At 47.0% G+C, this 576,716-nt stretch overlaps 2 protein-coding genes across 8 annotated transcripts; one reads left to right on the forward strand and one right to left on the reverse strand.

Annotated features, from left to right (window-relative positions):
• Positions 1-38,886: 38,886 nt before the first annotated feature.
• Positions 38,887-281,455, reverse strand: IQCB1 (IQ motif containing B1). Of its 7 annotated transcripts, none has more exons than XM_085647522.1 (15): positions 281,324-281,455; positions 256,234-256,270; positions 252,568-252,682; positions 252,293-252,455; positions 228,406-228,535; positions 215,000-215,093; positions 194,763-194,862; positions 155,954-156,126; positions 152,575-152,684; positions 144,932-145,041; positions 120,835-120,977; positions 78,749-78,897; positions 71,695-71,826; positions 71,243-71,399; positions 38,887-39,413 (listed from the first exon to the last, which is right to left on the reverse strand). In XM_085647522.1, exons 3-15 carry the CDS (start codon positions 252,674-252,676, stop codon positions 39,118-39,120), a joined length of 1,866 nt encoding a protein of 621 aa, XP_085503648.1. In that variant the 5' UTR covers positions 252,677-252,682; positions 256,234-256,270; positions 281,324-281,455; the 3' UTR covers positions 38,887-39,117. The 7 variants fall into 7 exon arrangements, with proteins under 7 accessions (XP_085503648.1, XP_085503649.1, XP_085503651.1 ...); XM_085647523.1 differs by lacking the exon at positions 281,324-281,455 and adding an exon at positions 280,296-280,489; XM_085647525.1 differs by lacking the exon at positions 281,324-281,455 and adding an exon at positions 280,296-280,489 and having other exon boundaries at positions 256,208-256,270.
• Positions 281,352-453,814, forward strand: EAF2 (ELL associated factor 2). The gene is made up of 6 exons (XM_085647527.1): positions 281,352-281,491; positions 331,840-331,934; positions 362,585-362,721; positions 376,435-376,580; positions 416,637-416,858; positions 452,848-453,814. Exons 1-6 carry the CDS (start codon positions 281,389-281,391, stop codon positions 452,892-452,894), a joined length of 750 nt encoding a protein of 249 aa, XP_085503653.1. The 5' UTR covers positions 281,352-281,388; the 3' UTR covers positions 452,895-453,814.
• The last annotated feature ends 122,902 nt before the right edge of the window (positions 453,815-576,716 follow it).

A 576,716-nucleotide genomic window follows, 5' to 3' on the forward strand; every position in this document is an offset into this window, starting at 1 on the left:
TCGCGACACATACTTTGGAAAGCTCTGGGCTAAGGGATGAGCCTTGGGGTACGCCGCAGATGGTCCCGGTGGCTTTGGAGCGGAAGGGGGGGGGAGGCAGACGCTCTGTGTTCTGCCGGAGAGGAATGAGGAGGTCCAGTCCAGGGCCTTCTCTAGGATTCCGGCATCGAACAGGCGTGTTCGTAGTGTGCGGTGGCAGCCCGTGTCGAAGGCGGCTGACAGGTCCAGGAGGATGAGGGCCGCGGTTTCTCTGTTGTCCAGCAGGGTCCTGATGTCATCGGTGGCGGCGATGAGGGCAGTTTCGGTGCTGTGGTTGCTGCAGGACCCGGACTGGGACGGGTCCAGGATGCTGTTCTTCTCGAGGAAGCTGGTCAGTTGTTTGTTGACGGCCTTTTCGATGACCTTCGCCCGGAACGGGATCAGGGAGATGGGTTGGAAGTTATTGAGATCCTTGGGGTCCGCCTTGGGTTTCTTGAGTAAGGCGTTGATCTCTGCATGCTTCCAGCTCTCTGGGAATGTCGCTGTCTCGAAGGAGATGTTGATGGTTTTCCAGAGATGGGGTGCGATGGTGCTGCTGGCTTTGTTGAAGATGTGGTGTGGGCAGGGGTCTTCCGGGGATCCGGAGTCGATGGTGTTCATGATCTTGATGGTGTCGTCGTCGTTGATGTTGGTCCAGGCGAGCAGGCAGTTGGTGCGGGTGGTGGTCTTGGGAGCGGGGTTCTCTGTGGTTGCCGGGGTGGCGTTGAAGCTGTCATGGATGTCTGCGATCTTGCGATGGAAGAAGGTGACCAGCGAGTCGCACAGGTCTTGTGAGGGTGGGATGTCGTTGGTGTTGGAGCTGGGATTGGAGAGTTCCTTCACGATGTTGAAGAGCTCTTTGCTGTTGTGTGCGTTGTTGTCTAGGCAGTCTTTGAAGGAGGTCCTTTTGGTGGATCTGATGAGGTGGTGGTGTTTGCGGGTGGCGTTCTGGGAAGCTGTGTAGCTTTCCGGAGTTCGTTCACGGATCCAGTTTTTTACGAGTTTTCGGCAGGTTCGCTTAGAGATCTGGAGGTCTTCGGTGAACCAGCTGGCTTTCTTGCTGGTATGGGTGTTGGAGGGATTCTTGAGCGGGGCGAGGGTGTTGGCGCAGTCGTTGATCCACTGTCTGAGGTTGCGAGCGGCGGTGTAGGGGTCATTCGAGTCTACGGGCGGGCTGCGGGCAAGGGTGGTGGAAAGCTGGTCTTCGGTGACTTTGCTCCAGCAGCGGCACGGCATCTGTTGGGTGCGGTGGTGGGTTTCCGGAAGGTGAAGTGGATACAGCGGTGATCGGTCCAGTGGAGCTCTGTGGTATGGTTGAAGGAGACGTGGGAGCTTGCAGAGAAGATGGGGTCAAGCGTGTGGCCGGCGGAGTGGGTGGGTGTGGTGACGAGTTGTCTAAGTCCAAGGTTGGCGAGGTTGGCGATCAGGGTGGTGGAGTTGGTGTCGTTGTTGTTCTCGAGGTGGAAGTTCAGGTTCCCGAGGAGGATGTAGTCCGTGGAGGCGAGGGCGTGTGAGCTGACGAGGTCGGTGATGGAGTCGCTGAACTGTGCTCGGAGTCCGGGGGGTCTGTAGACAAGGGTTCCTCTGAGGGTGGTGTTAGGGTCGGTGTGGATCTGGAAGAGCAGGTGTTCGGCGGTGCTGAGGGTGTCATCGGTGTTGGTTGAGACTTTGAGATGTTCCTGTGGATGATGGCGATTCCTCCTCCTACTCCATTGGTGCGGTCCCTGCAGGTGATCTTAGAGCCTTCCGGGATGGCTCTGGCGATGTCAGGTGCTGAGGAGGGGTTCAGCCAGGTCTCCATCAGGAAGGCGACGTCTGGGGTGTTGGAGTCCAGAAGGTCCCAGAGTTCTACGGCGTGTTTGCGTGCGGAGTGGGTGTTGAGGAGGATGCATCCGAGGTGGTTGGGTTCTTTGGTAAGTGGGTTGGCGGGCCGGATGCTGGTGAAGCTGCAGTTCCGGCAGGTGAAGGGTCCTTGGGTATGCTTCAGGGCGGCCAGGCAGCAGGTGCGTGATCGTTCGGTGTTGAGTGCGTGGAGGGTGCTGGGGTCGTAGCAGAGACGGGCGTCGTGGCGTTCGCGGGGGCCAGGGGTTCTGGTGCTGGGCGCGGTCCAGGCATGGATGGGCACAGACGGGCTTGCCTTAGGCACTCCTTTGCCGCGCTAGCGGTGCGGCCACTGCGCGCGGCCTCCATATAAGGGTAGGTGTGAGGGAGGAGCAGCTGGGAGTCAGGGCAGCAAATGGGCAGCAGGGGGGCAGGGCCGCAGTGGCGGGAAAAAGGCGAGTGAGGGCGGCGGGGGAAGCAGGACATGGCGAAAACAACAAGGGGGAGGCAAGCACCAAAGAAGATAACAATCGGGGAGGAAGCAAGTCAGAAGAGAAAAAACACAGCGGACAGGCACAGTTTAGTACACGCAGGTAAATGACACAACAAGAGGGAAGAAACAACCAATGGGAGATAAGAGGGGAAGAAGCAAGTTAGTGGAGAAACACAGCAGACAAGCACAATTGCCTACAACAAAATGCAGCAGCAGAGCAGATGGGCAATTCTGGCAGGGGCTGTGTAGCAGCGTGGGGAGCGACCTGCCTGAGAGCTGGATCAGAGGTCGCTCCTTTCACTGCTGCGTGGCCTCCTTATAAGGGTAGGTGGGAGGGAGGAGCAGCTTGGAGGCGGGAGCTGGGCGGCAAATGGGCAGCAGGGGGGCGGGGCCGCAGGGGCTGTAAAAAGGCATGTGAGGGCAGTGGGGGAAGCAGGGCACGGCAAAAACAGGAAAACAACAAGGGGGAGGCAAGCACCAAAGAAGATAACAATCGGGGAGGAAGCAAATCAGAAGAGAAAAAACACAGCGGACAGGCACAGTTCAGTACACGCAGGTAAATGACACAACAAGAGGAAAGAAACAACCAATGGGAGATAAGAGGGGAAGGAGTAAGTTAGTGGAGAAACACAGTGGACAAGCACAATTGCCTATAACAAAATGCAGCAGCAGAGCAGATGGGCAATACCGGCAGGGGCTGCATAGCAGCGTGGGGAGCGACCTGCCTGGGAGCAGGATCAGAGGCCGCTCCTTTCACCGCTGCGCGGCCTCCATATAAGGGTAGGTGGGAGGGAGGAGCAGCTGGGAGGCGGGGTGGCGAATGGGCAGCAGGGGTCCGGGGCCGCAATCAATCAATCAGAGTACTTGTAAAGCGTGCTACTTACCCATGAGGGTCTCAAGGCGCTGAGGGGGGTGGGGGGGGGGGCGGAGGGGGTGTGCCGCTACTGCTCGAATAGCCAGGTCTTGAGGAGTCTTCTGAAGGTGAGTAGGTCTTGGGTCTGCCGTAGGTAGGTAGGGAGGGTGTTCCAGGTCTTGGCGGCGAGGTAGGAGAAGGATCTGCTGCCGGAGGTCGTTCGTTGGATGTGGGGGACAGCGGCGAGGGCGAGGTTGTTGGAGCGGAGCTGGCGGGTGGGGGTGTAGAAGCTGAGTCTGCTGTTCAGGTAGGCTGGTCCGGCATTGTGGAGTGCTTTGTGTGCGTGGGTGAGGAGCTTGAAGGTGATCCTCTTGTCGATGGGGAGCCAGTGTAGGTCTCTCAGGTGGGGGGTGATGTGGCTGTGGCGGGGGACATTGACGATCAGTCGGGCGGAGGCGTTTTGGATGCGTTGTAGTCATCGTAGGTGTTTGGCTGGGATTCCTGCATAGAGTGTGTTGCCGTAGTCCAGTCTGCTGCTGACGAGGGCCTGTGTCACCATTCTTCTTCTTACGGTCGGGATCCACTTATAGATCCTGCGGAGCATGCGGAGGGTGTTGTAGCAGGAGGAGGAGACGGCATTGACCTGTTTGGACATGAAGAGGGAGGAGTTGAGGATGAATCCTAGGTTGCGTGCATGGTCGGTGGGTGTCGGTGCTGTTCCCAGTGTGGTCGGCCACCAGGAGTCGTCCCAGGCTGAGGGGGTGGGTCCGAGGATGAGGACCTCTGTCTTGTCCGAGTTCAGCTTCAGACGGCTGCTCCTCATCCAGTCGGCGACGGCCTTCATTCCCTCGTGGAGGTTGGTTTTGGTGGTGTGTGGTTCCTTGGTGAGGGAGAGGATGAGCTGGGTGTCGTCGGCGTAGGAGATGATGTTGAGGTCATGGTGGCGTGCCACTCGTGCGAGGGGGGCCATGTAGACGTTGAACAGCGTCGGGCTGAGCCCTGGGGGACGCCGCAGATGATGTCGGTGGCTTCGGATTAGAAGGGTGGGAGGCGGACGCTCTGGGTTCTGCCGGAGAGCAAGGACGTGGTCCAGTCAAGGGCCTTCTCTTGGATTCCGGCTTCATGGAGGCGTGTCTTTAGAGCGAGATGGCAGACCGTGTCGAAGGCGGCTGACAGGTCCAGGAGGATGAGGGCTGATGTTTCACCGTTGTCTAGTTGGCACCTGATGTCGTCTGTGGCGGCGATGAGGGCTGTCTTGGTGCTGTGGTTTCGTCTGAATCCGGACTGGGGTGGGTCCAAGATGTTGCTGTCTTCGAGGTGGCGGGCCAGTTGCATGTTGACGATTTTCTCGATGACCTTTGCTGGGAATGGGTGCAGGGAGATGGGCCGGAAGTTCTTGAGGTCCTTGGGGTCCGCCTTAGGCTTCTTGAGGAGGGCGTTGATTTGGGTGTGCTTCCAGTCTTCCGGGAATGTCGCTGTATCGAAGGAGATGTTGATGACCTTCCGTAGTTGGGGTGCGATGGCTGCATCTGCTTTGTTGAATACGTGGTGTGGGCACGGGTCTGACGGAGATCCTGAGTGGATGGAGTTCATGACCTTGCATGTCTCGTCGTCGTTGATGTTGGACCAGGAGGTCAGGCGGTTGGTGCTGGTGGTGTTCGCAGGGGAGGTGGAGTCTGGCGTAGTCGGGGCGGTTGTGGTGTTGAAGCTGTCGTGGATGTCAGTGATCTTGCGGTGGAAGTAGATGGATAGTGAGTTGCACAGTTCTTGTGAGGGTGGGATGTCGTTGGCGCTGGCGCTGGGGTTGGAGAGTTCCTTTACGATGCTGAAGAGCTCTTTGCTGTCGTGTGCGTTGTTATCCAGGCGGTCTTTGAAGGAGGATCTCTTGGCTAGTCTGATGAGGTGGTGATGTCTGCGGGTGGCGTCCTTGTGGGCTGCGTGGTTGTCCGGTGTGCACTCGTGGAGCCATATCTTCTCCACTTTCCGGCATGCGCGTTTGGAGGTCTGGAGTTCATCGGTGAACCAGGTGGCTCTCTTGCTGGCGTGGCTGTTGGAGGGTTTCTTGAGCGGGGCGAGGGTGTTGGCGCAGTAGTCGATCCACTGTCTGAGGTTGCGGACTGCGGCGTCTGGGCTGGTGGGGTTGGTGGGTGGGTTCTGGGCGAGGGTGGTGATCAGCTGGTCTTCGGTGACTTTGCTCCAGCCGTGGCGAGGAAGCTGTTGGGTGCGGTGGTGCATGGTTGGTTTCTTGAAGGTGAAATGGATGCAGCGGTGGTCGGTCCAGTGGAGTTCGGTGGTGTGGTCGAAGGCGACGTGGGTGCCCGTGAAGAAGACGGGGTCCAGCGTGTGGCTGGCGGCGTGGGTGGGTGCGATGACGAGTTGTCTGAGGCCGAGGTTGGGGAGGTTGTTGATCAGGGTGGCGGAGTTGGCGTCGTTGTTGTTCTCGAGGTGGGGGTTCAGGTCCCCGAGGAGGATGTAGTCCATGGATGCGAGTGCGTGGGTGCTGGTGAGGTAGGCGATGGAGTCGCCGAACTGAGCCCGGGGCCTGGGGGGGTCTGTAGATGAGTGTTCCTCTGAGGGTGGTGTTGGGGTCGGTGTAGATCCGGAAGTGCAGGTGTTCGGCGGTGTTGAGGGTGTCGTCTGCGTGGGTGGCGACCTTGAGGGTGGACTTGTGGATGATGGCTATTCCTCCTCGGATTCCGTTGGCGCGATCCCTGCGGGTGATCTTGTAGCCGTCCGGGATGGCTATGGCGAAGTCGGGCGCCGAGGAGTCGTTCCACCAGGTCTCGGTCAGGAAGGCTACGTCTGGGGTGGAGGTGTCGAGCAGATCCCAGAGCTCGATGGCGTGTTTGCGTGCGGAGCGGGTGTTGAGGAGTATGCAGCGGAAGTGGTTGGGTCCAGTCCTTGGAGGTATGGTGGCTCTGTCACAGGTGAAGCTGCAGGTGCGGCAAGAGAAGGGTCAGTTTCGGGGCAGCCTGGACGCAGGTGTGGTTTCGGCCGACGTTGAGTGCGTGGAGGGTGCTGGTGTCGTAGCGGAGTCTGGTGTCGTGGCATTCGTGGGGGCCAGGGGTCCTGGCACTGGGCGCGGTTCAGGCGCGGACGGGCGCAGACGGGCTTGCCTCTGGCGCGCCAGTGGCGCAGTCGCGCAGCGGACGCCATTTAAGGCGGGGAGGGAGGGAGTGAGGAGCAGCTGGGAGGTGGGAGCGGGGCGGCGAATGGGCTTCGAGGGGGCGGGGCCGCAGGTGAGCAGTGGCGGGGAACGGGCTGAGGGGAAAACAGAAGAGAAGAGGGGGGAGGAAGGGAATGGGCTGAAGCGAGGGCAACGGTACAGTACAGAGGCACAACAAATAAATACAGGCACAAAAGTTAAATACAAATGCAGGGTGACAAGTACAGAATACTAGACCAGCGGGGCACGGCAGACAGCGGGACGAACTCAAGGCGGAGTGGCAGCGGCAGCGAGGGAGGCGCTGACACACAGGTGGAGTTGTGCGGCAGCAGTGGAGCGACCTGGCCTGCAAGCAGGGTCAGGGGTCACTCCTGCTGTCGCGCAGCGGCTGCCATTTAAGGCGGGGAGGGAGGAGCAGCTGGGAGGCGGGAACGGGGCGACGAATGGGCTTCGAGGGGGCGGGGCCGCAGGGGAGCAGCAGCGGGGAACGGGCTGAGGGGAAAACAGAAGAGAAGAGGAGGGAACGGGCCGAAGCGAGGGCAACGGTACAGTACAGAGGCACAAAAAATAAATGCAGGCACAATTACAGGCACAAAAGTTAAATACAAATGCAAGGAGACAAGTACAGAATACTAGTCCAGCGGGGCACGGCAGACAGCGGGAACGAACTCACGGCAGAGTGGCAGCGGCAGCGAGGGAGGCGCTGACACACAGGTGGAGCTGTGCGGCAGCAGGGGAGCGACCTGGCCTGCAAGAAGGGATGCAGCGGCGGGAAAGAGCGATGGGAAAAAGGCGAGGGAGGGTGGCGGGGGAAACAAGGCACGGCGAAAACAGGAAAACAAGGGGGAGGCAAGCACCAAAGAAGATAACAATTGGGGAGAAAGCAAGTCAGAAGAGAAGAAACACAGCAAACAGGCACAGTTCAGTACACGCAGGTAAATGACACAACAAGAGGGAAGAAACAACCAATGGGAGATAAGAGGGGAAGAAGCAAGTTAGTGGAGAAACACAGCGGACAAGCACAATTGCCTACAACAAAATGCAGCAGCAGAGCAGATGGGCAATACCGGCAGGGGCAGCGTAGCAGCGTGGGGAGCGACCTGCCTGGGAGCAGGGTCAGAGGTCGCTGATGTCTTCATGTGGACAGCACTCACAACATATATGATGCAATCAAGCTGGGAGTGGCATATTATCACGCTTTCCTTTTAGTGTGTCCATAATGTGATCAGACTGGATGGGCCACAGTATCAGACTTCAAACATACTTTGTCCTTGATTTGTTCATGTTAGCTGTGGCATATTATCACACTTTGATATGTCGGTGAGGTGATCAGGGTCTCAGTATCATGTCATCACATGTGTTGGTATGCATGGAATGTAATCAGTAGCACACCTCTGACCTCAGACAGCAGCTGCCATTTTCTGCTGTTTGCAGTGCCCCGCAGACAGCAGCGGAGTCTTGATGACGTCTTCCCTTCCGGTCTGGAACTCCCCTTACCTAGGCATATCCATCACGCTTGACGGAGAGACTATCTGATGTTCACCATCTCCTCCCACCCTCACACCCTTCACCTGATAACCTCTACACTCTGTCTTCGATACAGCACGAGGCCTGGTCCAAAGAAGGTACATTAGGATGTAGTCCCTAGGCCTCTTGACTTAATTCTTACTTCCCTGGGAGAAAATTGATGCCGCTTCAACAGAGTGTGTCAGGCTTAAATAATACCAGAATGGGTTTGTAGAACACAGGGAATCCCTTTTATTTTAATTAGTTGAGCTTGTGTCACCCTTGCTGAGGACATGCCCCTCCCTTCCTTTATACATGCTAGATGGCAGTAGTGAGCCCCCTATGCATACATAATGTTGTGCTGTGATAAGGCCTTAAATAAATATTGGAATTCCCATTCTGGGAAGATTTCTCAAGGTAATCCTAGACCTGCTTCAAGTGACCTCACTCCAGACGGAGCAGAGCAGTATGTTTTCAAAAGAGACAGATCAATTTTGGACCTGCCCATTCAAAATCCCATGCAAACATCTATCTTTCTCCTGGGGCCCTCTGGCTCAACAACTGAAGATGCTTTTGTACCTCCTATCAGTACCAGATGCCCAAGCCCTTCCAGCCTTGACCAGTGATGTCTCTTCTGTAGGCAGAGGAGTTCCTACAAAGCCAATGAGAGCACCTTAGACAGCCTAAAGAAGGTAAATCTTGACTCTTCACCCAAGGACATACAAGATACTGAGGAGGAATTCCTGTTCTTTAAAATCAGTGTGTCATGATTTTGAAGAAGGCAACCGATTCCTGAAAATGGGACTTAAGTAGCCATGGTATCCTTTGTACAAACTAAGGAGATTAGGGGAGGATGCTGGGGAAGGTCCTTCTAATACAGCTCTATCTGAGTTTCTGAATAACACATTTGACCGCGATGAGATCATGCACCTACATTCATCAGACCTGGTTTCCTCTGCTAGAACTGTGGCCTATGTCCAATCTTATCTCAGGAAACCCTTTCCAGAAGAGGTGCTCAAACGCCTCAAAGCAGATTGTCCTCGCCCTCCTTTAAGAGGTCAAGTTGTTAACACTTCTCAGATCGACCCAAAATTGTCATCCTGTTTGGGGAAGTAGATTATGGATCCAAAAAGGGTGTTGACAGGACATAGCAAGCATGTCATAGTAAACGTGTAGATGTTCTTTTCTAAAGTTTTGGATCGGACATTCACAGCCTAGGAGCACAGTAGCCCTATTGACCCCGGGGTGTTTGTGTGTTGGGCCCAACAGGCTGTATGTCTTTTAGAGGAAAGCACACTGCTACCTCTACACAGAGACACACAGATCCATTCTGTTAAGGATTGGCCCTGAGCTTTGCAACTTAGCCACTAATGCGACTGGTCAATTGGCGGGGGGGGGGTTCTTATTTGGCAAGCTCTTTGTAAAGGAAGTGACTAAATTTGTCAGCATTTTCTCTTCCTTCGATAAGGCCCAAACTGCTTTGAAAAACAGTTTTCAATCAGAACCTTTGTCCTCCACCGAGTAGAATCTCCATCAATCGTTCTTGAATCTGATGAATAGATGGGGGCCTTGTTGGATAGACTTCTTTGCCTCCAGGTTGACTTGTCAAACCGACTGTGGTAGCCTATCTGAAGATGACAAAAGATAGTCCAGTCACAAGATATCTGGTTTTAGAAAAACGGGCCGCTGAGGGTGCAGTTTATTGTTCCAAGAGAGGGCCGCAATAATCACACACCTACAGTGCTTCCCTCTGGGCTTAAAAAAAAAAAGAAATCTTGATCTAAAACCGTGCCCCTGAGATGGGAGATTAGGGCAAACCACACTATTTCCTATTTTATGTGGTGTTTATTCAATGTACACTAAGCAGTTCTTACTTCCCCTTATAAAGAGACGTTATATTCATGATTTTAAGGTAGCTTTTAACCCCTTCGGCGCTCATGACGGAACGGTTCCGTCATGAGCGTCGGTTGAGCTGTGCTCATGACGGAACCGTTCCGTCATGACCACGCCCGCGCAAGCAGCGCTCAGCACAGCGGGGGAATCCGCCCCGCATGGAAGGGGTTAATATGTTATATCAACTTTCTAATGAAGAGGTAACTGTTCACGTAGGCACTTGTTTGAGAACGGCAGTGCGAGTCCGTGGCTCTATAAATACCAATTAATTTGGATAAATTAATTATGCTGCTAAGAGTTGTGATTGCATTGAAGACAAAGATCCTTTTTAAAACATTGTTTTTATACATTGCTTATTACTATGTATTTATTTGTGTTTATTGTATAGGTCTGTGCATTTATGGATACTTTGTGTACCAGAATAAAGATTTTGAACTTGAACTTGACTTTTCAAATCCTGTTATCTTAGAGCTAGAGACTAGACTATTTTTCCTTAGCAGCTGATGCCTTTCTCCAGAAGTAGTCGGAGAGGAGCTCTGCCTTTCCTTACTTTGCAACAGACTAACTTGTCAAATCAGGAAACAAGCAGCGGAGGTCATCCTGATAACTACATTTGGAGGATGCTGATTTCCCATACTAATGAAACCGTTGTGCAGCCGTTCTCTTTGTCATCCTTTAATTCCAAATGTGTTCTTAGACCCTTCAGGCCAACTTCACCCCCTAGTGACATAGAATCAGCCCCAACAAGTGGCATGGAATTTTTCAGGGCTCGTTCACAGGTGTCAGAACTTTCGAGTCCTCTTCTTCATGGACAAAGCCTGGTCCTGCTCCAATCACAGACATTATAAATCAACTTGGGATAGAAGACTATTACAACCCAAGGAGAAGAAGACGGGGATTGACAACATTGTCTGTGTCACCACGTTCAATTCAAAGAGCAATGCCATAAAGAAGATCGTCAAGAAGTACTGGAACCTGGTGACGGATGACCTAAAAACCACTGAACATCCCCTCTTCACATTCAAAAGGGGTAGAAATATCAGAGACAATGTAGTCAAGGCATACCTTGAACCACCCAAGCCACATGATTGGAGGAATCAATTGGGCCTTCCTCCAATAATCGGACACCACAAGTGTGGCTTTTGCAAAGCCTGTCCACTCACTGTTGAAGGGGCTAGTTTTATACACAATAACTCAGTGCACAAGTTGCCGGTGTTCACCAACTGCAATAGCATCAATGTAGTGGACATCATTATCTGGCCTTGCAATACACCCTATGTAGGACAAACCACACAAAAGGTGAAAGTACGCATTCTCCAACATATGAGTAGGATCAGATGCAGAGTGCAGGGAGCCCCTCTGGTGGAACACACACAACCATTCCCCAGAGAGCATCAGATGGAGGGTACCTGAGAAAATCTGCCCACATCCAGGTGCGGGTCAATAACAGCTGCTCTTAACCTGAAAGAGTGCAGGTGGATCCATTCCCTCAACTCGGTGCTTGCAGGCTTAAATAAACATGAGGAAACTGCAAGACAAATGGGGCATTTGTAGTGTGACATTCCCCAGGCAGGCACACTTTACTACAGCCTTCCAGAATCATTCATAGCAGGTATCACACTCTGATAGATATGTGTGTGCAGTATACAACATCATCCCGCCCATCCTGGTGTAATCTCTCTACCCACCACCTGGCAGTCAGCCTGTCTCCTGGAATTCCCCAGCCCTGCTCCTTTACTGTTACTAGGCAGAACACACACACACAGCAGAGGCGGACTGAAATGGCCAGGTCAGTAAATACTAACTTTCTAAAAGTAGTATTTACAAACACAGGATATTAAAATAAACTTTACTAAAAGAAGTATTTTATTATTCTGAGTTCAGGCATAATAAACTCGACTTTCTACCATGCTCTCTGAGTCCACTGGGATTACAGCGTGTAGTAATTCCAGCAGCCCATTCTGGCCTATGGAGAGCAGGTAGCCTTCAATAGTGAAAAACGAAAATGGCTGTAATTCACTATTAGGACATGCCACACACATCAGGGCATGTCCTACCTTATACCTACAATGCACCCTGCCCTTGGGTCTACCAGAAGGGTGACTAATATGTAGTTAAGTGAAGGTTTGGGGACTGGCAAGTAGGTGCACTTGCGCAATCAGCGCGACAGTACCAGACCGCGCGCAGGTTCTGCAGTGGCAGACCCTAGACACATTTTACAAGGCCGCTTCTGTGGGTGGCATAACCCGGGCTGCAAGCCCACCAGCAGCATTTGTATTTACAAGCCCTGGCACTCCTGGTGCACTTTACTAGGGGCTGATAGTAAACCAAATAAGCCAAACATGGACACCAATCAATGTATACACTTTTCCAAAGGGAGCACTTGCACTGTGGCACTGATTAGCAGTGGCACGGTGCCCTGAGCAGCTAACACCAACAAAACACAATGAGGCACATCAGCAAAAGTGGAAGGGAAACTCACGCCAAGGTGCCAGGTCTAACACGCACTTTTTGTTTTGATATGAAAAATCTCACCTTTTATTGTGACTAAATGTAATCTTTTAAATCTGTGTGTACTTGAATACAGTAAAAGGCGCATGTAAATATGCAATTGCCAATGGCGCACGTGTAAATATCGAATCTTCAATCTGTACTTACTCTGCATTTCTATGTCCGTGTAAGGCGCATGTAAAATACACAATTGCCAATGGTGCCTGTGTAAACATTAAATTTCAAAACTGTAATTACTTTGATGCCTTTCGCTGACTATGTATGGCGCATGTAAAAGTACAATTGCTATTGGCGTTCTTGAAGTATTACCAAATGTGTCATAACAGTACGTCGTAGGCATAGGGAATCATGGCACACCGAACGCTTCTCCAATCGATTCCCCTGGTTGCTTAGCAACCGAGTTTAACCGGACGTAATGGCAACGTACACGCTGCCTACCACGCCGTTATAAGGTTGACTTGTCGCTCCTAGACGGCAGGATTCACTTCCATCGCTGTAGCAGGACTGATGCCTGCTTTTCCTGTATTGACCCATCCTACACGACAACCTAGATTCCAGGTGAGACACTGCAGCGCACACTGTAGCTTGTAGTCAGCAGAGCTTACTTTTAAGATTGCAGGGTTCTGAGCGCGTACGCGGCTCAGTTCTGTAAATGCCTGACCAGGATCACGGGCACTTGTTCCACCGGGTACTTGCTCAACTCTGCACTTAGCCCCTGTCTTCAATTTTAAATGGGCAATTTCTCTCCGGTTTTCATAACCTAACCGGTCAGTTGTGTATATGCCTGACCGGGATCGCGGGCTTTTCCCACCGGGTAACTGCCCAAATCTTACACTTAGCCTCCGTCTTTAACTTTAAATGGGCATTTTCTCGCCGGTTTAAGCCTCATGCGGCCCAGTCTCGCTCGACCGGGAACGCTCGCACACCACTGTGTTGGGAATAACTTGACACTCAGCCCCATTGTTAACACTGGCTAAATTCACATGGTCCCTTTTCACCTAATACGGGACACACAGCATTTTTTCACTTTCCCCCGGCGCTTCATTTCACAGAATCAAATTTTCTCTCCGGTTTGCATAAGCTAGCCAGTCCAAGCCACACGCGGCCCAGTCTCGCTCGACCGGGACCACTCGCACACCATCCTGTTGGGAATAACTTGGTACTCAGCCCCATTGTTAAACACTGGCTATAGTCACATTTAAAATACAACTACGCGACACAAGGCATGTGAATCGTCCTCTTTCAAAGCAACTTGCTACTCGTGTAGCGATTACCTCTGACGCTCTGCACATCATTATTCTTACAGCTATTAAAAGCCAAGGACCTCACAGAATCTTCCACCAGGCGCCACTAAAGGGCATACACAGCCAGAACCTGATTCTGGTCCAGACTAGGTGAGTGCTCCACCTTAGTCTATCGTTTTACACACCGCTGAACATGTGTTCCACCCGCCTGACATTCATGCGTCCTTTGTCCGTAGGCTGTTACCAAACAATCCCTCCCCCCCTCCCCGCACCATGTCCTGATGAAGACCCGAAGGGAGCACACCGTGGGTTGAAACGTCGACGATATAACAAGGCTCAGACCAACCAAGGCCCTACATACCAAAAGGAGCATTAATAACCACTAGGGCTCATGGTTATGAGTCTGGCCCAAAAAACGTTGTATATAAATCCTGAACCACCTTGTATATACTGCACCAAGTTTATCACCAAGCACATATGTCACATGAGCACTATATGTATATATTTGACCTATTGCTGAACAGCCTCTTTGTATTCTTGAAAAGATTAATATATTTGAATGAAATAATTCAGATAAAATGCAAAGTGGATATGCATACACTGTGTTATTGTGATTATTCCAGATAACTACTCTTATATGTCTTGGCGTGTGTGATATTCATGCCCTATGAATATTTGGGTTATGCGACTCTTAATGCGCAGAGGAAATTACTTTTGAGAACCCGACAGAACCAATTTTTGTTCATAAACTGCTCCAATCACAGACATTATAAATCAACTTGGGATAGATGGGCACACTGTTGTCTTGAACCAGATCATGATCGTGGGGGCAGATGTGACTTCTATAGTCAATTTTGTAGCAATTTTCCCAGCCAAAGGTCTCTTACACAACTGTCAATTCATACCAATCAGCCATTTCAGCCGTGCATACTCTGGTGACATATCATCTTATGGGTTAACATCTCTTGGTTTCCAAACATCTCAGACAGAGGTATTTATTTTGTTTTTCTGCCTGGCCTAAATATTCCGTTCCATAGGACGTTACTTTTGTTCTAAAATTTCTCCAGAAATGGTCCCTGAATGAATCCTTGTCTAGAAAGCAACTGTCTGCCAAATTTGCTATACCTTGTATAATACCACAAAATTTCAGACATGAAAGCATTGCATTTAGTAGGTTGTACTTTACACCAGAAGGCATTACTTTTATTTGTCCCAAAGAAAAAAAACGATTTAAGAAATTTCCTATCCCACTTTTCTCAGATCTTTAATCGAGTCATCAAGCCACATTAGTTAGATGGGTGTGTTGAATGCTTTCAGAGGCCGGTGTTGATACGTCCATTTTTGGATTACACTCTGTTAGAGTAGCCAAGGCTTCAACATCATTCTCGCTGGGTTTAAGTTTACAAAATATTATGTGTATGGGGGATTGGTCATTAGGATCCAGGTTCACGCAGTTCTACTAAGTAACGCATTTTTTATAGTTATTGAACAGCTTTAAACTTGCATAATCTGAAGCCTCCAGTTCTGTCATGGTATCAAACATTTTCTAGCATTCAAGAACACGAATTTTAAATTCTGTGACGAACATAGAGGTGAGGATTATTCCACCCTTGTATTGGTTATATTTTTTTGACAGCTTTTCCCACCAGTTGATTATAGTGATATTTTAAGGCAGGAGAAATACTTTGTCTTGCTTATTTACAGACAAAATACAGGGCTCGATGGGTTACATAACTTGTGAATAAGTCCTTGCAGCAAGAAGAGGTGGTTCTACAGTGGCCTTCAAAGTTTATGTGCTTTACCGGATTGTTATCGGTTCATGGGCACCCATATTGGGAGTTGTAGTGTTTCTTCTAACAACTATGAGCAGTGTAGTTCTTTCTATAGGTTATCATGGTTTACTGGCATTTACGTTAGGCTGCTGTTAAATAAATAGCAAGATGGAGAATACATAATCTTCTCCTGCATGCCCTGAATAATTTTTGATTATCACACTACCATCTCAGTTTGCCATTGAGACTTGGAAGAGAAATTCACGCAAAAAGAGTTGTGGCGGGTGTTGAATCAAAGAGCACAGCTCACAAACGAGAATGTTTATTTTCTAATAACTAAGTTTTGTAACATGCAACATAGAAGACATTTGAGATCTTGTCTTATCCGCCTGTTTTCCAGGCTGCCTGTCTTATAGTCTAAGAAAAAGCTGTAATACTATTGCACAATTGTAAATTAAAGTGACGCTCCAGGCAAGAGTCTGCATAGGCGAGTCCCAGCAAAGACTGCCAACCAGGATCACATGTAACAAAACCAGCTTGCTTGCTTCAGGAGATGTTCCTTGCATCACCCTAGTTCATGCTGAAGATTTGCCTATGGCAAGCAAAGTAATTTAGCAAAATGTTGGGAGTTTTTTTTCAGTCGCATAGCATGAGTGGCATTGGTCTTAAATCAAAAAAGGAAAATTGCCTCTTCTGCCGCCAGTTGGTTAGTAAAAGAGAGCATAGCAGCAGTTGGCATTCCATGCGCCAGAACCCTGCTGCCACTGTTCTTACTGAATTAACGATACCTATCCCCCTTATTTTTACAGTTAAGCTTAAGTGTTATATCATGTTCCTTATTGGTATAGCACTTTAAGTTTCAATAGGGTTACCTCAAAGAACAGAGTGAGCGACAGAAGAGATTAAAGAGGGGAGGAAGAGAGAAAAGAGGAGAACAATATAAAAGGAATGGAAAGAAAACTCTGTGAACCGACTGACTCAAAAGCCTTTGCTTCACAACAGACTGAACAATACTACATTGAGAGTTGCCAGTCCTAGGTTTCTTGTTATTCCAGTAGACTGGTACAGAGAAAGCAGGAGAAGTATTGGGCAAAAGAGAGCGGAAGAGGGCAAATGGGAACATTAGAGGGAAGCGAGTATGAGAGGAATTATGGCTTTTCATAGCTTAAGAAATCCTGCTAGATTGTTTGAGAGATGCTATGATAACTAGAAGGAGCATTTTGGCAGTCATAAGAGTGCCTTCTACAAACCATCCCGCCCACTTCCATTGCTTTACATTGGACCTCTCCTGTAGTGTCTTCCTAAAAGATACATTTCCCCTTCGGCCCAAAGCTGAAAAAGGGACAGAGGTAGGGTAATTAAGGGGACACTCAGGTGCTTGTGTTTTAGGGATGGCAAAGGCATCAGGGTGAAAGAAACCTTCAGAAAGTCGCTGAAAGTTTGTTGCAAGTTCTTGCCTGGCCATAGCCTGGTTTTACAGCACTCAAGAAAAGACCATAGGGTGCCTTTCTGATTACCTCAGCCAGGATTCTGCGCTTTAAGCCAAACTAGGGTTTCATTTAACATTTGTTGAGTCTTCAGGATCACAGAATTTCTGGGGTAAGATCAGATTTGGTAGACTGTGCTTTATGGATAACGGGCTGCTGGCAAACTGGACATAAAGCTTACATTTAGAGGAAAACCCAACAGGCAAGCCTCAAAAACTAAATTATTATTTTTGTACATTGCGTTCCCTGGTTGCCCCTATTGTGTGGTACTGTAAAGGCATTTATATAGTGCCTACTACTACTGACGAGGTGTTGAAGCACTACAGTGAGCCGCGTGCTACTCGCAAACTCAAGGTGGGTGGTTATTAGTTACTGGGATTAACGAACAAGTTACTTACCTTCGGTACCAATATATCTGTAAGAAACATTAGTTAGTTAGATTCCTCACCTTAGAATATCCCCAGGCGTCAGGCTGGATCCGGAAAGATTTTTCGTCAGCAATACCCTTGCCCGTCGCTAGGCGTCGTCTGCGGCTCCGCGTCCGTCGTCGGCGTCGTGATGACGTCGGAGTACTTAGACGCCGCCCTCGCGCACTGACGTCAGTTCTTGTACATAGCTTTCTGCGCCAGGAACACAGAGCCATGCAAAAGACTGACACTGGTGCCCAAAAATTCTAGGACCCTGAAAGGGATAACCTCAACCCTAGAAATCGGTTCGCAGAACGGGGAGGATGGGTGGGTCGGTGAGGAATCTAACTAACTAATGTTTCTTACAGATATATCGTTACCGAAGGTAAGTAACTTGTTCATGTGAAAGAAACACGTTAGTTAGATTCCTCACCTTAGAATAGATACCCCAGCAATACCAACCCCGGTGATGGGTCTGCGAACCAAGATCACACCAGAAAGTCCTGGAGAACAGAACGGCCAAAGAAGACGTCTCTCCGGACTTGGCTGTCAAGGCAATAATATTTAGCAAACTTGTGCAGCGAGGCCCCCGTTGCTTTGCTGCCTGACAGATGTCCTGCAAGGGGACTCCCTGGCCCAGGGCAATTGTCGCCGCAGTAGCCCGAGTGGAATGGGCCCTCAGCCCTACAGGAGGTTCCTTTTTAGCCAAGGAGTAACAAGCTTTGATATACAAAACGACCCACCGAGAGATGGTTCGCTTGTGCACCGCCCGCCCACGTAGCCAACAAAGAGTTGGTCGTCCACCCGGAACTGCTTGGTGCGGTCCAAATAAAAGGACAGCGCCCGTTTTGGGTCCAGACGGTGGAGCCTCTCTTCCTCATTTGAAGGATAAGGAAGAAGGTGGGCAATGTAACAGACTGCCCAATGTGAAAGGCAGTTACCACCTTAGGGAGAAAGGAAGGACGAGTCCTGAGAACAACTTTGCCCGGATGGACAGAAAGAAAAGGAGGCTTAGAAGAGAGAGCCTGGAGCTCACTCACCCTTCTAGCAGAGGGGATGGCTACCAGGAAAGCAGTCTTAAGCGTCAAGAGACGAAGGGGACAATTATGAAGTGGATCAAAGGGAGTGCACATCAGAAACGTCAATACCATATTCAAATCCCACTGAGGCATTACGAAAGGGACAGGAGGAAACATGTGAGTAATGCCCTTAAAGAAGCGAGAAACAACAGGGGATTTGAAAAGAGAAGGCTGATCAGGAAGCCGTAAGAAAGCAGAAATAGCAGAAAGATAACCTTTTAGGGTGCCCAGAGAAGAGCCCTGCTGGGCCATGGAAAGAAGAAAGAGGAGAACCTCAGAAAGAGGGGCGGAAAGGGGATCCACAGCCTTTGCTGTGCACCATGCCACAAATTTGTTCCACCTGCAGGCGTATACCGATTTTGTGGAGGGACGCCTGGCTGCCAGAATAACATTACAGACTTCAGGAGGCAAGTCAAATGGCATCAACTGCCGCCGCTCAATCTCCATGCATAGAGGTGGAGGCTGGACAGGTTCGGGTGGAGGACCGTCCCCTGCTGCTGCGACAGAAGTTTCTCCTGAAGAGGCAGTCGTATCGGGGGATCGATCAACAGACTGAGTAGCTCGGGATACCAGAATCTTCATGCCCAATCCAGAGCCACCAAGATGACTTGGGCCCGGTCGCGCTTGATTTTCTTCAGCACTCTGGGTAGAAGTGGTATAGGCGGAAAGGCGTACAACAGACCGCAACTCCACTCGCGACGAAAGGCGTCCCCGAGCGAGTGCCGCCTTGGAAACTCCAACGCGCAGAACTGCTGACATTGCGCGTTCCCTTCGGTGGCGAATAGATCTAACCAAGGCTCTCCCCACTGCCGAAAGAGGCCTTGCGCCACGTCCGAGTTTAGATGCCATTCGTGATCCAGTTCGGGCTGGACTGTTCCCATGAGGCACAGGGTCAGACTGATTTGCATATGGCCATGTCTGAACTGGGGTGGCAGAGTGGGCTTAAAAATGGTGATGGATCAAACCCAGATCTGTTGACTGGGTGTGAGTGTTTGATTGGTTCTGATGCTCTGTCCATCACCACCCCCTTTTGTACTGCTTTGTTTGCCATAAGTTGGCAGGGTATGCTCAGACGTGAGTCCCTTGCTCACTTTGCCACTGGATTCAAGCAAGCCTGGCTGAAGACGGCTGACATGCCAGAAACCGGTCCTAGGAAGCTTGTTTCTGGTCCAGGGAAGGCATGGCTTGGCAGTTCGGGCTGGACTGTTCCCATGAGGCACAGGGTCAGACTGATTTGCATATGGCCATGTCTGAACTGGGATGGCAGAGTGGGCTTAAAAATGGTGATGGATCAAACCCAGATCTGTTGACTGGGTGTGAGTGTTTGATTGGTTCTGATGCTCTGTCCATCACCACCCCCTTTTGTACTGCTTTGTTTGCCATAAGTTGGCAGGGTATGCTCAGACGTGAGTCCCTTGCTCACTTTGCCACTGGATTCAAGCAAGCCTGGCTGAAGACGGCTGACATGCCAGAAACCGGTCCTAGGAAGCTTGTTTCTGGTCCAGGGAAGGCATGGCTTGGCAGTTCGGGCTGGACTGTTCCCATGAGGCACAGGGTCAGACTGATTTGCATATGGCCATGTCTGAACTGGGGTGGCAGAGTGGGCTTAAAAATGGTGATGGATCAAACCCAGATCTGTTGACTGGGTGTGAGTGTTTGATTGGTTCTGATGCTCTGTCCATCACCACCCCCTTTTGTACTGCTTTGTTTGCCATAAGTTGGCAGGGTATGCTCAGACGTGAGTCCCTTGCTCACTTTGCCACTGGATTCAAGCAAGCCTGGCTGAAGACGGCTGACATGCCAGAAACCGGTCCTAGGAAGCTTGTTTCTGGTCCAGGGAAGGCATGGCTTGGCAGTTCGGGCTGGACTGTTCCCATGAGGCACAGGGTCAGACTGATTTGCATATGGCCATGTCTGAACTGGGGTGGCAGAGTGGGATTAAAAATGGTGATGGATCAAACCCAGATCTGTTGACTGGGTGTGAGTGTTTGATTGGTTCTGATGCTCTGTCCATCACCACCCCCTTTTGTACTGCTTTGTTTGCCATAAGTTGGCAGGGTATGCTCAGACGTGAGTCCCTTGCTCACTTTGCCACTGGATTCAAGCAAGCCTGGCTGAAGACGGCTGACATGCCAGAAACCAGTCCTAGGAAGCTTGTTTCTGGTCCAGGGAAGGCATGGCTTGGCAGTTCGGGCTGGACTGTTCCCATGAGGCACAGGGTCAGACTGATTTGCATATGGCCATGTCTGAACTGGGGTGGCAGAGTGGGCTTAAAAATGGTGATGGATCAAACCCAGATCTGTTGACTGGGTGTGAGTGTTTGATTGGTTCTGATGCTCTGTCCATCACCACCCCCTTTTGTACTGCTTTGTTTGCCATAAGTTGGCAGGGTATGCTCAGACGTGAGTCCCTTGCTCACTTTGCCACTGGATTCAAGCAAGCCTGGCTGAAGACGGCTGACATGCCAGAAACCGGTCCTAGGAAGCTTGTTTCTGGTCCAGGGAAGGCATGGCTTGGCAGTTCGGGCTGGACTGTTCCCATGAGGCACAGGGTCAGACTGATTTGCATATGGCCATGTCTGAACTGGGGTGGCAGAGTGGGCTTAAAAATGGTGATGGATCAAACCCAGATCTGTTGACTGGGTGTGAGTGTTTGATTGGTTCTGATGCTCTGTCCATCACCACCCCCTTTTGTACTGCTTTGTTTGCCATAAGTTGGCAGGGTATGCTCAGACGTGAGTCCCTTGCTCACTTTGCCACTGGATTCAAGCAAGCCTGGCTGAAGACGGCTGACATGCCAGAAACCGGTCCTAGGAAGCTTGTTTCTGGTCCAGGGAAGGCATGGCTTGGCAGTTCGGGCTGGACTGTTCCCATGAGGCACAGGGTCAGACTGATTTGCATATGGCCATGTCTGAACTGGGGTGGCAGAGTGGGCTTAAAAATGGTGATGGATCAAACCCAGATCTGTTGACTGGGTGTGAGTGTTTGATTGGTTCTGATGCTCTGTCCATCACCACCCCCTTTTGTACTGCTTTGTTTGCCATAAGTAGGCAGGGTATGCTCAGACGTGAGTCCCTTGCTCACTTTGCCACTGGATTCAAGCAAGCCTGGCTGAAGACGGCTGACATGCCAGAAACCGGTCCTAGGAAGCTTGTTTCTGGTCCAGGGAAGGCATGGCTTGGCAGTTCGGGCTGGACTGTTCCCATGAGGCACAGGGTCAGACTGATTTGCATATGGCCATGTCTGAACTGGGGTGGCAGAGTGGGCTTAAAAATGGTGATGGATCAAACCCAGATCTGTTGACTGGGTGTGAGTGTTTGATTGGTTCTGATGCTCTGTCCATCACCACCCCCTTTTGTACTGCTTTGTTTGCCATAAGTTGGCAGGGTATGCTCAGAAGTGAGTCCCTTGCTCACTTTGCCACTGGATTCAAGCAAGCCTGGCTGAAGACGGCTGACATGCCAGAAACCGGTCCTAGGAAGCTTGTTTCTGGTCCAGGGAAGGCATGGCTTGGCAGTTCGGGCTGGACTGTTCCCATGAGGCACAGGGTCAGACTGATTTGCATATGGCCATGTCTGAACTGGGGTGGCAGAGTGGGATTAAAAATGGTGATGGATCAAACCCAGATCTGTTGACTGGGTGTGAGTGTTTGATTGGTTCTGATGCTCTGTCCATCACCACCCCCTTTTGTACTGCTTTGTTTGCCATAAGTTGGCAGGGTATGCTCAGACGTGAGTCCCTTGCTCACTTTGCCACTGGATTCAAGCAAGCCTGGCTGAAGACGGCTGACATGCCAGAAACCGGTCCTAGGAAGCTTGTTTCTGGTCCAGGGAAGGCATGGCTTGGCAGTTCGGGCTGGACTGTTCCCATGAGGCACAGGGTCAGACTGATTTGCATATGGCCATGTCTGAACTGGGGTGGCAGAGTGGGCTTAAAAATGGTGATGGATCAAACCCAGATCTGTTGACTGGGTGTGAGTGTTTGATTGGTTCTGATGCTCTGTCCATCACCACCCCCTTTTGTACTGCTTTGTTTGCCATAAGTTGGCAGGGTATGCTCAGACGTGAGTCCCTTGCTCACTTTGCCACTGGATTCAAGCAAGCCTGGCTGAAGACGGCTGACATGCCAGAAACCGGTCCTAGGAAGCTTGTTTCTGGTCCAGGGAAGGCATGGCTTGGCAGTTCGGGCTGGACTGTTCCCATGAGGCACAGGGTCAGACTGATTTGCATATGGCCATGTCTGAACTGGGGTGGCAGAGTGGGCTTAAAAATGGTGATGGATCAAACCCAGATCTGTTGACTGGGTGTGAGTGTTTGATTGGTTCTGATGCTCTGTCCATCACCACCCCCTTTTGTACTGCTTTGTTTGCCATAAGTTGGCAGGGTATGCTCAGACGTGAGTCCCTTGCTCACTTTGCCACTGGATTCAAGCAAGCCTGGCTGAAGACGGCTGACATGCCAGAAACCGGTCCTAGGAAGCTTGTTTCTGGTCCAGGGAAGGCATGGCTTGGCAGTTCGGGCTGGACTGTTCCCATGAGGCACAGGGTCAGACTGATTTGCATATGGCCATGTCTGAACTGGGGTGGCAGAGTGGGCTTAAAAATGGTGATGGATCAAACCCAGATCTGTTGACTGGGTGTGAGTGTTTGATTGGTTCTGATGCTCTGTCCATCACCACCCCCTTTTGTACTGCTTTGTTTGCCATAAGTTGGCAGGGTATGCTCAGACGTGAGTCCCTTGCTCACTTTGCCACTGGATTCAAGCAAGCCTGGCTGAAGACGGCTGACATGCCAGAAACCGGTCCTAGGAAGCTTGTTTCTGGTCCAGGGAAGGCATGGCTTGGCAGTTCGGGCTGGACTGTTCCCATGAGGCACAGGGTCAGACTGATTTGCATATGGCCATGTCTGAACTGGGGTGGCAGAGTGGGCTTAAAAATGGTGATGGATCAAACCCAGATCTGTTGACTGGGTGTGAGTGTTTGATTGGTTCTGATGCTCTGTCCATCACCACCCCCTTTTGTACTGCTTTGTTTGCCATAAGTTGGCAGGGTATGCTCAGACGTGAGTCCCTTGCTCACTTTGCCACTGGATTCAAGCAAGCCTGGCTGAAGACGGCTGACATGCCAGAAACCGGTCCTAGGAAGCTTGTTTCTGGTCCAGGGAAGGCATGGCTTGGCAGTTCGGGCTGGACTGTTCCCATGAGGCACAGGGTCAGACTGATTTGCATATGGCCATGTCTGAACTGGGGTGGCAGAGTGGGCTTAAAAATGGTGATGGATCAAACCCAGATCTGTTGACTGGGTGTGAGTGTTTGATTGGTTCTGATGCTCTGTCCATCACCACCCCCTTTTGTACTGCTTTGTTTGCCATAAGTTGGCAGGGTATGCTCAGACGTGAGTCCCTTGCTCACTTTGCCACTGGATTCAAGCAAGCCTGGCTGAAGACGGCTGACATGCCAGAAACCGGTCCTAGGAAGCTTGTTTCTGGTCCAGGGAAGGCATGGCTTGGCAGTTCGGGCTGGACTGTTCCCATGAGGCACAGGGTCAGACTGATTTGCATATGGCCATGTCTGAACTGGGGTGGCAGAGTGGGCTTAAAAATGGTGATGGATCAAACCCAGATCTGTTGACTGGGTGTGAGTGTTTGATTGGTTCTGATGCTCTGTCCATCACCACCCCCTTTTGTACTGCTTTGTTTGCCATAAGTTGGCAGGGTATGCTCAGACGTGAGTCCCTTGCTCACTTTGCCACTGGATTCAAGCAAGCCTGGCTGAAGACGGCTGACATGCCAGAAACCGGTCCTAGGAAGCTTGTTTCTGGTCCAGGGAAGGCATGGCTTGGCAGTTCGGGCTGGACTGTTCCCATGAGGCACAGGGTCAGACTGATTTGCATATGGCCATGTCTGAACTGGGGTGGCAGAGTGGGCTTAAAAATGGTGATGGATCAAACCCAGATCTGTTGACTGGGTGTGAGTGTTTGATTGGTTCTGATGCTCTGTCCATCACCACCCCCTTTTGTACTGCTTTGTTTGCCATAAGTTGGCAGGGTATGCTCAGACGTGAGTCCCTTGCTCACTTTGCCACTGGATTCAAGCAAGCCTGGCTGAAGACGGCTGACATGCCAGAAACCGGTCCTAGGAAGCTTGTTTCTGGTCCAGGGAAGGCATGGCTTGGCAGTTCGGGCTGGACTGTTCCCATGAGGCACAGGGTCAGACTGATTTGCATATGGCCATGTCTGAACTGGGGTGGCAGAGTGGGCTTAAAAATGGTGATGGATCAAACCCAGATCTGTTGACTGGGTGTGAGTGTTTGATTGGTTCTGATGCTCTGTCCATCACCACCCCCTTTTGTACTGCTTTGTTTGCCATAAGTTGGCAGGGTATGCTCAGACGTGAGTCCCTTGCTCACTTTGCCACTGGATTCAAGCAAGCCTGGCTGAAGACGGCTGACATGCCAGAAACCGGTCCTAGGAAGCTTGTTTCTGGTCCAGGGAAGGCATGGCTTGGCAGTTCGGGCTGGACTGTTCCCATGAGGCACAGGGTCAGACTGATTTGCATATGGCCATGTCTGAACTGGGGTGGCAGAGTGGGCTTAAAAATGGTGATGGATCAAACCCAGATCTGTTGACTGGGTGTGAGTGTTTGATTGGTTCTGATGCTCTGTCCATCACCACCCCCTTTTGTACTACATTCGTGATCCATCATGCACCGGCGGCTGAGTTCGTCTGCTCTGGCGTTCAGAGAGCCCGCCAGATGTTGAACCACCAGGGTGATGCCCTGATGTTCCAGCCATGTCCAGAGGAGCAGAGCCTCCTGACATAGGGTCCACGACCCCACCCCGCCTTGTTTGTTGCAATACCACATGGTGCCTATGATGAAGCATGCCACATTTCGTGGGTGAGGTTTACTCATCTAGAAAATCTGGATCTATGATTCAATCCTGCGGTTATAAAATACTAAATATACAATTTTTTCTGTATCTTTTTGTGTCCCATAATCTTTGGGTTTAGAGCTGTCAATATATTGCCGGCCAACCATTTTAGCATTTTAGGATTTAGGAAGAAAAATCAGGGGGCTGGGGGGAGGAGGTGTAATTTCTCCTTTATCTTTCAAGGGAATAGAGAATGGTTCACGATGTAGAAAATGAAAATAACCCCTTAGAGCGCCCCACTGCCTTTTTGGCTAGGTTTGCGCTACGAAATACCACATAAACGCCTACAGACAGCATTTTCAGTCTTAAAACCGGGTGTCACCCGCTTGAATAGAGAGTGTTGGGTTGTGTGATTAAATATATACTTTGTCGAAGCGAAACTATAATACCAGAGAGGTCACAGGATGGAAGCTACAACCAAAAATAAAATGAGATTCGGAGCTATTGTGCAAGTACCATTAGATGACAGAAAATATAAGCCTGCTGCGATTTCAAATGGAATTGTTTTACTTTGTATACAAAAGGCCACCATGTTGATCATTTTTCGTAGTTGGATGAAGATAAAGTGACACTTTTAAGGAACGTATTGCGTTTTGGACACATTGAAGCTCATGTTAACCACATTCAGTCACTCGTTCCGCACTTTGTCTGGTTTCCTTGTAAATAACCAGCAAATGATTACTGAGTTATTTTGCCTACATAGTAAACACTACATAAATGGGGTTACAAATACAATCACAAAAAGTACTGTAATGTCCCACACATAATTTGTAATCGATCACTGATGAGCAATTAACTAACTGGTGGAGGTCTACTGTTTATAAGCGTATCCAAGGACACTGTTCTACTGCTTAGTATTGGAATGTTTTGTTAAATACTCTAATCTGAATTCCCCTTCCCTAAAGTGGCCTAGGGATCTAAGTGCTCGAGGCTTTTTTCAGGGCCTTTCAGATAGGCACTGGATATCTTGATCTAAGAAGGCCTGTCATTACTATGCTGTGGTTACAGTTGGCATGACTGCAGTGGACTAACAGGTCTGTTCTAAAAGACCAAGACCAAGTCACTCAGCTTCTGTTCAGAAGCATGTCACTCAACGCCTAGGTAAATTCAGCATTGTGCATATGTTAAGTACAGGGGACGTAGCTAGTGAGGGATGAGAAAAGATGTGGCCTGCCTCCACACTAGCTCGCTGTGATGTGCACCCAAAATCCATTTGTAAAGCTGCAGCTGAAAAGAAACCGAACATGCATTGGTAAACCAATATATCACGACTCTAAAACGCCGAGCTCTTGGCTTTGAGAATGCTTTTTGGATTAATGTTACCATCCGGATGCATGCGTCACGATTCATAGGCACACGTGCACACCTGCATGTACGTCGTGATGTGTGTGCGCATGCTCATGCATTAGGATGGAGGGCATTCATTTTGTTATTTTAATTCACCATTCTAATATGGCGGCCTGTGATGTTATAACAGTAAATCAAAAGTAAGAACAGAACATACAAACAAAGTAAGCAGACTGCTACCAGTTTGCAGTGGACGAGCCCTTGACGCATAAATAAATAAATCAAATAAGAGTGTGATGGGGGGCGAGGCGGGAACATCTGGGAGGGGAGTTAATATTGAGTGCAATTAAAGTAAAAAGCATAAAAGAGAGCAAGAAAACACATGAACTGCCATGTAATGCGGAAAACAAAAGAAAACAAGCATTGGCATAGCCAATGGGTCTCGCCTTTGGGGCCTTATAAGTGTTTAGCCAGAGCTATTGACTTTGCCAATGTCTTCAAGCTGTGCTGTAGAGAAGTGTGGCTGCTGTGCAGCATGCTGAAAAGTTATAATAAAAAAGTGTCAGAAGCATTTTTGTTACCTTATATATGACTAAGAAGGCATTATGTACAAATGAACGACCATATTAAAAAAAGTATTTACAATAAAAAATTTACTCCGTTTTCTTTTGTTCTTGCAATGCTGACAACTTGTTTCTGCCTATTCCAATGGTTGTTTGTTAAAGCTTTTTTTTGAGGGGGCATAAACAATCGGAGGGTGAAGGTTGGGAACTAGTACCTGTATTATAACACTAGCAGCGGCCAGACGCTAGGGGAGAATCAACAGATGCCAGATTCCGAGAGCAGGCTGAGGTGGTGCTGAGTGATGCTGAAGTGGTAGTGGTGGTGGTGACTGGTGCGGAGACGATGCTGAGGTGATGCTGAATGATACTCAGGTCTTGCTGAATGATGATGATGTGGTGGTGTACTAGTGCAAAGGCGATGCTGAGTGATACTGATGTGGTGCTGAGTGATGTTGTGGTGGCGCTGAGTGATGCTGTGGTGGCGCTGAGTGAAGCTGTGGTGGCGCTGAGTGATGCTGTGGTGGCGCTGAGTGATGCTGTGGGGGTGCTGAGTGATGCTGTGGGGGTGCTGAGTGATGCTGTGGGAGTGTTGAGTGATGCTGTGGTGGCCCTGAGTGATGCTGTGGTGGCCCAGTGATGCTGTGGTGGCCCTGAGTGATGCTGTGGTGGCGCTGAGTGATGCTGTGCTGGCGCTGAGTGATGCTGTGCTGGCGCTGAGTGATGCTGTGCTGGCGCTGAGTGATGCTGTGCTGGCGCTGAGTGATGCTGTGCTGGCGCTGAGTGATGCTGTGCTGGCGCTGAGTGATGCTGTGCTGGCGCTGACTGATGCTGTGGTGACCCTGATTGATGCTGTGGGGACCCTGATTGATGCTGTGGGGGTGCTGAGTGATGCTGTGGGGGTGCTGAGTGATGCTGTGGTGGCCCTGAGTGATGCTGTGGTGGCCCTGAGTGATGCTGTGGTGGCCCTGAGTGATGCTGTGGTGGCCCTGAGTGATGCTGTGGTGGCGCTGAGTGATGCTGTGGTGGCGCTGAGTGATGCTGTGCTGGCGCTGAGTGATGCTGTGCTGGCGCTGAGTGATGCTGTGCTGGCGCGGAGTGATGCTGTGGTTGCGCTGAGTGATGCTGTGGTGGCGCTGAGTGATGCTGTGGTGGCGCTGAGTGATGCTGTGGTGGCGCTGAGTGATGCTGTGGTGGCGCTGAGTGATGCTGTGGTGGCGCTGAGTGATGCTGTGGTGGCGCTGAGTGATGCTGTGGTGGCGCTGAGTGATGCTGTGGGGACCCTGAGTGATGCTGTGGGGACCCTGAGTGATGCTGTGGTGGTGCTGAGTGATGCTGTGGTGGTGCTGAGTGATGCTGTGGTGGTGCTGAGTGATGCTGTGGTGGTGCTGAGTGATGCTGTGGTGGCGCTGAGTGATGCTGTGGTGGCGCTGAGTGATGCTGTGGTGGCGCTGAGTGATGCTGTTGTGGCGCTGAATGATGCTGTGGTGACGCTGAGTGATGAGCCATTAACTAACTGGTGGAGGTCTACTGTTTATAAGCGTATCCAAGGATACTGTCCTACTGCTTAGTATTGGAATGTTTTGTTAAATACTCTAATCTGAACTCCCCTTCCCAAAAGTGTCCTAGGGATCTAAGTGCTCAAGGCTTTTTTCAGGGCTTTTCAGATAGGCACTGGATATCTTGATCTAAGAAGGCCGGTCATTACTATGCTGTGGTTACAGTTGGCATGACTGCAGTGGACTAACAGGTCTGTTCTAAAAGACCAAGACCAAGTCACTCAGCTTCTGTTCAGAAGCATGTCACTCAACGCCTAGGTAAATTCAGCATTGTGCATATGTTAAGTACAGGGGACGTAGCTAGTGAGGGATGAGAAAAGATGTGGCCTGCCTCCACACTAGCTCGCTGTGATGTGCACCCAAAATCCATTTGTGAAGCTGCAGCTGAAAAGAAACCGAACATGCATTGGCAAACCAATATATCACGACTCTAAAACGCCGAGCTCTTGGCTTTGAGAATGCTTTTTGGATTAATGTTACCATCCGGATGCATGCGTCACGATTCATAGGCACACGTGCACACCTGCATGTACGTCGTGATGTGTGTGCGCATGCTCATGCATTAGGATGGAGGGCATTCATTTTGTTATTTTGAATTCACCATTCTAATATGGCGGCCTGTGATGTTATAACAGTAAATCAAAAGTAAGAACAGAACATACAAACAAAGTAAGCAGACTGCTACCAGTTTGCAGTGGACGAGCCCTTGACGCATAAATAAATAAATCAAATAAGAGTGTGATGGGGGGCGAGGCGGGAACATCTGGGAGGGGAGTTAATATTGAGTGCAATTAAAGAACAAGTTACTTACCTTCGGTAACGCTTTTTCTGGTGGATACAGTATCTGCCTGTGGATTCCTCACCTTGTTCCTCACCTTGTGAATATCCCCTGCGCCAGCATTCCACGGAACTTTTCTTCCCCAGCATTCCACGTCGACGTGGGCGACGTCACAATACATCGGCTCCGCACGCGACTCCGTACGACGTCATCGGAGCCATAAGAAGCCCACGTCGGCGTGATGACGTCAGTTCCACCCATTTTTTCCGTGCCTTCGAGGCGAACAGGTGAACCAACGACAATCCCAAGTATACACAGTATATAGAAAAACCAATACATATACATAGCATACAAAACAAAGGAATGCTAATCAAACAAGCATTTCCTACAAATGTACAAGAGAAAATATAAGCATTTCAAACAAGACCTATTTCATGGTATACAAAAGGTGGACAACGGGGAGGCGGGTGGGTTGGTGAGGAATCCACAGGCAGATACTGTATCCACCAGAAAAAGCGTTACCGAAGGTAAGTAACTTGTTCTTCTGATGGATACATCTGCCAGTGGATTCCTCACCTTGTGAATAGATTCCCACAGCAGTCCCCACTCCCGGAGGAGGGTGTCCACCTTTCTATACCAGAAAGTCTTGCAAGACAGAGCGCGCGAAGTGGCCCTCCCTCCTCATCTCAGAGTCCAAGCAATAATGCTTTGCGAAAGTATGGAGGGAGGCCCAAGTCGCGGCCTTACAAATATCTGCCACAGGAACACCCCGGGCCAGAGCAGATGTTGAAGACTTAGCTCTAGTAGAGTGAGCACGAATACCCACAGGAGGAGTCTTACCAGCCAAGGCGTAGCAGATCTTGATGGTCAGTATAATCCATCTTGACAGCGTGCGCTTGTGCACCACTTTACCTTTAGAACGACCAACGTAGCCAATAAAAAGCTGGTCATCAATACGAAAGTCCTTGGTCCTGTCCAAATAAAAACTCATAGCCCTCTTCGGGTCAAGGCGATGGAGTCTTTCTTCTTCTTTGGAAGGATGAGGGGGTGGATAAAAAACAGGGAGGGTAATAGACTGCCCCAAATGGAAAGGAGTAACAACTTTTGGCAGGAAAGCAGCCCTGGTCCTGAGAACCATCCTTTCAGCATGTAAGGTAAGAAAAGGAGGTTTGGAACTAAGAGCTTGAAGCTCACTCACCCTCCTTGCCGAGGTTATGGCTACAAGAAAAACCACCTTAAAGGACAACAGCCTCAAAGGACAATTATGAAGAGGCTCAAACGGGGACCCCATTAAAAAGGTTAAGACAAGATTAAGGTCCCACTGAGGCATTACAAATGGAGTAGGAGGAAACATGTTTGTAAGGCCCTTGATGAACCTCAGAACAACCGGAGATTTAAACAACGAAGGTTGATCTGGAAGGCACAGAAATGCCGATAAGGCCGAAAGGTAGCCCTTGACCGTGGCCACAGCACAGCCCTGCTGAGCCAATGAAAGAGCAAACTGAAGCACATCAGAAAGATGAGCCTTTAAAGGGTCAATGGACCTCTCTCCACACCACTTTACAAACTTAGACCACCTGTAGGAGTATATGGACTTGGTGGAGTGTCGCCTGGCCGATAAAATAACGTCCACCACATCAGGTGGGAGAGAGAAGGAACTCAGGTTGCCCCGTTCAATCTCCAGGCATGAAGGTGTAAGCTCTGGAGGTGGGGGTGTAGAACCTGCCCCTCCGACTGCGAGAGGAGGTCTGCCCTCAGAGGGAGACGGAGCGGAGGGCACGAGGAGAGGTGGAGAAGATCTGTGTACCACACCCTTCTTGGCCAGTCCGGGGCGACCAAAATGACTTGGGCCCGGTCTTGGCGAATCTTCCTCAGAACCCGAGGAATCAAGGGTATGGGAGGAAACACGTAAAGGAGTCGTGAGCCCCAACTCAACTGAAACGCGTCCCCCAACGCCCCCTGCATCGGATACTGGAGACTGCAGAATGACGGGCAGTGCGCGTTCTCTCGGGTGGCAAACAGGTCCACCCGAGGAGTCCCCCACGTCCGAAAGACGCGACGAACCACCTCCGGATGGAGCCTCCACTCGTGGTCGGCGGAGAACTGCCGACTGAGACTGTCCGCACGCACGTTCAGCACCCCGGCCAGATGATTTGCCATCAGACAAATCTGATGGTCCTGAGCCCAGGACCACAGACGCAGGGCCTCTCTGCAGAGACAAAGAGACCCTACTCCTCCCTGTTTGTTTATATACCACATCGCGGTCGTGTTGTCTGTCAGGACTTGAACTGACTGACCGCGAAGGGAAGGAAGAAAGGCCTTGAGTGCCAAACGAATCGTCCGCAACTCCAGAAGGTTGATATGAAACAACCTCTCCTCTGGAGACCAAAGACCCTTGATCTCCAGATCCCCCAGATGAGCTCCACACCCTAGGGTGGAGGTATCCGTTATCACTGTGGGCACCGATGGAGGTAGATGGAAAGGCTTTCCTTGGGACAGATTGCCCTCCCCGCTCCACCAAGACAGATCCGCTGCAGCTTCTCCGGAGATCTTGATCGACTCCCCGAGATCCCCGTTGTGCTGATACCACTGCTTGCGGAGGCACCACTGGAGCGCCCTCATGTGCCAGCGTGCATGGTTGACCAACAGAATGCAGGAAGCGAACAGACCGAGCAGGCGAAGGACCTTCAGAACTGGAACAACCGCTCCACTGTGGAATAAAGGGACCATCTCCTGAATGTCGAGAATCCTTTGAGGAGGAGGGAATGCTCGACACACAGTAGTGTCCAGTACTGCCCCTATAAACAGGTTGCGTTGAGAGGGCACCAGGTGAGATTTGGGCACATTGATCGAAAAACCCAAGTCGAATAACAGCTGAGTTGTCACCTGCAGATGACGCTGCACCATCTCTGGGGACTCTGCCTTCAGAAGCCAGTCGTCCAGGTAGGGGAAAACCGGAATCCCCGACCTCCTGAGATGAGCAGCCACCACTGCCATCACCTTTGTGAAGACTCGAGGTGCAGTAGTAAGACCAAACGGGAGGACCGCAAACTGATAATGTTGCGACCCAACCGTAAAACGGAGATACTTCCTGTGCGACTTCAGGATTGGGACATGGAAGTACGCGTCCTGCAAGTCGAGCGACACCATCCAGTCTCCTTGCTGCAACGCTTGAAGAACCTGCGCAAGGGTCAGCATCTTGAACTTCTCCTGTTTCAGGTAAAAATTCAAGAATCTGAGGTCCAGAATCGGACGCAATCTGCCGTCCTTCTTGGGGATCAGGAAATACCGGGAGTAGCATCCCTGACCCCTTTCCTGCTCCGGAACCACCTCTATTGCGCCCTTCTGAAACAAAGCTTGAACTTCTTTCTGCAGGAGAAGCAGGTGGTCCTCCGAGCAATAACCTTGGCAAGGAGGGTAAGGGGGAGGAAACTCCCGAAAGGGAAGGGCGTACCCAGTCTCTACGAGGTTCAAAACCCAAAGGTCGGTTGTAACAGATTTCCAACCCCGTAGAAAGTAGGACACCCGACCCCCCACAGGTCTTACATGATCCGGGATGGGGGATCTAGGGCTGCTTCCCTGAAGCCTCATTTGGAGCAGAGGAGGAGGAGGAAGAAGAGGGGTTGCGACCAGAACCTCTCCGACCCCTTTGCTTCCCTCTATAGGAGCGATAGAGGGGATTCTGCTGCTGTTGTTGCTGCTGTTGTTGTGGCTGTCGGAAGGAGCGAAAGGATGACCTTCCGAATCCCCTAGCCTTATGGAAAGTTGAACCTCTAGCAGGAACCTGCAGACCCAAGGACTTCGCCGTCAACCTACTGTCCTTAAAACGTTGAAGAGCAGAATCTGCCTTCTCCCCAAACAAATTTTGTCCATCAAAGGGCAGATCCACCAGCGTGGCCTGGACATCTGCAGAAAACCCTGAGGAACGGAGCCAAGCTTGTCTCCTTGCGGCAATGGACGACCCCATAATCCTCACCACAGAGTCCGCCGTATCCAGCCCAGACTGGATCACCTGCCTGGCAGCTGCCTGAGTGTCCGCCACAACCTCCATGAAGGACGACTTATCCCCCTCAGGTAACTTAGGGGCCAAAGTTTTTATAGAGTCCATCAGGGCATGAACATAACGCCCCAGCAAGCATGTGGCATTTGATGACTTCAACGCCATACTTCCTGAGGAGAATGTCTTTTTGGCCGCCTGATCAACTTTCTTTGACTCCCTATCAGCAGGAGATTGGGGGAAAGCACCCGAAGCATGTTTAGAACATGAAGCCTGCACCACTAGGCTCTCCGGAGAAGGATGCGTGGATAAAAAATCCGGGTCTCCTGGCGCAACCCTGTATCTCCTTGCCACCTGCCTGCAAACTGCTGGAGCTGACAGAGGCTTCTTCCACACCTCCAACACTGGTTCCAAGAGAGCCTCATTGAAAGGTAACAAAGGCTCCGAAGCCGACGTCGGGGAGTGCAACACCTCTGTAAGCAGATTGGACTTGTATTCCACAGAGGGCAGCTGCAGATCTAACAACTCCGCGGCCTTCTTGATCACAACATGGTAGGGCGCCAATTCCTGTGGTGGAGAAGACCTTGTAGAAGCATGCTCCCACTCCGGGGTGGTATCCAAACCACTTGCTACCTCTATACCTCCAAACTCATCCGAAGAAGAGTCGACTTCACCTTCTTCCACCTCAGCCCGATATCTTTCCTCCTCCAAAACCCTTTGGGCCTCCCGCCTCGATCGATTCCGGGGAGCCGGCGTCGTCGACGTCGTACGCGGCGTCGGTGGAGCCAAAGGCACCGGCGTCGGAGGCGCTACAGGTGGAGTCGGCGGCGCCGGATGCGGCGTCGATGGAGTCGGCCTCGGCGTCAAAGAAGGCTCCGAAGATTGACCATCCATCCGAGGTCGAGCCGGATTCCCAACCGGCGCCGGAAACTGCCAAGAAGGCGCCATCGGCATAAAAGGCAGAAAAGGAGCCTGAGCGTATTGCTGCGGCACTCCCAGAGAAAACGCCATCGGACCCACGGGACCTGCTGGTGCTCCGGATGGGAAGGATGCTCTCTGAAAAATGCCATACATGGCATTCAGAAATCCCGAAGGATCCGTACCTGGAGCCGGGAATTGGGGATAAGGAACTGCCCCTGTATCCTCCTGTGGAGCCACCGGCGTCGGCTCCTCTGAATCCTCCACCGGAGCCGCGGAGTCATCAGGCACCGGAACAGACTCTTCCTGCTCCTGCTCCACATCAGATTCCACCCGACCCGGAGTCGAAGCCTTGGACGGCGCCGGCGTCGGGGAACGAGCTGGAGTCCGCTTCGGAGAGGGAGACTTCGAAGACTTATCAGGAGAAGGCGAAGGAGACAAGACCTTGCTCTGACGTCGACGAGGCGAAGCCGACCTCGACCTCTTAGACTTCGAGGACCGACGCCGAGAAGAATGCTTCCTCTTCTTATGGTGCTTCTTCGACTTCGACGACCTCGAAGTCGAAGACTCCCGCCTGGACTTCTCCTTTTTCCTCCCTCTCTTCTCCTCACCGATCTTCTTCATGAAGAGTTTGGTCTTCCTCTCCTTCAGCGCTTTAGGATTCATGCTCCTACAGCACCCGCACTCATCCACGTCATGATCAGAGGAGAGACACCATAAACAATTCTGATGCGGATCCGTCATGGACATCAGGCCTCCGCACTCCCTACAGGGCTTAAAGCCCGACTTCCTCGTCGAAGACATACCGATTTTAACAAAAATACACCACTAGATTACAAAGTATCTAGAGAGCACTGGGAAAAAACCGTTGCGCGTCGACGGCACGGAAAAAAGGGAACTGACGTCATCACGCCGACGTGGGCTTTTTATGGCTCCGATGACGTCGTACGGAGTCGCGTGCGGAGCCGATGTATTGTGACGTCGCCCACGTCGACGTGGAATGCTGGGGAAGAAAAGTTCCGTGGAATGCTGGCGCAGGGGATATTCACAAGGTGAGGAACAAGGTGAGGAATCCACTGGCAGATGTATCCATCAGAAGTAAAAAGCATAAAAGAGAGCAAGAAAACACATGAACTGCCATGTAATGCGGAAAACAAAAGAAAACAAGCATTGGCATAGCCAATGGGTCTCGCCTTTGGGGCCTTATAAGTGTTTAGCCAGAGCTATTGACTTTGTCAATGTCTTCAAGCTGTGCTGTAGAGAAGTGTGGCTGTTGTGCAGCATGCTGAAAAGTTATAATAAAAAAGTGTCAGAAGCATTTTTGTTACCTTATATATGACTAAGAAGGCATTATGTACAACTGAACGACCATATTAAAAAAAGTATTTACAATAAAAAATTTACTCAGTTTTCTTTTGTTCTTGCAATGCTGACAACTTGTTTCTGCCTATTCCAATGGTTGTTTGTTAAATCTTTTTTTTGAGGGGGCATAAACAATCGGAGGGTGAAGGTTGGGAACTAGTACCTGTATTATAACACTAGCAGCGGCCAGACGCTAGGGGAGAATCAACAGATGCCAGATTCCGAGAGCAGGCTGAGGTGGTGCTGAGTGATGCTGAAGTGGTAGTGGTGGTGGTGACTGGTGCGGAGACGATGCTGAGGTGATGCTGAATGATACTCAGGTCTTGCTGAATGATGATGATGTGGTGGTGTACTAGTGCAAAGGCGATGCTGAGTGATACTGATGTGGTGCTGAGTGATGTTGTGGTGGCGCTGAGTGATGCTGTGGTGGCGCTGAGTGATGCTGTGGTGGCGCTGAGTGATGCTGTGGTGGCGCTGAGTGATGCTGTGGTGGCGCTGAGTGATGCTGTGGTGGCGCTGAGTGATGCTGTGGTGGTGCTGAGTGATGCTGTGGGGGTGCTGAGTGATGCTGTGGGGGTGCTGAGTGATGCTGTGGGAGTGCTGAGTGATGCTGTGGTGGCCCTGAGTGATGCTGTGGTGGCCCAGTGATGCTGTGGTGGCCCTGAGTGATGCTGTGGTGGCGCTGAGTGATGCTGTGCTGGCGCTGAGTGATGCTGTGCTGGCGCTGAGTGATGCTGTGCTGGCGCTGAGTGATGCTGTGCTGGCGCTGAGTGATCCTGTGCTGGCGCTGAGTGATGCTGTGGGGACGCTGAGTGATGCTGTGGGGGTGCTGAGTGATGCTGTGGGGGTGCTGAGTGATGCTGTGGTGGCCCTGAGTGATGCTGTGGTGGCCCTGAGTGATGCTGTGGTGGCCCTGAGTGATGCTGTGGTGGCCCTGAGTGATGCTGTGGTGGCGCTGAGTGATGCTGTGGTGGCGCTGAGTGATGCTGTGGTGCTGCTGAGTGATGCTGTGGTGATGCTGAGTGATGCTGTGGTGACACTGAGTGATGCTGTGGTCACACTGAGTGATGCTGCTGTTGTGCTGAGTGATGCTGTGGTAGTGCTGAGTGATGCTGTGGTGGTGCTGAGTGATGCTGCCGTGACACAGTGTCTTTGCTAGTTACAGTGGTAAAGAACTCCCTCCAAATGTGCACAAGTGAATAACTAATGCTGATATTTTGAAGCACGCAGCTAATGTTACCTTGCCCTGTGGGATAATAAAAAATAAAAAAAATTAACAGAGTGCGCAAACCACAGAGTGAATGACACAATTTTCAATGTTTTATTTGTTCTGGGAAACAATAGACCAGAAAAAGAAGCCGTAAATCAACTGTATGTTTAGTGTGCGAAGAAGTTTGGCAAGCACAGTAGTTTGTTGTTGGGTAGCTTTGGTGCGTTTTTAAAATGTCCATGAAGCATTCAAAACAAGGATTAGCTTTGTGTGCATGTTTAAAATGTCCAGGAAGCATTCAAAACAAGGAGGCACGTGTGGCGAGTGGTGTGTGATGTGCGCGCGCTGTAAGGTTGCCCGCGAGCAATGCGCTTAATGAGCCATGACGAGAGAGGAAAGCCAAATGGCGCCTGTGCGTGTAACCGTGCGCGTAACCGCACGCTTTAGGCCACACAAGCAAAAGCGCGTGGTCAGCTTTCTGAAGCCCCCTTACTAAAAGTCAGAGCAGCGCATGTGCGCTGCCTCAGGCGTGACCTAAAAATGTGTGCTCTTAAGTTAGCAGTGGAAGAATACAACTCAAACAATCAGAATACTGTCAGACCAAAACGCTCCTGGGTGGAACAAACACAAGAATAGGGATGAAAGAGCAGACAAGAGACTGTAAACAAAGCCCATTCAATCTTAAGCATGGGCTGACCCAAAGCCCGCTCTTAGTATATGTTGCATATTGAAAGCAAAGAGTTTGCCAATAGACAGCTAAAGTTGGCCGTAGCAGAGATCTACTGAAATGTTTGAATTCATATTTACTTGGCCATTGTTCTGGGCAACTCTCCATTTCATTTTTTGCTCACCCTGCCTTCACAGCGAGGGACCAACCATACCTAGAAAGGACAGTCCAATGTAAGCTGTGGCTAGACCTACACAGCACTGGGAAAGGTTGATACCCATAGCCTCTTAGTAACCTAGGGCCCCATTCACAGAACTAACTTAAGACAAAATCCTAAACTTACTACTTTTGGTATTCACAGAAGTTAGGATTTTGTCTTAAGTTTGTCTTAAGACAAACTTAAGACAGACTTAAGACAGACTTAAGACAGTCTTAAGACAGATTTAAGTCTGTCTTAAGTCTGTCTTAAGACTGTCTTAAGTCTGTCTCAAGACTAACTTAAGACAAAATCCTAACTTCTGTGAATACCAAAAGTAGTAAGTTTAGGATTTTGTCTTAAGTTAGTTCTGTGAATCGGCCCCGTAGTGTGTACGTCCTACAAAAGTTCGACAAATATCATTTAATTACTGGCATAATGTGCTTACAAATATATGACTGCCACTATATTTGCCTCAAAGGTCTTCACACACACACACACACCCATCCACCCATTCCTCCACCATATGGACAGATTTGCAGCAAATTTGGCAATCACTTTGAATATTCAGCTAAAGGTTGGCATGTCAATTTTCATGCACACATGTGAATATTATTTAATTACTGGCATAATGTGCTTACAAATAGATGATTTGCCACTATATTTGTCCCAAAGGTCATATCACACACACACACATACACCCCCCCCCCCCGTAAGACACATCTGCTCACCAGCCCTTGCACAGAAGGCAACTACTTCGACGGTGGATATGCACATAGAATACAAGTAAAATGCCATCACTCACAGTGAGGGGAGCCAGTGGCTGAAGTGGACTGACTCACTGCCCCATTCTATATGCTGCCACTAGCATAAGCAATATATGAATGACAATTTAACTGACCAGTGACTGAAGACCCCTCACCAAAGCCCCGCTTGGTTTGTATATTATATATTATTTTAAAAACAACTACATCCTGACCAAACTTCAAATGACAGACCTAAATACAAGGTATTATTAGTATTATTTATATTAATATCACCACACGGCTTGCTAAACAGAAATATGCCTTTTCATTTTTTGAAAAAATATATCTTTGCTAAAAAAAGATGCACGGTTGCAAATACAAACTGGTGTATAGCTATGCAAATGTTACCTTCCAAATAAATGTACCAAAGATCGAATATAAAATATATTTTTATTTTTTGAGTAAAATGCCTATAAAATAAATACAAACAGTATAACCACCCATTTGAGACAATTCTAGGAATATTTGAGAAATTGAAAATGCTACAGGGTGATCTGAGTACCATTCCGAGTAAAGTTTTCTTTGCGCAGCGGCCATCTTTGTAAGTGGAAGTGTCCATAAAAAGTTCCTGTTCAGTATGCAAATAAACGATCTTGGAAAAGTCAAGGCACTGGTGCATCCTGGGTTAAATCTCCTGTTTCTGCGTTTGAAACAGATAAGTTGGTGGAATGAGATGGTTTAAATCCAGCTATATATAAACTGTTATTTTCTAAGCGGACATCATCTACGAGAACATCTTCGTCGTCCATGAATTCATCTCCTAGCTTCTTCCACCATGGCCAGCGAGTATATTTTAGCATCAGGTTATGGCACTGTTTGGCTTTAGTTGCCACAGGTATTGACCTGCTTGTATACATTTCAACATCCTTTTCTGTGGACTCCTTGAGGCCTGGGGCATCTATAAAATAAATAAGTAAAATAAAACATTAGAAGTGGTGCTACAATTGCATATAGGTGAAGTGAAGAGGAAAAAACACGCATCATGTAACTGTAATATCCGTCGGGCATGGTAAACGCAAAGCATTTTCTTGCAATTCTACCGGAGAGGACAGTGAAGGCAAACCACATCTTATAACTATGGCTCCCTAGATTTCCTGTCAAATAGATTTTTACATATGATTGTGAGTGTCTAATTGTTATTTCCTGTATTCTGTGGCCCTGTACTCGCCTGTGCCTGTCCAACAGACCTGTTGTCATGGTTATCTGGAGTGTGTGATGTAACTAGGAATGTGTGTGAGAGGTGGAGTCTCTTTGTGAGGTGCTATTCCTGTACCAATCACAGGCAATTTACTTCAGTACGTCTATCCAAAGCTATATCAATGCCAGGACTTTCTCAAATCAAGGGATTTGTAAGACTTGCCGAAACCTGTGAACCACTATACACCAGGAGGGCATTTCCAAACTGTCTTTTGTCCATTCTCAGCTGGGAAGCTAACTCTAGACACTGGGCATTAGTCCTTGTGGCAAAATGACAATTTCGTTTATAGCCACTTTCTAGGATACTAAGTGCAAGTCACAGACTGCTTCTGAGCAATTATTTCAAAAAAATGTCCATGTTTCAAAAACAGACTGGACAATCTTACACTTGTGTGGAGAACCTTAAAATGCCTTTTTCAAACAGCTTTTCTCATATCCTTCTTCTAAACTCTTTGCCGATGGAAAGTAAAACAATAAATGTTGTTCAGAAGAGCTCAGTCCACAGCGAAAGGCTGTAAGTTCATACACATTCCTTCTTGGCGAATTAGAACTTTCGGCCCATGGACCTGTACAACATGTCGACTGCAAGAGAGGAATGGAGGGTGTGAGGATGGGAATGCCCCTTGCATTGTATGTGGGTGTGTTCTCCTTGCCTACGTGCCCGGCTGTGTGTATATCTCATATCTTGACTTTTATTTTGGTCCGAGAGTCACACAAATGTAATCGTGACCATGGAGACCTAGGTCAGTCCCCGACTATGGAGGGTACTGGACCCGTCATGTGACCTGCAGAATTGCACACAGCATGCTCTCATAAGGGACAAGTGACTAGTTCTCTTGTCCTGGGTATAACACATAAAGCGGTGGAGGCAGAATACCAAGTTTTGAGATGTGAACAGACCTTTTGATCTGTGTCACTAAGAGTGTGGCCCACAGATCCCTCTTGTGTAAGGTTCTGCTGTTATGTGGATGCCCAGAACCTTGTGCTAACATTCTGTGTATATGTTGAGAGCACGTGTAGAGTGAGTGTGAGGCATGAGCAGTAGTATGACTATGTGTGTGAGTTGATCTGAAGTACTGGAGCCAGTAGGATCCATTTTAGAAGCCCCTGATTAGGCATGGCACAAGATGAAGGTACACCAGGCAGTGGGAGTGTGCTGGCTGCATTTCTGTGCCTGGAGGGTGAAAATCCAGACACTCAATTGAGGAGTATGGAGACAAGGCTACCTATAGAAATTCCATGAAGATTTTTGTTGGCAAAGGGGTGCCGATTCGTTCTTCCTAAGCACTGCCTTGTGGTTGATTGTAGGGTGAGGGGTGGACCTGTGGTGTAAACTATTAATGATTCAAATGTTGTGTACTATTCCACTATCTAGTGTTTAGGTCATGAAAAATGTTTGCAAATAAGAGTTAATCAAAAACTGCATTTCTGCTTAAAAACCCACAAAATTCACATACAATAAACATTAAATGTAACAATTTAATAAAAGACTAATCATCAGTCAATATTATAAAATGGATATGTCACGTTGAAAGTTAGAAAAATTACATTTGAGGTGGCTAAAGTTAGCACTATATCCAACGGAATTAGGAGATAAAGAGGGAGGCTTCCTAGCAACACCCCCTTTTAAGAGAGACTGCTAGTTGCTAATGCACCAGGCCTCTGATTGGATTGCCACAGGTGTTCCAGGTTGTCAGCAAATAGCTAGATGTTGCAAACAGCATTAAGAGAATCCTAGTTTATTTACCAGTAATTGCAAATTATGAAATTTATGAAGGCAAGGACTAACAACTTTATCATTTAAAAAGTATATAAGTACGTTGGAGCAAGAGACTCAACATCCAGTGGGTAGCTAGCACACAGGCTCAGTACAGCATTTGCAGAGATCCACTTAAAAATAAATTTAGTTAACAACTGTGTATGTCACATATCTTATGTCACATCATACTGTCTATATTTTTTATGACAATATTTTATTGATTTTATACAAGATAGACACACCAGACACAAGTTAGAAGGCACAGATATCACAACAAAAAAGCCACCACTTGAGACCATAAATTGTACAAGTTACATCACCTGCAAGAAGCACAAAGACCACCCCTCCCCAAGTGCAGCCAGCGCTCCATCTTCCAGACCACGGGTCTCCAGCCAGTAGTTTGTGAGCTACTGTAGCTCTCAAGCTACCTCTGAGTAGATCGCCTGTGTGAAGCTCAGCTTATTAAATTAGAAAGCTTTTACTTGGTTGAAATATTATACATATAAAAAGTTTTAGATTATACAATACAAATAATATTAGTAGCTCTCAATGCGTTTTATTGAACATAAGTAGCTCTCAGTACAGAAAAAGTTGGAGGCCCCTGGTCCAGACCTTGTCTAGGAAACAACATGAATTGTCAACTTTCTGGAGTAGAACGCCCCGGTGTGGACTCCATCCAGCCCATATTTTTAAATGGTTGAGTGGACAACCTCTGGCTTTATTGACAGGAAGCTCTGTGCTCATATATCAATCCAACCCCAGTTTCCACTGTTCGAAGGACAGAGGGTCTTTTCCTCTCCAGGCCCTGATGATATCCCATTTCGCTACCACCAGACCCAGCCACAACAGGGCCCTGCAGTATCTGTCTAACCTCTCTGTAGTATGAAGGAGAACCAACTTGAGATGCAGGGGCAATACCCAACCCAGCACATGTTCTAGGCAGGACAATACCCCGCCAAAAAGGCATCAGCCCCTCACACAACCAAACTGTGTGGGGAAAATTACCCCGGTCCAATTGACAGCACAAGCATGTTGGTGAGACCACCGCTCCCATTTTGAATAGACACTCTCGGGTATAGCCGACTCGATGCAAGTATCCCCACTTTATTAGGCGGAACTGCGAGGCGATCGCCGCCTCATGAGGGGCGGTGCATGCCTTCCTCCAATCATCATCAGTCAGTTGCCCCAAGTCACCCTCCCAGGTGTCTTTCAGCTGTCAAAGGAGTCTGGTTTGTTATTCACTAAGGGCCTATACACCTGAGAGATTTTGTGATCAGGTAGTTCATCCTGGACGATCTTCACCTGAAACGGGCTATAATTCGGGATGTCTGAGAGCCCCTTAATGTAGGGGCTGAGGGCGTGTCCTAATTGCGAATAGCGGAAGAATTGCGAACGGTGTAGGTCAAATTCTTCCTGCAGCTCCAAAAAACAATTTCATTGAGGAACCGGACATCACATCTCCAACTTGGAGATGCCAATAATGTTTCACGGCTTGAAGCCCTCTACGGTGGTAATCTATCGAAACTGGGTCCCATGCCACATCAAGGTTATCTTTGTCAAGCATCCTGCCCACCCGAGGGCCCATTGGGTCTCCTTCCAAAGCTATAGTATTACTTTCGTAGCTGTGGGCAGGTGCTCTGGAGGAACCCCATCATACAGCAGATGCCGGAGGGGGGGTCCCTTCATGCGCTATTACTGCTCGGTGGCAAAGCAGGGGTCTGCTGTAGAGTTAAACCACCATTCATTTATGATACGGAGACGAGATGCCGGATATAGGAGAGATGCAAGGCCTCCATTGTGCGTCACAGAAAGTTCTCTAGCATAAAATGCAGTCTGTTGAAGACTAAGGTCAAGAGCAGAAAGGGGTAATTCGGTAGCTGATATAAAAAACGGGGTAAAACAGCCATTTCATATATGGAAGATTGCTCCAAAATGGACAGAGGCAGTGTAAGCTAAGAACTAAAGTCACAAGTCACCCAGTCTAAATGAGGCTTGAGATTGTCACATACACTCCCAAGTAATGAAAACCCTCTGGGTGAATTCAAATTCCAGCAGCCCCCCGAAGCGCTGCTTTGGGGGGTGAGGGGCGTGTGGCACGCTAGGAGGTATACCAGTTTTATTAATGTGTATTCCAGAAAATGTCTTGAAAATCCCTAGGATCTGAAAGACCCAGGGTCCGGAGCCAGGAGTTGTCCATGAAAATGAGCATGTCTTCGGCATACAGCACAACCCTGTCCAAGTTCTCCGGCGTCCACTGAGGCCCCTCAAATATGTGTCAACCCTTAACCATGCCGCAAAGTGTTAGATGCAAACAGTAATGAGGACAAGGGACATCTCTGCCTTGCTCCGCTATACAGCGGAAATGGGGAGAGCAGTGCACCCCCCACCTTCACTCTCGCCTGGAGGTCAGTATATAAAAGGTGGATCCAAGAGATGAATTTGGGCCCAAAGTAGAGTTTCTGTAGCAGACAGAATAGGTAGGACCATCGGATGGAGTCAAATGCCTTCTGGAAGTCCACTAGGAGAAATGCGTGGGCACCCGGCAACCCATGTGCCAGTGCCAATGCTTTGTGCATGTGGCTGATATTGTGCTGCACGCCCTCTTAGGTGTAAAATCCGATGAGCCAGCCCAAGCCAAGGTAGCAGTAACAGAGGGCAGCCTATTAGCCAAGGCCTTGGCCCATATCTTAATCTCCATGATAAGGAGGGAGATGTGATGGTAAAAAGTCATCGTCAGACGTAGTCCCTGTTTGTGCATAAGTACAATTTCAGAAAAATGGAGGTCAGGGGAGAGCGCACCCGCCTTCTGAGCCTACCTGACAGTGTTTAATTTGAGCCTGACGTTTCCGGTGCTCAGCACTAGCGCTGAATTGTCAACACTGGGACTTATGACAGTCTGCTACATGGTGGCGCTGTATATCTGTTTAGAGAAGAGAGCAACAACAATTGTTTATTCCTTCAATATACAGTAAAAGTGACCAATGACTGCAGCCCAAGCCATTCTTTTAGCATTGGGGGCATGGAATAGTCTAAATTGTCACACTTGTAGGATTGTGCAGGTTAGTAGTTATGTTGGTACTGTCATTGCAGCGCTGGCAGGGGCAATAGGTGTTGCAAGCTGCAGTTGTCTCCTGACCAGGGCCCTGACACTTCAAATTAAACACTGCCACCTGAACATGTTCCAAATAGGGTCCATGAGTTGCCCTTTGTATGACTTAAAGAAATCCAACAGTAGGCCATTAGGACCAGAGGTCTTGCCCAAGCAGAGTTGAGACAGGGCCTCATCCAGCTCTTTGCATTTAATATCTTTGTCTAGGGTGGCTCATTCCAAATCAGTCAAGGGGTGTGTAGGCAAGTCCCTTACAACATTTTGGAGGGCTTCTGGATCCTCCACCAGCAGTCCTGCATATAGGGAGGTGTGGCGAAGCATTGAGCAATGGCTGTGTCCGACAGTATGTCTAACTATCTTCCCATTTGTTATGTAAGAGATAGGTGTGTGGTGATACATATTAATACATAGCCAGTGCAGAGTTTTACTGGCTTTGTCACTCCATTGGTAGACGCGACTCAATGCAGCAAGCCAGGCCGTTAGGGCCTCGTCCACAAGAAATTGAGGGAGTGCCTCTTGTTGGTATAGAGAGTTCATTAGTAGACTACAATGGAAGCCGGATGCAGCGTAAGCCGCCTCCAGTCTAAGGATGCAAGTTTCCGGGTCAGTCACCTCCTTGCAGCGCTTACTGCGCCTTCCCGAGATATGACTGATAATGTCACTTATAACGGGGACCTTGAAGGCCTTCTGAGGGTCAACGGGGACTTGACCATGCTGTTATTTGTGTCCATGTAGCGTGAAATGGCTGTATGAACATGTGTCTTGGTCTCTGCATCCTGAAGCCACCACGTGTTCAAGCACAAACCCAACCGTGAATGCTGAGGGCCAAACTGCAATCAGGTTTTGTGAGGAAGTGCCCTCTTTCTTGCATGGTATGCCCCCACTTTTTGCTGAATTGATGATGTTTTTTGACTGAGTGTGCCCTAGGCGTCTGCTAATCAGGTACCCAGGGCCTATGTTACTTCCCTAAAACTGCATTAAAGATTAAACCCAATTGGCATCTCTGGCCACATGTCAGCCCCTGGTAAATGGTACTCAGGGCACTGTGACCAGAGAAGGCTGCAGCACTTATTGCGCCATCCTCAGAGGCCCTGTACCCTGACACTCACACACTGCCTTTGCAGACTGAGTGCCTTGGTGCAGAACAAAGTGAAGAGTCGACATGGCACCCATCCGTGGGTGCCAAGCCCACAAACCACTGCCTTGGCATACATCAGTCACCCCTCTAGCTGGGTGCCCTATGCCAGTGGTGAGGGTACAGGAGCATGAGCCCTGTACCCCTACAGTGCCCAAGTCAATTCCTGGGCACAGTAAGTGCAGTACTGCCATTAAGAGTATATGGTGCTGAGAGTTTGTCATTACGAACTCCACAACACTATAATGGCTACACTGAAGACTGGGAAGTTTGGTATCAAACTTCTCAGGACATTAAACCCACACTGATGCCAGTGTGGGATTTATTGTAACTTGCACAACAGAGGGCATCTTAGAGATGCCCCTGAAACTGGACCAACTTCTAGAGGCCTGACCACCAGGCATGTTTCTGGACCCCTGGGTCGAGAGCTGCTGCTCTTGGGGGCCTGAAACAATGCACATCCTGGGACGAAGTGCCAAGCCTCCTCCCCCAGGATGGGCAGGGTTCACGAAAGAGAAGCTTCAAAGGCATGCCGCCTTTGTGTGCATCTCCAGACCATTGGCTGCTTTCAGCAACTGATCCCCACAGGTTCTACCCCCCACTTTGGGCGGGAGAACCAGCGGAAAAAACAAGTGAGGAAGAGAGGTGTGCCCACCTCTGCCAACTCCATCCCTCAGGTGGGGGAGGTGAGGTGAAGCACAACCTCGAGTCCCCGCCATCTTGAGGATGGGGGGACCCAGCCAACCAGAGACAGGCTCCTGCCCCCCTCCCACTGGAGAGTGGCGGAATAGGGGGTGTACCCACCCCTGTGATGGGAACCATTGGTCCCTGCCCTTTACCTACCTGTAACACCCCTAAATTTAGTATTTAGGAGGCACCCTGAACCATCCTTCCTCAGATCCAGCCTACCTACAAGAAGAAAAGAAGAAGGACGACGAGCCGTGCAGAGCTAACAAGAGGACGACGCCCACTGACTTGGCCCCAGCCGTACAGCCCTGTCTCCCCTCGAACCTGCTCCTGCGAAATCCTGGCGTGTCCAGCAGCTAGCAACCTCACAAACCCCGTGTGAGCCTGCCTTCACTTCTCCCTTGAAAACTGGACGTGTTTAAACTGCAGCTTCTGGTGCCAGCGAGAGACCACAAATCCAGCCCACTCTGCAACCGCCGAACCTTGCTTGGTTCTAAAAATAAACAGTATATTTTTATACAAAAACAATTGGCCTAGAGTTCAGTTCTTGAGTGTGTGAATTAATTTGCTCACTGAGTGTGCACATCAAATGCTTAACACTGTCCTCTGATACTGCCTTACTGCTCGATCAAGCTACCACTATTAGAGAGTAAGGTTCTATCTAACTTTAACCTCTGCCTACCTCTGGGGCCACTTGGACTCTATACACACTATACCTCATTTTGGTGTAGTATATATAGAGCCAGTTTCTTGCAGGTTTCCAAAGGGGAGTGGTGTAAAAGACCTTTATCATGCATGTAGTCCTCCCACACCTTGTGGGACTCCAAGGCGAGTAGGAGGAAACAGTCAACTCAAGAGAAGACCTTGTGGCCTCGGAGTAAAAGGTGTAACTCCATTTCCCTGGGTGCAGGGCTGCCACACGGCCACCAGTCCCATGGCGACAATAAAACATGTTAGTGGGGACTTGGCATTGGAGTGACGAAGGAGCTTAAGGAACAGCGAGCTGCCATATCGCTCGCCCTGGCCACACCCCATACTGTCTGTATTAATGACAATTTTGTTTGGTGGAGGAAGTTCTTGGCTATTGCTCACTCAGGATGGCAGACCTTTGTTTTACCTGTGCTGATTGAAGTCTTCAGTGTGCTGTGTTTTACTTAATGAGGTGGTGTAGGAACTCTTTCTCTTTGTGTAAGAAGGACTCATCAACCAGCAGCAGACACTGAGGCAGTGGGTAGTCCAGAGCCATGGACTCCCCAACTACCTCATACTGAGTATGTTAGGCCCAGGTAAGGCATATGAAATGTGTTCAAACTCTAGCATAGAATTGTACAATGTTTGTTCAGTCCTACCCTTTGACCAATATAACATAATATCTTGACTGGACCCATGACCATTTAACTACTCTCTCATGACTCAGGCTAAGTCTTTCCTTCAAATCACTTTAAGGAGGCTAAAAATAGCGCAAGAGAATCAATCAGTACCCGTAAATAAATAAAGGACAAGTTACTTACCTTCGCTGATGCCTTATCCAGTAGAGACATGATCTAACTGCAGATTCCTTACCTCTGAATTTCCGAAACTGGAGCCGGAACATTTTAATTCAAGCAATACCCTTGCGCACCGGTAGGTGGTGTCAGTCGACTCCAACTGAAGTTGTCGGCATTGTCTCTGCCGTTGTGATGTAAGCGTCACCTATAAAGGCACCACCTTGGCGCGCTGATGTCAGTTACTTTTCACAACTTTCTATGCCAGTAGCTTGGAGTCATTAAGTGCACCGACATTGGTGTGTTTCTAAACAACTAGGGCCCTGACCCTAAAAACCTGTCCGCAGTGCGGGGAGGATGGGTGGGCCAATAAGAAATCTGCGGCTAGATCACGTCTCTACTAGATAAGGCGTTACCGAAGGTAAATAACTTGTCCATCTGATAGTGACATCTAGCTGCAGATTCCTTACCTTTGAATAGATAACCAAGCAATACCATCCCCAGAGGAGGGACTGAGGATAAGTGTAGACCAGGAAGTCCTTCAGGACAGTGCTGCCAAAAAGGGAGTCCCTTCAGACTTGACTGTCCAGGCAGTAGTGTTTGTTAAACGTGTGCAGGGATGTCCACGTTGCAGCCTGACAAATATCAAGGACTTGAACACCACGCTGCAATGCTGTGGTAGCAGCCTTAGCTCTGGTGGAATGAGCCCATAAACCTTCAGGAGGATAGCAAAAGTTTGATGCAGAAGACAACCCCTCGTGAGATAGTCTCCTTGTGCACCGCACACCTTTTCTTTGATCCAACGTACTTCACAAAGAGTTGGTCGTCCACCCAGAACTATTTAGTGCAGTCAAGATAGAACAACTCTCTTTTTTAGGTCTAGATGGTGGAGTTGCTCCTCTTATTTAGAGGATGTGGAGGAGCGTAGAAAGTGGGCAAGGTGACAGACTGCCCCACATGAAATGGTGTAACCACTTTCGGTAAGAAAGAGCAGCTAGTCCAAAGCACCAAGTATCAGATAAGATGGCCAGGTAAGGAGGCTTGAAAGACAGAGCATGCAATTCGCTCACACTCGTGGCAGAAGTTATTGCCACTAGACAGGCTGTTTTGATGGTAAGCAGCCGAAGGGAGCAGTTGTGAGGAGTTCGAACGGAGCACACATCAGGAAGATGAGAACCAAATTAAGGTCCCACTGAGGCATGATTAAAAGGGCAGGTGGAAACATTCGTACAAGCCTCTTAAAGAAATCTATTTACAATTGGGGATTTAAATAAAGAGGGTTGGTTCTGCAGCATCAAGAAGGCAGACAGGGCCGAAAGGTACCCTTTGAGAGTGCCCAGAGCAGAGCTCTGCTGGGCAAAGATCAAAATAAAGAGAAGGACTTGAGAGAGGGAAGCAGATAGAGGATCAATAGATCTTTCTGTACAATATTTGAAACATTTCTGCCACCAGCAGGCATACACAGTCTTGGCAGAGGGATGCCTGGCTGCCAAAATAATATTACAGACATCAGGAGGAAGGTTGAATGCTGTTAACTACCGCTGCTCAATCTCGATGCAAGAAGGCGTAGAGTTGACAGGTTCGGGTGGAAGACCCTCCCCTGCTGCTGTGACAGAAGATCCTCCCGAAGGGGCAGCCTGATCAGAGGATCGATGCTCAGTTGGAGAAGCTCGGGATACCAAATTCTCTGTGCCCAGTTCGGAGCCACAAAAACGACTTGGGCCCGGTTGCTCCAGATGTTCTTAAGCACTCTGGACAAGAGTGGTATCGGTGGAAAGGCGCACAGGAGGCCTGAGCTCCACTCGAGATGAAAAGCGTAGCTGAGCTAGTGCTGCCTTGGAAACTCCAGCGTGCAAAACTGATGACATTGTGTGTTCTCGGCAGAGGAAAACAGATCTAACCAAAGCTCTCCCCACTGCTGAAAGAGAACATGTGCCTGCTACGGATGGAGACGCCATTCGTTATCCGCTATGCATCGAAAGCCGAGTTCGTCTACCAGGGCGTTCAGAGAACTTGCAAGGTGTTGAACCACCAGGGAAATGCCCTGCTGCTACCGCCATGTCCAGAGATGCAGGACCTCTTGACAAAGGGCTCAGTACCCCACCTGTTTGTTGCAATGCCACATGGCGGTGGTGTTGTCCGTGAACACTTGAACCATCTTTCCTCTTGACAGAAGGAAAAAAGGCTCTCAACACCAATTAAATTGCTCAGAGCTTCAGCAAGTTGATGTGGAGTCCGGATTCCACCAGAGACCAGAGCCCTATGATCGCCCCTTCCACCAAATGGCCGCCCCTTTCCAAGGTTGAAGCATCTGTCACCACTGTGTTATCTGGTTGGAGAAGGAAGAGGGGTCTGCCTCTGACCCAACTGCAGTCTGCTAGCGACCACTGCAGGTCCTGTGCAGTTTTCTCCAAGATCTGGACCATGTTGGAGAGATTACCCCGATGCTGCGCCCACTGAAACTTAAGTCCCACTGCAGAACCCGCATCTGCCATCTGGCGTAAGTTACCATTAGCATGCAGAGGCTATGAGTCTAAACAGCCTCAAGGTCTGTCTAACAGAAAATCCAGGATCGAGGCTGAAACATCAGTATCGTAGCCTGTATATCCTGGGAGGATAAGCCCGAAACTGCACGGTGTCCAGAACAGCTTTGATGAAAGGTAGCATCTGAGCGGGAGTCAGGTGTGACTATGGCATGTTGATAGTGAACCCCAGCGAGTGCAGAAGGTCACCGTAGTCTGGAGGTGGGAGACGATGGGCTGGGGTTAGCCTGCCTTCAATAGCCAGTCAATGTGGTAGGGGGAAGATTGGCACCCTTGATCACCGCAGATGAGCTGTGACCAATGCCATCACCTTGGGTAACACCCAAGGGCCACTGGTAAGGCCAAAAGGGAGCATGATGAACTGAAAATGCTCATGGCCTACCGTGAACTGCAGGTAACGCCGGTGGACAGGCAGGAAGGGAATGTGGGAATATGCGTCCTGCAAGTGCAACGTTACCATCCAGTTTCATGGGTCCAGAGCAGACAGTACTTGAGCCAATATGAGCATTTTGAACTTCTCCTTCTTGAGAAAGTAATTGAGGAGTCATAGGTCTAGGATAGAACAAAGGCCTCCATCCTTTTTGGGCATCAGAAAGTAGAGGGAATAACAACCACAACCCACTGCTGGCACCTGCACTCTTTCTATGGCACCTGCAGAGCTGCAGGTAAAATTTGTAAAAATGTAATTTGCTAAATTAATATGCATTGTATACATACTGTAATGAGGACTGGGCTTTTTCGGAGGGTGCTTGAAGTGGGGGTAAGTTGTTTACTGTTATTCATGTCTTATTAAAAATGCGAATAAAAATTAGTTTACAAAAAAAAAGAACTTCGTGGCCGAGAAGGCACAGATAATCTGCCGTCATTTGATCTTGAGATGGTGGCATGGAGGAAAAGGTTGTTACCAAGGGGAGGGAGTAGCCCGTTCGGACAATTTGCAAAACCTACCTGTCCAATGTTATGGACTGCCAGGCTTCCTGAGTAAAAAAGAATTTTTGTACCTTAACACAAAGTCTCCACGCACACCGGTTATTTACACCCTACCGAAGATTCACAAAAATGTTACTACCCCACCTGGAAGACCTATCGTCTCCGGTTGCGGCTCTATACTTGAACCCCTAGGGAATTACATTGACTTTTTTATCAGGGAATTTGTACCCGAAACCCAATGTTACATTAAGGACACCATGGCCATGGTCAATCTTGTAGAAGAACTCCCCTTTGACCCTCTTAACAATCTACTTTGTACCCTTGATGTGGAATCTCTATACACGAATATCCCTCAAGAGGATGGCATTCACATAATTGGTATTACCCTTAACTCTAGACCTCAACCCCACACTGTCCCTACTTCTTTCATCATAAAGCTCCTCAAAATTTGTCTGACTAAGAATTTCTTTCTATTTGATGGCAACTACTATCAACAAGTGAAGGGTACCAGTATGGGTGCCGTTTTTGCTCCAAATTTTGCCATACTTTATATGGATTGGCTGGAGACATACCGCATACTATCTCCCATGAACCCTTTCAGAAACTCTATTCTGGAATGGAAGCGGTACATTGACGACATTTTCCTGATTTGGAACAACAGTGAGGAGAACCTCACTGAATTCAAAGACTGGCTCAACTCACACTGCAATGGCCTCAAATTCACTGTTAACAATAGTAGAGACGAAATTGCCTTTCTTGACCTAACTATCAAAGCTCACAATGGCGGTCTTTATACTACGCTTTACCGCAAACCCACAGAAAAGAACACTCTACTATCTTACAACAGCCATCACCCCAGAGCCTTGCGAGACTCCCTTCCCTACTCACAATTTCTTAGGATACGCCGCAATTGTTATCTTAAAAAAGATTATTTTGCGGAGGCCTCCATCCTTTCCAAAAAATTGACCAATAGAGGCTACCCACGCAAACTAGTGAAAAAAGCCCTTAAAAGAGCATGGTATTGCCCAAGGGAGACTCTACTTAGCCCCAAAGAGAAAAGAAGGGACGACAAGATAGTTTGCGTGACCACCTTTTCACCCATCTCAAACACAGTTAGGAAATGCATTCTAAAACACTGGCCAACAATTAACGCCGGCACTTTGAATTTTGAACGCCCTCTTTTTGCTTTCAAAAAAAGCAAAAACATAAAAGACCACCTTGTAAGGGCAGCACTTTCCAACAAGACAAAGGACCAATCCCTTAGAGGCGCATGGGGTTTACCACCACTGCTAGGCCATTTCAAGTGCGGAAATTGCAGTGTGTGCAATTTCACTAAAGACACGAAAAAATTTGTGCATGGTAACATTGATGTCACTCTCTCACATTTCTCAAATTGTAACACTATCAATGTGATATATGCTATTACCTGCCCCTGTGATTTGATTTATGTTGGACAAACGACACAAAAGATCAGGATCCGGATTTGCCAACACAGAAGCCGTATACGCTGCAAAACACCTAATGCGCCTCTTGTGGATCATTACACCAACCTGAACCACACTGAGGACGACATCAGATGGCAAGTCATTAACGTGGTCCAACAACCCCCAAGGAACACTAACATTGCTGCTTTTTTGGACAAAGAGGAACTAAAATGGATAATTCGTACTGACAGTTTGCACACCGGGCTTAATCGTCAGGAGGACTGGTCCAATCTTCTGTAATAAGCTATCCTTGTATGAATATGTTGTCCATACACTGTGACTGTCTTGCCCCCCCCCCCCCCTCTTTTTATCTCTTTTATTCCTTTTACCCTTTCTCAATATATCCAATTCTCTATACCTTCACTCTTCAACCTTACACCTCCCCCCGCCTACAGTGCCTGATTTCCAATTGCCCCCCCCACCCCCAAACCCCCCCCCCCCCCCCAACCCCGCCTGGGACCCCCTGTACCTCCTTCCACCCCTCACTTCTTGTAGCACGATCGGCTAACTTTTGCCTTTCTTACTCTTAATGTACTCCTCCCTATTATTACCCTACCTTGTTCTTTCCCGAATCTACTTCAATTCTGTTTTTCATCGCTTCCCTGCTCCGGGCCCCCTCTCCCTCTCTCCACATGTATTCCCCTCCTTGCCTTCCTATCCGTATGTATTTACTTCTTCTTCTTCATTCTAAACCTCACAACGCCGTCCGTCTCTCCCCGTCCCGTGTCTCTTCTCCCTTCCAATCGCACTCACTACTCGGGACACGCCCCCCTCGTCACACACCTTCTCCTACGTAGGAGAATGCATATGACCTGCCCCTTCCGGTCCGACACTCGCTGCAGACCCGGGAACTTCTACTCGAGCCCAGTCTCGCTACGGAGAACCAGCTGACCATTCAGGTACTGTGATCGCCCCTCTAACGTTCATCGGCCCCCCACTAACCCTCGGCCTTCTCCGCACTACCAGCACTTACCCCCCCTTCCCGCCCACAGATTACCCACCATTGACGTGAACAGTCTTGGCTCTCCGATTTCCAGCACGAAGGATTCCTTAATCGCGGCGAATCTTCTGCCGCTTTTCCCGTACCAGGACCTATCCAGTTCCTGGCTTAATTCCCAGGTAATTACTTTCCCACCCCATTAACGGTTACCGCGCTGGCCTGCTACAACTCATTACGCCGCTCACCGGCACACCAAACCCCCCCTAATTAATTTCTCCTGCCTCCAGGAATTCCACTGCTCAACTACCTAAGACTGGATTTCCGCTGTCCGGCCACACGGAATGAGTGCACTTAGACTTAACTCTCCACCATCCTCAATCTTGACGGTTCCTATAGTCCTATTCCGCTAATTCCAGGTAATTATTACCCTCCACTTCCTCCGGTCCCCTTGCGGCTCCTTGACACTTCATCCCCTTCATTCTCCCCCCATTGTTTCGCCAACAGATATTCCCTTGTGGCACAGGAGAACCTTTTAGCTCTTTCACCTGCTGTAACTCTCGCTCTCCAGCGGTATATCGCACAGTAAGTTCCTTTCCCTTTTCCCCTTCCCTCCACCCTTCCCAAGGCACTATCCCACTCCACCTTCACTTCCTCCCTCCGTTATCTCTTATACTCACACCCCAATTCTGGTATCATTCCTCCCCTTGCTGCTCCCTCACATTTTTTTCCTTCCACCCCAATCCTTCTCACCCTTCCTGCGTATATATCCCTAGCATGCACATTGCTCTCCCTCTCCAGTGCATCCTTACCCTGGAATGCTTCATTTTGATATTAGCCTTTCCTTTCTATTTTTAATAACCCTTTCCCTCCTCTCTTTTTTCTTCTACCCCCTTCTTTTTCCCCCCCCTTCCTTCCCTACCTACCCAGGCATACTTTCCCAGGCATTTCATCAATCGGTTAGTCCTGAAGAGATCCCACCATACTTTGGGGATCGAAACGTCGTCGACTCACATCTCTAATCTCCTAATAATACATTGTAAATCTTATTTGAGTACGAGATGATGTTCAATTGTGACTTTCAATAACCTTTATTTTCACAAACACAAAAAGTCACATTTTAAGTCACTTGCCTGCGGCTAGGAAATCGGCTGATTTCCTTTTACAACTCACGGGCTGCTCACTTATTTCACCACATGTATTTTGGTTCGTAGCAACTGTACTATATCTGAATCATTTTTTGAATAAAACATATAATCCAATTTTTGATTGGAAAATTGTGAGATTATACCTATCTTTAAATTGAATGGGACCTTGTTTCTTAAAAATAACTTCCTACCCTTGGTCCCTTCTGATCAATAGGGTTTCCTTGTTTCTATTTTTGATGGACTGCCAGTGGGGCAGGTGATGGTGAATCCTGCCACCAATTGGGTGCCCATGTTGGCAAGAAGGAAGATTAGGAGGGATTGGAAGCTGCAGCTGGTGGTGGTGGAGAGGCGGGGGGGCCGAGGCTGGACTGACCAGACCGCTAGCTGCCAGACCCATGGGATCTTGGGTTCTGTGGGTGGGTACCGTGTCCACAGCCACACAGAGGCTGGGAAGCATGTGCGGTGTAGTGGCTGAGAGGGTATTGGCATGTGCGGTGTAGTGGGTGGGCGGGGATTGCGTGGCTGGAAGCCCCCTCCATAGCCACAAAAGGACTGAAAGGCGGATTGAGGGTGATGTGAGGCACAGAAAGGCCCAAAGACTTGGCGATAGCCTGCTTTGTCCCAGAAAAGACGGGTGTCTCTCACAGGACCGTGGGCAGCACCGGCACAATTGGATCTCACAGAGCGTGGGAGCAATGGCCCAAAATTGGCCTCTTGCAGTGCTCATGGACCGCAATGCCAGGCTGGCAGAAGAAAACATCTTCTTCCCCAAAAAGTCCAGCCTCTCGGATAATCTATCCAGGAGAGCGGAAGGGAATGTGTTTTGGGATGTCGAGGCTTGGACCAACAAGCTCTATCGGGTAGGGTATAGGGTGAGGAAGTTAGTGTCCCCATGGGGAGGAGCGGTGGAGACAGGCAGTCATCCTATTCACAGGAGCCCTGTTTGGGGTTTGGACCAAGTCCCCAATAGGACATCAGAGAGCGTGTCATTGAACGGGAGTAGCAGTTCTGAGGGGAGGACTCCCGGTTGCAGCAACTGTGTCAAGCCGTAAGTCTTGACTGCTACTGAGGGCAACAGAAGGTCGAGGACCTAAGCCATACTCCGCACCACCATTGCATAAGAAGGTCCCTCCTTCGTAGCCATGGTAAGGGGAGAAAGCATGGCAGTACCTAGAGAAGTACCTAGTCCACTGGCTTCACCCAGTTCTTCACACTAGTTCATGTTATTTTTCCCCCCCCCATATGGCTGGTATTCTTCAGGGTCCGACAACCCCTTCCATTCCTAGCCAAGTCCTAACCAAAAGGAATAAGGCTCAGGATCCGATCTAGGAGGCAAGGATCCTGTCAGCGCCAGATACGGCATCGGGTGATGCCCTTTATGCTCCGTATCAGATTCAGGGATCAGAATGGTAATGGCGTCACCGTCAGCATCAGGACTGGCTGAGATGATACGACAGGCACCGGTCTAGATCCGCGAATGTACTCTTGGGCCCGACTGGAGTCAGAGGTGCTGACGTGGAACTAGATGGGGCACCTTCCAACCCTGCATGGCCCACAAGTGCACCAGTGGAGTTGCACCAAACAAATATGAGGCGCATCTCCTCATAAAACTCTTTTACTTGGGCTGGGGTCGCTCCAGTTCTTGGAGAGGTGTGGAGTCGGCGCAGGCTCTACTGCGGAGCCAAGTCTTGAATGACAACACTCCCTCATCTCATCAGCCAACAGACAAGGATAAGTATAAGACCTCTTAGAGGTCTTCCTCTTCTTGTTCGAGACTTACCCCAAATGTCCCGAGGATTTGGAGTGGGGCGATGACCTTGAACTCCACGACCGAGACCTCGAGTGCTGCAGCATCGTCCTCAGAGCGCCATGATTTTAAGGCACTGCTCCTGCAAAGCCTAATGATTCATGGTGCTGCAGTTGGAGCATGACTTCAGGTCACGCTCAAGACACCACTGGCATACATGATGCGGATCTGTCACCGACATCAGTCTGAGACAGGCTCCACAGGGCTTGAAGCCGGCTTTACTGAACGACATCCCTGGCACACCAGGAGGAAAAAACCTCAAAAGAGACAACAAAAAAGTTGAAGAATTCCAGTCAAACAGTGACTGAGGGGCAGCTCTTCTCCAGATCAGCGCTGGCTGGTGCGGAAAGAAAAGAACTGACATCACCCTGCATGGGTGGCACCTATATAGGTGCCGCAGACTTCACTTTTGTTGCGGACGACAATGATGACACCTATAGGCGAGCAGGAATACTGCTCACAAAAAATCTTCCAGATGGTGGCTGATGTCTCTGGGACTTGCACCTAAGCCAAAAAAAGACACTAAAACTCTGGGTGTTCTTATTGATGAGTCCTTGACCATGCAGGAGCAAGCTACTGCCACATGCAGCAAATCCTATGTGCTGCTTAAACTACTTAACACTCTTCTACTTGATCCCAGTAAATTGGCGCAGAACCATAGTCCAAGCTCTTGTAATTAGCAGATTGGACTATGAAACACCCTATATATAGGGATGGCCGACTACCTTTTCACCCAGTTACAGGTGCTTCAAAATATGGCGGCAAAGGTGTTATGCAATAAAGACAAGGAATATGCTACTTACCAGTATGCATCTGTTCTTGCCATTTAGAGCTGCAGATCTACACACTGTGCATCGATCGCCATCTGGTGTTAGGCCCGGATGTTGCAGTTGTTTTTCTCTTGGAAAGTCTTTGGAAGTCACGAAGTATGTGACTCCTCCTTTGGATCATATTGCGCATGGGCTTCGGCTCCATCCTCAGATTGTTTTTCGCCAGCGGGGAAATGATGGAGCTTTGCAAGAAACGGGAAAGATGCCCATGTGTGCTGTATCTAAATAAGATAAAACTGGAACAGATAAAGGTAGCCGGGGAGGCGGGTGGGCGTGTGTAGATCTGCAGCTCTACATGCCAAGAACAGATGCATACTGGTAAGTAGCATATTCCGTTCGAGGCATATGAGCTGCAGATTACACACTGTGCATAGATTGTGTAGCAGTACCCCCTCCTAGCAGCGACCACCAGTATCTGTTGCAGTTGTTTGAAACAGTGTTTTGAGGACAGCCTGGCCCACACTTTGCAGATATCATCTAAGGCGATGTTCCCTAAAAATGCCATGGAAGCCCCTATCTTACGTGTAGAGAGGGCTTTAGGGGGAACAGATAGCGTTTGTTTTGCTTTGTGGTAGCAAATCTGTATGCATTTAACAATCCACCTAGCTATCCCAGATTTGGAGATAGGGAGCCTTTGTGTGGTGGCGAGAAAGACACAAATAGTTGTTTGGTCTTGCGAAAAGGTTGTGTTCTCTCGATGTAGTAGAGTAAAGCTCTTTTGACGTCTAGTGTGTGTAGAGCTCTTTCTGCAATGGTTTGTGGCTGCGAGAAGAATACGGGCAGTTCCACAGATTGATTGAGGTGAAAGGGAGAAATGACTTTAGGAAGGAAATCTGGATTAGTGCGGAGAACAACCTTATTATGATGCATTTGCAGAAAAGGTTCTTGAATGGTGAGTGCTTGTATCTCACTGACCCTTCTGAGGGAAGTAATGGCTACAAAGAAAGCCGTTTTCCATGTTAAAAATTGAAGCTCACATTTATGTAGAGGTTCAAATGGAGGCCCCATTAGTCTTGTGAGAACGATGTTTAGGTTCAACACCGGTGAGGGTGGCACTCTGGGGGGAATTATTTTCTTAAGGCCTTCCATGAAGGCTTTTATGGCAGGTACTCTGAAGAGTGATAGATGCTGTCTATTTTGTAGATACGCTGCTATGGCAGCAAGGTGTAGTCTAATAGACGTGTAGGCTAGGTTGCATCTTTGTAGGTGTAGTAAGTAGCCTATGATGTGTTGGATAGACAAATCTAAGGGATTGACATTATTGTTGTGACAATAAATCACGAAACGTTTCCACTTGGCTGAGTAGCAAGCTCTAGTGGTAGGTCGTCTAGCTTCTTTAATGACGTTCATACAGTCAGGGGGTAGATTAAGGTAACCAAATTCTAGGATTTCAGGAGCCAGATCGCAAGGTTGAGTTGAGCTGGGTCCGGGTGTCTGATCTCTCCATGGTTCTGGGTTAAGAGGCGTGGAGAGAGGTGTAACTTTTGGTGCGGAACTATGGAGAGTACCAGCAATGTGGTGTACCACGGTTGTCTGGCCCAAGTCGGAGCAACTAGGATGAGAGTTAGGGAACGTTGCTGTAGTTTACGCACCACTAATGGAATTAGTGGGAGAGGCTGAAAAGCGTACGCAAATCTGCCTGACCATTTCATCCATATCGCATTGCCTTTGAACAATGGGTGTGGCTATCTGGCGGCGAAGCTTGGGCATTTTCGTGGGTGGTGAAAAGGTCCATCTGTGGTTGCTCCCACGTTTGAAAGAATGGTTGAAGAACTTGTGGATGAAGTTCCCACCCGTGGATTTGCTTTTGGACTCCTGGGACATGTTGGGCTAGGAGAAAAATGTTTTGAGGTATAGCCCACCTCCATATGGTCTGTGCTAGCTGAGAGCTGCAGAGAGTGTGTGCCGCCCTGTTTTTGGATGTATTACATTGCTGTCATGTTGTCTGTGCGGACTAAGACAGCCTTGCCTGAGACGTGTGTTTGAAAGGCTTTTAGGGCTAGAAATATGGCCAGTAACTCCAGATGGTTGATGTGGAGTAACTTTTGTTGAGGTGTCCACCTGCCCTGCATGGTGTGATGTAGTAGATGAGCTCCCCAGCCGGAGAGCGATGCGTCCGCAGTTAGAACTATTTGAGGAACCGGCTCTAGGAACGGTCGCCCTTTGGAAAGGTTTTTGGTGGTCCACCACTGCAGAGAACGATGGGCATGACCGTCTGCCAACACCAGATCTGTTAATTGACCTTGAGCCTGGTTCCATTGGCGTGCTAGGCACTCTTGGAGAGGACGCATCTGGAGTCTTGCATGAGGCACTATGAATATGCAAGATGCCATCATCCCTATAAGTTGCATAAACACTCTGGATGGAAGAGAGTGTTGTGGTTGAAATTTGGTGCGAAGAGCTTGTATGCTTGCTATCCTGGGAGGGCTGGGGTAGGCAAACGCTCTTGAGGTGTCTATGGTGGCACCGAGGTATTGTTGTACGTGGGAGGGATGCAGATGGGACTTGGCATAGTTTACTGTGAAGCCCAGGTCGTGAAGTAGTTGGATAGTGGCGCGAGTGTGTTGTACACACTGGTTGTATGAGCTGGCTTTTATGAGCCAGTCGTCTAGATATGGGAAGACATGGATGTGTTGTCTTCTCAGGTGCGCTGCGACTACTGCTAGGCACTTGATAAACACTCGTGGCGCTGTGGTGACTTTGAATTGGTAGTGGTGGCCGTCCACTACGAATCTGAGAAACTTCCTGTGAGCGGTGTGAACGGGAATGTGGAAATAGGCGTCCTTGAGGTCTATGGTGGTTAGGAAGTCGTTTCTGGAGTGCAGAGGAAGCACCTGCTGGAGTGTGACCATGTGAAAGTGGTCTGAGTGTATGTATTGGTTTAGGGGTCTGAGGTACAGAATGGGCCTTAGAGAGCCATCCTTCTTTGGTATGAGAAAATATAGGGAGTAAACTCCCTTGTTTTGTTGGTGGGTAGGAACTGGTTCTATTGCATTTTATTTGTAGGCGGGAGATTACCTCCTGCTTTAGAAGTGACAAATGTTCCTGTGACATTGGGCACTGTTTGGGTGGAATGGTTGGGGGGGTAGATGTTAGCTCTAGACAGTAGCCTGATTGAATTATTTGTTGCACCCATCTGTCAAAGGTGATGGTAGTCCAGACAGGAAGGAAATTGTGGAGTCTGCCCCCGACTGGAGAGGAATAGTCTGGGGGAAGTGGAGGGAAGTCACTGGGTGGGGGTGGAGGCAGAGCGGGAGGTGTTAGTTTTGCCTCTGCCTTTGTTGTTGTTACCTCTGTAACTGCCTCTTTGGTAACCCCTAGTGAAGGTGGATTGGGTAGGGGTTTTGTAGGAAGTGGAGGCGCTGTCGGAGGAGTAGCCTCTGGTGTTGCTTTTAAAGGAGGAACGGCGAAAGGAGCGCCTGGGAGCTTGCGACTGCAAAGCTCCCATAGATTTTGCCGTGTCTGTGTCCTTTTTTCGAGGGCTATATCGATATTAGGGCCAAAAAGATGTTTCTCATCAAAGGGGTGGTTGAGGATGGAACTTTGAACCTCAGGTTTGAAACCTGAAATGCGTAGCCAGGCATGCCTACGCAGAAGGATGCTGGTATTTATTGCCCTGGACGCGGTGTCAGCTGCATTGAGGGCACAACGGATGGAAGTGTTTGTGATGGTTTTACCCTCTTGAATCAATTTTTTGGCCCTATGTTTATATTTGTCATGGAGGTGTTGCATTATTGACTCCAGCTCATCATAATGTGCCCTGTCATATCTGGCTAGGAGCGCTTAGGTGTTAGCGATACGCCAGATGTTGGCCGCTTGGGACGCCGTCCGTTTGCCAGAGGCGTCTAGGAGTTTAGACTCCTTATCTGGCGGTGGAGCCTCACCTGATGCCTGGGAATTGGCACGTTTTCTCACTTTGGAGACTACCAGGGAGTCTAGTGGTGCGGGGCCTTTAATGTAGGGTGGATCTGTTGGGGCGGCCATATATTTTTTATCAATGCGTGGGTTAATGACCCTGGCCCTTACCGGGTCTTTAAAGACCTCTGGTGCGTGCTTAATGAACAAGTTACTTACCTTCGGTAACGCTTTTTCTGGTGGATACAGTATCTGCCTGTGGATTCCTCACCTTGTGAATATCCCCTGCGCCAGCAACATTCGGAAACTTTTGTAGCAGTCCACGCCGATGGGGTCGAAGATGACGTCACAGAGGCACGGCTCCGCTCGCGACTCCACGGACGTCACCAGCTCCATAAGAAGACCTCGTCGGCGTGATGACGTCAGTTCCGCCCCTTTTTTCCGTGCCTTCGAGGCACACGGACGGACTGACAGCAATATGTACATAAACAGCATACACAGTACACAATATGCATATCAACACACACAGTGCGGAGAAGAAACATCAAAGCACTAGAAAAAACCCAATGTCCCTGACAGTCATAAATACATTTGAAATCATCAATAGAATTACCGTCAGAGTCACTGGTATAGAAGGATGGACAACGGGGAGGCGGGTGGGTCAGTGAGGAATCCACAGGCAGATACTGTATCCACCAGAAAAAGCGTTACCGAAGGTAAGTAACTTGTTCTTCTGATGGATACATCTGCCAGTGGATTCCTCACCTTGTGAATAGATTCCACAGCAGTCCCCACTCCCGGAGGAGGGTGTCCATCCCCCTATACCAGAAAATCCTGAAGGACGGAACGGGCAAAATGTCCGTCCCTCCTCACCTCAGAGTCTAAACAATAATGTTTTGCAAAGGTGTGAAGGGAGGCCCAAGTTGCCGCCCTACAAATGTCCTCCACAGGAACACCCCTAGACAAAGCAGAGGTAGAAGACTTTGCTCTAGTGGAATGAGCCCTTAAACCCTCCGGAGGCTCCTTACCAGCTAGGGAGTAGCAGATCTTGATGCATAGCACAATCCATCTTGAAAGGGTGCGCTTGTGCACCGCACGACCCTTTCTGCAGCCAGCAAAGCCCACAAAGAGCTGGTCATCAATCCTGTAGTCCTTAGTCCTGTCCAGGTAAAAGCTCACCGCCCTCTTAGGGTCCAAGCGGTGAAGTCTCTCCTCCTCCTTGGAAGGGTGAGGGGGAGGATAAAAGGTAGGAAGGGTAATGGACTGCCCCAGATGGAAGGGAGTTACCACCTTAGGCAAAAACGCAGCCCTGGTCCGGAGAACCATTCGTTCAGCATGCACAGTCAAGAATGGGGGTTTTGAACTAAGAGCTTGAAGCTCACTCACTCTCCTTGCCGAGGTGATTGCAACGAGGAAAACCGTCTTAAAAGACAACAGTCTCAAGGGACACTTATGTAAGGGCTCGAAAGGAGAACCCATAAGATAAGTCAGTACAAGGTTTAAGTCCCACTGAGGTACAATAAAGGGAGTAGGAGGAAATTTATTCGTAAGGCCCTTGAGAAACCTAAGCACAATAGGTGATTTAAATAAGGACGGCTGATCCGGCAGGCATAAGAAAGCCGACAAAGCAGATAAATATCCTTTTACAGTAGCCACAGCAAAGCCTTGCTGAGCAAGTGAAAGGGCAAACTGTAAAATATTAGACAAACGAGCCTTCAAGGGATCAATTGACCTCTCTCCGCACCAGAGAACGAATTTAGACCATCTATAGGAGTATATGGATTTGGTGGAGTGTCGCCTGGCCGATAAAATAACATCCACCACATCTGACGGGAGAGAGAAAGAATTCAGGTTGCCCCGTTCAATCTCCAGGCATGAAGGTGTAAGCTCCGGAGGTGGGGGTGTAGAACCTGCCCCTCCGACTGCGAGAGGAGGTCTGCCCTCAGAGGGAGACGGAGCGGAGGGCACGAGGAGAGGTGGAGAAGATCTGTGTACCACACCCTTCTTGGCCAATCCGGGGCGATCAATATAACTTGGGCCCGGTCTTGGCGAACCTTCCTCAGAACCCGAGGAATCAAGGGTATGGGAGGAAACGCGTAAAGGAGTCGAGAGCCCCAACTCAACTGAAACGCGTCTCCCAACGCCCCCTGCATCGGATACTGGAGACTGCAGAATGACAGGCAGTGCGCGTTCTCGAAAGTGGCAAACAGATCCACCCGAGGAGTTCCCCACGTCCGAAAGACGTGACGAACTACCTCCGGATGGAGCCTCCACTCGTGGTCGGCAGAGAACTGCCGACTGAGACTGTCCGCACGAACGTTCAGCACCCCGGCCAGATGATTTGCCATCAGACAAATCCGATGGTCCTGAGCCCAGGACCATAGACGCAGGGCCTCTCTGCACAGACAAAGAGACCCCACTCCTCCCTGCTTGTTTATATACCACATCGCGGTAGTGTTGTCCGTCAGAACCTGAACAGACTGACCGCGAAGGGAAGGGAGGAAGGCCTTGAGCGCCAAGCGTATCGCCCGTAACTCCAAAAGGTTGATGTGAAGCAACCTTTCCTCTGGAGACCAAAGACCCTTGATCTCCAGATCCCCCAGATGAGCACCCCACCCTAAGGTGGATGCATCCGTTATCACCGTGGCCACCGATGGAGGTAGATGGAAGGGCTTCCCTTGGGACAGATTGCCCTCCACGCTCCACCAAGACATCTCCGCTGCAGCTTCTCTGGAGATCCTCACAGACTCCCTGAGATCTCCCTTGTGCTGATACCACTGCTTGCGGAGGCACCACTGGAGCGCCCTCATGTGCCAGCGTGCATGGTTGACCAACAGTATGCAGGAAGCGAACAGACCGAGCAGGCGAAGGACCTTCAGAACTGGAACAACCGCTCCGCTGAAAAACAAAGGAATCATTTCCTGTATGTCGAGAATCCTTTGAGGAGGAGGGAATGCTCGACACACAGTAGTGTCCAGTACCGCACCTATGAACAGGTTGCGCTGAGAGGGCACCAGGTGAGATTTGGGCACATTGATCGAAAAACCCAATCTGTACAACAGCCGAGTTGTATCCTGCAGATGACACAGCACCTTCTCCGACGACTCCGCCTTGATCAGCCAGTCGTCCAAATAAGGGAAAACCGAAATTCCCGATCTTCTGAGATGGGCTGCCACCACTGCCATCACCTTTGTGAAGACCCGAGGTGCCGAAGTAAGACCAAACGGAAGGACCGCAAACTGATAATGTTGCGACCCTACCGTGAAACGGAGATACTTCCTGTGCGACTTCAGGATGGGGATGTGAAAATACGCATCCTGCAAGTCGAGCGACACCATCCAGTCCTCCTGATTCAGCGCCTGAAGAACCTGCGCAAGGGTGAGCATCTTGAACTTCTCCTGTTTCAGGTAAAAGTTCAGGATTCTGAGGTCTAGAATCGGACGCAATCTGCCGTCCTTCTTCGGGATCAGAAAATACCGGGAGTAGCATCCCTGACCCCTCTCCTGCTCCGGAACCACCTCTATCGCCCCTTTCTGAAACAACTTCAGGACTTCTTCCTGCAGGAGAAGACGGTGGTCCTCCGAGCAAGCACCTTGGCAAGGAGGGTAAACTGGAGGGAATTCCCGAAAGGGAAGGGCGTACCCATTTTCTACAAGATCCAGAACCCAAAGGTCTGTAGTAACCGATTCCCAATCTTGTAGAAAATGGGTAAGCCGGCCCCCCACAGGACCAGCATGATCCGGAATGTCGAATCTAGGGCTGTTTTGCGGTGGTGGGAGGGGCTGAAGAAGAGGAAGAGGAGGAGGAGAGTTGACGGCCACGTGAGCGACCCCTAAGCCTTCCTCTATATCCCTTGGAGCTTTGCTGCTGCTGCTGCTGCTGCTGCTGCTGGACTGGTCTATAAGAACGAAAACTCGCCCTTCCAAAACCTCTGTACCTCTTGAAAGTACCTCTCGGCTGGGATTGAAGGCCCAACGACCTCGCCGTAGCCTTACTTTCTTTGAAGCGCTCGAGAGCAGCATCAGCCTTCTTCCCAAACAGACCAGACCCATCAAAAGGTAAGTCCAACAAGGTCGACTGGACATCCGAAGAAAATTCGGAGGACTTAAGCCATGCTCCCCTCCTGGTGGCAACTGAAGACCCTATGACCCTGGCAACTGAGTCTGCTGTATCCAAGCCACTCTGTATAACCTGGCGAGCAGCCGCCTGGGCATCCGACAGTACTTCACTGAAGCCTGCCCTATCCACCTCCGACAGCTTCGGTGCCAACTTTTTAGCTGAATCCATAAGCGCATGGATATAGCGCCCCAATAAACAAGTCGCATTAGAAGACTTTAATGCCATACTGGCTGAAGAAAAGACTTTCTTGGCCGATTGGTCCACCTTCTTGGCCTCTCTGTCCCCTGGGACCTGAGGAAACGCACCTTTTGAACGTCCAGAACAAGCAGCCTGAACGACCAGACTTTCAGGTGAAGGGTGTGATGACAAAAACTCAGGATCCCCCGGAGCCACCCTATATCTCCTTGCAACCACCTTGGACACCGCAGGAGCCGAAAAAGGCTTGCGCCACACATCCAACACAGGCTCCAATATTGCTTCATTAAAAGGCAACAGTGGCTCCGACACCGCAGTTGGAGAGTGCAACACCTCAGTCAAGATATTAGACTTGAACTCAACAGATGGCAATTGAAGGTCCAACAACTCTGCAGCCTTTCTTATCACAGCATGATAAGGAGCCGCGTCTTTAGAAGGTTCATCTGAAGGAGGAGTGATCTCCCACTCCGGAGACAAATCCAACCCACTTGCCTCCTTCAATTCGTCAAACACCTCATCGGATTCGACTAATTCTCCCTCTTCAGCCTCATCCATAAGATAGCTCCTCTCCTCCAGCACTCTCTGCGCCTCTCTCCTGGAACGGATCCGCACCTGCGGCGTCGGCGGCGCCGTGATCGAATCCGACGGCGCCGGCAGAGGCGTCGAACGTGGATCAGCTGGAGCAGCCGGCGTCGAACGAAGTCGAGTCGGCGCCGGTGAAGAGGGAAGCGGCGTCGATGTTTTCGGCGCCGGCATCTGCCAAGACGGCGCCGCTGGGAAGAAAGGCATAAACGGTGCTTGAGGATAAACCTGCGGCACTCCCAGATTAAAAGCCATCGGACCCATCGGACCCATAGGTGCACCAGAGGAATACATGGCCCGTGAGAACACCCCATACATCGCATTGAGATACTGCGAGGGGTCCTGACCTGGATTAGGGAAAGCTGGATACTGGTCAGGTAACACTGGACTCGGGCCTGCCGGCGCCGACGGTGGAACTTGCGGCGTCACAGACTCACCCGGAGCCTGATCATCCTCATCCTGGGCCGGAGTCGGAGACGGAGCCGAAGGACCTGCAGGACCTGGAGAAGCCATCGGCGCCGGAGAGGACGCCGGCACCGGCGAATCAGCCGGAGCCGGAGAAAACACAGGAGAAGATGGAACGGGAGGCGAAGCCGGAACAGGAGAAGGAGACACTGACTCCCTTCGACGCCGAGCAGGTGATTTAGACTTCGACGTCGAGGCCTTGTGATGAGACGAATGCCTCCTTTTCTTCTTATGCTTCTTGCTCTTTGAAGCATGTCCCGACGTCGACTTGGAAGCCGACCTCGACCTCGACCTGGATCTTCTTCTACCTCTTTTCTCCTTTCTCTTCATCCGGGCGATAAAGAGCTTTGCCTCTCTTTCCTTAAGAGCCTTTGAGCTCATCTTCCTGCAACACGAACATCCTTCAACATCGTGGTCCGATGACAAACACCAAACGCAGTCGTCATGCGGATCAGTAATGGACATGTGTTTGCCACATTCATGACAAGGCTTGAAACCAGACTTCCTTGCCGACATTCTCGAAGAAAGACAGAGAAACTTCGGAATAAACACAAAGTAACAGGTAAAGCTACCAGTAACGATTCCCGAAATCCGTTGGCGTCGTCGGCGCGGAAAAAAGGGAACTGACGTCATCACGCCGACGAGGTCTTCTTATGGAGCCGGTGACGTCAGTGGAGTCGCGAGCGGAGCCGTGCCTCTGTGACGTCATCTTCGACCCCATCGGCGTGGACTGCTACAAAAGTTTCCGAATGTTGCTGGCGCAGGGGATATTCACAAGGTGAGGAATCCACTGGCAGATGTATCCATCAGAAAACCCCTTTAAGCATCAGCAGAATTGAGGTGGACCTCTGTGCAGTGTCAAATGTATCTAAGAGGAAGTCCTCCTCTACGGGGTCTGTGTGGAGATCAACCCCGTGGTAGTGGGCAGCCCTATGGAGTAGCTGGTTAAAGCCCATGGTGTCCTCTGGGGGGGGGGAGGGTCTAGAAGGGTAAAGATCGTCCTGCGGGACGTTAGGGACGTCTAGAATGTTGTAGTCGTCCCATGGGTCGGGGGAGCCCGTAGGAGTAGGGTCCCCTATTGGATGGTCATCCGCTCCGTCCCCTGTGTCATAGGGGATGTCATCATCATCCTCATCTGGAGATGGTGTGGGAGAATGATGGGGTGGGGGAGGCGGAGGAGGAGGAGGCGAAGGAGAAGGAGGTGGAGGAGGAGGAGGAGGTGAAGGAATCCTTAAAGGGGAGGTGGCAAAGTCTCTCCTTTTTGGTGGTGGAGCTGGTGCAGGCTTGTCCAGTGATCTTTTTGTTGGTGCTAAACGTCAAATGCCCAGTCTTTGGATCCTTTACGAGGGTTTTTTGGTAAGGCTCGGGTCGAAACAGTTCCTCTGTAAGGGGCAGATCCTTGGGTGCCGATGGAGTCAGAGCCGTGGGTTTCTTAGGCGTCGATTTGGCACTGGTTCTTGGTTTGGAACCGTGGGGTTTAGGAGTGTCTTTTGACTTCCTCGGTTCCGAGGTGGGTTTCAGCTTCGAGGTTTGGGAGTCGAGGCTTTTCGGCTACTTGCTCGGCTCAGAGGATGTTATCGGTGCCGAGGAGCCGATGCCAGTCTTCGGCGCCGAGAGCTTCGGTGTCAAGTTCGGCACAGACGAGGAATGGGGCGTTTTCTTTTTCGGTGCCGGTGAGATTTTTTCGGCACCGAGGGTAGGCAGGCTCGAGCCCGAGCTGCCTGAAGGCTTGATGGGCTTCTTAACCGGGCCTGGAAGCGAGGTATGGGAAGCAGTCTTTTGGTGCATACCCAGGCCCGAAGGCATGACCGAATCCTTTTTCAATGGCGTGGAGGGGGGTTTAGGGCAGGGGTTGACGTCTGTACTCACGCCCCTCTTTGCCGGAGTGATGTCCTCGACGTCGGAGTCGTCAGCTTCGGAGGCACTGACGAGGCCCTCTTCGGTGTGCTTTTGTTCCGGAACATCAACGCCTTCTTCGAAGATGTCGTCGGGGATCGAAGTCGACGAGTGAGCCATTGTTCTCCTTACTCGTCGGTCCCGGATCGTCTTCTTCGATTGGAAGGAGGCGCAAGCTGGACAATCCCATGCCTCATGTTCTGGAGAGAGGCAGAGGTTTCACACCTCATGGAGATCGGTGTGGGGGAACTTCGACCCACATCGAGGACACTTTTTAAATGGCGTCCTTTCCATGGACAGGAGCCAAGGTAGGCCCGAAGGCCTTCGTCGACGACCGGAATCGAAGACTTAGATTGTTGAGAGTCGCGTCGAGTGTGGAGAACGCGATCGAGACAATACCGTCGAAGGGGTGAGGATTGCGCGCCGAACAGGAAAACTGGAACGGTTCCGAACTGGAGCGGCGAAGAACACATCCGAGCCCAATGGCGGAAAAAAAACAATCTGAGGATGGAGCCGAAGCCCATGCGCAATATGATCCAAAGGAGGAGTCACATACCTCGTGACTTCCAAAGACTTTCCAAGAGAAAAACAACTGCAACATCCGAGCCCAACACCAGATGGCGATCTATGCACAGTGTGTAATCTGCAGCTCATATGCCTCGAACATATAGAAACCTTGTATTGGTATGCTTTGAAACCTCTTCCCTCAGCAAAAATGGATTAATGAAGAAGTGTAATCCACCAACCAGTATGTTTAATTTCCCTGGTTGGCATATTTTAGAGAGCTCACAGAAAGTTCTAGCTTGTGTAAGAAGAGCTAGCAATAATGTTTCATGGAAGACATCCTTCGATAGCCACCCGTTCAAGTACGAAAATACATGTATTACCAGAAAATACAGACATGCACTCTCCACCCCAAACTTGTGACCACTAAGGTAGGTCTACTATCAGAATGTTGAGTTTATAATATCAACCAATAAATGTACAATTGTGTTTTGGTAAATTCATACCATCAGCCAACTTTTGTCCTAAACCAGCTGCCTGGCCATTAGGCCAAAGTCGACTGCTCTCTCTACCATCTGCCACAATGAAAACTGGTATCTAGTCACCAAAAGTATTCACAGAATTCAAAGCCAAAGAGCAAGAAGCAAAACCTTTCTGACATATCATCTTCCCTTTTGGATTGTCTCACTAGAGGCAAAGCTGGGAAAGCAAAACTGGGAAAGCAGTAGGAGGTCCGCTACCAAAAGCTGCATGAATTATCGGAGAAGATTCCACAGATGATTCACAATTTACAACTATTTATATCTGCCTAACTCAAACCTACATGTACCAGGCACCGAAGTTGGCATTTCTCATATATCCGCCACAATGAGATTGTTAAAAGCCATGACAAATGTAAAGGAGTCTCTTGGCAAATGGAGTTAAATATCATCTAGAGTGCAGATCACTTGCATCCTGTAATTTCAGCAAGATTCCTGCCAGGCCCTCACTTATCACCTTGCTACTCAACATCAAGGAATGTGCATTGTGCAAAAGGCAGGCCCAGTCACCTATAATAATGTTCCTCAGGGTGGTCACAGCAGGAGCATCATTTACTTACCCAAGAAGGCACACATTTTTTGGGTGGTGAGCAGGGTGATGAGGTCTGGGTCAACATCAGCGAAGGTAGCAGAAGCTGGTGATCCAGGACCATCAAGTCCCCTAGAACAACCCAGCCCTGCTTCACAAGTTAAAGCCTTGTGCAACAACATTATTCCTCACCTAGCACCTCACAACCACTTCCATGAGCTCATATATACATTAAGCGTATGCATTCTTGCAAAACATTCCGGTGCTGCCATCATAGATTTCCACTATGGAACAGGCAAGGTGGAGAATGAAGCAGCCACTGCTCTCTCAATTGGATTATAAAAAACAGGATCTCTCTTTTACAGGACTCCAATTCCACCATTTAGGAATATGCCTGCACAAGAGCCAAGGCTCTCTCCACATTAGATATCGGACTACAAGCCCACTCTCAGAGCTGTTCACCAAATGGCATCAGAATTAGCTATGGTTGGTGAACATAACCCAGAAAGAGACAATCTTTAGAGGAATGCTGTGTCTGGGAGACTGAGAGTTATGTCAAGACTTTGACTTCTATTATTTTTCCTGGCTGAACTTTCAAGCAACACATACAGTGCTAACACATTTTCAGTTATATTATCCTTTGGCACAGAATCGAAGCAAATGCAAAATAAGATTTAAAAAAGAAAAACTAGCAAACAAAATTCAAACTTGTATGATCACTCAAATGGTGGTGGCTACCTGTGAAATCTAGATGGCTTAACCCTGTGAACTGAAGAGTTGTCTGAGGTGGCAACATGTACCTACTAGATTTTGCCATACCCTTGGACACAGGCTGTATCCCATCTGGTGCTGTGACAGTGTGCAAAATATTTCTAGAGTCCCATCCTGTGAATGGGATATTTTAAAGATGAGAAATCTGCTAAGGGCTTTGTGTTCAGTAGAACCAAACGTCCAAACCTTCACAAAAAACAAAAAAAAATACATTCTACATACTGTATAGCATTTGTATATCTGTGCTGACTTGGACCAGCAAAGCCTCTCTGCGGTTTGCAGACTTTTGCTCAAGTTTCCTCTTTAGCAGGTACTGTCCAAGAGTTTTCTGAGCTCGAAGATGAAGCTCTTTACTCCTCTCCTCCGACAGTTCAGTAACCTAAAAACGACAATTAACAAAGTGTTTAATAGCACTTTCTTTGGAAAATAATCAACATCATGCACATACAGAAGAAAAGTAAAGACTTTATAAAAACATGAGACATCAAGAAACTAGATGACTTTATTTAATGGATGTCCATTTTTGGCGGAAAACCTCTACTAACCAACATAACAAATCCTTGTTCTGCAAAATGGGCACACGTGTATCAAACAACTAATTTACCAGATAAATATTGATGACTACAGATGTATATGTTGAGTGTCTTTAAGATTGGAAAACGTGTTATACACACCGGATGTAATTTGAGATAATTGTCAACTTTTTGTTGCAGTTCAGTCCTTTGTGCATCTGAGATTTCTTTTGGTCCTTCCCATGGTAAGTACGCCTCCCTGAACCGCCTTCGTTTTTCCAAAAATCTCAGAACCTGCACACAAAAATAAATGTATGAAATAGTTAAATACACATGAGACGGTCTGTACAATGTTTGCTGTGTCTATGGATATAATATTTATATTTCAATTATTCCATTACAATTGATAGTTAACAATGAAACTTCGATTTCATGCCTACACAGTCAGGACTCAAGCTGAATCATCCTTGTGTGCAACCTACTGTTAATTTATACAATATTCTATGTCAATGCAAAGGTGTGGGCTCAATTTCAGTGACTCTATTCCTTTTCTTCTTTGTGTATGATATCTAATTGTGCACTAACGGGTGATAACTCCCCTATATTTAAGATTATGCTTGTGCCAAATGATTTGCGTGTTTCAGTTATTAAGAGTTTTTCTCCAGGTTTTGCAACAAAAACAGCTACATAAGTATAATTCCCTTCCAACTGACAGTCACATGAACTTCAATGCCACTGCTGATGTGACTCATGGGTCAACATTTAGCGTTGCTTCCAACCTCTTGTTATCATAAACAATATTATGTGCATGTTTGAATGTACATTTTTAAAACCTGTGATTTGACCCGTTCTTGATATGTGATTGTACACTGATAAATGCCATTTATCATCTGTTTAAAAAACACACAAATGATGAATGGAATGCAGAACAAATCAAACATAACCCCTAGACAGAGATCTGGGTTAAATCCATTTCTTTTTTTGCTCACCATGCCACTCCAGTTTGGACACAGCAATATGCAAACCAGTCTTGACCTTGCTCCCAATAAGAACAGTCCAGCCCACACTGCCAGACCAGGTTCTCCCTGGACCAGAAACAAGCATCCTGGGACCGGTTTCGGGGTATCACCCCTCATCAGCCAGGCTAGCTTGAATCAAGTGGTATAGTGAGCACAGTACCCATATCTGGGAATACCATTCCCACTTAGGGCAAAAAAGCAAAAAAAATACACATAATGGCTGGGTCCTAACTGGAATGGCATGGCGAGCAAAAAAACGATGGATTCAGGCCCTGGGGTGAACGTTTGACATTGTTCAGCATTCCGTCCAGCAATTGTTCTTTCCACATCTGATTAACATAACAGTTATACATAGTAATAAACACCAGTCCCTTGAGGAGATTTTGCTCTGACTGGTGTGGCACTGCGAACCACACAGATATGGAAATACACTTTCCTTCCTACTGGCTGTTATAATTATATTATGTGTCATGTGCACAATCTGTTGATAGGTGTGTATGGAATCATATGTCAACAACCAATTATTCACATATTACTTTGTGATTCCACACTATATGTGAAATAGGGATGGCTTCAGTCCATGTTGTTGTCTAGTTCAACACCAGTATGGTAGGAGCCAGTCATTCACTTTCATTTAACTTTGATTTATTTACATTAAATTATGTATTTTCTTTCGAACGAGTCCTGAACATTAGACTATACACGGTAGATTCAGGTTCACTGCCATATATCCCCACTTGTGCCCGTAATAACTATCTCCTTGTGTTTCACTAGCATGACAGGCGAGTTCATACACTATTCATTAACTGGTGATATTTTTTCACTGGTTATTCTATTTGGCCCTCCTAAGGTTGCTTAAAAGTTCCTCCTGTTTCTCTCTTTGTGCTCAGCACCAGGAAAAGAATAGCAGAAACCGTTGGTTGATGGATGTCCATCATGGCATCTGTTTTTCAAAAGTATGGCAAGAAACTATTTCTGTAAAGGGACCTGAACAAGGTTTAAATGCTAAACCAGTTTTGATACAGCCTATACCTTCTAGCTTTGTTCTCAGACCGTTTAAAAAAAAACATCAAAGGCAACCTGTGCTATTGTTTCTATCTGCGAGCTCTGTGACAAGGCCAACATTTCTAACCGATCCAGTAAGTTATCATCAGGGCTTCCATTCCCATCTAAATCCACCAGCACTTCCAGTTGTTCAAAGAGACTGAGGAAATTCCAATGGCACACAGATCATTGATGTTTCACCCATTAGTTTCTGACTACTCACCACAGGGTGCTCTCCTAAAGAAGAGTTGGATCAACACTATGGGTGACCTAAACCAACGCAACAGCTTTCCTAACCTACACCACTGACGCACTCCTAATCTCTCACCACAAACAGGTACCACCACGCTTGGTTTAACATTTAGCTGCTGGAGTCTTAACTATGGGGCTATGACTGTTGATTTATCATCCTGTTAGTGAACTGTGGAAAACGCAACCTGTATATTTCAGAGCAGCACCATGGCAGTTGAACACAAAAGTCCAAATCAAGGTATGATCCCAGGTTTCAATCCGCTCGCAACGCGAGGAAACCATTGCTTCTTTGAGGCTATGAAATATTATTGTCACTGATGCCAAAACTTCCATTTACCATTGCAGAAAAGTAATCTACAATGCTAAGAGGGAAAACTTTATCTTTAAATGACCCAAGTCTAAATTGTTTGTTTAAGATTAGAACATTGGAAGGTTGAGAGCGCTATTGAAGACAATGACATTGATCAGGGCCAATAATAGCTATCATAGGCCTTACGCTCCAAAATTAATTAGAATGTTTCACTTAATTTCTCCAATTTTAATTTAGAACATTCTACCTTCTGTGGGCCGATTGTTCAAACACCCTTATAGCCCTTCTGCATAGCGCTATACTGGTTGTAAAAAGCCATCTCCCTCTTTATAAGCCCCTGCAGCGGGCTATTAGGCTAAAGTGAAAGGCTGAAGTAGCATCTGCACTGACTGACTTCTCCCAAAAAAACATCACTGATTGAGGCTACAAACTGCAATTATATATGTAGATTATGTGTGAGATGAGACAGGAGAAGAATGGTTAGTAAGCAACCTGGGTGAAGGACTAAAGGCATAGGGGTAGGCCAGAGGAAAATGTGACGGCTGCAAAACTTTGACCATGAAAGCTCGGTAGAAGAACATGAGACACAGAGAGAAAGCAACTGGCCAGAGATTTCGCGACAGGAAAACAGCAGGTAGTTTATTCACAATACTAAATTCAGTCAGGAGTTGTTGCGTTTAACAAAGTAGGATGGTCAATCAATCAATCAATGAATTTGTAAAACGCGCTACTCACCCGTAGGGTCTCAAGGCGCTGGGGGGAGGGGGATCCGCTACTGCTCGAAGAGCCAGGTCTTGAGCTGTTTCCTGAAGGAGAGATGGTTCTGGGTCAGTCGTAGGTGGGTGGGGAGGGAGTTCCATGTCTTGGCCGCCAGGTAGCAGAAGGATCTTCCTCCGGCGGTGGTCTTGCGGATGCGCGGGACGGTGGCGAGGGCGAGGCTGGCGGAGCGGAGGTGGCGGGTGGGTGTGTAGAATGTGAGGCGGTTGTTGAGGTATGTGGGTCCCATGTCGTGGAAAGCCTTGTGTGCGTGGGTGAGGAGTCTGAACGTGATCCTCTTGCTGATGGGGAGCCAGTGCAGGTCTCTCAGCTGGGGAGAGATGTGGCTGAAGCGGGGGGTGTCCAGGATAAGACGTGCAGAGGCGTTCTGTATGCGCTGGAGTCTTTTCTGTAGTTAGGCTGTGGTTCCAGCGTAGAGGGTGTTTCCGTAGTCCAGTCGGCTGGTGACGAGGGCCTGGGTGACCGTCTTCCTGGTGTCGGTGGGGATCCACCGGAAGATCTTTCGGAGCATGCGCAGGGTGTTGAAGCAGGATGACGAGACGGCGTTAACTTGCTTGGTCATCGTGAGGGAGGAGTCCAGGATGAAGCCCAGGTTGCGAGCATGGTCCGTTGGCTTTGGAGCGGAGCCCAGGGCAGGGGGCCCCCAGGAGTTGTCCCAGGCGGAGGGGGATGTTTCCAGGATGAGGACTTCCGTCTTATCTGAGTTCAGTTTCAGCCGGCTGAGCTTCATCCATTCCGCGACGTCTTTCATTCCTTCCTGGAGGTTGGCTCTGGCTGTGGCGGGGTCGTTGGTGAGGGAGAGGATCAGCTGGGTGTCGTCGGCGTAGGAGATGATGTTGAGGTTGTGTTGGCGTGCGATGGCTGCGAGGGGGCTCATGTAGACGTTGAAGAGGGTGGGGCTGAGCGAGGATCCTAGCGGGACACCGCAGATGACTTCGGTGGCCACCGACCGGAACGGGGGAAGGCGGACTCTCTGGGTTCTGCCAGCGAGGAACGAGATGATCCATTCCAAGGCCTTTCCTTGGATTCCGATGTTGCTGAGGCGCTGTATCAGGGTGCGGTGGCATACGGTGTCGAAGGCTGCCGAGAGGTCCAGGAGGATGAGGGCAGCTGTTTCCCCGTTGTCGAGCAGGGACCTGATGTCGTCGGTGGCTGCGATGAGGGCGGTCTCGGTGCTGTGGTTTGCTCGGAAGCCGGACTGCGAGGGGTCGAGGGATCCGTTGGTCTCGAGGAAGGCGGAGAGTTGTTGACGATCTTCTCGATGACTTTGGCCGGAAAGGGGAGGAGCGAGATGGGGTGGAAGTTCTTGAGGTCCGTGGGGTCCGCGGTGGGTTTCTTCAGGAGGGCGCTGAGCTCGGCGTGTTTCCAGCTCTCTGGGAAGGTGGCGGATGCGAAGGAGCTGTTGATGATGTTCCTGAGTTGGGGTGCGATGATGGAGTCGGCTTTGTTGAAGATGTGGTGTGGGCAGGGATCGGTAGGGGAGCCGGAGTGGATGGTGTTCATCGTGTGGGTGGTATCTTCGGTGTTGACCGTCGTCCAGGTGCGGAGGGTGGTGGTGGGGGGTGCCGGATCGGTGGTAGGGTGCGCGGTCTGTGCGCCGAAACTGTTGTGTATGTCGGCAATCTTGCGGAGGTCCTGCGAGGGTGTGATGTCGTTGTTGCAGGCGCTGGGCTGGAGAGCTCTTTGATGATGCTGAAGAGTTCCTTGCTGTTGTGGGAGTTGTTGTCCAGTCGTTCTTTGAATGTGGTCCTATTGGTGGTGCGAATCAGTTGGTGGTGTTTGCGGGTGGCGTTCTTGAGGGCTGTCATGTTTTCTGTAGTCTGGTCGGTGCGCCAGGCTTTCTCGAGGGTACGGCAGGTTTTCTTGGAGTCTTTGAGGTCGTTAGTGAACCAGGAGGCTTTCTTGCTGCCGTGTCGGCTGGGGGGGTTCTTCAGTGGTGCAAGGTCCTCGGCGCAGTTGGTGAGCCACTGTGTGAGGTTGCGGGCTGCTTCGTTGGGGTCCGTCGTGTTGGTGGGGGGGTTCTGGCTGAGGGAGGTGGTGAGCTGGTCGGCGGTGATCTTGCTCCAGCTTCTGCAGGGAACCTGTTGAGGGTGGTTGTGGGTCGTGGTTCTCCTGAAGTTGAAGTGGACGCAGCTGTGGTCTGTCCAGTGCAGTCCGGTGGAGTGGCTGAAGGAGATGTGCTTGCTGGAGGAGAAGATGGGGTCAAGCGTGTGGCCGGCGATGTGGGTGGTGGTGTTCACCAGTTGCTTGAGTCCGAGGTTGGCGAGGTTGTCCAACAGGGTGGCGGTGTTGCTGTCATTGTGGTTCTCCAGGTGGAAGTTGAGGTCTCCTAGGAGGATGTAGTCTGAGGAGGTAAGGGCGTGCGGGCTGACGAAGTTTGCGATGGCTTCGCTGAATTGTGTGCGTGGTCCCGGGGGTCTGTAGACGAGGGTGCCTCTGAGGGTGGTCTTGAGGTCGGTGTGTATCTGGAAGTGAAGGTGTTCGGCGGCGGTGAGGGTGTCGTCGGAGTTGGTCGTGATTCGGATAGTGTTTCTGTGGACGATGGCGATGCCTCCTCCGGCTTGGTTGACGCGGTCCTTCCGGGCAACTTGTAGCCATCCGGGATGGCTATGGCGATGTCGGGAGCTGAGGAGGCGTTCATCCATGTTTCTGTGAGGAAGGCGACGTCTGGTGATGTTGTGTCGAGAAGGTTCCAGAGTTCAACGGCGTGCCTGTGGATGGAGCGGGTGTTGAGCAAGATGCACTTGAGGTGGTCGTTGCTGGAGCCTGGCTTGGTGGGTGCGGTGCAGGATCGGGTGTAGGTGAAGTTGCAGGCGTGGCAGGTGAATGCTCCGTGGGTGCGTTTCGGGTTGGCTTGGTAGCAAGCTGGCTGTCGGCCGGTGTTGAGTGCGTGGAGGGTGGCGGTGTCGTATCTCTGTCGGGTTGGCTGGCTCCGGTGGGGTCCAGGGGTTCTGGCGCTGGGCGCGGTCCGGGTGTAGACGGGCTTGCCTTTGGCGCTGTGCGTGGCCGCTGCGCGTACGCGCGGTCCCCGCCATATATGGCGAAGTGGGAGGGAGGAGCAGCTGGGAGCGGGGCGGTGAATGGGGAGCGGGTGCCAAGAGAAGGGGGCGGGGCCGCAGGACAGCAGCGGCGGGGAGCGGAAGGGGGGGTGGAAAGAGCAGGAAGACGGAGCGGGAGAGCGAGGGCAAGCCTGGAGAGCAGGGGCCTTCAGGAGAGGCGGCAGCAAGAGAGGCCAAGAAGGCAGCAGCAGTAGAATCTGGGCACACGGGGCCGTGCGGAGTGGAGTGACCGGGTCAAGGGTAACTGTGTTTCAATATCCATCAAAGTAGAAGGTCTGCCATATAAAACAAAGCCATTCAAAAAAATACATAAAGGTAAGTAACTCACTTTAAACAGGAGGAAATTAAAGTGGACAAAGTAGCGGGAATTGAAATGTGAGGACTGGGCAAGATTAGAGAGAGAAGGGATTAGAACTGACAAGTCATGTTCGGAAAAGGGGAGGGGGAGATAACCCCTGTTAAAAAAAAAAAGATAATCAAATTGACAGTACCAATAAACAGAATATCCACATTACTGGTAAGTTACCAAAAAAACCTGCTTTTCGTTAAAAAAAGAAAAAAGAAATGGCTAGGGACATTTTTGGCCAAAAAAATGTGCCATCAACCTCGATAGAAGCAGAATTCAAAGCAAAGTATTTGTTCAATTCTTGAAAAACATCAGTTTTCAAAATAAACAGATTCAGTAACTTGTAAACAAGAAACCTCAATGTTGCAGAAGTTTATGTATGACAAATGATGCAAAATGTGGGTCTTACGGCTCTCTGGATTGTGACAGCTGCTTTATACTGTTTAAGCACTTGTTTCTGGTTATGAAAATTCCTTCTTTCTCTGTACCCTCTCCAATGTCTCTGCACCAACAATGCCGATTTCTCCTGTATTTCCTGCATGTGTTTATCCATCTGACCTGGAGAGAAGGATTCAGATAAATTGTACGTCACTGTAATTTTCAGAAATTGTACTAACTGGTTAAAGAAAGAAAAGTCTCAACTTTCTACTTTTGAAACATAGGTTACTTTACAGTTCCATTTTGCATACACACTCATCAAATCAATGTAAGTCTTGATCTCCAAGCTTTGAGGTGTGAAAATACATCACTCAAATAATCCACTGCCTTCTTGAGGTAAGATCCGACAATATAGAAGATATGTTTTTCTTCTATCTTTGAATCAACTGCACTAATCCAAGTAATATTAGGATATTTTCCCCATATTTTTCTCCTTTAGGGTTAACCTAGTATGGATGATTTGTTATGTTATGTTATGTTACTGAGGTTTATAAAGCGCGCGATTACCTTGCGGTGTCCTGGCGCTGAGCACATGATAGCCTGCACTAAAGAGAGAAACTAAAACTGGGAGAAAAACCAGGTCTTAAGATCTTTCCTAAAGGAGCCAAGATCTGATGCCAATCTCAGCTTCAGAGGCAGCTCATTCCAGATTTTAGAGGCCCCATAAACAAAGCTCCTACCTCCCCAGTTAACCTTTTTGATAGAAGGAGTGTTCACTAGCTTAGCTCCAGTAGATCTGAGCATTCTGCAAGGAGTGTACCAGGAAAACTTGTCTTTGAGAAACTCCGGACCTGTCCCGTTCAAGGCTCTGAACACTATACACGAAGCCTTGAACCTGGCTCGCAGATGGATCGGGAGCCAATGCAGTGTCTTAAGATCTCTTTTAGCTGACACACATCTGGGGGTCAGGGTCAGAAGTCTAACGGCTGCATTTTGAATAACCTGCAGTCTGTGTAGATGTTGTGACTGCATGTTAACATAAAGACTATTGCAATAGTCAAGACGGGATAAAATGAGTGCGGTCACCACTGTGCGGAGACACCCCTCAGAAAGATATGGCCTGATTTTTTTGATCATTCTGAGTACCATAGCGCAACCAGAGGTGACCCTGCTCACCTGGTCCCCCATACAGAGTTTGTCATCGATTACCACTCCCAGGTTTTTGGCTTTCTTACACGGCACAGGGCAGTGACCTAGTGAGTCAGGCCACCAATCAGGTGTCCACATGCGAGGATTATTGCCAAACCTCACCACCTCTGTCTTAGCTGAGTTAAGCTTAAGGCAATTAGCCGACATCCAGCTGGAGATGGAAAGCATACATTGTGAGAAGCGAGATCCGGTTTCCTTTTCAGCTCCCTCCCTCACAGACAGCACAATTTGCGTGTCGTCTGCGTAGGAGGTAAGTTGGAACCCAAACGATCTGATGATGCCAGCCAGGGGTGCCACGTAGATATTAAAAAGAGTGGGGCTCAAGGAGGAGCCCTGCGGCACCCTGCAAGGCAGAGAGAATGGTTCAGATGTGGCTCCATTTATTTCGACTGTTTGATGTCTGTCCTTTAAAAAGGAATCAAGCAACTTCCAGGCTTGTCCTGATATCCCAATCTCTGACAACCGATTGAGCAGTACTTTATGATGCACGGTGTCAAAGGCCGCGGATAGGTCCAAAAGGACGAGCAACGCGCTACAGCCTTTGTCCAGAGCTTCTCTGATCTCCTCAGTAGATTTAATAAGGGCAAGCTCGGTACTGTGGTGAGATCTAAAGCCATATTGCGAGTGATCCAAAGAATCGTTCAATAGGAGGAAATCGCTGAGTTGTTTATTCATGGCTTTTTCAAGCATTTTGGCTGGTAGGGGCAGTCTGGAGATAGGGCGATAGTTAGCTGGATCATTAGGGTCTAGAGATTGTTTCTTAAGGAGAGGGAGCACAGAGGCCTTTTTCCAGGGGCTAGGAAAAGTAGCGGTACAGAATATGTTGTTAAAAAGGGGGGTTATAACGCTACAGGTTATATCTGCGATCTGTTTAATAATCCCTATAGGACAGGGGTCATTGGGGGAGCCTGATTTTATATTATTCATGAGATTCATTGTTTCTTCTGAATTAAGAGGGGAGAACTGATCCAGGGTACTGACCGGGAGAGAAGGAGCCTTCAAGGTGAAGTCCGAATGCTTTTTATTAACCTGGTCAGACAGAGAAGAAAAAATAGCTTCTACTTTTGTTTTAAAAAAATCGGCAACCGTGTTGCAAAAGTCTGGTGCGACTGGACCGCTGGGCGTCCTAGGGTTAGAAAGTCTGATGACTGTTTTAAAAAGCTCCTTCGAGTCAGATTTGGCTTTAGTGATTAGAAGTGAAAAGTACTCCCTCTTGGCTAACAGAAGGGAAGATTTATAAATCGCAGTCACTGATTTTAGGTCTATTTTATCAGCCGTTAAATAGTTTTTACGCCACTGTCTTTCAGCCTTTTTGCATAGTAGTTTCTTATCTCTGAGCTCATCTGAGTACCAGGGGGCCGTAGGTGTGACCCTTCTCGGTATCCATTTTCTTGGGGGGGCTGCGAGTAGGCACGCCTTGTCCAGCCAATTGTTGAACAAGCGAGTGGCTACTTCGGGATCAGGTGCGTCTATGGGCATATTTTCCATGAGGGCAGTTTTAAGATGTGTAACATTGACTTTCCCCCAGGCTCTGGTAGTGATCTCCTTCTTCTCCGTAAAACCTGAGGGACCCTTCATATCGTGTTTGAGTTGAAACGTGATTGTAGAATGGTCGGACCAGGAAATCGGGTGAACCGAGATATTGACCAGGTCACAACTGTTAGAAAAGATCCCATCCAGGGTATGACCTTTTATGTGGGTAGGGACGGAGACCAATTGTTCCAGGCCACCTACTGCCATAATACTATTAAGTCTGGCAGTATCGGGGTCCTCCAATTTTTCCAAATGGAAATTAAAGTCTCCTAATATAACAAAAGTTTGTTGACACAGAGCTTCTTCTATTAGTATATTAAAAGAATTGAGAAAATCAGTCTTACTTCCTGGAGGGCGGTATATTAGAATCCCTTTAAAGGGTTTATAGTGAGCTGATACAATATTGAAAGACAGGGCTTCGCAGCCTTGATCATGCATAGGTACGAAATGTGGAGTCAGAGAATCGTGGTATATGACTGCGAGCCCTCCGCCCTTTTTATGAGTACGATCGTGAGAGTAGCAGCAAAAACCGGAGGGAGTGGCCTTCACCAAGTCAGGACCTGAAGTGCTATCCAGCCAGGTCTCAGTTATAAAAGCAAGTTTAACATTATTGTTTTCCAAAAAGAGAGCGCATTCCACTGAATGTTTAACGAGCGATCTAGCATTAAATAGGACGCAATTTAAGTTAATGTCCGTAGCGGCAGTCTTGGAAACTTCATGGGCCGGTTCCCTGTCTTGAGTAGGGAGATTAAGAATAGCTGGGAGCTGAACCAGACACGACCTACATATAAGGGAACCACATCTTCCATAGACCGCAACATTTGCATCATAGATGGAACCCGGGAACAACTTGTGACACTGTAGACCTTTGTCTTTAAGATTCCACCGCTGCAATTCCCTACCAGTATAGGAGTACCTTACATCCGGTGGCAAAGAGCCAGGGAGACCGGCCCTAGGCCCGGCCTCGGCACGGACGGGCGCAGACGGGCTTGCCTTGTGCGCGCCTTCGGCGCGCCCGCGGCGCGCGTCCGCTGCGCGGGCGGGACAGCGTCTTCCTTATATCCTCCCCCATAAACCACTAGACCGCTAATCGGCGGAAGTGGTGTTCAAGATATCTGTAGGAAGAAAAGCACTTCAACACACTTCCCTCGTTTTTAATTTCTATAACTGACGTTAGCCTTAACACTTCTTTGTTATTTTACCAAGAAAGACCAACAATAATATTGTACAAATTATTTAATATTGTGTCTCTTCACTATAAACATTTTACAAAAAAATCGAGATAATTTATAATAGTTATTAAAACACTTTCCTTTTGTATCTCATGATAACACACCTACCTTTATGTTTTTTCAAACATTCAGAATTTCACACCCTTTCGATCCCATTGTTACTTAACATTGACTACATTTGTTGTTATTATTGTTTAAGCAAATCTATTTACATTTTAGAAGTATATATCGACCTCGGTATATCTCAATATTCCATAATTCCACTCATAAACTGTCAACACAGGACTCAAAGTTTTGGCTGCCTCATATTCTTAAATCAGCCTTACATAGGAAAATCTTGCTTCCGTAGCACAATTCTATACTGTACTATGGAGCTAGACTCGCTTGATTTCATCCTAGTTGCTAAGGGCGAAAGAGTACCATGCCGAGTATTAAGGGGTGAGACTATACTATGAAGCGAGACTCGATTTAACCTCGAAATTCTTGGACTATTTTTGGGGTTAGGGCGCAAGAGAACACTCTTCTGGCGAGTTCTGATAGTTAGCGGAGTTTTTAGCCTCCATGGCAGTCTTTGTGTTCACGTTGACAGTTGCTCGAATGGTACCTAGGTTTGGGAGTCAGTCCGCTGCAGAGAGCCCTTGGTGTGGGTGATGGTTAGAATGCCTATGATGATAGCCCAGTGGGCCGAGACAGAGATCCGGGTAAAACACATAGGCCGCCCTCCAACAGGGCCCACTCGGCCTTTCATCTTTAGAATTTTGGCACAAGTCTCTTGAAGCAACAACATGCTCTAATCAAGTGGCAATGCAGTCTGGAGTACCGGTATAGTTGTTAGCAGGGATTGACTGGTGCTGCGTTATAGGGCTTATCGGTGCCATGATCCCCAGCTGTTGGGTCGGAGGCAGAAGACGAGGTGCCTATAGTAGAGTGTGAGCTGCTGTGAGTCAGCCTCTGGCACTCTAGCCCGCCGTTGACCTCAAGGGGCGCAGCGAGTGAGTGCAGTGCGGACTTGGAGAGTGCACAGGGTCTCCAAAGAGTGTAAGGGATTGACTGGTGCTGCGTTATAGGGCTTATCAGTGCCATGATCCCCAGCTGTTGGGTCGGAGGCAGAAGACGACGTGCCTATAGTAGAGTGTGAGCTGCTGTGAGTCAGCCTCTGGCACTCTAGCCCGCCGTTGACTTCAAGGGGCGCAGCGAGTGGGTGCAGTGCGGACTTGGAGAGTGCACAGGGCCTCCAAAGAGTGTAAGGGATTGACTGGTGCTGCGTTATAGGGCTTATCAGTGCCATGATCCCCAGCTGTTGGGTCGGAGGCAGAAGACGACGTGCCTATAGTAGAGTGTGAGCTGCTGTGAGTCAGTCTCTGGCACTCTAACCCGCCGTTGACTTCAAGGGGCGCAGCGAGTGAGTGCAGTGCGGACTTGGAGAGTGCACAGGGTCTCCAAAGAGTGTAAGGGATTGACTGGTGCTGCGTTATAGGGCTTATCAGTGCCATGGTCCCCTGCTGTTGGGTCGGAGGCAGAAGACGAGGTGCCTATAGTAGAGTGTGAGCTGCTGTGAGTCAGCCTCTGGCACTCTAGCCCGCCGTTGACCTCAAGGGGCGCAGCGAGTGAGTGCAGTGCGGACTTGGAGAGTGCACAGGGTCTCCAAAGAGTGTAAGGGATTGACTGGTGCTGCGTTATAGGGCTTATCGGTGCCATGATCCCCAGCTGTTGGGTCGGAGGCAGAAGACGACGTGCCTATAGTAGAGTGTGAGCTGCTGTGAGTCAGCCTCTGGCACTCTAGCCCGCCGTTGACTTCAAGGGGCGCAGCGAGTGAGTGCAGTGCGGACTTGGAGAGTGCACAGGGTCTCCAAAGAGTGTAAACAGAGGAGATGGCTCAGATGGTCAAGGCTTCTCTTGGAAGAATACTGTAACTTCAAGGTCCCAGTTTTGACGCCCAGCAAACTGGACCAGGCTTTTATAAAAGAATATCATGCATTAGGTGTTTTTACTATAATAAGTATGTATGTGCTTGTTCAGATCCATGTATTGGATTTCAAAGTGCCCCTTGGCTCACTGCACTCTAGCAGGGCACCCTAACAGCACATGATTGCAGGCCCAGCCTCCCAGAAGGGCGCTTCAGCTAAGCTGTTGTTTTCAGGAAACCAGACACCAGTTTGTTTGTTGATTCGGGGTGGGGAGGAGGAGCAGACCTTGTCTTTTTGCATCAAACAGTGCCCAGCAGTCTGTGGTTTGAACTTAAAAAGGTGCATTTCAGGGGATGTAAAAGTCTCGTTTGAAAGGTTTCTTCGGCTGCATCATTATATTATAGCAGTGCACAAGTAACAGCAAGCTTGCATTTCACTGCTTCAGAATTTTACATTCATATTGTCATAATTGTGTGATGGGTGGTGCACACCTATTTATTCTTTTCCACTGCATCTTGTAGTGTAATCACTGAATGCGTGCAATACAGGTTAAGGGACCTGCCTATATTCCTGATCTGATCAGAAAGAGAGAATTCCGGAGAAGAATTGCCAGAAACACCTGCGTGCACTGCTTGGTGTGTTTAACTTCGTGTGTAATCAACAATTAAACACAACATTATATACTCCTTTACAGAAATGTATTCAACATCAGAATCAATTTTCAAACCAAACATGTGTTTAATGAATTATTCATATATGTGTTTGAACATAATATCACATGAATAGAACAAAATCGAAAAAATAAAACTAGAATATGTTCATTACATGACACATAACTTCTTAAATGACACTATTTGTATCTTCCTCTGTGTAGTCCTCATAATAATGTATTCGGTGCCCTATTCATTTCGGGACCCACGGTCCCTTCTTCAGGGGTCAGAAAAAATGTGGACCAAAATGTCCTCAAGAGTAATGCGACCTCCTCAATCTGGTCAATCTTGCCGCTGAGAGCGCTTTATCTTCTAAAAAACAAAATTCTGATGTTGTCTGTATGCTCGCGCTTAGCTGTGTAGTCCCAACTCCGGTCACATTGCTCCACTGAAAAAATGCATTTTGTCGACATATTTCTTGAGAGTTGAAACATGTGCTGCTTGTAGCTGAGAGGCACTCGACCTTTCAGCCATGCAAGGACAATAAATCGAGAGCAGTCATATTGAATAACATCCACTCTTCTGATTAAGAGCGCTAAAAACGACTGCATGCTAGGGATAATAATAAACAAGCATTGGCATAGCCAATAGGTCTCGCTTTTGGGACCTTATAAGTATTTAGTTATGTAGCACAATATCCTTGGTGCAACAACAGCAACTGTTTCATGGCTTAACACTTATAAGGTCCCAAAGCGAGACCTATTGGCTATGCCAATGCTTGATTTTGTTTTTGATAAGAATACGGTTTGCTTCGGTGAAGTCTCGGCGAAGGGCGCCCCCACCCCACAGATCTGAATTTTGTACCTCTGTGGGGCCGCCCCTTCGCACACACTAAAAGTCCAGCTCAGTAACTCCTTCAAAAAATAACACACATGATATAAAAATTATCATGGCACGATGTCTCTGAGGCGGAGGGGACAAGGCGACATTATGCCTGTTTTTGCCTAATATCCTTATGTGTCTTCGAAGAAACACAACAGCTCAGCTGCAAGTTACTGGATAAAAACACGTGCAGACACACAGCTTTGGGGTTCAAAGATAGGTAGGTAAAAATCGGATCAGCCTCCTGACAGGTGACACTATACAACAACACCCGACAAATGAATCCAGAAACCCAAATTGTCCCTGTGTGCACGTGTAATCAGAACACAGAAAACATCTAAGCCGAAACTTTTTACCCAAAAATATGTACAATTGTGCTGTAAAGCTGCAAAAACGATGGCTGGCTCACACATCCACGCAAACGGACGTACACGTGCTACTGCACACTTACATACATTTACACACGCGAACATATATACATAGGTACATACACGCATACAAATAAATGTGCGTGTATGTGTTTATGAGTGTGTAGTGATTTACGTGTATATGGCCAAATGTGTATAAAGTTATTTATATACGCGTGTATATGTGCAATGGTATATGTATATATTCACTGAAAAAAACATAGGTTTCAGGCCTGATATAGTTAGGAATTAGCATTTAAAAAACATTTGAAATTCACTGAAAAAACCATAGGTTTCAGGCCTGATATAGTTAGGAATTAGCATTTGAAAAACCTTACAAATTCACTAAAAAAACAATAGGTTTTAGGGGTGTTATAGTTAGCTGGACATTTCACTTGAACAAAACCATTGAAATTCCTCCGATATAGTTAGTTGTACTAACTACATCTCGCGCACCCGCAATCCACTGCTGATGATGTCACATATTACATCATTCATGACATGGTCAGTGACATCACTGATGACATCATGCACTAAATGTGGTTTGGTTCGTTATTTAAATATGTATTATATATATATATAGCAATTTGCATTGAAGAATGAGTGGATATATAAATATAAATATCTGGATGGAGGATTTAGTAGCAGTGTGATGAACAAGTTACTTACCTTCGGTAACGCTTTTTCTGGTGGATACAGTATCTGCCTGTGGATTCCTCACCTTGTGAATATCCCCAGCACCAGCAACATTCGGAAACTTTTGTAGCAGTCTACGCCGATGAGGTCGAAGACGGCGTCACAGAGACACGGCTCCGCTCGCGACTCCGCTGACGTCACCGGCTCCATAAGAAGACCTCGTCGGCGTGATAACGTCAGTTCCGCCCTTTTTTCCGTGCCTTCGAGGCACACGGACGGACTGACAGCAATATATACACAGTACATAATATATAAAGCAACACACACACAGTGTGGAGAATAAGTAGAAAGGCAAAAGAAATAACATAATGCCTTTGACAGTAACAAAACACATTTTGAAATACCATTAACAGAATTACAGGGATAGAAGGATGGACAACGGAGAGGCGGGTGGGTGAGTGAGGAATCCACAGGCAGATACTGTATCCACCAGAAAAAGCGTTACCGAAGGTAAGTAACTTGTTCTTCTGATGGATACATCTGCCAGTGGATTCCTCACCTTGTGAATAGATTCCCACAGCAGTCCCACTCCCGGAGGAGGGTGTCCACCCTTCTATACCAGAAAGTCCTGAAGGACGGAACGAGCAAAGTGTCCGTCCCTCCTCACCTCAGTGTCTAAGCAATAATGTTTTGCGAAAGTGTGGAGGGAGGCCCAAGTTGCCGCCCTACAAATGTCCTCCACAGGAACACCCCTAGACAAAGCAGAAGTGGAAGACTTAGCTCTAGTGGAATGAGCCCTTAAACCCTCTGGAGGTTCCTTACCAGCCAGGGAGTAGCATATCTTGATGCACAAGACAATCCACCTGGAAAGGGTGCGCTTGTGCACCGCCCGACCTTTCCTGCAGCCAACAAAGCCCACGAAGAGCTGGTCATAAACTCTGAAGTCTTTTGTCCTGTCCAGGTAGAAGCTCACCGCCCTCTTAGGGTCCAAGAGGTGAAGTCTCTCCTCCTCTTTGGAAGGGTGAGGGGGAGGATAGAAGGTAGGAAGGGTAATGGACTGCCCCAGATGGAAGGGAGTTACCACCTTAAGCAGAAATGTAGCCCTGGTCCGGAGTACCATTCTTTCAGCATGAATGGTCAAGAACGGGGGTTTTGAACTTAGAGCTTGAAGCTCACTTACCCTCCTTGCTGAGGTGATTGCAATGAGAAAAGCCGTCTTGAAAGACAACAGTCTCAAGGGACACTTGTGTAAGGGCTCGAAGGGAGAACCCATAAGATAAGTCAAGACAAGGTTTAAGTCCCATTGAGGCACAATAAAGGGAGTAGGAGGAAACCTGTTTGTGAGGCCCTTAGGAAAACGAAGAACAATAGGTGATTTGACGGCTGATCCGGAAAGCAAAGGAAAGCCGACAAAGCTGATAAGTATCCTTTTACAGTAGCCACAGCAAATCCTTGCGGAGCAAGAGAAAGGGCAAACTGCAGAATGTCAGATAAACGAGCCCTCAAAGGATCAACTGACTTCTCTCCACACGAGATAACAAATTTAGACCACCTATAGGAATAGATAGAATTGGTGGTATGACGTCTGGCAGACAAAATCACATCTACCACATCAGGCGGGAGAGAAAAAGAATTCAGGTTGCCCCGTTCAATCTCCAGGCATGAAGGTGTAAGCTCTGGAGGTGGGGGTGTAGAACCTGCCCCTCCGATTGCGAGAGGAGATCTGCCCTGAGAGGGAGACGGAGCGGAGGGCACGAGGAGACGTGGAGAAGATCTGAATACCACACCCTTCTTGGCCAATCCGGGGCGATCAAAATGACTTGGGCCCGGTCTTGGCGAATCTTTGTCAGAGCCCGAGGAATCAAGGGTATGGGAGGAAATGCGTGAAGGAGTCGTGAGTCCCAATTCAACTGAAACGCGTCCCCCAACGCTCCCCGCATCGGATACTGGAGACTGCAGAATGACGGGCAGTGAGCATTCTCGTGAGTGGCGAACAAGTCCACCCGAGGAGTCCCCCACATCCGAAAGACGTGACGAACCACCTCTGGATGGAGCCTCCACTCATGGTCGGCCGAGAACTGCCGACTGCGACTGTCTGCACGTACGTTCAGCACCCCGGCCAGATGATTTGCCATCAGACAAATCCGATGGTCCTGAGCCCAGGACCAGAGACGCAGGGCCTCTCTGCAGAGACAAAGAGACCCCACTCCTCCCTGCTTGTTGACATACCACATCGCGGTAGTGTTGTCTGTCAGGACTTGAACAAACTGACCGCGAAGGGAAGGGAGGAAAGCCTTGAGAGCTAAATAAATCGCCCGCAATTCCAGAAGGTTGATGTGAAGCAACCTTTCCTCAGGAGACCAAAGACCCTTGATCTCCAGACCCCCCAGATACGCACCCCACCCTAAAGTGGATGCATCCGTTATCACTGTGGCCACCGATGGAGGTAGATGGAAGGACTTTCCTTGGGACAGATTGACCTCCACGCTCCACCAAGACAGATCCGCTGCAGCTTCTTTGGAGATCCTCACAGACTCCCTGAGATCTCCTTTGTGCTGATACCACTGCCTGCGGAGGCACCACTGGAGCGCCCTCATGTGCTAGCGTGCATGGTTGACCAACAGAATGCAGGAAGCAAACAGACCGAGCAGGCGAAGGACCTTCAGGACTGGAACGACCGCTCCATTGCAAAATAAAGGAATAATTTCCTGTATGTCGAGAATCCTTTGAGAAGGAGGGAATGCTCAACACACAGTAGTGTCCAGTACCGCACCTATGAACAGGTTGCGCTGAGAGGGCACCAGGTGAGATTTGGGCACGTTTATCGAAAAACCCAATTTGAACAACAGCAGAGTTGTATCCTGCAGATGATGTAGCACCTTCTCTGGCGACTCCGCTTTGATCAGCCAGTCGTCCAGATAGGGGAATACGGAAATCCCCGACCTTCTGAGATGGGCTGCCACCACTGCCATCACCTTCGTGAAGACTCGGGGTGCAGTAGTAAGACCAAATGGAGGGACCGCAAACTGATAATGTTGCGACCCTACCGTAAACCGGAGATACTTCCTGTGCGACTTCAGGATGGGGATGTGGAAATACGCATCCTGCAAGTCGATCAACACCATCCAGTCCTCCCGATTCAGCGCTTGAAGAACCTGCGCAAGGGTGAGCATCTTGAACTTCTCTTGCTTCAGATAAAGATTCAAGATCCTGAGGTCCAATATCGGACGCAATCTGCCGTCCTTTTTCGGAATCAGGAAATACCGGGAGTAGCATCCCTGACCCCTCTCCTGCTCTGGAACCACCTCTATCGCACCTTTCTGTAGTAACTTCAGGACTTCCTCCTGTAGGAGAAGACGATGGTTCTCCGAGCAAGCCCCTTGACAAGGAGGGTAATTTGGAGGGAATTCCCGAAAGGGAAGGGCGTACCCATTTTCTACAAGATCTAGAACCCAAAGATCTGTAGTTACAGATTCCCAATCTTGTAGAAAATGGGTAAGCCGGCCCCCCACAGGACCAACATGATCCAGAATGGCAGATCTAGGGCTGCTTTGTGGTGGTGGGAGGGGCTGAAGAGGAAGAGGAGGAGAGCTGACGGCCACGTGAGCGACCCTTGATTCTACCTCTGTATCCTTTAGACAAAGAGCCTTGGTGCTGCTGCTGCTGTTGGGTCTGCCTGTAGGAACGAAAGGTTGCCCTTCCGAAACCTCTGTACCTTTTAAACGACCCCCTTGACTGGGATTGAAGGCCCAGAGACTTAGCCGTAGCCTTGCTCTCCTTAAAACGTTCAAGAGCAGCATCTGCCTTTTTGCCAAACAAACCAGATCCATCAAATGGCAAGTACAACAGAGTCGACTGTACATCCGGGGAAAAATCCAAAGATTTCAGCCACGCACCCCTCCTGGTGGCGACAGAAGATCCCATGACCCTTGCCACTGAATCCGCCGTGTCCAGCCCACTTTGGATCACCTGGTGTGCTGCTGCCTGGGCATCCGTCAAGATCTCATTAAAACCAACCCTATCCTCCTCAGATAGTTTTGGTGCCAGTTTCTTAGCAGAATCCATGAGCGCATGAACATAGCGTCCCAAAAGGCAAGTGGCATTTGTTGATTTTAGTGCCATGCTGGCCGATGAAAAGACCTTTTTGGCCGACTGGTCCAGCTTTTTAGCCTCTCTATCCCCCGGAACCTGAGAAAAAGCACCCTTGGATTTCCCTGAACAAGCCGCCTGAATCACCAGGCTCTCATGCGATGGATACAATGTCAAGAACTCAGGGTCCCCTGGAGCCGCTCTATACCTCCTAGCAACCGTCTTAGAGACTGCGGGAGCAGAAAAAGGCTTACGCCACACCTCCAACACAGGGTCAATAATGGCCTCATTAAAAGGCAACAACGGTTCCGAAACTGCAGTAGGAGAATGCAACACTTCAGTCAAAATGTTTGATTTGAACTCCGTAGTTGGCAACTGAAGATCAAGCAGTTCTGCAGCCTTCCTGATGACTGCATGATATGGAGCCACATCCTTCGAGGGTTCATCGGAAGGTGGTGTAATTCCCCACTCAGGAGACAAATCCAGACCACTAGCCTCTTTAAGCTCCTCAAACACCTCGTCAGACTCCACCAGCTCCCCTTCTTCTGCTTCTTCCAGAAGGTACCTTCGCTCATCAACCACTCTCTGAGCCTCCCTTCTGGACCAAATCCGTACAAGCGGCGACGGCGGTGCCGTGTTAGAATCCGACGGCGCCGGCATCGAACGTGGATCCGCAGGAGCAGCCAGCGTGGAATGAGGTCGAGCCAGGGTCGGTGAAGAAGGAAGCGGCGTCGACGTCCTCGGCGCCGGTAGATGCCAAGACGGCGTCGCCGGAAAAAATGGCATAAAAGGGGCCTGCGGATAGACTTGCGGCACCCCCAAATTAAATGCCATTGGACCCATCGGACCCGCAAGTGCACCAGTGGTGTACATGGCTCTTGCAAACACCCCGTACATAGCATTTAAATAATGCGAGGGGTCCTAACCTGGTCCAGGGAATGCAGGGTACTGGTCAGGCATCACCGGACTCGGGCCAACGGGCGCCGACGGTGGAATAAGCGGCGTCGCAGGCTCACCCGGTACTTGAAGTTCCTCAACCGGGGACGGAGACGGAGACGGAGAGATGAATCCGGAGCCGGAGATGGAACCGGTGTCGGAGATGGCACCGGAGCCGGAGAAGTAGCCGGAGAAGTAGCCGGAGCCGGTGAAGCCACTGGAGAAGAAGGACAAGGAGGCGAATCCGGAACGGGTGATGGAGACACAGAGTCCTTTCGGCGTCGAGTTGGTGACTTCGACTTCGGAGCCGAACTCTTGTCCGAGTGATGTCGAAAAGAGTGCCTCCAGAAACCCAGAAAAACACAAAGTAACAGTAAAGCTACCAACAGCGATTCCCGAAATCCGTTGGCGTCGACGGCGTGGAACAAAGGGAACTGACGTCATCACGCCGACGAGGTCTTCTTATGAAGCCGGTGACGTCAGCGGAGTCGCGAGCGGAGCCGTGTCTCTGTGACGTCGTCTTCGACCTCATCGGCGTGGACTGCTACAAAAGTTTCCGAATGTTGCTGGCGCAGGGGATATTCACAAGGTGAGGAATCCACTGGCAGATGTAGCCATCAGAATGACTGTTTACATGACTAATTTATAGTGTCTCACTAAATATATTGGATAGTGACTAAACTGTGTGAATATCTGTATCACTTTGTCAGTTTTTGTGTAAACTGCTGCACCAGTTGGTTACTAGCTACGTGAAAGTCTATATTATTTATTGATTAGTTAACTGAGTATTTGTATGGGAAAGTGAATGTGTGTGTGGTTCGGTGGGGGGTGTGTGACTGCCCAAAGATGTGTAAATAGTTGATTCAGTAGGTATATGAAGTTAAAACTACATGTTATAACAGTTGTTTGGGTGAGTGAATATCTTTATGGGTGTGGTGATGAGCCAATATATGTCTCAATGGTACATGTCCAACAAGCTAGAAAAATAAAAGCCAGTGTATGTGTCAGTTGTTTATAAATAAGTATACATAAGACTCAGTGATTGTATGAGTGACTGTATGAATAACTGCATACTTGTAATAGTGTTTTTATAACACACTAAGTATGAGTTATTATCTATATGAATAGATGAAGTGGTGTTTTTATAAGTGAATAGCTAAGTAAAAGTAAGTATGATCCATTGTTTGCATAAGTGAGTAGGATGACTTCATAAGTGATTAGGATGTGTGCTGGTGTGTAATGGCGATATAGGTGTATAAGTATATTTGATAGTGTTCTATTGATCATTGACAGCATGTATGAGTGAATCTATAGGTAAGTGATCAGATGTGTGTATAGATCTAGGAATCACTGAGTGGGTGTTTAGAAACTTGTATTGGTGTGTCAATGGTTTTAAATCTGGCACTCTGTATTTTACAGTGAGTGATGACAGGTTATACTAGTGTACGATGAGGTGTATCGGATTGTCATGTGGATGATGTCATCAGTGAAGTAATCAGTGATGTCATCAGTAATGTCACTGACCATGTCATGAATGATGTAATATGTGACATCATCAGCAGTGGATTGCGGGCGCGTGAGATGTAGTTAGTACAACTAACTATATCGGAGGAATTTCAATGGTTTTGTTCGAGTGAAATGTCCAGCTAACTATAACACCCCTAAAACCTATTGTTTTTTTAGTGAATGTCTAAGGTTTTTTAAATGCAAATTCCTAACTGCATCAGGCCTGAAACCTTTGGTTTTTTCAGTGAATTTCAAAGGTTTTTTTAATGCTAATTCCTAACTATTTCAGGCCTGAAACCTATGTTTTTTTCAGTGAATTTTAAAGGTTTTTTAAATGCTAATTCCTAACTATATCAGGCCTGAAACCTATGGTTTTTTCAGTGAATTTCAAAGGGTTTGTAAATGACAATGTTTAATGTATTAATTGTTATACTGAATTTCTTGATACTGATGGACTACATTTTTTTTAAACTATTTATTTTTAGATATTTTTTTTTAAATTACATTATAATTACATTATACATTACAATACAAAATATATTTTCTCAGAATGAATTACTTTAGTTTAAATACTTTGCAAATAGGCAATAGACTTAAGTACAGTAGTTACAGTTGCTGTAACGGGCAACACAATTTCAAACACAATGCAACATTGAGGTCAATGTGAATTTCTAGTCAAATGCTATTAGTTACTTTATGGATTACTTTTCTAACCACAGGACTGGATCCTAGATTCAGTCCTTGGACATCTCCTATAAACAGTTGAGTAAAAGCGTTTTGGTTACACCAGTGATTTTTAAGGAATATTATTGTATTTTAAAAGTTGACACAAACTTTTTCACATAGAATCACCAATGTTATCCTATGGCAGAAAATTCACTTAGCAGGTAAGTAGTGATATCGTTACTTTTTCTTACTCAGTGGTGGATCCTTGATCCAGAACTGGTGAATCTCTTGTAAACAGTTGAAAGAATGTGTTTAAGTCATACAGACGATTTTTTAGGAATATTTTTAGTTTGTGAAAATAGACACTTAGAAACTTTTCTGCTGAAAACCACACAATGGATTCCTATGGAAAGAAATACAAGTTACTGGTAAGTACGCTTAGAATTACTATTCAGGGTCAGTGCTGGGCTAAAGGATGCAGCACTGGGTTCTCTCCTGATAACAGGTGAGTAAATCGGAATTCGTAGTTCGACTGATTTTAGATGAATATTTGTACGTTTCAAAAATGGACACAAACTTTTCTGCTGAAAACCACACAATGGATTCCTATGGAAGGAAATACAAGTTACTGGTAAGTACGCTTAGAATTACTTTTCAGGGTCAGTGCTGGGCTAAAAGATGCAGCACTAGGTTCTCTCCTGATAACAGGTGAGTAAATCGGAATTCGTAGTTCGGCTGATTTTAGAGGAATATTTGTACAATGGTGAAGGAAGGGGGCGGGGCCTGAGGTAACTTGTGCAAACACGCCCTGTGGCGCGTTTTAAGTTGGGGAATTAATTCCTCTTCAATCCTGCGGTCCCTTGGGGGCCAACTAGCCCACCAGGTACCTCCAGTATGCACCAGGGAGCTGCGTTGCAGAGAGGTGTTCAGAGGCCACGCCCCTTTTTACAACACTCAACGCAGCTCCGTGGCGCTTAGTGGAGGTACCTGGTGGGCTAGTTGGCCCCTAGGGGACCTCTGGATTGAAGAGGAATTAATTCCCCAACTTAAAACGCGCCACAGGGTGTGTTTGCACACATATCACCTCAGGCCCGCCCCCTACCTTCACCACTGTGCAAACGCGCCCCGTAGCGCGTTTTAAGTTGGGGGATTAAGTCCCCTTGAATCCTGAGGTCCCCTGGCGGCCAACTAGCCCACCAGGTACCTCCAGTAAGCGCCACAGAGCTGCGTTGCAGAGAGGTGTAAAAAGAGGTGTGGCCTCATTACACCTCTCTGCAACGCAGCCCCCTGGCGCATACTGGAGATTCCTGGTGGGCTAGTTGGCCCCCAGGGACCCCCAGTATTCAAGGGGAATTAGTTCCCCCTTTGCAAACGCGCCAGGGGGCGCGTTTGCAGAGTGGTGCAAGGAGGGGGCGTGGCCTCCAGCCCGATCCCGTCTTTTTGTTTTTTTTTTGAAGGGGGGCTGTGTAGCCCCCCTTCTTTTTCTAATTTATTGGCCCTGGGGACCCAATCCCCCAGGGCCTGCCCCCAATTTGTTTAAAAAAAAAAAAAAGAAAAATCGGGAAGGAGGCCGTGTGACCCCCCTCCCAAGGCCATTATTTGCCCCGGGGACCCATCCCCCGGGGCATGGCCCTTTTAAAAAAAAAAAAAAATGTATTTTGCAGGGGGGCTGCCTTGCCCCCCTCCTGTGGCCACTTATGGCCCCGGGGACCCCATACCCCGGGGCCGTTTCTTCTTAAAAACATTTCTTTTAGGAGGGGGACCGCGTGGCCCCCCTCCCGGGTTACTACTAGCCCCGGGGACCCCATCCCCCGGCGCTTGCCCTCTTCGTTGGGGGTCCCCAATCCCCCCACGGTTCCAGCCGACTCTCCGCGTCCTGCGGGAGCCGGCATTGCTTTTCCACATGGGGAGCAGCTAACATGCTGCTCCCTATGTGGAAAAGCAATCTGCTTTGCTTCATTGAAGCGAGAGCAGGTTTTCCTGCTCTCGCTTCAATGAAGCAAAGCAAGTTGCAATGACAGGGCGGGAGCCACGAGGCTCCCGCCCTGTCATTGCAAACTACAGTGTCCCGGGGGTGGGTACCCCGGGACACTGCCGGAGCTGGCCCTCGGGGTTGGCGGTCCCAAGGGCCTATACAAGGCTCCAGGAGGGGGGCCGCGTGTCCCCCCTCCCACATTTTGAAGTTGCCCGGGGGAGGGAGGGTGGCGGTCCCCGGGGCTGGGGGAACCTGAGAGGCCCCCCACCCATTTTAAAGAAGCCCCGAGGGGGACGTTCCCCGGGGCTGCGGGGGGGCCGTGAGCCCCCCGCCTATATTATTTTAGAGCCCCGGGGGCTGGCGGGCGCCGAGGCAGTATGGGGGGGATTGGGACCCTCCCCCACACTTAATTTTTCATTATGCCCCCGGGATTTGCCAAATAAGCATATTTAGCACAGGAGCCCGCGCTGATTTTTTTTTTCTATCGGCAGTCCTTGTGGGACTCCCTGAGCAGGCCTAGGGGGTCAGGGTGTTTCTACCCTGCCCCCTTTTGGCGTTTTGCGCGGATGTTCCGAGGCCATAGATATATATGTACTTTTAACTGTAATTTTCTCAGGAACTACTGAACAGATTTACACCATGTGAGCGGGTAGGAATCACTGTAGACGGTTTTGTGGTTGCACGGGGTTTTATTGCAGTAAGCACACGCCTTTTCACCACTTTATGACGATAATAAGGTTGGGGTGTCTCTGTGTCGGCTTCTCTTGTTTCCGGTCGTCGTCGGTTCGTCCTCGTCCACCAGGTGGGGGCTGTCCCTCCAGAATGAGCGGCCTGCTGCGTCGATCCTCCGGTAGGGCTCCCCCGGAAAGAGAAACAAAAGGTTCCACGGTCAGTGACCAGCGTATGTGCACTATAGTGTATTAGGGCAGGGGGGTGAGGGAACACTCGGTGCGATATTTAAAAGAGGCGTGGTGAAGGGCTGTGCTCGGGGTAGGAGTAACCGGGATGTCCCAAACGTGACACGGCTCTGAGGTGTCCCTCCCCCGTACTATCTACAAGCGGCGTCCTTTAGCACCCACCCAGCCCGTGAAACGATCGCGTACCTGGGAGAGCCACGCTCCTCCAGGAACGTGGCTGGGCGGCTCACGGGGTCGTTGGCCTCCTGGCTTCGCCGTTCCGTCTTCGTCTCCTCCTCTTCGATTCCTGCGATATTCCTCTCTCCTTCGACCTCCGTTCGGCTCCTCTGCACCTTCCTCCGCACTCCTCTCGACGTCTCGTCCTCCGGTGTCAACGCACACCTGTGGGAGAGCAGTTCCGGGTATTTCAGCCCATCCTACGTCGTCGTCATCGGTAGGGGCTGGGTCAAGAGAAACGCCTTCCCACTTAAAGGTACGGTGGGCCAATTCTTCGTCAGGCAGTGGGTACTGAGGTCCGTCGGAAGTCCATTCCGGTTGCTGATGGGGAAAAAGAGGGGAGAAGGGGTCGATCACAGCATTAGTCCTGGGGGTAGCCCCGCTGTCTGTTCCTACACCGTGACACACCATTTAAGCAAAAGGCACTAGTCTGAACTGAGGACTACCTCTTTGCCAAATTTGGTGTAATTCTGTTGGGCAGTTCGGGCTGTAGATGAGGCTAAAGGTCCTATGGGACAATGCATGGGGAAAACGTGTTTTGGTACCCCCCCTTCTTTCTCGACCCCACTTGACGAATCACCGTGAAACTTTCAGGATAGGAGCGGACCGGAGCTGGCCAAAAGTTTTGAAAATTTCGCGAAGATTCGTCAATCGGCGCCAAAGGTATTCAAAATAGAATGTTGCGGATTTCCTATGGAAAATAGGTCCTAACTATATCTACCTACTGGCGACCGCCAGTAGGTATAGGTATAGGTATATATTCCTGGTGTGAGAGGAGTATTCATTCATATCTATATATATATATACATATATATATATATACATATACATATATACACATACATATATACACATATATATATATATATATATACATATATACACACACACATATATATATATAAATATATATATATTCACTTAAAAAACCACAGGTTTCACACATGTTATAGTTAGGTGGATATTTCACTCGTAAAAAAACAATGAAATTCCCCCGTTATAGTTAGTTCAGATAACTATAACTCGCGCGCCCGCAATCCTCTGATCATGACGTCACATATTACATCACTCATGACATGGTCAGTGGCATCACTCTTGACATCACTGATGACATCATCCTTGTGATAGAGTGGCGGTCGCGCGAGTTATAGTTATCTGAACTAACTATAACGGGGGAATTTCATTGTTTTTTTTACGAGTGAAATATCCACCTAACTATAACATGTGTGAAACCTATGGTTTTTTAAGTGAATTTGCAAGGTTTTTTAAATGCTAATTCCTAACTATAACATGTGTGAAACCTATGGTTTTTTCAGTGAATTTGTACAGTTTTTTAAATGCTAAGTTAAGTATGTATTATTATTATTTTTATATATGTATTTTTCAATAAACTACGTATTAAAATTTTTTTTTTTTTTGTAGGGTTTTTCACCGTGCGCGCACCCCCGTGAATTTTTTAAAAAAATTTTAAATGTTTTTTTCTGCCTTCGGGGTCCTTCAGGGACCCCCTGACAAAGGCTAGGGGGTCAGGAACTCTCTACCCTGCCCCCTTTTCACGTTCGCCACCTTCCTTTTCCACTCTCGCACTGAAAACAAACAAAATGGCGGCCGACACTTCCTGATTTCGACCGATTCGAACGTTGACTGACATGTAACAACCAATCAGAATTACGCTCGCGCACGTTAGGGTGCGCGCACGGTGTGCGGCTATAGATATGTATGTGCTTTTAACTGCAATTTTCTCAGGAACTACTGAACAGATTGACTCCATATATGCAAAAGGCACATCCCTGACCTGAGGACTACATCTCTGACAAATTTCAAGTAATTCTGTTCAGCCGTTCGGGCTGTACCTTCGACTAAAAGTCATATGGGAAAATGCATGGGGAAAACGCGTTTTGGGACCCCCCTTTTTTCTCGGCCCCCGCTTGACGAATCCCCCCGAGACTTTCAGGGTAGGAGCTGAGCGGAGCGCCCCATTTGTTTTGAAAATTTCGCGAAGATTCGTCAACAAAGTTATTCAAAATAGAATTTTGAGATTTCCTATGGAAACACGGTCCTAACTATAACTATTTACTGGCGACCGCCAGTAGATAATATATATATATATTCCACAGAGGAAGGGTCATTTCGTGAACAAGCCTGTAGTCAGGTGGTGCGTAAAGCCTGTATGCCCAAAGCCGGCTATATTATTCCAACAACTTTTTTCCAAATGAACGCACTGTCAAAGTCCTTGGTGCTAAACAGGAAACTCTTTATTGCTCGTTACACGTTTCGACAACTTAATGTCTTGAGGAAATAAAACTTTGCAAACAAAGGAAGTTACACAGAGATTGCATAGACTATGAGCCTGGGCGTATTCTGACGTACAGCCACAAGTATGACCACCTGTATAACCAAACAACCACACAGGTAGAACCAATGAGTGCAAATGGCACTACAACAATGCAGAAAGAGGTTAGTGACTAATACGGATGCCTCAGTACATACTGCTAGCTCATCATCTGAAGTGGCAATAATAACTGGTCAAGCGACTTTTTTAGACTAGTTCCGAGTAATGAGGAAGAGTCGACAATCTGGAAAAGTAACCCCCACCCCAACTCCACCAACTCAGGGCCTAGGAAGAGGGAGAGGAAACAAAGACAACTCAAGCGCAAACACAGATCCCAAAAATATAGAGCCTATGGGAACAAGAAGAAGTGGCTCCAGGAAAACACAACAATGATGGATACAAAAATGGTAAATCAAACTATTGTTAACCTTTCTTCATGTACATTGTCCCAATTTGAAAAAACAACCTTATGCTTGGGTCTAACCTTTTGTCCTACAAAACTGTTTAACTATGCCAACACTCGCATAGACATTTTCAAATTCATAAGGAAAATCAAGTTGAAAAAATGGCATATGCTAAGGAATGGCATAACTCAATCTGAGATCCTATCTACTCCCGATAACCCTACACAATTGGGCCTAAAAGTTGGTGATGTAAGTATTTTACATACAGTACTAGACTTGGGTGAATCATCTTGGGGTAATACTGAGGAACCAACAATACAGGAATGGTCGGACATCGTTACCGACAGAGCGGCTTGTACATCATTTAAACCACGCTCTGTTTTCTATCCCAACTTGCCCCATGATTCCATTGATACATTTCATGATGTTGTGTCTAAGGAACTGAAGAAACAGAAATGCAGTTTGAGCAACAATAACTCTATAAACTACAATCTATCATCCAAACAACGCAATGTCATTGTCTCTCTGTCAAAGGACACTAGCATGGTAATACGTCCATCTGATAAAGGTGGCAACATAGTTTTGTGGGACAAACAACTGTATATTGGGGAGGCTAAAAAGCAATTAAATGATGCAAGGTTTTACTGTGTTTGTGATACAACCATCTATAATGCCAGCATAACCACCACATGGGAAAAACTCTCAGAATGGCAGGAATTGGGCAATATCACATGGCACAAATACTGTTTTTTGAAAAGAGACTATCCTAAGTTACCAATATTATATCTTTTGCCTAAGATTCATAAACATCCTACAATCCCCCCCGGGAAGGCCCATAGTATCTTCCGTAGGAAATGTATTGGAGAACATTTCAAAATATGTTGACCAATTTTTGAAAGAACATGTTATTGAATTACCATCCTATGTCAAGGATACTAAAGACTTTCTTAACAAATTTGAAGGCTTTATCTGGGAAGAGAATTACTCTCTTATTACCCTGGACGTGAACTCACTATACATAGACCACGCCCAGTGTATAGAAGCATGCATGTATTACCTGAGTTCAAGGAACATCATGTACTTGGAACACACACACACACGTTAGCAGACATGATATCACTATGCCTCAAAAACAATATATTTTTGTTTGATGGGGTTCTGTACAAGCAGGTGCGGGGCACGGCGATGGGTACGTGCTTCGCGCCGAGCTTTGCGAACCTCTTCCTGGGTAAATGGGAAGAGGAGATCCATTCTGATATAAATATTGCTGATGATTTGAAGTCGGTAGTTATATGGCTTAGATATATCGACAATTTACAGATAGTATGGAAAGGCAGTGAATCCGAAGCCATAACATTTATCGATAAACTTAACAACAACAAATATAAAATTGTTTTAACTCATAATATCAGCAAGAACTGTGTGGATTTCCTAGACACCAGGATCGAAGTTGTGGAAGGCAATCTTGTCACGAGCCTTTACCGGAAAGAAACTGCCGGCAATAGTCTCCTCCATGCCCTCAGTGGCCACCCGGAGGCTCTGAAATGGAGCATTCCATGTGGGGAACTACTGAGGGAAAGGAGAAATTGCAGTACAAATGATAAATACATACAAGAATAGGAAATCACGTTAAAAAGGTTCAGAGAACGGGGCTACCCCGAATGGGTCTTAAAGAAAGCACTGGAGAAAGTAACCAATGTCAACAGAGAAAAATCATTAGATCTGAAAGAGAAAACTGACACAACAAAATCAGCCACTAGAATTATTACTACCTATAACAGTTACTCCAAGAAAATACAAAAAATTCTGTTGGACAACTTGAATATTCTCCAAACAGATAATATTGTAGGACCAGAGGTAGGGGAAGGCCTGCTATCACCTACAGAAAAGACAGAAGCCTTAGAGATATCCTTGTTAAAGGGGATATTACAGAGATGAAGAAAAACACATTTCATGATCTTATAGGCTTCTTCCCATGTGGGCACTTTAGATCATGCAAATTAGACAGTCAGTCAGGGAATTTAATATTCCTGGACGTGTGCAAAAGTGGAAAATAAACCAATTTCTCACCTGCATTAGCATTTTCATAGTGTATGTCCTAGAATGCCCATGTAAACTTAGGTATGTAGGAAGTACAACGTGCATGGTTAAGAAAAGCATTATGGAACACCTTTGAGCAATCACAAATGTAGATACACACTACCCCATTGCCAGACATTTCCAAAAATATCACCAATCCAATAGCTCTTTGCTTAGATTCTATGCGATTGAGCAGATAACTCTAGGCAATAGAGGGGGAAACAATGGAATTGGCTCTTAGAAAAAAGAAGTCTAAATGGATATTGGAATTAGAAACAAAATTCCCTGGGGGCTATAATCTTGATTATGAATTAGCAACACACCTCCATGATGAATAAACAATTATGTATCTGCTATTCTAATTACATCTTATGTACAATACTGTTTCAATGTTTATGATCTTGATTTGGATTTAAATTTTAATTGTATATTTTGTATGAAACTATACTGATTGTATTTTATCTTCTTAATTTTCACAGAAGGAAAGGAAGGGACCCACCGTATTGCATTGTCACTTCATGGGTACCCTACCCTTTTCTTCCCCGGGCTCGGGTGCACATCGAAGTAGGATAAGAGACTTTTAACTTCAAGCTCATGGTCAAAACCTTAATATTTATATAATCATTTTTGCACTTTATTTCACTTTATATTGGACAAGGACTTTAGCAAATAGGCACTTGGCAAATTACCTCCCTGTTCTTTAACTTATCCTTCCTGCGGCTCTAGTTCAACTTACTATGTGTCGTAGTCTACCTATAGTGATACGATTTTAGTATCTGGCATCATATAATATCATTACCTAGGCAGTCTGCATGTCTGTACACAGTATAGCCACTGGTGCGTTTATACATTTGCACATGCACCATAGTTTTAAGCACTAGCCTGCACAATAGAAATATGCTGAGAGATCAGACAACCAGCCCGGTATGACTATATGATGTCTCTTGGTTTTTGAAGCAATATTTATGTCACCAAATGCTGAAATACTTAGCCACAAGCGCGATAGAAAAGTGTTTACAATTGCAAGCATAAAATTGTTGAAGTTGCGCAATGGAAGGCGAATCTAACAGTGAATATGCCTTTACGCATAATCTGCTAATTATATGCCTTTACGCATAATCTGCTAATTACAAGTATATGATCAGTTTGATTACATAATATGAATGTTTTGGCCACTAGTTCGAGATATAACTTTATTTATGTATAAAATAATATATGAATAAGTATGCATTTGATGAACTTTCACAATGAAATGCAATATTCATAGCGGTGCATATATGCTTATAGGTTGAATTTGCACGTTACAAAATGGCCGAATTTTTTTGACCGGCAATGGAGGTAAAAAATGTAGTCATTTGTCCATTTTCTTGTTTATTTATGCACGCTCATGTTGCCATACTGTTCGTGTGATCAAGACATTAAGTTGTCGAAACGCGTAACGAGCAATAAAGAGTTTCCTGTTTAGCACCAAGGACTTTGAGAGTGCGTTCATTTGGAAAGTTGTTGGAATATATATATATATATATATATATATATACATATACATACATATACACACACACATATATACACACACAGACGCACATGCGATAGATATATTCATTCACACAAACAAATGGACAGACAAAAGCACACGCACATATTACGCATAGACACGCACATACTTACAGATATGTTCACTGACACACAGGGATAAAAACACATATGAACAAACAAACGTGCATACTCACAAACACACACTTACATACATATATACACCCATGTATACAGAGACACACACAAAAAAGCATAAATGCATATACATATACACGCGCGTAAATACACATACACAACACGCACATATGAAAGGCCACTGGAGTTATACAGCGGGGAGGGCCAAATTATACAGCAACAAGGAAAGGCAAATTAGGCGGCGTGATATGCCACATTTTGTGATACTAATGCATCATTAGTTTATCAGTTATACACGTCACCACTACCCGGACAGATGTTTCACTTCATTAGTACAAGTTTAACATTCAAAAACTGCAATAAGCAACAGAAAGATAACCGGGTGATGCACTATGGGGAATCGATAATTAGGCGGGAAACGCCGTCTGCAGAACTGCATAATTACAGTCGTCCTGTACCTATGTCTATATCTGAAGGACAAACTAAAATAAAAAATAGCATCCAGCAGATCATGGATGCATAAAGCTCCCCGGCCTCTTTGAGAAAGAACCCAGGTCAACATTTCGATTCTACCCACAGCCCGGCCCACGTTCGGGAAAGGAATCAATCGCAGGCCTCTGAAGAGGACCTTAAAATGCTGTTTACAATGTTTGAGAGCTGAGAAGCAACCAAGATAAAAGGCGCTCACCTTTTATTGTAACGTTTTTGCACAAGTCTATTGAAAACTCAGTTGTAGTGAACAGACAACAGAGCACACACACACACAGCAGAAACGAGTAGGAAATAGCTAAGACGTGGTTCCTGTAATATTTTAGGAGTAGTGCGGCCGGCTTACAATGGAGAACAAGCATTGGCCGTGTGGAGTGTAGGCAGTTAGTTCATGTAAGAGTTCTGGGAGGGAGAGTAAGGGGTTAAACGGGGACCCGCTCTATACAGTGCGGTTGTTTACTTGCTAAAGTGGAGCACGACCCGTTTGGCACACAGTTGAAGGATGAGAGGGGCAGAGCCTTGTTCAGTGATTAGCGTAGTCACGCTTCGGTTCCCTTCCAGCTGAGGTTTGCTGAGAGGCGGGGTGTGCGCACGTGCGGGAAGAGGGGGTGAGGAGGAAAGAAGAAAGATGGTCTGGGGATGAAGGCATCCCAGTCACGTGGTCAGAAGCCGCGACGGCAAAAGTGAAAGCAGGCTGGCGAGTGGTGTGCGATGTGCGCGCACCATGACAAGAGAGGAAAGCCAGATGGTGCCTCTGCTCGTCATTGTGCGCGTAACCGCACGCTCTATGCCAGCCAAAAAGCTGTGGTCGGCTTTTTAAAGCCCACACACTAAATGTCTAGCCAGAGTAGCGCATGCGCTGGCTCAGACGAGACCGAAAAATTTGAAATAATGTAGTAGACGGCTCTTTGTATGAGGAGGAGGCACAGTGCTGTGCTGCAACTTTACAATATATATACAACCATACTTCGCTTATACTTCAAAAACAATGTGCGCATATAGACATGAACTTATTTTCTAACACTTGAATTAGTATTTCGAACAGTATGTGAACTGACAAACATTATTATAAAGATACCTGAACCGGTTGTGGTGGATTCCTTTTCGAGTCAAGCTTAGGCAGCGCACATGCTCTGTCTTCGAGACATGGTTTATTCAGTCTATGGGCTTAAATCCCGCCTCCAACTTTTGAACGGCCTTTAAAAAAAAAGTTGCTTCTAATTAGATAATGGTTCCTGCTTGTCCCACCTTTTCTCAATTGTTAACTCCCATGGAGTATTGCCGGAGGACCTGTCCGCTTCTACTTCTGTCATTGAATTTTATGTCTGTGGCACATTTTTTCTATGTGGAACAAGCACTTCTTCAAAGTGATCGTGTTATGCTTTTGTCTCAGCGTTGTGCCTGTTTCACCTGTGCCACACTGCTACTGTGAAATTGAACCCCGTTCACAGGGTTTGTTTCTTTTTCTAAATTGTGTGCAGCGGTGGCAGCTTTATGTCCATTGTGTTTTATTTTTATACATCAACTTTTGATTTGTGTTTTTTGTTTTTCTACAGTGAAAATAGTCCACTTCTATTATTAAACTTTAGATCTTTGTTTGTTTGTTTTTTACAGAGAAAATGGACCAATATCATTGGGTTTGCACTTTCTTTATATTATGTGCAGCACCTGTTTTACGGCCCTAGCGCTGTATTTGTTTTCTTCCCCCGTCATCGGCATACACCACCCCTGGTGTCTGTATTTATCCATTTTTTTTGCCCATTTTAGCTGTATTTATCCATATTTATTTTGTGTTTTGTGTATAAATGGAGTTATAAAACTCATACTTTGATGTCTGTCGTGATTTTGCTATTTAGGCTGCCAAATATTACATATCAATACATCCACTAAATGTTTTCATTATACCACAAATGTATGTTGACTTATGCCTTTATTTAAAGAAATTTCATACTCGTTTTTAATTTCCCATGCTGTTCAGCTGTTGGGCTAGAATTCATGAAAGACAGCATGGCAAGTCACTCAAGTGTTAAAAATAAACACATTGTTTTCTGTCTGTATTTATCTGTAAAAATCCATAAAAACGGAAAACGGTGAGCCTTACTCATAATATGCTTGGCTTTGCCACAGTGGCACCGCCAAGCATGTTGCGGGCATCTGAATGCTACGCCACCTCCAGGGATCACAGATTCCCAGCAATGGTCCTTTGGCGGTCCGGCCACCTAACTCATAATAGGACGGCCGGACCGCTGGTGCGGCGGTGCCCGCACTAGTCTTAATCAGACCCTAAGTCTATTTTCTTTATAGTTGCTTTTAACTATGGGAGGGAGAAGCCTCACTCAGAGCTTTCAAGAGCACTGGAGGCCTGCACTTTCTCTAACCCAGCTGTCTAAGACAGCTAGGTTAGAGAAGATTAAAACGCGTATGTCAAGCTTGCAGTTGTAAGACAGCCAACCAAAGAGAAATACACATTTTAAAGCATACAGCTCCCTCCTGCCACTCGGTAGCCTGGTCCCGCCCCGCCCTGTCACTCAGTTCGGGACAAGTCGGTTGCTGAAAAATAAAAAGGTAATAAATAAACTTTATTACCATTTTATTTTTCAGCTCTGGCATGGGGCTCTTCTTTGTGGGGTGAAGCACCTCTGCTCAAACAGAGGAGCTGCCCCTGATTAATGCTGTCAGTTCAAATGTTTCACTTTATTAGTAGCACTGAACGCACAAGTACAGCTACTGAGGAGTGATTAATGAACCTTTGCCAAACATCTGCCAAAGCTTGGCACACACCTGTCACACTTTTTGTAGTTACTTTTTGGAAAGTGTGGTTAATCAGTTATTATTATATATAAAACACTGCAGTAGCATACTGTCATAATTTCAGTAGCATTTGGTTATACCCATTATCTGGCAGGAGAGTACCAAATTATGTGGCAGAGTTAAAAAAAATTATACAGCAAGAAAAAGCCAATTATGTAGCATATTTTGTAATAGTATTACTACATTATGTTGTCATTTACAGACACGTTAATACTGTTAAATCAAAGGTTTCATCCTAATAATAACTCTCACATTCAAATACAGCAATAAACTACTGAAAGGTGAACAATCAACCTTTGGGAAGGGTCTTCCATTGTGCAGCAGCCCATGTTGCTGCATTTTTTTCCAGCAAAGTTTGATCTGTCTGCAGGCGTTGAAAAAAATTGCAGTACCTAATTTTTTAGGTATCGCCTACTAAATGTCTTATTGGTTATATATATATGGTAACAAAAATGCTTATAACACTTTTTTATTATAACTTTTTAACATGCTGCACGGCAACCACGGTGCTCTGCAACATAGCTTTAAGACATTGGCAAAGCCAATAGCTCTGACTAAACATTTATAAGGTCCCAAAAGCAAGACCTACTGGCTATGCCAATCCGTGCGCTTTCAAATGCTTCCCCAGGCTGTTCTGCAGACTCGGCCTTTGTGCTTTGTGTGATTAAAAAATAATTTTTATATATTCTATGTGATACACTTGCTGTGCTCCCATGAATCAATGTGAGGATGCTAATGAACAAGTTACTTACCTTCGGTAACGCTTTTTCTGGTGAATACAGTATCTGCCTGTGGATTCCTCACCTTGTGAATATCCCCTGCGCCAGCAACATTTGGAAACTTTTGTAGCAGTCCACGCCGATGTGGTCGAAGACGACGTCACAGAGACACGGCTCCGCTCGCGACTCCGCTGACGTCACCGGCTCCATAAGAAGACCCCATCGGCGTGATGACGTCAGTTCCGCCCCTTTTTTCCGTGCCTTCGAGGCACACGGACGGACTGACAGCAATATGTACATAAACAGTATACACAGAACACAATATGCATATCAACACACACAGTGTGGAGAAGAAACATCAAAGCACCAGAAATAACATAATGCCCTTGACAGTTATAAACACATTCGAAACCATCAATAGAATTACAGTCACAGAATCACTGGTATAGAAGGATGGACAACGGGGAGGCGGGTGGGTCAGTGAGGAATCCACAGGCAGATACTGTACCCACCAGAAAAAGCGTTACCGAAGGTAAGTAACTTGTTCTTCTGATGGATACATCTGCCAGTGGATTCCTCACCTTGTGAATAGATTCCACAGCAGTCCCCACTCCCGGAGGAGGGTGTCCATCCCCCTATACCAGAAAATCCTGAAGGACGGAACGAGCAAAATGTCCGTCCCTCCTCACCTCGGTGTCCAAGCAATAATGTTTTGCGAAGGTGTGGAGGGAGGCCCAAGTTGCCGCCCTACAAATGTCCTCCACAGGAACACCCCTAGATAAAGCAGACGTAGAAGACTTTGCCCTGGTAGAATGAGCCCTCAACCCTCCGGAGGCTCCTTACCAGCTAGGGAGTAGCAGATCTTGATGCATAGCACAATCCATCTGGAAAGGGTGCGCTTGTGCACCGCACGACCCTTTCTGCAACCAGCAAAGCCCACAAAGATCTGGTCATCAATCCTGTAGTCTTTTGTCCTGTCCAGGTCAAAGCTCACCGCCCTCTTAGGGTCCAAACGGTGAAGTCTCTCCTCCTCCTTGGAAGGGTGAGGGGGAGGATAAAAGGAAGGGAGGGTAATGGATTGCCCCAGATGGAAGGGAGTTACCACTTTAGGCAAAAACGCAGCCCTGGTCCGGAGCACCATTCGTTCAGCATGCACAGTCAAGAATGGGGGTTTTGAACTAAGAGCTTGAAGCTCACTTACCCTCCTTGCCGAGGTGATTGCAACGAGGAAAACCGCTTTAAAAGACAACAGTCTCAAGGGACACTTATGTAAGGGCTCGAAGGGAGAACCCATAAGATAAGTCAGTACAAGGTTTAACTCCCATTGAGGTACAATAAAGGGAGTAGGAGGAAATTTATTTGTGAGGCCCTTGAGAAACCGAAGTACAATAGGTGATTTAAACAAGGACGGCTGATCCGGCAGGCATAGGAAAGCCGACAAAGCCGATAAATATCCTTTAACTGTAGCCACAGCAAAGCCTTGCTGAGCAAGAGAAAGGGCAAACTGCAAAATGTTAGACAAACGAGCCTTCAAGGGATCAATTGACCTCTCTCCACACCAAAGAACGAATTTAGACCATCTATAGGAGTATATGGATTTGGTGGAGTGTCGCCTGGCCGATAAAATAACATCCACCACATCCGGCGGGAGAGAGAAGGAATTCAGGTTGCCCCATTCAATCTCCATGCATGAAGGTGTAAGCTCTGGAGGTGGGGGTGTAGAACCTGCCCCTCCGACTGCGAGAGGAGGTCTGCCCTCAGAGGGAGACGGAGCGAAGGGCACGAGGAGAGGTGGAGAAGATCTGTGTACCACACCCTTCTTGGCCAATCCGGGGCGATCAATATAACTTGGGCCCGGTCTTGGCGAACCTTCCTCAGAACCCGAGGAATCAAGGGTATGGGAGGAAACGCGTAAAGGAGTCGTGAGCCCCAACTCAACCGAAACGCGTCCCCCAACGCTCCCTGCAACGGATACTGGAGACTGCAGAATGACGGGCAGTGAGCATTCTCGTGAGTGGCGAACAGGTCCACCCGAGGAGTTCCCCACATCCGAAAGACGTGACGAACTACCTCTGGATGAAGCCTCCACTCGTGGTCGGCGGAGAACTGCCCTGTCCGCACGCACGTTCAGAACTCCGGCCAGATGATTTGCCATCAGACAAATCTGATGGTCCTGAGCCCAGGACCATAGACGCAGGGCCTCTCTGTAGAGACAAAGAGACCCCACTCCTCCCTGTTTGTTTATATACCACATCGCGGTAGTGTTGTCCGTCAGGACTTGAACAGACTGACCGCGAAGGGAAGGGAGGAAGGCCTTGAGCGCCAAACGTATCGCCCGTAATTCCAGAAGGTTGATGTGCAGCAACCTTTCTTCTGGAGACCAAAGGCCCTTGATCTCCAGATCCCCCAGATGAGCACCCCACCCTAGAGTGGATGCATCCGTAATCACTGTGGTCACCGATGGAGGTAGTTGAAAGGGCTTTCCTTGAGACAGATTGCCCTCCACGCTCCACCAAGACAGATCCGCTGCAGCTTCTCTGGAGATCCTCACAGACTGCCTGAGATCTCCCTTGTGCTGATACCACTGCTTGCGGAGGCACCACTGGAGCGCCCTCATGTGCCAGCGTGCATGGTTGACCAACAGAATGCAGGAGGCGAACAGACCGAGCAGGCGAAGGACCTTCAGAACTGGAACGACCGCTCCGTTGAAAAATAAAGGAATCATCTCCTGAATGTCGAGAATCCTTTGAGGAGGAGGGAATGCCCGACACACAGTAGTGTCCAGTACCGCACCTATGAACAGGTTGCGCTGAGAGGGCACCAGGTGAGATTTGGGCACATTGATCGAAAAACCCAATTTGTACAACAGCCGAGTTGTATCCTGCAGATGGCGCAGCACCTTCTCCGACGACTCCGCCTTGATCAGCCAGTCGTCTAAATAAGGGAAAACCGAAATCCCCGACCTTCTGAGATGGGCTGCCACCACCGCCATCACCTTTGTGAAGACTCGAGGTGCCGAAGTAAGACCAAACGGGAGGACCGCAAACTGATAATGTTGCGACCCTACCGTAAACCGGAGATACTTCCTGTGCGACTTCAGAATGGGGATGTGAAAATACGCATCCTGCAAGTCGAGCGACACCATCCAGTCCTCCTGATTCAGCGCCTGAAGAACCTGCGCAAGGGTGAGCATCTTGAACTTTTCCTGTTTCAGGTAAAAGTTCAGGATTCTGAGGTCCAATATCGGACGCAATCTGCCGTCCTTTTTCGGAATCAGAAAATACCGGGAGTAGCATCCCTGACCCCTCTCCTGCTCCGGAACCACCTCTATCGCACCTTTCTGAAACAACTTCAGGACTTCCTCCTGCAGGAGAAGACGGTGGTCCTCCGAGCAAGCTCCTTGGCAAGGAGGGTAATTTGGAGGGAATTCCCGAAAGGGAAGGGCGTACCCATTTTCTACAAGATCCAGAACCCAGAGATCTGTAGTTACAGATTCCCAATCTTGTAGAAAATGGGTAAGCCGCCCCCCCACAGGACCAGCATGATCCGGAATGTCGAATCTAGGGCTGTTTTGCGGTGGTGGGAGGGGCTGAGGAAGAGGAAGAGGAGGAGGAGAGTTGACGGCCACGTGAGCGACCTCTAAGTCTTCCTCTATATCCCTTGGAGCCTTGCTGCTGTTGCTGCTGCTGGGTTGGCCTATAAGAACGAAAACTCGCCCTTCCAAATCCTCTGTACCTCTTGAAAGTACCTCTCGGCTGGGATTGAAGGCCCAACGACCTAGCCGTAGCCTTACTCTCTTTGAAGCGCTCGAGAGCAGCATCAGCCTTCTTCCCGAACAGACCAGACCCATCAAAAGGTAAGTCCAATAAAGTTGACTGGACATCAGAAGAGAATTCGGAGGACTTAAGCCATGCACCCCTCCTGGTGGCAACTGAAGACCCCATGACCCTGGCAACCGAGTCTGCTGTATCCAGGCCACTCTGAATAACCTGGCGAGCAGCCGCCTGGGCATCCGATAGAACTTCATTGAAGCCTCCTCTATCCTCCTCTGACAGTTTTGGCGCCAACTTTTTAGCCGAGTCCATAAGCGCATGGATATAGCGCCCCAACAGACAAGTCGGATTTGAAGATTTTAATGCCATACTGGCTGATGAAAAGACCTTCTTGGCCGATTGCTCCACCTTTTTTGCCTCCCTGTCCCCTGGGACTTGAGGAAATTCCCCTTTCGACCGTCCAGAACAAGCTGCCTGAACTACTAGGCTTTCAGGTGAAGGGTGTGAAGATAAAAATTCAGGATCCCCTGGAGCCACCCTATACCTTCTTGCGACTACCTTGGAGACTGCAGGAGCTGAGAAAGGCTTGCGCCATACATCCAGCACAGGTTCCAAAATTGCTTCGTTGAAAGGCAACAGAGGCTCTGAGACCGCAGTTGGAGAATGCAACACCTCAGTTAAAATATTGGACTTGAATTCGGTGGATGGCAATTGAAGGTCCAACAACTCTGCAGCCTTTCTAATTACTGCATGATAGGGTGCTGCGTCTTTAGAGGGTTCGTCTGATGGTGGAGTGATCTCCCACTCCGGAGACAAATCCAGACCACTTGCCTCCTTCAATACGTCGAACACCTCATCGGATTCGACCAAATCCCCCTCTTCAGCCTCTTCCAACAGAAAGCGTCTCTCCTCTAGCACTCTCTGCGCCTCCCTTCTCGAACGGATCCGCACCTGCGGCGTCGGCGGCGCCATGTTCGAATCCGACGGCGCCGGCAGTGGCGTCGAACGCGGATCAGCTGGAGCAGCCAGCGTCGAACGAAGTCGAGTCGGCGCCGGTGAAGAGGGAAGCGGCATCGATGTTCTCGGCGCCGGCAGCTGCCAAGACGGCGTCGCTGGGAAGAACGGCATAAACGGTGCTTGAGGGTAAACCTGCGGCACTCCCAGATTGAAAGCCATCGGACCCATAGGTGCACCAGAGGTATACATGGCCCGTGAGAACACCCCATACATTGCATTGAGATAATGCGAGGGGTCCTGACCTGGAGTAGGGAAAGCAGGATACTGGTCAGGTAGCACCGGACTCGGGCCTATCGGCGCCGACGGTGGAGCAAGCGGCGTCACAGACTCACCCGGAGCCTGACGATCCTCATCCTGGGCCGGAGTCGGAGACGGAGCCGGAGGACTTGCAGGATCTGGAGATGGAACCGGCGCTGGAGATGACACCGGCACCGGGGATTCAGCCGGAGCCGGCGAAGGCACCGGAGAAGATGGAACCGGAGGCGAAGTCGGGACAGGAGAGGGAGACACTGACTCTCTCCGACGTCGAGCTGGCGATTTCGACTTTGACGTCGAAGCTTTATGATGCGACGAATGCCTCCTCTTTTTCTTATGCTTCTTGCTCTTTGAAGCATGTCCCGAAGTCGACTTGGAAGCCGACCTCGACCTCGACCTGGATCATCTTCTTCCTCTTTTCTCCTTCTTCTTCATCCGGGCGATAAAGAGCTTTGCTTCTCTCTCCTTAAGAGCCTTCGAGCTCATTTTCCTGACACTCGAACAACCTCCCACATCATGGTCCAAGGACAAACATCAAACGCAATCGTCGTGCGGGTCGGTGATGGACATGTGCTTGCCACATACTCGGCAAGGCTTAAACTCAGACTTCCTTGTCGACATTTTTAGAAGATAGACAGAGAAATCCAGAAAACATACAAAGTAACCAGAACAGCTACCAGTAACGATTCCCGAAATCCGTCGTCGGCGCGGAAAAAAGGGAACTGACGTCATCACGCCGATGGGGTCTTCTTATGGAGCCGGTGACGTCAGCGGAGTCGCGAGCGGAGCCGTGTCTCTGTGACGTCGTCTTCGACCACATCGGCGTGGGCTGCTCAAAAGTTTCCGAATGTTGCTGGCGCAGGGGATATTCACAAGGTGAGGAATCCACTGGCAGATGTATCCATCAGAATACATTTTTAGCTACCATTTTCAAATTTCTTTACATTTATAGATCATTTAAAACTTATAATTGTACATTTTGTTTCTTTATATACACCTTATTAATCTATTGATTTTATTTAATTTTCTAAGCAGTCGCAGACCCTCAGAGTAGACTTTGCGGACCACCATGGGTCAGTGGACAACAGGTTAAGAACCTCTAGTGTATTCAATAAACTACCTCAATATCAGTAGTATGTTGTTTCTCAGAATCATGGAATAGGTTAGTCGTATTATGATACTCTGAGGCAGCGAGCAAAATTCCCCATTGGCATTATGAATAATGAACGTGAGCGGTAATAGGGACTTCAACTGAAATCTGGAAAAACAAAAATAGAGGAATCATAAAAAAATAATAAATTATGTTTTAGCACTGGATGAGGCAGGTATCTCTGTGTAGTTATCTATAAGGGAATTGTGGGAGAATTTCTTAACATTGAACATGTTGGATCTCATCATTGAGTAACATTGTATCACACTCCAAATTCAGTGAGTGAGGTCTGGCTCTCCAAGGCCACCCATTCTAATTTGGGACTCATACCATATAAATTGTGCTTGCACCTAGCATGCTCCTGCACTCATGAGAATTACACTTATGGCATGCTGGGTTGCGACCCATCTGTTCTATTTGTGCGTGGTAGTATGAAATAGTCTTTGTGTAGGCTCCTGGTGTGTAGACCCTCTTTTCCTTCAGTCTCCCAGGCCTAGGGTCCTATGCCCTGATTAAAAAGTAACTGTCCTTTCCATTATTACAAGACCCTCTCTCTGATTCTACATGACACTATTTGCTGGCCTATGTCAAAACCTTTGGTGCAGTTGTCCACTACTCCTTTCCTCACCACTATCTAACTCCCTGTGTTTTAGTCGAGGATTTACTACCCGTTTAAGGAATGCTGAGCCCATTGGGTAATCCTATTATCATTTGGCACTTCCCTCCTCCCCTATCACTTGATGTACATGTTTTCTTAATTTAAAGAACATACCTGGCCATCTCAGTCGGAGGGGCTTACTGGAGCTTGCCTACACTGTAATCATTATTCCTTGGTAAATCATCTACTATCACTTCATTCCTCCCTGGAGGCTTAAGAGCACCAGATATTATTTCTCGCTCCTTACACAATAACAGAGATACATTTGATGTATCTAACTTTCCCACAGGCAAATATGATTGCCGTGGCTTTCCTATTTCCAGAGCCTTTATACTTTAATTCTTTTCTGTAGCAAAGATTGATAATTCCTAAAGTCGCGCTGAGTTTTACAAGACGTGTGAGCTGGCATATGTTGTATGTGGTACTTTGTCCCAGGATAAACTCACATTGGTCATACAGTAAATGGGATCCAACTATTAGCATCAGTCATTTAGCTAGCATCTTGCTCTGAATTTTTACAAATATCATATGTCCATGTGACATACTTTCTAATGGGTCTCTGTCCAGTTTAGGAATCATGGTTCTAAGGGGCTCATACGTTTTTCTTACTTCAAGTTCTTTAAGAAAAACATCCAGCAGTTTTTCAGATCAGATATTCTGTTCCATAGGTTTACTGGAAAACTATCACCTCCCCAGAACTTGGTGTTTGTGAAAAGTCAGCTATTGCCTCCAAGATCTCCTCCTCAGTCAATGAGGCTTCTAATTTGGTTATTGGTTCATCTGGCAGGCGTGGGATTGCCAGCCCGTCAATATATGGTTTGATCCCTGTAGTGTCTTCTTGAGGTGCTTGCCTATATACTTTTGCTAAGAGTTCTTTGACGGCCTCATTGATACCCGAATGCATATGTGTTATTGTCGCTCTCGCTTAGTCCCATTATCATTGTTTCCGGGCCTTTTTTTAAGTAATGACTCTTAATTGTTACAAGTTCTCCCCTGTTGTTCTCATCCAATGGTACTACTATTCTAGTTGGTCCTCTTATGTCATCAGCTTCTGTTCTAATTGTAGGTGTGTGCCTTACATGGTAGACATGCACACTCCTCTCAACATGACTTTCAAGGCCTCTCATTCTACTGCCTTCAAAACAGTTGTTCCCCAATGTTCCTCAAGGTGAGGATTGACTGTATCTTTGACTATCTCTGCAAAGGCATTAAAGAGCAGAGCTTCAGCTCCCAGTTTCCAGTTTCCAGCTTGAGACTGTTGTCCTATTTGGGTCCCCGATCCCCACCCAAGTCAGTATCAGTGGGTAATGATCCGATAGGATTCATCCTGATACTGCAAATATGTACACATATAATAGCACTGTCTTGTAAACAAAAAATGGTCAAATATGTGGCATGCGTTGTACAGTAAAATAAATTAATTGGGTATTTTGTACTCGTCATAACCTCTTTTAGCACGGTCACCATGCTCGCTTTCATGGTCGCCACTTCCATAGCCACGAAAGGGGCGAAAAGCAGACTGGAGTGGTCGGAAAGGCACAGCGAGGCCCAAAGATCTGGCCATAGCATGAGAATCTTTAAAGCGCTACAGTGCCGAGTCTGCTTTGTTGCCAAAAAGAAGACGGCCATCGAAGTGCATGTCCAGAAAAGTTGACTGAAAAGCGAGATATCCTCAGGGCTACCGACGTGGCAATCGTTCTACCCAGTGAGTCGGTGGTATCCAGTCCACATATGATCGTAAATTTGGCTGCGTCTCTCCCATCCGCCACTCCCTAGGAGAGAACAGCCCGGGCCTCCTCCGGGCACAGAGGCAGCACCAGCGCAACCGTATCCCAGATGGTGTGGGAGTATCGGACCAAGAGGCACGCTGTATTCACGGATTGCAGTGCCACACTGGAGGAAGAGAACATGCGTTTCCCAAGGTGATCCAGCTTCTTGGATTCCCTATCTGGAGGAGCAGAAGGGAACGTGCCCTTTGAAAAAGAAGCTTGGACCACCAAGCTCTTGGGGAAAGGGTGTTGGGTGAGGAAAACTGAGTCAGCCGGGCGATGGCGGCGGGCAATCGTCCTTTCCACAAGAGTCCCAGTGCTGGGCTTGGACCAGGTGCCCAGGAGGACATCAGTGAGGGGTTCGTTGAAGGGCAGAAGGGGTTCAGAGGAGGATGCCTCAGGCTGAAGCACCTCTGTCAGGAGGTTAGTACTGATTGCCACTGAAGGCAGCTCAAGGCCCAAGACCTTAGCCGCCCTTTGCACCACCACCACAGCGTAGGACGCTCCCTCCTCCGTAGCCACAGTAAGGGGAGAAAGCATGTCAAGGTCTGGAGACGTGACCAGACCACTGGCGTCAACCAGGCCCTCTCTCCAGTCCGGTTCTTCCAGCTGGTCTGTTAAAGAGTCAAGCGACCCCTCCGAGTCCTCATCACCGCCTTCTGGGAGGTAAGGAACACCAGGGATGAACAGGGGATGAACAGGGGATCAAAAGTACCCTCCGGCATCGGATCCGACGTCGGTCCGGCTCCTGGTCCATCTCGAAAGGTGGGGGTGGGGGTGAGGGGTGGGGGGGTGAGGATGGGGACGGCGCTGGCCAGGGGCACGGCCGGAGCCAGGGGCGACATCACCTGGGAAGTTTGAGTGAAATCGACCAGTGTAGATCCGGATCCAGGCCTGGATCCGCTGGGGCCCTCCAGGGCAGCCGGCATCGAAGGCCCAGGGCCCCCAAATCGCTCTGCGGGGCCCGAAGGCTCGCCGGCGGAGTCGAGCTGTGCAAAGACAAGGTGGAGAGCCTCGTAGAACTTGCAGGGTTGGGCAGGTGACGCTACAGCTCCCGGAAATGGGGGGAGGTGTGGAGTCATCCCTGAAGTAGGCACCGGAGACGGATCCTTAGAGCGACGATGCTCCGAGTCCCACGTCGCATCAGCTGATCAATGGTGAGAAGGCGAAGGGCACCAATGCTTCTTAGCCTTCTTCGACTTACCACGAAGACTTGGAGTGCGACGAGGTGTGGGGGCTCCGCGAGTGGCCTAGAGACTTTACTCCCGAATGTGCTTTAACTGTCATCCAGCCTCCAGTCCCTCACCAACATTCGTTGGAAAGTTTGTAGCAATTTTCACTTCATTGGATAAGGCACAATCCAATATGAAATGCATTATTACCCCACGGGTTTTCCAGCTGGCAGGACGAGGCAGGGGCCGTTCGACCGGCTACCCCTCATACCAAACCCCTCCGAGAGGACAAGGCTTCATGCTCGGCCAATATCAAAATAATGCGTGTTTCAACAACTTCTACAAGACAAGAAGGCAATGCTTCTGAGGTGGAGGTGGATACAAAGGTCAAGCAGGTGATGCTTACCCAAACGGCGAGTGTCCTTCCTTCAGAGTGGTGGGGGGGGGGGGGGGGGTGGGGGTGTTTGGCAGGGTTCCTCTCAGCCTGGGCTTTTATCGCCTTAAATGCTAGGGTCTTGCAGGCTGTTCAGAGCTTCCACACAGAATTTTACGACCGCCCTTTCAGGTTTCACACCCATGGCCCATATGTGTCTTTGCGCGTGACGCACCTCTTATCCACGAGGAGGTCTTGGCACTCCTACACAAAGGAGCCATCTGTCACTCGGACCTGCATCCCAATGGTTTCTTAAGAAAACGTATTTCTAGACGACAAGTCTGACGGCGGCCGCAGGCGAGTCATCATCTCCGAGATTTCAACGAGTGGCTGGTGTACTGCCACTTCAAATTGGAAGAAATAATCTCAAGGATGGCCTGCTCTCGTTGGACTGGACGGTGCGCCTGGATTTGAAGGACGCCTACCTGTCCATTGCAGTTTTTCCTCCCCATCGCAGATTTCTGCAATCCCGGTGGCGGGATCAGGTTTTCGAGTTCCCCACACTCCCATTCAGCCCATCGTCAGCGCCATGGTGTTTTACCAAGGTGCTCAAGCCAGCGATGGAGTTCCACAGGACACAGGGCATCCGATTAACTGTTTACCTGAACGACATGTTGCTCATGGTCCAATGCCTCCAGAAGCTGGTTTCTCAGCTTCAGTCGTTGATAGACCTCCTGGAAAGCCTGGGTTTCATAATCAATGAAAAGAAGTCGCTTCTCTCCCTCTCCCAAAGTTCAACCTTCTTGGGCTTTGACGTGGACTCCACGTCGGCATCATTGAGTCTTCCCACTCGGGAGATGGCCAAGATATGGCACGAACTTTGCCAGACACTGGCCTGGTGGGCCTCCTCTCCTCCTCCATTCAGGCGCACTTTCCGGGTTCGCTTCATTACCGGGCCCTACAATGCCTAAAGGTGCACCACATGAGGAAGGGTTTGATGTACGCCTAATCGGTGCCACCTGCACATTGTGTGCCCCCCTGTGTGAATGCACCCCCTTTCCTGCTTTGACGTTCCCATTGCGGTGCCTTTTTGAAAAGTACTGCTGTGGAAACGCCAAAGGATTGCCCGCCAGAGTACACAAATATTTGTAATCTGGCAGGCGGATGGTGGCTCTGGTTGGTTGTCCAGGAGAGATCACCAAACTCTTAAGCCACCCCTTTCTATTTACTCTCCCTCCCTTTACACTTTATGTCCCCGAAAATTCAGGATGAAGTTCAAAATCTCTTAGGATACTTCTTTAGCAAGATCTTTAATTTGCTGGGGTGGTTATTCCTGAAGCAGTCAGCACTGACGTCTGGGAGCAGAAGTCAGTATCTCATGAAGTGCCAGTGACAACCAAAGTTCCAAATCCTTGCAAGCAACACCATAAAGCTTAAATAAACCTACAGGAATCTAAAAGTGATTGGGCCGCTGGATTGATACAGTTAATAGAGCAGCACACAGTCTTTGGTATGCAATTTAGGCATTAGGAAAGGTGAGGATAGGTAGGCTGACGTATTACAATGGGCAACCTGGGAGGGTATTGTTCTACTGCGTGAAACGCGCAAGGGCAGGTGCACTTTGGAACACCCACAGGCTTGGGACACTATTCTTGCAGACTGTCAGAGAGATGAAGCTGAGAGTGCGGCTGAATCCTCCAACTCAATGCCCCTTTGCCTGCGCCCTTCCTGCTAGGCTTCCTGGGTCCTGATGCCTGAACCCCCAGCAGTGCTGACAACTCCCCTCCATTATTATTATACCTCGGTATTGGGCCCCGCTCCTATTGTCAGATGCTATCTCAGAAGTGTTACAGATGGGGAGGGGGTGAGTTAGATCTACACGTTTGAGCGATCCCTTTTTATTCGCCAACCTTCTTTACATGCCTCTTTCATTTATCATGGTATACACAAACAAAATGGAGACACACCTTTTCTTATATGCATGTATGTCCTAGATTGCTATCATGATGTCACATATATTATACATTGCTACCCTTTACTTTCTTTGGCGGTTAAAGTCTCCTTTGTTTGGATTAAACATCACACAAGATATATTTTTCAACTGAAAGTGTTGTTATACGTTAATTCAATTAAAATCTGGTTTTAAAAAAATGGGAAGTGAGGACAAAGTTATGGATCTGTGCAAGTGGGAGGAATGTCATGTTATTTTCTCTGGTCCTGCATCTCTCCATCTAAATCCAACACTGTTTTCTACTCTTAATTACCATACTTTGGCACTCGTGTATCTTCACAGTTAAAATCGATTTATGTAATTCTTGATATACAAAAGACAATGGGCATGATTTAGAGTTTGACAGATGGGTTACTCCATCATAAAAGTGACGGATAAGCAGTCCCTATTATTACAAGGTAGTTGTAATAAGGTGGACCAGATGTCTGTCTCGTTTGTTTATAAGTAACTCACCCGCTACACTCTGAATCAGGCCTAAGAATTTTATTACATTTAAATGTCTAAGGTAATTTTAGCCTTTACCTCCAATTTTTCTTTTTACCCTTACAAATAAGCATTTTATGAAGCAAAAATAAAATGTTTCAAACACATTAGAAAATACATTTTACAGATAACTGTCATATCTATGCAGTGCTATTGCAACTCCTTCCCTGACATATATATCTCAACATACCAGCATGGACAATTTCTAGCATTGTTAGTTGACGTTCATGAAACTGTCGCATAGTTCGCCGTCTGTGGATCTGTAACTGCTGTCTTAAATCCTCTTCCTCCTTCTGTTGTTGTAAAAGAATAATATCTTGTTCTCGTTTGGCCCTAAAATTAAAGTAAATAATTTGAATCAAGTGAAATGCTTATTCAAAAGACATTCATTGAAATGAAGTCTTAGCTAAGAATCTTTTTTGAGATCATCCCTGTGGACAAAGGAGTGCATCACTGCATATAGTGTACCAGGAACAAAGCATACTTTAAGCATCTTCTGAACTTAATTGAATTATGTCTAGCAAACTGAGGCGAGCAGGAGCACAGTCTAGTGAAACATGAATATTTACTCTGAGAAGGATGAAATAATAGGTTTGTGACTATTTACTGCTTGTCTTCGAGATGATTCGTTGGTTTTCCACATATTGCAAACCAGCTGTAGCCTATAAGAGCAGTGTCATTTGGAGCAGCTCTGCTAGCACAAAGTAAGGAACAATGCTAGAGTTAGGCGCACACATGCCACCTTCTTCGAAAAGCTACTGAATGTTCATGCACCAGGTGCTCTGTAATTCCATTCTCTGTGCTGCACCTGTTCAAAATGTTGTGGACCGCCACTACTGGTGAATTAGTAGTTATCCCTAGGACTTGCGATGCAGAACTAGTCACTTTAATGACAAAGCGCTAAGGAAGGACTCCAGAGTCCCTGTGGTCATTGTCAAACAAAGATTAAGCCCTAAAAGTCAGGACTTTGCTTCTGGAATGAAAGTGGCAACTATTAAAAAAGCGCCCAACTACAGGCCATAATGATAGAGAACCAGCGAGGCTTCGTAAGGCAACCAACATAGAAGAAGTACACTGCTCAATAACAAGCATTCTATTGGCCATCAACACACCAAGTTAAGACTAGTTTATCTGCTGCCGCTGCCCCCTTATCTCACACAAATCTACAGGGAACTTGGAAGAACCAAAACAAGCCACTGGTCTTTCATACAATCACTTGGGGCTCTGACTTGATTTATAAAAACAAGCCCCAGTAATCAGCTCATCTAGCTTTGAAAAAACAGTGTACAATTGCTAGTGCTGCTTTCAATGATGGACTGATCTTGTCACTTCATCAAAATTCTTCTTCAATCCTGATCTGGCACCCCATTAGCTACATAGGAGTTAACTCTAGTTAGCTAGTGGCCACAGTGCATTAATACACTATCACCCCTTTCTGCCAATCCTTCAGTAACCTCTAAACAGGAACAAATTATTGCAAGACACCATTAGCAGAATTACTGGAAGACAACAATCAGATACCCAGCTTTTGCCCTAAACACATTGTTGGACCTGGCCCTCTCTCTGCAAGGTAATTCCTAAAACATTTGCCTTCACCACCCTGTCTTCTGAACAATTGCATTGGCTTTTAGGATTCTGTGCACTTTACCACTGCTGACTAGTGCTAAAGTGTTTGTGCTCTCCCCTATAAATACGGTAAAATTAGCTTACAACCAATTGGCACATTAAAATTTACTTGAAGGGCACTAGTAAAGTGGTATGCATGTACCTTGGAATCGCTGCTGCATGGCACAATACTCTGCATCCAGAACATAAGGTACGATTCTCAGAAGGCCTAACCTGGTTCCTGTATCCAGCTAGCACTCCATCGCGGTCAGCCTGAATGTGTGACTTAGTCCTGGTCTGCCGCAACCAGATAACTGCAGTTGACACTTAGGGCCTCATGTAGGTAGCCAAATACCGGTCGGTAACGGCCGATTTTCGGTAATTATACCGTTACCGACCGGTATTTTGGCTTTTGAGATGTAGGGGGCTCATTTCTGTATTCGGTAATTTACCGAATCGGTAATTTTACCGATTCGGTAAATTCCGAATACAGAAATGAGATGTAGGGGGACCAACTAATAGTTGGTGGTAAATAATTAATGGATGTGTTTAAGCATTTGAAAGCGCTTAGAAGTGTGCAATGTGGCAGACATACATGCCCTTAGGGCATGTATGTGTGCCACATGTGCACACATGGCCGAATCAGGGGTGCAACAGGGTGTCAATGTGACACCCTGCCACCCTTGCATGTGTTCCCCCCATTACCGAATCGGTATTTACCGATTCGGTAATGAGGCATACCTTCCCATCAATGGGAAGGTATGCCTCATTACCGAATCGGTAAATACCGATTCGGTAATTACCGAATTTTACCGAATCGGTAATATTTACCGACTCATTACCTACATAGCATTTACCACTTCATAAATACCGAATCGGTATGATTCGGTATTTATGAAGTGGTAAATGCAAGCCCACCTACATGAGGCCCTTAGTGCCTAAAGGCACTATTTTGACCTAAATCTTTATAATTGCATATCTCCGGTTTTACTAACTGGATTTTGTTGTTGTGGTGTCAAATAATGTATTACGTTTTACTCTATTTTTCTAATTGGTGTAGGATTTTCCTTGTGTTGTGTTTTCTCTTTATTACTGTTTAAGTCTGCATAAATAATTTGCACATTGATTCTAAGTTAAGCCTGACTGCTTTGTGCCATACATTTGTATTTCACACTGAAAGAGATTGAGGTTGTTGCTTGAGAAGAGCTCACACTTCCCTTAACCAATAACCAAATTTCTTACACGCATCAGCTACACTGCTTCAAAAGCCATTCATTGAGTTTGATGATCAAGTCTGTAATAGTAATTATCCATTAAGGGCTATCTTCTGTCCAAAGGACTAAACTATTTTCATACCATTACAGCAGCCGCATAAATAAGCACTGCCCTGCTGCCATCGTATTTTAACCGTCTTCTCAAGAGAAATCACTCTTGGATCTTATTTCCCATTCTTTTCAAGACTCGGAGTGCTCCCGGCCCCAGAGAATATTCTCTTCAAGCTGTTCAGTCCCATTCATATACACATGTTCCTTTAGCACCTATAGATCATCTATAGCCCTCACTACCTTCCATTAGACAGGTAGCAGTGACAAGATCCTTGTGATAGGTTGACACCAACCTCTTGTCTATGTGTAAAGCTTCCTTTCTTCAGGAATCTTTTCTAACCCTCTGCCCACCATTTCAACTTCAAAACAGCCTATCCTCTTCTCTAGTAATTTTGCCCTTCATTGGCAGAGGCATCTCGCCACTCCCCTCCTTCTCCATGTGCCTTTCAAAGAATTAATACATCCATGTTGCCATACTAACTATGGAAATCAGGCACTCCCGGCCTTCTCTCTAACCTTAGCAAGGCACTCATAACAAGTACCTAATGCAAATTGCTAGTACTGGAACACAATGCACTATACCCAGACAAGACTCATATCTTAAATGCGGCATAGTTTGTAGACCTTATAACTTTACATAATCTAGACCTACACTTTATAGCAGAAACATGGTTCTTTATTTTGATTAAAAATGTATTTGCCCTACAGCAATGACATTTTACACAAGGGTAGAGTTGCCATAATGGGAAGAGGCTAACCATTATTCATTAACACAAATGGTCCTGTAGGGTAGTGGACTTCCCCTTCTTCGAACTGATGTCACCATTGATCAAGCTTACAGATCACAAAACTATTTGCCGTCACATAATTTATCATCTTTCCCCTGAATATTTTTAACGATCTCTTTTCATCTATGTTAATGAATCAGTATCTTCCTTGGAGACTAACATTCCTTGGAACATTGCTACAACCCACTCAATTCCGGATTATTGGAAATGTGTTTGTTACATTACCTCAAATAATGTATTTCCTTCCCCCCTCACAACAAAGACAAAAGTCTGGGCCATATCATAGCTTCTCAGTATATTATAAACATTTAAAAAAATTAAGTCTAAAGAACAAGTTACTTACCTTCGGTAACGCTTTTTCTGGTGGATACAGTATCTGCCTGTGGATTCCTCACCTTGTGAATATCCGCTGCGCCAGCATTCCACAGAACTTTTCTTTCCCAGCACTCCACGTCGACGTGGGCGACGTCATAATGCATCGGCTCCGCTCGCGACTCCGTACGAAGTCACCGGAGCCATAAGAAGCCCACGTCGACGTGATGACGTCAGTTCCACCCTCTTTTTCCGAGCCTTCGAGGCGAACAGGTGAACCAACGACAACTCAAAGTATATACAGTATACAAAGGAAAAGGATGCTAAATAAACAAGCATTTCCAACAAATGTAAAAGCATTCCAAACAAGACTTATTTCATGGTATACAAAGGTGGACAACGGGGAGGCGGGTGGGCCAGTGAGGAATCCACAGGCAGATACTGTATCCACCAGAAAAAGCGTTACCGAAGGTACGTAACTTGTTCTTCTGATGGATACATCTGCCAGTGGATTCCTCACCTTGTCAATAGATTCCCACAGAAGTCCCCACTCCCGGAGGAGGGTGTCCACCTTCCTATACCAGAAAGTCTTGCAACACAAAGCGCGCGAAGTGGCCCTCCCTCCTCATCTCAGAGTCCAAGCAATAATGCTTCGCGAAAGTATGGAGGGAGGCCCAAGTCGCGGCTTTACAAATATCTGCCACAGGAACACCCCGGGCCAAAGCATATGTAGATGATTTTGCTCTAGTCGAATGAGCTCTAATGCCCTCAGGAGGAGTCTTACCAGCCAGGGCGTAGCAGATCTTGATGGCAAGGATGATCCATCTCGATCGCTTGTGCACCGCTTTACCCTTCGAATGACCAACGTAGCCAATGAAGAGTTGATCATCTAGACGAAAGTCTTTAGTCCTGTCCAGATAAAAACTCACAGCCCTCTTCGGGTCCAGGCGATGGAGTCTTTCCTCCTCTTTGGAAGGATGAGGAGGTGGATAAAAAACAGGGAGAGTATTAGACTGCCCCAAATGGAAAGGAGTAACAACTTTTGGCAGGAAAGCAGCCCTGGTCCTCAGAACCATCCTTTCAGCATGTAATGTAAGAAAAGGGGGTCTAGAACTAAGAACTTGGAGCTCACTCACCCTCCTTGCCGAGGTTATGGCTACAAGAAACACCACCTTAAAGGACAACAGCCTCAACGGACAGCTATGTAGAGGCTCAAAAGGGAACCCCATCAGAAAGGTTAAAACAAGATTAAGGTCCCACTGAGGCATTACAAAAGGAGTGGGAGGAAACATGTTTGTAAGGCCCTTGATAAACCTCAGTACAACCGGAGATTTAAATAGTGACGGTTGATCAGGAAGGCATAGAAAAGCCGATAAGGCCGAAAGATAGCCCTTGACCGTGGCCACAGCACAGCCCTGCTGAGCCAAGGAAAGAGCAAACTGGAGCACATCAGAAAGATGGGCTTTTAAAGGGTCAATGGATCTCTCTCCACACCATTTAACAAACTTGGACCACCTGTAGGAGTAAATGGACTTGGTGGAGTGTCGCCTGGCCGATAAAATAACGTCCACCACATCCGGCGGGAGAGAGAAGGAACTCAGGTTGCCCCGTTCAATCTCCAGGCATGAAGGTGTAAGCTCTGGAGGTGGGGGTGTAGAACCTGCCCCTCCGACTGCGAGAGGAGGTCTGCCCTCAGAGGGAGACGGAGCGGAGGGCACGAGGAGAGGTGGAGAAGATCTGTAAACCACACCCTTCTTGGCCAATCCGGGGCGACCAAAATAATTTGGGCCCGGTCTTGGCGAATCTTCCTCAGAACCCGAGGAATCAAGGGTATGGGAGGAAACGCGTAAAGGAGTTGCGAGCCCCAACTCAACTGAAACGCGTCCCCCAACGCCCCCTGCATCGGATACTGGAGACTGCAAAATGACGGGCAGTGCGCATTCTCGCGGGTGGCGAACAGGTCCACCGAGGGGTTCCCCACGTCCGAAAGACGTAACAAACCACCTCCGGATGGAGCCTCCACTTGTGATCGGCGGAGAACTGTCGACTGAGACTGTCCCCACGTACGTTCAGCACCCCGGCCAGATGATTTGCCATCAGACAAATCTGATGGTCCTGAGCCCAGGACCAGAGACGCAGAGCCTCTCTGCAGAGACAACGCGACCCCACTCCTCCCTGCTTGTTGACATACCACATCGCGGTAGTGTTGTCCGTCAGGACTTGAACCGACTGACCACGAAGGGAAGGGAGGAAGGCCTTGAGCGCCAAACGAATCGCCCGCAATTCCAGAAGGTTGATGTGAAGCAACCTCTCCTCTAGAGACCAAAGACCCTTGATCTCCAGATCCCCCAGATGAGCACCCCAACCTAGGGTGGATGCATCCATTATCACTGTGGCCACCAATGGAGGAAGATGGAAGGGCTTTCCTTGGGACAGATTGCCCTCCACGCTCCACCAAGACAGATTCGCTGCAGCTTCTCCGGAGATCCTGATCGACTCATTGAGATCTCCATTGTGCTGATACCACTGCCTGCGGAGGCACCACTGGAGCGCCCTCATGTGCCAGCGTGCATGGTTGACCATCAGAATGCAGGAGGCGAACAGACCGAGCAGGCGAAGGACCTTCAGAACTGGAACAACCGCTCCATTGTGGAATAAAGGGACCATTTCCTGAATGTCGAGAATCCTTTGAGGAGGAGGGAATGCTCGACACACAGTAGTGTCCAGTACCGCCCCTATGAACAGGCTGCGTTGAGAGGGCACCAGGTGAGATTTGGGCACATTGATTGAAAAACCCAAGTCGAATAACAGCCGAGATGTTACCTGCAGATGATGCTGCACCATCTCTGGGGACTCTGCCTTCAGAAGCCAGTCGTCCATGTAAGGGAATACTGGAATCCCCGACCTCCTGAGATGAGCAGCCACCACTGCCATCACCTTTGTGAAGACTCGAGGTGCGGTAGTAAGACCAAACGGAAGGACCGCAAACTGGTAGTGTTGCGACGCAACCGTAAACCGGAGATACTTCCTGTGCGACTTCAGGATTGGGAATGAAAATATGCATCCTGCAAGTCGATCGACACCATCCAGTCTCCTTGCTGCAACGCTTGAAGAACCTGCGCAAGGGTCAGCATCTTGAATTTCTCCTGTCTCAGGTAGAAGTTCAAGACTCTGAGGTCCAGAATCGGACGCAATCTGCCATCCTTTTTGGGAATCAGAAAATACCGGGAGTAGCATCCCTGACCCCTTTCCTGCTCCGGAACCACCTCTATTGCACCCTTCTGAAGCAAGGCTAGAACCTCGTTCTGCAGGAGAAGCAGATGGTCTTCCGAGCAATAACCTTGGCAAGGAGGGTAAGGGGGAGGAAACTCCCGAAAGGGAAGGGCGTACCCAGTCTCTATGAGGTTCAAAACCCAAAGGTCTGTTGTAACAGATTTCCAACCCCGTAGAAAGTAGGACACCCGACCCCCCACAGGACTTACATGATCCGGGATGGGGGATCTAGCGCTGCTTCCCTGAAGCCTCATTGGGAGCAGAGGAGGAGGACGAAGAAGAGGGGTTGCGTCCAGAACCTCTCCGACCCCTTTGCCTCCCTCTATAGAACCTATAGAGGGGATTCTGTTGTTGCTGCTGCTGCTGCGGAGACTGTCGGAAGGAGCGAATGGATGATTTTCAGAAACCCCTAAACTTTCTAAAAGCTGAACCCCTAGTAGGTGCCTGCAGACCCAAGGACTTTGCCGTCAATCTGCTGTCCTTAAATCGTTGTAGGGCAGAGTCTGCCTTCTCCCCAAACAGTTTCTGTCCGTCGAATGGCAGATCCACCAATGTGGCCTGAATATCTGCAGAGAATCCAGAGAAACGGAGCCACGCCTGTCTTCTCGCGGCTATAGATGAACCCATAATTCTTGCCACCGAATCCGCCGTATCCAGCCCTGACTGGATCACCTGTCTGGCATCCCCCTGAGTGTCCGCAACCACCTCCAAGAAGGACGCCTTATCACCCTCAGGCAATTTAGGGGCTAAAGATTTTATTGAGTCCATCAAGGCATGAACATAACGTCCCAGCAGGCACGTGGCATTAGATGACTTCAGTGCCATACTTCCTGAAGAGAAAGACTTTTTAGCCGCCTGGTCGACTTTCTTGGACTCCCTATCTGCTGCAGACTGAGGGAAAGCACCCGAAGCATGTTTCGAACAAGAAGCCTGCACAACTAGGCTCTCCGGAGATGGATGCTTTGACAAAAAATCAGGATCCCCAGGTGCCACCCTGTACCTTCTTGCCACCTGTCTGGAATCCGCCGGAGAAGAAAGAGGTTTCCTCCACACCTCCAAAACAGGCTCCAAGATGGCCTCATTAAAAGGCAACAAAGGCTCCGAAGTTGATGTCGAAGAGTGCAACACCTCCGTAAGCAAGTTAGACTTGTACTCCACAGAGGGCAGCTGCAAATCTAACAGATCTGCGGCCTTCTTAATTACCACATGGTAGGGTGCCAATTCCTGTGGTGGAGAAGATCTTGCAGAAGTATGTTCCCACTCTGGGGTCGTATCCAAACCACTTGCTTCTTCTATTCCCTCAAATTCATCAGAAGAAGTGTCCACTTCACCTTCCTCCACCTCTGCTCTATACCTTCCTTCTTGCAATACCCTTTGGGCCTCCCTTCTTGATCAAATCCGGGGAGCCGGCGTCGTCGACGTCGTACGCGGCGTCGGTGGAGCCAGAGGTACCGGAGTCGGCGGAGCCACAGAAGGAGTCAGCGGCGCCGGACGCGGCGCCGTCGAGGAAGACTCCGAAACAGGATGATCCATCCGAAGCCTTGACGGATCCCCAGTCAGCGCTGGAAACTGCCACGAAGGCGCCATCGGCATAAAGGGCAGAAAGGGGGCCTGAGCATAATGCTGCGGCACCCCTAGTGTATACGCCATAGGACCCACGGGACCAGTTGGTGCTCCGGATGGGAAGGCCGCCCTATTAAATATACCATACATGGCATTTAGAAATTGCGTCGAATCGGTACCTGGAGCCGGGAATTGTGGATAAGGAACAGAACCTGTATCCCTTTGTGGAGTATCTGGCGTCGGCTCCGCAGTGTCTTCTACTGGAGCCGCAGATTCATCAGGCACCGGAGTAGGCTCTTCTTGTTCATCAATAGAAACCTCCGACTCCACTCGAATCGGAGACGACGCCTTTGACGGAGCCGGTGACTGCGCCGGGGACTGAGTCGATGAACGCGCTGCAGCCCGCTTCGGCGAAGGAGATCCTCTCGGAGACTTCGAAGGAGAAGGTGACAAGTCCTTGCTTCGACGCCGACGGGGCGAAGTCGACCTTGATTTCCTGTTCTTCGAGGACCGACGTCGAGAAGAATGCTTTCTTTTTTTATGATGCTTCTTCGACTTCGACGACCTCGAAGTCGACGACTCCCGCCTCGACTTCTCCTTCCTCCCTCTCTTCTCCTCACCGATCTTTTTCATAAAGAGTTTAGTCTTCCTCTCCTTCAGTGCTTTAGGATTCATCCTCCTACAGCACGCACAATCTTCCACATCGTGGTCCGAAGAAAGGCACCACAAGCAGTCTACATGTGGATCAGTCATGGACATTAGACCTCCACATTCCCTACAGGGCTTAAAGCCCGACTTACTCGTCGAAGACATACCAGATTTTCAACAGCAACACTACAAAGTAGCTAGAAAGAACTGGAAAAAACCGTTGCGTGTCGACGGCGCGGAAAAAAGGGAACTGACGTCATCACGCCGAAGTGGGCTTCTTATGGCTCCGGTGACGTCGTACGGAGTCGTGAGCGGAGCCGATGCATTATGACGTCGCCCACGTCGACGTGGAGTGCTGGGAAAGAAAAGTTCCGTGGAATGCTGGCGCAGGGGATATTCACAAGGTGAGGAATCCACTGGCAGATGTATCCATCAGAAACTGCCTGCAAATGGTCAAACTAAACTGAAGATCTGACAAACACCCATAACAGACATTTTCCATCCTAAAAATTCCTGAAAAAAACAAAACCCTGGAACTGTGAAACTAAATGCCTTTCAAATTATAGAAGACCTACAAAACTGCGACTCTGAACAATTTTAATAAAGTAGTGCCATTAACTCTTGAATCTGTCAGAGAAAGAACCTCTAATGCTTGGTACACCAAGAGCTATACCTTAGTAAAACGTGATCGATATATGTAACAAAGCATTGAGAAAGCCTCAGAGTACAAACCTTCATCTTACATCAATTAAACCAGTACAACCAGCTTAATAAAAACATGCACTCAAGGTGCTGTTTCCCTTATACTCAAAATTGTCAATGCATCATTCAAAGGAGGAACCTTTCCAATATCATCAAAATCAGGACAGTTTACATCTCTTGTGAAGGAACCCAACCTTGACCTCCTCGACTTCCAAAATCTTATACTAGTATCCAAATTGCCCTTCTTGGAAACAATCATTGAAAAAAATGTTTTAATAAAACTCCTGGTACATACGTGGCTCAATAACATTGTAAATACTTACTCATCAGAAGTGAAACCACAACACTAGCGATACTTGATGGCGTACTCAAACCCTGGACGGATGGGACTCATGCTAGACTTACTATCAACATTTGATTATCTAAACCATGAAAGCCTTCCCACCATCCTAGACAACATAATGGGAACTGAAGTCAAATGGTTCTCGTACTACCTGTCATTAAGATCTCAATTAGTTCAGATGGAATCATTCAGCTCTCCTTTAACACTAAAATGTGGGGCGCACCAGAGGTTCTATATTATCTTCCAACTTATTTAATATTTAATAGCACTGGGTTCCACGGTAAAAGAAAAGGGAATAAGCATTCATCAGTATGTAGATGATAGCTATCATTACTTGAAAATCTCCAACCCATGAAACAGAGTCTCTAAAGTCCTTCCGGGTAAAACTAAAAGACGATGTGAACATGTTCTCTCTTAAACAAAACCAAGCTAAAGCAGAGTTTCTTCTCCTATGCTCAATAGAACCCATCCTACCAATACAATCCTGACTTTACACACTACTCTGTTAGTATCTTCCTCACATTGGTCCGTTTAGCAAAATCACTCTGATTTATCATTGAACATAAGATAACTATGCAGCTCCACATAGCTAACCTGGGCAAACCCAACTTGTTCCAACTTTTTCTCAGCAGGGAACTCAAGTCTTCTACCCTATTAGCAGACTTAGCCATTTTAGCTGATTTCTCGGAAGCCTCCATACCACCTCTCAGAGCTATTTAGTAGCTGCTGCAAGCCTGCTCAAGGTAGCAAAAAATCAGATAGCATCTCATTCATTTTAGGAGACCTCCACTGTCTGCTACTTAGGACTAGAATCTACATCAAAAAAGCTTGCCAAACACACAAGATGCTACACCTCAGTCAGCTGTCCTACCCACGAAGCAAAGTCTACATCACAGGAGGACATAGATACACCAGAGGTAAATCGACAAGTCTTCTTGAAATCCTCATGGTGAAAAAAAGTCCAAAACTCTCAACCAAGCATTCTCCAGTCAAGATCCCATAATGTAGAATAACTTCCCTGAAGATTTCAGGCACAATTTCAACCTCCTAGCATTCCTAAAGCTCTGCAACTCACTTATTCAGACTCCATCTAGAGCTAGAAAATGTGCCTACATTCTACTGTTGCAACTGTTACTGGTTAATTTTTTTTGTAATTTTACATTCAGTTTCTTCTACAACTATAGACAGAGCCTCTCTGTGTTAATATCTAGTTCTATGTAATCTGTTAATTTCGTGAAGCATTCTGCAACCCATGTGGTGAGGTCTGCTATATATAAATAGCACAATAAATAAACACAAACAAATAGACTAGATGGGATAAGTGCTGGTATAAGTGTTCCGCCAAAGGCTGACTTTACTCCTTTTTATCATTGGCCCAAGTCTAGACCAAGGGGAAGTGTACTGACACAGAAGAGGTCCTGTTTGGGATGGTACCACCTCCTACTCTCTGGGACTGTATTTTGTAGACCACTTCTCGGTGCCTTTTGTAAACAAGCAAACACAATGTCACCAATGCTCCTGCCCACCAATTCTAAAGGCACATGCAATATGACAGTAGTGGCAAAGTTTCTGTGCCATCAGAATTTGTATAACAAACGCTTAAGTACTGTTGCTTTAGTTAACATGGATATTATAAATGTTGAATCTTTTTTTTGCAGCTTCTCCTCTTGGAGAAGTCTCAAACTAAGGGTAGCATCTGACGTGTAGCATTATTATAGTAATGTGAGTAGCACAGGTTCATTTTGACAGTTACAGAATTTCAGTATGATACATAAACTCCTGTAATACTTTCATAAAAGTTTACTTGTCACATAATAATTCATCATAAGAATAAATTATATCTGAATCCCACTGTATTAATTTATTAATGTTGACTTATGAATTATAATGCCTGCTGCCGGGAACAGTAGCACTAAAAGCACTTTTCTGCTCAGCATGCATGCCTCTTAATTTGGCAGCCCCACTTGCCACATGGCTACCAGAAAAATCACTTCTAATACCAAATTATTTATTCTGCTCAGCAAATCCATTCAAATGGGAGTTGCTGTACTTGATTGTGTAAAACAATCTTATACTGTCACTCTTAACTGAAAGAAAAGTCCTCCAAAGTAAACTATTTTTTAAATTACTACCTCTTCTTCTGCATACGCTGATGTCAGTGCTGGAGGTAACCAGTCCCTCATGGAATACTTCTTTCCTTTTTAGGTCGAGTATGGGCAGGGCATGCGCTGCGAGGCATGCTGTATTCAGGTAGGGACTTTAAGCTCCGCCCACTCTCCGCCCATATTTTTCATTGGCTTGTGTCAGTGCCCACTGTAAATTGTGGCGGTTCATTGGTCAATAGGCTTAGTAGTCCTGCCTAAGTACCGCCATGTCTCATTTTGTAACCTCTCATGGCGACACCCCCTGTTGCGTGTGTTGTTACTCTGTAGGCTTTAATTACCGCCTCCAAGCACTCTCTCCTCATGCTTTTTTTTAATTTTAATAGCACGAACGCATTTGAAATGCAATAGGTCTCCCATTTGCAAGAGTTTAACCTATTGGCATTGTAAATGACAATGCCTTTTATTTATATGTTTTAAAAACAACATATAATTAAAAGGCATTGACATTTACAATGCCAATAGCGCAAACTCTCGTAAATGCGCTTTGAGGGTGCTGGCAATTCGGTGACCCAGTCCTCTCTGACGAATTTCCGAACAAATCTTGTTGCAAACAAGAAAGAACTAAAAATTTGTCCCCATTCTCTTCCAAGCCCCAAAAGCGTAACTTTTGTTCTGTAATGTTGTAATGCATGTGCTTAATTGCACCATCCAGTTATATTCTAAACATCTAAGCAGTGTCCTTCCAAAGACCCCTCTTGTGACTAATGCCTACACTCCTTTCTAATGTAGCCATTATTTATGCGAACTAACAGCTAGCTGAATGAAAAGTAATTTCAACACCCCCGCCACTCCCCTTACTTTAGCGGTGTGCTCTCATTAAGCTACGGTCCTTTCCAATCTTTACTCCCACCCTTTTCAGAAACAGCCCTTTGGTCGTCATGAAAGACCAATGATGTATCGGCTAGCCTTTGATTCCACTCATTGGTCCTTCCTAATTCAACCCATTATCTACTAAGTTTCATAGTATCTTCTGGTGCATCTTTGCTCCTTGAACCGAAGCCTCAGGCCAGTGCCTCAATGCAAAACAGCAGCATAATTTCAGGATCTCATCAGCATGGCAGGGAGCAGGAAGTTGGTCTCTTGGCAATATGCCTCAAATGAGCTCTTACGCAATATGTCTAACAGGGTGAAACCTCTGTTTTCTCCTGTTAAGGTCTATTTACACACTACTTCCTGAGATACTTCGCCTCTCAGGGCATGTAAGGAGGAGACCGGAAGTGGGAACCACATGCAAAATGTGTGTCTGCCATTGAAAACCAATTTACTCTGTCCCACCTCAGTAAAGGGATATCTAACAAATGCAAGGAAATAACCCGGATGAGGCCATTTTTGCATTTTTAGTATGTCTGTGGAGGGAGTAAAGGCCAGGAAAGAGAATCAAGATGGAGACTCCAGCTGCTCTGGAACTGCTTCTCTGAGACTGTCACTTTTAAAGGTTGCAGTAGCACTTTGGTAAACGCAGCGGAGTAAAACCTCATTGTAGGGGACCATGGCTTTTATATTGGTTGCTTGCAATGCTGATTCCTCTCCTCTCCATCATGACCACCAGCCCTTCACTGGTTCGGACGCAAATACATCGCTGATGGGCTAACAACTCGAATACAGAAAGGGAGGCTTGTAAAAAAAATTCTCCTCAGGTGATAGCATGGAGGAAGTTTATGGAGATGCATGAACAATTTTGTTTGTTTTTCTGCATCCCTATGGACATTTAAAAGCTGACTGTACTTATTAAATTTATCGGAATGCAAAAAAGATTATTTGGGAAAAAGAATCAAAGACCTTTGGTTTAATTTGACAACCATTCAAAGAATATACCATAGGGCCCATTGGATTGTGAGCAATCTCAAAGTGCTGGAGGATTTGCCAGGGGAACTAATGTATTTGTGATATTTTGTAGGTTAGTTAGATTCATCAAATATATTAAAATGGACTTTCTTTTTCCAGTCTCAAAATATACTAAAAAAAGGAATGAAAACATCAAAAACCTAAAAACAAAAAAAAAACAATATACAGAGGCGATCTCAAAAAGTAATCACATTCATCAGACCTGATGGAACCTTTCTAAATCAACAACACAGAGTGCCAGAACCCGTTCAGAGGGCCATAGGGCAAGCACGGTTTACTGGGCCTCAACCATGATGGTTGGGGATATTCATAATTGGTATCCTGGGGTCCGTTTGTAGTACGGGTTTACAGCCTCAATGCTCAAGCAATCAAACATAAGGAGCTATAAGCGAATGTCCAGCCCAGTGCTTCTCTTTCAAGAAAAGAAACACACCAAAACGTAATAAAGTTCATAAAGAAGCAGAAGAACTGGGACGCACACTGCAGAGTCTACAGGGTACACTACATACAGAAGCAAAGTCCTAGACTTAAGCGCAGGTGCAGGTTGACCATGGTAAACTGGAGCAACTTTCCTGTAATCTGTGACCCTAGATCAGTCCGTATTCCTGGAGTAGGCAGTTTTTGTATGTGATGTGCAGCTATCTTGTAAAGTTCCACCAAAGTCGGTTTAGACAATTCAGAGTTGATGTCTTCCTGCCATTGTTGCTTTACCTGATTCAAGCGCCCACTTGGAACTTCCAAGCCTCAGTGGGCAGCTATTGTCTGCATGGGGCAATGGGTCACTGAAGCTTGTTTCAGTGGCAACACCTCTTTCTCTGCTTCAGCTACTGAAGGTTGCAGAGGCTCAGATAAGGCACATCAGAAAGTGGTTACAGCTCTCGCAGTGGGGAATCTTTTTCTACTGGTCCTTGGCGCAGGAACAAGATCCTCCGGTACAATGAAGGCATAGTCAGCATATGGCCTCAGTCTTCTGTGGCTGTCACTGTACTGGAGGCTCAGGTGAACTCTTGGTTATGAACTTGGTTTCTTGGTCATACAGTGACGTTGGGGACCCTCTTGTTCAAGCAAGTCAGCTCCAGGCACACTCCCTTGGTTATCTACTTCTTATGGTCTGCTCCTCTCCAGAACTTGAAGACTGGGCTTCTCCTTCTTGGGCAGGCAATTCTGTGGGACAAGGCACTGCCTTCTCACTAAGCAGATCTCAGGCAGACCCACAGCTGTTCCAGCAAGATGTGCATATTTAAGGCGATGTTCCAAATAAACTAATGTTCTTTTCACCTGTGGGAGACTGGCTATTGGCGGTACCAGCCCTAAAATGCACAGGTCCTTGAGTACTCTGAGGATTAGCCCATCTTTGGTCATGAAAGTGGAACAAAGTAGGAAGGTTTATGCCCCACTTCTATAAATAGTTTTCAGACAGTGGATGTGGATCTACAGTTCAGGAACTGGTTTGGGCGGGGGTTCCTTTTCATAAATTCATCTTCTTTCTGCAGTGCAGGCAATTCTTTGTGTAATGTGATAGCTCTCCCAAAAGCAGTGATCATGCTGGATCCAAATAGGAGTGCCCATAACAAAGGCAAAATAAGTGTGATTTCTTGCAACTCTTTCATCAGCCGTCCTCGATAGGCCCCTCAAGAAAAGACAAAAGGTCAAGGCCCTACTTTGAAACTTCCCTTCCTCTTACAACTGAATCTGCTTACTCACACCCATTCTCCTACCATTACCCAAACGCCAGTGCTCCTAGAGGGCTAGCCAACAATTCCATGCCAAATAGGGCACATCCTAAAGGCATCCCTATCTCCTTCCCTTTCACATGTCAGTATCTGAAGCTACACCCTCAAGCCCAGGGATGCAGGCAGTACACTTCCACTCCCTGGGGAGGCTGCATCAACACCTGTCTTGTGCCATGTCAAAACCAAGAGCAATCCTCAATAGATCCCACTGGCTACAGCATACACGCACTGACAAACAACATGGAGTCACTGAACACACAATATGCACTTGACATACACACAGAGTTACCAGCACAGAGTCTAGGCAGGATACACAAGCAGAACTTTGGATGATTGGGACAGAGGCATTGCGTGCTTTCTTGCAACAGGGAAAAAGGACTGTTGAATCACTATGGATTCATAAATACTATGCTGCTACCACCACTCATGTGCATGCCCCACGATAAAGCAGTGGTCTTCTGTCAGTAAATGGGTGTGCTTTTGGCGTTTTCCAATTGAACTCACCCAGAATTCCCCCCTAAGGTAGTTTCAGATTTCCATGCTAATCCAACATTCTTCCAGAATCCATCCACACCAGCCGAGAGAACTCTACATTCTTCATATGTACGGAGAGTGTTAAAATTGTATCTCCATAAAGCACGCGACATCCGCAGATCAGACCAATATTATATATTAATTGTGGTCCGGTCCGCACTGGTCTAGCCACTTCTAAGCAATCCATTTCAAGATGGATTGTTTTTTGCATCCTGTTATGTTATCAGAAAGCTAATAAAACAATTGATGCCGGACCGAAAGCACATTCCAGTAGAGGTAAAGCAGCCACCACTGCCCTAATGCGTAATATTATCATTAGAGAGACTTGGAAGGCAGCTACACGAAGGTCTATTTACACGTTCACCAAACATTACTGCCTTGATTCTTATGCTAGGGCAGATGCCCAAGTAGGGCAGGCCTCCCTCAAAAATCTATTTGCTTAAACAGCTTCAGCAATTCACTCTCTGTTTCTGCCACTGCTATAAGTAGGTAAGGGCTTGCTATTCTATTCAGTGCTTATGACTATACATGGAAATCCCCAATGAGAGAAAAAATAGTTTCTCATCTGTAACTCAAGTTCTCTTTTAGGGGTTTTTCCATGATAAGTCATAAGCAGCTCTCCCTCCTCCCCAGTGAAATAGAGAAAGATACTCATAGATCTTATATATATCATCATTCTTCACCTCAAAAAGAAGTGACGTAACTGCATCTAGCCAAGCATGACTGGATACTGGAGCTCTCTGGGGCCTTAAAGGTACCATGTCTATTTTCAGCTCTTATAATGGCAGCCTATGAGACTACACTCTCTTGTGCTTCTTCATTTCTATACTCTTCTAAAAAAGGGACTGTGAAAGATATTTGAATTGTTTTATAAAAGCATTATGCATTATATGCATGGCAACCTTATATATATGTAAAATGAAGAATTTGGCCATTATAGCCTCCTCCTATAGGCTGCATAATATTTTCTTTCTTAAAAGTGACTCTGCAGGATTTCCCGAAGAAAGGCGAACATCTACACTTAAGAAGATATATTGGATAAAGTGCTCTGGGGTTCCCGCATGTGGGCGGGACTATTCAGTGCTTATGACTATACATGGAAATCCCCTACAAGAGAAGGTAAATGTATTAGCCGAGGATTTACCAACCTTGGAAGGCTGAGTTGAGCAGACTGGGCTTAAAACTCAGGAGCTGCAGTTTACAGCAGATGTCCGTAGCACATATTTTAACTCACTGAGCCACCTTGCCGCCAAAACTTGTTAAACGTTTTAAGACGGGGCGCACCGTGTGACAGTCTCTTCATAAATCCAACCTTGTTATACGTGACTGCTTCATAAAAATACGTTATTTCATCAACATATTCGAACTGATTAAATGATATCTGAGTGCAACGTGCAAGTGAAACTTAAGTAAAGATACTCTCCAGTGGTGCCTCCAAACCTAAGCTCAGTGCTTACACATCTGCATAAGGCACAAAAAAGGTTGCCAAATATATCAACAAAGCGCCAGAAGGGGGAGGAGCCTAGCGCTTGACCAAGATGGCCGCGTGAGCTTAGAGCTCCCGAGACCCTCGCGCCCTCCGTCGACTATCCTGTCTCTAATCCTGATGGTATGCATGGCACCGTGTTGCTGAGTTGTCAGGGAGGCGATTGATGCTACCCGCGGTCGGATCGCCCATCGGGAACCGGACTTATGACTGGCGAAAGATTGCGGCCTAACTCCCGGAGATGCCAGGGGCTAGAGTTGGCAGGATGCCCGACTCCTAGTTGATCAACAACGGCCTGGTGAGGTGTGAACTGTCGGACGGAGGCCCTCGCTCTTTCACTTTCGGTTTCGTTCCCTTTGTCTGCCCGGACACTGTAGTGCTCTGGGTGGCTTTATAACCCCGGGGACGCTCGGTGGGCTACTTTGGCAGAACAAGGCGGACCTGCTCACTCTTTATACCTCTCTCTGAGAGGGGACGGTCTTCACTGCATTGGACTGCCTGGAGTCCATTATGTCGGGCAAGGCAGAAGGAGATCGGCTGAAGACTAAGTCCACCAGGCGGGGAACGTATTCCCAAGTCAACAGTATGGACCGCTACGCCCTCCTGAAGACATCGCCGAGTGGATCGAGCCAGGCGCCAGATGCCCAGAAGGAGGACTCGCCTGGGACACCGGAGCTCTCCCTGCAGGATGTCATGGGCGCGCTTGATGGGATGCAGACCTCGATGGGGAGGCAATTCGAGGCCCTGGCGCATAAGGTGGATGCCATCCTGGTGGATGTCAATTTGATCCGCTCGGACCTGGGCAAGACAAACGAACGCGTTAAGGACCTGGACCACAAGACCACGAGCCTCACTGATGAGGTTGCGGATCTGCAGAACGAGGTCCGGAAGCTGAGGGCCGAGAGTGACCTCGCCGCCCGCCGGCTGGAGGACTTCGAGAGCCGGTCCAGGCGCAACAACGTGCGCGTCATCGGGGTCCCGGAGTCCTCGGATGAGGCTTCGGCGGACCTGCTTGTGGAAGATTTGGTCCTCAATCATCTGAAGCCTAAGGGCCTTGGAAAGTTTTTTGCGGTGGAAAGGGCCCATAGGGTGCCGGGCGGACGGCCCAAGGCGGGTGCCCCGCCGCGGCCGATTGTCGCCCGGCTCTTTCATTTTCGAGATCGGGACGCTATCCTGCAAGCTTCGAGGGTGACGGGCCCAGTCCCCTTCCAGAATGCGTCGGTGAATTTTTATCCGGACTTCACCCAGCAGGTGCAGAGACAGAGCTTCCTGGGGGTGAAGCGAAGACTTCGGGAACGGGACCTAAAATATGCCATGCTTTTCCCCGCCAGACTACGGGTGGTGCATGAAGATCGGACATTCTTTTTTGACTCTCCTGTTATGGCCGACGAATGGCTGGACGCTTTGCCCCGGCGACGGACCGGGGACGACACAGCTGAGCATGGAGACAGTGGCCGGGATGGACAGGGCTGATATCTCAAAGCCGGCCTGACTTGATTTGACCATATTAGAAGATTTGAACAGAGTGCAGTAACTGTGGAGGGTTGCGGGAGGACGAGGGGTGCTCTTTTCCTCCCTTAGGGTACTTTTTGTAGATTTTTGTTTTTGTAGGGCGACAGGCACACTGCAAGTTGGGGGGGCTTTTTAAGCTGCAGCAGGGGTGCAGGGTGGGGGGAGTTATGGGGAGTTTGAGTTTGTTGTTGGGGGGTTTATTTCTGCAAGGCATGATGATTATCCTCAGGGTTGTTCCATGGTGGCGCCTCGGGTGTGGGGTGGGCCTCTTTCCGTTTGAGGATGGGGGGTAGAGGCCTAAGTGTTATAAGCTGGAATGTTAATGGTTTGGGGGATCGCATTAAGAGGGGGATTGTTTTGCAATTTCTGAAACGCTCAATGCCAGACGTTGTACTGCTGCAGGAGACGCATCTCATAGGCAATACGTGCTATGCCCTGAATAGGAAGGGGTATAAATTCATTGCACACTCGGGATTCTCTACTGGGTCCAGGGGTGTGGGCATCCTCGTTAGAGCATCGCTGCCTTTTGAGGTGGACTCCACCATTGTTGACGATAGGGGGAGGTTTGTGGCGGTGGCGGGGCAGTGGGAAGGAAGGACTTTGGTTTTGGTTTCGGTTTATGTCCCGCCGGCCCTGCAGGCCGCCACATTTGCTGAATTGGGCAGGGCTTTGCTGACTCTCCCGGGGGGTATGCTGGTAGTGGGAGGGGATTTCAACGCTGTGGGCTCCGGACTGCTGGATAGATACCCGCCCAGGGACACAGGGGGGGCTCAGAAATGGCTTCCAGACCTCCTGGACACGTTTGGCCTGATAGACTGCTGGAGGCTCCGGCACCCCACACAGAGTCAATACACGTTTCACTCCGGGGCGCATGGTAGCCTCTCCAGGATTGACTACCTGCTCACTCTGGCCGCACATGCCTCGTTGATATCCGAGGCGAGGCACATGGCACGTGGTATCTCTGATCACTCGCCAGTGTGGATCCGGCTGGATCTCGGTCGGGAGGGAGGATGGCCCCCATTAACCCATGGTATTTCCGAGACCCCAAGATGCGCAGCGCCCTGGTAAAGAAGGTAGATAATTACTTTAAGGACAATCTGGGAACCGTGGACTCGGCGATCTCGCTGTGGGAAGCTTTTAAGACCGTGCTTCGGGGGGAGGCCCTCTCCCTGGTGGTGACTGCCAAGAATCGGAGGGATTGCGAAGTGCGGCAAGTGGAGGAGGAGATTGCGGCCCTTGAGGGGGATATGGAGGAGGAGGTCACAGAGTCCTCATTGCATGAGCTTTGCTTGAAGCAGGCGGAGTATAGGGACCTGGTGACAGACGCCGCCAAGACCCTCAGCAGGGAACAACAGGGCCGTCTGTATGATGTTGGAGATAAGGCAGGGAAACTCCTGGCGTGGCTGGACAGGAAGGAACGGGTCAATAGAGTGGTGCCAGAGTTGATTGGAGAGGGGGGAGAGGCGATTGTGGAACCTGAGGGGATTGTGGAGTGTTTCGCGGAGTATTTTCATAGGGTTTATTCCTCTGTGTCGGACAGGCCGCCCGAAGACTCGTCTGATCTCCTCCGTGATATCGAGTTGCCCTGCCTCTCTGACATAGATAGGGACGATTTGGATGGCGACATCACGGTTGACGAGGTGGCGGGGGCGATTCGCGCGTTGAATTCGGGTAAGGCCTCTGGACCGAACGGACTGCCGATCGATCTGTACAAACTGTTCCCGGATAGGGTCGCCCCTCACCTGCGCGCCATGTTTTTGGAGGCGCGGGGAGATGGGATCCTTCCGTTGGATCAGCGGCTGGCGTCGATCGTGGTCATACACAAAGAGGGTAAACCCCGAGATAGATGCGCCTCCTATCGGCCCATTTCACTCCTCAACGCTGAGCCGAAAATTCTGGCCAAACTCCTGGCTACCCGTCTGATTAGGGTACTTGGCGATCTGGTCCACCCGGATCAATCTGGCTTTATCCCGCACCGAAACACAGCATTGAACCTTAGGCGTCTTCATGGCGTCATCGCCAGGGCGGGCACGCTGCGTGAACCGGCTGTTGTGGCATCTCTTGATGCCACGATGGCCTTTGACACGGTGGAGTGGGCATATTTATGGGCCGCGCTGGCCAAGTTTGGTTTCGGTCGCGGGTTTGTGAGTTGGGTCCGGTTGCTGTACGAGGGGCCACTAGCGAATGTTGTGGTGAATGGTCGGGCATCTACTCCGTTTCAGCTTGGTAGGGGTACTCGGCAGGGCTGCCCCCTGTCGCCTCTGTTGTTCGCCCTCGCCCTTGAACCGTTGGCTGTGTGGATACGTTGGCACCCGGATATACGGGGCCTTCGGTGGTCGCCTGATCACGAGGACCGTATTTCGCTTTATGCCGATGATATCCTGCTGTATCTTGCCTCACCAAAGAAGTCACTTATAGTGGTCTGTGACGTACTCGCATCGTTCGGTAGGAACTCGGGGCTTGTGATTAATTGGGGCAAATCGTACTTGTACGTTCTTAGTGGCGAGGTCCCACCGATCCCTAGAACATGTTCGATACAGGTTGCCCAGCAAGGTTTTGTCTATTTGGGGATTTTTATATCCATGGATCCTGTTGTGCGCTATGAGAGGAACCTGCTCCCCCCCTTGGCACGCTTGAGGCGAGATGTTGAAGGTTGGCGGAGGCTGCCGCTCTCCCTTGTTGGGCGTGCGGCCCTGTTCAAAATGATGTCTCTTCCCCGCTTCCTCTACGCCCTCCAGAACACCTTGGACTGGGTACCGGCCAAATACTTTCGGGAGGTCGAAGGCCTCCAAAGGACGTTGCTGTGGGATGGGCGGCCGCGAATAGCTATTTCAAAGTTGACGCTCCCATGGTACGATGGGGGCATTGCGCTCCCAGACATCCGACGGTACTATTGGGCCACGCAGCTGAGCGCGATCAACCATGGGTTTTACGGCCCTGCCCTCAGCCCTGGGTATGCCATGGATAGGTGGCTGCTGCGCGGCGGCAACTACTACAGGGCGTTGTATTAGCGGTCCCTAGACTCGTCCCTCACGGGGCCCACAGGTGTGGCGGTGCGCGTATGGAAGATGGCGACCGACTCGCTGGGCTGGAAGGATAGGCTCACCCTCGCTACCCCATTGTTTGAATCGGAAAGGTTGGGAAGACTCTGGCACACGAAGGGCTTTGATAAGTGGGACCTGATAGGTATATCCAAGGTGGGAGATGTGCTCCAGAAGGGGAGGGTGAAGTCCTTCGAGGAGTTGCAGACTGAGTTTGAGCTAGGGCCTTCAGAGTATTTTAGGTATATCCAGCTGCGTCACGCCCTCCGATCAGTCCTCGTGGAGGGTGAGAAGGTGCCGGAGTCCTCTCCCCTTGAGGACCGAGTCCTTGATGGTCATATGCCCGAGAGCACGATTTCGCTCATATATAAGAAGTTGATAAACGTCCGGGCAGACTTGCTATTGGGGCTGAGAGAACAGTGGACCAGGGATGGCCTCGAGTTGGATAATGAGGACTGGCAGTCAGCGGTTTCTTCGCCTAAGGAGGTTGCGATCCCGTCGCGTCTGAGGCTGGTGCAGCTTAAAATACTGCACCGGGTGTATGTTACGGGGCCAAGGCTGGTCCACATGGGATTCTCGGAGGACGGCCTGTGCAGAAGGGGATGTGGTATGGTGGGTACTTTCCTGCACATCATTTGGGAATGTGGTGTCATTGTGGAGTTCTGGAGGAGAGTCCATGCAGTTATGGGGGAGGTGACGGGCATTGTGGTACAGCCGGAGGCGCGGTGCTGCCTCCTGAACGTCTGGGGGCCCACTGATCTCGATGAGGCGCAGACCCAATGGGTGACTCTGGGTAACATGGTAGCTAAAAGGGATATCGTGCGATTATGGGGCTCCTCGGGACCCCCTACACTGACCGCGTGGAAGGAGAACATGGATTGGAGCATGTTTAGGGAGAAGACGGTCTACTGCTCTAGAGGTCGCCCCCGGAAGTGGCATGCCATCTGGGGGCGGTGGAACCAATACAGGGGGGGAATATGTCTTGCCCCGGACCTGGAACCTCCCGAGGAACAGCTTTCCCCCTGACCTACCTTCCAGCACAGTTTGGTTTTGGTAACCGTTCTGGGCCTCTGCTGTTCCCCTTCTTCCTCCGCACACAGTCTTATACTTAGTAGATGAGTGGGGTCCTGCCTCCCCTGGGGGCTTTCGCCATGGGATTTCAATGTTTCTGCCTTGCTGGGGTTTGTTGTGTGTTTTTTCTGTGTTTATTTAAAATTGGACCTTTGCATTACTCATCGTACTGTATCGGGGACACATTACTGTATCTAACTTGCAATGCTGCCGAACCTTCGGGCTGTCGGCTGAATAGCTGTGTCCTGAATTTCGAAATAAAGGTTTTAAAAAAAAAAAAAAAAAAAAAAAAAAAACAAAGCGCCAGAAGGTTCCAGCTATTTGAGAACCGGTTACTTCACCTGAAACTTCTCTGCAGGGAAGTCACAGCTTTTGGTAAGTTCCTAAGCCTTTTCCGCATCCGGAACCCTTTCCAAGCTGCTTGTATTAAACATGCGGCATGATGAAATTTCTGCAACAAAACAGCAACAGTATGAGGTTAAAGAACAGCAACTAAATTGTCTATTTATCAACTAACTGCTTTTCAGCCAATTCAAAATATTCAATTGTCTACCTTGTACTTTGAGGTATCTTTTGTTTACAAAGGTAAAAGACATTCGTAATGATTGCTGTGCAGTAGTTAAAAGAAAAAGAAACTGGTCTTCTTTATTTGGCAAATTATACTTGAATGGGCAATTAAAATGTGTATAAAAGACTGTGTGACAGGTGAATGTGCAAGTGAAGTCAAACATCTCACTCAATTACAGCCTTGTTTCCAAGTACCATGGTTCACTGGCAGAGTAGAGTTCCTAGAGCTTGCCATTTTTAATCCTTTTATGTACATGATGTGCCTGGAGACCTGATGAAAGCAGAAAGGTCAGCTTCTTAATTGATTGTTGTTGACAATCAATATCACCAAAATGATTGCATACTCAGTATAGTCATGTAAATCCTTAGTATTCCATTGTTTGATCCTGTATTTCTTTTCTTTATTTTTTTGCTACAAGACATTAGAAGTTTTAAAGACTTCTTGACTGTGCCAGGTTTCTTGAACCAGCTAATTGGTCCCAAATATCAAAACATACATTTCTGAAAACTAAACACCTAAGGGAGTACACAATTCCCTGCCCTAGGATTTATCGTGTTCTGCAGGGGGTCCCTTTTTGTCTCAATCACGTTGGTGTAACTTACATGGTTTCCACTATGTTTTCTTACTAAGAATACCCTGAAAAAAATCAAACTTTGGCTAAAATCTGATATTTTTCTCACACTTCTGTGAGGGAAAGTTCAAGCAGCTGCTGGGATCCACAAAATATCATGCATGGAAATGGTGTATCTTAAAATAGTACAAGACCTATGAATAGTCGCATACCACATAGAGCCACTAACTTCATTGGTAGCACATGCCCTGGGATGTATCCTAATGTAAGTCTTGGGTGTGTGCTGGCTTCAGTCATGGTATCAGTCATGCAGCTTGCAGGTTTATGTTCCTGGTTTAGGTGTTACTGCAGCAGAATTAAGAATTGCTCCAAGGAGCATATGTGAGGGTCTCCCCCTTCACTTAGACCAATAGACCCTATACTGTTTCTTTACCACATTGCACTCACCTTCCTTTGAACCAGGAGGCATCACAGTCTAGGGAAACCTGCAGCACACTGGAATCGGTTGAGTCGGCCTCCTATGTGAGGAACAACCTAGGGAATCTATGTGTGCCCTGATCCAGTCCCAGTTTATTTGTAGAGGACATGTCCTTTGACCTCACAAGAGTGATGTCTGCACGTCTGAAAACCCAAATAAATAAATTAGATACCTTAAGTCTGAACACCAGGAGCATGTACCAAACGCTTGTTATGATTATTGCAGGACACTGCTCTTGGGGAATGTCAGAAAGTGGGTTATTAGTTGGAGATGATGCAAGTTCTTCACAAGTAATAAAAACCAATCACCATCCTGGGATAAAAGCTTTATGGGACTGGCCTCCAAGGCAATCAGGCAGTGTCTGAAGAGCTGGACTGACAGGTTAGTGTGTGGACCGTTTTTTTGGGCTGTTTGTGGGCCGGTTTTATAGTCTGCTGGAATAATTTTACTGTTGATTTCTCTGGAATTAAAACATTGATTGCCGGCACCCAGCTCAAATCCATGCAGTATCCCATATCTTGCATGACAATGATACAGCGATCTTTATAATTTCAAAATTGCCCATATTTGCAAACACAGGACACTTTTTTAGCTACTTAGTACTCTAATGGGGGCCACTTTATTTTGTCACAGTTTGACCGTGGATCAAAACACCCCTGGGGAGTACTTGACTCTCTGGGTAGAGAGGCAGAGCAGTCCAAGGCCTGCTAAAGGGAGGTGATGTGGGCTAGTGACACAGTTGTCCAAACAAAACATATAACACTTAATAAATCACCAACCAGTCAGTGTTATTTCTTATGAAAAGGAAAATACTTTATAGCATACACACTAATCAATACTACGAAGTACCCTATATAACAGCAGATGGAAATGCCTATGGTGACACCCTCTAACAGGTAGCATCAGTGTAAAACCTGAACCACAATACTCTAGACTTCCGATGAACACAATATTATTGGGTGCAGTCATTAAAGTCAGACCTAATGACTTTATCAGGTGCACAGGTATGCGCCACTACATCTTTTGTTGTAAACCCCTCATTTTCCTTGGGTACCTTGGCCCCATTTTCTGAGGACATTTTGGGGGCCTCTAGTTCCGCTGATGGAAGCATCAGCTTGGGCGGGACTAGGCCCACTTCGCCACTGAATTCCAAGAAGAAAAGACATACTAAGGGGCCCTCATTCAAGTCAGTGAATTAGCCTTCTTTTTGCGACCATTCGTCCTGTCCAATACCAATTGATTTCTCCAACACTATAGTAGACCGACGTATGGATTTGTTGTCCAAGAAGCTACTTTTTCTTCCTGTGAGCTTAGACTTGCTAAACTTGAAGGAGCAATGAATAACTTGGAGGATCAACTTGAGGCGTTGTCACATAAAGGAGCTGAGAGGTGGGGTCATCTGGTCTTACGCCTCAACGACTGTAATATTTTAAATATCCGAGTGAAGGGGGGGCCTGTGTTTCCTCAATTCAATCTGGGATTCCGCTCGTTCAAGACACATCTGATTCCAGTATAGCACTGGTTCTGCAGTCTGCTTGCCCTACTACCCACAGTCCTATTCCGGCAAGAGGCATGTCCCTTGCTGCGAGGATAGAAGGTCTACTTCCTCAGAATCCAGCTACAGGATCCCTTACTGCCGTTGACCACACACACTTTAATACTTTACCCCTCATTAGTACATGTTGGACCTTACAACTTAGAACTTCTACCATCAGCCACACCCTACATTATTTTGGCAAATGTCTCAGTGCTTGTGTTAGATGCAGTTGAAAATTAAGGTCCGCACAAAAACAAAGTGGCTGCATAACAGAGTGGGCTGTAGTGTTCCTCTGTTTAAGGAAATCATTATGGCCAGAAGAGTTTCTTGGATTGGATCACAACCAAAGACATTGGTGAACATTGATAACCCACAATTAGCAGCATATTTGTTATCTCAGCTATCATCTAGCACTGCGCCTAAAGCAGGTATTTCTGTGTTTCCTTTGGGTTATTTTTTTTTTTTTTTTTTTGAAAACCTTTATTTCGAAATTCAGGACACAGCTATTCAGCCGACAGCCCGAAGGTTCGGCAGCATTGAGAGTTAGATACAGTGATGTGTCCCCAATACAGTTCAAAGAGTAATGCAAAGGTCCAATTTTAAATAAACACAGAAAAAACTCACAACAAACCCCAGCAAGGCAAGGACATTGAAAGCCCATGGCGAAAGCCCCCAGGGGAGGCCGGACCCCACTCATCTACTAGTTACAAAACTGTGTACGGAGGAAGAAGGGGGACAGCAGAGGCCCAAAACGGTTCCTAAAACCAAACTGTGCTGGAAAGTAGGTCAGGGGGAAAGCTGTTCCTCGGGAGGTTCCAGATCCGGGGCAAGACATATTCCCCCCCTGTATTGGTTCCACCGCCCCCAGATGGCATGCCACTTCCGGGGGCGACCTCTAGAGCAGTAGACCGTCTTCTCCCTAAACATGCTCCAGTCCATGTTCTCCTTCCACGCGGTCAGTGTAGGGGGTCCCGAGGAGCCCCACAATCGCGCGATATCCCTTTTAGCTACCATGTTACCCAGAGTCACCCATTGGGTCTGCGCCTCATCGAGGTCAGTGGGCCCCCAGACGTTCAGGAGGCAACACCGCGCCTCCGGCTGTACCGCAGTGCCCGTCACCTCCCCCATAACTGCATGGACTCTCCTCCAGAACTCCACAATGACACCACATTCCCAAATGATGTGCAGGAAAGTACCCACCATACCACATCCCCTTCTGCACAGGCCGTCCTCCGAGAATCCCATGTGGACCAGCCTTGGCCCCGTCACATACACCCGGTGCAGTATTTTAAGCTGCACCAGCCTCAGACGCGGCGGGATCGCAACCTGGGTTATTTTTTTAAACCTCTCCTTCCTGTTTTAAGGGGGTCTATAGTTTCTACAACTATTTCCACTGGCCTTTAGTATCTATCACAACACCTTTGCTAGAGGTTAATGTCTCCCCCTTTAACCGTTTCACTCCATTAAGCTCTCTAGGTGTTAAAGATTGACTGCCCAATCCCGCTGACAGACGACTGTCTCCACCTTTGGCTGACTCTAATGGCAACAAGTTGTTTTTTTAAACCAATTCAATCCTTAGATGGAACATAGCTGGTATCACCAGCAAGAAGGATAATTTAGCCCTTCACTACTTTTTAGCCAATTTTAACATTGCATGTCTGCAAGAGACATGGGACATAGCTGACTTTTTTTTAATGGTTTTCTTTCTCTTCCTGTTACTACCGTTCCTTCCACTCATGGGAGGGTTAGGGGAGGACTTCTTACTTTGGTTTTATTAACCCTTGTATGTACAGTGTGTACGATTCATACCGGTTCTCCTAATTTAGCAGCTGTTCAGTTGAAATTACCCATTCTCCTAGCCTGTAGGTAGTTAACTTTTATAATGCCCCTCCCAGCCTGAAAATCCCAGTTAAACAGACTCTTAAAGGCTTTTTTTAAAACCTTGCATAAATCAAGCTCGAGATTACCTAAAGTATATATTAAGTGACCACAATCCCTTATTTGAGATGGAGCACCGTACTCCCAGAAGTATTTCATAGAGATTTATTAAAGTTACGTCGCACTGAGATTGATTTATCTTTAAATATAACTTTTGCTGCTAACAGTATTGTAAATTCATTTAATGTTATTACTCATAATATACCTCCCATGTTAATAAGTACTAGTAATGTTAAAGTATCAGACCTTTCAAATGGTTTGATGCTAAATGCTCCAGGGCGTACCAAGTCCTTTTGGAGGCAGTAAAGACCGTTCTGAGAGATAACAAATGGGTTTCTAAATGATGTGCCTCATACAAGAGCATTCTAGGGGAGCGCAAGAGGCAATTGAAAGAGGAAGCCTGGAAACAATTTATGGCCGCTAGTTGTCTGAGAGATAGCTCAAAGTTTTGGGAAATTGGCAACCGTCCTATTTACGAGCCAGCAGTGGAACCTGCCTTATTGTCCACTATTTCGCCTGTGGATTGAGTCAATCATTTTAAATCATTTTATGATGTGCCTACTTTCCCATCCTTCGATGGTTTGACTGACTACTCTAATTTTCCAAGTACTACGGTCCTGATGGTGTCCAGCTTGACATCTTTAATAGACTCGGGAGGCACGGCGGAGGCGGTCCAGCCACCCCCTCACCGGCGCTCCGACTGCCCCATTACGCGTAGGGCGGTCGGACAGCCACTGCAGCATGGACGCTGCCAGGGAACTGCCAATCCTTGGTGGTGGAGTGACCGAGTAGAGGCAGCAATATACTTGGCAGGACTGCCATGGACCCGCCAAGCATATTACGAGTTTCCTCTCCGCCACGGTTTTCATAACGATTTCTCTTCTATGTGCCCCACTGTGTGCATGCACCACAGTCCCTGCATGGCATAGACTTTACAGTCCATGCCGTGCAGGAACTGTTTTTGGCGTTCCCATTGCGATGCCCATTTTCACAGGCACCACCATGGGAACACCAAAAACAGCCTGCCAGACACAGGGAAACTCATAATCTGGCAGGCGGCCCAACCAAGGATTTGGCGGTGCGGGAGCAGGCGGTCCGCTCCCGCACTACCAAACTCATAATTGGGTCCCAAAAGTCTCCTGTCTCACTGTCCTCAAGGCATGCGTCAGATAGTGGAGTCATTCTCCTGGCCATTCCGTCCAACTCAAATGGCCATGAGCGTGATAGTGGTTCCATAGACACTCTCACAGTACATACTGACCAATGAGGTAGGCAGATAGGCAGACTTTAGTCTGACCAAAATGGATAATACAAAAAATTAAGTCTCCTTGTCTTAGTTCTCAAGAAATCTAAATCAAAATAAATTGAACAGTAACTCTAAGCTTCCGTTTTAGCTATAACCTGGAGATCATCTTCTGGAATTTGGCCAACCTGGAAACATATAAGCTGAATAGCCTGATGCGCTACTGTCCAGCAATCATCTGTCTCCAAGAAACCTGGTCTGTAGTTACATTTGACTGGGTCAATTACTACGTTATTAATGTTCCTGCTACAAGAGTCATGCTACAAGAGTTAGGAAGGGCCATGCCAAAGGTAGCCTTTTTGTTCTGCTCACAGTTGAGATGCAGTGGGACTCTGAAATATTACATCTTCCTAGCAACAATGTGCAATGCATCCAAATTAAACTACTAAAAGTGAGTGCTTATTCTGCAGACTCTTTATTTCTATTAAACAATTCTCAAACGCTCAATAAACGCCAATAAAAACAAAAATTCAGAAGAAGCCTAGTCCATTCCCGGCCCCATCTTTCCACCTAAAGCTAAGGCAGACAAATGCGGAAAAATGCTACTGAAATCCCTGCATGGAATAAATGGTGTGATCCTAAATGGAAGAACTGAAGGGGACTTCCAGGCCGCTCATACCAGAAACAGGGTCACTGGCTCCTTCATTATAGACTACATTATAAACAGTTATGATTTATTAAAGAAATTCTCTTCCTTTAGATCTGAGTTTGTCCAAGGCAATGATCATGCAATATTAAACTCAAAACTCGAATTGCAATCACATCAAAAGCCGTCTTGGTCGTTTACAGAAGGAAACAGGGAAGCTTCTATAGCATGGAGCCACGGCTGAATTATTTGGAACTCAAATAATATAACTAAGATGAATTCAGTAGTCAGGTCATCTCTTCATCAACATTCACCAGTAGAAAGAAATCCCATACACATATTTGAAGAGATAATCTCAAATGCCGTTTAGGAGATCCACAGGAGGTGTCACTTCCCATTAAAAATTCAAAAGAAGTCGAACTTTCTCAGAAGTTGCATGCATGCTGGCATGTGTAATCGATTGAGACGCTCTTACCCCAGATGTGCAGCAATAGATCTTATTTTAAAAATGCAGCACTGAGAGCTGGCACTCAAAATCCATTTTGACAGAGCTTACAGACTCACTGAGACTCACTCACAGCAGAGTTCCAAAAAAACAGGGTTGTCGAGCAAGTAAACAAAACTAGGGGCTGCATGTGGTGCAATCCATCTTCTCGAAGGGATCTTTAACTGCATGTTCGCCACTCTAGGATGCAGGGAACAATTTCCTGCCCCATGTCCTCCATTTCAGATAAAGGGTTACATGTTTATATATATTTGGATCCTTCAATGCAAAACATGGTCGTAGTGGTAGTTTGGAAAGTTTAAGAACGTAAGGACATAATCTGGTCTTTAAACAATGATTTCAATGCCTCTAAATAACTATAATATTTAAATAAAAATATTTAAACAAAGATGTCAGATACCATGCCGGTTTTCAATAATTTTATGTTTTAAAAACATACAAAAGGCATTATCAAAAAGAACTAAAAGTTCAGCTATTTGCTCCCTTTGTACTTGGTACCTGCATTTCAGCTTGCTGGTAGGATCCATAGCGTAATATATCCAAAAGTCTCCCAAGTTCTCGACCAAAGCCTTTTCCAGTCCACTGTCTACTGAGAAGTGTTCGCAGTCCTGGAAATAGAAAGTAAAATATGACTGCGGCTCTCTTCGCACACCCGTTTCACATGGAAGGAAGTACATGTTGAAGCGGGGTTTGGTATTATTCAGTCAGAGGGGGTGGACAATTTTGTTTTAAGGTAAATAGCTTTAAATATAATAGTAAATCTAATATTTGATTGGTGTACAAATCTATCACCTGTCACATACCCTTTTCATCTATCTAGTCTAGTTCAGAAGAGTTTTCTCTGTTGTTTTAAATGGGAACAATTATCAATAAACAAAGCACAATGTTCCTTACACCCAGACACTCACCTTGAGACTTCGGAATGGAGTGAATGCATAATTTTTCCCCTCCTCAGCTTAGACCTGCATACTTGAGCCCGAATCAAACAGTGTCATCTAACTAGGCTGGTGTCAGAGAAGGTAAAGGAGGATATGAAGGAGGTGAATATGTCTGTAGGCATACAGTGTTCACCTATTAACATTAGATTTCTTCTCCCTCAGTGCTACTAAAAGATAACAAAAACTCTGCGGAAATGAAGATAAGGGCAAACAATGGACAGGCTATTTGCATCCTCAAGGTTCCTCATTAAGTTCCAAAATGCTGCAACCAAAGGAATGTTTAAATAATAAGAAATTTACATTTCTTGATCTTTCATTTTTTTTATATTTAATCACATCAATAAACCCCCTTCTGTATTTTAATACTATTTACATTAAACTACGTGCATCTATAGACCCCAGTTATGCTGATGCACAGTTCATACAGAACACTTTTCATCACAAAGCATTGCTCTTTGGCATCTCTGACCACACATACCTTTTTACACAAATGCAAATCAATAGTTCACACCAGACTTATTTGTGATTACTCTATGGCATGAATATTAACTGTCAGCTCGTAACCACTAACCTGAGTAATCCAGTCAGCAGGGGAAAAAGACAGTCTGACCACTCCCCTTCTCCCCTCCCCTGAGGGACAAATAAGAACTACCCACCCAAGAGGAAGGAAGAGTGGATAAAACAACCAAGATAACAGGGCAGCCTGTCCAGCTGAGTTGTCAACGGGGAAATGGTTAACCAGCATGTATAAAAGGCCACTTGGTGTGTGTAACCTGCAGGTAAAGGAAGGGAACACAAGGCAATTATAATACACTCTTCATACCATGAGCTTCCCTTATACCATATTCCTCCCACCTCTAACACTCACACATGCAACCACACATCAGCACAAGGGCTGCTACTCCAGACAACAGGAGTTGGATACTTTATTCCTGCATCAAACATCAGAAAAGAAAGGGCTCCGTATTTACAAAGGGTGGGTCTGGGCAAGAACACCCACGTATTGGTAAAGGTCACAAAGCAGTCAGCCTGGAAATACGAGGGTCAAGATAAGCAGTTCAGAGATAACCTCTCTCCAGACGAGTAGAAAATCAAGAGGATTAATGGATGTGTCACATAGTAATGACAAGCCTTTGCAATGCCATAGGTCTTGCATTTACACAAGACCTATAGCATTGCAAATAGTAGGCATCACGGACAACGGGAGGGAGGGCGGGGGGGAGAAGGCACGCACAACGGGAGGGCGGGGAAGAATGCACGAACAATGTGAGGTAGGGCGGGAGATGTTTCGAAGGCACGGACAACAGGAGGGAGGGTAATAAAGAAAGCACCAAAGCATGTCGTGCCTGCAGTAGGAGAACCTCATTAATGAAAATAGTGCTCACAGTCTAGATTACATGTACAGTGTAACAACCAAAGAAAAGGGGCCAGTCGCCATGGGAGGTGACAAATGAGGAGGAGGCGGTACTAAGGATGGACTAACAAGCCTATTTACAAATCAGAATCCAGCATTTAGGACGGACAATGAAACAAGCCAATGGCAAATATGGGCGAAGAGTAGGCGGGGCTTCAATTCGCTACTTAACCACAACAGGTCTCGCAAAGCAGCGCATGCGCGCGGCCTCTAGGCTCAACCTAAAAAAAGCATGCACGCGTAAATAAGAAGGCTGTTAGCCCAAGGCACAGCTCTGTCTGTGAGCGTGCTCTTGTAAGTCTTGTCAGGGAAACAAAGATACACAGCCAAGAAAAAACAAGCAATCAGGCAAAGTCACGGGTAAAACAGAGGTACAAGACTAGGCAGGAAGTGCAGTGCACCCAAACCAACGTGCGCGGCTCTAACCGTGCGTCGCATAGGTCTGCGACGGGACTCGGCTGTATTTCCAAGAAGCTGGTCGTATGATCAATACCCAGCATTTCCCACAATGAGCACCAACCAGGAGGGTGCCTGTGGGAAGCCAGCGGGAAAGACGACTTCTTACACCTCAAACGGCCCCTGGAATGAAGACACTCCCACTCCAGCACGTGATGATAGTGCATCAGGAAAAACGCCAACTAAGGGCTGCCTGTAAGAACAGGAATTATGAAGAGTCCGACTGTCATCCAAGCATGACGAATGTTGTCAAGTAATGAACTGTCAGGAACAAAGGCATTTATGGCCCCTGTAGAAAAGAACTGGCGTCTGCGCGCTTGAGTGGCGCGTATATAGGTGACTGCTATTTCATAACCGACACTAAAGACACTGACAGCGTCATGCGAAGCTGAACAGAAGCTCCCGACGGTACGCAGGGGTATGGCGCATGTAAATGTTTGCAGATCGAGCCTGAAGTCTGGGTAATTCAAAGGTAAGGAATCTGCAGCTAGAAGTCTCTATCAGATCAGGGTCATAGGGAAAGCAGCTAAAAGGCGCTTCACGTATGCCGCACGGATCACTGAGATATGTGGTCCAACAAGCAGGTTATTGAGCAGGACAAACACCATGCATTCTCCTATTATATTTGAATGCAATTTCAATAAACAGTGGTTATTAGCAAAAAATAATAAGCATAGAGACAAAAAAATATAGTACTTGTCTTATCCAGCTTTACCCTGTGGACCATAATTGTTTGTTATATTGTATATACACCTTTGAAGCTGTACTTTACATTTTTCTTTGAGTGATAACTGGGGACATTAAGCACTTCTTTGACTCTTTATGTTTTTGTCTTAGTGCTCATTTTGTGTGGCTACTGTTTATTACATTTGCATTTGAAAAGACTAAGGCCAGGCAATTGTTCTAACAAAGAATATGACTACATTGAATTAGTAATTGAGTTACTGTCTATCCTGTAGTTTAATCACAAATGAGTCTGGCGTGAACTATTGTTTTGCATATGCATATGTTACCAAAGTTACTGGCGGCATATTAGGTTGTCTGCTGTGTTCTGTGAAGACAAACATACCTTTATAGCGCACGTCCAGTACTAGCACAATTGGCTGATGAGACTCTGCTATGAGCAGCAAGGCTTTTGTTGCAGCACTTCCTGTCACAGGGTTGGTGCTGGAAGATAACTTATAAATAAGCTCATCCAATATTGCTTGAATGATTTGCTCGTCCATGTGATGCAACACAGAACTAATAGAAAAGAAGTAAAAGACAAAGGGTATTCATTATTACCAAAGTAATGAAAGAACACTAGAATTTTCTGGAGACTTTGTGATGTGTGCTGCTATTCAAAATGTACAACAAACTGTGACCATGAATGTAATCACAAATGAAATGTGGCAAAATAAACTAATATTTGTGCCTCACCCATTATTGCACACTGAATTTGCAACAATAAAGAGATATTTCAAGATAAATGATCCCTGAACTTGTCAGAACATGGTCAATCATCTACCCGATCAAAAGGAAAACAAAACACCACGGCTGAATTGTCGCCAACTGTAATGCTCAGGAGGCAGAAACATTTCGGAATTGAATACATAATATGAATTTGGATTGTGCAGGTACCCGAGAATGATTTTTGTTTCTAGATCTCCATCTCTAAATTGTTAAAATAAATAGTTTGATTACTTGTAGGCAGTACATGGTAAATCAGCTCACATGTTTTTAGGGGCTTTTATGTATTTATTTATTTTTACTTTTGAATAGTTTGGTAGTATTTTTGCTAATGTAATCAGGATACCTGCTCAGAAATAGCTGCAAGGTGCACTTTGACACTCAAGATAATGTCACAGAAAACATGTAGTGAATCATGCATCTGTTCTGTACCCAGGGGTCCCGAAAACAGATGTGTAAAGAGTTAAGGAGCCACATGGATCAGAGACACTTGTGCAATGTTTAAATGATTTCTGACCCTGGATGTCAGATTCATGCTGTATAGCTGTACAGCATGTGGATGATACGCAACTTTACCTGAAAATCAACTCTTCTGAAGACCTCATCTCATTCAACTCCTCCCTGAGGATTACCCAAAACTGGCTAACTGGGAACCATCTCCTGCTCAACACTGCCAAAACTGAATTCCTTCTCATTTCCCCTCCTAAACACACCCCCAAGATTGACCTCTGGATGAAGCACTTCACTATCTCAACTGCTCCCCTATTATCATCGATTCAGCTAAATCTCTCAGAATAACCCTAGAATCACACCTGAACATGAAGAAAAACATTAGTATGATGTGCAAGGGCGCCAACTACCAAATGAGGCTTCTTAGAAATCTAAAACCACTCCTCCCTCAAGAGGACCTCAAGATGGTAGTTCAAGCGCTTGTCCTGCCAAGACTAGACTATGGTAGCGCAACGTTATGTGGCCTCCCCAAACATACCTTGGCCCCGCTCAGGGCTTCATTGAATGCAGCTGCCAGACTGATCGCTGACACAAAAAGAACTGATCACATCTCCCCAGCTCTAAGATCTCTAAAGTGGTTACCCTACGAAGCAAGATTTCAACTAAAGATTGCCTGTCTAACACACAAAGCCTTCTAATTCAAAACCCCTGGCTACCTGGCTCGAAAACTAGAACTATCGGGGGGATGAGGGAGCAGACCATCAAGAAGTGCAAATGCTCTATTACTGAAATCCCAGTCTTTTGGCAAAAAGAGAACAAGACTTCTAGCCTTTTCAGGTTCGGCACCGAAGATCTGGAACTCACTTCCTCTTGAAACCCCGCAGAATTCCTTACACAGCTGCTTTCAAACATGAAGTGAAAACACTAATGGACAGGTTCCTGCCGTAAATAACCATTGGTCGTCTGTTTTCTTCAAGCACTGTATTATCCAGGATTGTCTACCTTATTGTACGAAGTAATTATTGTGCACATCCTTGTACATTTTTATTACCTTATTATGTTATCCTCTACTACCGCCTTACAATGTTCCCTTTTATCGTGTTCTCCTCTCCTATTACTGTGAAGCGCTCTGATACCTCTCGGGGTCTTGTTCGCGCTATACAATACTTTAAACAAAAAAAAAAGAAAATGTGTACATGTATCTTCAATATATGCTTCCACACCTCACAAATAGTGTTTTCCACTTTATAATACATCTGCCACATTATCTGAAGTAATTTGGGAAGAATGCTTAAAGTCGTGTAGTATCTCAAACACCACACTGATCCAACTTCAATTAGGTTTATGAGGCAGATATCAGCAGATGTCCCTCCTGTATTTCACAGATATACAGGCTTTGGGGCTGAAGAAGTCTTTGCTTTAAAATGCCCCATTTCATTCTGTTGGGGCAGCAAGGTGACACTTCCATAGCTCACTGACAGTGACCCCACATCACTTATTCTATTTAGATTAGGCACGAAGGGCTCAATTCACAAAGGTAAATTTACATGTAGAGGTCTACTGACATGTAGATCTACTCCTACACCAAGATATAACTCTCCACCTTTTGCTTTTCACATTTTCGAAGTGCTGACTTACACCTTGGGGAACTTAAATGTCTCTACCCCATCTAAGGAGGGGAGGGGGGTTTAGTTTCTACTACGACAGAATTTCTGATTAAAATGTTAATGACGTTTATTTGAAAAAATAATTAAAAAAATGTAATGGTAATATATATATGTAAAATAATGTAAAGCAATGAATATGAACCTCAAACTAATAAAATAAAATATTTACAAGATTACTTCCACAAATTAGATCTGCATTAAATTGTAAAGTCATTTAAATATATTCACTTTAATTACAAATATTTTTTTTAAATTAATTTAAAAATATTATCTACTTCGCTAACATATTTTGGTTTAATTTGCAGAAAACTTGTTTAACAGTTAACAATGAATGATTTTTTTTTAACACTTCATAAAAAAAGTTATGTTTAATATTTTAAAACTAAGGTTATTCATTTTTAAAAAAACAATAACTACACAATTTAACACTAAAAATTTAAATTTATAGAACTTTAAATTTAGACTAATATAACATTCATACATTTTCGATTAATTCTTTGCCTCCATTGTTTTTTCTCTGAATGTACTGCTGTACTAGAGGTTACCCTTGTGTAGTGCTTTACTTACTCCAACGCTAAAATGGAGCATATTTAAGCCTATTTTGACACTATTAGGACTGTAGTAATGTGTATTTTGTGAATTGAAATGGTCTTATGCTTTTGTAGGTGTGTGTTTTGAATTAGTTCGCCCTTCCCTAAACCCCTTTCGGAAAGTGATTCATTAGTATTGATAAGTAGTAACTTACCACTAATAATAAGGCCACAAACACAATAAAATGGTCAGTCAAGGTCTCAATAAAGTATTCTCGCTCAACTCCTGGTAGCTGGCAATGAGCAGGCAGGCATAACTTAGGAGACAGGTGTTTAAAGCATTTAAAAAACCAATACATGAAATAAGTACGACACAACACAGAATAAAAGTAAAACTCCAATTGATAAAATTATATTTTTATGAACAAATAAGACACCAAAATTACAAACATCCAATGTACAGAACCGAAGAAATGAATTATTATTATTTTTTTTTTTTTTATTATTTTTATTGACATTTTCAATAACAAACTTAAAACATTGCTTCACACTGCTATGTGCGCATCGCAGACAGTGACGACAAGCTCCCCTCCCAACACGGCACAGGGTACGGAATGTAAAGGACATCAAGTCAGTATTACATGGCAATCTACTCTTCAACCAACCGGCAATCCGCCACATCTGCCCATCCGGGTATCCCGCCTCAACAGCCACCAACCCGCCCCACGAGTAGCAGCAAATATTAACGTTCCCCTCCCATCCGAGGGGAGAGCAACGTGTTACAGCATTTGTAGCGGGGTTTGCTACAGCCAGTGTACGAAGGGCTCCCAGATGTCCCTGGGCCTGGACCGCATCGGCATAAGCTCCCAGTACAGGGCTAACTGGGTTTGGCAGTAAACAACGCTTTGAACCCATACCTTAATGCTAGGTGACGTGCCCTCCCCCCAATGCATAGCAACCTGTCTCTTAGCCAATAATAATAGCATTGCTGGCAGTTTACGGTGTTTGGGCTCAATCATGTGCAAAATCCCCAGCAATGCAACCTGGGGTGTGCAGGGGATCAGTAGGCCCGTGATAGTACATATTATCTCCAGCACCCTTGTCCACACTTGGTGTGCGGTAAAGCATGTGTATGTACTTGAAGTGGATCAGGCGCAGCCTGTAGTTAGGGGATAGAAGCTCAAGCTGCCTACAGCACAGATCCCAGTGTATATCAGAAATTTCCGCTCCCAATTCCGCCGTCCACATGCCCCGCGCCGCCGGAAGCATCACGGGGTGGTTAGCCTGCATTCGCACATACAATCTGGAGACCAGCTTGCGGCCAGAATCCACAGACAACACATTCTCCAAAGCAAGCAGATCCGGCGGTGGCGCCGGGAAAGTGGGGAACAGCCTCCGGCTTGAATGGCGGAGCTGGTAATATAGAAGCGTGTCTAGTATCGTCGGTGCCTCCGATCCACTCATCTGCTCCAGCGTTAGGAAGGTGTCACCCGGAAATAGATCGCCTCCAGTGTGGAGGCCCAGCTCCGCGGCCCGCCTCCCGGTTCGCATAGCCCGCAGCGACGGCCACATCAGGTTCCCGCGCAGGGGCACCGAGCGGGTATAAAGCATATCTAATCCGGCCCTGCATCTCAAACCATTCCAGGCCCACCTGAGCGCGTGTACCGGGTCGATTTCTGTGCACCTTCGGACGTGCGGCGCATATAGGGCAACAGTCAGCGGCAGCGGTGCCGCCCTGTCGGTCTCGATCGCCACGTGCGGTTGAAACGGTGTGGGGTGTGCCCAGTAGTGCAAGAACTGTGCCTGTGCACAGTATGCATATAAGGAGAAGTCCGGCGCAGCCAGGCCACCCTGTCTCTGTGGGAGAGTGAGGTTCTCCCAGGACACCCTCGGCTGCTTACCCCCCCAGGCCAGCTCCACCATCAATGAGCGCAGTCGTCGCAGGAAGTGTGCGGTCAGGGGCAGCGGGATATTCACAAATAAGTAGAGGAGTTTAGGCAGGATCACCATTTTAGCCACAGCAATCCTGCCAGCCAGCGAAAGGGGCAGATGCTTCCAGCGACCAACCCTCTCCTCCACCCAGCCGGTCACCCGCCCATAGTTTTCTGTCCAGATCTGCTGCATATCTGTGCTCACCCAGATCCCCAGGTATCGCACCGGCCCAGTCGCCCATTTCAGCGGGCAGTCCGGGGTAAAGCGGGGAGTCCCGGTGGTCAAGGGCAGAATGACTGATTTCTCCCAATTGATATTGACACCTACCTATTACAATGTACCAACCTCAAATAGGTTTGATGTTTTTTACGAGCAAAATGGTCTAGAGGGGGTTGATTGACTGTATGCTGTAGCAGCAATGCCTACGCTTGCTGATTCCCCATTAAGTGATTTTAACCGCGATGCTACCATTTTTCATCCAAATAAAGAACCAGACAGCAATAATCTTGTAGAACCAGATATAGATTGTTTGTTACCCAGGCCTGTATCCTTTGATTGTGAGTATCGTACCATATTACATCACCAGCCTGACGCACTTAATGTTGACCTATCTAATGTAGAACCAAAATCTTCTGCAGTAGAAACTTCGGGATTTACTGTCAATGAACAACAAAACCAGTTATCAGAATTTACTAGTACCGAGGCTCCCATGAACACAGAGAATGATGATGCTTGTAAAATGAGTTTAGTTTCCTGGAACATTGCAGGCTTGGCAGACAAGATATGCGACCCTGCCTGGCTGGCATTTGTTAAAAAATATGCGATTATATGTCTCCAAGAAACATGGCTAGAAGAAAACACTGCCTTCATCGAAGGGTATCAAAGCTTCCTTAGGCCAGCATCCCCCTCTACTAGTGGCAGAGCAAAAGGGGGCCTGGCCATTTTTATAAACTTGGCCCTGTCTTGTGATATAACTAATCACCAATATGTAAATAGTAACCTTCAAGTGCTTATACTGAAGAGAGGCAAAAATGCTTTGACTTTAGTCAATTTTTATAACGCTACATTTAGTCAAGGGGAATGTAACATATTGTTGTTGAATGAAATGTTGAAAGAGGGAACAGACATATTACCTTGTAAAGTATTGATTGTAGGTGACTTTAATGTACATCCATGCGGTAACCCTCGAGATACCCCAATGGGATCCCTCGGGTGTAACAGCATGGATGGTTTTCACTTTGATCATACTAAACGTGGCTCTCTTCTTAATGATCTACTCAATGAAAATAACATGTTTGTAGCCATGTCTTTGGTTCCAGAATCCAAAGTTTTTGATGTTCCGACGTTCAAAGGGTCACGTTACGGGTCTTTTATTGACCATATATTATTATCTGTTGACCTTGTTAACCAGATCTCCTGCTTTACCATCCACATGAATATTTACAGTGATCACAACCCCATTTCTATTAATTTGAATGGTGGTATATTTGAATTACGTAAACAATGTAAAGATAGGGGAATTTTACAATGTACAAATGGTAAACGTCGCTTGAAATGGCATAGGGTAGATCAAGAAAACTTCTACAATGATATTAATAAGTTATGTGGTGAGGAATTAGTGACCTGTGCCTCAACTTCTATGTCCCCAAAGCAAATTTTAGCCACTTTTGAAGGTGTAGCGTCAATAGTAAGCTCTATGTTATTAGTTCCAGTGAATGGGCAAGTTGATAGTCACCCTAAATGGTTTGATCACGCATGCTCTGTGGCAAGCAGAGATTTAAGGATGGCGCTAAAAAACAAACCTAGAGATCTAGGCGAAATCAGGATCCTCCGCTACATTTATAAAAAAACATTAGATAAGCGGAAAAAGGAAATTAAGGCCAGTATTTGGGAGTCCCTGCTTGACCCAGCTGTCCTGGGAAATAGCAGCAAATTTTGGGAGATTGTCAACAAACCTTTGTTTGACAACCCAAGTGATACTGCAATAGGCACAAACATCCCAGAGGCAGATTGGGTGTCCCATTTTAGTGCAATTTTTAAAAGCCATGATCAACTTTCAGACCATGACTTTTTAATCTCAGTGGAGAAGCCTCCCTGTTTCTCAGTCAACGAAGTAGAAAAGGCAATTTAAGGCTTAACTAGTAATAAGGCACCTGGTCCGGATGGCCTCCCTCCGGATCTTTTTAAATCCTGTATTCGGCTATGGGCTCCTATCCTTACGAATGTAATAAATGCAGCTGTAATTTCTGGGTGCCCAAAATCCTGGGGACAATCAATTATCGTCCCCGTGTTCAAAAAGGGTGATCGCGGTAGCCCGATATGCTACAGGCCAATATCTTTAATTAACTCCGTAGCAAAAGTGGTAGGGGGTGTGATTTTGAACAGACTTACAACATGGGCAAACGAGAAAAATATTCTATCTTCAATACAATACGGCTTCAGACCTGGCCACTCAACAGTAACCCAGTGTCTGAACCTGTATTTAATTGTAAGCAAATACACTCTAGCCCGCCAGGGAACCATACATATGGCCTTCATGGACCTATCGTCCGCATTTGATTGTGTGGACAGAGGTAAATTATGGGACATTATGTTAAAAATGGGCATTGATCAGAACTTAGTTTATGTCCTGATCGATCTGCACTCAGATACAAGAGCCAACGTCCGTTACTCACAAGACCTGAAGGTGACAGGGGACATCAGAATTAATAGGGGCGTCCGCCAAGGATGTATTTTAGCACCATTTCTCTTCAATTTGTACATAAATGAGCTGGAGGACTGTTTGTTGAGAACAGGTGCAGACTACCCCTATGTAGGCAGAAAAGGTATCCCAGTCTTACTCTATGCGGACGATGCTGTCCTTATTTCAAGGACCGCAATTGGTCTTCAGAAACTTCTAAATTCATTCTATGAATTTATGGAGTCCAGAGGCTTAAGTATCAATAACTCTTAATAGCACTAAAAGGCTCTTTTGTTCTCAGTCCTGTTGGGTGTTGGTAGGAGAAGGAATATTCCAGCTCATGCCCCCTTTAAAAGGAGACCCCCTCTTCTCATTTTTTTTATTTTAGAAAGATTGTTTTTCTATTTTTCCTATTATTTTTTGAGATTCATTATGTGCAAATATTTCTTTTACATAGGCATTTATTTTGCATCATTTGGACAGATTTTCTCTCCATGAAATGTTCTGCGATCCCGCAGAAGTGTGCGACTCATCTGTGTTTTGTGAATACTAATGAAGATCTCTTAATAAAGATCCTCAGGTGTAAATGCAAGACCTTTGAAGAAAAATCAAAAATGGAACTTGGAGAACAACATTTCTGTAGGGCCAAAAAACAACCTTGTACATTTAGCTTCCAAGGTATAACAGTAACACACTCAGTCTGAAGGAGCAGGGGAAAGAAATATGAAGCTACTTCTGAGGAGGGCTCTTGACTGCAATACTACTTGCAGAGAGACCAATGGGGACTTCATGCAGATTTTGTGCACACAATTTTCTTTAAGCTGACGTCAGTTCTTTTTTCTTTAGAACTTTGGAGCATTCGGCACATACACAAATAGGTTTCATGTTAGTTATAGAAGTCTGTAGTGTGCTATTTTTCTGACTATGTTTTGGCTTCGCAGCACTTACCTCCACCAGGGTAAAACGGGTTATTCGTGTTAGAGTCAGACCTGGGAATGTGGGTACTCTAGGTTTCACATTTTGTTTCTACATTCAAAGAGTGCCTAATGCTACATCACCTTTGCGAGGCAACATGATATACTGACACTCTTCAATGCGGACTGAATGTTGCTTTCCTGAGACTGACTGGTTTGTCTCCTCAAATTGCAAAACCTCCTTGAAATGGTGCATTTCCTTAAAAAAAGCAAATGAAAGAGCTTGACTTTTCTAAGAACGCTTCGCTTAGTATTTGTAAAAACTCTAAAAGATGTGTATACTGATCCCAATGTTGACTGCCATAATTTTTTGTTCACATTTTTTAATAAATATATATACAAATGCAGCATTAGTGACGCTCTTTGTTGCAACAAGTTGAGTCGTGATTAAATCAGAAAATATTATCAGGGCTTACATTTGTTTTAAAGAATTTTTTTTTTTTCAAACAGTGCTCATCTGAACAAATTTGCCATCTCGATGTAAAAAAGTCTGCCAAAATATAATTGTCAATATCTGTGTAAACCCTTGTAATTGTTATGATGATATTTATCTTTTAAAAAACTTTTTGACAAAGTTGCTTCATTTAACAGGACGCTGGTAAAACTATTTAATATGAGTTACACGTTAGTTTGGTGGGGGGGACAGTAGGGCTTCCGTTTAACTAGAAGAAAATAATATTTTCCTATTAATTGCTCTACAGTGTACTCCTCAGTTATGTAAACATCTTGTCACGGTATAGAAGGCAAAACTGTTGCCATTGCTAAAGCTTATTTCTTTTTCTCCAGTTAATTGCTTGCACAATGTGATTCCGATGGGGTCATTTTCGTGCATTCCAGGCAAATACTGTGAATGGCTCCTGACTGCATGTGCAGGAACCAGGGGGGCTGTAATGCAGGTGCACCACATGAATTCATATGGTATTGAGGAAGTGGTTATCCTTTAAAGATGCACTGATGTTTACAAGCTGGAGGAGAAAAAAAAGGTTATGAAGTTTTACTCTCCAAACTGAACAGATATGAGTTAGAGAAAGTGGATGTGGCAGGAGCACCAAAAGTAGGTGGGCAGTGCACTGAACTCCATGTTTTGGTATTTCAGCAGAATTTTGTCGTGACAAACCTGACGATGAACTGGGACTAATCGCAACATACAAGGAAAAGGATGGGAGGGTCAAAGTGTGCAGTGGCCCGAGGGTACAGTTGTTGGGTAAGGGAGATAGAGCAGGGGATGAAAGTTGAGGAGGGCCTGCAAGGTGTGCCCAGAAAAGGATGCGATTCACATTACAGCAGGGAGTGCCAAGGGAAGGGGGCTGTATTGCAAGTTGGTGGAGCCCATAGTAAAATTTGAGGTGGGTTGCAGAGAGAAGAGAGCTCTTCTGCAGGCGCAGTTAACCAATTGTTTACATGGAAGCAGGATACAGTTGAAAACTAGGGTCTCTTTAGTGAGTAACTGCTGGGAAGTGGAAGTGAGTGGTCTGATCACTATAGGCATTTTGGGACCTTTAGATCTTGTTAAAAGATTAAGAGTCCAACTTGCATGATGGCTACGTGTGCCTATGCCATTAATCGACTTGTGGACTTGTTAGAGTTATACTACACAACACCCTCTTTACCAATATTCTTGCTTTGCTTTTCGTCCTCTCTGTGTTCATCATAAGTGCATACGTATGGAGGCTAATGAGCATGACAATGCATAAAAATATTTGTTTCTTCATTCCTGCTTTGCTTTTTCTATTTTTCTGTTTATCATAGTGAAGAACAAGTTACTTACCTTCAGTAACACTCTTTCTGGTGGATACTCTATATAACTGCAAATTTCCCAAGCTGTTAATCTCTTCATTCGCCAGGTTGTAGCAAACATTTCCGCAATCAATTGTGCCAGCAAGTGGCACCATCGGCCTCCCTCATGACCTCACCCTTTGTACATGACAACACAAAGACACACATAGGCATCATCCTTGCGCACTGGCTTTACTGTATACCATAACATTTTCTGTGCCCCTACACATGGAGTATTTCTGGCAAAGTGAGAATGTGACAGAGCGCTTCATCTAACTTGGAGTCTTTTTTTCCTCAAGAAAGTTCATTCCACAGAATGTGGAAGAGGACAGGTGGTGAAAAACCTACAGTTAGATACAGCATTAACGCTGGTATGTAACTAATTCACTGAGGGATAACAGATTCCGCTCCTGGTGAATCTATACTAAAGCAATGCCCCCGCCAGGATGTGGGTTCAAGGAGTAGATGTTGCATAAGGACATTCTCCAGAACCAAGCAGGCAAAATGACCATCTTTGGAAAACTGAGAGTAGATCCAATAGTGCCTAGAAAAGTATAAACGGATGCTTATGTGGCAGCTTAGGAGATGTTCAAAACAGCAACATTCTGAGCCACGGCTGTAGTAGTGGCCTTCTCCCAGGCCCTTGGCGGATTATTTTTTTTGTGAAGGGATAACGAAGTTTGATGCAAAGGACAATCCATTGAAATAAGTTTAATTTCTGGACAGCCTTTCCAGTTATTCGCACCAGCGAATTCAACTTAGAGCTGATCGTCCACTGGCCAATTCTTTTGTCATACCAACTGGTGCAGCCGCTGCTCTTCATTAGATGGATGTGATGAAAAGAATAAAGGAGGACGCATAATGACCTATCCCCACATCAAAAGGCAACACCACTTTCGGGAGAAAGAAGGCACACATTCGAAGCACCAGGATGGCAGGAAAAAGTGGATAGGGAGGCTGGAATGGGAGTGCCTGCATCGCACTGGCATGATGCCCAGAAGTATAGTGAAGAGAGAAACAGTTTTAAGAGTCAAAAGGTACATTGTGCAGAGGCTCAAAGCGAGCACATATCGGAAAGGTAAGGACCAAATTCAGATCCCAATGCAACATAACGTAGAACGGTACAGGAGGAGACATGTGTGAAAACCCTTTAAAAAACATACATCACAATAGGTGACTCAGACATCAGGCACACAAATAATGCTGAAAGGTTTGGTAAGCATAATTGACGAGTGCCCACACCAAAGCCATGTCGGTCCTGGCACAAAGCAAAATAAAGGACATGAGACATATATGTCTGCAGAAGGTCAACTTGCATATTCTCGCACCAGCTAACAAATGTAGACTAACGGCCAGAGTAAATGTACTTTGTGGATAGACCGGGAGCTGCCAAAATGACTTCCATCACATACGAAGGAAGATCACAACCACTGAGTTGATGCTGCTCTACATCCAAGCACAGAGGCACAGATTGTGGAGGTTCAAATACAAGAATCAGCCTGGTTGCTGGGAGAGAAGGGCGTCCCACAGAGGCAGTTCATGTGGAGAACATATGCTTAGATTCAGGATCTCCGAGTACTGGACACTTCGATCTGAGTCTGGGGCAATCAGGAAGTACTGAACTTGTTCCATCCTGAACTTTATTAACACCTTTGGGATCTACCAGGAATCCATGAGGAGGAAATTCAATGGTGCAAAAGGCTGGGTATTGAGCATTCTTTGAAGTGCTGAACAGATCTACCACGGGTATGTTTCACTGGGCTAAAATGCCCTGTGCCGCCTCCCAGTGCAGATGCCGTTTGTGATCAGCAAGAATTATGTGTGCTGAGTTCATCCACCCTGATGTTGCAGGAACCTTCAAGGTGACTGACCGTCAGGGAGATCTAATCAGGGCCCAGCAACTGCCATAGTCTCAGGACCTCTAGAGAAGATTGCAGGGGCCATGTTCACCCTCCTGGTTGCACTGCCACATGCCAGTCTTGTTGTCGGTTAGTACATGGATTGGCTTGTCCCTGACAGAAGGCAGAAAAGTCTTGAAGGCCAGTGGGAAGGCATGCAGCTCCAAAAGATTAATGTGATAGTGCTTTCCATTGGAGAACCAGATGCTCCTGAACTCCACGTTATCCAGATGACCTACCCAGCTCAGAGATAACAAGTCTGACACCACTGGAAGGCAGGGATGAGGATAATGGTCAGCTGCAGGTTAGGTGGGCATCTGCCACGACAGATCCATATACACCTAATTCCAGATGTGGATATTGTCTGAAAGGCACCACCAGAGCTGGTTCCAATGAAGGCGAAGGTTCCACTCAAGGACCTGCTTGTGTTAGCAGTATCCATCAGAATAGTCTGTTATAGCTACAAAAATCAGTATTTGTGTTAACAGGCATGAGGATCCAGGAGGATGCACAAAGCCAAGAGCTCAAGAAGTCTCAGAACCAGGTAGTCTGAAACAAGTGCTAGCTCCCAAAACTTCAGGATCTGAGAATGAATGTCCTGGACTGTTGCAGGGGCAGAAATGCCTTAGAAGCCACCATGTCCAGCAGGATGGCCCCTATAAATACACAGGGGAAGGTGGGAATTCAGTTTGTTGAGCCAGAATCCTAGGCTGGACAGGAACAAATCCATTGCCTGCAGGTGGCCCAAAACAAGCTAATGTGAACTTGAAGTCAGGAGCCAGTTGTTGAGGTGAGGGAATACGTGTATCCCCACCCAACGAAGATGGCTGCAACCACCAGCATGATCTTTGTGGACAACTGAGGGTCCGAGGTTCAGCTGAAGGGCATGATGGTGATTTCAAGAAGGTTTGACACCACTACAAAGGACAGGTACTGCCTGGGGGATAGCAGGATCGACCACTGCAAATGTATGACGTTCAAGTCCAAGTACACTATCCAGGGCTTGGGGTCAAAGCAAAATAAGCCCTGGGCCACATTCAACCTCTTTTTCTCCTTTCTGAGGTCATCATTTGAGAATCTGATGTCCAATGACGGCTGCAGACCTCTGTTTTCCAAGATAGTGGAAGAATACCACCCCATGCCCCTCTCTGCCTCTGGATTCACCTTAACCAAGCTTGTGGTGAGTAACATCTCTCTTTGGAGCGAATCTTGCAGTGATCTGCTGACATTATGCAAAAACTAGGGAAATGTTGGGAGAAGTCAAGAGTGGTGGGGTGCACCACCAAAATGAATATTCAAAGGCCTCACTGGTCTAACGTAATCACATGCTATCTGCAGAAGTAATACTGAATTCTGCCTCCTACCGATCTCAAACGAAAGTTGGAGTAGAAACTCAAGTGGCTTGACGGTGGTGGTGGCAGGTGAAAAGGCAGAACAGAACTGTTGGATCTATTGTTGACTTTGCCCTATCACCACCTCTGTCCATGAAGCTACGAAAGGACTAGGCTGGTTGTTGGATAGGCTGTACGGATTGCCTCTGGTAGCAGGCAAGACCCTTGACTATTCAAGGAACAGGCAAGTGGGGAAAGCAGCCCCCAGGGAACGAGCCATAGCTCTCCTAAACTTGAAGTGCTGCAGCACAGTATATGATTTTTCAGAGAATAATCTGGCCCCATTAAAAAGCATATCCAATAAAGAAACTTAGAAGTCCTCAGAAACCCCAGTTTATAGAATCCAAGCCAGAACTAGAAATATATCTTGCTACATTCTGACTGTTCTTAACATTTTGGGCGAAGGAGTTCCAGAAGTCCTCCGGTAGGGGTGGACAAAATCTCATTTATCATATCCGAGAACGCCTGGGTAAAGCGACCCAGGAGAGACACAGCATGTAATGACTTGAGTAGAAGCTAGCAACAAGAATATTTTTGTGAGGTCTGGAGACCATTTTCGTGGTCTCCCTGTCCGGTGGACAGTTGGAAATGAAGCTGGATTGACATAACTGGCAGCGGCTAGACCAAATTGTAATAGAGCTCTCAGGAGTCAGGTGCTGCTTCAAAAAGGTCAGATGCAGGACTATATTGCAGACAAATTAGTGAATTATAGGCAGCGTTGAGCAAGGCAGGCACTAGGTCGCCACAAGAGACTCATTAAGGACATTTTGTAATGAAAGCAAAGGCTCCAAATTTGAATGCACAGGCTGCAAGACCTCTGTCAAAAGACTGACTTTAGTCTCTAAAATAGGCAACTGTAGAGGCGCACTTCTACAGCTCTACTTACCATCTCCTCAAACAAGGCACTCTCCTCCTATGGGGCCCCTAAGAGAGTTTAATTCAGATGCATGTGACTTGTCTATATCACTGACATTTTGGAGGTTAAGGTATAGTCCAGCATTAGCTTAATGAAGGTTGAACAGTTTACCTGTAATCTCATTATCAACTTCGTTATGAGGAACATTTTCCAATCTTTGGTGATCACTGGAGTGAGAAGAGGGCATCCATTTTTTTTTTCAAACATACTTTATTGAATTTCTTTACCATTTGCATCACAGCAATGTGTACGGCTTGCACTGTATTTTACATCCAATCATGGGTACATATGTCCGCTGCAGTTCCCCACTACAACCCAGGTACATATAATATCTTAATGCAGCTAATTAACAGTCTGTGAATGAACTACAAGAGATTGGTCATTTGCGACAATCATATTTCCACCGTATTATTTCTAACTGTCCCCAACTCCCCTCTCCCCACCCTCCCCGGTCTCACGCGTACTTCTCTTTCCTGCCTTGCATGCATACGAACCAGTTTAGGCTTGTTGCCTGGTAGCTTGCATGTATCTTAATACATCCTATGTATGTTTTGTCGGCAGGGCATGGATACCCTTCTGTGCACTAGGTAATGGCACTCATAGCGGGACTTAAACTTCGGTTATGGACTTTGTGGCTACTAGCAGAGCATCCCACTTCAATGCTAATGGTACTTTTCGTAACCCCTTGAGCTCTTCTCTACGTAGTGCTGCACTCTCTGCAGTGCCCCAGCGTATTAGTTCCGTGTGCCATGTCAATACATCCGGGGGTTTCCGTGACTTCCATCCCATTGTAATGTTTCGTATAGCTAGTATAAGTGCTAGATCCATAAAACGGTATTGCACTTTATATTTGGACGTTTGTTTATGTAGCCCTAAAATGCACTCCTCCACCGTGTCCTGCACTTCACGGTTTGCCGCTTCTCCTTTTCTATGCCTCATGGCAGAGGTCTTCAAACTTTTTAGCTCTGATCCCCCCTTAAGCAAAATGCTTTGAGGTCGGGCCCCCCTCCAAAACTTTATGTATAGATTGGGGAGCGGGAGGGCATGGCTATGTTCAGGGGCAGGCACCCCCCCCCCCCGCAAACAATGAATCACAGAGCTAAATAAACCATATTTACAATACTTGTGCCTCAGTAGGTTCTGGTACTCTAACAAAACAATGGCACTCCTAGGTACCATTCAGAAAAAAATTCAAATACTCAAAGACCTAATTAGCCGCTGTCCACAGTAAGTCACAAATATGTCCATCATATGTGTTTATGAGAAAATTTATCAATTTCCTTAGTGCACAATATCAGACACATGAAACACTCGATTCACTGAACATAATAAAAAATGAGCAAAGTGTCCCCACTGAAACAGAACCACAAGGAAACGAAAACAACATCTTTTGACGTCTGCAACTTTAACAAGCAAACTAACAACATGGGGACATTGAAACTAACAACGTGGGGCCATTAAGGCAAGTAGATTACTAAAGATGAATTCTTGTAGTTGTTCCTTATGAGAAACACACATGTACTGGAGTATGCTGCATGGAAATCTATCTGCATTTTCCCCACATTCGCTCATTTATTCCCTCCTCCTTGCTCTCCTAGTGTACATTTGACATACCTACCGACCGTCTACCATTTTAGATTTCCATAACCTCTTGCAATTTTCTATTTGCCTTTTACATCCATAGCATGTTCAATTCATCTTACTATTCTACCTCACACCTCATCTTTTTCCACCTAAACCTCTGTCCACCTTCCTCCTCTTCCTGTCATCATAGACCTCCACCCCCCAACTCCTTAACGCCCCAACTAATTCTAATAATATAGAATCACGTGCACTTTGTTCCTTAAACAATCACTCCACTACAGACCCAAAAAGTAAATAACAAACATTACAATTTATGACGCTGATAGTTTTACCTGTGAAAACACAAAACACTTACTTACATGGGTTCTCGTGTGTATGAAATGCGAACACCTGACAGAAACTCCCATGCAGCAGCGCCCGCTTTGACGTGGCTCCTCTCTGTATACAAATGACGCCAGTGATAATCCCCATTTGAGCTGTTTTGCTGTTTGAGTGGTGCATGAACCCTGTATCGAGGGGCTTCTGTCTATCACATTTCTGTATTCATAGCTTGACTGACATAGCTCAACATTCTGTCCCAACAGCTTGCAAGACCTGTCACTGCTATATGGTCCTCAACTGGAAATTCAATGCATACAATGGTATGCCTCACAGTGTTTCCAGGGCAGAGGCCTTTGACTGAACCACCACACACGCCCGCGATAAAATCTGTGCTCCTCAGAGCCATCGGGGATGACTTGATAAGAGGCGCGCACTGCGTGCACTGTGCCTCACGCTCACCAGATTTCTTTTTAGGCAACCTCCTTGACCCTGCCAGCATATTTACTGACCCCTGCCCTCACTGTACTCTGGAATAAATGAAGACAGCCTGGAAATGCGGCATATAAAGATCGCCACACTTCCAGGCCATCTTCATTTACATGCATCTGCAGAGGTATTCGCGCCCCCCTGGGAACCCATCCACGCCCCCCCAGGGGGGCACGCCCCACAGTTTGAAGACCTCTGCCTTATGGTGTCCCAGTATACCCGTAATCTTGGACAGGCCCATAACATATGAATTAGGTCTGCACTTTCTAACAAACATCTCGGACAGTGATGCTGTATTTGAGGGAACATTCTGTCTAGTCTGTGTGGAGTAAGATAGGTCCTGTGTAGTACCATAGCCTGTATAAATTTGAATTTCGTGTTCCTCGATGTCTTTTTTGGGTGTTCTAATACCCTTATCCATTCCTTATCTGTGAAGTTCCTGCCTATATCCCCCTCCCACACAGCTTTCAGCGTGTCCAAAGGGGCCGCAGTATGTGTGCTGATACCAGTATATAGCCATCTGATAAAGTGCCGACCCCTTCCCATATAATGTACCATTTTAACCAGGTCATTAGTGGGGGGGCTCCTGCCTGTACGGGGCCAATGTGTTTTAACGTATTGTGTCAGTGCAGCGTGCACAAGATACAACTGTGCCGGGGCCCCAGTTTCGTTAACGAATGTGTCATGAGCAAGTAGTATCCCACCCCCGAACAAATCCGACGTCGTGGTAATCCCCGAATTCGACCATGGCATCAATTTGCGTTTCGTAAGTCTGCCACTCACCAGGGGAATACCCACTAAAGGGATGTTACCCGCGTATGCCTTGGGCGGTTGTGTATACTGCAGCGCCGCCTTCCAACATCGAAGCGCCGTGGCTAGTAGCGGGGGGGGGGTCTCTCGGGGGTCTACCACCTGGCAGCAGCAGTGCATGTAGTGTACCATTATCTATGTCTGCCTCTGTGAACCCTATTTCCTGCAAGTTGCGGCCCGCCGTCCAGTAAGATAGCCACTGCAATTGACAGGCGTAATAGTATGCTCGTAAGTCTGGGATTCCCAGTCCACCCATACGTGTACCTACTTGCAGCTTTTTAAGGCTGATACGGTGTCTGCCACTACCCCAGACTAGGTCAATGAGCATCGTGTTCAATAATTTTAATGTGGTGTGAGGTACCATAAACGGTAAATTAGTAAAGTAATATAAAAGTCTCAGCAGGACCACCATTTTTGCAAGGGCCGCCCGTCCCATCACAGACAGTGGCAGTGCCATCCAGAACACAACGCTGGAACGCAGGGCGCGGATTGCTTTGTGTAAGTTACCATCTAGCATATTTGCATGTGTCCTGTAAATTTGTATACCTAGGTATTTAAAGGTGTCCGGGGCCACCTCTATGTGTGTGTCTCCAAAGTCCATGTGTGCAGTCCCTGCATGCTCTGTAAAAAAGAAAGCATGTGATTTCCTTATGTTAATGGCTAATCCTGACACTGTGGCGAATCGACAGAACGTGTCGTGTATTGCAGCTAGAGGCATGTTGAGGTCGTGCAGATATAAAAGAATGTCGTCTGCGTATGCCGAAAAAAAGTGCTGTGTGCGTCCCAGTAATATGCCCCGCGTCGGGAACTCTTTCCGCAGAGTTATGGCCAGTGGTTCCAAAGCCAGAATAAATATAAGAGGTGACAGGGGGCAGCCCTGCCTAGTCCCTTTATGTATTGTGTATTCTTTTGAGATGTGGTTACCCGTGCGGGCTCTGGCTACAGGGGCCTTATATAGTAGACGTAGCCACGTGATATATCCCTCCGGTATCCCAAATTTCCCCAGGGCTTGAAACATGTATTCTCAATTTATGGAGTCAAAAGCTTGTCTTAGGTCAAGCGAGAGACAGCCCGCGTGTGGGTATTGGTTTGGGGCTTCCGACATCAGATGGTGCAATTTCCTGATATTCAAGGACGTGCTGCGTGACGGTAAAAACCCGGTTTCATCAGTATGTATGAGCTTAGACAGGGAGGGCAATAACCTGTTAGCCAGCACTTTACTTAGGATCTTGTATTCAGTGTTTAGTAGGGACAACAGCCGGTAGTTGGCCATATCAGTAGAGTCTCTTCCCGTCTTCGGGAGTGATCTAACTAACGCTTGCGCTGTTGTGGGCGGTAGGGCTCCCTCCTTCCACACAGTTTTGTACAACATTTCCAGGTGAGGGACTAGTAAATCCGCGTATGTACTATAAAATTCTATTGGGAGCCCGTCCATGCCAGGGGTTTTATTTCGTGGGAGGCTCCTTATAGCGGTTCGTATCTCAGATTGTGTAATGGGCCCAGTAAGGCCTTTCTGCGCCTCCGCTGTAAGCCTTGGGTATGTCAAATTAGAAAGGAAGTCTGTTGTTTGGGACTCCAGTTTGTGATCTGTGGCACTGTACAATGTGGCATAATAATGGCAGAAAGCTGCATTAATGTCTGCTTGGGTATGTACCTTATCTCCTTCCAATGTCATAATCTCATGTATAGGTTGAGAGAGAGAAAGCGCACTCTGTAGTTCAAACAAGGTAATCCAGTAAGACGGGGTATGGGTGCAGACGAGTAGATCCCCCTGAGTAGGGATGGAAATCAGACAAAAGCACGTTCCAACCAAGAGCGTGTCACTTGAATTGCACTCCAATGAAGAAATTAATCATGCAAGGGTAAATTCCATAGTTTTTGGTTTATTCATGTGAATAATTTGAGTAAATCCTTTAAAAAGAATAATTTTCACAAAATTCAAGCATCACACACGAGTGTATTATAGTTCATAACTCGATGTAGCCCAATGCATTTCGGGCCAGTGTGGCCCTACATCAGGGGCGGCACTATAATGGGAGGATACAAGGAAGCAGCTTTAATCAATACATTCATATGTCATAAATCGAAAAGATAATGAAAGAAATACATCAAGTCAATGAGTTGAAAAAGTGTCTATGTGAATCTGGGTGACATAAGAATGAATAAAATAGTATAACCATAGTGCTGTTAAATGAAACTGTTAAATGAGAAATAGGTCCTGTTAGATGAGTGTTTAAACAGTAACAGAAAGTGACAAACAATATGAGAGTGGATGCTAAAAAGTAGGTAAGAGACGGTGAAGGGTAAATACATGCAAATAGAAATAGAAAGAAACTGCCGAAAGGCTGTCAAGGTTTGGTTACGTAAATGCGTGTAAGGAAACGTCGAAGGTATACGTGCTCTAAGAATATATCGAAGAATCAGAAAGAACCGTGGAAAGTGATAGCGATTAAACATGTGCGTAAGATGTGAAGAGTGAAGTGTGTGATGAGAGCTAAGTACCGGGTTAAAAAGAGAATCAGGAGAACGTTGGTTTGCAGAGTGTACATGCAAACAGATTTGCAAGTCCGCGAGTACATGAAGGTACCTAATCTTATACAGAACACTTACGTGATGTAGAGAATTCAAATCAGTCAAGGCTGTGAAGCTACAAAGTATCGGCGTTTCAGCGGGTAAGTCGAATGTTTAGCGCGCGTAGTATTTGAAGCGTGTCACGTGAACATCGCGGCGAATCAGAATGGCTCAAAGCCTATCAACCAGTCGTATGAGATTTAAACTAGTAAATGTAACGTCAATACGTGTAAGAAACGGAAAGGATAGGTACGTCATAGAACTGTAAAAACCAATCACGGGGTGAGAATACGAGTCGGATACGATGTGTCGGTGATTGTACGTGTGTATCTCTTGGCGGTCTATAAAGTGAAAAAAAACTCTGTTCGGGGAACTACAGAGAAAGTAAATTCGTAGTTCAAAGAAAAACAAACGGATTGGTGAACAGACGGGTAAAGTGTAGCCTGGGAAAAAAATGTGTCAAAAAGGTGACCGTGAGAGCACAAGAGGAGTATGTATGAAGGTGTCAACGTGCCAGAATGTTGGTAACGTAAAGGCATAGTACAATAGAACTGTAATAAAGATAACCAGAAGCGTCCATGTGCTGAAGCGCTAAAAAGTGTGTAACAAAAGCAACGAAAGTCTGTAAATGCATGTGATGTATAAAGGTAACAGGACACATATATGGTGAAACCAAAGAGAGTGAGTAACAAACATGGTAAATAACAATAATGGTATATCTCAGTATACTATATCAAACTTTACAAAAAGGCACTTCATTTGTACCTACTTACCATTCCAACCAGCTTGAAACAGAAGTCAGTCTTTTTAAATTCATGAGATCTTTGAGATTAAAGCACTTCTTTCATAACATCATCAAAACACCAGATATTCCACGTGAGAATACTTTGCTTGGTTTAAGAAACAAAAGTACATTTATGGCTCCTTCGAGCCACAAAGCACTCGACGCTTTTGAAACAATTGTCAAAAAAGACCTCAAAAACATCACCTATCACATCAAAAGTACTTTTGCTAACCTCACACGTAAAGAATATGACACTCTAAAACAACTGGCGAACAAACCTGAAATTACTTTCAGAGAAGCCGACAAAGGGGGTGCCCTGGTAATAATGGATTCTACTTTCTATCTAGAAAATGTTAATGAGCATGTTCAAAATCCAGAAATTTACATGCCTATAACATCTGAACCAACTAAGGAATTCACGAACATTCTCAAGACCATCATTAATATCGCTCATGAAAATGGCACCATCAAAGATGACGACAGAAAATATCTTATCAAAGAAGACCCGGCTATTCCATACATATACAAAAATTCATAAACATGCTACTAAACCTCCATTCAGACCCATCGTTTCTACAATAAACTCAATTAATGAACCCGTGGGAAGATACCTGGATAGACATTTGCAACCGTTAGTTCAATCCATGTCAACCTACATCAAGGATACTACCAACTTTCTTAACATTATTGAATCCATACAAAATCAAATCACCCCAGACATTACATAAGCCACTATTGATGTGAAGTCACTGTATACAACTCATTCATTTTACACTCTACCACAGCTATTTTGAATGGTCTGGAACATACTACATCCAATGTTTGGGCACATCTATGGGCAATTGTGCCGCGCCCACATATGCCAATTTATACATGTACCGTTTTGAACAAGATCACATCCTCAGCAAACAGGACTGGATCAACAACCTGATGCTATACAAAAGATACATTGATGATATCTTCATCATTTGGAAAGGTTCACCCAGGTTATTGGAATAACTCATTGAAACACTGAACGCAGTTGATCACCGAATCGAATTCACCCATACCATCAGCCATGATTCAGTAACGTTTTTGGACACTCTTGTTACCAACACATTTAACGACACAAGTTTACACCAAATCGACTGACCGGAATAACTTGTTACATTATGACAGCTTTCACCAGTTTTCTTTAAAAAAAACACCTACCTTACTCTCAATTGCTAAGATTAAAAAGGATTGCCAGCTCAGATGACCTTTACGAATCTAGCAAAACTGTTTGCATTGAAAAATTTAAAAAACGCAATTACCCATCTACCGTTCTGGAAAATGCCATCACCAAAGCAGACACCTTTACTCGACAGGATTTGTTTCAACCTAAACCGCCACCTAAGCAGGAAACCAGATCTGTGTTCATCTCAAAATTTTCAACCAGAAGTTATCAAATCAAAAAGATCGTTCTAAGGTATTGGCCGATACTTAGTAACGAACAAGATTTTTAACACATTTTTGATTTACAACCCAGATTTGCTTATCAAAGATCTTGCAACTTGAAACAACTTTTGTCTACCTCCAAAAATCAAATCACTACGGACTTTAAAGGTACCATCCCCTGCTTGAACTGTGGAAATTGCAACTCTATTATCAAAGGCAACAGTATTTCACATTCCCATAAAGGTTTTCCCATCAAACTAATGGTAACAGCCACGTGTAACACTCAAAATGTAATTTACTTGCTCAAATGTCCTTGTGGACTAGTCTACGTCAGGAAGACAGAGAGAAAAATACGCATTGGACTCAATGAGCACAAAAGTAATATACGTACTCACCAGACGAAATCTCCTATTGCAAATCACTTTGATCTTTTACAACATAACACTTGCCAATTACGCTTCCTGATTCTTGAACAAGTTCCTCTCATCAAAGGACGCAACAACACGCAATTTCTATTACAACGTGAAGTTTTCTGGATCAATAAATTAGATTTGATTCACCCCAAAGGACTTAATGAACGCTACGATCTAGGTTGTTTTTTGTAATGTCCTTTGATTCCTACACGATTTTCAGCTTCCCAAGTACATCCATTCACATTTTTTAAGGACATATTCCCAAGAGACCCGGGACCCTACAATTTTATGTTCCCTGATGTTTAACAAATGCATTTTTCACAGATACTGAGATATACCATTATTGTTATTTACCATGTTTGTTACTCACTCTCTTTGGTTTCACCATATATGTGTCCTGTTACCTTTATACATCACATGCATTTACAGACTTTCGTTGCTTTTGTTACACACTTTTTAGCGCTTCAGCACATGGACGCTTCTGGTTATCTTTATTACAGTTCTATTGTACTATGCCTTTACGTTACCAACATTCTGGCACGTTGACACCTTCATACATACTCCTCTTGTGCTCTCACGGTCACCTTTTTGACACATTTTTTTCCCAGGCTACACTTTACCCGTCTGTTCACCAATCCGTTTGTTTTTCTTTGAACTACGAATTTACTTTCTCTGTAGTTCCCCGAACAGAGTTTTTTTTCACTTTATAGACCGCCAAGAGATACACACGTACAATCACCGACACATCGTATCCGACTCGTATTCTCACCCCGTGATTGGTTTTTACAGTTCTATGACGTACCTATCCTTTCCGTTTCTTACACGTATTGACGTTACATTTACTAGTTTAAATCTCATACGACTGGTTGATAGGCTTTGAGCCATTCTGATCCGCCGCGATGTTCACGTGACACGCTTCAAATACTACTCGCGCTAAACATTCGACCTACCCGCTGAAACGCCGATACTTTGTAGCTTCACAGCCTTGACTGATTTGAATTCTCTACATCACGTAAGTGTTCTGTATAAGATTAGGTACCTTCATGTACTCGCGGACTTGCAAATTTGTTTGCATGTACACTCTGCAAACCAATGTTCTCCTGATTCTCTTTTTAACCCGGTACTTAGCTCTCATCACACACTTCACTCTTCACATCTTACGCCCATGTTTACTCGCTATCACTTTCCACGGTTCTTTCTGATTCTTCGATATATTCTTAGAGCACGTATACCTTCGACGTTTCCTTACACGCATTTACGTAACTAAACCTTGACAGCCTTTCGGCAGTTTCTTTCTATTTCTATTTGCATGTATTTACCCTTTACCGTCTCTTACCTACTTTTTAGCATCCACTCTCATATTGTTTGTCACTTTCTGTTACTGTTAAACACTCATCTAACAGGACCTATTTCTCATTTAACAGTTTCATTTAACAGCACTATGGTTATACTATTTTATTCATTCTTATGTCACCCAGATTCACATAGACACTTTTTCAACTCATTGACTTGATGTATTTCTTTCATTATCTTTTCGATTTATGACATATGAATGTATTGATTAAAGCTGCTTCCTTGTATCCTCCCATTATAGTGCCGCCCCTGACGAAGGGCCACACTGGCCCGAAATGCATTGGGCTACATCGAGTTATGAACTCTAATACACTCGTTTGTGATGCTTGAATTTTGTGAAAATTATTCTTTTTAAAGGATTTACTCAAATTATTCACATGAATAAACCAAAAACTATGGAATTTACCCTCGCATGATTAATTTCTTCATTGGAGTGCAATTCAAGTGACACGCTCTTGGTTAGAACGGGCTTTTGTATAATCTCATGTATAACCACTGTAGGAAGAGCTTCCCGGATCAACTTGGCAAGCAAAGCGCCAGACCTGTCCTCTTCCGCGTGGGCTCTCTTCGTTTATGCTTGGTAGTCAATGACCCGCAGCGTCTCTAGTGTTTCTGCATGTTTTATTCTCGCTTCCTGCAATGGGCCCTTACGGTCAGCGCGTGTGACTGCTTCCTGCTCTAGCTTTGCCATTTCATCTTCTATCTCCTTTATTTTCTTATGTATTTCCTGCCTGACACCCACTGTCGTACTGATTGCTTTCCTATCACTGTTTTAAAAGCATCCCATTCTATCAGTCTGCTTGTCGCCGTATTGCTGTTTGTTGCAAAGTAATGGTCAATGGTCCCGGAAAGGTCACTGCGGAACACTGGGTCTTCCAGCATCTGTGGCCATAGCCGCCATGTGGGGACTGGTGTGGGTACCCTCCCCCAGGCCACAATGACCTCTAGTGCAGCGTTTTTCAACCTTTTTTGGGCAAAGGCACACTTGTTTCATGAAAAAAATCACGAGGCACACCACCATTAGAAAATGTTAAAAAATTTAACTCTGTGCCTATATTGACTATATATAAAGTAATTTTTTTTTTTTTTTTTTTTTTTTTTTTTTTTTAAAACCTTTATTTGTGCATAGTAAGAGAACAAATCCGGGCCTACAACCATCCGGCCGGCCACAATACGGTTAAGCACTGAGTCAAACATTACATCCCTTGTGCATCAATGGTCAAACTTAGCAACGATTCAGGAGGTAGACACTGGAGAGATCCTTGACACCAGGGGAAGGAGAAGTGAAGGTTAATTTTAAGGTTTTTAAAATAATTTTTTCGAGAAAAAGTCAGTAGAGGATAGAACCAAGGAGATTCGAGTCCGCAAGATGGCTTCACCACACAGGAGAGCAGCAGCATCATTAAAATGGCCATAGAAAATCGCAGACAGTGAGGCGGTGCAGTTAGATAACAGGATAGTCACACGAGTAAATACGCACCCCTCCAAAGCCGCCCCCACTCAATCCACCCCACACCCGGACCCCGAATCGAAACAAGTATAGCGCAGAGACCTAGAAGAAAAAGGCCCATAGAACTAAAAAGAAACAGTTAATTACCCCCCCACCCTACACCAATGCGGAGGCTACGGCCTGCCCCCCCCCCAGCATAGTGCCTGTCGCCCAATGAACCCGAAATATAGACAAGAGAGAAAGTAGGAATAGAATAAAGAAAACAAGAAAAGAAAGAAGAAAGAAAGCGGGGAGGAGCCCACATAACCGCGGAGCGCCCGGAACCACCGGCCAGCCACGCCTCCACACACTGAAAACCCACTACACCCAAGAGCGGTCGTGTGAAGTTAACGTGTCACAACAATTTAAATGAAAGCAGACAAATCGCGACGAGTGCGCACAACATATGCGAACAGTTCCAGTCCGAGTCCAGTCCATCCGTGATACCATGATGATATAACTCAATCTAGCCCTGGCCCGATCGCGGGCTTAAGATTAGACCAGCCCCCACATGAAGGCCCCGCATCCCGTGCAGACAAAGACAATATGGCCGCTGGGGAGAAGATGGAGAAGTAGAGTCACAAAATGGCCGCCGATCATCTATTGAGGTCCCCTTGTGCACCATATAAAATCCAGACCTGGCCTGTAAAGTACAGGAGTTCCACCTGAAAGAAGCCGTAGGCCACCGTGAACGGTTCCTCGAGGACGTCAGGTGTCGCTCAGGTGGATACTCTTGCGGGCGCGGTGGGGCAGGCAACAACAAAGCAGGCAGCAATGACCGGGGAAACAAAGTATCCGCAATTGAGCAGGAGAGCGATTGATCCTGGGTGCCGGGAAAGCCAGCTGCAGACACCAGTGTAGCACGGTTACACACAGTCGTTGCGTCCCGGCAAGAGGACAGAAGCACCGGCAGACCCATTTCTTGTTGATAACAAACGGGGCGCTCACGACCCGCAGCCGACAGTATGGAGTCGAACCGCTCACTCAGCGTTTGCAAGCCAACACACAGTTGCAGACGAAAGTCCCGCAGGGCAGCCAGAACGGAGCCGCATGTCAGCGGAAGCTGCGCCCCCACATCGGCAGCAATCCGGGACGGCACTGTGGAGCTAGAGTCTGGTAGAGGGAGGGCGAGGCGGGCAGCGGGCGAGACCGGAGCATCACCCCCCAGCAGCGAGCAAGCAATCAACGCCATGTTTTACCGCTGAACGGTACAGTGGCCAGGGGGGGGTCGGAACCAGGAGGCAATTCCCATCAGGTCTACGCCGCAACCGGTGAAAGCCAACAGTCGCTTCCCCTCCCTCGGGCTCTCTTTGCCGCCGACTAGGCGATAGAAGAAGGGGGTCTGCAGCCTTCCACAGCGCGGTCCACAGAGCGGGGCAGGAGACCCGCCACACCGGGGCTTACCCTATAGCTCCAGCCCGTCAGGTGCAGGGTGCAGGAGGTGTCCGGGCGTCTCTCCCCCGGCTCATCTGGCGACAGTCCGTGGCGTGAGGCGGGATCGGGACCGCGGGGCTCTGGTTTGCGCCAGCGGGTCCGGTGACTGCGGAGCTTCCAGGGGGCCGGCCAAGGCCACAACAGAGCAGGGGTCCAGTGCGGAGAACAAAGACACCAAGAACTCCGGCATCCGGGCGGGCTAAGACTCCGGGAAAGCGGCGGCGCGGTCAGCGCGTCGTCGCACACGGTGCACCTCGAAAATCGGCGAGGATAGAAATCAGGATGATAGTCCGAGGCCAAGGGCCGACGGAGCCGGGCGCTCAAGCGTCTGCTCCGGTCGCCATCTTGGCTCCTCCCATCTAAAGTAATTTTCTTGAATAGGAATCAAATAAACACAAAGAAAGTATTTTATAATTACTTTATTATGAAATGGTAAGTAAACAGAAATATGAAAAATTATAAAACACTGGTCTTATTGATCAGTGCGCAACCTGGGCCTGTTTGGCAGAACACAAAGCTGATATTCTGGCTGGAATCGAAGAAAGACACACACGTAGCTCTTCGTCAACAGCTCTCAGTCTCTCTCTGTATTTAGTTTTTATAGCAATCATGCTTGAAAAGCTCATCTCACACAGATATGTAGTGGAAAATGGGAGCAATGTCAAAATAGCTTTGTTTGCCAGAAGGGGGAACTCCTTGGCAGTATCCAACCAAAAACTATCCAAAGGTAGATCAGCAAATCTTAGCTTGAAACCACGATTTTGCCTCAGTTCAGTTAGTTCCTCCTGCTCCTGTAAAGTCATGTCCTTTCCACCAACTGATGCTGAGCTAAAAGGGTCCCTAACCCAGTCAAGGCATTCAGTGGAGACTGAAGAGAAATAAAATGACAACCTCTCCTCGAGAGTTTTTAAATGTTTAACTATTATCTCACACAGTGCAGCAGTGTGAACACCTTGCCATTGCTTGGTGAGTGTGAACATTTCAAGATTGCCACTTTCCACGTGTTGATGCCAGAGTTGCACCTTTGAACGGAATCCATTTATTTTATCTGTACTTGTAAGCAGGTTTTCATTTCGGCCTTGCATTCGTGTGTTCAGTTCATTCAGATGATGAAATATATCTGCCAGGTATGCCAGCCTTGCACACCACTCATCACTTGCAAGCAGCTTTGCGTAATCTGGCCTCTCATTTGTCAGAAACACTTTAAGTTCCTCCCGCAGCTCATACACACGAACCAAGACCTTGCCACGCGACAACCACCGGACCTCCGTATGAAACAGCAAGGTTTTATGCTTCGCTCCCATCTCCTCACACAAAGCTGCAAATATGCGACTTTTTAGGGGTCGTGACTTTACAAAGTTTACCATGCGCACAACATCATCCAACACATGAACTAGGTCTGCTGGTAAAGTCTTGGCTACGAGGGCCTCACGGTGTAAAAAACAATGCGTAACAATCACATCTGGATTTCTTTCCTTCACTCTGCTTACAAAGCCTTTGGTGCGCCCGACCATGGCTGCAGCTCCATCGGTGCAGACACTTGTGCAGTTTTCCCACTTAAGTCCTCCTTGTTCAAGGTATGCTGATGTGACACGAAAAATTTCTTCTCCTGTTGTTTTTTCTGGCAATGCCTTGCAAAAAAAGAAGTTTTCTCTAATTGCATCACCATCAACAAAACGCACATTGGCCAAGAGTTGAGCATGTCCACTGATATCTGTAGACTCGTCAAGTTGCAATGCAAATTTCTCACTGATACGGATCTTTTCCAAAACCACACTTTCGATGTCTGCAGACATGTCATTAATACGTCTGGAAATTGTGTTGTCTGAGAGAGGGACTTTGGCTATTTCCTTAGCTGCTTCAGGTCCGAGCATCTCCTCTACAATAGCTTTGCAGGCGGGAAGTATTAATGTCTCTGCCACAGTGTGCGACTTTTTTGACTTGGCTATAAGTTCAGCAACTTGATAGCTAGCTTTAAGAGCTCTTTCATTTACCTTTGTGGTTTTTCTCATGAAAGTTGCCTGTTTCTCCGTGTTTTCACGCAGGCGAACAAAATAGTCCGCATTCTTGTTTTGAAGCGAAGGGTGTTTCGTTTGGAGATGGCGTTTAAGTTTGCTTGGGACCATAGCACTGTTAGCTAGCTTTTCACCACACACCACGCACAGTGGAGTTGGTTTGTTTGCATCTCCGGTGACAGTAAATCCAAATGAAATATAGCTTTCGCTATATTGCCTTGTGCCAGAGAATTTGCTTGAGCTAACCATCTTTGCTTTCTTTTGATCCCCACTCATACTTGGGCTCTCATCTGGCTCCAAATTTTGTTCAGAGTCCAGTTGTTTCCTTTTCAAAAACGTGTCCATCACTGCAGTATCTCACTGTCACTCAGTACTAGGCATACACAAGGACGCTGCACCTGCAAGTTACCTATAAAAGAAATTTAAGATTTGTATCTATAAGGAGCAAATTGTGACTGGATGGTTTCTCAGAGAGAGCCCTTGATGCCAAGTACAAAGCTAACCCAGAGAGTAAAGTATTCATAAAAGCTGTAATAATGTGTTATCACTGTCTTAAATAAAGCAAAAAGGGAGCTAGGATAATCGGCTTAAGCACAGCTAAAAGGGACAAAAGAACATGAAAGTGAACGAAATTACAAGCCATGGGACCTTTCTCAGTACTTTTATTTCCCCCTCGTTGGAAGGCAACATTTCCAAATCATGTGAATGTGAACAAATGAAGGAGCAGCTGTAGAGTCGAGCCTGCATGTGGATTATTATGTAAAATGTCTTAATGTTTTAATAAACACACTCCGAATTCAATAATTTTCAGCGCTGTAGGAGATCGCCCGGGGCCAAGTGTCGCCTACAATGGAACAGTAGGGCCGATATCCTTCCCTTGATTAAAAGAATGTAAGAAATGGATAGAGCATCAGATAAGAGAACTGGCACCGAGGTGCAGAGTGCGCGCACACAATGCATTCACTTTCACACGTGCTCTTCTGCTGCAGCCTGAGTCAGGAACGAGGAATGTGCAGAGTTGTGTTTTGGGAGACTGCCTCGGGTTTTGTGGCGCAGGTGCAGAGATCTGAATATCCACAGAAGTCAGCCTGGTGTTATTGAGCTGTTCAATGTAGCGTTGCAAGAGAGAAACAAAGAACCCCTGGTATAAAGTCTGTGAGTCTTATGGAATGACTCACAATCAGTTTATATAACTTTATATAACTTCGACACCTCGTCAGGGGTCTAAGCGCTATATAAATGCATTTAAACATTTCTAAACAGTGCAAACAACGGGTGTGTGTGCTAGAGAGGTTGCGTGCCATTATTAAAGTTGTACTTCTGCCTTGGTGTCAATTTGTGATCTGTGGGCCTTCCTCTTATTATATCTTCCTGTGCCATTCACTTCAGTGCTAGGGTTACCACCGCCCTCATTAAAAAGTACAAACCATATGTTTACATTTTGCTATGCTGGAAGGGCCAAGAAGAATATTCAACTGTGGAAAATCCTCAGTATACTTTTGTAATGTGGCAATAATCCCTCGGTTTGCTTGAACAATCAGAGATGATTTATATTCATACAGCTGTCAAATACCGCTAAGTGTTTTTCTCATCAATTGAAATGGAAAAATATACATGACTTCACCGCTTTTCCCAATATTGTTACTGGCACGAACATGAAAGTATTGGCCAAACCAGCAAAATACCAGCGGAGAGCTCAAATACCACCCGTTTAATGTCAGGTGACCACCATGACAAGTCTGAGAGGTTGAGAACTAGATATGTTACGACGTTACGTCACCGTCTTAAGTTTCAAAGGCAGCACAACTAGCTAATTCTGGGCACAAACTCCCTCCACCACAATCCGTGCTGGCATGCCAAGTTTACACGAACTTACGTCAAGAGTAAATGCGGGTTTCTATGCTGCAACTAGACTAGAGACGAAGCGGCACAGTGCTCACACCCAACAACCAGATGCCAGCAGCGGGGGCCAGCTCATATCTCCCTTCATACACGAGGCTGCCTAGGTCTAGAGGTGAAAGGCATGAAACCCAAATACAATGAGGGTGCAAATGAGTGAGACTCACCTCACGCTGCACCTGCGGCCTGGTCTGGATCCGGATGCGGTCTCTCTGAGTCTGCAGTGCCGACTCCCGCCGAGTCCTGGTCTCCGTCCGTCTCCTCCTGCTCCGGTCCTCCTGGGAGTCCTGGTGACTCGAGTCGCGACGTCTTCTTCTCTCCGCCTTCTCTCCGCTGCTGCGCACACTGCGCTCGGGCGGGAAGGAAGTCGGGAGATACTGCTCTGTGATAGGTCCAGGCTGGAGTCTGGACCAATCACAGCCCGGACAGGAGCGCCAATCAAAAACCCCACCCTCCCCCCATACCCAGGATACAGTCCGGCGCCGCCTGGCCTAGTGGGGGAAAATTTGACATTTTTAAAAAAAAAATCTTTCGATTGCTTCCATTTTTCCCACGTTTTCCCACGGCACACCAGGCAACATCTCGCGGCTCACTAGTGTGCCGCGGAACAGTGGTTGAAAAACGCTGCTCTAGTGGGTTATGGTCTGAGAAAGTTTTTGGCAAGTATGTGGCGTGGAGCGTCTGCATTGCTATTCTGGTGGAGCAGTATATCCTGTCTATTCTTGTGTGTAGGTCATGCACTGTGGAGTAATAGGAATATTCTCGGTGTGTGGGGTGTCTCATCATCCATACATCGCACAGTTCCCAGCCCTTTGCCCATCTATCCAGCGCCTCAGCTTGCCTAAACACGCCTGCTCCATGCAGCGGCGGGTGTGACCTATCTAGTGCCACATCCATCACTGCATTGCAGTCCCCTCCCAATATCCATGGCTGTGATTCCCATCCTGCCAGCGCCCCGCTCACCACATCCCAGTACTTATCTTGTTCCAAATTCGGAGCATACACCGTGCCAAGCACTACAGATTGACCGTCTAGTGTGCCTTTCACAAATATGTATCTGCCGAGCTTATCCACCCTTTGTTCCGTAGCTTGAAATGGTACTCCATGCCTCACCCAAATTGTTGTTCCCCTGGTATAGCTGGAGTAGGAGGTGGAGAAGATTTGTCCCCTCAATTTTTTGGGCAGCTTCACCGCTTCGCTATCCATCATATGGGATTCTTGCAGATATACTATTTGTGCTTGGCGGCGTTGTAGCTGCGCATGTATCCTATGCCTCTTCTGCACTGTTCCCATGCCCCGTATATTCCACGTTATTATGGTGTAATTACCCTGCGATGTCATTGCTATACCTTTGTGTCTGTGGGAGGATTAACGCGACTCTCAGGTGCAATAGCCCACCCAACTTTTTCCGTACCGTAAGACCGTCCTTCCCCCCTAGCAACCCAATACTCGGTCTGGTCGCCCAACTATACCGGACCATACAACTTAACTGAAACAAGAAAAAAAACTCAGTGTTCATGCATAGTGCCTTTGCCATATGGGGGACAACACTAGCACTCCACATGCGGCGTACTCCCGTACAGCAATACTGTTAAGCTTACTACGGAACCTGGGCCAACTTAATAAAGGATAATATGAGTAGGTCCGCCAATATCGAGGACATGTCACAGAAAACCATTCTACAGTTACAGAAGATATACTTGCGGGAACAATCAGCCATACAAGTCTTTGATGACTTGCGGGGTCGCAGATGGGAACCGTACAACGCTGCTTTCAGAGTCTGATTCGTGCGTGGCTTCTTCTTCTGAGGAGGGCCGAGCCGACACCTCCAGTGTGTTCGTGAGGGCGGCCGCGGCTACTAGTGCCTTTGCTTTGGTCTGTTCCATCTGCTGTTTCGTGATATACTGCCTCGCAGGAGTCCTGCTCACTTTTCGCTGTCATTTTCCAGGTGAGGTCGCCGTGTTGTTCCCGCTTTTCGCCGAGATCTGTGAGCCGGTCGGTGCAGCGTTCGTTAGTTCCATCACTTCCAACCAGTCGTCCACGTCTCCTGGGCTTTCAAAAAAATAGGATTTTTGTTCATGTAGGATTTTTAACCGTGCCGGGAAAAGCAGGGCATATTTCAGGCCCAGGTCTCTAAGCTTTTTCTTGACTGCCAGGAAGGAGGAACGCTGTCTCTGAACCATCATTGTGTAGTCTGGGAATAGTGAGATTTTCGTGATTTCAAATTTTGTCGGAGATGATTCACGGGCTTTCTGCAGTAAAAGGTCCCTGTCTCGAAAAGTTCAACAATTTCACTATTAACGGTCTAGGTGGAGCTCCCGGTTTTGGGCGACCCATAGGTATCCTGTGCGCGCGCTCTATACAATATTGCGTGGAGAGCCCTTCGTTGGTGACATGATCTCGGAACCACTGTTCCATATATGTTGACACGTCATTCCCTTCACTTTTTTCTGGAAGGCCAATGACTCGTATGTTGTTCCTCCGGGCTCTTCCTTCGGCATCCTCCACTCGATCCAACAGGGTGGCTACTTGTTTTTGCAGCTGCGTAACCTTAGTTTCATTCTGTGCTTATCTCGGGGCGACATCCTCCAGCGTCGCAGTATTTACCTTCACCTTGTCTGTCAGTTTAGTATGGTCTGCCCGGAGCAAGCCAAGGCCAGTAGACTGTGTCCCTATTTGTAGCTCTATCGCCTTTCTGGAGTCTCGTACTTCTTGTAAAATGAGATCCAGTTTATCTACAGGGGCAGACATCGCAGACGACACCGTGCACTCAGGTCCGGCCTTGTTACCGGTAGGATCCGCTGTATCCGGGACATAGTCCTGTCCTCCCTGGTCGTGCTGCCTTACTCCCTTACGCCCCATCCTGCAGACCGATTCAGCAAAAGGTAGCTTAAATGCCCGCGTTCCCGCGTTTTAGCGTGCTTCTCCTGCGTCACTAGCACTCCCCGTAGCGTCCTTCTCAGCGTTTCCACTACAGCATCGCTGCTTCTTTATAGGTCCGCCACCGGTTTACGTCGTTCAGGCCGGCTGCTTACACTTGTCCCCTACGCCCGCATATATCCTGCGTGCAATGCTGTCGCCCCCTCAGCCGGGCGGGGCTCCGTTGTGTTCGTTCTTTCCCATGTGGCAGTAGTAGGCGCCGTAATCCTTGCGTTAGTCCACACAAAGTGCCAATTCAACGGCCTCGCGTTACATCCACCGTGGTTGTTGAGAATTAAGCTGTTGCCCACAACATTCGGTGGGCCTCTCGTCATACGGCCTCCTTCCGATCTGTTACACGTCACCCTCTTGCATTCTCGCCGCGACGACGTAGTTGGGTCCGTGGTGTCGTCTCGTTTCAGTCGGGAATCTTCACCAGGTGATATTAGCTGCCCTCTTAACTGCCACGGCCCATGTACATGCTATTTCACCCTTTGTGGTCTCACAGGCTCTCTCCCTTCTATGCAAGAGCCTCGGGCACGGCCATTTTCAAAGCATTGCCTAGTACTTTCTTGCTGCACCATTTAACTCCCAGCACACCACCTCCGGGCCGGCGTCTCTCGCACTCACCCGGTAGAGCTCAGTGTCCCGTCTGGCCGTGACCTAACAAGTCTTGATGCTTTGTTTCTCGCTGCGCTGCGAGGCAGCAGGCCACCCGCATCCCCGAGCTTGCGTAGCTTCTGGCCCCGCTTGCCTGTCTCCACCTCTTGTGCAGTTCCACAATCGCGGTGTCCACCGCCTCCGCTCTCCTCGGATTCTTCCCACAGCAAAGCCGCTCAGGGCTGCGCGGTCCCGCGCCAGTTGCAGCGAAGCGTGGCAGCTCTTCCAGGCGCAGGCTGGTGACCCGACTCGGCCCTCCGCTCCCCACTGCCCTTTGCTCCGCCCGGCCTTCGGGGATGTATCCACCGCCGATCCCAGTTCTTCCTGTATGCCGGCTGCACCGAGTCCTCCCACTCGCCACCGCAGCCTTTTCCGCTCTTAGGAGGCTGCCCTGTGGCGGTTAGCAGGTACAATTCAGGATGTTATGCGCCCAGGTCCGGTGCTCGTCTAAAAGACGACCACCATGCTTGGCTGCCAGCCACGCCCCGAGAAGAGGGCAGCCATTATCCTGAAATATGGCTACTGAAGCAGGATAACAGGAGAGCCATTGTCTTTCTGGGTTTGAACTCTGATTATTTCATAGTGAGAAATGCAGCATACCCTCACTGATGTCGCTTTTGGATATGTCAACAGAATTGGGCTGAGATTCGGACCCACTGCTGGTACAGAATCAACGAAGGAGCATGCTGCAAAGGGGTCGAAGAATGGCCCGGCGTCAGAGGTGGAACAGGCGGAGGTCAAATGATGTTGGTCAGTGCAAGGAAGGAACTGCCAGCAGAAGACCAACTGACAACTGGAGACCAAAGGAATAATTTTGAAAGTGTTTTGCATGCCCTCCTTGAAGGCCACAATGTGTTGTGGACTTACCAATGCACTGGGGAATTTGGTACACATTGGCTCCAGGACTGGCACTGGCTCAGGATTGCACATCAAAGCCAGGATGGGCCCTTGAGAGCAACAGGTGTGGCACATGTTTCCGGACAACTTCATACTGGACTAACCCAAGAATGGTGAGCGGGAAAGACCTTGCAACTGGACTGGCCCTGATTCTTCCGTTCAGCAACATAGAGTTTGGTTTCCTGCTCTCGGATTGCCGTAAGTTAGGTCAGACATAATTTGCTGCAGACCTTGGAGCTGTGTTTGGTACCATGGCACCAGAGCTAGTCATCACGCAAGTCCATAACCAAAATGTGCTTGTCACAAGAACTGAATGTTTTAAACTCTGTCGTTTAGAAGGAGACATCCATGCACACTTTTGATGTTGAGAGTTGAGAAAAATCTGGTAAAAGAGATAAATAAATAGAAGTGGAGCACAAGATCCTTATTGAATGGTGCAGAAAAAAAAAGGACTGATGTCGGCATGCAGGTTTAGTGCTTATATAAGGCTGTGTGTTGTCATGTGAAATAGCTGGACGGAGTTGCAATGGAGGGCGATGACACCACCTGCCAGCACACAGATGCAAAGGCCAGAAGTGTTCTGGATACAGCCTACGAACATTCACAATGCGAAGAACCTGCAGTTAGCAGTATCCATCAGAATAGTCTGATATAGCTACAAAAATCAGTATTTGTCGCCCAAGTTCCTCTTCTGAATTTGAAGACCCTAATGGCAGAATAATAGCTCTATGAAATTTACTTGAATAAAAATTATGGAGGAAGACGTAGAGTAAATGAGATTGACATGAACTTTTGTAAGAAACCATCTCATCGTGAAATGTAACTGTTTTGAATTGGTGGCCGATGTTAATAAGACAAGATAAAAAAAAATTGCAACATGTATGATCTCTATAAGCTACACAAAGAACATAAGCCTCGTCCTGTAAGGAAATCTCTTAAATGAGGTTTGCAAAAAAACACAATAGCCTGATATATTGCTAATCTAAATTTTTAGATTGACTCTGCTCTGTTGAGAAGGCAGAGTGTAAGATTGCAGAGTTCACAATCCCCCCTCTCAACCTGTTTTCAGTTTTGATGAATGAGTCATTTACGTTTTTGCTATCTATGTATTTTGCTAAAGTGTGTTTATCATGATGAATGGTTGTGCCTTAAGGCCCAAAGCCAGCACTGATGGTAAAAAGCCAATTCTTAAAGGAGAAATGATGGACAAAACTCAAGTGGAAACAAAGAAACTATTAATCTACTGCCTGAAAAGGCAAATTTTCAGAGCTTTCAGAAAGAGTTGTGGTCAGATGTTGAATGGAGTTACATACCTTATTCAAAAGAACAAAGTTACTTTTGTCTCTATAGCCCAAACACTGATGTCGCAGACTTTCATAGTAGAATAATAGCCTCATCTTGCTACAGAAAGCACCATTGAGTCTGCTGGAACTTAAATTCAAAGAAACAGCAGGTCCAAGGGCTAAGCACATCAGAATCTGAGTTCAGAGTCTTTTCTCCAAATTTTGTGCAGTCTCTCTTCCTCATGATACCATCGGCTCTCATGTACCAGTTTTATGTTCCCCACTAAATGAATGAAATAGAGGCCATCCCTATATACTAGCTGAATTAGGGACACAATCCTTAAGTTATAGCTAGACATCAGTGGCTTAACAGTTAGGAGGGCATGAGGAAGAATTGCAAGAAAAGAGGGAATTCTCCTGTGTGAGAAGGATTTTTTCACACTCTGTTCTGCTTGCCCTAGTGATGAAGAGGTGAAAGAAGGAAGTACCAGCTAATAGACAGAATTTGTCTCATCTGAGTTATTAAAAAGGAGAGAAGTTTTATACACTTGATAAAGTGACCCCACAAATATTTGGGTGGAGCGGATCAGAGAGCTGGATACAAAGCTACAGGCTTTGAAAAGCTGGGTGTCGAAGGCAAAAGATAAAAGTAAAAAGAGTAGGAGAAAGCAAAACGTGAGATGAAAGAAAAAAGGGGCTGCGCTGTTAGACCCTGGAGCCTTTCAACAGTGTTGTTGATTGACAGGGCAAGTAAAAAAGGAGGTGGAACATCTGGAGAACCAGGTAACAGCAGGGAATCAGAATCTCTTGAATATACCAGAAATTGAAGGACTCTAGCGAAGATCTTATTACAAGAAAGTAAGTATACGCCTCTGTCCTAGTGGCCTTCTCACAACCAACCACCCTCTTACAAATCTTCTGGCATCTGCTGTGAGGGAGGCCGCTGTCAGTGCCGCCTCTCTCATCAGCCCACTGTGACTTTCCTTCCTCCCCTCCACAGCCTCTGGAACCACTGTCACGTGTTATCTCTTACTCTAAACTAACCACAGATTGAGGACCCCTGTAATGAAGCTGCTCACCTCTCTGTTTCTACACCGCATTGTGGACCCGGATGTCATGCCTTGGCGGCCACCCTATCCATGTCAGAGCTCCTCACTCAATAATAGAAATAAAAGGTGGAAGGGTAATGGTGAGATTCTGTAAAATGGACAACAAAAAGATCTTGAAAGAATGGGTAGCCTTAGGGCACACAGGATTCCATTGTTTCCTGACCTGAGACCAGAAATCATCACCCGCCATAAGAAACTATAAATCAATCTGAAGTTCATAATGGATCTGAATATGCAGCCTCTGTTGCAATCTGCTGGGCCATCGGTTGATCACAAAGAAGAATATCAACTGTTTACAGAAGTGGAGACACTTTCTTGAAAGTTAAGTATGAGACTATAGCTTATTTTATCACAGCAATGCTTGAAACAATTTATTAAAATGAAGTGTGTTTTTAGACAGACGTGCCTGTCTATGTTAGGTAACGTGGGCCTCATCATTGAGTATCTCAAGAATAATCACCTTTAAAATAACTTGAAAATGACTGACAGGACACTGGTATGCCAATGTAGGTCTACCTACAATGACGAATGCTGCTGAATAAAAGGAAAATATACTAGTAAAAGCCAGGAGGTCAACAAGTTCTTCTATTAATTTGTTGTTCTTCAACTAAGCAATAGTTAATTAAGCAAAGTACTGCCTATTTCCCTGTGAGATGCCTGCTAAAGCTATAAAAAACCTACATAAGCCCCAAAAACAATGTCTAATATTTTTTGAAGATAGGATTCAGTAAATAGCTTCATGTTGGGATTACAGTTCACGCTATCCATTTACCTGTTGGCTCGAACTGTGTTCTGCAGGACAGATATCACCATAGTTCCAGTTTCTACATCATCCGTCATCAGCAACTGCAGAAAATGCTCATTTTTCAAAACTAAAATAACAGGAAATACAAGGGGACAGTTACTGCTTTAAGTGTATTGCAGCATTCAAACAAAACACAATTGTTGGTAGACTCAGTTGACAAGCAGGTATAAATAGGTAGCTTTAGTTACAGGACACAAAGTTCAGGTAGCAGCTAAGTAGTTCCTCCTAGACATCGGGCCAGATCATGAAATTGATAATGCTCGCCAATCACAGACTGCTGATTCTCAGTGAACAATAATAGAATACACTGATCATGGAACACTGACTTAACTTACACACTCTCTCTAGATTCAGATACCTTACATACATTCACACATACACAGAGCAAGATACCACATGAACAAATATTGGAAATGCAATCCGAACTACTTTCAGAAACAGTTTTTGGCTCCAGGGACACATGAGGAATCTGGTATCTTGGAGTCCATCTAATGCTAAAAGGAGGTATTGTAAGTGGTGTTGCATAACAGTTGGTCACAAGAAAACATAAATTGCCTATATTTATGTTCTTTAGTATCTTTATCAAATTCATGCAATTTCAATATTCCTCTCCAATAGGCTTGGAGTCATTGACCTTTTTAGATACAGTAGTATTTCTACAGAAGTTCAGGCAGTTCTTGGGTGCATTATTAGATTTTTGAAGCATTTTATGTGATTATATGTTTAATAGCTTAATTGCAGAGGTGTTGTAGGTTTTATCTGAATCTATGAGTAATGCCATTTCTTTCTCCACCTCTTTATTCGCATTTATACTGTCATTAAGGTGAATTAAGCACTTATCAATTGGGACTAACTGCTCTCAAAGAGTCATTGTTTCCTAAACTGTCTGCAATTCTTGACTCCATTCTTGCCTCAAGTTTACAACTTATACTTGAGCAGTTGGGTGCCACAGAAGACTGTTTGTCTAAGATGATTTCTGCAGCCCCGCCCACCCAACTTGATGTCAGACAAGCTAATGTTGCTGAGCCCCAAACTGCGGTTTGGTGCACGCTTGAAGTCACATTCTGGACCTCCTGGAGCCGAGGGCTTGCAAGCAGGGAGGGTAGAGGTTGAGTTCCATATCCATCTTTCTGCCATGTACATATCCACGGGTAGTCCCTACGACACTGTGGATGGGGGTGATAGAAGAGGGGTGAGATGGTGGAGGGGGGGGAGGGAATGTGGTATAGTTGTGGTTGAAGATCAGTGAGCAAGTCTTCCTCTGGTAATACACCTCCACCCCAGCTTTTGACAAATGTCCCCCACTGGCCACTAATGTTACAAAATCATTGGACCAATTGAAAAACAAAAGCATTGCACTAGCTACATCCAAATGCTGGGTTTTCCTTTTCACCTGTACGCAATATCTTGCTGGTTTGTAAGGTTGCTAAGTCAAATAAAATCTTTATTGGCAACTGTATAATCATAAATGTTTGCTTTGCTAGTATCCCCAGATGCTTACCTACCAACCAGGCTTGGAATCCAGCTTATACCGGGACAATCAAGATCCTACCATTGGGGTATTTTTTTCGCCATCATATGCCAGAGTCTCAGAGATCAGCTGCTGTTCTACGTCCTCAGTCTGTCCCCCCTTTTATCCTGACAGGGAATCACTTTTCAGCCCCACCACAGGCCGCTAAAGTTGATTGACTCATTCGCACCAGTCTTCCTTCTCCTACCCCAGGCCCTTCTATGCTAGCACACATTTTAGATTGCAACATGCCTTTTGCCCTAGAAGTGATGGGCAGGAAACAGTTAGGTGTGTATTTATAGTGACGTGTCTGGGCCAGAGTCATTAGTACAACAGCTTCCTGACGGTCTCTATCAATCATACGTTCCGGATGTTAACACTGTGGCATTATTAAGCTGGAACACAGTAGGGATCAAATCCATATCAGAAGGTAGTGAGTGGGGTCTTTTTGTGTGTTAGTATTGAATTTGTTTCTACCAAGAGACTTGGGCTAGGAAGAATGTTTACAGGTGTTGTTTTACAAGCCCTCACATTCCAGTGGCCAACTCCTTAGTAGGAAGAGCATCGGGTGTACTGCTAGTGTGGATTAAGGCTTCCTTCTGATAATCTTATCTTATGCGGATATGTAGAGCGCATGGCTACCCATAAGCTTCCCAGTGCTGTCAGAGTAAGCATTATTCAAATCTATCAATGTGGTAGAGGAATTAGTTGTAGTAGAGCCAGGTTTTGAGGAGTTTTCTAAATTTTAATTTTCAAGCCGATAGGCATTGAATTCCACCGTTTGGGGGCTATGAAGGAAAATAACCTTCCACCCCATCTGATCTTCTGAATGTGAGGGACCTTCAGAAGACCAGTATTAGAGAACTTTAGAGTCCTATTGGGGGTGTAAGAAGTGAGAAGAGCCCTTATCATACTGGGTCCCCTGTAATTAATTGCCCTGTGAGCCATGCAAAGTGTCTAGAATTTCATTCTCTTCTCCACTGGTAGCCAGTGCAAGGAGACCAAGGTACCTTTGGCTGACGAGCATTTGATTAACTTGAAAATTGTTCTGGCCGCAACAGATTTGGGTGAACCGAGGTACAAGGAGTTCCCGTAGTCCATGCATGACAAAATAAGTGCCTGGACCACGATTCTTTTGGATAGAGAAGGTAAAAAGTCCAGAATTTTGCGCAGGGTTCTCAGAAAGGCGAAGCATGTGCTAGTCAGTTTTTTGCCTGCGCTTCCATTGAAAAGGAACTATATCCAGCTATATATTCCTAAACTTTTTATAGGAGAAGAGGGACCTGGCAGGGTGCATAACATTTCCGGCCAGCTTAGTCATGCCAGTGGAGATACATTATTTCCCACTAGCATCAATTCCATTTTGTCTCTGTTACATTTTAATGAGCAGCTTGCCATTCAGTGGGCCACTTTCTCGAGGCAAGGGCCCAGCTGATGCTGAGAGCCCTCTCTGGGGGCTAGGGAGACGACCAGGTCAGCATAGGATACATTGGACACTTCAAATTCTTTGCCAATCGAGGCTAGCGGTCGAACATAAACATTAAAAGAGCGTGGGGCTAAGTACAGACCCCTGCGGTACCCCACATTTTAAGAGAAGCACCTCTTAATAGCACAGAGGCTCCCAAATCTGGAAGAATCTTTCCTCAAGAAAGGACTGGAGTCATTTTAGGGCATCATTCTTTACCCCTATTTCCCTCAACCTGAGTGCTCAGGTCTCAAGGCCGACCATGTCGGCCGTTGACCTCAGATCGAAGAGACTGATAGCTGCCACTCCATCCATATCTTGAATTCATTTTACCTTCTCCGTTACCACCAATAGAGCAGATTATGTGCTGTGTTTTGGAAGAAATCCGTTTTGGGTAGGGTCACAGAGCAAATTTTCCTCTAGATGTAGGGAAAGGTGCTGATTAATATGCTTCTTAGGACTTTTCCCATGGCAGGAAGCAAGGAGATAGGTCTATAGTTCACAGGCAAAGCAGGGTCGAGGTTCGGCTTTTTTTAACAGAGGCTTGACCACAGTAGGTTTCCATTCTCAGGGGACTAAGCCTGTTCAGATGGAGAGGGTAAGTAATGCATGAATGATGGGAAACATTTCTTGGCTTCCCTCCAAAAGAATATGGGGAGGGTCCAGGTCCAAAGGAGAGCCTGATTTCACTTTCCCAAACAAGACCGGAAGCACTTCTTCAGTGATTTGGGGGAAGCTATGGAGATAATTTAAAAGGTCTGTGGTATGTGTCATAGGTATATGGCGCTACAGAGAAAGTACACAAGTGTTATCGGATCTCTAATACGACGGTGCTGAAAGGCGTAGAGACACCACACACTCTACAGATGTAAGCCGTCCACACAAACACACGGAGGACGGGTTGCCATACTCGGCGGACCCGGCTCTTGCGCTTAGAGGATACATGTGAGAACGAGGGCACGATATTTGGGAAGAAAACGTCAGAGAAGTGTTTGCACACGAACGCCTCCTTGTTGATTCTGTGGAATCCCTCGTTTCTACAATTGAACTTAGAACCCCTTGTGGGCCGGAATTACAACCACAATTAAAAGATTTCAAGAATATCTAGAGAGCCTTGAGGAAGTCGCGGGATCACACTCCCGATGCAACGAAACACGTGTTGGCTGTAATCTCGACACTTCACCTGGACTCGTCTTAATAAAGAAGACAAGAAGAAAATTGTACTCTGTGTTTCAAAAAAGAAAAATTCTTTTATGTACTCGTATTTCATGTGTGAATTTAACCAAAGCACGTATATTTATCACGTGTGCTGAGGCTTCAGCAAGAAGCTATGGAGATAGCCTGTTTCTTTGGCCTGAGGCAGTGTCTCTGGTTCGGTGAGAGGGGCTTGACTACCCATTTGGAGTTCCCTGTAAATGGAGGACACTTTGTTTTGGAAATAGACTGCAAGTTCATTTCAGTGTCCCTCTGAGGGACTAGGCAGATAATTTTTCTAATTAAGGGTATTTAGAGATTTTAAAATCTGGAACAGCTCCCTTGGAGCGTCAGCAGCCTTGTTCGGTTGTAAAAGTGGATGTGCCCTTGGCAGATATACAAGGAGTCATATTTTCCCTGGCATCTGGAAAGCAAGTTCTTTTAATAAGTGTCTATAACAGAAGCTCTAGTTTCCAGAAAGAGCCCCCTACATTTCACCAGATAAGATGGTGGCTTCACATATCTGCCCTCACCATGTGATCTTTGCCGATGACTTAAATTTAACGTTTATGCCCTTTGGAATTATACAGGATTTAGCAACAGATGAAGATTTTCATTGGGATATTCCAATTTTAAGCACTCCATTTAAAAACCGATTGTCAAGGGCAGCCTTACAAATGGTTGACATTTAACTCGTGCTTAAGAGCAATCGCACCTCAAATGGTCGCTCGCTCTCCGATAGTAATGTTCGTCAAACTTTAGGCATGAACCAGTAATATAGATTATATTATCATTGCTGTTAGAATATGGAGTACAATGAAGAATATTGAGGTAGTTCATTGAGTCAAGAGTGATCACGAGCCTCTGATTCTCACTGCACAGGGTTTTTTCAGCATCACAATCGACTATCTGTGAGGATGCATTTGTACAGAGTAACAACCTGAGAAGAATCAAGTGGGATGCTATCTGCTCTTCTGTCAACTCACTTCCAAGAATTTGTTGTACGGTTGCGGCACACCTGAGGTTAATGATTAAGAGCTGGGGGCATCCTAATGCAGTTCTTGAGTAAGCCTGGGCAAAGCACTATGCTACGCTCGCGTAGTTTGCGAAGTTTGCGCTACTTCTCACTACGCGAATTGCACGTAGCACACGCGTAGCGTAGTGCAGCGGTCATTTTTTGCTTGCTCGCAGTCCTCAACGTCAAGTTGGCGACCGCGAGCAAGCAAAATGACATCCCGGCGAGACTTTTTCCTCGTTCGCGATCAGCAACATCAAGTTGCCGATCGCGAGCGTGGAAAATAAACCTCCCGGCGAGATTCTCAACGCGGGGAGGTGAAGTTTCTCATTGCGAGTGGTCGCGTATGCACGCGACCGCTCGCCATGTGAAACTACCAGTCCGCGTTGAGAAAGCTGACGCTCGAGTAAAAATCTACTCGTTCGGCAGAAAACGACAGCTCGCACTGTGCAAGATGCCGTTTTCAATGATTGCACAGTGTCGGATGCTTGTCCGCACTGTGCAATCATTGAAAACGGCATTTTGCACAGTGCCAACAGGGTACTACGCAGTTCGCGAAGTGCTACGCGTAGCTCGCGTAGTGCACTTTGCGTAGCTACGCGTAGCGCTACTTCGCGGACTACGCCCAGGGTTATACTTGAGGTACATAACAAGTTACTTTTACAGTTGAAAGATTGCTTCCAAAAAGATTACAAAAAGGTAAATAGACCCCACAAAACCCAGGAGTGGTTTTTCTAAGCCTGTCGGTCTGTGAAGGGTGCTCTTTTCGCCTCTATTAAACTGGGAGATAGGCAAATGATCAGGTAGGCTAGAGGCTTGTATAAAAAAAAAAAGAGTTAAGAAAAGCTAAATTGACTTGGGAATAGAGTATCTGGGAGGACCTATGTAAAACTGCCACAGATAAAGAGTCTAGAACATTCTGGAATATTGTTAGCCAGGGTAGCAAACACCAAATAATAACTCCTGAGGTACACAATCAGCTGAAAAAGTGGACCACTCACGTTGCGCTGCTTTGCTTTTACCCTTGTACAGCTCTATTAAGACTGGTTTGTTTTGCCCCAGGAATTGACCAACTGCCTAGACCTCCTGCTCCCCTGAAGATGTTTTCTCTTGCTGATACTAACGAAGCTGTCCTGTCCCAAAACTTGGGAATAGCTCCTGGGCTGGGCAAGGTCACTGCTAAATTGCTTCACTCTCACCCTGCTATTTGGGTTCCATACATCAACTTAGTTTCTACTGCAACAGCTGAGTAAGGGCCAATACCCTTGACCTGGAAGAGAACTGACAATGTTTGGGTTTTTAAAAAACAGGTTGTTGTAAAAGCCCTAGTAACTATCACTCTATTAGTCTATTGGATAATCTCCAAAAGATTTTTTGCAAGCAGTTTATTGCAATGGTATTCAAGTGGACTGTGTGAAAATTATGCTTTCACCTATTTGTAAGTGGGTGTCAGGACGAAAACTGGAATGGTGGACCAGGTTCTTCCCTTCTGGTTAACCAAGGGGAAGACTGCTGACATTGGCAGGGGCAACCTTTTCTTTGTCTCAGTCGACCTATGTACTGCCTTTTATTTGGTCCAGAGAGTTATGGACATGCTAAGTAACCTACTTAACGTTATAAAGCCCCCAACCCATGAGGGTAAATACGCGCACATCTGGTGGGGAACTAGTAGTCAACTAACGGAGAAGACTAATGTCAAAAATGGAGTTTGCCTAATTTACATTATGTTTTGACAGCTGTACAATATGCGGACTTGTACTGATATATGTTATCTGTATGTACCCGTTGAGTTTTTTTAAATTCGAACTGACAAACTGAAACTGAATTAAGCACTTACTGATGTAATCTGCACGAAATCTGCAGGATTCAGATTTTAATTCTAGCATGATAGACTTAGACTCTCTCACAGCCTCGTAATTAATAGCATGAAAACTAACTTTAAAGCCTATAGCAAAAGTAGAACTTTGAAGTTCAAAAATACTTTATTCGGATAAAGCCTTATCCATAAAAGCACATCAAACTATTTATAATCACAATGAAAATTCAATAACATGGGGCATAAATACACAATATTTTAAGGCACGTGTGGCAAATTTGAGTAAAAGCTCATGCATAAAGAAAGAAGACACGGCTTTTCAAAGGTTGCACATCGTTTTTCGGGCCTGCAAAGCAATTCTCAGAAAAGTGCTGACGCGAAAGACTAAAACTCTTCGTCTACCAGTGCTAGAATACTCCTATATGCATCTGCCAGACTGATGGGCGTGTTTTTCTTAAAAGACGGGATTAAAAGCCATTTGGCGTACTTTGTATAAAATGTTCAAAAAAATGAAAAGTGCTAAATTGTTTGACCACTCTGTCCATCACACGAACAAGGTAGAGAGTCGAGATTTGCATTATACCCAAGAGGGAAACAAAGCATAAATTTTACAGTACCTGCCCCTAAGCGGAAGAGAAGACCTCTCTCCCAGTAACTTATGGGCAGGGTAAGGTAGCTAGCTAAAGGGTGCACATTATGCTCAAAGGTCATATAATTAAAAACAGACAATTTCTTGGATTCCCTCTCCAGCCTTTCCGTGCCATAGAGTGTATAAAGTGACCTCCTAAGGGCATTTTTGTGTACAGTTTCAGCTATACTTGGTTTTAAAAAGAGCCCGCCAAAGTTAATACTGCATAAGCTCTGGTTCACCCCGGCCGGCCACGGGATATCCAGACCTTTCTCACAACTAATGCAATCTCCTATGATCTCTCTTGTAAGGGACGCTGCTGTTTTTTTTCCCATATGGTGAGCCAGAATAAGGCAGGGCGGGACCTTATGAAATCCTCAATATAGTTTAGATTGAGTTCTCTATGGCAAAGATACTGAGTAGAGGAGATTGGTGCGCCAAGTTATTTCCTACAGAATCTTCTTGTTGTATACTGTGACTCCTAGCAATGCCCCAAACTTCTGCGCCATAAGTGGCTGTGGGTCTGCACTGGGATTTAAAAAAAATTTAAATGGCTAAAATAGCACCTATTCTCTTAGGCCGGGTAATGCTAAGAATAGATTTGGAGGCCTTTGAGAACTTGGACAAGGAACCGTTCGCAGCAAAGACCAGCCCAAGGTATGTAAAAGTGCTGGTGAAATTTAATTTTTGGTTACCCAAAGATATAGAATTTAATGGGTGTTTCTTCGGTCCGCAGGACATTATTACATTTTTTTTTTTTTAATTAGTGCCTAGGTCCAAACTGTCCATAAAGTCAACAAATCCCTTCACTAAAGTGTGTAAGGCATTGATTGTGCGGCCCATTAAAACCACATCGTCGTCATATAATAGCACAGGGAGAGTTTTGCCATTTACTTTCGGAACATCATTAGTCAATGTGATCAGTGATTTAAGCAGACTACTGATCTAAATGATAAAAATGAGAGAGGCTAAGACACACCCCTGTCTGACCCCTCTGCTTACTTTAATGCTATTAGAGACATCACCCCCACTGCTGAGCCTAACCCTGGCCTTCAGATCTTTGTGTAGGAACAGTCTGAGGTCTTATTATATAAGACTCTGTCCAGGATTTTTAGTATGTTGTCCATCAACGAGATTGGTCTGTAACGGTTGGGAGCAGTCGCCCTTTTTAAATATCAGGACAATGATACTTGTTGACCATATACTTGGTAGCGGAGCATGCATTAAATTGTTAAAAACATTTAAAAGGAGAGGTGTCCAAAAGTCTGGTTTATATTTAATGAGATCGATGGGTAGCCCATCTGGGCCTGAGGCTTTGTTGCCCACACTCTGGAGGATGGCTTCCTCGACCTCAGGCAGCATTATCAGGATCCTAGTTAAAGCCCAGTGCTTAAAGTGATCTGCTTCTTGTGCAGGAGCAGTGTAAATCGTAGAGAAATGATTTCCCCATGCCTCACTTGTTATGGTCCAGCTTATGGGAGAGTTAATAGCGGTCCACTTGCTCGCAAATCTTTGACAGCTTCCCAAAAAGTAGAACTTCCATATCTATTGGACCATTGTAATACATCTTCTTTGGTGATATGCGGGGGAAAACATTAATGGCCCTATTGAATCTTGGCTGAGGTACTCCGTTATGCCCCGAGACTTAATCTTGCTTTGAAGCCATTTGCAGATCTTGCTAAGCTATGTCCTATTCTATATTAGAATCAAGTCAGGAGTACTGAAGCACAAATTTGGGGCCAGGTGCAGGAAGTCAAATGAACTATATGACAGAGTGGGTAGTTGGACTAAATACTTTCTCCTCTATAAATGTGTATTTAGGATAGAGGGATTTCTTGATTATATCAACCCTGTATGTGTCGAATATATGTCGTTACTACGCATTCCGTTGCAACGCATGCCTTTACCACGCATGCGTTACAACGGAATGTGTTTTCCACGCTTTGCCGTTACCTCGATTTTACCTTTACTCCGCTTTTTCTTTTTTTGGGGGGGGAGACCCCCCAAGCCCCCTTTCTTCTTTTTTTTCCTTTTTCTGCAGGTCTCCGCCGACACTGAAAACTGACTAATTTTTCGGATTAGGATGACGTTGTTCCGTGATGACGTTGCTTGCGTGGTGAAGATGGTCGTTGAAGCATTACCCGTTGTGAAGACGTTTACGAGGTAAGTGTATCGTTGTAAATGTAATGCGTGGAAAATGCTTCGTGGTAAAGGCTGTTTCCCGTATGTGTCAGAGTGTATTATATGAATTTCTGATATGGCATTTTACCAACATCTGTGCTTTTTCCTAAGTTTTGCCCGGTATGTGCTACAGGAAGAAAACAGAAGAACACGTTATTCTTCTGCCCGGCCTATGCTAAACCTAGATCCAGGTGGACTGTACCATTGTGGCGTGTTCTGGGGCTTACCAACCAGACTATTGCATTAAGAACTTGTAAAAAATAATGCTAGTAAACGTGTGGTCATTACTGTATCTGAATTTCTGCATGCTGCATGGTTTCCCAGGTTGTGCATACTGGCTGTTCTCCCCCTACTGTCTGTTAAGAAGTTTTGCAGAGTAAGTGATACATTCGGGCTTTAAAGGAAATGTATTTTATATAATATTTTTGATATGTGATTTTATGTATTTTATTGGTCATGTTTTAATTGTTCTCATTGAAGGTAATGAATGCACTGTTACGCGGACTTGTACTGATGTATGAGTTACTTACCTTCGGTAACGATGTATCTGTAGACGATTCTAGCTGCAGATTCCTTCACGTAGAATTATCCCCAGGCGTGAGACTGGATCCGGAAACTTTTGCCACAGCCTCCCTGCGTGCCGGGGGTGGGGCGACATCACGCCCCTCAGCCCAGGCGTCGTCCGCGTACGTGACGTCAGCGAGGTCACGTAAGACCCGCCCCGGCGCGCCTACGTCAGTTTTCTTCAGAGAACTTTTCCGCACCACAACGCGGAATCACCAGATAAAAAACTGTGGGAGCACGGGAACAGTATGCGAGAGCAGAAAAGTTGGAAAGAAACGGTGACTAACACCACCACCAGGGTAGTGCCAACACCGCAGACCCCAAGGGCAGGGAAAGATGAAAGAAGAACAAGCAGAAACCTGCGCAGCCACCTGCCCACACATAGACAACCATGGAAGGGAAGAACAGGCATAAGTCATGGCACACGGAGAAAGCCCACCCCCCTCATCCTGAGCAAGGAAGGGGACCAGTCCCAAGAAGGACAGGGACAACAAACCACCAAGCCACCCCAACCTAGAGGGCAACCACCCACAAGGACAAGGGCAAGACATGGCCAGAGGACCCTCTAGCCAGAGGACAGCAATGGAAGGGAGGGAGGACAAGGATAGAAGCAACCCCCCCCCCCCCAAACCTGGAGTAGCCAGAGCAGCAGGGCACCAGCGCACTGAAACCCCATCCTCTAAGGAATCAAGGGAGGAAGGAGCCGCCCCCAGCCGGAGCCACCCGACCAGAACAAGGAAGGCACTCACAGGAAACACAGCCCCACCGGGAGGCGAGTACCAAAGACCAACCCAAGGGTCCTCGCAGAGTAGGGGAGGAAGGGTGGAAGGGTGGGCCGTGAAGGAATCTGCGGCTAGAATTGTCTCTACCAGATACATCGTTACCGAAGGTAAGTAACTTGTACATCTGATAGAGACTAATAGCCGCAGATTCCTTCACGTAGAATAGATACCCTAGCAATACCCCCAGGGAAGGAGGGTCTGCGAAAGGACCCCACCAGCCAATGCAGAGCAGAGGGCCCCACAGGGGACCAGATCTGTGGACTAGGTAGAACCTCGCCCCTGCCAGGCTAAGGGAACCCCCACAAGCAGAACCCCACCGACCCCAAGGGGAGGTAGGGGGGAAAGAAGGCTGAAGAGGCTTGTCACCCACAGCAGAGGAACCAAGGGCAAGGGCTGAGAGGTCGAAGAACCGCACTCCCCCACAAGGCAGACCAGCTTCCGTCGAATGCCAAGACAGGAAGACGGAAGAAGAAGGAGAAGAAGAAGAAGCCTAGAGAGCCCAAGGAAACTAGGGAGGAAAAGGCGAGCCCACTCCAGATGGAGAGCAGCCTGTCAGCCAGAACAAAGCCGGCAGTCAAGGCCAGAAGCAAGAAGAACAGCTCGAGGCGCCAGGAAGACCAAGGAGTCAATGCCTAGTAAGGGACATCCCAGACCGCAGAACGGAAGCAGGGAGAGAAGGAGAGGCCCGGGCCACCACCACGAGTGGCCGCGCACCCAACCTCAGGAAGCAAAGCAACCTACGGAAACACCAAGGAGAACAGGTACCCGAAGGCGAACATAATCCCCTAGCAGAGCACAAGCCATATGACAGCTACCATAACCCCACATAGGGCACGTGAAGTCCCAAACTATGGGAACCCTCTTTGGAAGAACTTCCGCAGCAGAGGAAGAAACAAAAGAACCACGGGGGAAAAAACATTCCGCAACAGGCTTGACAGCAGCCCAAGCAAAGCAGAAGGCCCAATCTCAGGGCCAAGTCTGCGCAACAACTCCTGCAGAACTCACACACAACAACAAGGGGCCGTCAAGCACCCAACAATGCCAAAGTCCCACGGAAGGACGTAATCGGACAGAAAAAACATACTCCACAACCATAAACGCCGGCCTAAGAAGACCTAAAGGCAACCCTAACTCAGAAGTCACTGAGGAGGGGACGGAGGAGGACGGAGCCCTGCCAAGAGCCTCTGGATGGCAGAGTCGGCCGGGGCATGAAACAACAGACTGCCATCAAATGGGAGATCAATGAGACTCTCCCGAATGTTTTCGGGGAAGAGGCCGTCCCGAAGCCAAGCATGGCGACGGAGAGCGACTGAGGAACCCATGGCCCGGCCTAGCGCTTCAGAGATGTCTAGAGCGGAGCGGAGAATAAACGCTGCAAGCTCCCAGCCATCCAACGCATGGTGCCGCAAATCCACTTGAGCAGACTCCTGGGACGCTGCGGACCCCAGAGACTCAGCCGAGTCCCACAAACAGGAGGAGGCCCTAGCCAGCACACACAAGGTGTTAAGGGCCCGCAGGGCCGGGCTGGTCGAGGAGAAAATGTTGTGTCCCCAAGTGTCCATCCAGCGGGCCCGAAGGAGGTGTCCCAGAGGAGCCGCACCCCAACAGCACCACATCCTCCAAGCCTGGATCCGACCCAGTCGGCACCGGAGCCACCGGCGGCACCGCGGGGGGCCCTGCGCGAGGCGAGGGATCCGCCGACACCCCAGGAGGGGAAGGAGGAGGAGACGCCAACGAGGCCCGCAAAGCCGCCGCGTAAGTCTCCATCTGGCCTCTCAATGCCCCAACACCGGGAAACGGTGGATAGGACGACACGCAGGGCCGCATCACCCGCGGAGAGTCCACGCCCCCGGTAGGCCAAGAACCAGCCCACGGGGACGAACTGCGACACTTACCCCCCGGGGAGCGACGATCACGTGACATCGGAGAAAGGCGAGGACGACGACCACGGCCGGACCTGAAGCCGTCTGCCGAAGCAGACCGAGGGGAGGACGTCGACCTGGAGAGACGCACCGAGAGAAGTTTCGTTTGGCGCTCCCGCCGCGACTTCTGCTTCAACTTTTGGCATGCCGCACAATCCGAGGTGCCGCGATCCTCCCCCAAACACCACATGCAAATGAGGTGAGGGTCCGTCGCCGACATAAGACGCCCACAAAACGTGTAAGTTTTAAAGCCCGAAGGCATTCGCACACTGCTCCCACCAAAAAAGAATGTAAGAAAGGGGGGCCTTAAACAGGCCCGCAGCAAGGAACGGATCCGCGTTGCACGCGGAAAAGGAAAAAACCCATGTAGGCGCGCCGGGGCGGGTCTTGTGTGACCTCGCTGACGCCATGTACGCGGACGATGCCTGGGCGGAGTCTCGTGATGTTGCCACGTCCCCGGCGCGCAGGGATGCTGTGGCAAAAGTTTCCTGGGTTCAGTTTAAGCCACCAAGTTTGGTCACCTAGGGGCTAAAAGCGTGTACAGATCAGAGAGCAACAACCCCCCCCCCCCCCCCCCCCCCCTCTCCAGCCACCACACCGTGTGGCCGTTTCCGAAGTGCCAGTACCAGTTAAGGGGGTACTGGTCGAGGAACTCAGAACCATACACTTTGGGGTAACGTGTATCAGGGCCCCGCATTTGCGTGGAAAAAGGATATTCGCTAGCAATATTAGTCAGCAATACTTTATTTTTATTTTTAAAGCAAAATTAATCTAATACATCTTTCAATAATAATGTTCATTTGTTGACAGTAAAAGGTTCCCAAACAATCTTAAAACGGTGTCCCTTTGACAAGTGGATCACGTATTCCCACACTGTGCACGCGGTGAATTTCCTCTCACAACAGTCATAGTGCCGGGAAAAAATATGACACTTTATTATCTGTGACGCAGCAGCAGCGTGTGTGGGTTGCTCTATGTGAATAACTCTGTGTGGGTGGCTCTGTGTGTGTGGGTGGCTTTGTGTGTGTGGCTCTGTGTGTGGGTGCAAATGCAATAGGTCTCGCATTTGAGAGAGATTAAGCTATTGCCATTGTAAATAACAATGCCATTTCTTTAAATGTTTTAAAAACATAAACAAAAATAATGTCATGAGCAATGCCAATAGCTCTAACTTTAACAATGCCGAGACCATTGCATTGCAAATGCTTGTTGGTCCAGGGCAGGGGTATTAAGCACAAGGAAGAAGGCTAAAAAGCCCCTTATGCAACATTACTGGTTATGGTCTGGCTTGACAATGCAGCTGTCGCCAGACAATTGTGAAAATCACCGGGAGAGGGGCATTCACTCTGCCCACATGTTGGGAGCCAGGAGTGTAGGATTTAACAGGACAGAAGTCATGTGCTTGGTCCAAAATGAAGTGATTATAGCATTCTTATTGGCTCCCGAGGGGTTTCTCATCACCCAAAATGACCACCGCATCAAACGTCATTATGTAGCAGCATCTTTTGTTGTTGTTGTTCTAAATATTTTATTAACATTTTAGGTAAAACAATAAAAGCATAATAGCACAAAATGTCGATACATGGAGATGTGGGGAGCACAGCAACAATTATGATTGAGGTGATATCAAGGTAACTTGTATGGATAACACAGTCAAATTTGGATAACAGTATGGTCGCCGCGAGTAACGGTTGGGAGTAAAGTCATTCCAGTAACAAACAAAACAACAGTTGGCATGCTCCTTAGTGTAGGGTGCAATCGACAAGAACAAACAGCAACAGATCGCTAAAAAGAAGAAGGTAGGTACATAGAACGAAGTGGGGGGACAGGAAGCCATGTAAGCTTGACAGCCATGACAGTGTAGCAGGGTCGAAGAGATCCTTTACAACTGTGACAAATTGTGAATGAAGACATCTAGACTTCCCATATGAGTTGCAATGTAACAGGATTGCCCTTGTCAAGTGATTAAGATATATGTGTATTTCTAAGATAAATGACCCACACCAACAAGGTGAGGTTAAAGAATTTCCAGTCAATCAGTTTGACTTTAACGGCAATAGTGAGTAGCAGATCTAGTAGAGCAAGATCTGAGGCTGGGAGTTTGATAGGTGACATGACTGAGCATCTTGGAGGAAATGTCATTATTATATATATATTTATATATTTTTTTTTTAAAACCAAAATGACGGATATAGCAGCTCGTTTATTCATCTGTTTAGGGATTTCCTCCACTTGGTGACATGTGCCGGGCACCGATTGCTTTCCCTGCTGCATAGACAGAAGTGCCGCAGCAATATTGCTGTTCAGGAGAGGCTTGTCTAGAGAAGGCGGCGGGAGACAGCTGTGAGGTGCAGGCCACAGGAAGTGGAGGCAGCTCTCCTAGCCCACTCTGTGCGCACAACCCCTCAAGTGGCGGCTGCTTGCTGGTGCTGCATGGCTGCTACTTCCAGGACAAAAGTAGAAGGAGGAGGCAGCAGCGGCAATGCCTGACCAGCCTTGAATAGGATGCCAACTGCTTTGTGGTGGGATCCCAGAACCAAAATAAAGGTGTATTCCAGCATAAAACCCAGACAAGATATGCGCTTGTTTTTCCTCTTTTGCCTCATGGGCGCCCTGACTTTCCGTACAATAGCACTTTTTGCAAAGAGAGAAAGTAAACGTAAATTACTAAGTGCTTGAGATGGTTTAAGAGGAGCTTGATGATGGTGGGCATAATATTGCCATCACCTTAGATCCTTTTGCGGTGGGACTCACCTCCTCGGCTGTGGACTTGGTTGTTGGAAACAGGCTTATGTCGTAGGTGGCGAAGCCATATGTACCAGCGGAGGAGGTTGTGCCTGTGACACCGGACCCCCAAGGTGGCGAGTCTGGAAATCTGACACTCTGAAGTGCGCCAGCTGTTCCTTTGCCCGATCTTACCCTTCTTCCCCTCCTGCCAGGTATGCACTGAGCACATGCCCCCCTTCCCAGCAAGTGGATGACAATTCTGGGACAGCAAATCTCCATGAGCACACACGGCGGGTTAAGGACTGATGGGCCCCCTCGGGTCATTGAATTGTAGCCCCAGGCCAGCCTGAAGACCTGGACAGCACAGGGAATTTCAACATATTCTACAACATGTTAAGCCTCCTGCTTATACAGGCTGTAAGGAAATGTTTTTCCCGGGACAGTGTAAATATTTTTGCATTCAATAATTAAAGGGGCGCGTGCGCTGTAATTTTAAGACTTTAGGGCACATTCCAGGAGCCGTCTTCACATTCTAAACAAACAGCTAAATATACCGGTGTTTGGACACCATATGCCTAGAAACCCCTCAATATTTCCGCAAGAATTAAATACTAAAAACCTCTCAATATTTCCGCAAGAATTAAATACTAAGGCAGACTGCACCAAATCTTTATGGGAATCCCAAAACAAGGTGTGCGCATCATGGATTCATTTCAAAGCGCAGATTGGAGGGGGCACTGTTTTTCCCTGCAGCATAATTTGTTTTGTGTTGTAGTCAGAATTTGAATGCTAGATCTATTGGCTTTGCTAATGCTTGTTGTGAAGCAGGACTGCAAAGCACAACACCAAACAGATGGAATACAGCAGGTGCGATATTTGCTTGTTTGTCACACTTGTGTCTGTCCTCCTAATTCTCAACTAACCACTTATGCTGGCTTGCAACTACAAACTCACCTCAAGTTGCTGCTTCAGCTCCCCCAGACTGCTGCTCTATTACGAAGACACAAAGGAGGTTCACCGGACTAGAAGGAAGGAGCTGGGAGGGCGAACACCCATCGCAACGGAGTTATAACTTCGCAAGGACGTTACAACGCATTTAGAACATCGCAATAACGTTTACATCGTAAAGCACAGCAACGCTGAAACGTTTACATCGTAAGGCATACCAACGTAAGCCAGAACAACGCACCTTTACGATGTAAACGTTAATGCGATGTTCCTCTACAACTGCCCGGCACAGTCACGCAAAACTACAAAAAAAATGTATACAGTCACGCGAGATGTTATAATAGCATGTAGACGCGATGTTATTGCAATCATTGGTGTTTGGTGATAATAGCATTGCTTATTATAATAGTATTGTTTATTATTTGGCATTGGCACGCAAGTTATTATGATGTTAGAATAGCATGCACAGACGGGAAAGTAGACGATGTAAATGTTAATGCGAAACAAAAATACATTAATAAGTAAATTAAAAATGTATGATGTTATAATAGCACTGTTCCTCTAGGGAAAAATGTCCGGCACAAAAAGATGGATGTGTGAAAAGCTGGCAGGATGAATATTGGTTGGATGGATGAATGATGGGTGGATGAATGATGGGTGGATGGATGATGGGTGGATGGATGATGAGCAGATGGATGAATGATGGGTGGATGAATGAATGACGGGTGGATGGATGGATGAAAGGGTGGGTGGATGGATGATGGATGGATGAAAGGGTGGATGGATGAATGATGGGTGGATGGATGAAAGGGTGAATGGATGAATGATGGATGGATGATGAAATGGTGGATGGATGGATGAATGATGGGTGGATGGATGGATGAAAGGGTGGATGGATGAATGATGGGTGGGTGGATGAATGATGGGTGGACGGATGGATGAAAGGATGGATGAATGATGGGTGGATGGGTGAAAGGGTGGATGGATGAATGATGGATGTGTGAAAAGCTGGCAGAATGAATAATGGTTGGATGAATGAATGATGGGTGGATGGATGGATGAAAGGATGGATTAATGATGGGTGGATGGATGAATGATGGATGGATGTGTGAAAAGCTGGCAGGTTGAATAATGGTTGGATGGATGAATGATGGGTGGATGGATGGATGAAAGGGTGGGTGGATGAATGATGGGTGGTTGAATGATGGGTGGATGGATGATGAGCAGATGGATGAATGATGGGTGGATGGATGGATGAAAGGGTGGGTAGATGAATTATGGATGGATGAAAGGGTGGATGGATGAATGATGGGTGGATGGATGAAAGGGTGACTGGATGAATGATGGGTGGATGGATGAAATGGTGGATGGATGGATGAATGATGGATGGATGGATGAAAGGGTGACTGGATGAATGATGGGTGGATGGATGAAATGGTGGATGGATGGATGAATGATGGATGGATGGATGAAAGGGTGGATGGATGGATGATGGGTGGATGGATGGATGATGGGTGGATGGATGGATGAAAGGATGGATGAATGATGGGTGGATGGATGAAAGGATGGATGGATGAATGATGGATGGATGAAGTGGATGGGTGGATGGATGTGTGAAAAGGTGGGTGGATGAATGATGGGTGGATGGATGAATGATGGGTGGGTGGATGGATGAAAGGGTGGGTGGATGAATGATGGGTGGGTGGATGGATGAAAGGGTGGGTGGATGAATGATAGGTGGATGGAGGCAGAGCTTAACATTTAACCTCTGTCTTTGAATGCACATTACATGTGACAAGATAAGAACAACATTTAAAGGCCTGTTTAGAGAAAACGAGCACTGCCTCAACAATGTAAGGAGTGATGGTGAACAGGCTATGGTCCATTGGAGGGCAAAGTCATACTGGATAGCCAAAAACAAATAAAGCCAGTGAAAATATTTTAAAACTGTCAAAACAAATTAATTCACTTAAGCGTCCCTGCCGAGACTCGAACATGGTTCTCCAGCACCAAAGTCGACTACACTGGCAGTTAGGCCATCCGCTGGGAGAGCACTCAGTTACATGCTAGGTTGAGCTGTTCCTCCAATAGCAAAGAGATTCTCATTTAGCACGAGTGTTGTACACCAAAAACAACAAATCTGCACGCATATGTGGAACTTTCTCAGTTTGATTCAGGACCTACATGATTCAGTACAAATCTGTACAGATGCGGTTCTCTTAATAGAAATCTAACAGTTTTGCAGAAATAATCTAGGGTGAGCCTGTAGGACATCTTCATTGAATTTGCTGAGTGGTTTACAACAATAGCACTCACTTCATAACACCACAAATAACCTTTTCCCTGAACTGCTTTAAAATGTTTAATTTTAATTGTTCATTTTTATGAAAAATATGTAGCTGATAAATTTTGAGGGAGGTATTCATGTTGATTGTCTAAAGACTTATGTTTTTTACTGATGACAAACATAAATATTTTTTTTTTTAAATGTGTTATATATTAATGTAATTCTTGATTTGCGGCTTTGAGAAAGCATAATTCCAAGACAAAATAAATCAGCCACATGTTTTTAAACAAAAGATAATAAAAAATATTTTATTGCAAACAAAAGATTAGACATTTATATTAACAAAGTGGGTGAAATTGTAAAACGTTCTGGATTTTGAAAAAAAAGGCTCGAGGTTTGATTTCATGATTGCACCATGAAAACTAAATGATTTAATAGAAATATGGAAGGCAATCCAAGGTCTGAAATAGTGAAGCAAACTCAAGTGGCTAGCAGCACTGATTCAGATACAGTAATATCAAGTTTTGATTATTTTAACTGTATTACATATTTCAAAGGACCAACACATTGCACATGATATTTTTGGACCTGTCACACTAAATGCTGGGACAATGGCTGGAACAGATGCACAAAAAGTAGCTCTGTGTCATAAATGTATAAAGTTAGAAAGACTCTTCAAAAGCCAATCGCCGAAATGGAGGGAAGTTACCACTCTTTATAAATATCTAGAAATGGGGAGGAGCCTAGGAGTTTTAAAATTAAACTCTTGGTCTCTTTCCATAAAAATGAAGTATAACTCATTATAAAACCAGGGGAAAAACGTAACAGATGGATATGTTGAAGAGGTGTAGGAAAACGTATAAGAATTATCAACAATACAAGATTTCAATGTTGTTTTTAGAAAAGCAGATGTTGCATGATGAGAATAAACCATTTATAGTATTTCTAAGAAACAAACGTGGCACTAAAAAGATTGCAACAAGAAGCAAATAGTATATGCTGGACAGACAAACAAATGTAGAAAATGATTATTCACAACTATCTAGACGAGGCCCAAGGGCAATCAATATGGCACAAGGTGTTGTAAAAGATTTGTAATCCGACAAACAGTGAGAATTACATCACCGTCTTCAGATTTTTAACTGCATACTACACTTTCACTTACCATGTTCTGTTAGCTGAACATGTCCACCAAACAGCCAGCAAAGGGAATCTGTGACAGTCCTGAAACACCTCAGAAATTCACTTTTCTCTTCATCCTCAAAGAAATTGCACAATTTAAAGAAGTCAACTCCATGCTTGAACAAGTAAAGCATTTTTTGATTTTGTTTTACAATTATACAAACAAAAGTACATATGTGCATAGCGTCATGATAATGATACCCAGTTCATATTCTTTATGAAAAGACATTTAAATATAATAACATACCAGATATTCATTTTGTAAGAGAACAAATAGTCCCTCACGTCATTCATTAGTTCAGCCACACAGTAAAGACAAAAAATATCGCAAGAAGTAAAGAAAACACCCTTTTGCTTGACTTACCCCCCCCCCCATGTTTATTTAAACCTTTATAAGGCAAACAAGGCCAACAGAAAAGGTTTGACATATGCTGTGAGCAAGAAGACATGTACAAAACAAACAGCATGAGAGGGTTATGGTCTATATAGGTCCATTGAGCCTTGTCACATGGAACTCAAGGAACCCGCCAAACTCGGGTCTCCTTCCCCTCTAGAGTCCCCTGACGACCAAAACACACAGGACCACACAGTGTATTCCAGTCTCCTGGATCATCACCCTACATTTCAGAATTCTTTCAACTGTCCCCAGATCTTTTCCGTTTTACACAGGCAACTCCGGGCTGCATATACAGTCTCTTCAGCTCTTTTGCACCAGTCCATCTTTGCTGCCCATTCCTCCCATTCCGCGGGGATGCAACAGAGTGGAATATAGTCGGATATGTCCAGGATCAAAGCTGCATTACAGAACAGAAGTGTATACTTTGCTAGTGTTTGGTCTCTACAGATGCGCTATACAAGTATCAATTTACATTTACATTTATATCTTTGGGGTGTAACATGGAAGGCAGTCTGTCATCCATTTTTGTATTAATAGCTCTCAACAGTGACTCCCAGTCCAAAATCAGTCTTGGCCTGGACATGTCACCGGTGGAACGGGTATAGGCTTCCACCTCAACTCTAGCAAATCAACATACATCATTTTTACATTTACTCCGGGGACAATCGCCTCTCCAGTTCATGGCAATTTGCAGTTTAGCCAGGAGCAGAGTTAGGTCAATAATTGTTCTTATCTACCAGGTTTAAGTTGTGGCATTTGCCTCAGTAAGCACCTATTGGGCCCTCCCAGGTCGTGCCTAGCTGTCCTATCTGGAATATAGTTTGTAACCTTCAACCATCACTGAGTAAGGACCATACAAATCCATGCCAGGTGACCAAATTCAGCCCCCTCCAATCTCCATTGATGGCACTGATGGCTTTTTAGGCTGCTGTAATGAAGTGTTGACCCATCACCAGAGTGATAAGGTTTTGTTTTAGCAATACATCACTCTTGGCCTTTGTCCCTCCCTTGACCTATTTAACTGTAATCACTTTAGATAACGCAACAAGCACTAAAAATGTCCCTAGAGGTAGATCGTAAGCAGCATTTCTTTTCCCAAGGGCCATGAGGGAACCCAAATCAAAGTGCTCTCAGTAAGATGATCCCTGCCCTTGTCTAGAGGGACTTACCACCATCTGGACAATTGGGGAGAACCTCTGAAGCCCCAAGAGTGACATCTCAGATGCATATAAGGTTTCCCCACCTCTCAGCATTAAATAGCAGTTTCAAATGTACTTTGCCGCCTTCAGCAAGATCAAGGTGGCAGCCATTATTAGCTTTCCTAGGTTACCCTGTGTTACGTTGTGCTGGTCCCTGTATAGTTTGAAACCCAGGCATGTAAATGTTTGCAACGCTACCGGTAACCAAAACACCGTCGGTGAAACCAACAGCCTTGCTCTCTTCTCAGTTAATGGCAAAAGGCATGACTTAGCAATGTTTATAAGAATACCAGACTGTGCACCAAATCGGCTTAAAACAAGTAAAGCATGTTTTTTTGTATTCCCTATTCCACAGCAATCAACTTATTGGTATTTTTTTTGCGTATTATGCAATACACGCATCAGCAAAAAATATTGCCAAGAGGAAGTAGGCTTTAACAGCATCCGCAAAAGGGTGCATGTAACTAATAGTGCAACAAACACTCTGCAACCGCCACCTACCCCGACCCAGAGTACTTCCTTCTCCTCTTTTCACTTACTAAATAAGAATGAGCAGGTTGGTGAAGAAGGTGAGAAGAAGCCATTAGGGCATTGAGTAAGTCTCGGGAAGAGAGAAGGACCAGTGACCAAGTGCAGGGAATGGAGGTAGATAATGAGGCATGTGTGAGCGGAAGAATATGGCGGAACGGTGGTCAGCAAATCGCGTCATGATGGTACGTTCACAGAGTGAGTACAATATAGGTGCAACGGCAGGAAAGTAAGGAGCGTATAAAGAGAGCCAAGTAGGAAATAATGGGTAAGTGAGGCTAAGAAAAGAAAATGTGAGGAGAATTAATGAAATGTTGTTTATTCCTGTGATCTGGTTTGAAGCTGGTGAGCATAAACTGTTACGCCAACTTTGCACTACTTAACGTCACTTGAACAGGCAATATCACAAAGTAAAAGTCATAAAAATATGAAATGAATAACTAACCCTGAGCATTATTTTTTAACTGGGCTTATCATATGGTGGCAAAAACCCAGGATGCAGGTAGGTTACTATCCTTGGGAAGCCCCACAATACTTCAAAGGCATGGTCTCTGAAAGCAACTGTGGCAGAAATACAACTGCAATAGTGTAACTCAATAAAATATTCTAATTATGATGTGTTAACTTCCAACAGAAATCCGTGTTTTCATTTCTAGAAACAGCTTTTCGAAGAAAAACAATGCCTGGCAACACACTGCCAGCATCGTCCTTGAAGCAGCGGAAAACAGTTAATGTCTATCAATGCGCTCTTCACCAAGACAGCTAATAGATGGTGCCGAAACCTAATGTGCATAAATGAGGATTTTGTAATGTATGTGCCCTTTTATTTAAAATGAATTGTACATTTCTTTGCAACAGTGCTCCTCTTCAAATAATATAAAGGTATACAGAGGAACGACAATGCAAAATAAACACAAACTGCAGCTAAAACTGTAGCAGTTTGCTGTAGAAGAAGTAGAAAAGCTATTGAAACTAATGGCTTCCACTGGAGTTCACATTAAAATCCTCAAAAGTGGTGCACAAGGGAGGAGGAGCCTAGCGCTTGACCAAGATGGCCGCGTGAGCTTTGAGCTCCCGAGACCCTCGTGCCCTCCGTCGACTATCCTGTCTCTAATCCTGTTTGCATGCATGGCATCGTGCAGATGACTTGTCAGGGAGGCGATTGATGCTACCCGCGGTCGGATCGCCCACCGGGAACCGGAGTTATGCATGGCGGAAGATTGAGGCCTATCTCCGAGGGATGCCAGGGGCTTGAGTTGGCAGGATGCCCGACCTCTAATTGAACAACAGCGGCCAGGCGAGGTGTGAACTACCGGACGGAGGTCCCCATCCTTTCACTTTCACTTTCTCGCCCTTTGTTGGCCCTGCCCAGGGAGTGCTCTCGGCTGCTTTATTATCATTTGGACGCTCTGCACGCTACTCTGGCGGCCCATCGCAGGACTGCGCACTCCTGCCTTATTTCGCTGGAAGAGGGTCGTCCTGTTTGAAGCCAACTATGTCGGGCAAAGCAGAGGTGGATCGGCTGAAGCCTAAGGCCACCAGGCGGGGAGCCTATACTCAGGCCAATAATATGGACCGCTACGCCCAGCAGAAGGGGTCACCGGGTGGACCGACCCAGCCGCCGGATGCACAGAAGACTGCGTCACCCTTGGCCCCGGAGCTCTCGCTCCAGGATGTCATGGGCGCGCTCGAAGGGCTGCAGACTTCGATTGGGAGACAGTTTGATGCCCTGGCGCACAAAGTGGATGCCATCTTGGTGGACGTCAATCTGATCCGCGCGGATTTGGGCAAAACGAACGAACGAGTTAAAACCCTGGACCTCAAGACCACGGGCCTCGCTGATGATGTCTCGGAACTACAGACCGAGGTCCGTAAGTTGCGGACCGAGAGTGATCTCGCCGCCCGTCGGCTGGAGGACTTTGAGAGCCGGGCCAGGCGCAACAACGTGCGCGTTATCGGGGTCCCGGAGTCCTCGGACGAGACTTCTGTAGACCTGCTAGTGGAGGACTTGGTGCTTAACCATCTGCAGCCTAAGGGTCTTGGAAAGTTTTTCGCAGTTGAGAGGGCCCATAGAGTGCCGGGTGGTAGGCCCAAGGTGGGAGCCCCACCGAGGCCGATTGTCGCCCGGCTCTTTCATTTTCGAGATCGGGACGCTATCCTGCAAGCATCGAGGGTGACGGGCCCGGTCCCCTTCCAGAACGCTTCGGTGAATTTCTATCCTGACTTCACCCAGCAGGTGCAGAGGCAGAGGCAGGGCTTCCTGGGGGTGAAGAGGCGGCTTCGGGAGAGGGAACTGAAATATGCCATGCTCTTCCCTGCCAGACTACGTGTGGTGTACGAAGACCGAACATTCTTTTTTGAGTCGCCTGTCATGGCCGATGAATGGCTGGACGCTCTGCCCCGACGACGGACGGGAGAGGACACTGCCGCAGACGGGGACAGTGGCCGGGATGAACAAGGTTGATGTCTTCGGAACCGGACTGACTCGATTTGACTCTAGTTAATGACTTGAACAGAATGCAGTAAATACGGAGGGTTGTGGGAAGACGAGGGGAGCTCTTTCCTCCCTTAGGGTACTTTTTGTAGATTTTGGGTTTGGTAGGGCGACAGGCACACTGCAAGTTGGGGGGGCTTTGTAAGCTGCAGCAGGGGTGCAGGGTGGGGGGGATAGTTGGGATTTTGGGTTTGTTGTTGGGGGGTTTGTTTCTGCAAGGCGTATTGATTATTTTCAGGACTGTTCCATGGTGGCTCTTCGGGTGTGGGGTGGGCCTCCTTACGTTTGGGGATGGGGGGTAGGGGTTTAAGTGTTATTAGCTGGAATGTTAATGGTTGGGGGGATCGCATTAAGCGCGGGATTGTTTTGCAATTCCTGAAACGGTCATTGCCGGATGTCGCCCTACTGCAGGAGACGCACCTTATAGGTAACACGTGCTATGCTCTTAATAGGAAGAGTTATAAATTCATAGCACATTCGGGATTTTCCTCTGGGTCCAGGGGTGTGGGCATCCTAGTCAGAGCCTCGCTACCATTTGAGGTGGACTCCACCATTGTTGACGATAGGGGGAGGTTTGTGGCGGTGGCGGGGCGGTGGGAAGGAAGAACTTTGGTTTTAGTTTCGGTTTATGTCCCGCCGGCCCTGCAGGCCACCACGTTTACGGATCTGGGTAGGGCCTTGCTGGATCTCCCGGGGGGTATGCTTGTGGTGGGGGGTGACTTCAATGCTGTAGGCTCTGGGCTGCTGGATAGATACCCGCCCAGAGACACAGGGGGGGCTCAGAAGTGGCTTCCAGACTTTCTTGACACTCTTGGCCTGATAGACTGCTGGAGGCTCCGGCACCCCACACAGAGCCAATACACCTTCCACTCCGGAGCGCATGGTAGCCTCTCCAGGATTGATTACCTGCTCACTCTGGCTGCGCATGCCTCAATGGTGTCCGAGGCCAGGCACATGGCGCGTGGTATATCGGACCATTCGCCAGTGTGGGTCAGGCTGGATGTTGGCCGTGAGGGAGGGGGAAGAGTGGCTCCTATTAACCCTTGGTACTTCCGAGACCCCAAGATGCGCAGCGCACTGGTGAAGACAGTGGAAAATTTTTTCAAGGATAATCAGGGATCCGTGGACTCGGCAGTGTCGCTGTGGGAAGCATTTAAGACCGTGCTGCGAGGGGAGGCCCTCTCCCTTGTAGTGGCGGCCAAGCGGCGGAGAGATGGTGAGGTTATGCAGGTTGAGGAGGAGATCGTGGCTTTGGAGGGAGCGCTAGAGGAGGAGGTTACAGAGGCCTCACTGCATGAGCTGAGCTTGAAGCAAGCCGAGTATAAGGACCTGGTGACGAATGCTGCTAAGACCCTCAGTAGGGAACAGCAGGGCCGCTTGTATGATGTTGGTGACAAGGCCGGGAAACTCCTAGCTTGGCTGGACAAAAAAGAACGGGTTAATAGAGTAGTGCCGGAGTTGACGGGAGAGGGGGGAGAGGTGATTGTGGAACCTGAGAGGATTGTACCGTGCTTCACGGACTATTTCCGTATGGTTTATGCCTCAGTGTCGGATAGGCCGCCCGAGGACTCGCGTGACCTCTTGCGTGATATCGCTTTGCCCTGTCTTTCCGACGTAGATAGGGACGATTTGGATGGAGACATAACGGTCGATGAGGTGGCGGGAGCTATCCGCGCGCTGAACTCGGGCAAGGCCTCGGGCCCGAATGGCTTGCCAATTGACCTGTATAAGCTGTTTCCGGATAGGGTTGCCCCTCACCTGCGCGCCATGTTCGTGGAGGCGCGGGGGAGTGGGACCCTCCCGTTGGATCAGCGACCGGCGACAATTGTTGTTATACACAAAGATGGTAAACCCCGAGATAAGTGTGCCTCATATAGACCTATCTCACTTCTTAACGCCGAGCCGAAGATTCTGGCTAAAGTCCTTGCGGCCCGATTGATCAGGGTACTTGGAGACCTGATCCACCCGGATCAATCCGGTTTTATTCCGCATCGTAACACCGCGTTAAACCTTCGGCGCCTTCATGGCGTAATCGCCAGGGCGGGCACGCTGCGTGAACCAGCCGTTGTGGCGTCTCTCGATGCCACGATGGCCTTTGATACGGTGGAATGGGCATATTTGTGGGCTGTGCTGGCCAAGTTCGGCTTTGGCCATGGCTTTGTGAGCTGGGTGAGGTTGCTGTATGAGGGACCTCTTGCGAGTGTGGTGGTAAATGGCCGGGCGTCGACTCCGTTTCAGCTTGGGAGGGGCACTCGGCAAGGTTGCCCCCTGTCGCCATTGTTGTTCGCCCTCGCCCTTGAGCCACTGGCGGCGTGGATACGCTGGAACCCGGATATACGGGGACTTAGATGGTCGCCCGAACACGAGGACCGCATTTCGCTATATGCTGATGACATCCTGTTGTATCTTGCCTCGCCCAAGAAATCACTGATAGTGGTCTGTGACGTTCTTACATCTTTCGGTAGGAATTCGGGTCTCGTCATCAACTGGAGTAAATCGTATTTATATGTTCTGAGTGGCGAGGTTCCACCGATCCCGCGAACTTGTTCCATCCAGATCGCTCAGCAGGGCTTCGTGTATCTGGGGATCTTTATCTCCACGGACTCCGCTTTGCGGTATGAGAGGAACCTGCTCCCCCCCCTGGCGCGCCTGCGGCGGGATGTAGAGGGCTGGCGGAGGCTGCCGCTTTCCCTCGTTGGGCGCGCTGCCTTGTTCAAAATGATGTCTCTTCCCCGGTTCCTCTACGCATTGCAGAATACTCTAGATTGGGTACCGGCCAAATACTTTCGGGAGATCGAAAGCCTCCAACGAACGTTGCTGTGGGACGGGCGGCCGCGAATAGCAATTGCTAAGTTGACGCTTCCATGGTATGATGGGGGTATTGCGCTTCCAGACATCCGACGCTACTATTGGGCCACCCAGCTGAGCGCGATTAATCATGGTCTCTATGGCCCTGCCCTCAGCCCTGGTTATGCCATGGATAGGTGGTTGCTGCGTGGTGGTAACTATCACAGGGCGTTGTACTCGCGGTCCCTGGACTCGTCCCTCACGGGGCCCACTGGGGTGGCGGTGCGTGTGTGGAAGATGGCAACTGACTCGCTGGGCTGGAAGGATAGGCTCACCCTCGCTACCCCGCTGTTTGAATCTGAAAGATTGGGTAGGCTTTGGCATACAAAAGGTTTTGATAAATGGGACCTGATCGGCATCTCCAGGGTCGGAGATGTGCTGATTAAGGGGAGGGTGAAGTCCTTTGAAGAGTTGCAGAAGGAGTATGAGTTGGGGACTTCTGAGTTTTTCCGCTATGTTCAGGTGCGTCATGCCCTCCGGTCAGTCCTCGTGGAGGGTGAGAAGGTGCCTGAGTCTTCTCCTTTGGAGGACCGGATCCTTGATGGCCATATGCCTGAGAGCACGATCTCGCTCATCTACAAGAAATTGATAAACGTCCGGGCGGATGCGCTTCTGGGGCTGCGGGACCAGTGGACTAGGGATGGACTCGAGTTGGATGACGAGGATTGGCAGTCTGCTGTTTCCTCTCCCAAGGAGGTTGCGATCCCGTCGCGTCGGAGGCTGGTGCAGCTCAAAATACTGCATCGAGTGTATGTGACGGGGCCAAGGCTGGTTCATATGGGGTTCTCTGAGGAAGGCCTATGTAGGAGGGGATGTGGTATGGTGGGTACTTTCCTGCATATCATCTGGGAATGTGGTGTCATCGCGGAATTCTGGAGGAGAGTCCATGCAGTGATGGGGGAGGTGACGGGCATTGCTATGCAGCCGGAAGCGCGGTGTTGTCTCCTGAATGTCTGGGGGCCCACTGATCACGATGCGGCACAGACCCAATGGGTGACTCTGGGTAACATGGTCGCTAAGAGAGATATCGCGCGATTGTGGGGCTCCGCGGGGCCCCCCACATTGACTGCGTGGAAAGAAAATATGGATTGGAGTATGCTCAGGGAGAAGACAGTATATTGCGCTAGAGGCCGCCCTCGGAAGTGGCACGCCATCTGGGGGCGGTGGAATCAATACAGGGGGGGAATATGTCTTGCCCCTGATTTGGATCCCCCCGAGGAACAGCTTTCTTCTTGACATTCTTTCCAGCTCAGTATATAAGATGTGATGATTAATTGACTTCTTGGGCCTCTGCTGTCCCCCTTCTTCCTCTTATCACAGTACTGTGACTGTTAGATGATTGGGGTCCGGCCTCCCCTGGGGGGCTTTCACCATGGGCATTCAGTGTTTTTGCCTTGCTGGGGTTGGTTGTTTGTTCGTGTTTACTTAAAAATGGAATCTTTTCACTGCTCCTTTAATGCAATGTGGACGCTTCTTTGTCCTTCTCTAACGAAGCTGCCGAACCTCCGGGTTGTCGGCTGAATAGCTGTGTCCAGACTCTTGAAGAAATAAAGGTTTAAAAAAAAAAAAAAAAAAAAAAAAAAAAGTGGTGCACAAGGAATTATATGATTTATATTCTGTTCTATTATATTATATGGATCGATTCAACTGAAAAGGCAATAGGGTGCTAAACACCATACTGCCTGTTAAACTGAGCCGTTTCATATAATCCAACAACTGTAATCACATTTCGCCAACTAAAATATCTTATTTGCTGTGGTAAACAAATGGATAAATACATGTCTGCAATCAAGCATCATGCAGTTACTGTGTACAACATTTGGTTACAACTTGGTCGCCAGACACCTGTGACCTGATAATGGGGCTGCATTTGTTTTTTGCAATTTCTACAAATTAATTTGATAACAATTTCTGTTTTAGGCTGGGTCTGGATGGAATCTGCCTCTTCAGCGTCTTTGTGGCATGTATACTAAAATAAGAACACAAGTCATACCCTGACCAGTCTAGGGTAACCTCCAACTGGGCATGATCGGAAATCGTTGTGGGGTGAATATTAGTAGCTACAATCGCCTGCTGTAGTGTTTGGCTCACAAAGACATGGTGGAGATGGGAGTAGGTTCTATGTGAATGGAAAAAAAGGTATAATCTTTGGTGGTGGGTGGAATGAATGTCATGCGTTCCAGAGAGTTGTGTGAATTCCTGCATCGCAGGTTAGGAGAAGGTGCCTGTGTGTGACTATGGGGGTGGGTACTATCCAAACCGAGATCCCAAATGAGTACCATTAACACCACTCTGCAAAACCCCCTAGCTATCTGAAAAGGGAGAGGAGGAAATCTGATTCGAGTTTGGGGCATAAACGTGGCTATCGTGCATTTGCGACCATATCGGAGGCATTTGACCATCAGCATTCTCCCTTCCCTGTCGGTTTTGACGTTGGTTGTTTGAAATTTAAGAGAAGAGTGAAACAGTAGGGCTACCCACATTATATTTAGAACTTGCAGATGACCTGTATATCAGCGGGTAGGATTTGTGTTTTAATCTATGTTCCTCAGTGCGTTTTAGGTGGGTTTACTGCAGGGCTACTATCCCAAACCTTCGGTCTAAGATATATTTCCAGAATTTGCATCGTTTGTGTGGGGAATTAAAGCCTTTAAGATTCCAGGTGCCTAGGTTTATTGCCATGGGCTTTACACAGCATGACACAGCTCTATGCGGTCAGGCTAGTCTGTTAAGTGAGAAGCCAATAACAATATCTGCACGTTCCCCCACAGCTGGCTGTCCCCCACCACCCACTCCAGCCCTTCCCGCCCACTCTGTCATCCCCTCTTCTAATATCTCTGGACATGCAGTCAAGAACAAAACATAACTCATTAATACTACAGAGCTTAGGAGCCGGAGCTCCTTATTGCAGTAAGAACTTATCTGGTGATATACATATATAACTGGGGTCTTTGATCCATTTCCGCATTAGCTGGAGATCACAGGCTCTGGCTGAAAAAAACAATGAGCGTCCAGCATCTTCCACAGGGTCCTGCCCTGGGCAGGATCGACCAATCGGTCAATCCTCTGTGCCAGAGTTGCAATTCAACCTGGAACATGTGTCCGGACAGAGCAAGGTCCCCCGGTCCGGATCAAGGCCAGTGAGTCTCGCTACCCCAGACCCCACACAGAGATTTGGCAGCCAAGTTCCAAAGGGGTTTGTCATGGTCTACTCATTTGCTTGAGCACCGTCCTCTGCGCTGCTGTTGCTAATGTCCTCCTGCCTTGGCGCAGGGCCGGTCCTAGGAGGGTTCTCTCCGTGCCCAATTCTCCTCCTGTGGGATAGAGATCTCCAAACCCAGCAGCGCCGCCGCTCCCTCCAACTCGATGAAGTGATACAACCAGTTCTTAAACTGAAAGCCTATGCCAAAAGGATATGTCCATCTGTATCACACATGCTCCTTTCGGAGATGGTCAGTGACCAGTTTAAGTTGCATTCTTCTCACCAGGGTAGCACAAGTCACATCCTGTAACAAGGAACAGGAAGCTCCCTGAAACGATACTGAGAATCTGCTCCTTAGTCTTGAAGGAGTGTAGCTTAGCTAGAATGTCTCTAGTGCATTTAACATCTCCTGTCGTCTGTGGCACAACCCTGTGAACCCTCTCCAGTCGCACCTCAGGGTGGTCATCACCCAGGATATTCGAGAACATGCCCACCACGAAGGCTTCTAGATCAGGGCCTTCCGCTCCCTCAACCAGCCCTCAGATGAGAACGTTATCGTGCCTGGAGCAATTTTTAAAGTCTTTGCACCTGAGGAGTGCCGTCTGTAGTTGGGAGCGTATGAGTTCTGTGTCCTCCTCCAGTGGGGCCACTCGCTGATCAAGACATGTCGCATTGTCGAGGTCCAGGGAAGATAGCCAGGCATTGATGTCCTTCCACAGGGTATCCAGTGATGAGGTCTAGTCTGTTCTTGGTTCCTCACTGAGCTCCTTCTTAAAGTCTCCAAGCGAGGCAAGGAGGTCTTCCATTGTCAGTACCATCTTTCCTTCCGTGTTTTCCCTGATGGGTCCTGTTCCCTGAGTAAAGTAGCTGGTGACTCTATTAGACTGGGCCCTCTTTGGTGGCATAGAGGCTATTGACGTTGAGTTGTCACCAATGTCAAGCCTGGGTCCCCGAGGATTAATGGAGGGGATTGCCTCCCGCAGGTTCTCGTTAAGGAGAAAGGGGCTTCTGGGCTAGCATGATACTCCACATGTGGATGCTACGACTGTCGGCCAGTCGAGCGGGCATAGGCTCCCTGGTCTTCACAGGGACCCCCAGTCTAAGAGACCAGCCCAATTGTAAGCCCCCACCGTTGTCCACTGTAGCACCAACATGCCCCAGGGTGCAGGGGGTCGCAATAGTAGAGGTCACTGCAGGTCCGCTTATGGCAAAAATTCCCAGAGCTGCCCCGAAAGAGGAGGGCAGTAGCACAGCTCCTATGCGAAGTGCTTAGCAACCGAGGGAGCAGTTGAAGCATCCAAAGGGTGAAGACCGCATGGCCAGAAATACTCCAGGACTGCGGTGCCAACTGCGCTCGTCATCTCGGCCCGGCGGGTCAAGTAGGAGCAGTTCTCAGAGGCAAAGGGCCAGATGCAGCTCAAACCAATGGCTCGGGCAGGGCCTACCTTAAACAGTTGACGGGCCCCCGCAGCATTCAGTCACTCCAAGCGGGACATGCGGAGCCCCACGAGAGAAGGAGCACTCAGGCTGCAGATCACCTCACTGCTGGGTGGCGCGTTGGTCCCGCTAACAACCGCTACCTCCGGGAGTCTCTGTATGCACCTTGTGGTCGACGCCATGTTGAGGTCAGGCCTCCGGGCCTGGGCCTGTCCCCGCCACAGTCTCCAGCCTTAGCAGCTTCCAATCTCACCCGTAAACCCCACCGGGGCAGCTGGAGCACATTCCCTTTCACCGACCATCACTGAAACTCCTCATTCTTGCCGGCGGCTCCGGAGAGGCCCCCCTGGCCGCCATGCTGTCACGCCACCTTCAGGGCCGCAGCAGAGGTACACCCTTGCAGCAGGTCTCAGACGATAGGCTGGGCCAGGCCGGGTCGCGCTCGGCCCTCCAATCACTGGATCGACTCAGCCATGAATGGTTGGAGGTCAGAAAAGAGCCTTAGAGTGAGAATTTTCGATGTGTGATTCCGTCCACACGGCCATAAGAGTTGGCCAAGCCCCCAAGGAATACTTTTTCACATGTCTCTTTGTGATATTACCTTCAATTACTACTTGGAGCAGCCATTTTGGACAACAACCATCATCCTGAAAGCAGACAACATGAACGTTTTCCAGTCCCAGGCAGACAAGTTAATATAATCCACAATTTCTCAGACATATCTAGTCTGACAAAACATGAACATCTTGACTAACAACATACCCACTGGTGGCTACACAGTGTATTCTGAAAAGGAAGGATCACTTTAGAAAACACAGTTTGAAATTTAGCAGAACGGTCAAAACTGGCTTCTTGGGATAAATTGATCTACAGAACAAAATTACCAAGAAATAACAAACATTCAATCCTGGAACCTTTAATACAATTGTTAAGAGAAAACTTTACTCAGAAATGCTGCAGAAAATAACAATAGGTATATAAAACATCAATATGAGACATACTAAACATGCCATAACAAAAGATACTCTCTCAGAAATCCAGAACCTTAACTTTCATAACAGTTTTTTCTTAAATTTGACAGTTATAGACCATAGTTACTTTTTTCATATTGATTTATGGATTACACTTGCTTTATTTACCTATCTTGCTACTTTTGTAAAACTTCCTTCAAATACTGAATAAAACCATTTAAAGAGAGTAAGAAATTGATATCCTGTGCAAAACAAACCGATCATGGAATTGGAAAATAAATAGGCCAATAATGCAATAAGTCTTAATTTAATACCTTTATTGCACGTATGAAGCGTGCTTGCAGTCGCCGTCCTAGAAATAGCAGATTATCAACTGCTGAAGGAAGCACACTGCTGTAAAATTCCTCTGGATTTTCTGCAGGGTCCATGCCTACACAGCAGGTACTGGTAACAGAACAAAAGACTTTCTTTTAGCATTGCAAACCATTTCAAGGTGTTCAGTAATAAGAACTTCTTGATCAAAGAAGCACTACAATAAAAATGTAAACACTACTTCATTTCAATAGTTTAACATTAAGCGAGCTGAGGGAAACCATTAGCACAGATATAAACTGTTGAGATTATTTCATGCAGCTCCTCCCTACAGTCCTGTGAGATGGGTGCAAGAACAGAGGGGAAATTTGAATGACTACCACTGACCAGGCGTTCTGACTCTGTGCTACTGGGCCTGTTCGGAGTCTAACAAACGATTAAGTCTGTTTGCACTGCAGACCTCTTTACTTTGAGTGAATTTCAGTGTTGCAGACAAATCTTTTCTACAGCTACAAACCACTCTGCAGAACTTCATCGCTTGCAGTTATTTAATCAACATTCCATTAATGAAAAGTAAACAAAACCTGAACATACTAATTCCTATCAACTATCCGATGTTAGCGACAATTTGCAGTAAACAGCTAAGTAACCCTCCAGTCTGCAGGCAGAATGTATTTTTTTAAAGAAAGAAGGGTCTGTTTCCAAACTTCTATATTCCTTATTAATGGCATGTCAGTCCCAAGACCAGAGCTTTACTATTTTCCACTGTTATAATCGACATTCTCTTTGTGAAAAGTAAGCAAAACCTGAAAATTCTAATCAGTGCTCATTGTTAGCTGCTCTTTGCTTTGCAGAACACAGCTTCAACAACCTCTCCCTTCTTCAGACGGAGTGTATTTCAACAAAGCAAAAGTTTACATTTTTGACAGCATAATTGTCACAGGGTACCTACCCCATATCCTTATCATTCCACACAGTAATAGGAGAGGCCCACACAAGTGGAGTCAACCATGATGGGAGTTTAGCCCACACGAGCTGACTCAACCCAGATTGGAGGACAGAGCATTTAACAGTGGAGGGGAACTGGAAGGGAACAAAGGAACCAAGCAGCGTGAAAGAAGGACTTTTTATAATGAGGAGGAGCAGAAGGGAGAAAGCTGTAGTGGGGATGGAAGGAGCAAAACACTAGAAGCAGCATTGACCTGAGGTGTCAAAGTGAATTGAAGAAGGACACAGCAGGCATGCAATATGGAACTAGCATCAAGTCTGGAGTGGTTCTCTTTTCCAGACTCTGGTCTTTCTCTATGAGCATCCTTTATGCTGTGACATTCTCTGTCTGAGTACACATGTGCTCTTATCCATTTTTCTCATATCATATCGACTGACCACTTCTTACAAGTGACAGTCTCCCTCACTGATTTGTCTTTTGATTAAAAATGTTCTTAATCTCGAGAGAGCAGGTACACTTCTGAAGAAGATTTAACCTAAGAAGAATCAAAGGCCTCAGACTTTCCGTTTGGGGATTCTTTAGCTTCTTTTGGTTAAACTTAAAAAAGATTGATTTATAAAACCCAGACATGCTGTACCAACTACAATAAATATCTTTCTAAGCTTCTAATTCAATGTCTTGCAACTTCTGAACCATTACAATATTTTATACTTTTTAACTATAGACAAAAAGTAAAGTTCAGTATTTCACTTAGTGTTTTCAATATATAGTCCTCCATCTGAAAAGACACCGTTATTTTGGTAACTGCTACAAAATGAATATGCAATATAAGCGATATATAACAGGTTATGTGTGTAATATGGTGCTTGTTTGCAATCTCAGGATTGGTGATATTTACAAACCACACAGCCATCGTGATTTATATCACATCAAGAAAACCCCATGAAGGCTATGGAGGAGCACATCACACAGTTACCTGCTACACATCCCAGATATTACATAATATCTGGGAGACAGACACACAAAAAAAAAAACAAAGTCAAAGCGATGTTATGGTTCGTTTGCAAAACTTTATAAGCCATACATTTTCAATTTTTTTTTTAATAAACAACTATATTCTTTTTCTGAACAACAACCGTTATCCAGACCGCTTCCGGCTGTTGCTGGTCATCAGCAAAAGAAAGCATAGCATCACTATTACAGACAAGGTAAAACGTTTACAATAGACACATTGGGGGACATATTTCCCACATATTCATCACGGCAGGCCCAGCCCAAAGTGGTCCAACCATTTACTCCAGATCTTTGCATGTTTCTTAGGGCAACCTCTTGCTTCATACACTGTTTTTTCCTGCTGGGAAAACCAGTCCACCCCTCGACATCACTGAGACCTCAAGGGCAGACTGGGAGATTTCCATCTATTTGCTATGTCTTTTTTGCCACCATGGTGGCCACCCCCAGCAGTGCCCAATCAGCCCTTGTGCCCCCATTCCCTCAAAGATACCCAGAAGGAGAGACCTCCCTCCCCCCCCCGGCACCTCCGACAGTTCTTCAGCCACTGCAGTTCAGGAACTCATAATACAAGGGCAAGTCCAGGCCATATGGTAGAAATCTGAAGGAGCAAATGGGCATCTGAAGCATGCCGGACTTGAAAGGAGGTGCGCTTTGTAGAGGTGGCTGGGAGTGGGGTAAGCACCGTACAAGTAATATGTCTGGACCAGCAGCAGTCCTGAGGAAATCGTGAAAGCTCGGGGGTCATCATATCATCACGCCAATCATCGCCTTCCAGATGCTCCACCCACTCCTCCCATTGAGCCCGCAGGTGTGTCAGCGTGTCGGGTGAACGATAAATTTGGGGGATACCTCCCTTCGATAACAGTTCCATCAGGATTTTTTGACTCTAGGGTACTAAATGCAGGGAATGTTGTTCCCGGGGCAATATGTGTCCTCAATGCGTGCTGCAACTGTAGGTATTTATAAAATTGTGTAGGTGATAAGGCATAGAAAGACTGAAGTTCTTGAAAAGAACACATCCGGGTTCCAGACCTAACATCGCCCAGCAGGAAAACGCCTATGCCAATAAAGAAATCCCTCCAGGTCAGCAGTTTCGTGTAACCACCTCCCCTTCCACAAAGGGGTTTGTTGAATGAGTTTCGAGTCCCAGCTGAAATGCCAGAGCACGTCACGCCAGCTAAGACAGACCACTCTCGTCATATCTGAAAGGGTCTTAGGGAGCTGGGTGCCGTATAATATTCCTAGCACACCCTAAACCCCAGTGAGGTTAGCTACACTCAATATACCGGGTCTGACCACCCCCCATGAAGCCAATCATTCGTGTCCGACATGCTAAATTGTAGAGGTATAGATTAGCCATGTCCAATCCGCCATCACAAGGTGACAACTGACACCTTGGAAGAGGTAGCAGCAGCCTGGACTTGTGCCAGACAAAAGATGTCGCCTGGGAGTCCATCTCCTTGAACCACTGCCGAGGTATAAACTGTGGTAAGTTTTGGAAAATATATAAAAACTTTACCAGGACCATCATTTTATATTGATAAATCTATCCTAGCATGTTGAATGTAAGGGGTTGCCGTCTTTTCAGGTCACCTTCAATTTTCGTATCAGCAGGGTCAAATTAAGATTCCAAGTCATCTCAGGATAGAGTGCTATATGGATGCCCATAAAGCAGAAGCTCAAACGCTACACTAGTAAGTTGTCTTGCCACTTGACACACTCACGAGGGGGGTGATGAGAAACCAGCGCTGGTGCTGCATGGTCAACTTGTAGACTAGAGGCTTCTGCATAAGGTTGAAGGAGACAAAGGCAACGTGGGCCAGGCTCCTCAGGTTTAGAAAGGAATAGGAAGACATTGTCAGAATACAATGCGATACGTTCATTGTGTCCCATATCCCACTCCTGTACTTGTGCATCACTGCGTAGAAGTCGGGCCAGGACCTCGATGACAAGGGCAACAAGCATTGGCATAGCCAATAGGTCTCGCTTTTGGGACCTTCTAAGTATTTAGTTATGCAGCACAATATCCTTGGTGCAACCACATCAACTGTTGCGTGGCTAAACACTTATAAGATCCCAAAGGCGAGACCTATTGGCTATGCCAATGCTTGGTGTGGTTGTGTGTGTGGTTGTGTGTGTGTGTGTGTGTGTGTGGTTGTGTGTGTGTGGTTGTGTGTGTGTGGTTGTGTGTGTGTGGTTGTGTGGGTGGTTGTATGTGGTTGTATGTGGTTGTGTGGGTAGTTGTGTGTGTTGGTGTGTGGGTGGTTGTGTGGGTGGGTGGTTGGGTGTGTGGTTGTGTGTGTGTGTGTGGTTGTGTGTGTGTGGTTGTGTGTGTGTGGTTGTGTGTGTGGTTGTGTGTGTGGTTGTGTGTGTGTGTGGTTGTGGGTGTGTTGTGTGTGTGGCTGTAGTTGTGTGTGTGGTTGTGTGTGTGGTTGTGTGTGTGGGTGTGTGTGGTTGTGTGTGTGTGGTTGTGTGTGGTTGTGTGTGATTGTGTGTGTGGTTGGGTGTGGTTGTGTATGTGGTTTTGTGTGTGGTTGTGTGTGTGTGGTTGTGGTGTGTGTGGTTGTGTGTGTGTGGTTGTGGTTGTACGTGTGTGTGTGGTTGTGTGTTTGTGGTTGCGTGTGGGTAGTTGTGTGTGTGGTTGTGTGTGTGGTTGTGGGTGTGTGTGGTTGTGTGTATGTGTGGTTGTGTGTGTGTGGTTGTGTGTGTGTGTGTGACAGTAATACTAAAAGCATCTCAAAATAATTGAACACAAACATCGAGTTTGTGGAAAGAGAAAGCACGTTGTAAGTCGAATGGACGCAGCAAAGCATTAACCCAACAACAAAACAAACAAGATCACTTAGCGAAGACTGAGTGCTGATAATGGATACACACAGCCCATCATCTTAAGAGTTCGATTGCAGCCAATGTGCACTCAAACCTGCCCCCTCCTTGTGAGTTGCACCCCATATTTCATGAGTTGTAGCTGCTGCACCCACCATATCGCTTTGATATCTAAAGCGCTACATAGGTCTAATCGATTAACCAGTCGCCAACATGCTGTGCTTTTAAAGAGAATGTGCCAAAAGTTTCCAGCTTCCTCATCATGTCCTCATGAAAGCGCCAACAAACGGACTCCCTGAATGGTGCAACGGACATGAAGCAGCCGCTGCGATCAGAAATAAACACTGTGAACGTTGTCCAGTTTCACAGTAACATTTCCTTAATGTTCTTTAAGTCACAAAACAGTAATACTAAAAAGCATCTCAAAATAAAGGAACACAAACATCGAGCATTTTTTGAGCCCTCACAAAATGTCTCGCTAGACCAGCGCATGCGCTGGGTCAAGCGAGACCTAAAAAGGAGAGGGGACATCCCTTCCTAGTACCCTGACCATAACGAATGGCCCCTCCCACATTTATCTTTGCCTCCCCTTTTTAGGTCTCGACCTTGCTATCGCGTAAGCGATCGCAAAGCGAGACTATAGAAAGTGGGTATGAAAAGTGCTCCCAAAAAGCGGATTGCATCGCTAGCACGCGCACAATCACGCGCATCGTGCCGCCATGCAATCCGCCTTTTGGGAGCACTTCAAAGGGTCCGCTCCCCCGCCCCCAAGCGCGCGCGCGCCACGCTCCCGCCGGGCTTGTCTAGTTTTTCTGTTTTTTTTTTACTTCAAGCGCGAGGCGCGCGTGCGGCCAATGCTTGTCTTTCTCTAGTGCTGTATCTTCCTCTCTAGCCTACGTCCCCTGTTGCATTATTTCACTGTTCTTAAATTGTGTTTTGTTCTTTTTTCCTATATCCTTTTTCTTCCCCTTTCTACGTTATCTCCTCCCTCCCCCCTCTTTCTGTCTCACCCCTCTTCGTTCCCCTTTCTACGTTATCTCCTCCCTCCCCCCTCTTTCTGTCTCTCCCCTCTTCGTTTCTTCGGTATCTACCCATGTCTGGTTGTTTCTTTCTCGCCCTCACTCTCTTAAACGAATCTCTCTCAAACTCCCCACTTCATTATTTTCTTCTTTCCAATAGCTGACCTAATTCATCTCTTACTCTTGCCTTCTTTCTCACCTTGACTCCGTTCTCTCTTTCTTTACAATTTTACTTGTCTGCCGTATCTCTACTATCACTCTTTCTGTCCCCACTTCTTCTCCGATGCTGTTTTACCTTTGCCTATCTTCCTTCAAATAATGTCTGTTACTTATTCACAATTTTTTTTTCTCGGACTTTCCTCTTTTTAGCTCCCTCGCTCATTCTATTTTGTCTGTCTTCTCTCTATTCTACGCCATCTCCGATCTTTACTTTTCTCTTCTCGCTCTCAATACACTTAGCTTTTTTTACTGTTTCGCTCCTCACAAGTCACAACTGTCTTTTCATTTTGAATCGCGTTCTGTTGTCCGTTCCCCCTGAATGTTTCATTTGTCTCAGTGGGTTTTTCTCTCTCCCTCGCCTGTTTCTCCCTTCGCCTCTCCGCGCCTTGCTCCCAACCTGGCTCTCTCCACCTGTTGGCTTCCCAGGCCAGGGGGTGGAGGGGGGAGGGGAGTTGCCTCGGTCTGAGACAGGTGGACTGAGGTAGGCACACAACGCTTATTGGTATGAAAGGGCTTCGGTACCCACACCTACACCACCAACCCCTCCTCCCTCGAGTGCCTCAGCTCGGGCAGTTGTAGCTTCCAGGACACACACAGTTCTGAAGCTGGAGTGAAAAAGCGCTTCGACGCCTCCCCTGAGGTAGTAAGCGGTATAAACGTGTAATTACAATACAAGGTGTGTTGGTCTGCCTGGACATGTGGCCTCAATGGCAGCCTCCTACAAAGTATTTCCTACGTCATCCAGAAGTTGAGATGCATAACAAAAGACCTATGGAACTCTGATCCTGAGAGGAGTGGTGTGACTAAAAAAAGAACACAATATTCTGAAACTAGTTTGTTGACTTTCACCTAGAGGTACAAACATATATAATATAATGCAAACACTTTAAATGAAGAATACATTTTAAAATAATACAATTCTTTTTAATTTAAGGTGAGCGCATTATATTCTATATGTAGAGTAAAACATGCACTCTTTTATGTTCTGAAAGATTAGTTGGTCAGTTTGGTCACTGTAGATGTATGTGAATGCAACTTGCCACAGAACTGAATTCTGCTTGTGTCACCAGTAGAATAGTGGCGTGCACTTATAGTTCCTCGAGGTCCCAGTCTGTGACTGAAAGCACTGTGAATGTGCACGTCATCTTTTAAAATTGTATTACACGCAGTAAAAGAAAGGCTGTCAGAAATGTGCGAGGAGACTTAGGGTCAGATTTACTAACTTTTCACACAAGGCAGCCCAGCATCCAAAATTGCTGTATTCGGTTGAGTGAATAGGAGAGAGCGGAACAACATCACATCTGCCTATACATGGTGCTGTTGTCTCCCTGAGGTGGCACACTTTAGGTTGACATGCCAATTCCCACACCCTTTCGTCAGAGGGCATGGGTGTGTGTGCTGTTCAATCTGATGTTTTGTACTTGAAGGGTATTTTTCCAGTGCAATAAAACTGTGCTTAAATATAGATTCAACACTTTTCTCACCTTGTACATGTGCTGTACAGTGCAGCACAAAACATGGAAAGTTGGAGAAGTTTAAAGAAATAAAAAAAATTCTCCAATGTATAGTCAGCCAGTTCAACAGTTTGCACCGGCTTGCATCACTTTTGTTACCAGGTTCAGATTGTTAGTAATTCTGTCCCTACATACTTTATAAAGCTATATTTTTAGTAATACCCAATCATACTGGACCTAGTGCAAACTTTTTAGGTCTCGCTGAGACAGCGAAAGCTGTCTCTTTGAGACATTTTGTAAGTGGGCTTTCAAAAGTGCTACCCACATGGTTTTGCTGGCCTAGGGCTTGAGTGCACGATGGCGTGCACGTGCACAGCTGCTCCTCTGCTCCTTGCATTCCCCCCTCCCTTCTCACCCAGCCCTTTGATGCTCTGCTCGATTACTTTCACTTTCGCCGCTTTGATGTTTGATCGCAAACGCGATCACTTCCGCTTGGCATAGCCTGTACTTGTTCTCTTTGTCCTCACATATGCTCTTCCCTCGATGATTTTCTCTCTGGTCTCACATGTGCTATTCCCTCTGTATTTTCACTCTGACCTCACATTTGCTTTTCCCTCTCCATTTTTCTCTCTTTCCTCACACATGCTATTATTCCCTCTGTATTTGTCTCTCTTCCCTCACATGTACTCTTCTCTCTATATTTTTCTCTCTGCTCTCACATGCTCTCTTCCCTCTATGTTTTTATCTCCGGTCTAACATGCGCCCTACCCTCTGTATTTTTCGCTTTGCTCTCACATGAGCTCTTCCCTCTCTATTTTTCTCTCCTCCCTCACATGGACTCTTCCCTCTGTATTTTTCTCTCTGCCCTCACGTGCTTTTCCCTCTGTATTTTTCTCTCTGCCCTCACATACTCTTCCCTGTATGTTTCCCCCTTACCCTCAAGTGCACTCTTCCCTCTGATCACATGCATACACAACTATGCACACATACAAACACACACATGCATTTACACACACATATGAACATATACAAACACACACAGACATGCATAAACATATGCATATACATGCACACCAACACACTAACCACACATAAACATATAAACAAGCACGCACACCGACATACTCAAACACATATACATACACACAAACATGCATACACAGACATAGGTATACACACAAACATATGTGTACACATCCATGAAGACAAATGAACACAATGACACACCCATACTTGCACACCAGCACACACATGCATACATAAACATATACACATACAAACACACACACATGCATACACACACAGATATATACATATAGACACACACACTATGTACACACACGCATCTCCCGTACTGTCTCAGGGGAAGAGTCGGTGTCAGCTGTCTCCTAGAGGGAGATCTCGCGTGAGACAGTAAGACTCAGAGTCATGTGGCGGTGGGGAGAGACAGACATGCCTCCCTTTAATTGTGTTGTTGCAAGATGGTGACTATCTTCTGCCACTGGTGCATTCAGATAAGCGGCAGGAAGTTCGTCGGACACATGCACTGGTTTCAATTTCGAGAAAGTGGGGTGAACGTTTCACAGATCGGGAGTGTGTGTCAACACGTGTTTCTCCTTCACGGCAAGGCCAATCAGTACGTTTTGTTTAACCGTGTGGTCATGAATCCTTTAATTGCATAAGTGAGCGGGTATGAATGTAAACAAAAATGTAACACTAATACCACATTTTCTGTCACTCTTGTGAACAGGTTTGCTGTGAATGTATGAATGAGAATGGCGTTTTAGAATACGTTGCATGGAAAAGGGTAAACATGGTGTATACGTGTTTTTGGGTGTTTTTTATTTTTTTTAAATTTATTTTTTATTGCATGGTTAACGTCATGATATACCGGATTCGGATGCTTCATTGCAGATCAGTTGTTTGGCCCGTGGTTATTTACGAGTTTGGAAAATACTTTTGTATTGTTTCGATTCCTTTTGTCTCTGCCCTATCTCTTGGCTGCGTCCTTACTCTCTCCCATCTTCTCTCTCCACCTCTTTGCTACATGTTCTCTCGTAATGTTTTCATTTTCCCCAACTCTCCTCTTTACTCTCTCTAATTCTTTTTTTGCTCCTTTTCTGTCTCTGTCCCTTCTCTCCTCTTTCTCTCCCCACCTGTCCCTTCTCTAACCCCACTCCTCTTCCTCTGCCCGCCCTCCCATCCCTCTCTCTCGCAGTACTGCAGCATAGGCAGCACCAGGTCTCTGATGCCTTCTCAGTGTTGGCCCTGGGGGGTGGAGGAAGTAAGTCAGCCCCCCAAGTGAATCCCATTATCAACAGATAGTGAACCTCTATTTACCAACAAGTACGGAGCGGTCTCGGGTGACGGCTGATGCGAACAGTGATCTGCTCTCGGCCCCGGCAGGGCCTGTGGGGTGGGGGCATTACCTTACACTAGGAGAGGAAGTAAAAGTGATATCCTCCCCTCCCCCCACTGTCCCTCCTCACCCTCCACCTCTCTCTCTCCTCCACTTCTGATTCCCTTCCAACTCGGTCTCTCCTTACCCTCCACCTCGGTCTCTCCTTACCCTCCACCTCGGTCTCTCCTTACCCTCCACCTCGGTCTCTCCTCACCCTCTGTCTCTCTTCACTCTCCACCTCGGTCTCTCCTCACCCTCCACCTCGGACTCTCCTCACCCTCCACCTCGGACTCTCCTCACCCTCCACCTCGGTCTCTCCTCACCCTCCACCTCCGTCTCTCCTCACCCTCCACCTCCGTCTCTCCTCACCCTCCACCTCCGTCTCTCCTCACCCTCCACCTCCGTCTCTCCTCACCCTCTACCTCCGTCTCTCCTCACCCTCCACCTCCGTCTCTCCTCACCCTCCACCTCCGTCTCTCCTCACCCTCCACCTCCGTCTCTCCTCACCCTCCACCTCCGTCTCTCCTCACCCTCCACCTCCGTCTCTCCTCACCCTCCACCTCCGTCTCTCCTCACCCTCCACCTCCGTCTCCCCTCACCCTCCACCTCCGTCTCTCCTCACCCTCCACCTCCGTCTCTCCTCACCCTCCACCTCCGTCCCTCCTCACCCTCCAACTCACCCTCCACCTCCGTCTCTCCTCACCCTCCAACTCACCCTCCACGTGTCTCTTCTCACCCTCCACGTGTCTCTTCTCACCCTCCACACGTGTCTCTCCTCACCCTCCACACGTGTCTCTCCTCACCCTTCACCTCGGACTCTCCTCACCCTCCACCTCGGACTCTCCTCACCCTCCACCTCGGACTCTCCTCACCCTCCACCTCGGACTCTCCTCACCCTCCACCTCGGACTCTCCTCACCCTCCACCTCGGACTCTCCTCACCCTCCACCTCGGACTCTCCTCACCCTCCACCTCGGACTCTCCTCACCCTCCACCTCGGACTCTCCTCACCCTCCACCTCGGACTCTCCTCACCCTCCACCTCGGACTCTCCTCACCCTCCACCTCGGACTCTCCTCACCCTCCACCTCGGTCTCTCCTCACCCTCCACCTCGGTCTCTCCTCACCCTCCACCTCGGTCTCTCCTCACCCTCCACCTCGGTCTCTCCTCACCCTCCACCTCGGTCTCTCCTCACCCTCCACCTCCGTCTCTCCTCACCCTCCACCTCCGTCTCTCCTCACCCTCCACCTCCGTCTCTCCTCACACTCCAACTCTGTTTCTCCTCACCCTCCACCTCACCCTCCACGTGTCTCTCCTCACCCTCCACCTCACCCTCCACGTGTCTCTCCTCACCCTCCACGTCTCTCCTCACCCTCCACAAGTGTCTCTCCTCACCCTCCACACGTGTCTCTCCTCACCCTCCACACGTCTCTCCTCACCCTCCACCTCCGTCTCTCCTTACCCTCCACCTCCGTCTCTCCTCACTCCTCACCCTCCACCTCCGTCTCTCCTCACCCTCCACCTCCGTCTCTCCTCACCCTCCGTCTCTCCTCACCCTCCACACGTGTCTCTCCTCACCCTCCACACGTCTCTCCTCACCCTCCACACGTCTTTCCTCACCCTCCACACGTCTCTCCTCACCCTCCACCCGTCTCTCCTCACCCTCCACACGTGTCTCTGCTCACCCTCCACACGTTGTCTCTGCTCACCCTCCACACGTGTCTCTGCTCACCCTCCACACGTGTCTCTGCTCACCCTCCACACGTGTCTCTGCTCACCCTCCACACGTGTCTCTCCTCACCCTCCACACGTGTGTCTCTCCTCACCCTCCACGTCTCTCCTCACCCTCCACGTCTCTCCTCACCCTCCACACGTGTCTCTCCTCACCCTCCACACGTGTCTCTCCTCACGTCTCTCCTCACCCTCCACACGTCTCTCCTCACCCTCCACACGTGTCTCTCCTCACCCTCCACACGTGTCTCTCCTCACCCTCCACACGTGTCTCTCCTCACCCTCCACACGTGTCTCTGCTCACCCTCCACACATGTCTCTGCTCACCCTCCACACGTCTCTCCTCACCCTCCACACGTCTCTCCTCACCCTCCACACGTCTCTCCTCACCCTCCACACGTCTCTCCTCACCCTCCACACGTCTCTCCTCACCCTCCACACGTCTCTCCTCACCCTCCACACGTCTCTCCTCACCCTCCACACGTCTCTCTCCTCACCCTCCACCTCCACACGTGTCTCTCCTCACCCTCCGTGTCCCTCCTCACCCTCCACGTCTCTCTCCTCACCCTCCACGGGTCTCTCCTCACCCTCCACGGGTCTCTCCTCACCCTCCACGGGTCTCTCCTCACCCTCCACGGGTCTCTCCTCACCCTCCATGTCTCTCCTCACCCTCCACACGTGTCTCTCCTCACCCTCCACACGTGTCTCTCCTCACCCTCCACACGTGTCTCTCCTCACCCTCCACACGTGTCTCTCCTCACCCTCCACACGTGTCTCTCCTAACCCTCCACACGTGTCTCTCCTCACCCTCCACACGTGTCTCTCCTCACCCTCGTCTCTCCTCACCCTCCACATGTGTCTCTCCTCACCCTTCACACGTGTCTCTCCTCACACTCCACACGTCTCCTCACCTTCCGTCTCACCCTCCACATGTGTTTCCTCCTCACCCTCCACATGTGTCTCCTCCTCACCCTCCACATGTGTCTCCTCCTCACACTCCACATGTGTCTCCTCCTCACCCTCCACATGTGTCTCCTCCTCACCCTCCACATGTGTCTCCTCACCCTCCACACGTGTCTCTCCTCACCCTCCACACGTGTCTCTCCTCACCCTCCACGTGTCTCTCCTCACCCTTCACGTGTCTCTGCTGCACGCCTCACACTGCTGCACGCCTCACACTGCTGCACGCCTCACACTGCTGCACGCCTCACACTGCTGCATGCCGCTGCACGCCACACACTGCTGCAAGCCTCACACTGCTGCACGCCACACACTGCCGCACACTGCTGCACGCCACACACTGCCGCACACTGCTGCACGCCGCACACTGCTGCACGCTACACACTGCTACACGAAACATTACTGCATGCTGCACGGCACACACTGATGCAACCGGCACACTGCTGCACGCCACACACTGCTGCATTACTCACTGCTGCATGCTGCACAACACTGGTGCACGCCGCACACTGCTGCACGCAGCACACTGCTGCACGCCGCACACTGCTGCACGCCGCTGCACGTCACAGTGCTGCATGCCTCACACTGCTACACAAAACACTGCTGCACGCCGCACACTGCTGCACGCCGCACACTGCTGCACGCCGCACACTGCTGCACGCCTCACACTGCTGCACGCCGCACACTGCTGCACGCCGCACACTGCTGCACACCGCACACTGCTGCACACCGCACACTGCTGCACACCGCACACTGCTTTTATGCGAGTTTATGCTACTGACATTGTAAATGACAATGCCTTTTACTTGTTTTAAAACCAAAACATAAATAAAAGGCATTGTAATTTTACAATGCCAATAGCTCAAACTCTTATAAATGCGAGATCTATTGCATTGCAAATGCTTGTTGTGGATAAGCTCAAAACTTGACATGGCAATAGAAAGGTAAACCTGATGAGTGTCTGACAACTTTTGTGCGGATTTGTTAAACAGTGCCAATTTTATTACCAAATAAACAATTCTTTGAACCCTCATCAGATCACCTTCAAACTGAGAAAATCAAGACTAGACTAAGCATGGTAAGAGGCTGCTAAACTTAGTGCAGATCCATGAAATAGTACCATTGTTATTAGCAAATAAGAAATGTTTTTATCGCACTCCCCCTCCGACCTACTGGATATGCACAAAAAACCTGGAATACCTGCACTGAATGTAGCTTGCTAACTGCCTGCCACATTCATGCAGAATCATCCAATAGTGCCAATGGGATTTATATTTCAGCGGACACCATATCCGTCACCGTTGTGAAGGAGTGACCCATCCGCCAAGATCTAAATCAGGCCCTTAATAACTAATGAACATTTAATTGCCCCTACCCTTAGATTTATTGGCACAAAACTTGACGTACCAATAGAAATTGAATCCTTCTGAACGTATGCAAACGTTTGTGCAAATTTGTCACACAGTGCCAAAGTTATTAGCATTCAATCTCTTTTGGCACCACCTTTAAAGTGAAGCCCCAACCTATTGAAGATCTGCACAAAGTTGAAAGTACCACAGATAAGCTCAACAAGCCAAATTTCACATATATTCATCAAACGGAGCTTAAAGTTCCAGGCAATTTAAATAATATTGTTTCAACTATTAAGCTACAGAAAAGTGTTAACCATTTCAAGCCTGACACCTTTTGAAAAGCTATCATCTCACAAACTACTGTAAAAGTTTAGACAGAACCAAAGTAAAGTTCTATTTCATGCTATGTTTGGTGCAAATCTGTTTAGCTCTTTTTGCTGCGCCAGTGAGCAAAATTTCCTATTGCAGCTAAAATGGGAAAAACATCTTTTTGACATATCCCTTCACATTTGGCATCTCTACAGAACTGGACACAAATTAGCACGCAGGACCTTTCTGCTTATGCTAAGAGAATGCCAGATATTTTTTTGGGGAATGTATTTATTTTTATTTTCTTGATCACAGCGCAAAACCACATCAGATATACAAAGCATCTTATTTCTGTGTACATTATAAGTACAGCAAGGTCAAAGAATATTAATTCATAAATAATCAACAACAACAAATATTGTCTGTCAACGGGGTTCCTTGTCATCCCTCCCCTCCTCCCTGGAATCACCCCTATCCCCTGATCTACTGTAAATCCGTGAGTTGGGGGCGCTAGAGGGCGCACAGCAAGATGGCCGCTCTGTAGAGCAGCTCTGCTGGCCGAGCTTATAATCCATCAATTATCCTGCATCATCCGCCCTCAACTAAGTTCATCTCATCGAACTAAATATTGGTACAGGCGTAAGAAAACAACACAGCCGGCAGCTGCGAACGTCGAAGCCGTCTTTACAGCGATACAGAGGCGAGAGAGGTCAAGGGCCTACAGCGAACACGAGGTGAGCTGCATCCGGCCTTTGCAGTGAGAGCTGGTGTGGGCCACGAGGGGTGCTGGCTTTGAGGGGCGGTGTGGCGGGGGCGCGGCGCCTCTGGACCTGTGCTCTGGGGACCGCGGGGCGTAGATTAAGGGCCGGTAAGCTCCTGCCGCTGTTGGTAATCGGGCAGGGAGTGTAAGCTGCCATCGGCTCTCGCGGTCTGCAGGCGCGGGGGGTGCGGGTGATTGCGGCGCCCTACCGCTTCTCACGGCTCTTGGCCGGAGCCCTGTGGGGGCTGCCCAGATTGGATACTGCGGGGCTAGTTAGTGTCTCCCTGGTGCGCGCGCGGCAGACCCACCTTTCAGCTGTAAGGAGCGGCGGTGATGGAAGTGGAATGTGAGATTCATGGGAATTTGGGGGAGAGGGGGGCTAACATTAAAAGCGGGCAGCGGATCTCCCCATTAGACGACCGTACTTGTACGTACTGTAACGATGTAACATATGGTTAGGTGGTGCCGCCCGGCCTCCGGGATGTGGGCAGAACGGCTGTGTATACTGCACGGATAAATGGTTGCGGGGGGCGGGAAACCTGCATTAATGACAATTGTCCTGAGTGTAATACGGTATATATTTGGTCTTGCAATAAAAATGGTTTGACAAAAAGGAGCGGCGGTGGCACGGGAGTGAAAGCCCGCCTGCTGAGGTGCCTGCGAGTGCTGCCTGTGGCCCCCCGGAGAGATTCCCCAAGGCCGGCGGCGGTATCATCAGCTGTAGCGGGACTGAGACGCCCTGTGGGCTGGCGATGTGTGTGCCCTTAGTGCTGCTGGAATGACTCCTGAGTGCTGTGCTGCGGTGGAGCTTCAGAGGGGAGCTGGCGCCATTGTAACTGCCCTTACAGAGAAATCCGGTGCAGTGCTCAATCATAGACCTGCTTTCTCTTTGCTAGTGCGGCTGTGGGCTCGTGAAGGCTGCAGGTCCCAGGGTGTTGCCCCATCGATGATAAGAGAGATTGCGGCTCTTCTGGATTACCTGCTGGACATAAGTGACGCACTGACCTCACGCTAGACAGGCAGATTTGGGTTGACGCACTGCTCTCTCCATTGCGCTGCTGGGCCGATATTCTGAACATACGCAGGCCTGTGCCCCTCCTGCAAGCCTGGTTTCTATCTGACATTGTGCATTGTGGGCAGGACTGACGTGTGTTAATGGTTGAGTGCATCCTGCATAACGCGGTGCCGTGGAATACATAGTGGCTCCTTCTCATCGCCTTACTGGACCTTTGGGGGCTTGCCGCCAGACGGAGCGAACCTCACCTAATTTTTTATTTTTCGTTCCGGGCCTTGCTCCTACCACTTTCGGTTGAAGGCATCATCATGGGTAAATCCGACCGGGGCCAGCCAGGACTCATGCTTGAACCACGTAAAACCAGCCAGGCTCCCCAACATGCAGCTTCTGACTCTGAGGCGGATGTTCCCACTGATCCTCTTACAAACATTGAAAAAACTCTTTTAGCAGTCCAGGCAAGTCTTCAGACCATAGACGGTAAGATAGATCAGTTGAATCTACGCATGGAAGCCATGTCCGCGAAATTAGATAAACATGCGCAACGCCTGGGAGAAGCGGAGATCCGCATATCTGACGTGGAGGATGGTCTACAACAAGTTACCGACAAAGCGGCATCTATGGAAAAGGTACTGGCAGTCATACAGGCCCGTAATGAAGACTTGGAAGCTAGATCGCACCGTAACAACATGAGCATTACGGGCCTGGCGGAGTCCACAAACACAGGCTGGTTGGAAACATATGTGGAGGATCTTCTCTGGGAGCTCTTTGGGGCTGAACACTTGTCGCAGGTCCTGATAGTGGAGCGTGCACACCCTTCGCTGGCTGCCCGTCCCCCTCCAGGGGCACCTCCGCGTCCTATCATTGCCTGCCTGCTAAATTACAGGGCTCGAGACACTGTACTCAGGCTGGCGCGTGAAAAGGGCCCCATCACGCATCAAGGGAACAATTTAACCTTTTATCCTGACTTCACAATGTCAGTTCAGGAGGCCCAGAGAGAATATCACCCTGTAAAGAAACTACTCATCGCAGCAAAAATTCCGTACGCCATGCTATACCCTGCAAGACTGCGCATAGAGGACAATGGGAAACACAAGATTTTCATCTGCCAGAAGACGGCGTTGGCATTTGCTAAGTCCCTTACAAGACGTAGTGGCTCCTCATCGACTAATGTGGAGGCTGGTGCTGGAGGCAGTAGTGCATTGACAGATAAATGATGGCGTCCGCTACCCACACGGGCTGTCTTAACCTGTATTATTGTGTTACTGCTGCGCTGCAGTGTCTTCCATTATCTCTGCTGCCGTGTTAGCTTTAAATAACAATGTGTTATTCATTGTCATGTACTGCTTTGATGCTATCACTATTGATTGATAGAAATATTTACTTTGCATTGAGATTTTGTTATTGTGAGATGTTGTAACACTTTAAATGCGGGTGCTATAATGATGGCTTGGCCACCTTCTGTTCTCACTGGGAGAGTTACTGTGCTCAGGCGCCCCCCTCATGGGTGATCCCCACAACTAGTTACTCCCATGGTTTTATATTTGGGAAGGGTTCTGGGAGGTTCGGGAAGGCTTTGACACATTGGGGCCGCTAAAGTGGGTGGGGGTGTTGGTGGGTGGGGGGGGGGGGGTGTGGTAAGGTTTGTTATCATGACTGATTATGTTTTTGAATCCTTTACAGTGGCATGCATGTTCGTTCAAACAACCATGGCAGTACTTGCTCCCTAGTGGGGGTGGGCAGTCTTGTGCGTTGGGCTATGTGTGCATCAGTTATAACTTGCGGCACTTTGTACATGGTACTATGATGTCCATCTCATGCTTAACATGGAATGTGAGGGGGCAAAACTCGCCAAGAAAGATTTGTCAGCTTCTGGCGCATTTAGATCGCCACGGTGTTGGTATTGCCCTTATACAGGAAACACATCTGACACAACTAACGGATAAAGTGGTAGGAAATCGTTGGGCTGGATATCGGATTGCTTCATCATACTCATCTTATAGCTGAGGTGTCCTCACCCTTGTCAAAAATGGTGTCCCATTCACTGCGATCCACACTCACTCTGACACGGCGGGCGCTATGCTATTCTCCATGGGAAACTGATGGGCTCGCTTGTTATTATTGTTAACACTTATGGTCCTAACACTGACGACCCTATGTTGTATGAGAGTATGTTTGCTATTCTCCGTACACTCCCGGATGCTATCATTCTTTGGGGGGGGGGATACCTCAATACCCATTTGGATCAAACTAAAGATAAATCAAGTGGCAGGGAGGGTCGCTCACCTGGGGCAGCGAGAGCGATTAAAGAGGGTATGGAGGAGATGGGCCTGATAGATGTGTGGTGTCATAGACTCCCCGATACGAGGGAGGGCACACACATCTCTACAGCACATGGCAGCTGGTCCCGTCTCGATTACTGGTTGGTGAGCAGGGAGGCTGTGGGCTGGGTGGCGGAAGTGACTGGACTGTCGCGTACACTCTCGGATCACTGTCCTGTCTGCCTTATCCTCTCCATCCCGCAGGCTGTTCCTAGGGCCTTCACGTGGCGCTTTAGGTCTGAGGCGCTGCTGGACCCTCTTTACACCGAGACGATTCGAGAAGCTGTAACACAATATGTCGAACATACCAAGGGGTCAGTAAATAGCGCTGGGGTGTTGTGGGAGGGGTTTAAAGCCACTATTCGAGGCCCTTGTATCAGCACAACCTCTGGAATATTAAAAGAGCTGAGAGGACAACTGTCTAAGCTAGAAACCACGCTCAAAAATCTAGAACAGGAATATGAAGCCGCGCCCTGTGACTTGACCCTAGCTTCCCTTAAAGAACCTATCCTTGAACATTCAGCTATGGCGGAGGAAGAGAGGAAGTATGTCTCGAAACGATCTAGAGCACGTGCTTACGGTGAGGGGGGCAGACCAGGACATTACTTGCCAACAAGATTAAATATCGACTGGAGAGAGAGCTGATTCTTAAAATCACTGATGAGGCGGGCCACGACTATCACAATGTACCGGACATAGCGAATCAATTTCGGCACTTTTATGAAAAACTGTACACCTCCCAAGGGCAGACTGACGTTGCCGATTTTGATGATTACTTCTCGCAGATAGCCATCGCGTGCGGCCAGAGGGACTACCTTAATCAACCGATCATGGTGGAAGATATTCAAATGGCGATAAAAACGTTACCTAATAAAAAAGCGCCGGGCCCCGACGGCTTCATGTGTGAATTTTATAAAGCGTATGTTGAGGAACTCTCCCCCGATTTAATAGGAATGTACGTCGAGGCGTATGATGTGGGTCATCTACCGCCGTCACTACGCGAGGCGCTAATCATCACGCTACTCAAGAAAGATAAGGCCCCCGCTAACTGCGAGTCATATAGACCTCTGTCACTCATTAATCCAGATGTAAAGATCTTGGCGAAGATTTTGGCCACTCAACTTCAGCCGCTCATGCAAAAATTGGTTCTGCCTGATCAATCAGGTTTTATCCCAGAGCGATCTACCTCCCATAATTTGCGAACATTATTTGTCACACTTCATACTCTCAATCCAATATTGGCGGCGGTCATGCTTGACGCCGCCAAGGCATTTGACTCTATAGAATGGAACTACCTTTTTTATGTCCTGCAGAGGATGGGCATCTCACCCCTCTTTATTAACTGGGTGCATCTTTTATATGCTTGTCCGACGGCGCGAGTGCGTGTGGAGGGCTACACATCAGACCCGATACAAATTACTAGGGGCACGCGGCAAGGGTGTCCACTCTCACCGATGTTGTTCGCTCTGACACTGGAGCCCCTAGCATGTTTTATTCGACAAGTTCATAATGCGCGGCTCTTAACTTTTTCCATCGGCCTGTAATTATATCTCTTTACGCAAACGACATGCTGCTCTTTATATGTGAGCCCCGCACTTATTTAGCACCAGTTCTTCGTGAATACATCCGCTTTGCGCGTTTTTCTGGGCTGAATATCAACTGGTCCAAATCCATAGTGATGCCGCTGACAGAGAGCACTACCCCGCACAAACTCAAATTCCCTCTAGTGTGGGCCACGGAGGCGGTAAAATACTTGGGAGTATGGATTCACCGTAATCCGGAGATCGTTATTTGCGAAAATTACGAGACCGCCACTGCGATGCTGGAGCAACACGTAGATAGATGGGTAAAACTCCCTCTCTCGCTTGCAGACCGTATCGCACTAGTCAAAATGGTGGTGTTATCCAAATTTTTAATATTTTTTCAGTAACATACCGCTTCAACTGACACAACACTTTTTAAAAACTTTGCGTGCCTTGTTGCTTCGCCTCATTTGGGGTGGCCGTCAAGCGCGGGTGAGCTGGAAAACTCTCACGCTGGACTACAGACGCGGGGGTTTCAGCGTACCTGATTTCTATCTTTATTATCTGTGCGCACAAGCACAATATGCACACTTCTGGTTCTCCTCACATGCATGGGTCCCTCATGTAGCAGTGGAACACTGGGACGCACACCCCACCCCACTGAGCTCCTTGCTAACTTACAGCACTAGGACCTCCCCCCGCAAAACTTTTAACACCGCCAACACTACGATTGCCGCATGGCAGGCGCTAGGCCGAGAGGCAGGAAAACTACCATTGAACTCCCCGCTATTACCAGTGGCATATCACTCACGCGTATCTGTAACACATGAGCAGGGTGCATTGCGTACACTAGGGCAAGTGGGCATAACCAAGATGCACGATTTGTACCCAGGTGGCACTTTTCTGACACCCAATGACATGGACTACATTCAGAATAAGATGCCGCTATAAGTGTTTTACATGCATAGGCTTAAAAAGGCGTTGCAGATTCACCACCCCACATTCCCCTCGGAGCCTCCCGAAGCACTGGCGCTGCATACACTCCTCATCGCCCCTACCCGACATAAACTAGTCACCAAGTTATATTGTGCGGCTCAGGAAGACAGAATCCTCAGTTGTGACAGGAGTCTGGACACCCGTAATACGTATCTTGATCCACCACTCACACAGAAGGAATGGGAAATCTGCTGCTAACTTACTAGTGCTCTCACTTCGAATGGCAATTTGCGGATAATACATTTTAAATACTTACACCAAGTGTATTATAACCCACACAAGCTTTTTAAATATGGACTTAGGGACACGGATGCGTGTAAGCGATGTGGGGCTTGGGGGGCGGATTTCTGGCACCTAGCCTGGACCGGTGGACGAATATCGGACTTATGGGCTGCAGTGACCACCACACTATCAAAGATTATTGGGATTTCACTGCAATTCTCCCTACAGATATGCTTGCTGGGTTTCGTTCCCTTCATAAAAGGCGCTGCAGGTAGATTGGTTAGGGTAGCGCTGCTTGTTGCCAAACGTCGGGTGTCACTGGTTTGGGATAGTACACTGAGCCCCAAAGTGGACAAGTGGCTTAAAGATCTGTCACTCTGTAGAGAAAATCTGGTCCTGTATGCGGAAGAGTTGCAACCATCCTCACGACCACAAGACATTGGAGCCTTTATTGTCGTACCTACGTACAGTACCACAACCCGATACACATGCAGCTGATGCCCCGTAAACATATATGCCACATGCTGTAAGAAACAATGCCAGCTGGTTTCATACCATGTCCTTGTATAATTCAGACATAGTCACGAGTTGTTTATGTTCTGTCTTATTCTTTTTTCTCCCTCTCTGTTTGTATGCTGAAAATTCTTAAATTCGATCACGACGAATTGTATGCCGATGTTCCACTGTCACGGTGCACTGCTTTGGCTTTTTGTGGCTGTATTATTTATACAAGAAGCTGTGAAAATCAATAAAAGAAAAATAATAATACTGTGAATACGTGAGTGTCAGGCCGTAGTAAGCGAACCATGGCTTCCATATTTTCCAAAACTTTTTGGGGCATCCCCTTGCTTTGTATGTTGTTTTCTACCCCCAACATATACATGTCCATCCCTCTTCGCCATTCCTCCAGCGTTGGATTAGTATCCGCTCCACACGCCATTTTGGCTACTACCAGGCCCAGCTGGAGCAGCATCAGTTTCACTTTAGGGAGATCAATCTCCGTGGGTATACCCAGCAAAATGAGCACAGGGTCTGGGGGTATTGATTCTTGTAGTATAAGCTCCAATTCTTTCAGAAGTGTGCCCCGGTATAGCTGTGCATCCCCAAATAGTGTGAAAGAAGGTCCCTTCCACGTGCTTACATTTCAGGCAATTGGGGGACTCCGCTCTACCCATCTTATGCAGTCGGGCCATCATAATACATTCTGTGAAAATACTTAAACTGAATCAATCGCAGCCGCGATCTGATGGCTACCTCCCTCGGGTGCATCAGGGCCATTAACCAGTCTAGATCTTCTATGTCTCCCAGATCAGCCTCCCAGTGTGATCTCAGTTTCCGCATTGGGTCAGGTGTATTATTCATGATCGTCCTATAAGTCCACGACACTGCTTTCTCTCCAATGTCACCCGTCAAAAGACGCCCTTATAGCGGGGCATATTCTGGGAGGCCCTCCATCAACATGTTGCGCCCGCCAGGCATGCCTCAGTTGCAGATACTTAAAGTGTTGCGTCCTATTCATGTCATATTCTAGCTGGAGGCGTAGGATCGTCACCAGCTCTTTATGATATACTATGTCCTTGAGCTGGGAAATACCAACCATATACCATTTCTGAAAGCATTTCAGTTTGACAAATTTCTTAAGTTGTGTTCCCACCCAAAGCGGGGTTTCCTTTGTCACCCGGTTTTCCCACTTCATGCGCCTCTCTGCCTTTTTCCATACCATTATCGCTGTTTGCGTGGCCGGTTGCAATTTTGCAACACCGTTGCTCCCATAAAGGTAGTAGGAGTATGGCCTATACAAGAACTGAGTGTGCTCAAGTGCATATGCCGACTGGTCCCTCTCGCCGAAGGCCCATTCGTTGATTACTATCAAACGAGCAGCCCAATAGTAAGTGCGTAGGTCCGGCAGGGAAATACCACCATTATATTGGTTACATTGCAGCTTCCCTAGCGCCACCCTAGGAAGCTTCCCTCCCCAGAGGAACTTCCTCAGGATGTTATCAATTTTGATGAACACCTCTTCCGGCACGGACTGGTAGGTATTTTGCAGATCATACAGAAACTTCGGGAGGGTTATCATTTTAAAGAGCGCTGCTCTTCCGAGCAGTGTTAGGGGTAGGGAGGCCCATTGGTCTAGCTCTAAACGGAATTCCCCCAGTACCTTATAGAGGTTCCGCTCCTGTGCCCGTTGCCTATCTAACGTTATGTGGATACCCAAATATTTTATCCCAGTGGTTGCGACCTGTAGTTAGTTGGCTGGGATAAACGATAGAGAATGCCAGATTTGGTGCAGATTCATCCAAGGGATCCAAAATTACAGGAAATAAAAAAAGCCTTTTCAACGTCAAGTGTGTCTAAACCGTAAATAAAAAAGTGGCGACCCCCACTATGTAATATACATACTGCATATAGAAGGAGGAAGAGAGAGCGGGGGGGAGAAAGAGAGCAAGAGAGAGGAAAAGAGGGAGAGGGAGAGGGAGGAGGTGGAGCAAGAGAAAGTGGGGGCTCTATAAATACACACCATACCTGTGAACTGAAACATGCCCAATGTTTGGCCAATTTGCAATGCTTTTTTTCTACATTTGGTATTCTGGAATGGCACTGCACACTTAATATTTGAGGAAGGTCCAGAACAACATGGGTGCAGTTCTGAAACCAAATATCGTACAAAAACACTTGTATAAGAACCAAAAAAAAATGTACTATCTAAAGAAAGCTATAAAAAAACATTAACTTTCCTCTTGCTATGGAGCTCAATTATGTTAAGAGCAAGAATTAGAATGACAGACCTAAAGAAAGTGCAACAAAAAAGGAGAGTTTACCTTAGTATGTTTGACAAATTTGCGGCAGTTGACCATCCACCAGCCACCCGAGAGTAATCTTGCTTCAAAACCATGCTACAGTATTGGATTAGATCGTAGCTGTATATGTCTTCTTTGAGTTTCTTTGATTCTTTGCTCACTGATGGCACACTTTTTAATATTTCTGGGAAAATTAGAAAGCATTAAAATATAGCGGTAAGAGAAAAAAAAATTGTAAATGACTTCACTGTATGCACTGAGTTCAGAGGGGGAACTGGTATACTAAAATAAATTACCTTTCAGCTTGAGAAGTAAAACAGGAACATTGTCATTGGAACTTTCAGCAACTTCAGTAGCCAGAGACAATATTCTTCCATCAACATTCTCTGTCTTCATAGGGGCCATTTTGCCCTATTATAAAGGCGAAAAGCATAAAACTAAGTTAAGTGTCAATTTTTATTAAGCTCATACCAGCACATTGCCTGTACCTAAAAATCTCTGACTAGTCGATTTTGGCAGAAAAAAGACACCAGGAATGAAAACATAGCAATATGAGATTACACATTGTGGCCAACCCAGGAATATAACCTGGGTCACATCATTCCAAATTGAAAAACAACGTCACTAATTCATGTATGTGCAATAATATGAATACATTGTTGATACTGAAATCACATACACAGACAGACACAAACACCAGTCCCTTACTAGTACCGCTATGGAAATGTTATGGTAGACTCACACCAAGGATGAGAAAAGTAAATCACAATTCTGTCAATCACTCAAGAGAGCAACTGGATGAAAATTGTGGTAAAGCACTTGAAGTCCCAGATAAAGTATGCTGCCGGCCCCCTCCAATACTAAAATTCAACAATTTTACCACAGGCAGCAGTTTTACCTGACTGTCCAAATATGGAAAACCTTTTTTTAGAGCGACCAGAACTGTTAGCACCGGATTTATTCTATCCAGAATTCAATTCTTAATAGTGTTTTTATTCTAGCTGTTTTAGAGCAATGTTGAGATTTTCAAGGCGATATCCTATTTTCTTTGTGGAATCATTAACGTTTTGTGGAATTTCGGGACCAAATTAAGCATCATGGATGTGAGGTGGGTATTAGCAATCCTTGAATTTACAGAGAACCATGCTATCTGAGCGCAATAACAACTTGTTTTGGCACATCATCATCATTTTTAAGTCTCACCTAGGCAGAGCGTGAGCTGTCTCTTCGAGATATGCTATATTCAGGAGATTGTCATGAAGCTCTGCCCACTTTCCACTCATCTTTTTGATTGGCTACTGTCACTGTCCTTTGTAAATGATCGCTCTTCATTGGTCAATAGGCTTAGTAGTCCCTCCTTAGTTCTGCCTTTTCTCTTCTTGTAACCTCCCATGAGGGGCTGAAAAAGCTGTAGGATTTTGCTAATATGGGTTCAATGATTGTGTATGCAGAATTATAGAACTGGGCAGTGAACCTGTGTGGGCCTGGTGCTTAGCCAATTTTGGAAACGTGATAGGGTCATCTAAATTATCTTTTCGGTTGGTGTTATACAGATGGTTCCTAGGTTCACCCGTTCCTGGTCTGATGAGTTATCTTCAGCTTCATATATGGTCCTTAAAAAGCTTGCTAAAGACACGACCAGTACTCCTGTTCAGCCTGTGCAGGTGTCCATGTTTAGACCATCTCCCTTTCATTCCCTGGATTGGAGGGCCTTGTCAAATTTGATCTCCTGATGGAACCTGCATGTGACCGCATTTTTTTTTCTAGCTTTTGTGTCACCAGTTTAGCTGACCTGATGCCCATGATTTAAATTTAAGGACACATGCAGAAACACAGTTGGAGAAATCTTTGGCCATCATGAACTAGGCTGCACACTTAGGGGCAGATGTATGACCTGCAAAATAGAGCTTTGCAAATTGCGACTCATTTGCGACTCGCAATTTGCGAGACGCTATTTGGCATGTACAACAGAGTGTTTAACACTGTTTGCGATTCCCAATGGGGGTCGCAAATTGTGAGGCTCATGAATATTAATGAGCCTCTCGCAATTTGCGAGCCCATTGGGAATGACAGGCCCTCCCAGGGATGGTGGCCTGCTGGGCTCAGCAGGCCACCATGTCTGGGACTGTTTTTAGATAAAGCAGTTTTTTTTTTTTTTTTAGAATGCAGCCCGTGTTCCTTAAAGGAAAACGGGATGCATTTAAAAACAAATTTTAATGAAACGTTTTTGTTTAATTTTTTAAGGGCAGGTAGTGGACCCTGGGACCACTGCCTGCCCTTAAAAAATATTTTTAGAGACAGTCACAAAGTGGAAGGGGTCCCCTGGGGTGGTAATTTGCGAGTATTTTGCAACCGCAATTGCGGTCACGAAACATTCATACATTGCTTTGCAGAAGCCATTAGGAAGGGAACGCCGCTTCTTAATAGCGACTCGCAATTCCTAAATAGCGAGTCGCAAATAAACTGCTACTCGCTATTTAGGAATAGTACAAGGCCCTGGGCCATTTTGCATGCACAAACGGGTCGCAAACCCGTTTGCGCATGCAGTTTAGGGTCGCACATCTGGCCCTTAGTGTGTTGCAGAAATCAACACCCACTTTGCCTTGTGACACAGTTTACAAACATTATGCAGGCCTTTTATCCAACCCAGTGACTTGAAAGAGACTAACAGAGAAAGCATCATTGTACTTTTCCCACCACAATTACTCTCTTAGGTGGAACTCTGTATGGGCGACACTTTGATCTTTCATGCGCCCGCAGAACAGTTTGCCTTGTTAGAGAATCGGATGGTAGAATAAAGTTACCTGTCAGAAGCAGTCACTCCTTTGAGCAATTAGTCCCTGCTAGATGTCCACGAGTGCTTGAAGATTCTTCTATTCCTTTGAGGTACAGTGAAAAGTCTTTCTTAGACTCACCCACTTGCAGGCATTAATCTGATAGAGGCTTGCACAATGTTAGGTATCTTGGTGGCTCTGAATGTTGCACCTCTCAAAATACTCTATGCACGTTATTCCATATACTCAACTGCTTTGCATTACAATAGGTTGGTAAGTCTTGGATGGCGAGACACTCTGCTAGTTTGTCTGTCTCAGGCTGACAAATTGATTTTCTAGCAGCTGTAAAATCCATTTGTAGGTTTCACCTAAGGCAGGGCATGTGTTGTCTCTTGCAAGATGTTTTGTTACCTTACAGGGGGCTAAGAGGCTACCCATTGCTTGGCTTCATTGTAACTCTCATTTTCTTGCTTCTTATTCATCTAGGCGTCCTTGCTCTTCATGTGCTTGTCCGTACCCTAGAGCGTGGACTCATTACTGTGCCTTTCACTGCTTGGTTTTTTTCAGATGCTGCTTTTAATCTTTTTGTTTAAGCATGCTACGAATGTGTGTCCTTTTTCAACTGTCAACCTTGAGTACTTCACCTCCCAAAGTTGCTCGCCCCCCCCCTCCCTCCGTATGCTTGCCCCAGCCACCCCAACCACCCTCCATTGTCTGTTTTCTTATCACCAGCCCCTCCCGACCACCCTACCCTGTCAGTCTGGTTGCCCCCAGGCCCTACCTCACTTATCTGTCAGGTAGACGGGAGCACCTGACATCCACACTTCATTGTAAGTGTGGTTGTCCATGCCCACTTTCCATTGTTCAAGTGGCTGCTCCACCCACTGTCTGTTATCTATGTGGTTACCCCTGCCTCTCCTGCCCACCCTCTGTTGCCTGTGTCCTTATCCTCAGCAACCCAACCAACCACCATCCTTTGTCCCATATGCTAGTCCCCAGACCCTCCCAACCAGCCTCTGTTGTACGTGTGGTTGCTGCCAGCCACACCACCCATTCTCTATTGTGCATCTGCTGTACCCTATGTCTCCCACCCACCTTTTGTTGTCCGTGTGCTCCCCCAACCCCTCCCACAGACCATCCATTGTCTGTATGCTTCCCTTACCCCTCTTGCATGTCCTCTTCCCTCACCTGTGTCCTTCTCTCTCTCCCTCCTTCCGTGTTGCCTCTTTAAAATAAAAAAATTAAAAGCATTAGCACCAGTCATGTAATTATGCTTTTTTAAATATTACTTAAACCATGCTGCACAGTGGTTGTGCTGCTGTACAGCATGGCTACAAAACATTGCAAAAGCCAATAGCTCTTATAGGCAAGACCTGTTGGCTTTGCCGGTTCTTTTTTATTTGCATAAGTGTCCAAACCTTATAATAGTGGAATGAGTGGCTTTGGAATCATCAGGAACCACAGATGCATGAATAGATGTGCATGGCTCACTACATGATCTCTATGGATTACATTTTGAATTACAAGGAAAGTTGTCCTAACAAACTAAAGGTCCAGCTCACCACTGACTTAAAGAAACTTGAGGGGTGACCCCTGCAAGCCACGTGGAGGGGCCCCCTCTAGACTCAATTAGGAGCTTTCTGCACAGAATCCTGCGTTGATATGTCCCGCTTGGGGGCGTCCCGCACCACGTGGGCCTGTGCTACACCGCTGCTGCTGACACTACACAGAACTCTGGAGTACTGGCTTTTCTCTTGTAGCAGTTCTACACCGAATGCACCAGTGCTGGTAACCACCAAACGTTTGTAGGCCATAACTGGATCAAAGTAGACCATGGCTGAATCTGTCAGTAATGACTCCTTGGTGGTTTGATAAGTATGTTCATGACACAATGTCCACTCACTGTTCGCTGGGCATCAAATTACTCAGAAGCCAGATATGGGATATCTGCCCACAGCTTAGCTTAACATCCACATAACTGTCTCATGTCTGGATCATTCTGTCTGGTTACTAATGCACAACTAATTAGAGGCTGCACTGTATGCCTGGCCTAGTATGCTGAACGTGTCTGCCTCAGTTTCCCTCGACAGGCATCCACAAACTCAGCTGGCTTTCAAGAAGCAAGGTGGTCGCAGGCACTGCTTGTTTAACAGGGCATGATGTGATCCTACCTACTGAAGTTATAAGTGAATGAGCGAGGGTACTGTTTCCTCATTGTGCCCTCAGCTGCAAACAAAGTATGTATTTTTCCTAATAAGCAGTCTATATCAGAACTGTTTCAATTCCCTTTTCTTCCAAGATACTAATGGCAGCAGAGTATGCATCCCCGGCTAATTTCCATGGCTTAAAGACAGACTTATGCGTTTTAAATGCAGCGTGCCTTCTTTGATACTGACAGTTAGTTTTATATACAGAGATAACTCTGCATCAGGCTTCTCCAATGAGTAGTTTGTGAGCTACTAGTAGCTCTGCGCCTTCCTTTAAGTATCTCTCCTGGGAGCAGCCCAGCCTACTAAATTAGAAGCTTTTGCTTGGTTGAATGAAGAATGTGTGTATAAGTAAATTGAAAAGTGAGTACTTCAGATGGAAATGTGTACAGTTAAAAAAATTATCAGCTGATGTTTGGAGAAAAATTGTTTAATTTCCAAAATATGTTTAAAGCTGATTTTTAAGTGATATATCATGCGGTGTTGAAGACTTATTATTGCATTTTACTTGGTGCACGGGCACTGCTGCTACAGCTTTTATGCAATGGCCATGAAGAGGTTTTTACACATTAACAATTTTTTTTACAGTACTGTCTGCCCCAATGCCCAAAACACTGAGAGGATTACTGCTGGTAATCTTGCATATGATGGCCACTAATGTAACCTCTTCTGTTGTGTGACATTAGCACTAATCCAATTCTAATAATGTCAACAGCTCTGGATGATTTCATTGAACATAAGTAGCTCTTATTAAAGAAAAGGTTGGAGACCCCTTCTCTATACAACCTAAGAGATAGTGTCTATAAATCATGAACCGTTATGTTCAAGATACAAATTGCTATGAACTTTTATTTACCCTTGAACAAAGTTGATGACTTGTGCAACGTTAGAGTGTTGTAAATAGACATCTCCACTGAGACATGAACTGAAGGACAGACATGCGCTTTATTAACACAAGCTAACAGCTGTTTCAGTTTGCACAGGTGCCTAGTGGACCACTTTAGCGTTCAATATCTTTAGCCAGTCCTGGCTTTTATCCAACATCACTTTGCACACTTAGATACTTAATGCATACTTACAGAGAAAAATAACTACAAGTCCCAAAATGTAACTATTGGTTGACTGACTACCGGCGTCACACAAAAATGCAAGGGCACTTGACAACTGAGGTGCTGGCAACAATTGAGAACGTTTTCATAGCTGTGTAAGAATCCTACTGGAGAAGCAGCAAGGAGTAGATTTTACTCAGACTGGTTTCAGACACAATTGAAGCCAGTAAGTCAAAAGCAAAATTGTACACCTGTCATACACTACAGTTTCATTTTCGACAAAGTTGATCAGGGACATCTATGGTTTAACTACCAGTGAAGTATTAAAGATGTGTTATTATATTATTCATCTTCCCCAATATATTTAGGTAAGAATAAAAGTAACAAATGGGGCAAATTCCTTGAATGAGGATTTCAACAACCAACGGGCTTAAACAAGAGTGCATATTGGCATTCCTTTTGTTTTGTTTAGATATGGATGACCTATCTACCATCCAACAAAACACCAACAGCCATATGGTAAACTTAGATGGGATCTATGCGGATGACTTGGTCCTTCTTGCAGCCATGTCAGTGGTTCCTTCAGACTGCTTAACGTGCTTCCCACATATACCCAAGAAAACACATTGACAATTAATAGACATAAACCGAGTGTAGGAGAGTAGGGTCTGCTTTCTATGTTCACCCCCACTTTTTGCTTTTGCTTTACTGGTTTTCGACTTAGATGTGGCTGTGGGCCTGCTAATCAGACCCACCGCCCTGCTGTTCTCTCTCTAAATTAATACTATGTACTTTAGGTGCATAACCCAGTTGGATAGGGTCACCTTATTGGCCCCTGTACAGTGTACCCTAGGTACCCAGGGCATAGGTGTACCCTAGGCCTACCAGGGGCTGCAGCATGTATTATGCCACCCCTGGCCTGGCCTTCCATTCTGACACAGCTGGCTGATCACTCAGCTGGGGCAAGGTCGTGTAATCACCCCTTGCTTAGGTGTAGTATTCCTATACCTAACTTACATATAGACACATGTGTACCTATCAGTCACTCCTATGGCAGGCCTTAACAATCCTGGAGGCAGAGTGCTTGGTAACATGTGAGATGGTGCTCTAGCATGAGCTGAGCCTGTCTGCAGCTTTCGGAACCAAGTCCTTATAGCTGTTCTATGATATAGCCTACCATATACTCTTAAAGTGCCTTATAATCTTAGACGGTTATGGTAACTATGGTTTGGCTTTATCGAAACATGTCGTGTAAGGTGTCTAACACTGTGGAATAATACCCCCATGCCATTTCTGGACATGAGGATATTATTCCCCCCTTCTAGAGGGAAGGACATGTTAAAATCATACTTCACTGTTAGCCTCTGACCAAAGCCTCAGCATCACAAAATGGATGCTGCTGCCACGACACAAGTCTGACCTCCTGCAGCTGGGAGTGATCCCAGCCAGGGAGGCCTGGACAATAGGTTTCCTGCTTGGGGAGGTGCTAGCACCTCCCCAGACAGCCTTTAGTGTATTGGGGCAGGGTGGGCTGAAAGGAATGAGACATGCCTGGGGCACACAAGGTGTTCCTTGCATAGTCCAGTTCAAACCGGCGCTGGGGCACTCCAGCCCCAGCTCTGGCGCGAAACTGGACAAAGGGAAGTGGGTGTAACCACCCCCTCCCAGGTCCCACCCATAAGGCGTGACCTAGCAGGTATCCCAGCCCCCCAGATTAGTATAAGAGTGGGAGTTGGGCCTCAAGACTTTAGATTATCCTGAACCTGCAAACTTGAACAGAAACTCTGGACCTTCGACATTCGACGAAAGAAGAAGACTGAAGAATCTCCCTTGTAGCCAAGGAGTGGCTACCCTGTGCAAACAGGCACCATCAAGAGACTACCCTCTGCTTTGCCCACGTTCTACGAGGAACCGACTGCAGAGCCCGACCAGAGCCTTGACTTCCAGACTTCTCCGACCCTGATCCACATCCACAGCAAAGCTGAGATCCGTGGAGGCGACGAGCGACGTGGGACCGGCTACCTGGGAAAAGTGGCTAGTAACTTAAAGCGCAGCTTCTGAGGCACCCTCGAAGTTGTGCACCGGGGATTGAGAAGCCCCAACCCCAAGCACCATCTGCACCGAAGATCAGCCCCCCACACTCCACGAGTCTTGCGTGGGGCCCTTCTGCATTTTCCTGCTTGCCGCGTCTGTCCGGTTGCTTGCCCGCTGGCTGGTGGCCTTTGCGACGACGCTCCCTGAAATCTTCTGCGCTGGTTTGGCTCCTCCAGACTGGCTCCCGCTTCTCTGCAAAGAAGAAGCACCCCAGACCTTCCTGGTCTGCACCAGAAGCAAGTCCTCCGTTCTTCGTGGGTTCCGCTTGCCAAGGCTTGGTGAGTCCTAGTCCAACTTCGACGCCGCCGACAGCAAGAGCCTTCGTGGGACAGCTCGCCTCCTGGTCCTGGTCATCCTCGACGCTTCCTGGTCCACCTGGCTGCAGCGACAAGCTTCACCTTCACCTGCAATCTTCACGACATCGCCTGGTTCCTTCCTGGTTCCACGTGGTCACTGGCTAGTGACCTTGACTCTGTCCCTTCTGCTTGCAGGTTTCCTCTCTTCTTGATCCCAGCCTTGGGATCCACCGGACACTCTTCACTGACTGCCTGTCAGCATCTTTCTTCAGGCATCCATAGGAGTCGACGACGAAAACCGACGCATCTTCACCCCTATGCACCCGCAGCCTGTGGGCTAGGTAACTTGGGTACTCCGGTGCTCATCAGGATAGTGACTATCCTAGTGTCTAGTTTTCAAGTCTCAACTTCCTAGCTACTCCGGAAGTGTCCTAAATCTATCGTTTTCTAAACTGTACTATTGCTATTGACTTTTACGCATTACGCGTGAGTGTTTCCACTCTGCACACGAATCCCGTGGGCCTCCCACTTCCTAACTAACGCTAGTGTAGTGTAGCCCCAGCGATTCCCTAGGCCTAGGCCTATTCTATTTTCGTGACAGTGGTCCTTATACCACTTACTTAGTATATGGTTTGCGTGGCCCCTAGGGCCTAACTGTATTACTTACCTGTGTGACTTAATGTATGCTTAAATAAGACTGTGTTGTACTTACCTCTAATCTCATAAAGAGTGCTGAGGGTTTGACTAGAATAAATACACTTTATTTTATATATATATCTGTTGTGGTGTCCTTTCATTTGGTATTCAAGGGATTATATATGGTATCACAGCTGGCTTCACATGCCATTCAGAGTTTAGCCTAAGACTGCTCTTGTCCATGCTACCACTAGGATAGCTGGTCTATAAGGTTGACTTTACAACCAATCACCATAAGGGTATTTGGACTGCTAGAAGGTGTACACTAGAACTAGTGACATCATACATCAGGCCAACTTCTCACATTGGTGAGCAGCGGTTGGGATCTGAGCTTGCTGTTGTAATACCATTGTAATCTTGAGATACTAAATTGAAAGATCACACAGATATTGTCTAGGTACATATAACATAAGATTATAATACTTAAGTCCTACTGGACTTAGTAGTTGTAGGTTGAAGGGAGTAACACACCCTGACTACAACTACTAGAGAGGTTTAGTAGAAACAACTAGTGTAGGTAGGTGCACACACCACACCCTCACTAGATCATGTCTCTGAGAGGAGATCAAGTAGATGCTCTCTCAGGAGGGGCAGGTCTGCAAAAGACCCCCTCTAGATATGATACCTTAACATTCCAGGAGATGAGACACTTGTGTACCTCCAGAGGAATAAAACAGGGTGCAAACCCTACCCTCCTTCAGTTAAGACAACTCCTAGAGGAGTATGATACTCTTAGGGCATCTCAGGCAGGTACCCTAGGTACAGAGGAGGGTCTACCCACCACAGAGGAGTCAGATGGGACTTCAGATGAAGAGGTAGACAGCCAGGGCCAAGTAGGAAGACTTAGCCAGGCTAACCTAAGCTTACATGGGAGTTTGCATGGGGTCCCCCCATACAGACCCCCAAGTAGGCTTACACAGAGAAGCAGGAGGGACAGATCCCCTTCAAGGGAATCCATCCACTCCCATGTCTCTAACATCTCTAATGCTTCCTCTCACAGGGGAATGACTTCCCCTGAGAGAAAGGAGCATGAAGCCAGAATGAGGGAAGCTAATCTGAGGATTCAGAGGGAAGAACTTGCCCTTGCCAAGGAGAAGCTTGCTCTGGCTAGAGAACAAAAGTTAAGTGGGTCAGAACCCACTGGTGGCAGCAATATCCCTAAGGATAGAGACAGGCACTATGACAATAGAAACCTGAGCAAGATTGTCCCTCCCTACAAGTGTGGGGATGACATCCACAAATGGATAACTGCTTTGGAGAGAGCTTGCAAGGTACAGCAGGTACCCCAAAGTCAGTGGGCAGCTATCTTGTGGCTCTCCTTCTCTGAGAAAGGTAGAGACAAGCTCCTCACAGTTAGTGATGAGGATGCAGATAATTACACTGTCCTGAAGAGTGCTCTGATTGATGGGTTTGGCCTAACCACTGAACAATACAGGTTGTTGTTCAGGGATACCCAGAAGACACAGACTCAGGACTGGACTGACTTTGTAGATTGTGCCACTAAGGCTCTGGAAGGCTGGCTAATGGGAAGTAAGGTTAAGGACTATACAGGATTGTATAATTTGATCATGAGAGAGCAAATACTTAACAACTGTCAAAACCAGCTATTGCATCAACACCTGATTGATTCTGATCTGACTTCTCCCCAAGAATTGGGAAAGAAGGCAGATAGATGGGTCAGGACTAGAGTTAAGCAGAAAAACCAGAACCAGGGTGGTGATCAGAAAAAGGCAGACCAGAAGGGTAATGATCAGAAACAAAAAGACCAGAAGTCTTCACCAGGCCCCCAAAAGGCTCAGGGGGAGGGTGGTCCCAAAAAGGATAAAAAGAAAGATGGCCAAAAGAAACCATGGTGCAACTATTGTAAGTCCAACTCACATTGGTTTAGTGAGTGCACCAAAAAGGATAAGCCCCCAGCCACCATTGCCCCTAAGGCAACTGTACCCCTAGTTCAGCTGTAAGTGGTGGTTCCCAGCAAAAGGGTGTAGTAGGGTTAACCCTGGGAACTGAGGAGGATTCTGGCCTAGTCAGAGTACCTACTCAGGCTGTTCTGATCTGTGATGGGGACTTAGCTTTGTCCTCTACTGTAGGCCCCAGTAACCTGGGCAAGTACAGACAGACTCCTTTTATCAACCAAGGAATGGCTCAGGCCTACAGGGACACTGGAGCTAGTGTCACAATGGTGACACCTGCTTTTGTGGACCCTGGACAGATCATACTAGGTGAGAATTACCTAGTGACCAACGCTAGCAATGCCACTACCTCCCATAGTGTGGCTATTGTTAACTTCTCCTGGGGAGGGGTAACTGGCCTCAAGAAAGTTGTTGTTAGTTCAGACCTTCCTGTAGAGTGTTTACTGGGTAATGATCTTGAAACTTCAGTTTGGTCTGAAGTGGAGTATAGGACCCATGCAGAAATGCTGGGGATAGATGCACATGTCCTTGCTGTGACCAGGTCACAGGCCAAAAAGTGCACCACTGAACAAGTGCTGGATCCTGAAACTATGGACCAGTCACAACCCAAGAGAAAGAGCAGTAGGGTTAAGGCTGTGCCTTCCCCCCTGCCTCAGGTGGTGGATCAGCCCTCCCCGGAGGATGATTCTGAGAGCCCTGAAGGAACTGTCCTAGAAGAACTTGAACCTGATCAGGTTGAGTTTCTTGGGACAGGGGGACCTTCAAGGGCAGATCTGAGGCAGGCTCAATTAGACTGCCCCTCTCTTGAGCCCCTCAGACAGCTGGCTGCTGCTGAGGCTGCAGGGAATGCTCAAGGTACCCATAGAGTGTATTGGGATGAAGGGCTACTGTATTCAGAGGCTAGAGACCCCAAGCCTGGTGCATCCAGGAGGTTGGTCATACCACTGAAGTTCAGAGGCTTCCTTCTTACCTTGGCCCATGATATTCCCCTTGCAGGACATCTAGGCCAGAACAAGACTTGGAACAGGCTTGTCCCTCACTTTCACTGGCCCCATATGTCAGAAGATACTAAGGAGTTTTGTCGCTCCTGTGTCACCTGCCAAGCCAGTGGCAAATCAGGTGGCACCACAAAGGCCCCCCTCATACCACTACCTGTGGTGGGGGTCCCCTTTGAAAGAGTGGGCATAGATATTGTAGGACCAATGGACCCACAAACAGCATCTGGGCACAGATTCATACTGGTGATAGTGGACCATGCCACCAGGTACCCAGAAGCAATTCCCCTGAGGACCACAACAGCTCCTGTTGTGGCAAGGGCCCTGCTTGGAGTATTCTCCAGAGTGGGCTTTCCAAAGGAGGTCATTTCTGACAGAGGTGCCAACTTCATGTCAGGATACTTGACTGCAATGTGGAAGGAGTGTGGTGTTAACTACAAGTTCACCACACCCTATCACCCACAGTGCAATGGGCTTGTTGAGAGATTCAACAAGACCCTAAAGGGAATGATAAAAGGATTACCAGAGAAGCTTAGGCGAAGATGGGACATCCTTTTACCCTGCCTTCTGTTTGCTTACAGAGAGGTCCCACAAAAGGGGGTTGGCTACAGCCCTTTTGAGCTTTTGTTTGGGCATCCTGTAAGAGGACCCCTGTGTTTGGTGAAGGAAGGATGGGAGAGACCTCTCAGACAACCCAAACTAGACATAGTGGATTATGTACTTGGTCTCCGCTCCAGGATGGCAGAGTATATGAAGAAGGCTTCTAAAAACCTTGAGGCAAGCCAAGAACTCCAAAAAGCTTGGCATGACCAAAAGGCTGTACTGACTGTTTACCAGCCAGGACAGAAAGTGTGGGTGTTGGAGCCAGTGGCCCCAGCAGCACTCCAAGACAAATGGTCTGGACCCCACACTATTGTTGAGAAAAAGGGAGAAGTCACCTACTTGGTGGACCTTGGGACTCCCAGAAGCCCCCACAGGGTGCTTCATGTCAACAGATTAAAGGCATATGTTGACAGGGCAGACATGGGGCTACTCATGGCTACAGATGAGGGGCAGGAGGAAGAGAGTGACCCTCTCCCAGACCTGTTGACTCAGAACCCTGATGATGGCTCAGTTGATGGTGTGGTCTTTTCTGACAGCCTCACTGTCCATCAGCAACAGGACTGCAGACAAGTTCAGCAATCCTACAGACATATGTTCTCTCTGACCCCAAGTCAGACAAACTGGTGCACCCATGAGGTGGACACTGGTGACAGTCTGCCTGTGAAGAGTAAAATCTACAGGCAACCTGACCATGTCAGGGACTGCATAAAAGTTGAGGTACAAAAGATGTTGGAGCTGGGAGTCATTGAACCTTCAGAGAGCCCTTGGGCTAGTCCTGTAGTTCTTGTGCCAAAACCTCACACCCAAGATGGTAAGAGAGAGATGAGGTTTTGCGTGGATTACAGAGGTCTCAATGCTGTCACTAGGACAGATGCCCACCCAATACCTAGGGCAGATGAGCTCATTGACAGACTGGCAGCTGCTAAGTTTTTGAGCACATTTGACCTGACAGCAGGCTACTGGCAAATCAGACTAGCTGAGAGTGCAAAGGCCAAAACTGCTTTCTCGACCCCAGGAGGACATTATCAATTTGTGGTAATGCCCTTTGGTTTGAAGAATGCACCTGCCACTTTCCAAAGGTTGGTGAATCAAGTCCTTACTGGGTTGGATGATTATTGTGCAGCTTATCTTGATGATATTGCTGTCTTTAGATCCACCTGGGAGGATCACCTGGTCCACCTGAGGAATGTTTTAGAGGCCCTGCAAAAGGCAGGCCTCACTATCAAGGCCACTAAGTGCCAGATAGGGCAGAGCAAGGTTGTATACCTGGGCCACCTAGTTGGTGGGGGTCAGGTTCAACCACTGGAGAGCAAGATCCAGACCATAAAGGACTGGGCTCCTCCAACTACCCAGACTCAGGTCAGAGCTTTCTTGGGCCTGACTGGGTACTACAGAAAGTTTGTTAAGAACTATGGGTCCATAGTGACACCACTTAATGACTTGACCTCCAAGAAGATGCCAAAGAAAGTTCAGTGGACAGTAAGCTGTCAAAAAGCATTTGATGACCTGAAGCAGGCCATGTGCAGTGCACCTATTCTGAAAAGTCCAGACTACTCCAAAGAGTTCATTGTCCAGACAGATGCTTCTGAGTTAGGTGTGGGAGCTGTTCTTTCACAACTGAATGTAGATGGTCAAGACCAGCCCATTGCTTTTATAAGTAGAAGGCTGACCCCTAGAGAGAAACGTTGGTCAGCTATTGAGAGGGAGGCCTTTGCTGTGGTTTGGGCCCTGAAGAAGCTGAGGCCATACTTGTTTGGCACTCACTTCAAGATTCAGACAGACCATAAGCCCCTCTTGTGGCTAAATCAGATGAAGGGTGAAAATCCCAAACTTCTTAGGTGGTCCATTTCCCTACAGGGGATGGACTTCACAGTGGAACATAGACCTGGGACAGACCATGCCAATGCAGATGGACTCTCCAGATATTTCCACTTAGAACATGAAGACTCAACTGGTCAAGGTTAGTTTAATGTCCCTAAGTTTGGGGGGGGGGGGGGGGGTTGTGTAGGAGAGTAGGGTCTGCTTTCTATGTTCACCCCCACTTTTTGCTTTTGCTTTACTGGTTTTCGACTTAGATGTGGCTGTGGGCCTGCTAATCAGACCCACAGCCCTGCTGTTCTCTCTCTAAATTAATACTATGTACTTTAGGTGCATAACCCAGTTGGATAGGGTCACCTTATTGGCCCCTGTACAGTGTACCCTGGGTACCCAGGGCATAGGTGTACCCTAGGCCTACCAGGGGCTGCAGCATGTGTTATGCTACCCCTGGCCTGGCCTTCCATTCTGACACAACTGGCTGATCACTCAGCTGGGGCAAGGTCGTGTAATCACCCCTTGCTTAGGTGTAGTATTCCTATACCTAACTTACATATAGACACATGTGTACCTATCAGTCACTCCTATGGCAGGCCTTAACAATCCTGGAGGCAGAGTGCTTGGTAACATGTGAGATGGTGCTCTAGCATGAGCTGAGCCTGTCTGCAGCTTTCGGAACCAAGTCCTTATAGCTGTTCTATGATATAGCCTACCATATACTCTTAAAGTGCCTTATAATCTTAGACGGTTATGGTAACTATGGTTTGGCTTTATCGAAACATGTCGTGTAAGGTGTCTAACACTGTGGAATAATACCCCCATGCCATTTCTGGACATGAGGATATTATTCCCCCCTTCTAGAGGGAAAGACATGTTAAAATCATACTTCACTGTTAGCCTCTGACCAAAGCCTCAGCATCACAAAATGGATGCTGCTGCCACGACACAAGTCTGACCTCCTGCAGCTGGGAGTGATCCCAGCCAGGGAGGCCTGGACAATAGGTTTCCTGCTTGGGGAGGTGCTAGCACCTCCCCAGACAGCCTTTAGTGTATTGGGGCAGGGTGGGCTGAAAGGAATGAGACATGCCTGGGGCACACAAGGTGTTCCTTGCATAGTCCAGTTCAAACCGGCGCTGGGGCACTCCAGCCCTGGCGCGAAACTGGACAAAGGGAAGTGGGTGTAACCACCCCCTCCCAGGTCCCACCCATAAGGCGTGACCTAGCAGGTATCCCAGCCCCCCAGATTAGTATAAGAGTGGGAGTTGGGCCTCAAGACTTTAGATTATCCTGAACCTGCAAACTTGAACAGAAACTCTGGACCTTCGACATTCGACGAAAGAAGAAGACTGAAGAATCTCCCTTGTAGCCAAGGAGTGGCTACCCTGTGCAAACAGGCACCATCAAGAGACTACCCTCTGCTTTGCCCACGTTCTACGAGGAACCGACTGCAGAGCCCGACCAGAGCCTTGACTTCCAGACTTCTCCGACCCTGATCCACATCCACAGCAAAGCTGAGATCCGTGGAGGCGACGAGCGACGTGGGACCGGCTACCTGGGAAAAGTGGCTAGTAACTTAAAGCGCAGCTTCTGAGGCACCCTCGAAGTTGTGCACCGGGGATTGAGAAGCCCCAACCCCAAGCACCATCTGCACCGAAGATCAGCCCCCCACACTCCACGAGTCCTGCGTGGGGCCCTTCTGCATTTTCCTGCTTGCCGCGTCTGTCCGGTTGCTTGCCCGCTGTTTGTGACGACGCTCCCTGAAACCTTCTGCGCTGGTTTGGCTCCTCCAGACTGGCTCCCGCTTCTCTGCAAAGAAGAAGCACCCCAGACCTTCCTGGTCTGCACCAGAAGCAAGTCCTCCGTTCTTCGTGGGTTTCGCTTGCCAAGGCTTGGTGAGTCCTAGTCCAACTTCGACGCCGCCGACAGCAAGAGCCTTCGTGGGACAGCTCGCCTCCTGGTCCTGGTCGTCCTCGACGCTTCCTGGTCCACCTGGCTGCAGCGACAAGCTTCACCTTCACCTGCAATCTTCACGACATCGCCTGGTTCCTTCCTGGTTCCACGTGGTCACTGGCTAGTGACCTTGACTCTGTCCCTTCTGCTTGCAGGTTTCCTCTCTTCTTGATCCCAGCCTTGGGATCCACCGGACACTCTTCACTGACTGCCTGTCAGCATCTTTCTTCAGGCATCCATAGGAGTCGACGACGAAAACCGACGCATCTTCACCCCTATGCACCCGCAGCCTGTGGGCTAGGTAACTTGGGTACTCCGGTGCTCATCAGGATAGTGACTATCCTAGTGTCTAGTTTTCAAGTCTCAACTTCCTAGCTACTCCGGAAGTGTCCTAAATCTATCGTTTTCTAAACTGTACTATTGCTATTGACTTTTACGCATTACGCGTGAGTGTTTCCACTCTGCACACGAATCCCGTGGGCCTCCCACTTCCTAACTAACGCTAGTGTAGTGTAGCCCCAGCGATTCCCTAGGCCTAGGCCTATTCTATTTTCGTGACAGTGGTCCTTATACCACTTACTTAGTATATGGTTTGCGTGGCCCCTAGGGCCTAACTGTATTACTTACCTGTGTGACTTAATGTATGCTTAAATAAGACTGTGTTGTACTTACCTCTAATCTCATAAAGAGTGCTGAGGGTTTGACTAGAATAAATACACTTTATTTTATATATATATCTGTTGTGGTGTCCTTTCATTTGGAATTCAAGGGATTATATATGGTATCACAGCTGGCTTCACATGCCATTCAGAGTTTAGCCTAAGACTGCTCTTGTCCATGCTACCACTAGGATAGCTGGTCTATAAGGTTGACTTTACAACCAATCACCATAAGGGTATTTGGACTGATATAAGGTGTACACTAGAACTAGTGACATCATACATCAGGCCAACTTCTCACACCGAGGATAATGCCTTTTGGGAAATTGGGTCAGAACTTCAGCCAGTCTATGTATGGTAAAATAATTAAAATAGTAAGAGTACCATTATTTGGGGCTTTGTATGGAAACATCATGCAAGCAAAACTTTCCGAATCTTCAACAATGTTGCATGACTGCAGTTTGTGAATTTACAAGATTTGTGACCTACAAAGGAAAATTTATCAGTGAAGCCTAAACAGCACCTAAAGCTAAACTGGTTTTTATGGGACTGTGGCTTTATAGAACAAATGAAACACTACAAAATGGCAACTTGAACACAGCAATATATATATTTAATAACTACTGTATTTGCACATTATTGAATTGAGGTAATACAATACCACAAACACAAAATTGTGTAAAGATGGGGCTGGTCTTGCCAGTAAATATACACTTCAGTATATTAAGCGAAACAAAGAAGCAGACAAAGCCTATTTTAAAACAGTGATTAAGAAAGCTTACACAGGCATTATAATGGTCAGGGAAGGTATTACCTGAATTCTTGATAGGGTTGCCAACTCTCCTGCAGAGAAATACCGCCAATTGTTTAAGATTATGCAAAGGGCCTGACTTGATACTTAAAGAAAACTTTATATGAAATCAGTGTTATTCATTTTAACAGGGCATTTCTGACTTTGTTTACTTTATTTATCAGCGAGTGATCAACAAGGCTATTCTAGAACATATTTTAAAGTGATTTATTTTTATGTTTACTATTTAAAAGTAGATCTCGATTCACTGGCGTAACGAAACTGGAGGGGGCCTCCCTGCAATGTAGGCGGAGGGGCCCCCTCTGGGCTCGAACAGGAGCTCTGCAGCCAGAGTGCTGTCCTGAGGGAGCCCCTTGGAGCTTGGGGGCCCCCCCTCACTGCGGGTGCTGCGGGGGCCTGTGTTACGCCAAGTCTCTATTCCACCTGGTTGCTATGCGTCAAACTCGACGCCTCGCCTCTTAAGAGTTTGCTCATCCTTAATATCTACATTCACCCAGCATACAAACAGAAGAGGTCAAGAATCGAACAATTAATTGCATCACTGGGGTCAATGAAACTCATGTACCCGGATGCTAAAATCATATTGTCAGGGGACTTCAATATGAACCTACTGCAATACAGGAAAAAAGGTACCAAAGGACCCCCACAGGCCTCTAATCGACGCGATATCCTTGGTAAGAGATGCGCGGCCCGTCTGGCTGACCTTTCAATGTGTGCACTTAATGGTCCAAGCCTGACAGACTGCCCCGCGGCATACACAAGGATCTCTCAAACATCAGCCCCAACCATAGATTACACATTCAGGGACCTTGATTTTTTTCAGTATATCACGAATTTTCAAATCATTGATAGGGCAGAGAGTGACCATCAAATGCAATCTTTCACGCGGTTAAGAGATTCCAAGCTCTTCTGGGGAATCATCAACCAGCTAACAAACGGCAGGAACCGACATTACAACTCGGACATTATGGAGGACAATTGGAGAGCACATATCGAACTCCTATATAATGAAATACGAACTCCTGGCACTGCAAACCATGGATGAAGTGAAAGTTCTAAAAATCATAAAAAATGTAAGATCCGAGGGCGCTCCAGGGCCCCAATGGCCTGCCAAATGCCCTGTTTCGGCACGATCCTTCATTCTGGTCCGGTCTCCTCACTCCGCTTTTTAGGTCTCGCCTGACCCAGCGCATGCGCTGGTCTGGCGAGACTTATTGAGAGGGCTCCAAAAAGTGCTACCAGGCCAGCCTAGAGCTACAGTGCATGTGGGCGGGCGCGCGCCGCACCGCGATTACTTTCACTTTTGCGGCCGCATGGCCGCTTTGATGTTTGATCGTGATCGCGATCACTTTCGCGGCCGCTTTGCATCAGCCAATAGGTCTCGCTTTTGGGACCTTATAAGTATTTAGTTATGCAACTGTTGCATGGCTAAACACTTATAAGGTCCCAAAGGCGAGACCTACTGGCTATGCCATTGCTTGTTTTTCCATGCTACAGCCCATAGCACGATCCCAGACTCCTGGCGGGGAAGTATCCTAAACCCAATACATAAGTCGGGAGCTCGTTCTGATCCATCTAACTATAGGTTGATAGCATTAATTGACATGGAGGCAAAAATGTATGCATCGAATCTGTTGGCAGACTTAGAGGACTGGGTCAGCCGAATAAATCTCATTCCTCACACGCAAACAGGACTCCAGGCAGGGATGGGTACCCTCACAGACACCTCCGCGGTCACCCTTTTAGCCAACCAAGCCCATGCAAATTCAAGGCCCCTGTATGCATGCTTCATCAACCTTAAAGCGGCCTTCGATAAAGTTTTGAGAGCTAAGCTTTGGGCAAAAATGCAAAATTGGGAGGGCACCATCCAAGCTCTTGGAGGCCATAATCAACCTGTACTCACGGACTTGGGTTCAAATTAGGAAAGGAGACGGGCGCAGTATTACCTACAAGATACCAACTCTCAACGGGCTAAAACAAGGGTGTGTGTTAGCCCCCTGCCTATTTAACATCTACATCGCAGACCTCGATAAGGATCTTCGGACAATTCAACCCCCAAAATTGGGTAATATATCCACAGCTTGTCTCCAATACGCGGACGACATTGTTTTATTAGCTTAAACACCAGTGGGCCTGCAGCGACTAATTACCAACTTAGGAGCTTATACCACCTCGGCCCTACTAACTATCAACCATCAAAAAACGAAGGTGTTGTGTTTCTCCAAACATTCCAAAATAACGAAAAACCGCAAATTCACCTGGAAACTGGATGAGCAACCCTTGACCCGGGTGCATTCGTATAAATAGATCGTAACCTCAATTTTAAGCCACACCTGGATCAAGGACGTACGAAAGCTAAACAACTGCAGTTCACATTTAAAATATTAAAAAATAAGCTCCTAGGCTGCTCCACTGGGCACTTGTTGAAAGTCATTGCTGTCAAATCTCTACTCTCCATATCATACAACTCAGAACTTTCGATTCTGAACCCTTTCCGCGCTGCGCAAATTTTCGCGCTGTGAGTCCGTTTTATTGAGTGGTTGGAGTTCAGACGGCCCCCGGCCATCCTCCGCACACGCCCACCGGGACGTTGGACGGCCAGAGGCCGTCAGAAGCACACAAGGGGTTAAAGACACCACAGTTCTAAACACAGCACAATCCACTTTAAGAGATTGTTTTCAATCCCTAGACATATTTAACAATCTCAAATCCGATTAGAATATAGACTAAAAAAAATCAAAATCCCGACAGACAAGGTGCACAAGTTAAGTACTACTGGAGGATGAGGGATGCCGAAGATAACACCCTAGCCTATCATTGTTTGGTAGAAATCGAAAACCAAGCCAGGCTAAACAACACAATTATCAAATTTCTGAAGGAATCCCTCTCGGCATTGCAGCTAGAGGAGGCCTAACTCGCCCTCAACACTTACTCCATCTTCAAATCCTTAGTGAACAAAGCAATCAAATTGATTTATTTACTGACAGTTAAAACTGCCTTATCAAAAAAACATCATGCATGGGCAGTGATTCAAGGATACCAGACGCTGAAACCTCAACCATACTTATTTGATCATTTTTCTTACCAGAAAAAGCATTATTTGACGTTGCTGCGGCTAGGGTCGTTCCCAACGAAGGACATGACTCCGAAATGGAAATATTCCTGGGAATCCAAGAAATGCCCCAAGTGCGGACAAGGGGACGAGTCATTACTGCACCTAATTTGTATCTGCCCCTTCCTATTAGAAACCAGAAAAATGGTCCTTCGGGAAGTCCTACAGAAGGAACAAATAAGAACTTGCAGAGCCGCAGTCATCTAATGTCTTGGAGGGTCCTCTATCCAACTGTCTTGCAGAGCCATAAACTTCCTGAAAATTGCGGCAAAAGAACTGGACAATAAAAAGTGAATCAACGAAAGTAGCCATAGCACTTACAGTCTATATATTTCGTCTTTTTTTACTGCATTGACAGCACGTCTTAACTTATTAACTCTGTCAGTGTCAACTGCTTGTAGAACGATCTTCTTGCCTTGTCCCCTTCATCACAAGTTTTTAAAATGTATATTTAATGTATTCTCCTTTTATGATTTTTTACGAAATCCAATAAAAGTATATTTGATTTGATTATTTAAAATATGTACTGATGGGTGATATTCCTACTTTTTGTATGGGAAAAAATATAAAAATTCTGGTCACGCCTGAAAAAAAAAACTGACAAGGTGGCAACCCTGGTTCTTATGCAAATCATGGAAAGGAGTGGTTCTTATGTAAATCACAGAAAAGAGATCGTTCCTCTAGGTACCAGATGCATTCAGGGTTGCTATCCGGTACGGAATTGTGTCGCTGGGGGGATCTGAATTTTCAGATCATAATGCCCTCACCCACCTGTTAGGGTGTCATGCTTCATCATAGGGCGCTCCTCATCAGACCAGCGCTGCAATGTCTGATGGGCCTGGTGGCTTCTTTGGCGGAGTTCTTCAGAACTGAGGGCGTCGTATGTGGTGAGTGCATGTGGGCTAAAAAATGGTGAGTTGTTGTGCATGCAAAGTGACTTAAAATAGGCACCGGCCCACGGAACAATTTTATTCAAGATGGGGCCTGGACTAGGTAAAAACAGTGACACTACCACAAGATCTTAAGGTAACAGGGTAGCTTTATATGTGCTTGGTAAACATGTTTCGTGCCATGGATGCCCCTATTGTAGTGTCGCGGTCTAGTTGACGCGCACTACGTCAGGGGTAGGAATGCGCGTAGCGGCCATATTGGACGCTACTGCGCATGCGCGTTAGTCAGCGCGGCGCGAGAGAAGCGAACGGAGCTTGTAGCCCGGCGCTCTCTCGGTGAAGTGGATTAATAGTTCAATAAAAGCATCTTTCAACGTTACAACAAGTCTCCTGTATATCCTTGCGTAGTACTAGCCCCCTACTGAGAGAGGTAACTTTACAGTGGTGACGAGGCTCGGACAGAGCGGACCCGGTGACCCTCAGTGAAGGAGGTGCCCCCCAACCAGCACATAGGAGATAGTCCTACGCAGGGGGACGACACAACACGTGGAGAGCAGATCCAGGAGGTCGAGGACAGACTCCAACGCACCGAGAGAGCGCGGCAGCGGCGGACGGACGCCAGAGGAAGGCACGAGAGCAGTAAGTGTGCCGTCCACGTGGTAGAAGACAGTCAGGGGTGTACCGGGTGCCGCAGCAGAGACCCTGGCGGAATCTGGTGGAGACGGCGCAGGCAGCTCCAACGAGATCCCAGCGACCCGAAGAAGAGGGGAAAAGGACAGAAGCGCCAGGTAGCCGGAGGAGACAAGCGGACGTCAAGATGAGTGCGCAGGCATCAGCATTAACGACGCCGGTTCCGTTCCTCCCACGGCCAGGAGAACCCCAAATGAAATGGGAAGACTGGAGGGAGTACTTCAAAAATTACCTAGAAGCGCTGGAAGATGAGAACGAGGAGGTGTTCTCCAGCGCCAGAAGGAAGAGGATACTCTTGCACAACCTGGGACCAGAAGGCATACGGGTATTCCAAAACCTAACACCGGTCGCCAGGCAGGCAGCGGACACCGACGTGTTCAAACATGCCCTGGAAGATTTGGACAACCACTATCGTCCTGCAGTATGTACCTCCATCGACCGCTACAACTTCCAGCAGAGGAAGCAAGAAGCGGGGGAAACAATAGACGATTATGTGGCAGCACTGAGGAAACTTGCGATAACATGCAAATACGGAGTCTTACAAGACGAATTCATCAAAGACCAAATCGTGATGCATACGACAAGCAAATCAGTGCAAGATAGATTGTGGGCGAGTGGAGACGCGACGCTGAAAGACGTGATCGCCATAGTGAAGAGGGCAGAGCTGACCAAGCGCTGCGCAGAAGCAGCAAAGAGAGATCAAGCCCCACGACTCACGATAAACAAGGTAGACGACGCGGACCAGTATGGAAGAGGAAAACCGGCGCCTGGAGATTACAGAGGATCATACAAGGCGAAAGGAAAACCGGGACAGCCGTGGAAGCCAGACAAGGGAGAAACGGCGAGATGCTACAGATGCGGGAGCCCGAGCCACGCGGCACATGACAAACGGTGCCCCGCCTTCAGAGCCAAATGTGCATTTTGCGGCCTGGTCGGCCACTACGAGAAGGTGTGCAGAAGGAAAGGGAAACAACGCGCGGTGAAATTCGTGGCGCAGGACATAGGTGAAGAAGAAGACGGCCAGGAGGAAGACGACGAAGTCCTGTGCGTGGAAGACCAGGTACTGGGAATCGAGGGAAAAAGAGCGCGCAAGCCCCAGTGCGACATGCTCATCGGAGGAGTAGAAATCACCATAGTGGCGGATTCGGGGTCCCCTTACACGATTGTCCAAAGATCGGTATGGAACGAGAGGTTCGAACCCACACTGGGCCCACTCCTGGATCCACCCGACATACGACCAGTCACCTACACAGGGGAACCCATCCCGATGGTAGGATTCAGGAGACTGCCGTTCCAGTTCAAAGAACGCAGCGCCCACTGTAAACTATATGTCGCGGAGAAGGGACCATCAGTCCTTGGGTGGATGGACAAAGGAGAGTTGGGCATACAGCTGAACCCAGGAGGGGACATCCGAGTGCTGGTGACTTTGGACGGAGAAGAGTTGACAGCAGCGAAATGGCGGAGCGGACACCCGAAAGTGTTCGGCGGCATGATTGGTAAACTCGAGAAGTTTACCCACAAGATCGTCCTCAAGGAGAACGCCAGCCCGGTGGCGCATAGAGTAAGGAATATACCGATCGCAGTGAGAGAGGCAGTACAACAGGAACTACACCGACTGGAAGACGGGGGAATAATCGAACCGATCGACAGCGCGGAGTGGTTGGCGCCACTGGTGGTGGCCATGAAACCGTCAGGCAAGGTGCGCTTATGTGTGGATCTCCGTGAATTAAACAAATGCATCGTGGTAGAGAAATTCCCCTTACCGCGCATAGAGGAAATGTTGGCCCGCACGAAAGGCGTGAAATGGTTCTTCACCATCGACCTGCAATCGGCATACCACCAGGTGGTGCTGCATCCCGCGAGCAAGAAACTGACATCATTCATAACGCCGTTTGGATGCTATCAATTCTGTCGCATGCCCTTCGGACTAGCGTCCGCAGCAGCAGTGTTCCAAAAGCTGATGGCCCACCAATTCAAGGGTATAGAGGGAGTGCAATACTTCCAGGATGATATCCTAGTAATGGGGAAGGAGCTAGAAGACCACGACGAGAAGTTGGAAGTGGTGTTAAAGATCTTGGAGGAACACGGACTGACGGCGGAGTGGGAGAAGTGTCATTTCGGAATGATATCAGTCACATACCTGGGGCATGAGATAGGAGAACACGGGATAACACCGAAGAAAGGGAACGTGAAGGCCATCTGTGACGCGCCCCCGCCCACATCCAAGGAAGAAGTAAGGTCCTTTCTGGGAATGGCGGAATACTACAGCAAGTTTGTCCACCATTTCGCCACGAAAACACACAACATGAGACAACTCACGAGGGACAAGACGGTGTTTGCATGGACGGAAGAGGAGCAAGAAGAATTTGACACAGTGAAACGCGAAATCAGCCAGGCGATCCCGCTGCATGGGTACGACCCCCGGGGAAGATCCATATTGATGACGGACGCAAGCGAAAAAGGGCTAGGAGCGGTACTCATGCAGGAAAGGCCAGAAGGTGGGACGGAGACGATCAGCTTTGCGTCCAGAACATTGACGTCTCCTGAACAAAAGTTCAGCGTAATCGAAAAAGAGATGCTAGCCGTGGTCTGGGCCATGGGAAAGTACCCCCAGTTCCTGTGGGGCACACGTTTTCAAGTGAAGACAGACCACAAACCCCTAGTGAAGGTTTTGACGTCCTGCGGCCATGCTAGCGCCACACCCCGGATTGCAAAAATGACGCTGAAACTCCTGGAGTACAGGTACGACGTGGAGTACATTCCGGGCTCGAGGAACAAGATAGCGGATTACCTCAGCAGGGCGTCAGCAATGGAAAGGGCCACCAGCGGCACAGAGGAAGGAGACGAGATGGTAGCCCTGATGGACGACCCGGAAAAGACCATCAGTAAACAGGAGTGGGCAGACGCGTATGCAGCAGACGGAGATCTGGGCGACATCAGGGAGTAGATTATACAAGGGTGGCCGGAGAGGAGACGACAGAAGCCCAAGGTCCGGCAGTTCTATGAGGTTCGAGAGGAGCTGTCGGTGGGGAACGACGGAGTGTTCGTGTACAGAGGGAACAGAGTGGTACCACCGGAGAATATGATACCGGACCTGCTATCCATATTACACGAAGGACACCTGGGAATCGTGAAGACGAAGGCCAGGACCAAACAAACGTATTGGTGGCCGGGGATGGACATGCAAGTAGAAAGGCACGTGAGAGACTGCGCGCAGTGCCAAGGAGCGGACAAAATACTAAAGCCAATGAGGCCGGCACTAGGGAAATTCGCGATTCCCAGCAACCCATGGGAAGAGGTGGCAGTGGACATCTTAGGACCCATACTGGACGATCAGGGGATACCGAAATACCCATGCGTATTGGTGGACAAGTACTCAAAGTGGCCAGAGGTACACACCCAAGAGGTCATGGACACAGACACAATATTGCGCTTCCTCAAGGAGGTGTTCCTCAGGGAAGGCATCCCCAGAACGATAATCAGTGACAATGGTCCCCAATTCACCTCGGACAAATGGTCTAAATTTGCAGAAAGGAACGGCATAATACTCAGGCACACGTCGATTTATCATCCGGCCAGTAACGGACAAGTAGAGAGGTTCAATAGGGTACTCATGGGCTCCATACAGGCCGCCATCACGAGGGGCAAAGACTGGGAAAAGGAAGTACAAAGCACCATCTGGGCATACCGCATCACCCCCACCGGTACGGGGTACAGCCCCTTCCAAATCCTACGAGGAAGGCAACCATTCACCAGAGATAATGTTGCTTGGCAAGAGAAGACAAATACCAGCAAGTGGTCTCCAGCGGTTGTACAACACAATCTGGAACAGGCACAACGCATTTAGACGGAACACTACAACCGCAACAGAAAGGTGAAGGAGGCAAGGTTGGAAAAAGGGGAGTGGGTCAGAGTGAAGCTGGCAACCCTAAAGCGAAAGGGAGAAAGCAAGTACTCCCCACCCCTAAGAGTGGAAGAAGTGTACGACCGAGCAGCGTTGCTCAGTGACGGAAACGTGTGGTCCCATAACCGCATGGCGAAGTGCAACAAAATCTTACAATGGCCCCGGGAGGACGCGGAAGGGGCGACACCATCAGAAGGCACGACAAGGGGAGCAGGAGCTCCTAAGGTAGAATGCGGAGAGAACAGGAGAGAAGAACAAAACGGAGAGAGAGACATACAGGATGGATGGGCCCCAGAGGAAAGAGCCCGGGAAGACGGTGAGGATGGAGAGAGAGAGGGCCAGGGCACTCCGGAAGGTAGAAGAGGGAGCCCGGTCGCAGAAGGAGGTCAAGAAGGACATACCATTCCGGTAAGACACACCCGGGTTGGGCGAGCTGTGGTGAGACCAGCCAAGTTCAGAGACTATGAAATGGACTGACCACCTGGGTAGGCATACTGTGTTGTGTGGTATAAAAGGGGGAGATATGTAGTGTCGCGGTCTAGTTAACGCGCACTACGTCAGGGGTAGGAATGCGCGTAGCGGCCATATTGGACGCTACTGCGCATGCGCGTTAGTCAGCGCGGCGCGAGAGAAGCGAACGGAGCTTGTAGCCCGGCGCTCTCTCGGTGAAGTGGATTAATAGTTGAATAAAAGCATCTTTCAACGTTACAAGTCTCCTGCATATCCTTGGGTAGTACTAGCCCCCTACTGAGAGAGGTAACTTTACACCTATCTCGGGCGGCACTTCATCAGAACCTAGAAAAACGGAAGGGAACAAGGGCCCCCTAAAGGGACCGGTGGACTCCCCTTAAGTTGAGGATGTCCAAGTGAAGCATAGCTGGTCCCAAGTCGGGAACCAGAGAAAAGTCTCTACCTCACTGGGGGGAGGGGGGGGGGGACAGTACCTCATAGGGGTTTGGGGGGGGAAGAGAGGAGAGACCCGATCACTGGAGGGACCACCTGCGTGTAGGGACGGGCGATACTGGCTCACCTGCGCTCCCCGGCATCTGCATATTGACAAACTTGGTAAGCAGACACAATTTAGGCATCCGGGCAGTTGTATGCGTATCAGCTCACTTGTAATTTAAACTGATACTGGTGCATCTTTCAGTTAAACAAATACAGTTTATTTAGACAAATGAGTCGGTAAAACTTTTACAGTATAATAAAAAAAAAACACAGCTTTAAAATGACTATCGTCTGAGCCAATGGGTAAAGTCGGCAGAACCATGCCTCATGCTTTGGTCGTTAACAGACCAATGGACGAAGCCCGTTGACAGAAAGCATCTCAATGTATGTATTCGATCCATTTTTTTTAAGAGCAAATAAAACAAACGTTTACCGCAGTCTGATAGGCCAGCCTTAGAGAGCGAATAATATCGGAAGTTGAAAAATATTGACGCTTTCTCTACAAAGGGATGAATTAGTACACGAAGGAAAAATTACGTTCCCAAAATAGATAACAATTGCATTGCAGTGGTCTCTCCAATAGTACCTAACAGACTGCACTGAGGAATTTCAAGTTACCTTATTTTTTTCAATTAAAAAAGGGAAGATGAGTCGCCCACTCGCCCTTCTTCCAACAGCAGTCCTATGATACCAACAGGCCCTAGCAACGGGCGACTCTAGCGGGCTACACGTCTCAAAACACTAGGGCACGCACTAACATTTGGAATAACCGGCCGCCATGTTAGGTTTGAGAAACTAATCTGAGGACGCCTCGCTAAGACAGGCTACTATCGCGGCAGCAGTCGAAAATATCTTTATTTGCGCGGTTCCGGTGCTTTAAGGACAATGAGTTTTCAAATAGAAATAAATAGACTGTCCACGACAGCATCTTAAACGTCACAGATAAAAGTGATCTCATGCCACGCCACGTCTATCCCTGAATGGTCCTTAACGAGTGAAGACATACGTACCAGGGTAGCTTTCACGCCCTGATTTCGGCCGGTCCGTTACGTAAAGTGTCCGATAACATCTATTCTTGTATGAACCAGAAACTCCCAGTTGTTATTCAGAAAAAAAACTACACGTGGCAGCTAACTTAACGCTATTGTAATAGAGTTTTCCAAATAATTCCTTCTACGGATCTTCCATATTGTATTAATATAGAATGACTTCAAACAGTTTCAGCCAATTAACCTTTACTAGCCACATCTTCGTTGTGGTTCTCGACAAAAACTACAAAGTATACCGTTTAAAGATGGCCTTGGGGCGTTCTTGCGGATGAATGTAGACGCTTCATTGTGGTGTAACCCCCTGGCAATTCAAATGAAAGATTCCCAATACTGTATCAACTAAGGCTGGCAAATTAGCGCTCGTTGTTTCGGATTTTGCTGACCTTCCAAATACAAGAGCAATCATGAGACACGATTCACTTTTTTGATTAGCCCACAAAAGATGTCCGCCACGTTGACAAGGAGTTGACTATTAGTTTCACAAACACGTGTATATGCCGTTGGGAGCCCAAAAGCACGAGCCCGGCATTCTCCCAACCACACAGTGCGCGCGCCTGTCTGCTGAGTAGGGAAAGTTTTCTTGGCAGACTTCACTACCTCCACCTTCCTTTCTTTTGCGTTCAACAGATGGTCAGCGTTGACAGCGGGTGCCGGGTTGGAGGATGAATGGCGCAGCCTTCCCCATCTTCGACAGCAAGGAGAGAGCCCTGAAACTTGGCGAGAGCTTCGAGAAGCAGCCACGCTGTGGCTTCCACACCATCCGATGTAAGAACCCGTCAGAAAGCCAGTCTGTCCTATGACGGGTGATTGGAGGAAAGGGTGACATAGCGAGGTAGAGGGTAACCGACGCTCCTTGCTCCCCGCAAAGACCATACCGGTTCCTCAGTTACTTTTAAAACTGTGTATTGTATTGTGTCTTTAGCACAGCACACATGCGTTAATGTCAAACTGTTTTTTCTCATGCTACTACTGAACCGCATACATTTGGTGTAAATATGGTTGAGATACGATATCGATATCGTTTAGAATTAGTTCGGATTAAAAAGTTTAACAACCCTTTATTAGCCACGTTTATCTCTGGATAAGCAAGAGAGATTTGAGAATTACATACATGCCAACATTTTAGACCAGGACAGTGGGAGATTTAAAAAAAAAAGAATCGGTATAATATATTCCTCCCATTGACTGCTATTGAAGCAGAGGCAATTTCAGGCGGCTACTGCCAAAATAAAGCCATTTTTTAGCTTTAAAAAATCGCGAATCTCCTGTCAGTACAGGGTCTATTGGTGTTTATGGTATTAATCTCAAAATGCAAACCAAGGCTAGAAGTAACGCTACGTTGATCATGGGAGGATTTTTTCCAGAGCGTTCTTAGCTGTGGCTATGATCTAGCAATGAATGAACGTGTGTCTCTTTGGCCGAGTCTCGGACCCTGAGAAGTTGGGTCATTAACCGTGCTGAGAGGCTCTTTCAAAAGTTGTTTTCAATATTTTTTCCCCCAAATTTCAGAAATAATAGGCCACGCTCGATGTGCGCCGAAATTACATTAGCAATTATGTATGCTATTCTGGTGTGTAGAGTTTAATTTTCCATTTTTTTTCCTTTCTTTTTCCCCCCCTCCATATCTTGCATTAAAGCCTGGTCGTTGCTTGGATTTTTGCATTTTACCATCATCTTGTGAGTTTGTTTTTAGGTCTCGGCCTGACGTAAGCAGCGCATGCGCTGCTCTCGTCATACGAGGGCTTTTGGGAATCAATACGATTCCCGAAGCCGTGTCCCAGCTCCGCCTTTAGTTTTCATTCGTGCGCTTTGTTTGACGTCACGAATTATGCCAAAGGCAGTGCAATGATTGCACCGAAGGCATGTCAATCCCTCCTTGTTCTCAAACAACAAAGCGGTTCAAAGAAGGAGGGTTCAAGGGACAGATTTATAGACCACTACGAATTATATCCCCTATCAAACATGTTATAAACCAAGAAATCCTAGGGTCTAATCACAAATCAATAGTAAATGTGAAACAAAAATACTCCTTGATTGAGGATGTATCTATAAACAACAATGGAGGTATGCTCATGGGGTCATCTAAGGGCAGATCCCTTTAAGGACGTAATCCCTCACTCACCATAGGTGACATGCTTCATCATAGGGACTCTCCTCCCAAAGGAAACACCTAGTTCCTTTGAGGGCTACAACCCCCTCATTGTGAGGGAGGAGCTCAGGGATGTTTTAATGGAGTATGTTGGGTATCCTAAACCCACCTATGACGAGTCTAACGTGTGAGTGAGAACGCAGCGCAAAGAATAAACTAGAACAGTGTGGGTATGTGTTAATACTGACTAATAGGCAACAAACAACAATTTTAATCAAGGTATACCTAATGTCAGGATTAAAATAGCAGTGCACCAACGGTATAGATTTAAACCGCTAGGGTGTGATGACAAATGGTCGACATGTTTTAGCCATAGTGATCCAAAATGAGATCAGGCTTTCATCAGGACCTAAGCAAATAATGCTGCTGCTCTCAAAAAACGTGAAAAAACAACTAAATAATTGTAACTTTTTAAAGGATATTTGAATAAGAAACCAATCTCTGGTCTTTCAGTGAATAGATTTCTCCATACCTATAAGGATGAAAAACATACACAATGAATTTCAACGCAGTATATATTGTCATATATGTAAAGCACTGAAAGACTACGGGAACTGTCAAAAGTAAGCGCACAGTGAGGGGGTTGTAGCCCTCAAAGGAACTAGGTGTTTCCTTTGGGAGGAGAGTCCCTATGATGAAGCATGTCACCTATGGTGAGTGAGGGATTACGTCCTTAAAGGGATCTGCCCTTAGATGACCCCATGAGCATACCTCTATTGTTGTTTATAGATACATCCTCAATCAAGGAGTATTTTTGTTTCACATTTACTATTGATTTCTGATTAGACCCTAGGATTTCTTGGTTTATAACAAAATCCCTCCTTGTTGCCACCCTGTCTCCTTTTAGCCACGCCTAGCGGGATTGGATCTCTTACCCGCGGCAGTACACACACTCCTTTAATTATTAGCTACGCACTTTTTTCCCCATTCATGTAATGTGTTGCAGTAACAATCGGGCGTGCTTGTTTAATACTGCTGCACTTCTCTGCTCTACAAACCTAGCTTGTGACTTTGGTGCTTTTGCAGAAGCCCGCCATTTCCTTTTGTTTTAATTTCTCGCTATGTCCTCTAAATCGTATGTTTACTTATTTCTTTAATGAGCGCTGCGCCTGCTAGGGACACCGCGCTCTATTTTGTTTGTTTTTTATTTACTTAAGAAACAAGCGTGGGGCCGCTTCAAGGACACCACGCTCGGTTTATTTATATATGTTTTAACTTTGACATTGAGCGCAGCACGCGCTTCAAGGACACTGCACTGAGTGTTAAAGTAAAAAAAAAACGAGCGTGGTGTCCTTCAAGCGAGGCCACGTTCAGTTTTAAACTTAAGCATTTGCAATGCAATGGGACCTATTGCATTGTGAATGCTTTTTTTTCCCTCCAGCTCTAGGTGGCCTTTGTTGAAGGTTGAAGACATGTTGGTACATCTATTGTTATGTGGACATGGTTTAAATGCTTATTTAAATAGATTTGGCGCATTTATAAAATCATTTTAAAGCGTGCTGACTGCAATTTTCTGACCGGAACACGGATTGCAATGGATTTTTTATGAGTCCCGATATAGTTTTGGATTGAAAATAAAAATGTGGTTTTCAGGCCGTGCAGAACCGCTTAAAAGCTGTGCAGCGGCTTGGAAGGTCAGCAGATTTGAGGTGTTCAGACCGATGTTTTCCATTAGCGAGTCATGTCAGCGTGATTGCTCTGTCAACATAAACGTTCAGAGCCCTGAAATATTTCATTTGTCGAAATCCTTTGAGCCTGGATTCGTGTTCTCCTTGCAGTCTCCTGCAAGGGTTCCGCAGTGATATCATTCTAGGGAAGTAAATACATGTTAATCATCACCGTGCCTTCCTAATTCGTTCTTCTGTTTGTTGTCTGTGTCCTGTAACTCATTAGGCAAGCACTAATGAAGGCAATGGGACCACGTATGCATTGGTTTCCTTGCGTTTTAAGTAATGTGATCGGTGTAAAAATCGATTTCTGCCTGAGAGAAATTGTAGTGAACATGCTATGTGTGTAGTGGCTGTTAAAGGGCCAGCACAGAGACTGACCTGTTTTTGTGCTGTTGTCTTAAAGAGCCTATCAAATGAGGTGTCGTCTGTAATACTGTTCGTAAACGGGGCTTTTCCAGGGAAGTGCCGGTCATTGGGTGTTTAACCCCATTTTCTTCATGGGCAATCTAGCGACCTTCGTGATGCGCACAAAGTAGTCTTTCTAGGTGTTTCTTGCAGTGTTTATTACATACATGCTATATTTTATATTTGTTAATTGATAAATTGCAAAGGTATTTGTAATTTTAAATGTCAATGATCGGACGATTCTAGCAAACTGAAATTTAAATCGGAAGGGACTTCTTTTAAGCCCTTTCCAGGTCTAAACAAGCATTAAAAATGCAATAGGTCTCGCCTTTCATTAAGTTAAAACCATTTGCTTTGCTATAAAATACCATTAGCAAAGCAAATGGCTTTAACTTCATCAAAGGCGAGACCTGTTGCATTTTCAATGCTTGTTCTTCCATGTATTTGAAGCCGTTTTAAGTGATGCAGGTCCTGAAGCAAATGCTGGCCTGCAGGAGTTGTCATCAAACTTCTATGGACAGTGTGACGTGGTCCCGTTTCTTTAGATCTTTGCTGGTGAGTTCACAATTGTTGACATTTCTATTTTAATGTGACCCGTTTTTTTTTCCTTTATGGGGCTATAAGTGGGCAGACTTTTGTATTATCCAGTTCGGAAGGAACTTGTACTTGGATTGTGGTGACTCGCATTGTGGTTATGAAATCTGTTTCAAGGGTGTAACTTTTATTTTTTTTGCTAATGTTTCCTGGTATGCTTGTTGTTGCAGCCGATGGTAAAGTTGGGAATTTCAACTTGGGGGCGGGAGGAGTTTAATTGTTCATAGTTGTGTGTGAGTCAGCCCTGGATTTGGCAATGTCTGCTGCTGTCGGTGATGTGTGTCCGCTCTCTCGCTCTCATATTGGATTTAGTTTGAGGTAAGCGATTAACATCTGTTTGGACCATGGATCCCTTTGACGGACAAGACTCAGCTAAGACTGGGTGTGCTCAACTTCTTAATGTACTTTGACTCTGAGGTTGGCTAGGAAGAATCTGACTGGCCCTTGGGCGTTATATGGGTCACTAGAGGTTTCTGAAGTTTTACTGTAGTCATATGGATAAATAGTTGATGGTCAATGAGATGGGTAGTGTACCACTAAAATACAGGGGTCTTGAATCAGTGACGTCTGGCAAATATCTTTATTATGAACCCGATGGAACCTATTAGGGTCCCAGTCAAACTGCACAGCCATGTGAAGAACTGAATGAATCAAATTAATTAAATTCCACAGTTTCTCTTCTTTTTACTCCATGCTTACTCAATTTCTTTTTTTCCATACTCCTTTTAATCCGTGTTTTCTTCAATTCATTTTATTCATTCCATAACCATATAAGATTTTCACATAAACGTAGAAGACACCAAGTTATTCCACGTATCACGTCTTTATTTTAAAATAACCCAATGCATTTAGGGAAGCCATCTTCCCTTCATCAGGGGTATCTACAATAAAAGATTAAAACATTTCATCGGTACTGCCATCAACATAAATAATCCATTCTTACGTTTGACATGAACTACAATTAATTTACTTTCCTCTCCGTCTAACGGACTCTGCCAGAGTTTACAAAATACCTTGATGCCTTTGTTTAGTGATTAGTTCACCATGACTGTTTATTTAATACCCAGATCCTAAGTGGACTCACAAATGCCTCCTGGTGAAACCTCTCGTCTCAAAATGTAATCCCCTTGGCCCGTGAAGTTACTAATTACTCCTCTTGTTTCATCAAACATAGTGCGCTTACCGTGACCTGTGTGCTGCTTTTATTATAAAGGACCCGAGTTCATGAATCTCGCTACATATTCTCCAAGTTTAAATTCATTCAGGGTCCTCATGATTTCTGCTCCATGGCGTGCCACAGCGCAAACTAAACTCACTGTTTTTATACTGTTGAACACGCATACTCTTCCCTGCAGGTGATCTAACACTTACGCCTCTAGCACTACGTTAGATGACGGACTACAACTGGTGAACACCACTCGTTCGTCCCACTCTTTACTCAGTTGCACTGCTTTTCCCAAAATGCATCTCCAACTGCATAATCGGACCCCGGATCTCTGACACTGACTAGTACCAGCACAAACATTGCTGAAAACTTACTGTTCACTAAAAACTAAATATCTTTATTATGTAACGTCGATCAATGCTATGGTAGTTATAGAGATATCTGGTACTATCAAAAGGCAGGGGACTCGCGGGATGTGACCTGGAAGGCATCATCCATTATTTTGATGGTAGTTGATTCAGGACTTCAACATGACCTGAAGCTGTACAGTCAGTTGTCCAGTAGTTGGTTTGCACCTATTTGTTATTGCAGTTGACTGGCCATTGCATTATCTAAAACATTCCAGAGCAACACAACAGAGCACACTAACATGGAAAGTAACTAGCATTTTGATGGTGTCGCCTTTATGTGAATTTAAGTTTACAGTGTTAAGGAGCTTGGGCAACATGTCTCAACTTTTTTACTGGTCCTGTCTTGTGGGTGGTTGAAGTTTCTATAGTGTTGTTTAAGTGGTATATTTCGTTTGTGCAGAGATGTCTGTGTATCAGGTGGAAGGTTGCAGTTTGTGCTGCAGAGAGAGAAGGTGGGAGCATGGGCTCCACACAGAGAAAGGTGGCAAATTCCTGGAACGTGTATAGCCTGCATGTTTTATGGATGATGGTAAGCCTTAGTCTAAATGTGTGTTGTGGTTTTTGTGCTTGAATGGTATAGTTAAATGGCAATAGGGTGTTTAGGGCGTGAGGTGGGGGTGAGGCAGGTTTCTTTTAATAGAGCAGCACAGTAGTGAGTGGTAATCATATCTTTGCCTGCAAGGTGTGTTGGGGCATGGGCTTTCATGAGCTGTAATATCTTTTCTATTATGAAAGACTGAATGAGTAGGTTGGATTACTTTTCAGTCCTTTATTCTTGTTGGATTATTTATCTGTGAATTAAAATAGGTAACCTGTTGCATAATCAATTGAAGGGCCTGCCAGAAATGTTGTTGCCTTTATAAGTTTGTGTAGCTGGTTTGTGTGTTCGTCATTTATGATATGGATAGTAGCCCTCTTCTCCCTAATTAGGTTCTCTGTTGGACCTCAGAGTAAGTTCCTATATTTAGCTGCTAAGGTTTAAGCATAGTTGTCCCAAGGACAGAGTTAAAGGGAGATTCGAGCAAAGTAGACAGAGTTGAATACATGGCAGTAGTGAGGTCATTGAAGGAGTTTTCTGCTTTTTGTTTATTAATTCATTTTTTTAAATACTCCTGGAATTTGTTTGCAATCTTGAGGTTCAGTTGCTTTACATCTGTTTCCACATTACTTAGTTTCTCACCCATGCATTTTTCTTCACTCTGTGTGTTTTTAAGCATCTTTTAAATCCAGTGTTATCCGGGCATTATTCAGGAAATTGAGGGGCTATTCTGAACATTTCATGCACGCACGCCTGATTTATGTCCTTTCTCTAAGCTCTTCTGCACATTCTACCCAGTCAATTACGGCAAGGCTTTGTGGCCTTAAACTGAAATCAGTTTACCTTCAGCTATAACGTAATTCCCTCCAACCTTCTGGAGCATAACTGTATGGCACACTACTTTGTGCTTATAGTAATTGAAATTTTTGGCCGGGAATACGTGTTTTGTATTGTACCTACTCTTTGATAATTTACCAAGCCCCTTCTCTCACAGCATAGGTACGATATTTGTAGCTTCTGGACTTTTGTTTCCCTTAGGTACTAGAGAATTACTGGGCTCAGTGCTAATTTAGTTTGAAATCTTTTTATTGAACCTCGACAAAGCTTGATGCAGCAGGAAAAGGCCCATCACACGGGCTGGCATCCAACATGGTGCTTCGCAGAGCATCAGGGTAACCCCAGAACAAACCCTCCACCCTGCCCCCTCCCGCCCCAGCTCCTCCCCCCACCTCCTCCCCTAGGGAGTAGCTATACAACAAAAGACAAAGGGAGAAAGCAAATCTTGTATCCCATTGCACAGTGCTATAGGGCTTAGCTCGCGCTTTGATGCAGTTCGGGAAGGCGTAAAAGCCGTAGATATATAGGGCAGGACAATTCACCGAATTCGGTGCACAACAAGGAAAGAAATGGCTGCCACATTTCTGCAAAGGAATCCCCATCCCCTTGTAATGTAGAAGAGATGCATTCCATACCAAGCACAAACGACAGATGGTGCAACCGTTCCTGCAAGGTCAGTATCCTATCCGTGCCACAGTGCGAGAGAATGTGTTGTAGTGCTACCCCTAAGGCTATGCCCAATTGTTTCCCTTTACGTGGTTTGAGGGGAAAGGTAAGCCTGTCTGACACTCCTAGGACCACATAGACGGGGAAGCGTAAGAGCGTGGTGTCAGTGTTGATCTATCTCGTCCAGCACTTGCGTCCAGTAGGAGGCAAGGAGCGGGCATTCCCACAGGAGATGCAGGAGCGTGCCGTCAGCGTTGCAGCCCCTCCAGCAGGTAGGGGAGCGGTCTGGGTCATAGGTATGCAGTCTGGAGGGGGTGAGATACCAATACGTCATGATCTTAGTGGCTGTCTCAATGCTAGAGGTATTGCATGCTGTGTGTCGCACTCTATAGTAAACGTCTGATCGTTCTTTAGGTGTCAGGCTCCGGCCTAGCTCAGCTTCCCACAGTTTTTTGCCAGTGGATTTAACCGCCTGTTCCGGGGGACGCAGGATGTGGTAGAGTTCTGTGATGAGACGTTTCGTAGTGTGTTTTGTAAGCAGCCAACGCTCATACTGCATGAGGGGACTGTCCGCGCCAGAACGAGTGTAGGGCCCAATGTCGTATTTGGAAGTAGTGGTAGCTTTCAGATTCGGGTATGTCAAAGGGTCGAGGGCCCCCTGCGTCAAAGAAACAACCTAATGACCTGCGTCCTAGTAGATCCCAGTGACTAAAAGCATTCCAGTCAAGACCGGGGGAAAAGTCCAGGGTTTCGGTAATGTGAGTGAGGGGCGACGGGAAAGTCGTCGGGCCGTGGCGGGTAGCGGTAGCATCCCAGGCGTTTAGCGTGGCGCGGGCCACCGGGTAACCATAAAACCCGATTGACCTTGAAGCCTTATGTAGGAAGGGGACCTTCCAGAGAGCTTTATGTGCTAGGGCACACTCCATGAAGAGCCAGCTCTTCTCCGACTCAGGCTGAGCCCACTCAAAAAGTGAGCGTAGCTGGGCAGCCTTATAGCAGCAATCTAGGTCGGGGATCCCCAATCCCCCTTCTTCATGCAGGCGAAAGCCCCGAAACCTGGCAATCCTGGGTTTCTTATCCGCCCAAACAAAGTTGATAAACTCAGATTGTTGTTGTTTTAGAACCCTCCTTGGTGGCTCGATCGGTAGGGCCTTGAAAAAGTAGAGGACTTTGGGGAGTATGTTCATTTTAAGTGCCGCAACTATACCCAGCCATGAGAGATTAAATGGCCGCCAGTGCCTGAGATCTCGCCTGGTCTGTTGGAGCAACCGGGAGTAGTTCAGAGAGGTCGTCTCAGCGATAGAGGTGGACAGAGTGATACCCAAGTAGGGCATGGTCTTTTGATCCCATGGGATAGGACATGCATGGGTAAGGGCAGTGATGGTGGCCTGTGACAGGGAGAAGCCCAGTGCCTGAGACTTGGTGACATCAACTCTGAATCCACAGGCAGCTGAGAACTCCTCCAGTTCGGCTAGGAACGCCGGAACGGAGGTATGGGGGGGACGCTAGTGTGGCATCAACGTTGTCAGCGTATAGGCCAATAGTATGCCGCTCTCCCTTGAAAAGAATCTCCTGGATCCGTGGATTATCCTGAACTCGTTGGACGAGCGGCTCCATCTAAAGGGCAAATAACAATGGAGAGAGCGGGCAGACCTGGCGCGTGCCCCTGGAGATAGGAAAGGGGTCAGAGGTAAAGCCATTTACCCGGACAGTGGCCGACGATATCCACTGAAGACACATTGTCGGAAGCGGCATCCAAGGCCAGACCTCTCCAGAATAGTGAATATAGATAGATTGAGGGTAGAGGCTATAAATATCTGCACCTGACAAATGTAGTATCTGAGTATGGCGTGCTAGTGCAAAGAACTAAGGAGCACTCCCCTCTATATTTCTCACCCAGGAATAAATTCCTATAACAACATTAAAGCAAGAAGGTTCAGCACTTTTCAGTGTAATAACAAGACAATGTCTAGAACAGCGAGCACACAAAAGTATGTTCAAATTCCAGATTTTTTTTCTTCTTTTTTTTGTACAAGATTGTTCTTTATTGAGTTTTTTAAAATTCAAAGGACAATAGCCGACGCTTTTCGTCTCACGCTGAGGCTTCTTCAGGGTACGGTTGCGGCTCAGTAACCGGCAGCATGTGTACTCGTCTGTTTCTCAGGTTGGAAAGCTCTCCAGGATAGGAAAGGCCAGTGGACTCTGTCAGACGCCTTCTCCGTGTCTATGGGCAGGAATATCCGCTCCTCTTGCTGCCGGAGGGATTTGTCCAACAAGTGCAACAACCGCCTGGTGTTGTCACTACACTGTCTAGTTGCCATAAATCCAGCCTGGTCGAGGTCTATCAGTCCCGGCATCATGGGTCCCAACCGGGACGCAAAGATGCCCGTAAAGATCTTGAAGTCGATATTCAAAAGAGATATCTGCCTATACAAGGAGGAAAGTCTGTTGTCCTTGCCCGGTTTAGGTAGCACAGCCACCAACACTAAGAACATTGTGGGGGGCAGTTCCGTAGTGTCGTCTATGGCATTAAAGAGTCTTGTCAGTAACGGAGCTATGAGGGAGCAAAAGGTTCAATAGAAAAGGATGATGAATCTATCCGGGCTGTGGATTTTAAGCCGGGCTATGGCCGAGATGACCTCCTCTATTCTAATGGGACCATCTAGAGTCGCTGCCTGATAGGTAGTGAGTTTAGAATGAGTTATGCCCTGACAGTACTCAGAGGGGTTCTGTGCAGGCAGAGACTGAGTAGTGTACAGATTTGCATAAAAGTCCCGAAACGCGTTTGCAACCGCCTCGCCACGCGTGTGCTCAACGCCTGTGTCAGTTAAAATGAGTGGGACTGTCGCAGCCTGTCTCTGAGCGTGCAATTTATGGGCTAGTAGCCGTCAACATTTGACCCCCCCCCCCCCCCCCCCGACATAAAAGGTATGCTTCAAGCGGAGCGCCGCATGTTTTGCCCTGTTGAGAGTGAGGCTAGCCAGCTGCGCCCTAGCAGCCTTCAGTTTCCTCCAGATGCATGGTGCCCCTGTCCGTTTGTGAATCTCTTCCAGTTCGAGCACCTGTGTGGAGAGCTCGTACCTATTCTCTTTGCGTGCCTTGTTATCCGCGGCTGATGTCGCTATAAAGTCGCCCTAGCTACCAATTTAAAAGTTTCCCCACAGTGCTAATTTAGTTTTAAACCACTCGCAAGAGCAGCCAACTTGCAGTCTAGTATACTCATTACTCTGAGACCCACCAGTGTTACCCCTTTATATCCTGTGAACAAAGCTTTCCCTTTAATGGCCAAATACAAATTGAAAATATACTGCAGCTTTCACTGGTCCTCATTGGAAGTGGACTTATTGTTATAGAAAATGTAATGGAAAACTCTGTGGGAAAACTCAATGGGAGAAAGTGCAACGTACAACGAGCTATGGAGGAGGAGGAGCCACGGAGGAGCTCGGTTCGGTACCGTGGTTTTACCAACTTTTCTTTCTGCAGGCGGCCTACTGGCTTCCCTGAGTTGCAGGCAGCGCAGAGCTTCATCACCTGGATCCGCCAGCCGCCCACACCTATTGGATCAGTGGAATCCAGCCCTTCGTCAGTCTGTTTCTAGGCAGCAGGAGGAGCTGAGCCGGCCGTAGCCCAGGGAATGCAGTTGCTGTCAGACGGTGGCTGCTGAGTCTGTGCGTGATTGGCCCCACTCGCTTCTGGCTCCACAAAACACAACACACTGTTGCTGTTCATGCTGGTGTTGCTGCATTTTAACTTGCGGTAGAAATCAACAGGAAACACCGGGCGCGTGGAAGCTACACCTATGCTTTAAGTGTGCTGGGGGGTGGGGTGTCTTCGGCACAGACCCTGCCAGTATCCTGCCCGGGGAGGCACAAGAACTGCAAGCCAGGGCCAGCGTAACTCTGGATCACCGCCAGCTGCCCCTGCAGTTAAGAAAACAGGAGGTAGGTGGCAGGCTAACATCGGGAGGTTCAGCGCGTATCACGCTCTATTATTAAAGGGAGTGCCCGCGGAGAGTTCAGTTGATGGGGCAGGGATGTGGAATTCCTATTGCCGGACGCCCGGGACATATTGTTTGGGGTCAAGGGTAACAAGTTGTCATGTGTATTTTGTCCTTGGGACAAGTAGGCCCAACCCCCTACTGCACATACCCTTTGACTGCCAGTTTACAGTACCACATTATGGATCAGGGAAGGGCATTGTCTACAGTTAAGGTAATGTGTGTCCATGTGTTAATGCTGTTCAAACTTGTACTTATGGTTCATTAATGCAAAGCCTTTATTATTAGGACATGCACTAAAAGTAAATGGGTGTAAGCTCGACCTGCACTACTGACGGTGGTTCCAGTATAAATGTGTACACACATTTTCAAAGTTTAGTAATATGAGGCTATGTATAATGCTCCCAGGCTGCTCTCTGATCATATGCAAATATTTGCAGAAGCTTGAAAGCGAGAGTGATGTTTCTTTGCATTCAAAATAAAATGTTCACTAAAAATGCAGTATGAAGTTTTTTTTTTTGTTTTTTTTTTTTTGTTGCTAAAGTACTGTAAGATTTTAGGTACCATATCTTTGCAGCATCCTATAGTAACATGTTATATATGCTTGTATTTCCCAAAAATAGTAATAATGGAAAATCAATATAACAAGTTTAAATACGATTATGCGAAACAAAAATAAACAACCATTTGCAAAGCCAGTAGTTCTGACATTGGTGGTCAGCCTTTGGTTTTGTCAATGCATGACTTGTTTAGGCATTTTATTTTGTAAAACCCTTATTGGTGTGGGAGCTGCTGGGCCCGCAAAGGGCATTCCAACCCTTGAACTATTGCTTACCACTACCTTCAGCCCCTGTATGTAGACCTGAAGAAACGTAGCAACATAAGGGAATTTCTACTATTCAAACCCTACTATGGTACGAGCCCTGGCATAATTAGAGAGGCTATATCAGAACTCTTATATAATTAGATTGCTTCCGTAATTTGTGGCCACATTAAATGCCACAAAGGGGACAAGTGGATTTTGTTACAGGACAAGTAGGTTTATGAAGCAACCTGCCCCATGGACAAGTAGATATTTTATTAAATTCCACACCCCTGGATGGGGGAAAGCTCAACCTAAGATTTAAGTGCTCCATCTTGCTCCCCAGTCTATCTTCAGCCCGTCCTTCCTGTCCACCACCCCCCTCAGCCTCCCTTTTCTTTTCAGCCACAGTTATTCAGATTCTGAGCCTAATCCTCCAGATAGAAGTCCCTTTTCAGAGCCTTGAGACTATCAGCCTCCGGCAAACTGTGGCTAAAACAGCAGCGCAACACTTCAATTTTGGCACATCATCACGGTTAACAGCATTGTCAAAAAACAGAAATCCGACCAGAAATAGACAAACAGACCACCCCACTAAGAGCCTTTGCCTGCACTGAGAGAGGCCGCAGCTGAGCCCCGAATTTGAGGGAAAGTGTGAGAGGAGAAGGGATAACAAGGAGCCAGAGACCTCGGGTGCTATCCAGCCACAATCACAAACTCATCCAATGATGGAACCCAGAACTCATCTGAAGAGCAGACCCACAAAAGAAGGTTCAAATATCACGTTGCCTCAACCCTCCACCCCCAATCCCCTGGGTCGAATTCAAAGCTACTTAAAAACCAGCATTTGCAATGCAATAGGTCTCGCATTTGTTGGAGTTGGAGCTATTGACATTGTAAATGCCAATGTTTGTTAGGTAGGTTTTTTTAAGTGGAGTGATAATTTAAATAAACAAGGAACATATTAACCTGTAATAATGTGCTATAATCTGTTGGAGGAATAATGGTTAAAGACCAGTGTGCTCACTGATGAGAGGCATGCAAGTCCAGGACAGTGTCTCCTATGAATGAGCAGTGCGGACCCTGAGTAACAGTCTCTTAATCATGCAGTTTTGCCATTTGCACTAGTCATGTTATCATCCGCGCTATTCTTATTGTTGTCATTGGCACTAGTCTCATTGTTATCATCAGCGCTATTTTCGTTGTTGTCAGTGTTGTCATCTGCGCTATTCTCACTGTTCTCGTTAGCACTAGTCCCACTGTTCTCATCAGAGCTATTGTTATCATCAGTGCTATTCTCATTGTTGTCATGAGCACTAGTCCCATTGTTATCATTCGAGCTCTTTTCATTATCATCACCACTAGTCCTGTTGTTGTCATCAGGGCTATTCTCATTGTTGGCATCGGCACTAGTCCCATTGGTATCGGCGCTATTCTCATTGTTGGCATGGGCACTAGTCCCATTGGTATCATGAGCACTATTCTCATTGTTGTTATGGGCACTAGTCCCATTGTTATCATCAGTACTATTCTCATTGTTGGCATCGGCACTAGTCCCATTGGTATCAGCGCTATTCTCATTGTTGGCATGGGCACTAGTCCCATTGTTATCATCAGTGCTATTCTCATTGTTGGCATGGGCACTAGTCCCATTGGTATCATCCGTGCTATTCTCATTGTTGTCAGGAGCACTGGTCCCATTGGTATCATCAGTGCTATTCTCATTGTTTGCATCGGCACTAGTACCATTGGTATCATCAGCGCTATTCTCATTGTTGGCATCGGCACTAGTCCCATTGGTATCATCAGTGCTATTCTCATTGTTGGCATCGGCACTAGTCCCATTGGTATCATCAGTGCTATGCTCATTGTTGGCATCGGCACTAGTCCCATTGGTATCATCAGTGCCATTCTCATTGTTGTCAGGAGCACTAGTCCCTGTAACAGTCACCCAAGTATAAGGTCCATGGCCAGCTGCATATCTGATGGTCACTGATTTATATTGGTAAAAGGCTTCTGCTCCAGTCCACACCGCCTGTAGCACAGCGCCTCACTGTGAGGACAGAGGATGAGGTGTTAAGAATCGGAGAACAGAAAGGTCGCTAGCAAGAAAGTAGATGAGGCACATTCGGGCTAATGAAGTGTCCGACACCAATGGACTAGGAGGCAAAGAAACACTGAAGGCAACGCATCTCCAAAAAGATCAAACAATAGGAACCGGTGCGTCGCACACTTCCAGCTGCACTCACAGTTGTAATTGCATTTACTTAGCACTTACTACCCGTGGCGAGGCGTCGAGTTAAGCATGACATACTAAATAGCCCACACTCCCTCTCAGAAGTCACCCCACTTACATTTACTGTCACTACCTTCAAACTTGTACAGAGCTCCGCAGTCTTTTACTATGGCTCGCTCTACTGCACCACACTTCCCTGTGAAATGGATCCAAAAAAAAGAAGCCTGTGAGTGGTGCGCGCGCCACAGCGAGACGTGCTTTCAATTATCGTGCCTGTGTCTGGGCACGATAATTGAAACCACATGGCCTTTGGTGCGCGTAATAGACACCAATAGGCCATGGGCAGAGCAATGCGCCTGCCTTTGGCCGATTGCGTGCCGTCTTTGTGAAAAACACCCACTCAAAGGCCAATAGCGGGACACAAAAGGAAAAGCACGAGCGTGTGCGATTCCAGGCTCTGTTTTAAAACCCCTTACAACAGGGCTCTCGCCTGTGCAAGCAGTACTGCGCACTGCAACCCTAGGGCGTGAGCCCTAAAAAGTTGCACAAACCATGAGCTCTTGTTCTCACCTCGCGAAAAGACCAAAGGAAAGCATAAGGCGTTCACTATCCCTAAATAGGTCGCATCTTATGAGCCCAGTGCCTGCCGAGTTCACAGGGGGTAAACTCAGGCGTGTAAATTCTCACCTCACACTTTGTCAAGTCTGCGACCTAAGTTTGAGGACCTCTCAAAATAATTGCTTTACAACAACAGTGCTAATCCCTACAACTTCCCCCTCCTTAGGGAACTGAGACCCAGCTAAGCTCTCTCGCATCTTTCGAGCTACACTCTCCACTCAAGGTGCAAAGGTGGCGTAGTACACCAGACCTCGAGCAGGAGGCCCTTTCAGACCAGTTTTTAGTGTCACTAGAAGCTCCGGTAGATGCTCAAATAGAAACTTCTCTGGCTCAAACACCACTAATCAAGAGCGCTACTAGTATTCTCAACTCTCCGCACTACTCCCACAAAGTTGGCAGTGGTTCAGGCAGCTCCACAAGCTTTGTAACTTAAAATCAGGATTATTCATCGTTTAAATAGAACACAACAGCCAAAGCTCTTCTTTGGTAATCACAAAAAATGGAGCTCCAGATTGTCTTAATACAGTCGATTGCTACAAACCTAGTGGACCTAGGATCTAGGCTGTCTTTGCTAGAACACAAACTAGGCCACATAGAAGTGGGCCAATTCTGCTCTTGCACCCAACGAATCGACAAACTTCTCACTACCAGAAATCTTGTAGGCTCTACTCGACATAGCAAAACAAAATCCTCATACCAAGGATCAAACAAGCAGATAACCAACTATCGCTTCATGGAATCTTTCAACAACAGAGCAACCAGCAGAGAACCCAGTAACTCCTAGCTGCTGCAACAATTCAGTTGCTATTTCTGATTCTAACGCACACTCAATTTCCTACACAAACCCTAAGTCACACACAAACTCTACACAGCATGGTTCCATTCCCCCTACCTCGGAAGAACCCGCCCGCTCTCGAAGAGCGAAAAAGAAACTGAAAAAGCTCTTTAAAAAACAGCGCCTACAAAAGAGGCATCCGGTGCCAATGGGCTCAAACCTCATAGCTGATCCTTTCAAACATCAAAGGAAGACAGTTATATTCTTCCCAATTGTCAACCAGAGTCTCAAAGAAAGCAGTAACTTCAAGTGAAATCACATAGTAGAAATACATCCAGGGGCCTGCAACTTGACAACACAACAAACTTTTGAGTCAAGAGGGGAAAAAAAGCAAACAAACATTACAAACCACAATTAATCTAGCACACGGTAACATGTGTCTTGTTGCTGCCCCCACCTAGTATAAAGGGCATCACACGGCACAATACCAAACAGGTAATCGTGCACGAGTCTTGCTCAGGGAATACGCCAGCTAAACAGGGGGAACCAGAAGGCTCCAGTTCATGCCAACACATAGTATCAACTACTATCATCATCCCTGCCTCTAATTCAAACCGCCTGGCTCCACCAAACGGAGTTCCTACCTCCAGTACTCCTCAGTTCTCCATCACTAGAAGACCTGCAACCCCCACGCGAACAGCCTTTCAACATGTAAATCCGAAGGATAGCACCGTTGTCTCGGGGAGATATGATGGTCGGATCCAGGAAAGCCAGATTAGTGGGAGCACGAATACCGAGGAATCAACTAGTCATCCCACAGGGTCCAATCCCAGAAGAGAAACGAGTGATTACTCTCTCTTTGCACTACAAATCGGCAACTGAAGACCTGGAAACAAGGGGGAATAGCAGCAGACCCCTGCAATACATTCATGTGAGGACCAACTACAAACAAGTGCAGAGGTCCACAGCCTCCGGGACCATCAAACAAAGAGACCCCAGCAAGAGATTGCGTCTATCTTCCTATCCAGCAAACAGGAGAATTAAAACAATCTTGTTTAAATGGTGCTGGACGGAGGAGGGTGGACCACCTTGGAGCAGGATTACCATTCACCCCCCCCACTACATCTCAAACGTCCCTTTGGATATCTTAAACAGAGGGAATCTTCTACAACCTTTCCAACATGTACCATCCTTGAAACACCTAACCTCAACTGAACTAACCTCGGTAAAATTTGCTCATATTCCAAGGACTGCGACATCAGAATCCACAATTACCAAATGGGACTCAACAGCAACGTGAGATGCCATACTGAATTCAAGAGGCCCCAACTTTTGAGGGATGTGGCATCGAGTTAGAACTCACCCGGCCAGGGAAATATCCGTATTTCCTACTTGGAAAAAATACAACATCCCTAAGGGGATCTATATCGAAGGTAGCGTGGGGTGCAGCGCATGACTGGCTATTAAGGACCATGAAGACATCCATTGCGGGACCAAGGATAGTTGTTAAACAACAGCTCAGGACCACGAGGGGAGCATTCCGCCTGCAACTTTCAGGGGCAGCAGTCTTTATTCCTCCACCTAGCAAAATGGAATTATCCTCCTCTTCAGCACCTTTGTGCCTCCAGCATAGAAAGCAGGCATTAAATAATCCGCTCTTTCTCTTGGAATGTGGCGGGTCTGGCTTCAACGTTACGATCCCAGGCCGGTCGTGAATTCCTTATAAGTAATGACCTCTCATGCCTTCAGGAGACATGGTCCCTGAACCCCACGGTAATATACGAATTATATGGAGTGTTTCAACCAGCAGTGTAAACAAGCCTTTTTGGACTGCCTTTAGGGGTCTCTCTTTTTTCTTTAAGCAATCAGCCATAATTTTGCACTTTTCACCTTTACAAACTCACAGGGATCTGCAAGCCCTTGCCATAGAAAGTCTAAAAATTGGTAAAGTCCTCCCTCTGCTCTTTTTCAACTACTATTTCAATCCTCGCAATACCCAAAGAGCTCATGCCATGAGCTCCTTGTGCGCTAGCATAAAATAAATAATTGAAACCCAGCCTTCTCACGAAGTAATGCTGGCATAGGACTAACACCAAATCCCTTGGCAGTCACAAATGCTTTGCAAATGAGTAAGGAACAAGAACCCCTCAATGGCCTTCTCACGTCATTTGGCTTAAAGTCAGCAGACCAGTTCCAAATGGACCCTGAGAATAAGAGGCGACACACATTTAAGAATATTTCCACAATCGACTACATCTTTATGTCAAATCTCCTGGCAACTAGTCTTCAGAGGTTTGATGTAATAAACCGTGAAGAAAGTGATCATAATGCTTTAGCCATAAGTGTGGACCTAAATCATCTGGCGGCAGACAACAGCCGGGAGCTGGGTATCTTGACGGGAGCTGAAACACACACTTAGATTAAGAGACTCAAGTGGCAACCCTTCCTCTCGCCTCAGGTGGGCAAATGGCTCCACAGAGGTAGAATCCGGCATTCGGACCAACCAGGCGAACTACTTCTTACAAACTGGGATTCCATGACTAGAGCCTACAAAAAAGCTCTCTGGGCCTTGAAATTAGCTCAACAGGAGGAGGAATGGAAACAAATATTTGTTATGCTCAAAGAAAGATCTCTAGCCCATTTTTGGAGGTACGTGAACAACCGAAAATCCCTTGGGATATAATGGGAAATCCATGTTTCAGCATCAGACTGGGAGAACCACGTCAACACATTGTTTTTTGCTAACAAGCACATGCACTCTAAGCTACATTGTCTGTCGAAATCAGAAGAAGATGAAGACCTAATCTCATCCTAGGAATTAGCAAAGGTATTAAAGGCAATGAAGGCCAGCAGAGCTCCTGCCCCAAACAGGCTCCTAGCCGAAATCTTCCAGTGTGCCCCAGAGGACTGGACAGGGTTATTAACTTCTCTCTTTAACACCGCTGACATACTGGGCAAAACACCTGAAGCCTGGCGAGGATCAATATTATGCCCGATTTTTAAGAAAGGAGACCCCCCTAAAACCCAGCACTTAGTCTAATAGCACTGTTGGATCTGGTAGCTAAAGCATTCGCCTGAATACTATTGAAGAAACTGGAAAGCTGGGCAGAAGAAAACAAGCTGCTTTCCTTTTTTCAAACTGGCTTCTGCGCAGGAGCTGCCACTATCGACAATATTCCAGAATTATCCGCCCTCTGCCATCAAACAACCCAACAGAACCAACCCCCATTGTGCAGCTGTTTTATCGATCTCACCGCAGCATTCGATAAAGCCGATAGACACACTCTCTGGAAGAAATTGGCAAGCTGGGAAATTCCATCCCCCTCTCCTGACAGCCATAGGCTCCCTCTATTCTGACACCTGGGTGCGAGTGAGAACAGGCCATACATCTTTATCTGCCAAAATTCGCACTACTGGGGTCTGAAACCAGGCTGCATGTTGGCACCCCTACTTTTCAACTTGTACACCGCATATTTGGGGAAAGCTCTGTCAAATAGATGTCTGGTTCCGGCCCGCTTAGGCAACTGCCCCCTTCACATTCTTCAATATGCGGATGACAGTCCTCATGGACTGCACCAAAGTGGGGCTCCCACGTGTTTCTTAGACCAGCCTACACAATTGCAGTGCAAAGAATTCCCTCGCCATCAATCCAGACAAGACCAAAATCCTTTTATTCTGCTGGCACAAGTATAAAAACAAGTTGTATGCACCACAGGGCCCAATGTCCATCTCGACAGCTCCAAAGTATACATACCTGGAGGTCTAGTTCACAGAATCTGCCCAATCATCTGCTCACAAAAACGACCTGGAGAAGAAATCTATGGCCATTACCTACGGTTTAATCAAACTTAACAACAACCTACAAAGTCCGCCAGCTGAGGGAATAAGGAAAGTCATTCAAGCATCTCTTCTCCCGACACTTTCTTACGGACATCAAGCGTTCCCGGGAGCCTGCTCTGAAATCCTGGAGTGGGCTCAGTGTGTGGGATACAAAAAGATTTTCCGATTACCAAAGCATCTGCTTAGGACCAGACTCTGGCTAAAACTGGGACTGGTCAAACAAACACTAACCACCGAGGCTGACTTTCTTCAATACTACATTTGTATTCTGAAATCACCTGAAAAATCTCGAAAGAGCTGCCTCAGAATCACATTGAAAAAAACCGGCTCCCCGTTGAACACCCAGCTTAAAGTATTTGTCACCTTGGAGAGAAATCAATCTGCACTTGTCCTGCCTTGTATTTCCTATGCAACCTGGAAAAAGACCATTAACAGGGAAGTCCAGTTAGCCTCCTTCCAGCAAGACCAGGCCTCACTAAAACGTCTTCTTTCCTGGCACCATTAAATGCCTCTTACTTGGTAAGCAAACTGCAACCTTACCTCTTAGCTTCTCTCAATCCTAAATCCAGAAGAGAGATGATGTACATGTGACTGCTCTCCTTACCGATTGCTGATTGCAACCGGGCATGGGCCATCCAAACATCTGGAGGAGCCTGTAGGCTCTAACTATAAACACGAATCATGGCTACATCTCTTATGTTGTTGTCCCGCCCACGCAAGGAGAATCCTTCTTAGGGAACTATATCTGAGGGAAGGAGCAAGCCCCTACCTAGAGGCCTCAGCCATAAGTTTTACACAAAAGGACCCCTCCACCTTGGCTTGCTGTGGGAGATTCATACAAACCCTCAGGCGTTCTCCAGCCTCATCCTGGCACTCCAACGACCACACAAAGAGAAAATACTGATAGTGGACTACTTTAAACAGAAACCTGGGGTTGGTTCATTTGCAGAATCAAAATGAAATCACGAGGTCATGTCCTTACACCAGCAAAGCTACGCCTTGGCCCGAGGCCACAGCACTCTGACCTCACTCTATAAAAGTCGGCTTTAGGCTCCATGACGGTACAAAGCACAAACCGTTTCAATGAAGAATACGGATCAAGGGCGAAATAGGCACTGCCGAAGGGAAATGGAGGAAGAACCTGAAGGTGGACTGTCTTTGGGGGCCGACTTTTTGAATAAGGGGATGCTAGTAATATGAATTCTGAGATGTTAGGCCACTTAATCACACAGAGCACATGCCTTTTACTAGAGAAACTGGCTCATGGGCTAAACATGTGCTACTAAAGGGTGAGAGCCACAGAGTTTGAGAACTAATGGGATAGAATTCGGGGGATACTGCCTTCATGGTTCTGCCCCCCCGAGATGCGCTCGCCTTCTTGTACATTACCTGAAGCTACTGTGCCTTTCTCAAACTTTTACGCAAGGGCCTGCCACAACGCTTATGTAAAAACCTTTCAACCGGACAGGAAAGCAATTGCTGTTTTTAGCTAACATAATCATTTTTGTGATTTAATATTGTGGTTTTTCTTTTTTATTACTGTTATGCAATGGTTTTAATTAACTTATGCAAATAAACAAATGTGCAAATTTAATGGATGTCTCTTCTTGTGATGCTTGTTTTTGCTCCCTTTTCTTTATCCAGTATCTCCACGGTTTAACTATTTTGCAAGTTTTCTAGGGTCTGGGTCCAGTCTGACATTGCTCAATTCTCTAGGACACCACATTCATGCCCCTTACAAACCACCATTCTCACCTGTGAACTGCTGGACTCTTGGCCATAAACCATAGTTATTGGATTTCCTGAATGTCCCTTTTTTTTTTAGCTCCCATCTGACTATCCTAATGCATTTTTTTTTTATTTTTATTTCTTCCTTATCCTTTGAAACTTTGTGCTTTTGTACACCAACTATTGTCACTGTTCAGCCAACCTTGAGTGGCCATAATATCTAGTAATCCTCCAGTCATTATACACGCTGTGCATTCATCGTTGCCTAATGTTGGGTACAGTGAAAATTCCCACAATATGGCTCTATGCTCACTCTGCAAAACTAATCCTCTCACAAGTGAATACACTCTTTCATTATGAAGTCATAGGTAGAACACAATCTGTTTTGCTTTAGGATTCTAAGGTAAAACTAAACAGCAGTTCTAACGTTCCTGGTTAACCTGAACGCACAGAATAAAAACTGAAATCATCCCTTCTCCAGTGGCTCACAACACACCCACTGATAGGGGAGAATCCGACAGCAGATAAGTATAAAGAAGAAACAAGCATTGGCATAGCCAATAGGTCTCGCTTTTGGGACCTTATAAGTATTTAGTTATGCAGCACAATATCCTTGGTGCAACATCAACCGTTGCATGGCTAAACACTTATAAGGTCCCCAAGGTGAGACCTCTTGGCTATGTCAATGCTTGTTATTTTTTGTTCTCGGGGGAAATCGGGCTTAAATGCCCGGTTTGTTTTAGTTTCTAAAACAAATTAAAGGCATTGTCATTTACAATGCCAACAGCTTAAACTCATGTAAATGCGAGACCTGTTGCATTGCAAATGCTTGTTTAGTACTTGTGCCCTGAGTAAGTCTAAAAGCACAGTGCAGGCCGCAGCGCCACCTGAAGCCTAGTTGAGTAGAGAAGTGCAGTGGCAGACCTGCTTAACAGGTGAGTCCAGACTCTAGGCCAAAGCACGGCAGGAAGGAGTCAGACCTTGTGCAGACTCCATGTGGCTGCACCACCACAGCAAGGCTGCCAGGGATAGTGTGAGCAGAGGGCAGCTCGAGGCTCAGTCAGACAGAGTGCATTTGAAATGTGGATTACAGTGCTGCGGCATTAACCACGCACTGAGTACCGGGCTTAACTCTGTTATGTATGTCGGCAAGCCAGTGGGCCCACTGAGAAAGAGCCCGAGAAATCAGGTGCAGCGGCACTGATGGCCAGGAACCTACGGGGCAGAGGAAGAACTGATTAATGCTGTATATCATCCCCCTTCCAGAAGTTAGTAGGCTCAGTTTCTTAATTTGCTCTAGGGCCCTTGTTTTTGCACACTATGGTAAAGTAATTTAAAGAGGCACAGTACTTGTTACAACCCGGAACGTATGTCCCATTAAACCAAACCCGCCCCACAGTAGCCTGTCAGGCATACTGCTTGCTTACGCCCTGCTCCAGCCTGTGGTTGTATCTTATTTGAGAATAAATAATATTCAAAAGCCTACTTTGCCGTAGCATACTTCTTAATCAGGTTTACCAAAATTTAACGGGAGGCGACAATCTCACATTCGCCTTTTAATTTCTCTAAGACAACGTTCCAGAGGTAATAGTTGATTGCTGCACCCGATACGCAGACTGCTGGTTGGGAGTGGACTATATGTAATACAGTGGTTCTGTCGGGTGAGACCACACAATTACTTTGCTTGACAACAACTTTACACAGAAAACTAAATAAACAAATTGACAAAACACTAAATCATATTTAAAGAGAACACATGAAAAACAAACAAAAATGCATAAACTTGCGTGGAATCAGATATGTCGGGTGGTGAAATATTCTTTATGTATAAATTGTATCATTTATATTCACACCCATATATTTCTTTTTTTAGCAAAGGAAGGCTGCCAAAAATGTAAGCATTATAGTAAATTCGTGAAAAAGTGACATATGTGACACAAATAGTGCGTAGTATATACAAAGTGATTAGGAAAAATATATGTACATAGTAAAACAGGCCAGTATAAGAATAAACAAATGACAATGTTTCTGAAGGTGAATTCAATTTGTTAAGAAACAAGGTCTTGGACTGGACCTCAGGAATGTCGACGTTTCAACCCTATAAAAGCGATCCTAGATCGTCATGCGGGTCTTCATCAGGACAAAAGCTACACAATGGCAACCTGGAAATGCAAATGAAGCACATATCAAAGAGATTCCTCTATGAAAATAACATGTGTTCCACCAGCCCTCAAAATATGGAAGCATGATTGAATGGCCATGACTCACCTAACGGGCGGTTTAGGTCAGTCTTGAATTGGCAAAGTGTGGAAATAATCGCTCGTCCAATTAAGTTTCTACAGAAAAATTGGAATAAATGGTCTGATCAATTGCCCTATGTGCAGATATATGATATCAGACAATAATAATTCAGTTCTCACATGTTATGCGGTGTGAGATGACACATTAGACGGTCTGATCAAATTGCCCCATGTGCAGATAATTGAAATCGGACAATAGTTAATAATCCAGCTCTCACATGTTATGCGATACGGAATGACACATTAAACATGTATTGAAAGTGCTATCTAAATTATGACATCTAGAGCGAACTCGACCAAGCGAGCGCTATGAGTGGTAAAAGTAGTTGCTCTGTTGTCCATGGATATGCAATGTATAATTTTGTTTATAATTGTATTTGTGTCTCTATCAGGTCTTTTTCCAAGGTTCAGCTAGGTTTGAAACCTACTGTTGAAACTAACTGTTTTTGCTATCGTTTGACAGCACAACTTGATTGATGTTACTAATGTTTTAACAATGTTTGTTAGCATGACTTGCCTTCAACTGCATATTGGAACTTTACTGGAATGATCTTTGCTCGCTAGGCTCATCTATCGTTTTAATACTTTTTGCCTACAATTTCGGACCAAATCGTTTTGACCAGTGTGTAAGAGCATAATCTGGACGTTAAAATGTAATTGGAATGTTTTTGCTCACTGGGTGCTCTTATTGTTTAAGCCCTTATAACCATCTGTAGTTTAAAGCTTTCTATGATGACTTACATTGCCATCACTATTGCGGAGTCACCCTTTCTTTAAACGATTTTTTTAAAATGACTATAGTGCCACTCAGCCCATCAAGCGTTTGCCTGGGGTAATCTTTTCCACTCAGATTTCCCAGACTAATTTACAATGCTATCACGACTCGTTCGGAGTCTTTGGTTTGCATGGTTTTCTCTGTTGCTAGGTTACGAAAGCAGCCTTCTTCGACGCAACACGTTCTACGTTGCGTTACAAGACACCGGCTGATACGTCAGTCTATCGCTGCCTTGGTTACATGACAACCAGTCCGGGCCCGCGTACGTCCCACGTCACTCACGTGCTTACGAATACCAATCAAAGTTGACCGACCGGTTTAAGTGATTGCCAAACGCGGCAGTGGCGGCGATTAACACAGGAAAAGAAGTTCTATGGCAGGATTCATTGCTGCTTCTTCGTTTTCACCGTCATTCATTCCGGTCGCCAATTGATTAAGGTGAGCCATTCAGCTGCGATCCCCCTGGCATCTCATTACCTTGTCCTTGATACACGAGTAACTAAGCCTGCTTCTTGGCTTTTTGTTACAGACGCTGACTATAGGACCTAAACAAACCTCCCATATCAAGTCCAACGCTGGTGTATGGCTTTCGTATATTAAGGTGAGCTTGTGACCCTTTCCCTCACCTATTAGTAACTTACTTTAGAGGACGTCCCCTTAAGCTCGCGTTTTCTTTTATAGACACCTACATGAGTAACCGAGATTGACGCTGACCCCGTTTCAAACTGAGCTGTTAATTCAGTTCCTGTTATTTATTCTTAAGGTGAGCTCCACATACATACCAACAATGTCCCGCATGACGATGTTCAATTGAACGCGTTTACCATGAAACCACTTTACTTTGGCATTGTTAATTGATGAGCACCTTCAAGTTGGGGGTAGAGCCAGAGTGGTGGTTTGTGCCCCAGGACTAAGTGCGAGATAATCTTTTGAATATAGCGCTCGCTTGGTCGAGTTCGCTCTAGATATAATAATTTAGATGGCACTTTCAATACATGTTTAATGTGTCATTCCGTATTGCATAACATGTGAGAGCTGGATTATTAACTATTGTCTGATTTCAATTATCTGCACATGGGGCAATTTGATCAGACCGTCTAATGTGTCATCTCACACCGCATAACATGTGAGAACTGAATTATTATTGTCTGATATCATATATCTGAACATGTGAGAACTGAATTATTATTGTCTGATATCATATATCTGCACATAGGGCAATTGATCAGACCATTTATTCCAATTTTTCTGTAGAAACTTGATTGGACGAGCGATTATTTCCACACTTTGCCAATTCAAGGCTGACCTAAACCGCCCGTTAGGTGAGTCATGGCCATTCAATCATGCTTCCATATTTTGAGGGCTGGTGGAACACATGTTATTTTCATAGAGGAATCTCTTTGATATGTGCTTCATTTGCATTTCCAGGTTGCCATTGTGTAGCTTTTGTCCTGATGAAGACCCGCATGACTATCTAGGATCGCTTTTATAGGGTTGAAACGTCGACATTCTTGAGGTCCAGTCCAAGACCTTGTTTCTTAACAAATTGAATTCATGATCTTCAGAAACATTGTCATTTGTTTATTCTTATACTGGCCTGTTTTACTATGTACATATATTTTTCCTAATCACTTTGTATATACTACGCACTATTTGTGTCACATATGTCACTATGTCACTTTTTCACGAATTCACTATAATGCTTACATTTTTGGCAGCCTTCCTTTGCTAAAAAAAGAAATATATGGGTGTGAATATAAATGATGCAATTTATACATAAAGAATATTTCACCACCCGACATATCTGATTCCACGCAAGTTTATGCATTTTTGTTTGTTTTTCATGTGTTCTCTTTAAATATGATTGTGTTTTGTCAATTTGTGTATTTAGTTTTCTGTGTAAAGTTGTTGTCAAGCAAAGTAATTGTGTGGTCTCACCCGACAGAACCACTGTATTACATATAATTTATACCCAGGTTCTGAGGGACACAGGGTCACCCCATTGTTTATGAAACACGGTTGGGAGTGGACAGCGTCCGACTGTAATTGTACATGGTGTTTAGAAATTATGAAAATGAATGGTGAGGGAGAGGTGGAAAGAATAAGAAGTCACTTACCTGACACCGGTACCCCCGTCGGCTGCCTCTCAACGCCCGGAGCTCAAAATAGAAAGAGGACAGCGTAAGAAAAGGAAGAAGGAAACAAAGGACTACAGAAGGAAGCACAGGGGAAGAAACGGAAGACTGGGCCACAAACATTACAGAAAATGGATTTTAGTTTTGAGTAAAACGCGGGTGGAGGAGAGTGAAAAGGCAGATAAGAGTGATTGACCAAGGAGTCGAAGGAAACTCAACTTCTCTGGGGTGGGGAGATCCCGATGACGAAGTAAGTGAGAGTTGACCCGGACGCGAAGGGAGAGGCTGTTGCATTATGGCTATAGATGCCGACTTTGGAATTGTGGAACCAGGTCCTGTTTTGGCGCCGGTGCAGCATCCTGTGATTCTGGGCAAATCACGTTTTGACTCCTATTGTCTGAAAAATGATGTAACCATTTGTAACGTAACTGCTGCTCCTGTAAACCGTCCATTGTCCCGGTCATTATATTTGAGACCGCTTCTGCCAGGAGAGAATTAGAGGAATGAATGAGACTTGCTTGGAAGTCAAAATCAACAAAGTTAAAGTTGTTGCACATTTACCAGCATTCAAGTAGCAAGCAAGAGACGTATAGGGTTCATGGGCATAGTTATAAATATGTGACATGGCTAACAAGTCCGGGAGTGGTGCGCGCTCTCTAAAAGCAATTTGAACAAGTTAAACACAAGCGCGTGCGGGTTAGGGGAGGGGGATTCACGCGTGCGCTGTAAGGCTTAATGAGACATTACAGAAAGCCAGATGGCAGCTGTACACGTCGCGCGCGCTTGTCCGTGTAACAGCAAGCTGGTGGCTGGCAAAAGTCTGTGGGTAACACTTTTAAAACCCAGCTGCTAAATGTCTCGCCAGAGCAGCGCATGCGCTGGCTCAGGTGAGACCTAAAAACCGGCTTTTCCAGTCTAAGCACCCTACAAATACCACACATATTCATACATTCATGATGTGCTTAATTTGAGCTGGTGGGTTCCACCAGCACTCATTCTTGGGGCCTGGAACTTATTTTTCATCATCAGACTTTGACCCAGAACAAAAGAGGAAAAAGTAGAAAAGTGGGAATGGGGAAAAAAGTGACAAAGATAGAAATGCAGGATGAACTAGCAATAATTAGATGCAAGTGTAATGTGTGTGCTGGTGGGTAAAAGAGGCTTATATTGAAATCAAAATTAGACAGTTTTTGTATTGGGCAACCCGAAAGTTGGACAGCACTAGCTTCTAAAAAAAAAAATGGCCCTAGCTCTTAATATTTTATAAATTAAGCTCTGCATACTTGGGCATGTCTGTAGCTGTAATCTCAGTTTTTGGAGTAAGTTGTAAAAAAGCGGGATGAATTATAACATCATTAAAACAGCAAAAGTACAGAATGCTTCCAGAAAATACCACATATTTAGATAGTATGTTCAGTTGCCTTATTTTTTTATTGTAATCAATAACTGATTATAAAACGGCATTGCACAGATAATCAGTTACTGTTGAATGTTTTCTGTATGGATCAATGTATGAAATTGGGTTAGCAGTTGAGTGATGAGATCTCTCAAATAATAAACACAATCCTTGTTGGGGCATCGCAGATGGTCGTTTCTCAGCGCGTAGAATCTGCTCATTTCGTGACATGAAGTCTGCTCGCTGTTACAATAAGCTCAAAATGTCAGTATTTTCACATTTAGTTGAGTACATTCTGATGCAAGTCGAGGTTCCTGAACCTAGGAGCAACTCTGGGGGATCAGGTTGCACTACAGCAGAGGCCAGCAGGCGGCTCAGTCCGGTTCAGCTGATGCAGGGCAATTGAAGGGAGGCTTCTGGAAACGTCTGTCCCTGTAGCTCATATTACAAAAGGGGAGCACAAGAGGGATAATGAACCAGGACGCCCTCCACTCAACCTCAAAATATCAAGACCTGGTTACATACTAAATATATAAATCCAATTTTCAAGGGAACATCGCACCATTTCCTTCTCGGTGAGACCGGGTTCACTATCAAGTCATACCCACCCATATATGTCATTTTAATCTATAAAATCTAACAGAACAGGCCGGGGGCCTACAACACTTTAATAACTATGTGGGTCTAAAAAAGTGTGAGGTAAGTCAGGAAGTGCCTCGTGTAATAAACACCAAGGGAGCTACTGGTAGGTGCTCACCAGTTGGCTCACTATGTCATTGGCACTTACCTGACACAAAAGGAACATGACCAAACTCCCAATTATGTGTAGTTTGAGAACATGTGTACCAAAATAGTGATAGTGATCTAAAAACAAACCTCCAGAGACCCTTTATACAAAGGAGGTTAAAGATACTCTCCTACAAGGTTAAAACTGAGTTACAGAAAAAACATATCACACCTATCTTTAATTTTGATAGTGTCTGTACTCATTTAAAACCGTATCATGTTTAGACCATCTTAACCTGAACCACTGACATGTTTCATTGTCGATTGCTTTGTGGCAATTACATCCGGGCACGGGGGCCCTAATCCACCTCAAGGATACACCGGACCAGGCAGTTGCTAGTCCTACCAGCAAACCACTGTAAAAAAAGTCAGAGGGTCACAAACCACCGGAAAAGCGGAAGGACTCCGCCGGGCGTCCACGCTTAATCAACTCTTTTGCTCAAACAGGAGATCAGCCAACTGACCCTTGGAATCACTTCTGGAGAACCTGGGTTCAAGGCAAGCAGGTCCAGTCGTCTTCTCCAGACAGCAGGGCTTATAATTCTTCACAGGTCTAGGAGTGTTCTGATAAGAGGTTCTGAATGTGCTAATCGTATACCCAGAGTCAGCATGTGGGTGAGGGATGCCACCTTTCTTTAACCTTCTCCCTTTTGTAGGGTTGGCACCAGTCTGTGTAGTTGAACAAAAGCAGGCACAAGTGTAAATTGCATTTGTTGGTGGAAGAACAAACCGCCCTTAGAAGTCAGGAAGGGGGCTGTGTCATCAAGGATTTCGGGTCTAATAATCCATGTTTCTTCTGGAGTTTTTTTGATGTAGGAATGAAAATCAGTCACATGCAGGACAGTGGCTTACTTCCTCAGGGAATGACATTTCCTTTGGAACAAAATTATCCAGTTGTCTGTTCTGAAGTCGAACCAGAGTTTATTGTGCACAGAGTGTGCTTGCATGTCTCACTAGAAGATTGGAGACTGTGCTCTGGTCTGCTTTTATCTTTTTCAGAAATAACTTTTCATTTGATTATCAATTTACTCATTGACATCTTAGTAGTATGCAATATGTTCAACATTTTCCACCTAGTTAGAAAAAGTAGAACTAAAATGCCATTCCCCCACCCCAAAACCAGTTTAGTGCTAAAGGAGCACTGCAACATCAACTATATATGCAGTTTTTGAGGTCATCTGAAACTCTCCCAAAGGAAATGATCGGGACATAAACAGCAGTTCAGCTCAGGTGTTGGTCTAGTCTAATCAGAGTGCAGTGCCATGAGTGGAACTGGGTAAAAACATAAGTTAGTCGTTTACAGTAGTCCTTTGATAAGAGCATTTGAAACGTTACCTCTTGCATATCAAATTGTGTCAGTTTATCCGTTGCCATGAATTGGCACAGTTTGTGGATCCAATGTGCAGCATCCAGATTGTTTTTTAGTTTCCAATAAGTATCGATCGATGTCTTAGCAGCAACAGCATTAGCACTAGTAACACCCAGCTTTCTCTGGGTATTACTGCAGCATTAATCCTCAATCTGAGGATGTCTCACACACAGCGGGATTGGGCTTGGTTCTTCAGGGCAAGAAATTGTAGGAGCCACCCTAATGTGTCCAAGAATTTCTTTCCAGTAATTATGCATTTTCATCAGATCTACATGATTGAACCATTCTGTTGGAGCAGCTGGACATAGTATGCTGATTTCCTGAACCATTCTGTTGGAGCAGCTGGACATAGTATGCTGATTTCCTGTATGTGATGCTTCAAAAGGAGTGTGGAATCTTTCTACAGCTCAGACCATTCTTCATTTCCAGTGACCTGGTTTAATCAGTCGCCCCTTTCTACCTGAACGTGTCATTGCAGAGAGTGGACTGAGTGTTTTAATGCATCTGCGATGAAACCCTTGGAGCCATTATACTGTGTTACATATAGTTAAAACCTTGTGAAGTGGCCATTAGTTTGTTCTGTGAGTGCAGTCCCAAGTGATTTAGTTGAATGTATTGTAATCTATCCTGCATATTAATGCTAAATTCCTTTTTGCAAACTTCAAGTGATTTGAACTGCTACAGCATAAAGAGTTCATACAACATCATGTGCTCTCCATATTTCAGTCTTTTAAAAGTAAAAAAAAAACAAAACTTTTTATTGACGACGACACACTTAGAAATACAAACATTCAATTGTTACATCATGGCACAAGGAAGGTGGCAATCTGAATTTGTAACAATGGCCCAGCAAAAGCATGCAGACACAGTTCATACAATGACTAGTGTGAGTATGAATGAGGCAGTCTGGGGTATATAATATCTGGCATCATGGGCAGGTGGCTAGGAGACATGATCTGGTTGCGTCGTACGCCGCGGTTCAAGTTGGTGGGAATTAGGGGGCCGTCTCTGTGGAGGATGGGCCTGAGTCTTATATAGGCTTAACATGGATGGCGTTTTTTTTTTTTTGGGGTGTGGTGAGGGAATGAAGTCGAATGGCTGTTTTGTCACCCTGTCCTAAACCACCAGGTCGTTTTTTTCATAGAAATAAGTAGATAAGCATTTAGCAACATATATATCCTCCTTAACTAAGATAAATCTGATCATGACCTACCCATTGCTGCCTGACCCATAAACTGCCACCTCTTCTCCAATTTCTTAACTGTTCATTCTATAATCATCTGGCAGGGTACTCTTTGATATTACTTTTGAACATCATGCCAGGACCCCCTCACCCCACCCTCAATTCCCTCTAGGTCGAAGAAAAACTGTTCCTTTTATTGTTGCTTTGCCCCACAACCCAAATAAATGTATCCTTTTTATACTGTTTTCATTTAATTATACGTAACAGTAATGTTTATAACGGATACAGGAAACGAGGGGGAATGTTGATCTTCAGTACATGATTCAGCCTGGCGAGGATCTGTACTGAGGTGCCATCGCTGCACGTCCTCCATTATTTTGCTGCATAATGCTGGCCAATTGGTGCATATTAAGAATCCACCGTAGTAATTAGATATAATGCAAAATACTTTCTGTGGAGGTTCTCATTGCAATGGACAGCAACTTTGAAGCTGAGTTGCATATTGTAGGGGTACTGAGATTCAGAATTTCAGACTTGTGCATATTTATTTTAATCAAACTCTTTAGAATGGGTGTAGAAGATCTAATAGTGTTGGCAGAGAAGTTTCAAAAAGATTAAAACGATGTCTGCAAAGAGACATATATTATACTCCTCCACACTGAATCTGAACCTCCCCCCCCCCCCCCCCCCAAGTTTTTGGGTGTTGCTGGATCATTATGGCAAATTGTTCCATTTACTAGGCCAAATAATACAGCTAATTGCAGGGACACCGCTCGTCCCTCTGCAATGGATGGCTGTCCTTGACGCTCACTTTCACTGGCCTATAGCTGGCTAGCATCTTGTGGCCTAGGCGAGTTTCTTAACCCCTTCAGTGCCCGCCCCTTTCCCCGCCCTGTGCCGGCCGTTTCATTAGCGGGCGGGGTTTGTGACGAGCTGGTCTCGTCATGGGCACAGCGCAACCGCGGCCCATGACGAGACCAGCTCGTCACGGGCATTGAAGAGGTTAAACGGTTGCTTCCATGAAGTCCCATCTCAATCAGTCAAATATATTGTTTTTGTGTTGAGTGAAATTGGTAAATCTGGGGCATGTTTCCTGGCTATCTTTTCTACCAAGAGAGCATTCCACCTATAATTGTCTCTTCCTTATCTACGTTTTATAATTCCAGCCTGGTCTGCATCTAGCAGAAATGGCATCAAGCTGCTTAATGAATGTCTAAGATGTTTGTGTGTATATTTTATTCAGGAGAGTTATGGATGTGTAGGATGCACACTCTTCTGGGTTGTTCCCTGTTTTGGGAATGGGTTATACCGTCTTCTTGCTAGGACTAAGTCATCCCACACCCTCTTCTCAAGTGACTGTATTGACCAAATTGGCTAATTCTATACTAAATTGTAGAAGGCAATTTTTTTAAATAGCTGGAGCTCTAAAAGTAGTTCTGCTGAGGTAACCGTAGTTTCCAGTGTATTAACATAGTCTTGTAGTAACACTAGCATCCTACAGAACTCTTCACTTCTTTGTTTTTCCTTCCTCATACTCCTAACCTTTTGGTATATAGGGTTTGGAATAAATTTTCATAAAGAGCCTTTGCTAGCTCGTTAAGTACGTATCCTATGTTAGGGGAAAAGAAGTCCACACCACACGTTTCGGCACACTGCCTTTCTCATTGAGAAAGGCAATGTGCCAAAACGCGTCTGACTAGTGTTTGTCTTTTGGCAATAAATAAATGAAAAGAACTCTTGTGGGTGCACTTTGTTGTTCCTGGTGTACAATTGGCTTAGTACTGTGACATGAATATATAGTGATATGTGGGGGCGTAAGTTATAGTCGGCTCAGCTAACTGTAAGTGCTGAATTTCTCTGGTTTTGTACAAGTAAAGTGTGAGCCTAACTATAGCAGAGAGAAAGACCGAAAGAAAAATGTAGTTTAAAAAAAGAAATAATAATTTACAGAGTACCGTAGTACTATCTAGAAAGTACCACGATACTTGTAGAAATTTTAAAAAAATGTAAAATAATGTAACTTCATGTGCAGTGTTGTCATAAATGATTTAATTAAACATTTCATAAGTCTTGTTAGGAATGCTATAATTTATCATGCTATAAATGTTATATTAAAGGGTGTATGGGGAAAGGGAGTTAGAGTTAATGCGGAGGTGCACAAGTTACAGGAAAGTTCGGACGGAGCACAAGTTATAACTAACTTTAGAATTTCTAAGGTTTGTGTATTTTACGCTGGTTCTGTATATTAAGAATAAACTTTTGGTAACTTTAACTAAGCTTTAACTTTTGTTTTGTTCATTGAACATGTGCACTTATGTATTTCAAAAAAGAAAGCAGGGAACTCTGGGTAGTTCTCAAATTTAAGTGAAGAGTGGCTCCTCTACATAGAGCACCTACGACCGCTCCGACACTCTGAATTTGCTCTGCTCTGAATCTGCCCACCTAAAATGTCTGTTTTTCTAGCAGAGTTTTTTCTAACCATAGGATTAACACCGGGCAATCCATGCTGAGCTAGAAGGTGACAGTCTTTTGCCATTTTTAAAGCAGTCTTTAAGCAGAGGATTAGCAAGGGCCGTCCATGCCGAGCTGAAAAATGACAGAAGTCTTTTACCACTCCAGACACAGTGTTATATATTTGGGTGACAAGAAAGAAATCCGGGCACTACGCTCCTAGATCACTGGTGACCTATTGCGTGTGTAGAAGTTCTAGAAGCAAAATCCTCTATTTGAGAAAACAACACTTCTTCAACAGCCAATCCAGTTAGTTGTTCTTTATGCACATAATACAGCCACAGCCAACACATGTTTTACGACCCCCGTCGCTGCTTCAGGGCACACCAATATTCTTAAATTCCTAAACGTATTTGTAACTGTGAGAAGTTGGCCTGGCATATGCTGTCTCCTAGTTATAGGGACACCTTGCACCAGTCCAATTCGACTCTTATTAATGATAGGTTTAAGACAACCTTTAAAGAAAGCTATCCTAGTGGTAGCTGTGGAGAGCAGCCTTCAGGCTAAGTCTTGAAGGAGTGTTAAGCTTATTGTTTTACCATAATAACCTCTTGAATAACCAAATGAAATAGTAGCCCACACAGGTATATATATAAAATATATGTATTTATTCTAGACAGAATCCCACAGTCTCTTTATGAAGCTGTGGCAAAGTTACAATATCAAACTAGCATTGATAGACACAATAAATAGCACTATTAACATTGGGCCCCAGGGGGGGACCAAACCATATACTAAAAAACTGGTATAAGAACCACGACAATTCTACAGGCAATGCCTAGGGCATTTAGGATCGCTGGCCCCTTAAGAATCCACCCCAGGTTATGAGGAAGGGGACCCACGGGAGGCGCGTGCAGTGGAAGTAGCTGCTATCGGGATCTCTATTACAGCCTATGGAGAATGTCGCGGTTGGAAATAAACAGTTTAAAAATACTTCTAGCAGGAGTACAAAGTTAAAACTTTAGACTTAAGCTTTTGAAGAGCCCACTACCACGAGAGTACCGAGGTACCACTGTTACCTGCCCCAGGGAAGCCGGGTGCATAGGTCGTTTCTGCTGTCGGGTCGCGGGCTGATTTTCAATGGGAAAATAGTCAAAAGTTCTGCTAGCCAAAAGCGTTGATGATTCCGTGAAGATCGAAGATGTGAAGATTGAAGAGGAGAACCTGAAAGCAGAGGGGACAGAGTCTGGGTCACGGCAGAGTGACCAGGAGGCTCAAAGCAAAGAGCCCTTCGATGTCCGGTGCTTCAGGTGGAAAGTGGTGTAGCTTGGATCTGCAGCCACGAGCTCCGGGAGGCTTCAAGGAAGGCCAGCTTCTGGAGGGCGACTGTCCCACGTCGGATGAGGGTCGCTGCGGTGTTAGTGTCTGGATTGGATCCACTAAGCCTTGGCAACCGCAACCCACAAAAGATGAACAAATCTGCTACAGTGCAGACCCACGAGGTCTGGGAGAGGTCCCCTTCGAGGAGACTGTAGAGCTGGCCTGGCGCAACCAGGGGAACTCTTGATTGTAGAAAGAGACCTCCGCTAGGGCCCACAAGTCGAGAGACAAGGGACCGCAGGAGGTGGCAATTTGGAGTGCGTAAAAGGGCACCCACGGGCCACCGAAGGGGGCTAGGGCGCTGGTCTTCGGCACAATTGCTGTAGAGTGGTTGGCTCAAACGGGCCAAAGCACAACTTCCCCACTGGTCCGGGTCGTGTGCTACGCAAGAGGTGGCTGGTGTCTTGGGGTATTGGGGATCTCGGCACCCACGTGGTCCACGGTGCCCAAACACGTTGAGCACACTCACTGGCCTCTGGGATGCGCTGGAAACCCACCTCAAGGGTGCTGGAAGTCGTCGAAGTCCGTAGGAGCAGCGAGGTTCCAACCGGGTCACTTGCAGTGTTTCAGGTGTCTGCCAAGCAGGGGGATAACTCCTTTATCCCAAGGGAGATTTCTTCCGTCAGCTGGGCAGCAGCAAGTCGAAGGTCAAGACTGTAAAGTTCAAGATTAATCTGAGGCTCTGGGGCCACGTTATTCACCTTTATCCCCAAGATTAGGGGAGTGTCCAGAGTAGTGTCCACCAATGAGAGGTGAGGTGGGAAAGGGTGGCTACACCCTCTCCCCTTTGTGTGTTTCCCGCCTGGGCGAGGGGCAGGATGCCCCTGAACCGGTTCCAAGCGGGGTATGCAGAATGAGGTCTCTGCAGCTGCCTACGTGTAACTCTGAAAGGACATTTGGTGCACCCACCCTGTTCCAATCCACATTATCCTGTCTGGGGAGATGCTAGCACCTCCCTGCCACAGGAGCCCTATTGTCCAGCTGGCGAGGCTGGGGTTTTCCCCAGCAACAGCCAGCCAGGGTCGTGTAGGTGGCGGGCAGTAGCCATTTTGTGTTACTTGTGCACTTTTAAATTGGTGTCCAAATTCTACCGCTTTTCCCATATCGCCCCTCTAGCAGGGGGAAATCGTACCCTCATGCCCATGGCTGGACTGGGGGTATGATTCCTACATGTTTGACACCAAACACGATATGGTTCTGTGTAGCCATTCTGATGGATACATCTGCCAGTGGATTCCTCACCTTGTGAATATCCCCTGCGCCAGCATTCCACGGAACTTTTCTTCCCCAGCACTCCACGTCGACGACGTCCTAATGCATCGGCTCCGCTCGCGACTCCGTTCGACGTCACCGGAGCCATAAGAAGCCCACGTCGGCGTGATGACGTCAGTTTCACCCATTTGTTCCGTGCCTTCGAGGCGAAGTTATCGCGATAGACTTATAATGTCGTTAAGAGTATACGGTATGGCTACACTACAAACAACCCAGCAATGTTTTTACGAAGGTTGCAGAGAGGCCCTACTCATGTAGGGCTCCCCCCTCACACATACCTCAGCACCCTGCCTTGTAGGATTACCAAGGCCTACTATAGGGGTGACCTATGAGAGTATATGTGTTGTAATGGGGTGGGATAAAGGGTACCTATATCCCTGTAAGGGGTGCTAGCACCAACTTACCCAGACTACAGTAGTGGTCTTGTGGTGTCAGTTTGTATGGCTGTCCCAGGGTGGCACAATAAGTGCTGCAGCCCTGGTAGGCCTACTGAGGGACCCATGCCCTGGGTACCTAGGGTACCATCTACAAGGGACTGTCAGGGCATCCTCCGCATCCAATTAGTTTGTACCTAGGGTACTTCACATTAGTTTTAGGGAGAAAGCAGATAGGCTGGGGTCCTGGATAGCAGGATCCCAGCCAGACTAGTCAAATACCAGGAAAAAAGTTGGGGGCAACCATTAGTCAGATTCCACCCTCCTACAGTAACGGACAATCTCTTGTTCCTTCAAATTCACAAGACGGGTATCTCATATATATCTTCTCTAAATCTCTTCGAGTCCCAATGGTAGCTTACCCCTTGATGAGGGAATCTCATGCGTATTCTCTTAACTCTTCCAGTTTTGAAAAAAAGTTCTCCACTTGAGACACCACGACGCCCGCCTCTGCTACGACTCTAGCACCCTCCACGCACTCCATGCCGGAATATCACGCACCTGCTGCCTGGCCGCCCGAAGCGCACCCAAGGACCCTTCTGCCGGAACTGCAGCTTCACCAGCACCCGGCCCGCCAACCCACCTACCAAAGATCCCAACCACCTCAGATGCATCCTTCTCAACACCCGCTCCGCATGCAAACACGCTGTGGAATTCTGGGACCTACTGGACTCCAACACCTCAGACGTCGCCTTCCTGATGGAGACCTGGCTGAACCCCTCCTCGGCTCCAGACATCGCCATAGCCATCCCGGAAGGCTATAAAATCACCCGCAGGGACCGCACCAATGGAGTAGGAGGAGGAATCGCCATCGTCCACAGGAACTCTCTCAAAGTCTCAACCAACACCGACGACACCCTCCGCACCGCCGAACATCTGCACTTCCAGATCCACACCGATCCCAACACCACCCTCCGAGGAACCCTCATCTACAGCCCCCCCCCCCTCCCCCGGACCACGAGCACAGATCAGCAACTCCATCACCGACCTTGTCAGCACACACGCCCTTGCCTCCACGGACTACATCCTCCTCGGGGACCTGAACTTCCACCTCGAGAAGCAACGACACCAACTCCTCCACCCTGATCGACAACCTCGCCAACCTCGGACTCAGACAACTCGTCACTACACCCACCCACTCCGCCGGCCACACGCTTGACCCCATCTTTTCCGCAAGGTCCCACGTCTCCTTCAACCACACCACCGAGCTCCACTGGACCAATCACCGCTGCATCCACTTCACGTTCCGGAAACCCACCACGCACCGCCACACCCAACAGATGCCGCACCTCTGCTGGAGCAAAGTCACTGAAGACAAGCTTTCCACCTCCCTCGCCCGGAACCCACCCACAGATGCGACCGCCCCGACACCGCTCCTCGCAACCTCAACAGTGGATTGATGACTGCACCAACACCCTCGCCCCCTCAAGAAGTCCTCCAACACCCACACTAGCAAGAAAGCCAGCTGGTTCACCGAAGGCCTGCAAGCGAACCTGCCGAAAACGTGAAAAAATCTGGATCCGTGAACGAACACCGGAAAGCTACACCGCCCACAAGAACACCCCCCGCAGACACCACCACCTCATCAGATCCGCCAAAAGGACCTCCCTCAAAGACTGCCTAGACAGCAACGCACACAACAGCAAAGAGCTCTTCAACATCGTGAAGAAACTCTCCAACCCCAGCTCCAACACCAACGACATCCCACCTTCACAAGACATGTGCGACTCGCTGGCCACCTTCTTCCATTGCAAGATCGCAGACATCCACGACAGCTTCAACACCCCGGCAACCACTGAGACCCCTGCTCCCACAACCACCACCACCACCCGCACCCGCATCAACCGCCTGATCTCCTGGACCAACATCAACGACAATGACACCATCAAGATCATGAACACTGTCCACTCCAGATCCCCGGAAGACCCTGCCCACACCACATCTTCAACAAAGCCAGCAGCACCATCGCACCCCATCTGCGGAAAACCATCAACATCTCCTTCGAGACCGCGACCTTCCCGGAGAGCTGGAAGCACGCAGAGATCAGCGCCTTACTCAAGAAACCCAAGGCGGACCTCAAGAACTTCCAACCCATCTCCCTGCTCCAGTTCCCTGCGAAGATCATCGAAAAGGCCGTCAACAAACAACTGACCAGCTTCCTCGAGTAGAACAGCATCCTGGACCAGTCCCAGTACGGGTTCCTGCAGCAACCACAGCCCCGAAACTGCCCTCATCGCTGGCACCGATGACATCAGGTCCCTGCTAGACAACGGAGAAACCGGGGCCCTCATCCTCCTGAACCTGTCAGCCGCCTTCGACACGGTCTGCCACCGTACACTACGAACACGCCTCTACGACGCCGGAATCCAAGAGAAAGCCCTGGACTGGATCTCCACCTTCCTTTCCGGCAGAACACAGAGCGTCTGCCTTCCCCCATGCCCCCCACCCCCCCCCCCACCTCCTTTCCACTCCGAAGCCACCGAGATCATCTGCGGCGTACCCCAAGGCTCATCCCTCAGCTCAACGTTGTTCAACGTCTACATGGCACCACTCTCGCACGACCTCAACATCGTCTCCTACGCCGACGACACCCAGCTGATCCTCTCCCTCACCAAGGACCCCCACACCGCCAAAACCAACCTCCACGAAGGAATGAAGGCCGTCGCCGACTGGATAAGGAACAGCTGACTGAAGCTGAACTCGGACAAGACAGAGGTCCTCATCCTCGGATCCACCCCCTCGGCCTGGGACGACTCCTGGTGGCCGACTGCACTAGGAACACCCCCAACACCCACCGACCACGCACGCAACCTAGGGGGTCATCCTCGACTCTACCCTCTTCATAACGGAGCAGGTCAACGCCGTCTCCTCCTCCTGCTTCAACACCCTCCGCATGCTTCGCAGGATCTTCAAGTGGCTCCCCACCAAAACAAGGACGGTCACCCAGGCCCTCCTCAGCAGTAGACTGGACTACGGAAACGCACTCTACGCAGGAGCCCCGGCCAAACTCCTGAAACGGCTGCAACGCATTCAGAACGCCTCCGCACGCCTGATACTCGACATCCCTCGCCGCAGCCACATCACACCCCACCTGAGAGACCTACACTGGCTCCCTGTCAACAAGAGGACAACCTTCAAACTCCTCACCCACCCACACAAGGCACTCCACAACACCGGACCAACGTACCTCAACAGCTGACTCAGCCTCTACACCCCCACCCACCCACCCGCCAGCTCCGCTCCGCAGACCGCGCCCTCGCCACCGTCCCCCCCCCACATCCGATGAGTGACCGCCGGCGACAGATCATTCTCCCACCTCGCCACCAAGACATGGAACACTCTCCCCACCTCGCGGGTATGTAGTGTGCTTTACAAATGCCATGATTGATTGATTGATAAGGGAATCTAATATTCAAACTCCTCTGTGGATAGCTGCGCATTGTAGTGTGCAGCAGGGGTTGGTGAAACTGCTTGGCATTTGGTCAGACCCATTTCCCACCCATACACTAGCATCCATCCCATGTTGTGAATTGGCAAGGTCCAGTATCTGGGAATGAGACTTAACCTTTTGGCATCCTGTAACATATAGTCTTTTAAAATTAACTTCAATGCACTTAGGGCTCCCCACATTAGCCTGGGGCACGGCACATGAGCACTCTTCTCCTTATTGTCCTATTAATTTTCTCAACTCCTGTTTGGTTTACTGTTTTGGTTAATTAACAGATAAAATAGCTGTATAATTCAACTGTTTGAAACCCACCAGACACCTTTATGTAATGCTTACTTCTGGAAAAAGCTCCTGAACTGATTTACAAGACCTAGCATAGGCACACCTCTGTGGACAGTTCTAGTTTTATGCCAAGTATGAAGTAATTGTTCAGGTTTTTTTTTATCTTGCGAAGAGCAAAGTTTTGTTAAAATAGAAACAGCGCATTTTGTCCATTACATTTTATTTTCCCTCCATGGGCTGATCTTCAAGAACACCTGGACTCCCCAAAACTTAGCTGCTTTCATTGTATTGAATTGGAAAAGTGTCATGCAGGTTTGTCAAATGGCACCCAAGTTCTAAACAAAGCAAAAATTGCCTTTATCAATGTAAAGTCTGACCTAACCATAACTGCAAAATAGCTCTTGCTTATCCTAGTAACGAAAAATAAATAAAATGTGTATTTATTTTACATTTGGCTTCTTTTATTGCGCAAATTGAAGTGTATAAAAATCCATATTTCACACAACCGTTGAAATATTTCATATTTCCCTGTGAAATGGTTAACCGTCATAAGTCACCCTCAAAGTAAACTTCAGAGCTTTACCAACGTATAGGGCACTAGGATTATGTTGAATAGTTGACCAAATTATGCAGCAAAAAGGTGAATTAATTATGAAGCACATACTCCAACAGTATTATTTTCACCCATCTAAGTTTGAAACAGCATTTTTGTGAGAAGACACGGATGCATTGTAAATCTTTCATCAGAAATTGTCATGAAATGTCAATAAAACATAAACCTTCTAATTCCAGCAAGTACCCTTTCTTAACTTACCTTTGAAAACTGTTTTTTCAAGTTAACTACCCCAAAATAGCCCGGATTTAAAAAATAAAATAAAGTGGCTAGCATTCACAATATAGTCCTATATAGCCCCACCTGGGTATATGCTAACATTTACAAACTATTTGCTCTTCAGACCATGGGGTGATGCGACCAAAAACCCTAGATAAAAATAATGGACCATATTACACAGATACTATACTATTCATTGTCCAAATGATGTTCTAGATGATTGCCAGAAGTTACACACTTCAAATGCAACTATTGCAATCTGGTTCTTGAGGGGAGGTCTTCACATGCCTTAACAAACTAACCCCATTCTAGCTCTACAGGGCCATTAGTAAATACTGCCAATATCTGTGCCCCCACCCCCAGATAATCTTGAGGAACTTGATATGCCTGAAGGAGGAACACAGATTCGTTGTTATTGGCCCAAGGAAGTGGAATGCTCTTCCAGCAGAAATAAGACCATACTTTGCTTTTGAGTTCCAGAAACTAATCCAAAACCTATCTACTTATTTTAGTACGCTGATCTAGTTCAGTATGCAAATGTTATTGGATATTTATATTTATTTCATCATTTGTCTTTATTTCGGCACAGTTGAGCCAGAAAAGATTCACAATTCAACTATACATAATAGAATAGGCCAACACGATACATTTTTTTTAGTTTGTGAGAGAACAGATACAAGTGGGCAATGCAGCGCTGTAGGAGAAAGAAGGGGATCATAAAACAACAAAAACGTTTTATAAAAATATTAAACGCATATCAAAATTTAAAACTGAACTAAACCACAACAAAAAAAAAATTAAAAATGAGCAGGGGGATGGATTAAATTTAACTACATGTAGACTCCCTAATGATCCAAACGTACAATTTAAGACCACTCTTTTTGCGAACAAAATATATTGAGAGAAGAAATCTACTAATACTAAAGGCAATCGTTCTTCTGGTATCTGATTTTAATAATTCTCAGAGCCTCCTTACAAGCTCTTACGCCAAGAAGATTGCATAAAGGCTTAATCCATTTGCTCCTCGCTATCAAATAGGCCGGACAGAAGAAAATGATGTGGCGATCATCCTCCTTGGAACTATCATGACACATAGTACAGAGGTCACTTAACATTGTATCATTTTGCCCTATTTTGCCCTCCCTAGACCATCTAGCCAGAGTTGAATTATGCATAAGATTACCATATCTCCATTTCATAAATAGACTTTTAGCTAGGGGTGGTTCGATCTCATCAAGGAAGCTCTCAAATCTGGGGCTATCCTTGAAGATCAAGAAATTGTTTGTCAAAGTTCCTCCTCTATGCTCATTAATCGTGGTGTTTTCCATATAGCCCCAAAAAGCATTCTTAACCAGTTTTTTTGCATTTTGAGGTAGGCTTTCCGGTTCGTCCCAAAATTTGGACAAGCCAATTTTCGTAAACCAAAGACTAACATGTTTGAGCCAGGCATTAGAGTTTAACACATCCAGGCTCATTATTTCTTTTAAGCCATCCCTATAATCTGTGAGTTCTGGTATAGACCAAAGCCTCACCCAAAAAGTCAAGGGCCGCAAAATAGTATAATGGTCTGTTCGTTTGATATTTAAGTCCAGCATTAGTGGTACTAGAGGGGTACCATTCGGCATCCTCACAAGACGTCTAAAAAATGTATTTTCATTAATTGTGAAGGCATTCTTGGACATTGTTCCCCAAATTTCAGCCCCGTACAGTGCAGCAGACTGAGCCTTACACTTAAATAACTCCAATGCCAGCGAAACTGCTTTGCAAGAGCTCGCACCATGTATTTTTATGATGGGTATGGTGTTCTGCGTAAACATCAGTTTGCTCTTCTCTACTTGTGTTTTTCCATGAAAATTTAGAATCAAGGGAAACCCCCAAGTAAATGAAGCTCTTGACTGATTATAATTTTTGTCCATTTAGTACCAAATTCCCCTTCTGAGATTGAGGGGGATTTAGGGCCATACATTTGGTTTTTTTCGCATTTATCTCTAGTCCCTTTTTAGTACAATACTGATGAAATGAATATAGAAGTTCTTGGGAGACCTCTGGGAGTTTGAGAGATTAGTATGGTATCCTCCACAAATAATAATGCAGATACCCTCTCACCATTCAATTTAGGGGAATCGTTATTACAGCCTGCCAAATATTTGGGGATATCATTCACAAACAAGGAAAATAGCTTGGGGGCCAGCACGCATCCCTGGCGAACCCCACACTCAATTGATATATTTTGTGAAAGTTACCCAATTGGGCCCCATCGCACCTTAGCGAAATTCTTTGCATGCAACCTTATTATCTGTTGCAGCAAGCAAGCTGGTAACCCTTGCAAATGTAAAGATTCCCATAAGAGATCTCGTGGAACTAGATCAAACGCCGCTCTAAGATCTACAAACGCGACGTAGAGATGTCCCTTCCTTATGTGCACATACTTCCAATAGAGGCAGCAGAGTCTAAAAACTTGATCTACGGTACTTATTCTATTCCTAAACCCTTATTGGAACTTACTAAGTACCGAATTGTCTTCCATCCTTAAAACCATATGCCTTCCCGCCCTTTGTAATGCTTCCACGCCTTCTCTCACATGCTCGCAGATATCTTTAGAGCATGGTGGTAATAATCCCCCTTTGGAGGTCTCAAGCATGGTTCCCGGTCATCCTGGAGATGGCCATAGACTTCCCAATCCTAGTTCCGTCTTGCAGTTATCTCCTCCTAGGTCCTCAAGGCGAACTTCATCCCCTCCTAGAACAAGGAATCCTAGTCCTCACGGCATGGAAGATTTCAGGCGACAATGGGAGATCCCTGACCTTTCGCTCAATGCTTTTAGACTCCTATCTGAATCCTGGGCACCTGGAACAAGGAAGGCCTATCGATTGGCATGGAACAAATGGGTTCGCTGGTGTCTTCAACGACATTACGATCCCGTTTCAGCTGATTTAGTTCACGTTCTTAATTTCCTATCGGAAAGATTTGCCTCTGGACTTAGTTATAGAACCGTTAATGTTTATAGGTCAGCGATAGCTGCAGGCCACTCTCTAATTGATGGTGTTTCTGTTGGCCAATCTCTTTTAACTAAAAAGATTATGAGAAGCATGCGGGTTCTCAATCCCCCAACTCCAAAATACACAGCATTATGGGACGTGAGAAATATTCTACATCTTATTTCCTCCTGGGGAGATAACTCTTCTCTTTCTCTCAAACTTATTTCCTACAAACTTACTGTCCTACTTTGTTTGGTCTCCTTTAGAAGAACATCCGATGTTAAAGCATTAGATATCTCTAGCAGAGCTTATCAACCCGAGGGAGTTTGTTTCTATCTTAGAAAAAGGACCAAAACTATGTCTTCATCCATTTTCTATCCTTTCTTCCCTGAGAATGAATGTTTGTGTGTTGTTAAATGTCTTAAAGAATATGAAAAAAGAACACTTTGCATAGGAGGAACCAACACACAACTTCTGATCTCCTATAGATCTCCTCATAAACCAGTTTCCTCTCCCACCCTCGCAAGATGGGTGAAAGAGGTGATGCGTGAATGTGGTGTCGATACTTCTATTTTTGGCGCACATTCCCTTAGAGGTGCGTCTGCTTCCAAAGCCTTTATGCTTGGTGGAGGACTACAGGATATCCTTAGAGCCGCTGACTGGTCTAATGAAAATATGTTTAAAAAATGCTATTTTAGACCTATCAATAATGTGATTGATAGTGTCCTCAATTCACTTTGAACTTGCATAATGTTGGCCTCCGTGTCATGCCATAAAATTTAGATTTTTCACAGCCTGGTGGGCAGAAAATCTGGATTTTATTAAAGACACGGAGGCTAATATTATCCCTCCTCTATGTCCACCCTCCCTAAGGAGATTGTTGTTACTTTAACCTTTTTACTTCTCTCTTTCAGAATAAAATCCTCTCGTTTTGGATTAATGCAATGACTCCCTCAATGTTATTTAGAAAATTGGGATTTGCTGTTCTTTTTCTTGGATTCGCAGCTTTGAACAAAGAAGGATGATGGCTGTGTGCTCACGGTCTTTATGCTGTTTTACAGAATGTTCACAAGTTCTATGTTCTCTTCATTGTTACTGCTGAGCTGTGGCAATAAAGGAGAATTTGCATAATATTAGCCTCCGTGACTTTAATAAAATCCAGATTTTCTGCCCACCAGGCTGTGAAAAATCTAAATTGTCTTCCATCCACAGGTTCATCCTAGCTAAAATATGCCTAGAGTAAATTTTTTGCAAAATATCCATTAGGCTGATCGGGCGATAATTAAATGGATCAAACCGATCCCCTTTTTTAAAAATTAAAACAATTTCAGCACCCCTCCAGCTATCAGGGAAGTCAACCCCAGATGCTAATATATTGCATAAATAGTTTATATAAGGCGCCCAAACGCTCAACTCTTGTTTATACAGGTCGCCGGGAATTTTGTCTAAGCCCGGCGCTTTGCCATTTTTAACAGCATTAATGGCCATTTCTGTTTCCTCTAGACTGAAATCCAATTTTGTTTCACAAGGGATAAACCACTAGGCATCCTCACCAACAACAGTTACCAAATCGGGTTTTTTAAATAAGGTAGTGAAGTGGTTAACCCAAGTAAGTTCATCAAGATATACATCTTTTGCTACTCTGCCTACGTGGTTCCCGTCCGCCACCAGTCTCCAAAACCCAACATTATCCTTTGTCTGGGCCGCTACCAGCAGGTCAGTCCAACATGCTTCTTCCCAGGCTCTCCTCTCAATCTTTTGGGTTTGCTTATATTCTTTTCTCGCTAACCTGATTTCAACTGGGGTTTTAGTCTTTACTGCCAACAGGAGACTAGCTTTTGCTTGACGGCAGATTTTACCATACCATGGCTTACTATGGGATAGATTTTTAGTTACCAATAATTTTAGTGTTTTAAAGAACTCATTATGCAAATTAATAAAATTAGTAGGATTTTCAACCTCCAATGATATATTTGCATAAGAAGAAAACGTGTTAACTAAGAGTAGATAGATTTCCGCTAAAACTTCACAGTGCTCCAGTATATAGGACCATTTTAAAGAGCGCCTATTATTACTAACCAATATTACATCGCTCATACCAGTTTGGACGTCTATTTTGTTGTTAAAACCAACCCCGTTAAGCATACAAGGATTAAATAGTAGGTCCAGGGGACGATGGTCGCTCTCAGACCTATCTTTTACCTCAAAGTCAGTCATATATTGCCAAATATCTAAAGATACAATTATATAGTCGAGGTTGCTTTGTGAGCTATTCCTTAAAAAAGTCGGGCTTTTTGCTAAATCTGCCGGGAGGCGGCCATTACATGCCCTCAAGCCAAACTCCGCAGTTAACCTCATTATTTGGACAGCCAGAACTGAACAATGTACTGGAGCAATATTATCTAACGGGGGAATGTTTTTTGCTCTATCGTCTTCTTCAAATACATCGCCCATGCCTAAAATTGGCTCGTAGTTGCAGTTCAAATCCCCGGCTATTATTACCGAATATTGGTCTGCTATTCTGTTAAGGAAAGTGTCCAATTTCCCCAGAGTCACTGATTCTTTTGATAGGGCAGAAGGTCTGTTATAAACATTAATTAGATATAGTACAGTCCCATCATGTGTGGTAACTTTTAGTGCCAATATGTCCATAGAGTCAGTCTCAATTACTTCAATCTTAATTTTCAGGGTAACTTTTACCCAGATAATAAGACCTCCCGAGGCCCTACCCCTCACGGGAGGTATTGCATTGATCCCAAATGTCTTATAACCTACTCTATGATGAGTGTTAAGGGACCATGTTTCCTGGAAAAAGCACAGTTCACTTGATTCGATATAGCTGGACCACTCAAATTTTTGGTTAGGCCAGCTATATTCCCAGATATCAATTTCATATTTGTGACTATGCTATTACAATTAGACGATTGCTCAAAAGTTTGAGAGTCAACTTTCCTACCCGTAATTTCTGTACAAGACACACCAAAGGGACTCCTACCCTCTATTCTAATGGGGCACGCACCTATGCTAGTACCGCATAACACAGATTCTGGGCATACCTCTAAGCCCCCTGGCCACCTTCGACTATCCAGGTCTTGTACAGTGCCGAGTGTCACACCTCCCTGGTCATGGTCTGTCCTTAACTTGCCCCCACCGAGATCATCATTAGTGATTCCTATTTCGTCCCTTCCTGCTTTGAAATCCTTATTAATCATGGCCTTTCGCATAAGGGGCCCCTCGCTAGTGTCAATTACGTTTTCCCTGGGCAACTGCAGTCAATCTACCATATCTAGGCAGCTAAACCTATTAGCTGTAGGTATCCCTCCCCCGCTGTTAATGTATCTATAGCTCCCACATTCCGTCCCTCCCCGCACATGATGTTTGGCCCTGGTCCAAGTCCCTCTGCAATCTGGTCGCTCATCTGGGAAGTAAAAGTATGAAAGCGGTCTGGTTTCTATGTCAGCCCTATTATTTTGTGGTCTCCACGAGCAGATATAATTTACCGCTCGTGGGTCCTTAAAGTTCACTACCACACAGTCCCCATCGATTGTTTTCCTGTTGTATCCCACCCAAGACACCCTACGCACCATTAAGATTTTACTCGTTACATGTGGCGGTAGGGGTCGGTTGGTATTTAACCAATGTGATACTTTGTTTTTAAGTGCCCAAAAAGGTTCCTCAGTTGATTTACCCAATTCCGGAACCCCTGTCAATACCACTACATATGGGCAAGCTTCTGGCGGTAAACTGATATTAAGACCGCCTTTTATCGTCCTCTCTATTGAGGACTTGTTGTTAGGACTAGTCATTACTTGACTGAGATGGTCATTAGTTACGGGGGTTTTTCTAACGGTTTCCTTACTGGGTCCTTTGGGGGGTTAGAATGTGGTCTTTGTGTCGATGGCAAAGGCTTGTTTGTTTCCTCTCCTTCCGGTACTATACTCGGAGGATCTTTGGGAGGCACTTTTTCCACCCTGGCACTATACAGAGTTCTTATGCTCTCTTCCAACTCGTACAGCTTATTTTCAATATCTAGCAATCTGTTTTCCAGGGGAGTAAGAGGAGTTTTAGGCAACTTCCCCATGTTGTTTAATAAAGGGCCGGCCACTTCGTCAAGTATACCTGAATTGCCATCTACGGTGTCATCTAGAGCTCTTCGGTCTAGGGTTTCAGTCAATGTGACTAATTGCAATGCTTCCTGGCCATTCTGCATGGCATACCCTTGTTCACCCCCATGCTTGCTAGATATTTCACTAACGCCCCGGGCTTTATCTACCTTGGGCTTTCTGCCACCTGAGGCAGTGATATTAGCTCGTTTACGTTTCGAGAGGGCACCCTCCCGCCTCTCCCGCAATTGTCTACTATTTGTTTCCTCTTGAATCTCGGCTACTGTAACTTCTGAAATATTTTTCGATATAGCTGGAGGAAGCGGGTCAATTGGAAGCAGTGTTTGTGGTTGCACTAATAGATTAGGCATACTGTGCACAACTGCTTGTGTCTCTATAAGATTCACTCTATTAGTGTGTTCTGGGGTACGAGCATTAGCAATATGGCCCATAGATGATCTTTTGGCCAATGCTAGATCCTGTGACACCCTCCGTTCCATTAGGCTGATGCCTTGGTCTATTACAGAATTAGCCCGTATTATGAAGCTGTCTAAGGTGCCTGTAAGCTGGGGCCCTCCCAGTGCAACCTTACTCCTGCTCTCACGTGTAGACATTTTTTAACAAACACAAGGATTAATACCACAGTTTGGTATATAAATAATGTTTACAACAGCATAGATATAGCTACGGTTTCACAGGCAAAAGAGAAATGGCCCGGTCCGGTCTTGAGCGACCTTGAACGGGCTTAAACGGGCCCGCCCTTGGCCCGGGCTTTGCCCGCGCGCGTCCCGCGGATAAGGGCGTAGCTAAATAGGAGAAGGCGAGAGCGGGAAGAGGCTCCAGGTGCGGCAGATGGAGAGCCGCAAAGACTGCTGGTCCTCGCAGTCCCGCTCGCGTAGGTGTCTCCAGATCAGCCCCAAGGTGAGCACAAATCAGCCCCAAACCAGGCTAAGTTCCAGGGAAATTGGTGGAAATCCAAAGTGCTGGCAGTACTAAAAAAAAGACACAAAGTCCCGACTACGAGCGGCACCAATCTTGCCTATAATGCACTTAGACACCCCATGAGGCATGTTATGAGGATTTCACAAATCATGATGAAGTTCCATGACATTTTGAAGTTATCGTGACTGCAACCTCATTTCTCCGTGTCCTTGAGGAACTTCTTGGTTTCTTATTTTCCAAACAATTTGTTTTAATTATGCTTCAGTAGAGTTTTGTTAGTCTATCGTTTTTTTGAAATCCTAAATTTCTGTCGCGTTCCTCTTATGTTGTCGTCTTTTTCTGTGGTTTAATAATTTTGATATGTGTAACTCATGCTTAGTAGTGTGGTTTATTGTAAATTTATGTTTATTTTGTGTATTTTGTATTTAACTTCACTAGATTTGTTCAATGAAAAAAGGTGTTTGGTTGATGGTTTATCTTGTTTTGTACATAATATGCAATCTTTCTTGAATTGAAGGATGTCATTTTCCACGCCTTTGTCATGCATTGCTGTGTAAAACCTTTTGGTTATTTTGAACTGTGTATCACAGGTTTAAATTGGTTTAATATTTTATTAGATGACTTCAAGCCTGCATCTATCGATACGTCTTGTGAAGGTGACCTTGAAGTTGGTAAAGGTGAACAGGTGACCATAACGCTACCGAATCTTGAGGTCAGTTTGAATGCTTCTATGTAATGTACAAAATCCTCTTGCTGTAAGTTGAAGTTTGATACTACTTGGTTCAAAGCAGATCATTCCATCAAGTCAATGAGTTAACCATCCGACCCTCATACACCCTTTGAAGTTACAAATTGGATTCACTGGCAATGTCCTTCAATGATTCTCCTACCTTTCCAGCCAACACCAGTTTGTTCACATGGGCACCTCCAGGTCACAAAATATCCCTATCCCCTGTGATGTTCTCCAGGCTTCCATACTGTAATCAACTTTTACATGGTGCCCTACTCACAAAGAATTCTATAAAAATGAACCAATATGCCTATGATGCACAGCTCTTCTTGAGTCTCCTCTGCTTCAGACATCCAACTCCTCAAACACTACTTGCACGTCATCTAGACCTAGATGTCCAGTGCCTATCTGAAGCTCTACCCAACCAAGACAGAATTCCTGTTTGCCAATAACAACAAGCAAGAAACTGTACAAACCTGTCTCAGTGACATGAACATAGACTTAGAACCCCAACTTTCACCAAATGCCATGTCACTTGGATTCACCCTGGACACCAATCCCACCCTCTAGAACACATTGCCCAAAAAAAGAGTTAGCCTGGTACTTCTCTCTTCTAAAGAAAATCAAACCATTTCTTCCAGAGAGCAATTTGTGAACTGCTCTTCATGCACTTGTACTCTGTCTATTTGATGGTAATGCCTTGTTACGTGACTTGTGCACGAACACCCCTTTAAGAACATCCTTTGTGTTGTAGCACGTCTCATCCAGGGCTCTGAAGCAAGAGAATCATTTCACTCTATTTTGATAGCACACCATGGGCTCACACCTTTCTGGCCGGGACCATCTTCAAAATCAGCTGAATCATTTACACGGCCATCAGAACCACCAGCACCTCCACTTAGCTTGCAGGCTAGCTCACTGTCTCTGGTGTTTTTTGACACACCAGCAACGAGACACCATCAGACTGCCTACTAAGAAATGTTTTAAAAAAAGCACACACACAAAAACAAGCTAGGCCTTTTCCATCTATGTGCCCAAGATCTGGACCGATATCCCCATATCCATTAGGACCGTCCCACCGCTGCTCCATTTTAGGAAAAGAGTTGAAGTTTCACCTCTTTAAAGAATACTACATCACAATGGATTGTCCACAATCCAGCGCCTTCTCTAAAAAGTGACCTTGTGCTCAATATTACCATGAGCGTGTCGGCTAGGCAGTGTTCCACAAGCAATATCTGCAGTGTTTGAAATTCAGCACCTGTAATGTCTGTCACTGGGCTATATCAGAGGCATCCCTCAGGAAGTGCCCTCAGCTTCGCTGCGCAGTATTTACAGTATCACAAGGTAGTGGTGCAGTTTAATCCAAGTAGTGCATACATCTTCTCTTGAGTAGTGTCTGCAGTGTCACTCTGGCAGCGTTCTTCTGACAATTTCTCCAGATGGTGTCTACAGTGTCCATGTCTGTAGTGTTGAGCAGTTCCTCCACTGCCACCTTGGCAGTGTCAGCATGGTCACAGAACAGGGTCTGTAGAGTCACAACGTAATGTGTGCAGTGTAAGAAGGCAGTGTTTGCAGTGTCCGTCTCGCATTGTGTGCATTGACACCAGGGCAGTGTTCCCCAGCAGTGTCTGCAGGGTTGCAGAGTCCTCTCCAACAGTGTCATCTGGACTTTGCTACTTGCGACTTGTTTTAAATTTATCAATAACATTAAGAAGCATTTTCAAGTAAAGGGCTTTTGCTGTAATGTGTGTCTGTAGGCTTGATGTACAAAGCCATTTTTTGATCGCAAACTTTGTGATTCATAAAAAACGTTTAGGTATGTATTGAACCCAATCTTACAAGTTGGAAAAGCTTTCCCAAGTCGCAAAATAGGTTCAACGACCACACGCCCCTCTTCCCCCCCCCCCCCCCTCCCTCCCCTTACTGTATCACAGTTAGGAAGGGTGTTGAAAGGGGTGCCCCATCCTAATTGTGATTGGGCATGGTATGTACCAGGGTTTTGCAGCAACTTTGTTACCAACACTTCAAAGGAGGTGGTAAGTGAAATAATCTGCACCAAAATCTTCCACACCGAAAATTCTGTCCCCAAGAGAAAAAGCGTCTCCTCCACCATCTAAGGAGCCTTGTTTGGATGTTCAGCCTGCAAACACAGACCCCAAACAAATTGAACTTGCAATTAACCCTAAAACAGGATTAGTTTATGCAAAGTTGCCTGCAAAAAGAAGGCCAGAATTTGAGGACTCTTATCATATCCCTCTAAAGAGAAAGAGTATAGGTACTAACACTTCTCCGCCACCTCTTTAACCACCTTCACATTTTTCACCTATTGATCCTAATTTGCTCATAACACCCACAAATTCCCCTCTGCCACAATCTCCAGATTATCAAGATGATGGGGCCACACATGGGGATGTGCCACAAGATAATGCTCCAGACCCATGGGCCGACTAGAACACTAATCCCAATAATAACGACCCAGACCTATACCCATCTAAGCCTTCTCCTCCAGATGACAATGTGGGGTTCATTGAACTGCTTAATAGAGCTGCACAGTACCATGGAGTACAGCTCCATAAGGAGCCTCTTGAGGAATATTTCTTATTTGAGACACTAAGTGCATCGCAAAAGACTTCACTCACTCACTCACTGCTCAAAGGTATGTTAAAACTTGTAGATGAGGTATTCAAAGATCCAGTGCGAGCTAGGGTCCTCACACCTAGAGTTGAGAAATATAAAGCTGCACCTACAGACCCAATTTACATCGGGGGTCAGGTTCCATTAAGCTTCTTCACTGGTATCAAATGCTCGCAAACGAACTAATTCTCAAACAGGAGACGCCCGTCTCCTGATAAAGAATCTAAATTAATAGATGCCTCGGGCAAAAGAGTAGCAGCGCAAGCAACCAATTATTGGTGGATAGCTAATACACAAGCACTCTTAGCAAGGTATGACAGAGCTCATTATGATGAGCTAGAGCAGCTGATCCAACATTTGCCTGAGCATAAAGCTAAAGCTCATGACCTCATCCAGGAAGGGAAGCTTATTTCCAACACTTCAGTCAGGTTAGTTCTAGACGCAGAAAACGCTGCTTCATACTCTATTAACACCAGCGTCCTACTTAGACGTCACACATGGCTAAGGGTATTAGGATATAAACCGGACGTTCAAGCTTCCATTTTAAATTTACCATTTAACAAGGAACATTTATTTGGCCCTACAGTTGACACTTCAATTGAAAAAATGAAGAAAGACAATGAGGTAGCCAAATCAATGGGAGCACTGCAGATGCCATCAAACTGTGGTTCCTTTTGCCGCTCCCTTTACAGGGGAGGCTCGAAGACCATGCCTGCTGACAGGTCCTCTACCTCATAGAAGCAATAGTCAATCTCCTCTACCAGAGATTATTTTCGAGGTGGATTTCGGGAAAACCATGCCAAAGGAAGAGGTAATACACCCCAGCCACAATTAAACAGTGACCCCACCCCCCACCCCCCCAAATCATTTGACACCTGTCAGGGGACGTCTCACTGAATTTCTCCCAGTCTGTAATACCATCACATCGGACAAATTGGTTTTTAATAAACTATCCAATCTGGTTATTGCCTGGAACTTGCCAACAACCCTCCAAACATTCCACCACGAAAACACAAACTATCTCCAGAACATATGCACCTACTCAAACAAGAGGTCCAATCTCTTCTGGCAAAAGGAGCTATAAAACCTGTCCCATTACAATATCAAGGGACTCCCTTTCCTTTCTAATTCACAAAAAGGATGGTTCTCTCAGACCTGTATTAGACCTCAGAGAATTAAACCTATACATTCATTCAGATCACTTCCATATGGCCACTCTCCAACAGGTGCTTCCTCTGTTACAACAAGGCGACTTTATGTCCACTCTGGACTTAAAGGGTGCCTACTTCCATATTCCAATACATCCCGCTCATTGCAAATACCTCAGGTTTGTGGTAGCGGGACAACATTACCAATTCAAAGTGCTCCCATTCGGAGTCACCACTGCTCCCTGGCAGTAGTCACTGCACATCTGCGAAGACAGCATTTCCACGTCTTCCCATATGTAGACGACTGGCTAATCAAAGCCAGCACTCTTACAAAATGCCTACAGCACACTCAAAGAACACTACACTTACTGCATGACATCAGATTCACAGTAAATCTGTTGAAGGCCCATCTTCAACCCTCCAAAACGTACTTTGAGGCCAGATACACAAAAAACTCTAGCCTGTCCCAATCCAGCCAGAATCCGCAATATTCAGGTTCCCATTTCCAAACTTCCACCCAACTACTCGTTACCAGCTCGGGTATTCATGCAGCTACTAGGAATGATGGGATCTCGCTTCATGATAGGTCCATATGCAGGACTTCAAATGCGTCCCCTTCAGGAATGTTTAGCATGTCAGTGAAATCAGTCTCCTGGTTGATTGACAGCAGTGCTTAATTTGTAAAATATTGAGTGCCAGGGCTCTGACCAGGAGGCTAATGCAGCTTGCACCACCCATCGCCCCTATCATCGCCGCCAAATATCTACTAACCATCTCTATTGCATGTAAATGCGGCAGTTCAGATTATTCCAGGTCCCCAAAGCTAAAGGAATGGCTGGGGAGGCGGTTATTAGTATTTCTTTAATGTATAATGTTTTCCTAAACAACTGTTACACTGCTCATCTCTAAATTACATGAGCAGCGCCACCTTGTGACAGTCTGCCCTAAGTGTGGTGTTGCCAATTAGGTGCTGAGCCCCGGAAACCAATTAAGTGCCGGTGCTCCGCACCGGACAGCTCCGGCTCAAATTAAGCACTGATTGATAGATCTAGTGTTGCTGGACGGCCGCACTCATTACTCTCTGCAGTGGTGGAATCCACAGAACCTTTCCAAAGGGCGGCCTTTCATCGACCCAGTTCCACAGACAGTTCCACAGACAGTGCTAACAGACGCATCACTCAATGGTTGGGGAGCTCGTCTCCAAACTCTCACAATTCAAGGATTGTGGAATCAAAAGGTAAAACAACTCCAAATAAAGCATTTAGAGCTGCTAGCAGTCTTCCTAGCCCTCGAAGCCTCCCAAAATCACCTTGTAGGCAAAACTGTCCTTATACGCACAGACAACATGACAGCCATACAGAACCACAATTCCAACTGTTGCACCTTGCACAAGCCATTTGGAGATGGGCCATTCATCAAAAAATGGATTTCCTAGCGGCACACCTCCCAGTAGTAAACAATCAGATCGCAGATCTGCTCAGCAAACAGACAACAGATCCACGAGTGGGAACTTAACCCTCAAGTTCTCCTCCTGTTCTTTCAGATGTGGGGCTTCCCAGACATAGATCTGTTAGCCACCCACCAAAACGCAAAATGCCCAAACTTTGCCTCCAGGTATCCACACCCATTATCCAAAGGCAATGCTCTATGGATGAATTGGTCAGGGATATTTGCTTACGTTTATCCGCCTCTCCCGCTCATTCCACTAGTGGTTCAGAAGCTCAGACAAACATCCCTCCCTGGTAGCTCCTACTTGGGCCCGTCAACCCTGCTTCACTACCCTGTTGGAACTCTCAGTAGTTTTTCATCAAAATGTACATCTCACATCCAGTCTCCTCACGCAGAGCCATGGAGAGAAGACATCCATATCCCAAACCTCTCAACTTTGTGATCTGGCACCTGAAGTCATAGTTTGGTTATCTGAATCTTCTACCAGACTGTATGAATATCATTAAAGAGTCCAGAAGTCCTACTACAAGAGCTTGCTGTGCAGCAAAATGGAAGCGGTTTGTTATTTATTGTGACAACAATCGTATCAACCCCCTTGATGCTTCCGTTTAAAATATCATTTGCTATTTACTACATTTATAATGCTCAAATTTAGCGTACACATCTATACGCTTACATCTCGCCGCATACCTTCAGAATAGACATCTGTCTCTTTTCAGGGAGCCTGTTATTAAGGATTTTATGGAAGTACTCGAGTTATTCCACCAAGACTTCCACCTGCCCCAGTGTGGTATCATAATATTGTTCTTACAAGACTAATGGGTCCACCCTTTGAGCCATTGCATAAATGTGAACTACGATTTCTCACTTCGAAAGTTGCTTTCCTCCTTGTTCTCACATCATTGAGGAGAGTGGGTGAGCTTCAGGCATTAACCATAGAAGAACCATTTTTACATGTACACCAAAACAAAGTGGTTCTTCGCACTGACCCTAAATTTCTGATGGATACATCTGCCAGTGGATTCCTCACCTTGTGAATATCCCCTGTGCCAGCATTCCACTGAACTTTTTTCCCCAGCTCTCTGCGCCGACTTGGACGTCATAATACCTTGGCTCCGCTCGCCACTCCGTATGACGTCACCGGAGCCATAAGAGAGCCTCGTCGGCGTGATGACGTCAGTTCCCTTTTTTCCGCGCCATCGACGCGTAACGGTTTTCCAGCACTCTCCTGCTACTTTGTAGTCTTGTAGTGGTTATTGTTTCTGGATTCACCATGTCTTCGACGAGGAAGTCTGGTTTCAAACCTTGTAGGGAATGTGGGGGCCACATGTCAATGACTGACCCCCATGAGGATTGTTTGTGGTGCCTTTCTTCTGACCACGACGTGGAGGACTGTTCCAGTTGCAGAAGACTATACCCCAAGGCCTTGAAGGAGAGAGAGGTGAAACTCTTCATGGCCAAGGCGAAGAAGGAAAGGAGAGGTAGAAAGAAGGAGAAATCTAGGCCGGAATCGTCGACTTCACACTCTTCGAAGTCGAAGAAGCATCACAAGAAAAGGAAGCATATCTCTCGGCGCCGGTTTCGAAAAGTAAGACTTCGCGATTGCCGTCGCCTCGACGTCGAAGTAAGGATGTTGTATCTCCTTCTCCATCTCCTAGGAGGTCTCCAGAGAGGTCACCTTCGCCGAAGCGGACTCCGGCGCAGTCACCGGCACGGTCTCCGGCGCCAGTGGAGTCTTCTGCTTCTGACGTCGAACAGGAACAAGAGAGAGAGCTTTCTCCAGACGCAGCTGATCCTGTGGCGCCTGTTGAGGACACTTCGGCTCTGGTTCCAGGCACTTCTCGGCCGGATTCAGGATCAATCCCTTATCCGCAGTTCCCGACTCCGGGTGCGGATTCGACGCATTTCCTTAATGCGGTGTATGGGATTTTACAACGGGCTGCCTTCCCATCCGGTGCACCATCTGGTCCCGTGGGTCCTATGGCATACACCTTGGGACTGCCGCAGCATTATGCTGAGGCCCCATTTATGCCCTTTTTGCCGATGGCTCCTTCGTGGCAGTTTCCGGCGCCGTCTGGTGATCCATCTCTGCTTCGTTTGGATCGGCCTTTGTCGGAGCCCTGCTCGACGCCGTTGCCGACTCCCTCGGCTCCACGTCCGGCGGCGCCGACTCCGCGTACGGCGCCGCCTACGCCGGTTCCTCGGATCCGTTCAAGGAGAGAGGCCCAGAGAGTCTTGGACGAGGAGCGTTATAGGGAGGAAGTGGAAGAAGGTGAGGTGGAGGCATCTTCTGACGACTTTGAAGGCATTCAAGATGCTAGTGGTCTTGATACTACTCCGGAGTGGGAGCATTCATCTACTAGATCTTCACCACCACAAGAACTGGCCCCCTATCATTTAGGTATTAAGAAGGCCGCAGAGTTGCTGGACTTGCAGTTACCCTCTGCTGAATATAAGCCAAACCTCCTTACTGAAGTCCTACATTCGCCACCTTCAAATGTTGAACCCTTGTTGCCTTTTAATGAGGCTATCTTGGAGGCTGTTATGGATTTCTGATGGATACATCTGCCAGTGGATTCCTCACCTTGTGAATATCCCTGCGCCAGCAACATTCGGAAACTTTCGTAGCAGTCCACGCCGATGAGGTCGAAGACGACGTTACAGAGGACCGGCACCGCTCGCGACTCCGCTGACGTCACCGGCTCCATAAGAAGACCTCGTCGGCGTGATGACGTCAGTTCCCTTTTTTCCGCGCCGTCGAAGCCAACGGATTTCGGGAATCGCTGTTGTTAGCGTCGTTTATACTTTGTGTATTCTCGTTATTTTTCCTGTTCTCTTTCGAGGATGTCGACAAAGTCTGGATTTAAGCCTTGCCGGGAGTGTGGCAAGCACATGTCCATCACAGATCCTCATGAGGACTGTGTGTGGTGTTGATCGTCGGACCACGACGTGGATGGCTGTGCCAGCTGCCGCAAGATGAGCACGAAGGCTCTTAAGGAACGGGAGCCAAAACTCTTCATTGCAAAAATGAAGAAGGAGAAGAGAGGGAGAAGATCGAGGTCTCGATCGAAGTCGAGGTCGGCGTCTAAGTCGACTTCGGGACATACTTCTCGAGCCAAGAAAAAGAGAAGGCACTCGTCTCGACACCATTCGGATAAGAGCTCGGCGCCGAAGTCACCTACTCTGCGTCGGAAGGACTCTGTTTCTCCTTCTCCTGTGCCAATTCGCCTGCTGGTCCTTCATCTCCAGTGATCTCCTTGTCTCCGGCTTCACCGGTTCCAGCTCGGACTTCGACGCCGGTTCCATCTCCGGCGCCGGTTCCGTCTCCGGCTCAGTCTCCGGCCCCGGAAGATCTTCAAGCCCCGGGTGAGCCTGCGACGCCGCTGATTCCACAGTCGGCGCCGGTTGGCCCGAGTCCGGTGAGGTCTGACTAGTACCCTGCCTTCCCTGGACCAGGTCAGGACCCTTCGCATTACTTAAATGCGATGTATGGGGTGTTGGCTCGAGCCATGTACACCCCTGGTGCACCTGCGGGTCCGATGGGTCCAATGGCATTTAACTTGGGGGTGCCGCAAGTATATCCACAGGCCCCTTTCACACCGTTCTTTCCAACGACGCCGTCTTGGAATCCTCCGGCTCCGAGGACGTCTATGCCGCTTCCATCCTCGCCGGCTCGACCTCGTTCGACGCCGATGGCTCTGGCAGATCCACGTTCGACACCGGCGCCTTCGGATTCGAATACGGCGCCGCCGATGATTCGGATTCGTTCCAGAAGGGAGACTCAGAGGATTATTGAAGAGCAGAGGTACCATCAGGAGGAAGCGGAAGAGGGAGAATTGGTGGAGTCAGATGAAGTATTCGAAGAGCTTAAAGAAGCTAGTGGATTGGATCTGTTTCCTAAGTGGGAGATTACTCCACCGTCAGATGAACCCTCTAAGGACGTTGCTCCCTACCATTCGGTTATCAGGAAGGCTGCGGAGCTGCTTGATCTCCAGTTACCAACTACGGAGTTTAAGTCGAAAATTTTAACTGAGGTAGTAGATTCTCCCACGGCGGTTTCAGAGCCTTTGCTTCCCTTTAATGAGGCCATTGTGGAACCTGTGTTAGAGGTGTGGCGCATGCCCTTTTCTGCTCCTGCGGTCTCTAAGACGATTGCTAGGAGATATAGAGCAGCACCAGGGGACCCTGAATTTTTAACGTCACATCCTTCATCTGAGAGCCTGGTAATTCAGGCAGCTTGTTCGGGAAAGTCTAAGGGGGCTTTTCCTCAGGTTCCTGTGGACAGAGAGGCTAAAAGGCTAGACCAGTCAGCAAAGAAAGTATTTTCATCAGCCAGCATGGCCTTGAAATCAACAAACGCCACTTGTCTTTTGAGACGCTATGTGCACGCGCTTATGGATTCGGCTAAGAAACTGGCGCCAAAACTGCCTGAGGAGGATAGGACTGGGTTTAATGACCTCTTGGCTGATGCTCGGGCGGCAGCACGTCTGGTGATCCAAAGTGGGCTGGACACTGCAGATTCTGTTGCAAGGATCATGGGGTCTTCTGTCGCAACCAGAAGGAGTGCTTGGTTAAGATCTTCAGAGTTCTCACAGGATGTGCAATCGACTCTATTGGATCTGCCGTTTGATGGGTCTGGCCTATTTGGTAAAAAGGCGGATGCTGCTCTAGAAAGATTCAAAGAGGGGGGTAAACGCTGCTAACCAGGATTAACAAACAGTACCTGACAGGCTTCTGGGGGCTGCTTTGATCTTTCCCTCGGCTGGAAGCGGACGCTCGGTTCTCCTGCCGCTGTCGCCTCGCGCCACCTGAGGCTGCCGCAGGATAGGACCTCAAGCCCCAGCATTCCCTTCAGACCCGCCCACTGACGCTGGACGACGCGCCCGGAGGCGCTATATCTTCCGAGGCTCCCTCGGTGGAGCGGGGGGTAAACGCTGCTAACCAGGATTAACAAACAGTACCTGACAGGCTTCTGGGGGCTGCTTTGATCTTTCCCTCGGCTGGAAGCGGACGCTCGGTTCTCCTGCCGCTGTCGCCTCGCGCCACCTGAGGCTGCCGCAGGATAGGACCTCAAGCCCCAGCATTCCCTTCAGACCCGCCCACTGACGCTGGACGACGCGCCCGGAGGCGCTATATCTTCCGAGGCTCCCTCCGCGTCGCGGGATCGCGCGCGGGTCGGCGCCGGGAGAAGCCCGGGACAAGGGCGGGACCGTCTGTGGCCGTCAGAGGCCAGAAGAGGCTGGGCTGGGCCGGATGCTGTGCAATCGATCATCTAAAGGGTTGCATCTGTATGTGCCCGGGCAATAATGCACTTTTGCACCTGACTCTTAATAGTTATTATTCGTGTTGCTGATATATCCAGTTTGTCTGGTAATATCTTAAGTGATTTTATATGATAACAATTTAATTATTTCTGATTAAGGCGTTTTGGAGTGTTTAGTTTAGTGTTATATTTGTGGTTTCATTTCTTTGTTTAATAAGTTAAGATGTCTACACTTAATAAGGAGTCTGTCCGTTCTAACTGTGCTACCCTCGATAGTTATCTTGTGAAAGTCGTTGATAAAATTAACAAAGAACGACGACTTTCATTGGGCCGGGGGTGCCCTTCAGACTCCCTACCTAATATTCCAGATTTAGCTATTGTTTCACCAATACCCACAGTAGACGGTGGTGCCAATATTGAATGCTCGCAATGTCCCGCAGTAATTCCCGTACCTGATCCTGACCTTGTCTTGAACATGCCAGAACCGTCAGACTCATCATTAGCCTTATGCTCTCCGGTTTCGAGAGTGCAGAGAGTGCTAAGATCGGGGAAGGGTGTTGTTAGGCCAACATTTCCAAAACGTGGAGGGAATCATAATAAAAAAAGATTGGATCCCCCGTCTAAGTGTGCAGTGAGTAACTCACCTACTGTTGTCGAAAATACCCAAGTAACATTAGACCCCAAGCAATTAGAGTTTCTAGTTAGTCTGATAGATAGTAAGTTTGATAAAGTCATCCTGCCTTTAATGGACAAACTTGACACCCTATCATTAGAAATTAAGAGACTGGGGGGGCTTCTAGATTCCCACTTAGGGACTAAGGCTAATAGAGCAGATCCATTAGATCCATTAACAGCTATGGTTTCAGAACCGGAAACTTGTAACATCCCTAATGAGAGCCATTGTCCTAATTCCACAGCTGAACTGAATTTGGCGGTTGGTTCTAATATTCCACCTTTATCTGTGGTAGTGGATAACCCTTGGAAGATCGTCAATAACTCCAAAAATCATCCCAAGGGACCTAATTTACCCCCAGAATGTGCCCCCTACGTGGCAGTTTTAACTAACGTTCCCCCACTTCCGGATAAGGGGTCTCGGGGCAATCTTGAAAGCCACGAGTCGCTTAAGAATAAAACAGTGGCCTGGTTAAACCGTGAGTGTGGCTACCCTGTGGCCCTGTCTCACGAAATTTTAACTACTACCAGAGCCAATTGGATTGGGAACTCGCCTAAAAGCATTAGTGGCGATTGTGTGATCATTAATTTTAGCGACCCTCAATTAGCCACTACAACTTTGCTTAGAGCCACCTCACGACCTACAAATGAACAGGGCATTTCTCTTAGACCACTTGGGTATTTTTATCAACACGTTATTAGTAGAACCCTTAATGTTTCTAGCAGGGGTGGGGGCAGTGCCTCAAATGTGCCTAATAGGTTTGAGTTAGTTAACTCTAATCGGTTCCAGTGCTTGAGCGGTTTGGATTGTAACGACTGACTGATTTCTGATGTAGTATACCGTGAAGACCAGGATGTTCACTGTGACACAGCATCAGTAAGTGTTAGTTCGGGGCTGATAAACGTTAGTCCCCCCCATGATCATTGTCCGCCAATTGATTCTGGTACTGCTTTTGAGGGGGCTATAGGAGTACCTTATATAACCAATAACCATAGCAAGCGTGCAAGTGTTTCCCCCCGGGACAAAGGCTCAGAATTATCAACTAGAAGTTATTTTGTTAGTTGGAATATTGCTGGCTTAACTTCAAAGGAAGCGAGCTTGGGTTGGCGAGAGTTTATTAATCTTTTTGATATCTGCTGTTTTCAAGAAACTTGGTGTAAAAATTTTTCGGGGTACAATGGATATATCTCGTATCAGTTACCTGCAACTGCATCCCTTTCTGGTAGAGCCAAAGGAGGGCTTTTGGTCCTGATTTCTATCAAAATTCCCATTATTGTTAAGAAGTATGTTTTAGTGGGGACCCATGCACAAATCTTGTGGCTGTACGAGAGGGATGGCAGAAATATTCTCTTAATTAATTTCTATAATAATATTTTCGATAGTACCAGGTATGCGGTGGTAGATTCCTTATTCACTGCTCTAGAAGACATTATTAATGGTTCTAAAATTGTTTTTGAAATTATTTTCGCAGGGGATTTTAACATTTCTGTTTGCCCCCTCTCTAGTCATTGTCCGTGCGGTATTACTAACCGATTTGGGGACGTGGATCTCCATTTTCCTCATGATAAATATGGGGACTCTTTAAACCATCTTTTAGCGGCTTTTGACATGGAAATTCTGGATACCAATAATAATGACTGCAGAAAGTATCCCGACATTTGCAGGGAGGGGGGCTAACACTATCATTGATTTTATATGTTTGTCTTCAAGCCTTGTTCCATGGAGTCTGGCTCCCAAGGTTGTGGACATCATGCTCAGCGATCATAATTGCATAGTTTTAGAGGTGGTTTTTTGGAATAAAACATCTGTTGTATCATCTGGGGTTATTAACAGTATTGAACCATATAGACCCAATGGTACTAGGCTGAGATGGAAAGGTGACAAATCAGTAATGACGTCTGATAGTATTATTAATAGCTGTCTTCCAGAAATTACTGAGATCCTTGAAACGGATGACGTCAATGCCGATCTTGTCCAACATTTTGTTAGAATCAATACCATTATTGACCAAAAATTTACCAAATTAAGTGATGGCAAGCCAATACGGCAAAGAGGATGGTTTGACAGTGCCTGCACTAGCGCACTAAAAGAGCTTAAAGATGCTCTGGCTACTAAACCTAGAGACAAGAAGCAGGTGTGTCAGCTTAGATCTAACTACAAGACCATAGTTAAGCGCAGGAAGACAGAATTACAACACGAGGCTTGGGATAAATTGACGCAGGCAGCCGAACTGAAAGATTGTTCGCTTTTCTGGGCCACGGTTAACTGCCCTTTCCTGAAAGATGAGAAGGTTCCGGAGCTCACCTCTATGGTTGGCATGGATACTTGGATTTCCCATTTTTCTACTATTTTTGATTCAGCGAACTCTTTGCTAAATTTAAGAGACAGCTGGCCTATAGTGCCCCTTAACATTAGTCTCTCTGAGGTCTTGGGTAGCATTGCCACAAGTAAAGGTGGTAAGGCCCAGGGCCCTGATGGAGTACCCATTGATGTTTACAAGGTAGCCCCGGAGATTTGGGGTCCTGTTCTGGTTAAAGTATTTAACGCAGCAGTCAGTTACGGGATACCCCCAACATGGGAAGAATCTATTATTGTACCTATTCATAAGAAAGGAGACAAGGGGGACGTGAAGAACTATCGTCCCATTTCCCTGTTGGACTCCTCAGTTAAAATCATGAGTAGGACTCTCCTGGTTAGGCTGGAAGAATGGGCAGAGACTAATGGCATCTTGGCTAACTGCCAGTATGGGTTCAGAAAAGGCCGTGGGACGATTGAGCAATGCCTGAATCTTGAACTCCTGATAGGGAAATATACCCGGGCCAGAAAGGGTTCTATTTATCTCTGCTTTGCAGATTTAAGTAGTGCCTTCGATCTGGTGGATCACGCTATCCTTTGGGCCAAGCTGATCGATATGGGGGCTCCTGAGGGCATTATTTTCTTTTTAGCTAGATTGTATGAAAAACTTCGAACTAGCGTTAGATATGGTTCTAATGGGGAGTGCACCACTAAATTCAGGATTGGTCGGGGAATTAGGCAGGGGTGTGTTTTAGCCCCCCTACTTTTTACCCTTTTTATTAACGAAGTGGACACTGTGCTGCAGTCAGTCGTAGCCGATGCCCCTAGAGTCAATAATACGACTGTCCCGGTCTTACTCTATGCGGACGACGCCGTATTATTATCTAGGACACCGATAGGCCTCCAACGTCTGATGGATAGGTTTTCACAATTTATTACATCGAGAAAGCTTGTGATCAACAAAACTAAAACCTATACCATGGAATGTGGCACCGGAAAGAATAAGCCTCACGCTTATTACATTGATCAACATAGGGTCAAAGTGGTGGATAACTTCTGTTATCTTGGAATTAACTTCTCAAAGAACTGTACATGGGCTAGTGAACTTACAAGCGTTAGAGCCAAGATGGTCAGAAGCTCTAATGGGGTGTTCACCTTTGCCACCAAAATAGGGGATAAGCGTATAAGTGACATGCTTAAAATTTTCCAGTCACGATGCCTTTCAACTGCGCTTTACGGAGCTGGGATCTGGGGCTTTACCCAGGCAGGGGGTTTACAGGTGGAGGAGAACGCCTTCCTTAAAAAACTGTTGAACTTACCTAATTCTGCATCTAATGACTTAGTCCACAGCGAACTTGGTATCCCCTTTCTAAATGATTTGCTTCTGTTAAGGCCATTATTGTTATGGCGGGCAATTTGGCTTAAAGAAGAGACGTCACTAAACAGAGCCATCATTGATGACTGTCTCTCCACTGATAATCATTTTAAGATACCATGGATTAAGTATATTGTAAACAGTTTTCAAGAATTCTACGGGATTAACATTAAATCCGATAGATATGGGGCAGCTGCAATTTCTAAAGCTGAAATGAAGTATATCTTTCTGCTGTGTAAATCCGAGGGTCGGAATGACAAAAGTAAATCTCTCTCTACCTGTGTGCAATATAACTCTTTGAATGAATTGGAAGGATTTCAGCCATATCTTACCATGGTGAACAGAGTCTCCCACAAGTTTGTTTTAACTAGACTTAGAATGGGGATTGTGCATAAATTGATCGCTTTTCCAACTGTAAATAAGCAGCCCATGGGTTTTTGTCCCTGCGACAACTTGTCTGCACAAAGCACGATGCACTTTCTCTTGGTGTGCCCACTGTATGGGAATCTCCGTGTAGCTTTTTTAAAACCTATTTTTATTAAATTTGGTGTTAGAACAGTACATGACTCTTTTAAATTGCTTTTTAACCTGCATCACCCCGATATTTGCTTTTTTACTGCAACTTTTTTACTCAAAGCAATTAATATCAGGAAAAGTATGTGTTTTTAAATATTTTATTCTCCCCTGGTTGTAAAGTTCTCTCGTTTTTTAACCATTTGCTGATCATTGTGAAATTTGCTATGTTATTTTATTTTGTTATGTTATGTATGTGCTTATATGGACATTTTTTTTCTATGCTCCGAATAAAGCCTTATGAACTGATTCAAAGAGAGCAAGGCGACTGCTAAATCTCTGGGACTTCAATCTCAGTCGAGGGGGTCTTTTAAGAGGTATAGAGGATTTGGAAGGACATCCTTTCGACCCTACAGACAGACCCAGCAGCAGCAGCAAGGTTCCTCGTCTAGAGGTTTCAGGGGTCGCACTCGTGGCCGGCAACTCTCCTCCTCCTCTTCCTCAGCCCCTCCCACCACTGCAAAGCAGCCCTAGATTCGACATTCCGGATCATGCTGGTCCTGTGGGGGGCCGGCTTACCCATTTTCTACAAGATTAGGAATCTGTAACTACAGATCTCTGGGTTCTGGATCTTGTAGAAAATGGGTACGCCCTTCCCTTTCGGGAATTCCCTCCAAATTACCCTCCTTGTCAAGGGGCTTGCTCGGGGGACCACCGTCTTCTCCTGCAGGAGGAAGTCCTGAAGTTGTTTCAGAAAGGTGCGATAGAGGTGGTTCCAGAGCAGGAGAGGGGTCAGGGATGCTACTCCCGGTATTTCCTGATTCCGAAAGGATGGTAGATTGCGTCCGATATTGGACCTCAGAATCTTGAATCTTTTTCTAAAACAAGAAAAGTTCAAGATGCTCACCCTTGCTCAGGTTCTTCAAGCGCTGAATCGGGAGGACTGGATGGTGTCGATCGACTTGCAGGATGTGTATTTTCACATCCCAATCCTGAAGTCGCACAGAAAGTATCTCCGTTTCACGGTAGGGTCGCAACATTATTAATTTGCGGTCCTACTGTTTGGTCTTACTTCTGCACCCCGAGTCTTCACGAAGGTGATGGCAGTGGTGGCAGCCCATCTCAGAAGGTCAGGGATATCAGTTTTTCCCTATCTGGACGACTGGCTGATAAAAGCAGAGTCGCCAGAAAAGGTGCTGCATCATCTGCAGGATACAACTCAGCTGTTGTACAAATTGGGCTTTTCGATAAACGTGCCCAAATCTCACCTGGTGCTCTCTCAGCGCAACCTGTTCATAGGTGCGGTACTGGACACTACTGTGTGTCGAGCATTCCCTCCTCCACAAAGGACTCTCGACATGCAGGAAATGATTCCTTTATTTTACAACGGAGCGGTGGTTCCGGTTCTGAAGGTCCTTTGCCTGCTCGGTCTGTTCGCTTCCTGCATTCTGTTGGTCAACCATGCACGCTGGCACATGAGGGCGCTCCAGTGGTGCCTCCGCAAGCAGTGGTATCAGCACAAGGGAGATCTCAAGGAGTCTGTGAGGATCTCCAGAGAAGCTGCAGCGGATCGGTCTTGGTGGAGCGTGGAGGGCAATCTCTCAAGGAAAGCCCTTTCATCTTCCTCCATCGGTGGCCACAGTGATAACGGATGCATCCACCTTAGGGTGGGGTGCTCATCTGGGGGATCTGGAGATCAAGGGTCTTTGGTCTCCAGAGGAAAGGTTGCTTCACATCAACCTTCTGGAGTTACGGGCGATACGTTTGGCGCTCAAGGCCTTCCTCCCTTCCCTTCGCGGTCAGTCTGTTCAAGTCCTGACGGACAACACTACCGCGATGTGGTATGTCAACAAACCGGGAGGAGTGGGGTCTCTTTGTCTCTGCAGAGAGGCCCTGCGTCTATGGTCCTGGGCTCAGGACCATCAGATTTGTCTGGTGGCAAATCATCTGGCCGGGGTTCTGAACGTTCGTGCAGACAGTCTCAGTCGACAGTTCTCCGCCGATCACGAGTGGAGGCTCCATCCGGAAGTGGTTCGTCACGTCTTTCGGATGTGGGGGACTCTTCGGGTGGACCTGTTCGCCACTCATGAGAATGCTCACTGCCCGTCGTTCTGCAGTCTCCAGTATCCGATGCAGGGAGCTTCGGGGGACGCGTTTCGGTTGAGTTGGGGCTCACGACTCCTTTACGCGTTTCCTCCCATACCCTTGATTTCTCGGGTTCTGAGGAAGATTCGCCAAGACCGGGCCCAAGTTATATTGATCGCCCCGGATTGGCCAAGAAGGGTGTGGTATACAGATCTTCTCCACCTCTCCTCGTGCCGTCCGCTCCGTCTCCCTCTGAGGGCAGACCTCCTCTCGCAGTCGGAGGGGCAGGTTCTACACCCCCACCTCCAGAGCTTACACCTTCATGCCTGGAGATTGAACGGGGCAACCTGAATTCTTTTTCTCTCCCGCCAGATGTGGTAGATGTCATTCTGTCTGCCAGACGTCACTCGAGCAAATCCATATATTCCTATAGATGGTCTAAATTTGTACTCTGGTGTGGAGAGAGGTCGATTGATCCCTTGAAGGCTCGTTTGTCTAACATTCTGCAGTTTGCCCTTTCTCTTGCTCAGCAAGGCTTTGCTGTGGCTACAGTAAAAGGATATTTATCGGCTTTGTCGGCTTTCCTTTGCCTGCCGGATCAGCCATCATTATTTAAATCACCTATTGTGCTTAGGTTTCTCAAGGGCCTCGCAAACAAATTTCCTCCTACTCCCTTTATTGTGCCTCAATGGGACTTAAACCTTGTATTGACTTATCTTAGGGTTCTCCCTTCGAGCCCTTACATAAGTGTCCCTTGAGACTGTTGTCTTTCAAGACAGTTTTCCTCATTGCGATCACCTCGGCAAGGAGGGTAAGTGAGCTTCAAGCTTTAAGTTCAAAACCCCCGTTCTTGACCATTCATGCTGAAAGAATGGTACTCAGGACCAGGGCTGCATTTTTGCCTAAGGTGGTAACTCCCTTCCATCTGGGGCAATCCATTACCCTCCCTACCTTTTATCCTCCCCCTCACCCTTCCAAGGAGGAGGAGAGACTTCACCGCTTGGACCCTAAGAGGGCGGTGAGCTTTTTCCTGGACAGAACAAAGGACATCCGAGTTGATGACCAGCTCTTCGTGGGCTTTGTTGGCTGCAGGAAAGGCAGAGCAGTGCACAAGCGCACCCTTTCCAGGTGGTTTGTCTTGTGCATCAAGATATGCTACTCCCTGTCTGGTAAGGAACCTCCAGAGGGTTTAAGGGCTCATTCCACTAGAGCAAAGTCTTCCACTTCTGCTTTGTCTAGGGGCATTCCTGTGGAGGACATTTGTAGGGCGGCAACTTGGGCCTCCCTCCAAACCTTCGCAAAACATTATTGCTTGGACACCGAGTTGAGGAGGGACGGACACTTTGCTCCATCCGTCCTTCAGGACTTTCTGGTATAGAAGGGTGGACACCCTCCTCCGGGAGTGGGGACTGCTGTGGAATCTATTCACAAGGTGAGGAATCCACTGGCAGATGTATCCATCAGAAGAACAAGTTACTTACCTTCGGTAACGCTTTTTCTGGTGGATACAGTATCTGCCTGTGGATTCCTCACTGACCCACCCGCCTCCCCGTTGTCCATCCTTCTTCTATACCTAAGGTTCTATTAATAATGTTTTAGTCTACTATTCTAATGATGGTATTTCAAAATGTATATGTTACTGTCAAAGGCATTGTGTCATTCTTTGGCCTTTCTATTTATTCTCCACACTATGTGTGTTGATCTGCATATTGTGTACTGTGTATATATTGCTGTCAGTCCGTCCGTGTGCCTCGAAGGCACGGAAAAAAGGGGCGGAACTGACGTCATCACGCCGACGAGGTCTTCTTATGGAGCCGGTGACGTGAGCGGAGTCGCGAGCGGTGCCGTTCCTCTGTGACGTCGTCTTCGACCTCATCGGCGTGGACTGCTACAAAAGTTTCCGGATGTTGCTGGCGCAGGGATATTCACAAGGTGAGGAATCCACAGGCAGATACTGTATCCACCAGAAAAAGCGTTACCGAAGGTAAGTAACTTGTTCGTTTGGCGTAAGCCACTCTCTTCGCCTGCAGTCTCCAGACAGGTGGCAAGGATTATAGGGTGGCCCCTGGTGATCCAAGTTTTCTTTCTTCCCATCCTTCTCCAGAAAGCCTTGTGGTGCAGGCTTCATGCTCGAAGCATTCTTCAGGCGCTTTCCCTCAGACTCCTGCGGATAGGGATTCTAAAAAGACTAATCAAGCAGCTAAAAAGACCTTTTCTTCAGGAAGCATGGCGCTTAAATCGACCAATGCCACTTGTTTGCTGGGGCGCTACGTTCATGCCCTGATGGACTCTATGAAATTGTTAGCCCCTAAGCTGCCGGAAGAGGAGAGAGCTTCTTTTATGGAGGTTGTCACTGACACGCAGGCTGCTGCAAGGCAGGTAATTCAGTCGGGGCTTGACACGGCTGTTTCTGTGGCAAGGATAATGGGATCTTCGATAGCCACTAGGAGGCAAGCGTGGCTTCGTTCTTCCGGCTTCTCTTCTGATGATCAAGCCACTTTGGTAGACTTGCCTTTTGATGGAGAGAAACTTTTTGGCGAGAAGGCTGATTCCGCCTTGCAAAGATTTAAAGATAGCAGGGTAACGGCGAAATCTTTAGGATTACAGAATCCTGCTAAGGGATTTGGTCTTAGGAAATTCAGAGGCTTTGAGAGATCCTCATTTCGTTCCTTCCGGCAACCTCAGCAGCAACAGCAGCAGCAGAATCCCTTCTATAGGTCGTATAGAGGAAGGCAAAGGGGACGGAGAGGTACTGGCCGCAACCCATCTTCATCTTCTGCCTCCTCTGCTCCCAATGCTGCTTCAGGGAAGCAGCCCTAGATCCCCCATCCTAGATCATGTGAGACCTGTTGGGGGTCGGGTGTCCCACTTTCTGCGAGGTTGGAAATCTGTTACAACCGACCTTTAGGTTTTAAACTTCGTGGAGAATGGGTACGCCCTTCCCTTTCGGGAGTTTCCTCCCCCTTACCAGGGTTACTGCTCAGAAGACCATCTGCTTCTTCTGTCTGCAGAAGGAGGTACTAGCTTTGTTTCAAAAAGGTGCGATAGAGGTGGTTCCGGAGCAGGAAAGGGGTCAGGGATGCTACTCCCGGTATTTCCTGATTCCCAAGAAGGACGGCAGATTGCGTCCGATACTGGACCTCAGAGTCTTGAATTTTTACCTGAAACAGGAGAAATTCAAGATGCTGACCCTTGCGCAGGTTCTTCAAGCGTTGCAGCAAGGAGACTGGATGGTGTCTGTCGACTTGCAGGACGCGTACTTCCATGTCCCAATCCTGAAGTCGCAAAGGAAGTATCTCCGTTTTACGGTTGGGTCGCAACACTACCAATTTGCGGTCCTCCCGTTTTGGTCTTGCTACCGCACCTCGAGTCTTCACGAAGGTGATGGCAGTGGTGGCTGCTCATCTCAGCAGGTCGGGGATTCCGGTTTTCCCCTACCTGAACGACTGGCTTCTGAAGGCAGAGTCCCTAGAGATGGTGCAACATCATCTGCAGGTAACATCTCAGCTATTATTCGACTTGGGTTTTTCGATCAATGTGCCCAAATCTCACCTGGTGCCATCTCAACGCAACCTGTTCATAGGGGCGGTAATGGACACTACTGTGTGTCGAGCATTTCCTCCTCCTCAAAGAATTCTCGACGTTCAGGAGATGATCCCTTTATTCCACAATGGAGCGGTTGTTCCAGTTCTGAAGGTCCTTCATCTGCTCGGTCTGTTCACTTCCTGCATTCTGTTGGTCAACCATGCACGCTGGCACATGAGGGCGCTCCAGTGGTGTCTCCGCAGGCAGTGGTATCAGCACAACGGAGATCTCTGAGTCGATCAAGATCTCCAGAGAAGCTGCGGCGGATCTGTCTTGGTGGAGCGTGGGGGGCATTCTGTCTCGGAAAGCCCTTCCATCTGCCTCCATCGGTGGCTACAGTGATAACTGATGCCTCCACCCTAGGGTGGGATGCTCATCTGGGGGATCTGGAGATCAAAGGTCTTTGGTCTCCCGAGGAGAGGTTGCTTCACATCAACCTTCTGGAATTGCGGGCGATTCGTTTGGCGCTCAAGGCCTGCCTACCTTCCCTTCGCGGTCCGTCTGTTAAAGTCCTGACGGACAACGGATGTGGTATGTCAACAAGCAGGGAGGAGTAGTGTCGTACTGTCTCTGCAGAGAGGCGTTGCGGCTCTGGTCCTGGGCTCAGGACCATCGGATTTGCTTGATGGTGAATCATCTGGCCGGGGTGCTAAACGTTTGTGCGGACAGTCTCAGTCGGCAGTTCTCCGCCGACCACGAGTGGAGGCTTAATCCGGAGGTGGTTCGTCACGCCTTTCGGACGTGGGGAACTCCTCGGATAGACCTATTTGCCACCCGCGAGAACGTGCATTGCCCGTCATTCTGCAGTCTCCAGTTTCCGATGCAGGGGCGTTGGGGGACGCGTTTCAGTTGAGTTGGGGTTCACAACTCCTTTACGCGTTTCCTCCCATACCTTTGATTCCTCGGATTCTGAGGAAGATTTGCCAAGACCGGGCCCAAGTTATTTTGGTCACCCCTCATTGGCCAAGAAGGGTGTGCTACACAGATCTTCTCCACCTCTCCTCGTGCCCTCCGCTCCGTCTTCCTCTGAGGGCAGACCTCCTCTCGCAGTCGGAGGGGCAGGTTCTACACCCCCACCTCCAGAGCTTACACCTTCATGCCTGGAGATTGAAAGGGGCAACCTGAATTCCTTCTCTCTCCCGCCTGATGTGGTGGATGTTATTTTATCGGCCAGGCAACACTCCACCAAGTCTATTTACTCATATAGGTGGTCTAAGTTTGTTAAATGGTGTGGAGAGAGATCATTGACCCTTTAAAAGCCCATCTTTCTGATGTACTTAAGTTTGCTCTTTCTTTGGCTCAGCAGGGCTGTGCTGTGGCCACGGTCAAGGGCTATCTATCGGCCTTATCGGCTTTTCTATGTCTTCCTGATCAACCGTCATTATTTAAATCTCCTATTGTACTAAGGTTTATCAAAGGCCTTACAAACAGGTTTCCACCTACTCCTTTTGTAATGCCACAGTGGGACCTTAATCTTGTCTTAACTTTTCTGATGGGGACTCCGTTTGAGCCTCTTCATAGTTGTCGTTTGAGGCTGTTGTCCTTTTAAGACGGTTTTTCTTGTAGCCATAACCTCGGCAAGGAGGGTGAGTGAGCTTCAAGCTCTTGGTTCTAAACCCCCGTTTTTAACATTACATGCTGAAAGGATGGTACTCAGGACCAGGGCTGCTTTCCTACCTAAAGTAGTTACTCCGTTTCATTTGGGGCAGTCTATTACTCTCCCTGTTTTTTATCCACCTCCTCATCCCTCCAAGGAGGAGGAAATACTTCATCGTCTGGACCTAAAAAGAGCTGTGAGCTTTTACTTGGACAGAACGAAAGACTTTCGTTTAGACGATCAGCTCTTCGTGGGCTATGTTGGACATTCTAAAGGAAAAGCTGTGCACAAGCGCACTCTGTCCAGATGAATCATCCTGGCCATCAAGATCTGCTACGCCCTGGCTGGTAAGGTTCCTTCTGAGGGTATTAGAGCTCATTCAACTAGAGCTAAGTCTTCTACCTCTGCTTTGGCCAGCGGTGTTCCTGTGGCACATATTTGTAAAGCCGCGACTTGGGCCTCCCTCCATAACTTCGCAAAGCATTATTGCTTGGACTCTGAGATGAGGAGGGAGGGCCACTTTGCGCGCTCTGTCTTGCAAGACGTTTTGGTATAGGAAGATGGACACCCTCCTCCGGGAGTGGGACTGCTGTGGGAATCTATTCACAAGGTGAGGAATCCACTGGCGGATGTATCCATCAGAAGAACAAGTTACTTACCTTCGGTAACGCTTTTTCTGGTGGATACGGTATCTGCCTGTGGATTCCTCACTGGCCCGCCCGCCTCCCCGTTGTCCACCTTTGTATACCTTAAAGGATGTCTTGCTTGAGATGTTGTTATACTTTGTAGCTTCTTTTTATCTGGTACATTGGTAGGAAATGCTTATGTTCTTTAGCTTTCCTTTTGTATATGTACTATGTATATTTGTACGAATGTTGTATACTGTGTATACTTTGAATCTGTCGTTGGTCCACCTGTTCGCCTCGGAGGCACGGAAAATATGGGTGGAACTGACGTCATCACGCCGACGTGGCTCTCTTATGGCTCCGGTGACGTCATACGGAGTCGCGAGCGGAGCCGAGGTATTATGACGTCCACGTCAGCGCAGAGCGCTGGGGAAAAAAGTTCCGTGGAATGCTGCCGCAGGGGATATTCACAAGGTGAGGAATCCACAGGCAGATACTGTATCCACCAAAAGTGTTACCGAAGGTAAGTAACTTGTTCTTCTACCTAAAGTTGTTTCTGCCTGCCACATCAACCAATCTGTTCTTTCCTCAACCAGATTCTGTGGCAGAACGTACTCTACACACCTTGGCTGTTAAAACAGCATTACTCTATTACATAGAAATGACAAAACTATTTCGTAAAACTACCCAACTCTTTGTCGCTTTTGCTCCACCATACAAAGGCAATCCCATTTCTAAATCAGGTATTGCACGATGGATAGTTAAATACATTCAAACTTGCTATGCAAAAGCAAAGAGAATTTTACCAATCCCCCCTAGGGCCCATTCCACCCGCAAACTAGGGGCCGCTATGGCTTTCTTATGAAACATTCCCATAGCTGACATCTGTAAAGCTGCAACATGGTCTACACCACACACATTTACAAAGCACTACTGTGTAGATGTGTTAGCTAGACAAGCTAATGTAGGCCAGGCAGTACTACGTACTCTATTCAAACCACTGCAACAGCTACAGGTTAGCCACCGCTTTGGGAGATTACTGCTGTATAGTCTATGCAAAGCATGTGATCTACAGCTCACATGCCTTGAGCGGAAAATGCTACTTACCCAGTATGCATCTGTTCTTGGCATGTAGAGCTGTAGATTCACATGCGCCCTCCCACTTCCCCGGGTACCTGCTCCAGTAATATCTTACTTAGATACATGGACTTCTTTATTCTACCCTTACTAACTCCATTCTCCCCCTCTGCGGGGAACACAATCTAACAATGGAGTCATTGCCCATGTGCACTATCACCGAAAGGAGGAGACTCCTACCTCATGACTGGTGAAGACTTCTTCTAACAAAAACAAAGTGCAAACATCCGAGCCCAACACTAGATGGCAGACTAATGCAAAGCATGTGAATCTACAGCTCTATATGCCATGAACAGATTCATACTGGTTAAGTAGCATTTTCCCTTTTGGGAGTGGATGTGCTGGCTCCTGCCAGCATGGTCATATGTCCTAACAATTTAAGCCGGGATCTCCTGGTCCCACCCTGCCACCTCTTCTTTTCTTTTTTCTTTTCAATTTTCAGTCATGGGGACTTAAACCCATTGTCTTGTAATGGTGGCAACAGCAGGACTGTTCAAAATCCCTCTTGGCCAATCGGGACGCTCTCTTTTTCTGTATTTGCTGGGCCACCTCTACAGATACCTCTATTTTTTGTTTCTTAAAAACCACTAAACTGATTTTCACCAAATTTTATAAAGCATGGTTTTTGCTTGAAGATCTGGCTTTTCCCAAATTTGGTGTAATTAAACTGTTCTTCCTGTAGCATTGCATAAAATTTGCTATGTAATACTGCATGGGGAAAACATGTTTTAGAACCCTCCAACCGCCTCCTTTTTCCTGGTTCCTGCTTGATTGTACACCCACAATGTTCTAGGAAGCAGTTGAGATTGATGACCTTTTCCTGGGTTTGGATTTTTTTTTTTGACGATTTTGTCAAATGGCGCAAATGTTCCTATGGAAATTCTGACCAATACCCTTTCAGACGGAGTGAAAATAGAACAGTGACACCGCAAATAATGCTTGAATGGAATTACAAGATATTCGTCTGAAATCTAGATGTGCGTCCAGAAAACTTGCTTTTTGTGGTTGATGTAAATCTGTTCAGTTGTGTGTGTTTTTTTTTCTTTGTGTTTTTATAGGTATAAAAGCTCAAAAACTTTGTATGGTTTGCACTGTACAGGATCCGTGAAGCCAACACATTTCAAGAGGAGATCAGATTTGCTGCTATCACATCAATAACGATGTGGTGGCAGCCATCTTAGGACTGTAAAAAACAAACAAAACCTATAAGGAGGTAGGGTAGAAATACCCCGCCCCTCATAGGAATGGGGCAAATGGGGAATCTCAGGGGGATAGGTGCCAAAAATGTTGTTTTTCCCTAAATTGTTCCTGCGATTTCCTGGTGGATCAGTGAATCTGTGGCAAAATAAGAAACAAATTAAATAAAAAGTGTGGGTCGGGGGCAGGGGTTATTCACATTTGCTTATTTAGGGGAGGGGGCATGTAATCCCCTCCTCAAGCCTCTAGGAGGCACCTGGAGCCTCATCCTCAGGGCGGACTTTAAATAAAAAGTGTAGAGCGGGCAGAGCCTGAAAAGGCCCTGGGCCGAATAGAGAATAAAGGGAAAGGGGCATTTAGCTCCCCACTTCATGAACCTTAATAGGCCCTGGGGCCCCATACCCTGTGGCCTCATATATTTGTAAAGGGGGAGGTGGGACATTCAACCCCCCTGTCCCCGTATCGGGTAATTCATATATTCATTTTGGAAGCGCTGGAGCCCACACTTCAGTAAAGTAACTATAACTCGAGCCTTCGCAGTGCACTGCTAATCGACCCCACATATTACATCCCTCATGACAGGATCTTTGTTATCAATGATAGCATGACTGTAACATCTGAAATGACATTATTGATGACAGGACTGCATCGCGGGGGCATGAGTTATAGTTATTATATTAGATGCTATAGATAGTTACTATAGTTGAGATAATGAAATATTTAATTTCTTTTTTTGTTTTCAATTTAAAACTTTACACTGTCATTGAAATTTTCACCTAACTATAATTTTGCTTTACCCTTTTTTCTTTCTCTTTCGTTTTTTCAGTAATATATATGTAGGTATTAATTCTGTTGCATAAACTTAGCCAAAAGGCAGCGGAGAGCTCTACAGGGTCAAATGTCCAGTATAAAGTCAAGAGCGATCGGAGAGGTGGCGCTGGGTTGTAGACAGTTAATGCATTGGGATGTATGATTTTTTGAAGAGGTGATTCTTCAACTGTTTCCTAAATTGGAGCAGCTTTTGGGCAGTTCCTATGGATACAGGGATGTTCCAGGGCCTAGGTGCATTGATTGAGAAAATACCTGCTGCCTTGTTTCTTCTTTTTTACCCTTAGACTGCAGTCTGATGGTGGTGTGGGTGCGGGTGTGGCAAGAACTAACCTAGATATCAGTTTGGCTGCAAAATAAGCAGGGCACTGGTAGTGATGGCTTTGAACATTTTGCATGTTATTTCAAGATGACGTGGATCGGCTAGGGGACCAATGCAGGTGCATCAGGATGGGGGTGCTGTGATCATATTTCTTCAGGATCTGGATGAGATTTGCTTTGGAGTGTTGGATGCCCCGAAGGGATGTCAGAGTGGAGTGTAGGAGATTATTGAGCAGGACGTTACCTCCATCTAGATGCAAGGGGATGAGGGCTTGTGCAGCCAATCTGAAGCTGCTTTCTAGAAGAAAGTGCTTCACTTTCTTTTGAAGAGAGCGCTTCTTTTTATGTATTTTTTTTGCAATGTGTTTCTCATGGCATTCGGGGGAAGTTGGGGTTCAGAGCTGTCTAGGTTCTGGTTATTGAGCCTGGTTTGTGTTGTTTCTAGTTTTCTGTTCTTGCTAAAAAACGGGAATTATGTCTTGGCTGGGTTGAGCTTCAGGTAGGCACTAGACATCAAAGTCTGTATGATGTGGAGGTAGTATTTGAGAAGTTGGCTGTCCGAAGCAGAGGAGACTTTCAAGTAGAGTTGTGTATAATCAGCTTATTGGTGAATCTTGATATCTGTGAGTAGGGCCCCGAGTGACCCCATGTAGAGGTTGAAGATGACAGAAGAAAGTATGGAACCCCGGGGGGCTCCTCTGGGGATACTTGCGTACATGGACACCTCCAAATTGCAAAAGATTGACAGGTGCCTGTTGGAAAGATAGGAAGAACCCAAGTAAAGGCCATTGACGGTGACTCCCTATCGAGATTCCAGACTGCATATGAAGGTGGGATAAGCTGTTCAAATGCTTACATCCTTTAAAAGCATATTTAAAAAACATTTTTAGTCCTTCAATTCTTGCTGGGTCTCCAGCATGTTTTTAAAAAATTTCTGCAAGCATGAATTGTCAGATATTGTGGCATAATAACGTTTGTTCTATGAATCTTAAACTTAGCACAGTGAGACTGTAAGATATCACCTTATCTAGTATTTATTTTTGCTGGTGGGATGTAAGTCTACTTTTGTCCTAACCCATGCTTAAGCAATTCATCCCAAGTCCTCGTGACCTAAATTTGCTGATTTGAAGACTGATTTTGGTAGCTATCACCTCTGCAAGGATTGCTATGCTTCAAGAGCCATAGATATCCTCAAGGAAGTGGTTGTCCTTCTGTGGGTTTATACCGAATTTCATATGAAGCAATACATTCTCACCCCTTTGGCTGAGACCCCGTGTTTTAATGGTCAAACAGACTTTATGCAATCTTGATATATTGAGGGTTTTAAAGTTTTACTTGTTAAGTCCCTCAGGTGCCTTGAGTATCTGTTTGTCCTGTTAAGTGGTCTTACTCTAAGCAGCAAAGTAGTTATATTTACTTCTACTTGGTAGATAATGTTTTGTATTTCTAAATCTTACAATATTAGATTGTTTTGGCTGCTCACAGACTTCTATTTAAACATGAAAAGAGAGTGAGGATCCGAGAGAGCTCGTCCTTCTCCCCTGAATAATCTATATCAACAAGGAGAACGGGTTCGAGAAAGTCAACTGCATCCAAAAGCAACCTTGTGGGAAAAGCATTAGGTTTTTAAAAAGAACCCTCACCCACCAACCTAGTTGGTGGCATGCTTCATCATTGGGTTCCCACCTAGGGTGCAGAGTGCATCCGAGGTGTGCTTTGATGCCTGATTACTGCGGAGCAAGTTGTTGTCTTTGTGACAATTTGTGAAAAAGGTGGGTTAAAACTGTCTCCAGGATCCCCTTCCTAACAGGGAATATTTTCAGATAACCACTAGGTCATTCTGACGCGGCTACCGGTTCCCAATCAAGTGGCAACTTACAATACGAATGACTATAAAAGGATCTACATCAGTAATATACACCGTGCATTACAATATAGTAGTAACATCCAAAAACATACTTCTAGATTCCTATCTGTGAAAATAACATTTGGGTAATTTTCCATAGATAGGCAAACTTCTCAAAATGAAATAATGCTTACACTGCATTTGCACACAAACATGCAAATCCGGACAGTAGACAGACCCCTCTGTAACCCTCTGGGAAAGGGTTCACAAGCTAGAGTCCGGTCGGGCTGCACCAATATGGAGATGCCCCCAGGTCATACGTGCATGATGCTCAGGCTGTTCGCGCCCCCCTAATATTACTAAGGCAAGAGATGCCGGCACCGGAGCATCTCCGGGATCTCGTGTCAGGGCCGCAATAGGTATCTGACACGGACGGTGATCTTTGAAGAAGTAAGTGGGACTGGGGAGCACTGGCCACTCTTTTGATTTACCTGAAAAGAGGTTATTTACTTTACAAGCCCTCTTTTATCCCCTCACTAGTGTGTGACTACGGGCACCACCCCTTGCCGGGATCCATGTCACCCGAATCATCACGACTCAAGTAAGGCATCTATCATTTTCTTATTTTAAAAAAATGACTAACACATTTGTTGAATGAGCCGGGGAAATATTTTAACCATATACTGTATTGAAAAACTACAGTACTGATTGTGACTACCAATTACTATGGCACATTCAGTTACAGCGTGCTGGGTGCAAACCATAAGTTACTGTTTCACCCTGAATCAGAGCTATTTCCACCACTTAGCACACCTTGGCACGTGTGCTTCCACATAATTTTAGGCCGTATTTCTTATGGCATGTCACTAACTGTCCTGAAGAAAGCCTTGACAATTCACTCTAACTGGCTGAAACATGTAGACCCATTTTTAGATGCACGAGGTCAAATATATCTCCGATACATCCGAGTCTTACTTTTAATCCTGCACAGGACCCCATTATTAAAATACTCATTGTTAGGAAGGGGATCCTGGAGACTATTTTAACCCACCTTTTTCACGAATTGTCACAAAGAAAACAGCCTGTCCGCTGTAATCAGGCGTAGAAGCACACCTAGGATGTATTCTGCACCCTAGGTGAGAACCCATTGATGAAGCATGCCACCGCCTAGGTTGGTGGGAGAGTGTTCTTTTTAAAAACCTAATGGTTTTCTGCACAAGATTGCTTTTAGATGCAGTTGACTTTCTCAAAACCGTTCTTGGTGGTGATATAGATTACTCACAAACTTATACTTATCCCGGCCTTTGAAAGACATATTCTTATTGTTGACGTTGGTTTATGGACAGTTCTGCATGCTGTTTGTAGCAATTGCCTTTGCTAGACACGTTTTTCAGGAAAGATGGGTCTTCCATCCCAAAGCTCTGTGCAGGTTGTGTGATGCTTGTCTGGACAAATACTGCTTATTACACTAGTTACCCCCACGCCTCAACCCCTGAACCCCACAGTTAATATTTTAACTTATGTAGTCAATTTCCCAATCATTTGGGAGGGGGAGAGACCCAGAAAACTGAGACAAAAAATGCCTTCTTGGCGATATTGATGGTCTTGTCTAGCCTCTCTAACACCCATCCAACTTTCTCCTCAATCGGCAGTAACTCTGCTACAGCCTTGCATCCGAGGCAACGTGTCAATTGGGTGTGGCAATTGGTGACACTTCCAAAGGGGGATGTTTTTGTACTCTCGATTTAAAAGCGGCAGCGTTCATTTTGACTATAATTTTTAGGCGCTTCAGGCAATTCCCAGCCTGCTAAAGAAGGGAGAGCAAGAACCTTGGAGTACTGAAATTACCAGGAAGGTATTTTTTTTTATCATTTTGTGTCCATCTTAATGTCATTTGTTACCTGTTTGGCCCTGTTACAAGTATGCAACCTGGTAGGTTTATTGATGAACCAGAATTGTAAACGAACAGCAATTTCACTACTTCAAGATTTCAAATTCTTCAGCAAATGTATGGGTTGATGCTAAGAATATTTTCTTGGCATGTTTATTTATCTCAACAGGGTTCAACTGCACCAGTAACTGTTTTTAAAGGGTCGAAGAGGCCTTACCTGAAGGAATGCATTTTAATTGTAAACCATGACACAGGAGAATGTAGACTAGAGAAGCTTAGCAGCAACATCTCTGTCAAGAAAACCAGGTAGGAACTGTATTGTGACTTTACTTATTATCTTGATGATTGCTTAAAGGGAGAAGCTAATCACAGAGCACCTTCTTTGTGAGTCCATTCATGAGTATTGACAAACGTGTCTTATTGCCTAAATTTATTAAACAACTGTTTGTATTGCCATAGGCCAACATATTGACATGGGTCCTAAAGCAAAAAGCAATTGTGATAAATTAAATAACCACTCTAGTAAAAACGCATGCTCTTGTTAATATTTTATTATGTAGATGTGCGGTCTGTTCCTTACTTCCTGGGCAGTTCGTGGGATAAGTATCTCCAGTGAGTTCTATTGTTTACCAGTGATACCCCAGTATTCATGTACTAATGCACTCCTGATTTCTAACCATGGCACTGCCTTGTTACACTTGCCCAAAGGCACTAAATTGAGCAGTATAAACTTACTCCGTGAGATTAAGCAGCATTTGGAGTTCAAACACTTTGATACAAGTAATTGCACTCATACCTAATGTCCACTGAGAGTTCTAGCTTTGAAAAGGAATAAACCCTTATGTTCCATACCTTTTGTTCAAGTAAATAAGAAATGATGCCTAGGCCTACAAATACTCAGAAGCTGATAAAGCATGTGGTCAAACACTGACATCATACTGACTTGGTACAGTGTTCTACTTAAATAGCAATGGTGCTATGACCAGTGGTCGACTACGAGAAAGAGCTTGGCTGTTCTTGCTGTGCTTCATGAACTTTATGGTTCACTGCAGTCTTTAGCTTACCCAGTCAGTGGTGTAAAGATGCCTGACAAAGTGCAATAATTAATCAAACTGCGATAATTGTTCATTATCAACTTGTGTACATATTGCTCATCATCCCAATAAAGTTGGAGTAGTCGACATATATAATGTTTTTTATATATATAACTTTCTTTCAACCCCACAAGTTATTTTCTGCAAATCATTTGTAGCAAACAAATGGAGACCTTTCAATATTGTGATCTGGCGAAAATGTGAGATGTAATGCCACATTACTCTTCGCCTTCACCCCTGCCCGTAGTCCTCCCCCCACCCCCCGATTTCCCCCCACACCCTCTTCTCCCCGGTGCTAAACCGTTTTTTGGGCTATCTGGAGTAGCTTGCACTTAGGCCCCTATAACATTTTGTCCGCAAAAGTTATCCACTTCAAACTTGTGCCCTTTTCTTTCAACATCCTGAGGGTTCTAAAAGTACGCAGGGTTTGTGGATTACCCTGGAAGGGACAGAGAAATTAGGCAAAATACATCTACATTTTGGGTTTTTGGGGAAAAATTAGAAAAAAGTGCAGCAGAAGACAGCATCTGGTTGTTTTCTCTGCAAATGGTATCAACGAAGGGTTAGTGGTGCTAAAATCGCCATCTTCCCAGCTTTAAGGAACAGGCAGCCTTTAGTCAGAAAAACTACACTTTCTACAGATTTGGCATTTTACTGGGACATAGCCTGTTTTTCCTATTCTTTGTGCTTTCTACCTCCTTCCAGTTAGTGGTAGAACGGGTGTGAAACCAATAAGGAATCCCGGAAAGCTATTCATTTTTGAAAAGAAGATAACATTCTGAATTCAGCAAGAGGTCATTTTTGAGGATCTTCAAGGTTTTCCTACAGATAGCCATTAAACCAAACAAGGCTTAGCGCTGGGAGGGGATACAATTTTTATTATTACTTTAGGACCTACACAGCTCATGGAAATCGTTATTTCTCTTCAGCTACTGGTATTGCATCCAGATAGATGTAGTCCTAGTCCCCTCAAATTTCAAAATCAACCAAAATAGCCTATAGATAGCAACAGTTGAAATAAAATGTTGAAATTGAGATGAAAAAAAAAAGGAGCCATTTGTGTCTTCATTTCAGCTGTAACTTTTTGTAACTATGCTAGATTTTGTTAAAGCAATATACAGTTAGGTCCGCTGGACCCTTCTGGTTGCGGGGCTATATCGGGCTTGTAGGTTCACAAAGAACCCGAGGTACCCAGAGCCAATAACTGAGCTGCACCTTGCCTTGGTTTTTTATTGTACTGAGTATATTGCAATTCATTTTGTAAAATATAAAGAGTGAAAAATGGGTATCAAGGAAACCTATGTATTTCTGAAATGTGAACAAGATATGGAGTTTAGAAGCAGTGGTTATTTCCACATCTCTGAATTTGTGGGTAGCTATACTAGCATGTGAATAAGGGGGTATTTTTTCCACACTGTATAACATTTGGAAGGCAGAAATGCATAGAAAGACAACTGTTAATAACACTTGTTCTGCTATTCTGTGCCACCCCCGCCCCCCTCCCAAGTCTCCCGATACAAACGTATCTTACTTGTGTGGATAGGCCTTGCGCTCACTACAGGAAACTAGTCAAAACGCTACATGAACACATCCCATTTTTCCACTGAAAACAGACCCTTTTATTGCAATGTGCCTAGTTGTGGATTTTGTAAAGAAGCACTTGGGTTTGCCCTAATACCCCTCCACCATCTAGGGAAGAAAATATCACACTATACAAAAAAATGATTTGGAGGAATAGATGCAGTCCTAGTAATCATAGGATACATCAAATAAATACTATTTCATACTACATAGTCCCATTCCATTTACTTACATATCAATAAACCACATACCAACATTTATACCTTGTTGGAACAATTATTATTTCCTTTTTAATTGTTCTCAAATTAATGCAAATCAAAAACAATACATGAAAGTACATAAAACTTCACATATAAACACTTAATCAACAATGGTTTCCTACCCTCCAATTTACAGTATCGTGTTTGCTTTCTAATTAACAGCAATCTACTGCGAGGTAATCCTATGCACACTTGAGGTACCAACTACACCTCCTGAAAATGCCTTAAAATCTTGTTAACTTGTCACATTTGCTTGACTTTCTGAGACAGATCAAGTGCATTACAGTTAGGTTGAGTATATTTTGAAGTTACTAGACCTGCAGGAATAGTGAACTTTTTATGACTTTTCGAGCCCTGCTCTTGCTGCACTACCAGCACATCAGTGTCCTCCTCTAAAACAGGTACTTCGGGGCGTGGCCAAGATGGCGAGGTGAGCGGACGGCTCCCGATCCTCTGAACCCCCGGACCGGGCTCTAGCGCAGAATCTCCCCCTGCGCTGCAGGAGAAGTGGCAGAGGAACCGGCGGAGCACTGCACGAGGCTGCTCGGTGGCTCGGAGCGCTTCAAACGCACCGGCGGCGCCCTCCGGATCATCGGGAGGGTAACGCCGGAGGGGGGTGGAGCACCAGGCCGGACTTAGAGAGGGCGCGCACGGACGCGTGACTACGTGAGTGCCCTGGCCCAACGAGGCGGCCCTCTGCTCAGCGGTGGTACGGCCGGAACTCAACTGCAGGGGACGGCGATGGACCTGGCGGGGTGACCGCATCGTTGTCGTCGGCGGCAGGCAGAGGGGTGACCCGGCCCCGGAGAGCACACGCCCTACTTCAGGCTAGCCCCGGGAGGATATTGCACGTGGCGCTGTGAGGCGAGCGCGAGGCCCCTGGATCACCGCAGCGTCCTGGAGCAAGTGGGGGAACTCAGGGCTGCGCACCACAGCGGTGACCGACTCTCGGGCCGGGCCGCGTGGCTCGGCGCCCTCGCGGAGCTGCAGAGGGGGGCTCCCCTTCCCCCGGGAGACGGAGGACGATTGAGATTCCCGGCGGCGCCCGCGCCTAGGGCGAGCTGAAGCTATGGGGGAACGGCGACGCCGGAGAGGAGCCCATCTGCACCGGAGACGGCCGGAAAAGAGCTGCGCCACAGAGCATCGGGGACGGAGGGTGCCACTGCGGACCCACACGAGATGAGCTGGAGTGGTCGGTTGGCACCCAGAAGAGGTAGCGGTCAGGCCGGCTCCCCTTGACCCAACCCCCCCCCCATCCCCCCCCCCCACCAGCAGTGCTGGACGGGCGATGCGGGGGTACGGCCGGGACTGAAGAGGATTGACTGTGGGACCCCCTGCCTACAGACGGGGAGACCTGGAGTAGTGGAGGCGGCACAGCGGCAGGAGTGCGCACGAAGTCGGGGCCAGAAAGAGAGCCGGGGCGGACTCGAGGCACAACGGGGGCGGACTGAGCCGGGAGCACGGCCCCGGCCACAGCCAGGATCTACCGAGCGCCGGCCTGAGAGGGGGTGGCCTGGTGGGCGAGGGTCACCTCCTGGCTCCCAGCGCAAGAGCCTCCCGCGGCCGGGTGACGTGGCCTCCGACGCGGCGCTACTGGAAGACAGAGGAGAAGGCCACGAGGACAGGGACGAAGTGGTGCGGCTGGGGGGGCGCAGAGCCTGGACGGTGGACCCAGCGGAGGACCTGCAGCACAGACGCCCCGATTCGCATCCCGGCCCCGCGACCATAGCAGGCAGTAAAGGAGGGAGGAAGGGGGAGCGCACTCTCCCCGAGCTCCTGCGCCGGCACCCGCAAAAAGTGGATAGGGGGCTGCAGTCGCCCCACTCCTCTGGCAGCGCTCCGGCCTCCGACGGTGGGGAGCCTCCGCTCACCAGGTCCTTTATGGAGTCCCTCTTCGGATCCCTCAGGGAGGATTTCCAGGCCCTGAAGAAAGAAGTGGCCAGTGAAGTGCGGGAGATGCGGCGGGAGGTGGACGGCCTGGGTGAACGGGTAGCCACGGTGGAAGATGCGGGCCAAAGGAGAGATGAGGAATTCGAACCGCTACAACAGGAGGTGTTGCGACTCAGGGACCAACAGATTGATTTCCAGGCACATGCCGAAGACCTAGAAAACAGGTCTCGGCGAAACAAGATACGGGTTCGCGGAGTCCCATCTACAGACGAGGGAACGGACGTGGCAGGCTACCTGAGAGACTTGTTTCGGGAGGTCCTGGGGGAGCCGGGGGAGTTTCCCATCCGAATAGACAGGGCGCATCGAGTGGGGGTGCAACGGAGGGCATCGATGCCACCTCCGGACATTCTGGCCTACCTCCCGGACTACCCACTTAAAGAGCGTATCATGGCGGAAGCACGGAAGCGGCAGCCCCTGACTTTCCGGGGACATCCGGTGGCATTATACCAGGACTTGTCAGCTATTACGCTCCAGAAACGAAAAACATTCAAAATAGCAACAGACTTCCTGAGAGAACATGGAACACCCTATGCCTGGGGCCACCCCTTTAGACTTATCTTCCGGTGGAATGGAATCTTGCACCAACTACGCTCCCTGCAGGAAACGTGCGGGATCCTGGGCCTTACAGCTACGGAGGACGATACAGCTTCGCAGCGCCGGGGGCGCTCAGGAGGGGACGGATGGCGACGGGTGGCCGGGCGGCGCTCCCGGGATCGGCCGACGCGGCCGGACTCACCCACCATCAGAGCTAGTATGGCCAACAAGGTATCGGAGGTGGCCGAGAACACCGGCTCCATTGACAGTGCGCTGACAGCGTAGGAACGCTCCGGGGGGAGATCACAACAGCTAACTTCAACTTGCAGGTTTGGGGGCTGGGGGGGGGAGGGGGCAGGCGGGGGGAGACAAGGTGGCTGGACGTCCACTGGAGGGCTTTACCAAAGACTTGTTCCCTCGGGGACCGGACTTGAACAATGAGGACCCGGGAGTTGGGGCTGGGGGAAGATGTTCAGGTGGGAAGGGACTCACTGCTGTTGGCTCGTTGCCGAGGGGTAGGCTAGGGGGGGGTGGTGGTGGTGGTGGTGGGGGGGGAGGGGTTCTGTTGGGGTTGGGAGGGGACAGGACAGGGAGGGAGGGAGATCTAGGAGTGAGGGGGACGGGAGAATGGGGGCCCGGGGGGGAGGGGTGGATCGTCCAGTGCGTGACAGACAATATGGCCAAGATTGCGACACCAATGATATAATATACGGGTCCTTGGGGGCTCTGCGCGGGCACACCCATCTTTCCACATGACGCCCACAACCCTTAAAACAGTTACGCTTAATGTGCGGGGCCTCAACAACCCGACTAAAAGGCGTGAGGTACTGTCCTTATTAGAAAGCACCCAGGCGGATATTTGTATCCTCCAGGAAACGCTCCTCCTGCCCCGAGACTGTTCTAGGCTGCGTTCTTCCACATTTCCTACACAGTTCTTTTCCTCATGTAACACTAAAACAGCAGGGGTGGCGATACTGGTAGCACGGCGCTTTCGGGGAGAAGTTCTCCATAAACAAGCGGAACAGAAAGGTAGACTCTTGGTCTATAGATTCCGGGTGGCAGGTCTCTCCTTTACGATTGGGTCCTTATACAGTCCGAATGAAGGGCAAGAACGTTTTCTTAATTTGGCATTAGGGGAAGTCACGGCTACCCCAGACAGGCACATCGTCTTAGGGGGTGACTTCAATTTAGTCTTTGATTCGGCACTTGATAGATCCGCCCAACGTTTGCCGCAGGCGGGGGAGTTTTCAGCAGGGTGCAGGGCTCAGCTGGCGGACATGGACTTGCTAGACCTTTGGCGTCGCCTGCACCCTGCAGAACGGGACTACTCTTATTACTCACACGCACATAAAACGTACGCACGGCTAGACCACTTTCTGGTCACCGGGCCAGTCTGTGACTTCGCTACAACGGCGGAAATAGGGGTGATCTCCATGTCGGACCACGCCCCGGTGACGGCTACCTTTTCATTGCCGCCGGTTGCCCATGCCCCCCGGGTATGGCGTCTACGGGACACCTTACTACACAGAGGGGACGTTATCAAGCAGGTGGCGGCTGCGATTCAGGAATACCAATCCCACAACGAGACCCCGGAGACCTCCAAGGCGACTCAGTGGGCTGCTTTGAAAGCGGTGCTACGAGGGGAATTCATCGCGATCTCAGCTGCGGATAACGCGCTAAGACGGAATAAAAGAGGAACTCACACAGAAGGTCCGTGAACTAGAGCACATGCGTCGCCGGACGGGGGCCCCCCCGGATTTGGCGGCAACTCCAGGGGGCGAGAGACCCTGGTGGCTCTGGATATGGATCGCGCAGAATACGCAGCGCTCCGTCTCAAGCACGCCTATTACACGGGGGAGACAGATGCGGCCGACTGTTGGCGAGTAGGCTCAGAGTAGCGAGACAAACACCGGGTGAAGATGCTTACCGACCCCACACGGTCGACGGTTACGGAGGACGCCCCCATCGCGGACGTCTTCCGCAAGTACTACGCCGATCTGTACGCCGGGGACCCCCCCCGATGCGCCCGCAACGCACAGGTACCTTGACTCGGTCTCTCTGCCATCACTGACACCTCTGCAGGCAGAGAGTCTGGACAGGGAGATACGGGTAGAGGAGGTTATCTCCGCCATTGCCAATCTCAAGTACGGGAAATCCCCGGGACCGGATGGATACACGTCCCTCTTCTATAAAACATTTTGCGCAACACTCGCACCGATACTCATGCGCCTCTTTAACACCCTTGCGGAGCCGGGGGCCATACCGCCGGACCTGTTGCGGGCGTCGCTGACGGTCATCCCTAAACCAGGGAAGGACAGATCGCAATGCGGCTCTTACAGGCCGATATCCCTCTTGAACGTCGACCTCAAACTCTACACGGGGATTCTGGCAGCTCGCTTAGTCCCCCTCTTGCCGGGGCTTATCGACCCGGATCAGGCAGGCTTCGTTCCGGGGAGGCAAACGGTGGACAACACCAAACGGATTACACATATTATAGAGAAAGCATCACGGATCCGGGGTGAGAGAATGTTGCTGGCGGTGGATGCCGAAAAAGCGTTTGACCGCGTGCACTGGCCGTACCTAGAGCAGGTGCTGGAGAAGGTGGGGCTGAGGGACAAATTCCGCAACATGATATTCAATTGTTACCGATCCCCGACCGCGGTAGTGAGGGTAAATGGATGTTGCTCCGGGAGTTTTAAAATTGAAAGAGGCACACGACAGGGATGCCCGTTGTCGCCTTTACTCTTCGCCTTGTATATGGAGCCCTTCGCACAGCGAATAAGGAATAACCCGGCGGTCAAGGGAGTGAAAATGGGCGGTTTTTGTCATGCAGTTAGCTTATATGCTGATGACATGATCTTCTCTTTGGAGGATCCACTCACAGCCCTGCCGGCCTGTATTGCGGAATTGACTGCCTTCGCGGCGGTGGCAGGATTTCAGATGAATATGGGGAAGTCAGTTGCCCTGGATCTATCACTCGTGCCGGGGACCAGAACCCTCTTGCAGAGTCAAGTCCCGATAGTCTGGTCAAAGGGCCCAGTGCCCTATCTGGGAATTCAGCTGGCCCCCACCCTGCCCACTATGACGGCAGCTAATTACACCGCTTTGGGAAGGAAGATACGGGAGGAACTGGCTCGGTGGGACCGCAATACTCTCTAGTTGTTGGGCAGAGTGGCGGCCGTGAAAATGACCATCTTGCCTCAGGTGCTCTATCTGTTTTGGGCGCTTCCGCTGCAGCCCCCGGTTGGGTGGATCCGACGGACACAGTCCGACCTGGGGCGTTTTATCTGGCAGGGTAAGAAACCCAGAATGAGGAGGGCACTCTCACTGCTAGCGCGGGAGGCCTCGGCATCCCAGATCTCCGAAAATATTTTCAGGCGGCGCAGTTGCGCTACCTGGTAGAATGGAGCAGGTAGGAATCAGACAAGCACTGGCTCTTTCAGGATCAGGCAGTGGCGGGCAGACCGTTACAGGAAGTGCCGTTTCTGCGCAGGGCACACCGCCCCGCTAATCTCTATGCCTCCTTTATCACTAGAGTCCCTCTACGGATTTGGGACGCCACAAATCTCACACACGGGCTGACCACATTTCCCTCCCCGTTGACGCCGCTGGTGGATAACCCGGACTTCACCCCAGGAACGGAGGGAGGGGCGTTCGCTCATTGGCGCACGGCGGGATGTAGGTCTTTGTGCCACTTGTACACTTCGGAAGGGATCATTCCCTTCATGAGCTTCCGACAGGACTATGCATTTCCTGAAACTGAGAGAATGCGTTACTTGCAAGTTCGCCATTGGGCGTTGAGCCCCCAGGTGCGAGAGACAGCTGATAGACGACTACTCCCTTACGAGCCCTGGCTCTTGTCGCGTACGTCTGACACCAAGCTCATAAGTGACCTCTATAAATTCCTCCAACAGCCCTCCTCGCACTTCTATCATCCGGGAAGGGAACGATGGGAAAGAGAACTGGGCAGACCCCTGAGCCACAAAGAATGGGAACAGGTGGAGTACAGAGCAAGACACTCGGCATATCACACGGGCCTGACAGAAACCCTCACGATAATCTCCACTTACTGGTACTATACCCCGGACCGCATACACGCGATGGACAGTAGCAAAGAGGCCACCTGCTGGAGGGGTTGCGGGCGGGTGGGAACGTTGACCCATATACTGTGGGAATGCCCCCTTCTAGACGCATACTGGAAGGAGGTATTGGACACTGTAGACTCCCATTTCAACATTGAGCTGCCGCGCTTCCCAGCCTATATCATACTAGGTCTTCCAAACGCGCTGATGTACCCCTTGAAATCTCGCAGAGGCAGGCAGATAGCAATAGCGCTAGGGTCGGCCATTCAAAACATTATTATACATTGGCAATTACCCACACTCCCCACCGTCATCAGATGGCTGCACAGACTATGGCATGTGCTAGGAATGGAGAAGATGTCGTTAGCAGCGGCGGGGGAGGTAGAGCAGTTTACAGATATCTGGCAGCCATTCCAGTCCCTCCTGGCCACGGAATTTAGAGAACTGACCTGTCCAAGATACCTCAGACTCTTGCGGCTTACTGGGCAGGAAAACTCGACTCCTTGATCACGCCTGTGCAGGGGTGCATGGGTGGGGACCACGGGACCATGCGAGGTCGATCGAAGGCCGCACTGGACGGGGGAGGAGGGGGTACAGGGGATTTGGGAGTTGGGGAGGGGGGGAGGGGGGGGTTTGTTGGGGATGGTCAAGGTTTGGGGGTTTATTATAAAGTTTGGAACGGATTGGTGTCCTGAGGGACGGGTCTTAGTTATGGGTCCAGCCACCCCGACTGGAGCTGTTACAGCCAAAGGATGATACTTTGTCAGGCATGCATCAGTGGGCTCTCTTGTATATGATATACGCCTTAAGGAGTAGGGAACTGCGGGGAGGTTCCCCAACATTAACCCACCGCAAACGAGGGGACCCCCTGGTTCCCAATAGATTCAGACGCGGCCGGCCCCGAGGGGTTGTAGGCGACATGCTGTGTATCAAATTGACTTGACACCAGAGCCCAGAAAGGGCGCAAGATGCGCTGATATTTAAGTATGGTGACTTGCCGGCCCGAGGGGTTGTAGGCTGAAGCTGCGGATGCCGTTGATGATGTTTTATTAATGTTAATAATAATAAGATTTAAACCTAAAACAGGTACTTCATCCGCACTGACAGTAGCTTCATCATCAGATGATTCCTCTCAGACAGAAAATTCACTGCCAGAATCCTGTCCTTCCTCCTCGGTCTCGGATGCAGAGTCAGTCTCATAATCCTGGTCAGAAGACGACTCAAAAAGCATCCCAACAACCTACTGAGGGGTCATCCTACGGCTGGCTATAGTCCTTAGTTATACAAGTAACTTGACAAATAAGTCAACAGTACCCAACACTGTGTACAAACCGTAATAAACAAAGTGGGAATTCATAAAACAAAAAGATAAACTACTGGCATAGTTGCAAGATAAAGTCAACCAATTTCTGAAAGAGACAAATTAGTTATAGATTCCTTTCCTTTAGAGTTTCCCCCAGGCATCAGACTCGATCCGGAGAATTTTTCGTCAGCAGTACCCCTGCGCTTCAAAAGGTGGCGTCAGTCGGTTCCGCCTTAGTCGTTGGCATCGTGGTCGCCAGGCTGACGTCGAAGCAGCTACTTAGATGCTGCCCGCTTGCGCTGACGTCAGTTGTTTCTTTTTCCGCGCCAGCCACGCAGATCCGGAGAGGTACCTCCAGTCACTTTTTGACTGACTTTGTTGCGACTTTTGTCAACACCATTTTTTAGTCTTATCGACTCCTGGTGCACGTTAGGGATGCCAGGTTTCAAGGCAAGCGGTTCCTGCAGAAAGCTGATGTCTGTAACTGATCCACACTGCATGTGCCTGTGGTGCCTGGAACGCGACCACGATCCCAAGTCGTGTTCCGACTGCCGTACCATGAAACCGAAGTCTTTGCAGGAGTGGTCCCGAAAGTTTCTCAAGGCCTGGAAATCCGCTCCGTGCCGTTCAAGGTACCGCTCGCTCGGGAGGTCGAGGGACCGGTCGCGGAGCCACTACCACTCCTCTTCGAAGTCTTCGCACTCCTCAGGTAAGTCGAAGCACAAGAAGTCGAAGAAGCATCGTCGCTGAGTCTGGTATCACAAGCTGTTACACATGGCCATCAATCCTCCGATCCGATTGCCTCTTCGGGAGGATCTTCTGTCGCAGCAGCGGGGGATGGTCCTCCACTCGAACCTGTCCATTCTTCACCTCCTTGCGTGGAGATTGAGCGGTGACAGTTGACAGCCTTCGACCTTCCTCCCGAAGTCTGTGATATGTTATCTTGGCAGCCAGGCGTCCCTCCACTAAGACGGTATACACCTGCAGATGGAACAGATTTATGGCATGGTGCACAGCAAAGGCTGGGGATCCCCTTACTGCCCCTCTTTCTGAGGTTCTCTTGTTTCTCCTGTCTTTAACCAGCCTTTACAGCTCTGGACACTGTAAAGGGCTACCTCTCAGCCATTTCAGCCTTTCTTAGGCTTCCTGATCAGCCTTCTCTTTTTAAGTCCCCTTTTGTAAATCAAATTCTTAAGGGCATTACTCATCTTTTTCCTCCTGTTCCCTTCATAATTCCTCAGTGGGACTTGAACTTGGTTCTTACTTACCTTAAGTGCGCTCCCTTGGAGCTGCTCCATAACTGTCCTCTCAACTTCTAGAAATTCATGGCAATTCCTGTAAAGATTCTCAACTACGTAAGGACTGCTTCATACACAGAGCAAGTAGAAATGTAACCTTCGCAGGAGGGCATGTCTGCCATTTTTCAGAAAGGCCTTCGTTTTCATGAAATTCCTTGTTCAGCTGCTTGTGGGATTTCCTCCACTGTAGTGTCAGGTCAGTGGCCTCTTGCATTTTCATTGTTCCAGTTGCAAGACTTCACATTAGGGCTCTGCAACACTGCTCGAAGGATCAGTGGGACTGCTGGGAGAAGTTAATTCCATCTCTTCCTCCTAAGCACTCTGTCCCATGGCGGTACAAGAGGATCATTCTCCTGAAAGGAATCTCCTTTTTTTAGGATCAGTTCCCTTCAGCTCGCCATTATGGCAGATGTACGTGTAATCTTGTACGGCAGGGGCCCTTCTATTCTGTCTTCTATGGCACGCCCCTACAAGTCCACACGCCCACTGCGCTCGGATCAAAGACATCTGATGCAGACTACAAGAGTAAAAAGAGCTCGCTCCGGGGGCCGACGCTTCTCGGTGCAAGTAGCGTCACACTGGAATTCCTTGCCCCTTAACATCCGCGCTGAGCCCAATATCCTGCACTTCAGGAAACTACTTAAAACACACTTATTCCCAGTGTAGGACTGAGTAAGAGCCTTTCGCGTCTGTGTTCACAGCGCCGGGATGCCCCTGGGTAACTGCGCGCGTTACAAATTTTATATAATAATAATAATAATAATAATGTGTTGCAGATGTTTAAAGAGTCCATCTATAAAACTTGATGGTGCAATGCTTGTTGTCAGCCAAGACCCATCTTTCTCACTTAAGTGTCCTGGAATGGAGAGTGATGCATTTACAATTCATTGGCTTTTGTGCAGTGTCCAACTATGGCCAAAAGTTATGATCCAGACAAACGCAACCACAAATCACTACCTCAACTTCCTGGGTGGCACCAGATCCAGAACTCATTCATTGGAAGCCTTAGCAGCCTGGTACTGGTTCTTGGTAAGACATTTCTCCCTAAATGCTGTGCTTTTTCTTGGCCTTCAAAACTCTCAAGCAGAATTTCTCAGCAGATTCTTTGTAGAAAACAATAGACTATTCAGAAAGTTCAGAGCTTTTCTGACATTACCATTGGTTCCAGCAGTTGTAAGGAAGTTGAGGTACTCCAATGTCAGATTCTTATTGCACACGAGTGGCCATGACAGTGGTGGTGTCCAGAGCTGCTGCTTCCGTCTATAAGATCTCAATGAAAGCTGGCATGCAAACTTTATCGGCCATCTAGGATGCAAGGACAGTTACATCCTCCTAACGTGAGATCCTTGGGCTTGGCAGCATGGCGTCTGCAATCCTGCAGTGGCCGTAGCTAAATTTACATCGTATATGAATATCCTGAAGAAGGCCAAAAGACCACTGACAAGACTTTCATACCTTTTCAGTTAAAAGAGATTGTTTTTATGAGGTCTTCGTGCCAACCAGGATCCAGTGTCCTGTCGGGAAGAGATTATTTTTATGATGTCTTCGTACAAACCAGGATCCAGTGTCCTGTGGGGATATTTTATTCATCTCATTCCGTCATCTGGAGTTAGGTTTACAAATTCTCTCTAAAATTACAAGTAATCACCCTTCTGTGCTGCCTTAAACCAGGTTTGATGTTGCTTGTTGATAAACATGATCAAAGTGCATTCAACCTATGTATTTGTAATAGAGCAGTACCTTTAATTTCATATTAATTTATATGCTAGTGACGGAAAGATCAGTGAGGACTCTTTCAAAGTGTTTGAATTGCTCATCACCAAACCTGATTCTCTTTTGAAATATGGCCTTTCACTGGAATAGCAGAGTGTAATAAAACTGTTGCAGTAGTAATGGACATCATCTTTTCACCTACAGAGCTGAAGGAAGCAGTAAAGTTCAGTCCCGGATTGAACAACAGCAGCAGCAAATGCGGATTGCAAATAAGACTCCCAGCAGTGCCAAAAACTCACCACCTAAAGAGAAAATGTCTCCTACTTCCCCGATGGACGACATTGAGAGAGGTGAGTTATGATATCTTGTAACTTTAAAAAATAGGTTTCTTATATGAAATGCCTGTACAGCTAATGGAAGAATCATCAATAGCGATATTATCAGTCCTATTTGGTGAAAACATAAAGCAGAATCTAAACATACACCTTCCCTTAAATCTTCTAAAGTTTCAAACTTCTTTCAGAATCCCTTGTTAGCACATATTTATTTTTACTCAGACATCTCTTTATTAATAGTTTCCTTATACAAAAACCTCTATGGAAAAACATTATTTCTTAGATACATCAGGGATCCAGTATCCCATTACGTTGCACCGCTAAGGCCACCAGCCATAATACATCTGTTTTACATTTCTGTTATTACTGCCAAAGGGCTTAGGGGGCCTAAGAACAATCACTTCAACATGGTCAGGAAAAACATTCAATAAGACAAAGAAAACAATAATGTGCATGGAAAAGAAGACATTAGATTGCAGGTTAAAGATAGCCATCTGGTTCAGTTAGTGATCCTGTGAGGACCTATAGGGGAGGAGCTTGAGGCAAGGAGCATTGACAAGCCACTCTGGCAGGGCTTGGAGGCTCACTCTAAAAGCTGACTGGACATGAGCCTAGGAGGTGTCAAGCATGAGTGTTCATCTCGAAAAGTAGAGTATGAAAGGTTGCCAGATGTGGGTGAATTTCCATTTCGTATGTGTAATTCTATGAGCGAGAATTTCCATGGCGAGGACCTGCCACATGCTTGTGTACCATTGAGCCATTGGAGGGGCATGTGGTTTTTAGCATATATTTATTAATATTATTGCAACACACTTCAACCATAATCACACTTGCAAATAGTAAAAATGATTAATAAGCTTGAATATTGTTTGCCTATACTGTCACAGATGTTACTCTTACTTGGCCGTCTGTTGTACTGAACTGAATTGTCTGTGGAATTTGTTTTTTGGGTAAGCCTTGAATTCTACCAGGTATTACTAAGGACTGTTTTTTTGGAAACATAAAGGGTAAGAAAGTTCGGTTCTGTGTTGTAGGCTCTTCATTGATAATTATAAACAATTGCTGAATTAGCTGCTGCGTGCATGAACTCCAAAAGATTTGTTTTTTTTTTATAGTTCATCCTATGGAAACAACATCAAAGATGTTAATGAATCTTGTCATGTTAATGAATCTTCTTTTGTTATTCTTTTGAGAACAAGCCTAGTAAGGCTTCATTTTCATGAATGTTCAGCATAGTCCTTCCAGATTGTTTCATAGTACTGAATTGCAACATTTTTCAGTATAAAATATAGCATAGTGAAGCTTTGAATAGAGAAGATGAATGTTAAAATGCAGCCTTGAAGGCTTGCTATTTAGTCATGTAACCTTTAATGACCTGGGGGGCATCTCTTCTTAGCATGTCTGACTCTGGCAATTGATTGCCTCACCCAGTTCATTTTTCTGGCTCGTGAGAGAAGGATTCTAGAAACCCAGCTGAGTTCTTTTAACAACTCCTGTTGTGTGAACAATTCTTTCGATGGGATTTTCAGTCCAAATGCCATCCCTTTTCTCAGTGTGTACCTCATGTGGGTGAAAGAAACCTGTGACAGACACCTATAAAAAGTGCGTAGTATATCTACCTCCTTGCATATTGTCTCTGACAGCGACATATGTATAAAAAGGTCCAACAGAACAATGAGAGAAATGTTGGAGCACATAAGGGCAGAAGAGGAAAGGAAAATTAGACTAAGGAGATCTACGTCTCATCCAGTCTCCTTGTCTCGTCCATCATCTAGAAAAGACCATCACAGAGGTAGATCGAGCGGGGGGGGGGGGTTGGGGGGACCGCTCTCACCGTCATCGGAGGGCAATGTTGATATTGCAGAATCTGCTGATGAGAACATTGGTGCCAACCTGTTCACCGCAGAGGGAAGGAACGACAAACTCACATCGACACCTAAATCCGTAGACTTCGAAACCTTGAGGGCATTCCCCGTTGACATCAGTCATACTGGTAACCTACATGTCCTACACTGTCAGATGCATCACTCACTAAGAGAACATGTCAAAAAAGACACAAACTGTCTCTCTCATTCTCACAGGTGTCAAGGGAATCTGTGTAATCCTGTACAGTGAAAACCATATATTCCACTGCCATATCTGCCTATAACTCTGATTATCCCATTTAAAGTTCGGATACAGACTTCATTAAAACCTCTTGCCACCAAGAAAAACGCCAAAGGTGACTTTTGTCACACAATAATTATGTGGCAACCTATATATCCACATAAATCGCGTGTCCTCATATCGCCCCTTCAACTCAACATAAAATCATAATCTAGCATCTTAAGCTATGACCTGCCATCAAACAGCTGCATGCAAACTGCATGGTACAAGTTAGTATGCTATCTTTTTTCCCAGTGTTTCATAATCCTAATTTTGCCAAAAAGGTTTGTTTGGGTAGAATTAAACTGTTATAATTAAAGTCAAAGCAAACCCCTCAGTTACATTCTGTGTCAAGATGTTGTGCTTCTCCAGACCAAAATGCTCACCAGTATGGATGACATGTGAATCCTACACCTTGAAGTCCCCTTTGCCTTATATAACGTAACATTTTCTATACACCGATTCTGATGGATACATCTGCTAGTGGATTCCTCATCTTGTGAATATCCCCTGCGACAGCAACATTTGGAAACTTTTGTAGCAGTCCACGCCGATGGGGTCGAAGACTACGTCGCAGAGACACGGCTCCGCTCGCGACTCCGCTGACGTCACCGGCTCCATAAGAAGACCTCGTCGGCGTGATGACGTCAGTTCCCTTTTTTCCGCGCTGTCGATTGCCAGCGGATTTCGGGAATTGCTGTTGGTAGCTTTACTGTTACTTTGTTTTTCTTCTGGGTTTTCCCTGTTTCTCTTCGAAGAAGATGTCAACGAAGAAGTCTGGTTTCAAGCCCTGTCGGGAATGTGGCAAACACATGTTGATTACAGATCCACATGACGACTGTGTTTGGTGTCTCTCTTCCGACCACGATGTGGATGGTTGCTCTTGCTGTCGCAAGATGAGCTCCGAAGCTATAAAAGAAAAGTAGGCGAAGCTCTTCATCGCTAAGATGAAAAAAAAAAAAAAGAGAGGAAGAAGGAAGTCAAGATCGAGGTCACGATCGAGGTCGAAGTCGACTTCGGAGCATGCTTCGCGAACCAAGAAGCATAAGAAGAAGAGGAAGCATTCTTCTCATCATCATTCTGATAAGAGTTCGGCTCCGAGGTCGAAGTCGCCGGCTCTACGCCGAAAGGAATCCGTGTCTCCTTCACCGGTCCCGGATTCTCCTGGTCCTTCTTCTCCAGTGACTTCTCCGGCTACATCTCCGGTTCCGATGCTATCCCCGACGCCGTCTCTGGCTCCGTCTCTGGCTCCGGCTCTGGCTCCGTCTCTTCAAGTCCCGGGTGAGCCTGCGACGCCGGTTGTTCCACCGTCGGCGCCGGGTGGCCCGAGTCCAGTGATGCCTGACCAGTACCCTGCATTTCCAGGGCCAGGTCAGGACCCCTCGCATTATCTGAATGCGATGTATGGGGTGTTCGCGAGAGCCATGTACACCACTGGTGCACCTGCGGGTCCGATGGGTCCAATGGCGTTTAATTTTGGGGTGCCGCAGGTCTATCCGCAGGCCCCTTTCATGCCATTTTTTCCAGCGACGCCGTCTTGGCATCCACCGGCGCCGAGGACGTCGACGCCGCTTCCATCTTCACCGGCGCCGGCTCGACCTCGTTCGACTCCGGCTGCTCCTGCGGATCCACGCTCTACGCCGGTGCCGGCGCCGTCGGATTAGATCACGGCGCCGATGGCACCGCTTGTGCGGATTCGATCCAGAAGGGAAGCACTGAGAGTGGTGGATGAAAGGAGGTACCTTTTGGAGTTAGCTCAAGAGGGAGAGCTGGTTGAGTCTGAGGTGTATGAGGAGCTTAAGGAGGCTAGTGGACTGGATTTGTCTCCTGAGTGGGAAATCACTCCACCTTCAGATGAACCCTCAAAAGATGTGGCTCATTTAAAAAAAAAAAAAAAAAAAAATGGTGCTCCGTATCATGCGGTCATCAGGAAGGCTGCGGCGCTGCTAGATCTTCAGTTGCCAACTACGGAGTTCAGATCAAATATTCTGACTGAGGTGCTGCATTCGCCCACTACAGTTTTGGAGCCTTTGTTGCCCTTTAATGAGGCCATTATTGACCCTGTTCTGGAGGTATGGCGTAAGCCTTTTTCTGCTCCTGCAGTCTCTAAGATGGCCGCAAGAAGGTATAGGGCGGCTCCAGGGGATCCTGAGTTTTTAACGTCGCACCCATCGCCCGAGAGCCTGGTGGTTCAGGCGGCTTGTTCGGGTAAATCCAAGGGTGCTTTCCCTCCGGTTCCGGGGGACAGAGAAGCTAAAAAGGTAGACCAGTCGGCCAAGAAGGTCTTTTCATCGGCCAGCATGGCCCTTAAGTCGACGAATGCAACTTGCCTGTTGGGACGCTATATCCATGTGCTCATGGACTCGGAAATTGGCGCCAAACCTTTCTGAGGAGGATAGAGCCGGCTTCAATGAAGTTTTGACTGATGCCCTGGCGGCAGCACGCCAAGTGATACAAAGTGGGCTGGACACGGCAGACTCAGTAGCGAGAGTCATGGGGTCTTCTGTTGCCACCAGGAGGAGTGCGTGGCTGAAGACTTCTGAGTTCTCCCTGGATGTGCAGTCGGCTTTGTTGGACCTGCCATTTGATGGGTCTGGTTTGTTTGGTAAGAAGGCTGACGCTGCTCTTGAACGCTTTAAGGAGAGCAAGGCTACCGCTAGGTCTTTGGGCCTTCAAACCCAGTCAAGGGGGTCTTTTAAAAGATACAGAGGCTTCGGAAGGGCATCCTTTCGTTCTTACAGACAGAACCAGCAACAGCAGCAAAGCTCTGTGTCCAAAGGTTACAGAGGTAGAATCAGGGGTCGCTCACGTGGCCGTCAACTCTCCTCCTCCTCTTTCTCCTCCTCGGCCCCTCCCACCACCGCAAAGCAGCTCTAGATCCGCCATTCTGGATCATGCTGGTCCTGTGGGGGGTCGGCTTACCCATTTTCTACAAGATTGGGAATCTGTAACCACTGATCTCTGGGTTCTGGATCTTGTAGAAAATGGGTACGCCCTTTCGGGAATTCCCTCCAAATTACCCTCCTTGCTCGGAGGACCACCGTCTTCTCCTGCAGGAGGAAGTCCTGAAGAAGTTTCAAAAAGGTGTGATAGAGGTGGTTCCAGAGAAGGAGAGGGGTCAGGGATGCTACTCCCGGTATTTACTGATTGCGAAAAAGGATGGCAGATTGCGTCCGATGTTGGACCTCAGAATCTTGAATCTTTTTCTAAAACGGGAGAAGTTCAAGATGCTCACCCTTGCTCAGGTTCTTCAAGCGCTGAATCAGGAGGACTGGCTGGTGTCGATCGACTTGCAGGATGCGTATTTCCACATCCCCATCCTGAAGTCGCACAGGAAGTATCTCTGGTTTACGGTAGGATCGCAACATTATCAGTTTGCGGTCCTTCCGTTTGGTCTTACTACTGCACCCCGAGTCTTCACGAAGGTGATGGCAGTGGTGGCTGCCCATCTCAGAAGGTCGGGGATCTCAGTTTTCCCCTATCTGGACGACTGGCTGATAAAAGCAGAGTCGCCAGAGAAGGTGCTACATCATCTGCAGGATACAACTCCGCTGTTGTACAAATTGGGTTTCTCGATAAACGTGCCCAAATCTCACCTGGTGCCCTCTCAGCGCAACCTGTTCATAAGTGCGGTACTGGACACTACTGTGTGTCGAGCATTCCCTCCTCCTCAAAGGATTCTCGACCTACAGGAAATGATTCCTTTATTTTACAATGGAGCGGCCGTTCCAGTCCTGAAGGTCCTTCGCCTGCTCGGTCTGTTTGCTTCCTGCATTCTGTTCGTCAACCAAGCACACTGGCACATGAGGGCGCTCCAGTGGTGCCTCCGCAGGCAGTGGTATCGGCACAAAGGAGACCTCAGGGAGTCTGTGAGGATCTCCAGGGAAGCTGCGGCGGATCTGTCTTGGTGGAGTGTGGAGGGCAATCTGTCTCAAGGAAAGACCTTGCATCTACCTCCATCGGTGGCCACAGTGATTACGGATGCATCCACTTTAGGGTGGGGTGCTCATCTGGGGGATCTGGAGATCAAGGGTCTTTGGTCTCCAAAGGAAAGGTTGCTTCACATCAACCTTCTGGAATTGCGGGCGATTTCGTTTGGCACTCAAGGCCTTCCTCCCTTCCCTTCCCTTCCCTTCGCAGTCAGTCTGTTCAAGTCCTGACGGACAACACTACCGCGATGTGGTATGTCAACAAACCGGGAGGAGTGGGGTCTCTTTGTCTCTGCAGAGAGGCTCTGCGTCGATGGTCCTGGGCTCAGGGCCATCAGATTTGTCTGATGGCAAATCATCTGGCCGGGGTTCTAAACGTACGTGCGGACAGTGTCAGTCGGCAGTTCTCCGCCGACCACGAGTGGAGGCTCCCATCCAGAGGTGGTTCGTCACGTCTTTCGGACATGTGGAACTCCTCGGGTGGACCTGTTCGCCACTCACGAGAATGCTCACTGCCCATCATTCTGCAGTCTCCAGTATCCGATGCAGGGATCGTTCGGGGACGCGTTTCAGTTGAGTTGGGGCTTTCGACTCCTTTATGTGTTTCCTCCCTAACCCTGGATTCCTCGGCTTCTGAGGAAGATTCGCCAAGACCGGGCCCAAGTCATATTGGTCGCCCCGGATTGGCCAAGAAGGGTGTGGTATTCAGATCTTCTCCACCTCTCCTTGTGCCCTCCGCTCCGTCTCCCTCTGAGGGCAGACCTCCTCTCGCAGTCGGAGGGGCAGGTTCCACACCCCCACCTCCAGAGCTTACACCTTCATGCCTGGAGATTGAACGGGGCAACCTGATTTCTTTTTCTATCCCACCTGATGTGGTAGATGTAATTTTGTCTGCCAGACGTCATTCCACCAAATCTATATATTCATATAGGTGGTGTAAATTTGTTCTATGGTGTGGAGAGAAGTCAATTGATCCCGCCGACGATGACCCCGTCGACGACTACCTCGTCGACGATGGACACTAAAAGCCTATTAACATCAAAGGAATCCATTTCTACTACAATGACTGGAGATTTACTTGTTCAGTCTTCGACATTTGCAATGGCGCCCGCTCATTCCACTCCTATTTCCACCAGGAGTTTTCAACTAAAGACTTTTCAAAGGCAGGAATGTAGCGATATATCACCGCTTACTCCCTCACATCTCCTTGAGACATATGTGCAGGGTGAGGATGATGACTGAGGATGACGAGGACGAAGGGCCCTTTGGGATCGCTCGCCATCCTTCTGAATTGCGCATCAAGTGTCAAGATGACGAGGATGATGATGAGGAGGACAATTATCAGGGGCATTACTATCAGGAAGACATTGTCGTTCCGCATCATAGACCTTACTACAGACCACCTCGTCCGAGCAAGATGTCGCATCTGCCTCCGACTCTGATTCAAAACCTGCAAGCCATGCTTGCAGATTATAAACCGCGTTTTCCACCGCAGCCAGTCATTCCACCGGTTCCGCGGACTGTGCCGCAGCCGGACCCCATGCCTTTGCCTGAAGATCCAGCCCCAACACCTCAACTGCCTGATCCTCCACAGGACCCGCGTCAAGGTCAAGATTCAACCTCTGAGGAGGAATTTGAAGAGGGTGAGCTACCAGACCCAGCAGACCCTTGGGATTCTTATATAATCCCTATGCCTTCGCCACCCACCCCTCTACCATCTGATTCGCCCCCAGAAAATATAGGGGGGTTCCATAACCTTATGCAGCGCGCTGCGACCAGGTTCCACTTGCCGGTTACCATTGAGCAGTCTGACTGTTTTCTTCATGATTTTAAAGAGGAGTCAAGAAAGGTCACAAGAGCTATCCCCATCATTGACTACATTTGGAAGGAAGGAGTCAATTATGAAAAACCCAGCATCAGTGCCAGCGGTGCTTCCACGGATTGACCAGAAATACCGTGCTCCTACCAACAGTCCTTCCTGTCTCATTGGCCATCCTCGGCCAGATTCGGTTATCTCACAGGCAGCCCAACAAAAATCTAAGAATCTGGCAGCACCTATCACTACACCACCGGATAGGGAAGGGCGACGCCTGGACTTAATTGGCAAGAAATTTTCAACAATGGGAGCTGCATCCACCAGGGCAGCCAACTCGTTGGCGATAATAGGGAGTTATGACCGCCAGATGTGGTCAGAAATGGCACGCTTTATTGACCTCATCCCAGAGGACAACAGACAAGACGCTCGGAAGGGTTTGTTGGAGGGTGAGCATGCAGCATCAGAGACTATCGACTGCGCTCTGGATATTGTAAATACTAATTTTCGCCAGTTGGCTGGGGCAGCTGTTCTCAGACGCCAGGGTTGGCTTAAGGCCACCACGTTCAGACCAGAAGTCCAAACGAAAATATTGAATATGGCCTATGATGGCGAATTGTTGTTTGGAAGGCATATAGATGACGCACTCCAAGCAATAAAAACCGATACTGATACCGCAAGGTCATTGGGCTCCTTGCAGTACAAACAAGGTACCTTCAGAGGAGCAAGAGGCCGTGGATTTTCATCCAGAGGAGGTTATCACACCCAACAGAATAGGTACCAGCCCCAATATCGACAATCCTATCAATCTTCCTACAGACAAACCAACACGTCTGGTTTCTCTCGTCAAGGCGGACGAAAAAGATCGCAGAATCAGGGAAGAGACACCACAAGGAAGCAATGATTTCTGCAGCGCGCCTTCCACTCCTTTCCTCTCCCTGTGGGTGCGAAAATTTCAACTTTTGTGAGCAAATGGCAAGAAATTACGTCGGACCATTGGGTTCCAGACCTGGTTCACAACGGTCATATCTTAGAGTTTGTCACCAAGCCACCCAACACACCACCCAAGGGACCCCCCTCCCCCTCGTCTTCACTTACTGTTCAAAGAAGCTTTAACGATGCTCCTCAAGAACGCAATCGAGAAGGTTCCTGCACTTCAAAAGGGGACGGGTTTCTATTCCCGCTTTTTTCTTATCAAGAAGAAATCGGGGGAGTGGCGTCCAGATTGCGAAGGTCTAAGATTGAACAGATTCCTCAAGAAGCAGAGATTTCGCATGGTCACTCTGGCAGAAATTCTAGGTTGCCTCAACGAGGGAGATTTTCTAGCTTCTTTGGATATGGAAGACGCTTACTTTCACATCCCAATACATCCGAAGCATCGCAAGTATCTTCGCTTCACAGTGGCTGGCGCCCATTACCAGTTCAAAGTGCTCCCGTTTGGATTAAAATCTGCCCCAAGGATATTTAGGAAGTGCCTAGCTCCAGTGGCAGAAGCGTTACGATCCCAAGGAATTCAAGTCTTCCCGTATTTAGACGACTGGTTGATAAAAGGTCCTTCGGAAAGCTCAGTCAAGACTGCCATGACAACATCTTTGTCTATTCCACTCTCTGGGGCTTACGGTCAACAGGAGCAAATCTCAATTACACCCAAGGCAGATCCTTCCTTTTCTGGGAGCTCTGCTAGATACCGTCCGCAGCAAGGCATTCTTATCTCATGAACGGCAGGTTCGTCTTCAAAAATTAGCAATCCTGATTTCCAAAAGAAGGTCAGTTTCTGCCCAGATGTTCGCGTCGCTCCTAGGGATGTGCTCCTCTGCAATACACCTCGTCCCTCTGGCACGGCTCCGGATGCGACCCTTGCAGGAGGAGTTACACCTTCAGTGGCAGCAGGCGATGGGTTCCTTCGACGACATCCTCAGAGTCACTTCAGGCATGAAGAGCGCTCTACGTTGGTGGTCCCACATACCCAACTTAGCAGAAGAGCTCACTTTCATACAGAAGATTCCAGACTTTGTCCTCACTACGGATGCTTCCATGGCAGGATGGGGAGGTCATCTCCAAGACTTGCAGATACAGGGGAAATGGTCTCCAGAGTACAAGAACAAGCACATCAACAGTCTGGATTTGCGAGCAATTTTCCTGTCTCTGCAAGCTTTCCTTCCAAGGATTGCAGGTTCTTCGGTTCTGGTTCGGACCGACAATACCACCAGCATGTTTTACGTGAACAAGCAAGGAGGGACAAGATCAGCAACTCTGTCCACAGAGGCTCAGGAGTTGTGGGAATGGGTCACACTCCACAACATAACCCTCAGAGCAGAACATGTCAGAGGTCTCTGCAATATTAGAGGACACGCTCAGCAGATCCCAATCAGATTGCCACAAATGGGAGCTAGCGCAAGCTCAAGTGCTCAGAGTATTCAGAGCTTGGGGCACACCGCCACTGGATTTGTTCGCCACAAAAGAGAACAAGAAATGCCGCTTTTATGCCAGCAGACACCCTCAACAGGAGTCAGGGGGGAATGCCCTGTCCATGCGATGGTCAGGGATTTGTGCTTACGCTTTTCCCCCCCCCAGATACCTCTAATACCGAGGGTCATACGCAAAAGGAAGTTGGAGGGCTGTCGTCTCATCTTGATTGCACCCAGATGGCCACGCCAATACTGGTTTCAGGAGCTTATATTACTATCCCAGGACCAGCCGATCCGTCTTCTCCCGACGCCCACAATGCTGTCAAGGAACAGAGGTCAGGTTCTCCACCCAGATCCTCAGTCCCTACATTTACACGCATGGCTCCTGACTTCTTAGAATTTAAGGACCTGGATATACCTCAAGACTGTAGGGATATATTAACGAAATCACGAGCCCACAGCACGATAAAAACTTACTGTCTAAAATGGAAACGGTTTTGCTGTTGGTGTGAAGCAAGCCAGGTGCACCCGGTGGACGCTCCTACAGAACAGATCCTCCCTTATTTGTTACACCTGGCAAGATCTGGACTTTCTTTCCCTTCAGTCAAAGTCCATTTAGCTGCACTTTCCAGATTCAGAAAGGGTGCTCATGGCCCTTCTCTGTGTTCATCCTCTTTAATTAAGCAGTTTATGAAAGGACTTTTCCGGGAGTTTCCTCCGGTCAGACTTCCGCCACCGGAGTGGGAACTCCACACAGTCTTAATGCAATTAATGAAGCATCCATTCGAGCCTATCCACAAGGCTGATCTAAAATTCCTTACCTGGAAGGTTGCTTTACTTCTGGCTTTAACATCAGCTCGACGAGTGAGTGAAATTCAGGCGTTTACTGTAAAGGAACCTTTTCTACACTTCACTCAAGACTACGTGCACATCCGAACTAATCCAACATTTTTCCCTAAGGTGCCCTCACAGTTTCATCTTAATGAACCGGTGAGGTTAAAGACTTTCTTTCCTAACCCATCTACTCCAGTGGAACGAGCCTTACATTCTCTCGATATCAAGAGATGTCTTAAATTTTATCTTCAAAGAACCTTAGAAAGTCTGACCAATTGTTCGTGGCTTATGGCCAAACTACCCTGGGAAAGGTGGTGACAAAATCCACCATTGCCAGATGGATAGCATCAACAATCCTTTTCGGCCATTACAAAGCTCACAGGCCATTGTTACGGAAACCCAAGGCCCATTCCACGAGAACAGTAGCAGCGTCTACAGCATTGTTTACTGGAGTGACTCTAGAAAATATCTGCCGTGCTGCGGCATGGAAAAATGTCCACACTTTTACGAGACATTACTGCCTCCAATCGACGCATCGAGACGATGCAGCAGTTGGACAAGCTGTCCTGCGACATCTTTTTCTTTGCGATATCTTCAGGTACCTTTTCATATTTTTCACATGTAATATGTTGATATCTTTTAGTATGACAATGCAATGATTTACAATAATGATTTGGTTTCATGTTCAATGTTATTGCATTACATGCTGTTTTCTCTTTATAGATGCATGTTTCGAATTTTATGATTCTTTTTCTTATACCTCTTGTTAACAAGCTGTGGATGTAACTAGGGAGTATCAGTGCTAGTCTCCCACCATCCGCAAACGACTATATACTTGGTATACTGCTCGCTATTCGGATTCAGCATGTGAATCTATGAAAGATACCCGAATACTAGATAAGAAAGTTACTTGCATGTAACTTCAGTTATCCAGTATTGGTATCTTTCATAGATTCACATGCACCCACCCTCCTCCCCGTAGTCAGTTCTCTATATTTTGGGACGTTTACTTCCCACTTGTGCTACAAAAATCTAAGGAGAACTGCCTCTGCTGAGAGGGTTCTAGAAGGGTGCTAGTGTCTGATTGGTTGTTACCAAATTCTTGGTTCTTTTGCATAATGAGGTAGATAGGCTGCTAAGATATAGGCTTTAGGCCTTTTCTTTGGGCCTACTACTACTACTAACATTTTTGGCACTACTTTTTATTTACCGGGGACTCCCGCCTCGGCGACGGGGAATGATTCATGCATGTGAATCTATGAAAGATACCAATACTGGATAACTGTAGTTACAGGTAATTAACTTGTTTTCTTACTTACCGCCCTCCTCTCGAAGTCCGCGATGAGTTTTCTTTTTTCTCTATGTACTTTTGACTCCATTTACTAAGCACAGCACGCTGTCTTTTACACTGTGCTCCACTTAAAAAACTCGCCTACAGAATGCAAAACAATTTGAGGTTGGACCTGTGTGCTGGTGCATTGTGGACCAAGGGTGAAATCACAAGTCTTGTTACTCGTACTTCTTAGAAGATCAAGTTACATATATCTAGCCAACACTAGATGGCTGGAGTATAACTAGATTGTACCAAACCAAGAATTTATCACTCATTTTTTAGAAAGCGATCCTCTGTGGAGAGGAGATGCAAGTTGTCTCACTCCGATGCGTTAAAAAGGCAAGCAAATGTAACCAACTTTGCTTCTTCCGTTCTGCTAGGTTAGTTCCATGCTAGGCCGGATGACCTTGCAATGCTAATCGCAACATGTAGTTTTTTGCAGAAAGGGACATTTTTCTCATCTGTGTTTTTGTTAGCACAAACGGTCAACCTGCTTCTAAATAATGTGGCAATCTTGTGCGCTTACCTATTATTCCCATTCTAAGTTTTCGTTCTCTAGGCCTTAATCACAGCACATGCACACTCTAAAGAGTCCATGCGTCTGATATTTATCATAGCGTTAGGTCTCATTTGTATGCATCATCAGGCGAAGCTCTACCATGTATGTCAGGAGATCCACTTGGTGACAACAACTGAACACCCTTGGCATTCCCCAGATATGAAGTAAACACAAGGAGATTATGGCAGGAGCGCTGAAACTTTTCAGACACTCGACCCCAGCCACAGATCTTGGTTGAATACCTCATCGTTCTTAAGCTCACTTCCCCAGAACTGGGGTGGCGAAGTGAGCTAATGATGGTGGATTAAACCCAGATCTGTGACTGGGAGTTGCTGAAAAGTTTCAGCGCTCCAGCCATAATCTCCTTGTGTTTGCTTTGTTCGCCTTAAGTTGGCAGCGTATGCCCATCCGTGGGTCCCTTGCTCACTTTCCCTCTATATTCAAGCTAGCCTGGCTGATGAGGGGTAAAACTCCGAGATTAGCCCAAGGATGCTTGTTTCCGGTCCAGGGAAGACCTGGCTTGGCAGTTCGTACTGGACGGTTCCCATGAGGAACAGGGTCAAGACTGATTTGCATATGGCTGGGTCTTATCTGGGGTGGTGAAGTGAGCTAAAGAACAATGATGGATTTAACCCAGATCTGTGTCTGGGGTGAGTGTCTGAAAAGTTTCAGTGCTCCGTCCATTTCCGTGTGTGCGCTTTATTCCCCAGATATGCCCAGGTAAGAACCAAGAACGCAAAACACCCTCACGAAGGAAGATCATGGGCTGTGGATCATTTGGTGCAGAACAGGGGCCTGCACTGAGAAATCTGTGAGACTCGTAGGAAAAGGGCAAGCCTCCCTATCCCCTGCAAATCGCATACCAAGGTGAGCCCATCCAGAAACACTTGCTGTGCAGCATTACTCTACGTAAACTTTTGCAGAAAAAAATACCTGACATTTTTTTATGTCTTGTTCTACAATTAGCTCAACTGTTGAGCTGTAAAAAGAACTTAGTAAAATTCTCAGCATTCTTTTATGACGTGGTAATTATTTGACTTATCATCCAGAAATTAAGATCAGTGACAATGCTATTTCAAATGACTTTCATGTGTTTTCTCTTTTAGGTTTAGATTTGAAAAGGTGCGAAATACTGTATTTTTCTGATTATTTCCGATTGTACTGTCAGAGACCTAAAAATACAGACTAGGCCGATAAAGTTAAAAAGGCTAGGCAGCCAGGCGGTCCAACATGGTGGATGCGTTTTAGCCTGACACCCGTAGCCATGCAAATATCCATCATCCTGCCAGCAAGCCCCTTCCCAAATCCTAAATTTGCAGCATCGTTCAACCCGGTGCTCTGGGACACGACTTGCTCTTTCACCGCAGCGTTTCACCTCTGAGGCAGCAGGGACGCTGAGTCTGAGACGATGGGTGGCGCGACCTGGGCTGAGTATTGGGACCACGCCCTACCGTGCTTGCGGCCCAGTAACGCGCAGCTGGTGTACGGGCGCTGACGAGACCTCGCCTGCCAGCAGGTGGGCATGCTGGAGTCCTGTGGGTTCGGCAGCGGGGCCGCAACCCTAATTTTTGCAGCATTGTTGCCACCTGGTGTTGGGGGCATTGTCTGACTTTCGCTGCAGCGACTCACTCTTGTGGCGGCTGAGACGGAGAATGAGGTCGGTGCTGCTTGCGCTGTAAGTTGGGACCGCGGCCTGCCGCTATCACAGCCTGGAGATACGAGGTTCCCCGCTGCTGGCATTCGGGCATTGCCGAGTCTCTGCCTGCCAGCTGGAAAACGAGCTGGATCCTGTGAGATGGGCAAAGCAACCGCCCGACAACAGATGAATACCAGGTGAGAGACCGAATGCCCCCGCGTACCCTGAGATGACCCACGCGCATCTCTCGGACACGGTATGATTATAGGGCACAGCAACAACCGTGTGGTGTTAATAATACAGTGAATCATCTATGTGTGCTACAACTCGCACTTGGACATTTAATATGGAGTAGATTGATGTGTGCTGAACGAAAGATCAATGACTGAAGCCGCAGGTCCGCCCAGTACGATAAATTGGTTTGGGGGGAGGGGGGGGTTTTAGCAGCCAACCCAACGCTAATAAGGGGCATATAATGGCTGGAGCGAATCCACCAAGCCTAGCCACAACTTTCCTGGGGCCTTTCAGCTGAGAAGGCAGAGACCACAGGGAGGTGCCCAATAGAGGTGGGGGGTGTAACCTCATCTGCGGAGGCAGCTGGGCTAGGTCCTAGTGCGGCTTGTGGAATCATCCTCTTCGGCAATGCCCAATCCTCCTGGTTGAGTACTGGTGGCTTCCCAATCCCGGCACAAATAAATCACCCAAGTCGGTAGCTCGTAACCTAAGGGTGCTGATTGGCATGATCAGTCATGGAGAGGTGATTGTCAATCATGTGGCCAGCATCTGTTATGGATTAATGAGCAGTCTTCATAAGATCTTCAAATGGGTTCCACTGTCACCCCGAATGTCGCTGGTTCAAGGATAAATTATCAGCCGGCTAGACTATGGAAAAGCCCTAATGGCCTCCATCAATGAAGAGCTCTTAACCAAATTACCGGTCCTCCAAAATACAGCTGCCAGACTGGTATTAAATGTACCGTCCCGATCCCCCTCGATACCAAGTTTGAGAGCTCTCCACTGGCTTCCCATCCAGAAACGCATAACACTTAAGATTAACTGTCTGGTCCACAAAACCATCTGTGGACATGGTCCACATTATCTCGCAAAAAACTGATCAGGTACAACACCTCCAGAACTCTCAGATCTGCCAATAAACATCATCTTATCCCATTCAAGATTCGCACCGGCAGAAATGACGGGAAATCTTTTTCGCACCTTGCCCCCACCCTCTGGAACCCATAGAAAATTTCGTACGGCTCTCAAAACCTGGAGTTCTCTTCTTCCTGTCTGCTCTCCTTATTCTTTCTCCTCCACTGTTTCCCGGGATAGGCTAGCGCTTTGAGACCTTCGGGTGAAATATGCGCTTAACAAAATCTCATAACATAACAAGGGAGATCCCCATTAGCGCTTGACTCTGTAAACGCATGCCATGAGACCCCCACAAACCTATTAAGATACAACATTCCTGCACACCATAATAAGGTCCATAACTACTGCACACCATAATAAGGTCCATAACTACTTGCATCTCCCTCAATTGACATCCACCACACAGTAAGCATGTCTAATAGTCAGACAACAGACCCTGCCACGAAGCAAAGCACGATGGACAAATGCGTGGGCACCGGCTCCACCACTACAAATGACACCCCAACTACAGCTCCAGATAACGCGACGCTCTTCGCCGCGATAACACAATTGAGAGATATGCTGGATGCAAAAATTGGCGCCGTCGGAGCTGATGTCATGCTACTACGACAGGATCTTTGCAATCTAGGATCTCGGGTGCAGAAAACTCCATCACCATACTACAAGGTAAAGTCATCACCCTTGAAAAACTCACACGAGGACTGGCCACTCAAGTCGAGGGCACTGAAGGGAGGGCCCTTCGTAATAACCTGCAATTTGTGGGATTGCCAGAGGGATGCGAGGGCTCCGACATGTGCGCGTTCCAAGATCAGTGGCTCAAAACCTGGATCCCGGATGGAAATCTGTCGTCCTGCTTCGACCAGTCAACACTCGGATCCTGACTTATCACAATAGGGACATTATCCTGCGACAAACCCAGGCACAAAAGTCCCTTGCCTTCGGATCCCAACCGATAATGATTTTCCCAGACTACTCCAAATTGGCACAACAGAGGCAATCCTTAACGGCCGCGAAAACTCGCCTTCCTGAAATGCAAGTCCCATACATGTTGCTTTTTCCTGCCTGTCTCCGAGTCGGCGACAAAAACAGCACCCTGTTCTTCGACACGCCAAAGGAGGTCTTTCAAGGAGCGGATGAACGCCGCCCTGTCAAGCCTCATACGCCACCACCTCTTGACTCGGATCCATCCTCCGGTGACCCACACCTCCATTAGAATATTCATAACCAGGATAAATGAAAGCATCGTTCAAGGTCATCCTGGCGCTACGGAGGTTACCAACAAGCTGAGATTCTGAACAATTGACTTAATCTCAACATTACTGCACCCAAGACCACATGGTCGTCCGTGATATGAATCCTCTGAAAACACGTTCTCTTTCCAGCACCAACATGGGCTACTATATGTGAAATGATCTTCTCAGATCCCTGAGACATTTGCTAGGGATGGGATATTCGGGGAACCATTGGACGGTTTCAGCTCTCACCTTGTTTGGGTGGGAGCTGCTTACACTCAGCGACAGGTGCTTCATTGTTCTTTGAGGTATTGAGGTGGGATGGGGTGGGAGAGGTAGCGGGTGGGAGTTATAGTTGCTGCTGTTAGACTTCATGGTTAAAATGCGCCCACAATACATCATCTTTTCTTGGCACTCGAGCTATACACCTCCAAATCTTTCATCTCACACACCGAGATGTCACATCAGAACAGTAAAACTCCATGGGGGAAATTAAGGTAGTCCACTGGAACGTACGAGGTCTCCTACACAGGATCCAACTTTGTGCAATCCTTAAATACAGCATAGCATTGTATGCAGATGATATCCTATTCTTCCTTACCGGCCCCCACTGGTCAGGTCCCAGAGTACTTCAGATAATGCGCATCTTCGGCGAAACGTCTGGCCTCCACATGAATAATGCTAAATAACTGATCTGGCCGATTAGAGAAACCCCGGGGAATGGCCTTTGGGCAGAGGGACATACATTGGTCACACACAGCTTCACCCACTTGAGCGTCTGTGTCGGACAGCCAAGCTGACTCATGGAAACGTAACCTAGAAGTAACGTCAGAAAAGGTTAAAACTGAGGTGACGAATTGGTCTACACTTCCCTTGTCCCTTTACGGAAGATCAGCCATCTTCAAGATGGTCTCTCTGCCTAGATTACTATATCAACTACAGTCCCACCCCTACCCAATCTCCTTGTCCTGGTTCCGTCAAATCAACACAATTCTGGGACACTTCCTATAGGGGGTAACACAGCCTGGATAGCCTTACGCACTTGCACACAAGCCACATACTGCGGTGGTATAGCTGCCTCCGATGTACAATCCTACCACTCAGCTGCGCATCTGTAGATCCTGAACGAATGGTGGTATGGGCCCAGAGCTGAGCCCACATACAAAGTTGAACAGTGGATTATGGGAGAACCCTCCTTACGTCCACTCCTCTACAGCAGGACCGCACCCAAAGACCTTCCCCCAGTGACGCGTGTAGTGATAATGACCTGGCGACAGACCCTTCGCCAAATTGGTTGGTGGGGCCGTGTTATAAGAGAAACCCTGTTGTGGCGTAATCGTCTACTTCTGCAAGTAGCGGACCTTCAGGGATTCTGCAGCTGGGATCCAATCGGAATCTCAACCCTGCCCTGTCCTTAAACCCTTCCAAGGCCTCCAATAATAATTAACCATATCAAATTTTACAAATACTTACAATTGAGGCATGCCCTTCATCCCTATATTAAGGACCTTACTAATCTTCCAGAAATCAGCCCACTAGAAGGAAAGCTCCCGATGGGGGACCTAGGTAATCACAAAATATCGAAAATCTACCAAACCCTGGTTACGAATAACCCCACAACTTTGGCTACCCTAAGGGCAACGTGGGATGCCGATGTGGGACCGATTGATGAAGACTGGGCTGAGGCACTTCAATCACCACGAGAAGCAGCAATCTCTACCAGACTCCGCCTCATACAATTCAAATATCTGCACAGGGTATATTACACTAGACCTAGATTATGGACGGCTGGGTTAATCGCTTACAGGCATTGACTACGTTGTCAATTTGAAGAGGGCACCTTCTTGCACACGATTTGGTCATGTCCTGCCCTAGATCGCTTCTGGCACGGCGTGCTAAATTGCCTGACAGCAGTGTTGGCATAGGACTTACCTAGATCCTCAAAACTTGCACTCTTACACTACGCAGAAGGAATAGGGGGAATTGGGGGAAATGGATATAAAAGGCATCTATTATTTGTAGGCCTCACACTAGCAAAACAAGACATTGCCAGACAATTGAAGGCAGATACCCCAACTTCGTATAATGCTTTGGAAGAAAGGCATGGACTTTAATATGGAATTGGAACTCCTGGTCTTTATTGCTCTGGGTTGCCCACAAAAACACACCACAATATAGAAGAGATGGGCCACCTTCAGAAATATTCCCCTGGAGACACACAATACAGCAGATTGTCAATTAGTAAAAGAGATGATAAACTAGAGGCATGAATAGCGAGATACCAGCTTTATCAAATCACCTATACTTGGGAGGCGAGAGACTAAGACCATAATGTATCATGATATGGCGCATAGTTGGATATCGGGTGCTACCTGTGTTGTTGTATTATGTTTTCAGCCCAGATTATTCATGTGGTGATGGGGGACTAATGATATTATCGGATTTATCCTACAGACGAAGTGTATGTCTCATGTCGCCCAGATAGTCTTCTTTATTATAGAAGTCAGGGATGATCTCCTGCCACATGATGAAACTTCTGCCCAAGAAATGTCTGATACTTTAAAGACCGCCTGATGAGCCCCATCAAATTCTGAGAGATGCAGATGCCGTGGTCCCAGTGTCACCAACTCGTGGTGAATATCCCATTGTGCACTCACCAGAGACCCTCGGGCAGGAGAAAGTAGAACTTCTGGTCATATGCATTCTGTTTGGAGATCCCACTTAGCACCCTAGGCACCTGCTGGACAAACTTCAACTAGCAATGGCTTCTTATCCCCACTTTGAGCCCAGGAGGTGCGTCTGCATGAGAGAAGAGCGTCACCACCACATCCTCATGCCACTGTCACAAATGACCAGAAGATAAGAAGTTGAAACAGATGGTGTACTGTTTTGCTGGGGGAAGGGGTACAACCCAAACGGCAAAATATAATTTTGCTTGGAAATCTCTGCATCAAAGCACTGGAGCTGGTAGTGTTGAACAAATCAAGAGATCGGTAACACAAGTGTGTGTTTTTGTGTAGGAGGGAAGGCCATTTTCCTCTGACCTATTCATTTATTTTTGGTACATTTTCTGGTGTTGGGTTTAAAGTGGCACTATGCCCATATACTATAATGAAAATGTTCCTAGCTATCGTAACGAAAAGTTTCAGTTCTATTAAGGACTTGGAGGCGAGGATTATGCTATACTTTCTTTGCTTTACTCTAATGGCAGCCATTTTAAAACTTATAACCAAACCATTTCCCAAACACGCTCAGGAAATTGGTTAAATAAAGAAACAAAGAAGGGACAACATATCCCTGAGTCCAATGCACCAATCATAATACTGCATCGAGTACATAGTCCCTCGTCGACCCCTTGCTCATCCTCTTTCTTTGCGCTAGTCACGCCATTCTTCTTCTTCTAAGCGTCTTGTTTCTGGGAATCCGCTTCTGGAATCGAAAGACAAAATTAGGACTAGGAAAAAAAAATCCATAGGTGCAATTAATTTGCAAACTAGGCTAACCAAACATTACATGAACGTACTAACACTAGAGAACGTTGTACAAGATGGCCCAAGAAGCATTAGGCTATCACAGGAACTACAGAAACGCAACAAGTGCAAGTTACAAGCAGTAAAGTAAACCCATAGAGGAATATACTTACTCCCAACGGGCTGGTCGTCTCGTAGAGATCCCTGGGTGGGATAATCCTCGCCTCAGAGTCCTTAATAGAATTGAAACTTTCTGTTACGATAGCTAGGATATTTTTCATTCTATGTCAGGACCGGAGGCTTCGGATTATGCTAGTTTAAAGCTTACTTACCACCAAATGTGCCATATCAATTAGTGGAATTGCTTGACCATCACCAATACACTGGTAAAATAGTTTGACAAATCACACGCACAAATAGAATGTACCACATTATCACCTACTGTATTATAACACCACATTTAATAGTACCTCTATGTTTTCAGATAACATCCCCTGATGAAGGGCAGGGCCCGAAATGCATTGGGCACAATAAAAGGGCCCGAAATGCATTGGGCACGATAAAACAATGTGTGAAAGAAACGCACCTTATTATTACTGAATAAATTAAAATGATACACCTGAATTAAAAAAGTAAAAAGAATAAAATCCATTTTGAAAACATTTCACAGGAGTTGAATATTCTTTGAAAAACAAAGGAGTGCAATTGGGGACGCCCTCCCTCCTTGGGAGTAGCGCAAACAGTCATATTATTCATCCTCATACTCAGGAGGATTTACCAATTTGCACCAACGACCATAACACGGTTTGGAATACCAGGGTTACACAGGAGTGCGACAGTCCTTCTCCATTTGGATCTAACACACACACATTCCCTGAGTATGTGGGACCACGCACCCAATTATCAACATGTCTTTCGAAGAGATAATGAATCTTAAGGAACAAAGAGCAGAAACATTTTACTTCACCAATGATGAAACACAATGTATTTATTCTCTCATAGGGGAAATAGACAACACAAGTACTAGCACCGGATCTACACAGAAAAATATTAAACAACTGTTGTACATGTCAAAAAGGATAATCAACCAACGTCTACACGCAAGCACACTTATAAAATACCATAAAGCGCAACAAATACCCTGTGGTTTAAGAATATCTTTGAAATCCACCCTCTGCAAGAACAACACGCGATTTACTGAAAGATAGTATGCAATACTAAATAAATGTTCTTTGTATCTAATACGACTAATAATAGAAGAATTATCCAAATTACTTGTGGAATTGAATGAAGAAGTAAGCCAATTGAAACTAGAACTCACTAATGCCATGACAAAAGAAGACTGGGATGAGGCTCTAAATGACATTAATACACAACTGGATATTTAGACCAAAGAGATAAATGACCGAAAAATTTGAAAGGACACAATAGATTATAAGCTTGGCGAAGTTTATAATTGGGCAGAGATATACGCACGTCTAAGACAACAGAAACCCAATACAGGAAAAGCTTCAGATTACGATCATCATCGGATGATTCACAATACTGAAAAAAACCATTCACACCACGGGATAACCAAATCTGAAGATGAAATTCCATTAACATCAAATACACTAGTTCCACTAGCAAGACAGCCTTTTTTATAGGAAGGCCCTGGATTACTAGAAGAACCAGGAGGAGGAAGTCCAACAAGAAAAACAACCGAATCAGTAGCACAAAACACGAGGAGCCACAGGCTTTAGTGATCAACATTTCAAGAGAAACAAACAGAATTTCAAATGAGAACATTACAGAAAGGAACGTCTTACGTTTCGACTTACCATTCCAACATACTGGAAACACAAATTAGTGTATACAAATTTTTAAGGGTACTGAGACTAAGACACTTTTTGAAAACATAGTGGACAAACCTGAAGAACCCAAGAAAGACACATTACATAGATTGCGCAATAAAAGCAGATATACGGCGCCCATCAGCCACAAAGTACTTGATGCTTTTGAGAAAGTCATACTCAGACTTACAACCATCTTCCAACGACCTATGTCAAAAACAACTAACATCACACAAAAAGAAAGACACGCAATTGAACAGTTGGCTCAAAACAACAGAATAACCATCCGTCAAGCTGATAAAGGGGGAGCCTTAGTAATTCTAGACACAGATCTTTAGGTCTCGCCTAGGCAGCGCTTATGCGCTGCTACTTTTCAAGAACTGCACTTGTGCTTGTGGTGGCATTCACCTTGTGGAAGCGAGCAGCGGTGCGCCGCGAGCAGCAGTGCGCCACAAGCACGAGTGCAGTGCTTGAAAAGTAAAGGCTGCTCTCCCAGGCGCGCGCCACTCGCAGACTCACCTCCTACTCCCCCTCTTTCACAACAATTCACTTTCGCGGCCGCGGGGCTGCACTTGTGTTTCGGCGGCTCAGGCTGTCCTCTTGTCTCTATCAGCTCTCCTCCCTGTCCCCAGGCTGTGCCCTCCACCTCCCCAGCTGCGTGTGCCTTCCATCGTTCAAATGTTACTTGCTGCCTCCTCCAGGGTCTGCATCCGCTCTGCTCCTCCCACCGTGCACACATGGCCATCGTGAACTCTCCTACAATGGCTCCTCCAAGTAAACTCTGAGTCCCACTTGCTTACTCTGAAGATGGGACATTTTTTAAAAACATTTTATATATGGGCGAGATCACGTCCAGTATTAGCTCCTGGGTTGACGTGATGTTGCTGTCGGCACAAGTTCACTTGTGCCAGTTTTTGCCCTTGTTTTCTATTTCCCTCGCTGGCCCGGTCTCCCTTAGGCCCCGCCCACCCTGACTGGATATTTTGCTCGCGCTCAAGTGCTCGCGCTCATGAGAACACTCGGCGTTGTTTCAGTCAGGAAATACGGCACTTATGGCGCGTTTTCAGAATTAAGTTTTACATCAGTAGTGCTATGGTTTCAAATCCGGCACTCGCGGCAGTGTTGCGATCAGGAAATACGGCACTCGGCATGACATGGATTTGTGTTTGCACATTCTGCATTTTTGGGACAAATAAACAGTGGTGCGATGTTTTATAATTGACATGTTAAGCTGGAAAGCACGGACTGGAGCCCCGCTACCGGATCAAGGTGGCTTGAGCCTGGAGGGCTGTGCAAATCAGCAAAAGAACAATAGCTGCAGCGATGGGGCAAGTATTCCCCGTGTAAAGCTGCTCCCCAGTGTATTGGTTTAGGGATTATTCAGTGGTCATGGGCTAGGGGCGAAGATGTCACTATAGCAAGCAATAATTCTGTTTGGCTGAACGTAGTAAGGCCTCTCGGCATTGGGCAACCAGGAGTTATTACATCCTCCCCTTTATTATCGGGGTCACCCAACTTCTTAGTGTCTTAGCTTTGCAAGCACTCCAGTCTCTTCCCAGAGGCCTGTTAGTATGCACACCATATTCCTAAATTATCATTAGCTCGGGCGCATTAGTCCTGTTTTACTTTCCAGTCCTCCATCCCCAGCTCTTCCGACTGAGAGTCACTATATGTCCCTCTGCTTACAGGGTTTCTGCTCTTCCAGCTGTCAGAAACTGGGAGCACTGTATGTCCCCGCCCCCCCCCCCCCCCCCCCCCCCCCAGATATCCGGAGCAAGAACTCTTTTCATACTCTGAAATTGGTGAAATGCACTGTTATAACGCTTTCTCTGCCATTCTGAGGCTATGTGGGCGTAAGCTGCCATGCTTGACCTGACGCACGCTCTGTTATGTGTGTTTTTGTTGTTGCGCAGTTTGATCTTTGCTTTAGGGCGGACTGCTAGAGTAATGGACTTGCACGATAGGGTCTCTGAAGTTGGAGGATAGGGGTGTGCATTCAGCGCAATCGTCTTTGGCCTATGTCAGAGTGGGTGCAGCCGTTTGTGCTGTAAAGGTTTCCTCTACGGAGATGCTCCTTGGGGAGGGTTTTTGTATCGAAACCCACCACACCCTCGCCATTGTATTAATTGTGTGTCTGGTTGTTCCTGCAGAGTGCTCTGTCTGGAGGGGGTTCAGATTTTGTGCTCTTCCAGCTAACCTTTGTCTGCTGGGTTTGGAGTCTGGGCAGTAACTGCGGGGTAACATGCCTTGTGCACTTTCAACGGCCTATGTTTGGTAGCTGTGTGTGTCTGCAGAGTGTGTTTGTAATTATGGATTTTTGTTTAGTGTTTGTTTATAAGCTAAGTTCTGATGGGTTAGTAGATTCACAAGGGCGCTGAGCAGGAGGGGGTCACCCCTGTGTTCAGCAACTGCACCCCAAATTCACAGCTGTGCTGCCCCCGAGGAGGACCCTGGTAAAGAAATGAGGGGGAGTGGGTGTGTCTCACGAGACACCAGAATAAGCAGACCAGAGCAGGATTCCCTTATTGTAGGGTAATCTATCTCGGAAGCATTAAATCAGTTTGGGATGCAGACCCGGTCATCTCCCCTGTACACATGCTAAAATTATTTCCCAAGCTACAGAGCAAACCCCTAGACCTTTATACGTACTGTGATCGGTGCGCATGTGCCTTTGCATCGACCACCTCCTGACCTGTGAACATGAGCTACAGAACCAACTTTCTAAGCTATGCAGAGTCGGCATTTCTTCAAACCGAGTCCCGGGCGAAACTAAATCTCCCGATAGTCCTCCTCCAATCCTTCCCCATCCACCTTTTCCTATTGGTGATCATGCCCGGTTCCAGGAATTTTCATCTGGATAGGCCAAGGGTTTGTGCAGGTGGGGCAATGTGGGCCCAATTTTTGTCAATTCTGTAGGTAGCCTACAAGCCCAAGATTTACATCAACAAGCGGCTTTCATTGGCGTAATGGCGACAGCTTTTCCGTCCTCCTGCCCTGCGCCAGGTCTCCAGATGCCTTCTTAGGGCGCGGCAGCGGCCTCCTTCCCCTAGGCTGCTTCATTCCGGGTAAAACTATGCTCACTTCCTGGGAACGTTGAGAATGGTCGGGGAGAGAAAGGGCAGGCTGAAGGCTGCAAGACGTAGTATAGCGCCTGGGACGGCGGCGCTTCATTCTTCAATATGTGACTTCTTCGATTTGTTGGTGGAATACAGGGGCCCTTGCAGCCTTTTAATTTAGGTTTGTGTACCACCTTAAACCTCGGCGGCAAGGCTGTCCGGATAATTGAGCTCACCGAGTAATTGAAATACAATACAAGCATTGGCATAGCCAATAGGTCTCGCCTTTGGGACCTTATAAGTGTTTAGCCATGCAACAGTTGATGTTGTTGCACTAAGGATATTGTGCTGCATAACTAAATACTTATAAGGTACCGCTTTGTTCGCCATAAGTTGGCAGGGTATGCTCAGACGTGAGTCCCTTGCTCACTTTGCCACTGGATTCAAGCAAGCCTGGATGAAGACGTCTGAAATGCCAGAAACCGGTCCTAGGAAGCTTGTTTCCGGTCCAGGGAAGGCATGGCTTGGCAGTTCGGGCTGGACTGTTCCCATGAGGCACAGGGTCAGACTGATTTGCATATGGCCATGTCTGAACTGGGGTGGCAGAGTGGGCTAAAGAACGGTGATGGATCAAACCCAGATCTGTTGACTGGGTGTGAGTGTTTGATTGGTTCTGATGCTCCGTCCATCACCACCCCCTTTTGTACCGAGACCTAGTGGCTATGCCAATGCTGGTTACCTAGAAGACGTGGACACTCATGTGAATGATGCTAACACTTACACCCGAATTACATTTTACCCCACAAACCAGTTTAAAAAAATACTCATCGGAACAATTGATAAAGCATTAGACCTCGGCACCATAGGTAACAAGGAAAAGGAGTCTCATCTAAACAAATCCAGGAAAAATGTATATATATTTCCTAACATCCACAAACACCCCACCAAACCGCCGTTTCGACCCATTGTCTCAACTATCAATTCCATTCATGAACCAGTGGGGTAATATCTGGACAAACATCTACAGCCCATTTTGCAAACAATGTCAACCTACATCAAAGACACCACTCATGTTTTTTAGGTCTCGCGACCTGCGTTGCACTGCACAGCAGTGCTCGTGCAGGCGAGAGTCTTTTTGTCCGGGGTTCAGAATTCGACCCTGGAATCGCGCACGCTTGTGCTTTTGAGATTCCTTTTCAGGTCCTCCATTGCCCTTTGCGTGCGTCTTATTTTAAAAGACTGCACGCAATTGGCCCGAGGCGCGTGCATAGCTCCTCCCATGGCCTATTGGTGTCTATTACGCGCACCAAGCGCGTAATAGACACCAATAGGCCGTGGGAGGAGCTATGATCGTGCTCAGATACAGGTGTGCCGCGCGCGCCACTTGTTTGTCTTTACTTTTGGTATAAGCGCGGCACTTGCGCTTCACTTTTGATGTTATAAGTAAAGCACGGGTGCCGCGATTATACCAAGGGTGAAGAAATAGATGTTTTTTCGGTTTAAACAAGCATCGTCATACAAATAGAACACGGTGTCCAGTACGGGATTGTTTGGTCTACCCCACGCCCCAGTGACACACTCAGGAGTGACACCCTCAGTAATGACACACCCGGTAGTGATGCATCCAGGAGTGATAGCCTCAGGGGAGACACACAGGACTGACAAACTAATAGTGACACTCCTAGGAGTAACACAATCTGGAGTGTAAGTACATGGACCCCTGTCCCTGCAGGCTGGACTCATTAAGATGTGGCCTAACTATTAGAGTGAATGACCTCGAAGCTGGGTTACCAGGTTCGAGTCTCTGCGGCTCAACCTCTTGTGATTCTGGGCAAATCACTTCATCTCCCCACACCTAACAAAACATGGATGTGCCCGTCTGCAACAGCTGGTGCTCGTGTATAGCGCCATGATACCGCCGGGTTGAGTTCGAGCTATATAAAATTGCAAGACAAAAACCACGGCTCTGCGGATCTCACACGCCCTCACATGTGCACTCACTCTCACGTGCCTCAGAGGTACTCTCGTAGGCAATACACTCTCTCCCCTCCATAAGTGCCCCTCGCTCCCAGAAGATTCACGCACTTCCTGCTGGTTGGCGAAGAGTGAGACACAAGCTCTCACGTGACAATATCGGGGTGTAGCGCCCACCAAGCGCCTCTTGGGTTTAAACAAGCATCAGCATACAAACAGAACACGGTGACCAGTACAGGGTTGTTTGCTCTCCCCCACGCCCCAGTGGCACACTCAGGAGTGAGACCCTCCGTAATGACACACCCAGTAGTGATACATCCAGGAGTGATAACCTCAGGAGAGACACACAGGAATGACAAACTAATAGTGACACACCCAGGAGTAACACAATCTTGAGTGTAAGTACAGGGGACCCTGTCCCTGCCGGTTGGACTCATTAAGATGTGGCCTAACTGTTTGAGCCGCAGAGACTCGAACCTGGTAACCCAGCTTCGAGGTAATTCGCTCTATCTCTTGTGATTCTGGGCAAATCACTTAATCTCCCCACGCCTAACAAAACATGGATGTGCCCAGCTGGAACAGCTGGTGCTCGTGTATTATACCGCCGGGTCGAGTTAGAGCTATATAAAACTGCAAGACAAACTAGCATTTGCAATGCAATAGGTCTTGCAGTTACGCGAGTTTAAGCTATTGGCATTGTAAATGACAATGCCTTTTATTTATGTTTTTAAAACAAAACAAAAATAAAAGGCATTATTTGCAATGTCAATAGCTCAAACTCTCGTAAATGCGAGACCTATTGCATTGCAAATGCTTGTAAATATTTGGAACGATACTCAATCCAGTTTTACAGAGAACATGATTTTATGTACCATCGATGTAAAATCTCTTTCCACCTCCATCCCTCATAATCTGGGCATTGAAGCAGTGAAATAATTTCTAATAATGACCGACGAAGACTTAAAAGTGTTCCTGATGGATCTGCTTCATTTTACCCTATTTCATAGTTACTTCCAGTGGAGAGAGGAGTTTTTTGTTCAAGCCTCAGGTACTTCTATGGGAAATTGTGGTGCACCAACCTACGCTAATATTTTTATGTACAGGTTCGAACTGGACCACATTCTTCACCAAAAAAGGTGCATCGACAATTTAATCATGTATAAAAGATGCATAGATGACCTCTTTATCCTGTGGAAAGGCTCAGAACAAGATCTTACCCAAGTCATCACCGACTTGGACAACCTCAATGAGAGTAAGTTTCACATCTAATATCCCCAAAAACGAAATCACGTTCTTGGATGTGCTAATCCAGAATCAACACGGACAGTTAACCACCAGTGTCTATACCAAAACAACGGACCGCAACAACCTTTTACAGCACTCAAAAACCACTTGACAATTTCTCAATTGCTACGAATCAAAAGAATTTTGTTATCAGAAGAAGGTAACATAAGGAGCAAGAAAAATACCATTGAGAAATTTTGACAGAGGGGTTATCCGGAGAATATCCTGAAAGACGCGGCTAACCGAGTTGACAAAGGAAAAAAGATAAAAAATATTTACTCAAGACCAAACTCACAAGAAACGAGGCACAAAGAATGGTATTTGTATCCAAATTCTCCACAAGAAGCATGAGCATAAAAAAGTCAATAGTCAAGCATTGGTCCATTCTGACATTAGAAGAGGATTTTAAAGGTATCTTCGGTCAACCTCCTAGATTCGTTTACCTAGATTCACGCAATCTAAAAACCACTAAACAAAAAAGCAGAGAACCAGGATGTAAACCACAAGGGTACCCTCCCTTGTATGAATTGTGGAAATTGCAACGCTATTATTAAAGAAAATGCTATACTTCAGCCAACAAAAGGAACCCAAGTAAAATTGAGAGTAATGGCTACATGCGACAGTTCCAATGTGATATATATATGTTAAAATGTCCTTGCGGATATGCGTAGGTAGGGAAGACTGAACTCAAAATCCGCCAGAACACAAAAGTAATATCCGCACGAAGAACCCAAAATCAACGGTGGCTGTACACTTTAATTTAATGAAACACAACACAAGCCAATTTAGATTCGTAGTATTAGAGAGAGTACCAATCCTCAGAGGACGAGATAACACCCAGTACCTACTGCAAAGAAGTTAATTGGATAAATCAACTCAATACCGTTAATCCAAAGGGTCACAACGAGAGACTGGACTTAAGTTGTTTTATATAAACTTTATCACCACGAGAACAGCCATTACCAAACATACTAACATTACATTTCCTTGTTATTTTTAGAGAAGTACAAGAACATAATGTAAATATTTTTCATTCCTCATTCTACAAAATACAGTTACATGTTTAGAGGAAGAAAATGATTTACACTGATATCGAGAACATGTAACTGTTTGACCCATGTTGATTCACATTCACCACGCATCATACCACATTTAATTTATTCATTTTCCAAGTATACCTTTTCTCCTCCTGATTGTATTTTTCGACCCCATTTAGCCTAGTCGCCGATCTGTTTATACATCCAGCCGCACACAATGTTTAATTTTCATTTTAACACGCATTTACACCACACTGATCGTCAGACCGATTTAGTCTGTTCTTTAGTTCTACACGTTCTGTAGTTCCAACGCTATCACATGACTATCAGAGGAGAGCAGATGACCGGTCGAGCCCGTTCTTTAATACTAAATCTAAAGTCATCACATGACTTTAAACATCCGGGTCTTAACCATAAACCACTTATACCGGTTTACCTTGCGACCATGGTTTCGAAAACCGTCCGGGTTGCCGAATCACTTTTCGCGACAGGAGTAGATTCCTACTGGCCACTTTTTTTTTTTAACACAGGTGAGCCATTGACCACGAAACTGTGGCAACTACTCCAGTATTTTACAACTAGTTTAGTTAGTTTACCCGCTCATTTTTGTAATCCCTTCCAGAACGTTTAATTGGATAAAAGACTTGTTGTTTTGAGGACAACGTTTAAATCAGGTTTGTTTATATGTAATGCACAGTCTAGTGATAAAAAATCACGAGCACCATTCTTCGGTTAATGTCATGCCACCAATTATCGTAACTCACCGACCCTTTTACACTCACTTTTCCTCACAAACGTTTGTCTTCCTTTATTCTAAAATCCGTTCTTGTTCACATTATGCAACCATAAATCGCCAATACGATATTGCTTTAGACCCAGTGGAATTGCTTGACCATCACCAATACACTGGTAAAATAGTTCGACAAATCACACGCACAAATAGAATGTACCACATTATCACCTACTGTATTATAACACCACTTAAATTTTGTATGCATTTAATAGTACAATGCTGAATATTACCTCTGTTTTCTAATAACACGCCCTGATGAAGGGCAGGGCCCGAAATGTATTGGGCACAATAAAACAACAATGTGTGAAAAAAACACACCTTAGTGGAGAAGTGTGGCTCACTGGTTAGAGGAGGTAGACCTGGAAGCAGAGGTCAGCCCGGGACCAGGGTTCAATTCCCGGCTCGCCTGGGTCTTGAGTCCAAAAATGTCCATGGACTCGATAATTCTCGCTCCAGTGCATACTCAATTCATGGGTTCACACTCTGCGACTCTGGGCAATAGCTTGCTTAATCTCCACAATGGCCCCTCGCGGCGGGATGCCTGGCTTTCACCTTGCGGATGCCCTGCCGGGTTATCTCACAGGGGAATACCAGGACGGGTTCCCTAAGCAAGCGCTTAGAGACCGCTTGGTGATTTGCGCTATATAAATTCCTGCACATTTACATTTACATTTACATTTACATTTACATTATTACTGAAGAAAGTAAAATGATACGATGAATTAAAAAAGTAACAAGAATAAAATCGATTTTGAAAACATTTCACAGGAGTTGAATATTCTTTGAAAATCAAAGGAGTGCAATTGGGGACCCCCTCCCTCCTTGAGAGTAGCGCAAATCGGCCATATAAATTATAGGCTTAAAATAAAACCTCTCAAAAGGTGAATCCGAGGGCCAATCTGCAGCGTTCATGATGTCCTCCAATCTTGCCCCAATCGTGAACGCCTTTGAGGCCATCACTCCCCTTGCGGAATGAGCTCCAAACTGGTGAAGGCTGACCCAACCTGCGATCGTCTGCGATGAAACTGCCTTATGTGGTTTACGGAGAGCAATCAAAAGTTGCATCTCCCCTGTGGGTCTCCGCTCCCCAGACATTTCCTCATAAGCTTTCAAGCAGCGAACCACAAACAGTTTGGGGGAATCTGGAAACGCCGGGTACTCTATTACGCGAGTGTGACTTTTAGTCCGACTGCTGATGGTAAAGGATACTCCCGAGGGGGGAAAAAACTCTGCCCATGATGTCTAGGGCCCGCACATCTGAAACCCTCCTGCAGGAGACAAGAGAAAGGAGCATTGCTAGTTTCGCTGACAACTCCTTTCTCAACAAATATTCATTAGATTGCCAGGACAGAAATAAATTGAGTACTCTATTAACATCCCACAACTCTGAGTACCAAGGCTCTGGGGGAAGTGACACTCCGAGTCCCCGCAGCAGTCGACAAACAAAAGGATGTTCATCCACTGGTTTGCCTTGCAGCGGAACATGCCCCGCAGAGATGGTGGATCGAAAAGTGTTCACCGAATGGTAGGCTAAACCTTGTTGGGCTAAACTTGCCAAGAAATTCAGAATGTGGACTATGTCTGCGCCCACGGGATCACAACCCTGTCGCACACACCAAAGACCCCATCGTCGCCAGGCCGATCATTATCTCTTGATGGTACTATCCGACCAAGCCTTGGACAAGAGGCCCTCAGCGAACTCCGAAAGGCCAGAGATAGACCATCTGCTCCTATAATCCTCCACGCAATGAGACGCAGGGGTCTGTCCAGCACCATCTGATGAGGGAGGTGATCCGGATTGAGAAGCAGCTCTGGAAAGTGGGGTAGTCTGATTGGAAAATCCCAAGAAAGTTCCAGAAGAACTGGAAACTAGACTTGTGACCTCCAAATGGGAGTGATGAGAACCATGCTCGCTTGCTGCTGCCTGATTTGGGCTGACAAACGGATGATGATCGCAAATGGTGGGAACGCATAGGCCTGTTCCTGCGTCCAATCTTGCAGGAAATCATCCGTGGCTACTGCCAACAGATCTGTCCTCCAGCTGAAAAACCGAGGAACCGGATGGTCCAGTCTGGAGGCGAAAAGATCCACTGAAAAAGGACCCCAAAGGTCCTGCACCAGAGAAAAAAACGGCCGGATGTAACTTCCACAGACAGGAATCTCTGAAGTGTTGCGAATGCCAATATGCCACCTGATTCTCCCGACTTGGGAGATACTCTGCCATCACTGCCAAACTGCCACAGGTCTGTCGCAAGATCTGAAAGCACCTTCGAGCGAGTGCCCTCCAGGTGGTTGATGTATCGGACTGCCGAAATATTGTCCATTTTCAACAGGACACAGGACTGAACCCATTCTTTGGTCCAGCACCGCACAGCGAAGGAACCCGCCATGAGCTCCAGACAGTTGAAATGCAGGGTTTGTTCCTGCGGAGACCATGACCATCCTGTGGTAAATTCTCTGCACCTGGCGCCCCAACCTGACCTGCTGGCATCTGACTCGATAACCAGGTTTGGGGCAGAGCCGAAAATCGCTCTCCCATTCCAAGCTTCCATGTGAGAGAGCCACCAACGAATCTCGGCTTGTGCCTTCTCTGACAAGAAAACCGGATGGGAATACGGAAGTCCCTTTCGCAAATGCTTCGCCTTGAGGCGCTGCAAGGCCTGATAAGGCAACGGACCTGGGGAGATGGCCTGGATGGAGGCCGACAACCTCACCCCGTGGGCAATCTGCCAAAGGGGGACCTTCTCTTTGGTCAGTTTCCCTTCGCTCGTGACTAATCTTGCCCAGCTTCCACGACGGAAAACTGAGGGTCGCCACCGTAGAGTCGATTATGAAGCCCAGAAAGGTGACTTTTTGCGCCGGAACCAACAGGGATTTTTTGGGTGTTTATCACCAACCCCAAACTTTCCAAGAGACTGCTTGTTGTAATTGATCCCGAAGCAAATATGGATCCTGGGCCAACAGCAGCATGTCGTCTAAATAAACTGAGCCTCGTCTCTCACGCTCGCAGGAACTCCATGACAGGCTTGATACCTTTGTGAAGCACCATGGGGCGGAGGATAGCCCGAAAGGGAGTGTGGTGAACTGAAATACTTGCCGGTGCCAGAGAAACTGAAGGAATCTCCTGTGAGGGGGGAAAAATAGGAATGGCCAAGTAGGCATCTTTTAAATCGAAGCGGACTATCCAATCTACTGGCTGCAGAATGTCTCGTAAGAGGTGAATACCCTCCATTTTGAAATGGTGGTATACGAGCCATTCGTTAAAGTCGTGGAGGTTCAGGACTGGTCGTTTCCCCCTCCCCCCCCCCCCCCCCCCCCCCCCCTCCCTCTGTCTTGTCCACTATGAACATGTTGCTTAGGAACCCCTGTGGATGTAAGACGGCGCGACATATAGCCCCTTTCTCTAGGAGTGCGGATACTTCAGCGGCTATCAATTCCTCTTCTTGGGAGAAAATCGAATAAGCCTGGGCAGAACCACTTGCTTGGGGTTGCAGCAAAATTCTATCTAAAAACCTTGGACCGTTTGCAACACCCAAGCATCCAACGTGATTGTTCTCCACAGACTCAGAAAGCTGGCCAAACGGCCTCCCACTCTCACCAGAGACTCGGTAGAGACACTTACCGGCGCTAGAGGAGTTGGCCCCACCTCGAAAACCAAGGCCTCTGGACCTTCTACCCCGGGAAGGGTAGAAGTTGTTGTTGCACCTGGACTGGTTCTGGTACTGCCCTTGCCTGGAGCCTTGCCCCCTGGAGTTTTGAGGGGCTTGGCCGGTCGAGCGGCCCCGTCCTCGACCGGCCCCACGGAAAACCCAGGAGGAAAAATCTTTTATAATCGAGGACTGGGCCTTATCAAGTGACATGAAGGTCTTAACGAACTTGCCCAGTTCCTTAATAAATGGTTCCCCAAATAAACCTCCCTGGGCGACTGCCCCCAATTTTTTTTTTTTTTTTTTGCGAAAACCTTTATTGCACATAAAAACTCAATACAAACATGGGCCTACAACCACCAGGGCCGGCCGCTAATATATACATGTTCGACAACATCAGGGAAGCAATAGGCCCCCTGGGGCTCAGCCGAATTAACAAAATACTGAGTGCACCTCAGAGGTTATCAGGATACATAAATTTTAGAAATACAAACAAAAAAGGAAAAATAAAGTAACCCCAAAAAGCAAGGCGGAAACCATCGAAAAAGGGGCGTCTAACCACGGCCGGGGGACCACACAGTACCTACTCCACCCTCGGGTGGTCAATGAGGATGATCAAGGGGGAGGTGGGGGCGACGGGAGAGCCACAACCATCTACAGGTGAAATGTAAAAGTCTGGGAACCTCGGGATCAGGGGGACAAGGCAGCCTCCGATGTGTCCAGGAGGGGGGGTGTGCAGATGTTACTGCCCCCACTTCTTAGTCGGCCAGATCTCCCAACTTCGGGTCCACTTTGATAAGAAAAGACCGCCTCTGCTCCGTTGAGAGCGCACAATTTGCGTTTCCCAGAAAAACCACTACACGTTGTGCCCAGTTTGACAGTGCGTCTCGTGTAATAAGGGCCCCCAAACTCTTGGCGTCCTCCGCCATGTCTAGGATCATAGTGAGGGATCCCAGGGCATCCAGAAGCTTGTCCTGGCACGCCCTCCAGGAACTATCTATATCCTTCTTGGGGTCCTTGATGAACTTTGCCAGGACGGTTGACATTCTGGAGTCTAACTCTGGGGTCTGTGCAACCTTCCCAACAAGAGAGGGGCGTGGGCACTCAGAGCGCAGACAGCTACGGGCTTCCTTGCCCATGGGTGTGTGAATCCGACTTGCCACGTAGCCGGCGACCTTCGCTGACGGAGTCCACTCGGAGGACCGGGGGTGCATGAGCAATTCCGGGTCCATCATGTCGAAACCCCCACTTATTCCTTGAGGCTCTGTGGGGCCTGACGGCGCTGCTGGCCGCCATGGTCTAGATGGCTCTGGCTCATCGTCAGTATCACCTTGAGTGTCATCCCCAAACCCCTGGGATGGACTGACTGGGTTAGTAGGGGTGGGGTGGTCTACGGTGGCCGGCTGAGGCTGATTTTGAGCCAAAAAGGCCTCTCGTATACACTCGAAAATGTCTTGATCCTCACCGTCCCCCCCCCCCCCCTGGGAGGCTTAGCTGGCATTGGGTCCCCCCCTTGTGCATCTGGGGAAGCTTTAGGAGCATTGGGAGCTGGCGGGGCCCACTTAGCGCACTCACGCACTATCTTTTGAGCCAGATGCTCCTCCATGGGAGCCATGACTTCCACTGCCTTGTAAATGGATGCATCCACTGCGTCATTAAACTCAAGGCAATTGGGCTAGGGGATCCTCCTCCCACTGCATGTCGGCCTGCTCTGACATGGAAGAAGCACGTAGACTCTGATAAAGGTATAGTACGTGCCAATGGCTACCTCCACAGCCTCGAGGACAGCAACTTAAACGCTTGGGACCAGCAAAGTGAGTAGGGCACAGCCCCAATTTAATTAAAGGAAACTAGTTCAGAGCCTCTGGGACACCACCCTGCCGTAGACAGGCTTGAGACACCCCTGGGAGCAAGTCCCTTCAGGCCCAAAGTCAGCCTGCTAATCAAATATGCCCAAAAACAGAGATCTCTACACCCAAAGGGCGTTAAATATAACGACACACCAACCTACTTGGAGAGCGCTCTGAGCATCACTGGGCCTGAGCACACAGGCTCTACAGACCCACTCGTAAGGGCGTAACTCTCCAGGGGTTGCGAAGCTCCAGGAAACGGCGGGCGGAATGAAAGCAAGTAACGTTTTTTCTGATTCCGCGTGTCGTTGCTAACGAGGCACTGAAGTGCTGGACGCGTGCGACAGTGCGCCCTGGTGGCTGGAGGTCGGGCCGCGCACCGCGGCAGGTAAGTGAGGAGAAGACCTGCGTAGGCCTGAAAACAGACCCATGAGCCGAATGACAGAAAACCGAGCGCGCAGCTACAAGAACACCGAGAACCACAAGGTAAACTGGAGCGCACTGGTGACGAGAGCAGCGCCGCTACGCTTGTCTGCGGCAAAGCGCGATGACACGGGCAAAGAGCCAAAACACAATTTTCTAAGCAAACTGGCATAAGAAAAAACAAACCTGCATTAACCAGGCGCAATAGGACAAGCACGTATCTACGCAGTTGCGGGAGACAGCACCAACGTGGCCCCGCGACTACGCTGACAACCTTACACAATCTTAATAAAATAGATGGGAAAGTAACAAGCATTTACAATGCAATGGTCTCGGCATTTGTAAAGTTAGATCTATTGGCCTTGCTCATGACATTATTTTTGTTTGTTTTTGTTTTTAAAACATTTAAAGAAACGCCATTGTCATGAGCAATGCCAATAGCTCTAACTTTAACAATGCCGAGACCGTTGCATTGTAAATGCTTGTTAAATCTCGGATCCAGACTGCGCAAGCGCAGCCTTCGAGCCGAGACCTAAAAATGTGTGGATGACCTCTAGTTTTAATTGATACATTTCGCATTCCACCTATAGGCAAAACTCTGATTTTCAATAACGTTTATTTAACATGACAGCGTAAACAGCAATTACAATACAAGCCAGCCAAAGATAACATAGAATGCCAGAAAAGTTAAATGTATGTTGCAAATTATGATGAAAGAACCTAGCTACACGTAACCCCCTAGGTATGCCTGTTCATAGAACGCAACATACGGCGCTGCATATTTTTGAAGCGTACAACTAGACCTAGCCAATGCAGCGCTTTGTTTACCAGAGCTGCTTTAGCAACCTAACGTCAGACCTGCACACCTGGTACCTGGCGGGCCAGTGGAGTTGTCGCAGGTAGCGGTGGGATGCGGGGCTTGTCGCTGGGTCAAGAGGCCCAGCTCGGCCTCCTCACCTGCCCTTTTATTCTAAAGCCCGTTCTTTCTTCAGCAGGGATGATGAAAGCCCTGAGTGACTCAGTCAAACACAGATATGACGCCTTCCCATTAAAGGGGGCGCTTGGCCTTTCGGTTACTACAAGAACCAAGAAGTGGCGACCTGTTGCTATTTAATTAAAGTTGACGCCTCACTTCAGGTTCACAAAACCTGTCACAGGGCGGAGTAATGTGCTCGCAGGCTGTCACTGGGGGATGGGAATATGGCGCTCTCTGCCGCCTTTTCCTGCCGAGCCTGCTCTCGGTAGGCACTCTCTGCTGCGTGCCCGCCTTCAGGTGTGGGTGGAGTGCGGGATTTCTGTTTGGAATGCTCAACACCGACTTTGTTGTCGGTTTAAACATCCTCCCAGTAATCCATCCAGTTAGAAACACAAGAGCAGCCTTTCCGCCTGGATGAGCTCATGTTTCTGGCGGCTTGCATCTGCTGCGCGAGGTAGGTTTGGTATATTTCCAACACATTTTCTAAATGGAGCGCCTAACCGACGGAAAACTCGTGGAAGGGGCCAGTGAGAAAACGACCACTTCGTGTTTCTGACGGTGTTTTTATATTAACGTGACTGCTTTTCAAAGGAGTCTTCTGCTACACACAGTATGTACGTATTCTCAAATAAATAAAACAGGGTGTGTACTTCCACTTCATCGTATAGTCGTTGTTGTCCGAACCTGTTGCCGCTTCTCATGAACCCCAAAAGTGTGTACTAGTAGTTGTGGGAGAATATGGCTTTAATGCCCAGCGCTGTGCACTCTGGAACCGGGGGAACCAGGTTCGAGTCTCTGCGTCATCTCAACACCCTGTGTTTCTGGGCAAATCACTAATTTTTTTCCATGCCTAATATAATGAAAATAGTTGAACTGGTACTCGAGAAAGCGCCTAAATATGAGTCGAATTTGCGCTATATAATACTGCGAACACAGTAAACGTGTCTACACTGTGCATCATCTTTTCCAGGTTAAACACACATGACCGGGCACGCCTGGGAGCACTGCACAGCGCCTCTTTCCTTCGTGTTTATATTGCTACTGTGTCCACTCAGTAGCTTCTAATGAGATGACAAAGGTACCTGTCAAAGTCCAGGAAAAGCAAACGTATTCAATAGTTCGGTTTGGAAGTGAGACTGCGAGATGCACCCCCAGAAAGTCGCGGACCCCCCCTTCGGCAAGCATGGTAATTGGGTACACCAGGTGGGCATCTGTACCAGGTTCTGACAGGAGCCCGTTGATTCTCTGCCCCTACCCCCTCCTTCTCCCTGCACTTCACTTTCAGCAGACTCAACTTTTTTGCTGTCACACCCACACAACAGACGCACCTCGTTAACCCCTGCCTCGCCGCAGGCAGCAGCCCCATGAAGGAAGGTCTGGGTTCGGTGCGGGGGGAGTAGAGCCGGGCATTCTCCAGCGCCCTATCGGTGCGGCTGCACTGTGCCTGGCGCGGCCGGTTTGGCGCCACCGGCGGAGGGTTTTTATAGACGTAAGGGTGAGCTTCAGGAGGAGCCTGTGAGGTGCGGGCAGCCTGGGATGAGTCGTTTTTTGCCCTGAGCACACACGCACCTCACCAGCAGAAGCGATCGTCACCAGAGCTCCTGCGTGCTCCGGGGGCTCCCGGCGACTGCACGTGCGTCATCATGGTAAGACCCCATTAACTTTCAACTTTTTACTGACTTTTTGTACGGCAGAAAACGCCAAGATGCCACCGTTTATTTAAGTACTGAACGCTGCCGTTGCGCAAAGGAGCCATTTAGGGTGCGTTTGGGCGTGTGAGTCGTAGCGAGCACCGATTAGAAATGTACGCGGCTCATTTATTTAGATTAGCGCTTAATTAAACTGTTGTTCGCTTCCAGAGGGCCTTAGAACAAGCACACCACCGCCTTTCTCCGAGGCGAAGCAGAAATGCCTCGGAGAAACGCAGTGGCGTTTTCGGATTCGGGGCGTGTTTTGCTGTTATCTCCTCTTGCCATTGGCTGGAGGAGATAATTAGACTTTCTGAAAAAAACACGCCCCCCGATCCGAAAAGGACGGGGCCTGATCGGAGTGACGGGACCTCTTCTCCAATGGCTGGCCAGCATTCAAGAGGCCAGCCAATGGAGAACAGGGGAGAAGAGGGGCGGGTTCAAGCCCCTCTTCTCCAAGTCATTAAATCTCGGATCGAGACTGCGCAAGCGCAGCCTTCGAGCCGAGACCTAAAAAGCACTCCTCTCATGGCTGCGTAGCAGCAAAGAAAGAGGATGAGCAAGGGGTCGATGAGGGACTATGTACAGGATGCAGTGTTATGATTGGTCCATTGGACTCGTTGATATGTTGTCCCTTCTTTGTTTCTTTATTTAACCAATTTCCCGAGGGTGTTTGGGAAATGTGGTTTGGTTATAAGTTTTAAAATGGCTGCTATCAGAATAAAGCAAAGAAAGTATAGCATAATCCGAAGCCTCTGGTCCTGACAGAATTAGAGGGATGTTAAATTGAAGTTACTGTATATTTCCATTTGGTGTTCTACCTCTTAGACTAGTGCAAATGTTTGTTATAAGTCTTACCATGACGTGCTAATTTCAAATACCAGAACCATTACCAGAGAACTGCTTCATTACAAAAAAGAACCTTTCAGTGCGAGTAAGTTCCTATCACAATAATCTACTCAAAGTTACTACCCATGTTTTTATTTTCTTTCTCATTTTCTAGAGCTAATGGCAGAAGCAAGCGTAATAGACCAAATGAGCAGTTCGGGCAGTTCATCGGATTCCAAAAGTTCCTCTTCGAGCAGCGAAGACAGTTCCAGTGATTCTGATGACGAGGCTAACAAATCTACACACTCATTATCTATTCAGGGATCCCAAACCACTGCCGCCGAAGCTGCTCCTAAACAATCTCAGGAAAGTGGTGGCCAGCTGATCAACACACTGAGTAAGTGCACAAACAGGGCTTCCGAGATTAAACCCTCTAGTATGCCCAAGCAGACGTGTTTTTATCTTTATTATTATGCAGTATTGGTGCTAGAGTATGTTTATCTTATTTGTGGTCTGTGAAAAACCAGTGGGGGTATTGTTTAGGCACAACCAGTAAACTCCAGTGCAGTAACTTACTTGTGTTTTGTCGGTCAATTGATATGTTGCTCTTTTTATGTACATTAAACCAAATCATGGTAAAGCGACTTTATCCCGAACTCCTCTGTGTCTGGTGATGCATGGAGCGCCATGGGAGTGTTATTTTGATCCTGCATAGGAAAAGTATCCGGTCAAGTCGTCATTTGAGGAAGTATTGGACTTCTACAGGAGCAGAGAATCTCATCCAAATCTTGAAAAGTTGTGCTTTCACTACGAGATGCAGATGGAAGAGGAGGATCAGGACTAGCACTGTGATTACTGTATTTTTATTTTTATTTTGCCTCAGCTGGTATAAAAGGCAGACTTTTTTTGACAATTCTCAGGGTGTGGAATAAGAATGAGACTACCGTATTGACCCGACTTCCAAGGTTCAGTTTGTCGTCCATGACAACTCCCAGCGTCTTGGCTTTCTTCATAGGAGTGGGGAGAAACCCCAATTCGTCTGCCCACCATGAAGGGGCCCATATAGAGGTGTCGTTTCCAAATAAGACTACCTCCGTCTTTCCTGAGTTTAACTTTAGACAGTGCTTACTCATCCCATCGCAGAATGCACACATGCAGTTGTGGAACTGGATACGTATGATTTTCTCATTGAGTGCAGACACCACAATTTGGGTATCATAAGTATAAAATGTATGGGAGAGATCAAACTATGTGATCAGCATTTCTAACATGGTTACATATACGTTGAACAACGTAGGACTAACCGAAGATCCCTGAGGGGCTCCGCCTGGCAGAGGAAATGGTTTAAAAAAAAGATTGATCTAGATCTACTGTTTGCTCTCTTCCTTCCAGAAACAATCCTAACAGTTTGAAAGCCTTACCTTTAATCCCAATCTCCCCTAAATGGTCGATCAGAACCCTGTGGTTGACTGTGTCGAAGGCTGCTGGCAGGTCTATGGGATATGGGCAGCATTGCCTACCTTGTCCAGTGTTGCTAATATCTCCTCGATGGCTTTAATTAAGGCAGTCTCAGTACTTTGTTCAGGTCTGAACCCAAACTGCATTGGTTCCAGAAGATGGTTAGCTTGGGTAAATTGTGCTAGCTGTTTAGTCGTACTTTTCTCAAGAAATGGTTGTCGCGAAATAGGACAATAGTTGTTATGGTCTGCCAGATCCAAACTGGGTTTCTTCTGGAGGGAAAGAATTCTTCTGGGTTTCTTCCACTGGGAGGGGAAATTACCCACCTTAAACCTAGAGTTAAAACTGTAGGTGAGGTTGGACGCAATGATTTCAGCAACCAATGTCATCACTGATGGTTTCTAATGCAGATCCGGATTTAGTGGAATGGATCAGGTTGACAACCTACTCTCTAGAGACCCAAGAAAATTCTGTGAGTGATGCATATTAGAGTTTACGTGTATGATCCTTTTTCCTATCAAAGGTGGGTTTTTATTAGCGTCAAACTTCAGGTAAATTTGGTCTACTTTCTCGCAGAAGCTCATGGCGAGCGAGTCGCACAAGAGTTGACTGCTGCTTACAGCTTTACTTCCTGGGTGCGAAGTCAATTTAGTAACCACCTGGAATAGCTCCTTAGACGCCTTTTTTGCCGACTCGATTTGTTGCAAGTAATAGCAACTTTTAACAGTAAACTTTTGTACTTGGCCAAAGCACTTTTCATACAGTTCTTTCTCACAGTTTTGTTTTTCCTTTCTGTGTACCTCCATAAATGAAGGCACAGTTTTTTTTTTCTGTAGTCGTAAGTGGTTTTAACTGAAGCATGCGTGGAAAAGACTCAATTTAGCCATTTAGCATATTATGTTGTGGCTTGATTGGGGTCTTGAGAAAGGAAAGGATGAGATTGCTCTAATTTCTGGGTAAGTGGTACCTTATCCATCTTTTTCCATGCCCAATGGGTGGAAGAGCCGCCATGTATAAATTTAGGATGATTACTTAGAAGTATGTCGATTGAAAAATAACTGCATTATGGTCTGACCACAACAATGGTAATACTTCCTTAACACTCGGAAAATTCTGTCTTGCGTATGGCCAGCCTGATGAGTCAATTTATGAATTGCCGGCGAGAGACCAAAGGTGTTATGTATCTTTATCTGAGGAGGCCTCAAGATGAAAGTCAAGATCACCTTTAATGGTAAAATCTATGGCACATGCCTGTGTTCCAGCAGTAAACCAAGTGACTTTAGAAAGCAGTTCTTCGATCCTGGGGGCGTACAGTAGCATACTGTTACAGTTGCTTTTTCGTAAGTTCGATACTGTGTAGAGATGCAACTGTATCAAATTTGGCTAGAAAGTGATCCCTGTAATCTTGGTGAGACACGTTAGTGATAGATTCCTTACCTTAGAATATCCCCAGGCGTCAGACTGGGTCCGGATAAATTTCTGTAGCAGTACCCCTGCGTGTCAGTAGGTGGCGTCGTGCGACTCCGCATCCATCACTGGTGTCATAAGCGCCGAGATGACGTCACGGAGACTACTTAGGCGCCACCCATGCGCGCTGACATCGGTTCTTTCTTTTTCTGCGCCAGCAAGCGCAGATCCGGATAGAGCACGTACATTAGTCACTTTTTGGCTACTCTTTTGAGACTTTTGTCTTCCCCTTTTTTCTCCTGGTGCACGTAGGGATGCCTGGATTGAAGTCCTGTGGGGCCTGCCGTCACAATATGTCGGTGCTGGACCCCTATGATGTTTGCCTCTACTGCCTGGAGACCGACCACAACTCCCGGGCCTGCTGGGACTGTCTGGTCATGGCCCCGAAGGCCTTGAGGGAGCGGCGCTAGAAACTGCTTGAGGTCCGGCACTCGTCCCAAAGCCGCTCCAGGTCCAGGGACCATTCCCAGGACCGCTCGCGGGGCCGCAGTCGTTGCTCCTCAGGCTCCAAGTCTTCGCCCTCGGATTCCGGTAAGCGACGACATAAAAGGGTCGAAGAAGTGTGTTCGCTCTCCGATGTCTCCCCCGTCGGTACTCTGATGCGGACGAGGGGGACAAGGGTTCTGCCCCTGCGGCTCCCTTGGGGCCTGGGAGTCCCGCGGCCTACCCGCCTTACCCGGGTCCGTCGGCGACTCCCGAACAGGTGCAAGAGTTTCTTGACACCATGGACCGCCTTTTTAGGCCTCGGGCTCCCGCAGGCACGCCTTCAGGTCCCGTGTCCAGATCCTGTTGGCCCGTCGGCGGCGCCGGCGGATCCAGCTTCGGAGCCACAGGATCCTACGCCTTTGGCTCCGGCCCCGGCGCCACGATGTCCGTCGCTGCCGGCTCGGGTCCCAGCACCGCCCTCGGCTCTGGTGCCGCAGTGGGTGCCGTTCGTTCCGCCCTTGCCCCGGTTCTAGGACCATTTAGTTCCTGCCTGGGATCCGCATTGGGACACTGCGCCGGCCCGACCCCGGCCGGCGCAGTTTCTGACGCAGTTTGTCCCGGCTCCGGCTCTGTCGCCGCGACCGGTTCTTCCTCGGAGGTGGAGGATGACTGGGAGGGGTCCGAGGACCCTCTTGCCCGTCAGTGTGACTCCAAGCAGGACTGGGTGGACGATCTGGAGGACGCCTGTGACCTCGATGTCTCTTCTGACCCGGGGTTTGCCTCTCCCCCGCCTACAATGGAGGAGGGCGCTTCCTACACGATGGTGCTCCGTCGGGCTGCTGAGGTCCTCAACCTTTATCTTCCTACGGTGGCCCTCAAAACTAACCTCCTCACCTAGGGGCTCCAAACGGCATCTACTTCGTCGGAGCCACTGCTTCCCTTCAATGATTCCCTCACCGACGTCCTGTTGGCCACTTGGTCGCGACCGGCCACGGGGGCCCCTGTGGATAAGAATGTCGCCAGGCGTCACCGCCTGGTGACCCCGCGTTTCTGACCACTCATCCCAAGCCTGAGAATCTGGTCATCCAACCCCCGACGTCGCAGAGTGCCTTTCCCACGGCTCCTCCGGATAAGGACTCTAAGAAGCTGGAACAGTTCGGTAAGCGGTTGTTCTCTTCGGCCAGCTTGGGGCTGCGGTTGGTAAACACCGCCTGCTTATTGGGCCGCTATTCCCACGCGGTGTGGGATACCGTTGCTGAGGTGTTGCCTCGGTGTCCTGAGGAGGTCCAAGCTGTACTTTCCCAGGCGATTGCTGAGGGTAAGGATGTGGGTAAGTTCGCCATTTGGTGTGGTTGGACACCGCTGACTCGTTGGGCAGGGCGATGTGTACGACTGTGGCGCTGCGTCTCCACGCCTGGTTGCGATCTACTGGGTTCTCGCCCGATGTCCAGAGCTCGCTCATGGATATGCCCTTTGATGGCACTCACCTGTTTGGAGATAAGGCCACTGGAGCGTTTTAAGGACCTCGCGGGCCACGGCCAAGTCCTTGGGTCTTTCCACGAAGAGCTCAGCCACTCCTGGTTTTCTTTCCTTTCGTGGCCAAGGCAGGGGCGCCCAGGCACGTTCCTTCAGCAAGCCTGTGCAGAACCAGCCTCAGTGCGGACGCGGTTTCCTCAGGGGCGGCTCTGGGAATCAGCATGGGAGTCAGTCCGCCCCCGCTGCTTCTACCTCCAAACCTTCGTAATCAGAGCTTTGTGGAGCACCCCACGCCGGTGGGTGGCAGGATCCGCCACCACCTCCCCCACTGGCGCGATATCACATCGGACAAGTGGGTGTTGCAGATCATCCGCAGGGGTTACTCCCTTCCCTTTCAGTCCTCCCCTCCAGCCATGCCACTTCGGGGCCACCGCATGTCGGGGGATCACTTGGTACTTCTCCAGCAGGAAGTCACGGCCCTCTCGGCCAAGGGGGCCATCGAGTGCGTTCCTGGGCCAGAAGTAGGGAGTGGTTGTTATTCCCACAACTTTTTGGTCCCCAAGAAGGACAAAGGGGGCCTGCGCCCCATCTTGGACCTCCAGAACGGCAATTACTTCCTCCGGAAGGAGTAGTTCCAAATGATGACTCTGGCTCAGGTCCTGGCTGCCCTCGACCCTGGAGACTGGATGGTAGCATTGGACTTGCAGCACGCATATTTTCACATCCCTGTCCTACCGGCGTTAATTGCATTTTCAGTTTGCTGTGCTCCCCTTCGGCCTTACCAGCGCCCCTCGGGTGTTTACGAAGGTGATGGCGGTGGTCGCAGCTCATCTGCGCAGGTCAGGGGTGTCAGTCTTCCCCTACCTCGACGACTGGTTGTTGAAGGCGGGCTCGCCCCAGGCAGTCGTAAATCACCTCCAGACTACGGCCTACCTCCTGCATTTGCTGGGGTTCTCCATCGCACCTGAGTTCCTCTCAGAAGCTCCCCTTCATTGGAGCGGTTCTGGATTCGACGCTGTTTCAGGTTTATCCTCCCGAGCAGAGAGTCTGGAATATTCAGGCTATGATTCCAATCTTTCAGCCTCTGTCCCAGGTTTCAGTCAGGATGACACTCCGGCTTCTGGGCCTGATGGCCTCCTGCATCCTGCTGGTGACACATGCCAGATGGCATATGCGTGCTCTGCAGTGGGACCTGCAGCTCCAGTGGGCGCAACATCAGGGCAACCTGTCGGATCATGTCCAGATCTCGGAGGGCACTGCACAGCAGTTGCAGTGGTGGCTCACGAATCGTGATTGGGTCAATGGCAGATCCCTCTCCCTTCCCCAACCGGAGCACACAGTGGTGACGGATGCGTCCCTCCTGGGATGGGGAGGCCACTTGGGAGAGGCGTAGGACAGAGACCTCTGGTCTCTGGCGGAGTCCCGGCTCCATATCAATCTGTTGGAGCTTCGGGCAATCCGACTTGCACTGAAGGCATTCCTTCCCTCTGTCTGAGAAAGTGTGGTGCTGGTGTTCACGGACAACACCACGCCATGTGGTATTGCAACAAACAAGGCGGGGTGGGTTCCTAGACCCTATGTCAGGAGGCTCTGCGCCTCTGGACAAGGCTGGAACATCAAGGCATTACCTTGGTGGTTCAACACCTGGCAGGTTCTCTGAACGCCAGGGCGGACGAACTCAGCTGCTGGTGCATGATGGATCACGAATGGCATCTGAACTCGGACGTGGTGCAAGGTCTCTTTCAGCAGTGGGGAGGGCCTTGGTTAGATCTATTCGCCACCGAAGAGAACGCACAATGTCATCAGTTCTGCGCATTGGAATTTCCAAGGCGGCACTCGCTTGGCGACGCCTTTCGTCGCGAGTGGTGTTGCGGTCTATTGCACGCCTTTCCAGCTATACCACTTCTGCCCAGAGTGCTGAAGAAGATTCGGCGCGACCGGGCCCAAGTCATCCTTGTGGCTCCGGATTGGTTACGAAGATACTGGTATCCCGAGCTACTCAGCATGGCGATCGATCCCCCGATCCGTCTGCCTCTTCGGGAGGATCTTCTGTCGCAGCAGCAGGGGACGGTCCTCTACCCGAACCTGTCCAGCCTCCACCTCCATGCGTGGAGATTAAGCGGCGACAGTTGACAGCTTTCCATCTTCCTCCCGAAGTCTGTGATGTCATTCTGGCAGTCAGGCGTCCCTCCACTAAAACTGTATTCGCCTGCAGGTGGAACGAGTTTGTGGCGTGGTGCACAGCGAAGCCTGTGGATCCCCTTTTTGCCCCTCTTTCTGAAGTCTTTCTGTTCCTTCTTTCTTTGGCCCAGCAGGGCTCTGCTCTGGGCACTATCGAAGGTTATCTTTCGGCTATCTCCGCCTTTTTACGGCTTCCAGATCACCCTTCTCTTTTTAAGTCCCCGGTTGGTAACCGTTTCCTGAAAGGCATTACGCACACGTTTCCTCCCGTGCCGTTCATAATGCCTCAATGGGACTTAAACCTTGTCTTGAAATATCTGTGCGCTCCCTTCGATCCCCTTCATAACTGTCCTTTGCGTCTTCTCACTCTCAAGACTGCTTTCCTGGTAGCTATCACCTCTGCCAGATGAGTGACTGAGCTCCAGGCTCTTTCTTCCAAGCCTTCTTTCCTTTATGTTCATCCGGACAAGGTGGTTTTAAGGACCTGTCCTTCTTTCTTGCCAAAGGTCGTCCCGCCCTTCCACATTGGGCTGACCATCACTTTGCCCACCTTCTTTCCGCCTCAGCATCCTTCAAGGGAGGAGGAGAGGCTCCACCGTCTGGACCCAAACCGTGATCTCGCACTGTATCTGAAGCGTATGCAGCAGTTCCGTGTGGATGACCGGCTCTTTGTTGGCTACGTGGGCGCCAAAAAAGGTCGGGCTGTGCACAAACAGACCATCTCGCGGTGGGTCGTTCTGTGCATCAAAGCATGTTACTCCTTGGCTAAGAAGGAGCCTCCTGTGGGGCTGCGTGCCCATTCGACCAGTGCAACTGCAGCCACTACTGCCTTGGGACGCGGCATCCCCTTGCAGGAGATTTCTCAGGCAGCTACGTGGGCTTCGCTGCACACGTTTACCAAGCATTACTGCCTTGACGTCTGGAGAGACGGCTTCTTTGGCCGTTCTGTTCTCTGTGACTTTCTGGTGTAATCTTTTCGCAGACCCACCACCGGTATTGCTAAGGTAAGGAATCTATCACTAACGTGTCTCTATCAGGTGCACAAGTTACTACTTGTGTAACGATAGATCTGTAAGAGACATTAGTTAGTGCTAAATTCCTTACCGCCCCACCCATCCTCCCTGTTCTGCGAACTGATTTCTAGGGTTAAGGTCATCCCTTTCAGGGCCCTAGTTTCTTGGCACCAGTGGTCAGTTTCTTGCATGGCTCTGCGTTCCTGCCATGGAAAGTCGTGTACAGAACGGACGGCGCGCATGGGTGGCACCTAAGTAGTCTCCGTGACGTCATCTCGGCGCTTACGACGCCAGTGTCGGACGCGGAGCCGCACGACGCCACCTACTGACGCGCAGGGGTACTGCTACAGAAAACTTTCCGGCGCCAGTCTGACGCATAGGGATATTCTAAGGTAAGGAATCTATCACTAACTAATGTCTCTTACAGATATATTGTTACACAAGTAGTAACTTGTGCGATAATGGCTAAACCCCCACCCCTTATAAGAGGTCTATCCAATCTATGACAAGCGAAAACAGAGTGAACTGCTACTACAAGGTCAGTTTTGGAAGATGCGTCAGCCTAGATTTCAGTGATAAAAAACAGATCTGATTGATGAGATGACAGCAATGACAGGCCCCATGTCCTCATCCCTATTTGATGCCAGTTTGGGGGAATAGGGGACTGAATAGATTTCTGACTTGTAAATAGAAAAGTGGAAAAAGTCATATTCTGATACTAGATAGACTTAAGACAGTAGCATCAATGGTAAAAAAAAACATTGTGAGCAGACCACCTGCCCCACTTGTTGAGGAAAGTGTAGCGTTAACAGAAAGCGCTATATAGGGAGTCCCTTAAGTTGAAAAATCCCTGAGATATTCTGTTTATTTTCTGATCCACCAAAATAATGAATACTGAAGCCAATCTTTTAATAAGGACTTTGATACAGTAGCTTAGGACCCCCTATTTCAAGTTGAAAATGTTTTAACCACACGTACCCATGCTGTTAGATTGCAAATGTTGGACTGTGCTTGACTCAAGGATTAATATTTCTGCATGCAAGTGAATCTGATCCATAAATAATACCTAGGCTGTCCGGAATTCGGTTTAAACCGACTCTGACCGACAGTACCCCACAGGATGAAAATCAGCTGACCCGGTTTAAACCGAGTGTCACTGATTTTCATAGTTGACGGGGGAGAGGAGCTGTTGTCGTCTGCCGTCTGTCTGACTGCGGCCGCACCCGAGTACTTCACAGGTCTTTAAAAAGACCATTTACAGAACGAGGCTTTGTTGTTCTTTCGCCCCTTCTCAGAGCCTCTGGGGGCAGGGCTGAGCGCAGAAATAGTCTTCGTTACTTGCTGTTTTGGCTCATCTGGCAGCCGGCCCTGCACCATGGAGATGTTTATTTTCCCCGCCCATAACTTGTATGTACACAGGTGCCGGCTTCGTTTTAGCAAGGCGCTCACTTTAATGTTTCTTTGCATACACGTTAAAGGTAGCACAGGCGTTGCTCTTTACATTTAGCACGGTGCCCGTTTTTATTTTTAATTACCATGGCGCCACCCGCATACATTTTATGTACACAGGTACAGCGCTTTGTTTCAATACGCCACCCGCCTATTGTATTTTGCGTGTATTATTTCCCTAGCCAGAGGCTGTGCTCGGTAAGACGCCGCCCCAGACCTAGTAACTGCAAGAGTACACGAGGCTGGCATGCTTTGTGTCGAATTACTTTAGCCGTACCTTTTCTCTTCCCTAGTGCAGGCTGCTCGAGTCCATCAGAGAAGTTAGAGAAGGTCAGAGTGCAAAAGTATCAGCTGAACTCAGTTAATTAATGCCCTTTCAGTGTGTGCAGGTCACCAGTTCCTGTCTACGAAGTCGAGGTGGGTGATCTACAGTTAATTTCATTTTGCTGGTCCTTTATTTTAGCCGTTTTTCCTATGGCAAGAGTTGTGATTCTTGCACCAAACTTAAAGCTGCTATGCTTTATCTATGCTGCATATCAGTTTGTTTTACTTGGTTTTTGTTTTCTGGATACATGCACACGGACAGCAATGGTGCTTCAGCACAGGCACTACTAAAAGTGCGTTAGCGTTCGTAATTTATATAAAAGTGCTGTCCTTTATAGATTTTGTTCTGTTGCAAGGTTATATGTTGCTTTCAATATGTGCATGTCGTATGCAACATTGGTTGTATAGTAAGCATTATTGTCTGTATTTTCCATAACACGAAGGTCGTGGGTTTTCTACTATTGAACTCTTTTCTTTTTCTGCATTTTTATATCTGTTCTGATTATGAAAAAGCACGCAGTTATACAGCATACTTTGTCAGTGACAAAGGCATGGACTTTGTAACTTGCAATTTTAATAACTTGCGTCAAATAATTTTGAGCGAGTAATTGTTCTTTTAATGTGTAATTACTGGCCGATTTATATGAATTGTTTTTATTAATTGTATGGCATTTCAGCTAAATCAATAAAGAAATAAGAGTGGTGGGTTGTTTTGCTATTACCTGTAGCAACCTTCGGTTCCATTGCTGGCCCTGAGGACCGTAATATCGGGTCCCTTTCTTAGTTTGAGTGAAAGCCATGTCCACCAATACAGAGGAAATGACTAGACAAAGGGCAGGATTGTGTTGCTCTCCACTAATAAGAGAAAAACTCTAAGGGCCTGATCAGGAATGAAGGCGCTGTTCATCACACCTTATCAATAACTATACCCAGCTCTCTAATTTATAGGGCCTATTACACGTTTTCTGGGACTAACATGCAGGGTTTGGTGAATAACGCACCAAAATCTGCATGGTACAATAAAAAGCACACATGTTTCACATCAGCAGGTTTCCTATAGTACAACATACTCAGTCAAATCCAAAAGCTACAGTATATTTGTCACCAACTGTATTATGAAAATGATTGTTTTGCTAAAAAAACAAAAACAATTGTTTTGTTAAAACCAACCAAAAAGACAATATTTTGACCGCCCCAGCCTTTACTTCATAGACCAATATTTTCCCTTCTACACATTTAAGAAAATTTGGAAGTTGAAGCTAATATTCAGATACAAGATTAGTAGAAAGCACACTCCCGTCAGATTTTCATTCTGAGTTTCCTCTCTATAGAAGAACTAAAACGGAGTCAATGAGCACAGGAGAAGCAGCTTTATCTGACAGATAGAGGAGACAAGTTAAATTGGTTTAATTAAACTGGTGGACCACTTTGGACATCATTAGATCACCTAGGACAGGGTGTGGGAACTAGGGCACGTGTGTCTGACGGAATCTGCTCTCAATTCCCAGCAGAGAACAGCAGGTGTGTCTGCATTTTGACACCGAACTCTGTCCTGTGGGGCGATATGGATGTAGATGGTTAAGAGAACTGAATCATGTGCTCTTAAGGGACAACCTCCCGGATACACCAGTATCTTAATGGGGTTTTCAGGATGCAGCAAGACCAGTTTGGTGTCTGGAAGTGGTGCAACCCGGCCATCCTTCACGCCGAGAGTGGTGCTGATGTCCAGCAGGCGGGGGCTGGGGTAGATGAGGCGAGTAGGAGTTTGATTTGTGGTAGTGCTTCTTTCTGCTCGCACTTTGTTGGCACTCTTTGGTTGTATTTAACTGATGATGTTGATAGGCACCTACAGCTGAAATAGCAAACCAGTTATTATTCTTTTACAAAACATGTTTTTGTAATCATTGTGATACTGCAATGGCAAGATTTCAACTTCACAAACTCAAACACTTAAAGCATAGACTCTTCCATAAACCTTGAAAATAACAGCAGGAGAGGATGTAGTCTAATGATTATGGCGGTGGACCTCAAATCTGGCGAACGGGGATCGAGTCTCGGCAATGGCGCTCAACATCCTGTGATTCTGGGCAAATCATGTAATCTACCCGTCCCTAACAAAAATGAATGTGCCCTTGTGTAACGCAACACGTGCTCATGTGAAGCGCTTCAATACTTTCAGGTCGAGTTAGCACTATATAAATCTCAGAGTGGAAAAAAACAGCAGTGAAAACCAGCCTACCTTTACTCAGCTGTGCCATCATGCTACATGATTTGTGAGGAGTGCCCAAAACCATGAACATGTCACCCAGCTCTCACTTTCTTCAAATGACAACACATTGATTCTAAATGAACTATGAGAACTGCCTGCCTTGCCTACAACGCCCAACACCCCCAGAAATCTCTCATTTCCAAAAAGTTCTCTCTGTACCTCGCAGTTTAAGAGGTGTGCCTTGCACAGAGCCACCCTTTTCAGGCAAATTTCAGAAAGTGCTGACTTAACCTTAGACTTGCAAAAATGTATTTGGACCTCATATACACTGTACGTACACTGTCTATATACCATGCATCAATGAAGAAAGCAAGCAATAATAAAAGCAAAGCGTTCCATAAACCCCAGTAAAATACAGTTTCAGTTGTTTTTTATGGCGCGAAAATGAGTAACCACTGAAAAGCACTGTATTTTTGAGGTATTGAAATCACTGGAAAACACTGAAAAAACACCACCAGAATTCACCAAAAATAGAAACTGAAAACAGGCAAGCCTAATAATACCTCAGATGTGTTGCAATTGTCAAACATTAGTAGTTTACCATTCTGTCTTTTAACACTACTGCGCTAAGAATGTTTAGGTAATATGACTGTGGAAGCAGTATTTTTGATGTAGCAGTTGATCCAGAAATAATCCCAAATTAGTGTAGCAAAGCAGCAGTTCAGTCTGTAGTGGATCCTTCATTAGTTCAAAACAAATCGCATCCCATTCCCAAACTAATCCAGACCTGATGAAAGGCTGCTTGAAATTCCTACCCGGTGAATACCTAGGCCCACATTTTGATTAATGCAGGCATTTCTGACCAATCATGGTCCCCAACATACCAGGTCTCCGGAATTTGCCTTTTGGAGATGATGGCATCTTGTATTTCCATGGTTCCCAATGTACAATTACATATAAAACAAATGCAAGGGTGATAAATCACTCAATGGTCAAAGTTGGACAAGTATTGGGAATATCTGTTGTTAATTGCCAAAATACCAATGTGTTTATGTGGAGAAACTCTCAGAATATCACAAAAGGCAGACGTTTAAATTCTGCATCCAGAACTCAAATTGAAATCTTAGCCCGGATACTTGCAAAACTGCAGGAATCCATGCAGATCCTGCAGAAATCCTGTTCAGTTACAAGAGCTGGATATGCAGCTTGCTGGTGGATTGTGCCCAGCGAAGAGTCTTGCTCCCTTGCAGGTAGTTTGAGACATACTGTAGTATTGCCTATTGACCTTGAGACTAGCTGACTTACCATTCACTTATCTATGCAAGCATCTAATGGCCATTCAGTCTACTTTCATTATAGGCAAAGACCACCCTTATTTAGAATACCTACCATTAAAGAATCCATCTCCTTAAAGGCTTAGGCTTCAACTTACCTTTTGTCTACATCATGTAATTCAAATGTATTAATTTGGCTGATTCTGGAGAGTTGGAATAAAGTCCTTTTGAAAAGTTATTTAATTCTTCCATCCTGTCTCTCATGCAGTATTTTCTTTATAATGGATGCTTTTTACAGTCTCCTTTCACAAATCTTCTTTCTTGGTGCCACATTCAATCTAAACTTGTTTCAGCAATAGCCAGTCACTAATGACAGGTGGTACAGAACGATTTTGGGAGCGTAGTCATCAAACATGACATCACTGTCCACAACGTGTTTCAGACTATTGCAAACACTAAGAAAAGTCATGCAGTGGCCACCACCCTTTGGTCAAAGGGTGATTATACAGGGATAAATTAACTCCCAACCTGACTACGGCACCTCCCTATTCCGGGAAAGTCCTCAATATGTCCTAAAATGCCTACAAATCATTCAGAATGCTGCAGCTTGTCTATTCTTCAAGCTCCCCCAAAAACCACTCGGCAGCTCCAACGTTGACTGCATTGCATTTGCTCCCTGTACAAAAGAGGATAAGCTTCAAGGTCTTATATATGGCCCACTGAGTGATGCAAGGAAAAGGCCCCCTTCTGATGTGAAGACTACTCTGCCCTTACACGCCTTAGAGATCATTACGTTCAGGGAAATCTTTTCTGTTGACCATTCCTAAGGCCAAAAAGGCTGTGTGTGGCATCAGTTGCCTTTGTCTTTCTGTCTGCTAAATTGTGGAACACCCTCCCTGCCAATTTGAGACTGGCTCAGCCAGAAATCTTTTAGGAAACTCCTAAAGACTCATCTGTTCTAATTCTGCCATGGCTTGCCAAGGCCTTCCAGGTGTGTCCCTGTCTCAGTTCTGGGAGGCCTTTCGGGGTAGCTGTGCCCAAGACATCCTGAATAGAATAGAATCTACAAGGGCTGACGATTGCCCTCCCAAATCAGCCTCTGAACCGTAGATGCCGAAGCAAAAACCCCATCTAAGAGTCCTGTCGACGACATCGTCGTCAGTGATATCATCTAGGACGACGGCCACAACAGTCACTACCATCTCATTGTTCAGACCGTCGATGGCGAAGGCGCAATGACGTCAGCCATCACCTCCCCGATCCCGTTGATGAGAATCTAATCGTCAACAAGAACTTAGTTGATGAGAACTCCGTCGACAACACCGTCTGGGTCAACATAGTCATCGTCGATGAAACCAACAATTACCCCATCGACGACGGTCCTGTCGACTGAACGTGCACAACAGTGCCAAGAGCAAATCAGTCGGCGGCCTTTACACCTATGGACATTCCCTTGACGAAGACCTTGTTGATGCCTCTATCGATTAAAAAGTTTCTGAGGTAGTTAAAACAACCTTATGACCTGATGTTACCTCCCCCAGCAAGGTTTCTCCTCTACTACCAAGTCCTCTATTGGGCCTGAAGGATTCGGATGATGATGGCCCCTTTGGTTCAGCTCGTAGCCCATCAGAGCTGCAGGTTAAATATCACGATAAAGAGGATGACATATAAGAACAACAATACTTTCAGCAATTCTTATGCTTCTCAGCCAAAACATGATCACCAACCTTAACAATATTGCCCTGAACCATAGCCAAGACCAGGGGGAGTTCAGGTACCTCTATCACTATTTCAAGATGGCAGGCCATGTTGCAAGACTATCTTAAGAGTTTTCCGGCACCACCTCAAGAGCAACTAGTGACTCCACATCAGCCTACCACCTCTGAAACTCCAAAACCCCTGCCTCCGCCCACTACACCCAGGATGACTCCCGTTTCAAATATAGCGCACTTCCAAGAGACCACCCATCATCAACAGATGATGATGGTCCGGAGGAAGGTGAAATCCCAGACACTCAGCCTCTCTTGACAAATGGGACTTTTACTTAGTGCCCACTCCATCACCTCCACCACCATGTCCAGCAGACTCTTCTCCGAAGGACATTGGAGGGTTTCACAGCTTGATGGATCGCACTGCGACAGGGTTTTACCTCCCAGGTGTCAGACAGTCTGACTGCGTTTTATATCATTTCAAGGAACAGACCAGAAAATCTGTTAGATCCATCCAAATCATAGATTATATATGGGGAGAAGGCTTAAAAATAATGAAGAACCCGGCAACGGTGGCAGCGGTACTGCCCAGTTTCAACAAAATATATAAGGCCCTGAAGATTCTCCTTGCTGCCTCACAGGTCATCCCAAACAGGACTCTGTCATATCTCAAGCAGCCCAGTACCACTCCAAGAATCCTGCCACCAGATTAGGAGGGCAGGCATTTAGATTACATGGGTAAGATGTTCTCCAGCATGTCTGCCATCACGGTTTGTGCGGCCAATTCTCTAGCTATCCTGGGCCGGTATGATAGGCAGATGTGGTCTGACATTGGTGATCTCATGGACTTAACACCGGAGGACAAAAAAATCAGAAGCAAGGAAAATATTGCAGGAAGGTGAGCACACGCCAGCCGTGATAATAGTGTGCAATGTACATGGCCTGCACCAGTTTTTGCCAACTCAGCAGTCTTAAGGTGACAGGGCTGGCTTAAAGCGACCACCTTCAGGCCAGAAGTCCAGTCAAAGATCTTAGATATGGCCTACAATGAACAGACACAATTTGGAAAACATATTGATGATGCTTTGTTGGCCATCAAAAGGGACGCAAACACGGCCAGATCTCTTGGTATGCTCCAATCCAGAAAGATTCCCTTTTGAGGGGCAAGCAAAAGAAGTTTCTCAACCTACAGAGGAGGATACCAACGCTCCCAACAGTATCGGCCCTTTCACTCTAAATACAGGGCTCCCTATCAATAACAACCCTAGCACCCACCAAAAGATGTATACAAAACGAGAACCTAGTCGAAAAATCACCCCTCCCCACCCACAAAGGCGACTGACCTCAACCTGGGACCGCTACTTTCTCTCCTCATCCAGTGGGTGTGAATATCTATAGTTACCTCCACCATTGGTGTCTGATCACTTCAGACAAACGGGTATTGGACTTTTTCACCTGTGGCCATACCCTGGAGTTTATCAAAAGACCACTCCACAATCTGCCAATTTGGGCACACATCCCTCTTATCTTCTCTTACTCCAGAAAGAATCCCTTATCATGCTCAACAAAGGAGCAATTGATAATGTCCCTCCACCAAGAAGGGCATGCGTTTTTACTCCTGTTTTTTTCTTAATCCGAAAGAAATCGGGGCCTGGAGACCAATTCTAGATCTCAAGAAGTTAATCAACTTCCTATGGAAGCAATCATTCTGGATGGTTACTCTCTGACATCCTGCACCTCCTCAACCATGGAGACTATATGACAACTCTGGAGTGGCAGGATGTGTACTTCCACATACATCTCAAACACCGCAAATTTGTTTGTTTTACCGTAGCCGGTACCCATTACCTGTTCAGAGTCCTTCCATTGGGCCTCAAGTCCGCTCCCAGTCTCTTCACTTGGTCCCTTGGTCCAATAGCAGGCGCCCTCAGAAGTCAAGGTCATCCAGTATTCCCCCCTACCTGGACCTTTTGGTTGCTCGAAGCTCCAACACCATCACAAGAATCCAAAGTCACAAGAGCTTCCATCACTGTTTCACAAACTGGGTCTCAGTCAATCATGAAAAATCAACAACCACTCCATAACAGAGGATATTGTTTCTCGGCTCTAACCTAGATACAGTCCAAAACAAAGCCCTTTTCTCGCAGGACCGTCAACCTGTCCAGAAGTCTGTTTCAGTACGCTTATTCAAGTCACTGATGGGCATGATGTCCTCTGAGCTAAATCTGGTCCCTCTAACATGTCTGAAAATGAGACCATTGCAAGAGGAGCTTCAGGAACAGTGGATCCAGACAGAAGGGTCCTTTGACTTGATAAAATATCACACCAACGATGGTGCAGACGCTAGTGTTGTGGCCTTAAACCTCCAATCTCTCCAAGGGCCTCACGTTCTTGCCACAAATACCTGACTTTGTCATAACTACAGATGCCGCTATGGAAAGCTGGGGTGGTCATCTCCAAGACCTACAAATTCAAGGGAAGTGCTCTGTGCTTCAGAAAACCATGTATATCAACCGCCTAGAGTTGAAAGCCTTCTTTCTCACCCTTCAAGCGTTCCTGCCAAGGATAGCAAGGTCATCCATGCTGGTACATACAGACAATATGACCAGCAAGCATTATGTCATCAAGCAAGGGGGCACAAGATTATTAACACTCTCCCAGGAAGCCCGACATCTGTGGAGTTGGCTAGCCACCCAAAAGATTTCTCTGAGGGCCAAGCACGTCTCTTGCATAAGCAACACCCTGGTGGACTCACTCAGCAGATCCAAGGGCGGATGTCACGAGTGGGAATTAAATCAGTCGACGCTGAACAACATATTTTTACAATGGGTGCAGCCAGCACTGGACCTCTTTGCGACCAACGAGATCACCAAATGCCAGTTCTATGCCAGTCGATAGCAGCTCCGGGGTCATAACCTTATTATCAGAGGGTCCAGGATATATTCATAAACTTCCCCCCCCCGCGCCCACCCCTTTTCCACTAATACCGAAGGTTCTCAACAAAATGAAACCGGAACCCTGTTGCCTCATTGTGATTGCTCCCAAGTGGCCCAGACAACACTGGTTCACGGAGCTACTCCTGCTTTCAGAATGCAATCCCATTCGCCTACGGCCAGTACCAGCTTCCTTGACCATGAACTAGCTATGCACCTGGACCCAGCCTCTCTCCACTTATGTGCATGGCTCTTAGGCTCTTAAATTCCACAAATTCCGAGATTAGACTATCCTCAGGATTGCAGGGATATTCTATCCAACGCAAGACCTGACGCCACCCTCAAAACTTGCAAATTAAAATGGAAAAAAGTCTGCCTATGGTGTCAATCTACCTGCATCTGCTAGAGGCATCTCCTGACCAGATCCTGCCTTATCTCTTTTCGCTTGCTTGATCAGGTTTGATGCATTCCTCCAACAAAGTGCATCTTGCTGCAATATCAAGATACAGACGCTCTTACTAATCTTTCTCTCTGCTCCACAGGAATCATTAAACTATTCATGAAGGGGCTGATTAGAGCATTCCCTCCGGTACGAGATCCTTCCCCAGAATGGCATCTCAACGTAGTCCTCTCTCAGCTTATGAAACCTTCAATTGAATCTATTCACAGAGTGGATCTTATGTTTCTCACTTAGAATGTAGCTCTGTTGATGGCTCTCACTTCTGCTAAGAGTGAGCCTAATGCACGCTTTCACAACACAGGATCTCTTCTTGCACTTCACATGACTATGTTCTCCTTGGAACAAATTTAAAATGTATTCCCAAAGTTCCATCTCTTTGCCATCTCAACGAACCCATGGTACTGCAAGCTTATTCTTTCCCTGATCTGACATCGGCAGAACAAAGATCTCTCCATCAGCTTGACATTAAATGATGCCTAAAATGTTACCTGCATCTTACTTAACAGATTCGGAAAACAGATCTGCATTAGTATCTTATGGACAATCTAAACAAGCATTTGCAATGCAATAGGTCTCGCGTTTATAAGAGTTTGAGCTATTAGCATTGTAAAATTACAATGCCTTTTATTTATGTTTTGGTTTTAAAACAAATAAAAGGCATTGTCATTTACAATGTCAGTAGCATAAACTCGCATAAAAGCAGTGTGTGGAGTGCAGCAGTGTGCCGCGTGCAGCAGTGTGCGGCATGCAGCAGTGTGCGGCGTGCGGCAGTGTGCGGTGTGCGGCGTGCAGCAGTGTGAGGCATGCAGCACTGTGACATGCAGCGGCGTGCAGCAGTGTGCTGCGTGCAGCAGTGTGCTGCGTGCAGCAGAGTCGTGCAGCATGCAGCAGTGAGTAATGCAGCAGTGTGCAACAGTGTGTGGCGTGCAGCAGTGTGTGGCGTGCAGCAGTGTGTGGCGTGCAGCAGTGTGTGGCGTGCAGCAGTGTGTGGCGTGCAGCAGTGTGTGGCGTGCAGCAGTGTGTGGCGTGCAGCAGTGTGTGGCGTGCAGCAGTGTGAGGCGTGCAGCAGTGTGAAGCTGTCAGGCGTGCAGCAGTGTGAGGCGTGCAGCAGTGTGAGGCGTGCAGCAGTGTGAGGCGTGCAGCAGTGTGCAGCAGTGTGAGGCGTGCAGCAGTGTGAGGCGTGCAGCAGAGACACGTGGAGGGTGAAGACAGACACGTGGAGGGTGGGGAGAGACACGTGTGGAGCGTGAGGAGAGACACGTGTGAAGGGAGAGGGGAGAGACGTGGAGGGTGAGGAGAGATGTGTGGAGGGTGAGGAGAGACACGTGTGGAGGGTGAGGAGAGACGTGTGGAGGGTGAGGAGAGACTTGTGGAGGGTGAGGAGAGACGTGTGGAGTGTGAGGAGAGACGTGTGAGGAGAGACGCGTGGAGTGTGAGGAGAGACGCGTGGAGTGTGAGGAGAGACGCGTGGAGTGTGAGGAGAGACGCGTGGAGTGTGAGGAGAGACGCGTGGAGTGTGAGGAGAGACGCGTGGAGTGTGAGGAGAGACGCGTGGAGTGTGAGGAGAGACGCGTGGAGTGTGAGGAGAGACGCGTGGAGTGTGAGGAGAGACGCGTGGAGTGTGAGGAGAGACGCGTGGAGTGTGAGGAGAGACGCGTGGAGGGTGAGGAGAGACGCGTGGAGGGTGAGGAGAGACGCGTGGAGGGTGAGGAGAGACGCGTGGAGGGTGAGGAGAGACGCGTGGAGGGTGAGGAGAGACGCGTGGAGGGTGAGGAGAGACGCGTGGAGGGTGAGGAGAGACGCGTGGAGGGTGAGGAGAGACGCGTGGAGGGTGAGGAGAGACGCGTGGAGGGTGAGGAGAGACGCGTGGAGGGTGAGGAGAGACGCGTGGAGGGTGAGGAGAGACGCGTGGAGGGTGAGGAGAGACGCGTGGAGGGTGAGGAGAGACGCGTGGAGGGTGAGGAGAGACGCGTGGAGGGTGAGGAGAGACGCGTGGAGGGTGAGGAGAGACGCGTGGAGGGTGAGGAGAGACGCGTGGAGGGTGAGGAGAGACGCGTGGAGGGTGAGGAGAGACGCGTGGAGGGTGAGGAGAGACGCGTGGAGGGTGAGGAGAGACGCGTGGAGGGTGAGGAGAGACGCGTGGAGGGTGAGGAGAGACGCGTGGAGGGTGAGGAGAGACGCGTGGAGGGTGAGGAGAGACGCGTGGAGGGTGAGGAGAGACGCGTGGAGGGTGAGGAGAGACGCGTGGAGGGTGAGGAGAGACGCGTGGAGGGTGAGGAGAGACGCGTGGAGGGTGAGGAGAGACGCGTGGAGGGTGAGGAGAGACGCGTGGAGGGTGAGGAGAGACGCGTGGAGGGTGAGGAGAGACGCGTGGAGGGTGAGGAGAGACGCGTGGAGGGTGAGGAGAGACGCGTGGAGGGTGAGGAGAGACGCGTGGAGGGTGAGGAGAGACGCGTGGAGGGTGAGGAGAGACGCGTGGAGGGTGAGGAGAGACGCGTGGAGGGTGAGGAGAGACGCGTGGAGGGTGAGGAGAGACGCGTGGAGGGTGAGGAGAGACGCGTGGAGGGTGAGGAGAGACGCGTGGAGGGTGAGGAGAGACGCGTGGAGGGTGAGGAGAGACGCGTGGAGGGTGAGGAGAGACGCGTGGAGGGTGAGGAGAGACGCGTGGAGGGTGAGGAGAGACGCGTGGAGGGTGAGGAGAGACGCGTGGAGGGTGAGGAGAGACGCGTGGAGGGTGAGGAGAGACGCGTGGAGGGTGAGGAGAGACGCGTGGAGGGTGAGGAGAGACGCGTGGAGGGTGAGGAGAGACGCGTGGAGGGTGAGGAGAGACGCGTGGAGGGTGAGGAGAGACGCGTGGAGGGTGAGGAGAGACGCGTGGAGGGTGAGGAGAGACGCGTGGAGGGTGAGGAGAGACGCGTGGAGGGTGAGGAGAGACGCGTGGAGGGTGAGGAGAGACGCGTGGAGGGTGAGGAGAGTGAGGTGGAGGGTGAGGAGAGTGAGGTGGAGGGTGAGGAGAGTGAGGTGGAGGGTGAGGAGAGTGAGGTGGAGGGTGAGGAGAGTGAGGTGGAGGGTGAGGAGAGTGAGGTGGAGGGTGAGGAGAGACGGGTGGAGGGTGAGGAGAGACGGGTGGAGGGTGAGGAGAGACGGTGGAGGGTGAGGAGAGACGGGTGGAGGGTGAGGAGAGACGGGTGGAGGGTGAGGAGAGACGGGTGGAGGGTGAGGAGAGACGGTGGAGGGTGAGGAGAGACGGGTGGAGGGTGAGGAGAGACGGGTGGAGGGTGAGGAGAGACTGAGGAGAGACTGGGGTGGAGGGTGAGGAGAGACTGAGGAGAGACTGAGGTGGAGGGTGAGGAGAGACTGAGGAGAGACTGAGGTGGAGGGTGAGGAGAGACTGAGGAGAGACTGAGGTGGAGGGTGAGGAGAGACTGAGGAGAGACTGAGGTGGAGGGTGAGGAGAGACTGAGGAGAGACTGAGGTGGAGGGTGAGGAGAGACTGAGGAGAGACTGAGGTGGAGGGTGAGGAGAGACTGAGGAGAGACTGAGGTGGAGGGTGAGGAGAGACTGAGGAGAGACTGAGGTGGAGGGTGAGGAGAGACTGAGGAGAGACTGAGGTGGAGGGTGAGGAGAGACTGAGGAGAGACCGAGGTGGAGGGTGAGGAGAGACTGAGGAGAGACCGAGGTGGAGGGTGAGGAGAGACTGAGGAGAGACCGAGGTGGAGGGTGAGGAGAGACTGAGGAGAGACCGAGGTGGAGGGTGAGGAGAGACTGAGGAGAGACCGAGGTGGAGGGTGAGGAGAGACTGAGGAGAGACCGAGGTGGAGGGTGAGGAGAGACAGTGGTGGACTGGGGGGGAGGGGAGGATATCACTTTTACTTCCTCTCCTAGTGTAAGGTAACGCCCCCACCCCACAGGCCCTGCCGGGGCAGAGAGCAGATCACTGTTCGCATCAGCCGTCACCCGAGACCGCTCCGTACTTGTTGGTAAATAGAGGTTCACTATCTGTTGATAATGGGATTCACTTGGGGGGCTGACTTACCTCCTCCACCCCCAGGGCCAACACTGAGAAGGCATCAGAGACCTGGTGCTGCCTATGCTGCAGTACTGCGAGAGAGAGGGATGGGGGGGCGGGCAGAGGAAGAGGAGTGGGGTTAGAGAAGTGACAGGTGGGGAGAGAAAGAGGAGAGAAGGGACAGAGACAGAAAAGGAGCAAAAAAAGAATTAGAGAGAGTAAAGAGGAGAGTTGGGGAAAATGAAAACATTACGAGAGAACATGTAGCAAAGTGGTGGAGAGAGAAGATGGGAGAGAGTAAGGACGCAGCCAATAGATAGGGCAGAGACAAAAAGAATCGAAACAATACAAAAGTATTTTCCAAACTCGTAAATAACCACGGGCCAAACAACTGATCTGCAATGAAGCATCCGAATCCGGTATATCATGACGTTAACCATGTTATAAAAAATAAAAAAATAAAAAAAAAAACACCCAAAAACACGTATACACCATGTTGACCCTTTTCCATGCAATGTATTCTAAAACGCCATTCTCATTCATACATTCACAGCAAACCTGTTCACAAGAGTGACAGAAAATGTGGTATTAGTGTTACATTTTTGTTTACATCCATACCCGCTCACTTATGCAATTAAAGGATTCATGACCACACGGTTAAACAAAATGTACTGATTGGCCTTGCCGTGAAGGAGAAACACGTGTTGACACACACTCCCGATCTGTGAAACGTTCACCCCACTTTCTCGAAATTGAAACCAGTGCATGTGTTCGACTAACTTCCTGCCGCTTATCTGAATGCACCAGTGGCAGAAGATAGTCCCCATCTTGAAACAACACAATGAAAGGGAGGCATGTCTGTCTCTCCCCACCGCCACATGTCTCTGAGTCTTACTGTCTCATGCAAGATCTCCCTCTAGGAGACAGCTGACACCGACTCTTCCCCTGAGACAGTATGGGAGATGCGTGTGTGTGCATAGTGTGTGTGTCTATATGTATATATCTGTGTGTATGCATGTGTGTGTGTTTGTATGTGTATATGTTTGTGTATGCATGTGTGTGTTGGTGTGCAAGTATGGGTGTGTCATTGTGTTCATTTGTCTTCATGGATGTGTACACATGTTTGTGTGTATACCTATGTCTGTGTATGCATGTTTGTGTGTATGTATATGTGTTTGAGTATGTTGGTGTGCGTGCTTGTTTATATGTGTATGTGGGGTTGGTGTGTTGGTGTGCATGTATATGCATATGTTTATGCATGTCTGTGTGGGTTTGTATATGTTCATATGTGTGTAAATGCATGTGTGTGTTTGTATGTGTGCATAGTTGTGTATGCATGTGATCAAAGGGAAGAGTGCACTTGAGGGCAAAGAGGAAAACATACAGGGAAGAGTATGTGAGGGCAGAGAGAAAAATACAGCGGAAAAAGCACGTGAGGGCAGAGAGAAAAATACAGAGGGAAGAGTCCATGTGAGGGAGGCGAGAAAAATAGAGAGGGAAGAGCGCATGTGAGAGCAAAGCGAAAAAAATACAGAGGGTAGGGCGCATGTTAGACCGGAGATAAAAACATAGAGGGAAGAGAGCATGTGAGAGCATAGAGAAAAATATAGAGAGAAGAACACATACAAGGGCAGAGAAAAAAAATACAGAGCGAAGAGCACATGTGAGAGCATAGAGAAAAAATGCAGAGGGAAGAGTACATGTGAGGGAAGAGACACAAATACAGAGGGTATAGCATGTGTGAGGAAAGAGAGAAAAATAGAGAGGGAAAAGCACATGTGATGGCAGAGTGAAAATACAGAGGGAATAGCACATGTGAGACCAGAGAGAAAAACAGAGGGAAGAGCATATGTGAGTTCTAGACGCCTTACACAATTGGCGCCCTGAGCAGCATTTCCTTTTCATGCCCTGGCACAATCAATCTTACATTCTATGTCACGTCACTCAGGAGTACAACCTCGAATGCTAAACACTGACCAATGAAATTACGTGGCGAAACACCAGCCTATTCAGTGTCATGGACCCCAGGGCAAGTAAGTAAATGACCCCCCAACCTCCTCAATATGCTACAGTTATATTAAATACATGAATTATCAGCGTTCGTGGGCCCTGGTGCCACTGCACCTGCTGCACCAATTGAAGAAACGCCCCTGGGCAAAGGTACACAAACAAGGAATCAATGACTGCCGACCTACCGGAACCACTGCAAAATGATAAAATAAAAATACTTTCCACAGAACATTTACGATGGAATGCATAGAAGCGCTGCCATTATAGCATTATTAATAGAAGATCGTTGCTACACGTTTGTTTTTGAAGTGTCGAATTCTAACCTGGAGAGTGAGGATGGTATATTTTAGGAGGGCTGAAGAGGCGCATGCCGTGGGATCGCGCTAGCATGCATCACAGCTCACAAACCTCGGACACATTAGGGGCAGCGGAATGTACAACATACAGAAAGTATGTGCATCACCACGTCGTTACAAAATTGCAGAAACCTGATGCTTTGGTTAAAACATGGCCACAATGTTATCAACTACTGCTGAAGAAAAGATGGCCGAATGGGAAACGTGTGGAAGGAGAGGAGTTTTCTTGTTTAAGAACAAGGCTGTAAGATTACGACGACATTTAAAAGTCAATTGCTTCACTTAAGGCGAGAGTTTATTATTAAAGTAAATTAAAGGGAGTGGACAAAAATAACCGGTTCCTAGTCGGGAAAGATGGGTCTAATGAAGCAAAGGTGACCCAAACAAGATGGACTTACAAAGGGATTTAAGGACAGTGAAAAGGAATCGAGCAGAGCATCAAAGGGCTGGGTGAGAAGGGAGGGGGGAATGCAAGGAGCAGCTGTGCACGTACACGCCATCGTGCACTCAAGCCCTAGGCCAGCAAAACCATGTGGGTAGCACTTTTGAAAGCCCACTTACAAAATGTCTCAAAGAGACAGCTTTCGCTGTCTCAGCGAGACCTAAAAATGGACATTGTAACAGGTGCCTGTAGTCATGTTCTTAACTTTTCTGGCAAAAACACTGATTCTGAATAATAAGTGTAAAAGCGTTAAGGCAACTATGTTGTTCCTGCTTACACTTCGCTTTACTCAATCTTGAACTGCCTAGGAGTGTTTGCTATTTCCAGGACGTTAGTAATTATATATATATATTTTTTAAGCCAGCATATTACTATTGTCTCCCCTCCCTCATAACCAATTTTCTATTTTCGGGTTCTCCAGCGCTGCAAGGTCATACGAATGGCAATAGCACTATGCAAATAACATCACCCCACGGCATACATAAAAACAAAAGTAAACAAGGATATTGTGCTGCATAACTAAATACTTATAAGGTCCCAAAAGCGAGACCTATTGGCTATGCCAATGCTTGTTCCTGTATGCCTCAGCTTCTGTTTTCCGCCTGTTTACCAGGCCCTGTCTATTATTAAACAAGGTGTTTTTTGGGTTGGGCCCACAGTTTGACAATGCTCACAAGATCTCTCTCCATTTGTTCTTGATTCATTTTGTGTCTATCATTTCATAACCCACTTATGATTTGAAGTCATGGTCTTGCCTTGAGTGCGCGATGAATTAGTTGTGCCTGGCTGTCGAATTATCAGCTAGTAGATGCGATAAAAAATTATACCAATTGGGTTTCATGATGGTTCAGTTCCTCTTACAGCATGATACAAAGCTCCAGCGTTCAACAATGATTAGACCAGGTCCAGACACCGCGATAAATTATTCATTTTGCTTCACTGCAGTTATCAGCTTTCCGATTACGTGGACCAATCCAAAGTTCATACAACAAAATACCTACAAAAAAAAGTTTATCAGGCTGGGACCTGTACTTGAAATATGAAAAGATGCAGTGAGGGTGCCTGAAAACGGAAACGATTCTTGAAGAACCTTTTTGTGTGCATCAGTAGTATTGCCTTATTAGCATTCCCCGGGGCAGCCCTCTTTGCCCTCCCATGCCTGACGGATTTATGATTAAACTGCTGGCTTATTCCTCATTAGAAACTCGGGCTCAGCATTAATGGAGACAAAAAGTGGATTGTTGCTAGAAATTACGAAGAACTCGCGCGCAATAAATCACTCCAAGTAATTAGCATATGTTAATGCATGCACGTGTGTGACAAATTGATATTTCACAGAAAGACTTGAAGATTGTGTGATCGTTTTCAACAGAGACGGACAGCCGAAGAAAAGAGCAGCTGTGCAGAGCAAAGCCTGTATCAGAAACAATTCCGTTATTTGAAGTCATTGGGCTCACCTCAGCGATGAAAACTCAAGCTCTGCAGAAATCCCGAGGAGTAATGAAGTGAGAAATAGCAAATTAATGGAAGTCGGGCTCCCTGACCTTACTTTCGATGGAAGAGTGAAGTTATTCTGTAGCTCTGCCATTTATGTCCTGGTGACTTGCCGAGAAATGCTCCAAGATAAGGAAAACAAGCTTTGGAAACGCGGCCGCGAAAGTGAAAGTGATCGTGATTACGATCGCTACGGAGGAAAGACACATGGCGCTGCGCGCGTGCACGTTCACGTGCACTGTAGCTTTAGGCCACGGCAGCACTTTGAAAAGCCCAGATATAAAATGTCTCTTCGAGCCTTTGGCTCACGAAACCTAAAAAGGGACTTCAGTCGCAAATGCAACCATCGCAAGGTGGATCTCTGCCACAATCCAGTCTTGCATCTCCAAGGCTGGCAAACTACTTGCAAAAAAGACAAAGGCGCACTCAACAAGGGAAGTGTCCACTTCAGATGCTCTGTTTGCTGGTGTTCCTCTTGAGAAGATATGCGGTACCGCGACGTGGTAGAGCACCCATACTTTCACGCAGCACTATTGCCCAGAATCGGCACAGAGCAGTGATGTGGTCATGTGTTAGGCAGTGCTACGACATTTATTCCAGTAAGGTGAGCGTCTTTTATTGTATCTATTTATTCATAATAAGTTACAAGTGCAACTTTCATGCATGTCTTTTATAGATGGATATATATGCATTTTTATAGTGTGTGTGTGTGTGTGCGCGCGCACGTGTGTGTGTGTGCGCGCGTCCGTGTGTGTATGTGTGTGTGTGTGTGTGTGTGTGCGTCCGTGCGCAAAGGATTCTGCTTGCTACTCTGATTCAAGCTTGTGAATCTATGGAACATAGCAATACTGAATAACTGATTTTAGAGGTAAGTAACTAATTTTCCTCTGCATCATGGCATACTCTCGGATAGTCCTAAATGTAGAATAGTCCTGTCTATGTGCAGGGACCACGGAACACTTAATAAATAGTAAAGATCCTGTGATACAAAATGCAGATAATCACTTGTCATTCTAGCTCTGCACTGTCGGAATCTTCTTTGTCACAAACTATACATTCTTCAGTTCTTGGACAATAAGACATTTGTCAGTATGGATGCTTCCATAGTATTCATTCTAAATTACAGCTCCAAGAAGTGAAGCTCTGGACCATGCGCTAGTAAAATGCATGAATGGTATAAGGATGGTGCTCATCTGTTTTCAGCTTTCTTGGCTGCTGCTTATCTGGGTGTATATCCCTTCATTTGTAATATGCAGTTCATGCAGTAAGGTTGGGGCAATAATTAATGGATTGTTTTATGTATTAGTTCTTATCTGGCATTAACTTCTGAGCCGAAAACATGATATTCAGAATATCTAGTTTTAGGTAGGCGGCAGTTGTCTGTAGCAATACAATGCCTGTTGTTGCCATTTAAATTTGTCTGTGTACAGTAAACTGTGCTGGGATCATGCACACTTTAGTTCTGATTGCTAATTCCGTGACAAAGAAATTGTCTTAATCTGGTTGTCAGGAACTCGGTTCTCAAGATCTGCTTAATTAAGCTGCTTGATTTAAGGAAGTCCAAGGGGCTCATTGTCCTTTCTGAAGTATGAAGGTTCCTAAAACCTCTTAGTGTAACGTCTTTCATTAAACATTAAATACTAAAAGGGCCTATAAATGATCCCTCAAATGTGTTAAACTTCTCCTGACTCTAACACATCTTTCAAGAAAATGAGATCTAAAAACCACTGACACAACACAACCATTAACTTGTTTTAAATATATTTTTCATGTATCAAAACATGTACATCTATCTCTTTTCATATTTCTCTTTTCAATGGCTGTCCAGGGACCATAAAGAACAATACATCACATTAACATATACATTGTGAAAATCAGAAATCTTCCAGCGATCACATACACAAACATGAGACTTTGGAACCACATTTAATCAAAATGTCCCAACGATGTTTTGTTCCGTGTATCCTTATATTTTCTTTACATATGTCAAGGATAGCCGACATAGGACATAACGTAATGTCGACGTTTCGACCCTGTATTCAAGAGTTATTGACTATACATCAGGGCGTGTCTTCCTCAGGACTTACAGACCAAAGGGCAGTCTATAGGGAGATGAATGCCCTGTATTAATATGTGGTTGATGGCAGCTAATCATTGTTTAAAAAAAACTAAATTAAATTTGGAGGGACCCATCTATGGTCACTCACCTTAAATGTATTCAAAGAAAGACACATATGATGTGTCCAAAACGGTATCCATTAGTTATGTAACATGACATCTCAGACCTCAACCGGGGTTCACTTAATGTGTGGATGGGGTTATTTTTACCCTCCTTCAATTGTAGTCCTCTTGGCCCAATCTATAATTGGAAGGTACACATGTTCTGGGTGACGGAATATTTTCAAGAGTGTGATTAATTCTCTCCTGAATGCACCACATTGCTTTTTCTTTTTTTTAAATCACTGTCGTGAAAATAAGAACTGCCGAAGCTAAAGCACTTAGAATGGCAAGGCATGTTTATAGCAAGGCTGCAGCCACCACTTTGACTATGCAGGAGCTGCTGCAAGAGCTGGACTACTACGGGTGTCTTAACCATACCGCCCTGGACTGCAAGTACAGCACACAGTTAAACATGGGGCTTGTTCTGGAGTGGTAAATGAAAATTAAAGTAGCAAGATGACTGCTGTGTTTGCATGTGCACGCTTGGAGGACATGTTTGAATAGGTGTTGTTAAAGCATAAGAAAATGTAAAGATGGGCGTCACAGATGCTTGGATCTTGGTGGCCGCCTCTTTGAATACATTTTCTTGTGCTTTAAGTTAAACCATCCTTACGTGGCATCTGTAAGGTCCTCTTTGAATGGACTTTGGTATGGTTTAAAAACGTCTCACGGCAGCCATCCAGGGGAAAAGCAGGTATTAGCGTAATAGCCGATACGATTAATTGTCGAAACCTATTGCCTTTGTAATTGTTTTTGTTTTTTATGACCTTCGTTTTTAAACACACTCCTGTTTTCTTACAAAGAGTGGCATGGGATGTCTTGCAGGCAGGCTTGGACATATCCTGGAATTATAGTTTGTAAATCTTTTATGCTGTGCGAATGTTCTCCCATCCTTGGATATATTGCTAATGAAAATCCTATCAGCCTGGACGAAGGGGTGTAAGTTCTAGGTAGTACAAGAGTATTAAAGGTGAGTAACCTGTTACTTCACTATGCAGTGTTCCCATCCTGGGTTAAGATACAGTCGCCACCATGATGTAATCTGACAGTATAACTATAGGAACAAATATGTATTACTCCAGTATTGGAACTTTCATAGATTCCCATGCTTGAATCATTCCCCGTCGTAGAGATGGGAGTCCCTGTATATTTATAAAAATAGCAGTACAAACCATTACAAATAGACACTAGGCCTAGGCCCATTCTAGTTTTGTAACATGTCCACCTTTTTTTGTAAAAGAGACCAAATAAAATCAACAACCAATCAGATAAGCCTCACCCTCTAGAACCCTCCTGAGAGAACCTCAGACCATCAGATTGTGCTAGGGAGTCTCCACTGAGCTGTGCTCAGTTTTTTCCTCGTTACCTTCCTCCTAGAGTTTTTCAACAGCTTCTTCTGCTTCGTGTCAACATGTCTGATAAGAAGAAAGGTCTTTTTAGATCCTGTTCCACCTGCTCTAAAAAAAGGCTTTACATAGATGGCCCTCACAAGGACTGCATCTATTGCCTCTATCCAGATCGCAAGGCTGAAGATTACAAGGTTTGCCGTATTTTTTCCACAAAAACCTTGAGAGACCGTGAGGGACGTCTCCTGACCTGGCTCCAAAAGCTGAAATCCCAGAGATATCCTTTATCCAGTGGCGAAAGTGATGAGGCCTAATCAGCTTCGTCTTCCAAGAGATATCTGAAGAGGTCGAGATCTGACCCCTCTTCTTCTGAAGATCGTCCTGGTAAAGCCTCTAAAAAGACCTCTCATAGGTCTGACAGGCAAAGTCAGAACAAATCCCCTCACCGAAGTGTAAAGGAAAGGGAAGGACATTCTACAGGAGAATCTGCAGTGGGGAAGTAGAGTTCTGTTCCTTCATCTTCTCCTCCTGACAGAAAAATGGACTTCAAAAAGCCCTCCTCTATACCTTCTGAGGGAAAACATGCAAAGAAGATTCCACCGTCGACGACGCTGTCGACGACACCATCAGCGACGAAACTGTCATCGTCTTCGTCGACGCGCAGGGAAAAGGTACAGTCTTCTCAGTCTTTTCCTACTCCGGCGACTGGATCGTCGACGAGAGTTTCCTTGCCTTCATCGACCACGATGCAGTTTTCATCGTCCACGTCCATGACGACGGATGCGGGGTCAACAGCGACTGTGTCGAGGACGACGAGAATGATGACAGCCGTGGTGACGACAGCGACTGTGTCGACTACGATATCGGTGACGGTACCGGCGATGACCTCGTCAAGGGGCAAATTTCTCAGGTAATCCTCAGGAAACATCGCATTACTCCGGAGCTCTCTTCCCCAGCAAAGTGACACCTCTGCTGCCTACTCACCTCCTAGAAGAGGAGGATTCAGAGGATGAAGGTCCATATGGGTATGCACATAGCCCTTCTGAACTGCTCGTGAAGAACCAGGATCTAGATTCGGAGGATGGATATGAAGAGCAGGAATATGATGCTTCCCAGAACTATCATGGAGGTTACCAAGAGGAGATGGTTTGTATGCCATCCTCCTTGATTTCCAGCTTACAGCTCATGCTCTCAAACTATAAAAGGAGATTTCCAACTACATCTCAGGCTCAAGAACAGGTCTCAACTCCAGCTGTTCCACCTGCAGGGCCTTCCACCCCTCGACTGCCACCACCACCTCTGCAATCAATTGTGGATCCACCACGGACAACTCCAATTATCCAGGATGATACCTCGGAAGACTACCAGGAAAATGCAGTTCTCCCGGATCCAGACAGGGAATGGGATGAGTATATTATCCCAACTTCTGCTTCACCTTCACCAGTGACCGTGGATTCTCCGCCTGGAGATGAAGGTGGTTTCCATAATTTGTTGGAGAGGGCAGCAAAAAGATTCGAGCTTCCTATGCCTTCGGTACAGTCTGAGTGCTTCCTATACGATTTTAAAGAACCCTTTAAGAAATCTGTGAGATCAATTCCTATCGTTGGTCATGTTTGGGAAGAGGGGCTCAAAGTTATGAAGACCCCAGCTACAGTGGTTCTGGTGCATCCTCGTTTAGAGAAAAAGTATAAAGCCCTGGAGGATAGCCCAGCTTGCCTGGAGAGTCAGCCAAAACCAGACTGTGATATCGCAGGCAGCACAAAGGAAGTCTAAAAATCCAGCGGCTCCTCTAACACGTCCAGATAAGGAAGGCAGATGCCTGGACAATGCTGGCAAAAGGTTTTCATCAATGTCAAGCCTTTTCGTAAAAGCGGCTAACTCTTTAGCCATCTTGGGGCGCAACGACCACCACCAATGTGGTGTGACCTCTCACCCTACCTTGACCAGTTGCCTGATGACAGCAGGGCTGAAGCAAAAAAGATTCTCCAGGAAGGAGAGCGGGCCTCCTCTGAGGTGATTGATTGCGCGATGGACATTGCAACAACTGTGTTCCATTCCCTGGCTGGAGCTGCAGTCCTTCGTCGCCAGGGATGGCTAAGAGCGACCTCATTTAGACCGGAGGTTCAGAACAAGATTTGGGACCTTCCCTTTGATGGAGAGGCGCTCTTTGGTAAGCACATAGACGATGCGATACAGGACATTAAAAAAGATACGGACACAGCAAGATCATTAGAGACGCTCCAGTACCGAAAGGTCCCTTTTTGTTGTGCAAAGGGCAGAGGTCTTCCCTCATATGGAGGAGGTTACCAGCAATATCGGTACTCCTCGTATACGCCTGCCTCGCAATCTTACCGCCCGCAGTATAACAAGTGGCAGGGTCAGTCCTCGTCATATTTGAGATCAACCAACAGAGGAAGAGGGGGACGCCAGGGGAAGGAGTCCTCTAAGTGTCAATAGCGGCCTGCTGGCTCGGTCTACTGTTCCTTCCCCTCATTTAACACCTGTGGGGGGCAGGATCTCACATTACTTCCAAGAATGGCAATGGATTACATCGGATCGTTGGGTTCTCAATATAATCCAATTTGGTCACAGTTGGAGTTTGTCCATCCTCCTCCAACCAAGCCCCCTCGCGCCTACATAACCAAACATCTTCGTCTCCTGCGCTTAGAGGTCCAACAGATGCTGCAGAAAGGGGCGATAGAGCTGGTCCCTGTCTCGCAAAGAGGAGAGTGTTCCAAGTCCCGGTTCTTTCTAGTGTGAAAGACTGTAGAAAAGTGGTGCCCTATTCTGGATCTGAGGGAGCTCAAAACCTATCTCATCAAACAGTCGTTTCGAATGGTCTCCTTGCAGGACATACTTCAACTTTTAAATTCAGGAGATTTCATGGCCACTTTGGACCTAGAGGACGCATATTTTCATGTTCCCATATCCCACAGGAAGTTTCTTCGCTTCACAGTAGCCAAGAGCCACTTTCAATTCAGGGTTCTTCCCTTCGGCCTCAGATCGGCACCAAGGATCTTTACAAAGATACTGGCTCCGGTAGCGGCTTTTCTAAGGAAACCGCACCAGGTTTTCCCTTACCTGGAGGACTGGTTGCTTAAGGCTCCTACCAAGACTGCGGGCGAGAGATCAGTGGCAGCTTGTACAAAGCTGTTCAAAAGTCTAGGTCTTACCCTCAACAAGGAAAAACAAATTTGTGCCCTTCCAAGAAAGCCAAATTCCTGGGAGCCATATTGAACACACCCCTGAACAAAGGTTTTCAGTCAGTGGAAAGACAAGCCAAATTGATGTTGATGGCCTGTCTACTTCAAAAAAGGTCACTTTCAGTTTGCCTCTACAAGTCCCTTCTGGGGTCCATTTCGTCCTGCATTCCTCTAATTCCTCACTGCAGGTTACGAATGCGCCCTCTTCAGGAACAACTGGACTTACAGTGGCACCAAGTAGAAGGGTCTTTCGAGGACATGATCACGAACACTGTGCCAATGAAAAATGCTGCTTCATGGTGGACTCTCAAGGAGAACATTTCCCAATGTCTGTCCTTCATGGTAACCCCAGTTCCTCAGATTATTACAACAGTTGCGTCTCTCTGGAGGGCTGGGGAGCGGTCTTGTAGGACCTCCAGATAAGCAGTCGATGACTACACCACCATAGTCTGTTGCACATCAATCTACTGGAACTCCGAGCAATTTGCCTAGTCCTACAGGCTTTCCTCCCGAGGATAAAGGATTTGTCGGTCCTAATAAGAACAGACAATACTACGCCCATGCATTATATCAACAAGCATGGCAGCACAAGATCTCGTCTGCTGTTGGCGGAAGCTCGAGCTGTCTGGGAATGGGCGATCCTGCATGGAGTCTCACTAAAGGTAGAGCATCTCCCAGGGAATGTCAATGAGACAGCAGACACACTGAGCAGACTAAAGTCAGTCAGCCACGAACGGGAGCTAGACCAAAGGACTCTGGAGGAGATTTTTCGACTATGGGGCAGGCCAGCCATAGATCTCTTTGCTACACCAGAGAACAAGAAATGCCGTTTCTATGCAAGCTGGCATCACCATCCGGGATCCTCGGGGAATGCATGTTCGATGGCATGGTCAGGTGCCTTTGTTTACGCTTTTCCCCCATTCCTCTGATCTTGAGACTGCTCAGAAAGCTTAAAACGGAACCCTGCAAGATGATCCTAATAGCACCGCCTGGGCCTGGCCAGTACTAGTTCATGGAGCTTCTTCTATCCGTGGAGCATCCGGTTCCTTTGAAACCGATTCCATCACTGCTGACCATGTCCCAGGGCCAAGTATTGCATCCAGATCCCCGATCCCTTCAATTATCGGCGTGGCTCCTGAGCACAGAGTTTCTCGACTTAAAGCTCTCTGCAGAATGTAGAGACATCCTGTCTCAGGCTCGTGCTCAAAGTACAAACACAACCTACCGGATGAAATGGAAGAGGGTTTGTCACTGGTGCAGAGAATCAGGAGTTCACCCTTTCTCTTTGGTGCATGAAATCCTTCCTTACATTCTTTCCTTGGCAAAGGCGGGCCTGGCTCATTCATTTATTAACGTGCATCTCGCGGCCATCTCTCGCTTCAGGAGGACATCCTCCGGCCCTTCGCTCTGGTCAGCAAGAAGCATTAAACAGTTTATGAAAGGTCTTTTTTCGAGTCTTACCTCCAGTGAAGCCTTGTCCACCACTGTGGCACCTTAATCTGGTCTTGACCCAACTCATGAAACATCTCTTCCAGCCGCTACATAAAGCAAACTTGAAATGTCTTTCCTGGAAGGTGGCCCCCCTTCTAGCCTTGACATCAGCTAGAAGGGTCAGCGAGTTGCAGGCACTCACCATTCAAGAGCCCTTTCTTTAATTTAAAAATGAAACCGTAGTACTCCGTACCAACCCAAAGTTCATCCCGAAGGTACCTTCGGACTTTCATTTAAATGAACCTGTGATACTTAAAACTTTTTTCCTTCAACCTACCACTCCGGCTGAGAGGTCATTTCACTCTTTGGACAGTCAGCGTTGCCTGAAGTTCTATCTTCAGAAAACTAAGGATTTTAGAAAGTCACCTCAGTTCCTCGTGGCTTACAGCGCCCCTCGTAAAGGATTTCCCCTTTCCAAACAGGGGATTGCACGGTGGATTTCCAGCTCTATCCAATATTGTCATCAAGCAGCTGGTAAGCCCCTTGAAGGAAAAGTCTGTGCTCCATCCACAAGGACGATCTCTTCTTCTACGGCCCTCTTTGCTGGGGTACCTATCCGTGACATCTGCAGAGCAGTGACCTGAAAGAGTGCCCATACCTTCACAAGACATTACTGCTCAGCGACACTGCAGTGGGCCAAGCAGTCCTGAGGAACCTTTCAATAAGCGGTGAGCTTTCCCTCTAATCCATCCTTCCTTTTTAATCATAACTTCTTTGCACATTCTTTGATAAAACTGATTGCTTCTTGTTATTTCTGTATGTATATATGGGTGTGTGATTCGCATTTCAATGTTGGGTGATTTCTTTTATTTCACTGTTTAAAAGAAAATCTCTGAAAGTAATACAGACAAAGAAATGTGCTCATGACTGCTAGCTACTCTGATTCAAGCATGGGAATCTATGAAAGTTCCAATACTGGAGTAAGAAAACAAGTTACTTACCTGTAACTTTAGTTCTCCAGTATTGGAAACTTTCATAGATTCACATGCGACCCACCCTCCTCCCCTAGGAAAGCTTGACCTTCTGCATCTTTATAGTTATCCTATGGCACTACGGCTACGAAAATCTGGTCTCAGGTTCTCTCATGAGGGTTGTAGAGGGTGAGGCTGTTCTGATTGGTTGTTGATTTTATTTGGTCTCTTTTACAAAAAGAGGTGGCTATGTTACAAATCTAGAATGGGCCTAGGCCTAGTTTCTATTTGTAATGGTTTGTATTGCTGTTTTTATATATACCGTGACTCCCATCTCTACGACGGTAAATGATTCAAGCATGGGAATCTATGAAAGTTTCCAATACTGGAGAACTAAAGTTCCAGGTTTTCTTACCGGGTGTTGAAAAGTATGGCTCCCTTTGGACCAAATGTATAGATTTTTGAGTTCCTTGCTGCATTTCACTTTATAACCACAAACTGTTTTCTTTCCTTTTTTTTTTTTAGGAAATGACTTGCAACTGAGTGAATCTGGAAGTGACAGTGATGACTGATCCAAGTTTCGGATCCACCTGTATTGTACCATCTCAATCGTTAATGCTGTTGCCATCTATTTTGCACTAAAATCCGTTTGGAGGACTGTTTTTTTTCCCCCCAAAGGTTTGGTAATAAAGATCCTTGACCCTGTTATTTAATTTTCACTGATCAGATCGCATCAGTGGTACAACTAACTGTTACAATTAATTGGATGATTTTGTCATTAACTGCTTTACACTGTTTACAATCCGATTCGGATATGCATTACATGCCAACTTCTGTACTTATAATTTGTTCTATATCATTTGACTACTAAGCAGTGGAAATACGGAATGGATGACTTTCAGCGTGCTTAAATATTTCTTTATTCGGTGTAGACATGAAGTGCTCTCCTGGGGTTTGTCTCGTTAATGAATTGATCTGAAAACTGGAGAGGATTGTGTTTGAGTAATATGGGTGTCAACGCCCAATTCTAAATACCTTCTGTGACGAAATGTTATGTGCTAAACTGCTTTATTTACAGCTCCTGCTTTGTCACTGATTTTCTTTTTGTGTCTTGTTCATTTATATGCTGGATCCTTTGTGCTTTGACTTGATGGTTCTGGTCCTTCATTCCATCCTAAAGCCTAACAAGTCACGTGCAAAGAGTACCCCGTCACTGTAGCACTGAACAAGACCAACACAACACCCCATCTTCCGTATTTTGTACTCTTTTCCCTTGTTCTTTCTTCTTCATCGAAACACCCAGTTATGGTTGCCTAAGTGATTGATTGCTCATCCTTTAGTTATTCACCGACTGCTATTTGTGTTCTAGGTACCATTTTGCTTCTTTTCACTGCAAAATAAAGTATTAGCAATATTGCACACAGGAAATGCAACACATCTCCCTGGGGGCAGGCACATAATGCCTTAATAAAGCAAATATTTATGATTTTAATCGGTGTCTGTGCTCGCATTGCCATTTGTTTGTACTGTTGTGTAGAACTTGACACTCTTAATGCCTAAACGCTGCCCTTCAATATTTAAAGAAAATTTCCATACTGAAGGTGTACGTAAATGTGTGCAAGAAAATGGATAAAGCGCTCCAAGAGTAGAATGTGTTTCACTAGAAATCGCCATTGCCTTCCATCAAGGCAAAATTTGGTAATAGTTATAAGTGCTTTTATCCCTTTGAACATGTCCCTTGTAATGAGTCTTAAACCCATAAGGTAGAGCATCATGTCTGCTGGTGATATAGGAGGCTTTAAAGGGTCCGCTGTCTCTGCAGCATAAGAGATGCTTGCTTTTATGTCTGGATTTTATGAGGTTCCTTGATGCGTGGAGAGTGCAAAGTATGTTGCTACTACCATGTCATTGCTTCCTGTCGGTCAAATATGTTGCTTCTCAATCTTTGTCTCTAGTCTGAATTCCCAACTTCTGTCGGTTTTATCTCCTGATTACAAATCCAGGCACCACTTACATTTAGTGGTAAACTGATGTGAAACTTAAGGCAGTTCCTCCCGGTAACACTGGTTTCGCATCCTCCCTCCTCCCCCCCCCCCCCCCCCTCCATTTAAATAAAAAAAAAGTTATGGTGAAACGCAGGTAGATCGTCCTGCCCCTCAAGAATTTCTCATTACACACAGTGAGGTATGCTTAGAACGAGAAATTTGTACGCTGTCCAGCGCGGTTAGGCGCTGGACAATCCAACTACCTTAATGGTCATTGCATTAAGTGAATTACACTGCCCGGTGATTGCATTAAGTTAATTACAGCCTGCGTTATAGCACCTGCTCCGTAGAGCACAAGAAGGACTCTCCAGGCTGACGGTGCACACACGGTTCCCTGCTGGGTAGTTTCTTTCGGAGCACTGTTTGGGTTTATGAAACATATTTACCTAAATGCGTCCCACACCATGACTAAACCAGGATTATATACAGTCTGCGTTGTCTTGAAGAAGAGCAACATCCCCACTGGCACTCCTGAGTAAATTACATCCAATAATTAGTGTTCGTTCAGATCATCTTGGTTTTTAAATGAAGTTCTTTATTTGATCAGTTTGATATAATTCCTGTTCATCGTGTTAAGTAGTCACACATTGAAGCGTAAATTAGTATTTTATTTTGTTAAACAAATCCCAGTGCATTTCGGTATAAACCCTTCATCAGGGGAAGGTATCCGTTCGTCAGAGGACCCAAGTCTTTCCCAGCGTTAACGCTACCGCGTGCGTACAAATGGGGAAAGACTTCGGTGCCTTGTTTAATTTCAACAAAAATGTAGTTCATGCAAATCTCCAGTTCGACTCATTTTTTGTTTTTCTTCAACCTATAATGGAAGTGCTATTGTGCAGCCGATGGCTACATACTACATGGTGGTTAGCAAAATAGCAGCCAGCCTCACTCCCACCCTCCTACCGTGCAGTGTCAGATTGGCCTATAGGCATGGCCACTGGAAAAATGCAGTAGGAGGAGCACCAAATTATGCAGCATGGTTGACTACATCATGCGACACGAAAATGCAAATTGTGAGGCATAATGCGGCACATTTTTTGTTAGCATTACTTCATTATTTTGTCATTTTTGCACATGGTAATATATGGGCAAAGATTTCACCTCATTAGTGCCAGTTTAACAAGCAATACATAAGTAACTGAAAGGTGTAACACATTTTTTTTTTCAATCAGTCGATTATGCAGCAGATGATTATGTGGCAAATCCTTAACTATGCACAAAAAGCCCTGGCAACAATCGCATAATATCAGTGGCCCTGCCTACAGGGCAGTCAGGCAGTGCCTGGTGCGCTGGTCTGACAGGTCAGTGCGTGGCCAATTTTTGGGCTTTGTGGTATTTTTGTGGCTAGGTACCCTGTGTTTTTTCTGTTGATTTCTCTGATGCCACAAACATTGCCTGCAGCAAGCAGAAATGCATGTAGTCTCATACATTGAAGACCAGAGACACAATCTGTTATAAGTTGAAACATGCCCTGATTTGCAAATATGGGCCTCTTAGTTTTTATTTAGCTATATAGGGGCCACTTTTATTTTGATGTACTGGCCGATTTTTTTGTCCCAGTCTGACGCTGCTCCTGTGCTAAGATTTTCCATACACTGCTGCAGTAGTCGAAGTGGGTGGCATCGTATGGGCTCGACGTGCCTTTTACATTGTCCATTTAAGGAAAACAGTTCCCCTACTTTCTGTGAAAAGACAACCGCTCTGGGTCGGTTAATTCTGAGAGCAGAAATACTTCAGTTGAACTGTAAGGCAGGGAGTCTCCGGGACTGTGAAACCAAAGGTGGGCGGACAGCTAAACAAGCCTCCTTGTCAGGGTGCCTGCTTACCTGAAAGACATGTAAATGTGCACAATGGGTCAATCTGCAAATGTAAAGGGAGCTCGAAAGCCGTTATTTGCTTTAATTAATGGAATCACTTGTTGCTATCTGATGACATATTCTTTTTGATGGGTATTAGAAAGGAGTTAGCAGCTGAGCTGTGAAGTGTGTGCTTTTCAAAGGGGCATAACACAGGCCTCTGCGTCGCAGGGGCCTGTGTTACGCTCCTAACTGTTCTCCACTGCTCCAACTAGGATTCAATCCCGTGGCTGTCCGATTGCAGACACTGAACTCTGCAATGCATTAACTAATAGGGGTTTCATAAAGTACGAGAGTGCATTTCCCACTGACAAACTTAACTTGCATTTATTTTACATTTAAGCTGTGTTATTTTATATGTGCATACCTGAAGGTAAAAGACCGAAAAATGTTCTTGACTATTTGGGTTTTCCCCCCCCACACTCTGACCCCACCTCCATTGTGCACAGCATCATTGTTACCTTACGTTTTTTTTTAATGCACTTCGACAGCTGCACTGCTGGTACTCCTCTTGGACACCCTGATCCCGACAGCCGATGTGGAACTAAGCGCAGTAACCTTTCCCGCCCACCGTGAGGTGGGTGAGTTTACCGCTCATGGTCAACTGTGGAAAGGCAGAGGAAGAACTGGACTAAACCCAGGCTGTTGCCTCAGCTGCAGACAGAGGTGGTATTGAGTGAGAGGCCCGAATCCCTGCCACTGCTGATAGGAGACCGCTGCCTCCACGGGAGCAACTTCTCAGCCAGAGAGGCTGCTGCTCTGCGCCACCATGAAGATAGCTCAGCGGATTGAACACTCGTTACAGACAGTTCTATGTGTGCTCTGTAGCTCACATCTTTGTATCCTGACAAGGCTCAGTTGGTGCTTCCTCCTCTTGATCGTTGAAGCGAATACTGAGCTTTCTCCACTTCACTCTGAATCTCTGTATGTTCGCACAGAGAACTTTGAAAGTAACCAGTAAAATATAAAAACCGGTTGATATTTTTAGTGTAGCTGGCAGTGTTGGCACATACACCAGTTTTTAAACAGAACGTTACACAGCAAAAAGATCAGTGTGTGAAATAAGTGCACCCCACATTTTAACCCAGCAGTATGTAGAGACCCCAAGCAAATTGAAAGCTCTGTATTTTGATGTTTTGTTGAATTTAATTAATAGATTTCTCGGGTGTCTTGGGGATGTGACATTTAAACAATGTAATCAAATTGTTATCACTTTGTAATATTTTAATTTGTAGATGTGGTCACTAATTTCTTATTAAAAAATTGCAGGGGCAAAAGATTTTCTTAGGAGCCTGCCGTTGGCGATATTGAATGCTGGGGTTGAGAAATACCTGGACTACAAAGTCTTACTTCCACTTTATGGTTTCTGGTCACTGCTTCTCAACTCTATAAAAAGGTGTGGTCTTGGGCATGTGGAATTCTTGTCTATGTGTAGTAATTTCTTTGCAAAGCAGACTTTGGAGCATATACATCCCGTACAAGTTATATAGAATCTGTGACATTCAATTTAATTTTTGGTGCAATAATCTCGTTCATATTGTGTAGAAACGGCCACTAATGCACACGCTGTAGGCAGTGCTACTAAAAGCAGCTCCCCCTTACGCCATGCCATTCCACACAACTCCACTCTACGCCACTAAAATCTATGCAGGGCCCACTGCGTTCCACGCAGTGCCACTGTGCTCTAAGCAATGCCACTCCATGCAACTGCACTCTATGCCACGCCACTCTACGCAATGCTACTCCACTCTGTTCAAAGCAACTCTCTGCAACTTCGCTCCACTGTCTGCCACACCACTTCACCCATCTTTAGAACACTTCACCAATACCTTTTAGCCATACTGAATAGCAGCCACACTAGTTTTTCACAACCACCAGCCTGTTTCATCTGTGGAGTCTAGAGTCTAAATTTCTCAAACAAGATTGCGGATGACTAGTGCTGCCTTTGTTGAACTAGATAGACTGGCCCCCAGTTAACCAGTTAATATCTGCAAGTGGTGAATTAAGATGCATTGAGAGTACTGTGCACGTTGACATCGTTGCCCATGTCGGGCGCCCACTGCAGTGCTAGTCGCAGGTGAGGCATAAGAGGTGCAGCATCATTTCTTTTTCTGTCCCAGAACGTCTGTGGTGGTGTGACCATCTGTGCTGAGGTGCCTCACTCGGACTCGGAGGCTCATCCTTGTCAAAAGGGACAAGTTATGAGCTCATTACAAAGTATCTTCATTGATGACTTGTATGCATGTTCAGGGGTTGGGAACACCATCTCTGCATCGCTCAACTCCAGTGCAGCTCCACCTGAGCACCATGTCAGCAGCAGCTGTTTAGTGCCAGTCAGCATCACTCAGCGTCACTTCAGCAGCACCACCTCAGCATCACTCATCCCCAGTGCAGCACTACCTCCGCATCAGCACTGCAACACCTCTGCATTGGCACAGCACCACCTCTATCTCAAGCTCATATACACACATACAATTTCTTGCTCTTTCTCTCTTGTTTCTCTGTCACCCTTTGTCCTTCATGTGGGTGTCATTCTTTCTATTCCTCTCCCCTCATACTAACTCAATCTATCTTTCTCTCCTCTTTATTTCTTCCCCCTACACACACACACACACACACACACACCCCGCCCCGCCCCCCCCTCTTACCTCAGTGTTTCATTCTATATCCCCATTGCTTCTATATATATTATACTGATTTCAGACTATTCACACACTTACTAATGTGTCCCATTGCCACAAGTACAGTCTGCCCTCTGAATCTGGCATCTGTTGATTCTCACCTAGTGTCCATCCGCTGCTCTTGTTGTAATTCAGGTACTATTTCTGAACCCCCACCCTCCTGTTCTTTATATCCCCCTTCATAAACAAAAAAAGCTATAGCAAACAAGTGTTAGAACAGGCAGGAAGAAGTTGCCAGCATTGCAAGGACAAAAAATCTAGAAGACATTTTTTTGTTGTTTTTTTTAAAAGGGTAGTTCAGTTGTACATAATAAGTAACAAAAATGCTTATAAAACGTTTTTGTTATAAATTTTCAATGTGCTGCTCAGCAGCCACTCTGCTCTAAAACATAGCTTAGACATTGGCAAAGCCGATAGCTCTGGCGAAACACATATTGGGTCCCAAAAGCGAGACCTATTGGCTATTCTATAATCTCAAGTAACTGAAGTAAGCGCATGCACATTTTTCTTGCGAGCATACTAATCGCAATAACCACTAGATTATCCTTGGGTTCCATGGTAGGGAGTAGCATGTTACTGTCCATAAAATGCTTTAGTACCTTGTCAGGGGTAGTAAGTGCTATATAATTACAATTGCTGAGCTATTACACGGTCAATGTGGCTGTGTCGTAGCTCTTTTTAAAAACAAAAAAAACGTTTTTAACGTATCCATACTGCCCTCCGTTTATTCTGCCCTACCTCCCTGTTTTTCCCCACCCCTCGCTGTTTCTCCCATCCCCTAATCCACCCATATTTTTTGTATTCTATCTTAGGCACACCCCCTCCCTACTTCTCATCCCTGGTTCCTCTCATGCTTCTCACCAGCCCCAGAGTCTGCAGTCTCGGCCAAAAAAGTGCTGCGAAGCGCCCAGCGCTGGCTACTTTGCACTTTTTAGAATAATCCCATTATCCACCCCATCCCCCCGTTGGCCAGCTGCACCCGATTGCCACAGCTAATAGCTCACCCATGAGCACGACCTATTGGCTTTGCCAGTGCTTGTTATGTTTTGGTGACAGGAGCTGTATCTAATCTAGAAAAACTATTGTGTCCATGCCTTCCCCGGATTTCCCTCTCAGCATGAAAAACGCTGTTTCTGATGGATACATCTGCCAGTGGATTCCTCACCTTGTGAATATCCCCTGCACCAGCATTCCACGGAAGTTTTTTCCCCAGCTCTCTATGCCGACGTGGACGTCATAATACTTCGGCTCCGCTCGCGACTCCATATGACGTCACCGGAGCCATAAGAGAGCCACGTCGGCGTGATGGCGTTAGTTCCCTTTTTTCCGCGCCGTCGACGCGTAACGGTTTTCCAGCACTCTCCTGCTACTTTGTAGTCTTGTAGTGGGTTATTGTTTCTGGATTCACCATGTCTTCGACGAGGAAGTCAGGTTTCAAACCTTGTAGGGAATGTGGGGGCCACATGTCAATGACTGACCCCCATGAGGATTGTTTGTGGTGTCTTTCTTCTGACCACGACGTAGAGGACTGTTCCAGCTGCAGAAAAATGAACCCCCAAGGCCCTGAAGGAGAGAGAGGCAGCACTCTTCATGGCCAAAGCAAAGAAGGAAAGAAGAGGTAGAAAGAAGCAGAAATCGAGGCCGGAGTCGTCGACTTCGCACTCTTCGAAGTCGAAGAAACATCACAAGAAGAGGAAGCATAGCTCTCGGCGCCGGTCCTCGAGGAGTAAGACTTTGAGATCGCTGTTGCCCCGACGTCGAAATAAGGATGTTCTATCTCCTTCTCCATCTCCCAGGAGGTATACAGAGAGGTCGCCTTCGCCGAAGCGGAGTCCGGCGCAGTCACCGGCGACAGTGGAGTCTTTTGCTTCTGACGCTGAACAGGAACAAGAGAAAGATTTCTCCAGGACCAGCTGATCCTGCGGTGCCTGTTGAGGACACTTCGGCTCCGGGTACTCCTCGACCGGATTCAGAATCCATCCCTTATCCGCAGTTCCCGGCGCCGGGTGCAGATTCAACGCATTTCCTTAATGCGATGTATGGGATTTTCCAACGGGCTGCCTTCCCATCCGGCGCACCATCTGGTCCCGTGGGTTCTATGGCATACACCTTGGGAGTGCCGCAGCATTATGCTCAGGCCCCATTTATGCCCTTTTTGCCGATGGCTCCTTCGTGGCAGTTTCCGGCGCCGTCTGGTGATCCATCTCGGCTTCATCTGGAGCGGCCTTCTTCGGAGCCTTCCTCGTTGCTGACTCCTTCGGCTCCGCGCCCGGCTCCGGCGCCGCCGACTCCACGTTCGGTTCCACCGACTCCGCGTACGGTGCTGCCGACGCCGGTTCCTCGAATCCGTTCAAGGAGAGAGGCCCAGAGAGTCTTGGAAGAGGAGCGTTATAGGGAGGAAATGGAAGAAGGTGAGGTGGATGCGTCTTCTGATGACTTTGAAGGCATTCAGGATGCTAGTGGTCTTGATACCACTCCGGAGTGGGAGCATTCTTCGACTAGGTCTTCACCACCCCAAGAAATGTCCCCCTATCATTCAGTTATCAAGAAGGCCGCAGAGTTGCTGGACTTGCAGTTACCCTCTGCTGAATATAAGCCAAACCTCCTAACTGAAGTCCTGCATTCACCAACTTCGAATGTTGAACCGTTGTCGCCTTTTAACGAGGCTATCTTAGAGCCTGTAATGGATGTTTGGCGTAAGCCACTCTCTTCGCATGCAGTCTCCAGACAAGTCGCAAGGACGTATAGGGTGGCTCCGGGAGAAGCTTTCTTTCTGTAGTAGGGGATCTCTGTGTATAGTCATAATCTAGTGAATAGTCCCGCCCATGTGCGTGGACCCCGGAGCAATAAAAAATAATCTCTAAAGGTGACTAATCATGCAGACCTGCATACACCTTTAAGAGAGAATTTAATTTAAAGACAGATAATGCAGCCTATACCCACAGGCTACACTGTCCAGTACTTCAACTAGAATTCCACCAACATCCACAAACAGCACTGCCTGTCTACCTTTTCTCCACATCGGAAAAAACCCTGCCTCTACCAGCAAAAGCCTCTGGAATGATAGAGAGGAAGCAGTGGACAAACAAGCCCCATAGGCTGCCATTATGTGGCTTAGAACAGGATACTGTGCCTTTAAGAAAACTTTCCAGATTTCCAGAACTTTCCCCAGTATCCCAGAATGCCCAGCAGGTCCCATTTACTTTCAGTTCTTTTTTCCGGCTCCTGCTAGCAGGACCCTGGAGCATTGAGCTCTCCCCTTTTCAAGGGTTTATTGTAGTTTTTGTCAATTTTTGTCACTTTTTCAAGTGCTTAGTGGCTGGTTCTGTCAACATGCATGGCTTGTTCGACAAGTGCCCGGAATGTGGTAGAAAAAAGGCTAAAACTGATCCACACGAGGTGTGTATAGGTTGCCTTCCCCAGTCCCACGTGCCTGAAGACTGTGATATCTGCCACTCGTTCTCAGCCAGGACCCTGAGGGACAGAATGAAAATCAGGCTTCAAGTCCTGGAGGAGAGAAGGCTGAAGGCACCAGGTGGGTCTGGCGGGGCTGATTTGGCCCATACTGAGGCCTCTGGGGGGCTCCCCAGGGGCAGGAAGACCAGTAAGCGTTCCCACTCCCCGTCGAGGGCGTCGGCGACGTCGAGGAGGATGACTACCATCTGTTCGCAGTCTCCCCAGGGCTCTGGGGAGAAGCGGCGCCGACGGTCGACGTCGAGGGACCTGAATAGGCCGCCGTCGACTACGTCGGCATCTTCGGCGACGACGCCGTCTACGGCGCCGTCCAGCAGTCGGCGTCGAGATCGGACCCGGCGTCAGCGCTCGCCGTCGAGGGGAGATCGCCGGTCGCCGTCGGTGAAGAGGAGACGGTCGACGTCGCCGTCGAAGAGGAGATCGCCGTCGAGGCACAGATCGCCGTCGAGGCGAAGATCGCCGTTGAGGAAGAGTCATCGGGATCGGTGTACTCTGTGGTGTATACGCCTCCTCGGATGCCTACGTCACTGCCTCCGCCTCCACCACCGCCGCCAACACCACTGCCGCCACCACCTCCACCGCCTCCACAGCCGCGGCCACTGCCGCCCCCACCTCTGTCGTTACCATGCACTCCATTGGGGCTGCTGGCGGTTCCCCCGCGGTCGGTTTCCCTTCCGAGGTACCCGACTCCGCCGCAGGGGACTCCGATGCCACGACGCCCGCGGTCGCCGGGACCGGCTAGACCGGCGGTCAGACCGAAGCCGAAGAGGTCGCGCTCCCGCTCTCTCAGGAGGAGAAGATCACGGAGCCACGGACGGTCATCGTCGGACTCAGGACGACGCCGTAGGAGGCACAGGTCCAGGTCGCACACGCGATCCTCGACCAGAGATTTTTCCCCGACGTTGTCGGACTCTGCGGGGACTAGGGTGTCTCCGGTGGACGATTTGGTCTCTTTCCAAGAGGTGCTGTTGAGAGGGGCAGCAAAGTTGGGTATCACGGTGACGGTTCCAACACCCACGACATCCGTGATATTCGAGACACTTCATAAGAAACATCTGTCTCGCCCACTACTGCCCCTTGTACCAGGACTGGTGGAACCCGCGTTGGAGCTGTTCCTCACTCCCGCGGTGACGAAGGCCGCCCCCTCCAGGCTCATGAAAAAGTATAGCGCCCCGGAGTCGGACCCTACCTTTTTGAGGGTGGACCCGAAGCCGGATTCGGTCATCGTGACGGCGGCGAGGAAGCAACATGCGACCGCCCCTTCATCGACGGTCCCGCCTGACAAAGAAAGCCGCTGGCTGGATTCTGCGGGGAGGAAGGTGTGTGGGACCGCCGCCACCACCATGAAGGCGGCGAGTGCAGGGGCTTTGTTGGGCCGTTACGACCGGGCCCTGTGGGAGTCCCTGCAGCAGTATGCGGACTTGCTGCCCCGGGACAGGAAGGAGGACTTCTTGGAAACAGTGCGCGAAGGCATGCTGGTTTCTAATCAGGTGATCGGCGCGGCGGCGGATGTATCCTTGTTGGCGCCCACGCCTACTGTCATGGCGTCCACCAGAGGCGACATTCGTGGCTGCGCCTGACGTCCCTCAAACCAGAGGCGCACCTACCCTTCTCGGGGGAAACCCTGTTCGGGAAACATGCGGATGATGAGATGGCCCGCATGAAGGCGGAGGCGGAAACCCTGACGGCCGTCGGGTTGGAGAAGGCCGAGAAGACTTCGGGCAGAGGGCGTGGGCAGGGTTCGGGACAGCAGCAGCACCAACAGCAGCAGTTCCGGAAGCCCTTCCAGAAGCGCCAGAGGGGTAGAGGAGGCCAGCAGGCTACTACCACTACCAAGGGCCCGGCCGGGTCTCGGCCCTGAGCGGCTACTTCCCCCTCAACCGTTACCCACTCCAGTGGGGGGGAAGCATTCAACTTTTTCCGGCAGAGTGGAGAAAAAATTACTCAGGACAAGTGGGTGCTGAATATTGTTTGCAATGGATACAGTCTTCGGTTTATCAGCCCGCCTCCAGCGATTCCGCCGGTCAGCTCTCGGTTCCAGCTGAGAGAGCTCCAGGCGGAGGCAGACATCTTGTTGAGAAAAAAGGCGGTAGAAGAGGTACCTCTGTCTCAAAGGGGAAGAGGTCTGTACTCTCGGTTCTTCCTCATTCGCAAGAAGGACAAGAACGAGTTCAGGCCCATTCTGGATTTGCGACAGGCATACAAATGGATTCGCAGAGAGAAGTTTTGCATGCTATCGTTGCACCAGATTTACCCTCCGCTGCAATGGGGAGACTGGCTCTGTGCCATAGATCTACAGGATGCGTACTTCCATGTGCCCATAGCACTGAAGCACAGGAAGTTCCTGCGATTCCAAGTCGGCGCCAATCACTATCAATACACAGTACTGCCATTCGGGCTAAAGTCTGCGCCCAGGACCTTCTCAAAGTGCATGGCGGTGGTGGCGGCACATCTGCGAAGGAACAAGGTGTTTGTCTACCCGTATCTGGACTATTGGCTGATCAAGGCTTCATCCTTCTCAAAAGCGCAACATCACTTCCGATGGACGTGCGCTCTCTTGCACAAGCTGGGGTTACACGTCAACATGTCCAAGTCGGTCCCGACTCCGGTCCAGTGCATACAGTACCTGGGAGCCTCCATCGATACGCGGTCAGCAAGCGTGTCTCCTTCGGAGGAGAGACGGTTATCACTCCTTCGGAAGGCTCAGGACCTCAGGACTGCTCCATCAACGACAGTGAGGAAGGTGTCTTCTCTACTGGGATCGATTGCCTCCTGTATCTTCCTCACGCACGGCTACACATGAGACCACTGCAGGAGTGCTTGGAGGATCAGTGGGATCAGAGGACAGGCTCTTGGGACGACGAGATACGACTGTCGCTGCATGCTCTTCAGTCTCTGAAGTGGTGGTGTTCGGCGGAAAACCTCCTCAAGGGGGTTCCCTTCCACAAGGACATTCCCACGACGAGTGTCGTGACGGATGCTTCTCTCCAGGGCTGGGGAGCGCATTCCGGGGACTTGCAGATTCAAGGAAAGTGGTCTCCTTTGGAATCGACGTACCACATCAATTTCCTGGAACTCAGATCTGTCTTCCTGGCACTGAAGGCCTTCCTTCCGTCCTTCCAGACCAACTCGCTGCTGATACAGACGGACAATACAACCACGATGTATTACCTCAACAAGCAGGGGGGGTCGAGATTGCGCACTCTGTCGCAGGAGGCGCAGGCGATCTGGCGCTGGCTGCTGGCCCGAGGACTGACGATTTCGGCCATGCATCTGCCAGGGGTGCAGAATGCTCAGGTGGACGCCTTGAGCAGGCTGATTCAGGAAAACCACGAATGGGTCATAAACGACGAAGTACTAGGAGAAGTCTTCGCAAGGTGGGGGACTCCAGACGTAGATCTGTTCGCCACCGCCGAAAACAGCAAATGCCGAGACTTCGCATCCAGGTACTACCAGCGGGGGACGCTGGGGAATGCGCTATGGATAGATTGGTCGAACAGCTTTCTGTACGCCTTTCCACCCATTTCCCTGATTCCGGCAGTGCTCATCAAGCTGTCCCAGTCCAGGGCGCGGATGATCCTGATCGCCCTGGAGTGGCCCAGGCAGTGGTGGTTCACGGACCTACTTCACCGGTCTCTCCTTCCTCACATGCGTTTGCCGTGCAGGCCGGACCTTCTCATGAAGTTCGGGGGGCGGATGGTGCACCCCAACCTCTCGTCTTTGAGTTTGGCGGCATGGCTCCTGAAATAGTGCAATATGGCCATCTGAATCTACCAGACGATTGTATGGACATACTGAAGGAGTCTAAACGACCTTCCACTAGGACATCCTATGCTTACAAGTGGAAGAGGTTCTGTATCTGGTGTAAGTCCAAGAACTTTGATCTGACGACATGTAAGGAAGATGTCATCCTTCCATACCTTTTACATCTGGCGCAGTCTGGCCTTAATTTCCATTCCATTAAGGTTCATCTAGCTGTTTTGACTGCTTACAGGAAATGCCCTTCACAGACTTCCTTCTTTCAGATCCCTGTGGTCAAGGATTTTTTGGAAGGCTTGAAGAAAGTGTTTCCTCCCGTCAGACTTCCCTCGCCTTCCTGGGACTTGAATGTGGTGCTGTCCAGACTGATGAAGGAGCCTTTTGAACCCATTCACAAGGCTTCATTGCAGCACCTATCCTGGAAGGCGGCGTTCCTAGTGGCCATTACATCGGCCCGCAGGGTGAGTGAACTTCAGGCATTATGTTGTCAAGATTATTCATAAGAAGGGGGGTCCCTAGGGGTAGGATGGGTAGACAGGGGAAAAGGGAACAACGGAAACCTTCAGAGAGAACAGGCCCCACTGTCTACACTGAGCTAATATCGTTAAGCCCAAGGGTGGGTCAAATTAGATGGAAATAGGCCCCGGGCCGGGGCAGGCTCAAAGGAATCAAGAGAGCAAAGAAAATAAAAGAAACATATTTTATTGAAACAACAATGTTGTGATAATGGTCTTAACCAAAATGATAAACATTATAATGAGCCGTTAATTATAGCTATAAATGCACAGTCCCACACAGAGACACAAACAAACACACTCTCATTCAAACAACACGTTCATATTTGTGACAAAACAAATGCAAATAGACACTTTATATATACAATTATTATCCGCACATTAAAAGTCGCATCCAGTTCGAAACGGGCTAATACAGTCCCATTTAGTGGGGGTAGATAAGTTCTTTCAATGGGCCCACAAGGGCAGGAGCCAACGCACGTTTCGGTGTAAACTACACCTTCATCAGGGCAACGACGATGTAAGGTGTGTGGGACAACACAGAACGGGTCAAGGGGATAGTAGGATCGACTATGTTCCTAGATCAAAAAGTGGTAAGAGAGCTAAAGTCAGGGGGCCAACCGCAATCGGCCTGTCAGTTGAGGGTCCCAAATTACGTGAGTTCAGCCCAGAGGATATTTCTATGGTTGCGCCATCTGGACTGTATCCTGCCGCATTCATCCTGCTGGACCTGGTTTTCGTCTGAGCTCCGTGTTCGTCAACGATTATTCATCCTATTGATGAACCTGATATTTGCTGAATTCCCCCCCCTTATCTGCCGTGTGCTCAAGAATCTGTTTGTGGATTGTTCACGTACCACCCGATTGGACGGCCTGCCAATGGGACTGTATTAGCCCGTTTCGAACTGGATGCGACTTTTAATGTGCGGATAATAATTGTATATATAAAGTGTCTATTTGCATTTGTTTTGTCACAAATATGAACGTGTTGTTTGAATGAGAGTGTGTTTGTTTGTGTCTCTGTGTGGGACTGTGCATTTATAGCTATAATTAACGGCTCATTATAATGTTTATCATTTTGGTTAAGACCATTATCACAACATTGTTGTTTCAATAAAATATGTTTCTTTTATTTTCTTTGCTCTCTTGATTCCTTTGAGCCTGCCCCGGCCCGGGGCCTATTTCCATCTAATTTGACCCACCCTTGGGCTTAACGATATTAGCTCAGTGTAGACAGTGGGGCCTGTTCTCTCTGAAGATTATGTTGTCAAGAACCTTATACTGTATTTCATGCTGCTAAGGTTGTGATGCGTACTCACCCTAAATTTCTTCCTAAGGTTATCTCTGACTTTCATGTCAACCAGACCATAACTTTACCTACGTTCTTTCAGAATCCTTCTTCGCCAGCGGAAAGGTCTCTCCATTCCCTGGATGTTCGGAGGGTGTTGAAATTTTATCTGGATAAGACCAAGGATATTCGTAGGTCTGACCAATTGTTTGTTAATTATGGATCAGTCAGGACTGGTCTTGCGAGCTCTAAGCAGTCCATTTCTCGGTGGATTGTGTCCTGCATACAATTGTGTTATCAAAAGGCTAATAAGACCTTAGGGGGTAAGCCTAAGGCTCATTCCACCATGGGCAAAGCTGCCACGACGGCTTTGCTGCGTAATGTTCCTATTGCAGAAATCTGCAAGGCGGCCACTTGGAAGTCGGTCCATACCTTTGCTGCGCATTACTGTCTGGACTCGGATGCCAGGGCAGATGCTCAGGTTGAGCAGGCTTCGCTGCGAAATTTGTTCGCACAGTAGTGGTTTTGTCTTGTTGTTCTCCACCGCTGTTGTTGTGTGGGGATGGGCTTGCCATTCTATTCACTAGATTATGACTATACACAGAGATCCCCTACTACAGAAGGAGTAGTTTCTTTTCTGTAACTCCAGTTCTGTAGTAGGGGTATCTCTGTTATAGTCATAAGCGCCTGCCCTCCTCCCCGGTGTAGAGATATTTATTCATATGAAGAATGCTACAGGTCTGGCGTGCTACGCCTTCAAAAAGAACTGAAAGTAAATGGGACCTGCTGGGCATTCTGGGATACTGGGGAAAGTTCTGGAAATCTGGAAAGTTTTCTTAAAGGCACAGTATCCTGTTCTAAGCCACATAATGGCAGCCTATGGGGCTTGTCTGTCCACTCCTTCCTCTCTATCATTCCAGAGGCTTTTGCTGGTAGAGGCAGGGTTTTTTCCTATGTGGAGAAAAGCTAGACGGGCAGTGCTGTTTGTGGATGTTGGTGGAATTCTAGTTGAAGTACTGGACAGCGTAGCCTTTGGGTATAGGCTGCATTATCTGTCTTTAAATTAAATTCTCTCTTAAAGGTGTATGCAGGTCTGCATGATTTGTCACCTTTAGAGATTATTTTTTATTGCTCCGGGGTCCACGCACATGGGCGGGACTATTCACTAGATTATGACTATAACAGAGCTACCCCTACTACAGAACTGGAGTTACAGAAAAGAAACTACTCCTTCTTCCCACCCTTCTCCAGAAAGCCTTGTGGTGCAAGCTTCATGTTCGAAGCATTCTTCAGGCGCCTTCCCTCAGACTCCTGCGGATAGGGATTCTAAAAAGACTGAGCAAGCAGCCAGAAAGGTCTTTTTTTCAGGGAGCATGGCGCTTAAATCTACTAATGCCACTTGTTTACTAGGGCGCCACGTTCATGCACTGATGGACTCTATGAAATTATTAGCCCCTAAGCTGCCAGAAGGAGAGAAAGATTGTTTTATGGAGGTGGTCACTGACACTCAGGCTGCTGCAAGGCAGGTAATTCAGTCGGGACTAGACACGGCTGATTCTGTGGCAAGGATTATGGGGTCTTCGATAGCCACTAGGAGGCAATAGTGGTGATGTACAATCCTGTTAGAAGCTCTCCATTGTGACGTGTCCTTGGTATAAAAGGCTAGTAACCGGGCATGCTGCATTGCGCGCAATGGCACTGGACCAGGTGGACCACTGCAGGTGACTGGAGCTAGGGGACTGGAATCCAGAAACTGCAGGGGCTGAGCAGGTTCCGATGAAAATACGGAAAAGGAGTGGGGGCAAGGGGACAGGGTGAGTAAATGAACTAAATAGAAACTGAACTCTAAACCAAAAGTGAAACTGACTCGGACCCCCATTTAGCCATAATTTCTTCAACCCATTCTTCTAACTCACAGCCCCCAACTCGCTTTGTTTGTTCTCAATCTAATATGTTTCTTTCCCATCCATTCTCTTTCTCTCCCGTCCCATTTCTTCCCCACTCGCTCTCTGCTTCCCTTTGTTCTCCACCCCTGCTCCTTTACTGATCTACTTCAGTCCTTTCCCTTTTCGCTTAAACCCCACCCATCTTTCTCCTGTTACTTTCTCTTGGTCCCCTTAATTTCACATGCTTTTCCTTCCCTTGGTTCCCACCCCCCATAGCTTTCAGCCCAGTCACTGCACTTTCCTAAATGCTTCCTTCTTCCCTTCCATCTCCTCTGCCCTATTCCCTTCTCCAACTTTCTTTTCCCACATCCGTTTCTGTCCATACTCCCCAACACTTCCCATTCCTCTCACCCCTCTCTCTTCTAATCTGTTTCTCCAGATGAAAGGAGTGAAAGGCAGGAGAAAATGGAAGAGGACACAGGAGAGCACGGTAGGGGAGTAAAGGAAAAAAGATGATAGGAAACGAGCAAAAAGGAGGGTAGGGGAAGGAGAGGGGGAGATACAACTTGTAATGTTGTAGCATTACTTAGGGAGCACCAGGACCCTGTTGACAAAGAAGGCAGGATAACAAAGGGGAAGCCAGGAACTTGAAAGGGCGCAATTAGACAAGATAGGAGCAGAGAGATAGAGAAGTAGGAGTAGAGCGGGGATCTCTATGAGAAAAAATAATAAACCATATACTTACTTTCAAGGTGCGTGATTCTTTCGTAAGTATATCGAACACGATAACTGGTGACGAAGGTGGTCACGACACCCTTCGACTGTGCATACGTTTGTGCCCTCTGGTCCTCTCTGCTGTGCTTAGGAATGCAACGTGTGCCTGTGATGGCAGCCGCATGGAGTCAATAGCCCACCTTGATTGCGCATCTTGCACCTGGAGCCGGACGTGATTTTGGGAGCCCACCCCGGTCATGTGCACTTTCTGTGGAGGAGCAGGAGAAGACTGCTTTGACGCGACTTTGGGATCCCTCCCCGGTCGCATACATCCGTGGAGGTCACCTGCCTGTGTGTCTTCTCGGCAGTCAGTGGAGCCCTGCCTGCCAGTTGTTGTCCCTGTGTGTCTCTGAGTTGTGTTCTTTTCTCCAAAATCTTGCAAGACTACAGCTCCTTTTGGCAGCCATCTTGGAGTTTGGCTGCTCCCCCAATGAGCATTGAGAAATGACTGGCGGCCATTTTGAAGTCAGGCACCATTGGAATACTGCTCTTTTCTGTGCATCTGGTGCATTTCTTACCATCTGCAACTACTGACAGTGGCAAATCCTCACCCCAATCGTTTTCTCTACATTGTGCAGCCTCTATACAACAGCGTTTCCTTGCCTTTAAATCACCACCTCGAACTGTATGCCTGTACCTGGTGACTTGCTTGCCAATTTTTCACCTCCACCACAGCAGTTCTCCTCCTGCCCAGTAATCATTGGCAAACTCCTTTACTTCTCCCAAGGACATGTCTACATCACCGACTTCTGTGCGACGCGGTGGTCCTAATTTAGAAGGGGCCCGGTTGAAGTCCCCTGGCCCTTCGCAAGAGGGGCACAGATCAGCCATGCTGGGAGTTCCTTTACTGCGCCTGCTGTAACCTTTAACTCTCGTATCTGGTAGTGGTATGGGTCTTCACTGGCAGGAATGGCTGGAAGATTTTGAAGACTTCATGAAAGTGTCATAGGTCTTGACCCAGATCAACAGCTCATTGCCTTACACAATCTTATTGGAAAAGAAGTTTGTCAGATCATCAAGGAACTTCCAGCAGATGTCACGTCCTCCTATCGAGAGGTTCATGAGGCACTGAATAGAAAGTTCCTTCACAAAAGAAACATTAATTATGAACGTTACACCTTCAATTTGGCTTCCCAGGAGAAAGATAGATCCATGGGGGAATTCATTTTGCGACTCAAATGGCTAGCACGTTACTGTGCTTTTCACACCTTATCCCTGTGTAGACGACTTCTAAAGAAAAGCTGCTCTCTGGATGAAATAGAAGAAATGACGAGTGTCAACAATCAAGCGGAAGAACATGCAAAGGAAATGAAGGCTGGAAAGTTAGAGAAATGCAAACAAGCTTTCCAGCTTCAGTTTCGTCATAAGGACAGTCACTCCTCTGAAGACTGGCAGCCATCCAAATCCACAGATTATCCTCAAAGAGCAAGTTGCCATCACAGTTCCAAGCAGGCTGATAAGAGACTAGAGCGCCAGCTGAAATGATATCTCTGTGGACAAGACTTCCCACACACAGTCATGCCCTGCTGTAGGTCAGAAATGTCGGCAGTGCGGCAGAGTTTCACTTTGAGAAGGTATGCAGAGCATCACAAAAAGACATTTAATAGAAAGTCGAGGGCATCCAGCTCTCCCCATCATGCAAACGCTTTGTGCGACCGATGAGAACGCTCCCACTCATCGCGATCAAGCCTCTATTCGCATGTCACCTACAGGTTACGACAATTCGAATGCCGGGAGTCAAGATCCCTCAGGCCAATATTTCAAGACCGCGAGGAGTACGTCTGCATGATTTCGGATCATGACAGACTGAAGAAATACCCAAGATTATATCCCCAAATGGGAGAACACCATTCTAAATTTGTGTTGGACAGTGGAATGTCTCTCAATTACATCTTTCGCAGAAAACAACAAAATGAATCCTCAACTGCACAAAGCCACTGTGAGAGTTTATACGTTGATGTCTAAGGAACCTCTTCCCTGTCTCGGAAAATTTTAGGCATCTCTCACTTACAAAGACAGAACCATTCCAGCTCGCATTCACATTATTGAGGGGCCAGAATCAGACTATCTCCTCAGCTTACCTACTGCTGGACAACTGGTAGAAATACTGTACCGCGTGGATGATGAACCTGACATTATCCACAGGACTTTATAAAATAGCTCATTTTCAAGTTCATTTGCACGTCAATAAACTAGTGGCACCGGTAGCTCAGTATCAAAGGAAGGTGCCTTTTCATCTACAACAAGCAGTGGAGGATGAGTTACAAGACCTCCTCTGGGTGGACATTATTGAGAGAACATCTGGACCTACTTCCTGGGTGTCCCCAGTGGTTGTGGTGCCCAAAAGAGGATCAGAGGGTAAAGTGGGTTTTATGTTTAGACATGAGAGCCCCAAATACTGCCATTGAAATAGAAAACCACCAGGGACCCTTCATCGGTGATATGCTCATGCTGTTGAATGGGGCGAAAATCTTTTCTAAGTTGGGCTTTAACATGGGCTATCACTAGCTCGAACTCCACAAGAGTTCAGAATAGATCACCACTTTTTTGACTCAAGGCCTATTCAGATATAAATGGCTCATCTTTGGGGTACCATCAGCCGCTGACATTTTCCAAGAAGCAATCAGTAGGGTCTTTCGTCCTATTCCCAAAACGCTCAACTACAGTGATGACACTTTTGTTTGGCAATACTGTACAAGAACACAACAAAGCACTGGATCTGGTGTGTCACACACTCCTGGAAGCAAACCTGACCACAAAGACAAATGTGAATTCCACAGACCCACATTGAAGTTTTATTGACATCTTTTTGTGTGAAGGAATGAGACAAGACCCTGAAAAGGGTACAGCTCTGAGTGACACCCCTTGTCCTCGAAATGTCAGAGATATTCGGTCGTTTCTAGGAATGGCCAGCTACTGTGTGCTCTATATGAAGGACTATGCCACTATCCCTTTTGTGAATTGACAAAACAAGGTCACACATTCAAATGGACAGCAAGATGTGCTCAAGCGTTTCACACAAAGCCTCCGTCGAGTCATCCAGCAATCTGGCTTCTATCCTCGATGGAAGACCGAAATCACTGTGGATGCTAGTTCTGTGGGACTTTGAGTCATACTAGCACAATATGACAAGTAAGGTGATCAAAGACATACAGTGGCCTACGCCAGCTGCAGTCTGACCAATACTGAGTAGGTGTATTCACAGCCAGAGAAGGAAAGCCTGACAGTGGTCTGGGCTTGCGAGCATTTTCACATCGTCATCTACAGGAACACTTTACACTAATTACAGACGATCAAGCTCTAATAACCATATTCTGAATCCCCCAGGCAAAGATGCCACCGAAGATCAAGCAATGGGGCATCCATCTCCAAAAATACACAAACAATAATTCACATGCCTGGAAAAGCAGCAAATCCGGCTGACTATGTCAAGACACACTAGGACATCCTCAAGTACGAAACAATCTCTAGCAGAGGAATACATTCGACTTTGTCATTGCTCAAGCAAAACCACTTGCAGTTCCCCTTGAAGCCATCCTTGACGCTACTGCAGCAGATGCCATCTTACAGGATGTGATACACCACATTCAATCAAGCAGGTGGAGATACTTGGAAGAGCCCAGACCAACCAACACATCAACATTCCAGAACTAACTTCCTTTTGACACGTAAAGGATGAATTGTCCATGGCCAAAGATGGACTTCTACCAAGGGACAAGAGAATCGTCATTTCAAAACATCTGCGTCAAGGAGTGATTAACCTGGCACAAGAAGGGCACCATGGCTACAAAAAGGGCATTGCGCGAACGGGTTTAGTTTCCCTCCCTTGATCAGATAGTCGTAGTCACGCTGAAAGACTGTCCACAATATCAACTAGTCTTTCGAGAAGAGCCACCTTCACCTCTGCAAAAATCTGAACAGCGGGATGGCGTCTGGCAACATGTAGCAGTAAACTTCTTTGGTCCTTTACTATCAAGCGAATACATTCTTGTCGTAATGGACGAACGTTCCTGATTCCCAGTTTCTCACCAAGTATCCACCAAAGCAGCCACCACCATGCCAGTTTTGGATGAAGTCTTTGTAGCATGGGGAATACCTAAAGTGGTTAAAATGGACAATGGTCCACCGTTCAACAGACATGAGTTTACCAAATTTGCTAATCGCCTCGCCTTTCGACATCGAAAAATCACTCCCATGTGGAAACAGGCCAATGTGATGATAGAGAGGTGTATGGCTACCTTGAAGACCATACAGCAAGCTGAATTGTCAAGGCGAGATGTCCAGACAGCTCTGAATGAGGTACTGCGAGCATACCAAACTACACCACACAGCACTGCAGACAAGTGTCCAGCTACCCTGATACTGGGCCACACTGTCTCGGAAAGCTCAGCTAGCTGTGTCCGTCAAGCTCCTTATGAAGAGTTGGCAGAGGTAGCCAGAACTAGGAAGGCCAAAATGAAGGAATATGCGGACAGTATTTGAAGGACCAGGACATCAACTATCCAGGAAGGAGATTGGGTGTTTGTCCAGCAAGATCACGAGAAAGACTGACAGTCGATGTCATGCAAATCCACTGCAAGTTACAAATCAAAAAGGCACCATAATCACGGCTGCCTCTGACAAGAGGATAACTCTGAACGTCGCCCACTTTCGCAAGTGTGCACCAACAGCCAGAGAGCCACCAGCTGCGTTAGAAATTGACCGTGTTGAGGACACTGAAGTACTGGTCAGTGAGTCTGTGTTTTCCTCCTTCTCAGAAAGGGAGCGGTCCGACCGAGACATGGCCAGCAGGCCACAGGTGCTCATCGAAGACCTGCACATCTCATTAAAGAACTTTGCATGTTTTCCTGAAATGAGACCAATTTGTGCAAGTGGGGGTGGGGTGTAATGCTGTGGTATCCTTACTTATGGGGCACCGGGATCCTGTAGACAAAGAGAAGGCAGGTTAGGAAAGGGAGAGGCTAGACAAGTAGGATCAGAGGGATAGAGAAGTAGGAGTAGAACGGGATGATCTCTGTATGAGAATAAATAATAACAAAGCATATACTTACTTTCACGGTGTGTGATTCTTTTGTGGGCACATCACACAGGACACAAGGGGAGGCGACAGAGGAAAGGACAGGAAAAAGGGAAGGCAAGTGGGGAGGGGAGTGGGCATGGTAAGGTAGGAGGAGAAGAGCGTAGGGACAGAGAGGAGGGATGGAAGGAAAGGGGCGGAGTGGAGAAGGGGAGATGAGTGGAGAAGAGAAAGTTTCGGAGGCAAAAGGAGGTGGGAGTGGAGACGAGGGGGGAAAAAAGAGAGGAGAGATGAGCGAGCGGGAGGGAATTGGTTAGGGGAGGAGGAGATGGAAGCAGGTAGGCAAGGGGAGATGAGGAAGACTGAGTGGGGTATGGAGGTGGGGATTGGGGAGTAGAGGAACAGAGAAGGCGAGGGTAGAGGGGGACTTGGAAGGGCTAGAGGAGTTGCGAGAGGAGGAAAGAAAAGGAGGCAGGAGAGGCTAATGGAGGGGAATTGAGATGAGGGATGGAAGGGAAGTATGGAATCAGGGTGGGTCATGAGCTGAGTGGAAAAAGATGAGAGGGAGAGGAGGAGGAAAGGGGAGGTGGGTGATAAGAGAAGAGTATTGGAGGAGGGGGAAGGTGGTGGGAAGGGGGGGAGAAGTGGAAGGGCAAAGAGGACTTGGGAGGGGGAGACCAGGGGAATGGAGGGCAGTAGAAGGGAAGTGGGGAGGGAAAGGGAAGAAAGAAGTGGGATGGAAAAGGGGAGTGATGTGGGAAGAGGGGGGAAGGAAAGTGGCAAGGAGGGAATTTGGTAGGAGGAAGGAGGATGGTGAAGTAGGAGAGGATGGAGTGAGAGTACAGAAGAGGAGGGGAGGAGAGAAGGGAAAGCAGAAAAGGAGATGAGAGAGAAGACGACGATGAAAGAGGTGTGGTGAGAGAAGTGTTAAGAAAAAGGGGCATGGGGATGGAAGAGAAGAGAGAATGGAGAGGAGAGGAGGTGAAAAGTGGAAAGGGAGAGGGTAGTGGAGGGATGGGCAATAATGCCTGGGAGGAGAAGTGGAAGGGAAGAGGGGTGAAAATGGGATGGAGGTGGAAGGGAAGGGGTATGTAGGGAGGGGAGGAGGCATGAGGTGATGCACTGGGGAGAGAAGGGGATGAGGGTGGAGGGGAGAGAGTGGAAGGGAAGAGGTGAGCGGAAACAAGGGGACAGGTGAGGGGAGCAACAAAGGAAGTTGTAGAGGGGAGTGGAGTGGAGGATTGGAGAGAGGAGAATGGGGCAGGGTCGAAACATGGAAGGGAAGAGGTGGAATGGGACAAAATGGAGGGGAATGAGGAGAAGGGTAGTGTGGAGTAAGTGGGGAGTCGTGTGATGGGAAATAACAGGGAAGTGGGTAGAGGAACATGGAAAGGAAGAGGGGGAGTGGCTGATAGGAGAGGAGTGGAGAAGTGGAAAGGGAGTGGGGAAGTGGGATGGAAAGTGGAAGGGGCAGAATGGAAGTGGGACTAAAGAGAATATGATGGGAGGGGAAGGCAGAAGAGGATGCAAGGAAGTGGAAGGGGAGATGAGGGAGTGGAAGGGACGTGGAGAGAATGGGGAGGAGAGAAATTAAAGGGTAAAGAAGAGGGGTTGGCAGAGGAGAGGGAAGTAGAAGGGAATGGGAAAGGGAAGTGGATTTGGAGGGGTTGTGGAGGGTTGGGAAGTGGAAGAGGGGATGGTAGGGAGAAGAAGAGAGGAGTGAAGTGGAAGAAAAGTGGAAGAGGAGAAGGGATGGGAGGGGAGGGAAAAGCGGAAGGTGGTGTGGAGAGGAAAGGATGGGGCTCGGGGGGAGATGGAAGGGGATGGGGATTATCAGGTTGAAAGGCAGAGGAGACGGGAGGGGATAAGGAAGGAAAGTGGAAGAAAAGGGAATGAGTGGGAAGCAGAAAGGAAGAGAGAAGGAGTTGGGCGGGAGAGAGGGAAGGGAAGAGTTGAGGAGAGTGGGCAGGAGATGGGGTGTATGGAAATGGAAGGAAAGAGGAGGGATGGGAGGGGATGGGAAGTTGGTAGTCAGTGGATGGGAGAGAAGGGGGGCACCGGGGAGGAGAGATGTGGAAGAGAAGAGGGAAGTAAGAGGGAGGGAGAGGAGGCAAAATGGAAGGGAAGAGTGGGGATGGGGAAAGATAGGGAAGGCGGCAAGAAGGGTGTGGGAGATGCGAGAAGGAAAAGAGGAAGGGGCGTGGAACTGAAGAGAGGAGGAGGAGGCGGGAGGGACATGAAGTGGATTGGAAGAGGGGAGTTGGGTGGCAAGGAGGGGAAAGGAGAGTAGGGAACTGTAGTGAGGAGAGATGAGGAGTTGGGATGGTTGGGAGAACGGAAGAGGAGAGTGGGAAGAAATAGGAGGAGAGAGGATGGGATGAGATTGTATGGGGTGGGCATAGGGAAGTGGAGAGGAGAAATGAGGAAGTAGAGAGTAGTTGAGGGGATAGGAGGGAGAGGTGAAAGGGAAATGGAAGGGAAGGGAAGAAGGAATGGGCAGGGGAGAGGAGAGATGGGGAGGGAAATGGGGTGGAGGGGAGAGTAGGTTAGAAGATTTGAGAGAAATGGAAGGGAAGAGGGGGCTGGGAGAAAATAAAAGTGGGGAGGGCAGAAGTCAATTGGGAGGGGATGGAGATTGGGTGGACTAGAGGAGTCCATTTGAGGAGATGGTGTGAGGAGGAGATGATAGTGAGGGGGAAGGAGTGGGAGCAGAGAAGAGGGAATGGGGAGGACAGAGAAATGGAAGGGAAAAGTGGAGGAGATGGGAGGGATGAGGTGCCCGAGAAGTGGAAAGGAAGATGAGAGGATAGGTATGAGAAGGGAGAGAAAGGGAAAAGAGGAGGGGATTGGGATGGGAGGGGGAGGAGAGGGAAATATAAGCGAAACGGGTAGGGGAGAAGCAGAATTGGGAGGTTGGAGTTGGAAGGGAAGTGGATAGGGATGGGATGGAAGAGAGAAAGATGGGGAGGGGGTGGGAGTGCAGGAAATGAAAAGGAAGAGGGGAAGAGAGAAGGTGATGGGGAAGGGAAGTAGAAAAGAGGGGCTGGGAGGGTGGGGTGGAAAGGAAGAGGAGGAGATGGGAAAGTGAGGGAAGGGACATAGAAGGGAAGAGGCAAGGACAAATGAAGGGATGGGAGAGGGAAGCTGTAAGGGAAAATAGAATGGGAGTGGGAGAGAAGAGAAAGGGATGGAAGTGATGGGGGAGGAGGAGAGAGGAAGGGATGGAAAGGGAGTGAAGTAAAAGGGAAGAGAGGAGGGGAATGGGGCAGTGAGGGCAGGGAAGTGGAAGAAAAGGGAGTGGTTGATAGGAAAGAGAGTAGAGGGGGTAAAAAGTGAAACAAGATGGGAACGGGATGGAAGAGAAGTGGGGAGGTGAAATACAATTGGAAGAAAAGAGTGGGGAATGGGAGAAAATATAGAGATGAGTGGAGAGGAAGGAAAGGGAAGTCGGATGGGCCAGAAGACAAAAGGAAGTGAGGAAGAAGGAAGGGGAGTGGGGATTGGGGGAGAAGTGATGGAAGGGGGAGTAGGGAAGAAGAGTGTGGGGATGAAAAATAACCAAGAGGGGAGTAAGGGATTAGGGAGAAGGAGGGAAGTGAAAGGGGAGGGGAGAGGAGGAGGAGGAGGAGGGGGGAAGGGAAAGGGAAGTGGAGGGGAGAGAGGGATGGTGAAGGTACATTAGGGTGATGAAAGAGGAGGGGAGTGCAAGGGAAGTTAAGGAGATTCAAGGGGAATTGGGGGGGTCAGTAAACCTAGTGGGTCAAACCACTCTTCAAACTTCACCATCTTCTAGAGAACACACAATCAGGATTCAGAAAGAACCACAGCACTAAAACAGCGCTCATCGCGACCAATGATGACATTCTAAACATCCTGGACTGAGGAGAAACAGAGGCTCTCATCCTGCTCAACCTCTCCACAGCCTTCGACACTCTCTGCCAAAACACCCTCATCAGAGGATTTACAAGATAGGCATACAAGAATCTGCTCTCATTGAAAGAATGCAAAGGGTCAGGCTGCCACCCTTCACATCAGAGATCCAGAAACTGATATGTGGAGTCCCACAGGGATCGTCCCTCAACCCCACCCTTTCTAACATTTACATGACCCTGCTCGCCAACATCATCCTATTACAAGACATCACCTTCATCTCCTACGCCAATGACACCCAACTCATCCTCTACCTGACGGACAAGACAAACATCAGCAGAATTTACTTCACCAGCTGCATGACCATGGTAGCAGACTGGATGCGAACCAACTGCCTGAAGCTCAGATTCGACAAGACAAAAGTACTGGTCTTCTGCAACAAGAGCTCCCCATGGGATTCCATGTGGTGGCTGTCGAAGCTAGGACCAATACCCACAGACCAAGCAAGAAATCTAGGGATCATCCAAGATGACCAGCTCAACATGATCTCTCAAGTCCATGCAGTGTGCACCTACTGCTTCCACATCCTACACATTCTGTGAAAGATCTCCAAATGGTTGTCTTAGAACACCAGATGGACCATCACCAGCAGGCTGGACTACGGCAAAACTCTCTATGCCTAAATTTCCAAACCACTCCTACACAAACTCTTCCAGAACGCAAGTGCAAGACTCGTACTTGACCTCCCACACCATACGACGCACCAGGAAGCTTCACCGGCTCCCCAGTCACAAGCACAGCCAATTCAAACTTCTCATGCACACATACAAAGCCCTACTCAACACAGGGCCAAAATACCTGTACAGCTGCATACACGTTCACCAACCCACCACACACCTATGCTCTGCCTCACTCTCAGTCGCACACACTCTCGCATCCCCAAAAGCAAACCTGGAGGTTGCTCATTCTCCTACATTGCACCTAAGACAAAGGAACGACCTCCCTCAGCACACCAGAGCTTCCTCCTTACTTGAGTTCTGCAAGAAGCTGAAGACCTGGCTCCTCATATAAGCACATTGGGACAACATACTACACACCTTGCCCAAGTGTCTGGATACCCTCTCTGGTGAATAGTGCGCTATACACATCAACATAACATACCAAACCAGTCTAAGATTTACCCTGGAAGTTTTTACTTTTTTGGTTCTGAAAATACTTCACCGAGGCATGACTGGATGCTGAAGCTGGTGCAGCCACTAGCCACTCAATTTGGGACATGTTGTTCTGAAGCTCCAACAGAAGCCTTCTGTTTTGCCACCAAAAGATGTCAGTCGGAAAAATTCAGTAGCTAACAGGAATGCTTTGCCTCTCAAATGAATTCTTCATCTTGCCCAGATCACAAATCCTATGTTTGGTCTTAGACACACCTTTGGTTCTTGACACCCCCCGTGGGTAACCAGGCAGGATTCTTTTTTTCACCATGAAATCCAGCTGAAGCTTTTTTCTTTATAGAACAAAAACTTAGAGCAGGAAGAACCTGCTTTTCGAAAATGCATCTTTTTCTGGGAGCCTCTACAGTAGGTCCTTGTCTTCTGGAGAGCAAAAATATGACTAAAACCCTCATTTGCCGTCAGCAGAGCCTCCTTTAATGAACATGGGCTGTATTTGAAAACAAAAATTTCTTTATTTAAAAAGAAAACCCAGACATGGACGTCTGCTGTCCCCAGCAGGCCACCATCCCTTTGATTGTAGGCCATTCCCCATGGGTCGTTAATTGCGACATGCCTCATGAATATTGCTGAGACCGGTCATTTGCGACCCTATTGGGAATCGCTAAATGTGTCTCAGACAAATTAGGACAATCTGTTTTGCGAGTCGCAAAAAATCTCAATTTGCGATCCGCAAAATGGAATGGTCTTGCATATCTTTGGTTTCCTGTTCACAAGACTCATTTGTTCCCTGGCAGTCTTCAACAGGAAAAAAGGTATGACAGAATGCCCGACCTCAATAGGGTGGATAGTCTGAGGTAATATGATGGGCTCTCAGTCTGTAAAGCCAGCGTGGCACTGCCAATGGGAATACGGTGGTTCCCCTGACGCCTAATGGAGTCCCAGAACCCGACTTTGGCAGACAGTACATCTGATAGAATACGCCGTAAGTTTTTCTTGATGTGAAGAAATCATTGTTAATCTCTCCTACAGCCCCCGGTACACAGGAAAGCCTCCTAAGCAACAAATCTTTCTCCCTCCTGGAGGGCAGCAATGGGTTAGGTGTGTGATGTCACTGGGGCAGCCCCCAGCAGCAAAGACAGTGTGGGCGAAAAAAACATTTCTGTGTATTAACCGAGATTAACAAAATGTGATTTAATTGTTTGCAATGTGTTTTAACATGATGAAGATCTTAAATTAGCCTGAGTGGGCCATGTTGTGTCTTCATTTTCATTGTGTAGCACCGCTGGAAAGGACAGATTTACAAGTGTATACAATTAAAGGCCACTTTCTTTAGCCACAAGGAGGTGCTTTTTAGAGTTTGGCGGACGGGATGCCCGTCACAAATGTGACGGATATCCCATCTGCCTTATTACAAGTTCATTATATTCAATGACGCTTATAATACAGCGGACGGGATATTTGTCTTATTTGTTATGAAATCTCCCATCCACCAAACACTGAATTAAGCCCTATATTTTTTCATGTACTTTTGTTTTCTGTGTAAGGCTTAGTACAGCGTATTCATTGGTTATGGAGAAAAAGCCATCATAACATTTGGTCTATTTTCTGTTTTACTGTTGGGTTTAGGAGTGCACCTTTATTTGTAACTCCACATTGACTGTATGGTTTCTCTGTACAAAAGTGTCTGAAGACTCTCGATTTGGGAGGAGAGCCAAGATTTTCCACTGCTATTCTTAGGGGCAGACCCCTGTGTCGGATTACCTTGCTTAGGTCTTGCCCTCTTCGAGAACTGACTCCATATTAGTCTCTATCTATCTGCACTTAAAATAATTTCATGTTTTTCGCCTGCCTTGAACTGAGCAGTCATTAAGATATTTTGCTTGTTATTATGTTATGCTTGACTGTAATCGGTTCTGACTTCACTAGATTAGGGCTCTAATTCCACTGCCAATGATATATTTGCATTATTTGATATGACTAACCAATGAATTTTGCTTTCTGTATTGATTCGTAATATTACATAAACCTTCATGATTTGTACTTTAAACCTTGCCTTGAGTGGGTTTTCCTGTGTGATATTTCCCATGTTTATGCATGTAGGTAAATTCTTGATTGTGTTTAGGGTTCTTGCCTCTTAGAGTCTCTTAAAGACTCATGCATAGACCCAATCCGTACTTTTGATGTAAAATGTACTGACAATAGTACTGTAAAGTGCTGTAGCAGCGTGTCAAGTAAATGCGACACACCAACCACCATGCACGCTATAACAAGACTCCTCTGCCCCAAGCCCACACCATCATTTTCAACGCCCCACCCTTACGCCATCTCGCCGAGTGGCCCACGCTGGCGACAGACCCTCCCTATCCAGGACAGCCTGCACACTCTGTCACACTTCCAATCTAAGCAGACTCCATGGTTTTAATAGTTTCAAATAATTGGTTGTTTTTATCATGCTGATTCACAACACTGTTGAGTGACGATGGCTATAATGTCATATTAAACTGCTATCCTGTACACGATTTGCTGGGGTACATTGTTATGCTTATAATTATACCTGTTGCTGCTACCATACCATGACTACAAAACTCAATAAAACAATTTTTTTTATTAAAGTACCAAGAACAGTGTATCTGTCTCTGCTGCCCTTGGAATTGATGTTACTACCTATTTAATGAGGGCACAATATAAGCAGCTATAATAAACTGAGGTATCCTGAGAGTAACAGTAACCTAGGAGCAGCTAAGACCTGCAACAATATATTGCATACATACATGCATACATGACTGCATGAAATGTATCAATGGTTGGATGAGCAGACACTACCTTAAGCTCAGGGCCGGACTGGGAGCCAAAACCGGCCCTGGCAAAGTGCTCGGCCATCAGGAAGTCAGCTATTTCCACACTTGTATTATCCAAAATTGACTATTGTAACTGCCTTTACATCAGCCTGAAAGCTCAATATCTAGATAAGTTGCAGATTCTTCAGACTTTGGCGGCCAGACTCCTTCTTGACCTGCCATGCACCATTCGGTTTACGCCAGGGTCGGACTGGGAACCAAAACCGGCCCTGGCAAAGGGCTCGACTGGCCCCCCCGGGGCGTGGGGGTGCCGCCAAGCTCTTTGCCAGGGCCGGTTTTCGGCCGATTTTGTTACAGGGCTGATTTTGCAGCTATGCTGCTAATACGGCCCTGTAACAAAAACGGCCCCCAGGGGCCCAAAACCGGCCCCCACCTGTGCGGCCAACTGGGGGATTGCCTGGTGCCCGCTACGGCCAGTCGGCCCTGCTTAAGCTTAATGCAGGAAAGACTCAGGTGATCTTAGTCGGCAATAGCCCTAACCTTTGGTCTGCCCCGAGTTGGCCTGCGGAGATGGGCCCCCTTCCGGTACCCACCAGGAAAGCAAAGAGTCTTGGTGTCATGACTGATGACCACTTACTCTTGGGAAACCAAATCAATGCAGTGGTCTCCTTATATACCACCTTGAGAATACTTTAAAAAATTCAATTTCTTTTGCCAATCTCAGTCAGGAAGTCAGCTATTTCCACACTTGTATTATCCAAAATTGACTATTGTAACTGCCTTTACATCAGCCTGAAAGCTCAATATCTAGATAAGTTGCAGATTCTTCAGACTTTGGCGGCCAGACTCCTTCTTGACCTGCTATGCACCATTCGGTTTCTGCCAGGGTCGGACTGGGAACCAAAACCGGCCCTGGCAAAGGGCTCGGCCGCCCCCCCTGGGGATTGGGGGTGCCGTCAAGCTCTTTGCCAGGGCCGGTTTTCGGCCAATTTTGTTACAGGGCTGATTTCGGCCCTGTAACAAAAACGGCCCCCAGGGGCCCAAAACCGGCCCCCACTCGTGCGGCGCACCGGGGGATTGCCCGGTGCCAGCTACGGCCAGTCCAGCCCTGGTTTCCGCTGCTCTCAAGGATCTCCATTGGTTGAGAATCAAAAACAGGATCAAATTTAAGGGCCTCTGCCTGACGTACAAGGCCCTCCATGATTCAGGACCATCGTTTCTCAAGAAAGCCCTATCATGGTACACTCCCTCAAGCAATTTAAGATCAACAGGCTCTTTCAGAGTAAATACCATTAGATTAAAAAAATCTAAATGGGGTCGAAACTCAATCTCAGATCAGCTCCCTCCCTATCTCAATTCAGGAAGCTTCTAAAAACTTGGATTTTCAATCAATAGGTCATTCACACCCCTTTCGCTGCTTACTTTACTGCTTCAGCGCCAAGACACCCTCGGGTATTCGTTGCGCTTTACAAATAATTTAACATAACATAATACTCAATGCTGCCCTTGTAGTAGTGTCTGCTGCTTTGTGGGCAGCTGAATTTAGATCTGATCTGATGGGTGTGATAAGCAGATTTTAGGTTACACCTGCTCAGCGCTTGCTGTGTGCTTGTGAAATCTATTGTATTAAATAGATCTTAAAAGCCTTCACTTCCTATTGGTCTTTTTGCTTGTCACTTTACTTTTCCTCATTTCTATTGGTTGTAGGTGTTCTAGTTTTTCCTGTGTTCCTCTTATCAGTTTCCCATCAGCAAAGTAGTATGTTCATGCACTTTGGTGGAACTCCTTTTAAGCTCTTAAGTAACAATCGGAAAAAACAAAATAAAAACAAGAGCTATACCCTTTCTTTAAAGTTACAGTGCTGCCCAAGTTACTATTATCTCCCTGGAGATCCTCACACTTACTTGCCTTTTATTCCTTCTCGTGCTCCTGACAAAGCACGCACTATCTAGTGCTCAGGGGGCACAAGCAGGCACCCACTTGAGTGCATTCGACATTGTGTGCTTGCTCCACCGTCCAAGGATACAAACGGGCATCCACTTCAGTAGTTCCCAAAGTTTTTCAACCCGCTGCTCCCTTGATCTATTGGCCGCAGCTCCCCACTCTGTTCCTTTTTTTTGGGAGGGTGGGGGAAGGGGGGGTGTAAGCCCAGCCTCAGAAGTACTTCAATTTTTCTCCCTGAAATTAATTGTGATGAAGCTGACGACTGTATTATAATCATATACGCAGGGTGTTTTGTATTACTAAGGCGGCACCTCTAAAACAATATTCCTAGTTACACTTCTTTGCCCATGCCTTTTTAGAGAACCCTCTCAAAAGTTTCAATCACACTTACAGTACCAGATAGCACGCCTATGCATCTAGGCCCCATTGCCAAAGTATTTCTGCGCTTGAAGAATATTTGCATGGACATCCATTTCTACCCATGTCATACGTGCCAACACGCCTGTCTCAGCAGGCCAACTCATGATTTTTTTAAACCAAATGCAGCTTTATTTTAGCTATCTTCTCCCTAAAATTGCCTCCAATTCAATACAAGCCAAATATGTTTATCAGATTTGTTTTTAATTATGTCCCTATTTCTTGCTTCCAAATGTTGGCATTATGCCGTATGTCGTTTTACTTCCCAGTGCTCATGGAGCGAGCAGGCGGTTCTGGAAATGTGTGTGTACTGGAAGAAATGTGTACTGGAAGTACCTATGGTTCAAGTACACATGTCAATACTTAATAACACTTACTATGTTTGAGAGACAGGACAAATTTAATTTCCTGATAACTTGCGCTGGTATAAACTGCATTTGGAAAAAAAACTGAACTATCAACGTGTCTAACAAAATAAATCAGGCATCTTCAGCTTACTTTAGGAGTGTTGGAACGTAGAGAGATCTAGTGAAATATGGAGGCCATCTCCCTCGACATGCCATCAATTAAGCACTACATTTCCTGCTTTAGGCATGTCACTTACAAATCATCGTCATCATGCAGCATTTAAGTCTAATTAGTTCAACTGAAGCCAACAAACCCTTCAACATTAAATACATTAAAATGCTTGGTACGCAGCTCACCTGATAATTTTGACAGCGCACCAGGTAGCCATGGCGCACAGATTGGGAACCACTGCCAAAATGAATTGGCTGACGGCTTGTTAGAAGCACTCATGCCACTTTAGGGCTTTCATTACTGAGCTGCCACAATGATCGGCACTTAACCTCAAACTGCACAAGAACGGACTGTTCCCTCCCACTCTGTCGTCATCAGCATTCACAGTGTCCTTTTGGCAGAGCCTCCATCAGGTCTGCGCTTTGGGAGCTGTTATCAAGCAAACTTTGTTTCTCAGACGCTTGAACCCATAAATAATTATATGTGGTGGCAATTGAAATAAGTGCGCTGTTTTGTTTTTACAATACATATATAGCCAACTTAAATGATCAAACACTACCACCTAGTGGCAGTTTGTGATTAAGTGTTTACACTTAAAATCCTTCAGCTGAACTGATTTGCTAAGGGGGCGTGCTATGTATGTGCTATTTTCCTGCAACCCGAATGTTTATTTTCTAGTGGCAGGATATCTATATTGCTAATCTCAATTCAATTCAATTCAAATTTCTTTATTCGAAATGTAAAAACATTATCATAAAAGTACAATAAAATCATGATTAAAATATCATAGATGACATAAAAGTTTAAAAGGAAAAGTAATCGTGAACATGATTTCAGTGTTAGGGCAGCCCTTATCAAATTCATTTGGAGGGAAAAAAGTGCATAACATGGAAGAAAGCGTTTATCGTTTAAGGCTGCATGGATGCCCTTATTCTTCCAATCATTTTCAGGTAAAAAGAGACCAGTGCAATGGCTGATGGGTTATCTAGTGCTTTCATTTTAAGATAAGCTGCCCTACAGGAACGTAATCCCCATGATTTGAGCAGTGGTTTCAAATAAGTGACCCTTGTCAGTTGGTAAAACTTACGAAATAGAATGCAATGAATATTGGATTGTAATGACAAACCATCACATGGGCATTTCTCCAAGTTTCTGGACCAACAATTCTGATTCGGGAATGTCAGCAGTCTGAAGAAGGTGTCAGTACGGAAACGAGTCACAAGCATGCGGGTGAAGGGGGATGGGATTAAGGATAGATATTGTTGCATCCCTTCAGTGGTGGTAGAAAGTTGGTACTCCACAACCGTGCACTTAGAGTTTTCGAGGGACCAGCGGCGATTAGCCAGGTGGGTGGCGACTAATCGTTTTAAGGTAATTCTGGGTATGTTGTTTAAGGTAGAAGGGTCAGTGAAGAATTCTGGGTGCCCTATATCACGTGACAAGTTTCTAACGTAATTCAACCATTTGAAGCTATCAGCCTCGTTCAAACTGAGACAATCAGTGATAATTTCCCTATTAAAGTGTGTTTCGGGGGTGGTCCAGACTTTGTGCCATAAAATGATAGGAGCAGATTTTATAATGTCCGTGATGTATGTCAGGCCAAGTTCATTGTGCATTACATAAATAGAAGTACCACGTGGGGTAGCCAAGAAGTAGCGCAAGAATAAATTCTCAGAGCGCTGGATGTGATCAGCCTGCTCAATTCCCCAAATCCCAGATCCATATATGGCAGTCGAGACGCACTTGGCACTGTAAATCTGTAGTAAGGGGGTGATCGGGCGTCCCCCCAGTTTTTTCGAGAAGTTGGTCAATGCGCCTATAGCTTTGGAAAATGCTGCTCCTCTCGCTTGGGCAGCAGCCTGCCAGGAGCCCTTCTTCTCGAAAGTGATGCCCAGATAGGGAAACCTGTCGACGCTTTCAAGCTTACTGCCGTTTATAAACACGGAGCATTGTTTTTTTCCAATTCCTAGGCCACAAGACATTGTGAAGGTTTTGGATGCATTGATTTTTAAGCCTCTCTGTGACATGAACTCAGTGAAATCTTTTACTGCTCTTTGAAGCCCCATGCGGGTCTGTGACATAATTGCTGCGTCGTCCGCATAAAGAAGTATAGGTATGGGTTTCCCATTTATGGTAGGATAGTCGTGATAATTTCTATTAAGATAGTGGCCGATGGAGTTTATGTAGAGGGTAAAGAGTAAAGGAGCTAAAATGCATCCCTGCCTTACACCTCTTCTGATATAAAACCTATCGGAACACTCTCCCTGTCTACCATATCTGACACGTGCTGATGCTCCCCTATAGAGCTCTTTAATAAATGCAAGGATAGGGGGCTCTATGCCAATCTCAACAAGGGATTCCCAAAGGAGCTCATGGTCGACGCAGTCAAATGCACAACTGAGGTCTACAAAGGTCACGAAGAGGTTCCCCTTTTTTGCCTGGGTATACTTGGCAATTATAAGGGTCAAATTTAAGCCTTGCTCGATGGTGCCTCTGCCCTGTCTGAAGCCATATTGTAAATTGGAGATTATTTCTTGTTCGCCCAGCCAATCATGGATCCGGTTTAAGATAATTCGCCCTGCGACTTTCATAAGAGAGTCAAGCAATGAAATAGGGCGGTAATTAGAAGGGTTGTTCCTATCACCTTTCTTAAAAATCGGCACAACGACCGCTTCAGGCCATGTGTCAATAAAAACTGTTTTATTCAAAGAGTTTAGAACATTAGTGAGCAAAGGAGCCCACAAGTCCAACTGTGATTTAAAAACATCAATAGGTACGCAGTCAGGGCCAGGAGCCTTCCCAGAGGGGCTTTCTATCAGTGCCATGAGCACCTCCGTGCAATCAAAAGTGAGGTCTAAAGGAAAAGGGGTAAGAGCATTCAGCTCTTTATGATGATTATGATAAGAATCCGAAGTATCCACGTGCGCTGTGTGATCTGTTAGATCATATAAGGTATAATAATATCACAAAAGAGAGAAATAAGGGAAAAATTGAGCCTTCTCTGACTCCCCTAGCTAACGTTTAATACTCACTAAACAGAGAAACGCTCCACAAACTTAAATCCTCACAGTTAAATATGATAGTGAAAGGCACAATACTATCCCTATTATCACATAAACCTAGAGTATAGTTTAGAAGGAAAAAACATTATTCTTAAAATACTGCCCTCTGTTTTCTTTAGACACTATTTGTTCTATTTTGTCAAACCCCTTTTCTGTTCCGTTTCCTCACCACTTTATTCTTCATCTTACAAAAAACATTGCGCTCCGCCCACTGTGTTGGTCTGCACGGGGGCGTTCGACGCGGCCCAATGATGAAGCATGACACTGCAAAGTGTGTGAGGGCAGTATTTTAAGAATAATGTTTTTTCCTTCTAAACTATACTCTAGGTTTATGTGATAATAGGGATAGTATTGTGCCTTTCACTATCATATATAGATCATATAAGGTGCCAAAGTGGCTAACCCAGGTTTCAGCGGTTATAGCCATATCAATCTTCGCGGCCCGTGTACACTGCAGAAAGGGTGCATTAACCGCTTTCCAGAAAGCGGTATTGTCCCTGTTATTAGCGGCTTCCTGTAAAGCTAACCAGGCCTCTGCTTTCAACAGTTTTTTTCTTATCAGCCGTGCTGCACGGTATTTTTGTCTGGCTTGCCGTATTTCCAGCTGGTTTCTTGGTTTAGTTTTTAAAGTAGTTTTTAAGTGTTTCAGGGCTTTTGTGCAGGTCCTATCAAACCAGTCTGTGCTACCTTGTGAGGTTTTCCTCAGTGCTCTAGAGAGTAATTTCTTAATCTCCGCCGAAATAACGGAGAAAGAGTGCCTGGTTGCCTGAGGGCTTTCTGTAGTGGACAGGCATATCTGTATGTGCTCATATATATTATTAATCGGAGAATTGAGAAAAACTGGGGGAACTACTTTATCCCATTTGAGGTAAAGCCCCATCGTAGTTCCCAGAGTAAGTGGCGGGGTGTGGGACGAATTCACCCTTACATCATCATCCACAGTTAAGGTTAATTTTATGGTCGCCGCTATTGGATAGTGGTCACTAATAGCATAATCGAGTGTCTCCCAATCTGATATAATCTCTGGGTACCTGGTAGATATCAAAGTATAATCAATTATAGAATGGCAACCTCTCCCGTTAAAGGTTGGTTTGAAACACTTCGATGGATTGCACAGCTCATTCATATAAGATAAGTTAAAATGAGATATTAAGCCGTTTGGAAGGTCTCCTAATTTGGTATGCAAAAAATGGGGAGTAGTGTCGCTTCTAATAGAATCCAAGCCACAGGTACCTCCATTGCTCAGTGAACACAGTGAGCAGTTGAAATCCCCTACCCAGATGAGCAACATGTCGGTTTTAAGGTGAGACTCAATTTTAATTAAGTCGGCCTTTAAGCCATTAAGGACCAAGTCGTGGCGGGAACTAGGGATGTTATTGTAAAAGTTTACCAGGGTGATGTTTTTAAGGCGGCCGCCTATTAGGGAGATGATCTGGTAATTTTCAGTCCCAATAAAGTTTGTGTGTAGTAATCCGGATTCTACAGATATATAGGTCACTAAACCGCCCTTGTTTCTACCGTGTGAGCTAGAGAGAGCTGGAGTATGTAAGGTTTTATATTCCAGGAGATGGAGTTCGTTAATATTCCATGTTTTCTGTAGGCAGATGATACTATAAATGGAAACAATTTGGACCCATAGGGGGTTTGTCAGTTTGTTAAGGAGACCTGCCACGTTCCAAGACAATAGGCCTTCAGCCAATGAACTGTTTTTAATGCCGATGTTACCGCTCATGGCACCCTTAGGGTTCTCAATAGTTTCCTGTGGCTAGCAAGGAACTAGGGAGCATAAGGTATCGGTAATCTGATGTTGGTTCAAAGATGGGTTGGAGATTAAACCATCGCTGGATGGATTATGCTCAAAGTTTGAGGAGTGGGGATTGATAGATATTATTGTCTTTGTTTCGGATTTACCGGGATTCATAAGGTTAGTCTTATGGTTTAAAAGATCAGAATCTAAAGTGGTTTGAGAAGGACTCCACGTGACAGTTTTACCAATCTCATTTTCCACATTTGGGAGTCAGTCTAAATCATCCAGGCCGGACAGAATGGCATATCTGTTTGAAGTTGGGAGGGACGAGTAAGGAAGTTCTATGTTGGCCATGGATAATGAACGTAATTTTGGGGGGTCTAACAAGAGGGAGCGAGGGTAAAAATAGCTTAGGGCATTTGTCGAAATGCCTACACCACTGGGCGGGGTGTACCAGTCTACAATATGGCGCAGTACCCTACGATCTCTGAAGTTTATAATAATCACATCTCCCTTAATATCCTTTGGTCTGTAACCCACCCATCCCAGTCTTCTTACATGGAGTATTTCACCGTTGATGTCGTTAGGAAGTGGCCGATTTTTACTCAACCAATGGACCACCTTATTTTTAAGTTCTTGGAATCCCTCTAATTTGCCCGTGACCAATTCCGGAACGCCAGTAAGTATCACCACATATGGGGCTGCTTCTGGAGGCAGATCAATGTGGTCGATCATTCCCTCCTTGCGATTCTGGGGTGACTGCATATTAACGTTATCACAATGAGAATCTGCAGGTTTATGCATTTGCATGGCTCTGCTATGTTTTTCGCCAGGGACACTGTTCTCCAATAAAGGTGTAACAGCGGGTGGGTTGGCCTTTCTGAATGATAATATTGGCTGGCTACGTTTTTGATCGGGTGAAGTATGCCCAGTATTTAAGGGAGGAATAGAATTTTTTAAGAGACTGGTGTTTGAGTCCCTATTGGATACAGCGAGTGAGGCAATGGATGTTTCCAAGGACGTTAGCTGTATAGCAATATTTTTAATCCTCTCCGCTAATGGAGAAAGTAATGATTTTACTAGGTGCTCTGTCGTGTAGTAAATTGGGAGGATAAGACATAGGTATCTGAGTATGATCTTGCAGAGATTCTGCAAGTGTTGGAATCGGCTGGGTTTGGGGAGTAGGTTTGAAGGACACTAGATGAGAGTTTTTCCTCCGTTTTGTTGTTTGCAGTGTTGGGTTAACTGAGGTTTTGGGGACAGTAGGTTTGCTTCTGAGAGCCTTTTTCTTATTCTTCCTTGCTATTTTAATTGGGGTCGAGTCCTCAGTTGAGGTATCAGTTATAAGTTGAGTGCTAGAAGTGTGCCTAATGTTGACCTTGGCAACAAGCGGTGTATCTATTGCGTCATGGAGCTGCAGAATGGGATCTACGTCAGGTGCAGGGTCCGTGATAGAATTAGAAATCGTTGTGGGTGAAGGAGCATTCTCGATATGGCCTAAGGACGAACGTTTATGGAACAGTGGGTCCAGGGACAGGCTGCGTTCTGTTATAGCTATCTCCTGCTCTAAGACAGTGGCAGCCCTAGTGATAAAATTATCTAAGGTCCCCCTGACTGTACCCCCACGACAGATTTCCTAATTTTGCTAGAGCAGGTAGTCATAGTGTGGCAGTGATGAACAGGACGCTGTCAGGCTTCAAAGCAATACAATGCAAGCAATGAATCAGTACACAACCTATGCAACACAAGAGTCGTACTCAGTTCTCAGCAGCCAGTGATCAGGGGGTGGCCCAGCCCGGCCTTGGACGGCCGTAGACGGCCCGCCCTTTGCCCGGGCTTAGCCCGCGCGCGGTCCCGCGACGCGGGGGTTGAGTTGGTTTTAAAGCGCCTTCGGGCGCGAAATCCAGTGTGTCTGCTTCCGGTGGGCTGGAGCGAAGGAGCCTGGGTAATGTAGTCTTCAGGTCCCTCCACATAGCGGTCGCGGTATTTACAAGAGCGACGGCGGGAGGGAGAGGCAAACGCCAGCAGCAAGGGCAGCAACCCCAGGTGCCAAGGAAGCGCACAGGTGAGCACAAACAGATACTTTCAGTAGTCAGAGACGAGCAGGCAACCCCCGCTCTGCCGGGGGTGGAGTTGGTTTTAAGGCGCCTTCGGGCGCGAAATCCAGTGTGTCTGCTTCCGGTGGGCTGGAGCGAAGGAGCCTGGGTAATGTAGTCTTCAGGTCCCTCCACACAGCGGTCGCGGTATTTACAAGAGCGATGGCGGGAGGGAGAGGCAAACGCCAGCAGCAAGGGCAGCAACCCCAGGAGCCAAGGAAGCGCACAGGTGAGCACAAACAGATACTTTCAGTAGCCAGAGACGAGCAGGCAACCCCCAGAGGAGCAGGCAATCTCATTTTAATGTGTCCTCCTACTTCTTCACAGGCCGATTGGTGCCATGGGAAAATGTGTCATTCACTTCCAGATATACTTCTATTTTCTTTTTTTAATAAAGGTGCTCAAAAACGTAATTTATATTTTATTGATGGCTGCACCTGCAAATGACCCAATGTTTGGAAAGTAAAGCGGTGTGTCGTCAAAAAGTGTGCTCGGCGTCATTTATGTTATGTTATGTTATGTTATGTTATACAGGTTTTTTGTATAGCGTGTGGCTACTCGAAAGAGTGTCCCGACGCTTTAACTAGCACGCTAATCGCAAAACACAACAGGGAAAATGAACAGAAACAGAAAAGAAGAGACCTGATAGGACCTGAAACTAAGAAGTGAAAAGCCAAGTTTTAAGCCCCTTCCTAAAGGCCAACAGGTTAGGGGTGCTGCGCAGGGACACAGGCAATTTATTCCACAGCTGAGGCGCTAAAAATTTAAAGGAGCGGCCACCGATGCGAGCTCTCTTCACGCGGGGCACTACCGCAAAAAACAAGGCTTCAGACCTAAGCGATCTGGCAGGACGATAAAAGGACAGCCTTTTCTGAAGATATTTTGCTCCAGATGTGTGCAAGGCTTTGTGTGCCAGGGTGAGAGATTTAAAAACTATCCGCTTCCGGACAGGAAGCCAGTGCAGAGCCTCTAAAAGGCCCGAGGCTCTGGCACGGCGAGATAGTCCAAAAATAGCACGTGCTGCCGAATTCTGAACAACCTGTAATCGTTGAAGCAGGTATTCTGGCAGGCCGAGATAGAGAACGTTGGAATAGTCTATTCTCGAGCCTATCATCGCCTGCACCGTGATCTTCCTATGTTCCTCCGATAACAAGGGGAGGAACTTGTGAAGCATCCGGAGTAAGCCAAAGCAGGTCCCTGTGAGACCGATTACCTGCGAGCGTAGTGTGAGGCCATTGTCGATCTTAATCCCAAGGTTTTTCGCTACCTGGGACGAACTTGCTGGTGGAAACATGTTCTCAGGCCACCACACTTTCCAATCCGGGTCCGAGCTGCACCCAAAGAAGAGGACCTCGGATTTATCAGAGTTGCACTTGAGGCTGTTATGATGGAACCACTGGAACACAGCCTCAAGACAACCCTGGATCCTACCTCCATCGAAGTCCGCACCCCTCTCACAGGTGAAGAGGAGCTGGGTGTCATCAGCATAAGAAATGATCTGGGCCCCGAAAGACTCCGCCAGGGCCGCCAGAGGGGTCATGAAGATATTAAATAGAGTAGGGCTCAGGACAGAGCCCTGAGGAACTCCGACACCCAATGGCGACATCTCGGCGGAGTAAGCAGAAGCCCAGACCGATTGTCGACGGCCTGCTAGGAAAGATCGAAACCACTGGAGCACCGTCCCTCGAAGACCAATCTCTGAGAGTCTAGCAAGCAGACCCTCATGAGGGATGGTGTCAAAGGCCGCCGACAGGTCTAACATCACCAGCATCGCTCTCCCACCCGAATCCAACACCTCCTTTATCGCCTCCGAGACTTCCAGGAGGGCTGTTTCGGTGCTAAGATTGGCGCGAAAACCCGACTGGGTAGGGTGCAGCAGGTCGTGGGCCTCCAAGTAATCGGCAAGCACCTTATGCACGTGCTTTTCAATGACCTTCGCCAAAGCCGGCAGAAGCGAGATAGGTCTATAATTCGCTAACACCTCCACATCCAGACCAGGCTTTTTTAGCAGGGGAATAATCATTGCCTGCTTCCAGGACTGGGGAACCACACCCTGTGCAAGAGAACAGTTCAACAGGGGGTTCACAAGTGGATTAATGACAGCTGCCATTTTAGCCAGGAATTTTGCGGGGCAGGCATCCCGAGGGGAACCTGACTTCAGTCCCACCATCAGGTCAAATGAAGCTGTCAGCGAGAGAAGAGGGAAAGCTGCCAAGGCCACACCGGCGTTCAGTCGGGTAGCAGCGGCATTCTCCGCCCGACCTGATACCTCAAGATCCAGCACAAGGAAGGAGTCCTGAATCCGCTGGATCTTGGAGGTGAAAAAGTCCGCAATCGCCCTGACCCAGGACGCAGGAGGGGGGGTCTGGGCGGGCGCTGCGCGAGAGGCTGTAAACTCCCGCACAATGGCGAAAAGCTCCTTACAGGAGTTGGAAGCGGCTTCAATTTTTCTAGCAAAATAAGCCTTCTTCTCCGCGAGGATGTTCCGATGGTACGCTTTCGCCAGAGACCTGTAGGTGAGTTTCGCCGTCGCGTCGTATTTCACGCGCCAAGCTCTTTCCGCTACCTTGCATTGCCGACGAGAGGCCGCCAATGCTTCCGTAAACCAAGGGGCAGAAGCACCTTTTCCGGGTTTGCGGAGGGGTCTCCGAGGAGCAAGCTCATTGAGCCTCTCTGAGAGCCAGACCTGCAAACGCTCCACATCCTCCTCTAAGTTCCCGGTTAAGGCACAGGGGTGATCAGCGCAGGACTGTGCCAACAATTTCGGGGTAATCCGGTGAAGTGGCCTGAATCCCACTGAAGTCTGCCGGGGGACACCGGCAGGCTTCCCAGCATCTGAGAGATAAAATCTCACCAGCCTGTGGTCAGACCAAAGCACCTGGGTGGGGGCCAACATCTCTATAGGGATCGTAGAGAAGGTCAAATCCAGGGTATGTCCCTTCTCATGGGTCGGCCCAACATGATAGGGAACCAGGCCCATAGGGGCTGTGACCTCCAACATTTTCATCGCATCGGGATCCGTTTCCACGTCCATATGGACGTTGAAGTCCCCGGCGACAATGCAATGTTCTGATGTAAGTAACAAAGAAGAGGTCACCGACTGGAACTCTTCAAAAAAAGAGCCCAAGGGCCCTGCCGGAAGATTTGTAAACAAACTTAATTTAAGAAAACACAGTCGAAATGTGTCATGTAGAGTTAATGTCTTAGCTTAAAACAGGTATTTATTTAAGTGTGTTTCAAAATGTATAGCCTCTTTATTTGTAGTGTCGGACAGGTGCTTGTCAAAGACTATATAAGCATTAAAAATCATCATTAAAAGTTTGAAACGGCTTCATGCAGTTCACAATTCCCAGTGTGCTGTCTGTACTTTCTCCTTATCGGGTTGAGGAGGAAATGTATCCTTTAACTTGTCTGCACTTTTGGGTTCATGAAAACATTGAAGCGAGCACAAGAGCGCGCTGAAAAAGTGCTCTTGTGAAGTTATATTGTATCCAGCTCAGCTCACGGTTAGGAAGCAGCTAAAAACAAGCATTTGCAATGCAATAGGTCTCGCATTTATAAGAGTTTGAGCTATTGGCATTGTAAAATTACAATGCCTTTTATTTATGTTTTGGTTTTAAAACAAATAAAAGGCATTGTCATTTACAATGTCAGTAGCATTTACTCAACCTGCCACGTAGGGGGTAAAACAGGCTCTACTGAAGACCTATCGGCCCACGGCCTTCACCTCTGGAAGACACGGCTCTGCTTTTATATTTGTCTCATGCACACAGCTCTCAGAAGCCAGATGTGGGCACCGGAGCGCTATACCGAGCCTCTGCAGTCCATAGAATGTAGCCGCACTGCACCTAGAAGGCCATGCGTACTGTTTGGTCTGTCAAGACGAGCCCAATTGTTTTGACTGAGTCCGCAGCTCTTTCTGTAATGCATGCCCCCAACCCCGCTTTCGTCACCAGCAGTGGTGACATGCGTGCACGTTCACAGGGCACCCACGTGCACACGCCGCACCCTGGCTAAGCGCCGCGACCTGGGGGTGGAAAAAAGCCCTAGAACCTGAGAGACACCCACATTAGGAGCGCGCTCAGCATCGCTCGTTGTTTTAATGTAAATGTGCTCGAAAGTCTATTTCACTCTGAGAATTGCCCAGTGGGTTCATGCACACGAAGTGGAGGTTTCAAGTTCTAAGCCACAAAAAAGGTAGCTGAACAGTCCCTGCTTCTAGGCACTCACAGGCTGCTTGCTGTGTTTTAGCTGATTGAGCCCAACAGCGTTTTAAGGGTCATTTTTAATGAGACTGAAAAGCGAAAACCCATTCCCAAAATATAGGGCCAGGGAGACGCAGAGCGAATGTCTACAGGAGGGAGGGGAGGGGGGGGGGAACAAAAAACAGTCCTGTTCCCAAATCATGAGATGGTGACCCCTAAAAATGAATGGAAGTGGGATGACCCCCAGGGCGCGAGGTGGATTCAGGACTGCACAGTCTTCGTGGTCGGTGCCCCAACGTTTAACAGCGCTGGCCGCAGGCTTTGGGCAGCGGCACTCATTGTTCAGAGGCGGCCTCACGCCCTCACCTCGAAGATGCGTTTATACTTTATACCATAGCGCAAAGCTCTCTGTTTGATGTCTAGCCTAGAGTTTGTTCTGGAAAGAGCAAATGACAATGGACAGTCATACCTTAAAACGTTCACACGCTGTATGTGTTCTAGACAGTGCAGTGTAGCACGCATGCACAATTTACAATGTTGGAAAATTAAATAGTTTCTCAATGTTAACACCTCCTCGAAGTTGTGTTGTTTTTGGCACCAAGTGCTGTCTAAAAATATTACATTAGTAGACTCTAGGCGTGGGTGAATGTGTGGAAACATCCATGCACCATCCACGGAGCACCGCCTTGACACAAAGTAACACAAGACTGCATGTTGCACAGTTTTGTGTTACTTTGGGTTACAATCCAACACAAAGATTGTAAATCCCACCGCAACACTTTGCCTCGGGTTTGCGTTAAAAAAAGGCATACAATCCCAATGCGAAGTCTTTGCAGGTCTGGGCGCCTTTGGCTGTGTAGATGACATACACATTTTATATACCTCGGCTGTTTGGTAGACGTGCTTGGATGATGCAGGGTTTCTCTCTTTTGTTTGTTTTACTAGAAATCAACGCCCCCTGCTGACACAGCTGCCCACTCAAAGCTGCATCTAACTGTCTGAAAAAACTCCCTGAATTAAATTAGAGAGTGCCCCGTCCTGGTGGGACCTCTGGCTCAGGTAGGTTAAAGTTTCCAAGTTATCTTTGTATTTTATTTAAGCTGAAAAAATAAAAATAAATGCCTTTAGCTAAAAACAGAAATGGAGATAAACGTGCAGAATAAAAAAAGAAGAAAGTGGTGTGTAAAAAGAGAAAATGAACGGAATGAGCGAATTACCAGATTTACATTTGTTTAGAGCTCAAATAACCACACTGCGGCTTCAGAGCGCTTTGAGAATGGCGAGGGGCATCATTAAGTAGGATTAAAAAAAGTGCGAGTGAAAGACTCCAGAGAAGGGTCTGGCTTCAGAAGTGGAACTAAGATACCTTTATAAGAGGCGTGGCCTATATGATTCACTAAGGGTGTGGCCTAACACACTGCATCGTTGTCGGCTTAGTACATTTCGGAAAAGATACTTATTTCTCCGACACGATAACACAAAAGAACAGATTTCAAGGGGTCATATATAACGTTTTATTTAACATGGCTGTCGAAAGTCACGCAACAGATTTTAAAACCAGACATTACGAATATTGCAGTTATCAGCCGTCCATTCCAGTGTTCGCACATGAAACTATCTGGCGACCTTTCCAGCTCGTGAAGGGACACAGAGGGGGGGGGGGTGGGGGGGAGGGGGAGGCTGAGACATTCAGGCTGGCAAATGGTGTTCGCGGCCGCTACTGACCGTGGTAGGGTATGTGCGTGTGTGAAAGTAATCGCGATTGCGATCACATCAAAGCGGCCGTGCGGCCCGCGAAAGTGAAAGCAAACGAGTGCTTTCAGGCCTCCAAATGGTGCGCGCGCCCGGCCGACGCACATGCACTGTATCTGGAGGCCTGAAAAGCCACTGTTTGCACTTCCAAAACTCGCTTACTATAAGTCTCGCCAGAGCAGCGCTAAAGCGCTGTCTCAGGCGAGACCTAAAAACTCAGTCAGCACCCGCTGAGGTCCTCTGTTTGATGCCACCATTGTGGTTTCCGATCAGAGGTCTGACTCCTCGCTGTGCCCCCCCTCCCCCTTAATAATTAAAGAAGGTTGGCAAGCCGTGCGTATTAAATGAACAAGGCAAATGGGTTAAAACAGACCACGATCTTTTCTGTCCTTTTGGTGACGTCTGGGTGCTTTTCTCTGATTGGTTTGGCACCAGGGGCGGCTCTAGGCTCATGTTGGCCCTGTGCAGGGAGCGTAGGTAGGGGGCCCCGGAAGAGGGGGTCCGGGCAGGGTAGAGCTCAGGAAGGTGTTTTAATAAAACGTCCAGAAAAGGCGTTAGATAACCAGTACCTGCGGCTGCTTCTACCCTTCCAAATTTGTCTCGGAACGATAAAATTTAGGAGGAGGGCATTGTGACACACGACGTGAGGGACTGGCACAGACGGCTGCAGGGCCATGACAGGGGGGCCCCGGACCCACAGCCCCCCCCCCCCCCCCCCACAGAGACATGGTCTTGTGTATGCAACGTTCTGTTCGCTGCAATGTCTAGAGAAACAAGTCTGGAACGTGAGTCACTAGGGGAGGGGTAGGCGGTGTGCAGCCACTGATCCATGTGCTACACAACACCAATCAAGGTGTTTTGGTGGTGAGGTTGTGGCTCCCTGTCCCCGCTCCAACCCGTTGTACATTGAAGTATGCCACAATTAACACCTGGAGCGGTTCGACGCAGTTTAAACTTCAGTATTAAGGAGTTTTAAGCACTATAATCTATGGATGAACAACAGTTTCAGATGGTATCAGTAGATAAGCTTCAGTAGCGCTTGATAAGTTAGAATAAACATTCAATACACTGGTGGTGCACATCCAGGCCCGAAGACCTGGACACCTCGAGTGTTCAAGTGTCCTCATGTCAACTACTAATAACTACTAATAACAAAACAAAACACAAATAGATCGTTCAGTTTTACACTACAATAGCCATAAGGACACAGCCCCAGCCCGGTGCGAGAAAAAGACTCAAATCTGGATGAATATAAAATCACGGCTAATCATGCAATCACTCACACAAAGAAGGTATTTAACAGAGGGACTGATTCCAACACGATTAGTTTATCAAAACGTGAATGGATTGCCCCTTACGACGTTACAGAAATCAGACTCAAACACACCCCTCGCACTGAAGTCAGGGATTAGCCAGAATTGAAAAACACGAGGACTAATAAATAACTTAGCGACTTTACCGGTAACTGCTTAACTAGGAAGTGGGACACGCACTGTAGCCGATTAATTCGATTCCTGGATGTTTCCAATTCTGAATGCCAATTTAGATGGCAGGTAATCGTATTCCGCTAGCTGCCTTAGACTCTAACCTTTATAATAATAGAAAAAATGCCCACGAAAAATAACCCGTTCCCGTTCCCCCCGTTTATCCCTTGAACCCACATGACAGCGACTTTTCTGCAAGTTTGACGCGCAAAATCACGGCCGTTCACATTTCTTTAGAGGCACTGCTGTGGTAGCAAAATACAAAAGTTACGTACCCATACAGTTTGCACCAAACGCGGTTATTATTTTCCTACTACAATAAAGATAATAAGGCATTTACAATGCATCAAATAATACGCGCCGCCTCTGCTTAACAGAGGTTATCATAATATCCTATTACTGGGCATGGTTATCAGACCGGCCCGCCGCCCGGGGCCTACTCACCGTGCCGCGCTCAGACTGGGGAGTCCGCAACGCGCTGCTGCGGCCGCCGCCGAACTGCAGAGGCGCGAGAGCTGCAGGAGGGAATGCGGTGGTCGCCAATCATCTTGGGCTGCTGCGCGCCTGCTCCCCCGCCCGCGCACACAAGGCATGCGCCCGGCCCGCCCTCGCACAAGTGACGAACCTCAGTGAGTAAGCACAGAAACCTCGGGCACCGTCTGCAAAGACCCTCACCCGGAGGCCGCCAAATCCCTGCCAGGGGCCGCCACGAATATGTATCCGATTCCTCGTCTCGTCGTGGCGGCCCCTGGGGTTTGGCGGCCCTGTGCAGGTGCACAGCTTGCACATGCCTAAAGCCGGCCCTGTTGGCACTGACACACTATTGATGGACTGGCTTCATCGCTTTCCTCTAGCACCTCGGTAACGCCTTTCCTTCTGCCTGTAGGTTTTCGATATGCTAATATACCCGTTCTTGAAGACAGCCTGAGAATAAAAAAATTGCCAGCATTCGCACCAAGAATTTTCAATTTTATTAAGGACACGGAGGCGAGGATTATTGCTTTCTCTTTATTTACTGTTAACTCATAGCAGCCAATGAAAAACGTTTCATACACACAATAAACTACATTTCTCATGATGCTCTCGCACTCCATCATATCCTGTCTGACCCTACAAGAGTCACCATTTCCTTCCCCTGAGCCTCTTTCTTTGCTCGAGTCTGTAAGTCCAATATAAACATGAATTCAAATCCAAATTGTCATCCTCCAACGCGGAAGAACCATAATGAACTGGAACGATATATATTCTCTTCAACCAGAACAACATTTATTCCGTTTTCTTTTCCGAACCTGAAATTTAGGAGACATAGGAAACCCGTAACTTCTGTTAAATTGAACATAACATACATTCTGGTAGGCATATATTACAAGCATTGAAATATAACCGGGTGGGATAATCCTCACCTCCGTGTCCTTAATATAATTGAAAATTCTTGGCACGAATGCCAACAAATTTTTTATTCTATTACAGGACCGGAGGCTTCGGATTATTGCTCGTTTAACGCTTATCAAATACTACTTTAGATATATCGCCAACCGGTTTATAATAAAATAGTTTAAAAGTAGACTCTGATGACCAATCGGCAGGTCTCAAAATATCCTGAACAGTTGAACCGAACATAAAAGTCTTAGATGCCATTGCACCACAAACATAATGTGCACCAAACATTTGGGTATTAATACCAGCTTCTTGCATGACTGATTTTAACCACCTGGCTATAGTAGCCGCTGAAACCGCTTTAAACGTTTTCTGTAATGCAATCAATAATTGCGTTGAACCTTCTGGTCTTAAAGACCGAGTACACTCTTCATAGGTTTCCAAACATTGAACTACACATAGCTTAGCATTACTGGCAAAAGCATTATACTCAATACTACGTGATAATGTTTTCTTTCTGCGAGTAATATTAAAGTAAACACCTTCTGGAGTAAATACTCTACCTGTAAGATCCAAGGCGCTCACATCCGAAGAACATCTGCAGGCAGATAAGCACAATAGCATAGCTAGTTTAGCTGCCAACTGTTTCCTAGACAATAAACTGTTAATCGACCATTTGTCAAATAATGTAAGAACTAATGAAACATCCCATAAGGATGAGTACTTTGGTTTAGGTGGATTAGCTACTCTGATTCCTTTTAGTAATTTACACACAACTGGATGCATGCCCACTGGCTTACCACCACCTGAGTATGACCCGCTGAAATAGCCGATCTGAAATTGTTGACTGACCGGTAGGCTAAACCCTCCGAAGCTTTGTCTGACAAAAAATTCACAATGTGGGATATGCCTGCCCCCACGGGATCCACGTGCTGTTCCAAGCACCAACAAGCCCAACCTTTCCAGGCTGAAGAGTACCTTTTCCTTGTGGAAGGTGCCCAGGCTTGTTTAATGAATGCAGAAGCTTTGTCCTAAATTCCTGGAATTTCCCATTGTTGCCGGAAAGCCTCCATGCCATCAGGGACAACTGCTCCGATATCACCATCGGATGAAACTCTCCATAAGGGCCCTGGAGCATCGTCGCAGACCACGGAATCATCCTGGGGAAGTCGCAGCGCATCTCCAATAGAACTGGGAACCAGGGCTGCGACTTCCACATGGGGGTCACCAAGATCACCTCTGCTAATGGATGGGATACCTGTGTTGCCACTCTGGGAATCAAGATGAAGGGGGGAAAGGCATAGTTCAGGCTTACCGACCAGTCATGAGAAAAGGCATCCGTTGCCTTCGCTAACGGATCCGGCCTCCAGCTGAAAATCGTCTGCAATTGGCGATTCAGTCTGGACGCAAAAAGGTCTATCTTGCAAGGGCCCCATATTGCTGGCAGCCAACTGAATATCTGGGGTTGGAGCTGCCAATCGCTGTAATCCTTGAGATACCAGGAATTGCAGTCCGCTACAATGTTTGACTGACCCGGAATGTATTCTGCTATGACCGGAATCTGATGATTCAGGCAATAGTGTCAAAAGTCCTTAGCTATCTCCACTAGTAGTGATGACCTCGTATCTCCCAACTTGTTGATATATCTCACTGCTGAGATATTGTACGTCCTAAAAAGGATGCAACAAGAGACTTGTTTGGGGGAGAGTGTCCGTATCGCAAACAACCCTGCTAACAACTCTAAGCAGTTGATGTGGAGATCTAGTTCCTGAAGGGACCACCTTCCTCCTGCGGAAATATCTCCGCAACATGCTCCCCAGCCCTAACTGCTGGCGGCTGATTCTATGAAAACCTCTGGTTGTGAGCTGAAATTGCTCTGCCGTTCCACGCTTCTACGTGGTCCAACCACCACTGTATCTCTTCCTGTACCTCTTGGGATATCAGAACCAGGTCCGTGTAAGACAGACCTTTCTGAAGGTGTTGGATTTTTAGTCTCTGAAGGGCCCGATAATGGAGAGGGCCCGGGAAGATTGCTTGTATGGAGGACGCTAAGAGCCCCACTATTCTGGCAATTGTCCTTAGGGAGACTCTGTTTGGATAGTACTTGAGATCCTGCAACTTTGAGCGGGACAGGCTCAACTGAACTGTCTGAGAATTGATAACGAACCCCTGAAAGTCCACTGTCTGAGAGGGGCACAGAGACGACTTGGCTTCATTGATCACAAACACCAAGCTCTGTAGAAGGGACATGGTAATTTGTAAATGTTGATTGGCTAAGGACTGCGTTTGTGCCATGATGAGTAGATCATCCAGATATACAATCATGCGGGTTGCCCTGTTCCCTTAGATGAGCTATCACCGGTTTCATTACCTTGATGAAGCACCACGGAGCCGAGGAAAGCCCGAAAGGAAGGGCCAAATATTCAAACCATCCGTTCCGCCATCGAAATTGCATTAAACGACGATGGAGAGAAAAAATAGAAATCGTCAGATAGGCATCCTTCAAGTCTAACCTGACGTTGCAATCGCCTTTCTTTAGTAAATCTGCCAAGAGATACCCTCTATCTTGAAATGTTTGTAGGTCATAAACTGATTGAACTCTCTCAGGTTTAATACTAACCTGTGACCACCGCCCTTCTTCTGTACTAAGAAGACATTGCTGCAGAACCTACGAGGTCCGTTGTTGAAATAATCGCGATCTTCTGCAGCAATTCTTCTATTTCTGCGTCTATAAAAGCACACTCTTTTGGGGGAAAATTGAGTTGTCTCGGTTGAGTGTCCTGGAACGGTGGTTGATAAAGTCTAGGTGGAACCCCTGAATAGTTTGCAAAATCCACACATCGTGCGACAACATTCTCCAATTGTGACAGAAAAATTGGGTACGACCTCCAAGGATAAGTGAGAAGTTCCGATAACTCTTACCTGCAGAATTTTGGGCTTGGAACCCAACTCAGTGTCCACCCCTGGTGAAGCGACGCCTGTGGTATCTTTGTCTCGTGGGGTAGAATGTTCCACCTATGGTGGAATCCCAGTCACCTCTACCACGTGCGTAGTCTAATCTAGGAGGACCTTGGTAGTATTGCCGGACTGGCGAGCGTCCTCTGCCTCGCCCGGCCCTGTTAAAAAGGCCCGCCTGAAAGACCCTTTTTATTTCGGATTGGGCTTTGTCCAAAGATGTAAAGTTGCCCACATAATTTGAACCGTCTTTAACAAATCTTTCTCCAAAGAGGTTACCCTCTGTATGTGGGTCTGGCTTGGCCGATGCTAGTTCCATCAGATTTGAATCCATCTGTATCTAAAGAGATTTGCATCTCTCCGTGGAGATGGTGCAATTGGCATTCCCAAAAAGGCATATTGCTCTCTGTGTACATCCCGCTAATACGTCTGGGTCCACAGGCATGGCAGATTCTTTTGCAACCAAGGCCATTTCTAGTATCTTGGTTAAGGGTCCCCCCACATCCAGGAGTTTGTCCTGGCAGCCCCGCCAGGCGCGATCGATCCCTTTTTTGGGATCCTTCGCAAACTTTTTAAGGAAAGTAAGAAGGCTGGCATCGATATCAGGAGTTTCCGCGACCTTATCTGGGATGTCGGGTCGAGGGCACTCCAAACGCAACCTATTGAGCACTTCCTTGTCGAAGCTCTTTCTAAGATTATCGTGTAGATAGTCTGCCACCTGCGGGGCTGGAGCCCAATCGGACAAGCGAGGATGTACAATATCGGCCGGGTTGAATGTGAAGGGTGTGTTCAAATTTTGCAGAGTTAATTTGGGTGCTGCACTGCCTGACTTTCTAGATCATTTCTTGGGAGGAGCCTCCTCATCAGTTGTATCTGTACCAGTAGTGTCCGTGTCTGTGTAGAATTTTTCTTTGCGTTTCGCCTTCCCACCTCCAGTGTTAGAGGGAGGGGAATAACCATGATCGGGAGCGTTCACCTTGGGCAGGCTTGCTAGTGCGTCCGTGTGGGGCCATGCCCCTGACTTTGGATTGCTGGTGGTGTCATCAGTTTGGGGGTCAGCTGGGACTTGAAACCCATGGCGCTTTGCAAAGCTCTCTAGTTGTTTAGTAATAGGCTTTAAGGCAGCTGCCAAAGCTTGCTGCACAGTACTAGGGACTGCCTTCTCAATTGCCCTGTTGACTGACTGTTGGACCGAGACTTCCAGAGCGTCAACAATATTACCCTCCAGGGTAGATTCCTGTTGTTCCTCCTCCTCATATCTGACCCACTCTACCATTGCACACACTTATTGTATCTTATTCATATTAATTAAATTAGTGCAAGGTAAGTAATCTTGGAGGAGTAAGAGGGGAGCCAACCCAAATACACACAGCTAAATGCTCCAGTACCTAGCTCCTCAGAAGATGCTGTAATCCGAATTGCTGCAGCCCTGTCCGGACGTAAGAGCCAATAACCAGATACAGGGAGCGTGTGCTCGCTCCAGAGGCCGACTGCTGTTACAGCCGGTCAGGCGTAGCAAGTATAAGCTGCTAGATGAAAGTTTCTCTGCATCTGAGCTTTTGAAACGAGCAGGGGGGCATGTACAGCATGCATAGCCCAAAAGGAGCCCAAATGGAGCCCAATTGGGCTGCGCATGTCGGGGACGTTGGGCTGACTGTGGCTCTCTACCGTACTCCGGCTGATTAGGGAAGCCTAGGCGGTGAAGCGCGAGGAGCGCGCAGACATATAAATGCATAAATCATCGCCGGGAGTGGCGTGGTTCTCTCGCTTGCAATGGGAGCATCATTAGCACTTGCCCGATCTGGCCAAAGCCATTTCAAAGCGCGGCAGCCTCGCGCATACAGTGACACATATATTCAAGTGCGCGCTTGTGCAATAATAAACATATGATAGCATACACATGTATAACAACATGACGTGCACATAACTCTGCATGAGCAGCAAAGAAAGAGGCTCAGGGGAAGGAAATGATGACTCTTATAGGGTCAACATAGTGCTCCTACATAGTTCTGCAAGTTGCAGCACGCCTCAATCCGCAGCAGATTGAGAGGACCCAAATGATAAAGCATGCCACCTAGGGGTTACCCTAGTGGGTGAGGGGACTCTAGAAAATAATTTTTCTTTCTGGAAAGAGGATTTTCATACATGTTCATTGAAAGCCCTGTTCTTCCCCGTAGTTAGGTTTTCATTTCTGGTATTCCAGATTTTGTGAAACTTCATTCAGTTAGGAGGGTGAACCTCATCTCAACCTCTATCTCCCCCCATCTTTTGATTGTCTTATAGGGTCAGACAGGATATGATGGAATGCGGGAGCATCATGGGAAATGTAATTCATTTTTTGTATGAAACGTTTTTCATTGGCTGCTGTGAGTTAACAGTAAAGAAAGAGAAAGCAATAATCCGAAGCCTCCGGTAATAGAATTGAGAGCAGTGAAGGCGGATTTTCGGGTAAATTCCTTGAAAGATGCCTGATTTGGGTTGTTGTGTTCGGATATGCCCCTACGTGCTCTTTCTGTCAGTCCGCTTTTAAAGTACTAGCTCAGTGGATTAATTCGCCTCCTGCTGACATATAAAACCTGCAAGTCCTGGGTTTGACTATCTACAGGCTCCACCTACCACTACTTTTAATGTTTTTTTCACTTACCCGGTGTGGCGTAACGAAACTTAAGGGGCCCCCCAGCAAAGTACTTGGAGGGAACCCCCTCCGGATTCACTCAGGAGCTTGCAAACCAGGGTACTGTACTGAGGTGGCCCCCTGAAGCTCTGTGCCCCCCCCCCCACATGGCAGGGGCTGCAGGGGCCTCTGTTACGCTACTGGCAGGGGGCGAGCCCCGTGGGGCTCTCACTTCTGGCTCCAAGCACCCGGCAACCGTTGGGGGGTCGAACTGTTTCAGGGACAGTGGCAGGTGGGGAGTTTGAATGGGGTGGTATACCTGTCAAATGATAACACAGGTGTCCTAAGGCAAGCTCAGGGAGGACAGAAACCTCCCGCGGAGAAGGGCAAAAGCTCGCTTGATCTCGATTCTCAGTATGAATACAGACTATGGAAGCGGGGCCTCACGATCCTTGTGACTTTTTGGGTTTCAAGCAGGAGGTGTCAGAAATGTTACCACAGGGATAACTGGCTTGTGGTGGCCAAGCGCTAATAGCGATGTCACGTTTTAATCCGTCTGTCATTGTGAAGCAGAATTCACCAAGCATTGGATTGTTCACCCACTAATAGGGAACGTGAGCTGGGTTTAGACCGTCGTGAGACAGGTTAGTTTTACACTACTGATGATATGTTGTTGCAATAGTAATCCTGCTCAATACAAGAGGAACCACAGGTTTAGACATCTGGTGTATGTGCTTGTCTGAGGAGCCAATGGGCTGAAGCTACCATCCGTGGGATTATGACTGAACACCTCTAAGTCAGAATCCCCCCTAAACCACAATGATACTGCAGTGCTGTGGAGCCTCAGTTGGCCTGGGATAGCCGGCGTCTTGGGCCAGTTCGTAGAGCTGCTTGCTTGGGGTCCAGAGTGCGGATGGAAGGGGGCCACCTTCATCGCCCTGAGTGCACCGCATGTTCATGAAGCACCCAGTGCTAAACCATTCGTAGACAAACTGATTCTGAGTCAGGATTTCGTAAGTAGCAAAGCAGCTACCTCGCTGTGATCTATTGAAAGACATCCTCTGAGCCAAGCTTTTGTCTCCATCTGTGGGCGCCCACAGACCCTCATCCACCAGACCCGGGGGTGGGACCCTCTGCCACCAGGCTGGCCATAGGGATGCGCAGGAGGGGAATGAATGCCTGCGGGAGGATGCCTCCACCACGTACCGACTGGCACGGGGGTCTCCTCCTCCTTCTCCTCTTGCCCTGTGTCACAGAGTGCAGGAACGGGGGCCACCATCCCTTGAGGGTCAGTAGGGTGACCACATGGCAGGGACGGGTTCATCCCCCTCTCACTGATCCCGCACAAGTCACAAGGAGGCGAGCAGCCCCCGGGAAGAAGTCCTACCGAGCACCGGCCTTGGAGCGCCTGGACTCCTGTACGACTGGGTCAGGTCTTTCCCGGTCCCATTGTTCACCGGGTCGTCCTGGTTCATCTGGTCGCCTGGCTGCTCAACCAGATGGCCTAGCGGGCTGCGTGACCAGATGGCTGGTCAGGCTAACTTCCACTTTGTCCTCCCCCAGGGTTCTGTAAGCCCCCACTTCGAGGGGGCTTAATAGTCGAGGAAAATGGGCTTTCCCAGCAGGCCTCCGTGGAGAGGACGTGGCCTGGGCTTAACCCAACATTGGCTCCCCAAGGCTCCAGGACGGTGGAAGGCACCCACCCTAGTCAGCACCCTGAGCCCAGGGTATGGGGGTGATAAAGCAAGCACAAGGAGATGATGGATGAAGCGCAGAAACTTTTCAGACACTCACACCCAGTCACAGATCTGGGTTGAATCCATCATCATTCTTTAGCTCACGTTGCCACCCCAGTTCAGACATGGCCATATGCAAATCAGTCTTGACCCTGTGCCTCATGAGAACAGTCCAGCCTGAACTGCCAAGCAAGGTATTCCCTGAACCGGAAAAAAGCATCCTGGGACCGGTTTCTGGGTAACACCCTTCATCAGCCAGGCTAGCTTGAATCCAGTGGCAAAGTGAGCAAGGGACCCACGTCTGGGCATACCCTGCCAACTTAGGGGGAACAAAGCAAACACGAGGAGATGATGGACCGAGAGCTGAAACTTTTCAGACACTCACCGCCCAGTCACAGATCTGGGTTGAATCCATCATCATTCTTTAGCTCACTTCGCCACCACAGTTCAAACCCAGCTATATGCAAATAAGTCTTGACCTGGTGCCTCATGAGAACTGTCCAGCCCGAACTGCCAAGCAAGATATTCCCTGAACCGGAAAAAAGCATCCTGGGACCGGTTTCTGAGTAACACCCTTCATCTGCCAGGCTAGCTTGAATCCAGTGGCAAAGTGAGCAACGGACACAGGTCTGGGCATACCCTGCCAACTTCGGGGAACCAAAGCAAACACAAGCAGATGATGGACGGAGTGCTGAAACTTTTCAGACACTCACCCCCCAGTCACAGATCTGGGTTGAATCCATCATCATTCTTTAGCTCACTTCGCCACCTCACTTCAGACCAAGCTATATGCAAATCAGTCTTGACCCTGTGCCTTATGAGAACAGTCCAGCCCGAACTGCCAAGCAAGGTCTTCCCTGAACCGGAAACAAGAATCCTGGGACCTCTGTATGGGGGTGACAGTTACTAGCCATGGAGGGCGGCTGCAGACCGGGGAGGACTTTCTTGCTCCCTGCACTCCTCGCTCCGTGGCAAGGAGTGGACATCAGCTCTTCATGAAGGCCCAGCCCCTGGCCTGGCTGGGTTCAGAAGCAAGTACGGGCCTAGGGCCTGGCATACAGTGGGCCATGAGATGTGGGAGCCACCGTCCTGCGGCCGCTGAGGGTCTGGGAGCCTGGGACGGGTGTCCTTCGGGCCCGGTGAGGCTACCCCGGCTTGGCTGGGATCAGGAGCTCTTACCAGAGCCCCCGAGGGCCCTGGGGATGGCCCCCACCCCATCCTGGGCTCCGTCCTCTGGCCTGCTGCATTGTAGACCACCTGGGACCGGGTCCCACGGGCCCAGGGTGGCCTCTGTTGCACGTACGGCCCAGGAGCTCCATCCGGGTCCAGGGGCCCTGGGGCGGGAGCTCTAAGCACTGGGGCTCTGCCCGCCGCCCCAAGCCTGACGCTCTGTTGTGGGCCTGGGACGGGGGTCCACAGGGCCCGGGCAGGCCTTACCCAGCTTGGCTGGTTTAAGAGCTCTGGCTAGGGTCCATGATGATCCTGGGGAAGGCCCCCTCCCCACCCTGGGCTCCGCCCTCAGGCCTGCTGCATGGCAGAGCACCCAGGATGGGGTCTTCCAGGCTCCCTTGTGCTCTGGGCTCCGTTCCCCGGCCTGCTGCACAGCCAAGGGCCTTGAACATAGGTACGCCAGGCCCGGGCAGGCCTCCCCCACTTCGCCTGCCTGTCAAGGTGCCTGCTGGCCCTGGGTCGGAGGTCCATCGGGGACCCTCCTAGCAGCCCTGTGCCTGAGGCCGAGTTAGGCCCGAGCCCTCCAAGGGCAGGCTGGAGCCCTTTGGTTAAGGCTCAGGCCGGGCAGATTCCCATCCTCCGAGCCCTTCCATCTGGTCATACCTTTCCCCTCGGCCATCTGGTTGTGTGCAATGCTTTCCAATGGCGCTCCCAGATGGCCAGGCTGCAATGGGAGTCCCGATGAGGGCTTGTTTGCTCCCCGAGGTCAGCCAAGGCTCCATGGGGTCCGGGCGCAATGGGAGCCTTTGGTTCCCCTCTGTCAATCGGTGCGCATGGGTTACATTTTGGGTGGAAGCCCCTGTTTTAGTACTAACTGATATTACAGCTTACTTCTGATGTTTTTCATAGTCCTTAGATCATATTAGTAAACTATGCAGTTAGTCCATCCTAATTCCATAGTACCCTCTGGCTCTTTTGGCCATCTTCTCACCACACCGCTTTATAAATACCCTCTAGTTTAAAGGATACCCGAGCCTTATGCAGGCATGACTTGGGACTATATCTGACCCAGTAACAGATGGTGTGGGAGAGGCCATACCTGAAAGGTTTCTCAGATGCACATCCAGGCAGCTGTGCTTCAACGTCTGTACTCTATACTTGCCTAGACCACTCTATAGCTCAAAGAAATCACTGAGCATCATTAAGATCCAGATCCACATGTGAAGCTCTCATATGATCCTTGATTCCTTTACAGATTACCATCTCATCCTACTTTCTACATCCTCCTCCTTCAGGCTAGACTGGCCCTCATTACTCCCATTGCTCTCTTCTCTTCCTATCTCTTTTTTCTCAATCCCACACAGAGGTTCTCATCCTTTCTCCATGACTACTTCAATCCTACTCCTTCACTTCTCACCCCTACCACATCTTTTCATTTTTATTCTGACACCACTACTTAGCAATTTATTTCAGCAAACGTTATTGTTATTCCCTCTTAATTCAATTGCTATCCTTACACAATTGTCCTCAGTGAACAGGTACCATGCCTCCTAAACCTATTCCTTTATTTTCTTCCCTACCTCATTACTCAATAAGACCTTCACTTTCTTCCTTTCTCCACACTCATCCTTTTCACTCTACTCATTTCACAGTAAACTGTACCTTTTACACATCTCGTTCTAGGCTTACTTTTATTTCAGTTGATAGATCCAAGCTTCATGCTTTCTTCTATCCCACCTCTTATCCACATCCCATCTCAATACTCTTGGTCTTTACAATGGAAACCCGCTGGACTTTGTATATCTACTTAACTCTCTAGTCCTAATTATGAATCGACGGGTAAAGAGTGAGGTATTTACTGCCCCCAAGGTGAGCTATTTACCTGACATGGTAAACACTTCCTGTTTCAAGTTTGACCTCCTCTCTGATTCAAACCGGGACCTCACCCTAATAACAAAAACCTAGTTAAGATACATGTTCATAGTCAATGATATGTCTACATATGCCGATTTGATGCCGATTTCTTGGTTTGATATTTATATTGTAACCTGTAAACTGAAAAATAAAGTTTATTAAAAATATTTTTTTTAAAAGGTACATGTTCATCTTCTATGAGGTCTTCCCCTGGGTACCTGATCAGTGTTCAGACAACATATCAGAGAAAAATATTTTGAAGACAAAATATTGTGGCAAAAACGTTGAGGACAAAATATTGTGAAGGTAAGTTTTTATGGGTAAGCACAGGTTTATTATACATAACTACACACATAGGTACCTGATGATACATATCTTCAAGGTACGTAGAAGTGTAGTGAAGAATAATACATCTATACTTAAAGATATTTTGGTCTTAGGTATTTCTTACACAATAGTCTGTCCATGTGATATTTTTCTAGCAATATTCTATCAGACAACCACCTGATCCACTTTCTGAACCACACTACAAAAAACTCTGGGGGAGAGTTGCTGTCATCTACAAGAATCTTTTAGTCATTACTTGTTGCACTTTCCCTCTTATTCATAGCCCGCTTTTTAAAGCCACATTTGCTTTGGCTTATGGAATTCTATATCCATTATCAAACTGGAGCTTCATAATCTATATAGCCCCTACAACCTCGACAAATGTGATCCGCCACATTCAAGCTCCCTGCTCTATTACCAGAGTGCTTGAACTGCACCAGCTAGTTTCCAGACTCACCAACTTTACTAGACAAGCTGTAGGCACCAGGGCCGGACTGGCAATGCCGAGCACCGGGCAATCCCCCGGTAGGCTGGATGGGGTGGGGGCCGGTTTTCTGACGGGGGGGGGGGGGGCGGTTTTGTGGCTGGGGCCGATTTTCGGTCCGTGGCGACGTGATGTGACTCACGTGCGTCAGAGTGAGAGTCACAGTAGTCTTGTCTGTCTCTGACAGACTGAGACTACTACACTGACATGTCTCTTGTCCGCGTGCGTGCAACCAGGGAAAAAAGCACAACTGTCGTCTGTCTCAGTCTGCATTGATTGATTGACTCGGGCATGCAGGGAGGCAGAGCGGACGCCGGATACTGGTTTCATACATTCAGGAGGAGGAGGAGGAGGAGGAGTTGCCTGTGCGCAGCACGCAGAGAGATGCACTGGCTCCTCCTTCGCCGCGTGCCCGCGTCTGCCTTACGGTGGGGCAGATGGTTGACTGACCAAGCAGCATGCGCATTTGCCCCTGCGCAATCCCACTGAGACCCTGAGAGGCACTGTACCCAGGTGATGCCTGACCGTGCGGCCAATCCGGCCATCATTTAATTATTTCTAGCAGTAGGTGAGTTTTTTCGTCCACTCTCCCTGGTCGGCAATGAGGTGGGCAGTGGTGGCACTGTGCGTCGTGCGCAGTATTTAATTTGATTGTTGTGTTCACCTGGTTGTGTGTTGCTTGTGACTTGAGGAGGGCGGAGGCACTGCAGAGCGTGAGTTGCGCGCTCACAGGACCGTCGCGGCTCGCGGGCCATGGCTGCAGGCAATAAATACAATTTAAAAAAAAAATAATGAATCCATGATGATTGCTTGTCACTGTCGGTGACAAACAATCATCATGGATTCATCATTATTAAAATTTTTGATTTGATGCGCATGGTGGTGAGCGGGCGGCTGGGGCGGGCTAATGCAGGCTGGCTGCTTGTATCTCTAATCGCGGCCTACTGCGATTGCTAGGCCTCTCGGGGGCTGCATGCATTTGGCGGGCCGGCGGCCAACGAAAGTTAAGTAATTTTTGCACACAGCCTGTGTAGTTTACGCTCTTAAGAAGTTTCATATTTTCGGCACTTTATTAGAAATTGGTTTTAATTCTTTAAAATAGAATATTCGATAACCATCCCACACCCCCCGGGCAATTGTGCCAGACAAGTTCGGCTTCCCGTAGCATACATTTACTTACCTGAGTTATGCGACAATCGCCTCGATGGCCAACAGAGAATTATGTTAGCTCGTTTTTTTATTACTGGGTAAAATGAGTGTCTCCAATCAGGACCACATGCCTGCCTTTTGGTACTTCCAGTCCTGCTTTCACGAGCTAAACTTATACATTTTAAATGATCTTTTGACAAAGAAAACAACTGCCTGGAAGATATAGTTGGCTAGCATTAAACCGCCTTTTTTTTTTTTTTTTGAGTACGATGATTGTCTCACTGGAGCAACGAACACAAATTCCTTTGTGAATGCACAAAGCGCATCAGAAAGGAATACCAATTGACGTGGATGTATCGAACTTTGTTATATTAGGCTAACAGCTCCTTTATTGTGTCAAACTGAATTTCTTTTTGCTGGGGGATTTGCCGTGGAGTTTGAAGACAGCAGTACCCTCTTCTGCATAACTTTGTTTTACAGTCACAAAGTTTTAGCCTCCTGAATGCTAAGACCTTTTTTGGATGTAAAGATAGCTCGTGTTTATATCTTCATAACTTTTTATCCATGTAAGGTATCCATCGCCAGATTTGCGAATTTCTCCCCAACATCCTGGGGATTCTAAAGGCACCCTCTGATTGTGGATTCTCTTGCAGGGGAGAAAGAAAATAGCCAAATTATAACTCCATTTAGTTTTTTGGGTGTAGGAATGGGAAAATGTGCTGCACAAGAAAGCTTATTGGGCCATATTATCAGGAACTTTTATCGAGCAAGCATCCTGAACAGACTTTTCTTTCATTTGCTGGGGGTACTTCTTTTTTGGCCGGGGACAATGAACAGTAGGAGTCTGGTGGATTAAGTACAGCGGTACATTGTCATGCACAGCATCTAGGATGGTTAATTTGTCTGTCACAAATTAATTGCTGCACAACTTTCTCCCCCTAGTGCCTACCTGCTACGAGGGAGTGTTAAGGCTGCCACTCGTTCCTGGCACTGAGCTCTGTCCCACTTCCTTTATCAGAAACAGATTTCATAGCAGTACACACGCTCTTCCATCAAGCAAATCTCCTTCTCTAGTACTCCGGTAGCATTTGTTAAGTAGAAGACTATGGTTCCTGCTATCGGATTCTCCCTTGAAGTGGTAGATTTTCTCTTCCCCATTTTGAAGTGATTACATAGGAAGCCAAAAAAGGTGCAACACAGTTGAAGAACTGCAGAGATTGTAAAAGGACCTTACCGCATACCAGACTCGGCACCGAAGATCACGGGGGTGCCCAGCCCAACCTCCTTCAAGCTCTGATTGGTCCGAACACATCTCGTGCACGTTCCGCGGTGCAGGGATGGATTCAAGGCTTTAAGCGCGATGTCCGCGCTCCTACCCCACAATGCACAGGTGCGGGTTGTTGTGCAGTAGTTTGCTTCAAGGCAGGCGCCCATCGCCCATAGAGCTGAAAGGGCTTCCCTCCCCCTTCTCTCGTGTGTGTCAGCCCGGCTGCTGCAGCTCGAGCTGCTGTGGGTTCAGCTGTGCTGTGTCTGGAGTCTTATCTCTGGCACGCCTGAGATTTTTACAGGTCTTTAAAGACCACATGCATATTTACATACCTTGGTAAACTGTTTAACAAGGTTTAGTTTTATTCTGGTTCCAGTACCCCCTGGGCCCCACTCTGTAATCTATCTGATGGTATCTAAACAAAAAACGGAGTAAACATTATTTGTGGCATGGGCGGCCCCCCAGCCTCTCCCTCACAAACTGGAAGCTCTGGTGCAGTCGTTATCGTCTCATCTGTCTGTCTCTGTGTGATTGCATCCATCTGGATCTTTGTGTCTAGCTACATTGTGTGCTAAAGTGGCACCATGACTGTGTCTGCCTCTGTGTCAGTGTCTAAATGCTTGTCTGACAGTTTCCATATCTAATTAAATGTCTGATTGCCTCGCCTGCCTTTCTGCGAGTGTGGTTATTTTTGTGTATCTGTCGGGTGCTGACTTCTCTGATTGTTTAAGGATATTTGAGTGGGATGATAGTATAGATAATGAATATTTGATTGATAGTATTAGCCGATACTCATGTTCTATACAGCAATGGCCTAGTAGTGGTTGCTCACTGCTCTTGCTTGCTACACACCATATGGGGGCAGGGAGCTGGTCTCACTTTTACTTCTCTCTGATTCACTACTTGTGTCTATTTTTGGTACTCCCTGTAAGAATGTCTATGGGTACACATATGACTGGGTGGGTAACCTGGTGCTCTTCAAGGTCATCATCTACTATTTACTGTGCTTTGAAAGTTGATCCTATTAAATATGTAATGAAAAATGTGCTGTAAAATGCACCATTTTGTTTGTCTTTATCCCAAAATTTTTTGGGGGGGAAGAATCCCCCCAATCCCCCCTAGTAGTGGTCGGGCGCGCTCGCTGTGCTCGCGCGCAACGCACCAGAAGGGGGCTGGTCTGGAAAAATTTGCCAGGGCTGCTTTCAGTTCCCAGTCCGGCCCTGGTAGGCACAATCTTTGTCTCACTCGAGCTGTCACACAACTGATGAAATAGTCTTCTGGAGTGGACATCATGTGTCAGCTTTCCCATCAATCACCCACTCATCCACCCCTACATTAGCCACCTACCTCCCTACACATCAAAAAGAATTAAGATACTACAAGAACATCATCAAAGTGACACCTTCCAAAGGTACTGAGTGCTCATGTGCCCAGCAAAGCCCACACCGTTCCCCTAAAGGCAACAAGCAGAAAGCACGTGATGCGCTGCTTCAGGCCACTTGAATGGAAGGACAAGACCACAACAACAACAGTAATTGTTAGCAGCACTTGGCAATATACGGGGCAGCTATGAAGTGAGGCAAAGACAACCTATCCAATAGCTCTAAGGCTGTCTCTGTGACTTACAGCAATTTAAAATCTCCCAAATAAATAAATAGCTCCATCAAAGGATGATGATGGATTTTTCCAACACCAAAGGAAGTCACAGCATACACCTTTGATATAATACCCCCAAACAAAAAAGCCTCAGCTAATGATTTCGATGGCAGGATAGAAGTCCCCTATTGCATGCCTGACGCTTCTCATGATCATCTGTCGGAGCGATATAACTTAATTAACAAACACCTGTTTGTAAACATAGCCTGTCGCACTCCCCATAGGACAGGCTACCATCTCAGTCGCACATACCGCCTATCTCTGCAAAGCAGTAAGAACAAAATCCAACAAAGATTAAATCCAAGCTGGTAAAAAAGCATGTCTTACACCACATGGTATCCAAGTGCTTCCTAAGCAGAATACATGCCCACCAGCTAGAACTCCACTCCCAACAGCCAAATCATCTCTTCCATTCAGTTCCACACTGCTGAATGTCAGTTTTCACAAGCCAGACTTCAAGCCAGAATTCTCCAGCCTGAACTCACTGCCCACCAGTCAGAACTTACTACCCACCGGCTCGAACTTACCACTCAAAACATCAGACTTTAGAGCACACCTTTTGGGTTGTGCAATGTACCTGCAGACAGGCTGCACAACGCACCAGCCAGACCACTCAAAGCACTAGCCAGACCACTCAAAGCACTAGACAGCGCACTCACTGGTCAAACCACTTAGACGTCAGACCCTACCAGTGTGAAATCAAAATACATTAGCTGGATTATGGCATCCTCTGTTAGAATGTCGACCTCATCAGCCAGAAATCACACCTCTTAAACCTCGCCTTGCAGAAAACAGCCAAATCTCAACAGTAATGAGACAGCTCTCACCACCCAGCAGCCAGACCTCCCAACCCTGGACTAATATTAAGGGGCAACCCGATATTCCTGGAAAACAGGGTACCCAATACAAATATCAACAATGCTTCCCTTGGAGGACACCTAAAGCTTAAGCTTCCTGGGTACAACAAATGTGTAAGTGTCCACATATGCAATGAACCTGGTATTTAATTACTGCAAGGACATTTCATATAGACAGAATCTGAAAAACAGGTGCCTCAGTAAATGGCAGAGGAAAGTGATTGTGACAAGAGTGTCAGTAGTCTTTGGATGTGAAAAAGTGCCACAAAGTTAGAGTTCATCGGTTTGACATAATACCCTACCAAACTAAAATTGAAACCTACCATTCTAACCTCAGAATCCATCCACTGTCATGTGGTCACATTATAGGCCCAAATTGAAACACCACCATTTTACATGTTCACTTTTTAAGTTGCCTTCTTTTCTTAAGCACAATGACATTTGACACATATTCGCTTGCGTGCCTGTGTAGGATCATATTCTCTGAACTAGCTTTGCTTACATTTCCACTTCCTAGGCACATTATCAAATACCTTGAACATGATGTACAAGTGCTAAGTTCTCTTGGCAAAATGTTGTTATTTGTTATTATCCATTCGGCAATAGCGCTATCACAATAAAATAAACAATAGCGGCCTGACTGGGGCTTCGGCATGGCAACATGGATGATGTTTATTATATAATAAACATCACTTCCACTGAGAGGCCGCCCCATGCCGGAATTCCAGCCCCTCATGCAAGGTAGGCTTCCCAGCTCTCCACCAAGATGGGCATCTTGAAGACACTTATCCACAGGTAACGGGAGGTAGATCACCCTAGAGGGATTTGACATATTCACTCTCCTTAGGCACACTAGGTTAGGAAGCACTAGGTAGGAGTTCAATATATGACAGCACTTATATGCAAGCAAATATTCTGTGTAAACAGCAAAATGGGTGAACTATATCTTTTTCACCTTTCTTGTTATGCTAATAACATTATTTTGTTTCCTTCTATTGATTATTGCAGCACAAATATTTTACTCAAGAATCACAATGCTTCAATAAATATTGAAACTGCATGCTGTGTATTTCTTGTGTATCTCTTTGGCTATGCGTGAGTAACCAAACAAAAAAGTTTCTAGATCTGTTACAACAATCTCCTTGGGGAGTCAGGGTTGCCATGTTCTGAAGTTGCACAATTCATTTGTTACCTTGTCAGGTTAGGGGTACAGATGGTACACTGTGAGCTAGCAGGACTAAGGCCAACATAATCGGATGGTGTGCGTAGTCAGTCTCGCATAGTTCTGATGTTTCTGTTCCACAAACGCACAGTTTTTACTGAGAAAATCACAATTATATCTTGGTACCCAATATTAGGATGCCAGAGTTTATCTGCTGGAACACACAGTCCAGTAGCAAAACCTCCTAAACAAGAGCCAAACCTAACCATCCATGGGCCAGACCATACCATCCATCAGCCAGGCTTAACCAACTACCTGCTGGACTGCTCCCTTCACAGGCTGAACCTTTTACACCCACCAGCCACATCTTAGGACTCACAAGCCTAGCTTCAGGATACAAAAGCCAGGCCCCAGGATACAAATCTGGCTGACCTCAGAATACAAAGCCAGGCCTCAGGATATCACATGGTCAGGATAGTCCTAGAAGAAACTGCACCATTTACATGCTCACATTTCTTAAGTTACCTTCTCTTTTATACACAACGACTTTTGACATACATTTGAGTGGGTGTCAATACAGGATAACATTCTTTCTATGTGCATTGCTTACATTTCAACTTCATAGGCACTCTAGCACAATACATTCAACATTCAGTACAAGGGATCACTATCCAACTAGAATAAACAACTGTGGTCTAAACAGGAGTTGCAACATGGCCTCATGGGTTCTATTGTTATACATACACAGCCGTTTCCTTCTTTAGGCAGAGGAGCACTCAGTTGACAATGCGGGTTACCATATGTCGGAATTCCAGCTCAGTTGCTTCCTGCGTACCAACATGAGGGATGTCCAGGTCTACACCAAGACAGTTGGCCTGAAGACTCTTATCTACAGGTAACGAGAAGTTAGTCGACCCAGTAGGGATTTGGCAGATGATCCACACTAGGCAAAGACTAGGTTAGGGAGCGCTTGTTAGGAGTACAATATACACAGTACTTATGGACCTGCATATATACACTGTCTTAGCACAATCTTGGATTTTTTTTTTCTTTTCACTGTTTTTGTAATGCTAATCACTATTATCTGTTTCATTCTACTCATATTCGCAGCGCACATCTTTTACACAAGAATCACAATGCTACAATAAATATTGTAAATCCTTGCTGAGTATTTCTTGTGTACTTCTTTGGGTATGCACGAGAATCCAAATGAAAAGGTTCTAGATCTGTTACCACAATTTCCTTGAGGGAGCAGGGTTGTAATGTTCTGAGCTTGCAGACACATTTGTTACCCTGTAAGGTTAGGGGTTCAGATGGTGCACTGTGAGCTAGCAGGTCAACATCTCCTTAGGGGGTGCGGAAATCAACCTCACACTATCCCAACGTTTTTGTTGTCAGACAAATGCACAGTTTTACCATACTTCATACAATTCGTACGACAAGGATAATCAGGTTAGGCCTCACAGTACACAAACCAGATCACAGGAGCTCAGTTGCGGCTGGTAGGTGACAGTGGCTGGGGGGTTGGGGAAAGGGGGTTAGTAAATACATTTTTTTTTTAAAACTCCCTGATCTTTGCTGTTGTCAGCAGCAGCCTCTCCATGGAACAGGAAGCACCCAGGCTTCCAGATGCTCCCAGCCAATCAGGACTCTGCTGATAGCAGCATTGTGATTGGTCTGAGCGCCATGGTTCGGGGCTCACCTGCTGTAATGCAGTCTGGGTGGAGAACATGCAAAGTGCACAAAACTGTTTGGCCAGCCGGCGATGGCTAGCCAAACAGTCATGTGCACTTTAGGTGCAGCAATAGCCACTACTCCTCCCTCTGGGTCAAAGTGCCCAGCCCCACCCCACCCTAACCTGGCGGCAACAGGAATGCAAAAAATAAAATGATAATAACCTTAGCAGAGGAGACGCCCCTGCAGGAGATAACAGACAGATCTTCAGTTCTACCAGCATGACATGAACTTACTAGTCTGACATCAAAAACTAGCAGCCTGACTTTAGATTCCAGGAGCTGGATCTTGGCACACATTATTAGGATGACTATACTCACCTGCCAGGGATCAAAGCCTTTTAGCCTGGCCCTGCAAACAACGGTCAGATCTCATCAGTCATGAGACATCCCTCCACACCCAGCAGCCAGTTATCGCCACCTGCATGCCAACATCTCAACCTACCAGCCAGACCTCTACATTCAACATTGGTAGCACACTACCCACCTGTCACATCTCAGGACACACAAGCCTGGCTCCAGGACACAATAGACCGGCTTCTGGACACACAAGCTGGGCCTCAAGGCACACACATCATAGGACATACCAGCCAGACCTCAGGTTCTACCACTCAGAAACTGAAACCCACCAGCCTGACATCAGAATCTACCAGATGGATCTTGACGTCCCATAATAAGCTATCAGAGCTCACCAGCTATACCTAGCAAACGATAGCCACACTTGCATTGATGAGTCAGACATCACCCTCCAGGAACCAAACCTTGCAGTCTATCAGAGAGGCCACAGGACACATATTAACAAGACCTCATCATTCACCGGTCAGGCCTCTCTACCAACAAGGATGATCTCTCTGCCGATCAGACAAACTCTCAATCCGCCGGCCAGATGCCTAAGCACTCATGCCGAATCTCTCCACAGTTCTGCTAGCTCTCTTTGCCATCAAGTGCACCACATCCCTAATATATATATATATATATCTATCTATCAGAACCCAGCATTCAAACTTCCTACCTTGACCTCTTGATCCATTCACAAGGACTAGCGAAGGATGTGTGATGGCAGGCCTGGCACAGTGCTGCTGTCAGAGCTGCTAAATGCTGTTCATCATAGAGGTGCCTCAGGGCTAATCATCTGTCATGGGCTAGAGGGCTCCAGATCCACAAAATCCATAACTTGGAATCCTGTAACTATTCAATTGTTACATCAACACTGGTCTTCCACTAATTATCATCCGGTCAACTTCTCTTATTAATATTCCTCCTGGTTGCCCTTATATTCTTACTGACCCTCCTCCTGGACATCCTTGTAGTCCAGCTTGTTGTTCCCCCACTCTTTGTGCAAGTTCTCATCCTTGTGCTAGCCTTCCTGGTCCATGTCCTCCCCCTCCTACTCATGGCCCTCCACCTCTTCCTGATAGTCTTTCAAGTTCTCCTCCTGATCATCCATCTCTGGGTACCAGTCTCCTTTGGGTTCTTCATCTGGACAAGGTCGTACTGCTCCTGGTCCTCCAAACCAGGTCCTTCTGGTCCTTACCATCATCTATCTGGTCCTCGATCTCCTGCTGATGGGCCTAATCTTGGTTTGGCTGTTGTCCTGGTCGTCTACCACCACTCCGCATACCGCTACATCCGACTTGGAGGTCAGCCATTACCCACCCCGAAGATAGTCAGAAATGTTTTTCTTTAGCAAGTTTATAGGTTTATGCTAATGGGAGGGGATAAGGTCAGGAAAAGAGAGAACAGTAGAGACTATCTTGACACTGTCCTTTTGACTTTACTGGTGCTGCATGCAGCACAGTCAAAGCCATGGATCACCTTAATGGTCCTCTACTCCTCAATTTAAAAGTCTGAGCAAGCCGCTCTCCTCACGTTTTTCAATGACCTACACTGGGAGTCCACAGAAAGACCTTATCACTCCTTTCTAATAGAGCCCTCACTTTCCTGTGTGTGAGTCGACCTGTCCATTTACTTGAGAACCTCCTACTACAGCGGCGGTCCCCAATTAGGGCTGATTAGTGTCGCCACGCTGCTGCCAGTGCACCAAAAGTGAAAAATAAGATGATAAAAAAATCAATTACCATTTTATTTTTCACTGCTCCCAGCCCGAGCAGTGTTTGAGGGCAGGGCCAGTGCTGCTGACTGGCAGCATGGCAGTGGTGCTCATGCCAGTTTAAAATGTGCATGTCACTTTGGCCAATTGTCTTGCGACTGGCCATCCTAACATGCGTTCTTTAAACCTCTCCACCTTGCTGTCTAAGACAGCGGGGTGGAGAGCAGACACAGGCCCGAGTGCCTCCTGGAACGTCGAGGCAGCCTGCTCCAGCCAATCCTGGCACTGCTCTCACGCAGCTCATCTGCAGCACGAGAGCAGAGTCGGGATTTGGAGAGGAGAGTTAGCTGAGGCTCCAGGATTATTGCTGCTGACTGCAATCAAGATGAGGAAGCATGAGTAAGTACATTTTTCATGTTATATTTAGCTGTCTGTCCCACTGAGAAACTTGCATTGCCTTCAGCATTAATTTCAGACCTCTCAGTCACGACCTGTTATAAAATCTGTTAATGAGCCATGATTGAGGGCTTCGGAATGTGACCCTAAAGGCATTGTGATTTATCACAGTGCCTGTCATTTGGTTTGGCTCTCGGCTTGACGACCCTCCACTGTTAAGGGTCATCGCCTTCCACTGCCTACTACCTGGTTGCCTCATGACCCTCTCATAATAGGGGTAGCATGCTTTTTATTTGTGCTCTAATTGCCTTTATATCCATGGAGGGTTTTTAGAGTTCTTTTGTTCCCTCATTCCTGCCAGGGGAAGGGGTTGGTGGGGACTCAATGTTTGCACCATGGAACTGACAAAGAGGGGCTAAACTGGTGTGGATTGCACCTGCTAAACCTGGTGTCCAGCAAAGGAGAGTGACTGTACCTGCTGAATCCGACTTGTGGAGAAGTTGTGTCCAGAGCCCAGATGAAGCAAGAGACTCCAAGGGTCAGTTGGTTAGCCCCCTGTTCACAGCACAGGGCCACAACAGCTAAAGAAGCCTGCTGGGGCGAGTTAGTACCACAAAGCCATCCTTTCTCGTCACCATGCAGCACCAGAGACCAGGACCCAATGCTGAAAGTCCCACCGAGTTTGCTGAACCCGGGAGAGTCGTTGCTGTGCAGCTCAGTTCCCCAGAAAGCAAGTTATTGTCCAAGGAAGGATTCCACTGTGAGAGCAATACCAGGCGACTAGTAGTCCAGTGGTGATTAGACTTCGGCCAGGACCAAGAGGACTTTGAGGGACATTGACCCCTGTGGCCACTGCTGCACCAAGCTCATGGACTAAGGAGTAGCCTCAGGAAGATGCTCATTGACCGCATCGCATCTTCAGTATCCTTGAGCATCTTCAGCATCCTGTATCTCTTGCATCAGGACCCCTCCATAGCAACCTGCAGCAAAAGGATAAAACAGCCTGGAACTCACTGACGACTGCTTCTACTGTTGAGGTAACTGTTTCTATGGACCTTGGTGGTCCCCCTGACTGGCACCCTACCAGAGTTGATCGTCTAAAGCAATGCTAAGTAACTGCATTGAGACTTGCCCAAAGTTTTATGTGAAAAAGTTTCAAAGTGTCAAATTTGTTGAATTTGTCAATGCTTGTTCACTCTTAAGTGAAGAGGTACATATTTACTATAGTTTGTAAATTCTATATCTCCAAAACACTCCTGTGGATCTTTTTTATTGTGGTGTCTAAAAACACATAAAAATACATTTTATTTTTATAAATTGTTGACAGATTTCTTGAGTGTCTCGTGTATTTCTTCTTCAATTCTTTTGGTGCCGTTTAAATGCTGTACACTTGGTCCATTGTGTAAGTCTTTCTGCTCAGAGCCACAATTACCCATGGTTGATCTAGAGGGTATAACAAATAAAACCTACTTGTCCTAAAGGGTTTGATAAGTGTATTCCACATGATGTCTCACAACCATGCCATATAATATCTATATAGTCATTTATCAATACATTTATTTCTTTACTCATACTGTAGAATAGAAATAAAAAATTTAAAAAACCTTTGACTCTCTCCAATGCACTAATCTGTCTCACCCTATCCCTCTCTCAATATATCCACTACCCCACTCTCTGACTCATACCAAACCTCATTCTACGACTTTGATCTTCAAAATAACCCTTTCTAGACTAGTCCCTCCTCTATCCCTCCCTGTCTCACCCCAAACCTAATTTTACTACTTTGATCTCCCAAACAACCCTTTCTACATTCTTCCCTCATGTATCCCTCCTTTTACACATCCCAAAACTTTTACTACTCTGATCTCCCTAATCCCTATCTAGAGACTCTTCCCTCCTTCATCTCTCCTTTTGCTCATCCAAAACCTAATTGTACTACTATGATCTCCTAAATAGCACTTTCTAAACTCTTCCCTCTCCTATACCTCCATTATCCTATTCAGTCCACCTAACAGACTCGCATGTCCACTGCTCAAATTAACTCACATTTCCCTATACTAATCCACCACCAATCCTGTTTGGGTTCTGGAGCAGCATGCTACTCGCCCAAAAGCGTTTTGACGCCTCGTCAAGGGTAGTAAGTGCTATGTAAATACAATTACAATAATACACTCCTTCTCGTCACACCCCGGAGTCGACGTACATCACCACCTTCTCAACCCATGTAGGTCTACGCAGATACAAATGGCTCAATTTCAGTACTTCAGCGCTGCTGAAGTCTTTCGAAATGAGATCCAGAAGGAATTACCGAGCTGCCAGGAGTGAGCAATATGAGTGATGATATTGTCCTCTACGTCATAACGCTCTGAGAACTTTACCAGCTGGTAAGTAAGGTGCTCCAGAGGCTACAGAACAGTGGGTTAGCCATGCACAAAGAAAAATATGAGTTTTTGAAGAACTCCATCAATTTCTCCAGATACCAGTTTTCCGCCGAAAGAGTCGCTCATGATCCTCCAAAAGTACAAGACATTATGGCAATGAGGACTCCTTCCTCTGTCACTGAGGTATGCAGTTTTCTGGGGATACTTAATTTCTGTGGGAAGTTCACTAAAATTCTCACAACCCTCACTGTATCCCTAAGGGAGTTGCTAAAGTCTGCTAACCCGTGGAGCTGGGATGACAGTCAGAAAGGGACTTTCCATCAAAAAAAGGGGTGCTTTCTGCTGACACCACTCTCGCTTTTTTTTGATTCAGCCAAAGCTAGCAGGATTTTGTGAACACCACCCCGAATTGTCTAAGGGCCATTTTGTCGCAATAAAAGGAAGGTGAATGGGCCGCTGCCACCTATGCCACCCGAGAGCTGACACACGTTGAACAACATGGGCACCGGAGACCCTAGATGCAAGAGCTGTCGCCACGAAACGGCAACAGCAGAATGATGCAGCCAGTCACCAACACCAAGCCTGAGGTTTGTCATCCAAGTAGGAGACCGTGCGTAAGAGACCATAACCCGGGACAAAATGTAGGCTTCCTTTTGAACCCGGCCATAGAGGGTTGTACGGATCAAGGGCGCCATGGTCATCACCACTCGTGGTGGGAACACAGTGACTCAGAACATGAGTCATTTAAAAATGTTTGTGCCGCCATCTGGGGATAATGGTCATTTGAGCCCGGCTCGAAGAGGCGTGATGATGGACGCAGATGATTGAGCAGAACCTCGAGCTGAGAATGGGGATGACTAGGTGATCACAGCTCGGACAGAAGAAATCAGCCCAGAGACCAGCTAGAATGGCCAAAGTGTGTCCGGTATAACACGATACAAACACCCTTGAGTATCGTCTCGATACCAAGAATTTGTTACTTTCTGATGCACCAGTTGTGCCACCTGCTGTTTTGCTCAAATTTGTTTTGGAAGTTATGTTGGCTACAAGTTGGGAGGGCGGCAGCATGTTAGAGTGGGTGAGAGGCCTGTGTGAGGCTCTTCATCCCCTGAAGTTGCTGGACTCATGGAGGCAGCCCACTTGTGAGGTCAGACCATCTATATAGAGGCGCGGGGTCCATGAAGGAGGAGTTAGTTATTGTGCGGTGGGAATAAAGCCAAAGTTACATGTCTCTCCATGTGTGTCCCCTTTATCTCTGGGTCCACGCTCTCATTCAAGTTTTTGACCCAAAGGAGATGAACATAGTCCTGAAATATGCCCAGCCTCTACGAACGTCAAAAGAGAAACCAACCGTCCTACCCAGAATAAAAAAAATAGGTCCAGGGAAGGGTGATACAAAGAAGAAAAACAAGGTATGGGGATAGGAAGAGAGAACAGTCAAGGAAGCATCATGCTTGTTATGGGGAAACTTAACGATGCAAAGCATATGGCAGAGTTGTTTCCCACTCCCACAATCAGATATTTTAGAACCGTATTTTTATGATCCTTTACTACCTCTTTCAAGTGTTTTTTTGTTTAGTGTATTAAAATGTTCCCCTCAGTAGTAATTACACATTTCCTATTAATGCCCTTGCTTCAACGGTCTAGGGTGTGCTGGCAGTGCACGCCCATCAACGTGAATCCCCTTTCGAGAAGAATCTTGTAATCCTTCAAAATTGCATCACCCATGGTTTTAATTTTCAGTGCTACTTCAGTAGTTTCTTTTGTAAGCCTGCTCTGGCCAGAATAAATTTAACTGTTATTAAAATGACTGACATCATCACTTTGTATCCAGACATCTTCTTATAATAGGTTCTCTCTGTGAATCAAAATGACCCTGAGAATCTTGACACAGAGGTTCGACAATTCAATGAATGATCATGAATCCCCTGGTCCCCTCGCATCCCCTAACACACAGATGCACTCCTGGAATGGCCTCATGTCATTATTGTCTCGCGATGGTAGGGATGGTCGACCTGCTGAATATGCATCAGTATTGTGGAGGGAGGGTGACGGGGTGTTACAGCACTGTAATGTTTTTATTGGGCCATGTTGGCCATCATGTTATATGCCAACAAAATTCCAATAAAATATGCCATGAAAAAAAATTTACCCTAAGAATCACATTCGAGTGTACATACTTCCTTTCGGGACACTCGTGGAAACATTCTTATTAATGACACATTATTATGCAGTGGGGTCGAGTTATGAATTCCCATTTAATGTACTGTTAAAAGCTCAGAGGTGGGAGAAATTTACATGTGAAATGAGAAACATGAGAAATCCACCTATTTTGCATACCCAGCAGCCAAGCGAAATCCTCGAAGCTGTGCCTGAATTTAGGATTTCTTAATGGAAAGGAGCATTTTAGAGCACATAATCCTTTGTTCTTACTTGTTCATGGAGTTGCTATGCATTCCTCGTGCTAAGTTTCCAGTTTCTTCCATTTCTGTGGCATTTCTTCTTGCTTCCTTATTGGCCAGGGTGCTGTCCTCTGTTATTTTTTTTTTGCAGATTTATATAGCGCGAACTCGACCTGAAGGTATTGGAGCGCTTTAAATGAGCAACAGTTATGTTACACAAGGACACATACATTTTTTGGTAGGCACAGGGAGATCAGGTGATTTGCCCAGAATCACAGGAAGCTGAGCCGACGCCGAGGCTCAAACCTGGTTCGCCAGCTCCACAGTCGCCAGCTTTGGCCGTAAGGCCACAGCCTCTCCCCGTATTGGTCGTCTCAATACACAGATGTGGCTTACGGGCTATATAAACGGCAACCTGTGAGGCAGTAAGGTCACTTTCTGACTCTCTTTGCTCGAGTACACAGTGAACAGGGAGCGCCGGAAATCACACTGTACTGAAGTCTGGAAAAAGCTTGCCAGTAGTACTGGCTCAGGACACAGGAAGGCAGGGTGGCAGCAACAGCGAGAGCAACAAGCTGTGGAGTTATCTTGTCAGTTACCACCAGTTCCCTACCACAAGTCTGTTATAAGTTGGTTGCTTTCTTTTATCAGTGATGGTCTGGCTGCAGTCTCCCCTTTTTAGGTCGAGCCTAGAGTCAGCGCGCCATCGCTGTTCTGCGAGACTTGCTGTACTGGAGTATGGAATAGAAGCCCCGCCCACTCTCCGCCCATATTTGTCATTGGCTTGTGTCATTGTCTTTCGTAAATGCTGGCTTCTGATTCCTAAATAGGCTTGTTAGTCTCTCTTTAGTACCGCCTTGTCTTCATTTGTAACCTGGCCCTTTTACTTTGGTTGTTGCACTATACCTGGTATTTAGTCTTGTAGGCACTATTTTCTTTGTTGAGTTTCTCTTACTGCAGGGACGACGTGCTTTGTTTACATTCAGCGCGCCATTCGCACTTTCACTTTCCAAGCAGCTGGGACACTGGCGGACACTTCTTTCCAATGCCATAGGTCTCGCATTTAAATGTGAGACCTATTGCATTGCAAATATATTTTTTCCAAGAAGGGGAGGATCCTAGCTGAGCAGCGCTGGAGTAGCTCAGGAGAGAAGGCAGACAGACAGGCAGAGTGTGAGAGGCCACCAAGAGACAATTCAAGCTTCGTAAAAGGCCAATATTTGACCAAAAATGCTAATTCCACAACCCCTAGACTAGAAGTACTCCGGAACGCAGACGCACATGTCCTGTTCAAAGCAACCGTGCTACAAGTAGCCTTAAGTGGCACAAGCAATCACTTTAAAACGCAAATTATATAATTAAACTGCTCTATGTACACACACAGGGTTTTTACGATCAGTTACCGTGCATTAGAAGCGCTTGAGCTTTGTCTTACATCTTTACTGCAGGTGCATTAACCAGCTAAGTTAGCCATCACCTCCTCTGATCGCTCACTAATAAACATTTCAAAATGAATTACAGTGCACAATATTTCCGCAGTTACAAACTGTTGTCATGATTTCTTTAACACTGAGGTGGGACACTTTGCAAACCATCTTTTTAAAAATATAACTAAAATACCAGTGAATGTAAAACAGAGCGGAAGGGGCATATTGAGACCACTAACCTCAGACAGGGCCTCTAAGCTTTTTAAATGTACATTTCCGAACGTTCCTCCTAGCAGATTTTATTCGTTCTTTTTTTGTCTGTAAAATGTGCGAAAGAGCTTTAAACAGGAAAAACAAGCATTGGCATAGCCAATAGGTCTCGCCTTTAGGACCTTGTAAGTGTTTAGCCATGCAACAGTTAATGTTTTTGCACCAAGGATATTGTGCTGCATAACTAAATACTTATAAGGTCCCAAAGGCGAGACCTATTGGCTATGCCAATGCTTGTTGGGTGTGGTGCTGGTACCTGTTGCGGGGTTTTCTGTTAGGGCGTGGTACGAAGCGCTGGCATCTGCTACAGGTGTCATGCCACGGCGGGATGCAGATAATTGTTGGGGGGTCTAGTGACTATTGTAACCTATGAGAGTGAGGTACTGGTACCTGTTTGGGTCTCCTGCTGGTGAAAGGATGGATAGATGAATGGATGAAAGAATGGGTGGGTGAAAGGGTAGCTGGATGAGTGGGTGAAAGGATGTGTGGGTGAAAAGAAGGATGGGTGGGTGAAAGGATGAATGAATGAGTGAGTGAAAGGATGGGTGGATGAAAGGATGAATGGATGGGTGGGTGGAAGGATGGCTGAGTAATTGGAAATCTGAGAGGGTGGATGATGGATGGATGGGTGACTGGACTGCAGAGTAAATAAAAATCTGAGAATATGGATGGATGGACAGATGGATAGCAGAGTACGAGGAAATCTGAGTGGATGGCAAGGTGGCTGAAAAGGTGGCAAATTAAATAGAAATGTGAGCGGATGGATGGGTGGTCTGGGTAGGTGGGCTAAAATGGTGGCAGGTTAAATACAAACCTGAGAGGATGGGTGGGTGAAAGGAGAGTAGAGTAAATGGCAATCTGAGAAGATGGACTGATGAGTGGATGATGGATGGAGGGAGGGGTGAGTGGATGGGTGGATGACAGAGTAAATGCAAATTTGAGATGGATGGATGGCAGAGTAAATGGAACTCATAGAGAATGGATGGCAAAGTGAATAGAAATCTGAGAGGCTGTAATGATGAACAAAATGTCAATTGATGGATGAAAGGCTTTATCGACGAATGGGTCCGTCAAATGATAGGTGGCTGTATGAATGGATGGGTGGATGAATGCATAGATGATAGATGTGTGAACGGATGGGTGGATGGAATAGCCAGTGGATGGAAGGAATGATGAAAGACTGAATGATGAATGAAAGAATGCATGGGTGATAAAATGTAAAGGTGAAATGATAGATAGAGGTTGAATGGGAGGGTGAAAAGATAGATGCTTGGATGGAAGAGACAAGGGAACGTTTCTAGGGAGGGTTCGGCTCACTTGCTTTGGTTCAAAGTAGGAGGCATTTTACTTTTTTGGCTACTGTCTTACATTTAAGTACACTTAATTATTTACAATGTTTTGATAAAATGGCACATACGAAGTACAGAGCTGCTTCAGTGCGCTAGGATGTATGACCACAGTCAAGTGTTTAGTCCGAAAGTTTACGTAGACGAGGGTGGAAAGGCAGGATGCTGCCACTCAATTTGGGCAGTATTCAGTCGAAATGCTTACCAAAAGAGAACAGTATGTCTCTGCTTTCAAAACATAGGGCCGTGTTTAGAGGAAAGGTTACTCCATCACAAAGTGGTAAATATACCATTCATCATATTACAAGTGTCAAAAAGCTATAATGCACTTGTTACGCGGCAGCCGTGACATTCGCCGCCTTTATGATGGAGTATAATGTCCGCCAAACTCCGAATAAGTCCCCTAACTTGCCGTGCTGACTTTACTTCGGATAGCCAGACTCTACGCCTGTCTAAAACAGCGGCTGCTGCTCAGAGGCATAACTACACAGACATGCTCTCGCGCACTAAATGCATTTGTTCCGCCACAGACACCCACCCACGTGCTGTAATGTAAGTGGGTAGAAGTGCGTAAACGCAGCGAGCACAGGCAAGCACAATGGGCTGTGTGGTTTTTTTCCAAATTCAACTCTGACAGACCCTTTTCCTGCTCGTCGGTTGTAAGCGACTTGCGGAGGCCAACCAAGGCAGTGGATATAACAAAAACAGAGAAGAGAAGAAATGAACAGAAGCGGAAAGAAACTGCGTGAATGTAAGATAGAGTGACAACCAGAAACTTGAGAGAGAGAGAGAAAGAAGCAAGAGCAGCAGCGTGTGGAAGAAAAAGTTGTGAGAACATCAGCGAAAGCAGGATGGCAAAACAGAATACAAAGCGGTCCGGAGATAGTGGGGTAGCAAGAAGCAAGTATTGGGGCTGGGAAGAAAACGAGGGCGTGAAAGACTGAGAGAAAGAATGAGACAGAGTGTAAGACATTTGGGAGGTAGACGAGCCAGAGTCTGGAGGGAGGGGAGGCAATGCTGGAAGTCTGAGCCAGACAAGGGAGGCAATCCAAAGTAACCCGAGGCGGCGAGCTGGCGGGAGGGGAGCGACAGGACAGCAAGAGAGACAGCAAAGGGAGAGGAAGCCTAGAAAACGAAACTGACTGAGAAGCAGGGAACAACAGAGACAGGAGAGAGACGAGAGAGTCTAGGGATAAAGGAGTGTCAAAGTGGAAGGCATACGGAGATGAGAGTGTGAGAGAGAAGGAAGCATGAACGGCAAGGAAAACAGTGAGATAGCATGCATTCGCCATCCAAGAAACTTTTTTTCGAATGGAAACAAACTTTGGACATGACTCACTAAGGCCTTTGATTCCTTAGAATGGCCATTCCTATTTAAGATCCTTGAACGGATGGGCATCGGGCCCATGTTGATACGTTGGATAAAATTGCTTTATAATAGTCCTTCGGCTAGGGTGTGCGTCAATACTCTCAAGTCTCATCTCAGCCCCATTTAAAATTACGCGCGGCACTAGACAAGGTTGTCCGCTTTCTCCACTGCTATTCGCAATAGCTATGGAGCCCCTCGCTGCTCGAATATGTCAGCAACATACAGATAAAGGTATTGGGTTTGCAGCCCATAGCTTGCTAATATCGCTATATGCAGACGACGTGACTTTATATATCACTAACCCATCGCAAAACCTAGATGTGGTGCTTCGAGAGTTTATCAGATTCGGTGGTCTTTCGGGCATCTCTATCAACTGGGGCAAATCGATGTTATTCCCACTTACGGACAACACAACACAGGTTGCTTCTGAGTTTCCAATTAAGTGGGAAGGGGCGGAAGTAAAATATCTAGGGGTTAGGATCAGCAGAGACATACAGGCTTTATGGACTTTGAATTATGGAACGGCTGTGGACTGGTTGGAGGACAAAGTGGCGTTGTGGCGCAGACTTCCGTTGTCCCTGGCGGGTAGAATTGGCTAGAGTGGCTAGATTGTCCTGGGAGCAGTTGACATTGCCCACCAAACAGGGTGGTTTGGGTGCGCCTGATGTACAGCTATATGCCCTTTGCGCGCAAGCGCAATATTTACATTACTGGGTTCACCCTAAACCCTTTCAGCCACACGTTGCCGTTGAGCGGGCGATTGCCAAGCCCTTACCATTGCAAGTGGCAATTTTCCAACCTTATAGGCGATCCCTTGAGGAGGTCGACACCGTTGAGACATTGCGTTGGGCTTGGGAAGGTTTACGGAAGAGGGCAGGACTGCCACTGCTATATGCACCTTCTGCTGCACTTGCGCATAATCCTCTAATACCCGGCATAAAATATGAAATCAGTGGCAAGGCGGCGCGGACTCTGGAGATCCGCACCTTTGCTGATCTATATCCAGATGGACAGTTCAGAGCGCCCCCAGATGGGGTAGACAATACGGAGATACCATTTGGAGTCACATTTCTATATCATAAAATACGGTTGGCCTGTCGGGCTTTACATGCTGATTTTCCGGCCCAGCCTCCAGTCTTGCGGGCTTTGGAGAATATATTGGCCACTCCGTCGCCCCGGAGGCTTATAACTCGATTATACTCCTGTATGCAGACTGATGCCCCGATCGTGTCTGTGGGTGCCCGGTTCAGATGGGATGCAGAACTGGTGCCCCATTTGACTGATGAACAGTGGAAGTATTGTTGCGCTCAAATGGCGGAACTGTCGCCGAACTACAGGCTGCGCTTGGTACACTTTAAATTTCTACATCGCTATTACAGGACGCCTTTAGGTTTACACAGAATGGGCCTCAGACCTGATGATCACTGTTGGAGGTGTGGGGCACAGGATGCCTCCTTTTTACACATGGCGTGGGAATGCCCGGTAGTAGAGGGTTTCTGGTCACAGGTCTTCACGGCTACTGACCAGATTTTGGGCATAAGGATTAGTCCCTCCCCGTTGGTGGGAGTCTTGGGATACGTGGCTCTCACGCCAGTACCGAAGCGCAAATTGCATGCACTCTTACTCCTGTTTGCTAAAAGGCAAGTTGCGATCATGTGGGGTCGTGGGAGTGCTCCTAGGATGCAATCCTGGATTCGGGATGTAACATATGGCCAGGCACAGCTGGCGACCTTTTGGGAATTGATGCCCTCAGCGTCCAGACCTAGAGACATATGGGCACCTTTCCTTGATTGGTTACGAGCACGAACTGGGGATGTAACACCTAGCGCCGTAGGCGGAGCTTCTGTATGTGATGATGGTATCTTAGGCTAACTATTGTTTGCGTTAGTATAATTTGTATGCCCTAGCCCGAATGATGACATGTTATGTAACAGATGTACTGTAATTGCTTGGTTTCCTATTGTTCGCATTATAAAAGTGCCTCTTTCTATTCTGGGAGTAGCAGGGTGCTTGCCAGATGATATGCCATTTTTTTTATTGTCCTCACCCCGGTATGTAAAGGTCTGGGAATCAATGCCTCACTGATGTCATGCACAAAGAATGTTTTAATGCGAATGTATTGGTTCAACTCATGCAAACCTGTTTGTTTGTTTAATTTTATATAAAAATCAATAAAAAAACAAAAACTTTGGACATGACTCTTTGAAAATGCCTTCTTCCCGCGCCTTCATGCCCTCCTGAGGACGTTTAAACTGCTGAACCAGTTAGTCTGTGCCAAAAGCCGTGCACACATGGTGAGAGCTCATTTGGTAAGCATCTTTGGGTGACTTGGCCAGGGGACTCGGCAGAATGCAAGGCAACAAAAACAAGATAAGGATGGGCGCAGGCGCGTAGTGGTGCACGCACACACACACACACACACACACACACAGCGTTTCCCTTGCGGGAGTGAGTAGGGGCACCAGATAATTACAAACATATGTCGCCAAAGCTCGTTTCCGCAAGGGAATCGCCAAACGTGCACGCGTTGCCATTGAAAGCAATGTAACGCGTGCACGTTTTTACCCGAAAAAGCGAATCAATTCCAAGAGGTCTCTTCCGATGCAGAGCATGCGCGCTGCGTAGGCGAGACCTCAAAAAATGTCATTGTTTTTATTCTTCTCATAAAATAAGGCATTAAAAGAGGAAGCTGTGGCTGTAAGTGAGACAGAGATAATTGCCTCTCTGTAGCCAGCCAGATAAACAGCTTGCCAGGCTGGATGTGTATTATCAGCTCTTCCCTCCTGAAGAGCGCAGGGACCTCCTTGGGAAAGGCTTTTAAAGCACAACTTGAAACTGATCTCATTTCAAAGAGCGTCAGAATGCCAGTCCAAAGAAGAGCAAAGGAAAAAATAAATCTGCTTTACTCCCACCCTCGCCAGGGCCCCCGCGGCAAAACTAACATTTTCAAGGCGGTTTCCTGAAAGTTGCTCAAGAAATCAACACGTAAGAAAGTACAACTCAATTTCAGGAAAACGTGCATTTATTTACTTGTGTGATTTCAGAACACCCAGGGCTTCCCACATTCGATTTTCTTGCATAAAAACAAACATGCGTTGTCTTCTTTGTACCTCTCTAAAAAAAATCAAACTCGGGTAATGCTCTGGCGGCCAAAGAGAGCTGGATTTAGACCCGTTATAAAAGAAAGAAAAGCAGTAATTTCCCCTTTCAAAAATTACAATGAACTGTTTTGGCCCCAGAAACACAAATGTTTATTGCGCATCATCTCCTGCCAGCTACTGTAGAGACTCCAGGTTTATCCACACTTTTTCGAAGGGCTGCTGTGCGATGTTCAACAGAATATGGAGTGGTGCACGACCCAGGTGGTCAGTTCAATAAGTATGTTCACTTGTGAAGTTGTATCAAAAATCATTTCTTTATTTTCAAAGTCATCCGACAAAACTGAGTTCCAGCCAACGCGTTTCGTTCATTAAACAATGAACTTCTTCAGGGCGATCGTTGTTTGGTGGGGCTGCGAGGAGAAAAGTTATTTCTACAGCCGTGTCCTGTGATTGCCTGGTGCCAGTCAGCTCCGTTGAGCTCGTCTTGAAAAGTTACAACCAAGCGGAGCTCTGACCGGATCGGGACACACCCAGGCTTACTGCCCTCTCAGACCCACGGACCTTGGCCCTTATCAAGGAGGCCACACCCGAGCCATGACTACAGACAACCGGCGGTACTGACGCTTGGTTGTAACGTTTCAAGACGAGCTCAACGGAGCTGACTCGCTAAATTAGCCATCACCTCCTCCGATCGCTCACTAATAAACATTTTAGAATAAATTACAGTGCACAATATTTTCGCAGTTACAAACTGTTGTCATGATTTCTTTAACACTGAGGTGGGACACTTTGCTAACCATCTTTTTAAAAATATAACGAAGAAACCAGTGAATGCAAAACAGAGCGGAGGGGGCATATTGAGACCACTAACCTCAGACAGGGCCTCTAAGCTTTTTAAATGTACATTTCAGAACGTTCTTCCTAGCAGATTTTAATCGTTCTTTTTTTGTCTGTAAAATGTGCGAGAGAGCTTTAAACAGGAAAAAAAAACTTTAATTGTTTTTCTTCTTCTCATAAAATAAGGCGAGAAGCCAATGGTGGCAACTACTTGAGAAAACATAGGGCACAAAACAAGCCAAAAAAGTCAGAAACAAAGCAAACAGCCTGCAGAAATGGAAAGCTAGATGCATAATGGACACCACCATCCTTATGCCAACTCCGCCTGCCCACAATCAGCCTCATATTAAACAGTGCACCACAACCAGCACAGCACCAATTCAGCAGCCCCATCACAGCATCAGCGCAGCACCACCTCAGCACCACTTCAGCACCACTTCAGCATTACCGCAGCACAACACCAACTCGGCATCATTCAGCACCACCTCCGCACAAGCACATCACAACGCAAGCACCATGTCAGTATAACTAAGCATCACCTCAGCACCAGGACAGATAAACTAGAAGACATTGTATATATTAATCCTTTTTGTAATAGGGTCGTTCATTTGTACATAATGTTTACTTGGTTATATATAAGGTAACAAAAATGCTTATAACACTTTTTTATTATAACTTTTCAACATGCTGCACATCAGCCACACTGCTCTACAAAGGAGCTTAAACACATTAACAAAGCCAATACTTCTAAAAAACACTTATAAGATCCCAAAGGTGAGACCTATTGGCTATGACAATGCTTGTTTAATATGAGGCTGACTGTGGGCAGTCGGAGTTGGCATAAGGATGGTGGTGTCCATTATGCATGTAGCTTTCCATTTCTGCAGGCTGTTTGCTTTGTTTCTGCCTTTTTTTGCTTGTTTTGTGCCCTCTGTTTTCTCAAGTAGTTGCCACCATTGGCTTCTGCTTTCGGATACCTGTGTTTTTCCCCCAGTTCCATGAAGTTACTTGATGGCTATTTTCCTTTGCTTCCTGCAGCCTCTTGAACACATCGTCAATAGAAATTGGCATATGATTGGCGCAGAACTGATCCTGCAGACATCATGAGCTCCAGGTAGAAGGCTGTGCAATACAACACCGAAGATCTAGATAGTGGCATCTACAAGAAAAGTAAACGAGTTCATCAGGTTCAGAGTTGGAGCCAGAGTTCTAATAAAGCTTGCAGCATGCCATTGGGTGCAAGTCAGCAGGTCACCACCACAATCTAGGGCAGAAGGACAGTTGTGCCCTTGCAGTGCTCAAGATGATGATCATCAGTACCCGGAGGAGCAGAGGAACTCAGCTGCCTCAGCGGAGTAGCCAAGCCAGCCATCTCAGTCAGCCACGCTTCAACAGCATGCTGTTAATAGAAAATTTGGATGCAAACATGCAGCTCCTAAAATCTCAACTAGTGCTGTGTAGGTTCCCAGACAGGGCACACTCACTGCTGCTGAGCCTGCGTCGCCGTCGTTTGAGACATCTCTGATGTGGGATTGCAAGCTGCTTCACCCTTGACCACAACAAACCTAACATAGCAGTTTTCTTACTTAGCCACAGGCCTCTCGGTTGGGGGAGTTGGTTTCACATTTAGGTACATTGAGTCAAAATTCCCACCTCAATAAACACCATAAGTGCACGCCCTCGTTACGTCACGCCTAGATTATGGCAATCTGCTGTACCTGGGAGCAACCAACAAGGCCTTAAATCGCCTTCAGGTATTGCAGAACGCAGCTGCCCGCCTCATTTTAAAATTTCCCAAAAGAGAGTCCTCTAATACTGCCCTTCGGGCTCTTCACTGGTTGCCAGTGAGGAGCAGGGTTGAGTTTAAGGCCCTTTGTACCTGCCACCGTATTCTCACTAGGAAAGCGCCAATACCGCTCCAGGACCTGATCACCAGGTATGTACCAACACGCTCCCTTCGCTCGTCCCACGGAGCCCTTTTAAAGGTCCCGAAGATAAGGCGAGCTCGTATGGGAGGCAGATCTTTTCGCTACCTGGCGGCCAAGAGCTGGAATGCTTTACCTCTGGACCTTCGTCTTGAGTCATCTGAACTTGGCTTCAGGAGGAAGCTAAAAACATACTTATATACACGCTAGCTTGCACAGTCTCAAGGGCTGAGTCTGATGGGAGTCTCTCTGTTTTAGCGCGGGGACACGCTGTGAGCGTAACCAAGCGCTTTATAAAATTCCCTTATTATTATTATTATAAGACTGTCAGGGTGGAAGACAAAACAAGTCCATTTCAAAGGGTGCAATCACTGCAATTTCCTCTTGCAAGCCTTTCGACACTCTGACAACATTACCATGACCAGTGCCAAGAAATGCTAGTCGCGGCCTTCAACCCTGCCTGGGATTCTGGATTACCTGGTGCCTTATGACAGGAACCACCAGCTGGTTCAGGAGCTCAATCTCCTCACTCCCAGGACAGGTGTGTGTTTTTTCTTTTTCCTCATAAGACCTCCGTAGCTATAGCACCCATTCGACCTATACCACCTCCGGTGCATATTAACTTGGTAATTCCACTCTCAGCTAATGTTCTTTACAGGGAATATCCGTATCATACAACCTGAGCTGACCAGAGGTTTTAATCATCGGATCGTTATCCTATCCATAGACTCAACCAAAAGCCACATCATCCAAAAGATTCCAAAATAACCCCTTATCTGGCCTTTCTCTATAAACATTTACTCTTTGATTTAGAGTTCTGAAATATCTTACAGAACTCCACCAAGCGTTCCAAGTGTGGGGTGACATCTGGCGCCACAATTTACAGATCTCCCTCCTAGCAAGCAATATCAGGTGAAACACCAAATTTTGTTGAGATCCTGTCAAGCCTAACACCCCCCCAATGTAGGAACAGTGCCAAATATAATAAGTAATGGGCTTACCTCCACATCGCTATCCAGGACCCTGGCAATCGTCTTACCCACATTTGTCCAGTATTCTTGTGTTCTAGGGCAAGAAGCGAGTACGTGGACACCATCTGCATTCTGGCAGCCGCATCTCAGACAGCTGGCTTCTCCACCACCCTTTATCAAGGATACCTTATGTGGAGACCAGGAGATCCTGTGGAGTGTAAAAAAGTGGTTTCTTCTGAGTGCAGCGGATTTAATCAGGGGGTAAAGAATGTCCAGAGATACTTGCCATAAAGTTTCCAGCTCCTCACTCAGCACATATTTCTCCCAGACTCGATATGGCTGCTCCATCTTCCTGTGTGTTGCTTCCAAGAGATGGTTATACCATTGCGCTACTTCTTTCTTCCTAGCGGCTCGTTTTCCAGACTATTATCTCCCATAGTGGCCAGCGTTGGCTCTTGCCCCAGGAAGAAAGCTGGTAGAACTTGAACCTTGACAGAGTTCCGCTAGTAATATGACTCCAATATTCCTAGGAATGACATATATCACCCTGTACAAGATCCCTCCAGTATACAACTCCTGCCTCTTTTAATGGATAAGCAAGAGTGTCTGAGAGACACTCCGGTGTACCAGGAGAGTCCCAAACTGGAGCTCATTCACTGTAATAATAAAGTCCTAAACAGTCTCGGCAGTCCAACCACAGCCTAGCCACCATACGCAGGGTCTTTAAGCGGATTGTTTTGAAAATTTTAGGGGAACCAAATTTATACATAAAACCTATCTCTACTATCCCTACTAGCATAGCTTTAAACATGCGGCCTATCAGTGAATCGTCTGGGGAAAGCAATAACATCCTGCAGTTCTTTAAATTGGTAGGCCCAACAGTACAGCTGAAAATCAGGTAGGCCCACCCCCCCTCTCTGAAGTTTACGTCTGAGTTTTTTCCAGGATAACTGGATCGCTTTAGTTGCCCAGATAAAAGAGGATATCTTGCCCTGGATTTTAAGGATATCAGTTTTTCCGAATTCTAAAGGGATGTTGTTAAAAATGTAAGTATACTTTGGAAGGACACACATCTTAATCAAATTCGCCCGCCCATAGAGTGACAATGAAATATTCTGCCATCTCTTTAATAGTGCATCGACCTCCTTTGAGACTCTATCTAAATTGGTTTTAGGGATTTGAGCGGGATCCTGAGTTATTATAACTCCTAAGTATCTAAGTTTTTTGGCAAAGTTTCCCTCCTGGTCTACAATATTCCAGGCCATGATCTCGGTTTTCTCATTGTTTATCTCATAGCCCAATAAACTCCCAAAAGTTTGGGCTTTAGCTACAAGCTCTGAAAGTGTGATACTGACATTAGATGATAGTAAAATCAGATCGTCCGCGTACAATGCTAACTTTCGTACAAATCCATTTGTTTGAAAAGGGACAATCTTCTGATTTAATCTTATACTCTGGGCTAATGGTTCTATATACAGATCAAATAAAATGGGAGAGAGCGGGCAGCCCTGCCTGGTGCCACACCCTATCTTGACCAGAGGGGAAAGGTTGCCATTAACCAAAATCTGAGCCCGTGGGGACTTATATATTTTTTTCAGCACTTCCCTAAATCTATCAGCAAAACCAAAGATCTTCAGGACCCTGTCCAGGAAGTGCCAATTCACCCGGTCGAAGGCCTTGGCTGCATCAACAGTAATGATTGATAGAGGGAGATCCTGTGACGAGGCCAAGTCAACTGACCCAATTAAGGTATGTACTAGATCAGACATCTATTGTCCTGGTAAAAAACCTTTTTGGTCCATGTGAATTATAGACCCTGCAATCTTACTAAGCCGTTTGTTCCAAATTCCGGCAAAGAGCTTATAGTCGGCATTTAGTAAGGATATTGGCCGGTATGACTGGCATTGTGTTGGGTCCTTCCCTGGCTTTAAAATCAATGCAATAACTGCATCGCTCCAGGAATCAGACAGGGGGGATGTACCGTCTAGGATACCATTATACAATTTTAGCCAAATCGGGATAACTTCCTCCCTCAAAATCACATAGACCTCAGTTGGAATAGCATCTGGACCTACAGCTTTCCCTTTCTTTGCTGCCTCTAAAATCATTAGTATCTCGGACCCTGTTATTTCTGATGTAAGGAATCCCTGACTGGCCTGAGATAATATAGGGAGTTGTTTCTCTTTAAGCCACTCATCTATATTTTCCTCTGCCACCTGAAGATCTTCTTGGTAGAGTTCCTGAAAGAATTGTGCAAAGGCTTGTTCTATGCTGCCTTTATCCTCCACAACTTGAGAGCCGACTTTAATCTTGGGGATGTAGTTATTGGATCTATCCACCCTATTCTTCATTGCAAGACGTTTACCACACTTCTCCCCCTGCTCAATGTCGCTCATTTTGCTTGCCTCCCATTTTTGGAGTAGAATCTCTTCAGACCTAATTCTAAACTTCAGCTGCAGCTCTTCAACTCTCTTAATTAGGTGGTTATTGTCTGTCCCAGGAAAACCACTCGCCTTTAAATCTGTCTCTGCCCCTGCTATCTGTGCTTCTAAGTCAGCTAGTTCTTTCCTCTCGGCCCTGTCCCAACCCACAACCGCTCCTTTTTATACCCCTCTCAACCAGGCCTTAAAAGTGTCCCAAACCACATGTATGCTGGCTGACCCCAAATTCTCCCGAAAGAAGCTAGCAGTTTCTGATTTCAAAAAAACAACTGTTGAAGGTTGCAAAATAAATCTTCTATTTAAAGTCCACCTCCTCAGGGATGCCTCAGGGGGGGGTTCGAGTTTCAAGAGTATGGCACCATGGTCAGATAGGTGTATAGGTAAATATTATATTGAGCTGATTTTATCAAGATCGGAATGCTCCATAAACATGTAGTCTATTCTAGAATAGTGGGCATTCTTCTTGCTGTAGAAGGAATATTCCCTTCTCTCTCCCATTTTTTTCCACCATACGTCACAGAGATTAAAATTCTTAAGTATAGTAAGGAGATGGGCTTTAACACGCGGGACTGCCACCTGGGTTCTGGGGGAGGGCCTGTCTAGTTTATTATTAATAAGTATGTTAAAATCTCCGCACATGATCAGAGATGAGTCAAAGTCTGCTAATGCAAGGCATAAATTATTCAGAGTAATATCGTCCCCGTTAGGTCCATAATAACTGACTATAGTATATTTACTCCCCCGGCACTTAATTGCTACTATAACCCAGCGTCCTCTATCGTCAACCTGAGACTTTATTACCTCTATCCCTGAATTTGTTTTGATTATCACTGCGACCCCTTTCGAGGAACATTGCTGATCTGTGGCTATAATCTTATCTACCCATCTTAGTTTTCCAAATAGTGCCTTGCTTTCTGAGTGTAAAAGGTGGGTCTCCTGGATCATTAAGATTTCAGCTTAGGGGGGGCGTGGCTAGGTGCCCGAGGGAGATGGCGGCGCCGGCGTAGGGGCTCCGCCCGCGCCAGAGTTTATCGGCGGTTCGCGCTCTTTAGGCGAACAATGAAAGGTAGCGCTGTTCGTCGGAACGTATCAGGCATGCCCTAAATCCTCTTTTCACGCCGTGGCGGACCTACTTTGACTTTGTTGCCTGCTTTCGTTCCCGGTCGCGGCTCTGCATCGGCCGCGACCGCCATTTTGTGTATCTCTGCCAGAATTCCTTCAGTAGCGCGTTCTATCGCGCTTTGTGCTTCCGGCTGCCACATGGATCCTGCAATATTCCCAACAACACCAACAACATGGATCTACATCACTAGGTGACTTTTTCTTTCTTTTTTTTTTTTTATTACATACATGGCTGTTTCACAGACTTAAAATATATATTTTTTTTTGCTCACCTCAACTTTGGCAGCCATTTTGAGCATTCCTCTTCTTCGCCTGGCTCTGTGGTATCCAAATTTCTCTGGCATTTGTTTTTTCTTTTTGTTATTCTTTTTTCTTTTTCTTCTTATCAACTCTTTTTACTGCTCCTTTTTAATCTCCACGTTCATTGGAACGAGCAAATCGTTTGTTTCTGTCCTCAGTCTAGCAGGGTGAACCTGCACTTCACTACCACGTTGATGGCTGATGGTTCTGGCAAGATTCAAAGGCGCAACTACATTAAAAACTCCAAGCTTTTCACGGAGCTGGCTCACTTAGAAGCGTCCCAGCCTTCTTCTGCCAACGAGGCGACGCCAAATATGGAAACTTCTTCACAATCTTCAGCAAAAATGACGCCTAAGAGGTTAAAAAAGGATCCGCCTTCGCCTCCTAAATCTTCTTCGACCATTTCAATGGAGCTAATCCTCGAAGAGATACGGGCCTTGCGCCCTTTTATGGAGGAAACAAATGCTAAGCTGCAGGTTCTTACCTACAATTGGGCTTCAATGGATGAAAGAGTGTCCTCGGTGGAACGTGATGTCTCCTCTCTTCAAGATTCTGCAGCCAAGGTCACCCACTTGCACGCGCAGATCTCCTCTCTCCAGAAACAGGTGGAGGACTTGGAAAATCGAAACAGACGCAACAATCTTCGCCTTTATGGCCTGGTGGAAGGATGTGAGGGGAATGATCCTATCGCTTTCTTCAAGTCTTTTCTTCCCAAGCTTCTACACTTGCCTGATGACATCCCGCTCAATATCCAACGTGCCCACAGACTTGGCCGAGCCTCCTCCTCTTCCTCCACGCCAGTGAAGCCTAGAGGTGTAATAATGTATTTTTTGGAATACACAGACCTGCTGAAAGTTCTCTCTGCGGCCAGAGCCTCTCCTCGTCTCACATGGTCTGGTTCCACCTTGTTCTTTGCGCAGGATTATGCCAGAGCTACTGCGAATCGTCGTAAGGCCTTCTTGGACATGAGACCTGATCTTCGTTCCATCGGTGCTAGATATGGTCTTTTCCATCCCTGCTTATTCAAAGTCACCTACAATAATAAGACTACGACATATGAGGAGCCTACGCGACTTCGGAGTTTCCTGAATTCCTGCGGTCAAGCTGAGATGGAGCTATCTGGCCCTTCCTCTTCTCGTCCACCATGACTCTCTCTGAAGTTTTATTACGATGTTCTAGTTGTTTATGTCTGTTGTTTTCTCTAATTCAATCGGTCTTAAACGTACATGTTCTCATGCTGAGTGTTTATTTTTCATTGTAGTATTTGTTACTGACGTTGAGATTCCTTGGTTTGTTCTGTTCGTTACATGTTTTTTGCCCTTGTCGTCCGCCGCCGCCTAACTTTGTTACCTTTCTTCCCTTACAGATCATTGTTGTGCGTTCCGTCCTGTTTCTCTGGTTGGACGTCCCACTGACCCCGAGTGTCCTGCCTTCTTCAGTTGGCCCTACCTCCCTCCCCCTACTTCCACGTACGTCCTTGCTTGTCCTTGTTCCTGATTGTACCCTCGTTGAGCTGCCCCTTGTAAGTTCCCCTCATCCCCTTTTTCACAGGTATGTTCTTATTTTGTCTCTCCCTACTTTGTTCTTTCTCTTCATTTTTTCGGGTTTATTGGTGTCAATACTTTCTATGTGCTCATTCTCTTCTTCCTTCTTTCTCTTCTTCCTTACTCTTGTCGCTTACTGGTTCCCTTGGTCATGCTTCTTTCTATTTTTACATTTTATCACCCTGCTACATCATTTCTCCCATGACTCATACTTGCGTTCCTTTCCCTCTGATCTTCTTTTTCTGTGTCCTATCTACTCATTGGTCATTGTGCGCATTTTCTTTTCGTTGTTTCACTTAACCTTACTTATTAACATCTCTGAATTTCATTTTACCTCTTTATCGTTCTCAGCAACACCTTGGCTTTTCTCTATCTCTATGATATCCCTTGCTTCCCCTTTATTCTTCTCTCATTTGTTCATTCCATTTCTCCTCTACTCTTACTATTTCCTTCTTTTTCCTATGTTCTCTTTTTTCTTCGAGGCTGTCTTTCAATGGTTTAATTTTTCTTTACATTACTCCTTCACTAATTCCTAATGTCTGTGCGTATTGTTTCTTGGAACGTTAAAGGTCTTCACTATCCTATTAAGAGGCAAAAAATTATTTCTCATTTAGCTAAGTTGAATGTTGACATTGCCTTCTTGCAAGAAACCCATTTGTCTGATATTGAAGCTGCTAAGCTTAAGAGGGGTTGGGTAGGTGATGTGTTTTCTGCTCCTGGTGATGGTAAGAGAAATGGTGTGGTTGTGTTAATTCGCAAATCCTTATCTCTGTCATGGCCCAGCAGAGGGGGCGCCGTAGAGCAGGAAGGGCGTGAATGCGTATGACTGAGGGGCCGGTACACTACAACTCCCACAGTGCACTGGGAACCACTGCCGTCAGTATATAAGCCCCGCCCCCACGCAAGGCGGTGCTTGACACTCAAGTTCCGAATCTATGCCGTGAAGCTTCGCTTCACGTAACGCTGTTTACCTCGAGCCAACAAGGAAGGAACCGCAGCACGGAAGCCTGCTATCCCCCGCACCTGCTTCGCACCACAGAGACTCTCCCGCAGCGCGGGAGAACCGCGATACCTGAACCCTGCCGATCCGCCACACTGTCCCTGGAAGGCGGTTGGCCTCCGCGCACCCTTGACCCGACGGGACGCAGAGAAACACTCTCTCCCCTGCGGGACTCGCAGCAGGCTCTTCGAACAGTAGGAGAGCACTGCGCATGCTCCCCGCACCAGTCATTACTCCGCTACCTACACCGCCCTAACTTCAGACGGAAGCTGGGTGAACTCCAACCTGTGTCCCCACACTTTATTCTTTACTGGCATACCGGTGACGATGCCCTGGGAGGATTGAACTTTCCTGCCGGAGACTCTCCCAACGCGACACTGCCACGGAGTCGCGCTCCTCCCCCGCAAGAGTCCCTGGTTGTCAGCGTCCCCCTTGCCAGAGTGCTGTTAACCTTGGTACAGGAGGGACTGTTCTTCACATGGTGCGCTTATGATAGCGCTGGATTTCAGCTGGAAGAAAATCAACGTCGGTGCCAGACTTGCCGATCTTGGCGTGATTGGATAAGTATCCTGCAACTTCCTTATTCAAGACTGTTGTATAAGTCTAGAGCTGCATTATTGATCTTAAGAATTCGCCTGTTTCTACGACTGCTTCCTTGCGGATACACATTGTGAGCTACAGTCTAAAGAGGTGGGAGGAGGTTGGGAAACGCTGGATTGTAGAACCTGCTGAATGTATGTTGTGCTCTCATTTCAGAGACTAGAGGGAGGAGCTGAAGCAAGACCTCATCCTTCCCGCCAAGTGCGTCCGCAGTGCAGGCGACAAATCTATTTTTTGTTTCCTTTGTCCCTTTTTTTCCCTTCCCCGGTAGGAGTGTTATCTGTGCCGCATATATATACGCTGCGCGCAGGTGTCACTTCTGAGGGGAGGAGATTACCTAGCATCGTTCCTGCTGTATCCGGCTGTCAGGTTAGTGGCACTCGATTATACCTGACCACGACAATCTCACTTGCTCTTGTCTTTTGAGTCGGACCCTGAAGGTAGATGGTTGTACGTCAAACTCTCCTCGAATGGTTTCCCCATCTCCCTTTTCAACATTTACGCACCTACTGGTGGTGATCCTGCCTTCTGGTGCACAATGGCTTCTCGTATTTCTGAATACGTTGATGACAATTTTATTATGGCAGGTGACTGCAACCTACCCCTCGATCCCTTTTTAGATCGGCAATCCAAAGCATCCTACATTCCTAATAAGTCTCATAAACTGTTTGCTCAAGCAATTTCCCAGCATAAACTCATTGACGCCTGGCGTTTATGTAATCCTACTACTAAAGAGTTTACCTTTTACTCCCCATCCCACCATTCACAGTCCCGCATTGATTACATCTTCCTTTCTCATCATATTTCCCAATCCCTCACTTGTGCCGATATTGGTCTCATACTGTTCTCTGATCATGCCCCTGTTCTGGTTAACATTGATATCCTACCCAAATCCACTGGGCCAAAGCGATGGCGCTTCAACAATGTTCTATTGCTCGATCCCAAATTCACCACTTCTTTTGTTGAGTTTACTGAAGAATTTTTCACCATTAATGATACACCCACTTTGCCTAAGCATGCTATTTGGGACGCTTTTAAGGCTGCAGCCAGGGGGTTCATCATTGAGTATGTAGCCAGGAAGCGCAAGGCTGCTCGCATGCACGCAAGTGATCTCCTCCTCACGATTAAAAAATTGGAACATTCTTTCTATACTTCTCATTCGCAGGAGAGTTTGACTACTCTTATTAAGGCTAAGATGCAATTTAACAAACAATCTACTGATGATGCTTCGCTATACTTGTTGAAATCTAGTTCACAATTTTATGGGGGAAAGAACAGAGCGGGGAAGATTTTAGCCAATTATTTAAAAGTTAAGCAACACAAATTGAATATTGAGTCTATCTATGATGTTAATTCTGTTTTAAAGCACACAGATGCCGATATTTTAGAGGAATTTTCCCGTTTTTACTCCACGCTATACTCCTCTGAAACTCATCCTACTGCCCAATCTCTTGCCACCTTCTTCTCTACAATTAAGGCACCTTCTAATTTTCCTGTTGACTTATCCACTCTTGAATTGCCCATCTCTAGCTCCGAACTACATACTGCACTTCAGTCACTCAAGAAAGATAAGGCCCCAGGTCCGGACGGATTTACCGTCGAATTTTATCTGCACTTTTCCAAATTACTATTACCCAGATTGCACTCTCTTATTGACTCTTTTATACTCAGTGGCACTTCCTCTGGTACTTTTTCAGACGCCCATATATGTATTATACCCAAAGAAGGTAAAGACGCCCAATATTATAAGAAGTATAGACCAATTTCCTTGGTCAATATTGATTACAAGTTGTATGCTAAATCCCTTGCCATAAGATTAGACCCTTTTCTTCCTGACTTGTTGGGCCCGGAACAATCTGGATTTGTTAAAGGCCGTTTCATCACAGACAATACGAGGCTTCTGTTTAATGTCTTGTCCAGATCCTCACGATTCAAGGACTCGTTAGCGGCAATTGCTTTGGACGCCGAAAAAGCGTTTGACAGGGTAGAGTGGACTTTCCTTTTTTCCGCCCTCAGATGGTTTGGGTTTGGTCCTAATTTTATCTCTTTTGTTTCTTTTCTGTATTCCAGTCCCAGAGCGGCGGTTTGCGCTAATGGTTTAGTATCATCTTTTTTCAGCTTAGGTAGAGGTGTCCGTCAAGGTTGTCCCCTCTCCCCTTTCCTTTTTAACCTGGCCTTAGAACCCTTCCTTTCAAAACTCCGCCAAAATCCTCATTTGCATGGTTTCCAAATCTCACAGACCAACATCAAACTTGCTGCTTATTCGGATGATATCCTACTCTTTATGTCCAACCCTGCCATTTCTATTCCCACATTTCTATCTGAAGTTCATGAATACTCCCAAATTTCTGGTTATAAGTTGAATAATGACAAGTGTGAAATCCTGCCCCTTACTAAATTTACCTTTAAACCTGATTTCGCTGCGTCCAATTTCACCTGGAGTCCCTCACATATTAAATACCTTGGTTTGTATATTACCCCTTCTCTCCCTGACACTGTCTCGTTTTGTCTTAATAAATGTACCCAGAAACTGTCCGATCTCACCTCCAGATGGCACCCACTTTACCTTTCCTGGTGGGGTCGTCTTGACACGATTAAAATGATGCTCTCCCCAATAGTTCTACACACTATCTCCACTATTCCGGTGCCTATTCCAGCTAAGTTTTTTAGAAAAATAAATACTGTTCTCTCTTCCTTCCTCTGGTCCGGCAAAAAAGCGCGCATGTCCTTGTGCAGACTACGACTTCCCAAGTCAGAGGGTGGGGTCGACTTCCCAGATTTCCCCACTTATCACAAAGCGTTCCTTCTGCGTCAAGCCTCCCTTTGGTTACGGGATCCTGCTGAATCCTTCCCCTTATGGCTTGCTATTGAGCGCCTTTCATTATCCCCCTTCACTTTTGCTGAATATCTCTCGTTTTCTCGTAAGCCCCAGGTTATTTCCACTCCCATACATAAGTTTACTACCAAACTTCTTCTTTCCACTTTCCCAAGCTCCCCTTCTTCTGTCGCTGAATTTCTCAATTCCACCATTTGGTATAAGAATAGTATCCTCATTAACCACAAACCCTTTTATTGGAAATCTTGGAGGCAGAAGGGCTTGATTTGGGTGTCCCATCTCTTTTCTGGCTCCGACTTCTTACCCTTCCCCGTTCTTAGCCGAAAGTTTGGTCTTCCTCGCTCTTTCATCCGTAAGTATCTCGCACTCAAGATCGCAGTTATGTCCGCCTATACCCAATTCTCTAGCTCTCCCACTCAATCTGACCTTCCCAGCCCTACTCTGCGCCTCCACTCCTTGTTACGTACTTATCCCACTGCCTCCTCAATTTACCACTCGTTCCACAAAACTCCCGCACCTAGATCAAAATCCAAGGTAGAGGAAGAGTGGGAGTCTGATTTTGACGTCTCCTGGCCCACTTCTCTTTGGGATAAAGTGTGGACCAAGCTTCGTAAGTCGTCTAGGGCTGCTTCTCTCACACAAACCCTCTTTTTTATCTATAACAGACTCCTCTTTTCTCCCCACATGTTGAATAAGAGGTTTCCTCTAACACCTGACCTTTGTTGGTCCTGCTCGGCACCTAAGGCTTCTCTCTTTCACATGCTCTTTTCCTGTACTGCTACGCACAACTTTTGGAAACAAGTTTGGGTCCAAATTAATGCCATATTTCATACTGCATTTCCCTTCTCCTTTGTTAATATCTTTTTAGGCAGTCTCTCTCCCTGTAGGGCAGACACTGATTTTAATATGCAAATTGTTGACCTATTGCTAGCTGTTGCGTTCCAGCAAATTACTGTTAATTGGAAACATTTTGCTAATATTTCTTTTAGAGCATGGTGGTACAATGTATGTCATAATCACAGACTAGATACTGTCTTTGTATACCCCCTGAATTTGGCCAAAAAGAGACAGGATCTGTGGCTTCCTGTAACCCTGTACCTTGATATTTGTGCCAAACGCTCATCTCATTTGCCTCCCTTTCAGCAGGAGGTCTCTAAGCCTCCTTGATTGACCTGCTTGTTCCTTTGCATTTTTTATAATTCATTTATTGCACATTACCTCCAATACTGCTTTTTGTTATTTAGCCTCAGTTATTTGTTGTTTTTCAATCTCATGTTTATTTTCATAGTCATGTTCTATTGTGTAGCTCATATTGCTGTTATGCTTCAGGTTTTCTTCTGTATCGACACCTTTATTTTGTCTAATAAAATTCTTTTGAACTTAAAAAAGATTTCAGCTGAGCTATTTTTTTAGGTATTGAAGAATCAAACGCTGTCTTCCTTTCACCCTCAATCCGTTTACATTCCAGCTTAGCAGATCAAGGTGTTGCTTCCCTCCCCTCATAGGCCTATCCCCCATCAGTATCTTGTCTCCACCCACTGCTGCTTTAACTACTAGAGGCTATTATGTCACATGGGATAATTGTTACGCCTTTTTTTTTTAAAACAAAAAATCCCAATGCTCCCCACCAACACACAGGCGTGTGTTTCTTATGTGGAGAATGTGGGTTTCAGGCAGTGCTTTCTTGGCCCTGTGTTGGAACATACAAAGTCAACACTACTTTTCCAGGACTGCGGTGCCAGAACCTTACCAGCTGGTGGGGAGCATAGTACATTCAGCACAGAGCAATGTGGAACGGGGTTTGGTGTACTTGGCCATGGACATGTGGACTAGTGCACATAGACTTTATAGCTGTCACAAAGCACTTGGTATGCACTATTGCTGATACATCCTCTTCAGTCGCCCACTGCATCAGTACACAATGTCAACCTACAATTTGCCTTCAGATACAGATATGAAGGCTAAGGTGGACACTGTGTTGTATGAGTGGCAGTGGATTCAAGCTGGCCTGACTGATGAGGGGTGTTACCCCGAAACCATTCCCAGGATGCTTGTTTCCGGGCTAGAAAGGGCCTGGCTTGGCAGTTCGGGCCTGACTGTCCCCATAAGGAACAGGGCTGAGACTGATTTGCATATGGCTGGGTCTGAACTGGAGTGGCAAAGTGAGCTAAAGAATGATGATGGATTCAACCCAGATCTGTGACTGGGGGTGAGTGACTGAGAAGTTTCCGGGCTCCGCCCATCATCTCCTTGTGTTTCCTCTGAGTGGCAGCAGCGACACTCCTAACAAGTTGGTTTTGTGGCGTCTGACAATGGGAGCAATGTTACTGCCAATCTGATCTTTGCTATGATTTCTCATATCCCATGTTCTGTCCATGCCTTGAATCCCATTCCTAGCCACGTCCTGAAGGGTGATGCAATAGGAGACATGCTGATTCGTGCTTGCAAGATTCAGCAATTCCCTCTATGGTGTGCCAAGCCCTGAGTGCCTACAAACAAAAAGCACACTCTCCCACACTACTATAAGGAGGTCGAGGTGCCAAGCTCCAGGAGCTAAACACTTCTACCTGGAGGAGCAACAGTTAGCTGTCATTGATTATTCTTGTTTCAAAATATTTTTAACCAGCTGCGGTCCGTGCAGGTAACAGCGGTGGGGCGGTCGGGCCAGGTAAGGGGGGATTTCGAGGGACGATGGCGAGGGGAAAATAATTATTTATTTACCCTCGAAATCCCCCCTTACCTGGCCCGACCGCCCCACCGCTGTTACCTGCACAGACCGCAGCTGGTTAAAAATATTTTGAAACAAGAATAATCAATGACAGCTAACTGTTGCTCCTCCAGGTAGAAGTGTTTAACAAGGACAGATATGGATGTATAACACATCATATGAGTGCAGCTAGGTAGGATTTTAAAATACATCTTTGCTGTTCAGGCATTTATAGCAAAAAGGAAACTGCCCAAAACATAACAAACCCATACAAAACAATGGCAAACCACTTGCATCCCATTCAGTTACAACCCTTGTGGGGGGGGGGGGGGAGGAGAAGCCTTTGTCATATGGAAAACCATGTGTGGGTCAGCACATCTAATGGTGAAAAAATGGCCTAGCATAGCAGGGCAACAAGTGAGAAAGGTCGGGACTGTGGAGTGTTGAGTGTCTTGTTTGGCGGCTTTGTTTAGATTTATATAAGGTCAGTCAGTCAGTCAGAAAAACTTTATTTCGGCTACGAGCCATAAAAGTGATAAAATATCATGGTATAATATTTACAAGTTAAAACATGATTGATAAGAACAATACAATAGAACAATTCACAGATTAAAACAGATTAATAAGAAAGATTGGTGCCAATGTGATTGATTTAGTGGGGTAGTAGTTGTCTTCTGGTTAGCCACATAGAAAAGAGAAATTTAGCAATCACAGTGACGTAAAGGGGGGAAGGATCATATTTCAGCAACCTGAAGAGATCTCTATGGTTCGTAACCCCTATGTTCTTAGCAAGTTGAATTATCCATTTCCTACGAGATATTTTATATGCCAAACAGAAGATTACAACATGGACCTCAGTTTCATCAGTAGCACCACACCCAGGACAGGATTGCCTTGGTAAGCCAGCCCATTTATTTGTTATTGAAAACAGGGGGAGAGACCCATGCCTGAATTGTAAGTATAATTTTTTAGCCAATACAGGTTGGATCAAGTCGATTACAGACTCAAAGCTATAACTAATTTTGGCCTCAAGAAAAACCGAGGTCAGATTCGGAGTATTGACTGATCGAATGATCTGAGTTAGTTTAAATTCCTGCAGTGTTTTTGCCAATGTTTTTTTTGGCAATGAGGGACAGGTGTCCTCAGGTGAAAGCCAGAGGTCTTCTCTCCCTATATCTCTTAATGATTTCCTAACATGAGCTAGCCAAGGGATAGCACCTACCCTTGGTAGCAATAGGATGGATTTCAATTCTTCCTGAAAGATGGCAAGTTCAGGAGTGCTCCATAGTCGTCGCCAGTACATTACTGGTCTGGAGGCGACCATGTCCGCAATTGGTTGTATACCCAGGTCCATCCTGAGCGGCTGTATAGGGGTGCTCACCGGGAGTGCGAATAGCTGTCTTAAAAATTTGTTTTCTGACTTAGTTAAAATCAAGGATGGGTTATGGCCCCATAGTTCCACGCCATAGGCTGCCATCCCCCTTGCCTGACTTTTATAAATCTCTACCAATGGGCTGATTAGTTTTAGGGGGCTATTTTTAAGCATCTTTAGGATCCCCCCTGATATCTGGACGAGTTTTAGATTTACTTTTGAGATCTGGTCGGCCCAGGTCATTTTATTATTGAGGGTCAGGCCAAGATAATCAAAAGTGTTCACCCGTTCTAGGGGCAGTCCATCCAATTTCGGTATGGGACGGTTGATGGTATCTGCGTGAAACACCATGTATTTTGTCTTGTTCACGTTGATTATTAAGTTCCTTTTCCTGCAAAAGGTGGCAAAGCCATCCAGAACTCTAGCCATACCCATAGGCGATCTTGACAGAAGCAGAGTATCATCCGCGAACATAAGTACGGGAATTTTCCTGCCTGCCAACTTAGGGGAATCTATATCACTCAAGGCCAAGATATCTTCAACCAGTCCGTTCAGGAAGAGGGCAAAGAGTGTTGGAGCTAGAACACAGCCCTGTCTGACTCCCTTTTCGACCCTAAAAGGGTCTGTAAGGTCTCCATGTGGTCCAAACCTGACTCTGGCAAAAGTGTCCATATGGAGGCGTTCTAATAGATCACAAAGGTAAAGAGGTACACCCATCCCCTTTAGTTGGCTACGGTCCACCATGTCGAAAGCAGACTTCAAGTCAACGAACGTGAGGTAAAGGCTGCCCCCTTCTAGGATTATGCTTTTCCAGTGGATCATTTGCAGCCTAAACAATTGGTCCACGGTTGACATCCTAGCTCTAAATCCCACCTGGAGAGGGGTCAAGATGTTGGTTTCCTCCATCCAGGTTTGTAGTCTCCCTAAGAGAATGCGGGCAAAAATCTTCTGGGCGACATCTATTAGGCTAATTGGCCTATAGTTTGCCGGATCAAGTGGCGAGCCCTTTTTGTGTATTGGTATGATCTCGGCGCCGGCCCAGGTGGATGGCAACGGCATTCCTGCTAGGATTGCGTTAAAGAGACCAAATAGATAAGGAACCCAGATGTCGGGCTCACTTTTGAAAAGATCACCTGGGATCCTATCTAAGCCTGGGGCTTTATTCGGTTGGATTTTAGTAAGAGCAACTCTAACTCTAACCTCACTAAGGGTGCACATCGGGGTCAAAGCCTGAATTGGAGGAGGGTGCAAGGTAGTGTGGATGAGGGGGGTGGACAAAGATAAGGGCTGAATTGCGTATAATTCTTTGAAGTAAGTACGCCAGATTTCTTGCCCAAGATTGGGTTGAAACGCCTGTGTTGGACGTGACATTCCAGTTTTAATTAAATTCCAGAATGATCTTTGGTCCCTATTTTTTAGTGCGTGGGAAATTTCCTCCCATCTGCTAATTTCCCACTCTTTTTTAGCTTCGTGAATAATTTTCTTAAAGTGGGCCCTGGATTCCTTTATTTTTAGCTTGGTTCCATTTTTAAGCGTTGACAGAAGCGAGAGCTTTGCTTCCCTACACGATTTGTTAAACCAAGTAGGGATCTCCCTTGTAGGTGGTAAATTTCTCTTAATTGCCCGACTGAAGTGGGTCTCAAGGCTGGCACATAGTTCTATATGTGTGGCTCCTATCAGCTCAAAATCTAAGTAGCCCTCTGATAGAATTGAGGCTCCCATTAATTTTTCCAAAAGAGGATAGATCTCAGAATACATTACGCCGAGATTTCTATCAGATAGAACAAACTTCTCCCACCTGACTCTTCGGGAGCCCTCAGATGTGATCAAGGGAACAACGCTAAGTGGGACTATAGATGTAGAGTGATTGTTTGTAAAACCCTCTAAGGTGACAATAATGGGGTTATGGTCACTTTCACTACGTTTATGAACTCGAAAGTCCAGAATGCTTGGCCATAGTCCCATACTAAGCATAATATAATCAATGATGGACGCTTGATCGTTTCTTTCAAATGTAGGATTACCTGGGTTATCTGCAGGGAACCTACCATTGCATGCCCTTAGAGAGTAAGTAAGTGTCAATTGGGTGACTTGGAGAATCAATGGCGTCCAAGCCTTCGTGGGATAAGAGTTGGAGGGTGGTATGATTTATATAAGGATTAGAGGGCATCCAGTTGAAAAGTTGTGGATCCCACAGTATGGGGTGTGTGGAACATGTGAATTCCAGTCTAGAAGGGTAGTCAATCAGCATCTTCCACCTGTCTTTGAATTTCTTTTTTGAGTGGGATAGGTTGTGAGTTATTTGTTCCATGGTAAGGGTAAGCCAAAGTCTATTGAACCAGAGGCTGATGGGAGGCATTGTCTTCTTTTTTCGGTGCAGTGCAATACATTTCTTGGCCGCTCCTGTCGTATGTCTAGCAAAGGCCCAGTTTGGGGGCTCATTTCCTCCAAGGGGTCTGTTTTCTGACCTAGTATTAAAGTACCAGGGTATGCCAGAATTTGATACCCCAGTATCCCTATAATATGCCTCAAAATGTCCTTCAAGAAAACTGTATCACCAAGTGAGACCACCAAATGTGTATGTATGTTCCTGGTGCCTGTCCACATCCACACACCAACATTCATGGGGGACAGAGAGGAACATGTATTTGAGGCATAAAGGTGTAAGATACTATTGATCCATCTGCTTATAGGCAGACTCTTTTTGGGAGCTGCTGCGGTGCGTTTTCAGACTATCACACCATATACTGTCTGTTAGACCTGTGAGCCTTAGGGTGGCCTTTCCCCACACTTTTTGTCTTTCTACTTCATATTTTTCTGGTCTCGTTTTTGTTGGCCTTAGGACTCTGCAATTTACAACTGATAACCACTATTAAAGTGCTTGTGCTCTCTCCCCTACACACAGTAGACTTAGCTTACACCAAATCGGCATATTTAATTTACTTATAAGTCCCTAGTAAAGTTGTACTACATATACTCAGGGCCTTTGAATTAAATGCTGCTAGAGGTCCTGCAGCACTTGCTGTGCTACCCTCAGAAGTAGCCTTGCGAACATGTTTTAGGCCTGCCATTGCAGTCTGTGTGTGCAGGTTTAAACCTTTTGCCAGGCCCAAACCTTCCTTCCCGGGCAGGGTGCGATGTATTTAAAAAGTAGTAAATGTACTTTTAAGTTTTACTTGCCCTGGTAGCGAAAACCTCTTGAATTAGTTTTTCAATATCCAATTTGAAAGGCTTTATTTCGACAAAAAGCATGTCTTGAAAAGCAATACATATACACACACATTTTTTAACAACGATAAAAGGAGCCAATTCATATCAAAAGATACATACAATTCATAATACGAAGGCGCCAATAAATTACATAAAAAGAATACATTGAAAAACCAGGATTAAACAAGATACAAAAGCCTATTTGATCTAATCGACCATGCCCAGCTTAGAAACTTCGCCAGGCCACAGGCAAAAAGTGGCCGCGAGTCTGTTTTCAAAATTCGCAAGGCCTCCTTATGGTGTCTGGTGCCTAACTCTCTACAAAGAGGTTTCAACCACCTGCGACGTGGAGCTTCATAGGCAGGGCATTCGAATGGGAAGTGGGGAACTGACTCTATCCTTGACATACAATGCGGACACAAAGGAGTAGTCTGGGCTGGGGCCTTCCACCTAGCAGTTAGTTCACCCACAGGAAGTATTCCTACTCTAAATTTAAAATACAATGCCCTATCTCTAGGTTTTGATATAATATCGAGATAGGGCTCGCGGAATGGGATCTCCTTCACTAATAGGAATTCAGCAGTAGACCTGTATTGGTTGGGATTAGTGTTTCTCCCATCTAACACCCATCTCCAATACATTTTCTTCAAGACAGACTTGAGGGGAGCAGTTCTTAACTGCCAAGCTTCTTCTAGACCCAATTCTACCAGTAGTCGCTTAACTTCCCTCAACCAACTAATTTTGGGCCAACCAGGCATCGATAGGACCTCTTTCAAACCGTCTGCGTAGCTGGCCAGTTCGGGGACTCTCCAAATGCTAGCCCAAAGAAGAAGAGGATGCATCCTTGCCTGATCACTAATGGGACAACTACCCATGTCAAGCAATAATGGTAAGGTTGGGGTGCTGTATGGGAGCCCCATTAGGTCCTTGAGAAACTTCTTTTCAGAGCAGGACAGCTGATCCACGTGTTGCACACCCCAAAGTTCCGCCCCATAGAGCGCCGCACTCACGCCTCTTGCCCTAAAAATATCAAGTACCGGGGCAATTGGCTTGAGGGAGGAGGCCCGTTGTTCTTTAAGTAATGCCCCGCCACCCTCTTATGGTTCAACAACATCTTGTGGAGGTGGCAATTCCATCTCATGGTGTCACAGAGGCGAATTCCTAGATAGTCAAATTCTTTGACCCTTTCTAGGGAAACTGATTTTAGTGTGGGTGGCCTACCAATCTTCTTTGGGGGATTCAAGACCAGATACTTTTTCTTACCAGTATTAATTTCCAATCCTCTCAAATCACAGAAAGACTGGAAACTAGTTAAAAGGTTCTGTAGCCCTACCGGGGTCTTAGAAATCAGTAGGGTATCGTCTGCAAACAGAAGGGTAGGTACCCTCCTGCCTGCCAACGATGGGGCATCTGAAGGGATTTGTAAAAGGTGGTCCACCACTCCGTTAACATACAATGAAAACAGAGTGGGGGCTAGAACGCATCCCTGACGGACACCTCTGTTTACAGGTATTCGTGATGGCTTTTGACCCTGGTTTCCCCACCTGATCTGCGCAAAATTTTCAGCGTGCATCTTAATTAACTGTCATGATTTAGGCCCACTGCGCCTACTAAAACTACACCTCCCAGAAAACCCTGCGACAAAGGGGGAGGAGCCAGAGGGCTTAAAACGCCCATGACACGCACTACGTTGTGCGTAATTGACGATAGGATTTGAAACTGACGAGCGGCTGCTCGCGCCCCTGTTTTTCCCGTGGGTGAAATGCACGCCGCGGAGACTTGAGTTTGTATTTCGGCCGAGGACTTCGGCATCAGAGCCAGGAGGGGATTCGGTGCTGGCAAAGTCGACGGTTACTGCGGGGTGAAGCAGGACCGGCGGCATTCCCGTATTCTTTTTGACACCTCAAAGGCGCCACGGACGGTGTCCGGATTACTGGCGGGAGCGGCATGAATGAAACCGCAAGTATCCCAGAAGCGGGAGCTGATCCCTGGGGGGGGTGTGTGTTCTGATCCAAATACCTGCTAAAAAACTAGCATAACAAAGCGGGTTCTAAGCTAACAGTAACCTTGGACCTCGGTGAGGTCTAGAGACAGAAGCCCGACGATATCGGGAAAATGACATTGGACCGCTCACGGTCAAAGGACTAGCTTGTCAATCAGGCGGGTTGGCATTTAGACTATCGCTATTTCATCTACGCGGAAGAAATTTCCGAACGCCGTTTTGAATGGCGAAGTTTTGCTTTATTATTTTTGTTACGTGTACATCCTGAGAGTAAAGGGTGTACACTATAAGAGTGCCTATTACAACGCCATACATATCTTTCAGCAGACCAACAGAGCCTCTCCTCCACTAACAAGGTTAAAGTACCATGCAACCATTAGGTATCTATTGATAGTCTGAGAGGGGTCATTGTGGTGTACGTCATCAAAAAGGGTTATGGTGTGCGTGTGTAAGCGAATCTAGTACTCTGGTTTCCAGAGATGTAAATGCTATTAGTGAGACCTACTGAGAGTAGTTACTTGTTATTGCATTGTATTGTTGTTTTTGTTGTATGTTAACTTTCTTTACAGGTTCTACTTCCCGCTGTTCCCATCCTTCCCTTCCCTCGCTTGATTGCTCCAGTCTTCCGTGCCTTTAGTGCAGGAAGTTGGTGACGTCGAGAGATGGACCCCATATAGCGTCGCCCGAATCCTGAGGAGTATCGGACCTGGGACTGATTCCTAACATTAACAGGGACAATAAATATGGGGGCAAACCCAGCCCAGATAGCACCCTCCAGAGATGGCTACGAGGAACCAGGTCAAAGGCAGTCCGCAGATCTATAAATGCCAGGTACAGACTGCCTTTGCCCAGAACAACCACTTTCCAGAAGAGCATCAACAACCGGAATGTTTGTTCAATAGTCCTAGTACCTGTTCTAAAGCCTGCCTGGAAATCGGACAGGAAACCCTTCTCCTCTGCCCGCTGTAAAACCCTCCCCAGGACCACCTTTCCTGCCACCTTCTGCGTGGAGTCTAATAAGCTTATGGGGCGATAATTTGCTGGGTCGTCCCGACACCCTTTCTTAAAGATCGGGACGACCTCAGCACCCCTCCAGGATTCTGGGAAAGCTGCATCTGAAAAACTAGCATTTAATAATGAGGCAATAAGTTTCCCCCATTCTATCGGGTTGATGCGTAACAGGTCCCCTGGTAGGCCATCCGGCCCCGCAGCTTTGTTAGGGACAAGACACTTAATTGCGTCCACCACTTCCTTGGCCGTAAACATAGAGTCTAAGCTCAGCTCACGGAGGTCTCATAGAGGGGCATCAATGGAAACTTCCCCATTGTCCGTTACTACATTATATAAATGGCAGAAGTGGTCGAACCACGAGGCCTCAGGGATATTACATGTTATAAGCGAGTCCACAGGTTTATCTCTGGCTCTAATCAGTTCCCAAAAGCCCTTCGAGTCCCTGGCGGAGCTTGCCAGTTTCAGATCACACCAAAACTGGTTCTGCCACTCTAGCTTTGCCCTAGAGATGGCACCTCTATAACTTTTCCTAGCAGTGCAAATCAGACCACCGTCCTTAGGTTTGACTGCATTGATTAGGTCCCTTTTGGCGTTACGAAAAGCAGACGAATACCAGCCAGGATTGCCCTTTGGGCGACATCTATTATTGGCCCTAGTGCTTGCATTACGAACTAAAAAAAGGTCACCCAAGGCTTTAGTGGTTTTTCAATATTGCAAGGCCTACCTTTCCCATAGGATAACATTAGAGTTACCTAATTACATTTAATAAGCTGTAATTTCCAGATGGAAGCAGGTAAACAGTTCATGTTTGGTGTTTTTGTAATTGTTATGAAAAATCACCTTTTATGGTGAAGTCAGATTTTTGGTTACAATTTTGTAAAAGCCACTTTTAGCAAGTTGACGTTTTCCTGCCTTAGCCATGTAGTACCTGCAACCTGTCCTTGGGTCACATGACTGGGCGTAGTTTGCAGTTGGTCTTTGTGTATTCCTCCTAGACAAACACACAAAATAGAGAGCTGAGGTGTGTCTGAACAGACCATCACTGGCAGGATGGGAGGGCAGAGCTAGCCACAGCCCAACTTACACCTGAATAGTATGTGTCCTGCCTTCACCCAAAGGATTGCTTACCCCCTGTATTTGGTTTGGAGTCAGGACAGGGGAGGCAGAAAGCCTGTGCACTTCAAAGGGAAAGCTCTAGAAGCTTCTCCCACTTCAAAGGAGGCACCACACATAAATATTGGATTATAGACACTAACTCTTCAGTACTCTCCTGACCTGTGGATACTACAGAAGAAGGACTGCTGTACTGCTTTGCTGCCAGGACGGCCACTCTGCTGTCCTGCTTGCTGAGAAGGAAGATTGGACTTGCACCCTTTATTCAAGGCTGAAGTGACTCTAAGGGTCAGCTTGCTGACCTCCTGTTCTGTGCTACAGGGACTTCACAAGCTCCAGAGGAATCCTGCAACTGCCCAGCTGACCTGCTGCCTTGACTTTCAACTGGACCTGCATTAGCTCTGCTGGCCTCTGCTGAAGTGCGTTTCTGATGCCCAAGTGGTTCCTCAGACCCTTGAAGTGGTGCATTTGAGCTCCCCTGAAGTTTTTGGATGCTTTGCGAATGTGAACGGGCTTGTTGGCGCCAAAATCTTGCTGCTCGCAGCCATCACTAAGGCAGAGTTCTGGCTGAACCAACACGTTACACTACAGCATCGACTACCGCAGTGAATGCCACCACAAAGCTCCATCCACGACTGCCAGCAACACTGACACAATCTTCAGCTACAGCAATGACTGTCCGCAATGCCCGGTCAGCCCTTTGCAGTACTTCGACAGCCACCCGCGTCGCTCTCCCTGCTCTTTGCGGCCCCTTCCACCTCAAACGGAATTCTTGATGCTGGCCTTTGAAAGTAACTCTTTCAGCAAGACTATCCTGGTCCCTGTATCCGGCCCCTGCTCCATTGCGTTCGGCCTGAACTTGTGACTTTCTCCCAGTCTCACACTATAAGATAGCTGTGAGTGCCACTCTGTGCTTTTTGGCACTATTTTCACTTAAATCTTTAAAATTGCTGTTCTCTGGTTCTACTGATTGGATTTTTGTTGTTTTGGTGTCAAATTATTTATTAAATTCTATTCTATTTTTCTACATCGCTGTGGGATTTATCTTGTATTGTGTTTTCCATTACCATTTGAAAACTTTATTTCGGCATACTGCCAAAAAAGCACAATAAAAATATAAAAACATATGTAAAAACAATCATCACATTTTACAAAAAGCGGAATCTTCATCACAATGCCCACAGCTAAAATCATTTTTAAAAAAACAGAAGGCTCAGTTTGGCCATCATCTCAACATGCAAAAGTGCAAAGAATAGCCATAACTGCATCATAGGTGCATCATCTCAAAAGAAAAAGAAGGTCCCAGCCTTTCTAAAAGTACAGGCAAATCGTGTTAAAATTGATTGGACTGGAGTAACAGGAGTTTGATCAATAGGCTATAGTTCATTACAAAACAGCTCAGACTATTAAGAGAGCCTTTTTAAGGATCGCATTGCGAGTGCATCATATAGAGAACAAAAAGCGGGCTACAGAGAAAACAATAGGTAATTGAGTATCATATTTAAGAATTCTATAAACCTCATTGCACCTCCCAGAGCCCAGATTTTTGATAAGTTGCTTTAACCAACGGGATCTGGCTCGTTTGTATTCTTGGCAAAAAAATAGAACATGGGGAACTGTTTCTATTGCGATATTGCACACAGGACAGATCTCTATACCTGAGTTTTCCCATTTCTTTGTGAAAGTGTATGGATAAAAGGAAAGAGGTTAGATCTTCTAAGTTGGGAGAAATATGTCCCCTACGAACTGTTCGAGAATAGACATTAATTAAGGCAAATGTTGTCCCTTTAACAAAAATGAAAAAAAATACATAAAATATCCTGGGAATGTGTATACACCTGCTTTACCTCGCATCCTAAATGAGTTCCCACCCAAGTACACAACCCTCCAGATGGTCTACCCCTCCCCGGCTGTGTTGCTGGAATAGAAAAGGTTTCATAGCCAGCTTTACAGGGTTCTAACCGGGCCCAAGTTTCCTGGAACAAACACAGGTCAAATGAGTCGACTAATTTGATCCGTTCTGGAATATCCATCTTGGGTGCAATTCCTGTGACATTCCAGGAGAGGAGCCGGAAGGGCGCAGCACCTATTCCTATAGGTATATTAAGGGCACAAGAATCTAAAACCATAGGATCAACTAATTGCACCCTCCTGCCTAAAGGCAAACACACTACAGGAGAAGGGGGGCGTGGTTCAGGGCTCAACCCCTCATTTACCAAGTTCTTAATCTTAGGGGTCACAGACCTCGAAGCATCGCCCAAGTTATCTACTTTCAAATCTTTGCATTTTTTTTGCTGCATATGACATTGATATGATACATCAGCCCACCCCCCTAAGTGGGGACTCTTCATGATTGACCAAATCTATTTGCAACGACACCCTGGGGTTAAGTCAATCTACAGCATCCAGGGGGTCGAATCTATTAAAAACCGAAACATTATAGAGGGGTGTTGTACACAGAGGATTCTGTTGCGTTTGGTGATAAAAATTCCTCTGGGACCAGTTCTCTCTGTCCCGGAAGCACCTATTTCTGCTTTCTCTAAACTGTGGAATATTTGGGGGATAAAAATAATCAAGTGGGAGAAGGCTAATACTGCCCCCTCCTTTGATGTTACTGCTATTAATTAGTGAGTAGGCCGTGTACTCATTTCTAAGATTAATCATGACGCACTCTCCATTGATGTCTTTACGTCTTTGGCCCACCCAGTTCACCCTGCGTACCATAATAATTTCCTTGGCGTCCCTAATTTTATATTGTTTATTTAGCATTAGCCAATGTAGGGTTTTATTTCTTAGTTCAGAAAAAGATTCTCTGTGCCTTTTTTTAGCTCCGGGACGCCTGCCAAAATTAGAGAAAGGGAAGCTGAGGCTTGTGGAAGATCTAAACAGGGTAATTGGGGGGATGGTTCAGAGGCACCCATATGAGACACAAACTTTTGTCTAGAATCAACTGGATTGTTGGCTTCAAGACATACTATAGATGGTCTATTTTCGTTAGCTCTTATCTGTGAGCATTGAGTATCATTTTTGCTCAGAGGGACCATAACCGCCTCAGCTAGGGCACCCTGAATTATTTCCTGCTCTGCAGAGATAGCTAAACTAATAGGTAGATCATTAGTAGTCACCCTTGGAGGGCTTGTTTCTCTAGCCCTTCTACAGAGGTTATCTCTATCGACCCATTGTTCTACCATTTTAGCTAACTTATCCACCCGATCCCAGGTATTTTTAAGTTCTTCCCTAACAATAGACCTCACATGAATTTGTATGTCCAATATGACCTCTGTAACCCACAATGGTCGATCCTGGGCTACATGGATGGGGGAAGATTGTTCCAGATCACTTAAGTCTATTGTGGGTTTTGATTGTTTGATGATCTTGGTCTTTGATTTTGTCCGGGGTGCCACCTTCCTAGTTTTGGGATGGGCGCCTCTAGTTGCCATCTCCTCCGAGGTTTCAGCTATACAGCCTGGTGGTGGAGTTGAAGAATCCAAATTTAGAGGAATAGAATTTGCAGTAACAGAGAATAAAGTCGTTGTTGGAGCAAGGATAGGGGTAAGTGAAAGCCGTCTTTCAGTTAGTTCAATCTCATTAGCAACTGCACCAATAGCTCTTTGAAGCATTTTATCAATTGCTGTTGGTTGAACCAGTGGCAGAACGGGGGCCGGAGCCTCTTGGGGCTTATCAATAATTACACGCCTGCCAATTGTTCATCAAACAGAGGTCCTCCTTTTAGATTTGAAATAAATATGTCTAAGGAGCACCTACCTTGTGGTCAGATAAGGTAGAAAATTAAAAGGAATGGCCCAGCCCAGCCTATGCCAGTCACGGACGGGCAAGGGAGATGAAGGGCGCTCTTAAAGACACCTGGCGCCAATCAATGACACCAGGAGGAGTACGCCGTGGCCGGGGCAGCTGGGACTTGAAGTCCGGAGGAAAGTTCAAGCCGTTTCCCTCACGGCGTCTGTGGTGACCAGGTTCAGCCGTTCCCCTCACGGCAGGATCAAAGGACAGCAAACAGCCCCCTCACTGTGTCCAACAGCAAGAGACAGCTGAGCGGGTCCCGGGCTGCGCGAGATGAAGGGCGCTCTTAAAGACACCTGGCGCTAATCAATGACGCCAGGAGGAGTACGCCGTAGCCCGGGCAGCTGGAACTTGAACTCCGGAGGAAAGTTCAAGCCGTTTCCCTCACGGCGTCTGTGGTGACCAGGTTCAGCCGTTCCCCTCATGGCAGGATCAAAGGACAGCAAACAGCCCCCTCACTGTGTCCAACAGCAAGAGACGGGTGACGGGTGTGTTTTCATTTTCGGACTGTTTGAAGTGCTGCAGAAATACTTTACACATTGCCTCTAAGTTAAACCTGACTGCTTTGTGCCAAGATACCAGTAGAGTAAGCACAGGTTAATTTGGGGTTTGCTTGTGACTTTACCCTGACAAGGATTGCGGTTGCTGCTTGAGAAGGGTTTTACCCCCTCAACCAGTAACCCAATTTCTTACACTGTCCCATTGCTTGTCAGAGATTTTGATCTCCGCATCATATTCCCATCTGTATTGAAAGGAGAGTTTGTGGGTTGGAATTTTGGAGTGTTTGGTATGTTCTGGATATGAGGCCTTTGGAGCCTGTAAAATTGCAGGCCAGCTTCTCGATCAGGGAAGGGGTCTAGAGGCAGCCGTCACATCAGGTGGGTAATGTGCCAAGTGTTGCAGTCACAAACATTGCTGGTGCGTCACTTGGGAAATATGGAATTCTAATTTACATTGTCAAGTAACTTGAGTATCGCGAAACAACAGGAAGGAGTGGGAGAGCTGGCCATTAATCCTAACTGATGTTGTGGGGGCTTTGTATCCTGCCAAGATACCACCCTTCATCCTCAGGCCCAGCTGATGTTTGTCCAGCACCACTGAGCAAAAGTCCCAGCTTAATTGGATGAATGTTTTCTCAGCATTGAGCAAAAGGATAATGGCCAGGATCTTTCTTTTGTGAGCTTTTTCACATAAATAGACAAGTCTCATCACTTTGTCCACCGCTCATAGGCTGTGGATGAATCCAACCTGATTGGAATCAATCAGTGTGGGAAGAAGAGGCTCCAGGAGCATTGTTAAGATATTCGTATATAGCTTAACATCTGTGTTAAGTGGGACAATGAGTCTGAAAGATTTTTGCACATCAGACCTGATATGGCACTGGTTGAATTAAATAGGGCAAACGTGCTCGCTCGGGAGTGGAAGAAAAGGTTTGTGGAACTCTATAGGAATCCAGCTGGGCCATGTGTTTCCCCCGAGGGCATGGTTTTCAACGTTAGCCTTAGCTCTGAAATATCTATGGGCCCCTCAAGAGCTTTCTTCTCATCCGTGGAGCGAGATGTCCAAGCATAGTTATCGAGGTAACTGTTTATATTTATTTCTTCTCCCTGGTTGTATAGCAATTGATAGAAATTGCTAAAGGCTTCCTGTTTATCTTGTTCCCTTGCTGCCCAGCAGCCATCTTCATTTTTTCCCAGTGTGTCATGGCTCTTTGAAGGCTGATTTTCCTTGCTAGTAGAGTAGCTCCCACCTTATTACCTTTGTCGTAGAAGAGATGCCCCATTTTAAACATTGATCGCTCAGCCCTGTGTAATCTATGCACTTTCAACTGGTCAATGATGATTGTCAATTGTCTTTGGGTTTTCTTACCTGGATTTTGCTAGTCCTGTTGTTGAGAATATTAATCTCTGTTGAAAGCTTATTTTCAAGCAACTTGGCCTCCCTCTTACAGTCAGTCTTGATAGATTTGACCACTCCACAAATTGTTGCTTTGAATGCATCCCAGATTGTGTGCAAGGACAGGGCTAGGAGTGAATTCAGAGCAAAGTATTCTCATGTTGCCACTTCTATGGAGGACCTATACACCGGGTCCCTAAGAGTGCCCAGTTTCATGCGTACCTGTAGTTTGGTTACCTGAGGAGAGTGGCCACTTTCTCCCCAACGTAAACTAAAGGTGGGTATGGTATGAAATGGATATGTTTGAAATCTGCACTTATATCAAAGAGCACAATGGGGAGTGAGTGATAAACACATAGTCTATGCAGGAATATGAATTGTGCACATGGAAGTAGAGGAATAATCCTTTGTGCCTGGGTTCAGGTAACGCCAGACATCTACAAGCCACAGTTCAGTAATCTCCTTTTTGAGGTGTGCTGACCTTGCTCCAATGACTGAATAGGTATATTTGCTTCTGTTCCTGTTGGAGTTCCATGTTAGGTCGAAATCACCTTCTACTATTATGTCCCCCGCTTGTGCAGTGTAACTGTCATTAGGGTCTTACAAAGGAAGGAGTCTTGTGTATTATTCTGGGTGTAGATGTTTAAGAGTATTATGGGAGACCCGTGGCACAGTAGAAAAACTTTTATATAACACCCCTCATTATCTCTGTCAATACTTATGTTGCCTTTAACTATATGTGTTTTTCACAATACGGCCATTCTGGCTATTTTGCCCTTGGCTGAAGCCCAGAACTGGCGGGAGTATTGTGCATGTTGCGTAACTGTTTGGTCCCTTTTATGTAGCTTGGTTTCTTGCTCAAGTATAATGTTGTTGTCCCTACTTAATGAATAGCTCCAAATCTGACACCTTTTATTTAGTGAGTACTGCCCCCACACATTTAGGGAGATAAGTTTGATAGGGTGTGCACTCTCAACCTTTAGAAAGTCTTCGTGCGTGAGGAGGCTCTTGCCCCACTTGGACGCCTAGTCTTGGGTTTGATCTGCTGCCTGCCTGCCCACCCTTCTCAAACAAGAAACAAGTTTAAAACAGGCCAACAGTGCCAATCCAGGTATCCCTACCTATTGTATGTGGGCTTAGAACATTTGTTTCACGAGGAAGGCTACTCGGTGAGTAGGGACATTGCATAGTAGGGAACAAATTGGTGGGGCAGTGCAGGGCAAATACATACACTGTGTAATGCCTTTTTCCACAGGCCCTCCCTGCGTCCCGGCTAAGTTCTTCCTTCCAGGGTTTAGAGCAGAATGTTATAGTTCAGGCGTCGGGTCCGATAACCCCTCAGTGTGTGGCTGGGAGACTCAAACTCTGATCTGGGCAGCACCCCTCCATGATCTCCTGTTCAGAGATGACATCCATTTTGGTCTCTTCTTGCGGTCTGATAACCCATGGAAGGGTCTGGGCTGGCGTTCCACAGTCCGCCATTCAGGGCAGAGTTCTTGACGGCTGTGACTGAGTGGTTCGGATAGCGTCTAGTTCATCAGTCTTGGGTGGTGGGAAGAGTTGAGGTGAGGGAAACTCAGGAGTTATCTGGCTTCAGTCAGGGAACATATAGGCATACAGGTTATTTTCCCTTTCACTGGTTAGATGTTATGCTCTGCTATCCTGGGCATTGCTGGCCGGCGGGCTTCCCAGCGATGCAGGTCAAGTCCGTCACATAGTGGCAGAGACAAAAGCAGGTAATTCAAATAGGAATGTTTTGAGTGATTTCTTGAATTTGGGTTCTTCTCTAATCAATCTCAGGGATAGGGGTAGCAAGTTCCAGAGCTTCGGTGCAAGGTAGGCAAATGAAGGACCTCCACTTCTTGCTTTCTTGATTATTGGTAGAGTAATAACTCTCTGATGAGAGGAGCATAATAGTCTTTTAGGTTTATAAGGGGTTAGCACCTGCTGGATTAGAAGCGGACTTTTATTGTATATCGCCCGGTGTGCCAAACTTTAAAGTTGATTCTTTTGAGAACCGGCAGCCAGTGCAGCCCTGCCAAGTTTGCAGAAACCAGCTGAGACTGGGGGATCTTTAGGATGATACAAGCAGCAGCATTCTGAATGATTTGTAGGGCTTCCCAGTTAAACTGAGTTGCCATAGTCAAGCCAGGAGAGCATTAGGCCCTGGACCACTGTTCTTTTAGTGGCATGTTGAAGCCAACTCAGAACCTTCAGTAGTGTTCTAAGAAGGCAAAAACAGGCAGCAACTAGTGTCTAGAGTTCAGGAGATGGTTATTTGGGTATCATCTGCATATGATACCAGTGAAAATCCATACCTTAGTATGATGTCTGCTAGAGGTTGAACGTAGATAGTAAACAGGGTAGGGCTTAAACATGAGCCCTGTGGCACCCCGTGCTCTAAGGCCAGAGTGTTTAAACAGAACGAGCCCTCCCAAACCTGAAAGCTCCTGCTTTTTAAGAATGAGGGAAACCACTTGACAGCATTGCCAGAAATTCCAGCATCTTTTAGTCTCCTGGTGAGTGTTCCATGAGACACTGTGTCAAAGGTGGCACTTATATTCAACAATATTACTGGCGCTGAACCCTTTGAGTCTAGAGTTGCTTTGAGTTCATCAGACACGGCTAGCAGAGCCGTTTCAGTGCTGTTGCCTGTTCTGAAGCCTGTTTGGGAGTAGTGGAGAAGTTCTTGATCCTCCAAAAATGTGAATACATTTTTACTAACATGTAACTCTATGATTTTACTGATAACTTAGAGCAAGGAGATTGGTCTGTAGCTTTCGGGGATTGAGGGATACAGTAAGGGTGTATTTTAAAAAGTGGTTTCAGCATGGCATGTTTCCATGCCTGAGGAATTTCACCATTTCTAGAGATTGATTATGTTTCCCAAAGCAGGGCAAATTACTTTTCTGCCTTTAAGGAGAATTTTGGAGGGTGCAGAGTCCAGTGGAGACCCTGACTTGATTGATGTAAGTAGGATTTCTACGTTTTCTGTTTTATTCTTAGGAAACATAGTCAAATGCCCTTTTGCCTTCTCTACATATGGTGTGGAGGTATCATTAATGTTGTCAGTGGCCACCCTAGGCATAGTTGCCCTTATTTTATTAACTTTCTCCAGAAAGTAGGTTGAAGCATATTGCTTATGGCTTCTGATGCTATTGGGCCTGCTAGTGAAACTGGTTGCTTCATAAATGAGTTCACAATTTTATGGTTTTAATCTTTTTATTCGCATGCGCCAAACAATGTTACCACGACTTAGAAACAACTTTAGACTCTGCTTGTGTCGCTTATTCGAGACAAACGAAAGAGCGTCGCAGTGCTCTACAGGTAGACGTTTTAGGAAACAAAATGAATAAAACTAAACTGTTAAAAATCCCAAAAGACACCCCTCCTCCCCCCCATCCCTCCAGTACATGCTAATGAAATGTAAAGTATGTCAGCAGTGTTGGAGACATACCCGGATTACCTACCCATCGCCTGTAATCGGGTCGGAGGTGAGATCAGCTAATCGGACATTGCGCATGTATTTAGGTCACGTGAGTTCTCTGAATTCTGTAGATAGTAGGGCAATAAATGGACACCATAGCTCCTGAAAAGAGGTCTTAGAGACCGTGAGGCAAGAGGTCAACCGCTATATCCCCATGATATACCATAGTCCGTGAAGCCATCCCTGCTGTGTGGGTGTGTTACAGGTTCCCAGTGAGTAAGGATGTTCTGAAGTGCTGCCCCAGTGCTAGCCCCATTTGCCTTCCCTTGCAAGATTTGAGTGGGTAAGTTAGCGGGTTTGGAAGACCCAGGATCATGCAGGAAGGGAACCGGGGTATCTGGGTATCAAAGTGTAGGTCTATTTCGTCTAGGATCTGGTTCCAGTAGGCCGTAAGACGTGGGCAATCCCAGAGCAAGTGAGGGAGTCTGCTTGGGGAGCCACAGCTCCACCAGCAATCTGGGCTCCAATCCTGGTTGCCTCTGTGGAGGCGCGCCGGGGTCAAATACCAGTAAGTAACTATCTTGGTAGCAAACTCTATACTAGTTGTGTTTCGGGCTGTGTGACATGCCCTGTAATAAATCTCACTCCACTCTTTGGAAGATAGCTCTCTCCCCAGTTCCCATTTCCACCGTTTTTGACTGGGTATGTTCTGCAGTTGAGTGGTCTGGAGCAGAAAGGTGCATAGCTCAGGGATAAGCCTTTTATCCGTACTTTTGGTAAACAACCACTTCTCGTATTGTGTAAGTTGTCTACCAACCACAGAGAAGTTAAAAGGATGTAGGAGGCAGTGTCATTATTGGAAGTAGTGTAGACTTTCAGTCTCAGATAAGTTGTATTGCTGACGTAGTTGCAGAAATTAAATGATTCCGTCCTCGTCAAAACGATGGCCTGCGGCGCGGCATGGTGTCTGGTGCCAGGCCTCAAATGCCTCCCGCTGCAACCCCAGAGAAAATTCCTCATTATCAAACAAGGGTGTCAGTGGGAGGGAAATATGGTGAGCCCCCATCTAGTTGTATCCCGGTCCCACATATCCATGACCGTCTTAGTGAAGTAAGACTTTTACAAGCTCCGTGGCCTATTCGCTCTCTTAATGAACGGTACTTTCCACAAGGGAAGTCCCGCTATCGCTCTGTTCTGGAACAGCCAGTGCTTTTCCGATTCGTCTCTACTCCTCTCCAAGAGGTAGCACATCTGCGTCCTTTAAAATAGCGCTGGAGATTGGGTATCCCCTAGCCCCCCTCGTCGGGAGTGAGGTAACTCAGCTCCATGCGCAGTCGAGGTCGTGTCCCCAACACACAAAATGATTCAATTCCCTCTGCAGTGTGTTAAGCATCCCCTTGGGGAAGTGTCTGGTATCGTCTGAAAAAGATACAAAACCCTTGGCAGGACCATCATTTTAAGGGCAGCAATATGCCCAAGCCAAGACAAGCGGTGACGTTTCCAGCCATTTAAGTCTTCCCTGATCCGGCGTAGTATTGTGACGGTCTGTGAAATCGTGGGGGGCGAACTGAATCCATAGGTACAGAAGCGACACGGTAGCCTGCTGTAATGGGAAACGGTCTTTAAGAGGAGACAGTCGGCTACGAGTGGTAGATATGGCAAGGACCTATGATTTTTTACATTGATGCAAAATCCTGAGGCCGAGCCAAACATGGACAGCTCCTCGAGAAAGGCCGGAAGGGATGTGCTAGGTTTGACTAAGGAAGCTAAGACATCATCCATGTATAGGCTGATTGTGTGTCTTTCCCCACCTAAGGGGATTCCAGTGATCCCTGGGTTATCTCTGATCCATTGAGCCAGTGGCTCTATGTACAGGTCAAACAGCAGGGGCGACAGGGGGCATCCCTGTCTGTTGCCCCTGCTGATGGGGAAGGGTGATGAGGTGATACTATTCACTCTAACTGTCGCCATATGTGAGCTGTAACAGATTGCTATCCAGGCTCGGAATCAGTAACCTAGTCCAAAGAGGGTGAGAGTCTGCTCCAGGTAGTGCCATTGTACATGGTCGAACGCCTTCTCAGCGTCAACCGTGAGCAAGAGGGCCTCAATGTCCGAGTGATCTGCTTTGTCAACAAGATGTAGGATTCGTTTTGTGATGTCACTACTTTGTCTTTGATGAAAAAACCCCGCCTGATCGGGTCAACGATACCCGGCATCTGGGGGCCCAGTCGTGCTGCTAGTATACTCGTGAAGAGCTTCATGTCTATGTTTAAGACCGATATTGCCCGGTACTAACTACATTGTTGTTTATCCTTTCTTGGTTTCGAGATGACCACGATGGCCACTGACAACAAAGCTGATGGGATAGAACCAGGACCCGAGAATGAGTTGAACAATCTAGTGAGGATGGGGGCTAAGATCTGGCACAAAGTTTTGTAAAAACTTGCCGGGTATCCATCTGGAACCGGGGATTGTAAGGGCTCCAAGCGTGAGATCGCCGAGTTGACCTCTTCTAGTTTAATGGGGGAGTCTAGAGAGGCCGCCTAAGCTGGCGTGAAGCTGGGCGTGTGTGCACCTTGCAGATATGAAGTGATGGTCTGTGGCTGCAAGTCCTGTCTTGAGTATAGCTCCGCATAGAAGTTTCAAAATTCTGCTGCAATGAATTTATTTTCCACTAGCTCCCCTCCTGTGATCGAATGGAGTGGTCCCCTGTTTGCTGTCGCTGGGCCATAAGCTTATTGGCTAGTAGTCGTCCAGGTTTATCTCCCCCCATATAGAAGAAATGTTTCAGCCGAAGGGCTGTGTATTCCGCCCTGTCTATGTCTTGTCCCGTGAGTTGAGTGCACGCTCCGCGTAGTTGATGCCATACTCTCTGGACCCCAATTCGTCTATGAATTTATTCGAGCTCCCTGACCTGATTGGTCTATTGCTCCTTCTTGTCTTTATGGGCCTTGTTGTCTGCTGCCAAGACTGCTATGAGTTCACCCCTCACTACAGCTTTCAATGCCTCCTAGAGCGTGGAGACAGAGGTCTCCAGGATATCGTTGAAGTCTAGATATGTTTGTATTGCTGTAGTGATTTGTTGTTCTCTTGGAACAGGGTCTCCCTAAGCTGCCATGTCCCAGAATGTCTTTTCTGTAGGGGAAGTTCCAGTGTGAGGATAACAGCGTCATTTCCCGATAGTGCGGCTGGCTCTATGTCAGAGGCCTTCATGAGATTGTGTACGTCCCTAGTCCCCAACAAATAATAAAGCTGTGCGTATGTTTTATGAGCGTGTGAGAAGAAGGTTCATTGAAGGGTTTGTGGGTGGTATTCCCTTCAGAGGTCCAGCAACCCCATCTCCTGCAGCCATCTCCCCCTCCCTTTGACAAAGCCCCTGCCTGACCAAAGCGATTTCCGGTGTCACGTGGTTTTAGGCCACTCCCTATTTACAGTGCTAAGTTAGCTCAATCACGTTAGCTGTTGGAAAAACATCTTGTTGCTTTTGCTGCCTTTGCACCCGACACTGTTGTTACATGTTATTCATTTGAGAAATGCAGACTCGTCTCAAGTGAATGTTATTTATACATCCTTAACAGTTGCTAGTGCCCTTGGTCTGTACATCGAGTAAAGAACTGTTCTAGGACACTAGACGGTGCCGGCTGATTATGTTCAGGGTGATCGTACCACTGTTTAGTCACAACATGCACGCAGCCGCACATACCAGAATGTCGTGGGCTTTAATATCACAGCGCAGCATATTGTTAGGGCATTCGATAGAAGAGCTGTTGCAGAGAACACTGAGCTGATCCTGTGATGTGATACACCCGAGCTGATCTATACGGTATGGGGTCCCCTATGCAAGCCTATGAGACCTTCTAATAGTCTAATAATATATTATTAGTTGCTAGAGAAAGGAGGGTGGTTGTTTTCCACTGTCATTACAATATGATCGCTCCTTTCATTTTCTATGGTATTGTAACAATGCTAATGGTAATGATCTTAACCATTTGTCTGCTTATGTTAGCCAAAGTACTGTATAACAGGACTCGAGGTTTATGAATAAATTCTTTAAACTTTACTGTGTCTTAGTTATTCTGTTGTGGACTAATATATATGTGCAAACGGGTATTTCGGGTTCCCACCATTCCTGAGAATAACTAAGTCGCATGTTCTGGGTTGTCTATACATTGGGACCGCCGAGCTAAATCTCGGATAACGAATGTGACACTAAGCTAGTCGGATAAGGGGTTCTTAGTTCTGAGGGGAGTTTCTGGTACACCACAATTCTCTAAGGTTCTGGTTTCCTGCGCATAGTTCTGTGCATACGCAGAATCCCTACAACATGGCGCACCTAACGTTTGGTCTTAATATCTGAGATGCCTTAGTAGTGCTTTTTATTAGTCCATAACACCCTCACTCTGGTTTCCGGATAACGGGAGTGACGGTTTAACCTACCTAGGTTTTAATATATATAGGTTCTTTCAAGCTTGATAATAAAAAAGGTTACACTAATCTAAGCCCAAGTGCTACTCAAGATCCTCGTTGTATCTTCTTTTTCGTCCTAATGGCGGTAGAAATTCCCGCTCATAGTAGGCTGTCTCTACGTGCTCATTTGAGGACGTACGGGGTGCCTGATGACGGGATGGCAGTGGTGTTTGTCGTAAGTGCAAGTGCCACTTACCCTTATGAGTTGTTTTACTCTTGGGTTACCTTTGAGGCTGTGGAAGATGTCGATAAAACGTTCCACAAATACACTGCCACGCAGGTGCCTCTACATTATACCCCATATATGGCTTTAGAAATTCCTATTTCAACCTGGCAGCACACTATTTGGTTTAATGGCGCCCTCCCCCACACGGTCACCCCGGCGAGACTGGGTCCTTTGTCTATTGAAGGAGCTACTTGGCCGCTGCTGGCCGGACATACACCTCATCCACGCTACCTGGCGGTAGGGGTGGATAGCTTACGTATACTACACACGACCCTGATTACGGTCCATAGGGCGTTAGTGCAGTATGTGTCGCGCACTGTACAGGTGGGGGCACCTGCAGTTGCGGGACACGGGGCTGATCACCATCATGCGGTTGTGATTAGTCCTGTAATGGTAAACGCGGTTGTTGGCAAGCGCCCCCAGAATAAGGATGAGTATCCTTATTGGCTTGCAGAAAAATTTGATCAACTAGAAGCCGTGTTTCCTAACACTAGTCCTGTGGATAAACACAGGATACTCACTATTACTTTGCCGAAAGAACTGGTCCCAGACATTGTCGATTGTGACAATTGGGGCAAGGTCTTTGCCGCGACCTATTCGAAGTGCTTCGGCACTACGTCTATGTCGGTACTACCTTCCGTTATCAAGAAAGTCCAGGAGGACCATGGGGCGGAGGCAGCTATTGAATTGGGAATGCGGCTTATCGACAGCTTCGATATAGTATGTTCCATGATTATGGGAAATCTCAAAGGAGATGCCATGCAGTTTCAAGTGGGAAACATGATGGCGCTTATTGCGGATGACGATAAGCCGAGGGAGTTTGCAAAAGTTATTGCGAAAGCCTATAGGATGGTTGGACGTAGTGCCCTAGGCGTGAAACCCGTCATCAAAATTCCTGATGTAGTACAGCACACTAAAGTGAGTTCGTCTACAAAAGACGATAAACCCAACTTTCCAAAACAAAATTGGCGAGCTAAAAAACAAGATAAACAGCAACAGAAACAGGAGACTCGTCCTGCGTCCCTAGTTCAGGCTTATGTTGAACGCACTTATGATTTGCGTGATCGTTCTCGTATTAAGTCACCTGATAGGTTTCAGGTTCCTAACCAGCGCTCTCCTCGTTCTTCACAGGAAACAGCGGCTTCACACTTTGGTGGAGGAGACCGTGGGAGAGGCCGGGGTGCTCAAGGTCGAGACCAGCCCCGACAGGAGGACAGAAAAGGCAAGCAGGAGGATTCTCTACGTCCACGTCCCCCGTTTCAGAAAAAGAAGGTTGCTGCAATCTCAGCGAAGTATGCCTCAGATGGTACGGACACAACTTCTGAACATGAAATGGGCGCTGACGCTGCTAGACAGCGCGGCGGAAGTTACAGTAGTGCGGGGAGCACTGCGTCCATTTCTGGAGGCGACAGCAACTAAAATCTATGTAACAGTAGAAACTGCTGATACTCGCGTAGCCCCCCCTGAGAGATTATTTGACATAGTCCTCAATATTGAGGGTGACATACAACGAAAAATTAACGCGGTATTTTGGGATAATCTAACGACCACCTATGATATACTATTGGCGGAGAAAGATTGGCCCCCGGCTTTCGTTCTAAACGCTCCAAGGGGGGAAGAAGTCATTCTTCCTTCTTTTGGACACGTAGTGCCCAAGGAGGAGTCTAAGAAGTTGGCCGAGGAGTGGGCGCGGGTGCTTGCACCTGCGTTGTATCGTAATCAGGTGGGGTGGGATCAAAGTTCTACCCTCCACGAATTTCCATTGCGGTCCGACCCCCAGCCTCAGCCCCAATACCCTATGCGTCGTGAGGCTAGGTCTCACGTCGCGGCTATCCTTGAACAATTGGAATATCAGGGTGTAATTGAAACGTGTGTGTCATCCATGAATAATCCTTTATTCACTGTAACGAAGCCTGACGGATCGTACCGCCTAGTTTTGGATTACCGGCATTTAAACTCGCACTGCCGGAATTGTGCGGTGCAAAATACCCATAGTTCAGCCCTCGTAGATAGTCTTGTGAGAAAAAGGTTCAAAACCACACTCGACTTGTCCAATGGTTTTTATTGCCATAACATATCCCCT

The sequence above is a fragment of the Triturus cristatus genome, chromosome 3_2 (assembly GCF_964204655.1).
Source record: "Triturus cristatus chromosome 3_2, aTriCri1.1, whole genome shotgun sequence".
NCBI classification, from domain to species: domain Eukaryota; kingdom Metazoa; phylum Chordata; class Amphibia; order Caudata; family Salamandridae; genus Triturus; species Triturus cristatus.

What these genes read in the sequence shown, in the direction of transcription:
- IQCB1 (XM_085647522.1), bottom strand. Translation starts at nt 252,676, where the DNA reads ATGGCCCCTATGAAGACAGAGAATGTTGATGGAAGAATATTGTCTCTG. An exon ending in TTTACTTCTCAAGCTGAAAG is followed by an intron (nt 252,456 to 252,567) that starts GTAATTTATTTT and finishes TAATTTTCCCAG; the next exon opens with AAATATTAAAAAGTGTGCCA. An exon ending in AGATATACAAATGCTATACA is followed by an intron (nt 39,414 to 71,242) that starts GTATGTAGAATG and finishes TTTATTTTATAG; the next exon opens with ATGCCCCAGGCCTCAAGGAG.
- EAF2 (XM_085647527.1), top strand. Translation starts at nt 281,389, where the DNA reads ATGAATGGCGCAGCCTTCCCCATCTTCGACAGCAAGGAGAGAGCCCTG. An exon ending in TGGCTTCCACACCATCCGAT is followed by an intron (nt 281,492 to 331,839) that starts GTAAGAACCCGT and finishes ATATTTTATTAG; the next exon opens with ATGACTTCAAGCCTGCATCT. An exon ending in ATCTCTGTCAAGAAAACCAG is followed by an intron (nt 362,722 to 376,434) that starts GTAGGAACTGTA and finishes TTTCACCTACAG; the next exon opens with AGCTGAAGGAAGCAGTAAAG.